Source organism: Artemia sp. Qi Xiang Cuo, chromosome 17 (genome assembly GCF_049724085.1).
Source record: "Artemia sp. Qi Xiang Cuo chromosome 17, ASM4972408v1, whole genome shotgun sequence".
Classification (NCBI taxonomy): domain Eukaryota; kingdom Metazoa; phylum Arthropoda; class Branchiopoda; order Anostraca; family Artemiidae; genus Artemia; species Artemia sp. Qi Xiang Cuo.
The window spans coordinates 56,480,095-56,998,019 of record NC_142810.1 but is presented as its reverse complement, the minus strand read 5'-3'; the positions used below and the strand labels follow the sequence as shown (position 1 = coordinate 56,998,019).

The 517,925-nt window shown below is 34.8% G+C and overlaps 4 protein-coding genes and 1 non-coding gene across 5 annotated transcripts; 4 read left to right on the top strand and 1 right to left on the bottom strand.

Moving 5' to 3' along the window:
- Window positions 1-33,253: 33,253 nt before the first annotated feature.
- LOC148942395 (extracellular serine/threonine protein CG31145) lies at window positions 33,254-276,363 on the top strand. The gene is made up of 9 exons (XM_089103653.1): window positions 33,254-33,382; window positions 40,482-41,170; window positions 113,458-113,582; window positions 150,742-150,820; window positions 177,122-177,214; window positions 179,854-179,992; window positions 214,045-214,210; window positions 240,568-240,841; window positions 274,924-276,363. The coding sequence occupies exons 2-9, from the start codon at window positions 40,671-40,673 to the stop codon at window positions 275,126-275,128; spliced, it is 1,581 nt and encodes a 526-aa protein (XP_088959779.1). The 5' UTR covers window positions 33,254-33,382; window positions 40,482-40,670; the 3' UTR covers window positions 275,129-276,363.
- Window positions 276,364-296,030: 19,667 nt separating this feature from the next.
- On the top strand, window positions 296,031-296,103 carry TRNAK-CUU (transfer RNA lysine (anticodon CUU)). The gene has a single exon. It is a non-coding gene; the product is annotated as a tRNA-Lys (tRNA).
- Window positions 296,104-304,179: 8,076 nt separating this feature from the next.
- On the bottom strand, window positions 304,180-454,735 carry LOC148942392 (merlin-like). The gene is given in 13 exon segments (XM_089103541.1): window positions 304,180-304,329; window positions 323,978-324,137; window positions 332,955-333,106; window positions 339,513-339,728; window positions 348,590-348,721; window positions 354,984-355,113; window positions 371,640-371,710; window positions 371,713-371,748; window positions 384,697-384,906; window positions 408,935-409,162; window positions 422,047-422,252; window positions 442,809-442,938; window positions 454,656-454,735. Coding segments are annotated over 13 exon segments (1,752 nt in total). The 5' UTR covers window positions 454,686-454,735; the 3' UTR covers window positions 304,180-304,278.
- Window positions 434,765-441,802, top strand: LOC148942393 (uncharacterized). The gene is made up of 4 exons (XM_089103543.1): window positions 434,765-434,920; window positions 436,089-436,278; window positions 438,182-438,335; window positions 441,641-441,802. The coding sequence occupies exons 1-4, from the start codon at window positions 434,839-434,841 to the stop codon at window positions 441,734-441,736; spliced, it is 522 nt and encodes a 173-aa protein (XP_088959669.1). The 5' UTR covers window positions 434,765-434,838; the 3' UTR covers window positions 441,737-441,802.
- Window positions 454,736-473,745: 19,010 nt separating the features above from the next.
- On the top strand, window positions 473,746-495,996 carry LOC148942391 (zinc finger HIT domain-containing protein 3). The gene is made up of 4 exons (XM_089102908.1): window positions 473,746-473,880; window positions 477,086-477,237; window positions 482,790-482,945; window positions 495,838-495,996. Exons 1-4 carry the CDS (start codon window positions 473,816-473,818, stop codon window positions 495,849-495,851), a joined length of 387 nt encoding a protein of 128 aa, XP_088959034.1. The 5' UTR covers window positions 473,746-473,815; the 3' UTR covers window positions 495,852-495,996.
- Window positions 495,997-517,925: the final 21,929 nt, after the last annotated feature.

Genomic DNA, 517,925 nt, shown 5'->3' with positions numbered 1-517,925 from the left:
CTCAGCTTGATAATACCCAGCTGACACCAAAGCTTTGAAATTCAATTAATAGAATATTTCAAACTGTTCATATCTTATAGAAAAAAAATATAACAATTAATGCCAGCAAGTGAAACAAAGAAATTTATTAATTATTTTATTGTTTTTCTGTTTTTTACAACGGAAGAATTGATTTTTTTTTTTTTCAATGAGGTGACCAGAAAAGATATTTCTAAAACACTAGAATGGGAAAGGAGGAAAAAGAAGAAATAGTAGCATTCCTCGATTCTCTATCAATATTGTATGCATAAAAAGTACCCATCCTGCTAATTTCTGAATATTTCGCATTAAGTTCCCCAACAATTTCCTTCAACAAGTATTCGATTTGTTGGAGAAATCCTCTAATAATGTTAGCTAATAATTTTTAGTTGGACGGCGGAAAAACGATTGTTGGGAAAAATGTAAGCTAACAGTTTTCTGTTGGACGGCGGAAAAACCTTTTATAGATGGCGCTTTTCGCACTATTATTTGAATTCTGATTTGGTTGTAGACAGAATTTGGTCTCAGATGAATTATATTTAGAAGATGATAATGGCTTCGGAATAGATTCGAAAGGTACGTATATAGGTAAATTTCTACCAAATCATATTATTGAGTTAGGAATAAAGTGAATACACCATTCGATGCCTTTTTTTATGCTTTGTCTGAATATGCCAATTCAGGGTTAGGTTAGATTGTAGAAATGTATACCCTTAATTGGCTTATATAGGGGGGGGGGACTAAAATTCACTCCTAATATAAATGACTATTATATTTGTAAACAGCATAAAAAAAGGCATCAAGGGGTATATTAACTTTATGCAAAATTCAATAGTATGAGTTGGTAGAAATTTACCCATATGTATGTTTAGGGGTTAATGTAAAATAGATGCCCCTCTGAAGGAAATGCTATAAAAGTCTGGAAACAATTTATCATATGCCATTGTTTCTAAGAGCACATTCCCCCACCCTGCTTAATTTGCAAATATATAGCTCAAATTATATATTTTCTATTCATTTTCACACTCCTTTCCTTTAAATAGATCTAGTAGCAAACAAACAACATCAACAAAATCAGGAAACCAAAAAATTTATAGAGTATTTTTAATTGGGGGTTTTAGCCTATGTTTGTACAGAAAGGGGATGCTAAATGATTGTAAAGTGTTTTTAGGGTAATTTTTTTTTGTTATTCATATTATTGACTTGTGAATAAAGTAAACATACCATTTGATGCCTTTTTTATGCTCTTTCCAAATATAATAATCAATTTTGTCAGGAATGAATTAACCCCCCCCCCAACCCTATATATAGCAATTCAGGGTATATATTTGCATATTTGGGGGGTAGGGGGGAAGTTTAAACTTACTTCTCATTTACATCAGAAATACAATTTCCCCCCACCTTTGAATGTCCAAAATTGGTGAATGTCAACATTCACTGGTGAATAAAATTTTTTTTTTTCACCTTGGACTGCACTTCTAATAACTGTGTTTAATTATTGTATAGTATTTTTATTATACTATATTTGATTTATATTTATATATTTATTGTTAATTTATGATTTATATTAATTTATATTTATATTTAATTATAGTATAGTATTGTATAGTATTATTGTATAGTATTTATTATATAGTATTTAATTATGTTATTAATAAACATAATAACATCAACTTTTCCTCTTCCTGTATAATCCCCATGTTATAAATAATATAACATAAACAGGAGACTGGGCAAAAGCAAAATATATATATATATATATATATATAGATAGATATAGATATATATATATATATATATATATATATATATATATATATATATATATATATATAGTAGTAGATATATATATATATATATATATATATATATATATATATATATATATATATATATATATATATATATATATATATATATATATATATATATATATATATATATATATATATATATATATATATATATATATATATATATATATATATATATATATATATATAATATGAAAAATTCTTTTCAAAATGAACTAAAAAGTAGGAAATAACTCTTTTCCTCAAGAATCTATAAATACAAGTGAAAAAATAGGGTGCAATGGGAGCTGTTCCTAGGGTTGGTGGCGCCCAGGGCAAAATTAGTTACAGTGCCTCCCTCCTGACTCAAATATAAGCAAAAGTAAGCCAAATTAAAGTAAAATATTTGTATATTTTTAATATTTAAGTATTAAAGTAGACATCCCCAAGCTGCAGTGCCTGGGTGCTGACATGCCCCCCCCCAGGAACGTCTCTAGATGGTATATCTAAATTCAGTAAAGCCAAATTTGTTTTGAACCTTTTGTTTTCATTTATATTCATATATTATTGACAAAAACAAATTATTTTCCGTTTTTTTGGCCATTTTTAAAATGAGCTGAAGGAAAATAATTATTATGTAAGTTATGCTAATAAAAACATGTAATTTAAACATTACATTGATTTGATTGAAGGTATGCATGAGTCTTTGAATTTTAATGAAGATTTAGCATACTTTTCCTCAGCATAATTTCAATTTTGCATAATTTCACATGATTTAGCATAATTTCAATTTTGAAATTTGTTTTCACTTTCTGATCAAATCTTATGTATATTATCTGATATTATTGATGTGAACTTTTTCTTCTCTTTCAAAACCACTTTCTGAGGTTTACAAATTCAAGTACATGTTTCACTTTTTCTCAGCTTCATGCCCCTTCCTCAGCCCTGTTATCAGCCCTCAGCTTCCTCAGCTCAGTTATTTGCTTCCTTTACTGCTACTAAAAATAATTATCCTCTTTGTAATATAAATCAAGCTCAAACTCCCTTCTCTTTTGTAAGATCAGATTTTAAACCCAACTAAGTCATATTGTGTGCATGGGCATAGGCAGCATATTGTCTAGAGGGGGGGGGGGCAGTCGATAGCGTGATGGAGGGCCTTTTATCAACTGCTTTTCCAACCATCTGCTTTTTCAGCCATATTTAATGTAAATTTGAAGGTTTAGGAGGGGGGCACCTGCCCCCCCTGCCATCCCCTCACTACGCCCATGATTGTGTGGAATAACATACCTGAATGCAGATGACACTTGTTGAGATTATTAAAACAAATATTCAAATTTTTGGTTTTCCTGGACGTTTTTTAATATTTTTTTTGTGTAGGATTGATTTTATTATGGAAGATTCTTATACATGCTGTTAAGTTGAAAATCTGTTCCACTTTCTTCCATTTCACAAAATACCTACTGAGGTTGAAATATTTGAATTTTTAGTTTTCCTGGACGTTTTTTACTTTTTTGTGTAGGATTGATTGTAGTCTGGAAGATTTTTACACTCACTGATAAATTGAAAATCCGTTCCACTTTCTTCCATTTCACAAAATACCTACTGAGGTTGAAATATTCTAATTTTTAGTTTCCTGGACGTGTTTTAATTTTTTTTTTTGTAGGATTGATTTTAGTCTGGAAGATTCTTAGACACATTGATAAATTGAAAATCTGTTCCACTTTCTTCCATTTCACAAAATACCTACTGAGGTTGAAATATTCAAATTTTTTGTTTTTTGGATGTTTTTTACTTTTTTTTGTGTGTAGGATTGATTGTAGTCTGGAAGATTTTTACACACATTGATAAATTGAAAATCCGTTCCACTTTCTTCCGTTTCACAAAATACCTACTGAGGTTGAAATATTCAAATTTTTAGTTTCCTGGACGTTTTTTACTTTTTTTTTGTGTAGGATTGATTGTAGTCTGGAAGATTTTTACACACACTGATAAATTGAAAATCCGCTCCACTTTCTTCCATTTCACAAAATACCTACTGAGGTTGAAATATTCAAGTTTTTAGTTTCCTGGACGTTTTTTACTTTTTTTTTGTAGGATTGATTGTAGTCTGGAAGATTCTTAGACACATTGATAAAATCCGGTCCACTTTCTTCCGTTTCACAAAATACCTACTGAGGTTGAAATATTCAAATTTTTAGTTTCCTGGACGTTTTTTAATTTTTTGTGTAAGATTGATTGTAGTCTGAAGATTCTTAGACATGTTGATAAATTTAAAATCCGTTACACTTTCTTACATTTAACAAAATACCTACTGATGTTGAAATATTCTAGTTTTTAGTTTCCTGGACGTTTTTTACTTTTTTTGTGTTAGATTTATTGTATTCTGGAAGATTAATATGCATACTTTTAAGTTTAAAATATATTACACTTTCTTACGTTTAACAAAAAAATAACTGAGGTTTAAATATTCAAGTTTTTAGTTTCATGGACGTTTTTTACTTTTTTTGTGTTAGATTGATTTTAGTCTGGAAGATTCTTAGTCATATTGATAAATTGAAAATCCGTTCCACTTTCTTCCGTTTCACAAAATACATACTGATGTTGAAATATTCAAATTTTTAGTTTCCTGGACGTTTTTTAATTTTTTTTTGTAGGATTGATTGTAGTCTTGAAGATTATTAGACACGTTGATAAATTGAAAATCCATTCCACTTTCTTCCGTTTCACAAAATACATACTGAGGTTGAAATATTCAAGTTTTTAGTTTCCTGGACGTTTTTTACTTTTTTTGTGTAAGATTGATTGTAGTCTTGAAGATTATTAGACACGTTGATAAATTTAAAATCCATTCCACTTTCTTCCGTTTCACAAAATACATACTGAGGTTGAAATATTCAAATTTTTAGTTTCATGGACGTGTTTTACTTTTTTTTTGTATGATTGATTTTAGTCTGGAAGATTCTTAGACACGTTGATAAATTGAAAATCCGTTCCACTTTCTTCCATTTCACAAAATACCTACTGAGGTTGAAATATTCAAATTTTTAGTTTCCTGAACGTATTTTACTTTTTTTGTGTAGGATTGATTGTAGTTTAGAAGACTCTTACACACACTGATAAATTGAGAATCCGTTCCACTTTCTTCCATTTCACAAAATACCTACTGAGGTTGAAATATTCAAATTTTTAGTTTCCTGAACGTTTTTTACTTTTTTTTGTGTAGGATTGATTGTAGTCTGGAAGACTCTTACACACGTGGATAAATTGAAAGTTCGTTCCACTTACTTCCATTTCACAAAATACCTATTTGTATTGTCATTTCACAAAATACCTATTGAGGTACCCAATTTGGACTCTCAGTTCAAAGCTTATTAATAAACGTCATATATATTCTTCTATAATTGGTTGCTGAAGTAATAGAAAAACACAACCAATAGATTTGAAACCACCCTTAGAAGCTAGTAACACTTTTAAATTGTCAAAGCTCTTCTTACTCACTTTTGTTCTTCTTTATTTCTGTGTTTTCTTCTATCATTTCTGTGTATCACCATGCTTTTCTATTTCTGTGTTTATTTGCACTTTGTCCAGGAAAGTATTTCCTTTGTCTTTTGTCCAGGAAAGTATACTCTTTTTTTCGTAGTGCTCTGTCATTTTTGTTGGATATAGACAGATTTCCGATAAATAATAATAATAATTAGTCTAGACCACTTAAGAGTTTTTCTGTCTCTAATCCTGTTTTGTGTTTTCAGTAAAGCACTAGTTTTTCATAATTCTACAGATATTGGAAAATATCTTGAGTTGTTACTGTGTAACTGGAATAGCAACAAATTTCGTTCGTTTTTAGTTTCATCTTTACTCTCATCAGAGAAACTTAACTTTTTTCTACCATTATGAGGTTCCTTAATTTCTAAGCAAAGAATGTAAATAAACGAGTTTATAGCAGTGGCATAATTTGGTCAAAATCCTGGGGGGGGGGGGAAAGTTGGAGCTAATTTTCCCAAATCAAGTGAAAATGAAAAATGAGCCATATAGTACAATAAAGGCAAAGATATACTAAAGGAAATTGACCTGTTTATCTGGTTGCTTGAATTATGCAGGCTTATCTTAATTTTGACAGTATTTTTGACGAAAATAAATTTCAGCTGGGGGGCAGTTACCCCCCCCCCCCCCCTCCTAGCAAATCACGCCCTTGCTTTACTGAATAACAATCCACGAACTCATTACTTAAAATTCTGGCAACTCGGATCAATCAAAATGTCTAAACCGGACAAGTAACTCCTTTTTAGCTAAGTGTACCATCTTTTGTTGAATTTCTTAAAGAGATAGGCTGCTAAATTTAACTGAGGCTAGTGACGTCTCTTCATTTCGATTAAATAAAAAAAAAACTAGTTTTTCTTAAGTGGAAGTAAGGAGCGACATTAGAACTTAAAACGAACAGAAATTGTTCCATATATGAAAGGGGCTGGCCCCTTCTCAATGCCTCGCTCTTTACGCTAAAGTTTTTTTTATTGTTTAAAAAAATTGAGTTGTGAGAAAGAGTCAAACTTTATACGGAATAAATTCTGTTCGTTTTAAGTTTTAATGTCGCTCCTTACTTTCAGTTAAAAAAAACTTGTTTTTTATATTTAATTTCTGAACGTTTTTGAATTAATGCAGCTTTGATTTTGGCTCACTGTACATGAATAATTAAAACGAAATTTGTGTATTAATTTTACTTTTTTTTGTGGCTAAATGGCTTTCTCGAAAGTTCTTTAATTTTATTTACGAACGTTTTATTAGTAATAAATATACGTAACTTACGAATTAACTTACTTAACGAACTTCTATATTCGTATATTTTTATTGCGTATATTAGGGAGGTTCGCCCCTCTAGTCAATACCTCGCTCTTTACGCTAAAGTTCGATTTTTTCCAATTCTTTAAGAATGACCTTTTAATCACAAAGCTGTTAATTATAATTAATTACTCTTATAAAAGTACTAAAAAACTTTAGCGTAAAGTGCGAGGTATTGACTATGGGGGGGGGGGGGCGAACCCAATCATATACGTAATAGTTTCTGTTCGTTTTAAGTTTTGATGTTGAAAAATTTTCAGTTGAAAACTTGTTTTTTTTATTTAATTTTTGATCGTTTTTTAAATAATGCTGGTAAATTCGGAGCCCCCTTCATAGCAATATCCCTTCTCCCATAAAAAATTCCTCCATTGAAAGATCCTCCCACGTAACCCCGATCCACCCCCCCCCACTACCAGAAAAATCCTCCCTGAAAACGTCTGTATACTTCCCATGATAACCAATACTAGCATATATGTGAACATTGGGCAAAGTTCATAACTTGCAGCCCTTCCCCCGAGGACTGTGGGGGATTAAGTCATCCTCAAAGATATATTTATTATAATTTTCGACAATGCTGAGCAAAGTAAATATCTCAAAAATCTGATCGGGTGACTTTTGTAAAAAATGAGCGTGGGAGGGGACCTAGTGCCCTTTGCTTACAAAGGGCACTGGAACTTTTGATTTCCGTTCGAATGAGTCCTCTCGCGATATCCTAGGACCACTGGGTCGATATGAACACCCTTGAAAAAAAAACAAACAAAAAAACAAATAAACACGCATCCGTGAATTTTCTTCTTGCAAAATATACAAAATTCCACATTTTTGCAGATAAGAGCTTAAAACCTTTACTGTAGAGTTTTCTGATACACTGAATCTGATGGCGTGATTTTCATTAAGATTCTATGAATTTTAGAAGTTGTTTCCCCCTTTTTTCAAAAATAAGGCACATTTTCTCAGGCGCGTAACTTTTGATGGGTAAGACTAAATTTGATGAAATTTACATATTTGAAATCACCATTAAAATCTAATTCTTTTGATGTATCTATTGGTATCAAGATTTCTTTTTTTAGAGTTTCGGTTAGGCCTACTATTGAGCTTGGTCGCTCCTTACTTACAGTTCGTAACCACGAACTGTTTGATAATGCTCCCGCACACATGACCTTACGAGTCAAGAAATATACTGCATACAGTACAATTATAGCACAGTCAGAAGCAAAATGGTAATCATCTCCCTTTCTATCTTTAATGTTATGTTGCTGAGCTGCTTTATTTTTATTTGCAAAACAAGAGTAAAAAGTCCAACTTCAATTTGCGAGGAATGCTAATTATAATTATACAGCTAATTCTAATTATACTAATTATACAGATTACCCTGTAAGATACAATTACGAGGCTTCTTATTTTCCAATCAAAGAATGTAAACAAAGAGGCTTTATAGGATAGCCATCTATAAACTCATTACTTGGAATTTTGTAAACTCACATTAAAGGAAATAGTTAAAATGTGTTCTTAACTTCTTTTTACCTAAGTACACCTCACTTTGTTCCCCTTTTTACAGCTAGACTGCTAGATTTGACTTTGACTCTTAAGCCACAATTAGTATAATTAGCCACAAATTAGCCATAATTAATGCCACAATTAGTATCAACATTATGGATGGACATTCCAATCTCAATTGAGGCTCCGGTCACAAAAGCCCATTGTCTCCACATATAAACCAAAATGGTGGTGGGACTAATGTTTAGTTTTCCTCTCCTTACCATATGTTTTGATAACCCAACGTGTGAATGTGGATGTATAGGAAACTGTGAGCATGTCCTGAATGGTTGTCCTTTTTATGTTCGTCATAGATTTAATATGATTTCTGAATTGAGAGAACATAATGTTAGCTTCCCTTTTGATTTAAGTTTGATAATTGGTGATAAAAATATTAGAAATATAGTGAAGAAATAGATTTGATGTTTGAAGGTATTGTGAAAGTTTTCTGAGGATGGTTTAGTGAATTTGTAGTTTTTATTTCATCCTTTATAATTGGTTATATTTTTATATTTTTTATTTCAGTTCATGTAATTATTTTAGTGTTGGTGTATAAATTTAGTTATATAGTATATAGTTATATAGTTATAGTTATATTGTAGTGTGAAATACCTGTTTGGTGCAGTCACGTAATAAAATCATTCATTCATTCATGTGTTTTGCCAGCAGCCAAAAATCGAATTCCCGAATTGCGTTCTATAGCTGAACATTGATAATGACCTATATTTCACAACATAGGGAGCAAATCCTGCCCCCTGTTCCCAATCAACGTCCCTGTCTCTATCTGGTATAAACCAATAATTATATTAATTTATTAAATTAAAGTTGGTAAGGTATTGTTGCTGTAGTTACACCACAGTGCCTATAGACGTCAGACACGAATATGAGAATTCTGGGGCTTTACATTTAAATGGGCCAAGTTCATCAAACCCCAGAAAAGTGGGCTGCACGCTATACAGCGGCCCCCCACTCCATATTTGTGACAGAAATGGTGATCCCATAGCTGACCAATATTTGAAATGTTAAAATGGCTTTAAAAAGCGAGGAACAAAAATGTGCTGCAAATTCAAAGCGGAGTTCCAAAGTAGTGTTATGTCAATCTAAGGTATGAGGGTGGTAGCAAATTACTTTATTTATTAAAGGTAGCGGTCAGGTGGGGCATTACTGTGTTAATCTAAGGTAGCAGAGAGATAGAAATCACCACGCCTAAAAAGTCATATCTTTGGTTGTTTTTTTATGTTGTAATTATAATCAGCATACCATGAAAATTCGTGCAGTTTACAATACAACGATTTTGTATTAAATTTCATATTTCTGATAGAGTCATGGCTGTTCACATATCATACATACATCTATGGTTGTTTTCTTGGTATGATTAAATGAAGTTGATGGTTACAAAATTCTAGGCATTACGTTAGGCGTATTTTTTTTATGTTTAACCTTGAACACGGGTATAAAAACTCTGACGATGAGTTATTATCTCAGTTCAAAATTGGCATTTGAAATAACGCCATGCATTCTAACAAAAGGAATATTGATGAAAGCTACAAGCAAGAAGTAAGTTATTCATTTATATTCTTAGTGGGTAAATAAATTAATTCTAATATAATTTATCGAATGGTTTATACGAATTGTTAACGTTAACGTTAACAATTATAGTTATCGAATTGTTAAATATTTTTGAATCTGGATCTTCAGAGGTCGGTAAAGAGCAAACTTCAAAACAAAAAAGTGTGTAAACATTGTATATAAATGGCTTGCGAACTTAGTACATGAGGCAAATCATACTTGTTTTTATTCTGGCCCAAAGCCCCCCCCCCGCTATCCCCCGACCCCATACCCCCCCACAAAAAAGTTGCAAAAAGTTGGGTTAATCTAGGTTTCACAGTGGTGTGCCACTCTAGTGAACCTAGATTAACCCAAAATTTTGCATATCTCTCTCACTATGACTGTGTGTCTGAGCGGGTGTGCTGCCATCTATAATTGATCTAACCTAAATTCAACGTAATGATGCATAGAGTCATTGGCCCAGAAAATAGGTGTTGTCTTAGGAACCAGTCTATTTGCTTCTCCCCGTGCCTGTCTTTGTCGGTCTGTACGTCTGAATCTGTACTCTCACTATCTTCGCATGTGTGTCTGGGCTGGTGATCGCTTGTCCCAGTGCCTGTCTTTGTTGGTTTTTACGTCTGAATCTATATGTTTGAATGTGTTTTTGTCTCTCTCACTTTCCATGGCTTGTCTGTCTGGGCGGGTGTTTGCCTGTACTCAAGTTTGTCTTTGTCGGTTTCTATGTCAGAATTTATATATTTGCATGTGTTTTTTTATCTCTCTCACTTCCATTGGTTGTGTGTCTGGGCGGGTGTTTGCTTATCCCAGTGCCTGTCTTTGTCGGTTTGTATGTCTTGATCTATGTATTTGTATGTGTTTTTATCTCTCTCACTCTCTTTATCTGTGTGTCTGGGCGGATGTATGCTTCTCTCAGCGCCTCTCTTTGTCGGTTAGTATGTCTTAATCTATGTATTTGCATACGTTTTTTTGTATCTCTCACTTTCTTTGCCTCCGTATCTGGCTGGGTGTTTGCTTCTCCCTGTGCGTGTCTTTGTCGGTTTGTACCTCTGAATCTATACTCTCACTCTCTTTTCCCGTGTGTCTGGGTAGGTGTTTGCTTGTCACAGTGCCTGTCTGTCGGTTTGTATGTCTCAATCTATGTATTTGTATGTGTTTTGTCTCTCTGACTTCCATTGCTTGTGTGTCTGGGCGGGTGTTTGCTTATCTCAGTGTCTGTCTTTGACGGTTTGTATGTCTGAATCTATTTATTTGTATGTGTTTTTGTCTCTTTCCCTTCCTTTTCTTGTGTGGCTGGGTGGGTGTTTGCTTATCTCAATGCCTGTCTTTGTTGGTTTTTATGTCTGAATCTATATATTTGTATGTGTTTTTATCTCTCTCACTCTCTTTGCCTATGTGTCTGGGCGGATGTTTGCTTCTCCCAGTACCTGTCGTTGTCGGTTTGTATGTCTGAATATATGTATTTTTATGCATTTTGGACTCTCTCACTCTCTTTTGTCAGTGTATCTGGGTGGGTGTTTGCCTCTCTCTCAGTGTCTGTCATTGTCGGTTTTTACGTCTGAATCCATACTCTGACTCTCATTGCTTGTGAATCTGCGTGGGTGTTTGCTTCTCTCAGTGCCTGTCTTTGTCGGTTTTTATGTCTGAATCTATATATTTGCGTGTGTTTTTATATCTTTCACTCTCTTTGCCTATATGCCTGGGCGGATGTTTGCTTCTCTCAGTGTCTGTCTTTGTCGGTTTTTACCTCTGAATCCATACTCTCACTCTCTTTGCTTGTGAATCTGGGTGGTTATTTGCTTCTCTTAGAGTCTGTCTTTGTCGGTTTATACGTCTGAATCTATACTCTCACTCTCTTTGCCGTTGTGTCTGGGCGGATGTTTGCTTGTCCCAATGCTTGTCATTGTCGGTTTGTATCTCTTAATCTATGTATTTGTACGTGTTATTGTCTCTCTCACTCTCTTTGCCCGTGTATCTGGGTGGGTGTTTGCTTCTCCCAATGTTTGTCTTTGTCGGTTTGTACGCCTGAATCTATACTCTCACTCTCTTTGCCTATGTGTCTGGGCAGGTGTTTGGCTATCCCAGCGCCTGTCTTCGTTGGTTTTTATGTCTGAATATATATTCGTGTGTGTTTTTGTCTCCTTCACTTCCTTTGTTTGTTTGTCTGGGTGACTGTTTGCTTATCTCAATGCCTGTCTTTGTTGGTTTGTATGTCTGAATCTATATGTTTGTACATGCTTTTGTCTCTTTCTCTTTACTTGTGTGTCTGGGCGGGTGTTTGCCTATCCTAGTGCCTGTCTTTGTTGGTTTTTATGTCTCAATCTATGTATTTGTATGGGGTTTTGTCTCTCTCATTTCCATTGCTTTGGTGTCTGGGCGAGTGTTTGCTTCTCACACTGCCTGTCTTTGACGGTTTGTATGTCTGAATCTATATATTCGTTTGTGTTTTTGTCTCTCTCACTTCCTTTGCTTTTGTGTGTCTGGGCGGGTGTTTGCTTGTCTCAGTGTTTGTCTTTGTTGGTTTATTTGTCTTAATCTATATATATTTGTATGTGTTTTTATTTCTCTCACTCTCTCTCACTCTACGTCTGAATATATATGTTTGTTTGTGTTTTTGTCTCTCTCTCTCTCTCTCTCTCTCTCTCTCTCTCTCTCTCTCTCTCTCTCTCTCTCTCTCTCTCTCTCTCTCTCTCCCTTTGCTTGTGTGTCTGGGCGGGTGTTTGCCTGTTCTCATGTTTGTCTTTGTTGGTTTCTGTGTCCGAATCTATATATTTGTATGTGTTTTTTTATCTCTCTCACTTCCATTAGTTGTGTGTCTGGGTGGATGTTTGCTTCTCCCAGTATCTGTCATTGTCGGTTTGTATGTCTGAATCTATGTATTTTTATGCATTTTTGACTCTCTCATTCTCTTTGCCTGTGTATCCGGATGGGTGTTTGCCTCTCTCTCAGTGTCTTTCATTATCGGTTTTTATGCCTGAATCTATACTCTCACTCTCATTGCTTATGAATCTGGGTGGGTGTTTGCTTGTCTCAGTTTCTGTCTTTGTCGGTTTGTACGTCTTAATTTATGTATCTATATGTGTTTTTATTTGTCTCTCTCACTTCCATTGCTTTTGTGTCTGGGCGGGTGTTTGCTTATCTCACTGCCTGTCTTTGTCAGTCTGTATGTCTGAATCTATATAGTTATTTTTGTTTTTGTCTCTATCACTCTCTTTGCCTGTGTCTGGGTGGGTGTTTGCTTATCTCAGTGACTGTTTTTGTTGGTTTGTATGTCTTAATCTGTATATTTGTATGTGTTTTTATCTATCTCATTCTCTGTACCTATGTGTCTGGGCGGATGTTTGCTTCTCCCCGTATCTGTCATTGTCGGTTTGTATGTCTGAATCTATGTATTTTTATGCATTGTTGACTCTCACTCTCTTTGCCTATGTATCTGGATGGGTGTTTGCCTCTCTCTCAGTGTCTGTCATTGTCGGTTTTTACGTCTGAATCCATACTCTCACTCTCTTTGCCTATGTGTCTGGGCGGGTGTTTGCTTGTCCCAGTGCTTGTCTTTGTCAGTTTGCATGTCTGAATCTATATAGTTGTATTTGTTTTAATCTCTCTCTAAGTCTCTTTAACTTTGTGTCTGGTCGTGTGTTTGTTTGTCCCAGTGCCTGTCATTGTCGGTTTGTATGTTTTAAGCCATGTATTTGTATGTGTGTTGGTCTCTCTTAGTCTCTTTGCCTATGTGTCTGGGCGTGTGTTTCCTTCTCCCCATGCCTGTCTTTGTCAGTTTGTTTGTCTGAATCTATGTATATGGTTGTGTTTTATAACAAAGTAATAGATAACATATTTTAATAGATAATATATTTTTAATGAAATAATGACATATATGATATTAATATAAATATATGGTAGATACATTATTACACATTATTAATATCAATGATCAATTTTGGACATTTTGAATCTGTTCTATAAGATAGTTCTCCATGTTCTCTCTTGATATTATAGCTATTGTCTTCTCTTAACTCGTAATCAGTAGAATAATCATTATTCCATTTTGAGTCATACATAATATTTACTGATGTGTCACCAACAGGTTCAATATGCGTTTCATCTTTCGTATTATTTGATTCATTGACTGTTTTATGAATGGTAGTAACGTTTGCTGGCACTTTGTTTTTCATCGATTCATCTTTATATTCCTTATTGATATTTTCTACTAATGCCCCATTTATTTTTCCGGCAATTTCATTATCTATTACAACATCATTTTTACAAAGGTAACAGTCTGGCACGTAGACAAGATATGGTTTATGATATTAGTAGAAGAGTAGGCCTTTCTTTTCCTCTTTGCTTTCATTTAAATGCTAATACTCGAAAGCTGACGATAGGGTTTAACACTGGGTAATATGTTACCACAAGCACTAGCAAGATGATACCCCTCTTTATCAACTATTATTTTATGTTGGCATTCTCTTTGAGTGCAATCATCTCCGGAGATTTCAATTTCGCATATCCACCTTCATAACAGTTGAATTTTTTTGGTACTCCAAAGAAAGTTAATTCCTTACTATCGTGACAACGCACGCATACGTTTCTGATAGTTCTACAGTCTGTACTTGTTTCAGAGTTTAAACATCTTTCCATGTCAACATCCAATTCTGCAATAACATTGTCACGTAAAACAAGTTTCTTAAAATGCTTCATCTTCACTTTTTTAAAGATATGAATTATGTGTTTATCCTTCCACTGCATAAAGATACTTTTTTAATACATGCAATAAACTAGATAGTGTCGATAACCCACCATAGAATACCAGTGAGAAAGCCGTGTCGTGTCTATGAGCAAACATGGAGTACGATTGGTATAAAACATCCATACAAAAAACTTCATTAAATAAAACATGGAATGATAGCCCGCTTGTATGGTAACAATAAAAATCCTTACATCCATAAACATAAAACATCCATAAAAAAATATCAAATAGATCAAGGAATAATAGGCCGCTTTTATGGCGAAGAATAAAAATCCTAACATCCATAAGCATAAAACATCCATAAAAAAACATCAAATAAATAATGGAATGATAGCCCACTTTTATGGTGAAAAATAAATATCCTTACATCCATAAGCATAAACCATCCATAAAAAAACATCATTAGATATAACATGTAACGATAGTCCACATGTATGGTGAACAATAAAAATCCTTACACACCTACATACAAGATAGCAATACAAAAAAAACATCTGATAAAACATAGAATAAAAGCCCTCTTGAAGGGTGAAGATCCTTAGATCAATAAACATAAAACTTCCATAAAAAAAATCAATAAATAAAAGATTAAATGATAGTCCGTTTGTGTGGTGAAAAGTAAAAGTCATACCGCCTATAAACAAAAGAAATCCATACAAAAAAAACATCAAATAAAACATGGACTGATAGCCCGTTAGAATGGTGAACAATAAATATCATTACATCCATAAACATGAAACATCCATACGAAAAAAAACATCATTAGATATAACATGGAATGATAGTCTACATGTATAGTAAAAATAAAAATCCTTACGTAAATAAACAAAAGAAATCAATACAAAAAATATTAAATAAAACATGTAATTATAACCCCTTTGAATGGTGAAGAATAAAAATCCTTACATTCATAAATATAAAACGTCCATACAAACAAAAACATCATTAGATAAAACATGGAACGATAATCCGCTTGTATGGTGAACAATAAAAATCATTACATTCATAAACATAAAACATTCATACAAAAAAAACATCAAATAAAACTTGGAATTATAGCCTGATTGAATGGTGAACAATAAAAATCATTAGATACATAAACATAAAACATCCACACAAAAAAACATCATTAGATATAACACGGAATGGTAGCCCGCTTGTATGGTGAACAATAAAAATCCTTACATCCATAAACATAAAACATCCATACAAAAAAAACATCAAATAAAACTTGGAGTGATAGCCCGCTTGTATGGTGAACAATAAAAATCATAACATACATAAAAAAAAGACATCCATACAAAAATAACCTCAAATAAAATATGTAATGATAGGCCACTTGTATGGTGAACAATAAATATCCTTACATCCATAAACATAAGCAGTCCATACAAAAAACATCATTAGATATAACACGGAAAGGTAGCCTGCTTGTATGGTGAACAATGAAAATCCTTATATCCATAAACATAAAACATCCATACAAAAAAACATCAAATAAAACATGGAATGATAGCCCTCTTGTATGGTGAACAATAAAAATCCTTACATCTATAAATATAAACCGTACATACAAAAAAACAACATTAGATATAACACGTAACTATACTCTGCTTGTATGGTGAACAATAAAAATCCTTACATACATAAACATAAAACATCCATCCAAAAAAAACATCAAATAAAACATGGAATGATAGCCCGCTTGTATGGTGAACAATAAAAATCATAACATCCATAAACATAAAACATCCATACAAAAAAAAACATCATTAAATAAAACACGGAATGATAGCCCGCTTGTATTGTGAACAATAAAAATCCTAATATCCATAAACATAAAACATACATACAAAAAAAACCTCAAATAAAACTTGGAGTGATAGCCCGCTGGTATGGTGAACAATAAAAATCCTTACATCCATAAACATAAAACATCCATACAAAAAAACATTAAATAAAACACCAACCATATAACAATACGTATAATCAATCATAAAGTAACACACATGTTCAACCATATATTAAAACCCTCCATGCAATAACAATCAGACTTCCACACAATAAAACATCAAATATAACACCAATACAATGAACAATACAAATAAATGAACATAAAGCATCCATATACTTGTCGTGTCTCTTTAATTGATACAGTAATGTCCTACCTGTTTTGTTTCTTTAATTGATACTGTAATGTCGTACCTGTCTTGTCTCTTTAATTGATATAGTAATTTCCTACCTGTCTTGTCTTAAGTTCAAAGAAATTAAGTAAAAAAAAAGTACTACTACAAATAATATTTATCTAATAGTAAAAGTCACGACTAACATTTCTATATCATTCTCATTTTGAATTTGGAAAATATTAAATATGATTTTTCTTATGTTTTAAGTATGTTTCATGTCATTCTAAGACCAGTAAAAAACAAAAAAAAAGTTAAGAAGAAAACCATGTTTAAAAAAATGAGTGGTGGGCAAAATGTTGGTGGGGGGAGGGGGCCCCTTGGAGGGAGGGGGTATGGGGAGGCTTCTGAGGCTGAGGTCCTTGGTGGTTAGGGTCAATGGTGCTTACGGTCCTTGATGGTTCATACTCATAATCACCTCACTACTTGATTTCCAAGGATTTCTAAGGATTGTTTTTTGAACTGAGAAAATAACTCATCGTCAGAGTTTTTATGCCCATGTTCAAGGTTAAACATAAAAAAAACACGCCTAACATAATGCCTAGAATTTCGTAACCATCAACTTCATTTAACCATACCGTGAAAACAACCATCATGTTTAGTTTACTTTCAGTTAAGAGTTTTAGTTAAGAGTTGTAGTTTAGTTATTATTTTTCTAATAGTAAAAGTCGCGACACACATATCTATATAATTCCCATTTTGAAGTTGGCAAATATTAAATGTGGATTGTTTATATTTCAAGTATGTTTCTTGTCATTCTAAGATATATAGAAAAACGTTGAAAAAAACTGTAAAAAAAAGAAGTTGGGGGGGGGGGTAAAAGTAGGGAGGGAGGGGTGGAGGGGGGGGGGTAAAGGAGGGAGGGGGTATAGGGTCGGGGGATAGTGGGGGGGCTTGGGCCAGAATAAAAATAAGTATGATTTGCCTCATGTACTAAGCTCGCAAGCCATTTAAATGCACTGTTTACACACTTTTTTGTTTTGATACTGCTCTTTACCGACCTCTGAAGATCCAGTTTCAAAAATATTTAACAATTCGTTAACTATAATAGGGACTGTATACACCGTTGGATAAATTATATTAGAATTAATTTCTTTACCCACTAAGAATATAAATGAATAACTTACTTCTTGCTTGTAGCTTTCATCAATATTCCTTTTGTTAGAATGCATGGTGTTATTTCAAATGCCAATTTTGAACTGAGAAAATAACTCATCGTCAGAGTTTTTATACCCGTGTTCAAGGTTAAACATAAAAAAAACACGCATAACATAATGCCTAGAATTTCGTAACCATCAACTTCATTTAACCATATCATGAAAACAGCCATCGATGTATGTATGATATGTGAACAGCCATGACTCTATCAGAAATATGAAATTTAATACAAAATCGTTGTATTGTAAACTGCACGAATTTTCATGGTATGTTGATTATAATTACAACATAAAAAACCAACCAAAGATATGACTTTTTAGGCGTGGTGATTTCTTTCTGTCTGCTACCTTAGATTACCACAGTAATGCCCCACCTGGCCGCTACCTTTAATTAATACAGTAATTTGCTACCACACTCGTACCTTAGATTGACATAACACTACTTTCCAAAGAGTTTAGGGGCTTAATTACTAGCAAAGAAAAAGGGATTAGAAATGGGAAATAGCTTCAGAGGTCTCCAAAACTTATAACTCTTACGGAATGTCTAACCCCTCCCCCCCATGTTTTTTCAACTTGTATAAATTGCATAACCGCAAGTTCTGATCGTTTTAAGTTTCATCTTTTCTTTCATCAGAAAAACATTTTTTGAAATTAAAGTTTGTTCATTTTTAGGTGTTAATATTATACCCAGCAAACCTTACAAAATAGATCTTTGTTCATTTTAACCAAAGAAACTGTAGAAATCAACATGTGTTTTTTAAATAGAGCCTTAAATGTTGGTTTTGCTTCGCATATCTCTTAAACTGTACCCTAAAAAATCTGCTAATATGTTAGATAAAGAGTCCATGGGGTATGTTATCCTTGGCATCTTTGAGCTGTTGTAGTTAAAAAATTCAATTTTTGTGAAACATTTTTCTATATGAAATTCATACATATTTTAGAAAACTGAACGAAATTAAAAAGTTTAAGATGTTTATTTAATATAATTTACGGAAATTTGTGTTATTATTATCGTAATTTTTCTCCCACTATGCTGCAAAGAATTTTGGCCTTCTCATAAGGCTTTATACCGTCAAAAATTTTTCTTTATGGACTTTAACATACTAGGAGAACTAATTATAAGAAATTAAAATTGCACTGTTGGAATCACCATGGTTGAAAACCCTTTACATGGTAATTACACCGCCCCTTGGACACTAATGAAAATCACGTTTTTGCGTTTTTTGAAAATCACGTTTTTGGGAAGCTCAGAAGCGTCTCCTTTTTCCCTTCGCTGCTAGTTGAAAGCTAGAAAGTGAACGCCTATTTTACAAAAAAAAAAAAAAAAAAAAAAATGTGCCAACGACAATTTGAACCTGGGTTTCCACGACTATTAAGTAGGGTCCTAACTGCTAGACCTTTACATGCTGTGTAAAAACGTATTAAAAAAGGTGACTTTCCTTGTTGTTCGAGATGGGGGTGGCTGTATTTCTCTTTGTAGGAGTTTTTGATCATTGCAATGTCAATAGTTTACTTTTCATTTTGATCCGAGGCTATTTTTGAGGGGCTTCTGACCCTTTTCTAAACTTCCAATATTTTTTTGGGAATAACATTTTACTATTAATATTAATTGAAATAGTATTTACCATTCCTTAATCAGCCATAATAACTTTTACTCACCATGCGGTATTTTTTCAAACACGTTTGAAGACGTTTGAAGACGTCTGAGACGTTTGAAGACCTTTAGATGTCTATAACTTGTGATCTGTTCCCTCACCACCCTCAACATTCTATGTAAGTTTCAAATTCATATCTTTAGCCTGCCTTTTCGAATTTCTCCCTTTTCCTTTATAAAACCTGCACATAAACAATGGACAACTTGTATTTTGTACGGTCCTTGTCCTAGCGTCCGCGGGGGTCATATTATCCCTGGTTGCATATTTTTTTTTTTTTTTTTACTAAAAAGGGCCTCTTTGGGCCAATTTTATGTCAAAACAGCGTTGTGATATTTTGATCGTGGGTAGGTTGAAGGGGTGGGGGGCGGGTGGGGGGTTGCAAAATGGAAAGGAGGCTTTGCGACATCCAATCACTTTTGACTCTCGAAAACAACTCTAGCACCTTCATATACAATATTATGAGCCCCTTTCGAAGTTTCTACGACCTCTCCCCCGCTAAGAAAGTTAGCTGGGGAGCAAAGCCTTATTCAGAGGGTGGGGGTTGGGGGTTTGAACCCCCTGAAATGTTTTTTCCCGACCATTAAAAACGCAATACAAGCATATGAACAAATTTTTGGTGTTTTTAAAGTTTTGTTCCCCCCCCACGAAAAATTACCCCCCCCCCCCAACATCCGAACAAAAATCCTGGATACAGGCCTGGTAGAAGCGTAAGTCGGGTAGCAGCGTAAATAACCTATGTCGAACAACCTGGCGACAACTCCTGTATTTCACCCTGTTTTAAGCTTATTTTGCTTTTCAACAAGAAATCCAAGCACTATGCAATTTGGTTCTAGGTTTTTACCCCCCCCCCGGAAAATTACACCCTGGAAATTCCCCCCCCCTCCCCCTCGCTGAAAATACCCTTTTTTTCAAATTTGAAAATTTTATTTGATCTTTGTTTTATTTTTGTTTCGTTGAGAAGTGCTAAGGAAAGCGAAAATGAGGAATTTACACAACATTAGTATCTTAAAACTTATCCCCATTTGAAAATACCCCCCCTGGAAAATACCCCCTCCCCGGAAAATACCCACCCATGGAAAATAGGGTTTCCAAAATTTGAAAATTTTATTTAAGTTGTGTTTTTTAGTTTGGTTTAGAAGTGCTAAGGAAAGTGAAAAAGAGGAATTCATTCACCATAAGTATCTTAAAAACTTACCCTAAAAAAATATATCCTAAAATCCATTTTTGTTGAAAAGACCTCCATAGGAACTTCTACATTTTTTAGCAGTAGCGGGTACCAAATAAAAAAAAAGAAGAAGAAAAAAATGTAGGTAAAAAATCATCATGATTAAGCTAAAAACATATGACACCAACAAGTTTAAGAAGATTTAGCTTTCCTTTGGAAGCACAGTTGGCTTTGGGAAACAAAATTCTTATTGTTTAACTTTTTTAACTTTTTAAGGACAAAAAAGTTGTCAAATTTTAAGGACAAAAACGTTGTAAAAAAATCGTTGTAAAAACCAACGGATTCTTATTCTTTAAGTCTTTACGGCTGAAAACGTTGTCAAATTCTACGAGCTAGTTTTTCTTATCTTCCAAATGTAAAATTACCACACCTTACGATTAATAAACCAATGGAACCTAAAGCGAACAGAAATTACAATAGATAACCGAGTTTAACTCAAAACGAGCAAAAGTTAAAAGCAGCAGGGCTTACAACCCCCATGTCTTCTCAGGACCAGTATATATAATTTCCACTTCACTAAAAAAAACAAAAACAAATAACCTTTGATTGTCAGTTTAATATACATATTCCGATATTTATTCCTTAAAGTCTTAATATTTTTTTTTTGTTAAAGTCAAAATATTTGAAATATATTTTGTTTTTAGTAAAGTTAAAACTATGTTATGGTCTTGAGAAGGCGGGAGGGGGGGTCGTCAGCCCTGCTCATGTTAATTTTTAATCGTTTTGAGTTTAACTCGGTTATTTATTGTAGTTTCTCTTCGTTTTGGGTTTAATTTATTTATAGATGGTGATTTGTGGTAGTCTTATGCTTAAAAAATTATTTGAAAGTATTTCTACTCATTTTCAGCTTAATGGAGCTCTTTACTCTTCTTTGACAAACTTGTTTTATGTAAAAAAAATTTAATTAATTTATGTTTGCTTTTTATTAACATAGTCTTTTTCATGGAAAATTTTTTTTTATATCTTTTTTTTTTCTATTAGACTCCATTGTTTTTTACTTTAAAATTATTTGATTGTATTTCTGTGATATTCTAGGACTATTGGTTCAACGCAAGCACCCGTGGGAAAAAGAAACAAATAAACACGCATCCTTGATCTTTCTTCTGGAAAAATAAAATCCACTTTTTTGTAGATGGGAACTTGAAACTTCTACAGTAGGGTTTTCGGATATGTTGAATTTGATGGTGAAATTTTCATTAAGATTCCATGACTTTTAGGGGGTGTTTCCCCCCTTTTTCAAAAATCAGGAAAATTTTCTCAGGCTTGTAGCTTTTGATGGGTAGCACTAAACTTAATGAATCTTATATTATTATTATATTATAATATTATTATTATATTATTATCGTATTATATTATATTTGCATATTATATTATATTATACATTATATATATATATATATATATATATATATATATATATATATATATATATATATATATATATATATATATATATATATATATATATATATATATATATATATATATATATATAATCATATTATATTATCTTATCAGCAAAGTAAATCAAATCTTTTGATGTGTCAAATATCAAAAATTCAAAATTCAGTTTTTCAAAGTTTCAGTTACTATTGAGCCATGTCGCTCCTTTCTTACAGTTCGTTATCATGAACTTTTTGATGGACAAATTACAAAACCTAAAAAGGAACTTAAACTTCTACAATGAGGATCTCTGATTGTTTTGTAGTTTTGGAGGGAGGCAGACGCCTCACAGGGTGAATTTAAATGCCAAAACATCCCGGCTCTCATTGAGGCATCACACAACGAAAGAATTAATTCTAATGGAGAGACAAGGGGAGGGTGAGGTAGAAATTGATGTATAATCTCCAGACCCGTAACCAGATTTTTTTTTTTGGGGGGGGGGGGGGGAAGAAGAAACTTTAAATAACGCATCGAAAATGTGAAATTGATATCCACTCCCTTATGATTTCTGGGAATATTTCTGGTCTACGCTGTTATTATGAAAGTAAAGAGTAACGTTAATCCCCAAGTCAGGAAGGGGGATGTCCCTTCCTCATCCATACCTCCACCTCATGGTCGCAGAAACTTCCGAGTGTGTTCATTAAATAAGAAATTGAGAATTCTAGTCCTTTTTTTTAATCCAAAGGGATTGGAGACCAATCAGCCGCGTGAGGTCATATTTTTCAGGGAGGGGGGGGGGGTATTTTCCGGGTGGTATTTTAAGCTAGGGGTATTATCTGGGGGGGGGGAGTATATTTTCAGTGACGAGGTATATCGCGGGGTCTTTACCATGGGCCCGTCGGGGTAAACGCTGGCCACCGTGTAATTTGTTCTAATCTCTGGCTAGACTTATTTTGGGCGTCTATCCATTCTGTTTTCCCCTTGCATGCTAATCCTATTAATTTTAAAACTTGTGCCTTTTTCGGTCAATTATATTAGAAGGCTCTTTGTGCTGCCTATATTCCTAAAATATTCTGAGAAGTGTTTTTATTGAAACAATACCCTCTCTTGGCATTTTCTTCGAGAAAAATGGCAAAACTGTCCTCTCGCTATAATCTGAGAATTAAATGTGTCCCATTTACATTTTCTTGAATTGACGTCCCGGTTACATGCTAAGATTTTATGAAATTCGAAGTTCTATAGTAACAGTGCCTTGGTGTTTTCCCCTCAATATCGGGGGGAAGGGTGGTGACGTTATCGAACCAATATTATATTAGAACCATCCCCCTCCTGTGCGCCGTGTGTTTCACTTGTTATCCTCTCTGTGTGTTTAATTGTTGTTAGCCTGTCAAATGTGCAGTCGTGGTTCTGGCCTCTCTTGCGCCCGAAACAAAAGCCTCCCCCTGTCTCCCAAAGAATTTCCAGGCCGAATTAAAAACAGATTCATTTAATAAATTTTCAATTTATTTATTAATTGATAATTTATTACTTTTAATTTATTATTTAAATATTTAATTATTATTAATTACATTGATTATTATCTTTTACTTTTTTGTTTTTCATTTTATTTCGATAATTATTAAATAATTTATAACTTATTTTCTTTTATTAATTGCGCCCTCTACTTTATTTTAATAAAAAAATTCAAAAATTAAAAATGATTATAACCGTTAGATTATTTATTTGAAATTTTGCTCCCTAGAATTTCTGCGCCTGGGGCAATTGCCCCCTCTGCCCTCCTCCCCCCGGAAAAACGCCTTTGCAAATGTGATATGGTGTTCTCTATACCTTTATTGTCTAACGACTTGAAGTTCTTTCCAGGGCAAATTTGCCAGGGCAAATGAATAGCATCCGAAAAAAAGAAGAATCATATTTAAAGAAATAGAGAATTTGGTTCTTGTCTAGAATACAGAAACCACGCGAGAAGTGAAGTTTCGTTAGTGCTAATGAAATAAAACAAAATAGGATGAAAATATAATAGTTCAGAGACAAATTTGGGCTATATATTTGCACATTAGGGGGAGGGAGGGGTGAAGAATAGAAAATATTAAATACGTAACCTAACCTAGGTACCTTTTTTTTGCCCCTTCAACCCCGAAAAGCTAAAGTTTAAATCTTTGTCACGGAGTGAGCAAAACCTCATATGCAGACAAAACCTGTTTTCAATTGTGCATCTCGGTCTTTCTCGGTGCAGTCTTTCTCGCGTGGTTTCTGAATTCTACACAAGTAGCGAGAATTTAAAGAATTAAATTTGAAGAATTATATTAATTATTTATTCAGACAGGTGGACGTAAATTGGCTTATCCAGATGTTTTAACAACAGGTGCCACCGTTGCAAAAGACATTGAATGAGTTTTTTGACACAATTTCAACTAACTTTTTATATTTTCGGCGCTTTACTGTTACTATAATGAAAACAAATATGTGGGTTATAATGACTTAAATAAAAAAATAAAAAATGACATCCCTTTGTGTCACAGGGTTTGTCTTGTGTTCTTTTCAGCTTGAATATAAAATTTGGGGTTGGCCTTGGGCTGAGCAGTGTCGAGTCTTGCTCTGAGCTTGATTCCGCATGAATTTGGCACGACCCTCTAGTTGAGCAGAGTAAAACTCGAATCTTGTCAAGTCAAACCCGAAAGAGTAAAAGAACAATATGAAGAGTAAAATGAAATTTTATAAAATTGGGCTTATTTATTCAGATGGTAGCTCAACCCGTCTATTGCTCTGTAAATATTATTTAACTACTGTCAAAACCCTCGCCATTCTTTAATTAACCGCCCTTTGAACGATTTCATCACAGTCTACTTATTGACGCGTACACAGTAAACTGCCAAGTGTCTTCTATGCTTTATGCCAAGTGTCTTCTGTTTTGTCTTCTGTTGTCTTCTATCTTCTTGTGTGTTCTATGTTTTGTCTTCTATGTTATGTTCTATGTTAGAAACATCTATGTATGTTTTACTGCCATGTGTCTTCTGTAGTGTCTTCTATCTTCTTGTGTGTTGTACGTTTTGTTTTCTATGTCTTCTATGTTATGTTCTGTGTTAGAAACATCTATCTATGTTTTATGCCATGTGTCTTCTGTTGTGTCTCTATCTTCTTGTGTGTTCTATGTCTTCTGAGTTATGTTTTATGTTAGAAACATCTATCTCTGTTTTATGCCATGTGTCTTCTGTTGTGTTTTCTATCTTTTTGTGTGTTCTATGTTTTGTCTTCTATGTTATGTTCTATGTTAGAAACATATGTCTATGTTTTACTGCCATGTGTCTTCTGTTGTGTCTTCTATCTTCTTGTGTGTTCTATGTTTTGTGTTCTATGTCTTCTGTGTTATGTTCTATGTTAGAAACATCTATCTGTGTTTTATGCCATATGTCTTCTGTTGTGTCTTCTACCTTCTTGTGTGTTCTATGTTTTGTCTTCTATGTTATGTTCTATGTTATAAACATCCATCTATGTTTTATGCCATTTGTCTTCTGTTGTGTCTTCTGTCTTCTTGTGTGTTCTATGTTTTGTCTTCTATGTTATGTTCTATGTTAGAAACATATGTCAATGTTTTACTGCCATGTGTCTTCTATGTTCTACTTATTGACGCGTGCATAGTAATCTAGAATGTGTCTTATATATTTTTCCTACGAACTCGTTTTTTAGAAAGCACAATCGTAGAATGTTGGGAGAAGGCACAATGAATCGAAAAATTTTGAAAATAGGTGCTCTTTTTGAGTGACTTCCCAACCGCCCTAAACTAAAATATCCCCCTCCCTCCTCCCCAAAAAAAAACTTCTTGAAAGTTTCAACTAGTTCTCAGGCCGTGAGACGAACCAGGCTATACGGTACTCTCTTAGCTGAATTTTCCGATTAACGGAATGTTGAGAAGATCTATAAAATCAAAATTTCATCCAGAACCCAAATGTAACATCGGTTTTCATCGGAAATAGACTTACCCCCCCCTCTCTAATGCACTAATATATATCCAGAATATATATCTGACGAATTTTCCATAACTTTGATTGACTGTTAAATTAGTTTGAAAGAAAAAATGAATTACTGAAAATCAAGGCCGTATCCAGGGGGGGGGGGGGGGGTTACCCGGTTTGAACCCCCCACTGAAATTTTTGACCGAGTCGAAAATAAGTCGAGAATTAGTAAAACCTAGTTGAAAATCAGTAAAATTAGTCGAAAACTGAGTTAACAATTAGTAAACCCCCGCCCCCCCGCAAAAATCCTGGAACCGCCCTTGCTGAAAATTCAGTTCATATATTCAGGCCCTATATTTGCAAATTAGGGAGGATGGGAAGTAAAGTTTATTTCTTACACAAATGAATTTTATATTTGATTCAGGATGAAATTCTGATTCTAAAGGTATCTATTTCTTAGCTATTTCAGTATTCCGTTAATCAGAAAATTCACCCACTCTTATGTGATCGGTAACCAACTAGACAGTGATTGTAAAATTACTATATAGAAATATTAGCTTCAGCTACCCGTTGCATAACCTCAGGTGACGGGTCAGGTTTTACAGACGCTTACTAATTGAAAAAGACCATATTTCAGTCCCTGCAAATCGTGTTTTCCTCCACGTTCGCACCCCTCCCGATCAAGAATTTGGGATTGCCTCTACATTTTCCCTGGGCGCCTCTACCCCAAGTTCAAGGCAGTCTTAGTGGTTTCCTATTCCAAATACAAATCATGCTTCACGAGGCATAAATTACATGCTCCATCGACCAGTAAAGCCACAGTAAGTGGCTTTACCTATCGGTGGCTTTACACAGTAAATGGCTTACCACACCTGTCACCTGTTCTCATTAAAGCTATGTTGAATGAATTAACTTGTTAGATCGTAAAATGAATGGGTAATGATGCTTTCACACTGTGCCGTAGAATCTTTCACTCTAGCATACCTTAAGACTTGACCAGTGGCGGTTCTGGCCTCTCTTGCGCCCGGGGCAAAATCTTGAGTTCCCCCTCCTCATGTCTCCTAAAAATTTCAAGCCAAATTTTAACAAATTTCCATTTATTAAAACAATTGTTTTCATTTTATTAATTAGTATTTATTTGTGTTATTATTATTTTAATTTAATTATTATTATTAGTTTTTTTATTTGTTTTTATTTTATTAGTTAATTAATAATTTATTAATTATTTTTATTTACTAACTGCGCCGTCTGCTTTGTTTTAATAAAAGCGAAATTTCAAAAATTGATTTCAAAATGATTGTAACCGTTAGATTATTTATTTAAAATTTTTCGCCCCTAAAATTTCTATGCCTGGGGCAATTGCCCCCTCCTCTACTTCCGCCTCTGGACTTAACAGTGCGTTATCTAATCTTACGAGACAAATTTTGTCCGTGATGTAGGAAGTGCCAAGTAGGCTTGAGTCCTGCATAGAATTCCATGTTACATTATTAAGTCCTTCAACTTTGATCAGAGCTTGAATTGCCATCTAGGCTACATTTTACATCTTCATTTTTTGAATTGTTTTTACTTATGATGAATGTGGTGATTTAACACAATGATTTTTATTGTTTTCTAGATTTTAATTAGCTAAGTGTGAAAGGGTCCGTTTAAAAGTGAAGTTTACACTTGAATGTAACGGAACCTAACCAGGGGCGTAACTTGCCATGGGGCGGGGGGGGGGGAGGGACTGCCTCCTCCAGACGCAGTTCCCTCCCCCTAGCTGAAATTAAGCATTTTCAAAAATCTTGTCAAAACGAAGGTAGGCCTAAATAATTGAAGCATCCACAGAAACAGATCAGTTTTTTTTTTTTAGCATACATTTGTCTTTATGTTACTCTATATGGCTCATTTTTAATTTCTCACGGGCATTCTCACTTAACTTGGAAAAATCTGCTGCAACGTTGCCCCCCCTCCCAAGGATTTCGACGAAATTAGCCTACGCCACCGAACTTGACCATAAATAATTTATATAAGTTTTGAGACCACACTCCCTTCTCATGTACAAATAAGAGGAAAAAAATATAGAAAAAACAGCCATAATATTTCAAATAAAACATTAAAGTTTTTTTTTTTTTTAATATTAAACGTAGTCTGAAAGCCCGTCAAGGCTTGAAAACAGATTAAGATTTGGGCTCCTTGTGCAATTTTTTTTTGTTTATATTTAGTTTGGTTTGCTGTTTAATTGTTGTTGTTTGTATATTTTGATGTTTCTTGCACTTTAAAGAGTCTGTATAACGAGGGATTTTCTCTAGCCGTCATGATAAGAAAAACGAAAGTATGAGATCAAAAGCTTATTTTCAGCTTTTTATGCATTTCGGATAAGGAACTATACATTTTCAATATATATTAATTTAAATAACCTTTTTCACAAAGCAAATTTTTCAAAGAAAAGTAAAGAGCTCCATTAAGCCAAAAATGAGCATAAATAAATTCAACTAAAAATTAACATGAGCTTCTCAAGGCTTCTCAATGGCTTCTCATGGCTTTAAATGGCTCCCATGGCTTCTCAAAACCAGAATATAATTTGCACTTTACTGAAAAAAAAAACGAATGACCGTGGATATTCATTCCTTAAAGTCTTGATAATCTTTTATTTTTGAAATCAAAAAAAGTGAAAACATTTAAAACGTATTTTGTTTTCAGTAAAGGGCAAACTATGTTCTTCTAAAGTTCACATGACCACCCCTTCCATAAAAACCTTATATGCCCCTGGGGGTAAGGTTTGCATAACTTGCAAACCTTACCCCCAAACTCTGGGGGAGTCTGTCAACCCCCAAGGCCTTGTTATATGATCTTCGGACTATTTTTGAACAAATGGCGTTCTCAAAATTTCTATCGGATGCTTTTGTGGAAAATACAACATGGGGAGGGGATGGCTGCCCCAGATCACTTTGAATCTTAAAAAGGGCACTAGAAAATCTGATTTTTAATTCAATGAGCCCCCTCCGGAGTTAATATGACCATCCTTTCTATAAAAACCTTATATACCCTCTGGTCATGATTTACAATCCTTGCGCTGAAGCATGTGGTGGTGGGGGGGGGGGGGTTGTCATCCTCAAAGACATAATTTCCAGACCTTTCAACTGCTCTGAACAAAATGGTTATCTCAAAATTTTGATCACATGTGTTTTGGGAATTGATCGGGGAGCTAGTTGCCCTCCTATCACTTTTGAATATTAAAAAGGGCATTAGCCCTTTCAATTTCCGATGGATCGATCCTTTTTTGAAGTTTCTATGACAACAAATAGCCATATAAAAATTTGAATCAGATGCATTTCAGAAAAATACGAGGTGTTTGTGTGTGTGTGGAGGGGGGGGGGGGGGGTATCCGCCCTCCGATCCCTTTGAATCTTAAAAAGGGCCATAGAACTTCTGATTAACAATCCAATGAGCCTCCTCCGAAGAATTTCCAATCGAACGCGCGTTTTTTGAAGTTTCTACAACAACACTTTCTGTAATATAATTTCTATCTGGAAATCAACTACGCTGAACAAAATGGCTATCTCAAAATTTTGATTGGATGTATTTGGGGAAATGGTGGGCGTGGAAGGGTTGTTAGTTGCGCTCCAATCACTTTCGACTATTAAAAAGGGCACAAGGTACTCCGATTTCCAATAGAATGAGCCCTATTTGAAGTTTCTACGATAACTCCTTCGATACAAAGTGCCCTGGGTAAAAAAATAATACATTGAGCCAACATCGTTCTTTACTTAGGCAGCGCGATTGCGCTGCCTATGATTTAGTTGGTATTTTGGTTAGGTTACATTTTGCATGCAGCACCATTATACTTAAACCCCCCCCCTAATGTGCAAATATACAGCCCAAATTATATATATATGTATATATATATATATATATATATATATATATATATATATATATATATATATATATATATATATATATATATATATATATATATATATATATATATATATATATATATATATATATATATATATATATATATATATATATATATATATATATATATATATATATATATATATATATATATATATATATATATATATATATATATATATATATATATATATATATATATATATATATATAAGAATCTTATAGCAACTGGGAAACTGCATTTCAAATGGTTTAATCTCATCACATAGTTTGTTGTAACGAACTGTAAATAAGGAGCGACCCTGCTCAATAGTAACCGAAACTCTAAAAAACGGATACCAATTTTAATACTAATAGATACATCTAAAGAATCGGATTTTAATGCTGATTTCAAATAAATAAATACTCCTTCAAATAAATAAATATTGCCTTATTTTTGAAAAAGGGGAAAAACACCTCCAAAAGTCACAGAATCTTAATGGAATTCACACCATCAGATTTAGCTTATCAGATAACCCTATTGTAGAGATTTAAAACTCCTATATGGAACAATATGGAAATTTGTATATTTTTTTTTTCTGCTAGAAGGAAGATCACAGATGCGTGTTTATTTGTTTGTTTTTTCTTCTTCCCAGGAGTGATCTTATCGACCCGGTAGTCCTAAAAAATCGCGAGAAGGCTTATTCGAACGGAAATCAAAAGTTCTAGTGCCCTTTTTAAGTGACCAAAAGAACTGGAGGGCACCTAGGCCCCCTCCCACGCTCATATGTTTTCCAAAGTCACCGAATCAAAATTTTGAGATAGCCATTTTGTTTAGCATAGTCGAAAAATCGAATAACTATGTCTTTAGGTATAAAATGACCCGCCACAGTGCCTAGGGGAAGGGCTGCAAGTTGTGAACTTTGGCCATTGCTTACATTTAGTATTTGTTATTGGGAAGTATACAGCCATTTTTATTTTTCTTTGGGGGGAGGTTGTGTCTGGGGTCTATTTTTAAGGAGAGAATCTTCCTTTGAGAGGGAAATTTCTGATGAGTGAATATTCTAGGGGAAATGGTACACTGGGAGGTTTCGACAGAGTTACTATACGAAATTCATTTTAATTGTCTTACGTTCTCTTTGCCAAATTTTTCATGTGGAGATGTTCCGGGGGAATTATCCGGGGCTTTTTCCCGCGTGTTTTGTTTTCTGGGAAATAATTTCCACGGAAGGGGCATTTCTGGAGCGATCGAGAAACCGATTAGGGACTAACGTCTTATTCCAATGAAAAAATGCCAAGGAGAATGTTTCAGGGTGAATCGTTCACAAGCAATTTTATAGAGGGGGGGGGGGGGTTCTCAGCGAGGAAGGAGCTCTCTAGAGGGAATTTGACGGGGGGGGGGGTGTGCACTTTACGTTGGATGAAATTTCCACGGATTAGTTTTTCGTGAGGGAGGGGTATATTTCATAGATGGTGAGTCAGATTTACCGGCATTATTTGATAAACGAACAGAAATTATGCCATTTATGAAGGGTTGCTCCCTCCTCAGTACCTTATTCTTTACTCTAAAGTTTGACTGTTCACTAAAATAGAAACAGGGGAGTGGCGGATCCAGGGGGGGGGGCGATCAGGACGCCCCTCCCCCCTGATGTAGTCTCAGTTGCTATTCAGTCTCTGACCTGTTAAGACCGACTTGTTCTTTCAAAAGGATAAAATTCCAGTTTTGAATTCGGATAAAATTCGGAATCAATTAGAGTCCGTAGCTAATTCAGTGACTGTTATTTCGTAACATTTTGCTGTGGGTTAAAGTGACCTTGATTCAGGATATTCATTTAGATTTTGGATACTTCTTACATCCAACACCCAATTATGAATGGTGGCTGGTGTTTAACCCCCCCTGCCTTCGTGGTGACGTAAAAATCAAGTGAAGACCTATTTTGATTGATATATGAGCTGGCTGGCACTGGACTTTTGAATATTTATGTGGAATATTTTGTTTGGCCTCACGTAAACATAAGTCTTTTGCTTCTTTTTTTTTTATCTAGCTGCTGATAATCATGGCTTTTAAACAGTTTGATCTTGCTCTTGCGAAGTTCAAGGATTATCCCCTCTGGTCAGTAAGAATACTCAAAGCATGTAAAGATACACGAGGCAAGCCAGTTTATACGGCATTTTGATATGGATCGCATGATGAATTTCGCCTCGTGGATGCAAATCTCCAAGTTTATGATCCTACCACTGTTAATTTGTCCGCTCCTGCTTCAAAAAAAGCTTTTGAAGAGCCTGCTACTACGCCTGATATTTACATGAGACTATCAAAAACATACGAGCACCTTGCGTACCTTGCGCTGAGAGGTAATGATAAAAGCAGAGCAAATGGCCCAGCATTAGCATTATCTAGCAGTATTAGCCCGATACAACAGAAACTTTCAGCTGCCCAAGCTGAACTGGATAAAACCAAAAATGAAATTATCTACAGTTTAAATAAAAAAGTTTCGGAAAAACTGGCTAGCTCAGACTCTCTTAAGGAATCGACTGAGCTTATTGCTAGTCAAATTTATGATGCTCTCAAGATTGAATTTAACCCCAAGTTTCAGCGAATTGAAAAGTCGCTAAAGGGACTGAGTAATGAACTTGAAAATTTAGAGGACAGACTGAACAGGCTTGAGAATAAGTTGGATAGTTATGAACAAGAATCACTACTAGACAGTCTGGTTTTTCACGGCGTTAGGCAGAAAACTGGTGTTGACACTCGTTCTGCTGTGTTGCTAACAATTAATCAGAAGATGTGTTTGCCTGAAATTAGTACAAATGAGGTCGTGAACGTGTATAGACTTAGACTGAATAATGCTGCTACAGCTGATTCAGCTCAGGCGGTTCCATCTGCTCCAAGGGTCGCTCTGATAATAGTAAAGTTTTCGAGCAAAAGCGTTGCTTGTAAAGTGTTCAAGGCCAAATCCAAGTTGGCCTCTAGTGGTATTTTTGTTGTTGAGTCTCTGACCAAGCAGAGACGAGATATTTTGAATGCGGCGAAAGACAGATTCGGTCAGCGGAATGCTTGGTCTGATCGGGGTCAAATTTTGGCAAAGCCTAGTGACGGGACTCCAATAAAAAAAATAAGGTCTCTCGCTGACTGTATCTAGTTTTTTTTTTCTGTCTGTTTGTTTTTTTATTTTCTCATGGATTGTTTGTTTATTGTCCCTTTTCTTTTTTTTTCTTATACCAATTCACTAGTTTTTGGTTCATTTTTTTCTTCTCTGTTTTTTTTTCTCAAAAATATTGTTTGTTTCTATTTATTTTTAGGTGCACTTTTCGGTATTTTTTTTCTTTTTATTACTTCGGTTGTGTCATTTTTCGATGTTAATATTTTTCTTCTGCATAGATGCCATAGCTCTGCTGTGATGTCGTTAACCTTTGGTCTTGTGAGTTTGGTCGCGGAGCGGATCTACCATCCACCGTAAGTAAAATGATTTATTCTTTTAGTGACCAGGGTGATGTCAACTCTTTGGGTGAACGTTTTGCTGAGTTACAAAATAATCCTTTAGATACATAAAGTATAATTAATAATTCACTTGGAAGTAGAAATAGGAATTATAATGATCGTAAATCGGTTATTGAAAGTAAATATGTTTCGCAATTAAATGGTTCTGCCTCTTCTAAACAAGGTGGTATTTTCTCTGTGCTTCACCTGAACATTCAGGGACTTAGCTCCTCTTTTGATGAGCTGAAACGGATCGTCAGTGGTGGAACTCTGGATGTTATTGGATTATGTGAAACTTTCCTGGATTAAAAAAAGGATATGCTTTTAGATATCCAAAGATTTAGGATGGAGAGGGTAAAGTTCTGCTGTCACCACTCTGTAAACCTCTATTTAGTTCTTTATTTGTATGCCTTTTGTATTGGCAGATGTAATGGTTTACGTAAATTCCAAAGATAGACGATAAACGTTGGTACATGGTCTTTATTAAATAATGTGGGAATACACATAGAGAAAATAAGGTGGCACAAGAACAACTAGCTACAACGGAGGCGAAAGATGGACTGCCTTTAGAACTGAGCCAAGAATATAACTTTCCTGGAATGGAAGTTCCAGCTATTGGTTGTTCAACCATGCCTGGGAACGGGCCCTTTCCCACGACTAGCTTTAGTCCCAAGAGCCCCCCATGGACTGTTCTCGTTGACATATACATGGCCAAATCTCTAAGAAACGAGACACCAGAAAAAGCCTTCTCGAATTTATGTTCCAAATACTTTACAGATTCTCCCCCCTGTTTTAAGTTAAATTTCCCAAATTTGGCTTATCCCCTTCTCATTAAACCCTCAAACTTTAATTGAATTCAAAACATTCAATACCCTTCCCAAATTAGTCACTTCTCACCTACTAACATTCTTCAGCATAAACTAGTAAAGAATTACATAATATAAACACTACACAATACTTGCATAAGTAAAAATTTATATAGTATAAACGAACCACACCAATAACAGTAGTCGGAAACTGGATATTTTAACACTTCATTTTTATTTGTATACTTTAAAATAGACTTGTTCCCCATACCCCTGAATTTTATGAGGACAAGGAAAGTTGGGATTATGTATAAACTTTGAATTAGGGCAAAAGGAATGACCGGGAAAGGCTAATTAATCCTGAAAATACCAGCGACAGATAAATGAAATTACAGAAACTCTAAAAATCATACCATGCAGCAATGACGTTAAGATATTATTCCCAATAAAATCCTCGGGGTTCTATTGCTGCGGAACGCCTCGGTTTAGACCTATTTGGTTTTTCTCTACTAACTTGTGGTTCGACAAATGGCAGTACTACTGTTGATATCTCTACATAACTATTAGCGCTACGCATTAAAATCATTCCGTGAGGCATCAACCTCATCCCACTGGACCTCAAAACCAGCCCCCTTTCCACCTTTTTTTCTCATCCCACGGGACCTCAAAACCGGCTTCCTTTTCATGGGTAGCCAAACCGCCCTGCGAGGCATCAGTACCATCTCGCAGTGCAACAAAAAAGACCATCCCGTGAGGCATCAGTACCATCCCACGGGACCTTAAAACCAGCTCCCTTTTCCTGGGTAGCCAAACCGCCCTGCGAGGAATCAGTACCATCTCGCAGTACAACAAAAAAAACCATCCCGTGAGGCATCAGTACCATCCCACGGGACCTTAAAACCAGCTCCCTTTTCCTGGGTAGCCAAACCGCCCTGTGAGGAATCAGTACCATCTCGCAGTGCAACAAAAAAAACCCATCCCGTGAGGCATCAGTACCATCCCACAGGATCTAAAAACCAGCTCCCTTCTCATGGGTAGCCAAACAGCCCTGCGAGGAATCAGTACCATCTCGCAGTGCCTTCTCATTATCATTGAGTCCAAATTTCACCCTCGTCAGCGCAGAAAGAAATTCCTCGGACAAAGAAGACGTGTCTCCTTTCCCCACTATCTGTTCTATCTGCTCATATTGTATTGCAACCTTATACGCATCACCTAAAAAAAACAAAGAAAAATAATTCTGCACTATTCTCTAACAAATACCGTTTGTAGGACGGTCTGATCCACTCCTTGAATAAAATTAGAGCAAATCTTCCAAGAACTACACCATCATCTCTGGCTTCTAAGGACACCCTAAATGACCTTCCTAATTTTTGCATCCTTCTATAGAATAGATATACCCTTTCATCCTTAAATTGAGCCACGCCTACAAACTCTGCAACCATTTTGCCTACTATTTTGCCTGGGGTATATACTACAAGTAATCCACTTTTTAAACTTGACAAATTTATAATCGTGGGATCCAGATTCCCAAAAAAGGAGCGAAACAAACCATGGAAAGGTGGCCTTGCCCTGTATATTGCCGATCATCTTGTATATAATTTCCGAAGTGATTTGAGTAGAAATGAGGAAGGAATCTTTAAATCCCTTTTTATTGAGATTAGGTCAGGTTGTAAGGATTTAGTTGTCGGTTTGGTTTACAGATCCCCTAGTGGAACTATCCCTTCGTTTATGAAAATTCTGGCAGAGGTTTTGGACTTAGTCCAAAAGAATCCATGAAAACTAATCCTTATGGGGGATTTCAACCTTAACCTGCTGGATCAAAATTCTGCTTCGGCTGCAGATTTTTTGTCAATGATGCTTTCTGCGGGAACTCTACCTTCCCGACCCGTACACCAACCCGAGTTACTGAGATGCATGCATCACTTATTGATAATATTTTTTCGTCACTAGATGTCTTAGATAATTCGGTGATGGTTAGTGATATTTCTGATCATTTCCCTGCTATTTCACGATATAGGACTGCTAATCGATCACAGCGTAAAGCTTCACAATCTAGTCTCCCATTTTTCTGTTTTGGTTTCAGTGAGATCAGTCTACTTAAATCTCGTTTGACTGATCAACCATGGGATAGTTTGGATTCTGAATCGGATTTTAACCGCTCTTTTGATTTCTTTTATGATTCAGTAAAAGAAGGTATCTTAGAAGTTTGCCACCAGAATCCAACGCCTCGTACCTCGAAAAGGATAGTACTGCTGAATTCGTGGATGACTCCAGGTCTCCATAAAAGCTGGAAAAGGAAAAATTATCTGTGGAAGCTATACAGGGCTTCGTCATCTGCTTCTCATCATCAGCGGTTCAAGGCCTATAGGAGTATATTTAATTCTCTGGGTCGGAAGGCCAAGTCTCAGTATTATCACAGGAAATTTTGGAGTGTGGAAAGGATGTTGGAAAGACATGGAAAATTATTAATTCTGTACTTAAACCTACTCCCCCTCCGCCTTCAGTTCCAACAACGCTGATAGTTGATGGTAAAATTGTCCAAGGAGAAGAAAATGTTCAGCTAAAGCTTACGTCTTATTTTGCTAATATTGGAAATACGACTGCTTCCTCTGTGAGCTCTACAACTTCTAGTTGCAATTTCAGAGCCTATCTTGGACCCCCATGTTTAAAGTCAATGGTCTTGAACTCTGTTTCTGAGTTTGAGGTAGCTCGTATCGTAAATGCACTTAAAGGTTCATCGTCTTCAGGGCCAGACAGAGTTCCTACAAGGGTTATCTGTTGCCGTTCTTCCTGCTATTCTGTCACCATTGACTAAGCTTGTCAATCTGTCTTTCGAGATAGGAATTTTTCCTGAATCCCTCAAGCGAGCTAAGGTTATAGTGCTGTATAAAGGTGGTTCTCAGAGTGATCCTGCTAATTATAGGCCAGTTTCTCTCCTATCTGTTTTCAGCAAAATTTTTGAGAAGGCTATGCTATCCAGGCTTCTTAGTTTTCTGGATGTCAAAAATCTTATCCATGATTTCCAGTTCGGATTCCGAGCGAATCACTCTACAGAGCATGCTTGCGCATCTCTCTTGAATTTCATTCATTCGGCAATAGATTTTGGTCTTATCCTGGCAGCTTTATTTTTGGATGTTCGTAAAGCTTTTGATTCTTTGACTCATCAGATTCTTCTTTGGAAACTATCGCATATTGGTATAAGGTCAAATGTTTTCTTTTTGTTTGAATCATATCTTTCTGGTAGATTTTTTTTAATTGATCCGCTTTTCCGGAGCCCTTCTGAAGTAGAATATGGCGTCCCCCAGGGATCTGTTCTTGGCCCCGTTTTATTTCTGATTTATGTCAATGATCTGATTTCAGCAGTCAAGAACACCAGTCCTCTAGTATGCTGCAATCTGTGTCATCCGGATGTTCCTTCGTGTCCCAATGCTACTTCTAATGAAGATTGCCTCGTTGCTTTTGCTGACGAAAGCACTTTTGGGACTCTAGGGAGGACGGAATGTGATATCAGGTCTAATCTGGTGGCAATATTTGAGAGAGTAGTTTCATGGTTTGAGGCGAATTACTTGGCCTTGAATGTTGCCAAGTCACATTTTCTTATTTTTTCTCGAATTGGTGTAGCTTTCCCTCAACTGACACAGCTTCAGGTGTTACAAGGCTCCTTGTGTAGACCAAAGAATCGGTTGGTCCGGTTTCTTGGTATCCTGCTTGATGAGAACCTTTCGTTTAGACACCATATAGCCATGATTAGGGTTAAGGTCTCACGAAGTTTGGGTGTCATTCGAAAACTCAAACACACCTTTCCTGGATCTATTCTGAAGCTTCTTTTTTTCTGCCTTGTCCAGTCACATGTCTCTTATTGTCCCATAGTATGGATGTCTACTTTTCCTTCTACACTGTGGTCGCTTTCTGTCATGTATGATAAAACAAGGCGTCTTGTTATTGACACCAAACCTTCTTCAACAAGACCGCGTCTAAATCTACTGTCTATCTACATTCTTTCTTGTGCTTCTTTTGTTTTTCATCAGCTTCATGGCAATCTTCGAAAATCTCTTCAAAAAAATCCTCAGTTTATTTCTGATTCAGCTCCATTTAACCTTCGTTCGTCACATAATATCTGCATTCCTCCTACTCCCACTGTGCGGTCAGATTTCAATCCCCTCATCGCTTGTCATCAGGTTTGGAACTCCCTGCCTTCTTCAGTACAGAAATGCCACTCATGTGGCACTTTCAAGAGGATTCTTAAGGACCATTTAGTTAAGAATCAAACAGAATAGTTTTTTTTTTTTTTTTTTTTTTTTTTTTTCTTTTTTTTTGTGGAGTTGGTCTCCTGGATGTTAGTTTTGTTATATGGTGGTCTTCTCTGCGCTATGACTCCCAGGCCTCAGGTATGGTCTCTTTTTAGTTTTATATATTATTTGGCGATTGATTTCTTTTTTATGGTTGTTTAGATATATTGTATTTTCTTTTTTTTTTCTTCTTCTCATTCCCCTTTGTATCCCTGGCCATGGAGCCTTTCGAGGGGGATTAGGAGTGTTTTGATTGGATTGTATGTATTGATTGGATTATTCAATGTAGGCCTATTTTAATGTTTTTCTATTGATTTAGTGTTTGATTTAAACGGTATGTATTCTCCCTCTATTACAGGCCTAGGAGCCTTTGGGGGATTAGCACAATGTATTTTCTTGTATGATTAACTGATTATGAATAAATCTTATCTTATCTTAATTAACGCAAGTTTGGGTTAATCAAACTTGCTCCTAACGCAAGTTTATCCGATCAACCTATATTGTGCCCCCTCCCCTAAAAAAAAGTCCTGGATCTGCCCCAGACACAGGGGCTATTTAATTGAAATAGGAAGCTTTTTAAAAAGTGCTAACAGCTTTAGCGTAAGGAGCAAGGTATTTACGAGGGGGCGACCCTTCATATCCGGAATAAATCTGTGAAAATTAATATGCAAATTGTGCTTTAATTTTTCATGCATGGTTAGCCAAAATCAAACCTGTATTAGTTGAAAAATGTTCAAAAATTAAATAAAAAACAAGTTTTTTTTAATTGAAAGTTAGGAGCGACATTAAAGCTTAAAACGAACAGTATTTATTCCGTATATGAAAAGGGCTGTCCCCTCCTCAATGCCTCGCTCTTTACACTAAAGTTTGACTCTTTTTCACCACTCTTCTTTTAAAAACAATAAAAGACTTTGCGTAAAAACCGAGGCGTTGAGGAGGGGACAGCCCCTTTCATATACGGAATAATTGCCGTTCGTTTTAAGTTTTAATGTCGCTCCTTACTTAGGTTAAAAAAACAACTTGTTTTTTTTATTTAATTTCATAAAGACGATACTTTTGTCAACATATGAAGAACCGTGTATATTGCAATTGTATCTGTCTGGTTTATGTGCGAAGTAACAGAAGAGACGAAAATTAACGAACAAGAGAGTAGTGAAGAATTATGGTATAAAAAGTAATATTTGGCAGGGATAGTCACTAGTGATAAATCAATAGGGGTGGCACCACCATTGTGTGACTTTCGGGGATTCGGTGAACCAATTTTTTTTCAGGGTGACACATAGATTTTCGGAAAAATCCCCGAAAATACGGGGATAGTTTAAGCCCTGCTTGATTTCTTACCTGGAAAATCGAACTACTTAACCACAAGAAAAAAAAAAAGCTCAGATTTAGTGATCAGTGCATTAAGGAATTACCGCACAACTAATTCAAAATCAACCAAAGACAGCTGCGTCTGCCGGTGGCGGTGTGTGTATGGTGCGCCGGCAGCGTTGCAACACTTCGGCGGCGGTCAACCGGGTCTCTCGTTGGCGGCGTTCGGTCGATGCGCCGGCGTGGCGCCGGGGTCTAATTCATATTCTCGAGTGTGTACCGGTTAACAGATAAGCACCCTTTATTTTAATGCTAGTAGAATTTCGAAAATCACAAGATGACTGTAACCGTTATACTATTCATTTGAAATTTTGCGCCTGGGGCAAGTGCCCTCTCTGTCACCCCCCTAAAACTGCCTCTGTCAGTTTGTGAATGGCAGTCACTTACACCAGGCGGTGAGTGCCAATCATGGCGGAAATCTGGGTGCTCGCAGCTGTACACCATATGACGGTCAGTTGGCGACCCCTCAATTTTGTATCGATTCGTGAAACTCTGTATAAATAATTTTTTGTTACACACTGCGGCTGTCGTCTTGTTCAAGTAACCAAATGCTTGATGTTTTTTTCAGATTTTCTTAATTGTTTCATAATTAGCGTGTCTTAATTTTAGTTTGTGACTGATGAGAACAACTCACTGCGCGGTGCCAATCGGAGCATGACATCGTGTGTATTCCTCTCTCATGCAGATAAAATCTCAGGTAAAAATTGAAATCTTCTTCAGTATGTTGCGAGAAAGCGAAGAGACAAGATGGATAGAATTTAATGAGTTTATTCAACCAGTGGCTCAAACATCCTCAAAATGAAATGGAAAGAAAGAATCAGCTTAGCTGTCATTATATGTTTGGTTATGTTCGCCGCAGTGTTAGTTCTCGATATTCAAATGACCCGTGCCACCTCCCATGGCAGTGGACGTTTCGTGCCAATGCATGGGCGAGTTCAGCACAAATCATTCCAGCGGCGCTATTTGCAAAAAATACAAAGTGGTCAAATTGTGAATAATTCGAGTGAGAGAATGGAATTGGGAAAATCTGTGCAAAAGAATAATGATGCCGATGAGCATCATGATGAGACAAATCAGTTGCCAAATCCGTTGCCTGATGTGGCGGCAATTCGAAAATCGCTGAATGCTCAAAAAACGACAAAATTAGTGAAGCCAGAAAATGAGGAATATTTTAGGCGAAAAGATTCTTTTCAAGTTCTACTTGATTTTGTGGATGAAGCAGAAATTCTTGGGCAAGCGAAGAAAAAGAAAAAGCGCCGTGATCCGACGCTCGGCTCTCTCCTTGGATACGAAATGAAGTAAGTTTGTTATAGCTTCTTTATTTGAAAGCCTTATCGGGGATATACCAGGGTTGCCATTTGCCACCATAGGTGCCACGGGTCCAACACCTAAGCCGGGACAGCAAGACAAAGATAGACAAAAGGGTGAAAAGAAGTTTCGGTAGGCTGCTTGTTAATTATAACGACCCCACTTAAAAAGTGAAGTTTGGTTAATCCTAATAAAATGTATCAAACTATGATGAAAATATAATACTTGATCAATATATACCAAATCATATTATTGAGTTAGGACTAAAGTGAATACACAATTTGATGCCTTTTTTTATGCTTATTATAAATATAATAAGCATTTATATCGGAAATGAATTTCAGCCCCCCCCCCTATTTCGGATATACCTAACCTAACCCATCCTGTATCTAAATAGGGGGGGGGGGGCGTTAATTCATTTCTGTTATAAAAAAATATTTTATTTGCAAAAAGCATAAAAAAGGACTCACCTGTTTCACTCACTTTATTGCTAAATAGATGACATGATTTGGTAGATATTTACCTAATACTTTAGTAACAAAATTATAGAAACTACAACAGAGAATTATGGAAAGCAGGTCGCCTAGAATGCATTATATAAAATACATAGCCAACTATGTATTAAATATTTAATTAAAATTACCTATTTAGTATTTTATTTCATTTAGACTAAGCTCGGAATGCAGACAGAAAAACCGGTGCTACTCATATCAAATACTTCAGTTTTGTCAAGTGACGCTGTCCAAATATTGGTGTGGTCGCTATAATTAACAAGTACGTAGTTTCAAAGTGTGTCATGATACACAAAATTTTTTGTGTTTTTGGGGACCTTTTTGTATTTAGCCTACCTCCGAAGAGATATACAAAAGAAATTTCTAAATAAAGGCAAAATTTTAAAGAATAAAGACAATTTTTTGAATAAAATAAGAAGCGAAATAATCTGTATAGAGAATTTGGCCTCTATTTTTCTTTGGTAAATTTTCTGATATTTTGATTAATTTAGGTAGAATTATTCTGAATATTATTAAGTAAGAATTATTTTCTAACTTCACACTCCAAATACTTTACCTGCCTCCCCCCTCCCTATGTGCAAATATATAGCACAAATTATATATTTCCCATCTATTCTGTTACTTATCTTTGTCTTTCCTCACGCTAAGCTAAAAGAAACTGACGAAGAAACCGGTTCTTCTGTGCGTCAATGGATAAAGGACTTAACATAGGCGCTATAACGGAAAACTACCCAAAAGAAATTAAATGAAAGATACAAAACCTCGAAACTAGAAAAAGAAAGGTTGGAAGAAACAGAAGGCCAAAAAAGTAGAATTCGCCAAGCAGGGCAAGGAAGGTGATGCTGATATGGCAAAGAAGCATATAGAAAAGGCTTTTAGAAATATTTTTTGGTACTTTTGTTTAATAGCCACCACACTCAAGGTCTTGAATCGCGAACATAGACAATAACCGGTTTTCATGGTCTTTATACCAGACAATATTAGCTTCGGCTCGGTGGGAAACTACATTGTAGCTATATTTTAATTGAATATTTAATTAGTATTTTGGTTAGGTTAGGCTAGTTTAGGTTACGTATTATAAGATTTCTTATATTATGAAACCAGCCAAAGAATCCGTCGGACGACAGATTCTTTGGCTGGCCTATACAGACAGCCTAAACAAAACTTCAACTTCGGGGCCGTATCCAGGATTTCGGGTGGGTTCAAACTGGGTAGGCTAGCCCCCCCCCCCCGCTGCACCTTGGTACCTCGTAGGATACGACCCTGCTCAGCGTATGCTGTTTCATAAGGACTGAAAAAAAAGTTTTTCATTATCCATTTTGTTTTTATATCTTCTTACTCCTTCCTTGAAAAGAAAGAAAGATATTTCCTGGAAGTTCCAATTCAACCCCTTTTCATATTTTGAGAGAAAATAGGGTAGGCCTATACTTACCAAGCTGCGCGTAGGGTATGCTTTCCCTAATATGCCTGCAAACTGCGTATATAGTATGCTTACCAAACTTTTAATGGAACCTATTGACTGGATGCAGTCGTTATAATGAGGTATATTCCCTTGCCTTTAGGTAAAAAAAAAACACATGGCTTCCTATGATCATCCACAAACCAACTGACTGATTTGATCTTAGCCAACTGGGGACACTGTTCTGCTCACTGTATGCCGTCCCGTCATAGTTTTCAGGTCTCTACATCTCTAGATTGTATAAAATAAATTCTGCTCATGCAATATTAACGCTTAGGACGGTCTTTTTTCCGATTTTACTAATAAAGCATTAATTTATCTCGACTCTAGCGTATGGACATAACCCAATTTATGGACTTAATGCCTTTTCTCTCCATGACGCGTCATTATTTTTGACAAATATCGTTCATGATACGCTTGAGGGAATCGATTTTTCATCTGGAGTCGATGCATTTGCATATCGAAAGACTGGCATTTCCCCCAATATTCGAACACACTGGATGAGATGTAAAGCCTGTTTTGGACGGGTTAACCGCTATAGCGTAATACAATGATAGCGTGGTTTTTATTCAATATACGATATTTAAACTGTTGGTTTTTGGGGTTTAGGGGGGGGGGAGGTACCTAGGTTAGGTTAGGTATTTAATATATGCTCTGCTTTACCCCCACCCTAACCCCCCTAATTTGCAAATATATAGCCCAAATTTGTTTATAAAGTATTATATATTTATCCTATTTTATTTTATTTCATTGGCATTAACCAAACTTGAATTTTTAGAAATACCCATATAATGGGAAAGTACCCCTTTGTCTTATTCCCCCCCAAGATTTTTCTCATTGGTGCCCTTGTCACATTGGGCCTCCCCCAAGCTTTTGCTCTAGATCCGTCCCTGGAAGACCACGGTTGCTAACAGTAATACCAGCCCTGTGTCCAATGCATATGCCTAAGGAATCGTATGTCTGAGTCAACCCGATCGTTAGGTTTGGATCCCTATGGGATCCCCAGATATGTGTTCCAACAATGAGGACTGAAATGTTCAATTCTAAAAGTAATCCGGTCTAGGCTCAGTGTCAATCATTTTCTTGTGCTCGTAAAAAGGTAATTTAAATATAAAATTAATAATTTAATTTAACAAAGCGCTGGTACTTTTTCTTATTCGTACAGAAAGAAGTGTAATAAAAGTGTATTTTGTATAATAGAAGTAGTTTTTCGATTATTATTATTATAATTAATTGTTCAATATTAAAGAAGCAACACATGGGGGGGGGCAGCCCATACGCTCCAAGACGACCAATAATATTTAAATGTTGTTGCATAAAATTTAGAAAAATTTATACTTTTAAGCCAAAAATAGGAGGTTTTTTTTCAAATTAGCCACGACGAATTCAAGTTGACCAATCAAAAGCTTTCCATACTTCATGTGCTTTTGTTCTGATCGAGCTTACCACCTTGAACATTCCGGCTCAAGGGACGTGTGCTAACCTTGCTACAATCCTCCCTTTAAGCTTTTCGTGTAAATAATTCTCGTATCGAGCCAAATAATTAATGGAAACGTGACTCGTAATCCGAACCAGTACGTGCAGCACGCACTCCATGCAGCACACGTGGCGTGTTAACTGGAATGTTCGAGATTACCAGAGCAGGCTAGTGCGCACTTTTTTCGGGGAAGCTCATATATAAATATAAATATATAAATAAATATATAAAATAATATAAATTAAATTCTTCAGTAATTGGAATAAAAAGTGCACAGGAAATCTGGATTTGTAGGGGGGCGGGGATCCTCGAGGCCATCCCTCTACATACATCCCTGAACTAGAGGGTCGAAATAGAACAGCAGGAAGGGTTGGAGATTGGTGATTGGTCAACATGAATATGTGTTTCTGATAGTGAAAATGTTCTGATGGACCAAAACTTTTCTGGGCTGTTTCATGCATAATAAGCCCGAGAATAATAACTAGACAAGTGGTTTTATAATTATAAATAATAAGCTAATTATATATAATTATAAATAATTAGTCAAATCAATTGTTTTATGTACGTTAGGTTTTTCACATAACCGGTGACCCTGAAATGCTTCAGACTTATCTTTTTAGGCACAATAAAATTTAGGAGTGGGCTGGGGGGGGGGGATTAAAGAGCTGCAAATTTGTCATCAGCACCAGCTTAAAGCCACCTAGCAGCCCACCAAGATCTCCGCTGGCTATATTCTTGGTACACGCTGAATTTGGAGAACATTAAAAAAAATAAAAAGTGTAATTTTACTAAGAAATTTTTTACTAAGTAATTTACTAAGAAATTTTAGCGTTAGTCATGTGAAATGTAGAGTAATAGCCTAATGCCAATTACCGAATTCTGTAATAGTTTCGTCTGAAGCGTCAATTCACATAAATTTTAGGGGGGGGGGGGGGTAAATGCATTTTTCAAAATCCCAGGGGAAGCAAATTTATCGTTTTTTCTATTATCTCACTGAAAATACGGTACCAAAAAGAATATTTTCAATAAAAACAAACAAAAAGTTATTTTCAAAATCTGGGGTGGAAGTGAATCTAAGGACCCTCCCCCTCCCCAATTGACGTCATCGAATGTTGTATTTCATGGTTTTTAGAAGTATAGGCTACGACTTGATGATGTGTTCAGCACTAGCATGTTGAGACAAGGAAAAAGGTTCATTTTTCAGTCACTATATTTCAATTAATCCACAAGAAAGTGGAAATATCCCTGTTTTAGTGCCACCCCTAAGGATTTATCACTCTTTGTAGTGATTTTCATATTGCCTAAATCACTAAATCAGCGCATAAACCACTAGATTATTGAAGAAAATCACAAAATCAACCAAAAAACACTCAAACCTAGTGATTTTTTTCGCCGTTTGGCAACCCTGCCCTTTTAAGGATATGTATGAAGACAGTGTTTCACGATAACTAAATTCACCTATTTTGTTAATTATTGCTTACACATAGCTCTTCGCAAAATATATGATAAGATCTTCTAATAGCATAAGATGAGTTACAACTTAGGCTTGAAATAATTATCTTGATGATTAGATCAGCAAGAACGGAGTTTTTATGCAAGTCTGCCTTAATTCTTTGAGAGATATGTCTATAATAGGTTCGAGGGGGCAACCACTTTAGAAATCACTTACACCAGGTGGTGCGTGCCAAGCGTGGGGGACATTTGCGTACGCGGGGGGGGGGGGCTTCCGGGCCCGACCCGCCTGACATCTCGCGATTTTTTTTATTTTCCATAATAATTTTTTTATTTGTCCCCCTCCCCCCAAAAAAAATATTCTGCGTACGTGCCTGAGGGTGAAAACTGTGCTAAGCATGGTTAAAATGATTTTTAATTAACTTTACAATGAAGATGCATTTTCAAAATATTATGGGGCAATTGTCTTCCCCCGGCATGCACAGCAGTTACAGGAAGGGGGGGGGGGGGGTGTCCTTGAGACCGTAACCTTTTCCCTAACAATTCGAGTTTTTTACAATAGTTCCTAAAATTTCTAATTATTTCCAATGTAGTTTTCCGATTTTTGCGTGTTTTCTTGTATAGTACCTACGCCTGACATAAACGCTTGGCCTTTACGCTTAAGCCTATGTCACCCGTAAACCTTATATTCTCTTTAATTGATTGAAAACAAAGAAATCGCTTTAGGGATCCTATAAAAGGAATATCATTCTCTTCCCTGTCATAGCACGAGATTCCTTTTAACTTTTTACCTTGCACCTACAAGGGGGAAATGCTGGTTGTAATATCAATCAACTTTGTTAGATGATAATAAAATTACCAAGGACAATGAAAGCAAATATGTTTGTTAAAAATAAGTAAAGTGGAAACTTATACAATCATATATATCTTGAAAAATCGGGAACTAAATTTTAATGCAAGAGACTTCCATGTGCAGTTGTTCAGTATTTGGTAGTAGTGGGTGCAGATTTCCATGTGCAGTTGTACAGTTTTTGGTAGTAGTGGGTGCAGACTTCCATGTGCAGTTGTACAGTTTGTGGTAGTAGTGGGTGCAGACTTCCATGTGCAGTTGTACAGTTTTTGGTAGTAGTGGGTGCAGACTTCCTTGTGCAGTTGTACAGTTTTTGGTAGTAGTGGGTGCAGACTTCGATGTGCAGTTATACCGTATGTGGTAGTAGTGGGTGCAGACTTCCATGTGCAGTTGTACAGTATTTGTTAGTAGTGGGTGCAGATTTCCATGTGCAGTTGTACAGTTTTTGGTAGTAGTGGGTGCAGACTTCCATGTGCAGTTGTACAGTATTCGGTTGTAGTGGGTGCACACTTCCATGTGCAGTTGTACAGTATTTGTTAGTAGTGGATGCAGACTTCCATGTGCAGTTGTACAGTTTTTGGTAGTAGTGGGTGCAGACTTTCATGTGGTAGTAGTGGGTGCAGATTTCCATGTGCAGTTGTACAGTATTTGTTAGTAGTGGATGCAGACTTCCATGTGCAGTTGTACAGTTTTTGGTAGTAGTGGGTGCAGACTTCCTTGTGCAGTTGTACAGTTTTTGGTAGTAGTGGGTGCAGACTTCGATGTGCAGTTATACAGTATGTGGTAGTAGTGGGTGCAGACTTCCATGTGCAGTTGTACAGTTTTTGTTAGTAGTGGGTGCAGATTTCCTTGTGCAGTTGTACAGTTTTTGGTAGTAGTGGGTGCAGACTTCGATGTGCAGTTGTACATTTTCGGTTGTAGTTGGTGCAAAGCCGTATGCAGGGTAGGGGTTTGACCACCCCCTTCCCTGAATTCTTATCCGCGGCTCGTGAAACGTAACAAAAGTGCTTATAAATAAATTTTTGATGCGTTCTTAAAAGTTTTTCTAGACCTTTCCCCCTCCGAAACATTCCCCCGCTGGAAAAATTCCTCCCTCCAAATAAAAATCCTGGATATTATCCTGAATGGGTGCCAAATTAAAAAAGAAAAAGAAAAATAAGGGTGGAAAATAGCCTAGAAACAAATCATGCCAAACAACCTAAGAAGTTTTTGTTGTCTTTGGGAATCAACAGAATCTGAATCCGCGGATTTCCACGGACGTAAAACGTCAAATTTACCTAAATGGTTTCGCTTATTCATTTTCAAGACGTAGCAACGCCGACGAAAACGCGATACTGCCCTAAAAATTTAATTTTTGAAAAAAAACAAAAGAAAAATCTTGGAAAATTGTGATTTTTGGTATAACAGACAGAAGCTGGGTCCAGGGGTAAAAAAAATTTTTTTTTTATATATTTGGTAGGTGCTTGAATAATTTGCCCTAGACTGTCGGGAGGGGAACATGATAATGGGTCAACAAAATTTGCGGGTTCGCTGAGAAGCGTTCTCATAATTGCCTCAAATTCTCATGTTTTTTTTTTTAATTCCCCCTCAGCGTCTAATTAAAACAGTTCTGGCTTAATTACCGGTGACTGCGCATCCATCCTTATTACCTTCTGCTGTCGGTGGCCTGAGCCTGGACTAGAAGCCAGTTCACTTCGCCTATTATTTTCTTGTAAAATACAATCTTGTCTTTACAAGAGTCAATTCGTCTAATTGGCACGTGTTTTGGCCCACCGCAATAGAATTCAGAGGTTTCTTGGACATACAGTCTCTAAAAAAAATTAAAAAAGGGTCCTTGATTTGTGTTGGTTTCACCCAATTGGAAATTCCATAATCCTCTTGGAATTTCTGCAGTTCAAAACCATGGCGTTGGTCTTGAGAATCGTTTCTTGTGATTACACCCTCATTTATCAAAAGTCAAAATGTCTACTAAGTTTGCCTAACATGGTTTAGAACAACCATGTTCTAAACATGAACAACCGTATATAAATCATAACTTGCGTAGTGATTATGTAATATTTTATATTTTTGTTTATTATGTTAATACAAGGAAAAAAGGTCATATTTTGGTCTTTGCTCCTTGGACTAAGATCAGAATCATGACGCCGGATGATCATTTCATCCCTGTATACCATTGTTTGATTTTTTTTTTTTGTATCGGGACTTCAGTACGAATTTCTATCGATTCCCGACGTACAAGTACGCAGGATTTTTTTTTTCGGGGGGTCAATAGTAATAATAATAATGACAATAATATAATAGTAATAATAAACAATAATTAAAAAAATTACAATAATAAAAATAATATAATAGAAAAAAAATTGAAACGCACCTCACGCCCCGGTAAATTCAAATTAAAACCTAATGTCCCAACTTCCCTTATCATGAGCTGTGCTTGCAGATGCACCTCAGATTCCAGTACAGAAAAATTAGTTCTATTAGACCCCAAACTCACCTATCACGATTTGTTCGTGCATTTTGGAGGAAAAGCAAAAAAAAAAAAAATCCAAGCATAGAAACGTTATGCTCTGAGAGTAAAAGAATGAAATAAGACAAAAAAAAAAATATCTGTCGCTAAATAATTTATTGGCCCCGGTCCTCCTCAATTTTTTTTTATGTTTGAGTTGCTTTATGTAATTTTAAACAATTTGTTTTTTATTTGTATGTTTGACGTGCAAAAATCAACAATTTTTCAACAATTTGCTTTAGCTAGTAGTGTACTTGCTTTTTTCAATAAATATGTTAAGCACCAATATAAATACAACAGAACGGAAAATTGTGTCATCATCTGTAAAATCATGGCAGGAGTTACTAAAACTGCTGCGTTTACTGATCAAGTTAAAGATTTTCGTTGATAAAATGTGAATATTTTTGTGATATTTTTGTGATCTTGGCGGAGTTGGAAAAACCATGGCACTTTTACATGGCTCCATGATTTTACCAGCTCATTAGTTTTTTTTCCCAAATATCGAAGAATATTGGGGGGGGGGAAGTTGCAGAAGTAAGATAAATAAAACGAATTCAATATATGAATTCTAGTAACCCCCCCCCCCCCATTCAAAATTTCACTGGAATAATTTCAAGGAACCCGTCCCTGACAGAAAATTCTCCCTGTGGAAAATCGACCTCCGCTGAAAATCCCCTTCTCGTAAAGTGTCTGTATATTTCAAAATAAAAAATACTATAGTCTACATAAATAATGGGCATTTTTCATTTCCCATCGCCCCATCGGCCTTCCCCTTTCCCCATCGGCTGCAGGGGGTCTTATCATCCCTAAAAGCATAATTGTTGGACTTTTCAACTTTGCTGATCAATGTCTTTCTCAAAATTTTGTGTGTGGTATCATTAGGAAAAAAGGGATGTAGAAAGAGGGGTTAGTTGACCTACAACATTCATTTGGTTTTGTTTTTTACATTTGTTTTTTAAGAGGAGGGGAGGCGTATACATAGATTAAAAACAAATCAAAAATTTGTCTAAATGTATTTTTGTTACTATTTTATGAGTCGGACAATATCTTTTCTTGGGGGGGGGGTCAAACAGTTTTATTGTTAAAAACCACTTTCCACTGGCAACGTGCACACACACACAAGACTTTCTTTTGAAAGGAGGGGGTGCATAAATTTTTACATTTTTGTTAAAATGTTTTTACTGTCTCTTCGGCTTTATTGTGTAGTCCCTTGCTTGTTTTGCTTTGGTTTCTGGTCTTATTGTTGTTAGTTCTGTGGAATTTCTCGCCGCAGGGGCGTAGTTTGCCCCCCCCCCTAGCTTAAATTTAGTGTCTTCAAAATCCTGTCAAAACTAAGATATGCCTACATAATTCAAGCACCCACAGAAACAGATCAATTTTCTTTAGTATACCTTTGCTTTTATGGAACTGTATGGTTGATTTTTCATTTTTCGCTGCAATATTCACTTGAATTGGGACCCCCCACCCCATCAGGATTTTGACGAAATTATGCCATTGCTTCACAAGTGGACTCAACATATTCAGTATTCTTTTCCATTTTTCTTTGCATTGGTTGCAATAATGCCGTCTATCTCTTTTTTCTTTCTTCCTTTCTCTTTTCTTTTTATTTTTTTCGTCTCTTTTTTTTCTTGCCGCGGTAGGGTCTAGTACCGGGATCAAAACGCTTAGCATTCTTGTCCATCTTTCTTCTTTATAGGTTGGACCGTCGTTTTCTTTTTTCCTTTCTTTCTTCTTTTTGTTCTTTTCCTTTTCTTCCTTTCTTTTGTTCCTACTGTGGAAGGTCCTCATAGATGGGCTCATCATGTTCCGTATTATGTTCCATTTTTTCCTGGTATTAGTTGTAATAATTCCCTTTCTTGTCGTTTTTCTTTTTTATTTCCCTTTTCTTCGATTATTTTTTTCTTATTATATTTTTTTAAGGTCTTGGTAAGTGAGCTCATCATATTCAGCATTCTTTTCCATTTACTTCGTTCTGGTTGTAATTATAACCTTTCATTGTCCCCCTTTTCTCTTTTTCTTTTCTTGCTTTCTATTTGTTCTGACTGTGAAAGGTCCTCGTCTGTGGGCTGGAGATATTCTTCTATTTTTCTTCGTCATTGGTTGTAATAATCTCGTCTTTTTCGTTTTTTTTTGTGTTTTCCTTTTTTCCTTTCGTTTTATCCTACCGCAGTAGCTCCTTCAAGGCGGGTTTAAAATATCTAGCATCCCTCCCCCCCCATTTTCTTGGTCATTGGCTCCAATATTTATTGTCCTCTTTTTATTGTCCCAGAAATGCGCAGCTGCAGCAATCATTTCCAGTGTCTCTGGGAGGATTGTCTTCTTGACCAAAAGGAGGGCTACCCCTCTCCCCTGTGTGAAGATATTGCTTTTGTCAGCAGCATATTATTGCTGATTCAGGGTTTGTCATTGTATTATATTCATATCTACCCCAAGCCTTGCTGCATAGAATGCCATACTAAATTAAGGATCAATAGCTCTCACACTGCTTCTAGTCTTCGGGCAGGCAATAGCCTGGTTAAGTAATTAAAGAGTGCGGCAGAACGTACAAGGAAAGCTAAATTAGTGAATCCGAAAAATGTACAATCTTATTGTTAACAAAATTATTGTCATTAACAAAAATTCCATTCAGTCCAAAAACTTTTGGGTAAAGGCGTTAGTAAATTTAGGCTACAAAAAGAATAGAAAAAAAAAGAATAAAAAAAAGTCCCGTCAGAACTAGTCATTTACTTCACATGTGGTAGCACTAGCATGTGGTAGTCACATGTGGCCTGTGATAGCACGATGGATTGATGCACTGCTAGGCAATACGGTACCTAGGGTTTGACTCCTACTGGCGTAAAGGAGACCCTAGACGGTCAATCATTTTGATCAAAAGTTTCCGTTAATCCATTGACATGTGCTTCAATCAATCTTATATCGATCCCTCAATCAGCCTTTCAATCTCGACTAAAGCTAATCTAACATTTTGCTTTTGATCAAAATGATTGAGTCATTCAAACTTTCTATGAATCACCGTCAACGCTTGACTCAAGTGCCAAACATGTTTCTAGACGGTCAATCATGCTGGATTAAATCGATTGACGGAAGCTTTTGATGAAAATGATTGACCGGCTAAGGCCTCCTTAAGACTTGACAGACTTGCTACCTGTCCTTGTAAAGAAGACCCATCTACTGAAGCGTCGATTCAACGCCAGCTGCGCCATCAATTGCGATGAAGGATTTTTATCCTTCTGTCCTTTTATTTTTTGGCAGAAAATATCTGCCACTCAGTAATATTTTTTAGAAAGCCTTATTGTTAAGGTTACTTGCGCACTCTAAATCGTAAAGGGGAAATTACAGAGACAATACATTCAAATTAAATACGGTTCCATGAAAAAGAATATTCCCGGTCACGCATCCATGAGAAAGAATTCCCAGAAAAATATTACCTGAGAAAATTCTTAATTTTAGGATCTCCTTTGCAGCAATAGACTTTAGCAAGGTCAGGGCTTGATGTGATTATTATACAATGACAAAGCCTAAATCAGCAATAATAACCAACAGATGAAAGTAACGCCTTTAGACAGGGGAGAGAAGGCATCCCTACTTATTGGTCAAAAAGACTGGAAACAATAGCTGCATATGGACTTTTCTGGCAAAATTAAAGAGACTATTACAATCAATGACGAAGAAATGACCAATAACAATGACTAGATGACAAATGAATTATAATCAGTGAAAAAATCAGCCAAGCGTCATTTGATAGGTCAACTGTTCTATCTCTGGAACACTCGCTTTTTTGGCTCATGGAAGGGGCTCTAGCTTCGCCTTATTGAAAGAATCTATCAGCTAGAATTTTTTTTACGAATAATCAGCAAGCTATCGATTTTCCGTCAGTACTCACGACTTTTCCTTACATGGTTATTTTAAGCAGAATTCACATCAATCTCTACTTTGCTTACGTCTGTGTCCTTATAGTCAGTTTCTAACCACTTTCTGTTCTTATAATATTTGGTGCTTGACTGCAACAAGTCGCAGCTAAGCATCCAAGAGTATAAAACTTAGTGTCTAGGATTCCCAATTCTACCATTGAAGGGAGTTCTACTGGTACTGTTTGTCAGCTGCATTTAAGAGTGTCCTTCATATGTATCCCTAGTTAGACGTCCATGCCTAAGGAAGTGCATGACGAGACAGACATAGTTTGACAGGCAGACGTCGGTCCTGCAGTTAGTTCCTACAGCTGGTTCGAAATCTCGATCTGTACTACTAAGCTGGGTCAAACCCACTGCACCACAACACGACATGCGGTCACATCATGTCGAGGATTATTTGAATAAGTCGAAGATAAGTCGAAGATTGAGTCTATTTTTCTTCTTCTTTCTCAAGGAAATGTTAATGTTAATTTTTTTTAAAGCCGTAAAGAAAAATGAAAATACTTAAAATATAAGAAACTAACTATCGAGAAACTCACAAAATTTATTTGTCTTCAGATGTTTGCATTAGATTTCGATGTTATATTTGATCGAATTTTTTTTCTGCTTTCCACATATAGCCAACCTTATTTCTCGGATCTCGTGAATGTGCTTGTAGTCACGAAGATAGGTTGGACCTCGATAAGGCATCTAATTCTGTAAGTCTCAAAATCAAATTCAGACTCTCTTTTCTATACTAAAAAGCATTAAAAACTGAACAATTTTAAAACTTTAAATGTTTTCACTACCAATCATTACATCAAATTACCATAACATTTCGAATGTTTGATATAATTTCCAGAACTTGGTGAGTTGTATGAAAAATAGGAGACATTGTTGGAACATATAATGTTACAATATATAATATAGATTATGCTAAATATAAGAAGTGACGCGGGCAAAGGCAACATGCCCTGTCGTGTATTCCTGGTCTTTACACTTTTTTTAATTGAAACTTTGCCCATGGGTCCTTACTATCTGTCGAGGGAGGGATTTTTAGTTGCTTGCATTAGATGAAAATTTCTTGCCTCCAGTCCTTTTCCCGTATTTAGTATCTTCCTGTCTTGGTGCCGACGGTGATCTGAATAAGCTATTCCATCACCCCCAGTGGCAGTTCTGGCCTCTCTTGCACCCGGGGCAAAATCTTGTTTAGCGCCCCTCTCCCTGGCTCCAACAAAATTTTCAGGCCAAATTTTAACAAAATTCTCATTCATTAACAACATTATTTTCAATTTTTAATTAATTCACAGTATATTTTTCTCATCATTTTTGTATTTATTACTTAAATTATTTTATTATTGTTAATTAATCATGTTTTTAGTTTTTAATTTATTTTCATTTTATTAATTAATTAATAATAACCGTTAGATTATTTGTTTGTAATTTTGCACCCCTAAAGTTTCTGTCCCCTCTTTCCCTCCCCTAAAATCGCCTCTGATCACCCCTTGGACGTCCTAGAACCTACACATTAGAAAATGGTGACACGTTAGAATGGAGTTTCCCTCAGATCTGTAAATTGAATTCGCTTGCTGGCGGAAATGTAAACAGGATCAGTGTTTGCGTGCGGATAGGAGAAATATGGAAAGAGCAGTGGAAATTAATTACTCTAGAGTTTTTTTAGTGCTATCTATAGATGTATAAGAGATTGCCTTGGTGATTCGTACTGCAACTTACACATAGAAATTATAAAAATGATATAATTATCCCGATAAAACATTTTGTTTGGGTTATGTTGGACCCTTAGAAAAAGTGAGGGGAATGATTTATATTTTTTCTAATTGGATTGATGAAGGACAATTATAGGAGTATGTATGTGGTATTGCGGCTCAAATATGTGACTTAAATATATTCTAGTTTAGAATTCAAAAGCATTTCAACTTTTAACTACGGATTGTTTTGGGTACCCGACTGACTGACCGTATTTCAAACAGTAGGCTTTACGAAAAGCGTTGTTCAATCTTCTTTCTAGGGCTGTAATGAGAGAAAGGTTGAGAATGCTATGGCACGTTCTGTGGATGAAGACAGAGTGCCAAAGATTGTCCTTTTTGGCAAACCGTCCTGGGCTAAAAGGAAAGCAGATCATCCACGGTTAGGGTGGGAAGATGTAAGGAAAACCTGATGGGAAATTGGAACTTCCTGGGAGGGTGTAAAGAGGGAGGCTTTGAGTAGATTGGGACGGAGGAGGAGCGTACGTAGCTGTGTTGGCCTCAGGTAGCTTTGTGCTGCGGTGAGTTGTTAGTAGTAGTATTTTAACTTTGGAGCTAGAATGCAGAAACGTAATGAGGATTCGATGTTGGATTCATTTAAAGTAAACACATTGCTATTCGAAGCTTTGATTCTTCCACGGGTATTTGGAAATGATATTGATGTGAAGATCTACCCAATCGGTTTGAATGTAATGCACGGAGGAAATGAAACACAGAAGAAAATAGAGCAGCAACATACACGGTTTTAGCCCGATTTTGCCATTAATCACGACCTGTTCCATTGGCCATGCTGATTTAGGAACAGTTCTTTTCCTGGAAAAAGAGACTCGATCTTCGACTTACCCTTTGGTTCAAATTAAGAACTGATTCTGATGTCATTTCCAGAATTTGGATTAGAAAGTAATCCATTAAGGAAAAAAGCAGCAGCAAAGAATGTTGCAACCTGATGTTGTCATTTATCACGATCTTTTCCATTGGCAACTCTGATTTTAGAAGTAGTTCTTTTCCTGGAGAAAGAAGAAGAAAAATAGACTCGATCTTCGACTTATCCTTGGGTTCAAATTAAGAACTGAATCTGGTGTCATTTCCAGAGTTTTGGTTTGAAAATAATCCACGAAGGAAAAGAAGTTGAAGAAGCAGCAACGAATTATAAACGTTTCTACAAAGCGTTTCTAAACAAATAATGTTGCAACCCGATTTTGTCATTTATCACAATCTTTTCCATTGGCCACTGTGATTGAGAAGTAGTTCTTTTTCTAAAAAAAGGCATAATCTCCAGTTTTTTAGAATCAAAAACTGGGTTCAAATTAGGACCTGATATTGTTGGCATGCTCAGAAATTTGCTTTGAAAGTAATGCATGAATGAAAATAAGTAGAAGAGAACAGAGCTGCAAAAGAAAAAAAAAACAGTGTTGTGACTGAATATTATCATTAATCACAATCTTTTTCCCATTGTCTATTCTAATTTAGAAATAGTTTGTTTATAGAAAAAGAGAAGGGTAAAAAAAAAAAACAGATAGAATCGTTTTACCTTTTCTGTGTTCCCAGTTCTCCTTGGGTTCGAATTAGGAAATAATATTGGTGTCATAGCCAGATATTCGATTTGAAAATAATTCTCAAAGAGAAAATATTAGAAGGAAAATACACATCAACAAAGCATGTCGTAGCCACATGTTGTCATTAGCCACGTCCTTTTTTCATAGGCTATTCTAACTCAAAAATTTCATATTTTCTAGAAACCAAGAATAATGAAAATGGGCATAATAACTCTAAGATGAAATTTTTAAGAAAGGCGATGTCTTAGATAGTCAATAATCTTAGAAAGTCGCAGATAACTTAGAAAGGCGAACGAAAAGAACTTTCTCCTGCTTTAAGCGGCTTTTAAGCTGCTTCAAGTCTTAAGTTTCACTAGTAGGATGATGCCTTCATACTACACCGTAGAGGCTTTTATACTACCCAGGGCCGTTGCTCCAGCATTTTTATTGTAAATTGTTTGGAGGGGTAATAACCCCCCTTGCCCCTCAAACGACGTCACTGATACTAGCATATCTTAGGACTTAACGTTTTTTTATGTAATATTAAAGAGCAAATTTAGTCTGTAACGTAGGCTCCAATAGCACATAGAATTTTGTGTTGCGTGAGTTTTTGTTACAGTATGGAAAAGTCAATTTAACAGCAACAAGGTGGAATTTCTGGATGAGAAATTAATAATTTTTGAAAATAAAATTAAAGAAGCATTCCTAGAATGCCCTTCGCCCTCGGTCAAAGATGAGATGAGATGAGATGAGATGGGTTTTATTCTCAACTAATAATTACATTATACTTAACTGGCACTCACCAGATTTTAAAAATAACATTATCAACCAAATGTAGAAATGGTAAAAACGTGTGACGTTTTATTAAGCCACTAATGTGGCTTGAGGCTTGAGCAGCATTAATCTTAATTATACATTTTTATTGTTGAATCGTAGAAGATGATTCTATTGATATTTGCGATACCCTAGTCTAAAGGACTGGCTTAAGTATGGAGGGTTACACATAACCTAACGCACTTAGCAGAAAAATTACGTACGTAGCGTAAAAACCGCTTCAAAGGTTCTACGGTATGTGTGAATGTACCATTAGTTCTTTTCTTGGTGCATTAGCGACTTTTCCATAGATACGAACACGTTTAATGAATAGTCAAGCGGTTATACACAAGCCTATATACAAGTAATAGCTCAAAGCATGATGTATCTTGTTTGACCAGTACCGCTATGTCATCATCAAAGGCAAAACAGGACAAGTAGTTACGCAAATGTGGGTTCTTAGATTCCGATTATAGTTGATTAAACTTTTGTTTTTGTTCCGTTACCTTTGGGTTGTAAAAAAGCGTTCAACAAGAGTTGTATCATCAAATTATATGCAAGGGTTAAAATTTCTTAATTATGTCTATATTTAAGTGGCTTTTATACGTTTTATCGTGTAAAATCATCTCAATCATCATAGGCAGGCTGTTAAAAAATTAAAAGCATGGAATGGATTCAAGTTTTGAGCAACCATAAAAGGCTTTCAACAAAAGTTTATTGGGTCCTTGTCTATTATATAAAACACACTCAAGAAGTAAAGATTGGTTAATGCTAATGAAAAAAAAAATATGATGAAAATAGAAAACTAGTGTTACAGTTCAGATCAACAGGACTTAGTGTTACATTTCCAAAAATGTTGCTTCTCGTAAGAGTACAAAGTTATGGTGTGTATTGACGCAAGTGTTTTGTTTTGGGCAATAAGCCCGTATCCTGGAAAAATATGGTTGCATGTTCTTCGGTACTTGGAAAATCCCAAATCTTAATTTGAACATCCATGGTGAGACATTATATTCTATCACTAGTCAAAGCAAACTAACCGGTGTCCTCAAGAATCGCGTCAATAATGAACTTTTCTCTGTCTTTTAGACGGTTAGCCGACGCCGAAGCTTCCTATTTAATAATTAAAAAATGACCTTCACAGTTTTGCTAATAAAGTATTCTATTTTTATCATATTTTATTTTCACCAAACTTCGCTTCTCGAGTGTGTTTTATATGATAGACAAGTGTTTGTTGATTTTTGTTTCAAAAATTATTAATTACTGAGATTTCACTTGTTGCTGCTAAATAGAATTTTCCATAATGTAAAATAACTTTACGTAACGTAAATTCTACGTAAAAATGTGGTCTTAGGTTATGCTAGTATGAAAGGTTATACGGAGCAGTGTGAAAGCACCATAAACCTTTTCTACCATGTATTTTTAAGGGCGCTCCGTGTATTTCAGTCACATACGATCTTGTGCCTCTATTCCTGTTTACTGTCTTGTTTTAATAATTGCTCTTTACTTTGGCAGCACTAGGCCTTTTGCGCTGCCAATGACATTTAGTATACATGATTAAGCTCTGTATAACTCTTTACTCTAAACAGATAGAGGACATATCTTTGACGTCGCCACTGCCGCCAGCAAAGTTTTGTAGACCTACGAAAACAGAAATGTTGAACAACAGAATTATTTTTGCCATCAATTTGTGAAAATTAATTCCCTGGTTCATGGTATAAAAACTGCTAACTGGCAACAGTGTTGTTCCTTATTTACCGATGAAAAAAGTCACCACCAGGGTTGCCACCCTGGCCTGGAAGAATTTACTAACTCTGAGAGGAAAAATTTACTAAATCGTATCTGTTTTTACTAAAGGCTAAAAAAAAATTTCGCGTGCGGCTACCGTCGTAAGCGCACCATCAACAATCCATTTTTATTATGCGAGGATAATTAATTAGATTTCCACAATCATTTTTTCTTTTTTTCCCCTTTTTCTCTTTTCTTTCGTTTTCATAGTATGATTGAAAATTCCAGAAACCCTTCAGTTCAAAAATCCTTTTTTTTATTATTTGGATGTACTACTGGATAGGCTTCATATTCCAGATGCAGTATGTCCAAGACCTCAAACAATCGTCTGGAATCATAGGTTCTGGAAATCCTGATGGTGAAGCCCGGCTTTAAATTTATCAATGGTCTTCAATTCATAAAATTCAGATATATTGAAAAATTAAAAAACAATCAACGAAGAAAAGCAGCTACAACTCATATTCACGAAGCAATTCAGGCGATGGAGTGCTTAGAATCTGAGGTGTGTTTGAAACTGACGGCTTTGGAAATTTGTCTCGCAGTTTCTGTTTTTAGGTTTGAAATCTAAACCCTTCAATTTTGCATTTTTAAGAGGAAATTTGCCAGTTTTAAAACACTAATTGGGCTGGTCTTTAAATAAGGGATAAGCTGCTTGCAAAGATTTCTGGCAAATTCTAAAGCAATTAATTTAGGATTTTTTTCACTGATTTTTTTTTTCTGGACTCGTTCGTATTCAAGGGAATCAAAAACCAATACAATCTATGTCACTTAAAAACGGGAATGACGGAATAGGCTACCGTTTTAGTTGTAAAATTATTTAAATTAAAAAGTACACCTCAAATTGGACTAGGGTTGCCAAGAAAAAGAAAACTTATATAACACACAATAATTAGTTTAAAAAAATAACTTTGTGTCAATAGTCTTCAGGTCAGGCAAATCATACAAATTGAAAAGCAAGAAGAAAAATATGTATTTAAAATTAAAAAAAAGTCGCACTTAAAAGGCTTTAATCGTCCTCGGCCTCATCCGAATTTAAAGTATCCACTAATGTCGAGTTCTGACTGAAGAGATCTACTTGTTTCCATTTCTTGACAGCCCGAGTCAAATCACGGGAGATCACCTTGTCATGTACTCTACTTGACGACCTGAGAACAAGTTGCTTTGTTTTCATCAGGGACGAAACACTCGAGACATTTAGCCTATTCCGGTTTTTAGTTTTGATGACCGACAAAATCAAGAACTGTCACTCTGCTCCAGCACTTGAATGGGGAAAGCTGCAGAGAGTCAGAAAGAACTTGGGCAAGTATGGAAAAAGTTCGTTTCCAGCAGCGTCTTTAAAAAGGGACAAGGCTAACTAACAAATGTAGCAGCTGGTATGAGAGTCTAGGAAATTTTTCTGAAAACAAAGCGAGTATCAAGAAGAAGCCGAGAGAAAAGTAGAGATTTTTAAGCGCTAGGGTTGACGCGAAATCGCAAAAATGGGAGCAATAGTAGCCATAATATCTAACGTAATCGATATCAGATTTTGTAATGAATGGACCCTAATTTTTTCCCCTGAATTCATGGAAAATAACAAAAGTTTTGTTTACTACAAATCTTGACGTTTTACCAGATTTCGGGAAATTTACTAGATCCTCTAAATTTACTAGATTTTGTTTCTTTTACTAGATGTAGTAAAATTTTACTGACGGTGGCAACCCTGGTCACCACATCAATTAGAGCATGGCTTTGCGCTCTGTGTATTTCAGTCACATACTATCTTGTGCCTCTATTCCTGTTTACTGTCTTGTTTTAATAATTGCTCTTTACTTTGGCAGCACTAGGCCTATTGCACTGCCAATGACATTTTGTATACATGATTAAGCTCTGTATAAGTCTTTACTCTAAAAAAATAGATGACATGTTTTTGACGTCGCCACTGCCACCATCAATGTCTTGTACACCTACGAAAACAGAAATGTTGAACAACAGAATTATTTTTGCCATCAATTTGTTTAATTCCCTGGTTCATGGTATAAAAACTGCTAACTGGCAACAGTGTTGTTCCTTATTTACCAATGAAATAAGTCACACATCAATTAGAGCATGGCTTTGCGCTCTTTGTATTTCAGTCACATACGATCGTATACCTCTATTCCTGTTTACTGTCTTGTTTTAATAATCGCTCTTTACTTTGGCAGCACTAGGCCTATTGCCCTGCCAATGACATTTTGTTTAGGTCTACATGATTAAGCTCTGTAAAACTCTTTACTCTAAACAAATAGAGGACATATTTTTGACGTCGCCACTGCCTCCAGCAATGTCTTGAAGACCTACGGAAACAGAAATGTGGAATAACAGAAATATTTTGATACCAATAGATACATCAAAAGAATCAGATTTTAATTCTGATTTCAAATATATAAGTTTCATCAAGTTTAATTTTACCTATCAAAAGTTACGCGCCTGAGAAAATTTAGCTGATTTTCGAAAAAGGGGGAAAGACCTCCTAAAGGTCATAGAACCATAATGAAAATCACACCACCAGATTCAGCGTATCAGTGAATCCTAATGTTGAGGTTTCAAGCTCCTATCTACAAAAATGTGGAATTTTCCATTTTTTGCCATAAGAAAGATCACGGATGCGTGTTTATTTGTTTTTTTGTTTTTTTTTCTTTTTCCCAGGGGTGATCGTATCGACCCAGTGGTCCTAGAATATCGTGGGAGGGCTCATTGGAACTGAAATTAAAAGTTCTAGAGCTCTTTTTAAGCGACCAAAAAAATGGAGGGCAACTAGGCCCCCTCCCACGCTCATTTTTTCCCAAAGTCACCCAATCAAAATTTTTAGATAGCCATTTTGTTCATCATGGTCGAAAATATTATAACTATGTCTTTTAGGATGACTTAATCCCTCAAAGCCCCCAGGGGAGACTGGAAGTTATGAACTTTACCCAATGTTAACCTATAGTATTGGTTATTGGGAAGTATACAGACGTTTTCAGGGGGAATTTTTTCTGGTAGTGGGGGTGGGTCGGGGGTTATACGGGAGGATCTTTTCATGAAGGAAGTTTTCATGGGGGATGGGACATTGCTATGAAGGGGGCGCCGGATTTCCCATCATTATTTTAAAATAAATCAGAAATTAAATATAAAAAAACAAGTTTTTCAACTGAAAGTAAGGAGCAACATCAAAACCTAAAACGAACATAAAAATATTAGCTGTATGATTGGGTTCACCTTCTAGTCAATGCCTCGCTCTTTAAGCCAAAGATTTGTTAGTACTTTCATAAGAGCTATTTATTCTAATTAACGGCCTTTGTGATTAAGGGGTCATTTTTAAAGACTTGGAACAAAATTCGAACTTTAGCTTAAAGAGCAAGGTATTGACTAGGGTGCAAACCTCCTAATATATGTATTAAAAATATATGAATATAGAAGTTCGTTACGTAAGTTAATTCATAAGTTACGTATATTTATTACTAATAAAAACGTTCGTAAATAAAATTCAACAAGTTTCAAGAAAGCCATTTAACCAAATAAAAGTAAAATTAATATGCAAATTTCGTTTTAATTATTCATGCACGGTGAGCCAAAATAAAAAACAAAACCAAAACAAATGTTATTTAAAAAACGTTCACAAATGAAATAAAAAAAAACAAGTTTTTTTTTTTTAATTGAAAGTAAGGTACGACGTTAAAATTTAAAACGAACAGAAGTTAGTCCTTATTTGAAAGGGGCTGTCCCCTCCTCAACGCCTCGCTGTTTACGCTAAAGTTTTACTTTCTTACTGCTCAATTTTTTTTAAACAATAAAATTTTGTTTTATTTTTTCAATTTTTTTAAATTAACTTTAACTAAATTAACACCATCAGATTCAGCGTATCAACGAACATTATTAAAGAAGCTTCAAACTCTTATCTGCAAAAATGTAAGGTTTTGCATTTTTGATTAACTTTAACACAAATACCACCATCACATCAGTGAACCCTATCAAAGAAGTATCACGCTCCTTTCGGCAAAAAGGGGGAAATTTGCATTTTTTTTTGCTCGAAGAAAGATCACGATGCGTGTTTTTTTCAGGGGTGATCGTTACGACCCAGTGGTCATAGAATATTTTGAGAGGGCTCATTCAAACGGAAATTTAAAGTTCTAGTGGTACTTTTAAGTGACAAAAAAACTGGAAGGCAGCTAGACCCCCTTCCACGCTCATTTTTTTTTTACCAAAGTCACTTGATTGAAATTTTAAGATAGCCATTTGGTTCAGCCTACTCGAAAAATGTAAAAACTATGTCTCTAAGGACTACTTAACCCTCCACAGTCCCAAGTGGAAGGGCTGCAAGTTTCGAACTTTGCCCATTGTTTACATATAGTATAGTTTATTGCGAAGTATACAGATATTTTCCGGGGGGATTTTTTCTGGTAGGGGGGGGGGGGCTGGGGGAGTTGTTTTACGTAGGAGGACCTTTCCATAGAGGAATTTTTCATGGGGAAGGGAATTTTTCATGAGGGGGTGCCGGATATCCCAGCATTATTTAAAAAACGATCAGAAATTAAATAAAAAAAAAAAATGTTTCTTCAACTGAAAGTAAGGAAGAACATGAAAAGCTTTACAGAAATTATTACATATATTAGGGGGTTCGCCCTGTCGTCAATGCCTCGTTCTTTACACTAAAGTTTTTCTTAGTACTTTCAAAAGAGCTATTTATTCTAATTAAACGGCCTTTGTGATTTTAGCGTAAAGAGACCAGGGGGCGAACTCACTCATGGTACAGAACCCCCTCATATACGTATATCAAACCGAACAGAAATTATTCCGTATATGAAGGGTTGCCTCCTCTTCAATACCTTGCTGTTTATGTTATATTTCTACTGTTTGTCCCATTTTTTAAGAACGGTCACTGAAACACAAGGCCCGTATAATCAAACAGTTCGTGGTAACGAACTGTAAGTAAGGAGCGACCTGGCTCAATGGTAACCGAAACTCTAAAAAACGGAATTTTGATACCAATAGATAGATACATCAAAAGAATCAGATTTTAATTCTGATTTCAAATATATAAGTTTCATCAAGTTTAATTTTACCTATCAAAAGTTACGTGCCTGAGAAAATTTAGCTGATTTTCGAAAAAAGGGGGAAAGACCTCCTAAAAGTTATAGAACCTTAATGAAATTCACACCATCATATTCAGCGTATCAGAGAACCCTACTGTAGAGGTTTCACGCTCCTATCTACAAAAATGTGGAATTTTGCATTTTTTGCCCGAAGAAAGATCACGGATGCGTGTTCATTTGTTTTTTTGTTTTGTTGTTGTTTTTTTTTACCCAGGGGTGATCGTATTGACCCAGTGGTCCTAGAATATCGTGGGAGGGCTCATTCGAACGGAACTTAAAATTTCTAGTGCCCTTTTTAAGTGACCAAAAAATGGAGGGCAACTAGGTCCCCTCCTACGCTCATTTTTTTCTCAAAATCACCTTATCAAAATTTTAAGATATCCATTTTGCTTAGCATGGTCAAAAATATTGTCACCATGTCTTTAGGATGACTTAACCCCTTGAATCCTCCCGAGGGAGGGCTGAAAGTTATAAACTTTGCCAAGTGTTTACATCAGAGTTCATAGAATTATCAAGTAAGATCTTTCACTATCTCATCCATTATAAAACCCCAGACCGGGGTGCGAGTGCTCCGGAGAACGTTTTTGCAGATAGAAACATAAGCGGCATCAGATCTTTTCACGGGTAGACAAGTCAGATTTTTCTTGGACGCGAAACTTGGCTTCTACGTTGGAACATTAATTTTGAAGAAACTAATTTTAAATTAATTTATTCCAATACATACATGAACATCGGTAGTTAGTAGTTTAATGTTATTATTAGATGTTTTTAGGAATTAAAAATAGGTTTCGAAGTCTCAAGTTGGTTTCAAAGGCATTTTGAGAAAGTTTCTGCCAAAATACGTGTTCCAGGGTAATTGGACCGCTGATGGCAGATCAAATGAGAGAAACTGTTTGTACGCGCCGATATGAATATATATATATATATATATATATACATATATATATATATATATATATATATATATATATATATATATATATATAAACTTTACGAAAAAGAAAGTTTTTTTTAAAGAAAAGTAAAGGCCATATTAAACTTAAGATCAGTAGAAATAGAAGCCTACAGTAATTGAAACTCAAAACGACCAGAAATTATTATTAAAGAATAAAAAAGGAAAGAAGAATAATTGGTATGGCGGTAACACTGCATATAAATTTATATGAATGTATATATAGTGGGCTGTAATAATGCAAAAGGTAAATATAAACTGGTTTAAGAATGGAAAGAAAGACAAAGAATAAATTTACGACGATAATCAAGTAAAAAATAAGTTTTATTTGAACAATGCGATAAAGCGATGACATTTGATTATTATATTTGGTGCTTCGCATTGATATTTCAGTTTCAAAAGTTTTATCAATTTTTTCTCAAAGTGAAATTACGTGGTGGGCATGAATGTAGACTTGCAGCTAAATTAAATATAGTCACTTCCACTTTTCACATCTGTTTATTGATATTGGTTTGATTTTTATTGTCTGTAGGCCTAGTACTGAGGAGCTCATTAAGGAGATAATCAAACACAAATTTTAAAAAATTTTACCCCTTTGTTAAAAAAAAGAGATAATCAAACAATTAAACTACTAAAACTAAAATAATTACTTGCTAGTTTATTTTCCTTGATAGGTACGTCTCTCGATTTCCTGATTCTTAAATTTTACTTCGTAATATGCATGTGTGCGCAAAAAAAGTCTTATAAATTGTTCAAGGGGGAAGTCCTCGCAGCCAGTTTCCCAATTCAGGTCTTTGCACTCAAACCATATTCGATTGGTTATTCCCGGTTTCCAGCAAGAATTTCTATAATGTTTGAGGAAAATGGAGTCACAGTCTTGCAGAAACGAAACGACACCTAGCGAAGGAGCTGTAAGGTTGGATAAATTCAGGCTTGACTGCTCGTAGGCCTTTTCTGCCATAAAAGAATAAACTTCGTCAAAAACTTCACTATCACCTTGGTTAGGTGTTTATTGTTTAAAGTTCAGGAAAGGTCTGCCCATTTCATATGAAAACATTGATTGAAAACAAAACTAGTCTTATCTAGGCTCTCCGCCAAAACAGGTAACTAGACTTTTCAAATATCACAGGAACTACAATCTGATAAAATAAATATCACTACGTGAAAAAAAAATGATAAACTATCCAGTTGCGGATCCAGAGGGGGGGGGGTGAGGGTTACCCCCGTAAAGTAGTCTAAAGTAGAGTTGTTTACCTAATTATCGCAAGTTTGCATTAATTAAACTTGCTCCTAACGTAAGTTTATCGGATCAACCAACTTTGCGCCCCCTCCCCTAAAAAAATCCTGGATCCGCCCCTGAAACCATCACACCTATTCCACCAGTTATTAGAAGAAAAAAAAATCCTTATTTTCTCAAATCTCATCAACCCCCAGCCTCCTTTTTTACAAAATCCTACATAGGCCAATCATTTGAGTCCACTGTATGTAAATAATAGATTAAGTCATAATTTGTATATAAATTAATTCATACCTGTGAGATGGGACACTTGCAAACCACTTGGCTGGCTCACCAAGTTTTTTTCTGCTTTCGCAATTACGAACAATGCACGTTGTAACCATTTCTCATACTATCCCGCTAATGCAGAAATAAGTGGGAGGAGCTTTTTGCTCGCACCGAGAACGAAGACCAGAAATGATCTGCGATAAGCTTACTGGATAATTATATGAACTGTGGTTAACATATAGTATTGGTTATAGGGACCCGGCTCAATGGTAACCGAAACTCTAGAAAACGGTATTTCGATACAAATAGATACATCAAAAGAATTGGATTTTAATGCTGATTTCAAATATATAAGTTTCATCGAGTTTAATCCTACCCATCAAAAGTTACGCGCCTGAGAAAATTTGGCTGATTTTCGAAAAAAGGGGGAAAGACCCTTTAAAGGCTATACAACCTGAATGAAAATCACACCATCATATTCTGCGTATCAGAGAACCCTACTGTAGAGGTTTCAAGCTCCTATCTACAAAAATGTGGAATTTTGCATTTTTTGCCAGAAGAAAGATCACTAGTGCGGGTTTATTTATTTTTTTTCCCCCAGGGGTGATTGTATTGACCCAGTGGTCCTAGAATATCGTGGGAGGGCTCATTGGAATGGAAATAAAAAGTTCTAGTGCCATTTTTAAGTGACCAAAAAATGGAGGGCAACTAGGCCCCCTCCCACGCTAATTGTTTTCCCAAAGTCACCTGATCAAAATTTTGAGATAGTCATTTTGTTCAGCATGTTCGAAAATACTATAATTATGTCTTTTAGAATGACTGAATCCCCCGAAGTTCCCGGGAGGAGGGCTGAAAGTTATGAACTTTACCCAATGTTAACATATAGTATTGGTTATTGGGAAGTATACAGTACAGACGTTTTCAGGGGAGATTTTTCCTGGTAGTGGGGGGGGGGGGGGTGGGGCAGGGACGTACGCAGGGGGGGGCCTCCGGGCCCGGCCCCCCCGAAAACTCATGATTTTTTTCATTTTACTATAATTTTCTGATTTTTCTCACAGAATAATGGGTTTGAAGGATTTGGTCCCCCTCGAAACAAATTGGCCCCCCCCCGAAACAAATTTCTGCGTACGTGCCTGGGGTCGGGGGTTATGTAGGACGATCTTTCCATGAAGGAAGTTTTCATGGGGGAAGGGACATTGCTATGAAGGGGACGTCGGACTTCCCAGCATAATTATTTAAAAAAAGATCAGAAATTAAATATAAAAAAATAAGTTTTTCAACTGCAACAGCAGCAACACCAAAACTTTAAACGAACAGAAAATATTACATATATGATTGGGTTCACCCCCTAGTCAATACTTCACTCTTTAAGCCAGAGATTTTTTAGTACTTTCATAAGAGCTATCTATTCTAATTAACGGCCTTTGTGATTAAGCGGTCATTTTAAAGAATTGGATCAAAATTTGAACTTTCGCTTAAAGAGCAAGGTATTCACTAGGGGATGAACACCCTAATGTATGTATTAAAAATATATGAATAAAGAAGTTCGTTACGTAAGTTAATTCGTAAGTTACGTATATTTATTACTAAAAAAACGTTCGTAAATAAAATTAAACAAGTTTCGAGAAAGCCATTTAACCAAATAAAAGTAAATTAAAATGAAAATTTTGTTTTAATTATTCATGTACTGTGAGCCAAGATCAAAATCTGTATTTATTCAAAAACATTCAAAAATTAAATAAAAAAAAAGTTTTTTTAACTGAAAGTAAGGAGCGACATTAAAACTTAAAACGAACAGAAATTATTCCGGATATGAAAGGGGCTGTCCCCTCCTCAACGCCTTGCTCTTTGCGCTAAAGTTTGACTTCCTCACAACTCTATTTTTTTTAAACAATAAAAAACTTTAGCGTAAAGAGCGAGGTGTTGAGGAGGAGACAACCCCTTTCAGATACGAAATAATTTCTGTTCGTTTTAAGTTTTAATGTCGCTCCTTACTTTCAGTTAAGAAAACTTGTTTTTTTTTATTTAATCGCATTTAAAGGCTGTCCAAAATAGATGATTGACGGGGGACGTCAAATACGGAAATTTTTATAAAATTTCGACACAGACTTTAGAGGGATGATGAAATATAAAATAAATGAATAAAAAGCTATATAAGGGGGATATATAAAAATAAAGAAAAATGGTAAGATAAAAAACAGTCCACAGTTATGAAGAAATTTGCATGTTTTACTTTTACACTTTTAATTGCTTTGATCCATCTGAAAATTTGCCAGCAATTTTCTCCGAGGATCCTTTCTAATAAGAAATTCCCTCAACAGTGTTTGAATGGAATTTTTTTAAAGAATCTGTTGGCAACAATTTCTGAAGGATGTTTGGAAAAACAAGTATCCAATGTTCAAACGATTTTGAAATATCCAGTTGGATATTTTTTGAAAATATCCAGCTTCTTTGCATTAGATTTAATTAGAAATAATTAACATTAGATTTAATTTAACTAATCAAATAGTCTACCGAACAACAGGTCTGAAAAGGAAAAATAAAATCTGTGTTATATAATTTTTTATGAGGCCGGTGGCAATTTTTATTCAAACACAAAGTTAATAATCTTCTTTTCACTGAAGAAAAAAAGTTAATATTCGAGTTTCTAACCTTGAGACAACACAGGGTATACATAACTACGTATAAAATTTGTCACCTTTAAATGAAAAATACTGACTGTATGCAATTTCTTTAAATTATATGGAATACTCACTTGCCTTCAGGCCTCAGGTATATATAAAAATAAAAACAGTGTACTCCAATTGATGGTCAGAATCCAACTGGCTCTGATTGTAAAAAAAAAAAAAAAAAAAAATCCAAAGGGAGATACATACTTTAAATAATAACACCAAGTGATTTTTTCTTATTACTGAATAGGTGAGAGGTACGAACACTTATCAGTTATATGAAGTAGGTATATTTTGTACTTCGTTTTAAAAATCAGTACAAGTTTTTTTTTCGTTTTTCACCGAATTTGGACGAATTTTTTATATTTTGAACTAATTCTATTAAACTAATTAATTTAATTATATTGATTTAATTAATTTCATTAAAGGCGAATATACCGTATTTAATTGAGTGTGAGGTTAACTGATCATGCGTCAGGCCACATCCATATCTTATTCAGATAATTTTCCTCATTAGGATAAAATATTCCTAGAGGACGAACACCCCCCCCCCAAAAAAAAAAATTAATGCCCTTTTAAGCTTCCTTCATGTGAAAATACGTAAAATCTTGAATAAAAAAATTTAAATTTTACGAGAGGGCATCAGAATTTTGGAAATGCCTAGATGGGGCATGGCCCAAAAATCGGTCGGGGACCACTGGGCTACGTAGAGCCACGTCACGTGGCTTCACAAAGCCACGTCATGTAGGAATTGGCTACTCCTACAACATGCCCCCGTACCAAAATTGCAAGTTCATGCACACACACACACACCCTCCATCTATTTTGTGCATTGTAATTAGGGCCATATCCAGGATATTTGTTCGGAAAGCTCCGACTTTCGGAAATTAAGTGCAGCAGGTGGCATTTAAGAAGCGTGGCAGAAGTGTGCCAAGTGTAGCAAACACTGCCAAGTGTGGTAGAACTATGTGGCACTGTTGGCGTTCTGAAATTTACACCAGGTGGTGGAAGATGGGTCTCCCTGTCGCATCTAATAGCTTTTGTGGCGCAAAAATTAGCTATTTTCATATTAATTTCTTTTAAACTGTTTCCATTAAACTATATGAAATTAAAATTTATTTCATTAAACTATTTCTCTATTTTCAAATTAACCATTATACCTGGAATATTTGTTTCTTTGCCTGTCCTTGAATCGGAATAATATATTATAAATTGATTCTCAAAAAAAAAGCTCTGCAGTCCCCCATTTAAGTTTGATCCTGTCCATCTAGATCTGATGTAGCTTTCAAATTAGAGAAATTAGTTATATCCACGGTGTAACTGAAATATATGTTATTTTGGGTTTCCTCGAATCAGAAAACATCACCATAAATTGATGAGATTAAAATCGCCAACTGATTTTGGGAGATTTATTGATCACTTTCGACGAGAATAAAAATCTGAATGTTGGTTGTGTCTTTCTACTGTTTGATGACCCCTTATAAGAGGTCGGTTATATGAAAATGAGGGCAAGGGGTGGGTTTTGAAGAAGATGAATGTCTTCATCTTCTTCCATAAAGTTATTCAGAAACCGAACTCTTCAGTACTCAATAAGGCTGGCATTGCGGCGATTACTTGATATTTTCACTGTTGTTAGGTCAGTATGTAATAGAAGGGGGTATTTTAGACGGTCCTCAAGTCCCATTAAGTCAATTTTAGATTATCACCTAAAATGTCAATAAGTCAATTTTAGCATAACCTAAATGGCTTAAATTACAAGGTGAATTTGAAAACTAAAGTTCGATTGTTTTAATTGCTTTACCTAACCTACCTTACACAGCCTTATAAAAAGGCCAATAGGCCCATTTACCAATTTATTTACCAACATGCCCATTAGGCTCGGGCCTAGGGGCGCAATAAATTATCACTGAGTGACTTTTTTTCTTAACAAAAACTGGAATGATGTGACTTATCGTCAAAGTGCCTGGTGCAGTCTGCTGCCGCGCTGCCTATTCAGAGAAAAGGGATTTTAAAACAACACAGAAATTCCTTGACCCCTTATAAACTGTCCAATGTCTCCCAAGAATGGCAGCTGAGAGTTCGGTATCACCTAACTTTCATTACTTTTGGCTCATCAGTTGCGTTCTGTTCAGTGCTTCCTCTATCCCAGGAATCTTTGGGCATTTCCCGAAAATCTCGCAAAAACGGAACGGCAAAAGCGCTTGGGCCTGGAAGTGTCAAAGCTTTAAATCTGGCCCTGCTTATGTATCTTTAAGGATTAAGGGAACTTCCGGCGTTTTATGGTAGCAGTGGGCGTCGAATTTAAAAAAGAGAAACGTGAGTGTTTAGTTCATGCTAATATACCTATAATCGAAGAAAACCTGGCAACAGTGCTCTAAAATGGATTCTCGTAATAAATACCAGACTATATACTTAGAATAACTTTATTATTCGTGTGTGAGATAACATTAGGTGAAGAATTAGGAGGTGTTCCTGATGGCAAATTAAAATTTCAAATTTGGAATTGTTACATTATTTAATCAACCAACAGTGTATTATTTTTGACTACCTATTTGTTTTTTGTTTTTTTTGTTTTTTTTTTGCAATTGTAGCGTTGTATGATTTTTCAATCGTTTTTAATAAAAACAATTAAAAAGATGTTCTATTTATATAAATATTTATATAATAAATTTATAAAGCATTTTATTTATATAAATTTATTTATTCATCTTATTTATAAATTTATTTATTTATTAAAATAACAAGACAAAAATAAAAAGAAATAAAAAAATAAAATATTAAAATAAACAGTAAAATCCCCCGCATGGACCTGTCTAAACCCCTTCCCTGCACACGCTGAAACTGCACGTTTTTGTGAATTTCTGATATTTTCCTTTGATTTTTTCAACATTTAGTAGTTTTTGGGGAAGAACCCCGTACCTGTCAGTGTTGCCACGTTGAACCGTTAAAATAAAGACATAAAGCGAATTAGCTAAACTTTGCTAATTTTCCACCCGCTAATTTTTTTTTTAATTTCAAAACTACCAAAAGCTACCAAAAACTGCAAGTAAAGGTCTTCCATTTAAAACTCAGTTCTCGAATTCTCCTAATTTTAAAGATATATTTGGTAGTGTAAATTTCACATTTAGCCGATTCAAACAATCATATTGCATTTTCACTGTCCTTGGTACTCAAAAGGAATATTATAGTGGCAGCGCCAAGGCGACTCAGCAAAAGTGTTTTCCACACACCATGAAACCCAATAAACAAATGAAGATGTGAAATTGGATCCGACAGACAGAGCAAGAGGAATGACAATTACGGAGTTTAAAAAAAAAACGATTCATCAAAAAGAAATGAGGAGCACATCAAAGGGCATTAAGGAAGGCCACCATGGAGGCTATAAAATTACAAGATACAGAGAAAAGAGTATAAAGTGGGTTTTAAATCAATTAATGGTAGATGGCGAATTTCCACTACCAGATTTCTTACTTTGTCACAATTCTTTGAAATCGGCGTCAGAGAAGGAAAAAAAAAATACGAGATCTAATAAACCATCCCACTGAATCAGGAAACAGGTGTTGAAACATTCTTGGGATAGCCTATTAAGATTCTAAAAACTTTTATCTTTAGTAAAATTCTCAAGCTTTTTAAGAATGGCCTTAAAAAACTTAATAGACCTTAAGGCCTTAAAAAATATGGTTTGTCAAAAAGAATGCCTAAAAGTTGTTCGTTACGATCTTTATGCCTACTGTTTGAACCTCTCGATAGAAGTTCAGTTCAGTTCATTTTATTTAACATCAAAAATACATTTAACCAATATTCTAATACCTGTCCCAAGAAAGATACAAAAAAGTACTTGCGACTGGGTGGGTGCATCTACTAATAAGTTCGGACGTTCGTGACGGCTCTATTGTCTGCAAACGCATCAATGAGGAACCGAAGAAGGTGAACGTTGTGGCTTGGAAGAATATAACATGACATTGGCAATATCAAGCATAAACCCTATTAAATATAGTTGCAAAGCTAAGATAATTAACATTTATAAGAAACCGCGTCGTTATTTCAATTGAGCCTTGAGGGATACCATAATTGAGGTTTGGCAGCGACCAAAATGATGCATCATCAGAGAATGTTTACCAGTTAAGGTGGAACGGAATGGAAAAATTCCCGGCTATCTCTTCCATGTTAAATATTTTTAGCTTGTCTGGCGACAACAGACGCATCAATTTTGGTTTCTATCTGTTCACCTGATCTAGCAACATAATCTGAGTTTGCAATTTTTTTTTTCTGGGCTTTCTAAATTAGGCTTTTTCGTGCAAATTCCATTTCAACTTGTCTAAAAGAACGGTTTTATGTTTGGTAAATTCCCGGCTAAAATTCCCGCCACAAGATTCTCTTGTGACGAAAATGTTTTTGAACTTGTTCATTTTTTTTAGTTGAATAGATCAATAAAAGGAAATAGGGTCAATTTGACAGCTGGATAGTAAGTTTAAATCTTGTTTTTCTTTCGCTATTCTATTTTTTTCTTAATGTATGAATATATAACGGATTTAAGTTTGAGGGGAAGAATTGTCATGTTATGAAAGAGGTATATTTTACATGGCCGTTATAAAATCAAAACGTGGTATCTGTGCTGGCAGGATGATTTTTGAACAAACATTGAAAACGCATCTTCTGGTAAAACCAATGTGCGACATCGACATAATAATTTGTCAGCTAACATAAATCAGACCAGCGTCGAGTCACCTCTCAGATAACTTTGCGCTTAGCGGTTTGTTACAATTCCCAACAAAATGTTGTATATTTCGGATTATTTTTGGTACTGTTCAATTAGCTGGAACTCACGCCGCAAGAAGTGAAGTTTGCTTAATGCTAATGCAATAAAACAAAATATGATGAAAATATAATAGTTTAGAAACAAATTTCGGCTATATATTTCCAAATTAGGAGGGGGGGGGTTAAGCATAGCATATATTAAATCCGTAACCTAACCTAGCTACTGTCTTTCCCCCTAAACCCTCATAAACAAAAGTTTAAATATTGTAAACTCAGTGAAAAATCACGGTTTGCAATCCAATTCTCTATTGAAAGAACCCCGTTCGACTAGTTTTTTAAGCATCTTTCCTATATAATATATCAGATCAGTAGATTATTTTAAGTAAATTGCATCAGAAACCTGGTCACATCACCTTGAACATGTGACCAAATCACTAGATTATTCTAAGAACATGGCATCAGAAACCTAAACAAATCCCTTTGAACATGTGATCGAAAGACTAGATTATTTTATGAAATAATCAAATAGTGAACACAAGATGTTAACACATCTTATGTTCAGCAAACATCCCCTTCAGCACTCCCTGAAAGTTTCAACTAAATAACAATAGTCATTCAGAACTACATCACTCGGAATGATCTAAATCTACAATTTTCTAAATTGTAGTAAATTTTCTTTTTTGACTAAAGTTTTCTTGACTACAGGGAAATTTACTTTCAATCATACACATGAGCCTCAATTTACAGAGCGAGGGGCACGTGAGTTGAGAGTGAGGGGCACGCGAGTTGAGAGCGAGGGGCACGGGCTCTTTTTTTCTTTTTCTCCTTTGGTATGAGATTCCAGAACTTTTTTTTACTGTATATTGGGTTTTTATTACCGACTGTTCCATTTAATCACAGTTTATATAATATACCAGTAAGTTTACCGCAGATGATTTCTGGCTCTTCATTCTCGGTGCGAACAAAAAGCTCCTCCCACTTATTTCTGTACTTATTGTCCACTTATTGGTTGAGCCGGCCAAGTGGTTTTGTCAGTACTTGTTCCGTAGGTGATTATTCTTTGTCTACCCGTAAAAAGATCTAATGCCGCTTATGTTTATATCTGCAAAAACGTTCTCTGGAGTACTCGCACGTCGGTCCGGGTTTTTATAATGCGTGAGATAGGGAAAGATCATACTGGATAATTGTATAAACTGTGCATTTAATATAGTAGTGGAAATAATGTCTTGTGGCAATGGTTGACTCCTGAAGGCTAAATTTACTATTATGGAACCTAAAAATGTCATAATACTATACCGTATGCTATAATCAGCAGATGTGTCGTGGCCCTCCATTTGACTATTTTTTTTACTTTTTTTTTTTTATTTCAAGTTCTCTAGTCCAATATTTAAGAAATATATGTTAGATGAAAATAGAATAAAATTGCTCTGACTAATGCTGGCAAAAACTGCCATGCGTGACGTCTTTTCGCCAAACATGGCCACAGTGAATAGTGCACGATTATAAAAACCGGGTGATCCCTCGCTCTAATTTTTTTAATATTTACTACTTAATCTTTGAATACAGAAACTCCAACATAAATTGATAGAATTATATTTGCCAAGTGATTTTAGAAGATTTATTAGTCGATTCCGACGCGAATAAAAATGCAAAGGGTGGTAATTTGTTTGCACGGTTTGATGGCTCCTGATTAGATAGAGCGTAGCTCTTCTATGGAAATGTGGGTCCGAGGGGTGTGTAGTTGATAAGATGAATGTCTTCATCCTTCCGTATAAGGATTTTGGAAGCAGGACAATTCAGTATTTAATAAGAATTATACTTTTGACAGCTCTTATATTAGATTAGTAAAGGCCCGTTCACAATAAGATTTTACGGTACTGGTGCGTTATATGGTAACTTTTACATATTGTACAAGGAAACCAGTCATGAAAAACCCGCCAGACGGATTAATTGGATGAGACCGCTATAGAGAAATGCAATGCAAAGCGTGGTTTTCATTGCGTTTACGATATTTAAACTGTCGCTTTTTGGGGTTTAGGGGGGAGGTACCTAGGTTAGGTTACGTATTTAATATATGCTATGCTTTACTTCTACCCCCCCCCCCTAATGTGCAAATATATAGCCCAAATTTGTTTATAAACTATTGTATATTCATCCTATTTTATTTCATTAGCATTAACCAAACTTTTTAGAAGTGCCCATATAATGCACCAGTACCGATTATACTAATGCTGAGAGTTAGCTAGCGCTAAATTGAATCAATCGAAATTTTTCATGGAATTTTTTCAGCCAATCGAAATATTTTATTAATAATCTGGTTGGAATAAAGAATAAATTATTTTGTTGTATCTATTTTTTGAGGCCCATTCACGGTGAGATTTTATTAATGCTGAGAGTTGGCTGGTTTGGTCAAAACCTAGGAGGAAAATTTTCCCCAACCCCCTCCACTCTCCCTAATGGCACCTGGCACGTACGCAGGGGGGCTTCCGGGCCCGGGCCCGGACCCACCCCGAAATCTCACGGTTTTTTATTATCCCCTATTTTTCTGATATGTCTCACCGAAAAAGGGATTTGGAGGATTTGCCCCCCCCCCCCGAAACAAATTACTGCGTACCTGCCTGACTGGCTCTATGGCTCTATTCATTTCCCACGGAAGGCACTGCCTATCAAATTTATTTATGGCCGTTTACACATGATCCTAGCTTCCACAATTATGGGGCTTACAGAATTACAGAGTAAAACTCTGAATATAAGGGCCAAGCATAAAAAAGATGGTAGTAAAAAACCTGGATCTGTTTAAAGAGCCCAAGACTTAGGTGAACTATAACATAAATTAATATGACGCGGGCCACCCAGTAATTTTTCGAAATTTATTGGCCGCTTCTGATGATAATAAAAATCTGAATGTTGGTCTGGTTATAAAGGTAGCTTTTATATGGAAATGAGGGTCCGAAGGGGGCGTGTAGTTGACAAGACAAATGTCTTCATCTTTTTTTTTCTAAAGTTGTTCGAGAAGGACTCTCAACATTAGAGGCCTTAATATGGATAGGATTGTTGACGGTTTTGAATAATTTTCAAATTATTATTTTAAGTGAAGCCAAGACTAGGAAGTTTTTTGGGTTTATGTCTGACTGAATTTTAGTGTTTTATAAACTTTAATAAAGTTATACGACACATACGATAGTGTTGCGATACAGCTTTTGTGTGAAATATAAATAATACAATTTTATTGGGATTAAAGGAATTCACAGCAAAGTTTCTTAATGTTAATACATTCATATTTCAAAGTTGGACCAGAGGGTTGTTGGATTTTCATGAGCCGTCCTAGCCGAGTGGTTTGCGCAATGGACTCGAAATCCGAAGAACAGGGGTTCGAGCCCTGGTGTTGCTGGATATTTGGTTTGGAACGGAGGCTAATGGTCTTGACACTGTATGCTCGGCCAGAGTCGACCCAGCTCTAAATGGGTACCTGGAGAAATGCTCAGCCTGTATCCTCAGCCCCTGTATGCTCAGCCCAAAGTATAAACACATACAACAAGTACTGACAAAACCTATCACACAAAAACCACACAAAAAAAGTGACCCTGTGTCCGCGTCTCCGGAGACGATTCCAGAACTATGCGAACCTGGTGCCTAAATTTTCCAAGTTCCGTAGGTGATTATACTTGTTCCGTAAAAGCTGTATTAAATTTAATTTATTGTCTCGGAGCCATCAATTAGTACAACATTTCCCCTTTAAAGGCGCTGAGGTACGGGGGGTCACTTTTGGAGAGTTTTGTCAGTACTTGTTCAGTATGTGTTTATACTTTGGCTCAGCCAGAGTCGACCCAGCTCTAAATGGGTACCTGGAGAAATCTGGGAGAAAAACACGGGAAGCGTCGGATGATTTGCCCCCAACCAGGCATTGCACTCCCGGCTGAAGGCAGGGAATCAGGTGATCGGTACCTACGCAACGTAGACCATTCTTCAGCTTGTGAAAAGTTTTAAAAAGTTGTAGGATTTTCCTGGGTTTGTCTAGTACTTTTAGGAACTTGCTTTTTACTGTTGAAATACCCCAATTTTTATGGTTTTTAACATGTTTGAAGAATTCCTTGGACAAGTTTGAGAATAGGCCCCAATGCTGCTGCCGTATCCCCCCCCAATGTGATCGTAGATGGGTCACATGACAGAGCAAGTAACCTACCTGGAAGAGCTACTACTACTAACAACTCACTGCAGCCTCAAGCCGCCTGAGGCCAACATATCAACGAACACTCCTTTCATCACATTCTATTCAAAGCCTCCCTTTTTTACACCCTCTCACGAAGTTCCCATTTCCTTTAAATCTTTCTTTATGACGTCCTTCCACCCCAGACGAGGACGGCCTGCTTTCCGTTTAGCCCTAGACAGTTTATCAAAAAGAACAATCTTCGGCTATCTGTCATCCTTCATCCGCACAACGTGCCCTAGCCACCTCAACCTTTCTTTCATTATAGCCCTAGAGAGCGGTATTGAACCATATTTTTCGAACGGCCTATTGCGTGAAATACGGTCAGTCATCTGGGTACCCAGAACAATCCTTAAGCAATTTTTCTGGAATACATCTAGCAAATCTTCATCCGCTTTTCGAAGCGCCCATGCTTCAGAGCCATACTTGACCACTGTCATCACTGTAGCTTCTAAGATTCTAATCTTGGTTTGCAGACTTATCTTCCTATTCTTCCAAACTTTTTTTAATTGTGAAAAAACAGCCTGAGCCTTGGCTATTCTACTTTTAACATCTTCACTGCACCCACCTTCTTTACATCTTCATCATCATGGACCTTGGGAATTTGGAGTGTTTCCTCTTCTAGGAAAGCCATAAAAAATGAGTCCTTGGTACGCAAAAGGGGGAAGGGTAAAATTTAGAGATGCCCCTTTACTAAAGCTCGATCCTTCCTGTGGTAAATTCAGTTCTGCTTAAAATTCAGATTTTTCATCTAAATTAAAAAAAATCTTATTCAAAAAATTCAAAAAATATTTAGTTTTTTTTCGTTTAAGTTAGTTTTCTATGCAATGTAGTTCTTGCTTCTAAAAAAGCTAGATGAGTCATAAATATAATTTAAAGCAATTAGTGTGGTTTGAGTAATGAATTCGAAAATGGAAACCGCCCAGAAAGAAAAGGCTGTGGCATTGGCAACAGCTTAAAATCTATCATATAAATATAGTTGTGAACTATATAAGCGGAAATTCATAAGTATAAATCATTTCTTAAAATAGCTGTGACAAATGTTGTGGCGACGAAACGTAATATAGAAAATAACCTGTAAAATAATTCTTTTTGTAACTATTCCTTTTGTTGAACAATGAGGTTTATGTTAAGTTTTGAAATTGTGGTTTGGTGTCCGACCATAGTAGTGGCGGATAGCCAGCATTGTCACCATACTATCAGCTTTTTTTTAGTAAAATGCCTACTGCTCATGTATGATCTAAGCGTGAAGTATCAAAAATTATCACAGGTTGTAATTTTAATATTAAGCAAGGCCGTGTCCTGGGGGGTTGACCCCCCCCCCCCCCGAAGTATTTGCCGACACGTAAAAATGTAACAAAAATGTATATAAATAAATAATTGATGTGTTTTTTAAAGTTGTTTTGGTACTTGTTAAGAATCCAGCAAGTAGACGAAAACTGTATCGAAGATAAGATAGGCATTACTGGGTTTTTCATATGAGACGCTCTATAAACGAAGTGTTTCTCACTCCGGGAACTATATTTAAACTTTAGTTTTTTCGGGGTTTAGGGGGACTAAAAGGTACCTAGGTTGGGTTGAGTTACGTATTTAATATGGTTCTAGGCGTTTACCCCACTGGCGATTACCCCCCCCCCGGAAAATATCCCTGAGGAAAATACCCCCCCCGTGTAAAATACCCCCCGTGAAACATCCCTCCGGAAAATACCCCCCTCCTGTGGAAAATAAGGCTTTCCAAATTTGAGAATTTTATTTGATTTTTTTTTAATTCCCGGGGGGGGGGGGTTGGGATTTTAATACTTGTGTATTTTGCGTCACTTACTCAAGTTTACGTTGTGTAAAATTCGAGGACACACCAGTTTTTTCATTAGTTTCTTCGTTACTTGAGAAATGAATTTGGGCTATAGATTTACACATAGGGGGGGGGGGGGGTAAAGCATAGCGGGTCCGCTTGCAAACTGTGTTTGGTAAAATTATTCTCCATATTGGATATATAGATAGATTAGTGTATTTTAAATCCAAATACACGGCCATGAACACAGTAAAATAACATAAATGAAAGGCACAAATAACATAAACTTAAATGAATCACTACATTAACCTAATAATAGTACTTAATGCTTGGAAAAAAACACTTAACACTTGGAAAATACACTCAAATGAAACATTACATTTACTTTATACTGTGATTTTTTTTTTTTTTTTTTTTTTTATTTATTTAACAAAATTACCAGATACCACGCTATACTTATATATTTTTTTTTAGTGGCCATATGCCTAGAAATAAATATTTTCTGATTTCAAACTGTCCAAATACTTTACCCCCCCCCCCTTCTTATGCAAATATATAACCCAAATTATATATTCTGTCACTTGTCTTGTCTCGCGCTAAGTTAATAAAAACTAAATGCCGGTCACTATTTAATATATACTATGCTTTACCCCCCTCCCCCAATGTGCAAATATATAGCCTAATTTTGTTCCTAAACTATTATATTTTCGTCCTATTTTGTTTTATTTCATTAGCCTAACGAAACTTCACTTCTCGCGTACTTACTGGATTCTCAACAAGTACCGTTTTTTAGTACCCCTCACCCCCCGAAAAATCCTGGATATGGCCCTGATAATAAGCTTAAAAATTTTAAAACTTAAAAAAAAAAATTTTTTTTTAAAATTATATGAAGTAGGTGTTTCAGATTTCAATTTTATATTAAATACCAAGGACAGTGAAAAGGAAATCTGGCTTTTCGATTATTTCGTATCGGTTAAGCTGAAATTTACACAGTACCCCTACATATTTTAAAATGTGGAAACATTGAGAATCCAACTTTAACGAAAAATACCTGCATATGTATTGAAAACGTAGCAAAAAATGTAACAACGTAACGTAACACTCGCAAAAATGTAACAAAAATGGGGTAATGTTTATTTTAACGGCCTATTCAGGTAGCTAAAATAAACTTATCTCTATAGTCAGAATTGCATCCTGAATCCAAATTTTATATTCTTTTTGCGGAAATCACAAAAAAATCGCGTAGACATGAGCAATAAGCTTTAAAATGAGCCATTAAACGTCACTCTAAAAAGTTCTGGTAGCCCAGCAAGGATCCAGATGTTTTTTTTTTTATTTTGATGTCCTTGGTAATTTAAGAAAAGTGGCTTGGAAATGAGAGGCTTGGAACATTATTCCAACATCCCATTAGAAATTTTTTACCGTTTCATAAGTTCTTTGCATGATCGTGATACAAGAAGATTTGATACTGATAACTGATCAGTGATACTGATAACTTGGTTGTGGAGATTAAAATAGCGTCGGATCTAGTTTTAGTTAGAGTATCTTTGCCAGTCTTTATGGAATTCGCTTCTTGTGACTGTTGGGGTTGCTGTGCACCTCCCACAGTTTAAAAATAGATTAAAGATCATTTCTTGGGGAATCAATTTTTTGGACAAGGGAATAACTTTCACCTGGAATCGTCTGCAAAAAACTTTTCGGGTGGAATTTTGAGCTAGAATGGAATTGTCTGGGGGAATTTCCCTGGAGAGGGGGCTGTTTTATGTGGAAAAAAATTTCCATGTAGGAATTTCCCTGGGGGAAGGAGTTTTCTATGGGGGGACGGATTTCCCGGAATTATTTAAAAACGATTAGAAAAAAAAATTCAACTAAAAGTAAGGTGCAACATCAAAACTTAAACCGAATAGAAATTTATTACGGAAATAAAAAAGATTACCCCTCCTTAAAACCTCGCTCTTTAAACTAAAATTTTACTTTGTGTCCTAATAAGAACGACTCCTGAAACTCAAGGGCTATTTAATTAGAATAATAAAGCATTTAAAAAAATTCTATATAAAACTTTAGCGTAAAAAGTGAAGTGCTGACTTGGGATAAATTTTTTTCATATACTTAATAATTTCTGTTCGTTTTAAGCTTTGATATCGCTCCTTACTTTCAGTTGAATAAAAACTTGTTTTTTTTTTATTTATGATCAAGAACAGAGCATATAATATTTGTAACTATGATAAATACAATTTTACAACTTTATGTGCAATTTTTATATTTTTCTCTGTTTCTAAACAAATTCTGAAACTAGGCCTAATTATTTGTAATTGTATGTATTTATTGCTTCCTAAAAAATAAATAATCAAACAATATTTATTTATTTTCTTTTATATTTATATGGGGTTGCCAGGAAACTCGCATAAATGGGTTCCTGAATGAAAAAAGTTTAAGAAGCCCTGTTCTAGGACACTATCCTAATGATTACTTCCTGTTTCTATGATGTAATAATATTTTTGCTTAAAAGGTTATTCTTTGGCTTCTCTTAGCCCATAGAATAGAGCAACACAGCCTGTAGATAATAGGCTTTACTTTTTGCAACTGAAGATAAGTTTTCATAACTAATCTTAGTTAACATTAAAATTTTTATCGGCCAAGTTGTAGGTCATCAGGTCCATATTTAGCCTGGGAGTTCACAGTGGCGGATCCAGGGGGTAAGGGGGGCGCGCCCCCCAAACATAGTCTAAATTAGTGTAATTTACTTAATTAAAGCAAGTTTGCGTTAATTGAACTTGCTCCCAACGCAGGTTTATCGGATCAACCTATTTTGCGCCACCTACCCTCCCCCCCCCCCAAAAAAAGAAAATCCTGGATCCGCCACTGGTGGTTGACTGCTTTCAAAAATCATGCACGCGTGGTGGAAGTATCAGGTGTGGAGCGAAGTATAGCCTATTATGCGTGGTACGCTGTGCTCCGTGCGTTGTGCGAAAAGGTTTGGTCTAGTGATAAGTGGGCCAGACATGGCGGAGCAAGTGGAACTTCAACATCAGATGGTGGAGAATGGGCCACTCCATGATTTTGGTTTGTCTTCTCTAGTTTGAATAGCATTATGTTCTAAAAAAAATTGTTTCGCGTTTAAATTAAATATTTTATATTTAATAAATTAAAACCATCTACAAGCCAATTTATTTAAATGTATAAACGGACAACAACTACAAAAAGGAAGTAAAGCAAATTTATTGCCACTTCATTTCAACCTAAAATTAATTTTTAGTACCGTACTGTCCTAATATCTGTAAAACACGCGAGAAGTGAAGTTTGGTTAATGGTAATGAAATAAAACAAAATATGAAGGAAATATAATAGTTTGAACAAAATTGGGCTAGCCTATATATTTTTACATTAAGGGTGGGGGGAGGGGTAAAGCTTATCATATATTGGTACTTTCCCATTATATGGACACCTCTAAGAACCAGTCACGAAAACCCGAGGCATCCACTCGACAAAAGCAAAGATTTGACGCTATCTGATGTTGTATAAACAAGTATTTAGGGGTTTCTCACTCTGGGAACTATATTTAAACTATTGTTTTTTGGGTTTAAGGGGGGGGGGGGGAATGGTACCTAGGTTAGATTAGGTTACGTATTTAATATATGCAATGCTTTAACCCCTCACCCCACCCCCCTAATTTGCAAATATGTAGCCCCAATTTGTTTATAAACTATTATATATTCATCCTATTTTGTTTTATTTCATTAGCATTAACCAAACTTGACTTTTTAGAGGTGTCCACATAATGGGAAAATACCTATATATTAAATATGTAACATAACCTAGCCCCCCCCCCCGAAGCCCCTAAAAACTAAAGTTTAAATATAGTTCCCAGAGTGAGAAACCCCTCAACACTTGTCTGTACAGCATCAGATATGCTCAGATCTTTGCTTTTGTCGAGTAGATGCCTCACGTGTTCTACAGATATGAGAAGAGCAGTTTCAGATATGAGAAGAGCAGTTTCAGATATGAGAAGAGCAGCATCCTCATGCTCTTCTCAATCTAGAGTTCTCGTGTAAGCATAGCCTAAACGTTAGGAGACAGCCATCACACGCATGGTTACAAGAAAGGAATCACATAGTTAAACCATCTGTTTGTTTGACTTCTGAAAAGTCCTTCGGCAGAAAGTCCTAGATACGGTATCCTTCAAACCGTCGATTTCATCTAATTTGACCGACTATCGTCATCGAAAAATTCTGCAGTGTACTGATCATCTGCTGGAAAAAGATTTCCATACATTTCTTGCTTACAAATCTGAGTATCAAGAGTTTCGTATAGTCCAACGCCATCTTCTTCTAATTGGCTTTCACGTGGATATCATGGCTACAATAGTCTTTCCTTAATTTTGGTTCAAGTGTTACTTTCCTTTGATCATAGGCGCCAGGCGCAATTCGAATAATTTAGTTCCTACGGATTCAAATTTAAAAATTACTTTTTTGCGGGTTCATTTAAAACCGTAGAAACAAGATATGTAGCTCAGAATGTTTTTTTTTTTGGACTCATTCGTGCTTTAATAACAATAATTAAAAACCGTCCAAGAATATCACACATCAGTGCCCCTTTGGGAGGGGGGGGGGGGCTTGTGGATGTATATACTTCAAAAGGCTACAGTCGTGACAGTTTCCTTTATGAGCGCGATGCACCGTTGCTTTTGGCGTATAGAACGTGCCTGAAAGTGTTTCTCTGGCAGTTCGGAAACAAGCATTGTTCGGAAACAACCTAATAGGGGCCGGGTTGAACCAGCACTGTTACATTTGTGGCATCTAATGCAATAATAAAGCACAATTCCGCAATGGCACATGTGGAGTGGCCACTGGACTCCTTACAAAAACCTTTCGTGAGTTTCATGTTTTTTTTCAAAATGCTGTGAAATCCCACACTTTTTGTTTTACCAGGAAAGGTTGAGGTGTATTATCGTCTATCTCCTCCCTTCCTCCTTCCCTTGGTAGTACAAAAGAAGGGGTTAACCTAACTCGACTATCTTCTAGGGTAGCAGAAAGCCGATCAGTTAGAATTTGAAATAAATTCATTTACCTGGATTACCTAATCTCAGAGTATTTCTTTTTTGGTTATTTTTAATTTCAATTTTTTTGGCAAGCCTGGACTCCCTAAGCAGGGGTGTAGACAAGGCGGGGTAAGGGCTCAGTGAAATAGGCTCCCCCGAAATCCTAGTTTTTTAATTTCTGGGTATTTCTTATTCAAATTATGAAACGAACCTTTCTTTAATCATCGGACGCCCTAAAAAGATTATCATTTGGGTCCCTCGCGAATGAAATTCTTGCATGTTCAAGTGCATAGGGAATGCAATTCCGTAAGCCCTCCCCCCGCTTCTTCGCTGCACCATAGGCTACTTAGCTACAATATAACAGGTAATTCATATTTATGACGGTCGAAAACTCTTATCTAAAACTAAGCAGAAAAAAACTAAGAGAAACGTGATTAAAAAATAATTTGACGATAAGGCTTGCTCGCTTAGTGAAAAAAATATTGACAAAGTGTGTAAATAGACTTTGTCGGCAAATATACTTTTTATCAAAATTAAAAACAAAGGTTGTTTGAATAAGAGATAAAAGCTTTTTTACACCATCCCACAAAAGTCATAAAGGATAAAAAAAAAATGCAAGTTAAAAAAAAATCTTTTAGGGACTCGTTAGGAAGATATTTGTTACAAAAAAAGGCTTCAAGAGGGAACTTGCAACAGTAGCAATTATCATCAGAGGCAACGCTATAGCGTTGCCTATAGTAAAGGCCATATGGCTCCAATCTTTTATTATTTATTTATTATTATCTTTTTGCCCAGAGGCAACTCCAAAGGGGTCTCATTCGATTTGATATCGAAAGTTCTAGTCCCTTTTGAAGGGACGAAAGTGATTGGAAGGCAACTAAAGCCCCTTCAACGCCCACCATTTCCCCAAACACATCCAATCAAAATTTTGAGATAGCCATTTTGTTCTACGTAGTTGATTTCCAGATAGATTACACCATCCCGCAAAGTCATAAAGGATAAAAATATGCAAGTTAAAAAAAATCTTTTAGGGACTCGTTAGGAACATGTTTGTTACAAAAAAGGCTTCAAGAGGGAACTTGCAACAGTAGCAATTATCATCAGAGGCAACGCCATGCCTATAGTAAAGGCCATACGGCTCCAATCTTTTATTATTTATTTATTATTATTTTTTTCCCAGAGGCACTTGATATGGAAGGGGTCGTCTTATAAACTTTAAAGGGGGCTCCTTCGATTGGAAATCGAAATTTCAAGTGCCCAAAAGATAATTGGAAGGCAACTAACACCCCTTCAACGCCCACCATTTCCCCAAACACATCCCATCAAAATTTTGAGATAGCCATTTTGTTCTACGTAGCTGATTTCCAGATAGATTACACCATCCCACAAATTCATAGGATAAAGCTATTGGCTATATTAGATAACTTCATGTTTTGTGAGGTACCACACGAAAAAGCAACTTGATGAATGTATACAGTTGGCCTAGCCAAAGAGAAAAAGAAAGATTACTTTCCTATAATTAAGTGATAAAAAGTTTGCTTGAATCTCATTGGTTTCACGTTTGTGACCCACTTTTGTATGACATGCATTATTTCTTAAGCGTGGGCCAGAAAAGGAGGCCACTAAACACCACTTTTAAAAAACCTAATGGTATTCAGGTGAAACAGGGATATTCAGCTAAAAAAGGGTGAAAATTATTCTCACATATAAGATAATGTAGGTTAGTTACAACTGTTCAGTATTTTGAGGGGGAATCTATCCCTACGATATTGTGTGTAATTTGTTCCAAATAAAGTCATTTTGTTTAAGGTTCAAATATTTTTTAAATTTTAGTAAAATCAAAGAAAAAGAAAATCTGGCGGGAATATATCTTTTCAACAAATTAAGGAATAGTTTTAGGGAATGTTTAATGTATTATTTTACTACTCAACGGTAAAAAAAGAAGAAAATCAAAATTTTCAGGATCGGCACATTTGAAAAAGGTATTTTGAATTTTGAAATGTATGGATAGCCTACTCTTAATACACAAATATTATCTCTGTCTAGATCTTGATTAAATAAAAAAAAAAATTATCTGAAAGTAAAGAGCGATATCAAAACTTAAATCAAACAGAAATTATTCCGTATATAAAAGGGTCTGTACTATCCTCCATGCCTCACTCTTTACTTTTGCTGATATGAGCTTGTAACTTCTACAGTATGGTTCTCTGGTACGGTGATTCTGATGGTATAATTCGCATTAAGATTCCTTTAAATTTAGGGGGCATTTGCCCCCCTATGCAAATTTTCTCAGGCTCGTAACCTTTGATGGGCAGCACTAAACATGACGAATCTTATATATTTGGAATCATCATAATAAACTGATTCTTTTGATGTATTTATTGATGTTAAAATTCCATTTTTAGAGTTTCGGTTACTATTGAGCCGGGTCGCTTCTTACTTAGAATTCGTTGCCACGAACTGTTTGACTAGATGTGGTAACATGATTTACCAGAGCTGTGGAGTCGGTCCACTTTACCACCGAATCCAATTCTTGACTCCGACTCCTGAACTTTAAACATAATTGTTCCCACCATTTTCTTCAAAGAAGTGAGAACTCCCCACCAATATTCCTGCTGATTTACTGGAGAAGTTAAGGATATGTTAATGAGAGAAATGCAGAAAAGTAATATTGTACGCTAATTATATTTTATAATTAGACTACAGTATGAATTTTGTTTATTATTGCCACTTTTAGTAGTATTTAAGAGTATTTGGCTAAACTTCAGCCCTTATGTATTTTCACAACTCTGATCCAACTTCGACTCCAAAGAGTCTTACATTATTCCTGTTACTCGGACTCTATTTACCAAAAATTTACTAAAACTCCGACTCCACAGCCCTGTTATTTATCAATTCTACCGTAACATCAATTATAACCATTGTAATTAGCAGTCGCGTTTGTGTCCGGTCCGGGATTCAAGAGTGGGTACTACTATTTCGACTAACTGTCAGAACTACTAACCGTCATAACATCGACACAAAAATTATAACTTTATATAATAGTAATAAGTGTATAATAGTTTAGAAACAAATTTCGGCTATATATTTGCACATCAGGGGGGGAGTGTTAAAGCATCCTAACCTAGGTACCTTTTCCCCCCTAAACCTCAAAAAGCTAAAGTTTTAAAGTTTCAGATGTTATGACGGTTAGTGGTTCTGACGGACTTCTTTGTCGATGTTATGACGGATTTTGTCGATGTCCTGACGTTAGCGTTCCTGACGGTTAGATGTTATGACTATGACGCCTTCCCTTATTTAAGAGTACTTGGCTAAACTTCAGCTTTTATGTATTTCCACAGCTCTGACCCAACTTCGACTCCAAAGAGTCTTACATAATTTCTGTTACTCGGACTCTATTTAGCAAAAATTTACTAAAACTCCGATTCCACAGCCCTGTTATTTGCCAATTCTACCATAACATCAATTGTAGCCATATTAATTAGCGGTCGCATTCGTGTCCGGTCCAGGATTCAAGAGGGGGTACTACCATTTCGACTAACCGCCAGAACCACTAACCGTCATAACATCGACGCAAAAATTATAACTTTAAAAAATAGTAATAAGTGTAGAATAGTTTAGAAACAAATTTCGGCTACATATTTGCACATCAGGGGGAGGGGGGTAAAGCTTAGTATATATTAAATACGTAACCTAACCAAACCTATCAATCAATCAATCAATTTTTCAATCAATTTATTCAATCAATAAACTTAACAAAACCTTTTCTCCCCTAAACCCCAAAAAACTAAAGTTTTAAAATGTTAGATGTTATGACGGTTAGAGGCTATGACGGATTTTTTTGTCGATGTTATGATGGATTTTGTCGATGTCCTGACGTTAGTGCTCCTGACGGTAAGATGTTATGACGCCTTCACTTCAAGAGTTTGTTCTAGTAGAGCACTTTATATACAGAATGTTAGCCATCACATAAATGGGCAATATTTTTTCGCATTGGGTCTTCTACTTAAAAAGATTGTGTACACCAAGGAGTGTTTGCCACTCATGGTGGAAGTAGACCACCCACTAGTGCAAAGTAGTTTATTGTGCCGGATAATTGCGAGATTTGGCGCAAATTGTGCCATGCACAGCGGGGCATATGTTTCTCTGAGATGGGCTATTTTGAGGAGACTGGGCAACCCCTAAATTTCTTAACTTGTTGTTAAAATGTGTTCTAGTCAAGTGTCTTTGGTGTTCTTGGTCCGGAGCTCTGTTTTCCTGTATTTATCGAGGGGGCCCTACTGTCAGAAATCACTTACACCAGTTTGCGCGTCCCAAGCGGGACGGAAGTGTGCTAGCGTGGCGGAGTGTGCCAAACATGGCAGATCTCGGTGGTAGACGTGGCGTTGTGAGATGTACACCAAGTGGTGGAAAGTAGGCACCCCCTGGGTAGGACTACTCGGTAGGAAAGGCTGCAATCCTTTTCAGGATTAGACATTTAAGAATTTCTTAACGATTTCGGAGACCAAATCACAAGAGACAGTTTTGCTATGTTACATTTCAATATAGATTCCATTGGGTTTGTTCCAGTTCAATTTCGACGTGATTTTGGGCAAACATACGAATATGATTTAAGGGACAGGCGGCCAGTTGATGAAGTTGATTTTGAATTAAAATCAACTTGGTGGAAGTGAATAAAAACTTGAGAGCCAAAGTCTCAGGCGGGCGACCAAGTTTTAGGATTGGCACATGACCGACGTGTCCCCTGGACTCGCAAGTTTTTGGACATTGTAAAAACTATAAAACCTGTTTGTCAGATTTGACTGCTAGACAATAAAACTAAAAATTCTCACTGGAATGTCTTCTTTGAAAAACGAACCAATTGACCTAATTTGCGGCTGTACGCAGGGGAGGGGCTTTGGGACTTGGACACTCCGAATTCTACACTTTCCCGACTTTTGTCATGCTCCTTATTGAAATTATAGTGTTTTTCGTTATTGCCCCCCCCCCCCGTCCGAATGAATTTCCTGATTACTTGCCCTAAAAAGCCAAGATAATATCAATTTTATATAAGCCTATTTAATATCTGTTTTATATAGCTTATATAATATTAATATTATATAAGCCTATATAATATGTTTTTTATGTAATTCTATATAATAACAATTTTTTATAAGCCTATAATATCTATTTTATAAAAGCCTAATTAATATCAAATTTATATAATTCTATATAATATGAATTTTATATAAGCCTTTATAATATACATTTTATATTAGTTGTAGGTTAATGAACTCTATTACATTTACATAATGAATATGAAATCTAAACCTTTAGTTTTGAGTAAATCCCCTTGAAGGCAAAGTTTTTGGATCTCATTGACGTTCTAATTAAATAGCTCTTGAAGAATATCTACATCATATGGGACTTTGAAGGGTACATAGGGCCATAAAGGGGTGTCACGCTCCTCTCTGATTGATTTTGGCCATTGGAAAGGGCCGTAGAACTATAAATGTGAGAAGGCCAGCTCACAGCTTTCGACCGTTGTTTCTATCTGATAAGGCTGAAATAAAAGTACAAAAGTACTTGTAGGATGTGTCGCTTTTTACTGGAAAAATAACTTAGAAAAAATAACTATTGCAAATATCTATAATAATATCTAAATATCTAAATAAATAACTGCAATAAATAATATGCAAATATCTAAATAAATAACTATTGCAAAAAATAACTATTGCAAATATCACAAAATTTATCAGTATCCTCGATAAAACTTGTGCTTAATGATCAGAGGCAACGCTGTAGCGTTGCCTCTGATCATTAAGCACCTTTACTGATCATTAAGCACCTCTGATCATTAAGCACCTTTACTATAGGCAACGCTGTAGCGTTGCCTATAGTAAAGGCCATACGGCTCCAATGTTTTATTATTTATTATTATTTTTTTTCCCAGAGGCACTTCATATGGAAGGGGTTGTCGTAGAAACTTCAAAGAGGGCTCATTCGATTGGAAATCAAGAGTTCTAGTGCCCTTTTTAATAGTCGAAAATGATTGGAGGGCAACTATCCCCCCCCCGCTCATCATTTCCCCAAACACATCCAATCAATATTTTGAAATACCCATTTTGTTCAGTGTACTTGATTTCCAGATAGCAAATATATTTTTGAGGAGGACACTCCCCACAACCCTCAGGGCACGGGTTTTAAGTTATGCCCTGGGGGCATATAAGGTTTTTATACAAGGCGTTGTCGTAGAAACTTCAAAACAGGCTCATTCAATTGGAAATTAATGAGCCAGCGCCCTTTCTAATAGTCGAATGTGATTGGAGTGTAACTAGCCCCCTCCCCCCACACCCATCATTTCCCCAAACACATTCAATCAAAATTTTGAGATAGCCCTTTTGTTCAGCGTACTTGATTTCCAGATAGAAAATATATTTTTGAGGAGGATACCCCCCACAACCCTCAGGGCACGGGTTTTACGTTATGCCCTGGGGGTATTTAAGGTCTTTATAGAAGGTGTTGTCGTAGAAACTTGAAAACAGGCTCATTCAATTGGAAATTGAAGAGCTAGTGCCCTTTTTTAATAGTCGAAAGTGATTGGAGTGTAACTAGCCCCCTCCCCCCCACGCCCATCATTTCCCCAAACACATCCAATCAAAATTTTCAGATAGCCATTTTGTTCAGCGTAGTTGATTTCCAGATAGAAAATAAACTTTTGAGGTGGACACTCCCCCACAACCCTCAGGGCAAGGGTTTTAAGTTATGCCCTGGGGGCATATAAGGTATTTATAGAAGGCTTTTTCGTAGAAACATCAAAGTCGGAGCACTGGTCTGTAAATTAAATGGATTTTGCCATTTCTAATTGTCAAAAATGTTTGGTGGACACCTCGTCCCCCCCCCTCCGCCCCTTCTTTCCCCAAAAACCGCCAGTCCATAATCCGAGATAGCCATTTTGTTCAGCGTAGTTGATTCCCAGATAAAAAATGTATTTTTGAGGAGGATAATCCCCCAAAACTCTCAGAGCCAGGGTTTTAAGTTATGCCCTGGGGACATATAAGGTTTTTATAGAAGGTACTGTCATGGAAAATTCAAAACAGGCTCATTTAACTGGAAATTAAAAGGCTAGTGCCCTTTTTAATAGTCGAAAGTGATTGGAGTGTAACTAGCCCCCTCCCCCCACGCCCACCATTTCCCCAAAGACATCCAATCAAAATTTTCAAATAGCCATTTTGTTCAGCGTAGTTGATTTCCAGATAGAAAATATATTTTTTAGGAGTACACTCCCCCACAACCGTATGGGCATGGTTTTTAAGTTATGCCCTGGGGTCAATAAGGTTTTTATAGAAGTTGTTGTAGTATAAACCTCAAAAACAATTCGATTCGAAATTAAAGGGCTAGTGCCATTTTTTATCGTCCAAAGTTATTTGTGTGTAACTAGCCCCCCCCCCCCCCAACGCCCATAATTTGCCCAAGCCCATCCAATTAACATTCGGAGTTAACCATTTTGTTCAGCGTATTTGATTTCAAGGTAGAAAATATGTTTTTTGAGGAGGAAACTCCACCAGAACCGTCAGGGCAAGGGTTTTAAGATATGCCCTGGGGGCATATAAGGTTTTATAGAAGGCATTGTCGTAGAAACTTCAAAAAAGGTTCATTCGATTGGAAATTCAAAGGGACAGTGCCCTTTTTAATAGTCAAAAGTGATTGGAGGGCAACTAGCCCCTCCCCCTCCCTACGCCCATCATTCCCCTAAACACATCCAATCAAACTTTTGAGATAGCCATTTTTGTTCAGCGTAGTCTATTTCCGGATTGAAAATATATTTTTGAGGAGGACACTCCCCCACAACCCTCGGGGCAAAGGTTTTAAGTTATGCCCTGGGGGCATTTAGGGTTTTTATAAACGGCGTGGTCGTAGAAACTTCAAAACAGGCTCATTCGATTGGAAATTAAAGGGCTAGTGCCATTTTTATTAGTCGAAAGTGATTGGAGGGCAGCTAGCCCCCCCCCCGCCCTACGCCCATCATTTCCCCAGACACATCCAATCACACTTTTGAGATAGCCATTTTGTTCAGTGTAGCTGATTTGCAGATAGAAAACATGTTTATGTTGAGGACAATCCCCCACAACCTTCAGGTCTTGTTTTGTAAGATATACCTAGTGTTAATATAAGGTTTTTATAGAATGCGTTTCTTTAGAACCTTCAAAAAAGACACTTGTGATTAGGAGGTAAAAAGAATTGTATTCATATCGATAGTCAAACTAGATTGGAGGAGTAATAGCCCCTCCCCTCCCCTACGCCTATCATTCCTCCACACACATCCAAACAAACTTTTGAGATAGCCATTTTGTTCAGTGTAGCTGATTTCCAGACAGAAAATATGTTTTGGTGGAAGACACACCTACTCAACCCTCGGCAAGAGATTTATGTTATGCCTTAGGGGCATATAAGGTTTTTATAGAGGGCGTTGTCGTAGAAACTTCAAAACAGGCACATTCAACTGGAATCTCAGTGATAGTGGCCTTTTTAATAGTCGTTAGTGATTTGAGGGCAACTGCCCCCCCCCCACGCCCATCATTCCCCCAAAAACATCCAATCAGAATTTTGAGATTGCCATTTTGTTCAGCGTAGTTGATTTCCAAATAGAAAATTTGTTTTTGAGGAGGACACTCCCCCATTACCGTCAGGAAAAGGGTTTTAAGTTATGACCTGGGGGCATATAAGGTTTTTATAGAAGGCGGTGTCGTACAAACTTCAAAAAGGCTCATTCGATTGGAAATTACGAGGGCTAGTGCCCTTTGTAATAGTCGAAAGTAATTTGAGGGCAACTAACCCCCCTCTCACGCCCACCTTTTCCCCAAACACATCCAAATCAAAATTTTAAGACAACCATTTTATTCAACATAGTTCTAAGTTCTGGAAATTAGGTCTTTGAGGATTACAACTCCCCCAAAACCCTCAGGGCAAGGGTTGTAGTTTAACGATTTTCCGAATCCTTCATGTTATTTCTTTTGAAAGGATGCTCGTATAATCTTTAGAGAGGGCTCGTTTGATTGCAAATTGAAAGTTCTTGTTAACTTTTTAAGAGTCGAAAGAGATTGAAGAGCAACTAGCCCCTCTCCCTCCTACACGCCCTCAATGCATCAGATTAAAATTTTGAGATAGACATTTTGTTAAAATAGTTCAAAGTTCTGATAACAAAAACTCCGGTGTCGACACAGCCCACCAGGGCCCAGGAGTAGGCGTTGTAAGTTATGCCCTGGGGCATAACTTATTAAGGGGGGTTTATAACTTATGGGAAGGGGTTTTGTATGGGAAGAACACATAGGAAATCTATTATAATTATTCAACTATAAGGTTAAAATACATACTCTGTGATAGATGCAAATTTGCTTTGGCACACAAATTCCTATTAAGGTCAATTCCAGACAGCCGTGATCCCTTTGTGTCAGCAAGTGAAATGGTCTAAACTCCCTTTTTGGAGCTATTTTTTCAATACATTCATTGTTGTCAATCGCTGTCCACAAGTTATGCAAGCTGTCTATTGTTCATTTATAAGGTTTTATCAAAGAGGTAATCGTATAGACTTTGATAAAAGCCTCATTCGATTTAAATTGAAAGTTCTAGATCCGTTTTTTAAAGTCAAGAATAATCGGACATTAAGCACCCCCGCCATGCCAAAAAAAACTTGAACCTTTTTGCAATAAAAAACGAACAAAAATTAATTTAAAAAAAAACTTTCCGAAAAATAAGTTTTTCAAAGAAAAGTAAAGGCCATTTTAAACTTAACCTCAGCAGATACAAATACCTGTTAAAATTCAAACCCAAAACGAACAGAAATTAAATAAAAAATAATAGCAAAAAACATTCAATAAGTAATAATATAAATGAATAAATAGATATCAAAGCGAATAATGCTTAGATTTAATATGAAAATCAAGCTTAAAACGAAAACAAATATTTTGCTATTAAAGTATAAATGAAACTTAAAACGAACAGAAATTAAATAAACAATCAATACGAAAAACAAACAATATATATTAATGTAAATGAATAAATAAATCTTAAAACGAGTGAAACTTAAATTGAATATGCAAATCAAGTTTGAATGGAATAAAAATAACTACAAATAAGAGTTTGGGTATCGTCTCACTGCAGAAGCCTAAAACCTACTGCATCATTGGCGCTTTACTGAAAACGAATTATATTACAAATGTTTTCTTTTGTACTTAATATTTAAAATAAATATTAAAATTAAAGTAAAATTTTGAACTGATGAGCGTTTAGCAATTAATATCATTATGCATCAAATATTCAGTTTAATTTATTATTTCTTTTAAAGTTTGGTCAAGACAAATATAGTTTCACTACAAGCAAAATTTGGATACTGCCCCCTTCTTTAACTGTAAAATACTAAAGCCTTCTGCGTCATTGGTTCTTCACTGAAAACTAATTACTTTTATATTACAAATTTATTATTTTCCGGTTCTTACATCATTGAAAATGAAAATAGAAATTACAGTGAAAAAAAAAACTTGAACTGATTGATCTTTCAACAATTAATATCATTATATATCTAATATTCAATATGATTTTGTTTATACTTTCCAAGACTGTTCAAGACTCATAAAGTTTTGCCATTTTTTTTTAACTGTGTCATTTTTTTTTAACTAATCGTGTTAGTTTGTTATGAAAACATTCTATGGCTTCTAGGCATTTCTATTTGAGCGGAAAACTGCACCTCAAACTTTGTGGAAAATGTATTTTCTGGCATTCAACAACAAAATATAATAAAATATCAAGTTTCGGAGTGTTCTATCACTTTCAAGTAAGTGCCATTGGTATTTCTGAATCTACATGGTAAATCTAGGAGATGGAGGGTAAGCCCATTCTCGTAGCAGCCCCATTCCGTCGTGGTATGGTTAACATTTTAACACCTGGCGTCCGGACTATCATATAATCAACCAAGCATACATCTACCCCAACTCAGTATCTATAAATAAATAAAATCCAAAACGAACGAAAATTAAAGTAAATTTTATAGTCAAGCTCGAAACGAGCATAGATTAATGTGAGTAAGGTTCAAAATCCCTTTGCTTTCTAAAAGCGAGAGTATAATTTGTACTTTACTGAAAAAAAAATCAAATGAGTTTACTGAAAAAAATGTGCATTGCCAATTTAATATACATATGCTGATATTTATTCCCTAAAATCTTAATTAATTTTTGATTTCTTAAAGTTACAAAAGTGAAAATATTTCAAAGAATTGTTTTCAGTAAAGCGCCAATGACGCAGTAGGTTTTAGGCTTCTGCAGTGAGACGATACCCAAACTCTTGTTTGTAGTTATTTATATTCGATTCAAACTTGTTTTGCATATTCAATTTAAGTTTCACTCGTTTTAAGATTTATTTATTCATTTAAATTAATATATATTGTATGTTTTGTTCGCATTGATTGTTTATTTAATATCTGTTCGTTTTAAGTTTCATTGATACTTTAATAGCAAAATATATCTTTTCGTTTTAAGATTGATTTTCATATTCAATCTAAGCATTACTCGCTTTAAGATCTATTTATTCATTTATATTATTACTTGTTGTATCTATTTTGCTATGATTGTTTATTTAATTTCTGTTGGTTTTGGGTTTCATTTATTCTTTAATAGTAATTTCTGGTCGTTTTGAGTTTGAATTTTAACAGGTATTTGTATCTCCTGAGGTTAAGTTTAAAATGGCCTTTACTTTTCTTTGAAAAACTTATTTTTAGGAATTTTTTTTTTAAATAATTGACAAAAAAAGGAGAAAATTAAGTGTGTCAACAGTACAGGCAAGAAGGGTTCTGGAGTCGGAGTCTTCGAGTCAGAGGTTTAGTAACTTTTTGCTAAATGGAGTCGGGGTTAAATTCGGTATATTGAAAATATCTGGAGCCGGAGTTGGTTATGACTTATAAAATTTAGTTAAAGGAAGCTTTAAAACAGGACTGTGGAGTCGGAGTCGTGGAATCGGAGTTTTAGTAAATTTTTTGCTGAATGGAGTTGGAGTCGGTATATTGAAAATGTCTGGAGTCTGAATTAGAGTTGGAGCCAGATACAACTTATAACTGACTCCACAGCCCTGCAAACATTGGTGCCAATTAGGGAGTCAGAGGAAGAGGAATTTAAAAAAATACCTTTTTGGTATTTCAATTTTCAGGAATAAAAAAAATATGCTCTTCTAGATTAAAAAAAAAAAAAAAAAAAAACACTTAATTTGTATCTCCATCAAAAAAAAAAAAAAAAAAAAAAAAAAAAAAAAAAAAAAAATAATATCCAGCACTAGTGTATATAATGGTCCACACTCGAGAACAAACCGGTTTTATTTGTCTGTATTAAGATACAATTAGCTTACACTCAGTTAAAAACAAGTGACGGGTGACAGAATACATTGGACTTATATAATTTGGGATATAGCCTACATTTGCACACTAAGGGGGGGGTGAAATATTTGGACAGCGTGAAGTTAGAAAACAACTCTTACTTCATAATATGCAGAATAATTGTAGCTAACACAATTTGCATACAGACCCGCTATACTTTACCCCCCCCCCCTAATGTGCAAATATATAACCCAAATTAGTTTTTATAGTATTATATTTTCATCATATTTTGGTATGTTTCATTAGGATTAACTTAACTTCATTCTCGAGTATATACCATTATGTACACAAGTACCAAAAAAACTTACCCCCCGCCCTGCATTTTTGTGAATTGGCCCTTTTGATTACATGTTCCTGACGCCGTAAAACCTAAAAATTCAGTGAATATGTCTTTTAAAGCCATTAAAAGACGAAACAGCTAGAATAGCAAAAAGAACAAATTCAAACGGTTCTATTACCAACTCATCCATACACATGCTGATATTTATTCCATAAAATCTTAATTAATTTTTGATTTCTTAAAGTTACAAAAGTGAAACTATTTCAAAGAATTGTTTTCAGTAAAGCGCCAATGACGCAGTAGGTTTTAGGCTTCTGCAGTGAGACGATACCCAAACTCTTGTTTGTAGTTATTTTTATTCGATTCAAACTTGTTTTGAATATTCAATTTAAGTTTCACTCGTTTTAAGATTTATTTATTCATCTAAATTAATATATATTGTATGTTTTGTTCGCATTGATTGTTTATTTAATTTCTGTTCGTTTTAAGTTTCATTTATACTTTAATAGCAAAACATTTTTTTTTCGTTTTAAGCTTGATTTTCATATTCAATGTAAGAATTACTCGCTTTAAGATCTATTTATTCATTTATATTATCACTTGTTGTATCTATTTTGCTATGATTGTTTATTTAGTTTCTGTTGGTTTTGGGTTTCATTTATTCTTTAATAGTAATTTATGGTCGTGTTGAGTTTTAATTTTAAAATGTATTTGTATATACTGAGGTTAAGTTTAAAATGGCCTTTACTTTTCTTTGAAAAACTTATTTTTCGGAATTTTTTTTTTAAATAATTGACAAAAAAAGGAGAAAATTAAGTGTGTCAACAGTACAGGCAAGAAGGGTTCTGGAGTCGGAGTCTTCGAGTCAGAGGTTTAGTAACTTTTTGCTAAATGGAGTCGGGGTTAAATTCGGTATATTGAAAATATCTGGAGCCGGAGTTGGTTATGACTTATAAAATTTAGTTAAAGGAAGCTTTAAAACAGGACTGTGGAGTCGGAGTCGTGGAATCGGAGTTTTAGTAAATTTTTTGCTGAATGGAGTTGGAGTCGGTATATTGAAAATGTCTGGAGTCTGAATTAGAGTTGGAGCCAGATACAACTTATAACTGACTCCACAGCCCTGCAAACATTGGTGCCAATTAGGGAGTCAGAGGAAGAGGAATTTAAAAAAATACCTTTTTGGTATTTCAATTTTCAGGAATAAAAAAAATATGCTCTTCTAGATTAAAAAAAAAAAAAAAAAAACACTTAATTTGTATCTCCATCAAAAAAAAAAAAAAAAAAAAAAAAAAAAAAAAAAAAAAAAAATAATATCCAGCACTAGTGTATATAATGGTCCACACTCGAGAACAAACCGGTTATATCTGTCTGTATTAAGATACAATTAGCTTACACTCAGTTAAAAACAAGTGACGGGTGACAGAATACATTGGACTTATATAATTTGGGATATAGCCTACATTTGCACACTAAGGGGGGGGGGTGAAATATTTGGACAGCGTGAAGTTAGAAAACAACTCTTACTTCATAATATGCAGAATAATTGTAGCTAACACAATTTGCATACAGACCCGCTATACTTTACCCCCACCCCCTAATGTGCAAATATATAACCCAAATTAGTTTTTAAAGTATTATATTTTCATCATATTTTGGTATGTTTCATTAGGATTAACTTAACTTCATTCTCGAGTATATACCATTATGTACACAAGTACCAAAAAAACTTACCCCCCGCCCTGCATTTTTGTGAATTGGCCCTTTTGATTACATGTTCCTGACGCCGTAAAACCTAAAAATTCAGTGAATATGTCTTTTAAAGCCATTAAAAGACGAAACAGCTAGAATAGCAAAAAGAACAAATTCAAACGGTTCTATTACCAACTCATCCAATAACTGAGGAGGTTGTCATATTTCCGTAATAAAACCTGACCGCATAAAGAAGCGCCATTACATAAAATTTTTGGAAAGAATGGCACAACTGTAATAATTTCACTAATAATTGTTATAATTTTTCGTAAACAATAGAAAACAGGACGCTTGAAGAATTTTTATGAAGTAAAATTAAAACATTAGGACGAAGAAAACGATTTTCCCATGATGTAGCATATTTTTTTTCTCTTTTTTTTGGCAGAAAAAGATTCATTTCGGACGGAACTTACTTGCAGTAAGACTACATCTGAAATTCATATATTGTATAGGGATTTGTTCTGAAGTGGTTTTGGGGGAGGGGACAGTTTCCCAGGGCGCATAAATTTTAGGGGTTTAAAATTTCAAATAAATAGTTTAACGGTTTTAATCATTTTGTAATTTTGAAATTTTATTTTTATTAAAATAAAGTAAAGGCGCAGTCAATAAATGAAAATGATTAATAAATTCAATTAAAACATGAAAACTTACTAAATAATAATAATTAAATTAATTAAAAATAGTAATAAAGTAATGAAATAATTAAAATAATAAACAAAAAATAATTAAAAGATAAATTATTAATTATTTAATTATTATGTTTTAGTTACTATTATTCTTTATTTCAATTTAATTATTTTTATTGTTATTATTAAATTACTTTAATTACTGTTATTTAGTTTTTTTTTCATTTTTTAATTGATTTTATTGATTAAATAAAATCTTGTATACTTATATATTGATTAAATAATAACTATTTTACATTAAAATAAATAGTAATAATTAAAATGATTAAACCATAATAACTAAATAATTTTAATAAACAAACAACAAAATAAACTATCAATTAACTAATAAATCGAAAATAATTTTGATAATAAATGAATTTTTTTAAACGGCCTAAAATTTTGTAGGAGACAGGGGGGGGGGGTAATCAATATTTTACCCCGAGCGCAAGAGAGGCCACAGCCGACAATTGATTTGTTTAACCGTAAATTCTACAGTAACTTACATTTGCGGACAGCAACTACTCAGGAACTTATTTCAAAAGAAATGGTAAATTAATCGGTATTGGTGCATTATATCTAACCCAGCGCTATAGACTGTACAAGGAAACCAGACAAACGGATATTTTCTAGATAAATTGATCGCAAAGCGTGGTTTCTCATTGAGTTTACAATATTTAAAATATTGTTTTTTGGGGTTTAGGGAGGAAATGTACATAGGTTAGGTTACGTATTTAATATATGCTATGCTTTATCCGCCCCACCCCCTAATGTGCCAATATATAGCCCAAATTTGTTTCTAAACTATTATATATTCATCCTATTTTATTTTGGTACTTGGGCACTATATGGGCCTTTACAAAGAAACCAGTCACGAAAAACCCGTTTTTGACGGGTTAATTCAAGAGACTGCTATAGAGTAATGCAATGCATAGCGTGGTTTTCATTTTGTTACGATATTTAAACTGTTGTTTTTTGGGTTTGGGGGGGGGGGGGGGGGGAAGGGACCTAGGTTAGGTTAGATTACGTATTTAAAATATGGTATGCTTTCCCCCCACCCCTATTGTGCAAATATATAACCCAAATTTGTTTATAAACTATTATATATTCATCCTATTTTATTTTATTTCATTAGCATTAACCAAACATGACTGTTTAGAAAGGCCCAAATAATGCACAAGTAGGCTACCTTTTATTTATTTTTTTCATTAGCATTAACCAAACTTGACTTCTTTCATGCATAGCGATGGGTTAGGTATAATGCACAAGTACCAATTATTTAAAAAGATATATTTAAAAAATCGTTGGTAAATCGTAAAGGTCTTAAAGATTCTCGTTGCTTATATGCCCTATGTGTGATACAAAACCTGTTTGTATCACAGGTTTGTGATACAGGTTTATGTGATACAAACCTGTTTGTATCACAGGTTTGTGATACAGGTTTGTGTGATACAAACCTCTTTGTATCACAGGTTTGTGATGCAGGTTTATGTGATACAAACCTGTTTGTATCACAGGTTTGTGATACAGGTTTGTGTGATACAAACCTCTTTGTATCTCAGGTTTGTGATACAGGTTTGTGTGATACAAACCTGTTTGTATCACAGGTTTGTGATATTGTCTAATCGGACAGGACATATAGCTGTACATGCACAAAAGGGAGATAAAAGATTTTTAGGTGTTTAGGAATCCCCTCGAGAGAAGATTTGTTAAAAATATGCTTGAATCTAAGTATCTATACCGTAAATTGTGCTTTCTTCAAACATCAACTTCCACCCACATGAAATGTCTTAGAATGTCTTCTGATTACTAATGATGTTTTGGCTGTGTTCACTCATAGATTGTAATCCATGCTTACAGTGACCCGTGTTCTCGATGAGAAAGTTACACAAATATTGGCACAAGATTCGTCTCTGAAAAAGGAGACAGAATCGGAGTGAACCCTGTCATATTGTCTCTGAAAAAGGAGACAGAATCGGAGTGAACCCTGTCATATTGTCCTATACAGATATTGTCCTATATAAAATATATAGAGAGTTTAGAAAATAGAAGGTCATTAAAACAATTTTAGGTGTATGGCTAATATAATTTACGGTATTCCCTGTGATTATCGTTGCAATTTTTCTGCTGCAATGCTGCAAAGAATGTTGAACTTCTCATAGAAAAGAATACTTTCATTATTTTTGCTACTTGAACTTAAACTTTTTAGGAAACTTTTTAGGAATCGTATATAAATAAAAAAAAAAACAAGTTTTTTTAACTGAAAGTAAGGAGCGACATTAAAACTTAAAATGAACAGAAATTATTCCATATAAGAAAGGGGCTGTCCCCTCCTCAACGCCTCGCTCTTTGTGACTAGAATTTTTTTTTGGCAATGGGAGGGGTACGAGTTAAAAATTGTGGGAGGCTGAAGAAACCATATTTTCTCTTCAATTGTCAGTAAATATCTTCCTCTGAAACTGTTCCTGTCATTTTGAATCTTAAAGGGGCGTTGGTCCCGTGGTTCCTCCTGCCGACAAATTATTTAAAAAGCCTAGATATATCTTACACCATTAGATGCGAGAATGATACTAATCGGATTATTAGGCTATCATCGGATAAATCACCCAGGCGACGAGCCACGACAGGGACAATTTTAAGTTCATCACGTAATTAAGATATATCTCTTTGTCCTCCCATTATCTACACATCTAAGCAGATTCTTCAGTGTATGGACCGTCACATATACAACTCCGTACGTTCACCCAAAAACAAATCTTTCTTAAAAAGAGTATACAACAAGGGGAGGGGGATGTGTATAAAAATTTCATTTCTGGGACATTCTATTGTATAGGGAATAGTTCCACTTGGGAAAGTCTCCCTGAAAAAGTGTTTTGACCTATTTTCAAAGATATGGGCTCATTGAATGTATGAAAAGTTAAAGAATCAGAATGCAGATAGAGCAATGACAGTTATGGCCTCTCTTGCGGTCCGTGAAAAATCTTGTCCCCCCCTTGTCTCCCACAACATTCTCAGGCCAAATTTTAACAAAATATTCATTTATTAACAAACTTGTTTTCAATTTAATAATTAGTGAATTATTTATTTTTCAGTTATTTTAATTTATTATTTAGTTTACTTAGTTATTATTAATTGTTTTAATCTTGTTATTATAATTATTATTATTTAATTATTTTTTAACTTATTTTAATATTGTTAATTGATTAATAATTTATTAATTATTTTCATTTATTAACTGCGCCTTACTTTATTTTAATAAAAATAGAATTTAAAAAATCATAAAATGATTATAACCATTAAATTACTTATTTGAAATTTTGAGCCCCAAAAATTTCCACGTCTTAGGCTAGTGCCCCCTCTGTTACCCTCTTGAACCGCCTCTGTGATAGAGTACAATACTTATGACGAGTCTTTCTCGGAGACAAATCGTGGCATTAAAATGCGCTCTTCTCATGTGGCTCAACCCTTTCATTTCCATGCAACTTTTGGAATATTTCAAGTTATTGAGTTTACGAGAAACGTTACAATTGCCTTTTCGAATCTTGAATGGAAATAGCCCCCAAAGATGGAAAGGAAACCCGAAGGAAAATATTGCCACCTGTGTTTGAAGTTTTTTATATCTATGGATGCTTTAACACTGTCCAGAACAGCGACAGGACTGAACCAATGGTGTTAATTCGAGGATCTGGAAGATGCAGCCAGACAGCATAATAGTAAAATATTGTACTGGCATGTTAACAAATTGAGAGGGAGTAGTCAATCCGGACTTGGCCCAGTTAAAGATAGGAATGGGTCCGCAATCAGCGATAAGGAAAAAAGTAAAGATATATGGGCCGAACATTTTGAGAATTTGCTGAACCGAGATAGAGTTGCAGGAAATGATATATAGAGGAAAATTAAAAAGTTTGTGATACCTTGGATGTGAAGGAAGATTTGTTATGTGAGGAGGAATTAGCAGCAGTACTAAAAAGATTAAAAAGTTATTAGGTTCTTGGTGTTGATAGTGTGGTAAATGATTTTATTATGTACGGTGACTATTAGGTTAGAAAGAAACTACTGAAGATTATAAATATGATTTTGAAAAAGGGAAAGTACCTGATGATTTTAGGTAACCCTTAATTAAGCCAATTTACAAGAAAGGTGATAAAATGGAGTGTGGTAATTATCGAGGCATTAGTGTGGTCTCTGTAGGTAGTAAATTACTTAGCAATATGATACTTTTTGGACTGAGAGATGCCGTAGACAAAGTTTTAAGAGAAGAACAGTGCGGTTTTAGAAAAGGTAGAGGATGTGTCGACCATATTTTCATTCTTAGGTTAATAATTGAGAAGTGCTTGAGTTTTCAAACACCTTTGGTCCTCAGTTTTATAGATTATGAGCAAGCGTTCGATTCTGTTGATAGAAGAGCTTTAGTAAAGGTTTTATCCTTGTATGGTATACCAGACAAATACATTATAGTGATTAATGCTATGTACGAGAATAACACTGCTGCGGTTAAGGTAGGAAATGAGGTTAGCAGCTGGTTTTGTATTAAATCAGGAGTTAAGCAGGGTTGTGTTCTATCCCCCTTTATATGGATTATTTTGATGGACTTTGTTTTAAGGAGCACAGGAAAGGCAATGGGAGACCACGGAATCAAATGGGGAGGAAAAAGTCTCCTGGACTTGGATTATGCTGATGATAAAAGCATCCTAGATGAAAGTGTGAGCAAAATGAATGAAGTTTTAGAGGTTTTGCGAGTTCAGGGTGCTAGTATTGGTTTGAAAATTAATGTTAGGAAGACTAAGTCACTAAGGCTAGGAATAAGTGAAGATGAAAGGTGACGTTGGGTAATGAAAAGATTGATCAGGTGGGCAGCTTCACTTACCTTGGTAGTATTATTAGTAAAGATGGTGGGAGCAGTGAAGATGTTAAAAGTAGAATAGCCAAGTGTCAGGGTGTTTTTTCACAGTTAAAAAAAGTTTGGATGAATAGGAAGATAGATTTGCAGACCAAGATTAGAATATTAGAAGCGATAGTGATGACAGTTGTCAATTATGGCTCTGAAGCTTGGACGCTCCGAAAAGCGGATGAAGATTTGCAAAATGTTGTTAAGAGATAGTACTTAACCATTTTTTTGGGGACCTATCTAATTGACCATATTTCAAAAAATAGACTGCACTTAAAATTTGGTTAGATACCACTCTCATGAGTTCTAGAGAACGAAAGGTTGAAATTGTTAGGGCACATTTTGTGGTTCAGGGATAACGGATCGCAGAAGACTATTCTTTTTAACCAAACGTCAAGGGCTAAACAGAAAGCAGGTCGTCCTCTTCTGGGGTGGGAGGACGTCATAAAGAAAGATTCGAAGGAAATGGGAACTTCGTGGGCGGATGTAAAAAGAGAGGCTTTGAATAGATTGGGGTGGAGGAGGAGCGTGCGTAGCTGTGTTGTCCGTAGCTGTAGTAGTAGTAATCAAGTAAAATTGGTGGGAGGGGCAATATAGCTTTGGTACTTATACCCACCACACTCAAGTTCTTCGTCTGACAGAACCGGTTTCTTTCTGTATTTGTTATCGGTGATAATCAGCTTATTGTGAGAGAGTGTATATATGTTACCGTGAATGTCTGCAAATTGGTGAATGTCCAAAATAGTAGGAGAAAGATTCAGGAAAAAAATAGTCGAACCAGGAAAAAATTGATACAGAAATAATTTTTCAACCACTTTGTTCAAAAAAGAGAGCTCCACAACATATTAAAAATTTAAATCTCCATCGCGTTGTGAAATTACCTTTTTTCTAGTTTTTCTCTGCTATTTTTTATTTTTCCAGAATTCGAAAATAAGGAACCGTAAAAAGAAAAACAACCTGTTAAAGGTTTCCTTTTCAAGAAATGATTGTATTTGAGTGAATATAACATAAACGTCACCTTTTATCATTTTATTATTTTTAGTTTTGATTTTTAAAGTTAAAAAACATAAAAAAAAACAAGCAAGTGACCTATGTTCATAAGGTATTTTTCAAAGATGAGCACAAATTTTCTATTCATTTTCACCACTCTCAACAAAACGATTTCAGAATAGTTATCTATTCCTACAGACCTTTATAAACCCCCTTCTGATATTCAGTTTCTGATACAACCATGCATTAATCTTATACGCTCTTTTCAAAGTTGTTTTGTGCTCATCTGAAAAAAAAACTTATTTTTCTCCTTCTAAAATACCTTTTTTTTCTCCTTGGATTTAGTCAGCGTTGCCAGTCAAATTTTCCAGTTTAACGGAAGGTTTGATGATGGCAGGTTAGATTAGAATAGATTAGGTTTGTTGCGTTTAATTCAGGGTATTTCTGATATTTAGAACTAAATTTACCTAATCTAACCTAAACTAACATAATCTAACCTAACCTACCTTTAACTTTTACCATCATAGCATGCATAAGACTGAAAAAGCTAACTTGCAAAGCTAATTGAATCTGAACAGAGAAAAAGGAATTTCGAATATTCACCGGTGAATGTCAACGTTAACTAGATTTCGGACATTCACAGTAACATAAAAATCCTGGAAAATAGACGACATAATTTGTGCCTCTGTTTTGGTGGTAATGCGAGAACCAACATCTGAACTGAAGACCTTTTTCCGCCTTCCCATAATCCTGAACGGAAGCCTCTGCCAAGAGAGGCAAAAAATCCCATCCCCATTCTAGAACCTGTAAAAACTAAAACAAAAAGATACTTAGATAGTTCTATACCAATCTTCACTAAAATCCTTAACACCTCCAATACCCCTTAATGAATCTTTTTTTAGAACTGTTTTGACACTTGTTTTTTTTTTTTTTTTTTTTTTTTTTTTTTTTTTTTTTTTTATATATTGCTTATTTTATTATATGCCGTTTTATGACTAAATTTTTACCTTTAATGTAGGACCTGTTTGATATGACATTATTCTAGTTACTTCAATATTTTTCTTAACTGTTTAATTTCTTTTTGTCTGTATTTTGTCGGCTTAATGTTTTGTTGTCCCTGAACCTAATTTCATTGAAGTGCTTGTGATGGTTGTTGTTTACTTCATTTTTTCTACGCGAACTTATATTCGGCGATGTATCACTTGTGAAAAGTTTTAAAAATAAAGCCTTATTCTATTCTATACAGTACGCCACGGTAACATACCTGTGTACAGGTATGTTATTCTATACAGTACGCCGCATTCTATTCTATACAGTACGCCGCATTCTATTCTATACAGTACGCCGCATTCTATTCTATACAGTACGCCACGGTAACATACCTGTGTACAGGTATGTTATTCTATACAGTACGCCGCATTCTATTCTATACAGTACGCCACGGTAACATACCTGTGTACAGGTATGTTATTCTATACAGTACGCCGCATTCTATTCTATACAGTACGCCACGGTAACATACCTGTGTACAGGTATGTTATTCTATACAGTACGCCGCATTCTATTCTATACAGTACGCCACGGTAACATACCTGTGTACAGGTATGTTATTCTATACAGTACGCCGCATTCTATTCTATACAGTACGCCGCATTCTATTCTATACAGTACTCCGCATTCTATTCTATACAGTACGCCACATTCTATTCTATACAGTACGCCACATTCTATTCTATACAGTACGCCACAGTAACATACCTGTGCACACTACAATGTAAGTATATTTTCATTAAAGATTTTAGTTGATGTTTTGGTTAGGTTAGAAACCATTTAATATATTGCATTCTGGGGGCCTGACTTTCATTACTCTTTGTTGTAGTTTCCATAATTGTGTTACTATAGTATTTTATTTTCATCATACTTAGGTATATTTCATTAGGGTTAACGTCACTTATTGAGTGTGGTGGGTATAACATATACCATAGTTTTCAATATTTAGGGAAGGTGACACATCTGTTGTATTTTCAGTGAAAATAGTAAAAACGACATTTTCATTGAAAATACCCTAAAGAAGGGTATTTTTCAAGATTTAGAGGGGGGAGAGGAAAAAAATAAAAAGGGTACAAGCCCTCCAACTAACGCCAGTGAGCGGTACACGCATATTTTGTTGCCCACAGGAAATCTTCCGAAATAGAAAGGGTCTATGACTAGTCGAAAGAAAAGAAAATAAAACAATCGCACCGAATATTTTGCCTGTATGAACTTGGCCTCTTCAGTGTTAAGATAGAGATAATCTAAGACATAACAGTTTAGAAAAGAAAATAATTTTTCCTTTTCTTTTCTTTTCTTCCTTTTTCTTTTCTTTTTTTCCTTTTCTTTTCTTTTCTTTCCTTTTCTACTGACCATTGACCTGTTATTTTTCTTAGGATTTTTCTCTCTATCTGGTTATGGTGGGCCAGTTTGTCTTCAGATCTTTAATTTACAAATCACCTCCCCCCCCTCTTAGACAGAAAACTGTGGCACTTTTTGCATATTCTCCATTTATGCTTGAATTTCTTTTTGATGTAGAAGTTTCACATACAAGAATTTGCTCTTTTGGAGGTATGTGTCTATAACTTAGTAGACTTCAGGGATGGGGCGTTGAAACTTGGAAAAAATTGCCAAAAATAGGGACAAAAGACGGAAATTAGAATAAATTACAACAAGAATCGTAAAAATCGTGGAATTAGTTTGGAGAGGGGGAACAAAAGGCTTCCCAATATGTCCGTGCCTTCCCATTGTTCACCCATTTGGTAGAGGGCTAAAACCCATTTACCAAGTGGGTAGAAGAGAAAGGAGGAGCTAAGGCCTTCCCCATGTGTCCGTGCCTTCTTATTGTTCATCAATTTCGTAAAGGGATAAAACTCATTTACCAAGTGGGTAGAAGGGAGAGAAGGATAGAGGGCTAAAACCCATTTACCAAATGGGTAGAAGAGAGTGGAGGAAAAGAAGGAGATAAGTGCATCCCCATGTGTTGGTGGCTTCCTAGTGTTTAACCGTTTGCTATAAGTAACTATTGTGTGAAATAAAGATTGTTATTAAATTAGGCAATTTTACCAAGGCTCTAGCTCTGTTAGAAATCGCTTACGTTTAGTTGCTCTAGTTTTTCTTCCCATCGTATCCAGTTATGGTTCTTGGGTTATGATAAACATCATGGATGTATTTCGAAACTCACTTACCATTAATGATCATTACTTAGTTATTATCATAAATAACATTTATTATCATACTCACCCAAAAATTGGATATTACAGCAAGTTTAGCCCCAAAAATGCTTATAATCAAGTAAGTGGCGATTCGGGTCAATAGTAACCGACACTCTTAAAAAAAGAATTTTGAAAACAGCAAATACTTAAAAAATTGGCTTTTTATGTTGATTGCAAATATATAAAGTTTATTTTTTTCAATCAAAAGCTACGAGTCTGAGAAAATTTGTCATATTATTAAAAAGGAGGAACACCCCAAAAGATCAAGTGATCTTATTGAACATCACAATGTCAGATTCAGCGTATCAGATAACCCCACTGTAGAGGTTTCAAGCTCCTATATACAAAAGTATTGAATTCTGCAGTTTGTGCAAGAAGAAAGATCGTAGATACGTCTTCATTTGTTTTTTTTTCCACGAGTGATTGTATCGAACCAATGGTTGATAGAAAAATTTTTGGTAGAAAATTAAAAGTTATAGTGCCCTCTTTAAGTGACCAAAAAGATTGAAGGGCAATTAGCCTTCTCCGTGGCCCTTTTTTACCAAAGATGTATGATCAAAATTTTCAGTTAACCATTTGGTTCAGCATAGTTGAAAGGTCTAATTTCCTGGCATGATTTGAAGAACGACGAGAAATTAGAAAAAAAAAGTTTTTTTTAACTCACATCCTGAGGAGTAACATTAAAGCCTAAAACGAACAGAAATTATTCTGTTTACGGGGGGGGGGCTGTCCCGTCCTCCACCCTCGCTCTTTGCCCTATAGTTTGACTCTTTGTGACAATTCTTTCAGAAAGACAGCTCAAACACAAGGGCGTTGGAATAAGATGTATTTTTTTTTAAAGAACTTTAAGACTTTAGTATAAAAAACAAGGGCTGATCAAGGGGGAATCCCCCTCATATACGGATCAATGAGGTTTTGACAAAGAGTGGCAAATTTGATTCCACTGTGGGATGACGAATGTGTGATGACGAATCTGACATCTAACGTCATCATGACAGATGACGAATCTGTCATCTGGGAGTGATGTGCAATCTTTAAAGTAAAACTAAAGTTGTTTACATTATTAGTTTAACACAATTTTTTCTGTCGGGGAAATAGTTTTTTTTTTGTTTGGAGCCGAATAGAAGCAAACCAAATATTCGCCACTATAAAGCGAAATCTGATTTGGCAAAGTGAATATCACCCCTAAGTGATTTTTTCCTCTCAGAACTTAGTTTTAAATATCCAAGTAATAAGAAGCAGTAGTTGTCAAATATTTTCCTTAGTCTCTGTTTTCTCATTTCTTCTTTCTGTCTCCTCGTGTTCGTTTTTAGTACATAAAAAAGCTTACATATTTTATAAAAAGTTTTTTGTAATAAATGCCGTATGTTTTTCCTAAGAAGTCATGTTTCAAAGGACGTTGATAGAATATTTTTATAAAGATGGTGCCTGTATGATATACTCCCGACCACACAAGAATTGAAGTTAGGTTAATCCTATTAAAATATACCTAATTAGGATAAAAAAAATAATACTTTAGAAACAAATTTGGACTATATATTTGCACGTTAGGGGGTAGGGGTGAAGTACAGCGGTTCTGCATGCAAAATGTGTTAGCTACAATTATTCTGATATTATGAAGTAAGAATGGTTTTCTGATTTCACACTGTTCAAATACTTCCCCCCCCCCTAATGTACAAATTTATAGCCCAAATTATATTTCTCCCATAATCTTTGCTTCAAACCCTTCGTTTTTTCTGTGTTTTTTGTCTCCTTTGTGGTCGGTTTGAAAAAGCGACAAGGGACACCCTGTCCCTTAATCCGCCAGGCTGGATTAAAGAATATAAAATTCTGTTTTGGATGGCTAGTTATAATTCTGGTTCGGACCAGAAAGTGTAATTTTAGCTTTTGTTCAAGCCATCGCCTATTCCTCCTTGCTGAATTATTATCATTTGCTTTGTTTAACACGCTTCTGAATTTTTCCTTTTATCAAAGAAAAAACAAGCTTTTTAAATGAAAGTAAGGAGCAACATTAAAACTCAAAACGAACCGAAATTATTACGCATATGACGGGTCTGCCCCCTCCTCAATATCTCGCTCTTTGCGCTAAAGTTTGATTTTTTGTTCCAATTATCTAAGAATAACTATTAGAATAATAAGCTTTTATAAAAGTTCTAAAAAAAACGTTAGCGTAAAGAGTGAGGTATTATTGAGGGGGGAACCCCCTCATATACGTAATGATTTCTGTTTATTTTCAGTTTTAATGTTGCCTCTTATTTTCAGTTGAAAAACTTGTTTTTTATATTTAATTTCTTAACCAACTAAATAAGACTTCACTACCTTTTGCATAAATTGACGGTTTTTTGTTTAAGATTACCTAACTCTTCAAATTGTTGCTCGTCAAAGGGTACTAGAGAATTAACAAATGAAAATTTTGAAATTTATGAAGGAAAATATGTTTATAAACTGCAGAGTAAAGAGTTGTATAGTATATACAAGCCAAAGTGTGATTAATTTGTACATATCAAAGCCAATTAATATGACACCATGGCCCGTTTGTCTGTAATGTTTCTAAATATACAGTACACTAAGACACCCTCAAATATTCCGCCATACCAAGAAACATTCCGCTGTGCTTCGCAGCTGGAAACTGTGTCGCTAAAAGCTATATTCGCTCTACAAGGCAATTTTAAACAATTCTTCACCGCAAAACGGCCAATATTTTTGTTTAATTTTATTTATGTTCATTTTTATAGTCGCAGATTTCCTATTAACTTCTATTTTAGCATGTAGCTCTATAACCTTAGGGGGAGGGGAGGAGACAAGGTTTGCCGGGGTACTCTCCATCTACATGATTGATATGCCCCTTTGTCAGCTTTGCTGTGAACAAAATATTACAGGTGCTCTGTTATGATTCACCTCTACTTCTGAAAGAGCCAAATTTTTAAGAATGGTCTGTAAGGAAAGAGGTAAAGCTATAAGGAAAGGAAAGAGGAAAGAGGTTGAACTTAGGAAAGAGGTTGACCTTATCTATAATGAAAAGGAAAGAGGTTCTAAGGAAAGAGGTTGACCTTACTTATAATCGAAAGGAAAGAGGTTGTAAAGAAAGAGCCTTATCTATAATGGAAAGGAAAGAGGTTGACCTTATCTACAATGGAAAAGAAAGAGGCTGTAAGGAAAGAGGTTGACGACCAAGGCCGTATCCAGGGGATGGGGGGTTAGGGGTTTAATCGCCCCCGCCCTCTGAAATGTTTGTCTGACTCGTAAAAACGTAACAAAAATGGATGTAAACAATTTTTTGTGCGTTTTTTCAGTTTTTTTGTGAACCCCGAAAAAAAATCCTTGTATAAAACACACCCTCTCCCCCTCGCCCCGAAAAAAAACTCCTGAATACGACCCTGCTGTCGACAATATACATGTTGTGCTAAATGAAGCCAGGTGATTATTTTTCAGTAACAGTTTTTATCATTTGATATTATCACAGAGAAACAGAGGTATGACTTAAAAAATCATGTGGCTCGAAAACATTTATTCTTTTTATTGGCTTATAATTTCACACTGGAAAACCAATCAGGTGAATTTATTGTTTATTCTTTTTGCCAGCTTAATATTTCCCACGGGAATACAGGAAAATTAATCTGGTTAAAAGAGGGTCATATTTTAGCTCCCCCTTCTCACACATGCTTAAAAACCACTTTGATTGGCTTATGTCACAGGAGTAAACATATATAATAAAAACAAAACTTTTTGCTACGGAGCTAGGAAAAAGAGAGCTTTCTTTTTCTCTTCCGTAGTTTTTTTTTTTTTTTTTTTTTTTTTTTTTTTTTTTTTTGCTGGCAATATATTGAGTTTTATCCTGTAGCCCTGCCTATCTGTAGCCCTGCTAGTTACGGTCCAGTCAGACACTTGTCTAGGCTATTAGATATATCTAGTCATGACTTTGAACGCCGCGTACTGCTTAATTGTACCAAAATTATTTTGAGTGGCCTTTCTTTCTATGTTGTTTTCAAAATTTTGATTAATTTTCAGTTCAAATTCATCTGTATGGGATAAATATCACTTAAGTATAACCAAAGGAGAACTTTATCCAGAAGATGGAGATTATATTGAAGAACTTGTTGATGAGATGAATAGAAGTCCTATTGTCAACATAAGTAAGTTTAATCCCTTTAGCCTACTAAGTTTATGTTAAGCTAATTAGTGCCTTATCGAGGATTTTTCTCTTGAGGCTCTGTGACGAAATCGGGTCTATATATCATCGCTACAAGGCTGCATCTAGGGGGGATTAGGTGGTTTGAACCGCCCCCATCCCACATAATTTTTCTGACTTGTAAAAACGTAACAAAATGCGTTTATACAATTTTCGATGCGTTTTTTTAATTTTTGTAACCCCATCCCCCAGGAAAAATACTCTCTCACCCGAAAAAAATCCTGGCTATGGCCTCGCATCGCTGTTTTGCAGAAAGGTCGTTTTTGACATTTTTAAACTTCTGAAATAGTTTTCAAAAGGTATTTGCTAAGTTCCTATCAAGGAGGGGGGGGGGGGTTAGCAGGGAAACGCATTTTTAAGTTACACTTTGATCTTCGTGATCTACAAAACTGTGTTGATTATCCCTTTGAGTAGAGGGGAGCTAACAATTTCGGCAATTATCTGATGTGATAATGTCTGGACCGAAATATCTGGACCATGTGTAATAATTGTAATATAAAAAAATAAAGTTTATTTTGAAACAAGGCACGTTCCCTGGATTTTTTTTTGAGGGGATTAGTAAAAAAATGATAATTTGAATAATAAGTGCTCAGAATTTATGATTTTGAGGGGGATGGAGGGGCCTCCAAGATTCCCTGCATATGTCTCAAACCAAAATCTTTTATATCTTAATAAACACCATGAAGTTCTGCTCAGTAAGGCTTTAGCTGACCTTGAAGTGTAGAATTATAGAATCAAGTGGTGAAGGATTCTGTCATATCCTGATTTCCACATATCAGCCAAAATGTGTGTTCTAATGCCTGGCTTAAAGCAATATTCCAAATGTCGATTCTAGTAAAATTTAATGATAATAAAGTTAATGATTATGTGTTAAATTTTCTATTTAAACTGTATAATTTGTCCAAAACTTGTAAAATTTACTACTGTTAATGTTTTTAAGAGGCTTATGTCAGTAGCGAATTAGCCGTTTCTAAGCTCTTTACCTGATAGCTTAGGCATAGAGAAATAGGTTGTGAACGTGTAAACAATGATGTGACTCGAAAGCTTTTCGTTCTTTTTATTGGCTTAAAACAGTCGTTCCTTATTTTGTCGAATCGGTAGCCTACTTCCGTATTTTATGGTACACACTTGAGAAGTGGAGTTTGGTGAATGCTAATGAAATGAAACAAAATACGATGAAAACGCAATAAAAAGAACGTTAGTAACAAAATTATGAAAACTACAACAAAAATTTATGTTAGGGGGGCCGCACAAAACGTATCATATTAAAAACCTGACCTAACATAACCAAAATACCAACTAAATATTTAATCAAAATATAGCTACAATGTAGTTTTCCACCAAGCCAAAGCTAATTGTCTGGTATAAAGACCGTGAAAACAGGTTATTGTCTCATCTTCGCGTTCCAAATTTTCAAATGTGTATCATGTAATGCGGAAGTACCGTCGAATTTAGTAAAATGTTATACTAATGTTGGTCTTACTTCAATCCTAAAACTCGGTCGCCCACTTGAGACTCTAGGTGGACGGGCCTATTTGAGTTAGGTGGCTTGTTCGCCCTTGAGTCCAGGCGACTTCAATCCTCCGTTTTGCATACAAGTCTAGTAGACATTGTTCATCATGAGTCAACCCAAAAATTTCGGTCCTCCCTATTGCTATTCACAAGTGAAATGACATCATTTTACAATAATAGTTTCAATAACCAGTCATTGTACACAGATAGCAAGTTTTGCATACAAGTCTAGTAGACATTATCCATCATGAGTCAACCCAAAAATCTCGGTCCTCCCCATTGCTATTTCAGCAGGCTGTCCTAGCAGGCAAAGCTCATTTAATTACTCTCACCCCATGCCTATCTACCTTAGTTCTGCCCTAGGATGGATGATTGACTATCTATCAACAAGTGAAATGACATCATTTTTATACAATTAAATAAAATAACTAGTTTTTTCAACTGAAAGTAAGGAGCAGCATTTAAAACTTAAAATGAACAGAAATTATTACGTATATGAAGGGGGTTATCTCTTCCTCAACACCTCACTCTTTACGCTAAAGTATTTAGTACTTTTAAAAAAAGCTTCTTATTGTTCTTCGACCCTTGTGTTTCAGGAGTCGTTCTTAAAGAATTAGAACAAAATTAAAACTTTAGTGTAAAGAGTGAGGTGGTGAGGAGGGGGCAACCCCCTTCATATATGTAACAATTTCTGTTCGTTTTAAGTTTTAATGTTGCTCCTTACATCCAGTTGAAAAAACTTGTTTTTTTTTTATTTAATTTTTGATCGTTTTTTCATTAATCCCAGGAAATCTGGTCCCACCTTCACGGAGAAATACACTTTCCTCTGAAATATTTTCTAGACAATTTAATCCCGGTGAAAATTTGCCCAGGACAATTACCCTTAACAACTCCACGCGTAAAATTGAGACGGAAAAGAGAAATCAAGACGTATAAAAAGAATTTTGTATAGGAATTCCCCCAGTGTATAATTTCCCCTGACAAGTTCAACCCCTGGAAAATTCTCTCCCCATGGAAAATTCCCCCGTGGAAAAACTTGCAGCAGAAAATTCTTCCCCCCACCCTAAAATGTATGTATGCTTCCCAATAACAAATACTATGAGTAAACAGTGGGCAAATTTTATAACTTAAAGACCTTTCCTCATGGGGCTGTGGGGGGGGGGGGTCATGTATTATCCAAATGCATAGTTATTGGGACTTTCAACTATGATAAAGAAAATGGCTATCTCAAATTTTTGATTGGACGATTTTGGGGAAAAGGGATGGGGGAGGGGTTCTAGTTGCCCTCCAAAAAAAAATAAAACAGAATATGATGAAAATACAATGCTTTAGTAACAAAATTATGAAAAACTACCACTACTGGCTTTTGATGCGTAATCTTAATGGTTAATGATTTTGGTACTTGCCTATTATATAAAACACACTCGAGAAGTGAAGTTTGATGAATGCTAATGAAAAAAAAAAATTATGTTGAAAATATAATAGTTTAGAAACAAATTTGGGCTATATATTTGCACATTAGGGGTGGCATGGGGGTAAAGCATAGGATATATTAAATACGTAACCTATTTTAACCTAACCAAACCTATTTAACCTAATGAAAAAAAAAACATCTTGTATCTTGTGTTTTATTTAATAGACAAGTACCGTGATTTGTCTTCCAAAATTAAGACCCTAAACGACTTTCTCCCGAAAGTTTTGACGGTACTTAGGGTACCGTCATTGCTATGAAGTGGGCGCCGGATTTCCCAGCATTATTTAAAAAAAGATCAGAAATTATATATATATAAAAAAAGTTTTTCAACTGAAAGTAAGGAGCAACATCAAAACTTAAAACGACAGAAAACATTACGTATATGATTGGGTTCACCCCCTAGTCAATACATCGCTCTTTAAGCCAAAGATTATTTAGTACTTTCATAATAGCTATTTATTCTAATTAACGGCATTTGTGATTAAGGGGTCATTTTTAAAGAATTGGAACAAAATTTGAACTTAAGCTTAAAAAGCAAGGTATGGACTAGGGGGCGAACCCTCTAATATACGTATTAAAAATATATGGATATAGAAGTTTGTTACGTAAGTTAATTTGTAAGTTACATATATTTATTACTAATAAAAACGTTCGTAAATAAAATTAAAAAGGTTTCGAGAAAGCCATTTAACCAAATAAAAGTAAAATTAATATTCAAATTTTGTTTTAATTATTAATGTGCGGTGAGCCAAAATCAAAACCTGCATTAATTCAAAAACGTTCAAAAATTAAATAAAAAAAACAAGTTTTTTTTTAACTGAAAGTAAGGAACGACGTTGAAACTTAAAATGAAAAGAAATTATTCCGTATATGAAAGGGGCTATATCTTACCCACAAAAGAAGTCAAGTTTGGTTAATGCTAATGACATAAAACAAAGTAGGATGAAAATATATTAGTTTAAAAATACATCTGGATTATATACTTGCAAATTAAGGGGGTGGGGTAAAGCATAGCACATTTTAAATACGTAACATAGCATATGCACCTTTTCCCCCATAAACCCCAAACAACAACCGTTTAAATATTGTAAACACAATAGGAAACCCCGCTTTGCGATCCATTTATCCATTGCAAAAGCCATTTGACTGGTTTCTTGTATTGTTCCCTTGTATAGCTACAGCGGTGGGTAAGATATAATGCATAAGTACCGTTTTGAACTATCTAGATCGTTTTTCATGCCAGAAACTACTAATTTCCGTTTTCGAGAAAATTATTACAGATAAATTAATAAATATACATAAATAAAATTATTGTTTGTTTGATAAGATAACCTCAGATAGGAAATATAACATGTGGAACTTCTTTAGCTTTCTCTCCATTGACTTAATATGTGGTTGATTTTCGAGTGACAAGATTGTCAAGCTGGAACAATTTCACTTCAAGAACTGTCATCTTTAATAATTCAGTTTAATGTCTTTTACCATCTGTCGAAATAATGGCGCAATCAGTTTTAGCACTGCCAAAACGCAATAAGTGCTGAGTCATTATAGGCTACAACTGGTAGTTCATATGAAAAGTAATAATAAACTGCTCACATGGAGGATAGGAATGGGGAAGCAAGGCTGTACCCAGGATATTTTTCTTGGGCAGGGAGGCTTACACAAAAAAAACCGCATACAAAATTTGTACAAGTCAGACAAACATTTCGGGGGGGGGGGGGTGGCAAAAACCCTAAACCCCCCCCCCCCTTGATACGGCCATGTGGGGACGTTTCTGCTGAAATTGAGTTATATTAATTAAAAAACACTAGCCTCTTGCTAATCTATTGGCCGATTCCCTTCTCGTAGAAAAAACTGTCTTCCGAAAATCTCCATAGTGGTCCGAACCTGGGCTTTGTCTAGTGTCAAGGTCGCCAATGGAGGGGAATAGGGGCCCTCCTAGATTTGAAAATATATTTCGTATGATAATGCTTAATCTAATGTGAATCATGTTATATAATCTGCATTTCGTCCCATGGGAAAAAGTTAGGAAAAGTTGATCAAGATGGAGGATTTTAGTTTTCCTGATCAAGGTTTGAGGCTATGATGATTCCAATGGTAGCGTGTAGTCAGGGCCGTATCCAGGTTTTTTTCAGGGGTTGTTTTGCACAGGGATGTTTTTCGGGGGGGGGGGGCTGGTATACAGAAAAACGTAAAAAAACACAATGTTGTTTATATCCATTTTTGTTACGTTTTTACGATTCAGACAAACATTTCGGGGGGGGGGTTCAAACCCCCTAATCCCCGTCCTAGATACGGCCTTTCCTGTAGCTCTTATTTGGCCCCAGCCCTTTTTGTAAGTTTCAAAGTATTTTCCGAAATTCCTATAAAATGGTTATGTAACGAACATTTATCATTAAAATTAATAGAGATCTATTTTTTTTTGGGGGGGGGGGGAGGGGACAAGGACCGGATGGTCCCTTCCAGTGAGTTCATATCTGTTCGTGCTCCTATCTAGGGGGCGCAGATCCCTCCCCCTCACTAGACGTCAATGATTATCACTTCAGAAGTTTAGAATATCAGATCTCGTGGGAGTGTCTTTTAGTCATTTGACTCTCTTTTATATTATTTTTGCGAAAGTAGATAAAGATTTTGAAGAATATGCTCATCCTTTATCAATGAACTAGGAATTAATAAATTAGCATCGCTGAATCAATATTTTTGTAGATCCTTATAAGTACTGTTGTGAAAGGTCATCCGTAATGCATACTACAGGCCCGTATTTAGCACTAAGATCTTACATCTTTCTGCAAAGATTATCGTTTTTTCAACTCATCTTTGTTCTAAGATCTAACAGCTTACTGATGTTAGCAAAAAGCGTGAAAGACACCATCTTTCTGCCATATAGAGCAATGATAAGAGAATTTTGATGATATACTTATCATTGTTCTCAGACCGCTTACAAAAGAACGCCATAAGATGTAAGATCTTAGTTTAAAGATTCCACTTTTAAGTGTTTTCTGACAAAAGATGTAAGGTCTTAGCACATTGATGAGTGAAAAAACGGCCCTTATATTTTCATCCATGAACGCAACCACAAGGGACTACGTACTACATGACAACAGTGTGATTGTTTTTACCGGAGGGAGATAGGAATTCGCACCTACGTCATAATTAATTTCCATGGTGAATTGATATTAGAAAACTTTCGTCATTAGAATAGGAAGTACCGAGAAATTTTGGCAAATTTAGGTCTTGGGTCCCGAGGCTCTCTCTCTGCGTACCTCCCTGGCTTGATTGTTTATGAATCTGATTAGAGTTTTTCATGCAGAAAGTTAGTTCTAAGGATATTCAAAAAACTTACTCAAGCTTCTTTTGGTGAGTTTTGGTTTTTCGAACAGAATTCGAAAAGGGCACTAGGCTAGCTAAGAGGCTAAAGTTAAAACCGGGGGAGGTTCATCGCTACTCCTGTATTAAACGCACTCTTTTATATACTGCAATGGAAACCAGTCACTAAAACCTGTTTTTGACGGCGTAATTCAAGACACCAATATAGAGTAATACAATATATAGCGTGGTTTTCATTGCGAATACGATATTAAAACTGTTGTTTTTTGGGGTTTAGGGGGGGGGAAGGTACCTAGGGTAGGTTAGGTTCGGTTACGTAATAATATATGCTCTGCTTTACCCCCCCCCCCTAATGTGCAAATATATAGCCCAAGTTTGTTTCCAAACTATTATATAGTCATCCTATTTTATTTTATTAGCATTAACCAAACTAGCACTATATAAAAGAGTGCGTTTAATACAGGAATACTGATTCATCATTTGACGGAGGAGGAAATAAATACAAAAAAGGTTAATTTTGATATTTAGGGGGAATAGATAGGCCCTAATACCTCTTCTATGTATATTCCTGTTATTTCCAGTCATACAAGATCTCTGCCCTCGTCTCTTTCCCTCCCTATTGTAGTCCCAACTTTTCAGCAACTATTTCTACGCCCTTGCTCCTTGGTCTAAATTACACCCTTGTGCCCTTGGTCTAAATTATCTGTCCTATGCTTCAAGGACATGTAAAGCGAGCTAGTACGCAAGCGTTTATAGTAATTAAGCTACTCACTAATTAATAGACCTTGGTGGTTAGGTTTTTGATTGATTGAATTAAAAACAGAGATTTAATTGGTGATTCCTGAAGAAATTTGTATGTCGGACCAAGCTCATGTAGTATCAAGTATCAGCTCATTTGTAGTATCAAGCTCATTTGTATGTAGTACCAAGTATGTAGTATCAAGCTCATTTGTATGTAGTATCAAGTATGTAGTATTTGTATGTAGTACCAAGTATGTAGTATTTGTATGTAGTATCAAGCTCATTTGTATGTAGTATCAAGTATGTAGTATTTGTATGTAGTATCAAGTATGTAGTATTTGTATGTAGTATCAAGCTCATTTGTATGTAGTATCAAGTATGTAGTATTTGTGTGTAGTATCAAGTATGTAGTATTTGTATGTAGTATCAAGCTCATTTGTAGTATCAAGCTCATTTGTTGGTACTTATGTATTATACCAAACACAGTCGAGAAGTGAAGTTAGGTTAGTCATAATGAAATATAATGTTTTAGTTTATATAATAAGATAATTTGGGCTATATAGGCTATATGCGCATTAGGGGGGGGGGGGGAAAAAACCTAGAGGTCAAAGACCAAGCAAGAGATAATGGCGTCTCGTTGCTTTGTAAACCCCCGCATTGTTCTCACAAGTTACAACCGCTTGATCTATCTTTCATCAAGGCTTTGAGCCTTCACTACGCTGACGAGCTTCGGAAGTGGCTCCGTTGCAACCCAAGGAGGTTTGTGACGCTGTTTCAAATTCTAACGCTCTTTGGATCAGCGTTTATCCAAAGCGCCTCTATGAATACTGCAATGAAGGGGTTAAACCAACAGGAATTTGGCCACCTAACCCAGTCATATTCTCTGATTCAGATTTCCTACCAGCTGACACTACTGACATCAAACAAGGTGAACCTTCAACCCAAAAAGTGATTGAGGAATCTCCAACGACAGAGAAAGAACAAGTGGGACAATCTTCGTCTGGCTCATCTGTTGATAAAGAAAATCCTCAAACTTGTAGTGAAAGGGGTGAAGATGTTACAGTTTCTAGCCCTACTGTTGGTGTTAATGGCACGTCAGCTAAAAAGGTTCAATTTAATATGGATGGCAAGGCTACTCCTGGATGCCCTTGGATGACAACTGACATGAATGAGTCTTCAACTGTATTTATGGTTTCACCTGCAAATTTAATTCTTATTTCAAAATTCAGAGGAAGTGCAAAAAGGACGAATCGAAGGAGGGGGAAGACTGCAGTTATAACTGATTCACCATGCAAAAATTAGTTAGAGGATGCTATAAAAGCAAAAAAAGGAGATTGCCAAGATAGAAAGAGAACTGGGGATACTTTTTAAGAAAGAAAACAAAACAGAAGCTCTAAAAGCAAAGGGAAAGTGTATGAATAAGAGTGAAAAAGTGCCAAGAAAAAAATATATAAGACGATAAAGAAACAACCTGAAACTTACGGCAATGATTCTGACGAGTTTTCCGACTGTGAATGTTTATATTGTTGTGAGTTTTACTCAAGGTCAACTGAGGGTTGGGTTGCCTGTTCCATTAGTAAAAAATGGGCTCACAATTCCTGTGCAGGAATTGACAGCGAGTACGACGAAGCTATCCTTGTATGTGAACTTTGTAATTCAGAACGAGATTAATTTCATAAAAGAATATGTTTAAACTAGCTTTGTTGGCTTAAGCAAAATGGAAAAAAGCCAAATTGTAGTTTTATTTTTATTAATCAGATTAATTAATTAATTTAATTAATCATAATCAGATTAATTCGATGAAAGAATATCTTTAAAACAAAGTTGTTCCATTAATCTTAAAAAGCCAAATAACAGTTTTACTTAGTTAGATATACTGTTTCAACTACCACCCTGTTCTGCCCCGAATACGGGGCAGAACAGGGGTATTTGACATTTTTTATATTTTAATTAAATAAATAATAATTGTGCTCACTTCTAACAAAATGAGTGTGAAACTTTGTTTACAACAATACAAGGTACTTTTATGAAATCTTGTAGCCTTTTATATTGACTCCTTCTAATTAATAAAAATCATTTTAAACTTGGTACCTTGTTCCACCCCGTGTTCCCCTATATGCGCAATAGGGGAGGGGGGGGGTAAAGTAACCTAACCTTATCCTCCCCTTAATATTCAAATATATTAGCCCAAATTATTTGCATTCAGAATGCTTCTATTAGCTCGTACCCACGCAATATTCTGTATAGGGAAATGCTAAAGGAAACTAGTCAAACGGGTATCTGTCAAACAGTTCGTGGTAAACGAACTGTAAGTAAGGAGCGACCCGGCTCAATGGCAACCGAAACTGTAGAAAACGGAATTTTGATACCAATAGATACATCAAAAAAATCAGATTTTAATGCTGATTTCAGATATATAAGTTTCATCAAGTTTATTCCTACCTATCAAAAGTTATGCGCCTGAGAAAGTTTTGCTGATTTTCAAAAAAGGGGGAAAGACCCCCTAAAAGTTATAGAACCTTAATGAAAATCACACCATCATATTCAGTGTATCAGAGAACCCTACTGCAGAGGTTTCAAGCTCCTATCTACTAAAATGTGGAATTTTCCAATTTTTGCCAGAAGAAAGATCACGGATGCGTGTTTATTTGTTTGTTTTTTTTTTGTTTTTTTTTTTTCCCCAGGGGTGATCGTATCGACCCAGTGGTCCTAGAATATTGTGGGGGGCTCATTCGAACGGAAATTAAAAGTTCTAGTGCCCTTTTTAAGTGACACAAGAAATGGAGGGAAACTAGGCCCCCTCCCACGCTCATTTTTTCCCCAAAGTTACCCAATCAAAATTTTGAGATAGCCATTTTGTTCTGCATGGTCGAAAATATAACAACTATGTCTTTCAGGATGACTTAATCCCTCGAAGTCCCCGGGGGGAGGGCTGAAAGTTTTGAACTTTACCTAAGGTTAACATGTAGTTTTGGTTATAGGGAAGTATACAGACGTTTTCAGTGGAGATTTTTTCTGGTAGTGGGGAGGGGGTGGGGGGTGGGGAGGGGGTCGGGGGTTATATGGGAGGATCTTTCCATGAAGGAAGTCTTCATGGGGGAAGGGACATTGCTATGAAGGGGGCGCCGGATTTCCCAGCATTATTTAAAAAAAGATCAGAAGGTATATATAAAAAAAACAAGTTTTTTAACTGAAAGTAAGGAGCAACATCAAAACTTAAAACGAGAGACAACATTACGTATATGATTGGGTTCACCCCCTAGTCAATACATTGCTCTTTAAGCCAAAGATTATTTAGTACTTTCATAATAGCTATTTATTCTAATTAACGGCATTTGTGATTAAGGGGTCATTGTTAAAGAATTGTAAGTAAATTCAATCTTTGGCGTGGAGATCAAGGTATTTACTAGAAGGCTAGCCCTCTGAGATAGGTATTAAAAATCTATGAATATATAAAATCATTACGTAAGTTAACTCGTAAGCTATTTATAATTTTTAAAAATAAAAACTTTCGTAAATAAAATTAAACAGGTTTCGAGAAGGCCATTTAACCAAATAAAAGTAAAATGAATATTCAAATTTTGTTTTAATTATTCATGTACGGTGAGCCAAAATCAAAACATGCATTAATTCAAAAACGTCCGAAAATTAAATAAAAAAAAGTTTTTTTAACTGAAAGTAAGGAACGACGTTAAAACTTAAAACGAACAGAAATTATTCCGTATATGAAAGGGGCTGTTCCCTCCTCAAAGCCTCGCTCTTTACGCTACAGTTTGACTTTCTCACAACTCTATTTTTTTTTAACAATGAAAAACTTTAGCGTAAAGAGCGAGGCGTTGAGGAGGGAACAGCCCCTTTCATATACGGAATAATTTCTGTTCGTTTTAAGTTTTAACGTCGTTCCTTACTTTCAGTTAAAAAAACTTGTTTTTTTTTATTTAATCAGTGGAGAAATGGATCGCAAAGCGTGGTTTATCATTGCGTTTACAATATTGAAAGTTTTGTTTTTTGGAGTTTAGGAGGAAAAAAGGTATCGAGAATAGGATAAGTTATGTATTTAATATATGCTATGCTTTACCCCCCCCCCCCACTAATGTGCAAATATATAGCCCAAATTTGTTCCTAAACTGTTATATTTTCATCATATTTTGTTTTATTTCATTAGCATTAACCATACTTGACTTCTCACGTGGGTACCAGCTAATAGAACAGAACCCATTTTTCTTTGTGTCTATGAAACAGGTTTTTATCAGATCTTATATTCATCAAACTTCTCGACTGTGTTTGGTATAACACATAAGTACCCATTTGTTTATAATAAATGATTAATGCCAAGCCTAATTTTAGGTATGGTTACCAAAATGTTGCGTTGCCATTAGACCACGTATCTGCAAATTTGCTCAAAAATTACTTTAGCATATATCCTTACAGACGGCTTGAAAAATCAAAATATATTTCTGGGAAAAAAAGGATTTTTATCTCTTGGGTCATGTCTAGTAATTTCTCTTGCCGAGAGGCTTTTCATCTTCAAAATTTTGTGCATAGGATCACTTACGTCCCATTTCTGGAAGTATTCCACGAGTGGCGCGGAGAAACAATGTGTGGTTGAATTTTTCCACGCGTGATTCAACATATGATGCTTCAATGTGAACACAAGGTCGCAGAGTGAACATCCCCTCGTCCCCTGTTGCTTCAACTGGTGAGATCAGGGGCGTAGCTCTAGCATTTTTATGGGGGGGGGGGGCAAGAGGGGTACTCAGGCGGGTACTTGTTAAATGCCCTGACCACATTCAAGAAGTGAAGTTAGGTTAATCCTAATGAAATATACCAAAATATGGTGAAAATGTAATGCATTAGTTAACAAAATGATGGCAATAAAAAAAAGAATTATGGAAAGCAGGCCGTCCAGGACGCATTATATTAAATACCTAACCAAAATACCGACTATATATATGTTAAATATTTAATTGTAGTTTATCTCACTGAGCCGAAGCTAATTATTTCCGAACCCAAACAGAGAAACCGGCTTTAAACAGATCAAACTTCTTGAGTCTGGTCGGGATATTTAACAAGTACCCACAGCCGGAGAGTCAAGGGGCGTGGGCTATATAATAATTTTTTCTCCCCAAAATATTTGGGAGGGCAACTGCCCTCTAAACGACGCCACTGAGAGAGATCTACACTACAGTCTTCCTAGATGCTCCTAATTAGGTTCAGAGTTAACGGCCCGAGGAAATCAGTCACGGGGAAGCAGGCTCATGCGCGGGTTCTTTTTCGTTTGGGGAGAGGACACAATCTGGATAATTTTAGGAGCTCTAGGGGCCCTGGCCCTCCCCTTCGGTATGTCCCTGCCTCGGAGGTTAGCAATCATTTTCCTTAAGCCTTTTCCCACTCTTCTGAACAGTTGGACAAACTTCAGGTCCATCGTGTCTCCTGTCTACTCGTGTTATGCCGCACAACTAGTGTTTGTAGTGGGAGCAAGGAGCTAAGTGTAGTATGTCGTAGACATACAACACCTTGTGTCCTGGAGCCAAGCCCTAAACCATGCCCCCCCAAGAAAATATGTTAATATTTTTTTATTTTTGACATAATTTCTTGTATTTTATTAGTGTCCACTGTCTTATTCATTTGAGGGAGGCTACCCGGTTATAACCCTGCCAAAATTATGGTCCAACTCGTAAAAAGTAACAAAAGTCCATATTAATAAATTTTGGTTGGTTTTTGTAAAGTTTGTTTTGTACTTCCCCCCCCCCCCATAACTTAAATGAATGGAAATTCGTTTAAGTGGCACTTTTTGAGGACGCAATTTAAGACCCGATATTTTTTGCTGGTTCTCTTTGATTTAGAATCTACGAAGTTAAAATCCCCGTCTGACGGTTTTGAACCAAAACGATTTGATTCGTTAACCCAATTGCATCCGTTATGCAAATACAGTGATTGCTTATGTCTTCTGGTTTGAGGCAGCTTGAAATTACGATTGCATTTTTTTAATGACATCGCTGACCTTAATAGTCCCAATATAATAATTCAATAACCAAGGGATTTCATGTTTAGCCTACCTGTTTTTCACCAAAAACTGTTGTTCATTTAGTTTGGACCTCCTCCGTCAAGTATTCTGTAGATATTAGTTGAGGATGGGGGGGGGGGGGGGGGGTGGGCAAATTTTTCCAACTGCGCCAAATTCAGTTCTATTCAAATGTTATGTAAATTCGTTTTTCGGTGTTCCTTACTTCTTTTGTTGTATTTACTTCTTTTGTTGTATATATATATATATTGTTTTAGAGGTAATTCTTTGGCTAAAAAAAGGAGAGAGAGGGAGAAGAAGAAAAGGACTGTCATCCTACTCTAGTATAAATTTTGAATATGTATTTCTGTTTAAATAGGTACTCAGCAGTGGTGTTTTTCAAAATCCAATTTTCTAATTGTCGTTCTATTTGAATGTTATGTAAATTCGTTTTTCGGTATTCCTTACTTCTTTTGTTATCCCCTTTATTTACTCATCTGTACATTTTTAATGTTTATAAAGAGGATACAAATCAATCATTATTTATTATATAGGCAACATAGACATATTATTTTAAAATAACACATCTCTAATGGGTAAATCTGCCACCCATAGGGAAAAAAACTCCTCTGTACGTTTTTCTATCTTATTCCACTTTTTCTGGAATAAATGGGTGATAAAGAATTCAACAACAACTTGGGGATCCTACACGCCTCACTTTAATCATAGTAAGGGGATGACAATCTGTACGAACTAAAGTGGCTTCACTAGCAATAATATTGCCAGATTATAGCCTGAGGCGAGTATTCCCTATTAGCTGTTCCTACACTCTACTCATATCATTGCCAATGTTTAGTTTTATGTAAGAAATACGTGGTAAATGTTTTCTTGAGGATTTTTCTAAGAAAACTTTTAGGTATTTGTTTGAGTGACTACATACGTAAACAAAAAGATGTAACAGAAAAATGGGGTTTTACCAATGTTTTAATCCATATTGTTGAGAAATGTTTTGGTAAATATTTTTACTAAAATTTATTTACCCTTTTTGGTAAATGTTTTCTTGAGGATTTTCTTTTAAGAACTCTTTTAGGTAGGCTACTTTTTTAGCGTTACTACATATAAAAACAAAATGATGTAAAAGACAAATGCGGTTTTACCAATGTTTTAGTCCATATTGTTGAGAAATGTTTTGGTAAATATTTTTAATAAAATTTATTTACCCTTTTTGGTACACCGCCTGTCACGTACTGTTTCTGAACCCGTCCCTATCATGTCCCCCATCCGTTGCTTAACCTCCAGGTATGAAAAACCTTTGTCTCCTTCATTACTGATCAAATAAACCACTAGTTTTTTTTTGTTTTTGTTTTTTTGGCACTGGTAATACCCAAGCTTGTGTCCGTTTGGTTCTTCCGTTCTCTCCCCCTTGTTTATATAGTCTCTTTTAAACCTTTTAACACTGTTTTTATCTCATTTTTTGGGGGTTTTGTTTTAGTTTTTGCCTTTTTAACTTTCTTACATTTGACGCTTTTTTTTTCTTTTTTTTTTGAGACTAATGAATGACTTTGCGTTTCTGACATTGTTGTTTTTGGCATTGTTTAGCTAGTTTTTTAGTTGTTGTGCTACTTTTATGGTTTTTTTTTTATTATATGACCCCGGAATGTGAATTCGGCCCTTCGGGGCTTGTGATAGTCATTTTTTGAAATAAATATCTTATCTTATTACCTTGGAGGGGAAATGGGAGGGGAGGGGAGCCCGTTAAAAAATACGATTATGTACATCTTACATACTTTGTTTATCATAAAATCCCCGGAATCAGATATTTATATAGAAATCCCTTAGTAACTGATATCGACCTATATATTCCTAAGTGAACTCATTCGTGGAATAATCAATTAGAGCCAGGGCAGTTCCAGGATTGGTCGGAGGGACGGTGGGGGAGGGGTTACAGAAAAAACATTTAAAAGGGCATCAAAAATTTGTTAATACGCATTTTTGTTACGTTTTTACAAATCAGACAAGAATTTAGCTGGGGGTTTCAAAACTCTTTAAACCTACTCCTGGATACAGCCTTGATCAGAGAGCTGCCGTTTCAAATAAAATAACCATTCGAGGTTGCAGTAATTGTTATTCGAGTTCAATAGGGAATTTTCAAATTATAAGACATTTGAGGGAAGTCTTCAAATCTTAGAGGGGGAAATTGGAGGACTGAGTCGGTGAACCAATTGAATAGAGATTTATCTAAGAAAACAAATTTGTCTAAGGATAATTAGACCTGAGGCAGATTGAATGAAAACAGATGTAATTTAAGAGAGTAGCAATAATTTTACGAATTAAGGATATGATAGCTTGCGATGTTGTAAGAGCTAAATATGTACAAAATATGTTTTCGAATGATGGTTGGGAAAAAAATAGGCACCAAAATAACTAACATTTAAGGCGGATACAAAAACTTCTTATTGTAAAAGGTAGAGCGTTATTAGCCTATCGCTATTGGAACAAACACAAAGTGGAAATGGGAAGTCACTTCTAGCACTAGCCCCTACCATAATTGCTAACTCACAGAAATCATGAACACCAAGTGCTGCGTGCCAAGAGTGCCATGCACGGCAAAACGGTACCAAGCATGGAGGAACTGTTCCAAGTGTAGTGGAACTGTGCCAAGTGCGGCTAATCTGTGCCAAGAGTGGTAAAACTGTGTGGGACTCTTGGCGTTCCGCGATACACACTAGGTGACGGGAAGTCAGCAACCCCTCGAATATTTCGCCAAAAATATTGATAAGAAAATGTACAACCACACTTTTTGCAAAATTAGCCCCATCCGCTAAAGAGAGAAGAAAAAACGATTTCAAGAGCTGCATACCCCCTTCCCCAAACCTCCTGACCTTAGCTACACTCTCTACTTTTACTCTAACTTATGATAGGTTTAAACAGCCCATTTCTTGTATAACTATCCTATCTTTGTTTTTTTTTTCATTATTTTTTTTTGTCATAAATAAGTTTTTTTTTTATTTGTCGTGGGCCTAGGTACCAAAGTAAATTAAATTTGCTTTCCACAACTTTAACGTAGCTAAACTCTTAACAAAGTTAAATTGCTTGCTTTCATCCTACTAGTAATGGTAACGATATCTCAGGAAGCTACATTCGAAAAGAATACACGAAAAGATGGGTGAAAATAAAAAAAAAGTTCATGGTTTTGGCCTTCCCCATTATCCCGAACACACTTGAGAAGTGAAATTAGGTTAATCCTAATGAAACATACCAAAATATGATGAAAATATAATACTCTAGACACAAAACTATGGAAACTACAACAAATAATTTTTAAAAGCAGGCCCCCTGAAGGCAATATGTTAAATACCTAAACTACCCCCTAGCTACCTCTATATATTAAATATTTAGTTAAAATATACCTACATCGTAGTTTTTATCACTCGGAATAAGCTAATTATAACCGATTGCAGACAGATAAACCGGTTTTTCTCAGATCAAACACAGCAAGCTTTTTGAGTGTGTTCGGGATAATACACAAATACCTAAATAAGTCTTAATTTTATTTTTCGTAAGTGGTACGACGCCCTCAGCCTGGTACGGGACTCATAAGCCTTTGTGGGGATTTGTAGATTGTTATGTAATTATTTTACTGGTATATGGAAAATAAATCTATCTATCTATCTATCTATCTATCTATAAACATATTGAAGACCCTGGCAAAATAAAATCCATTTAAGGCGGTAAATACTTTAACTTTTCCTCAAAATTGGACTTAGTTTTATATGTCTTGTTTATATAAAAAAGTATCAATAAAAAATAATTTTAAAAATACATTTTTTGCCATGGGGAAACTTATGTTTGAGGCAATCCCTCCAGGGAGAATATGCTTGACTTACATAAGTGTAACATATTTTAAGGAATTTGATTGATTGTACTTTGTTCACTAACCCGATGAAGAACAACCGTTGTACTAACAGCTGTCCCTCTATTATTCCATATGGCGCTTATAGCTGCTCTCCTTATAACTATACTCTCATTTCTTATAATTCGCTTTTTTGCTATACCCTCCCTGAAAAATATGCTCTCTCCATGGAACAATATTCTGTCTATGGGCTACCATACATGCCTGGTTGAGAGCCATCCCCTTGGATAAATTAATTTACGTTCTTTTAAAAGTTAAACTTGAATTTATTTCACTGGTTGAATTCATGCGAGGGGGTGCTAACTTCTAGAAATCATGTAGGCTACACTATGTGGCACGTGCCAATTGTGGTGGAACTTTTCGTCACATGTGGCGTTCTGAGATGTACATGGTGGAAAGCGGGTGGCCCCTCAAGTTTATCTTACCCCAATGTTGATGAAAAAATCATCTAAGAAGTCTTCATTTGCCATGTCAAAATTTTGTGTTTGAGGTAATGTCTACAGGGATGTATTTGATTTATATAACTATAGTTAACTATAACTATAACTAAGTTTTATAATATATACTATATATACTATATATAACTATAATATATAATATATAATATATACTATAATATAACTATAACTAAGTTTTAGGAATTTGATTGATCTTGGTTTGTTCCCTAACCCGATGAAGAACGGCTGTCCTACTCACAGCTATCCCTCCCTAATTCCATATGGCGCTTACTGTTGGTCTTTTTATATTGATATCCCTATTCTTCGCAATTCTCTCGTTTTTAGCCTTTGTCGGGTCCTCGCCAAAATGTTGGCCCTCCCTCCGGAACATGTTCTGCGTATTTGATGCCCTACAAGTCTTTCTGTATGTGCCATTCACTGAGAAAAAGTAATTTGGGCTCTTCTAAAAGTAATACTTAATTTTATGTGACTATTCTGCGCTGTCAATGAAAATATGCTTAATAAATAAAAAAAAGGTTTACTTAAAAAAAATTATTTATAATTTTCTCCGCATGATTATATTCCTATTTCGTATGATTCAAAATTTTCCCCCTAATGCCCCCCCCCTGCCCCTCCCCTTGAGACAATCTTCTGCATGTGTGATGCCGTGCATGCCTGGGTGGGCCATCCACATAGACAAAGTATTTTAGGTTATTTAAAAGTAGAACTATATTTCATTTGACTTGTTAATGTTACCACAACGTCAATGAAAATATCATTTGAAAAAATTCCATTTGCTAGTGAAAATTGCATGTTTGAGGTGATGCCTTCAAGGAATCATATGCTTGATTTATGTAAATGTAACACTCTTGAGGAAATTTGGCCGATTATATTTCATTCATTGAGCGGATTCGTGCTCTGGGTTGGGGATCCTTCGTCCGAGGGGAATGGGTTCGATCCCTGGTGTTAGTGGCGGATCGAGGGGTGTGCGCCCCCCCAACGTCGTCTAAAGTAGTGTGATTTGCTGAACTAATGCAAGTTTGCGTTGATTAAACTTGCTCCTAATGCAAGTTTATCAGATAAGCCTATTTCCCCCCCCCCCTAAAAAAAATCATGGATCTGCCCTTGCCTGGTGTGGCCGGTTATTTGGTTTGGGACGGGGGTAAGTGACTCTGTAAGCTCAGTCAGATTCGACCCAGCTCTAAATGGGTACCTGGAGAAACATGAGGAAGGTAAGCAGGAAGGGTGTGCGAAAGCACAGGATGTCTGGCTCCTAAACCCCCCCCCCCATTGTACTTCCTGGCTGAAGGGCAACTAGACAGAAATCAACACCGTCGGTTTGGACCTAGAGGGTCTAGTGCCGTCATACTTACTTACTGATGAAAAATTGGTTTTGTACCCACAGCTGCCCATCTTTCTATTCAAAATAACATTCATAATTTATCTTCTTATAAATACATTCTTATTCTTAATGATTCCCCTGTTTTGAAATTTTTTTCATTGTCCCCCCTTGAAAATGTCCGCCCCCTCCTGAAACAATATTCTGCGTAAGTGCTGTCGTATAGGCCTATACCCGGGTGAGAGCCATCCACGAAGAAAAAGTAGTTAAAGTTCTTTGGATGTTGCCACTTGACGCTGGGGGGATGGGGGTTGCTATAGCGTTTTTAACCAATCAGACAGGGATATACGCAGTGGGAGAGCCTCAGTGCCCTAGCCCCTAAATTCCTAAATTTTCTAGTTCCGGCCTGCGTGCCTGCAATTACAACATAAAAAAAAATAATTATTCAATTCTTTTATTTTTATTATTTAGTCGTTTTTTTTTGTCAAGTCGTTCATTCAAATGGTTGGGAACTATACCATTAGTTCCCAACCAATTCCTGGCCATGTCCCACCTAAGCATTTCTAAAACCCTGATGCCCCTTCTGATTTTGTTTTTTATTGAAAGTTTTATGTATAGTCACCTAGCAGAATCTTAAACGGCCATTAACTTGTTTTTTTTTGGGGGGGGGGGAGGTTGTCCTCTAGGTACATTCTATGCGAATTAAAAATATTGTTTGTATAAAACACCTTTTATGGTACTGTTTTGCTTAATGGTACACACCGCTATAGACTCTATCAAGGAAACTAGTCAAACGGGAGAGACAGATACCCGGTTATAATGGTTTATGAAACAAATTTGGGCTGCACATTAGGGGGGTGGGGTAAAGCATAGCATATATTAAATACGTAACCTAAGATAACTTAACCTAACCTAGGTACCTCCCCCCCTAAACCCCCTGGAAACAGTTTAAATATTGTAAATTTAATGAGAAACCACGCTTTGCGATCAATAGCAATTACCCGCTTTACGGGTCTCCATGCTAAATTGCTATAGAGTCTATAGCGGTGTGTACCATTAAGCAAAACAGTACCTCTTTTATACAAAGCATCACGTTATTGCAATACAATCATATATATTTGTCCCATATATCCCATGACCCGCTAAAATATAGCCATGCCTCACCGATGGGGTCCACACCCAATGTTGGAGATTTTGCATTTAAGGACTTTATGCATTAAAGTTCATTTTTCTGAGCTGAAAATTTATATTGACTTTCTTGATGGCTGCATCTTTTGTTTACTTATACATATTAGCCTTTTGTCACAAATCTCACAATGTTGATGAAACTATCGTTAAAAAAAACATTTGTTATTTTTGAAAACTACATGTTTAAGGCGATGCCTCAAGGGGTGATATGCTCAATTTGTATAACTGTAATACGTTTGATGAATTTGATTGAATATAGTTTGCTCATTGACCCGATAAAGAAAAACCGTTGTACCCACAGCTGTCCATCTTCAGTTTTTTTTTTTTTTTTTTTTTTTTTTTTTTTTTTTTTTTTTTTGACGGATTAATTATTGTTTGTGAAAAATTGTTGTGATTTAAGTTTTCGCAAAAAAGTCATCATTTTATAGGCAAACGTTCGTTGTGGTTACATGCTTCACTTGCTTTAATTTTCCTGAATTAAAAGGAGCTATGAGATTTAGCAACAAGTTAGATTCTGTAAATCTGGAATTCAATCGCTCAATCATTCATACAAACAATATTCATACATTTAATATTTAAAGGTGATTAGATTTGGTTAAGTTAGGTTAGATATTTAACATAATGCGTTCTGAGTGGCCAGCTTTCCATAATTTTCTTCTGTAGTTCTATAAGTTTGTTTCTAAGGTATTTTGGTCATATTTTGGTAAGGTATTTTCATCATATTTGGTATATTTCATTAGGATTAACATAAATTCATATCTTGGGTGAGTTCGGGATATTTAACAAGTATTTAAAAATCTGTAGGAAAAGTATGGTTGGGTCTTTTCTAGGGCTATATGAAAGAAAATTTAGGATGGCCAGGGTCCCTTTTATGGATTACAGATAGCAGCAAATTGTGCTTTTTAGTCATCTGAGGCCAAGAAAGAAGCAGGCCGTCCTCGATTGGAGCTGAGAAGAAGTCATAAGAAAGGATTTACTCGAAATTGGAACATCTTTCCAAGGAAGGGAGGGGGTACAGAGTGGAGCTCTGAATACATTGGGGTAGAGGAGAAGCGTGCTCAGCTGTGTTTGTTTCAGGTGGCTTGGAGCTGCAATGAGTAGTAGTATTAGTATATTAAAGAAAGGGGGTCTTGGAAGGTGGTGTAGAATGAAGTTTTAAATAGGGTACGGTGAGGGAGGAGCATGCGCAGCTGTTTCGGCCTCAGGTGGCTTGGTGTCGCTATGAGGTATTAGTAGTAGTGTTACAACATTAAAGGATGTTGTAATATATTAAAGGAAGGGGTATAGAGTTATAGAGTAAAGCTTCTACCGCAGTAGGATCGAGGAGGAGCGTGTGGAGCTGTCATGGGCTCAGGCGACTTGGAGCTGCAATGAGGTATTAGTAGTAGTGTTAGTATACCAAAAATCAAGAATAGATAAAATTAAGTTGCTCCAATTACATTTTGACGCCAAACAGATATTACGACCAATTTGCACTTAAAAAAAAAAAAAATCAAGAATAGATAAAATTCAGTTGCTCCAAACACATTTTGACGCCAAACGGATATCACGACCAATATGCACTTTTGTTTTGTTTGTAAATCAAGAATAGATAAAATTCAGTTGCTTCGAACACATTTGGACGCCAAACAGATATTACGACCAATTTGCACTTGAAAAAAAAAATCAAGGATAGATAAGATTCAGTTGCTCCAAACACATTTTGACGCCAAACGGATATCACGACCAATATGCACTTGTTTTTTTTTTGTTTTTAAATCAAGGATAAATAAAATTCAGTTGCTCCAAAAACATTTTGAATCAAAACAGATATTACGACCAATTTGCGCTTGAAAAAAAATCAAGAATAGATAAGATTCAGTTGCTCCAAACACATTTTGACTCCAAACAGATATCACGACCTATATGCACTTTTTTGTTTTTAAATCAAGAACAGATAAAATTCAGTTTTTCCAAACACATTTTGACCCCAAACAGATATCACGACCAATATGCACTTTTTTTTTTTTTTTTAAATCAAGAAGAAATAAAATTCAGTTGCTCCAAACACATTTTTACGCCAAACAGAAATCACGACCAATATGCACTTGTTTTTTGTTGTTAAATCAAGAATAGATAAAATTCAGTTGTTCCAAACACATTTTGACGCTAAACAGATATCACGACCAATATGCATTTGTTTTTCGTTTTTTTTAAAATCAAGAATAGATAAAATTCGGTTGTTCCAAACACATTTTGACGCCAAACAGATATCACGACCAATATGCACTTTTTTTGCCTTTTCTTTTTTTTTAAGAAGCGATTCGAATAGTTCATCTTTTTTTCAATCTGGTATTATTTTGGCGATATTGATTGAAAGATAAAAATATATTGTACCAAAAAGTAGAAGTATATTTTCTTATCTACGGAATTTGAAGAATCAGTTCTTCTTTGACCCCCTTTTTGCTTAGAATTTCTTGAAGCTCTAGAATTTTAAGAGCTGTAGAATTTCTTCTTTTGTTAATAATCTAGCTAGATCAAACTTTGACAGTAGAAGAAATTGCAATTAGTGCTATATTTACTTATATACTATTTTTTTTGTAATTGTCTATAGGCGCATGTTTAACAAATCAAACTATATTCTGTTTTGTTTTCTGCAACAGCTTTTTGCAGAAGAATAAGAATTTAGAAGGAATAGCGGTACTTACGTGTTATAGCGACCACACCAAAGAAGTGAAGTTAGGTTAACCCTATTGAAATATACTAAAATATGATGATAAAATATTACTTTAGTTACAAAATTATGGAAACTACAACAGAGAAGTCACCACCAGCGTTGCCAACACGGTGCAGTTGTACCGTTTTTGGTACAATTTAGAGGTCTCGGTAGAATTCGGCACATTCGGAAATATTTTGGTACAACCCAATTTTTCCAGCACTTATTGGTTTTATTTGCTCATTTCTGACTCGGATATCTATTTTTGTTTTAGCTTATTGAAAATATCCGTCTTGTTAGGGTAAATTATTAACCTGCTGTTCAGACATTACAAATTAAGCTCTTTTTGTACAATTTTAGTGGGAAAACTGGTACAGTTGTTTCAAAGACCTTATATTCATCCAACCGAAGGGCTACCCTGGAGACAGTTCAAAAGTTGAAGGTTGCACCTGAGACGATCGGTATATTCCAGGCTCTAAACCGTAGCAACTTGACTTTGACTAAAGAAGTTACTTAAAGTTGACATCCTCTGGGAATACTTGTGAAGCAACTAAGGACTTGTTAGGCTTATAAGGGAATAAGCTTTATAAGTTTCGATTGTCTCCGTCTCTAATAATATTTTCAATGTGTTTCAGTTTAATAGTAATTCAGATGATGATAATGATTCAGATTTGCTTCTTTAAAAACGCTCTATTGCCTTTTAAATAAAAAATGGAATTCTAATACCAATAGATACATAAAAAGAATTGGATTTTTACGCTGATTTCAAATATATAAGTTTCATCAAGTTTAGTTTTACCCATCAAACGTTACGAACCTAAGAAAATTTGCCTTATTTTCGAAATCAGGGGTAAACACCCCCTGAAAGTAATAGAATCTTAACGAAAATTACACCATCAAATTCAGCGTATCAGAGATCCCTACCAATGAGATTTCAAGCTCATTTTTGCAAAAATGTGGAAATTTTGTATTTTTTGCCAGAACAAAGATCACGGATGCGTTTTTTTTGTTTTTTTTCAGGGGTGGTCGCATCGATCCAGTGGTCCTAGAATACTGCGAGAGGGCTCATTCGAACGGACATTACAAGTTCTAGTGCCCTTTTTAAGTGACCGAAAAATTGGAGGGCAAATAGGCCCCCTCCCAAGCTCATTTTTTCCCAAAGTTATCAGAGCAAAATTTCGAGATAGCCATTTTGATCATTCCCCCACAATACCCGCGGGAAGGACTGCAAGTTATGAACTTTGCACATTGTTTACATACAGTATTAGTCATTGGGAAGTATTTTGGTGTTTTCAGTTTTTTTTCTCGTGGGGGGAGGGGGTCACGTGGAAGAATCTTTCCATGGAGGAATTTTTCATCGGGGAAGAAAATTTTCCATGAAGGAGACGACGGATTTCCCAGAGTTATATAAAAAACAATCAGAAATTAAATAAAAAAGAGTCTTTTCAACCGAAAGTAAGGAGCAACGCCAAAACTTAAAACGGAAAGAAATTATTACGTAGGGTAATGGCGGTCACCGGGTAACGGCGGTCACTATGATTTCTCGTAAAGTGGATAACGCAGATTCACACCGATGGGTGCTGCCATCTCGAGACAGTTTATGGAAATACTATTAGAGTGCTCGGCATCTTGCCAGCCTTAGTTTGTTTGTTGTGTAAGAAAGACTGTTTTGACGTTTCACCTTATAAGACAGACAATAGTTTAATCCACTATCAGCTCTTTCTGTTTACATTTCACGGAACGAGACTTATCTCGCAATAACAAGGTAAGTCATATCGTTGTATCATTTAGCATTTTATTAAGGTTTAAGCACTGATATTCTGATCTTTAACCGTTAAATAACAACCATACGGTTGGGGTAATGATGGTTACTGCACTAGGGGTAATGGCAGTCACGACCGGCATTACCATATTAGTACTCCTTTTTTTCTATGTTTGAGATGCCCAGAAAATACATAAGGAAAACAGATAAAGCTGCATGGACTGCAGAGGAATTAAAGAATGCAAAGACAGCCATTTCTAGAGGATTATCGATTCGAAAGGCTGCTGACCAATTCAAAATACCATTCAGCACGTTGCCTGAACGAATGAAGAGTGGGATTGATTCTGATCCAAGCTTAGGCAGGAAGTGTGTCTTCCCTCCTGTTCACGAAGCAGCTCTAGCTGACCATGTAAAAACTTTATCAAAGATTTTCTACGGCTTCACTGCACTGAAATTAACAAAAATTGCATTTGAATATGCAGAAAGAAACCTATTAAGCCATAGATTTGATAAAGAAACAAAAATGGCTGGCTTGGATTGGATGTACGGATTCATGGAAAGAAACAAAATTAGTGTGCGCAAACCTGAAGCCACAAGCATCGGAAGAGCCATTGGGTTTAATAAAGACGAAGTAAATCGTTTTTTTCAAAATTTAGAACAGGCTATGGATAAATACAAGTTTAAAGATACCAATTATTGGAACGTAGATGAAACAGGGATCACCAGTGTGCAGGACCCTGGTCTAATACTGGTAGAACGGGGCCAAAAGCGGATGGGTTATATAACAAGTTGGGAAAGGAGAAAAAACATTACAGTTGTGTGTGCAATGAGTTCGGGAGGGCTTTATGATCCACCAATGTTGATATTTCCTCGAGCTCGTATGTCCCCACTCTTAGAAAAAAATGGGCCACCTGGATCAGTTTACTCATGCTCTAAGACAGGCTGGATCAATGAAGAACTGTTCGTTGTTTGGTTAAAACACTTTGCTCAGTTTACTCATGCTAGCAATAATAGCCAAATACTTCTTATTGTGAAAAGCAATTACACTCATTGCTCAGCTGAAGCACATGATTTTTGTAGGGAGAAAGGGTTTGTTATGGTGTTACTACCGCCCCATACATTACATAGGCTTCAGCCTCTGGATGTAATATTTTACTCGCCTTTGAAGGCTGCTTACAAAACGGAATGTGATTTGTTCATGAAATCCAGGAATTTAGTAAAAATAACCCCTTACGATGTAGCAGAGATATTCAAGAAGGCGTATTCACCAGTTGCTACGATTGCAAAGGCAACAAGTGGGTTCAAAAACACAGGGATCCATCCTCTTAATCCAGGAGTTTTCACAGATGAGGATTTTTTGGTAGAGGACATCCTCCAGAAGAATCAAGGCTTAACGCCTGTTTGTGTGGACGTTTCTTTGAAAGCTACTGCAAATGAAGACATCGTAGAAGTAGGCCGATACGAAGTCACGACTGAACACAACTTAGAATCCTCTGTCCTACTTGATAAAGTTCATATTAAGCCTAACACACAAATTAATGTGTCTATACAAGAGATTTCTCCTCTACCTGGATGCAGTAATTGGACTGATGAACCAAGAAAAGGAGCGAGACAAAAGCAACATTCTCAGATCTTAACTTCAACACCGATGAAAATCCTGCTTCAAGAAAAAAAAAGAAAGCGAGAAGAAAAAGAAACCAAGATCAAGGAAAAACTAAAAAGGAAAGAAGAAAAGAACCAAAGAACTAAGCGAGTAAAAAAAGAATTTAATGGAGAAAAGAAAAAGCCTGCTGTTCCTGAAAGAAAACACAACAAGTGGAGCAAAAGAAAATGATCAGGAAACTTTTTGAATCTGACTCCGACACTTCAATTGATGAGAAAAACATTTGTGAAGACGAATCAGAAAGTGAGCTATGTTTGACAGAGATCGGCAAAGAAACCTGTTTCTATTGCGAAGACACCGGGAAAGATGGAGAAATGTGGTATCGGTGCACTTCTTGTGCATTATGGGCACATCAAGAATGTTCCGGATGGGACACTCCTGAGGGCTATTTATGTGACATGTGCTCAAGAAAGTAAAATTGACTTAAAGTTTTGCAAGCTCATAAGTTATATGAATATTTTTTTTTTGGCGCTTGAATTCTTTAAGCCGTTTTTTGCTATGGAAAGATGGTTTTTTTTTCAAATAATTGACTTCTAATTATTCCCATACTTTCAATTACATTTTTGTAATTTCTTAAATACGGAATTATGTAACAATATAAATATGATGATATCAATTTAACGTGTTTATGTCATTGAAATTTCCCACATTTTTTTATTTACAGCCCTTTAGTAGAACATGACCTTACCGACTGCCATTACCCCTAGGATAGGGGGTAATACCGGTCAAAGCTGGTTTGGCAAAACAATGCTTAATGCTTATATGTAATCTTGATTAAGGCTCAATTCAAGTATGCAATAGGTAAAATATACTATGCTGGAGATTTAACGCGTTTAGGTTTGAATTTTATCTTTCTTTTAATTTTTATTCTCATTTTGCCTTAGGTGAACGCCATTACCCCAGTCTCCCCTATATGAAGGGTTTCGCTCCCTCGTTAATACCTCGCTCTTTACGTTAATTTTTTTTTAAAGTACTTTCAAAATAGCTATTTATTCTAATTAAACGGCCTTTGTGATTCAGGGGTCATTCTTAAAGATTTGGAACAAAATTCGAACTTTAGCGTAAAGAGCGAGGTATTAACGAGGTGGCGTATCCCCTCATATACGTAATAATTTTCGTTCGTTTTAAGTGTTAATGTTGCTCCTTACCTTCAGTTGAAAAAACTTGTTTTTTTATTTAATTATTACAAAAGTCAATCCGGTCTTACTTTTCTGTCGTTCCGTTACAACGTCAGCTCAGCGAAATTGTCAGTGTTCAATAACTTTATGTCGAACCTGAAATGCACCCGATATTAAAGCTTAATAGTCCGACCACCGAAAAACAGGGATACTATTTCTGAAAGTCTTGTGACTCAACAACTTTTTTTTTAATATCACTTAAAAATGTTCACAAAAATAAATTGAAAATGAAATAACCTTTGTATAGAACCCAACAAGGTTTACTTAGAAATTATTCTTGTGAAATTCAGCTCTTTGAACGAGTCAATGATTTTCAGATAACCAAGAATTTTGTAACATTAGTTTTTTGCTGAGTTTTGAAAACAAAATAGTGTTTCAAATTAAAATGTAAAAATGATACATTCCTGACGCAACTAAAGGTTTGATACGAATTTTTTTTTAAAAGGTGTGATGTTTTAGGCGAGTTCGAGTTCGAGTTAAGTTCGAGAGCATTTAGGATGAATAAAGTAATCACTTTAATCACATTATCCCAGATATCACTATTTCAATCTTAACAACTTATTTGAAATTAGTTGAAATTTATAATTAATAATAATACAGTTCATGGTGCGCGCGCGCATGACATACTAACAAGGCATATACAATGAAAATATCCCAAAAAGATGATTTTTAAATATAGGGGGGGGGGGGGCAAATAATCTTGTGAGCAAAGGCTCTTCCCCCAACTGACGTCCCTGGAGGTAGCTGCTTAGTATTTTTTGGATATAAATATTAAAAGTGAAGCAATTTCATGCAATCTCTCCCTTGCACTCGTTCTAATATGTCACAGAGTTTTGCAGTGGAGCAGCCGTGCAATTGCCTTTTCATTTTATCAAATTACAACAGAGACTGTGGGACTGAAACAGGAAATTTGGACAATTCAAGCCCATACCAAATTTGCAATCGGTTTTCACGGAATTGTGGTTTTGGTTGATAAATCTTTGCAGTTTATTGTGTGTTACTTTTACGTATGAAAGATTTATCTGTTACTGTCATGGAATAGGGGTTCCGTTAGTGTGCGGTTAATGTAATGATTGCTTGTTCACCTTTTTACTTAAAACGACACTAGGGAGCAAGGCCTTATATTTGCCTGGAGTCTGTATTGTCTTTGAAGAAAATGTTTGAATACTTTTGGTCTCTTTTTCTCTATTCTATGGCAAATCATATCGAGGGTGGCTACCAGGTCTGACCTCCCCCCTCGTGAAATTTTTGTCTGAATCGTAAAATTAAATTAAATGGATTTCTTCTAAAATAATCAGAGAAAAGTTGAGATGGCTAGGGCATATTACGGATGAAGGATGACAGATTGCCGAAGATGGTCCTTTTGGGCCAACCGTCTAGGGCAAAACGGAAAGCAGGTCGTCCGCGTTTGGGTAGTCGCGTTTGGGTAGTTGGCATGTCGTAAAGAAAAATTTAAAGGAAATGGGAGTTTCCTGGTAGGGTGCAAAGAGGGAGGCTTTGAAAAGATTAGAATGGAGGAGGAGCGTACGTAGCTATGTTGGGCTCAGGCGGTTTGACGCTGGTGTGAGTTGTTAGTAATAGTAGTATTCATTTTCGAAATGTAATTTAGGCACCACTGTTGTATATGTTTAAATTATATAGACCGGAAAAGAATAATTTAGACAAAAAATTGTTTTTTTAAACATATATATTTTTTTTGCGTGATTTTGATTGTTCTGTGGTGTAAAAAAACAAGAATGGGGAGCAAAGGCTTATATTTGCCTGGAGTCGGTTTTGTCTTTGAAAGAAATGTTCGAATATTTGCGGTTGCCTTTTCTCCATTCTATGACATATTATACACCAAAGGACAAGGTCGTAGCCGGGGGGGGGGATGCTACTGGGTTCGAACCCCTTCTGAAATGGGGTTTGAACCCCCTATAGCTTACATTAAATTTTACGTAGCTTACATACGTCAACTGATTTTCCTTAACTTACAGATATATTTTCACATGACAAGATTCTTTTTTTTTATATAAAACCTGTGATAAAGCCTTGGTGGGAGGCGGAATAATTTCCGAAGTATAGCCTAATAAATAATAATAATAAAAAAAAAAAAAAACAGAAAACTTGCATGTAATAGCAGTTGTGTTGGACTAAACCAGGGCTGAAGGGCAGGTATGCCCGGGTAAAGTTATTAAAAACTTATTCATTTGTCTAGCTTTCATCGTTATTTAGTTAATTAATTAAAACAAAACTTTCCGAAAAATATTCTTTTCAAATAAAAGTAAAGCCCACTTCAAACTAAAGAGCAGTAGATATAAATAACTGTTTATGTTTAAACTCAAAATGATTATTTAGAACAATTAAAGGACAAATGAGATCTGCAGCGTTAGGTAATTAGATAAAAAATCGAGGCAAAAACACAAAATCTTTGAATATATAAAGGAATAAATTGATCCTGGATCGAGTAATACTTGGATTTAATATGAAAATCAGACTTAAAACGAAAAAAATTAATTGCTATTAAAGTATAAATGTAACTTAAAACGAATATAAATTAAATAAACAATCAATGCTAACAAACATACAATATATATTAATGCAAATGAATAAATAAATCTTAAAACGAGTAAAACTTAAATTAAATATGCAAATCAAGTTTGAATCAAATAAAAATGACTATAAACAAGAGTTTGGGTATCGTATCACTGCATAAGCCTAAAACCTACAGCATCATTGGCGTTTTACTGAAAACAATTCTTTTAAATATTTTCACTTTAGTAACTTTAAGAAATCAAAAATTAAATAAGATTTTATGGAATAAATATCAGCATATGTAGGCCTATATTAAATTGACAATGCACGTTTTTTTTTTCAGTAAACTCATTTGATTTTTTTTTCAGTAAAGTACAAATTATATTCTGGCTTTTAGAAAGGGTTTTGAACCCTAGGGGTTTTGAACCCTACTCACATTAATTTATGCTTGCTTTGAGTTTGACTAATATTTATTTTAATTTTTGTTCGTTTTGGGTTTCATTTATTTATTGATACTGATTTGGGGTAGTTGTATGCTTGGTAGATTATATGATAGTCCAGACGCCAGGTGTTGAAAATGTGAACCATACCACGACGGAATGGGGCTGCTACGAGAATTAGCCTACCCTCCATCCCCTAAATTGACCATGCGGATTCAAAAATACCAATGGCACTTGCTTGCGAGTGGCGGAACGCTCCGAAACTTGACATTTTATTATATTTTGATGTTTCATGTAAGAAAATGCATGTTTCACAAAGTTTGAGGTGCAGTTTTCCGCTCAAATAGAAATGCCTAGAAGCCATAGAATGTTTTCATAACAGACTAACACGATTAGTTAAAAAAATTGGCAAAACTGTATGAGTCTTGAACAGTCTTGGGAAGTATAAACAAAATCAAATTGAATATTAGATATATAATGATATTAATTGTTGAAAGATCCATCAGTTCAAGATTTTTTTCCACTGTAATTTTTATTTTCATTTTCAATGCTGTAAGAACTGGAAAATAATTAATTTGTAATATACGAGTAAATCGTTTTCAGTGAAGCACCAATGACGCAGAAGGCTTTAGGTTTTTACAGTTAAAGAAGGGGGCAGTATCCAAATTTTGCTTGTAGTGAAACTATTTGTCTTGACCAATCTTGAAAAGAACTAATAAATTAACCTAAATATTTGATGCATAATGATATTAATTGCTAAAAGTTCATCAGTTCAAAATTTTACTGTAATTTTAATATTTATTTTCAATATTAAGTACAAAAGAAAACATTTGTAATGTAATTAGTTTTCAGTAAAGCGCCAATGACGCAGTAGGTTTTAGGCTTCTGCAGTGAGACGATACCCAAACTCTTGTTTGTAGTTATTTTTATTCGATTCAAACCTGATTTGCATATTAAATTTAAGTTTCACTCGTTTTAAGATTTATTTATTCATTTACACTAATATATACTGTATGTTTGTTCGCATTGATTGTTTATTTAATTTCTGTTAGTTTTAAGTTGCATTTATACTTTGATAGCAAAATATTTGTTTTCGTTTTAAGCTTGATTTTCATATTCAATCTAAGCATTACTCGCTTTAAGATTAATTCATTTATGAATAATTATATTTAGATTAATTATTTATTCATTTATGTTATTGCTTGTTGTATGTTTTTTGCTATGATTGTTTATTCAATTTCTATTCGTTTCATGTTTAATTTATTCTTCACTAGTAATTTATGATCGTGTTCCGTTCTTATTTTAACTTGTATTTCTATTTGCTTAAATTAAGTTTAAAGTGACCTTATAGTTTCTTTGAGAATATTATTTGTCTGAAAGTTTTTTTATGTAATTAATTTTTGTTCGTTTTTGATTGCTAAAACTTTTAAGTTTTTATTGCATGGAGGGGGGGGGGGCTTACTGTCCGATTATTCTTGACTTTAAAAAAACGGATCTAGAACTTTCAATTTAAATCGAATGAGGCTTTTTTCAAAGTCTATACGATTACCTCTTTGATAAAAATCTTATATATGAACAATTGACAGCTTGCATAACTTGTGGACAGTGATTGACAACAATGAATGTATTGAAAAAATACCTCCAATAAGGGGGTTTAGACCATTTCACTTACTGACACAAAGGGATCACGACCTTTGGGAATTGACCTTAATAGGAATTTGTGTGCCAAAGCAATTTTGCATCTATCACAGAGTATGTATTTTAACCTTATAATTGAATGATTATAATAGATTTCCTATGTGTTCTTCCCATACAAAACCCCTTCCCATAAGTTCTAAACCCCCCTTAATAAGTTATGCCCCAGGGCATAACTTACATTGCCTACCCCTAGGCCCTGGTGGGCTGTGTCGACACCGGAGTTTTTTGTTATCAGAACTTTGAACTGTTTTAACAAAATTTCTATCACAAAATTTTTATATGATGCATTTAAGGCGTTGAGGAGGGAGAGGGGTTAGTTGCACTTCAATCTCTTTTGACTCTTAAAAAGTGAACAAGAACTTTCAATTTTCAATCAAATGAGCCCTCTCTAAAGTTTATTCGAGCATCCCTTCCATAAGAAATAATATGAAGGATTTGGAGAATCCTCAAATTACAACACTTGCCCTGACGGTTTTGGGGGAGTTGTAATCCTCAAAGACCTAATTTCCAAAACTTAAAACTACGTTTAATAAAATGGCTGGCTTAAAATTTTGATTGGATGTGTTTGGAGAAAAGATGGGCGTGAGAGGGGGGTTAGTTGCCCTCAAATCACTTTCGACTATTACAAAGGGCACTAGCCCTCGGGATTTCCAGTCGAATGAGCCTGTTTCTAAGTTTCTAAGAAGACGCCTTCTATAAATACCGTATAAGCCCCCAGGACATAGGATGATACTCTTCCCATGAGGGTTTTGGGGAATTGCCCTCTTTAAATACAAGTATTCTATCTAGAAATCAAATATGCTGAATAAAATTGCTATCTCAAAGTTTTGATTGGATGTGTTTGGGGGAATGATGGGCGTGGGGGGGGGGGCTAGTTGCCCTCCAATCACTTTCGATTATTAAAAAGGGCACTAGCCCTTTAATTTCCAATCGAATGAGCTTGTTTTGAAGTTTCTACGACAACGCCTTCTAAAACAACCTTATATGCCCCCAGGACATAACTTAAAACCCTTGCCCTGAGGGGTGTGGGGGATTGTCCTCATCAAAAATATATTTTCTATCTGGAAATCAACTACTCTGAACAAAATGGCTATCTGAAAATTTTGATTGGATATGTTTGGGGAAATGATGGGCGTGGGGGGGGGCTAGTTACACTCCAATCACTTTTGACTATTAAAAAGGGCACTAGCTCTTTAATTTCCAATAGAATGAGCATGTTTTGAAGTTTCTACGACAACGCCTTCTATAAAAACCTTATATGCCCCCTAGGACATAACTTAAAACCCTTGCCCTGAGGGCTGTGGGGGAGTATCCTCCTCAAAAATGTATTTTCTATTTGGAAATCAATTACGCTGATCAAAATGGCTATCTCAAAATTTTGATTGGATGTGTTTGGGGGAATGATGGGCGTGGGAGGGAGCTACTTGCCATCCAATCATGTTCGACCATTAAAATAGGCACTAGAACTCTTGATTTCCAATCGAATGAGCCCTTTTTGAAGCTTCTACGACAACCCCATCCATATGAAGTCCCTCTGGGAAAAAAAGAAAATAAATAATAAATAATAAAACATTGGAGCCGTATGGCCTTTACTATAGGCAACGCTACAGGGTTGCCTCTGATATTGTATTTTAGTCTAAATTAACGTTCAGTGTTTTTTTTTTTATTACACCAAACTCAGATTTTCATTTTAGACTGGTTTCAAGATGCTATGAGTTGGAACTGACCGAATCCTATGCTGTGCCTAAATAACGCGTACCCCCGCCCCACATATTGTATTGATCACTACAACAACTTAATTAGTTGGTCAATCATGTATAGATTATGTTATTATCAATATTATTTGTTCTTTATTTACTTACTTAGGTCCTGGGTCATCCTCATGGGACGTTGTAAAGTAATTGGGCTATTTTGACGTTGTCAAGTTATCCGTCCATCGATTTTGTGGCCTGGCTCGTGGACAGACGGGTTCATATCCATATCCATTGTAGAAGAATTACTACTAAATTGTCGTTAGATTTGAAGCCAGTAGCCATCATTGGCTATTGGCAAGATTCAAATAACTGAACCTTTGTAGGAATAAAGCCAGTAGTCATCCCTGGAAGGGTCTGGAAGGGTCTTACTTAGTGGATAATATTACTGTTTTGATTATCTATGTATTTTAGTTATATGTCAAAACCCCATTTCAGGGGGTTCAAACCTCAGTGGAAAACAAAATTTCAAAACCGGATTTTCATGGGTTTTCAGGGGGGGTTTGAACCCCCCTGAAATTTCAAAATTTTGAAATCTTGAACACCATATTTTCCCGTCTATACCTTTCTAAAATTGAGGGGAAAAAACAGCTTGATGTTTATGGTTGCCTGAGTTGTCTTTGAAGAAAGTGTAAGAATATTTACGTTTGATTTTTCTTCTAAGGCAATACGGCATGATTATGCCGTACGTATTGCATGATTAGGCAATTCGGCAACACGGCAATGATTTTTCTATGGCAATGCTTTTTTCTTTCTACGGCAATTTAGGTACGCGCTGAACGTGATATCTTCCCGTTTATAGCTTTCTAGAATTTTTTTTTTTGGGGGGGGGGTGGCTTTGGTTCGTATTGTCTTCAGATCTATTTAAAACTAAGTCATTTTCATTTTTATGACCATAAGACAATCTATTTTAACACATTAAAAGTGCCTAGTTTATTATCATCATACCGTTTGATTTGGTAATAAGTTGGGGCTATTAATTGGGTATTTACTCGAGAAAATTCTCTGCTAGGTTTGCCACAAATCGACATTGTGCATTTGATTTTGAAATTGTCATCGTCTCCAAATGGAGATGGGCAGGTCGTCTCCAAATGGAAATGGGCAGGTCGTCTTCAAATGGAGATGGGCAGGTCGTCTCCAAATGGAGTGGGAAGAGGGCGTACGGAAGGATTTTAAGGAAATTGAAAGTCAATGGGAGGGATGTAAAGAGTGAGGTTTCAATTAGCGTGGGGCAGAGGAGGAGCGTGAGCAGCTATGTTTGCTGCAGGTGGCTTTGTGCTGCAATAAGTTGTTAGCAGTAGTAGTAATAAACCTTGCAGTCAGGATACTACAGTTTTGAATAAATTGTGGATGTGTTTGCAGTGCAGACTCTCTTAAGCAATAAAAGCGACTAATGTTGTCATAATTTTTCCCTTTTTTGAGACAGGTTGAGTTATGCCTGCTTAAGCTTGAATTGATAGACACAGGATGTATTAATTTCAGCTGCGGAATTTCAACTGTTTTCAACTACGTGACAGGTTATATAATGTCTGTGTTAGCACGGTTGATTGATCTCTGCTAGAAAATACATGGCCTGATGTTTGATCCTGGCTGCCTCTGGGCCAACGCAAGGACCTTTGTAGTCAAGAAGCGTTGTTATAGAATAGACTAGACTAGGCATAGACCGTGTTCCCATCATAAATCTGCCCACGTGGCCGTTTGTTATCGATTTTGCTGCAAGAGACCTGTGGAATGTTAACTTCCCAGACACGATGTGGTACGAGCTTGAAGTATATAGATGTGTGTGGCCAGAATGTTACGGTAGGCAGGTCACCCAGCTACCTTGGTTCAAAAGTACATGATGACTGTGGTAATTGCATCATCCAGGGTCCTGACATATATAGAAGTGTATAGTCGACATGTTTTGATGGTCAAACTGCTCCGTGGTTCTACAGCCTGCTGAAAAGGAAATTTTGGTGCAGAAATATCTGACAGGGTGGCAAAGGTGAACGCTGTCTTGATAGCCTTCTGAGAACAATTTTTCAAAAACCGCAGATCAGCCATCTCATGGGAGCACGAATCTACTCTGCCTCGGTTGCTAGTGTCATGCTGTACTCGTCAAAGACGTGACCCATGACTCGTCAAAGACCGGCATAGACGATGGAAGGTGGATGCTGCTCAGGCGAAATACCTATATAAAATCGATCGTGTTAGTTTGGTACGGAGCTTAAAGATCCTCCGATTCTTTTAATCATTTTTCCTGTTGAAGCAGATTGGGGCTGGCTCGCTGGGGAAAGGTTAAAAGGACTCTTTGATTTTTTACTACTCCACGGAAAACCTAATTAGGCTACTGGTATTGCCTAATATATAATGTTACTTAAATCAATGTATGAATGGTCAATTAGCAGGAAGTAATATTAGTTTTCCTTTTCGGTTTCGGAAATACATAGGTTGAAACGATACTGCAGTAGTAGTACTTATTCTCTTTTATATGGCTCTCTAAGGAGGTTCTCTAAGGAGAATTAATGCAAATATAAAGGCGTAGTTGAATCAGTTCCCGATCTGGACTATCATGGATTTGACTTTATTCAACGCTGTTTTTGAACTGAGTGTAGTAATTTTTCTTTGAACATACTTTGTGAAACATACTTGTGAAAATACTTTGGGAAATTGGATGAATTAAGATTCAATCAAGGTTTGAAATTACCTGATGTATTATTCATACCTGACAATTTTTCAGCCATCGCTTCTATCTCTTGAAATGGCACGAGCCAAAGTGCCGGTCGGAGGGCAAACATAACAAAAAATCCGCAAAAGTTTCTCTTTTTGTGTTGAGAATTTTCGAGCCGGGATCGTCCGCAAGATATTTTCCTGGGGAAATTTCAAAAAGGATGGAATGTTCAGGGGGAAGGGGGTATTTACGTGGGAGGAACTTTACTTTTAGGAATGGTTTGTGGGGGGGGGGAAGAATTTTCCAGGGAGGGGAGATAGATTTCCCGGCATTACTTGAAAAACGATCAGACATTAAAAAACGAACATAAATTATTCTGTATATTAGCGGGGTTGCCCCCTCCTCAATATCTCGCTCTTTACGCTAAAGTTTAACCTTTTGTCCCAATCCTTTAAGAACCACTGCTGAAACACAACGGCACTTGAAGTGGAATAACAAGCTTTTTAGATACCTAATGAACTTTAGCCTAACGAACAAGGGGTTGGGGTGGGGGCAGCCCCCCTCATATATAGAATAATTTCTGTTTGCTCTACGGGTTTCTGTTGTTCTTTACTTTCAATTGGAAAAAAAACTTGTTTGTTTATCTAATTCTTATTATATGCGTGGTGGCTGTCTACCTGATTGCGTGCTGCAATATTTTTTTTTTTTTGTAGTATCTATTCAGGTAAAGCATTTTATTGGTTTTCAGCACTTCTAAGGCTTCTGTTTCTGTTTTTTTTTTTTTTTTTTTTTTTATTTATTAACTTCTCTTTTATAGGTCAAAAGGCTGGTGGGACGCAGTTGAAGCTTGTTGTTGAGTTTCCTAGTCAACGATATGCACTTTTCAAACCCATGAGGTAAGCTAATTTTTTTTCTTACTCTTCCCCCTCAGTAGAAAAAAAACGGAAAAAACTACAAATGGGGAAAGAAAAGTTATTGGTGGCCCATAGGGCGTCAAATTGACGTTTCAGTGTCTGGATCTTCTTGTTTTACAAGGACTGGTAGCAGGGCTATCCTTGTAAAAGTAGGATTTTAACCCCGGACCCCCTTTTGCCAAACAGAGTTTCAATCCAATGTGTTACCACTGGGTAAACATTGGTCGTAACTAAGATTCGAACCTGGTTTACCACGACCACAATGTTGGGTCTTCACCACAAGACCATTACGTCCTGAACACAAAGTAGGGTCCTACCAAAATTGTAGGTTTGAATTTCCAGGTTTGGTTTCTGTCTTGATACGAATTTCGATATTTTTAATTTAACCTCTTCATTTTCGGCTTCTAATCCCCCCCCAAATGTCTTTTTCTGGCAAGCAAAATAAGCTTCTAAAGTTTACCCCCCCCCTTAACTCCTGGAAAATGTTCTCATTATTGAAAACCTTCACCTTGCTCCTCACAAATGGTTAATATTCAATCTCAAGTATACGGATGATGTTTTATCTGGATTATTGGAGAAATATCTTAAGTGTCACATAAACTAGTACAGTTGTATTATTATTTTATGTATTAGTTAATGATATATTGGTTATGCATTGGAATGCTGTATTCCGTATGTTCGTCAATGTGGAAATTAACAAGCACAAAGATTTTAAAAGTTGTAAAAATACCGTGAAAGAATGTAATAATCTTTACCAGAAAGAAAAAATTACGAGGTACATTAGTCAAAACCATCGATAAGTCTACTGCGCCTTAACAAATACAAGGTACGTTTTCTTATCTTAAAAAAAATGGTGTTTTAAAACGTTTAAACTAAAAAATATAAAATGATATGAAGCATCTTAGTCAAATTGTTAAAAATCTTCAACATTAGAGAGAGAGAGAGAGAGAGAGAGAGAGAGAGAGAGAGAGAGAGAGAGAGAGAGAGAGAGAGAGAGAGAGAGAGAGAGAGAGAGAGAGAGAGAGAGAGAGAGAGAGAGAGAGAGAGAGAGAGAGAGAGAGAGAGAGAGAGAGAGAGAGAGAGAGAGAGAGAGAGAGAGAGAGAGAGAGAGAGAGAGAGAGAGAGAGAGAGAGAGAGAGAGAGAGAGAGAGAGAGAGAGAGAGAGAGAGAGAGAGAGAGAGAGAGAGAGAGAGAGAGAGAGAGAGAGAGAGAGAGAGAGAGAGAGAGAGAGAGAGAGAGAGAGAGAGAGAGAGAGAGAGAGAGAGAGAGAGAGAGAGAGAGAGAGAGAGAGAGAGAGAGAGAGAGAGAGAGAGAGAGAGAGAGAGAGAGAGAGAGAGAGAGAGAGAGAGAGAGAGAGAGAGAGAGAGAGAGAGAGAGAGAGAGAGAGAGAGAGAGAGGGCTATTGCACAACTTTCTTAGCTCTTGGCTAATTTACAGTTGCAAAAACATTACATGTTAAACATAGACGCAAAAAAATGGCACAATGTTTACCTTTCAAAAGAACTAATGTTGGATCAAAGATTATGAGTAATTTATTAGAGTAGAATCTGGCGTTGGTGTCGGTAAAAAAAAACTATCAATGCCATCTAGCATTTGGCGATACTCGAATTTTTTTTTTCACCGTTATAATCTTTTTTTTTTTTTGTCGGGAGCTGAGATCAGACACTTTCTTCTATACTAATTTTACCAACTACACTAATTAAATTAACTTTTACTATTATTACACTGGAAAAAACTGCAATTTTTTCCTTGCTTGACATTAAGCAAGTAAAGATTTGTCAGGATCCTAGTTCTTAGATCAGCCCCACATTACAATACATAATGTGTAATAAAAGTATTGCTTTCGTTTTTTAAATTTCTTTATTTTTTGTGACTCGTGTCCGTTTATGGAGGGCCCATAGCAGGGTCCTGAGCCCCTCTGCTTCGTATGTGTAGACATGTTGAACCTCTTTTGACTCGTGACTGTTCATGGTTCAATTAGAGAATATAATTGGAGGGCCCATAGCAGGGCCCTGGGTCCCTCTTATTTGTATATATATATAGACACGTTGAACCTCTTTAAGTCGTGATTCATCATGGGTCGTTTGATATAATTGGAGGGCCCATTGCTGGGCCCTGGGCCGCTCAACATCGCATATGTAGACATGTTGAAACTCTTTTGACTCGTGGTTGTTTGCGGATCATTTAGGGAGTAGAATCGGAGGGTTTAAAGCAGGTCCTTGGGCCTCTCAACTTCATATAAACATAGACAAGTTGAAGCCTTTTCAACTTGTGATTTTTCAAGGATCATTTAGGAATATTAATTGGAGGGCCCAAAGCAAAGTCCTGGGGCCCTAGCTTCGTATTTATATAGACATGTTGCAATGTGAATAATCACCACCGAGCCGTGAACGTTTAAGAATCTTTCAATCAGTGGTCTTGAAAGATTAAACAATTGTCTCAAACCAAAAGGGGGTAAATAATCTATGTATTTTCTAATTGGTTGTTAGTTTCAAAACTGTTTGTATTTAAAGCACAGATGATCTATTAGGCTTCGCCAGATATCTCGCTCATAGCACAATTAATGGGCCAACGTGTTCCTCAATTACAATGGCTATCTAACAAAACTCACCCGTCCATGCAATGTTATTGGATTGGGTTGAATAACGCTCCACCCGCACTTTGATTGGATACTCCCCCTTTGACACTCCCCCTGGGGAGTTTTAGTAGATATCGTCAACCTTTAGGCATCCAAATCATCTGATCCGAAGGCTTGAGGTTTGTAAAATATTCAAGTGAGAAATCTGGGTAAGCATTACTAATCAGTGTTTGAAGTTTTCAAAGCTATTCAGTACGTATGAAATTGCGAAACTGTAATATGAGTTTGGTAAAACCAAACACAATATGTAGCGCACATATTTCGGGATGACTTCCGCTTTCAACCACAGTGATGAACTTTGTTTAATTGGTGAATGCTCACGGATCATTTATTGAGTATAGGTGGAGCAGGGCCTTGGGCCACTTAAGTTCAAATATATATATATATATATATATATATATATATATATATATATATATATATATATATATATATATATATATATATATATATATATATATATATATATATATATATATATATATATATATATATATATATATATATATATATATATATATATATATATATATATATATATATATATATATATATATATATATATCTTCGTCTCTTAATTATTCACGAATCATTTAGGGCTGGATGAGTGGTAATATTTGGATTACTATAAAAAAAAAAAAAAAAAAAAAATGAATTGTCTCAATGAATAAGTTACAATTCGGAATTTGGGGTAAATTAGCTTTACAGAGGGTATACTATCCAACCTATAAATGTAAGTATAAATATATATATCAATATGAAATATAACTACAACTATAAATACATGTAATAATATGTGATTTAGCATTTATGTAGCTATTGTAGTGTCTTATATAAATAATAACTTATAATTTAAACAAGTTAAATTTGAAAAATTAAAGTTAAAATATTAAATAAAATCACGTTAACACTTATTAGATGTTGATAACTAAGTTTATAGTATATACCTGACTAGTTTACTCGTCGCGCATTGCTACGACCTGAAAAGAAAGAAGATTCAATTAAAATCTCCCCTCTGCAGAAAATTCCCAAGGGAAAATCTCCCGTAGAAGACACCATCTGTTTATTAATAATTATATATTTTAAATATATAAGTATTTGTAAAATTCCCCTGCGGAAAACCCCTGTGCTGAAAATCCCCCTCTCGCGGAAAATCCCCCGCAGAAAATCTTCTTTGGAAATCCCTCGCCTCAGAAAATTCCTCCCAGGAAAATATTCTTCATAAGTAAAATAACTATCGTATTTTCAAATATAAAAATATTTGAAAAATTTAGGATATGAAAAGTTTAGCAGTCGTTCTTAAAGCATTTTGACAAAAAGTTATAATGTAGCGTGAAAAGCGAGCGTTGAGAAAAAGTAATTTCGCTCACATACTGAAAGTTTTTGATGTTGAAACTTACTGAAATATTTTTTTTTTAAAGTTAACTTTGAAAATACCCTTCTCAGCTCAATAAGGTGGCTTCATTCTTATTGTAGAAGAAATAAAAAAAAATAATCCAACTTTTATTGAATAAGACCCTGCCTAATTGTAGTCTGGCTCAACAAAAAAGGATTAAATCTAAATTTGTTGGATATTCTCATGGATGCAAACCCTTTGGACCCGGACGGCATGCTTTGAAACCTCCTTTGCCCAGGGTACTTACACTTTGAATTTAAAACTGATTGAAAATAATGTCTTCCGTTTCAGAAAGCATTTGGTGTGCCAACCAAGTCTAATTGTCCCAAGTTACATGTTCCGTAAGCTTCAAGCCGATCAGACATTAAAAACGTATTTTGTACATTTAAGCCCTTTTTTCAAACATTGTTTATATTTTGAAGTCTTCTCGGGCCAGGCTACATATCCTTAGTTATTGTAGGATGAACCAAAAAAAAAAAAAAAAAAAAAAAAAACTGCATTTTGTACGTTACCTTAATTTCCTTTGATAAAGTATGTGTTGACGTTCCCTGTGTGCTCCGTGTATGGTTTCAAAACCAAAAATCATATTTCGATTTTCCTGATATAAAATGCTTATTTGAGAATTTCATTGAGAACTTGATACTTTGAGAAGTGCGTCTTCAGCCTGTGGACCCGAGTCATAAGATGTATGAACCTAGGGTATATGCCCTATAATTTTAAAACTAATTGGGAAAAAATGTGTGTTCATTTACGCGTTTTGAAAAATATTTGTTGCGTGATGAAGTATAATCGGCCCAGGGCACATGTTTTGTACGCTTCGACCGGGTTAAAGCGCATTTTGTACACTTAAACCCTTTTGGGAAAATTTTGTTTATACTTTCAAGTCTCCCTGGACCAGGCTACATACTGGGTTACTACTGTAAGGTGAATTTAAAAAAAAAGGTTAATTTTAAGAAAAGCAAAGTTTTCTGACAGAAGTAAAGTGCGGAGATGAATCGTAAAACGAACAAAAATTACACAGATCAGCGAGTAAGAGACCGCATGGGATGTTTGTATATTTTCTGACAGATTTTAACTTGATAAAAACAAAAAAAAATACCCCAAGAAACTCATGACATCAGTGAGATCTAGTTTCTCAAACATCAATCTAGTTTTCTGAAAAAAAAAATCTGGAATTTTTTTCCGTTTTTTCCTGCGAACATCATAGAGAGTTGTTAAGTAGCTCATATAAAGACAATTGCTATGTTTACTGTATTTTTTATTTAACAAAAGATAATGTTAAAAATAAAATACTTTTCCTTATAAAAAAACACTACATATTCGTATACAAGATGATGTTATACTGGGTGAGATGTCACATTTAAGTGACTGTACTGTCTGATTCTCTCGGGTTCATTCTTTACTATTCCCATCTAAGAAACGGTCTAAGGCTTTTCCTGTGTGTGAATTGCTGCGAATTGTTTCGCAGTTTATGCAACATATACCTGCAATATTGGTTCAAGTAAACCGACTTGTAATACTTTCCTAACTTTGTTGAGTTTTGAAAAATTAGGGCTTTACTGAAAGCTGATCTTGATTGAGGGTTTGAGAGAAAAAAAATATACACTGAAATTTATTGATTTAGTGGCCGGTGAAAGATTATTAAGCGCCTTATAAATTAAGTTTGCAGTTTCTGCAGGGCAATTAACCCCTTTTTGCCCCCTAGTCGTGTTTTTTTGTGTTGATTTTGTGTTTTCATGGTTCGTTCTTTGCATGATCTTCACGTTGTGCGTTTTGGAAAACTACCGCTTTACTGAAAACTGCTCTTACTTCTGGTTTTGAGAGTATACAAACTGTATACTAAAATTTACTGATTTTATGGACAGTGAAAGATTATTGACAGCCTTATAAGTTAGTCTTGCATTTTCTGCAAGGCACTTAAGCACTTTTCTCCCCCTAGTTGTGGTTTGATGCGTGGATTTTGTGTTATCAGGGTTGGCTCTTTAGAATATCTTCATTTTGTGCGTTGTCATAATTTCCTTCAATAAAGGAGATACTTATGTTCCCTACTGACTCCAAAGATGGTTGCGAAACTTGAATCGTATTTCGATTTTTACTTACGCAGAATGTTTCTTTAAAAAATTGTAAGTGTCTCTTCGTCCTCTTCAGTGGACAAAGCAACCAAGGCTGGATACAAAATCTTACTCCTTTTTGTATTGTCTTTTTATCGCTGCAAAATTATCTCTTGGCACCAATGAAAGACTTAGTCTCTTCGTTTTTATCTTTCATCTTCTTCATTTTTTCATCTTCATTTTATCTTTCATCTTCATCATTTTTAAGCCTAAGAACGTGAACGTGATCGTGACAGCTTGAAGCAAAGAAATGTTTAAAACCTAATTATTTCTAAAAAAGCTCAGACATTGTATAAATTGTTAACTGAAAGGTGATAACAAATTTGTGAAAATTGTAAACATGCAAAAATTCGGGAAAATAAAGATTAAAAGGAAGAGAACAGTACAAAACTAACTAAATAGTAGATGTAAAAAGTATAAATAGGCAAATAATGACCGAACTTTCTTTGGAGAAATTGGGGAAATTCTAAAAAATTCGGGAAAATTCCAAAATGTTTGTGGATACTGGAAGGAAGAGAACGATACAAAACTAACTAAATAATAGATTTAGAAGGATAAATAGGAAATAAGACAGGCCTTTCTTTAGAGAAATAATAGAAAACTCCAAAAAAATTTCACGAAATTACAAAAGTTTGTGGATACTGGAATGAAGCGAGCAATATAAAACTACTTAAATGCTTGATTTCAAAAGAATAAAAAGGAAGAAATTAACCGAACTTTCTTTGGAGCATTGGAAAAAACTACTAAGAATAAATAGAAAAAAAATGACCGAACTTTTTTGGAGAATTGGGGAAAGCTCTTAAAAATTCGGGGAAATTCCAAAAAGTTTGTGGACAGTGGAAGGAAGAGAAAAATACAAAAAAATAAATGCTAGAGTCCAAAAGAAAAAAAAAAATAGGGAAAATATGACCGAACCTTCTTCTTTGGAGAATTGGGTAAATTTCGAAAAATTCCAAAAAGTAAGTAAATACTGGAAGGAAAAGAACAAAAAAACTAACTAAATGATGGATTTAAAAAGAATAAATAGGGGAAAAGACCGAACTTTCTTGGGACAAAATGGGGGAAACTCCTAAAAATTTGGGGAAATTCCAAAATGTTTGTGGATACTGGAAGGAAAAGAACAATTCAAAATTAAATAAATGATAGTTTAAAATCTGACAGATGTCTGACAGTCTAATGATCTACAAAGTCTGCAGGAAAAATGGTAATTAAATAAAATTTAACTTTGGTGAAGAGCAAAGAAGAAGATATACAAGAAAGTCTGTTGTTTCCTGTTTTAATATCCTTCTGATTAAGTTGATTCAAATAAAGTTTCCTTTGTGCCTCATCAATGGTTTTTTTTATGTAAAAATCGTTTTCCGATTTTCATTATAAACCAGAATGCTTTGTTGACAGTTTTCAAGTTAAGGGTTTCAAGACTGGAAAGGGAATGAATAGAATTTAAACCTGCATTTTCCATTTCATGTCGTAAAACTTTCAGAAAAGGTCTCCTTAAGTAGTTAAAAAATGTTGTGACTTTTTTTTTTTTTGTGTGTTTCGATTTTCATCCTTCTCGGCTCAACCAAAACCAGTGCTTATGATAACTGCTAGATATGCTATATAGACCTACTTTTGCGGAGAAATTCTGTTTTTTCACAGTTCCTCAAATTTTTCTTATTTTATTCATATTCTACCTCTTCTCATATTTTGGTGAGAAATTGCTTTTTTCTCTTTTTCTCACATTTTTCATATTTTTCTCATATTTTGGTGAGGAAATCCGTTTTTTTCTCATTTTTTCACATTTTCACATTTTTTCATATTCTATATAATTTTTCATATTATAGCGAAAGGTCCATTTTTCTCTTTTTTACGTTTTTCATAATTCTTTTCGTATTTTATCCCTTTTTGAGTTTTGGTGAGGGATTCAGTTTTTATCTCATTTTCTTGCATCTTTCATACTTTCTCATATTTTACCTTTTTTTCATATTTTGGTGAGAAATACCGTTTATTCCCATTTTCTCAAATGTTTTATATTTTTCTTATGTTATACATAGTTTCTCATATTTTGGTGTGAAATTCCGTTTTTTCATTTTCTCACATTTTCATATTTTTCTCTTATTATACCTCTTTTCTCGTATTTTGGCAAGAAATTCCGTTTTTTCTCATTTTCTCTCATTTTTCCAATTTTTCTCATGTCCTACCTCTTTTCTCATATTTGATGAGAAATTCCGTTTTACTTATTTTCTCCATTTTTCACGTTTTTTATCTCATTTAACCCCCTTTTCTTATATTCTGCCTGTTCTCTTATATTTCGTTATATTTTACCTCTTTTCTCAAATTTATTATACAATATGAGTATTTTTTTGAATTTACCTCCTACAAAAAATATTTGTCTTTGTATTTGAATCTAAATAACTTTTGACAAACTTCTAAATTTCTAATGGAACTATACACATTTACAACACATGACTTATTTGACTATAGAAAAAGACATGTGAGAAAATGCGCGTTAAATTTTGACTTTATCTAAAATTTCAAGAAAGATATTAATAGAAAATATATTTCAAAAAAGGAGAGAAATATGGAATACATTGTATAATCCTTTTGTGAGACTTTTTCTTGGTGGTTCTTTTTGTAGAATCAATCGAACGTCAATTGAAGGAGAAGTGCTGGGTGAATGTGTGTTCAGTGTTTGTCCCTTTTCTTATATTCTGCCTGTTCTCTTATATTTCGTTATATTTTACCTCTTTTCTCAAATTTATTATACAATATGAGTATTTTTTTGAATTTACCTCCTACAAAAAATATTTGTCTTTGTATTTGAATCTAAATAACTTTTGACAAACTTCTAAATTTCTAATGGAACTATACACATTTACAACACATGACTTATTTGACTATAGAAAAAGACATGTGAGAAAATGCGCGTTAAATTTTGACTTTATCTAAAATTTCAAGAAAGATATTAATAGAAAATATATTTCAAAAAAGGAGAGAAATATGGAATACATTGTATAATCATTTTGTGAGACTTTTTCTTGGTGGTTCTTTTTGTAGAATCAATCGAACGTCAATTGAAGGAGAAGTGCTGGGTGAATGTGTGTTCAGTGTTTGTCCCTTTTCTTATATTCTGCCTGTTCTCTTATATTTCGTTATATTTTACCTCTTTTCTCAAATTTATTATACAATATGAGTATTTTTTTGAATTTACCTCCTACAAAAAATATTTGTCTTGGTATTTGAATCTAAATAACTTTTGACAAACTTCTAAATTTCTAATGGATTATACACATTTACAACACATGACTTATTTGACTATAGAAAAAGACATGTGAGAAAATGCGCGTTAAATTTTGACTTTATCTAAAATTTCAAGAAAGATGTTAATAGAAAATATATTTCAAAAAAGGAGAGAAATATGGAATACATTGTATAATCCTTTTGTGAGACTTTTTCTTGGTGGTTCTTTTTGTAGAATCAATCGAACGTCAATTGAAGGAGAAGTGCTGGGTGAATGTGTGTTCAGTGTTTGCAAAGAGGGAAGGAATGACATTAAAACTACATTATTCTTTGTATTACTTTTTCCTCAAGATGATTGAGAATTTTCTTTTGTTATCTGCGAACGGTTGGATGCCAAAATTCTCTTTTGATTTTTCATCGGAATGTTCTCTTTAAAATTTCTAAGTGCTTCATTGGCATCTTGAGTAAACAAAGCAAACGTAGATGAATGCAAAAGAAGGGTTTTTTTTTCAAATACAATTTTCTTGTCGATAAAAAAAAAATCAATCGTTACAAGTGAAAACTTTTTTTTCATCTTTTTATATTTTTCTTTCCTGAGACGAAATTTTTTAAAAAATAGACGTGATTATTGGACACAAAATTGTAATTTTACCTAATTCCTTTAAAAAAAAAACATTAAAAAACACAATTTCATCTTAGAAAACACAAGATTTAATTATTAAAAGTATTTTCTTTTTGGTAAATAATACACTTCGCACAATCAGAGGCAACGCGCAATCAGATAGAAATTATACTTTTGAGGAGGACACTCCCCTCACAGCCCTCAGAGCAAGGGCTGTACGTTATGCCCTGGGGGCATATACGCTTTTTATTGAAAGTTTGTCGCAGAAACTTCAAAAAGGGCTCATTCGATTGTAAATTCAAAGAGCTAGTGCCTTTTTAATAGTTAAAAGTAATTGGAGGGCAACTAGCCCCCCTCTCATGCCCACCTTTTCCCCAAACACATCCAATCAACATTTTGAGATAGCCATTTCATTCAACGTGGTTGAAAATTCTGGAAATTAGGTCTTTGAGGATGACAACCCCCTCCCTCACTGCTCTCGGGGCAAGGCTTGTAGGTTATGCCCCAGGGGTATATAAGGTTTTTATTGAAAGCGTTGTCGTAGTAACTTCAAAAAAGGCTCATTCGATTGGAAATCTAAATGGCTAGTGCCCTTTTTAATAGTCAAAAGTGATTGGAAGGCAACTAACACCCCTTCCACGAACATCGTTTCCCTAAACACATCCAATCTAATTTGGCTATCTCATTTTTTTGAAGTTCAACGTAGTTGAAATTTCTGGAAATTATATCTTTGAGCCTGACACCCCCCCCCCCTAAGGTCTTCAAGGCAAGGGTTATAAGTTATGCCCTGGGGGCATATATGGTTCTTATGGAAGGAATGCTCGTATAAACCTCAAAGAAGGCTCATTTGACTAGAAATTGAAAGTTCTAGTTAACTTTTTACGCGTCTAAAGATATCGGAGGGCAACCAGCCCCCCCTTCTCATGCCCTTTTTTCCCAAATGCATCTGATAAAAATTTTGAGATATCTATTTTGTTAAAAATAGTTCAAAGATCATATAACAAAAACTGCGGTGTCAACACTACTTCCCAGGGCCCGGGGGTAGGCGTTGTGAGTTCTGCCCATGGGGGCATATATGGTTCTTATGGAAGGGATGCTCGTATAAACTTCAAAGAGGGCTCATTTGATTGGAAATTGAAAGTTCTAGTTCACTTTTTAAGAGTCAGAAGAGATTGGAGGGCACCTAATCCGCCCCTCCACGCCCTTTTTTTCTCAAACCCATCTGATAAGAACTTTGAGATAGCCATTTCTTAAAAAATAGTTCAAAGACCGTGTAACGAACTCTCCGGGGTCGACACAGCCCCCCAGGGCCCGAAGGCATGCGTTGAAAGTTATGTCCTGGGGTATTATAAGGTTCTCATGGACGGGATGCTCGTAAAAACTTCAGAGAGGGCTAATTTGATTGGAAATTGAAAGTTTTAGTTCATTTTTTGAGAGTCAAAAGAGATTGGAGGGCAACTAGCCCCCCACGCCCCTTTTTCCCGAATGCATCCGATAAAATTTTTTAGATTGCCATTAAGTTAAAAATTATTCAAAAGTCATATAACAAAAACTCAGCTGTCGACACAACCCCCCAGGGGCTGGAGGCAGGTGTTGTAAGTTATGTCCTAGGGCAGATATGGTTCTTATAAAAGGGATACTCTTATAAACTTCAGAGAGGGCTCATTTGATTGGAAATTGAAAGTTTCAGTTCACGTTTTAATAGTCAAAAGAGATCCGAGGGCAACTAGCCCCTCCCGCCCCCACGCCTTCTTTTTCCAAACCCAGTGGATGAAATTTTTTAGATAGACATTTTGCAACCCCCAGGGCCTGGTGACAGGCGTTGTGAGTAATGCTCTGGGGGCATATATCGTTTTTATGGAAGGGATGCTCGTATAAACTTCGGAGAGGGTTTATTTGTGTGGAAATTGAAAGTTCTTGTTCACTTTTTAAGAGTCAAAAGAGATCGGAGGGTAGATAGCCCCTCACCCCCCCCCCCCTCTCCACGCCCTAAATGCATCAGAGGAAAATTTTTAGATAGACATTTTGTTAAAAATAGTTCAAAGTTCAGATAACAAAAACTCCGGTGTCGACACAGCCCCCCCCCAGGGCCCGAGAGTATGCGTTGAAATTAATGGCCTGGGGGCATATATGGTTGTTATGGAAGGGACGCTCGTATAAACTTCATAGAGTACTCATTTGGTTGGAAATTGAAAGTTGTAATTCATTTTTTAAGAGTAAAAAGTGATCGGAGGGTAGCTAGCCTCCCCCCACACTCCTTCATTTTCATCCCAGAGGCACTTCATATAGAAGGGGTCGTCGTATAAACTTCAAAGGGGGCCTTTTTCAAAGGGGTTAAACTTTTTTCACTTTGATATTGTTACTTTGATTCCAGTTTTGATACTTTGATGAACATTTGATTTTTTTTTAACGTTTGATTTGATATAAGGAATTTTTAAAAATTTGAAACTTTTTGCAATCAAAAAGAACAAAAATTAATAAAAATTTTTTTTCGAAAAATAAGTTTTTTAAAGAAAAGTAAAGCCCAGTTTAAACTTTATCAAAGCAGATACAAATACCTTTTAAAATTCAAACTCAAAACGACCAGAAATTAATATTAAAGAATAAATGAAACCAAAAACGAACAGAAATTAAATAAACAATCATAGGAAAAACATACAACAATCAATAATATAAATGAATAAATAGATCTTAAAGCGAGTAATGCTTAGATTGGATATGAAAATCAAGCTTAAAACGAAAAAAAGTATTTTGCTACTGAAGTGTAAATGAAACTTAGGCTAAAACGAACCGAAATTAAATAAACAATCAATGCAAACAAGTAGCCTATACAATAGATATTAATTTAAATGAATAAATAAATCTTAAAACGAGTAAAACTTAAATTGAATATGCAAATCTATTTTATTTTCAATGCTGTAAGACCTGGAAAAGAAAGTATTTGTAATATAATTCGTTTTCAGTGAAGCACCAATGACGCAGAAGGCTTTTGGTTTTTATTTACAGTTAAAGAAGGGGGCAGTGTCCAAACTCTTGTTTGTAGTGAAAATATATTTTATCTTGAACAACTTTAGAAAGAACTAATAAATTAAACCGAATATTTGATGCATAATGATATCAATTGCTGAAAGCTCATCAGTTCAAAATTTTACTATAATTTTAATGTTAATTTTCAATATTAAGTACAATACACAATATTTGTAATAAAATTTGTTTTCAGTAAAGCGCCAATTACGCAGTAGGTTTTAGACTTTTACAATGAGAGAAGGAGGTGATACCCAAACTCTTGTTTGTAGTTATTTTTGTTCGTTTCATGGTTGATTTGCATATTCAATTTAAGTTTCACTCGTTTTAAGATTTGTTTATTCATTTACATTAATATCTATTGTATGTTTGTTTGCATTAATTATTTATTTATTTTCTGTTCGCTTTAAGTTTCATTTATACTTCAATAGCAAAATATTTTTTTTTCGTTTTAACCTTGATTTTCATATTCAATCTAAGCATTACTTGCTTTAAGATCTATTTATTCATTTATATTATTACTTGTTGTGCGTTTTTTCCTATGAAAGTACTAGTACTTGTAGTAGTACTACTACTAGTAGTAGTAGTAATACTATTACAACTAGTACTACCGACAACTCATCGCAGAAGCTTTGCCAGCTAAGAGCAACGCAGCTCCGATCGATTCCAGTTTTTTTCAGAGCTTCACTACTCTCTTCCACGAAGTCAGAGGTGTAGGTAGGGTTTTTAGCTCCCGGGAGTGATGCCAGTTTTATTAGTTTAGGCAAAATGTCAGTTAGGCAAAGTTAGTTTATCCCCCTCCTTGGCCTTAACGACCCCGTCTTTCATAAAATATATCAAAATGCTGCCTTATGTATGCTGCCCCGAAGAAAAGTATACCCCCTTACCGACCCTAGATGCGTCACGCGTAGTTCATTGAGATGAACTACGCGTAGTTCATAGATGCGCCACGCGGTTCATTGAGCTAGAAAAACGGAAACATGATTGTATTGACTAGAATTAGCAAGGGGTTTCGAATCACGGTTCCAAATAAATACCAATAAATCTCGTTGTTGATAGCAAAATATTCTGGCAAAGAGTTGATGCAAGGGTTAAGCAAATACCTGTGTCATTGCCAAACATATCACTGAACGAAAAAGATTTCTACGAGAGAAAATTAGGAATTCAATTAACCGTTAAATTGGTAACCAAACAGTTTGTGGTAATGAATTGTAGGTGGAGAGTGACTCGTGTTAATAGTAACCGAAAATAGACACCAATGTTCGCAAGAATGGGTAAGAGGTCGTAATTGCAGCTGCAGTTGTAATTAAGTTGCAGTTGCCATTGCTGAAAGTAATCACAAAATAGGCACCAGTGTTGGCAAGAATGGGTAAGAAGTCGTCATTGCAGTTGCAGTTGCAATTAAGTTGCAGTTGCCATTGCTGAAAGTAACCACAAAATAGGCACCAGTGTTGGCAAGAATGGGTAAGAAGTCGTCATTGCAGTTGCAGTTGAAATTAAGTTGCAGTTGCCATTGCTGAAAGTAACCACAAAATAGGCACCAGTGTTGGCAAGAACGGGTAAGAATTCGTCATTGCAGTTGCAGTTGCAATTAAGTTGCAGTTGCCATTGCTGAAAGTAACCACAAAATAGGCACCAGTGTTGGCAAGAACGGGTAAGAAGTCGTCATTGCAGTTGCAGTTGCAATTAAGTTGCAGTTGCCATTGCTGAAAGTAACCACAAAATAGGCACCAGTGTTTGCAAGAATAGGTAAGAATTCGTCATTGCAGTTGCAATTAAGTTGCAGTTGCCATTGCTGAAAGTAACCACAAAATAGGCACCAGTGTTGGCAAGAATGGGTAAGAATTCCTCATTGCAGTTGCAGTTGCAATTAAGTTGCAGTTGCCATTGCTGAAAGTAACCACAAAATAGGCACCAGTGTTGGCAAGAATGGGTAAGAAGTCGTCATTGCAGTTGCAGTTGCAATTAAGTTGCAGTTGTCATTGCTGAAAGTAACCGAAAAATAGACACCAGTGTTGGCAAGAATGGGTAAGAAGTCATTGCAGTTGCAACTAAGTTGCAAGAATGGGAAGTGGTCATTCTTGAAGTTGCAGTTGCAATTGCAGTTGCCGAAAGTAGCTGAAAAATAGACACCAGTGTTGGCAATAATGCCAATACTCTATTCCTCTATTATTTTAAACATTTTATTACTTTTATTATTTTAATTATTTTTGTCATCGAGATAAAAATATAATAAAATTTTTATACTATACAGAATATTGGATTTAATCAATTTTTTGTTAATTATATTTGAATTTACTTTTAATCTATTTGGTAATTTAATTTTTAATTAAGTTAAATATAATTTAATCATTTCAATTTGATCAATTTTTGTTTTAATTAATTTATTAATTTTTTATTTTATATTAGGAAATACTGGAAGGGAGGAATAGAAGAGGTCATAATTGCAGTTGGAAATAAATTTGGGTACTGTTGTATTAGCTGGAACCCACGCAATATATTATATAGGGAAGATGCTTAAGAAACTAGTCAAACGGGTTTCTTTCAAAAGAGAACTGGATTGCAAACCGTGGTTTGTCATTGCGTTTACAATATATAAACTATTGTTTTTTGGGGTTTAGGGGGGGAAAGGTATCTAGTTAAGGTTAGGTTACGTATTTAGTATATGCTATGCTCTACCCCTACCCCTAATGTGCAAATATATAGCCGAAATTTGTTTCGAATTGTTATATTTTCATCCTATTTTGTTTTATTTCATTAGCATTAACCAAACTCACTTCTTGCGTGGGCTCCAGCTAATACACCAATACCTAAATTTGTTAATAACAAGATATTCTGGCGAAGAGATGCAAAAGTCAAGTGAATGATTGTGTCACCGCCAAGAATATATATAAACAAACAAGAAATCAATGAGAGAAAATTGAATTATCCGTAATATTGGGAATAAACGTAAAACTTAATTTTGTTATTCTATCTATTGTTAATAAGTAAGATTAGTAAAATCAAGCAACTCTATGCTATAGACGGAGGGCCAAATTTTCTTTTTGGTTTAAAAATCAGGAAAAGTATATCCTCTTTCCTAAGAACAGGAAAAGGGAAAGTATAAAAATTGACGAAAATAGGTAAGACAGCTATAACTTGCAATTTGACTTGAGGAGACCTAACTGGTTTTGCCTCCCCTCTGAATGTCATAAAGAGATTTCATCACATTCTCTTTATATTTAAATATATTAATAATATTTTCCCTTTATCAGGCATGTTTCAGGCTAGGTCTGATTGCCACTATTTGATTACTGGTACAAGAAAGGAGCTGTCAGCTCCAATTGCCATTACTACAGGGTCTAAGTTTTCCTTTATTTATCGAGGGAAAAATATGAAATATCAATGATAAGACAAATAATAAAATAAAAAGATTTGAAGAATTTAGATATAAAGTTAGGAAAAAAAATGTATTCCAATCATGTGTTTTATTTATTTTTCGTTTTTTGTTGTTTATTTTACTAAGTTTTTATCCAATTTTGTTTGAGTGTTTGTGAAGGAGTATGGTGGAATGCTTAGAACTGCTATTTTATTTATTTTTTTCTTTGTTAGGGTGACTCCAGTAGTAGCTAAGCAAGAAATTATGCATGTATTTATTTGTACCAGCCGAATAATTAGCTCATATTTATAATCAGTACTAAGGAAATTTTTATTCTTTGCAATTGAGGAAAGTTTAACTGTGCTCCAATTATTTCGCTCCACCTACTCCACTGCCTAATCCCCACTCTGTATGTCCAGGGGTGATTGGTTTATTGCCGCGCTTTTTTTTTCGAGTTGATCGTAAGTATAAAAAGCCTTGCTTTCTCTCGAATTACATTAGCAAGACCCATGCTAATGGGTCTTGCTGACGCCTACCCATGTAGCCTACCCATGTTTGCCTCCTTCAGGGTGATGTTTTTTAGTGGAATTAAGGTCTGCTAGATGCTGGCCTCATATTGGAATGTCAAAGCTCTCGCAATTCTTTCCTGGTAATTAATGCCTGAATCCAGAATACAAACAGAAGAGGGGAGAAAATACACCCTCGTTTAACTCTGGACATTGTATGGAGGTACTTTGTAGTGAGGTACTTTTTATGGAGGTACATGCCAGGAGGTACTTTCCTCCTTGCATGAACTAAAGACAAGAAACAGAATAAAACAAACAAAAATAAAAGAAACAGAAAGTGACATATTAAAAAGAGACAAGACAAGAAACAGAATAAAGGAAACAAATATAAAAGAAACAAAAAGTGACATATAAAAAGAGACAGAAAAGAACACACAAGCTTATAGCTTAGCAATCTTCAAAAAGACTTAGAATTATCTTCGCAGTCAGGATCGAAAAGTTAAACATTGATGGTCATATGATAACCAATTCAATATCAAAAGAAGCGGGTCTTCGGCCCAGGGATTCATTTGAGCCTTCATGGAAATCATGAACCAACTTCTAATTTAATTTTGGCATTGCCTGTTATATTGCAAACTTACTTGGGTAAGGTTTAAGATTTAGCTTTACACTTTCTGCCTAAAAATTCTTTAAATTTAATTGCAATTAATTAAATTTTTTAATTTAATTAATCAATTTTTCAATAATTAATTAATCAATTAATTAAGAAACTCGGATTGATAGGTTACTATTGATGTTCCTCAAGTGTCTGACTGAGAGAGACCCACTGAGTTCCCAACCATGGTTGCCAACCATTGACGTCAAAAAAGAATGCAAATGAAGGTAAAAAAAAGTGATTTTGGCTAAAAAAGAGTGCAAGTAAAAAAATTTACACGCGCACGGCTGCCAAAGCTTGCGCATCACCTCTGAGGTATAAAAAAGTGCATTTCAAATGAAAAGTGTGCAAGTTAGTAACTCTGTTCCTTGGGTTAGTCACATTTCGGACGAAGTTGCCAACTGCTGACGTTCAAAGTGAATGAAAACTAACATCCAAAAAGAGTGATTTTTACTCTTCCACTTCCCCTCTGAGGAAAAAAAAAAGCATTTCACACGAAAAGTGTGCAAGTTGGCAACCCTGCTCCCGACTTTCCGCAACCAGGTAGCCTATCGCCCTAGATATCGGAACGTCACTGGTTCCATCATACTTCGTCCACAGTACAACCTCTTTGCGCCCCTCGTAGCTCCCTTCCGCAGCTTATGGTGTATGCTACCTAGAGTACACCATTCTTGAAAGTTGGTGACCCCTCGAAGAGACCTCCGTATTTAATAAATGTTTACTACGTATATCAAGATCCTTTGAATGTTTTCTTTTTACAGTTTATAGCTTAATTAAAGATTCCTTTTAATCCCCTTCTATATCAGGTTCCCTAAGCTTTTGGGCAAATTTCGTTGGTTTTATTATCAATTAGATAGTTTTGCACGACTGCATAGCATGATTAATCTGATTATATTCAGTTTTATTGCTCGAGCTCTAACTTTTTAATTTTGTGAAGAAGTCTCGTAGAAATATGCCAATAAAAATATTTTTTAGTTCATAATAGGTTGTAACTTTTGTTTTGCAATTCTTCGTCGGGATTTTCGATAGATAATTAATTTTTCTTGATTTAAGTAGAAATAAAATTTCATTGTTTCGATTGGTTAAGTGGAAAATTACAGAACCGCATAAATCTTTAAAAAATTAGGAAAATCGGGCACTCAATTTTTAAGAAAAAGACATCTATATAAAGTTATGCAGTCTTTGATTATAGTGGGTGTCAAATTGAAGAAAAAGAAACGTTAATGAAAATGAGCCAAAAATATGTCATACCAAACAGCTTAAGAAAATATAGTGCTGTAACTTATTGTTTCTGCTTTTCTGACTTCACTGTTTAAAGTGACAATACTGACGAAAATGTGGTGCTGCCCTAAAAATTTCATGCTTTTGTAACCCCCCTCCCTCCCCCCGCCCCAAAAATTTTAGAAAATTGTAGTTACCATAAAGGAATAGACCTAAGATTTACCCTGGGGGGGGGGCTGTTGAATATTTTCTATTTGATTTTCTGTTTGAACTTTTAGTGACCAAAGTGCTGTAACTCATTATTTCAGCTTTTCTGACTTCACTGTTTAAAGTGACAATACTGACGAAAATGTGGTGCTGCCCTAAAAATTTCATGCTTTTGTAACCCCCCTCCCTCCCCCCGCCCCAAAAATTTTAGAAAATTGTAGTTACCATAAAGGAATAGACCTAAGATTTACCCTGGGGGGGGGCTGTTGAATATTTTCTATTTGATTTTCTGTTTGAACTTTTAGTGACCAAAGTGCTGTAACTCATTATTTCAGCTTTTCTGACTTCACTGTTTAAAGTGACAATACTGACGAAAATGTGGTACTGCCGTAAAAATTTCATGCTTTAGAAACAGCCCCCAGAATTATTTTAGAAAATTTTAGTTTCTAGAAATGAATAGAATAAGATATATCCTGGGGGGGGGGGTGAATATTTTCTATTTGATTTTTCTGTTTGAACTTTTAGTGACCAAAGTGCTGTAACTAATTATTTCAGCTTTTCTGACTTCACTATTTAACGTGACAATACTGGCAAAAATTAAAACTTTTGTAATACCCCCCCAAAAATAATAGAAAATTGTAGTTCCAGGGATGATAAGAGCTCTTGGTATTTTATATTTCGTTTAATGAGCATGAATTGAGATTCGAGAAGAAAACTGGAAAATCGAAAGACCACTTATCCAAGAGCTCAATTTGTAGGGTGTACGTTTGCCCTAATTTGTAGGGTGTACATTTGCTATTTATCAATATCTGAATCCGCATAACCTTTTGGTGAGTTGCACCAAAAGTAAGCAGGGAATACTCAAGTGGGTAAACTTCCAAATTTGAAGGGCCTTTCCCTGCAATTGACAAAATAGTCGAAATGTGCCAGTGTGGATTTATTGGTGAATGGATTTATTTTGCCCCCCTCCCCTAGCAAAAATATTTTAGTCTTCTCTAGAAGACTTGGTACTGTGTTTCTATGATAGTGCGTGATATTTCTAGTTTCAACACAGTTATAATTAATCTATAATACATTACAAAATACTACATATTTTAGAAAGCTAACTGTGGAGAATAATTCTGACAGGAAGCATAGCCAAAACCAATAGGATAGGAGTCTACGTATTTCTAACATTCCTCCACAGTCTGTTGTTTAAGCAGGTAAGTGTACTCTGCAGGGGCGTCTGAACGATTTTCTCGTGGGGGGGGGGGTGTCATAATAAAAAATAATTTTCATTTGGTAAATTGAATAAGAAATAAGTAAAAAATTACTAAAAAATTCAGATTTTAGAGGAAGCGAGCCGAAGCCCTTCCCCTGTGTGGGTCTCTGATGAACCTTGTCAATATCTTGGAGGTCAATGGTTCCAGCCTTTGCACTGTTAGGTCTTCAGAAAAAATTGCATTGTAGCCTTTTTTTTCTGCTGAGATGATTTGGAACGACTATGCTACCAATTTCCTGTCTAGAAAATGACTTTTAAATAGAGTATTTCCGTATATATTTCGTCGCACATCTCATTTCTCTTCTTTCATCTTCTACAAACTTCTGGGAATTGAAAACTGTATAATCAGTTAGAATAATTGGAGACTTAGGATTCTATTTTTTTTTATTGTTTTTATTTTATTCTTTTTACTCTTCGATTTGTGTCCAAATTCTGTAATAATCAAGCGTATTGGTATTTGAAGAATCAAGGACATAAAAATAAAATATTTTTTACTCTTGGACGTATCTTAGGTCTCTATATACCTGAAAACTGCATTGTTCTTAGATCTTCTTCAATTTCTCATATCTTTAGCGTAAAGAGTGAGGGTTGAGAAATGGCCAGTCCCCCTCATATATTGAATGATTTTTTTTTTTTTTAAGTTTTAATGTTGCTCCTTACTTTCAGTTGAGAAAAATTGTTTTTTCATGTAATTTATAATAGACGCCAGACCGATTGGGATTCCGCAAGTTCCTTGCATCTTTCTTCTTCGCCTCCAATTCAGGCGTACAGTTTGAAATCAATTATCGTGGAAAATGAGTCTATTAAGTTGTGTGAATGAGTACAAAAAAAAACTTGATGACAAGCCTGTAAATGTTGTACATAAGTTCACGTACAAATACATTTGAAAATTTCAGAATGCCTTATTATTGAAGTTTTTCTCATTTATATTTCGCCTTTTCGCTATTCTCTGTAAATTGTCCTTGTCACCATAAAACAAGAGAAGAAAATATCCAAAATTAATGACCCAAACCTCTGCCGCTGTGACCGAATTCTGTTGTCCGCCCATCCGTGGCATCATAAATTAAAAAAAACCCAAAAACTGGGTTTGTAAGATAATATATCAGTTGAACATTTGTTCTTGGAAGTAAATTGCTATCATTTTGAAAGTCGAACTTTCTATTTTAAGTAGTCCATCCATCCCTTAACGGTTTTAAAAGATAAGATAATTCTTTCGGAAGGTTTGGGACAACCCCTTTCTTAAAAAAAAAGTTCACAGTTTTATGAAAGGGGGGCGACTCCTTGCGAACTAATTTTTAAAGGGAAATTTCAAGTAGTAACTTTATTTATAAAACCTTATTTGCAGTTGCAATTTTTAACATGGCGGATCAAAATCAAAATTTCGTACCTGAAAAAGCTTCTAATTTTCCAAAATTTTCGGAGCTAAATCTCCAAAACTTACTTTGGCTGAAGACAAGGGGATCGTAGTTCTTCTCTCGCAGTTGACGATAGTTTTAAGGGTTTAAAGATATGTCTCAAAACAAAAATCTGGATACTAGAAGATACGGTTATTATGGTAATCAAGCATGACTCCAAAACCTGGACACTTTGTAAAGTTGGGGATAGCATGCTAGCTATTTACCAGAGGAATGGCCTAATGTAAGCCATTGGATGCCCGTTAGATGACCTTTGATGACCGTAAGTCATATCACACGCAAAGTTGCCACCATGGTCAGTTCCTAAAATGCCACAATTGCCCAAATGTACGTCTTACACAGTGATTTTCGGTGCTATAGTAAAAAAATTGACTGTGATAGTTCTAAAATAGCACTTTCGTGCTGCAGGTGGCAACCCTGATCACACTTTGAAGAAAAATTGTGATTCGATAATCGAATTTTAGAAAAGTTTATGAAGCTATGCTTAATATTTTTCGGGGTATTGTTTGCTATTCATTTGAATGACTTTACATCAAATATTAAGCTGTACGACAAACTTGGTTATATCTTAATTTATAAGGCAACAATGAAAAAAGGCTAGGGTGGTTAGGTCAAATTTTGTGGACGTTGGATCAAATTTTGCCGTCACAAAATGTGCTTCTCAGCAATTCCATCTGGGACCAGAGGAAAAGCAGGACATTTGCGAATGCTAGCATATGCTGGTAATAGGCTAAACCTGGTAACATATGTAAAGGAAATCTTCCTTTCTATTTCTTGTTCTGAGCTATGATTTTCAAGATAAGGTGTAAGTATTGAAGGCTTTTTCGAGGGATCGCCGGGATTACCATCAGACATCACCTATATCAGGTTCCGCCTGCCAGGCGTTGCAAAACTTTGCCAAGCCTGATGGAACTGAACCAATCGTCGTTGGCACTACGCCATGGGTGGCGGAACCGTGCGGCACACATGGCACTCTGAGATATACAGCAGGCGGTGGAAAGTGGGGAACACCTCGGGCTTTCTTGAAATTTTTTTGTCATTCGCTATCCAAATCCTTTTTTCTTCTCTTTTTTTTTATTATTGTCAGTTTGTTTATTGTTTATTCTGAGTCTGGAGTTCGTTCGCAACAGCCCAAGAGAAGAGATCTTGATCAATTCTTAATGATCTAGCCTTTTCCGAGTACAAGTCAAAAAGTTATCTTTTGATTCATCTAATAGTTGAATCACTTATCCTTAAAGATTAATTATTCTAAGAGTTGCTCGGAATGGTGATGGCAGAGAAAATATTGTGTGAATGATAAATTATCCCTTAATAACATGAAAGTAATTAATGGTACAAAACTATTATTAAGCGCCACACAGCGTAACAAAGCATAATCTGGAACATAAGCAGGGATTGCCACACAGCATAACGGCGTTCATATACGTTTTTATCTAGACTTGAGTGTCCTAATACTTGTCTGTTCAGACATCATTATCCAGGGAGTTCTCGTTCAAATATAAAATTAGGTGTTTTGTTGAACGAGTTACAGAAAAGCATTCATTCCTAGATTCTAGAACTCTATTATAGAATCTAGAATCCAGTTCTAGGTCTAGAATTTAGTTGTAGATTCCAATTACACTGGGTTCTAGATCTGGTTTTAGAACCGCTTATCTAAATTCCCAGTTCAGTGGAGATCCAGTTTCAATCAAGATCTAGAATAGTTCGTCTAGATTCGAAGTTTACTGGTTTCTAGATCCAATTCAATCGAGTTCCACAATCCATTTCTAGAATCATTTAACTAGGTTACAAGTTCACCGGATTGTAGATCCAGTTCAATCGAGTTTTACAATACAGTTGTAGAATTGTTCATCTAGATTTCAAGTTCACTGGATTCTAGATCCATTTCGAGTTCTAGAACCTAGTTCTAGAATCGTTCATCTAGATTCACTGGGTCGTAGATCCAATTTTAGAATCCAGCCTAGTTTTAGAATCCAGTTCAGTTTTCTAGTTTCTAGCACTTCGTATTAACCAATCAATAAGCTTCTTTGTCCCTATATTTTCACCTGCGCTTAGAAGTGGTGCTCACGTGTATGTCTGGTTAGACTTGCTTGCCTAAGCAAGTGCATAATCGATATCTGTAAGGTAACACAGTAAAAATATTAAACAGTAGCGAGAATTCCTATACTCTCGATTAAAGATTTTTGAGACACATCAGTCGCACACCTTTCTTCATGACTCCGCCTTCTTTAATATTTATGCTGTGGTAGCAACTGAAGCTATTGCAGAGACGCAAAGGGAAGCTTCCCTTTCCGCGCGCGTTTATGTGTCCCTTTTCTGAACCAAAGTTTCACTACTGTTTAATATTTATGCTATGGTAAGGTAAGCATGGAAACATCGGTAAATGTGCATATGAATGCTGCTTTCAACTACCAAAGACAGTGAAAATGAAGTATGATTCTTTAATTTGTCAAGGAGAAACATACACGACCCAATATCTCTTAAAAGATAGGGTAAATCGGGAGTTCCATTTCTAACGAAAAGACTTCCCTATTTAGTTTTTGGCAATATTTATACCACAGTATGAATATTGAAGAGTAGTGAAAATTTGGTTCAGAAACGGGACACATCACAGTGCGCAGAAAGCGAAATATCCCTTTGTGTTGCATCAGTAGTTTCAGTTACTACAACTGCATAAATGTTAAAGAAAGTGGAGCTATGAAGAAAGGTGTGCGACTGATGTGTCCAAAAAATCTCCAATCGAGAGTATAGGAATTCTCGCTACTGTTTAATATTTTTACTGTGTTACCTTACGGATGTCAGTTATGCACTGGCTTTGGCAAGCAAGTCTAACCAGACATACACTTGAGCACCGCTTTTAAGCGTAGGTGAAAAATATAGGGAAAAATATCCTTTTTCTCTAATTTTTTTGGTGGTTATGAACGGCCCAATAAAAAAAAAAGTCCAAATGGAGCCCGGGTATATCGTAAAATACTTTATTTTTCTAAATTTGACTTTCTAATTTGTAACTGTTGCTTCTTTTCTGCGTCCATATTTCAAACGTACCTTGTTTCACCATCCAAGGAATTCGACAACAGCAATTATTTCTTTAGTAATGTTGTCCATTTCAAACAGTTCGTGGTAACGAACTATAAATAAGGAATGACCCGGCTCAATAGTAGCTGAAACTGTAAAAAACGGATTACTCTTAGTAACTCAATAGTGACTGAAACTCAAAAAGACGGTTTAGTCTTACTAATCAATGGCTGCGAGCGTGTGAAAATTTGACTGATTTTTGAAAAAGGGGGAAACACCCCCTAAAAGTCATAGAATCTTAATGAAAATCACACCATCAGATTCAGCGTGCCAAAGAACCCCACTGTAATGTTTTCAAGCTCCTATATGCAAAAATATGAAACTTTGTATTTTTTGCCAAAAGAAAGATCGCTGATGTGTGTTTATTTTATTTATTTTTTCCCTTAGGGGTGATCATATCGACCCAGTGTTCCTAAAACATTGAGATAGGGCTCATTCGAACGGAAATTAAAAGTTCTAGTGTCCTTTTTAAGTGACCAAAAATATTGGAGGGTAACTAGGCCACCTCCAACGCCCCTTTTCTTCTCAAAATTGTCTCATCAAAATTTTGAGATGACCATTTTGTTCAGCATAGTTTAAAGGCCGAATACTTATGCCTTTGGAAGTAATACGGCCCCCCACAGCCCCTGGAGAAAGGTCTCTAAGTTATAAAAATTGCCCATTTTTTATGTATAGTATTTGTTATTGGGAAGTATACATACAGTTTTTTTTTGGGGGGGGGGGAATTTTCTGCTGGAGGGACTTTCCATAGGTAGAATTTCCCATGGGGAAGGAAGTTTCCAGGGGATGAGTTTTTCAGGGGAAATTTCACAGTGGGGGATTTACAAGGATTCCTATACGAAATTCTTCATCAGAAATTAAATAAAAAACAAATTTTTTCAGCTGAAAGTAAGGAGCAACATTGAAACTTAAAACGAATAGAAATTATTACATATAAAATGGAGTTTCTCTCCTCAACACGTCGCTCTTTACGATAAAATTCAAATTTTGTCCCAACTCTTTAAGAAAGACTCCTGAAACACAAGGTTCGTTTAATTAGAACAATAAGAAGCTTTTTTAAATTTACCAAAAAACTTCAGCGTAAAGGGCGGGGTGTTGATGATGGGGCGACCCTCTTCAAATATGTAGTAATTTCTTTTTGTTTTAATGTTGCTCCTTATTTTCAGTTGAGAAACCTTGTTTTTTTATTTAATCCTGGAAAGAATTGACACTGTACTAGCAGTACTAACGTGAGTGGTCCTTTTTAAAAGTGTTGTTCTAAGGGCTTTTGTATTCTCAGCTTGGCGACAGAAGAACGAAGAGAGAAAGTGTTAACAAGAATATAATCTAAATAAAGTATATATCCTGTTTTTCATATTTCTACTAAAAATGTTTAGAATACTATAAAAAAAAAAAAATCCACAAGAGACCCACTCACATTATAAAGAACTTCATTTTTCTAAACCTTAGTTTCTTATTCCTAAATGTATTTCTTTTCCGCGTCCATATTTCAAATGTACTATGTCATCCCAAAGGAAATTTTGATTACTGACCTGACTTCTTCATACTTTTTGAACTTATTTTAACTATTTTCAGGTTCCCTCGTGAACAGGAAACGCTCCCAAACCACTTTTATTTTACGGATTTCGAAAGACATAATGCGGAAATTGCTGCTTTCCATCTTGACAGGTAAGGTGATTCAATTATCCAACCCTGGGACTTTCTTTTGTAAATAAGTTGTTTTAAAAAATAGAAAGTTACTAGTTAGTGTTGTGGAAATTAAAAAAAAGGAAAGTTTTGTTGCATTTCTAAAAGTTAGAAAGTTAATAAATTGGCTAATACTCTGCTTTTCATTTTTCTTTCCCTTTTTTTTATAACAGAACTGATATACTAATCTATCTTTCTTTGTAAGTTTTTTTTTTGTCTGGATTAGAAAGTTCTTAGATAGGCAACTATTGTGGAAATAAAAGAAAAACAAAGCTCCATTACATTTTTAAAATATAGTAAATTATTAGATAGGCTGCAATATTGAAAAATAAATAAACTTCTATAATATTTATATTAGAAAATTTTTAGATAGCGATTTTGTTCATAGTAGTTGAAAGGTCCGGAAATTATGTCTTTGATGATTACAACCGCCTTACAACCCTCAGGGCAAGGGTTGTAAGTTATGCCCTGGGGTATATAAGGTTTTTATAGAAAGTGTTGTCAAAGAAACTTCAAAATAGGGTCATTCGATTGGAAATTGAAAGTTCTAGTGCCCTTTTTAATAGTCGGAAGTGATTGAAGGGCAACTAACACCCCTCTCATGCTCACCATTTCCCCAAACACATCCAATCAAAATTTTGAGATAGCAATTTTCTTCAACGTAGTTGAAATAAATTAGGTCTTTGAGGATGACAACCCCCCCCCCCTAGCCCTCCTGGCAAGGGTTGTAAGTTATGCCTTGAGGGCATATAAGTTTTTAATAAAAGCGTAGTCGTAGAAACTTCAAAAGGGCTCATTCGATTGGAAATTGAAAGGGCTAGTGTCTTTTTTAACAGTTGAAAATCATTGAAGAGCAACTAACGTCCCTCTCACGCCCGGTATTTCCCCGAACACATCAAGCAAAATTTTGAGATAGCCATTTTGTTTAACGTAGTTGAAACTTCTTGGAATTAGGTCTTTGAAGATGAAAAGCGCCTTACAGTCCTCAGGGCAAGGGTTGTAATTTAGTGCCTGGGGGCATATAAGGTGTTTATAGAAAGCGTTGTCGTAGAAACTCAAAAAGGGCTCATTCGATTGGAAATTGAAAGGGCTATTGCCCTTTTTAATAGTCGAAAGTGATCGGAAGGCTTGACATTTTTATAGTAAAGATCGATATGGGTACAATGTAGTATTATTTTTTTTTTTTTTTTTTTTTTTTTGCTTAGACCAGGGCACTTCGTATCGAAGGAGTTGTCTTAGGAACTTCGAAGAGGGCTCATTCTATTGAAAATAGAAAAGGTAATGCCCTTTTTAATAGTCGAAAGTGATTGGAGGGCAACTATTCCCCCTCCCACGCCCACCCTCCCATTTGTCTATTATGTTTAAAAACTAAATTTTGCCTTAAGATTAAATCAAAATTCACTGTGTTAATGCTAATTCCCAATAAGGCATCTCAGCAGTATCCCCAGAACGACTGAGGGTATTATGTTCAAACTTTCGGCGCTACTTCTACATTTAAAATTTAACCAAATAAAAATAGCGTAAGTGTATCCGAGCTATCAAAGAAAGTAAACAGATTTTTTTGCGAATGCTATCAAGTTTTCCATTTCAGGTCAACTAGAGGAGGTATGAAACTAAATTATTGATTTTTAAATGTAGTTGATTTTTGATAAATCAATCTAATTGATTTTTACTATTGATTTTTAAAAGGGTGTATGTTGTTAAAAATTGCTGAAAATTTTTCGCAGGCAGACAAATAGCAGGCCAAACTATAAAGTCTTAAAAAAAGGAAAAGATTTAAAGGATTATTTTGTTTTCCCCTGAAAAGATTATTTCAATATAAAACGAACAGAAATTAATTTTAAAATTTTTTCCCACAAAATAAGTTTTTCAAAGAAAAGTAAAGAACTCCATTAAACCAAAAATGAGCGAAAATAAAATAGAATAATCTACCAAGCGTGAAACTACCACAACTCAGCATCGATAAATAAATGAATTCCAAAACGAACAGAAATTACAATAAATGACAGAGTCAAACTAAAAAAGAGCAGAAAAAAACCCTATGCCTTTCCAAGGCCAGAACATAATTTGCACTCTACTGAAAAAATATACTCTACTGAAATATATATATATACATATATATATATATATATATATATATATATATATATATATATATATATATATATATATATATATATATATATATATATATATATATATATATATATATATATATATATATATATATATATATATATATATATATAGTGATGATTTGGAACCTATAAATGATGATTATTTGGAACCAACACCTGAACCATCAGACGTGATAAGATGCGAAATTCGACAACTTGGACCATTAATTGTGACAACACCAATACGGACAGCTAAAGCAAAGGCCATTGCTAGATTATCGGAAGTAATCAAAATCCAAAAACGGCCCCTACCTACATATATATATATATATATATATATATATATATATATATATATATATATATATATATATATATATATATATATATATATATATATATATATATATATATATATATATATATATATATATATATATATATATATATATATATATATATATATATATATATATATATATATATATTTGTCGTTATTTTTAGGATTCTTGGCTTCCGAAGAGCGCCACCTGTTGTCGGCCGCGTCCTGAATATGACGTCAGAAATTTATGCTCTGGCTGACACTGAGCTCCTCAAGACGTTTTTTATATCCCCAGCAAATAATCTGTGCTTCCATGGAAGAGTAAGTTTATTTTGAGTAAATATCAACCCCCAAGTTGCACTGGCTGAAATACGTAAAGGGAGATCCTTCGAACCCATTCTGGAAAGGCCTCTCTAAGTTTCTGCCTTGACCACCTCCTGCTCCAAAGGGCCCCTACCTTTGATGAACTTGGACAAAGTCCTGATTTATTAGGTCTTAATTAGTTTTGAAAAATGCGTCTTAAATTAAAGAAAACTCCAACTTAAGCAGAGTGGCTACCGTGCTGGAATTGCAATCTGGTGCCCGTAAGGGCAGGGGGTTGAGTCCTGTCGTTGCTCCATATTTGGTTTGGAACGAGAGTCAATGCTCTGACTCTCTAAGCTCAGCCAGGGTCGAGCCAGCTCGAAATGGGTACCTGGAGATATCTAGGGGGAACGAACGGGAAGTGTCGGATGATTTGCCCCCAACTACGCACTGCACTTCGGGCCGAAGACAGAGAATCGGGAGATCGGCACATGCGCTTCGCGAACCATTGATCAGTATGCGAAAAAGTAGTTGCCTACAGGTATAGTCTTAGATAAATTTTGAAAGTCTTAGAAAAAGCGAAGGAGTAGAGATAGGAGCTTCAAAACAACTTCCAGGGAAATAATTAAGGCACTGAATTTATTCCTGAAAGTTAAATTCTCCTAACTGAACTTCTTTCAAAGACAACAAAAAGGGCTGATGGCTAAGATTTCTAGATGGCAAAAATGGAATTGTACACTTTTGAGCCATGAATCGTCTTGAATTCTAGTTCTAGGCTCCAGCTCAGAGCTGAATTTGTCTTTCGGGCTTTTGTTTCAAAAATCTTTTTCAAAACTTCTCCATTAGACATGGTTTTGCCAAGTAGATTTGTATCACGGAATGAAGCTATTTGTGAAGTACCATAGGTACCTGCAGGAATCTGTATAGGGGGAGGGGTGTGGGAGTAACCGCAATTCTGTGGTGTTGGATGGTGTCTGAAAAGCTTTCTTTCTTCCTAAATGTCGTATTTTTCAGACCGTCGCAAAATATTCCACCGCATATTTTCCTCCGTGTATTTTACATAAATGTCACATTTTTAGACTGATGCGAAATTTTCCACCGCGTAATTTTTCAACTTCATATTCAATCCGCAAATGCGCATTTTGGTCTTTCAAAGGAGGAATACTTGGTCCCCTCCTTACCCTTTAAGTGACCGTTTCATGGGCATTGTCTTATAAATTTCGGTATTTGTCTATTATCCCTACCAAACTCAAGTTCTTGATCTGAATAAAACCGGTTTTTCTGCCTGCATTCGGTTATAACTAGCTTAGCCTGAGTGAGATAAACTACTATGCAGGTATATTTTAATTAAATATTTAATATATATAGAGTTGGTTAGGTTAAGTTAGGTATATCAGATAATTAGGTAAGGTATTTCAGATAATGCGTCCTGGGCGACCTGCTTTCCATAATTCTCTAATGTAGTTTCCATAATTTTGTTACTAAAGTATTATATTTTCATTAGATTTGAGTATTTTTTTTTCTTTCTTTGCACTTCCTTAACGCCCCTTTACGTTTATCCAATAAAATAGAATAAATTCTTTATATCTTTTTGTCGTAATTTCTGTTTCTTAGGAAACGTATTTAGAATCAAATTTAAATTCAGGGAATTGACCTATGGTGGTTTTTTTTCCCATCAACATTCATTCCCTTGACCTTTTACTGTCTTGAATTTTTCAATAGTTTCGATGGGGGCTTTCTTGTTTACAGATGAAGGGAAAGAGCTTTCAGGTTGAAAGGTTTTCTGTGTTTCTAACAAATAAGGCGAAGGTGGCAAACAATAACAATGAAATGAAAGTTGAAAAGGCTTGGTAAATTTTTATACCTTTATTATGGTAAATTTTATGGCAATTTTAATATATTAAATAAATAAGGTAAATAATTTTTATAACTTTATAAAAATTATTATAACTATATAATTTTATACCTAATAATAATTTTAAATATAATTTTATACCTAATATACCAAATATACCAAATATACATAATATACCAAAAATATAATTTTAAATATAATTCTATACCTAATAAAAATAAAAATTTTATACCTATAAATAAGGTAAATTTTTATACCTTTATTTATTAAATAATTTTTATACCTTTATAAAAATTATTATACCTATATAATTTTATACCTAATAATAATTTTAAATATAATTTTATACCTAATATACCAAATATACCTAATATACCAAAAATATAATTTTAAGTATAATTTTATACCTAATAAAAATAAAAATTTTATACCTATAAATAAGGTAAATTTTTATACCTTTATTATGGTAAATTTTTATGGCAATTTTAATATATTAAATAAATAAGGTAAATACCTTATTTATCATAACAAGAGGTTGTCTTAAAAGTCTTTTGCAGTTACATTAAAACTAGTCAAAGACCACGTTCGACGAAATGCATAAACAAACTGAATAAAAAAAGAACTGAATAAGAAAGAAAAGAAATGCATAAAAAAGAAAAGAAGTGTAGCTTATACTCTCGTACAAGTTTTGGAAACATACTGGCTACTGATTGCATATGTTATTAATGACAAATAATGACTTGAGGTACCCGTTGCATAACGTTACACAAATGCATTAAGGGATGAAAGCTCATGAATCGCTGATTCAGCGACATACTGAATTAAATTAGAAGAAGTTTATTGAATTTTCAAAGTTTCTAACTTATTTTTATAATTTGATACCTTCATTAATAATCAGTGCTTCCACTACCCGGATATTTTTCGGGGTTTTCCGAAAAAAATTGGGCTTTCAGAAATATCTGCAAAAACTGATGATGAGGAAGAAGAAGACCCGTATTTCGTGTCAAAATTCGTGTATTTATGAGCTTTAATTTTTGGGAGAGATTTAGGAAAACCTAATTTTCCTTCACGGAAATTTAGGGATAGTGGAGACGCTGATTAATATAGCTGTTTTGGCTTTGTCCTGCTGTAAGTTTTCAATAGTAGTTTTAGTAATACGGTGCTTACAAGAATCAAAATTTGCTTTGATTTGGTATCTTCACTTTAGCCGTGTCCTGTACCAGAGCCGTTCAAAGGGGGGGGGGGCAACCAGGGCAGCCGCTCCGGGTGCCGTGGCTGGGGGGTTGCCTTTCATCAATTTTAACTGCTTATATTTGAGTCGGGAGGGGTGAGTGCTGTAATTGTTTTTTTTTTGTGGTAATTAATTAATTCATGTGTAATTAATTTTAATTTATTAAAAAATTAATTTTTTTTTAGGAACGGCTCTGCCTGTACCTAAAAGCTACAATTCAGACTTTTTAAGTATAAACTCAGTACTTGCGTAGAAAGCGGTAAGTACAAGAGAATTGTATTGCAAGAACAGATATGCGTTTTACCGGGTAATGCCTAGATGCTGTATAAATAAAGGTTTTCTCACTCCGTGAACTATATTTAAACTTTAGTTATTTGGATTTTAGGGGGAATATAAGGTACCTAGGTTGGGTTAGGTTAGGTTACGTATTTAATTTATTTAATTAATGCTATGCTTTACCCCCACCCTCACCTCCCTAATATGCAAATATAAAGCCCAATTTTGTTCAAAAACTGTTATGTTTTTATCCTATTTTGTTTTATTTCATTTACATTAACGAAATTTCACGCTTTCTACACAAGTACCATAAACTATATACTGTATTAGTATTAGTAGTATTAATATTAATATAGTAGTAGTAGTAGTATTAGTAGTACTAAAGTAGTATTATTTAATACATTGTAGTACTATTTAATATTATTATTAAATTAGTAAAAATAGTAGTATTTAATAAATTTAATATTAATACAAATAATCAGTAATAGTATTAGTATCAACGTATTGCCTTTTTGGTCAGCTGAACATCGCTCTACTCAAGTCCTGAAAGTTTCAACTTAATACAATTGGTCGTTGCTATGACATTGCTGATATGTCCTTTTGATAACCTGTATATTCATATACTTGTTGAAATTATTATTTTAATGCTCTTAGTCATACAAGTAGTTGTTATAGAAGTAGTATTAGTAAATGTACCAGTGTTAGTGGCAGTAATATTAGCAGTAGCCTCCACATATTGCCTTTTGGTCAATTGATCTACCCTTTTAAATATTCTCTGAAAGTTCCAACTTCATACACAAAACCGTTCATGATATACGCTCTTATGACAATGTAAATGCACATAGTGGCTTTTGATTTAGTTCAAATTCATCCTCAAACTTGTAAATGTAGTAGTGTCGTAGTAGTGGTAGTGGTGGTAGCAGTAGTAGTGGTGGGAGTTGTCGAAGTAGTAGTATTGTGGGAATATTACCTTTTTGGTCAATTTATCATCTCTCTTATTATTTCATGAAAGTTTTAAGTTCATATACTCAGTCATGCCTGAGTTACAATCCGTATGTCCTTTTGACAACCCCTATGTCATTATTTTTTTGGAAGGTAAATGTCTAACATGCATACCTTTCTCAATAACATATACAGTATTTAACAGTGAACAAATTGCCTAACTTACAGCCCTTGCCCTGAGGGCTTTGAGGGAGTTCTCATCCCCAAAAGCATAATTACTGGACCTTTCAACAATGCTGAAGAAAATAGACGTCTCAAAATGTTGATTGGATGTTTGTTTTTCAAATGATGGGTGTGGCCTGGGGTGAGGGCTGGTTGCCCTCAATTCACCTTTGACTCTTAAAAATATCACCATAACTTCCAATTTCCAATCAAATGAGCCCCATCCGAAGTTTATACGACCACCCATTCTATAAAAACCGTATATGCCCCCAGGGTGTAACTTAAAACCCTTGCCCCAGGGCTCAGGTTGGTTGTGTTAACCCTGGAGTCATTGTTATATTATTTGAAAAAAACTACGTTTTCTAAAGAGTTAAAGAGGCTGAGTCACAAGTTCGAACCTTAAAACGTACAGGGATTTGGAGGTGCAGTTGGGGGGGTGCCGCCCCCCACAACCCCCGCTTCCGTATATGACAGGGGCTGTGCCCTCCTCAACGCCTCGCTCTTTACGCTAAAGTTTGACTTTCTCACAACTCTTTTTTTTTAACAATAAAAACTCTAGCGTTTAAAACTTTAGTGATTGGAGGGCTGGTTGCCCTCCAATCACTTTTGACTATTAAAAAGTCCACTTGAAATTTTAATTTCCAATCGAATGAGCCCCTTTCGAAGTTTTTACTACAAATACTTCTATACAAAGTGCCGTGGTCTGAAAAAAAAAACATTTTGCCCGCATTCTTTACTTAAGTAGCGCTATTGGACTACCTATGATTTTTCTCTTTTTGCTATTGAAAACTTTCTAAACTACTTTCAGTGATTTTATTTCTTTGTAAACAGATTTACAAGCGAATACCGAACCCAAGAAATTGGACTTTTGTGGTTTTGCCCTATTGACAACGTTAACCTTCACCTTTGGACGGTGTATCTGTTACCACTTTTACCACGTGTGTTTTGCCGGTAAAATAACACGATTGCTTCATTCTGTAGTTTTGATTATTTTCTGATTTTTCTCATTTTGAGAAAGTCATTTTTGTGTCTTTGGAAACGGATAGAATCAAATTTCCAAATTTATAAAACTGACTTTTGGTAGTTTTCTCCCGTTGACATTTTGACAATGTCACGGGTCTTCACCCTGACCTTTTGACAATGGGTATATTTTTTTTACCGTTTTTACCATACGTATTTTTCTGGTGAAAAAACACAATGTTCCATTTTGTGTTTTTGTCATATTTTCTCTTTTTGAAAGTTAAAGCTATTAAAACTACTTTTTTTTTTTTTTTTTTTTTTTTTTTTTTTTTTTTGTACCTTTGGAAACGGAAAGAATCGAATTTTGAATTCAGGAAATTAACTTTTGATGGTTTTCTCCTGTTGACATGCTTCACCTTGACCTTTTGACAATGGGTATATTTTTATTACCGTTTTTACCATACGTAGTTTGCTGGTGAAAGAGCACAATGTTCCTTTCTGTGTTTTTGTCTTATTTTCTCTTTTTGAAAGTTAAAACTATTAAAACTACTTAATTTTTTTTGTACCTTTGGAGACGGAAAGAATCGAATTTTAAATTCAGGAAATTGACTTTTAATGGTTTTCTCCTGTTGACACGTTTAACTTGACCTATTACCTGTGAATTTTTCAATTGTTTGAAGTTGATGTATATCAAACAGTTCGTGGTAACGAACTGTAAGTAAGGAGCGACCCGGCTCAATAGATACATCAAAAGAATCAGATTTTAATTTTGATTTCAAATATATAAGTTTCATCAAGTTTAAGCGTACCTATCAAAAGTGAGGCGCCTGAGAAAATTTGGCTGATTTTCGAAAAAAGGGGGAAAGACCCCCCAAAAGCTATAGAACTTTAATGAAAATCACACCATCATATTCAGCGTATTAGAGAACGCTACTGTAGAGGTTTCAAGCTCCTATCTACAAAAATGTGGAATTTTGCATTTTTTGCCAGAAGAAAGATCACGGATGCGTGTTTATTTGTTTTTTTGTGTTTTTTTTTATTGTTTTTTTTTTTTCAGGGGTGATCGTATCGAACCAGTGGTCCTAGAATATCGTGGGAGGGCTCATTGGAACGGAAATTAAAAGTTCTATTGCCCTATTTATGTGCCAGAAAAAATGGAGGGCAACTGGGCCCCCGCCCACGCTCATTTTTTCCCAAAGTCACCTGATCAAAATTTTGAGATTGCCGTTTTGTTCAGCATGGTCGAAAATATTATAACTATGTGTTTTAGGATGACTTAATCCCTCGAAGCCCCCAGGAGGAGGGCTGAAAGTTATGAACTTTACCCAATGTTAAAATATAGTATTGGTTATTGGGACCCGGCTCAATGGTAACCGAAACTCTAGAAAACGGTATATTGATGCAAATAGATGCATCAAAAGAATTGGATTTTAATGCTGATTTAAAATATATAAGTTTCATCAAGTTTAATCCTACCCATTAAAAGTTACGCGCCTGAGAAAATTTTCCTGATTTTCGAAGAAAGGGGGACAGATCGCCTAAAAGTTATAGAACCTAAATGAAAATCACACCATCATATTCCGCGTATCAGAGAACCCTACTGTAGAGGTTTCAAGCTCCTATCTACAAAAATATGGAATTTTGCATTTTTTGCCAGAAGAAAGATCACGGGTGCGTGTTTATTTTTATTTTTTTTTTTCCCAGGGGTGATCGTATCGACCCAGTGGTCCTAGAATATCATGGGAGGGCTCATTGGAATGGAAATTAAAAGTTCTATTGCCCTTTTAAGTGACCAAAAAAAATGGAGCGTAACTAGACCCCTCCCACGCGGATTGTTTTCCCAAAGTCACCTGATCAAAATTTTAAGATAGCCATTTTGCTTAGCATTGTCGAAAATTCTGTCTCTATGTCTTTAGGTTTACTTAACCCCCCGAGTTCCCGGGGGGAGGGCTGAAAGCTATGAACTTTACCCAATGTTAACATATAGTATTGGTTATTGGGAAGTATACAGTACCAACGTTTTCAGGGGAGATTTTTCCTGGTAGTGGGGGGGGGGAGGTTGGGCAGAGACGTACGCAGGGGGGCCTCCGGGTCTGGCCCCCCCCCCCACCCCCGAAATCTCACGATTTTTTTCATTTTCCCATAATTTTTTGATTTTTTTCATAGAATAATGGGTTTGAAGGATTTGCCCTCCCCCCGAAACAAATTCCTTCGTACGTGCCTGGGGTCGGGGGTTATGTAGAAGGATCTTTCCATGAAGGAAGTTTTCATGGGGGGACATTGCTATGAAGGGGACGCCGGACTTCCCAGCATTATTTAAAAAAAGATCAGAAATTAAATATAAAAAAACAGGTTTTTCAACTGCAACAGCAGCAACATCAAAACTTTTAAACGAACAGAAAATATTACAGTAGTAACCGTACAATTCGTTGAAAATATACATTCAGATATACGCCTTAGGCATGGGTATGTGTGTATATTTTAAACGAATTGGGGTTACCAAGGTCATTTGCAAAGAGGTACCGTTTCTATAGAAGCTATAGTAATTAGAAATATCATATGGAATTTGCTTGAAGGTATATACTTTGCGTACGTGCCCGTACCAAACAGGTTGGTTATAATCTGTTCTGCTTCAAGTTTTTTCTGGCACAATTAACTGAATTTCTATTTCATGATAAACAAGTTTTTTTTTTTTTTATGTTAGGTCCGTGTCTGAAAAACATGTGTATATTTTTAGTTTTCTTTACATTACATATTATTAAGAGAATTGAATTCAAAGAGAATAGTTTTTATTTGCAAGGATATTAGTAGAGGAAAAAAATGAGGGGTGCATTTACATTATTGGAGATTAATGATGGAGCTAACAACAGTGATGTAATTACTTCTTTAGTTTACGAGATTTGCGAATTTTTTGCAAAGAGGTATTAGCGCAAAGGTATTGCGATGGTTAAGAATGTCAGGTCTGAAATTTGCCCATTGTTAGCATTATTTCATTGTACTTTCCAGGATTTGTCGAACTTTCTCTTTGGCGACTCAATTTTACACGTGGAGATCTCCCAGCGGAATTGTACGGGGAAATCTTCCGCAGGGTTGGCATCGTCTGGGGGGGGTGGGCGGGGGGAGATGGGTTATTGTCGGCAGAAGAATGCCTCCGCGGGTGAATTTTTCCTGGGATACTATTTCGGGGGGGCGGGGGCGATGGCCAGGAAAAATTTTCTGTGGCGGGGGGATATCGCCAATGATTTGAAAGACAATCACATACTAATATAAAAAACAAACCTTTCTCAAGTGAAAGTAGGCTTAGGAGAATATCCCAGGCCTAATTGTGCGCCTGAAATTTTCCTGGGGAAATTTTAAGTGAAAATAGAATTTTTTAAGGGGAATTTCCGGGGTGGGGACTTTCAAAGGGGGGGGACTTACCATGGAGGTATTTTTCGTGGGAGTATTTTTCATGGAAGAGGGGGGGATTTCACGGCATTATCTGAAAAACTATCTGAAATCTAATAAAAATTTTTTTCAACTTGTAGTAAAGACAAAGATTAACGCATGATACGAACAGAAATCTGTCCTTATATGAGGGGCTACCCCCTCCTCAATACATCGATTTTTACGATAATGTGTGACACCCAAGTTCATTAAGAACGACTCGCCTGAAACACAAGGCCCTGAAATGAGATTAACAAGCCTTTTCGAACTACGAATGTTGCTCCTTAATTTTAGTCGAAAAAATTACTCTATATTTAATAGATTAACGGTTAACCAAAATATTCTAATTATGATGAGAATTAAAAATTGTTTTCCTTCAGTTTTTGCCAAAAACTTTTGCATTTTTCTGTTAACCAAATGGAAAAGGAGGAAAAAATCAGTCGTCAAAATAATACCAAGAGAGCGTACATACATACATAGAGTTCGATGGGACTTTAGGTTTTAATTGACAATAGCTGAATTAGTGTCGACTTAGTGTTTTACCCTCGGCAGCGGGGTTGAATAAAATTTTGCACGCTCCTATTACCGCATAGATTAATCCCACGTGTTTATGGAATAGCAACACGGGTTTTGACAAAGAGAGAACTTGAATTCTACTCTAATTAGACTAAAGATATACTATTTTCAAATGTATTACCTGATTAAGAGAGTTTTACTATGTTAAAAAAAAAACTATTTCATCGCATGGAAGGTAAGGGGGAGGGAGGGGGCAATTCTTTGTGCAGACTAATTTTTTCTTCTGTAAAAAAGGGGGTTCCAGGGGCGCGGTACTCCGCCCGACATTTGACCAGTTTTTTTTTTCCGAAAGCGTGAGTTAACTTTTAAATTAAATTTTAGGTCTTTTGTCTTAGGGATTTGCTCCTCAAATTTTAAATTGAAATATGAGTGTGATGTTCTTTTATTATATAGAATATTTCTTTCTTTATTAATAAAATTTGTGTTATGTTGCAGTTGTGACAGAGTAGCAGTATTTTGTACGGGAATTAATTTTACATGAGGAGGAGGGTTTACAATTTTTTTTTTCCGGAAACGTGATCTAAATTTTTAATTATATTTTAGTTATTTTGTCGTATGTATGTGAAAAAAAATTTATTAAAGTGAAAAATTTGTGTGCCTTTATATGAGTAATGAGAATCTTTTAAGCTTTCATAATCAAAAATATGGACTAGTTTAGTTTTTACTGAGAATAAGGAGTTTTTAAGTGTCTTAATTTTAAATGGGGAGGAGGGTTTCCAAATTTTTTTTTCAGGACACGTGAGCTAACTTTTAAATTAAATTTTAGGTAATTTGTCCTAGGGATTTGCTACTAAAATTTTTAAATTTAATAATGTGTGTGCTTTTCTTGTATTCTAGATAATCTTTCTTGCTTTTATCCTACAATTTTTGTAAGTTGTATGTTTTGACAGAGTATACGTTGTTGGGCCAGTGATTCAATGTCACTGCGTCGTTGGGTTTCACGAGGTGACATGAACATTGGTACATTTTAGAGATTTTTTTTTCCGGACACGTGAGCTAAAAATTAAAATACATTAGATGTCGTTTGTGGTATGGATTTGCTCCTCAAATTTTTTAATTTAAAAAAGATTGTTCTGTTCTAATAGTAAAGAGAATCTTTCAAGATTTTATCATAACAAATTTGTATTTGGGTATTTGTTACAGAGTATAAGTTGTTTGTCCGGTTAGGCAATGTCCCTGAGGAGGGGGGTTTCCAAAGGTTACATTTTCTGGGGGAAACTTTACAGATTTTTTTTTTCCTGAAACGTGAGTTCACTATTAAATTAATGTTTATGTGTTTTTTCTTAGGGTTTTGCTCCTCAAATTTTTTAATTGAAAAATGAGTGTGCTGTTCTATTAGTAAAGAGAATTATTCAAGCTTTTATCATCAAAAATGTGGGATTTTGCAGTTATGACAGAGTAGAAGGATTTTGTACTTGGATTAATTTTACATGAGGAAGAAGGTGTCCGGGTGTGAAATTTTCAGGGGGAAATTTTACCCAAATACTTCTAAAGCACTACAAAAAACAGAACCAACTTTAGAGGGCAGTTTATCTCTAAAAGAGGGGTTATTATTTCCTTACTAAATTTTTCTTCTTTTTTAAGGAGGAGGAGGAAGATTCATACAATAACAAACTTTTTATTTTTACATCTCTAAATCCGATCAGAAAAATAGAATAACATTTTAAGCTTTCATAAACAATCATTCGTTCACTAATTTCTTTTCTTCTGTAGCAGGGAGTCATTATTTTATACTAAATTGTTTCTTCTTTTCTAGGAAATCCCCGATTTTAAAGACCCAATGAAAAGGGCAAGGAATGATAATGCCACATCACTAAAATGGTCGACGATGCATAGCCCATCCATACCTCATCACCTCCCTTCCAAGCCGTTAATGACAACGCAATCTGCCACTCATCATGAGATGCCTGACAATTTGGGTGATCATATCGAGTTAGAAATATCATTTGTTTGTGACTGTTCAATTTGTAAAGGACATTATCATGATTTTGATCATTCTAATGATTCTACTACAGCATGCTTAGACAGTGTGGACATAGGGATAGACGAGTAGAATCTGGAGGAAATGAGGAGAAGAATCATACATGATATTGAGATAAATTTTTAAAAATTGCAATTAAGATAGAATAAAAAAAGATTAAATGTGAAAGAAAAGGGGGAAGAAGATCGAAAGAAGAGACATGGTAAAGAGGGCTATCTTTACAGAGATATCTCAACATACAGTTTAAAAGACTGTGATGAAAACTCAAAGAAAAATGCGCTTAGTTCAAGATATAAAAGTGAATATTATGATAAAGATGATCTAAGAGACGAGAAAAAGTGTTTATTTAAGAGACAACATAAGAGGTTATTCAATAGAATGGATATGCCAGTGATCTATCAAATGACATTGAGAATAAGAAGGAGAGCCCTTAATATCACCAAGGAAATTAAAGACATTGTGTTATAGATTTCAGAAATAAAGTTTCATATATTTATTATTATTATTTTCTTAGGCTTAAGGGTCGAGGTTTGAGAATTTTAAGAGACTATTTTCCTCATTTTAATATATTTATTCAGATGACTACTGACTCAATACGGGATACAACCTGATAACCAAATTCAATATTTGTTATCTACCAGAAACTTCATGGAAAATGAACAGCTCAACATTAACTATTTTACCTCTTGATCATTTTCAGACTGAAAAAATCAAAAGATATAAAAACTTTTTTTATCTTCTACGGAAAAATTTAGAATAGAACTTTAAATTTCTTTATGTCTTGATGAACTTAAAAACTGATGTGGAAGATTTTTATTTTTCTCTGGAGAAATTAGAATTGAAATGTAAGTTCTTTAATAAAATTCGGAATTGAGTTAACTTTTCATGATCACAGAATAACTTTTTCTATCTTCTACGAAAAATTTGGATCACTACTTTAAATTTTTCCATCTCTTTGAGAAAATCTGAACTTAAATGAAAAATTTTTAGTTTCTCTGGGAAAAAATAGAATTTATCTGTTATTTTTTTATTTTTTCATTGAGAATATTCTGAAGATAACTTGAACTTTTCTTCACCTCCGTGAGAAAATTTGAAATTAAATGAAGCTTTTTATCTTCCAGGATAATATTCAAATTCATAGTATAACTCTTCGTATATTCTACACTAAAATTTAGAACGTTACTTTAAATTTGTTTATGTCTTTCGGAAAAATTACAGAATTAAAGTGGAGCTCCTTATCTTCATAGTGAAATATTCATGATCAATGTGTAACTTTTTATATCTTCTACAAAAAATTTGGATGAAAGCTTTAAATTTATGTCTTTGGGGAAAAATCTGAATTGCAGTGGAACCTTTTTATATTATTTGGAAAAATATAATTGATCAATAACTAATTTCTTTTTTTTATTGAGAAAACTCAGAAGAGAAGTTAAAATTTTCTTCACTTCCTTGAGAAAATTTAAAATTGAAGTACAACTTTGTCTTTTGTGAAAATATTAACACTGGAGTTTTTTATATTCATTGAAAATATTAACGATCAAAGTATAACTTTTTCTTGCAAAATACAAAATACTTGTTACAAAACCAAAAGATTTCTAAGATCATTAAAAATAGTTCTTACAGAATATAAAAGTTCAAACAAAATCCAAAGCAGTTCTTACAAAACAGAAATAATTCTTAAAAATACAAAAAGTTTTAGGAAATCCAAAATAGTTCTTACAAAACAAAAATTATTCGTAATAAATACAAAAATACTTTAAACAAATCCACAATAGCTCTAACAGAATATAAAATACTTGGTGCAAAATACCAAATACTTTCTTCAATACACTAAATTTATAAAAACATCAAAAATATTTATTATAGAATACAAAAAATTCAAAATTATTCCAAAAATAATTCTTACAAAGCAGAAACAATTCTTGCAAAATACAAAAAGTTGTAAGAAAATCGAATATAGTTCTTAAACAAAAAAAACTATTCTTAAAAATAGAAAAAATCCTTTACACAAATCCAAAATAGTTTTAACAGAATTAAAAATAGCTTCTGCAAAATATGAAATACTTGTCACAAAGCACGAAAATTCTAACAACACCGAAAGTACTTCTTACAGAATACAAGAAGTTCAAACAAATCCCAAAAATAGTTCTTAAAAAACAAAAATCATTCTTACGAAATACAAAAATATTTTAGACAAATCCAAAATAGTACTAACAGAATAAAAAATAGTTGTTACAAAACTTGAAATCCTTTTTAAAAAACAAAAATATTTCTTAAAACATCAAAAATAGTTCTTACAGAATATAAAAAGTTCAAACAAAATCAAAATTGTTCTTATGAAACATAAATAATTCTTAAAAAATATAAAAAGTTCTAAGAAATCCAAAATAGTTCTTACAAAACAAAAATTATTCGTAGTAAATACAAAAATACTTTACGCAAATCCACAATAGTTCTAACAGAATAAAAAAAAAAATACTTGCTGCAAAATACCAAATACTTGCTTCAAGACACTAAATTTCTAACAACATCCCCAAATAGTTATTATAGCATACAAAAAAAATTCAAACATATTCCAAAAATAATTCTTACAAAGCAGAAACAATTCTTGCAAAAATACAAAAAGTTGTAAGAAAATCAAAAATAGTTCTTAAACAACAAAAACTATTCTTAAAAATAGAAAAATCCTTTACACAAATCCAAAATAGTTCTAACAGAGTTAAGAATATCTTCTGCAAAATATGAAATACATGTCACAAAGCAAGGAAATTCTAACAACACCGAAAGTAGTTCTTACAGGATACAAAAAGTTCAAACAAAATCCGAAAATAGTTCTTAAAAAACAAAAATTATTCTTACGAAATACAAAAATATTTTAGACAAATCCAAAATAGTACTAACAGAATAAAAAATAGTTGTTGCAAAATTCGAAATACTTGTTACAAAACAAAAAGATTTGTATGCCTTTCCTTGGCACCTTTCCAAACGAGCGGGGACTCCCACTGGTTCCTACACATTGCAAAAAAGTGAGCAGTACGAAAACTCCACGTTTTCAACCAGACTAGTTTTTTAGGGACCAATCGGGAGAGTATGTAAAGACGACATAGCTTTATTTCATTTTTTTAAGGTTCATTTAGACCAGGTGACGGGCGCGCCCGTAACCTGGTCTTAATGTACCTTAAAAAAATGAATTAAAGCTATGTCGACTTTACATATCTCTCCCGATTGGTCCCTAAAAAACCAGTCTGGTTGAAAACGTGGAGTGGTCGGACTGTTCTCTTTTTTGCAATGTGTATGAACCGCTGGGGACCCCCCTCTTGTGTTGAATGGTGACACGGACAGGCATACAACACTTATTGATTTGTCACAAGTAGTTAGAAGTTTTATACAACTCATTTTTATTATGTTGTTAATAGTTCGAAGTTGTCTAAAATATTTTTGTATTTCGTGAGAATAATTTTAGTTTTTTAAGAACTATTTTCGGATTTTGTTTGAAATTTTTGTATCCTGTAAGAACTACTTTCGGTGTTGTTAGAATTTCTGTGCTTTGTGACATGTATTTCATATTTTGCAGAAGATATTCTTAACTCTGTTAGAACTATTTTGGATTTGTGTAAAGGATTTTTTCTATTTTTAAGAATAGTTTTTGTTGTTTAAGAACTATTTTTGATTGTATTACAACTTTTTGTATATTGAAAGAATTGTTTCTGCTTTGTAAGAATTATTTTTGGAATATGTTTGAATTTTTTGTATGCTATAATAAATATTTGGGATGTTGTTAGAAATTTAGTGTCTTGAAGCAAGTATTTGGTATTTTGCACCAATTATTTTTTTTATTCTGTTAGAACTAATGTGGATTTGTGTAAAGTATTTTTGTATTTACTACGAATAATTTTTGTTTTGTAAGAAATAATTTGGATTTCTTAGAACTTTTTATATTTTTTAAGAATTATTTCTGTTTCGTAAGAACAATTTAGATTTTGTTTGAACTTTTTATATTCTGTAAGAACTATTTTTGATGTTTTAAGAAATATTTTTGTTTTGCAACAAGTATTTCAAGTTTTGTAACAACTATTTTTTATTCTGTTAGTACTATTTTGGATTTGTCTAAAATATTTTTGTATTTCGTAAGAATGATTTTTGTTTTTTAAGAACTATTTTTGGGATTTGTTTGAACTTCTTGTATTCTGTAAGAAGTACTTTCGGTGTTGTTAGAATTTTCGTGATTTGTGACAAGTATATCATATTTTGCAGAAGCTATTTTTAATTCTGTTAAAACTATTTTGGATTTGTGTAAAGGATATTTTCTATATTTAAGAATAGTTTTTGTTTTTTAAGAACTATTTTCGATTTTCTTACAAATTTTTTTATTTTGCAAGAATTTTTTATGCTTTGTAAGAATTATTTTTGGAATAAGTTTTAATTTTTTGTATTCTATAATAACTATTTGGGATGTTTTTAGAAATTTAGTGTCTTGAATCAAGTATTTTGTATTTTTCACCAATTATTTTATATTCTGTTATAAATATTGTGGTTTTGGTTAAAGTATTTTTTTATTTATTAAGAATAATTTTTTTCTTGTAAGAACTATTTTGGATTTCTTAAAACTTTTTGTATTTTTAAGAATTATTTCTGTTTTTTAAGAACTGCTTTGTATTTTGTTTGAGCTTTTATATTCTGTAAGAACTATTTTTAATATTGTTAGAAATCTTTTGGTTTTGTAACAAGTATTTTGTATTTTGCAAGAAAAAGTTATACTTTGATCGTGAATATTTTCTATGAATATAAAAAACTCCAGTGTGAATATTTTACCGAAAGACAAAGTTTTACTTCAATTTTAAATTTTCTCAAGAAAGTGAAGAAAAGTTTAACTTCTCTTCTGAGTTTTCTCAATAAAAAAAAGAAATTAGTTATTGATCAATTATATTTTTCCAAATAATATAAAAAGGTTCCACTGCAATTCAGATTTTTCCCCAAAGACATAAATTTAAAGCTTTCATCCAAATTTTTTGTAGAAGATATAAAAAGTTACACATTGATCATGAATATTTCACTATGAAGATAAGGAGCTCCACTTTAATTCTGTAATTTTTCCGAAAGACATAAACAAATTTAAAGTAATGTTCTAAATTTTAGTGTAGAAGATAAGAAAAGTTATAGTATTAATGTGAAGATTTTCCAGGAAGATAAAAAGCTTCATTTAATTTCAAATTTTCTCAATGTGGTGAAGAAAAGTTCAAGTTCTCTTCTGAATTTTCTCAATGAAAAAATAAATAACTTACAGATCAATTCTATTTTTTTCCCAGAGAAACTAAAAAATCTTCATTTCAGTTCAGATTTTCTCAAAGAGATGGAAAAATTTAAAGTAGTGATCCAAATTTTTCGTAGAAGATAGAAAAAGTTATTCTGTGATCATGAACAGTTAACTCAATTCCGAATTTTATTAAAGAACTTACATTTCAATTCTAATTTCTCCAGAGAAAAATAAAAATCTTCCACATCAGTTTTTAAGTTCATCAACACATAAAGAAATTTAAAGTTCTATTCTAAATTTTTCCGTAGAAGATAGAAAAAGTTTTTATATATTTTGATCTTTTCAGTCTGAAAATGATCAAGCGGTAAAAAAGTTAATGTTGAGCTGTTCATTTTCCTTGAAGTTTCTGGTAGATAACAAATATTGAATTTGGTTATCAGGTTGTATCCCGTATTGAGTCAGTAGTCATCTGAATAAATATATTAAAATGAGGAAAATAGTCTCTTAAAATTCTCAAACCTCGACCCTTAAGCCTAAGAAAATAATAATAATAAATATATGAAACTTTATTTCTGAAATCTATAACACAAGGTCTTTAATTTCCTTTGTGATATTAGGGATCTACTTCTTAGTATCAATGTCATTTAATAGATCACTGGAATATCCATTCTATTGAATAACCTCTTATGCTGTCTATTAAATAACCACTTTTTCTCGTCTCTTAGATCATCTTTATCATAATATTCACTGTTATATCTAGCACTAAGCGCATTTTTCTTTGGGTTTTCATCACAGTCTTTTAAACTGTATGTTTAGATATCTCTGTAAAGATAGCCCTCTTTACCATGTCTCTTCTTTCGATCTTCTTCCCCCTGTTCTTTCACATTTAATCTTTTTTTATACGATCTTACTTGCAATTTGTATAAATTTCTCTCAATATCATGTATGATTCTTCTCCTCATTTCATCCAGATTCGTCTCGTCTATCCCTATGTCCACACTGTCTAAGCATGCTGTAGTAGAATCATTAGAATGCTCAAAATCATGATAATGTCCTTTACAAATTGAACAGTCACAAAAAAATGATATTTCTAACTCAATATGATCACCCAAAAGTTCAGGCATCTCATGATGAGTGGCAGATTGCGTTAGCATTAACGGCTTGGAAGGGGGGTGATGAGGTATGGATGGGTTATGCATCGTCGACCATTTTAGTGATGTGGCATTATCATTCCTTGCCCTTTTCATTGGGTCTTTAAAATCGGGGATTTCCTAGAAAAGAAGAAACAATTTAGTATAAAATAATGACTCCCTGCTACAGAAGAAAAGAAATTAGTGAAAGTATGATTGTTTATGAAAGCTTAAAATGTTATTCTATTTTTCTGATCTGATTTAGAGATGTAAAAATAAAAAGTTTGTTATTGTATGAATCTTCCTCCTCCTCCTTAAAAAAGAAGAAGAAAAATTTAGTAAGGAAATAATAACCCCTCTTTTACAGATAAATTGTCCCTCTAAAGTTGATTCTGATGTTTGTAGTGCCTTATAAATATTTGTGTAAAATTTCACTCTGAAAATTTCACCACTGGAAACCCTCTTCCTCATGTAAAAATTAACACTCGTACAAAATCCTTCTACTCTGTCAAAACTTAAAAATCCCACATTTTTGATGATCAAAGCTTGAAAGATTCTCTTTACTAATAGAACAGCACACTCATTTTTCAATTAAAAAATTTGAGGATCAAATCCCTAAGACGAAAGACCTAAAATTTAATTTAAAAGTTAGCTCACGTTTCCGGAAAAAAAATCTGTAAAGTTTCCCCTGAAAATTTCACCCCTGGAAACCCCCTCCTCATGTAAAATTAATCCCCGTACAAAATCCTTCTACTCTGTCAAAACTGCAAAATTCCACATTTTTGATGATAAAAGCTTGAAAGATTCTCTTTACTAATAGAACAGCACACTCATTTTTCAATTTAAAAATTTGAGGAGCAAATCCCTAAGACGAAAGACCTAAAATTTAATTTAAAATTTAACTCACGTTTCCGGAAAAAAAAAATCTGTAAAGTTTCCCCCTGAAAATTTCACCCCTGGAAACCCCTCCTCATGTAAAATTAATCCCCGTACAAAATCCTTCTACTCTGTCAAAACTGCAAAATTCCACATTTTAGATGATAATAGCTTGAAAGATTCTCTTTACTAATAGAACAGCACACTCATTTTTCAATTTAAAAATTTGAGGAGCAAATCCCTAAGACAAAAGACCTAAAATTTAATTTAAAAGTTAGCTCACGTTTCCGGAAAAAAAAATTTGGAAAACCTCCTCCCCATGGAAAATTAATTCCCGGACAAAATCCTTCTACTCTGTCAAAACTACAAAATTCCACATTTTTAATGATAAAAGCATGAAAGATTCTCTTTACTAATAGAACAGCACACTCATTTTTCAATTTAAAAATTTGAGGAGCAAATCCCTAAGACAAAAGACCTAAAATTTATTTAAAAAGTTAGCTCACGTTTCCGGAAAAAAAAATTGGAAACCCTCCTCCTCATGTAAAAGTAATTCCCGTACAAAATCCTTCTACTCTGTCAAAACTACAAAATTCCACATTTTTGATGATAAATGCATGAAAGATTCTCTTTAATAATAGAACAGCACACTCAATTTTCAATTTAAAAATTTGAGGAGCACATCCCTAAGACAAAAGACCTAAAATTTAATTTAAAAGTTAAATCACGCTTTCGGAAAAAAAAAACTGGTAAAATTTCCCCTGAAAACCTCACCCCTGGAAACCCCCTTTTTTACAGAAGAAAAAATTAGTCTGCACAAAGAATTGCCCCTCCCTCCCCCTTACTTTCCATGCGACGAAATAGTTTGTTTTTTAACATCGTAAAACTCTCTTAATCATGGAATACATTTGAAAATAGAATATCTTTCGTCTAATTAGACTAGAATGCACTTTCTCTCTTTGTCAAAACCCGTGTTGCTAGTCCATAAACAAGTGGGATTAATCTATGCGGTAACAGGAGCGTGCAAAATTTTATTCAATCCTGCTGCCGAGGGTAAAACACTAAGTCGACACTAATTCAGCTATTGTCAATTAAAACCTAAAGCCCCATCGAACTCTATGTATGTATGTACGCTCTCTTGGTATTATTTTGACGACGGATTTTTTCCTCCTTTTCCATTTGGTTAACAGAAAAATGCAAAAGTTTTTGGAAAAAACTGAAAAGAAAACAATTTTTAATTATCATCATAATTAGAATATTTTGGTTAACCGTTAATCTATTAAATACAGAGCAATTTTTTCAACTAAAATTAAGGAGCAACATTCGTAGTTCGAAAATGCTTGTTAATCTAATTTCAGGGCCGTGTGTTTCAGGCGAGTCGTTCTTAATTAAATTGGGTGTCACACATTAGCGTAAAAATCAAGGTATTTAGGAGGGGGTAGCCCCACATAAACGGAATGATTTATGTTCGTATAAGGCTTTAATATTGCTCTTTACTACCAGTTGAAAAAAAATTTTATTAGATTTCAGATATTTTTTCAGATAATGCCGTGAAAACCCCCCCTCGTTCATGAAAAATACTCCCAAGAAAAATACCTCCAAGGTAAGTCCCCCCCCCCTTTGAAAGTCCCCACCCCCGGAAATTCCCCTTAAAAAATTCTATTTTCACTTAAAATATCCCCAGGAAAATTTCAGGCGCACAATTAGGCCTGGGATATTCTCCTAAGCCTACTTTCACTTGAGAAAGGTTTGTTTTTTATATTAGTATGTGATTGTTTTTCAAATCATTGGCGAAATCCCCCTCCACTGAAAATTTTTCCTGGAAATCTCCCCTCCCAACAGAAATATTCTCCCATGAAAAATTCCCCCGCGGAGAATTTCTTCTGCAGAAAATACCCCATCTCCCACAGAAAACCCCCCCCCGACGATGCCAACCCTGCGGAAGATTTCCCCCGTACAATTCCGCTGGGAGATCTCCACGTGTAAAATTGAGTCGCCAAAGAGAAAGTTCGACAAATCCTGGAAAGTACAATGAAATAATGCTAACAATGGGCAAATTTCATACCTTACATTCTTATCCATTGCAATACCTTTACGCCAATACCTCTTCGCAAAAAATTCGCAAATATCGTAAACTATAGAAGTAATTATATCACTGTTGTTAGCTCCATCATTAATCTCCAATACTGTAACTGCACACCTAATTTTTTTCCTCTACTAATGTCCTTTCAGATAAAAACTATTCTCTTTGAATTCAATTCTCTTACTAATATGTAATGTAAAGAAAACTAAAAAGATTCAGCTGTTGTTCAGACACGGACGTAACCTAAAAAAAAACTTGTTTATCATGAAAGAGAAATTCAGTTAATTGTGCAAGAAAAAACTTGAAGCAGAACAGATTATAACCAACCTGTTTGGTACGGGCACGTATGCAAAGTATATACCTTCAATCAAATTCCATATGATATTTCAAATTACTATAGCTTCTATAGAAACGGTACCTCTTTGCAAATGACCTTGGTAACCCCAATTCGTTTAAAATATACACACATACCCATGCCTAAGGCGTATATCTGAATGTATATTTTCAACGAATTGTACGGTTACTACTTATTACATATATGATTGGGTTCACCCCCTAGTCAATACCTCACTTTTTAAGCCAGAGATTTTTTAGTACTTTTATAAGAGCTATTTATTCTAATTAACGGCCTTTGAGATTAAGCGGTCATTTTTATTGGAACAAAATTGGAACTTTCGCTTAAAGAGCAAGGTATTGACTAGGGGGCGAACCCCCTAATATATGTATTAAAAATATATGAATATAGAAGTTCGTTACGTAAGTTAATTCGTTAATTACGTATATTTATTACTAATAAAAACCTTCGTAAATAAAATGAAACAACTTTCGAGAAAGCCATTTAACCAAATAAAAGTAAATTAATATGAAAATTTTGTTTTAATTATTCATATACTGTGAGCCAAGATCAAAACCTGCATTTATTCAAAAACGTTCAAAAATTAAATTAAATAAAAATTTTTTTTAACTGAAAGTAAGGAGTGATATTAAAACTTAAAACGAACAGAAATTATTCCGTGTATGAAAGGGCCTGTCCTCTCCTCAACGCCTTGCTCTTAGCGCTAAAGTTTGACTTTCTCACAATTCTATTTTTTTTAAACAATAAAAAAACTTTAGCGCAAAGAGCGATGCGTTGAGGAGGGGACAGCCCCTTATATACGGAATAATTTCTGTTCGTTTTAAGTTTTAATGTCGCTCCTTACTGTCAGTTAAAAAAACTTGTTTTTTTTATTTAATCTGATGAAAGATGGACTAAGGGGATATACATTTTGAAAGTTTTTTTTTGTGTTTCTTAGGATTAAAGGAAGATGTCTTTCTAAATAAGGAAGAAGGGAAAGGGAAAGGGTTTATTGCTCTTTTTGTCAGGAGTGGCAGGAGAAGTTATGTTTTGCGTTAAAGGAAAAGATAAGAGTAAAATGTTTACTGCTCTTTCTAGCAGGAAAAGTTATGCTTTGGGTGAAAGGAAAATATAAAGTTAAAAAGCTGATTGGTCTTTCTAGCAGGAGTGTCTCGATGAGTTGCTTCTTGGGTGAAAGGAAAAGATATATTCAAAATGTTTATTTGTTTATTTAGCAAGAGAAAGAAGATAAAGGTAAAAGGTTTGTTGCTACTTCTTGTAGAAGTGACAGGAGTTATATTTTGGGTGAAAAGAATATAAAGGTATAGTGAGAGTATCTTGAGGAGTTCCTTTTTGGGTTAAAGGAAAAGGCCTTTTGCAGTAGGAGTGACTGGAGGCGTTCAATTTTAGATGAAACGAAAAAATGAAAAAATCAATGAATAAGAGTCATTGTTTTTTCTAGCAGAATTGGCTGAAGCAGTTATATTATGGGTGAAAAGAATATAAAGGTATAGTGAGACTATCTTGAAGAGTTCCTTTTTGGGTGAAAGGAAAATGCCTTTTCCAGTAGGAGTGACTGGAGGAGTTCTATTTTAGTTGAAAGGAAAAGATAAAAAAGTCAATGAACAAGATTGATTGTTTGTTCTAGCAGGATTGGCTGATGGAGTTATTTTATGGGTGAAAGTAACAGATAAAGTAAAAGGTATATCGCTTTTTTCTTTTTTGGATAAAAAATGTAAATTTTTGGCTCCATCTCGCAGGAGTAGCTGGAGTTGTGTCTTAAGTAGACTGACTTTTATTTTTCAGAAAGTTATCTAAATCCAGGCACGTCAATTGGAGGGGGATCCCCCCTCTACATCTTAGATAATTGACCCCACTGTCCATGTCTAACTTGGAAAGAGATTTATATTTTCAAGGGAGCTTTTATATTACAGAGGTGCTTTCGGCAATAATCTGCCTCCGATATCTCTCATTTCTTTTCTGCACCGCGGATACTGGACTAGCCACTCCATACCCCGAGGATAGGGAGATGTTGTTAGTCCAGAGAGCCATCTGTAGCAAATATTTCCCTTACTTGTAGAAACACTTCCGTATATCCTTAATATCTAAAGCAGTAAGAAGAGACCAAAATGGTGCAAGAGCATGTAGATGCGGAACAACAAATGTATTCTAAATGCTAGCTATATATATATATATATATATATATATATATATATATATATATATATATATATATATATATATATATATACTTGAAATTATGTATTTAAGGAGGACAAATCCCCCAGAGCCCCAAGGGCAAAGGTTGTTTGTTATGCCCAGTGGGCATATAAGGTTTTTATAGATAGAGTTGTCGTAAAACTTTAAAAGGGGCTCATTCGATTGGAAATTGAAATGGCTAGTGCCCTTTTTAATTGTCGAAAGTGATTGGAAGACAACTATCACCCCTTCCACGCCCACCATTTCCCCAAACATATCCAATCAAAATTTTGAGATTCTCATTTTGTTTCACGCAGTTTAAAGTTCAGGAAATCATACCTTTGAGCAGGAGACCCCCCCCACAGTCTTCCGGGCAAGGGTTATAAGTTATGCCCTGGGGGTATATAAGGTTTTTATTGAAATCATCTTCGTAGAAACTTGAAAAAGGGCTCATTTGATTGGAAATTCAAAGGGCTAGTGCCCTTTTTAAAAAATGATTGGAAAGTGATTGAAGGACAACTAACCCCCCTCTCCCGCCCACCTTTTTCCCAAACACATCAAATAGAAATTTTGAGATAGCCATTTTATTCAACGTAGTTTTATGTTCTGTGAATTAGGTCTTTGAGGATGACAACCCCCTAACAGCCGTCAGGGCAAGGGTTGTAATTTATGCCCTGGGGGTATATTCGGTGTTTATAGAAAGCGTTATCGTAAAAATTCAAAAAGGGCTCATTCGATTGGAAATTGAAATGGCTAGTGCCCTTTTTAATAGTCAAATGTAATTGGAAGGCAAATAACACCCCTTCCAGTCCCCCATTTCCTCAAACACATCCAATCAAAATTTTGAGATAGCCATTTTGTTCCATATAGTTCAAAGTTCAGGAAATTATACCTTTGAGCAGGACGCTCCCCCCACAGTGTTCATGGCAAGGGTTGTAAGTTATGCCCTTGGGGCATATAAGTTTTTATTAAAATCTTTGGCGTAGAAACTTGAAAAAACACTCATTCGATTGGAAATTCAAAGTTCTAGTGCCTTTTTTAATAGTCGAAAGTGATTTGAGAGCAACTTACCCCCCTCTCTCGCCCACCTTTTCCCCAAACACATCCAATCAAAATTTTTAGATAGCCATTTTGTTCAGTGTTGTTGATTCCAGATATAAATTATGTTTTTGGGGATGACACTCCCCCAGAGCCCTCAGATTAAGGGTTGTAAGTAATACCCTGGGAGCAGATGAGTTTTTTAGAGAACACATTATCGCAGAAACTTCGAAAAGTATTCGTTTGATTGGAAATTTAAATAGCTAAAGCCCTTTAATTATTAAAAGTAATTGAAGGGCAACTATTACCCCTTCCACGCCCACCCTTTCCCCAAACATATCCAATCCAAATTTTGAGATAGCCATTTTGTTTCACTCAGTTTAAAGTTCAGAAAATTATACCTTTGAGCAGGAGACTCACGCCACAGTCTTCAGGGCAAGGGTTATAAGTTATGCCCTGGGGAAATATAAGGTTTTTAATGAAATCTGTTTCGTAGAAACTTGAAAAAGGGCTCATTCGATGGGAAATTGAAGGGCTAGTGCCCTTTTTAATAGTCGAAAGTGATTTGAGGGCAACTAACCCCCCTCTCACGTCCACCTTTTCCCCAAACACATCCAATCAAAATTTTTAGATAGCCATTTTATTCAACGTACTTGAAAGTTTTGGAAATTAGGTCTTTAAGGATGACAACCAATCCCCCCCACAACCCTCAGGGCAAGGGATCAAATTATGCCCTGGGAGCATGAAAAGTTTTTATAGAAAGCGATGTTGTAAAACATCAAAAAGGGCTCATTCAACTGAAAATTGAAAGGGCTAGTGCCCTTTAAATAATCCAAAGTGATTGAAGGGCAACTAACCCCCCTCTCATGCTTACCATTTCCCCAAACACATCCAATCAAAATTTCGAGATATCTGTTTTCTTCAATGTAGTCAAAAGTTCTGGAAATTAGGTCTTTTAGGATGATAACCTCCTCAGAGTTCTCAGTGCAAGGGTTGTAAGTTATTCCCTTGGGACATATAAGGCTTATATAGAAAGTTGTTTCAAAAATTTCAAAAAGGGTTCATTTGTTTGGAAACTGAAATTGCCCTTTTTAACAGTCGAAAGTAAATGGAGAGTAATTGACCCCCCTCTCACGCCCACCTTTTCCCCAAACACATCCACTCAAAATTTTTATATAGCCATTTTGTTCAACGTAGTTGAAAGTTCTAGATATTATGTATTTAAGGAGGCCAAAGCCCCCAGAGCCCTAAGGGTAAAGGTTGTAAGTTATGCCCAGTGGGCATATAAGATTTTTAGAGATAGAGTTGTCGTAAAACTTTAAAAGGGGCTCATTCAGTTGGAAATTGAGAGGGCTAGTGTCCTTTTTAATAGTCAAAAGTGATTGGAGGGTAACTAACCCCCCTCTCACGCCCACCATTCCTCCAAACACATCCAATTATAAGTTTCAGATAGCCATTTTGTTCAACGTAGTAGAAAGTTCTGGAAATTAGGTCTTTGAGAGTTACACCCCGCAGTCCTCATGGCAAGGGCTGTAAGTTATGCCCTGGGGTCATATAAGATTTTTATTGAAAGTGTTGTCGTAGAAACTTCAAAAGAGCTCATTTGATTGGAAATTGAAAGGGCTAGTGCTATTTTTAATAGTTTAAAGTGATTTGAAAGTGACTAGCACCCCTCTCACGCCCACCATTTCCCCAAATACATCCAATCAAAATTTTGAGATGGCCATTTTGTTTAACGTAGTTGAAAGTTCTGGAAATTAGGTCTTACAGGATGACAACCACCCTAACAGCACTTGGGGTAAGGGTTGTAATTTATGCCGTGGGGGCATATAAGGGGTTTATAGAAAGCGTTGTCGTTTCAAAAAGGGCTCATTCGATTGGAAATCGAAAGACCTAGTGCCCTTTTTAATAGTCGAAAGTGATTGGAAGGCTTGACGTTTTTATAGTAAAGATCAAAGTAGGTATAATGTGTTTTTGTTGTTGTTGTTGTTGTTGTTTAAACCAGGGCACTTCGTATCGAAGAAGTTGTCGTAGGAACTTCGAGAAAGACTCATTCGATTGAAAATAGAAAGGCCTCATGCCCTTTGTAATAGTCGAAAGTAATTGGAGGGCAACTAATCCCCCTCCCCTTTGCCCATTATGTTTAAAAACTAAATGTTGCCTTAAGATTAAATCAAAATGCACAGTGTTAATGATAATTCATCATAAAGGCATCTTAGCGGTATCCCAAGAACGACTGAGGGTATTATGTTCAAACTTTCGGGGCTACTTTTGCTTTTAAAATTTAACCAAATCAAAATAGCGTCAGTGTATCCAAGCTATCAAAGAAATTAAACAGATTTTTTTGCGAATGGTATCAAGTTTTCTATTTCAGGTCAACTAGAGGAGTAATGAAACAAAATTAAACACTACTATTTGTGTCCAGATTTTTAAAAGAGTGTATGTTAATAAAAATTGCTGAAAATTTTTCTCCTGCATACAAATAGCAGGCCAAACTATAAAGTCTAAAAAAAGAAAAGATTTAAAGCATTATTTTCTTTTTCCCTGAAAAGACTATGTCAATATAAAACGAGGAGAAATTAATTTAAAAAACTTTTTCCACCAAAAAAGTTCTTCAAAGAGAAGTAAAGAACTTGATTAAACCAAAAATGAGCAAAAATAAAATCAAATAATCTACCAAGCGTGAAACTACCACAAATCAGCATTGATAAATAAATGAAACCCAAAACAGACAGAAATTACAAGTAAATAACCTAGTCAAACTCAAAAACGAGCAGAAATTTACATAAGTTGGGCTCAAAACCCCTCCGCCTTCCCAAGCCCAGAACACAGTTTGCTCTTTACTGAAAAAAATACAAATGAATGTACTTTGTCAGTTTTATATAAATATACTGATATTTAGTAATCAAATCCTTAATATTATGTTGTTTATTGTAGTTATAAAGTAAAGTGCAAATTTTGTTCTGGCCTTCGGAAGGCATAGGGGTTTTGAGCCCAACTTATATTAATTTCTGCTCGTTTTGAGTTTGACTCAGTTATTTATTGCAATTTCTGTTCGTTTTGGGTTTCATTTATTTATTGATGCTGATTTGTAGTAGTTTCACCTTAGGTAGATTATTTGATTATTTTTTTTTTGGCTCATTTTTTGTTTAATGGAGTTCTTTACTTTTCTTTGAAAAACTTATCTTGTGGCAAAAGTTTTTTTTTAATCTATATAAGACTTCATTTGAGTGTTTCTTGTCGCGTATAAGTTAAATTGAGAGTTAGTTCCTAAAAAATGAATCTAAGAGCTAATTAATTATACGAAATCTGTAGGCAACTATATATATATATATATATATATATATATATATATATATATATATATATATATATATATATATATATATATATATATATATATATATATATATATATATATATATATATATATATATATATATATATATATATATATATATATATATATATATATATATATATATATATATATATATATATATATATATATATATATATATATATATATATATATATATATATATATATATATATATATATATATATATATATATATATATATATATATATATATATATATATATGTGTGTGTGTGTGTGTGTGTGTGTGTGTGTGTGTGTGTGTGTGTGTGTGTGTGTGTGTGTGTGTGTGTGTGTGTGTGTGTGTGTGTGTGTGTGTGTGTGTGTGTGTGTGTGTGTGTGTGTGTGTGTGTGTGTGTGTGTGTGTGTGTGTGTGTGTGTGTATGTGTGTCTAATTATATTCCTCTTTCTTGCTTGATGTCGTCAATTGTCTCAGATGAGCTTGCACATAAATTAATTTCTGTATCTCCTTTTATTGCATATTGTTACATTGAGGCAGCTTGTATTTTTGGCACGTTAGTCTCCTGAATGACAAGTGTCAATTTCTGTATACAGATATAAGGATTCCATTTGTTAATTGTCTGCCAAATTTACTTTCCTCCTTCTGGCTTTTGGCACTTGTTTCGGAGAAACATAATTTGCTAATGCTGCATATGGATTTCTATAGCTACCATTGTTATGCCTGTTTTAATGAATAAATTGCTGTTTTCGCAAATTTTAGTTTTAGCATCGTGTTCTTCTTTACTAATGATGGCCCTGTGCTGGCCCTCTGCAGACTATGCTGGCTCTGTTTGTTCAAATTGTATTTCTCCTTGTCCCTCTTTGGAACATTTCTAAAATTTTTGAACAAAAGTCAATCTGATCTTTATTTTTCCGTTTTTTGTAGTTTTTTCTTTAAGTGCCACTTTGGACTCTAGCTTTGGACTTTTATTTTGGGGATTTGGAAAGGAGCCTGATTACCCCCAAACAATTGCCGAAAGGAAAGACTCGCCATTAGAATTGTCATTCATGAAAACCCTAACTGGAGACTTAAAGTTTCCACCTTGAGCAATAAGTAAAATCACTGTTTTTGCGTAGGTGGCACTGATGTGACTCATTTTTTCCCAGGACTGACTATATTTAACCAGTGGTTATAGAATATTGATAGAGGGTTTATTTGAATCAAAATCACAAGACCTAGTGTTGATTGAGAGGTTGATTGAGAGTGTTGTTGAGAGGTAACAAAACGAATTGTACCACAGCAAAGTGGCGTTTTCCACCATTGTGAACCAGAAAATATATATTTTTGCCAAAAATGCCAGGGAATATCTCCCCTTTATATTGGTAAAGTTTTAATTCTAGTGCTCTGAGTCTTTCTGCTCCTTTCAAAGGAATTTGTTTTTGCGAATGTTAGAAAGAGAAGCCAAATAATTATTTCTGTAAGCGTCCTTTGCTGCTAAATAGTCAAACTTTTTTGACTTGTAAGCAAACCTGACCTTTTTCAACAAAACAAACCAAGCTGAAATTGACTGGAAAATAAATTATTGGAGAATTGCTTTCTCTAATCGCAAGTTAGAATTCCCTTGGAAACACCAAAAATACATCAAATTTTTGAAACTAGGCATTGACATCAATTGCTCGTAGAATTAACAGCAGAATGTAATAGATCGAAGCAGTGACACGCAAGTAGGGACTATTCTCGAGAGCAGTGGCGGATCCAGAGGGGGGCGAGGGGGCGTGCGACCCATAACATAGTCTAAAGTATTTGAATTTACATAATTAACGCAAGTTTGCGTTAATTAAACTTGCTGCTAACGCAAGTTTATCGGATCAACCTATTTTACCCCCCTCCCCTCCTAAAAAAAGTTCTAGATCTGCCCCTGCTCGAGTGAGGTCTCAAACTTGGGAGGGGGTGGGGCTTGTGTAACAAAAAAGGCACTAGGTATATTTCATTGTTATATCGGAATTTGCGTGGGGTTCAAATCTATTTTTTGCGTAGGAGGGGAGTCTCAACGACAAAAAAATTATTTGTGTAGTCATTACATAATGAAAAAGAGGATTTTTATACTTTTTTCCACCTCTAAGAAGGGAGTTTGAAATTTAGGGGAAAATCCGTTTTATTGCGGGGTGGATAATTTCTTATTAATTTGAGTTGTAACTAAAAACCAAGGGGTGGCCTATCTTCGAAAATCGGGTACACAAGCTGATGCACGCTATGCGTTTGAAAATGCGTGCGCCATGCACGGCGCCATGATGCATGCCATGCATGCGCCATGCACTGTGGGATTGTAGTGGAACAAGAGACACTGCGAGATTTAAACCAGGACAGGGTGCTGACATCCCCTTGGAAAAAGAAAAAACTTGAGTATCCTCTACTCTCTGGTAGCTAATTGGTAAGCTAACCAGAGGGCGGTTGTTTGTGCCTGGCATGGCGGAACTGTGATATGCGTGGGGAAATAAGATGCACCTTGAAATGCACACAAGGGTGGAGAGTGGGCAACCCCTCGCAAAACGGAAAAGTGACATTTTAATATCTAAATTGGGTAGCCAGAGGGCGGCTGGTTGCGTACAACCCCCCCCCCCCCGCCTCCTGAAAAAAATATCATGCTTTTTTGAATGTATTGCAGAAACAGATGAATTTTTCCCTTAAGCAATTTCCAGCCTGTTTTAGATTCAAATTCGGACAAAAAGAGCTTTGTCACAAACCTTTACGGACAAAAAGCGCTGTTGTAGTAGTAGCTGCAACCTAGTAAAAGACGAGCATCGGCAAATAATAACTCAAAATTAACTATTTTGAAACCAAATAGGGTTGAAACAAAAAGTACATCATTGGAATCGCCATGGCCGAAAACCATAAACATATATATATATATATATATATATATATATATATATATATATATATATATATATATATATATATATATATATATATCAATATATATATAACACTTATAACAATATATATATATATATATATATATATATATATATATATATATATATATATATATATATATATATATATTTAAATTCGATCCACTCCAACATCCCTCCAGGATCCCTACTCTCCCCTAAAGGCCGACTAAATCTTCTATTACATGGGATAAGCTATCAATATTTGTTTAAACATTTTAGAAATTATCCGTATTGATTAAACTCCATTAAATTAGATTCCACTTAATTTATCAAAAATCTTGAAATTTTATACGTCCGGGCCAAGTGCCTAAATTTCCATAATCAGTATAATCTGTTTTTTTTTATAATTAAAAATAAAAAAAAGGAATTACCCTAACTCATCAAATTATCATTATTATAGATAGCGGGCCATTTGTGCTTTACTGAAACAAATACACCTCTTAAATAGTGCAATTTTTAATTAGTAATTTCAACGATCGCGTCGAATTAGGAGCAGCATATCTGTGTCATGCCACGCACACGAGTGGTCACAATCGCGACAATTCGCTTCCTCTAACATAGCGACCGTTTCCTTTTGTGTTCAAACAGTGCAGGCTATTATGATTTGGGTGTATATGCCTTTTTTAACAAGACAAAAGCATTTTAATCTGACTGGAAAATAGATTACTAAAGAAATGCTTACCTAACCACAAGTTAGAATTTCCTTGGGGACACAAAAATTATGTCAACTTTTCGAAACAGGAAATTATATCTGCCCTTGGGAGTGGAAAAGAAAAAAGATAGATGACTAAACTTCGTTTTCTATTATTTCAGTAGGTGAGAAAAGAGGAAATAACATACTTATGAGCAACACAATCCCAAGACATATTGAAAACCAAATAACTGTGGAGAAAACCGATTAGATAAATCGTTGGAGCTTAAATAATTTCTTAGACCACACTGCCTTTCTATTCAGAGAAACGGGTATAATATATAAAAAAAAACAGTGGATAAAAAAAAACTTCAAAAAATAAAAATCTGAATAATTCGACTCCACGTCTGAGAGCCTTTACCAACTGAAATAGGCCTTAGGCTCTCCGGAAATAAATTCTCTTTATAAAGACTATCGTAAATGGAGTAGAAATATTGGGATTTTTTTTTTTTTTTGGTTTTTTTATGCTGCTTTGTTTAAATATTATACCCGTTTTTCCTTTATATTTTCATCTGTTAAATTCAGTGAATTGAAAGGTAATGCTGTCTAAGAAATTATTTGAGCTCCAACGATATATCTAATCGGTTTTCTAGAGATAGAGACTCTCCAGAAATAAACTATGTTGATAAAGGCTCCCGGACGTGGAGTCGAAATATTCGGATTTTTATTATTTAAAGTATGCTGTTCGTTTTTTTTTCCTTTTTTTTGTCCACTGCTTTGTTTAAATATTATGATCGTTTTTCTTTCTCTATATATTTTTATTTGTTAAATTCTGCGATGGAGCTTGCTTACTGTTGGAGAGCGGACAGTAAATCTAAGCTGGGGCTACAGCCCCCCCCCCCCCCGCTGGCAAAAAATATTAGAATGTTATAGTTCTTTAATTACGATAGAAAAATAGATGTAGGATGCTACTAACTTTACACTGACTAACATATAACTACTACTAAAAACATAATAATACTACTACATATAATAATGCAGCATAATAATACCAATATAGTAAAAACATAGTGATTACAAGATGACCACATAATAGTAACTACATAACAACTACTATGAACAAAAATTCATCGCAGCATTCGAAGACCCTGAGGGCCACCTTAGGACAAACCCATTTTTAATATCGATATGTTACATATAAATTACATGGATCATCATAAAAATAATAATAATGATGCAACAACATAATAATAATAATAACGCAAAAACATAATAATGCTATAAATAATATTACAACATAATATATTCTACCAACAATAACTCATCGCAGCACATGAAGACCCTGAGGGCCACCTTAGGACAAACTCATTTTTAATATCGCTATGTTACATATAAATTACATGGATCATCATAATAATAATAATAACGCAACAACATAATAATAATAATAACGCAACAACATAATAATGCTATAAATAATATTACAACATAATATATTCTACCAACAACAACTCATCGCAGCACATGAGGACCCTGAGGGCCACCTTAGGACAAACTCATTTTTAATATCGCTATGTTACATATAAATTACATGGATCATCATAATAATAATAATAACGCAACAACATAATAATGCTATAAATAATATTACAAAATAATATATTCTACCAACAACTCATCGCAGCACATGAGGACCCTGAGGGCCACCTTAGGACAAAATCATTTTTAATATCGCTATGTTACATATAAATTACATGGATCATCATAATAATAATAATAATAACGCTACTACATAACATATTCTACCAACAACAACTCCTCGCAGCACATGAGGACCCTGAGGGCCACCTTAGGACAAAGTCATTTTTTATTATTGCTGTTACACTTAAATTACACATTACTTTTTATTGCCCAATAGGAGGATAGATTTTCTTGGCTACTTTTTGCCACATCCTGAATTAATCCTGAATTAATCCTGAATGACTTGCAACGAGTAGGGTTGATTCACACCTTTGAGCATCCAAGAGTAGTTGTATTGATCATGTGTTGCTTGAATTTAGTAAATTGCTTACATATAACTCGATGTTATATGAAATAAACATTATTATTTTTATACGCATTAGCTTTTATTGCCTATTGTAGATTAGAGGTTTCCTTAGTTTTTTTTTAACATTTGGGTTATCAGTCCTCAAGGACTTCCAACGGGTAGGTTTGAGTCACTCATGCGAGCTTCCAGGGGCAGCTGTATTCATTTCGCGAAGGTTTAAGTGTTAATGACTTGGATATAACTTACCACTATTTGGAATAAAGACTTTACTAAAGTTTGGTTATATATTAATTAAGAAAGGGAAGTCGCCTGTTCAAAAGTTTGTGCTTAATTCCCCAATTTTCTAGTTTTCCATTCGTTAGAAGCCCTTGATTCTAAGTACATTCTTATTTAGGCTATTTATTTGTTTAGTTTGTAAAACTAGGCTCTTCGTTAAGATGTGACATGGATTTCCGTCAAATGACAGGATGGCCTTCAGTACGCAAATCTCAGTAAAAAATTCAACAAATTCTATTTGAAGTTTAAAATTTGTGCGGTGATTTTTTTGAAATAATTGTTCTGATAGCCCATCCTTAAGCTGAGGCTGGACTTTCAACCCCTCCCTCACCGGCGTGACCATGTTTGGGGTCCTCCATTCAATTTCTTAGTGCTTAATACCGACCATATTCAGTGAAACTGAAAATTATTTTCTGTCTTTACACAGTTTACAACCCTTTGTACTCTTCTTTCAGTGTGGCTACTACTGTGATACAGCGCACGCCATCTGTGGAAACCCAGATATGCTTGAAGGATCATTGGCTGCGTTTTTGCCAGATAAGGAAATTACACCCCGTAAAACTTGGCGCCACCCTTGGAGAAGATCATATCACAAAAGAAGAAAAGCACAGTGGGAAGAGGGTAAACTTATTTTGTTCTTAGGTCTAGAATGTTTCCCCCTCCCTCCGTCCTCCCCCGAGAATTCGACAAATGGTGCTTTTGGAATATTCGCTGAAAAGCACCTTTTTTGGTGTTTGCATTACCAAATAAATACAAATACCCCCCCCCCCTATATTTGGAAGAGTGCGTCTTATTTTGTTATGTGACTTTAAATTTCGTTACTGTGTGACTTTATCTGAATTGTAACTATGACTTAAAATCAGTTTTAATATTTGGAAGAAATTTCTTACACCCTGGGAGGGTGTAAAGAGGGAGGATTTGAATAGGTTGGAATGGAGGAGAAGCGAGTGTAGCTGGGTTGGTCTCTGGTGCTTGCTGCTGCTGTGAGTTGTTAGTAGCAGTAGTAGTAGAAAGGCTTAAATCAAGGTTGGAAGGGTTTTGAAAGAGATTGGAGGGCAACTAAGCCCCCTCCCACGCCCCTTTATCCCAGAATTGTCCGATCAAAATTTTGAGACAGCCATTTTACTCAGCATAGTTGAAAAGCCATGCCTTTTTTTTTAATCTCAGCTGTTTGAAATCAACTGTTTTCTCCTGTCTTTCCCCTCGAGGAAGTAATACCCTACCTAAGGAAAGGTAAGGGGAGGGGCAATACAAAAGCTTAAGGGCTAGACAGACAGAGCGTTTTTCAACGTAAAAAACAGCCGCAGATTATGCAACAGGAGCGTATTTTACGCCATCTTTTGAACTAGGATTGCTTTATAGATTTGCATTTGTTTTGTGCGTTTTTTAGGCTGCGTTTTAAGTCAGAGAGATTTTTTTCAGTATGTTAGAATATTTTCAATGTAAGATTTGTGGCGTTGCTTGCTAACTCACTTAATATGCAACTGAATAGCTTGGCTAAACACGTTGTCTTCGTTATGTCTCCATGTTTTATGAATTTAAAACCTTTGCCAAAAATACACTACCTTGCCTGTGAAAAAATTCTGTGTGTTGATGCGTTGTGAAGAAAAATGATGTTGTGTTGTCATGATTGTTTAGGCCCACCAGTTTCCTGGGTAATGTAATCGGTGTGAAAAAGAGTGTAAAGAGCTGTGTTGGAGCTACTCTATAGTCGAAACCAAAGAGTAGCTTATATGAGTAACTTGTAAGATGGGTAGCTTATGAGAGTGGGAACTGGCTCTGGTGTCTACAAAAAAAAAGAAAAAAAAACTATCCAAGCCTTCTAGCGGTTGGTGCCACTTGGCATTTTTTTCAAGCTCTGCGATCATTTTTCTGTCAGGATGTGAGATCAGATACTCATTACCGAACAAATTTTACTAATTACACTAATTCAATTATTTATTCCTATAATTACACTGATACCTATAATTATTTATTCCTATAATTACACTGAAAAATGCCTTGTGTCACCAAATGCTAGATGGCGTTGATAGATTTTTTTTTTCGATACTAGCGCAAGTTCAAACCAGGGGCGGATCTGGAGCAAAATATTGGGGGAAGTGGCCCAATGTGACAAGGGTGCCAATGAGCAAAATATTTTTGGGGGGGGGATGTGACAAAGGCGCCAATAATTCGCCAAATTGACAAATTTATTCTTAAAGAGTAAAAAAAAGAAAAAATAGGGAAAGAGAGTGCCAGAAAAATCCCCAGTGGTTCCAGCTCTTATAAGTTACCCGATACTCTTTGGACACACCCACTGACAAAAAGTATATGATTTGTCCTATGTTACCATGTAAAAAAAAGGGGGTACCTTAAATCTATATGTAAGTCTATATCTATATATAATGAAGATAGTACTTGCTAGAAGCCGTAGAAACTGATGATAGACAAGTACAAGCACTAAATTGATTTTTACCACAGAATTATTTGAGCTTGGCGCCTGTATTACACTCGTTTTCTCTTTGGTCACCAGGGTTGTCACGCTAGTGATTTATCACCATTTTTAGTGTTTTTGTTTTATATTGCCTAAAGTAAAAAATCGCTAAATCAACCACAAAATCACTAAAATCTGGTCATTTTTTCTCTCACCATTGTGAACCTTGGTGGTCACACCTTTTGATAAAGAAAAAAGTGAAGGCTATGTATTAAAGGCTTTAAAAAGTGAATGATATGTATTACTTGTTGATTTATTGTTATGCGGCAGAAGCGGGGAGCTAAGAAATTGGTTTGAAAATCCCGTATCAACACTAATTTGTTTTTCAAGTGTTTTCTGTATCTTCGTCAGATTAATCATATTGATAGGAAAAATGCTATTCCAAACTGTCGTCTTATCGTATATCTAATCTTGTTTTTTGTATCTTGTTACCCAGGTGTCCTCATCTAAATCAGAAAGCATTTTGACACAATCTTTTTTCCTTGTGGACATCTTTGGTAAAGTTTCCAAGTAAATTTTTGGCAAAAAGTCGCCTCTAATATCACTTGGCAGTAGTGTTATTCAGGTGGGGAGGGGGGAGGTTAACTTGTAAAAAATTCCGAAAAATGCCGGTAAAAATATAAGAAACTATATTAAAAATATTAAGATTCTTCGATTTAAGGGAGCGTGTATTTGAGTCTCAATGGCCCCTCCCCAGTCGAGTACGTGTGTGCCTTAGTACTTTTCTAAGAACGTTTTCTATATGATTTATTTGGTTGCTTTGATATGGATATCTTATGAAAGTGAGATACTCTAGCAAAGTGGTTCCCAACTGATTCTGGGCCATGCCCCACTTAGGCATTTCTAAAATCCTGATGCCCCCCTCCTAGATACTTAAATTCTGTTATTCAAAATTTTACGTGTATCCATCAGAAGGAAGGTTAAAATGCCATTAACTTGGTAATTTTTTTTTGGTTGTCCTCTAGACATTTTTTATATTAATTAAAACTATTATCTGAATACAACACCTTTTATACAATGTATGACTTCGATGCAATGCTATCATGCATCTTTTTTGCTCTTTAAAGGTATATGAATGTGACATCTTTCACGTGAAAAATATTTTTTTTTTTAACTTAAGGCTCTCAAGTATAGTCAGCCGAAAGGTGCATGTCCTGCCCATGACCCACCAACTTACTGCCATGTCCTACCGGTGTGGCTACCGGTGTGGCACCCCAAGTTGGAGATCACGGCTCTAGCACATTGAATTGGATTGTCGACATAGACAATAGTGATTTTCAGGCGAGTTTAACTCACAGTTACATAAATAAATAGACAAGATCTCCTGTAAAATATTGAATTTTTTTTAGAGGCCAAAGCATAAATATTATACAGTGAGCAAAATTTGGTTCAGAATGGGACACCTCACAGCGCGCGGTTTGGGAAGTTTCCCGAAGTGCCACAGCAATAACTTCAACAGGTGTCCTACATTCTCATGGCAATACGCTAAAAATTTGCCATTGTGTACACGCGAAGTTATGACGAAAGGTCTACGACTGATGTATCCCAAAAATCTTTAATGGAGAGTATAGGAATTTTCCATACCGTATAATATTTGTGCTGTGTTAGAGGCCTTACAAATAAATGTTCAAATGGGGTAAATCCATTTATTTAGACAGTGAAAAAACAGGTACAAATGTCCAGATATTTGATTTACATATACAGCCTCCGTGATCAGTAAAAATACTAAAATAATAATATTAAGCCTAGCATATTTATACACAAAAAAAATCAATAACTTTTCGGGTCATTCACAAAATTATGATCTTCGGGATTATTCACTAGATTTTTTTCAGAGAGAGTTCAATGACAAAGTTCATTCAAAGTCTTGATGTAAATTTTCTTCTTTAATCTTACCCGAATGTAAAACAAATTTCCAATGAAGTGGAAATTTCCAAAAATACTTACTTGTACTTGTACTTGTTGCGGGACCAGAGACGAACGACTCACCCGGCATCTGGAAGACTACGTATGACTATCTCCCATTTGTCGCGATCTTGTGTCAGCTCTTCAGCAAACCGGATCCACCAGCTCTCCCACTTTCTGCCAAACTTTCGAAATCCGCCAGTGAGGTTGAGGTCATTTTTGGCAGTTGTCCACCAATTCTTAAATTAACCGCCAGGTCGCCTGCGCCAATTTGGTAACGGGGCGGCTAGCCGCACTTGCTTTATGATGCGGTCATTGGGTCTTCTAAGGGTATGACGAAGCCAGCGCAGTCTTCTTTGTTTGACAATCATGGCGGCGGGTTCGATGTTACAGCAGCGGTGGCGCACATCAACATTTGAAATTCTGTCGGAGTATCGAATCATCAGGATTTTTCGTAGACGGCGGTGGTCAAAAACTTCCAAATCATGGAGATGAAGCGCCTGTAGTGGCTAAGTTTCGACTTTAGAAGAGAACAGATCTAACAGCCGCCTTATCGACAGAAATTTTTTTCTTCATGCTGATCTCTCGCCGGTTCCATAAATGGCGGTGGAGTTGTGAGAAGATGGCTTGGGCTTTGTTGATTCTGTTCTGTACGTCAAGGTCACAGCCTCCACGAGGGTCTAATATTGAGCCAAGATAGGTGAAGCTGTCGACTTTTTCCAATTCTTGTCCGTAAAGCACAAGCTGATATTCCGACTGTATATTTAGGTCCATAACTATAGTTTTGGCCGTGTTGATCTTCATACCCAGTAGCTAAGAGAAATTTTCTATTTCATTTAACATTGCTTGGACAGTTGCTGGATCAGCAGCAAGAGCGTCGATGTCATCCGTGGAGTCCAGGTCAGACTCGTTAATGCCCAATCCCATAACAACACCACCAAAACTCGAGAGTGCTCTTTCTAGAATCCAGTCTATACAGTAGTTAAACAAAACAGGGGACAATATGCACCCCTGTTTTACACCACTTTCAACATTGAAGGGCTCAGTTTCTTCGCCCAACAGAGGCAAAGCCTTCCGTGTCTTCTAATTGCAAACGAAATGTTGTGTTCATAGATGTTTACTGGGTTGGCCTCATTTTCCCATATATACGACGCAGGCACGTACGCAGGAATTTGTTTCGGGGGGGGGGGGGCAAATCCTTCAAACCCATTATTCTGTGAGAGAAATCAGAAAATTATGGGAAAATGAAAAAAATCGTGAGATTTCGGGGGGGGGCCCGGGCCCGGAGGCCCCCCCTGCATACGTCCCTGATACGACGTATTTTCAACGTAACACCTTAAATTAGGTATTCTTTTCTTAGACCACACTGCCGTTCTATGACGAACAAATAAACGTTCAAATGGGGATTAATCCATTTATTTAGACAGTGAAAATAGAACGGCAGTGTGGTCTAAGAAAAGGATACATAATTTAAGGTGTTACATCGTTAGAGACCTTTTAATACCCAGGCTGGTAAACGTAGGAATTGATGTTACCCTAGTTTAGGTTGACTTGGTGTGGAGAAGGATAACAGAATGGTAACATACTGCCATTGTTGCTACAGCCAATATGGCTGCACCATATTGTACCTTGCGGCACATATTTTCAATGAAAATAACAAAATAAAGAAGTATTTCTCAATACCTAGGGGAGGAGCCCCCACCCCCATTGTGTCAAAGTGCATATCTCGCACCTCACTGAGAATCATTTAATTATCAATTGATTTTTGGTAATTACCTTATGAGCATATCTGAACAGAGGGGGCGGGGACAAGCTTTAAATTGTTTATCTTTTTATTACTTTTTTCATCAGATTCCTAGCTTCAAGAATCAAATTGTTTTTCTGGCTTTTCATATTGTCTCCGGGGAATGTAGGGATTGAGAATTTCATGGAATTACTTAATCTCTGTGGCGTGTCTTCCCCTTTTTTTCAGCTTCATTGTTGTTTTTACCTGGTTAGGATAATTAAAAATGCTTGTAGCGTCTTAGGAATTCACTCCAAAGAAATGAAAGAAAACAAGTTAATGTCTTTTATGCGTATATATTTCATAAGAAAAGTAAAACAGTGTATGTACACAAGATTTTTTTTTTTTTTTAAATTACCCTTTTAGTAGTTACCTTATCATGATTATCCTTTTATGTTTGTTTAGATAATCTGTTGAATCTCCCATAGGATCGTTTCGTTTATCTATTGTTTTAATATTTTCAAGGAATCGAAAATTTTTACCTTTGAAAATAGTTGAGTTTTAGTTTTATTAGTTAATTACTTAAGTTTTAGTTCAGTTCAATTTATTAAAAAAAATACTCATAGTTGGTAAAAGGCTTTCTATACAACCGAATGTTAGTGTCACAATAAGCCGAAGAAGAAGAAGAAACGGTTCATGTTAATAGTTCGCTCAAAGCGGCACTTCAAACTTCCAACTACGGAAATATTTTTCCGTAATTGATGATGAAATAGTTTTCTAACTGAAACCGTTAAAACAGTAATGAAATAGTAAATAAAACAGTAATAAAATTACAATTCCAGAGACCCAAGACTCTGAACCCACCGCATGTGTACTTACCTGAGGTATAATGTGTTTTTCATTTTTTGTCCCAAGTTTTTTATCCCCTAATGAGTATATCTAATAACAAATTAAAAAAAAAACACACAAAACTACCTCCTGTAGTTTTTGAAAATATATTTTTTTGCCCCCTCCCCCTTACATTTTCGTGAATTGATCCTTTTCGTCGGAAGATCTTTGGGGGTAAATAATAATAATATTAATCTATAACAAAAAACCAACAAAGAGAAAAATCTCTAAAAAAAAACAAACAAACTATACTGGGGACAGTGTATATAAAAGGAAAAAAAAAGAAAAAAAAAAACGCGTATTTTTCGCATTTATAAAAAAATGGATTATTCAGCACGAAAGACAAAAAAAAAAAAAAAAAAACACGAAAAAACAAAAAACCAATAAAACCACCACAAAAAAAAAAACACAACAAAAATGTACAATCGGCGCAAACTAATCCACGTAGGGAAAAGATGCTAATATAGAGTTACTTCAGTGAGGACACCAGAGTAACTGAGGAAAAATAAAAAAACTGTAAATAACTTTAATTATTCATTTGCGAAATGAATAATTAAAGTAATTTACAGTTTTTTTATTTTTCCTCAGTTACTCTGGTGTCCTCACTGAAGTAACTCTATATTAGCATCTTTTCCCTACGTGGCTTCGTTTGCGCCGATTGTACATTTTTGTTGTTTTTTTTTTTTTGGTGGTGGTTTTATTGGTTTTTAGTTTTATCTTGTTTTTTTTTTTTTTTTTTTGTCTTTAGTTCTGAAGACGCCATGTTTGTATAAAGGCGAAATATCCGCGTTGTTTTGTTTCTGTTGTTTTCCTTTTCTCTCCACTGGCCACAGTCTCGTTTGTTTGTTTTTTTTTAGAGATTTTTCTCTTTGTTGGTTTTTTGTCATGGCTGGCCGGTTCGGCTTAAGATCTTTCATTTATCTATAACTCGTGTATAACTCTGTGCGATCGCACACGTCAAAATCCACGGAGTAATAACGAAGGAAGAAGCGGAAGAGGAGATGAAGCAAAAATAAAATCTACAAAAAAAAGAAAAAAAAATCAACCGAAGACTGGGTCAAGTTCGTTGAAACTAGCAATATGCTGGAATTACCAGAATTTATGGAGACATGAGTCAGATTTCGAAAGAATCCGAATGAAGCCTCAACGGGTATTTTGTTTTCTATCTCTCTCTTTTTTGAAAGTGCATGACTGTAAGATGTAAACTCAAAAGCGAAATTGTTTATTATTCTATAATAAAAAACAAATTTTGCAAGTCAGGCCTGATAAGAGAAAATTGAACATCATTTGGGAATGAAAAAATTGCTGCGAATGCATTCTGATTTCACAAAAGAATTGCTTTTCTAGATTTGCACTCCGGAAGTGAATCTTGAGTCCTGTAAAAGACATACATCAACTTGCAAGTCTCATAGATATGGGTCATTTCCGGTGAAGGGGTCAACCAACTTATTTTTATTTTAGATGATTTAAAAAAATATGTCAATGCTCTCATCGAGGGGGGGTTGATTTCGGGCCATGGCCTTATTCTTATTAAATGACGAAATCTGAAGAAAAGGGCGGTTCAAATTTGAAAATAGGACTAAATTTCATCGTGGTGCAGCCTAAGCTATTACTTTTAGATCAATTTTACAGGTGTGTTTGAGGACGGATGTCGCTGGTTATTTGGTTTGAACGGGTGTCAGCGGCGTAACTGTAAGCTCACCCAGAATCGACCCAGCTCTAAATGGGTACCTAGAAAAATCTGGGGAAGGTAAACAGGAAAGGTATGCGAAAGTACAGGATGGCTGCCCCCCCCCCATTGCACTTCCTGCACTTCCATGATATGGATATCAGTATCGCTGGTAGGGATTGTAAAATCCAATACTGTATTCTTTATTTTTTTTTTACTTTTACTAATATGTCAACACTTACAACACTGTCAACACGGGGTAGGATTGATGGAGGGCTTTGGCCTTGCTCTGAGTAAACGGCAGAATATCTGAAGAAAACGGCTATTCTAATTTCAAATTAGGACTAAACGAGGTCCTGGTGCAACCTAAGCATTTTACCCCCCCTACCCCCTATGTTTGTTCATTGCCAGGATTGTATTCCTGGTTTCAGGATGACCGTTGTAAGCCTACTAGCAAAGATGGATTGTGATTAAAATTTGATTTTGGATTAAATTCAAGAAAGTCAGTTTAAATGTATAATATAAAAAGATAAAAATAAAACAAGAAAGGCCTAAATTGACCCTACATATATTTTAGCCATTTTTTCACCCTTTTCTATTATTCTCGTAAAATTTCGTATATATTTGCATTTTTGAAGAATTCGGTACTTGTATGATATACCCCCACAGCTCAAGTTGTTCATGCATTGATGCACTGTAAACCGGTTTCTTTGGCTAGTTTCTTTCAACTTAGCGTGAGAAAAGACAAAGAGAAGTGACAGAATAGATGGAAAATATATAATTTGGGCTGTATGTTTGCACATTAGGGGGGAGGGGTAAATTATTTGGACAGCGTGAAGTCAGAAAGCAATTCTTAATTCATAAAATCAGAATAAATGTAGCTAACACATTTTGCATGCCGACCCGATGTACTTTACCCCCCCCCCCCCTTATGTGCCAATAAATAGCCCAAATTTAGTTTCTAAAGTATTTTATTTTTATCATACTTAGGTATATTTGTACTTGCGTACTATCTGTAACATACGCGCCATATTATATAGGGAATATGTTTAAGAGACTAGTCAAACGGGTTTCTTTCAATAAAGTATTGCATTGGAAACCGTGGTTTGTCATTGCGTTTACAATATTTAAACTGTTGTTTTTTTGGGGTTTAGGAGGAAAAAAGGTACATAGGCTGTGTTAGGTTAGGTCATGTATTTAATATATGCTATGCTTTACCCCTTCCCCCTCTAATGTGCAAATATATAGCCGAAATTTGTTTCTAAACTATTATATTTTCATCCTATGTTGTTTTATTTTTTTAGCATTAACCAAACTTCACTTTTCGCGTGTGTTACAGATAGTACATAAGTACTGGTATATTTTATTAGGACTGACCTAAATTCACTTCTTGGGCGGTAGGGGGTATATCCTACAAGTACCAGGAATTATTTTTAAAAAGCTAAATTTGACAAGTTTTTTTTTTTTTAATAAAAATATATATATAATAATAATGCCTTGTTTGCCTCTCATTACAGGCAATCTAACGGTCTTATGTCAATTTTAAATTCTTGGTCAACATGCCTGAGACTCTGGGCAGGCATGCCTTTCCAAAAAACTAACAAACAAGTAGTCCAATAAGAGAGTCATGCATACTCCCGCCATTTACCCGTGTCCCAGCCATTTAAATATTTGCCTCTCAATTACTTGGACTATCTGTCTTGGCTTTTCTCTGTCTACAATTAGCCATATCTTGATGCCACCTATGCAACCTACTGCAAAATACTTGATAACTTCAATTCAAATTCAATCCAATATATAAATGGCATCTTTTTCTATAATTTGCTCCTAAGCTATTGGGGCACTGTAAACATCATAGAGAGCTGTTTAATGCCTCATTTTAAAGTAAATTGCCAGATCTAGTGCTGTTTATAATAAAAAAATATTTTAAAATAGAATCAATTTTTTACGAAAAACTGCATTTTTCATGTACAAGATTGATAAATGACGTCATAATCATAGTTTTTTGCCAGATCGTCTCTTACTATTCAAATAAAGAATCCGGGTTGCAGTGGTAGCTAGCAACCTAGTAAGAGATTATTTGAAAAAAAACTACGTTTTCTAAAGAGTTAAAGAGGCTGAGTCACAAGTTCGAACCTTAAAACGTACAGGAATTAGGCTCTTTAACTGACTCAGCCTCTTTAACTCTTTAGAAAACGTAGTTTTTTTCTTCGAGCATTCGGTTGTACGACATGTTATCAAAGCAGTGGAGAATTACCTGTAACCTGAAGGCCGACTGTGATATTCTTCTGGAGACGCCTGTTGAGCCGAAGGATTTAATAAATTAGATTTAAAAAAGAAACTGAGTTTCTTTTTTAAACTTTAAATTCAATATATAAAAAATTTTCTCTGATGGGGAGTCGAACCCGGATCTTCCGCCTGACAGTCAGAAACAGTGACCATTGAACCACAGAGACACTTACGGAAAGATTATTTTAGTCTCCAGTATCTATTTTTGACGTAAGCAAATCCCCATAAAACTTGATATTTGGTTTTTGGAAAATACGGAAGGAAGGATCGGATTGAGCTGAAATTTTGAGGATAATTTTCCAGGCCCCAGGAAAGCTTATCCTCTAAATTTCAGCCCGATCGGACAACGTTAAAGGGGGGCTGTGGTGGGGAAAATTAACATGGGCTCTTATAGGAAAAAGAGGTTTTTCGTAAATGTAAATTCGGGGGATAATTTTTTCGGTCTGAAAATATCAAAAGGCCCTAACAGGTCGAATTCCGCTTCGAATGAGTCCTCATTCACCCGGATCCGTTGCCAACTGTGGCCTGTAGGCGTGGCTGATAAAAAAAAGAGAAATGAACATTGTGTGGCTATATTTGTTTTTTGGAAAACAGGGAAAGAGTGATTGGATTGAGCTGAAATTTCGAGGATAAGTTCCCGTGCCCTAGAAAGCTTAACCTCTAAATTTCAGCCCAATCGGACAACGTTAAAGGGGGCTGTGGTCGGAGGGTTGAAACTTCCGGCCCACTTTTACCCATGAAGATAAAGTCGGAGGGGGGTGAAATTTTGCAAGTTTCTTAGTTGGAGCTTGGGCTACAAAATGTGATCATCGCTGTCTCTCTGCGACCGCTAGGACCGGAAATCGCTTAACATTGTGGTGGGTCGCCTCTATATAGAGGCACAAGTGTGACTAGATCTATATAGTTCAATCTGGGTTTTAGCTTGCAGCCTAGTAAGAGACGCAGCTTGCAACCTAGTAAGAGACGATCACATCCAATACTAAGAAACACAATAGCCCATAACTCCTAAAAATAGAGCCTGATCGAAATACAAAGTATACTATTGGAATGACCGTGTCCGAAACCCCTATGTGGGAAAATGATAGCTCCTTTGCTTGAATAACAAAGAAACTCCATTGGCTTGAAAAACAAGGAAAATTCCTTGAACTACGATAATTTGCATCAACGGCATCTTTTTGTTGTTGTTTTTTCACAGCTAGCGGGGCACTGGAGCATCATAGAGAGCAGTTTAATGGCTCATTTTGGAGGAAATTGGTGTATTTAAAAACCTTTGTAATTAACAAAATTAATTTTCGAAATAGAATCGATTTTTTTTTACCAAAAAAAATGTATTTTCATGTACAAGATTGATGAAAGACGTAATAATCTTAGATTGTATTCATATATGGCGTAAAAGTAATCGCAATATTATGATGTTGTGCTATACTTCCATAAAAAATTTATTTTATTTATGTATCTAAAGTTATTATGTAAACTGCAAATATATTTAGGGTGTCTGAGCAATTATTTCATTTTTTTGTTCAAACTAGAAAAACCCATAAAATTTATAAATTAATTTTGTTTTTTGTTAGGTTCTAACTACTCGACACGTGATTTAATGTGAGTATGGGTTGCAACAGTTGCTTGTAACCCAGTAAGAGACGATCACGTCCCAAACTAAGAAATAGAATAACCCATAACCTCTATAACTAGAATCAAATAAAAAGTACACTATCAGAACCGTCTTGTCCAATACCTCTATATTGGAAACTTGCAGTCTCTTGCTTTGAATAATAAAGAAAATGTAGGCTTGAAAACAAAGAAAATTTGCTTGAACAATGATATTCGCACATATGGCATTTTTTTTTCTTTTTCTCCTCAGCTAGCAGGGCACTGGAACAAGATAAAGAGCTGTTTAATGGCTCATTTTAAAGGGAATTGCTACATCTAGTGCCTTTTGTAATTAAAAATAAATATTTGTTAAAATAGGATCAAACTTCACAAAAGTAACAATCCGGGTTGAAGCGGTAGCTAGCAACCTAGTAAGAGACGATGACGTCCAATGTTAAGAAATATAAAAACCCATAAATTCTAAAAAAAAGATTCGGATCAAACAATACATAAAGGATCGATCATCGGAAATAGCTGAAAACCTAGTAAAGGACAATCCACTGCACATGGTAACTAAAAGTTAAGATAGGTCCTGTTTGTAGTCCGGATTGCAGTGGTAACTAGCAAACAAAGAATTGTTAATAATTAATCATAAATAGGGATTATGTAAGTTATGATAAAGAACGAATACAAAGTTATTAATCACATTGAGAAGGTTACCGTTTACAATATGTTGAAAAGATACAAAGAGATGGATTTTTCTCGTTGACGCAATAAGTGAATGCAATTTTTATACACATTTGTCTTTCGACAAGAAATTTTTTTTTATTTTTGTTCTCAGTCCAGGATCGCTAAAGTTATTATATAAACTGCAAAAATATTTATGGTGTCAGATTATATAGTATCAAGAAGCTTTTCTTCTTTGAAATAGTAAGAGACGAACCTCAAACAATCAAGTAGCTAACTAAGTCCAACGTTATGACCAAAAACCATACACTTTGAAGGATCATCCAGCCATTGTTAGTTCCCATACGGCAAATAAAAATAAGACATTGCCGACTGATAAAGGGAATTTATTTCCAAGAAAACTGCATTCGACTTTTCACCGGTGTGTTGTCCAGTCGGGTCGGTTTCAAGGATACGATCAAAAAATTAAACTAATTTTAAAATCTTATGGTATCTTTCTAGTTTGAATTCAAAGATTCAAATTATTGCTCGGATCCCATAAATGTTTTTACAGTTTACATAATAATTTTAGTGACTCAGACTTGAGAACAATAGTAAAATAAAAATTTCTTGTCGAAAGATAAACGTGTATAAACATTGTATTTACTTATTACGTCATATATGGTTATACGAGAAAAATCAGTCCCTTTGTATCTTTTCAACAGTCCCCTTTTCAATGTGACTATATGTAACTTATTTTTCCTAAGTCTCCGATGGTTCAATGGTAAGCATACTAGTGGTAAGCAGTGATAACATTGGTAACATTGTAATGGTAACAATGGTAAGCAGTAGTAACAATGGTAAGCATACGGGCATTCATCAAGATTGGCAATAAAAATGCAGTTTTTAGTGGAATGTAAATAAGAAGTTTTTGATTTCATTAAATTTGTTTTTTTTATTAAAAAAGGCACTAAAACTTTTAATTTTCGTTCGAATGAGTGATATTCTAGGACCACTGGGTCGATACGATCACCCCTGCAAAAAAAAAAAAAATCAACACCCCGCTGTGATCTTTATTCTGGCAAAAAATACAAAATTTCACATTTTTTGAGATAGGAGCTTGAAACCTCTACAGTTAGGTGCTCTGATACGCTGAATCTTATGGTGTCATTTTCATTAAGATTCTGTGACTTTTAAGGGGTGTTTCCCCTTTTTTTGAAAATAAGGCAAAATATTCTCAGGCTCGTAGCTTTTGATGGGTAGGACTAAAATCATCATAAAAATCCGATTCTTTTGAGGTATCTATTGGTATCAAAATTCCGTTTTTTAGAGTTTCGGTTACTATTGAGATGAGTCGCTCTTACTATACAGTTCGTTATAATAACGCAAACGATTGTAAAATAAGGTTATTGAAAGCCTGTGTGTTACAGGGGATAGTTTGTTGGATATCTACTTTGAAGGTTGCAGGTTATATTCTTGCTGAAGGTTACTTTTACACATCTGTAAATTTAAAGTCTAAACAAAACTTTTGTTAAAACCTACTGCAAGAGATCCTTATGACTGACAAAATTGATGATGAACCAAAATGAACTATTATCTAGTATACTACCAAGAGATGTACAGTTGCAGTTTTAAGCCTATTTCATTAAACACGGAATTCTCGACTGCTCCTATTATTATTTTTTGGTACTTGTCTATTATATGAAACACACTCGAGAAGTGAAGTTTGTTGAATGCTAATGAAATAAAACAAAATTATAATGAAAAAATAATAGTTTGAAACAAATTTCGGCTATATATTTGCACATTAGTGGGGGGGGGGTGTAAAGCGCCGCATATATTAAATATGTAGCCTAAACAAACCTGTTTAACCTAATGAAAAAAAATATGATGAAAATGGAATACTTTATTAGCAAAATTGTGGAAACTACTACTTGGAAATATGCTCCCAGAACGCAGAAATGTCCTCAAGAATCACGTTAAAATGAACGCGGCCTTCTGCCTTTACTGCCACCAGCCAAATGTACTCTACTAAGTATGAATATAAATGATGGTGGGATGTACTTCGGTTCCGTTGTTCCTCCACTTTGCGGAACCCCACATTCCCTCTACTTTTTGGGTAGAGATGCCAATTTTTGAGTTGACAAAAGTGTTTTTATAGCTCACTTTCTAACGAATGAAGTCTGCCTGTTCCAGTTCAGTTTTTTTGTAGCCAATCCAACAATCTGAAATAATTCTTGAACATTCATAGTTAGACGGTATGTTCTGTCATTAGTCAAAGCAAATTAACCGGTGTTCCGAAGAACCACGTTAATAATAAACTAAAATGAACTAGGTAAGAATCGCGTTAATAATGAACTTTTCTTTGTCTTTGAGACGGTCAGCCGACGCTGAAGCTCCCAATTTAATAATTCACAAATGACCTTGGCAATTTTACTAATACAGTATTCTATTTTCGTCATATTTTATTGTTACCAAACTTCACTTCTCGAGTGTGTTTTATATAATAGACAAGTACCGATTTTATTTTCACTGTCCTTGGTATGTTTTGGATTTCTTTTTTTGCAATACGGTTATTTCATTAAATTTAGCTCTATCTACCTGTCAAAAACGAATGAAAATGACAAATGGAGCAAGATTTGCTTAAATTGATTTCACCGTTTTCTGATGCACGGAAGGCGACAAAATTCCTTACTGTTATTTTTAAATACTGAGAATAGTTTTCTTTCCCTCAATCCGGGCTTTCTCCCATATCTACGACTTATAGAACGTCATTTATCGTCAACAGAAACGGTCTTTTTTCATATATATCTTCAATTGAAACATTGCGTGATCCCTAACTTTGCTTCATTTTAAAATAAGATAATTATTTTGTCTTAATTACTAAATCTTGAAGATTTTATTTAAAGGGCCTTTGTCGGAATTTGGAGGACTTTTTAGTAATTAAGACCTTATTGAAGATTATTTTCAAATTATGTGAATTTGTTTTTGTGTTCGAGTGAGTGCTTGGCATTTATGCTTAATTTGTCCTTAACGGTAAACTAGGAAAATCAAACTGTAGTTTTTGATAGTAGCAGGCGAATTTAAAAAAATTGCAAATTTGGTAATCCATAGACCATTAATGTTTTGATTTTTACGGACAAAAATCATTATCCATCTTAACTAATTAGTTTGGTTTATTCATTTTTGCGGTTCATCTTGGCATTGCGGTCGGATATTCACTCCTAAATTAAAAGATGCGTATGAATAATTGGTACTGTTCTATTAGCCGGGCAACACGCGAGATGTGAAGTTCGGTTAATGCTAATGAAATAAAACAAAATTATGATGAAAATATAATAGGCTAGTTTAGAAATAAATTTCGGCTATATATTTGCACTTTTGGGGGGGGGGGGTAAAGCATAGCATATATTAAATACGTAACCTATCCAAGATACCTTTTTTTGCCCCTTCAACCCCAAAAATACTGAAGTTTAAATATTGTAAACGGATTGAGAAACCACAGTTTGCAATGCTCTGCATAAGAATTCTTCGTTGAAAAAACCTGCTTGACTAGTTTCTTTTATTATGTTCGCTATACAATATTTCAGCGTGTTGGTCAGCTAATAGAACAGTACCGAATTATTAGACCCCTTTAAAAAGGATGTATTCATGATTTTCGTTGTGGGGGGGGGGGGGGTAAAAACTTTTGAAATGCATAACAAATGTATTTATGTCTGTTTTTGTTACTTTTTTACCACTCAGACAGGAAGTTCGTTGACGGGGCTGAAACCCGGTAACCCCCGTCCCCTGGATCCACTTCAGTCCTGTGTTTTATGGATTATCAAGAACCATTTTATTGTGTAGATAGAAAAGCTCTAGTAAAGGAAAGGGTACTTATTAAGAATCCGGTATACACGCGAGAAGTGAAGTTTCGTTAATGCTAATGAAGTAAAACAAAATAGGATGAAAATATAATAGTTTATGAACAAATTTGGGCTATATATTTTCACATTAGGGGATGGGAGGGGGGGGGGGGTAAAGCATAGCATATATTAAATACGTAACCTAACAACTTAGGTACCTTTTTTTGCCTCTTAAACCCCAAAAAACTAAAGTTTAAATATCTTTCACAGAGTGAGCAATCCCTCACTAGGCAGCGGAAACCTGTTTTTCATTAGTTTCTTTGAGATTTCGATGCGGTCTTTCTCGCATGTTTTACCGGATTCTTATTAAGTACCAAAGGAAGTGGTTATTGATATGAACGAGAACATTGCTGCTGCTGTTAAGGCAAAGAGCGAGGTTAGGTAGCTATTCCGAAACTTGTTGTTTGTCTATCTTTTAAGAAAAAGAAGCCTCTAATAAGCACAAGACAATAGAACAAATAAGCACATAGCACAATAGCACAAGGCCAATAAGCACAAGGCAACGATGGTTGATTCATATCTGCTAACAGAGAGGAGAGAGTAACACTTCAGCTTCAAGATTGATGCGAAATACTGGGGCTAAAACGTGTCTTTAACCTCCCCCCCCCCCACGCCCCGCCAAAAAAACTTTAATATCTTTAATGGTCCTGCCACATCATTCCTATATTAACTTGCAATATAGTGATACATTCATGTACAATATCATACATATATCATGTCTTATTGTCTTTCAAGCAGAGGGACGGAGGACTTACCTTACTTACCGCCAACCTCTTGTGTCATTCTGACGATATAGATCTGGTTGAACATTCGCCCTTCCTTGAAAAGTATCAACCCCATCTGCAGGGTGTAAATGAGAATAATTTTCACTAAATAATTAAATTTCTAGCAGCTATATCTTCCCACTAAAAATCCATCTTGGTTTTCGGGTTTGAATAGACTGAAGGGGTTGTCCAGGGGGTTTAAATGTTTTATTTTGGTATCCTGGATACTTTAGCAACAAAATCTATTCTTTTTTTTAAATAGAAGGATAAAGAAACAATGTAGGGGGGGGGGAGTAGACTAAGAAGGCTAATAGGCTAATCTTAGAACTTAGCAATTTTCAGGAACTAATAGACCTGAGATTAGTTTGGGAAGCAACAAATATTTTTTATTTGATACCATTGCTACTTTAAGAGTACCATTGTTACTAGTACCATTGTTACTAGTGGAGAGGCTACTAGTGCTTCCACTCAGGACCGTATCCAGGCAGAGGGGGTACCTGGCTTGAACCTCTCCCCCCCCCCGTTTTTTTTCAACTTGTACAGAAGAATTTCCAATTTTATACTCGCTAACAGAGAGGGGAGAGGAAAACAACAGCTCAAAGATTGATGTACAGGACTCCCTAAGAAAGGAAACTTCAACCGTTTTTCTAAAATTTGTAAAGGGGTCTTATGGGGTTCTACCTAGGTGTTATGTGCATTGGGTGCTACCTAGTCTAACTCCACGTGCTGGCTACACCTGGCTTAAACATTACGTATTTTTATGTCTGAAATTTACGTTTATAAAAGATTAGAGTCTCAATATCCATGGCATCTCATGCTGTTTTAAATTTCTTGAAATTTGCCCATTTTATTTTTAAATCAATATATTGGGCAATTTTACTTGACCCCTCCCTTTTATGTATATATATATATATATATATATATATATATATATATATATATATATATATATATATATATATATATATATATATATATATATATATATATATATATATATATATATATATATATATATATATATATATTGAAGTAATGCCTACGCCTTTTATTCCATCACATTTCTTCTTCAAATAAAAAAAAAAAAAATGTTCAATTCTGCCTGAAATCAAGAAGAATATAAATGCAAAACACAATGAAGATATTATCTGGCTTTTCTTGTCCCATGATTTTTTAGTTTTTCTATAAAAACATGTCTCAAAGAAGTACAACAGATAAAGCAGCAGCGAAAGTTAAACGAAAAATCAGGACTTTCTTGTTCCCTGAGCCAATAGAAACAAAATTAAATTTATAAATAATATACAAGAAGAAACCAAACACGGAAAACCTTACACTCTTACGAACGTTTGAATCATAAATAGAATCGAACAGAACTCTAATGAGTATGTTTATGGACGGGGGGGGGGGGCTAACTTCAACTTCAAAAAGTTACTTGTGAATTATTCAGAATACACTCAAGAATTGTTATATACAGATCTGTAAAAACAAGTTTCATTCCAGTGTCTTACTTGGGTAACAGAATGAATTGGAGTTATACAATCTGGGCTTTATATTTGCACATTAGGAGGGTTGGAAGTAAAATATTTGGACAGCGTGAAGTTAGAAAATAATTCTTGCTTCATAATATGCAGAATAATTTCTTCCCCCCGTCTTAATTTGCAAATATAGAGCCCAAATTATATAAGTCCAATGCATTCTGTCGCCCGTCACTTGTCTTTGTGGCTATGAAACCGGTTTTCTCAGATCTTACATTCAGATCAAGAACTTGAGTGTGTTCTGAGTAATTTAACAAGTACCTCGAAATAACCACAGATTCTGTATTTTTGTGATTCTGAATATGGTTGGAGGACTGAACCCCCTCCGTTATAGTCTTACATAAGTGTAAAATATACTAAATGAAATGGTGTAAACATAAACGTACTACATCCCTCTATATAAAACATATATCTTAAGAAATTAACGTTTTGATAGAAAGTGGTTAGGGTTTTTATCGCATTTCCTAAACTACTACTACTACCACTAGCAACTCACCGCAGCACCAACGCCTGAGCTCAACACAGCTACGCACGCTCTTCCTCCATCCCAATCTATTCAAAGCCTTCCTCTTTACACCCTTACAGGAAGTTCCCATTTCCCTTAGATCTTTCCTTATTACATCCTCCCACCCCAACCACGGATGACCTGCTTTCCGTTTTGCCCTAAACAGTTGGCCGAAAAGGCATTATTCGACTACCTGTCATCCTTCATCCGCAGAACATATCCTAGCCCTCTCAGCCTTTCTCTCACTATAGCCCTAGAAAGCATGACTGAACCACACTTTTCGTACAGCCTATTGTTTGAAATACGGTCAGTCATTCGGGTACCCAAAACAATCCGTAGGCAATTTCTTTAGAAAACGTCTATCAAATCTTCATCCGCTTTTCGAAACGCCCAAGCTTCAGAGCCATATTTGACCACTGTCATCACTGTAGCTTCCAATATTCTAATCTTGGTTTGCAGATTTCTCTTTCTATTCTTCTAGACTATTTTGACTGTGAAAAAACACCCTGAGCCTCGGCTGTTATACATCTTCACTGCTCCCGCCGTCTTTACTAATGAATAAGTAAAAAAAAAAAATTCCACAAAAAAATTTTTTTTAAGAAAGTAAAGAACTCTATTAAACCAAAAATAGAATCAAAGAATCTACCAAGCATACAACTATCACAGACCAGTATCAATAAATAAATGAAACCCAAAACAAACAGAAATTAAAATAAATAACAGGGTCAAAACTCAAAACGAGGAGAAATGAATATAAGTAGGGTTCTAAATCCCATGCTTTCTAAAAGCCAGAATATAATTTGTACTTTACTGAAAACTTCAAATGAATTTACTGAAAAAAATTTGCATTTTCAATTTAATATACATGTGCTGATATTTGTTCCTTAAAATATTAATTAATTTTTTATTTCTTAAAGTTATAAAAGTAAAAACATTTAAAGATTTTTTTTAAGCCCCTTTTGAAGTTTCTACGACAACGCTATTTATAAAAACTTTATATGCCCCCAGGGCATAACACAACCTTTGTCCTTGGAGGATCTGGGGGTGTGTCATCCTCAAAGACACAATTTCTGGACCTTTCAACTACGTTGAACAAAATGACTATCTCAAAACTTTGATTGAATGTGTTAAGGAAAATGGTGGGCGTGAGAGGGGGTTTAGTTTCTCTCCGTTCACTTTGACTGTTAAAAAGGGCAGTAGCCCTTTCAATTTTCAATCGAATGAGCCGTTTTTGAAGTTTCTACGACAAAATGTTTTCTATAAAAACCTCATATGCCCCCAGGGCATAACTTACAACCCTTGTCCTGAGGGTGGAGGGGGGAGGAGGTTGTCATCCTCAAAGACCTGATATCCAGAACTTTCAACTACGTTTAATAAAATGAATATCTCAAAATTTTGATTCGATGTGTTTGGGGAAATTGTGGGCGGGAGAAGGGGATTAGTTGCCCTTCAATCACTTTTGACTGCTAAAAAGAGCACTAGCTCTCTCAATTTTCGATCGTGTGAGCCCTTTTTGAAGTTTTTACCACAATGCTTTCTATATAAACCTTACTCGTATATCCTCTGGGCATAACTTACAACCCTTGCCCTGAGGTCTCTGTGGGGGTGGGGGGGGGGTGATGTCATCCTCAAAGACCTAATTTTCAGAACTTTCAACTACGTTGAAAAAATGGCTATCATAAAATTTTGATTGTAGCCTATGTGTTTGGGAAAATGGTGGGCGTGGGAGGGGGGTTAGTTGCCCTCCAATTACTTTCGAATATTAAAAAGACACTAGCCATTTCAATTTCCAATCGATTGAGCCTTTTTTGACGTTTCTACGACAAAATTTTCTATAAAATCCTTATATGCCCCCAGGGCATAAATTAGGAGACTGTCTCCATAATTTGGAGACAGTCTGACTGTCTAAGTGACGCCAAACGCTAGATGGCGTTGATGTTTTTGCCACTAGTGCCAGTTCCTACCCTTATAGGTTACTCATACTCTTTCACACAAACCTCAAAAGTCCCTGTTCTGCCATACGCATTCAATTTGCCATTAGAGAATTTGCACAGCCATATGGAGGTGATTATAAGTTTTTTGGTCAGATTTTGTTTCAATTTGAAAAGGACACATGTAGCTTAAAAACTCATTAAGATATACAATATATTATAAATTCATATAAATTATTATTTACATTGTAATTAAAAATAATTCATTAAATTTAATTAATTAAAATTGATCAATTACTTAATTAAATCAATAATCACAGTTAAATAAAATATACTATTTTACATTCTATCGTAAGCTATAATATATTATTTATAAATGATAAGTTATTATTGTCAGTATTGCAAAGTATAAATTCGCAAATTCCTTTAAAAATATCTATAAAATAGATTAGCGAAGAATAAAAAGAGAACATTGAGGCAAGTGCAGTAAGTAAGACATCGAGGTCTTCTAAAAATTGCGTGGTATTTTTTTTTTGAAGGGGGGGGGGGCGTAAACGCGCTGCTGAAATTAGTTAATAGCTACCGTAATCATTATGCATAGTTGCATAGAAAGTAAGATTTTTGTGGAAAGACACTAGCGCTGGGATACCAGTACAAACCGCATTTGCTGTTTGGCCCCTCTTGTTATCTCTGGCATCAGGTTTGGCAACTCTTGATGTTTTTTGCGTTTGAGAGTTCAAGTGCATTGGCATGGCAGCGGTGCCAGGTCTCTTCATTTCGAATTCGTAGTGCGATAGATCAGCAGTTTATGGCTGCTCGAGGAGTTTGTACCGTCAGTTTTAGGATCTACTAAATTACTTTTGGCCCTAAGTAAAACGAATTACCCCCCCCCCCCCCGAGAATTTTCCAACAGTCTCATCCAGAAATTTTCAAAATAGTAACTTAAAAATCTACTAGTTTCTCTTTTTGACCCTGTTCTTGCCAGAAGGAATTCTCCGACCTCACCTTTCAAGCCGTCTCCTCCAAAATCTCAAAGATTGGTACTTATCTGTTATAGCCACCACACTCAAAAAATAAAGCTAGGCAAAATACCAACTAAAATATTTAATTAAAACATACCTACATTTTAGTGTATTTGTGTATATACACCCTCTCACGCTAAGTTGACAGAAACTACAGAAAGAAACCGGTTCTCTCAGACGAAGAACTTGAGTGGGATGGTTATAACAGCTAAGTACCCAAAAATTCAATATTGTCTGAATAATTTCTCGTAGCTTCAAAAAACTCATTCGTGTTTTGCGGTTTTTCGAAACGCAATTTTCAAAGAACAAAGGGAAATAGAAACTTCTTAGAAAGGTGTGAAGAGACTTTTTAAGGAGGTTTTGAAACCTCCCTAAGAAACTTCTTAGGGAGGTATTGAAAAGAGGCGATAGAGGAGGAGCGTGCGTAGTTGTGTCGGTATCAGGTGGCTTGGTGTTGCAGTGAGTTATTATTATTATTATTATTAGTAGTAGTTTTTTCTTACGATTTTATTGATAAAAGGGAAATTATGTTCTTTACATATTATCGGATTGAAGGTACTCAATGCTCATTACAAAAAATATTAGATTTGCCGTCCTCTAATGCGGATAAAACGACTTGTTATTTAGCCGTCAATATGTACAAGATGGGAAATGACATCTATCTTCGAATTTTCAAAATTCTAAGTAGCTTGGTTCGTCTCCCAGAATCCCGATTCATAACTCCGATATAATAAGATAGATGCTATGGAGCCATTGGTGGCACCTAGGAGCTAGGTCATTGACAGTTGTCGATGTTTCAGTTGCCACGTCTTCTTTACAAGGGCAGGTAGCAAGCCTTGGGTGTCTTGAACCTACGACCTCGTATTGCCAAGCAGAGATCTATCCACTGCGTTACCACATGTTCCGTAGATTCTGAAAAAGTCTAGACGACTAAACTGAACTCTTGGTTCATTTAAAGTAAAGAAAACGAAATCCAATTGTTGGCAGATACGGTATTATACAATGTTGGCGGCGCATTACTATTATTACTGTTACTAATAATTCCTTGCAACACCTAGCTCCTTAATGCAACAACAGCTGCAGATGCTCTTCCCCCATTTATGTTCAAGGCTTGACTCTTCCCCCAATCCCATAATTATCCAGCCTCCCTTAAAACCGTTTCTATAACCTTTGCTTACTCAATTTGGGCGGCATACTCTTCGCTTAGTCCCTGATCACTGGCGGATCCAGGGGGGCCGGGGGTGACCCCCAGCACCCCGGGCCGGGTGTCGGAATATTCAAAAGTTTTAGAAAAAATTTGTCAATTTGGTCAATTATTGGAACCTTTATCACACTGACCCCCCCCCCCCCCCTGGTTCTGCTCATTGGCACCCATGTCACATTGGGCCTCCCAATATTTTGCTCTAGATCCGTCCCTGCCCCTGATTGAAAAGCACGATTTTGAGAGCATATGATGCTTTGATGATGCCACGTTCTATGTGCATGGGTGCCCATATGGGGGGGGGGGGCAGGGGGCTTTCCCCCCTGGCTGAATGATGCTGCCTTATTTTTATATTTTTGTTGTGAGATTTCTATTATATAGCATTAAAAGTACCAATTAGGCAAGGTTTGCCCCCCCTGGAATTCAGCTTATGGGCGCCCATGTCTATATGATGCCACATAGAACGTGGCCTAGTCATCTTAATTGTTTTTTTTCCTAAGAGTGGAATTGAACTAGATTTTTTCTACAGCTTATTTTTTACTAGTATAAAACCAGAATGCAAATACAAAAATTGGGAAGAATCTTTGGACATGTCACATTTCTCTTGAAAAACCCTTTATCGCTTTTAAATAAAAAAAAATCCGTGCGAGGTCTGACCTCCAAAAAAGCAATACATCCCCGCGAAGTGGAAATACTGAAATTGAGCCCCAAAACCCACTAATTAAAAAAAGCTATTATTGTCTCTCTGTGTTTATTTAATATCCATATGGATGTATCTCAAAGGAACGTAGTTGAAGGCCTTACTAAAACGCTTAATGCCAAAATAGCTATCTTGAGGTAATCTTTGAGGCGTAGAAAGGGAGTCCATTTTGTGTTTTGACAATTTATTTTGTGTATTTTGCACTAATACTCTGGGCAGACTCCCCTCCCTCTTCAAAACTGAAGTACTACATATGATCATGTAATAAAAACACAGGATAAAGGTCTTCACAGGATAAAGGTCTTTTCTGTAACTGGATGCTCCCACTCGGAAGTGAACTGGAAACCTTTCCCCCTGAAATAAGATCCTAGCTACGAACATGGCAGCAAGCCTGGAAAAATAATATAAACTAAATATTGGAAGCGAAGGAGCTATTAGTAATCACGTTTTTTCCTCTGAAAGATATAATTTGGTTAATTGTTCATATAAGTTTGGAGAGAGATGGGTAGCTAGGATCTTACAGTAGGTGGGTTGCCTGGCATGGGTGGCTATCCTCTAACTCCCACAAAATACTTTTTTTTAGGATAATCATGAACTTAAGACTGGTATTTTCTTTCTTTCGAATTGTTTCAGAGACAGCAGCACTGTAGTACTGCCTGAGTAAAGATCACTGCGCCTTTATTATTTTTTTTTTTATAATTTTTTAAACTTGGCCGCTTCGTATAGAATGGGTGGCCTTAGAAACTTTGAAGTAGTTCATTCAGTCGGAAATTGTACGTTCTAATGCCCTTTTTAAGAGTCAAAAGAACTGAGGGTCAACAGCCCTGTAACCCCTGATCACGATAACCCCTGATGAAAACCCCGATCACGATAACCCCTGATGAAAACCCTGATCACGATAACCCCTGATGAAAACCCTGATCACGATAACCCCTGATGACATCTGATCAAAATTGTCAGATGGTCATTTTTTTTTCACAACGGACGAAAGATCTAATAAATATGCTCATGGGGATGACTCGCCCTCATATCCCCTTGAGTGAGTACTGTAATTAATACAAATATTTAATGGAAGTTTTGGAAGTTCATTGAGAAAGAATTGCTTTGAAAATAAACGTGAAGCTGACTAAGTCGCGAACACTAAAAATACTTGAAGTTGAAGCGGCGATGTCGGGTAACGAGAACATCGATCAGATGGGTAGCACTTATTTGGGTAATATTATTAGTAAAGATGCTGGATGCTGTGAATATGTTAAAGCAGAATTACCAAGACCCAGGTTTTTTTTTTCATAGTTGAAAAAGGTTTTGAAGAAAAGGAAGAAAAGTCTGCGACAAAGATTAGAATATTGTCTACGGATTCCTTTGGGTACCCGTCTGACTGACCATATTTCAACTAGTAAACTGGACGAAAAATATGGGTCTATCCCGCTTTCTAGAGCTATGATGAGAGAAAGGTTGAGATGGCTCTGCGAATGAAGGATGACAAGATCGTCAAAGATCGTCCATTTTGAGCAACCATCTAGGGTCAAAGGAAAAACAGGTAGTCCCTGAATGGTATGGGGGAGGCCATAGGGAAGGATTAAGTGAAATTGCAACTTATTGGGAGGGTGTAAAGAGGAAAGCTTTGAATCGATTAGAATTGAGAAGGAGTGTGTGTAGGTGTGCTGGCCTAGACAGCATGGTGCCGCAGTAGTGCTGTTTGGTGCTGCAGTGAGTTAGTAGTAGAATTCATCGTTACCATTCTTGAATCTAATTCAAATTGAACTTTTTTCTAACTTGACCTTTTTTCACAGTGTTTGTTTTTTACTAGTTTGTCCCTACGCAGGGCAACCATGGTAATATGTACAATATCCCTGTAGTTCTAAAATTCTTGGTTCACACATTCAGATTTGATTGGTATCGCCATGTTGGACTCCTTAATGAGGGATATGGATAGACATCCTTTCTAAAATATACTATTTTGTTTAAAATATAATGTTTTCAACTATAGGCCTATTGTTTCTATTTTTAAAGGCTGTTTTTCCCAGAGGGGCTAAGATTTGGAAATAATGGCTGTTTTATTTCTTGAGGGGGGAGGGTAATAATTGAAAAAGTTTTTGTTACCCCTACAAAGAAGCAAGAATAAGGATTTCTTAGAAAGTAATTATTTACTTAAAAGCACCTAGCTTTCTCACCGCATTTCATTTAGAATATCAATAATTATTCCTTTCAGATGATCATTACTGTGATATAATTCGAGAGATATCACCCTATAATGCTGGACGAAGACTTCCCGATTTGGTTGATATGGCAATACTGGATTTCCTAATGGGGAATATGGATAGGCATCATTATGAAACGATACGTGCTTTTGGAAATGATTCAGTTCCTATACATTTGGATCATGGAAGGGGTTTTGGACGCCCAAAGCATGATGAAATCTCAATTCTGGCTCCTCTTTACCAGTGCTGTATTGTTAGAAGAACAACTCTTGCAACATTACTTCGGTAAATAATATTTTTTTCAATTGTTTTTTTTCTGGCTCCTCTTTACCAATTCTGGCTCCTCTTTACCAGTGTTGTATTGTTAGAAGAACAACTCTTGCAACATTACTTCGGTAAATAATGTTTTTTTCAATTGTTTTTTTTCGGGCTCCTCTTTACCAATTCTGGCTCCTCTTTACCAGTGTTGTATTGTTAGAAGAACAACTCTTGCAACATTAATTCGGTAAATTATTTTTTTTTCAATTTTTTTTTTTTCTGGATCCTCTTTACCAATTCTGGCTCCTCTTTACCAGTGTTGTATTGTTAGAAGAACAACTCTTGCAACATTACTTCGGTAAATAATGTTTTTTTCAATTGTTTTTTTTTCTGGCTCCTCTTTACCAATTCTGGCTCCTCTTTACCAGTGTTGTATTGTTAGAAGAACAACTCTTGCAACATTAATTCGGTAAATAATTTTTTTTTAAATTGTTTTTTTTCTGGCTCCTCTTTACCAATTCTGGCTCCTCTTTACCAGTGTTGTATTGTTAGAAGAACAACTCTTGCAACATTACTTCGGTAAATAATGTTTTTTTCAATTGTTTTTTTTCTGGCTCCTCTTTACCAGTGTTGTATTGTTAGAAGAACAACTCTTGCAACATTACTTCGGTAAATAATGTTTTTTTCAATTGTTTTTTTTCGGGCTCCTCTTTACCAATTCTGGCTCCTCTTTACCAGTGTTGTATTGTTAGAAGAACAACTCTTTCAACATTACTTCGGTAAATAATGTTTTTTTCATTTGTTTTTTTTCTGGCTCCTCTTTACCAGTGTTGTATTGTTAGAAGAACAACTCTTGCAACATTAATTCGGTAAATAATTTTTTTTTCAATTGTTTTTTTTCTGGCTCCTCTTTACCAGTTTTGTATTGTTAGAAGAACAACTCTTGAAACATTACTTCGGTAAATAATGTTTTTTTCAATTGTTTTTTTTCTGGCTCCTCTTTACCATTGTTGTATTGTTAGAAGAACAACTCTTGCAACATTACTTCGGTAAATAATGTTTTTTTCAATTGTTTTTTTTCTGGCTCCTCTTTACCAATTCTGGCTCATCTTTACCAGTGTTGTATTGTTATAAGAACAACTCTTGCAACATTACTTCGGTAAATAATTTTTTTTTCAATTGTTTTTTTTTCTGGCTCCTCTTTACCAATTCTGGCTCCTCTTTACCAGTGTTGTATTGTTAGAAGAACAACTCTTGCAACATTACTTCGGTAAATAATTTTTTTTTCAATTGTTTTTTTTCTGGCTCCTCTTTACCAGTGTTGTATTGTTAGAAGAACAACTCTTGCAACATTACTTCGGTAAATAATGTTTTTTTCAATTGTTTTTTTTCTGGCTCCTCTTTAACAGTGTTGTATTGTTAGAAGAACAACTCTTGCAACATTACTTCGGTAAATAATGTTTTTTTCAATTGTTTTTTTTCGGGCTCCTCTTTACCAATTCTGGCTCCTCTTTACCAGTGTTGTATTGTTAGAAGAACAACTCTTGCAACATTACTTCGGTAAATAATGTTTTTTTCAATTGTTTTTTTTATGGCTCCTCTTTACCACTTCTGGATACTCTTTACCAGTGTTGTATTGTTATAAGAACAACTCTTGCAACATTACTTCGGTAAATAATGTTTTTTTCAATTGTTTTTTTTCTGGCTCCTCTTTACCAGTGTTGTATTGTTAGAAGAACAACTCTTGCAACATTACTTCGGTAAATAATGTTTTTTTCAATTGTTTTTTTTCTGGCTCCTCTTTACCATTGTTGTATAGTTAGAAGAACAACTCTTGAAACATTACTTATGTAATTAATTTTTTTTTCAATTGTTTTTTTTTCGGTATCATCTTTAACAATTATGTCTACTATTTACAAGTGTTGTATTGTTATAATAACAACTCTTGCAACATTACTTCGGTAAATAATTTTTTTTTCAATTGTTTTTTTTTCTGGCTCCTCTTTACCAATTCTGGCTCCTCTTTACCAGTGCTGTATTGTTAGAAGAACAACTCTTGCAACATTACTTCGGTAAATAATGTTTTTTTCAATTGTTTTTTTAATTTAATAATTGGGTTTTTATTCTTTAAAGTTTGCTTTTTTGTTCTTGTCCATGATCTTGTTCAAAATATTACATCCGTTTTCGCTATTTTTTTATTTGTTCAAAATTGCTTAGGTAAATTTATTTTATATTTTACTTTGTATAATTATAATTATCAGTTTCACCCATCCAATCAGTTACCTGAAAACAATCACGTGACGGTATATAATGGTTGGCAGTTTCTCTGAAGTGCTTTTGCAATCAATCGCTTGTTTTCTGATGCTAAAAGGGGGGTTGTGGTTTTTTTTTATGTTTTATTTCTGAAGCCTAAAGGCAAGCGATTATATCTTGCTAGCGATTATATCTTGTTATAAAGATTCTATACTGTCTTTAGGTTACACTACAAGGTGATGATTTTAACGATGTTTTTGAAGTATACCCTTTTTAGTCTCATAGCACGGATCAAGTTGAAATTTCCAGATTTTTTGGGGGGTTGGGGGATGCGATGATTTTAAGGGGACACTTATAATTTGTGTCTGGGAAAGCGGGCAGACCATTATTTCCCTGGTCCTCACAAATACGCTATAAATTTTTTATTTACTTTTAAATATTATGTTTGTTAAAATGTTCAGAGTCAATTAAGGGGAATACTGATGACTCATTAAATTGTCGTTTTCAAATGAACATTCTTTTTTAGGCCGATGCTAGTAACGTTTACAGTTGGATTACCTATCTCGGGTTTAGATCTTATTGCCTAAAATTGCATTCGATCCCGCCTATCACTTATAATATTTATAATAATTAATATTATAATAATTATCAATTGCGCTTTTATCATGAAAAAAGATGGAAAAGTCAATCTAAAATACTATTTCACTTTTTGGCACAATAAAATCAATTTAAAAAATTTATAAAATAATATGTTATATATAATTAAAGAATTAAATAAAATAATTCCTGAGACCACACTGGCTAAGCATGACAGGATAAAAAAAATCGAAAGGAAGAAAAGACAATGGTATTTAAAGACAATATATCCTCGTTTTTGTTCTTTTCGAGTTTTTTCTAATCTTAAAAATATCTAGAAGTGAGAGAGGCCTGTTTGGAAAAGCCTATATAAAAGGTGTTTACACGTTTTCAACATTGGAATCTTGGGGAAACTGTAAGGCAAACCAATGAGAATGAGGATCATTCTTCCCTAGGTTGCAAAAAATACTATTTTAGGGTTTAGGAAATATAGGCCTAAAGACTTAATTTTGGGGCTTCTTTTTTTTTTGCCTGGGCACGGATCATATTCTTTAACGCACTTATAATAACTTTAGTTGACCATTTCCTAGACTAGAGTATATTGCTTTTCCCCGGAAAAGTTACACAGGAAGCTCTGAAATACTCCTCTTGATCGACTCCCCCCCCCCAAAAAAAAAAATCCTGGACACGGCCCTGAATCTGCAATTCGACATAGATTTTTATCCTCTTTCCTTTTCATCATTTTTTTAAGAAAGTGCCTCTTCTATTTTATTTTCTTCACAGTTTGTATTTTATATTCTCCTTCTGACTTTTATCTATATCTTTATTCATTTTCCTGCGCTTAATATGGCTGAGCGGAGGTCTTAGCCTAAGCATCTACATTTTTTATTTTTCTAACTGGCTGTGATTTACCTCGTTTTTCTTCATTGTCCCATTTTTTTTTATTTTGTCCTAAAAACATTTATTTATTTACTCCCTGCTTATAATTCCATCTCCAATTTTCAACCTTCTTTGCGACTAGCTTTTGGGGCTTATGACCAAAGGCCCGAATCAGCAATCACTAATGAGGCTCTTCTTTCCCCTTAGAGTTTTCTCTAATGACGATGGATCAAAGGATTAAATATTTAAGAGGCATCTTTGACGTATTTTCTGCTGATTATTGGTAGTTTTCATTTCATCTTTATTTCTTCACTCTATTGATATTTTGGGGGATTGATATTAAAAGTTTTCTTTGATATGTCTTACATTCTACATTGGGGAAGGGGGATGGAGGGCACGAGTCGGCCGCTAGATTTTAGGTTTTATATTCTTTAAAATCTTTAGTTAGTGAAAATTTGCAGAGTTTATTTAGGGGGGACAATGTGACCCCTAAAATCTCCAAAAACCCAGAGTATAAAGAAGGCTAGAAGTTACAGATTTTTATTTGTAAGTAGTATGTCTCGTCTGGATTTGCGGAGACGTATAGCAATCTCCATGTTATTTGCGGAGACGTATAGCAATTTCCTATGCTCGTCTGGATTCTAAGAGTCCTATGTACCAAACAGGTTTTTCTGGTAGGTAAACATTTCTACAGGTCATTACACCTTTGCCAAGAGATTAAACCAGTATTGTCTATAACTTAATTTACGTAGGTTAAACTTCCGGTGGTTAAGAAAGCGTAACGAGTAATTAAAGTATGAGAAATGGGATGCTATAATTAGAATGGTTTTAAGTTGAAAATTGTGACGTAAAAATAACTCAGTTATTTGCTTGTGTGTATAGGAATTCCCATGTTATTTGCTTGCCTGTATTTTGTGTTAAATAAGTAGTTTTTGTATCTGTTAAAAGAGCTTTAAGGGGTTTGAGAGACTCTGTTGCCTGATTCCGTGTGGTTTTTCTTTACTTAGTGCTCATTAAAAACGAAGTTTTGTTTTAAATAAGTAGTTTATTTATCTGTTAAAATATCTTTATGGGGTTTGAGAGACTCTGTTGCCTGATTCCGTGTCGTTTTTCTTTAATTCGTGATCATTAAAATCGTAGTTTTTGTTTTAAATAAGTAGTTTTTTTATATGTTAAAATCGCTTTTAGAGGTTAGAGAGACTCTTTACTGATTCCGTTTGGTTTTGATTTAATTGTTTCCCAATAAAAACTAAATTTTTTTGTTAAATAAGTAGTTATTGTATATATTAAAATAGCTTTAAGGGATTTGAGAGACTCTGTTGACTGATTCCGTGTGGTTTTTCTTTACTTAGTGCTCATTAAAAACGAAATTTTTGTTGTAAATAAGTAGTTCTTGTATCTTTTAAAATAACTTTACGGGGTTTGAGAGACTCGGTTGTCTGATTCCGTGTGGTTTTTTTTTACTTGGTGCCCATTAAAAACGAAATTTTTGTGTTAAATAAGTAGTTTTTTGTATCTTTTAAAAGAGCTTTAAGGGGTTTGAGAGACTCAGTTGACTGATTCCGTGTGGTTTTTCTTTACTTAGTGCTCATTAAAAACTAATTTTTTGTTTTAAATAATTAGTTTTTATATATTTTAAAATATATTTAAGGGGTTTGAGAGACTCAGTTGCCTGATTCCATGTGGTTTTTATTTACTTGGTGCCCATTAAAAACACAATTTTTTGTTAAATAATTAGTTCTTGTATATTTTAAAATAGATTTAAGGGGTTTGAGACACTCTGTTGCCTGATTCCGTTTGGTTTTTCTTTACTTAGTGCTCATTAAAAACGATATTTGTGTGTTAAATAAGTAGTTCTTTTATATTTTAAAAGAGCTTTACGGGGTTTGAGAGACTCAGTTGGCTGATTCCTTGTGGTTTTTCTTTAATTGGTAAACATTAAAAAAGAAGTTGTTTTGTTAAATAATTAGTTTTTTTATATTTTAAAATATCGTTAATGGGTTTTTGAGAATCTTTTGAGTGATTACGTGTGGTTTTTATTTACTTAGTGCTCATTAAAAACGAAGTTTTTTGTGTTAAATAAGTAGTTTTTTGTATCTTTTAAAATAGCTTTAAGGGGTTTGAGAGATTCAGTTGCTTGATTCCGTGTGGTTTTTCTTTACTTAGTGCTCATTAAAACGAAGTTTTTGTGTTATTATTTGAGAAGTTAACTTTAGTATTTTATGGTTTTACATGCCTGAAATCATGAATTAGAATATTTAATTACCTGTTTAGGGTTTTCAGACCTAGGTTTTTTAGATTTTCGTGTGTTTTTGACTCCTGGAGTTTTTTATTTGAGAAGTTAACTTAAGTATTTTGTGGTTTTACGTGCGTGAAATCATGAATTAGAATAGTTAATTAGCAGTTTAGGGTTTTCAGACCTAGGTTTTTTAGATTTTCTTGGGTGTTTGTTTCCTTGAGTTTATTATTTGAGAAGTTAAGTAGTTCTTGTATCTTTTAAAAGAGCTTTACGGGGTTTGAGAGACTCAGTTGTCTGATTCCGTGTGGTTTTTCTTTACTTGGTGCCCATTAAAAACGAAATTTTTGTGTTAAATAAGTAGTTTTTGTATCTTTTAAAAGAGCTTTAAGGGGTTTGAGAGACTCTGTTGCCTGATTCCGTGTGGTTTTTCTTTACTTAGTGCTCATTAAAAACGAAGTTTTTGTGTTTAATAAGTAGTTTTTGTATCTTTTAAAATAGCTTTAAGGGGTTTGAGAGACTCAGTTGCTTGATTCCGTGTGGTTTTTCTTTACTTGGTGCGCATTAAAAACAAAATTGTTGGTTAAATAAGTAGTTCTTGTATCTTTTAAAAGAGCTTTACGGGGTTTGAGACACTCTGTTGCCTGATTCCGTTTGGTTTTTCTTTACTTAGTGCTCATTAAAAACGAAATTTTTGTGTTAAATAAGTAGATCTTGTATCTTTTAAAAGAGCTTTACGGGGTTTGAGAGACTCGGTTGTCTGATTCCGTGTGGTTTTTCTTTATTTTGTGCCCATTAAAAATGAAGTTTTTGTGTTAAATAAGTAGTTTTTGTATATTTTAAAATAGCTGTAAGGGGTTTTAGAGACTCATTAGACTGATTACATGTGGTTTTTATTTAATTATTTCTCATTAAAAACGAAATTTTTTTGTTAAATAAGTAGTTTTTTGTATCTTTTAAAATAGCTTTAAGGGGTTTGAGAGACTCAGTTGCTTGATTCCGTGTGGTTTTTCTTTACTTAGTGCTCAATAAAAACGAAGTTTTTGTGTTATTATTTGAGAAGTTAACTTTAGTATTTTATGGTTTTATGTGCCTGAAATCATGAATTAGAATATTTAATTACCTGTTTAGGGTTTTCAGACCTATGTTTTTTAGATTTTCGTGTGTGTTTGGCTACTGGGGTTTATTATTTGAAAAGTTAACTCTAGTATTTTGTGGTTTTACGTGCCTGAAATCATGAATTAGAATAGTTAATTAGCAGTTTAGGGTTTTAAGACCTAGGTTTTTTAGATTTTCTTGGGTGTTTGTTTCCTGGAGTTTATTATTTGAGAAGTTAAGTAGTTCTTGTATCTTTTAAAAGAGCTTTACGGGGTTTGAGAGACTCGTTTGTCTGATTCCGTGTGGTTTTTCTTTACTTGGTGCCCATTAAAAACGAAATTTTGTGTTAAATAAGTAGTTTTTTGTATCTTTTAAAAGAGCTTTAAGGGGTTTGAGAGACTCAGTTGCCTGATTCCGTGCGGTTTTTCTTTACTTAGTGCTCATTGAAAACGAATTTTTTTTGTTAAATAAGCAGTTTTTATATCTTTTAAAATAGCTTTAAGGGGTTTGAGAGACTCAGTTGCTTGATTCCGAGTGGTTTTTCTTTACTTTGTGACAATTAAAAACACAATTTTATGTTAAATAAGTAGTTCTTGTATCTTTCAAAAGAACTTTACAGGGTTTGAGACACTCTGTTGCCTGATTCCGTTTGGTTTTTCTTTACTTAGTGCTCATTAAAAACGAAATTTTTGTGTTAAATAAGTAGTTTTTGTATCTTTTAAAAGAGCTTTAAGGGGTTTGACAGACTCAGTTGTCTGATTCCGTGTGGTTTTTCTTTACTTAGTGCTCATTAAAAACGAAGTTTTTTTTGTGTTAAATAAGTAGTTTTTTGTATCTTTTAAAATAGCTTTAAGGGGTTTGAGAGACTCAGTTGCTTGATTCCGTGTGGTTTTTCTTTACTTAGTGCTCATTAAAAACGAAGTGTTTTTGTTATTATTTGAGAAGTTAACTTTAGTATTTTGTGGTTTTATATGCCTGAAATCACGAATTAGAATATTTAATTACCTGTTTAGGGTTTTCAGACCTTGGTTTCTTATATTTTCGTTTGTGTTTGAATCCTGGTATTTATTATTTTAGAAGTTAAATTTATTATTTTGTGGTTTTACGTGCCTGAAATCATGAATTAGAATAGTTAATTAGCAGTTTAGGGTTTTCAGACCTAGGTTTTTTAGATTTTCTTGGGTGTTTGTTTCCTGGAGTTTATTATTTGATAAGTTAACTTTAGTATTTCATGGTTCTTTCTTGAATTCACCTGCTGGATAAACAAAAAGACATTTCGTTCAAGAAATTATGACAAAATTCTAAGTAAGTCACAAACTCTTTCTTGAAGTTACCTCTTGGATACACAATGCAGAAATTTCATTTAAGAAATTATGAAAAAAATTGTATAAGCAAGTAACAAACTCTTTCCTGAAGTCACCTCCTGGATACACAATGCAGAAACTTCATTTAAGAAACTATGAAAAAATTGTAAGTAAGTAGCAAATTCTTTCTTGAATTCACCTGCTGGATAAACAAAAAGACATTTCGTTCAAGAAATTATGACAAAATTCTAAGTAAGTAACAAACTCTTTCTTGAAGTTACCTCTTGGATACACAATGCAGAAATTTCATTTAAGAAATTATCAAAAATTGTAATTAAGTAGCAAATTATTTCTTGAATTCACCTCTTGGGTAAATAAAAAAGAAATTTCATTCAAGAAATTACGACAAAATTCTAAGTAAGTACCAAACTCTTTCTTGAAGTTACCTCATGGATACACAATGCAGAAATTTTATTTAAGAAATTATGAAAAAAAATTGTAAGCAAGTAACAAACTCTTTCTTGAAGTCATCTCGTGGATACACAATGCAGAAATTTCATTAAAGAAATTTTGAAAAAATTGTAAGTAAGTAGCAAATTCTTTCTTGAATTCACCTGCTGGATAAACAAAAAGACATTTCGTTCAATTTCATTCAAGAAATTATGACAAAATTCTAAGTAAGCAACAAACTCTTTTTTGAAGTTACCTCATGGATACACAATGCAGAAATTTCATTTAAGAAATTATAAAAAAATTGTAAGTAAGTAGCAAATTCTTTCTTGAATTCGCCACCTGGGTAAATAAAGACATTTCATTCAAGAAATTACGACAAAATTCTAAGTAAGTAACAAACTCTTTCTTGAAGTTAACTCATGGATACACAATGCAGAAATTTCATTTAAGAAATTATGAAAAAAAATTGTAAGCAAGTAACAAACTCTTTCATGAAGTCACCTCGTGGATACACTATGCAGAAATTTCATTAAAGAAATTATGAAAAAATTGTAAGTAAGTAGCAAATTCTTTCTTGAATTCACCTGCTGGATAAACAAAAAGACATTTCGTTCAAGAAATTATGACAAAATTCCAAGTAAGTAACAAACTCATTATTATTTTCACGACTTAGATACACGATGTAGAAATTTAATTCAAGAAATTATGAAAAAATTCTCAGTAAGTAACAATTTCTTTCTTGAAGTCAACTCTTGGATACACAATACGGAAATTTCATTCAATAAGTTATGAAAAAATTGTAAGCAAGTAACAAACTCTTTCCTGAAGTCACCTCTTGGATACACAATGCAGAAACTTCATTTAAGAAATTATCAAAAATTGTAAGTAAGTAGCAAATTCTTTCTTGAATTCGCCTCTTAGATAAACAAAAAAAGTCATTTCATTCAAGAAATTATGACAAAATTCCAAGTAAGTAACAAACTCATTATTGTTTTAACGACTTAGATACACGATATAGAAATTTAATTCAAGAAATTATGAAAAAATTCTCAGCAAGTAACAATTTCTTTCTTGAAGTCAACTCTTGGATACTCAATACGGAAATTTCATACAATAAATTATGAAAAAATTGTAAGCAAGTAACAAACTCTTTCCTGAAGTCACCTCTTGGATACACAATGCAGAAACTGCATTTAAGAAATTATCAAAAATTGTAAATAAGTAGCAAATTCTTTCTTGAATTCGCCTCTTGGATAAACAAAAAAAAGTCATTTCATTCAAGAAATTATGACAAAATTCTAAATAAGTAACAAATCCTTTCTTGAAGTTACCTCATGGATACACAACGCAGAAATTTCATTTAAGAAATTATCAAAAATTGTAAATAAGTAGCAAATTCTTTCTTGAATTCGCCTACTGGATAAATAAAAAAGACATTTAATTCAAGAAATTATGACAAAATTCTAAGTAAGTAACCAACTGTTTCCTGAATCCTCCTCCTGAATGCACAATACAGATATTTCATTTAAGAAATTACGAAAAAATTGTAAGCAAGTAACAAACTCTTTCTTAAATACCCCTCCTGGATACATAAATCAGAAATTTCCTTAAAGAAATTATGAGAAAATTGTAAGTAACTAGAACATTGTTTTTGGAATTCACCTGCTGGATAAACAAAAAGTCATTTCGTTCAAGAAATTATGAGAAAATTCCAAGTAAGTAACAGACTCTTTATTGTTTTCACGACTTAGATATACGATGTAGAAATTTAATTCAAGAAATTATAAAAAAAGGAAAGTAAGTAACAAACTCTTTATTGATTTCACTTCTTTTACACAAAAAAAAGTCATTTCATTCAAAAAATTATGACAAAGTTCCAAGTAAGTAAACAACTTATTATTGAATTCGCCGTTCGCTTTAGAAATACAGAAATTTTCGTATACAGGAACTATAAACGTGATTAAATACGTTTTGAAACAACCTGTTATTTGCTTGCCTTTCCTTGGCACCTTTCCAAACGAGCGGGGACTCCCCACTGGTTCCTACACATTGCAAAAAAGTGACCAGCACGAAAACTCCACGTTTTCAACCAGACTGGTTTTGACACGACACACAAACAGAGTCATAGTGAGAGAGATATCCAAAAAGTTGGGTTAATCTAGGTTCACTTAGAGTTGCGCGCCCCTCTAAGTGAACCTATATTAACCCAACTTTTTGGATATCTCTCTCACTATGACTCTGTTTGTGTGTCGTTTCAAAAACCAGTCTGGTTGAAAACGTGGAGTTTTCGTGCTGGTCACTTTTTTTCAATGTGTAGGAACCAGTGGGGAGTCCCCGCTCGTTTGGAAAGGTGCCAAGGAAAGGCAAGCAAATAGCATGTAGTTTCAAAACGTGTTTAATCACGTGTAGAGGTCCCATAGAATGAATTCCTGTATTGTGCATGTAAACGGCGAATTCAAGAATGAGTTTTTTACTTACTTAGAATTTTGTCATAATTTCTTGAATGAAATGTCTTTTTTTTGTATCCAAGAGGTGAAATCAATAAAGAGTTTGTTACTTACTTTCCTTTTTTTATAATTTCTTGAATTAAATTTCTACATCGTATATCTAAGTCGTGAAAACAATAAAGAGTTTGTTACTTACTTGGAATTTTCTAATAATTTCTTGAACGAAATGTCTTTTTGTTTATCCAGCAGGTGAATTCAAAAAAAAATTTTCTAATTACTTACAATTTTCTCATAATTTCTTTACGGAAATTTCTGCTTTGTGTTTCCAGGAAGGGTATTTAAGAAAAAGTTTGTTACTTACTTACAATTTTTTCGTAATTTCTAAAATGAAATATCTGTATTGTGAAGTCAGGCGGAGGATTCAGGAAATAGCTTGTTATTTGCTTAGAATTTTGTCATAAATTCTTGAATGAAATGTCTTTTTTATTTATCCGGTAGGCGAATTCAAGAAAGAATTTGCTACTTACTTACAATTTTTGATAATTTATTAAATGAAATTTCTGCGTTGTGTATCCATGAGGTAACTTCAAGAAAGAATTTGCTACTTACTTACAATTTTTGATAATTTCTTAAATGCAGTTTCTGCATTGTGTATCCAAGAGGTGACTTCAGGAAAGAGTTTGTTGCTTGCTTACAATTTTTTCATAATTTATTGTATGAAATTTCCGTATTGTGTATCCAAGAGTTGACTTCAAGAAAGAAATTGTTACTTGCTGAGAATTTTTTCATAATTTCTTGAATTAAATTTCTATATCGTGTATCTAAGTCGTGAAAACAATAATGAGTTTGTTACTTACTTGGAATTTTGTCATAATTTCTTGAACGAAATGATTTTTTTTTGTTTATCTAAGAGACAAATTCAAGAAAGAATTTGCTACTTACTTACAATTTTTGATAATTTCTTAAATGAAGTTTCTGCATTATGTATCCCAGAGATGACTTCAGGACAGAGTTTGTTACTTGCTTACAATTTTTTCATAATTTATTGAATGAAATTTCCGAATTGTGTATCCAAGAGTTGACTTTAAGAAAGAAATTCTTACTTACAGAGAATTTTTTCATAATTTCTTGAATTAAATTACTACATCGTGTAACTAAGGCGTGAAAACAATAAAGAATTTGTTACTTAATAGGAATTTTCTCATAATTTCTTTAACTAAATGTCTTTTTGTTTATCCAGCAGGTGAATTCAAGAAAGAATTAGCTACTTACTTACAATTTTTTCATAATTTCTTTAATGAAATTTCTGCATTGTGTATCCACGAGGTGACTTCATGAAAGAGATGTTACTTGCTTACAATTTTTTTTAAGAATTTCTTAAATGAAATTTCTGCATTATGTATCCATGATGTAAATTCAAGAAAGAGTTTGTTACTTACTGAGAATTTTGTAGTCATTTCTTGAATGAAATGTCTTTTTTATTTGAGCAGGTGGCAAATTACAGAAAGAATTTTATGTTTAATTAAAAATTTTTTATAATTTATTAAATTACATTTATGCATTGTGTGTCAATGAGGTAACTCCAAGAAAAAATTTGTTGCTTACTTAGAATTTTGTCATAATTTCTTGAATGAAATTGAACGAAATGTCTTTTTGTTTATCCAGCAGGTGAATTCAAGAAAGAATTTGCTACTTACTTACAATGTTCTCATAATTTCTTTAATGAAATTTCTGCGTTGTGTATCCACGAGATGACTTCATGAAAGAGTTTGTTACTTGCTTACAATTCTTTTTCATAATTTCTTAAATTAAATTTCTGCATTGTGTATCCATGAGGTAAATTCAAGAAAGAGTTTGGTACTAACTTAGAATTTTTTCGTAAATTCTTGATTGAGATGTCTTTTTTATTTACACAAGAGGTAAATTCAAGAAAGAATTTCCTAATTAATTACAATTTTTGATAATTTATTAAATGAAATTTCTGCATTGTGTATCCAAGAGGTAACTTCAAGAAAGAGTTTGTTACTTACTTAGAATTTTGTCATAATTTCTTGAACGAAATGTCTTTTTGTTTATCCAGCAGGTGAATTCAAGAAAGAATTTGCTACTTACTTACAATTTTTTCATAGTTTCTTTAATGAAATTTCTGTATTGTGTATCCAAGAAGTGACTTCAAGAAAGAATTTGTTACTTACTTACTTACAATTTTTTTCATAGTTTCTTAAATTAAGTTTCTGCATTGTGCATCCAAGAGGTGACTTCAGGAAAGAGTTTGTTACTTGCTTATACAATTTTTTTCATAATTTCTTAAATGAAATTTCTGTATTGTGTATCCAAGAGGTAGCTTCAAGAAAGAGTTTGTTACTTACTTAGAATTTTGTCATAATTTCTTGAACGAAATGTCTCTTTGTTTATCCAACAGGTGAATTCAAGAAAGAACCATGAAATACTAAAATTAACTTCTCAAATAATAAACTCCAGGAAACAAACACCCAAGAAAATCTAAAAAACCTAGGTCTGAAAACCCTAAACTGCTAATTAACTATTCTAATTCATGATTTCAAGCAAGTAAAACCACACAATACTAATGTTAACTTCTCAAATAATAAACCACAGGAGTCAAACACACACGAAAATCTAAAAAAACCTAGGTCTAAAAACCCTAAACAGGTAATTAACTATTCTAATTCATGATTTCAGGCACGTAAAACCATAAAATACTAAAGTTAACTTCTCAAATAATAACACAAAAAAACTTCGTTTTTAATGAGCACTAAGTAAAGAAAAACCACACGGAATCAAGCAACTGAGTCTCTCAAACCCCTTAAAGCTATTTTAAAAGATACAAAAAACTACTTATTTAACACAAAAAAAACTTCGTTTTTAATGAGCACTAAGTAAAGAAAAACCAAACGGAAATCAGGCAACAGAGTGTCTCAAACCCCGTAAAGCTCTTTTAAAAGATACAAGAACTACTTATTTAACAAAAAATTGTGTTTTTAATGGGCACCAAGTAAAGAAAAACCACACGGAATCAAGCTACTGAGTCTCTCAAACCCCTTAAAGCTATTTTAAAAGATACAAAAACTGCTTATTTAACACAAAAACTTCGTTTTTAATGAGCACTAAGTAAAGAAAAACCACACGGAATCAGGCAACAGAGTCTCTCAAACCCCTTAAAGCTCTTTTAAAAGATAAAAAAAAATACTTATTTAACACAAAAAGTTCGTTTTTAATGTGCACCAAGTAAAGAAAAACCACACGGAATCAGACAACCGAGTCTCTCAAACCCCGTAAAGCTCTTTTAAAAGATACAAGAACTACTTAACTTCTCAAATAATAAACTCCAGGAAACAAACACCCAAAAAAATCTAAAAAACCTAGGTCTGAAAACCCTAAACTGCTAATTAACTATTCTAATTCATGATTTCAGGCACGTAAAACCACAAAATACTAAAGTTAACTTCTCAAATAATAAACCCCAGAAGTCAAACACACACGAAAATCTAAAAAACCTAGGTCTGAAAACCCTAAACAGTTAATTAAATATTCTAATTCATGATTTCAGGCACGTAAAACCATAAAATACTGAAGTTAACTTCTCAAATAAGAACACAAAAACTTCGTTTTTAATGAGCACTAAGTAAAGAAAAACCACACGGAATCAAGCAACTGAGTATCTCAAACCCCTTAAAGCTATTTTAAAATATACAAAAAACTAAATATATAACACAAAAACTTCGTTTTTAATGAGCACTAAGTAAACAAAAACCACACGGAATCAGGCAACCGAGTCTCTCAAACCCCTTAAAGCTCTTTTAAAAGATACAAAAACTACTTATTTAACAAAAAAATTTCGTTTTTAATGGGCACCAAGTAAAGAAAAAAACCACACGGAATCAGACAACAGAGTCTCTCAAACCCCTAAAATCTATTTTAAAATATAAAAGAAGTACTTATTTAACACAAAAAATTAGTTTTTAATGAGAACTAAGTAAAGAAAAACCAAACGGAATCAGGCAACAGAGTGTCTCAAACCCCGTAAAGCTCTTTTAAAAGATGCAAGAACTACTTATTTAACACAAAATTGTGTTTTTAATGGGCACCAATTAAAGAAAAACCACATGGAATCAAGCAACTGAGTCTCTCAAACCCCTTAAAGCTATTTTAAAAGATACAAAAACTGCTTATTTAACACAAAAACTTCGTTTTTAATGAGCACTAAGTAAAGAAAAACCACACGGAATCAGGCAACTGAGTCTCTCAAACCCCTTAAAGCTCTTTTAAAAGATACAAAAAAACTACTTATTTAACACAAAAATTTCGTTTTTAATGGGCACCAAGTAAAGAAAAACCACACGGAATCAGACAACCGAGTCTCTCAAACCCCGTAAAGCTCTTTTAAAAGATACAAGAACTACTTAACTTCTCAAATAATAAACTCCAGGAAACAAACACACAAGAAAATCTAAAAAACCTAGGTCTGAAAACCCTAAACTGCTAATTAACTATTCTAATTCATGATTTCAGGCACGTAAAACCACAAAATACTAAAGTTAACTTCTCAAATAAAAAACACCAGGAGTCAAACACACACGAAAATCTAAAAAACCTAGGTCTGAAAACCCTAAACAGTTAATTAAATATTCTAATTCATGATTTCAGGCACGTAAAACCATAAAATACTAAAGTTAACTTCTCAAATAAGAACACAAAAACTTCGTTTTTTAATGAGCACTAAGTAAAGAAAAACCACACGGAATCAAGCAACTGAATCTCTCAAACCCCTTAAAGCTATTTTAAAAGATACAAAAAAATAATTATTTAACATCTTTTTTATTAAGCACTAAGTAAAGAAAAACCACACGGAATGAGGCAACAGAGTCTCTAAAACCTCTTCAAGCTATTTTAAAAGATGCAGAAACATCTTATTTAACACAAAAATTTAGTTTTTATTTTGCACAAATTAAAGAAAAACCACACGGAATCAGGCAACCGAGTCTCTCAAACCCCTTAAAGCTATTTTAAAAGATACAAGAACTACTTATTTAACACAAAAATTTCGTTTTTAATGAGCACTAAGTAAAGAAAAACCAAACGGAATCAGGCAACAGAGTGTCTCAAACCCCGTAAAGCTCTTTTAAAAGATACAAGAACTACTTATTTAACACAAAACTGTGTTTTTAATGGGCACCAAGTAAAGAAAAACCACATGGAATCAAGCAACAGAGTCTCTCAAACCCCTTAAATCTATTTTAAAAGATATAAAAACTGCTTATTTAACACAAAAACTTCGTTTTTAATGAGCACTAAGTAAAGAAAAACCACACGGAATCAGTCAACAGAGTCTCTCAAAACCCTTAAATCTCTTTTAAAAGATAAAAAAAACTAATTATTTAACACAAAAAATTCGTTTTTAATGGGCACCAAGTAAAAAAAAACTACACGTAATCAGACAACCGAGTCTCTCAAAACCCGTAAAGTTATTTTAAAAGATACAAGAACTACTTATTTAAAACAAAAATTTCGTTTTTAATGAGCACTAAGTAAAGAACAACCACACGGAATCAGGCAACAGAGTCTCTCAAATCCCTTGAAGCTCTTTTAAAAGATACAAGAACTACTTATTTAAAACAAAAAGTTCTTTTTTAATGTGCACCAAGTAAAGAAAAACCACACGGAATCAGGCAACAGAGTCTCTCAAACCCCTTAAAGCTCTTTTAACAGATACAAGAACTACTTATTTAACACAAAAATATCGATTTTAATGAGCACTAAGTAAAGAAAAACAACACGGAATCAGGCAACAGAGTCTCTCAAACCCCTTAAAGCTCTTTTAACAGATACAAAAACTACTTATTTAAAACAAAACTTCGTTTTTAATGAGCCCTAAGTAAAGAAAAACCACACGGAATCAGGCAACTGAGTCTCTCAAACCCCTTAAAGCTCTTTTAAAAGATACAAAAACCACTTATTTAACACAAAATACAGGCAAGCAAATAACATGGGAATTCCTATACACGCAAGCAAATAACTGAGTTATTTTTACGTCACAATTTTCAACTTAAAACCATTCTAATTATAGCATCCCATTTCTCATACTTTACTTACTCGTTACGCTTTCTTAACCACCGGAAGTTCAACCTACGTAAATTAAGTTATAGACAATACTGGTTTAATCTCTTGGCAAAGGTGTAATGACCTGTAGAAATGTTTACCTACCAGAAAAACCTGTTTGGTACATAGGACTCTTAGAATCCAGACGAGCATAGGAAATTGCTATACGTCTCCGCAAATAACATGGAGATTGCTATACGTCTCCGCAAATCCAGACGAGACATACTACTTTAGTATGCATGTAGATTTATTAGAGACGTCAATTAAGGGGGGGGGGGGTGTCAGATCCTCCCGCTAGATATCCTCTCCCTCAAGATTTCGAAAAATACCTTCTTGGTGTTTTCATTAAAAATATTTTTTTTTAAAGCTGAAAAATATAGCAACTCCCTATTTTGAAAAAAATCATTCCGCCACATTTCCGTTAATTGACGCCACTGGATTTGAATAGTTGTTCAAATATTGTTGTTATACATGAGTAGTTGAGGAGTTTATACACTGTGTATTACTCAATTTAGTGCGACGTTACGTTGAGCTAATGTTCAAGTTTTTGTCCCTATGCATGTGTAGATTTGAAGTTGTTGCTACGTAACTGCGTTCAAAGGCCATATGGTACGGAATGTACGTGACATTTCACATAAAAAAAAAATAAAAAACAACCGATGTTTTTTCTTTTTTTTATGTTTCATTTCATCCTTTTTTTGTACTAAGGACAGCTTGGTGAAGGTCTTTGCTAAAATATCTGCTTAGGTTTTTTGTCAAATGTCCTATATTTAAGTATCTATAATTATACGTCGAATATAAATCGTTGAGTACAACCATAAGTCGAGTGGCTGCTCAGATTTTATTTCGTTATTCTGTTAAGGAAATCTGTTCCGGTTTCTAATTTTTATTTCGTCAAGTAGCTGCTTAAATTTTATTCCGTTTTTATTCCGTTAGCGGAATTTTGTTCCGGTTTTAAATTTTTAGTTCATTGAGTAGCTGCTCAATTTTATTTAGTTATTTCATTCCGTTAATGGGATTTTTGTTCTGGTTTTAAATTTTTAGTTGATCGAGTAGCTGCTCAAATTTTATTCTGTTTTTAATATCGTTAACGGAATTTTTGTTACTTTTAAATATTTTATTTTGTTGAGTAGCTACTCAATTTTTATTTCGCCTTTTATACCGTAAACAGAATTTTTGTTCCGCTATTAAATTTATAATTCGTTGTGAGGCTGCCCAAGTTCTATTTCGTTTTTAATTCCGTTAACGAAATTTTGGTTCCGGTTTTAAATTTCTAATTTGTTGTGTAGCTGCTCAATTTTTATTTTGTTGTTTGTTCCGTTAAACGAAGTTTTCTTCGTTTAAAATTTGTTTTTCGTTAAGTAGTTCCTCCAATTTTATTTCTCCTTTTATACCGTTACCGGAATTTTTGTTCCGGTTTTAAAGTTATAGTTCGTTGTGCAGCTGCCCAAGTTTTATTTCGTTTTTTATTCCGTTGACGAAATATTCGTTCCGTTTATAGATTTTTATTTCGTCAAGTAGCTGCTTAAATTTTGCTTCGTTTTTTATTCCGTTAATAGTCCAGGACTTTTAGCTCAAAAAAGTGTCGAACCCGGACAAAATTGCAATATAAACGAAAATGGTACTAAAATGATCAGAAAAAAATTCTATACAACATACTAAAAGTTCTTAGAACTCTACGTGGGGCGGAAACCCGAAAAACATGAGGGAAGAGAGAAATGCGGGGGAAAATGGGAAAAATGTAGAACATGCCAAGAAAATAGTTTAAAGTGAGTTTTCTCATGTTTTCACATACGCTGATTATGAAATTGACATCTAAAATTCTGCATAGAAAAAGAGTACTACGGAAAACGGGGGACCAGGAGAAAGAGGGGAGAAGAGAGAAGAATACCGGGTAGGGGTAGAAAGCGGTTTGAAAGATATTTTCTGGGGTATTCCTATCTTGTGATTACGAAATTGAGAACTAAAATGATATAAGAAAAAATGATTAACATAAAACGGGGAAATGGGGGGGGGGGAGGGAGGGGAAAAAGGGAAATAGAAAGGGTAGGGGTAGAAAGCATGTGGAAATGTTTACAAATTTTAATACAGGAGATATATAGAGGTTCGGCTACCCCATAGTTTAGGAAAAGGCAAAAAAAAACTCGAGAAAGAAATACGGAAAGATACTGAAATTATTTTATTCCGTATTCCTCGCCGTTATCAACACGCGCGTGGGTTCGTCAACATAATCCTGTTCTAATTCGACACTCAGTAAGAGAAGCAAACAGATGGAGGGCTGACAAGAGGAAAAGGGATGACTGAGTTTCAGAGAAACATATGAACAATGTCTATGCCAGTACTCGCTTCAGTGAATGATCTAATGCAGAAACTGACGGGCCTAGAGTACAGTTCTAGTGAACAGCACGTTACTGCAACCGCAGCACGAGTAAAGAGAGATACTAAGGATCTACTGACGTTTCTTGAATTCCTTCTAGAGAACTGTCCTTTCACTAGTTCCATAGAGCTTAGAAGTATAGGTTCCGGGCTGATTGCCCAAAAAGGCGTCAATGCAGAGGATGCTAAAGCTGTAGGTGAGCTGATCCTCCAGCGCATGGATGGCCAATCCGTCGAAAGTTTTTCATTCAGGAAGAAAGAAAAAGTCGTTACACTGGCATCCGATGGGAACATAAGGATAGATGGCGAGATTTTGCATATCGACTCTGCACTGCTTTTTCAACGTCTTTCGACTGCTGCCCATACATCTGAAAATGACATGGCAGAAACTCTACGTTACGAACTGTACAGTTATCCCCCGCTTTGTTTGAGAATTCTGGTATAATGCGTCAGCCAGACAAACCTGCACTAGCGAAAGTAATATCGAAAGAAGCGAAAACGGACTCGATTCACAACCTGCCAGTGTCAGATCGTGTCACTGTAGTTGACGGAGGTTGGCTGCTTCAGCAAGTACCTTGGAAGATTGGTGATACTTATGATTCAATCTGTGACAGCTATGTTAGTTTCGTTACTCGACGCTGTACCTCCCCTACTGTTGTCTTCGATGGATACAGCGCTGGTCCAACCACGAAAGATGCTACCCAAAACCGACGGTGTAAGGGAAGCCAGCATCAAGTGATCGATTTCAGTTTAGGGATGAAGCTCCAGAAAAAGAAGGAAGAGTTTTTGAGCAACTCTCAGAACAAACAGCGAATTATAAGCTACATCAGGGAAAAACTCAGAGTCAAAGGATTTGAAGTCGTCCATGCGAAGGACGATGCTGACTATCTAATCGTGAAGACTGCCGTAACGAAAGCAGAAAACTCTGAAACAATAGTTCTTGGCAACGACACTGATCATCTGATTCTACTCTTGTATCACCTCCCGCCTAATACAAAAACACTTTACTTCGAATCGTCAACGAACGCAAAAGAAGCGATAACACGGTTCTGGTGCCTCAACGAATTTAAAAAAAAAATGGGAGAAGTATCCAGGCTACTTCTGGTAGGGTACGCACTCTTGGGATGTAACACGACCTCACAAGTTTTCGGACTTGGAAAGCAAGCTGTGCTACCTCTTTTGAAGAAAAGCGAAGTGTTCAGAAAAAAATGCAAAGTGTTTCTGGATGAATCATCGTCTAAAGATGAAATTGTGAAAGCGGGTGAATATATTCTCCTCAGCTTGTATAAAGCACGACCAAACGAAGATCTCACTAAGCTGCGATATCGAATTTTCTTGGAAAAAGTTTCTTTGTCAAATACTACGGCGTTTGTTAAGCCTGAAAGGCTTCCGCCAACCGAAGCTGCAGTTTTATTCCACTCCCAGCGAGTGCACCTCCAGGTATCCTGTTGGAAAGGGGAACCAGCTGACCTTGTCCCGGCTGACTGGGGTTGGGTCCTCAGAGACCATAAATACTCACCTGTGATGACCGATTTGTTGCCCACACCTCGGACTCTTTTGAGTGTCGTGAGATGCAACTGTAAGACAGGCTGCGAGAACTCGCGATGCAGCTGCAAGAAAATTGGATTAGCGTGTACGTTCGCGTGCGGAGAATGTCAGGGTATCAACTGTTTGAACAGGGACAACGAGATTGTCGAAGACGAGGAGCTCGACTAGTGACATCAATGCTGTGTTTTTCAAGTCAACTCTACTGCCTTAAAAAGTGCAGATTCTACCTATAGTTACTGAAGTTCTTTTTTTAGTTTTTTATTCAACGATATTGCCTTCGAAAGTACAAATTTTACCTATAATAGCTGAAGTTTTATACTGTGATCACTGCCAAGCGGTTGTTTTCTGTATGTTTAGTAATTCAAATGGTTGTAAGAAATGTCTGTGATTCTAGAAAGTAAAAGTTTGATACTTAAGCGAGTTATTTTGTCCATAGGCCTACTTATTAGCCATTAGCAGCTGGCTCAGGAGTCAGGCTTCCCTTCCCCTTTTCCGCTATTTCCTCCAGTTTTGTTCGGTTTTCATGGTTCTCGTTTTCTTTCCTTCATTTTAGGTGTCAGTTTCGTGATCAGCAGATAGGAAAACCCCAGAAAACACATTTCAAACTGATTTCTACCCCTGACTTCAATTGTCCCTTTTCTTCCCCTCTTTCCCCCTTTTCCCTCGTTATGGTGGGGCTCATGTCCTTTATTTCATTTTAGATGTCAGTTTCGGGATCAGCAGATAGAAAGACCCAAGAAAACATATTTCAAAGTGCTTTCTACCCCTACTCTGTATTTTTAATTTTTTCCCCTCTTCCCCCGGTTCCACCCGTTTTCCGTAGTACTTTTATTCTATACTGAATTTTAGATGTCAGTTTCGTGATCAGGGTATGGGAAAGCCCCAGAAAACTCACTTTGAACTATTTTCTGGGCATGTTCGGCATTTTTCCCAATTTCCCCCGCATTTCCCCCTTTTCCCCTGTTTTTCGGGTACTCGCCCCACTTGGATTTATGGGGACTTTTAGTATGTTGTACAGAATTTTTTTTTTGATCATTTTGGTACCATTTTCGTTTATATTGCAATTTTGTCCGGGTCAAACCCTAAAAGTCCTGGACTATAACAGGACTTTGTTCCGTTTTTAAATGTTTAATTCTTCAAGTACACGGAATTTTGATCGCTTTTTAAATTCTTAATTCGTTGAGCAGTTGCCCAAATTTTATTTCGTTTTTGATTTCGTTAATGGAATTAGTTTTGCGGCTTTAGAATTTTAGTTCATTGAGTAGCTGCTAAAAGAATTTTTTTTTTATTCCGTTAACGAAATTTTGTTTCGGTTTTAATTTTTTTTTTCGAGTAGCTGCTTAAATTTTATTCCGTTTTTACTCCGTTAACGGGACTTTTGCTCCTTTTTTAAATGTTTAATTCTTCAAATACACGGAATTTTTTTCCGTTTTTAAATTTTTAATTCTTCAAATACACGGAATTTTTTTCCGTTTTTAAATTTTTAATTCGTTGAGCAGTTGCCCAAATTTTATTTCGTTTTTGATTTCGTTAATGGAATTAGTTTTCCGGCCTTAGAAGTTTAGTTCATTGAGTGGCTGCTAAAAAAAATCTTTTTTTTATTCCGTTAACGAAATTTTGTTCCGGTTTTAATTTTTTATTTCGTTGAGTAGCTGCTCAAGTTTTGTTTTGTTCTTTATCCCGTTAACGGAGTTTTTATTCGGACTTTAAATTTTTAGTTAATTGAGTAGCTGCTCAATTTTTGTTTTTTATTCCGTGAACGGAATATTTTTTCCAGTTTTAAATTTTTACTTCGTCAAGTAGCTCCTCAAATTTTATTTTTTTCTTTATTTCGTTAACGGAATTTTTGTTCTGGTCTTAAATTTATAGTTTTTTGTGTAACTGCTCAAATTTTATTTCGCTATTGGTTCCGTTAACGGAAGTTTTGCTCGTTTTTAAATTTTTATTTCATTGAGTAGCTGCTCAAATTTTATTTCGCCTTTTATACTGTTAACGGAATTTTTTTCCTGCTTTAAATTTATAGTTCGATGTATAGCTGCCCAAGTTTTATTTCGTTTTTATTCCGTTAACGGAATTTTTGTTCCGGTTTTAAATTTGTAGTTTGTTGCGTACCTGCTCAAATTTTATCTCCTCTTTTATTTCGTTAATGGAAGTTTTGTTTTGTTTTTAAATTTTATTTTGTCGAGTGGCTACTCAAATTTTATTGTGTTTTTATTCTGTTAACGGAATGTTAGTTCCGTTTTTGAATTTTTATTTCGTCAAGTAGCTGTTCAAATTTTATTTCGTTTGTTATTCGATTAAAGGAACTTTTATTCCGTTTTTAAATTTTTATTTTATCAAGTAGCTGCTAAAAAATTATTTCGTTATTTATTCCGTTAACGGAATTTTGGTTCTGGTTTTAAATTTATAGTTTGCTATGTAGCTGCTCAAATTTTATTTTGTTTTTTATTCCGTCAACGGAACTTTTGTTCCGTTTTTAAGGTTTTCATTTCGTCAAGTAGCTGCTCAAATTTCACTCGGTTTTTTATCCCGTTTAAAAAAAATTTTGATCTGTTTTGAATTTTTTTTTTTCGTTGAGTAGCTGCTCAAATTTTATATCGTTATTTATTTCGTTAACGGAATTTTTGTTCCGGTTTTAAATTTATAGTTTGCTGTGTGGCTGCTCAAATTTTATATCGTTTTTTGTTCCGCTAACGGAATATTGTTTCCTGTTTTAAATTTTTAGTTCGTGGTGCAGCTGCCCAGTTTTTTGTTTCGTATTTTATTTGGTTAACGATATGTCTGTTCCGTTAATAAATTTTTGTTTCGTCGAGTAGCTGCTCAAAGTTTATATCATTTTTGATTCCGTTTACGAAACTTTTGTGCCGTTTTTAAACGGAACGTGTTTAGCTGCTCGAAATTTATTTTGTTTTTTATTCCGTTAACGGAACTTTTGTTCCGTTTTTAAGGTTTTCATTTTGTCAAGTAGCTGCTCAAATTTTACTCGGTTTTTTATCCCGTTTAAAAAATTTTTGATCTGTTTTTACTTTATTTTTTTCGTTGAGTAGCTGCTCAAATTTTATTTCGTTATTTATTTCGTTAACGGAATTTTTGTTCCGGTTTTAAATTTATAGTTTGCTGTGTAGCTCCTCAAATTTATATTGTTTTTTGTTCCGTTAACGGATTATTGGTTCCTGTTTAAAATTTTTAGTTCGTGGCGCAGCTGCCCAGTTTTTTGTTTCGTTTTTTATTTGATTAACGCTATGTTTGTTCCGTTTATTAATTTTTATTTCGTCGAGTAGCTGCTCAAAGTTTATTTCATTTTTTATTCAGTTTACGGGACTTTTGTTCCGTTTTTAAAATTTTTATTCGTCAAGTAGCTGCTCAAGTTTTATTCCGTTTTTTATTCCGTTAATGGAATTTTTATTCCGGTTTTAAATTTTTATTTCGTTAAGTAGCTGCTCAAATTTTATTTTGTTCTTTATTCTGTCAATGAAATTTTTTATCCGTTTTTAAATTTTTGTTTCGTTGAGTAGCTCCTCAAATTTTATTTCGTTATTTATTTCGTTAACGGAATTTTTTTCCGGTTTTAAATTTATAGTTTGCTGTGTAGCTCCTCAAATTTTATATCGTTTTTTGTTCCGTTAACGAATTATTGGTTCCTGTTTAAAATTTTTAGTTCGTGGCGCAGCTGCCCAGTTTTTTGTTTCGTTTTTTATTTGATTAACGCTATGTTTGTTCCGTTTATTAATTTTTATTTCGTCGAGTAGCTGCTCAAAGTTTATTTCATTTTTTATTCCGTTTACGGGACTTTTGTTCCGTTTTTAAAATTTTTATTAGTCAAGTAGCTGCTCAAGTTTTATTCCGTTTTTTATTCCGTTAATGGAATTTTTATTCCGGTTTTAAATTTTTATTTCGTTAAGTAGCTGCTCAAATTTTATTTTGTTCTTTATTCTGTCAATGAAATTTTTTATCCGTTTTTAAATTTTTGTTTCGTTGAGTAGCTCCTCAAATTTTATTTCGTTATTTATTTCGTTTACGGAATTTTTTTCCGGTTTTAAATTTATAGTTTGCTGTGTAGCTCCTCAAATTTTATATCGTTTTTTGTTACGTTAACGAATTATTGGTTCCTGTTTAAAATTTTTAGTTCGTGGTGCAGCTGCCCAGTTTTTTTTTCGTTTTTTATTCGGTTAACGATATGTTTGTTCCGCTTATTAATTTTTATTTCGTCGAGTAGCTGCTCAAAGTTTATTCCATTTTTTGTTCCGTTTACGGAACTTTTGTTCCGTTTTTAAAATTTGTATTCGTCAAGTAGCTGCTCAAATTTTATTCCGTTTTTTATTCCGTTAATGGAATTTTATTCCGGTTTTAAATTTTTATTTCGTCAAGTAGCTGCTCAAATTTTATTATGTTCTTTATTCTGTTAACGAAATTTTTATCCGTTTTTGAATTTTTGTTTCGTTGAGTAGCTCCTCAAATTTTATTTCGTTATTTATTTCGTTAACGGAATTTTTGTTCCGGTTTTAAATTTATAGTTTGGAGTGTAGCTCCTCAAATTTTATATCGTTTTTTGTTCCGTTAACGGATTATTGGTTCCTGTTTAAAATTTTTAGTTTGTGGTGCAGCTGCCCAGTTTTTTTTTCGTTTTTTATTCGGTTAACGATATGTTTGTTCCGTTTATAAATTTTTATTTCGTCGAGTAGCTGCTCAAAGTTTATTTCATTTTTTGTTCCGTTTACGGAACTTTTGTTCCGTTTTTAAAAATTTTATTCGTCAAGTAGCTCCTCAAATTTTATTCCGTTTTTTATTCCGTTAATGGAATTTTATTCCGGTTTTAAATTTTTATTTCGTCTAGTAGCTGCTCAAATTTTATTATGTTCCTTATTCTGTTAACGAAATTTTTTTTATCTCTTTTTGAATTTTTGTTTCGTTGAGTAGCTCCTCAAATTTTATTTTGTTCTTTATTCTGTTAACGGAGTTTTTATTCTGGTTTTAAAGTTTTAGTTCATTGAGTCGGTGCTCAAAGTTTTTTTTTATACCGTGACCGGAATTTTTGTTCTAGTGTTAAATTTTTAGTTTATTGAGTAGGTGCTCAAATTTTATTTTGTTTTCTCTTCCGTGAACGGAATTTTTGTTCCAGCGTTAAATTTTTAGTTCATTGAATAGGTGCTCGAACTTTATTTTGTTTTCTATACCGTGAACGGAATTTTTGTTCCGGTGTTAAATTTTTATTTCGCCAATTAGCTGCTCAAAAGTACATTTTTAGAATCTGGTATTGGCTAAAATTTTAAAATTTCCATTTTTATTATCCGTTTTTGTTATTCCATTTTGATTCCAACCTTTTTTTAATTTTTCTTAAAACTTGTCATGTCATGAATAGTTGGATTCTGGCTAGAGATGTGATTGCCTTTTGTATGAATGAATTACTAAATGTAAAAAACTTTTCAAAAACTTCTTCTCCTAAAGAAAAGTTACAGATGTAAAAAATTTGATAAGGTGCTAATAAAAACTTTTCATTTATTCAGTTTTAAACAGTGACATGAGGTCAGAGAAACACCTAAATACAGCTTCAATAAACATGTTCAAGGAAAAGCTTCAGTAAAATCCAGATTATATTTTGAGTTCTTTTGTTCAGGTTTGTTGCTTGCAGGGTTTAAATAAGTAACAATAAGGTAATAAAAAACAGATGTTGCTTCAACTTTAGACCTAAGATGGATCTAGGAGACAAAAAATGCAGAGGTGATTTTAGGGGAGGGACAGAGATGGCACATGCCCGGGGTGCAGAAATTTTAGAGGCGCAAAATTTCAAATCAATAACCAAAGTTTCGTAGTTTTTTAAACTTATTTTTTTTTTAGCAAAGTAGAGAGAGCAGTTAATAAATAAAAAAAAGTTTTTTAATTAATTAATAAAATAAAAGTAAATTGAAAAATAATACAATAATAATGATTAAAATAGTTGATAAAAATTAAATAGTTAAATAATAAATTTTGAAATATTTAAAAATAAATTATTAATTAATTAATAAAACGAAAATTGTTTTGCTAATAAATGAAAATTTTGTTTGAACTTGCCCTGAAAATTTTGTGGGAGACAGGAAGGGGAGGGGGGCTAATCAAGATTCTTTCCTGGGCGCAAGAGAGGTCAAAACCGGCACTGAAGAGATGTCGTTATATTGTTATCCTTTGTGCTGTAACTCTTTTAGTTATAGTTATAAATAGTGAAGCCATTGAGTCCACAAAACACAATACCATCGATCCTCTGGGCTCAGACTTTTTTTCAGACAAGGCTAAAAGTGTGTAAAGCTAGTATGAAAACTAATACTGCAGGCTCTACAACGTGAATGATTTGAAATGCCCTTTAACAGGAACAGCTAATTTTTATTATTTCTTAGAATATGTTGTTGTATTTGCTATGTTGTTATATTCAATTCAATATGTCCATTTTTTCAATTCAATTCGTTGAATTACCAAATGGTAAACACATAACATTCATCTAAGTGGCTGCCCAAAGAAAGACATTAACGCAATTGATACTGGGTGACCTCATATGTAACAAACGCTTAACGAACAAAACTCTTAACAAACAAACAAAACAAACACAGCAGGAAATAAAACAACCAAATTATGACCAATCTCTAAATATGAAAATGAAAGCAAATTTGCAAAAAAATAATATCGTAATAATAATAATAATCAAAGCAAATAAAAAAGAGAAAAAGGGAAAAAAACAAAAAAAAAACATCCATGAACCAAGACCCAAAAGAAAGTTTTTCATTTCACTCTTAAATAATCCAAGGTGCCCTGCCGCCCGAATGCTCTCTGGAAGAGAATTCCAAACCTAAGAACCTACAGAAAACATCAGACAGAAAACAAGAACTACCATAATAATAAAAAAGAGATAAATAGTTGCTTACTGTATTCTAGGCGCGAAGCCTAGTTTTAAATACATTAAAGCACAAAACCATAAACATCGAAAAAACGAGACAGACGTAGAACTCACAATTTAAAAAAGGGTTATTGCATTTACAGATATAGAATATAGACAAAGTGTGAACTTAAAAAAGAATAAACAAATAAGAGTTTCAATAGGGATAAGTCCTTTTGTTTGACAGTGAAAAACAAATACATAACCTCTTGATATTTCGATGACACAGTCATTCTTCGCGATCAGCAGAAATCCTGAGTATTTCTGCTGATGATGTCCTAGATAACTGATAGGAAAGCCTGCTCTAGTTCCACTTCTGTATTTCATTGACTAGATTATGAGCATTGCGGGTACTATTACTATGAAGTGATTTATCTTCTCTGTAAAAACAATGAAATACCTTAGGACTGATATAATTGTTTGATTTAAGTTTTAATGTCGCTCTTTACTTTTATTTGAATTTGTTTTCATTTCATCATTCAAAACTTGGATTACTACTCGTTAATTCCCTACCATAAACATTGTTTTAAATTACACGCATTTATTTGGGCTATAATATATTCAATTTTCCTTCATTGCGGGGTTTTTGGAAGGCCGTATTTGTATTTGTTTTTCACTGTCAAACAAGGACTTATCCCTATTGAAACTCTTATTTGTTTATTCTTTTTTAAGTTAAATTTTTTTTGAAAGACTGAAACAGGCATACCAGGAAAATTGCTTTATAAATATTGCTTTCACTTTGTTCTGGATAGACAGATAGACTTATCTATCAACAAATGAAATGAAATCATATTTATACAATCCTAAAAAGGGCGTATCCCAGATTTCCCTCTCAGTCGCTCGGACTATCTGTCTTGACTTTTTCTGCAATTAGCCATTTCTTGATGTCTACAAAATACTAGATTTTAAATCAATTACTCAATGAATTTAACTAAATTATTTAATTAATTATTATAATTAATTAAAATCAAGTTTTTGGCGGGCATCAAGACATGTCTAATTGTAGAAAAAGCCAAGGCAGATAGTCCGAGTGATTGAGAGGGAAATCTGGGATAAGCCCTTTTTAGGATTGTATAAAAATGATTTCATTTCATCCTCCATAAAATTTAAAATCCTCCATAATATTTAGGCAATGTTGAAATTTTCCATGTAAAATCTTTCTTTGTAGACGATTAAACTTTGTAAAGATGGCAGTACTTACACTATAAAAAAAATTTTCTGCCTGGCAAGGATTCGTAAAGCGATGAACCAATTATGCTGAAACATAGTGCGTTTGATGTTTTCGGCAGCAGAACGTAAAGAGAGAGGAAGGAGTAATGGGGTCTATTGGATTAGGGGCTATTTTGGGCATTTTTCAACTTGAATCTTAATTTATTCGGTTCAATGGCGACGGAATAACTTTTTGATTACATTGACGCTCCGCTTTTGCAGCAATAAACAGTCAGTATGGTAGGATAGGGATGGAGGGAGTTTATTGGAAGTAGGGAGGAGCCGAAAAAATGTGCTAAGGGATGAGATGAGATAAAATGAAATGATCATTTTGAGATGTGAATAAAATAAAATGAGATGAGATACCAAAAGCATATAATATAATTAGGAATTTTACTTGAAGTAAATAATTTCTAAGACCACACTGGCTAATCATGATAAAACGAAACAATAGTAAAAAAAAAAAAAAAAAAAAAAAAAAAAAAAGAGAAAAACGAGGATTATACAAGCCAGTGAAACATATGGACTAAAATGCAAATATTTCAGTCAAGACCTCCGCTTGACCATCCTCAGTGCAAGATAATAATATCAAAATTACTAATAAAAATCCATGGATACTATAAAAAAAAAAAAAAAAAAAAAAAAAAAAAAAAATTTATACAGAGCATTTTTAAAAGCTAAACGCTTTCCAGGTAAAACATCATCACAGATTAGGTTAGGTTGCAAAATGTGATTTTTTTTAATATTTAAGTAAAAACGATCAGAATTAATTAGTTCATTATAAATTAGTTCAGGGAGGCAGTTGAGATAAAAAAGTACATTCACCGAAAGGTTGCTCTCAATAGAGACACGGGAGAAACCTATTTAAGCCCCATTTATAATGAACTGATTTATGACTGATATATAACTGATATATATGATATATGACTGATATATGACTGATTTCCAAATTTTTTTTTTAGTTTTTTAGTTTTCTTTAATTTTTTATATGTGGATGCACCACTTTTCCCAGATATTTTGGAGATTTCTTCTAGGAACCTATTTATTGCGGTACAAAATTTTACAGAGAAAGTTGTAGAAGCCCGGAAGACGTAATTTCAATGTTTTGAGTGTTATTATTCGATTTATTCAATTGTGTGTGCTTAGCTTAAAATATAGGCTTCAGCTGGCGTGCAAATGAGTAGTTATCTCATAGGCAATTCAATTTTACAAAGATGGCAGCACGCCTTACAATGAAACTGACTTTCTCTTTAATTTGAACAATTACTTGATAATATACTGCTAGTTTTGACCATTATTTTGTTACCCTTAGAGGTTATACGATAATTTGCTGTCTTGACAACAGTCAGGGGGTCCTCCGAGACACCCTTACTTCATAAGCTGAGGAACAACTAGTGACCTTATGCTAACCCTTAGAAAAGGTGGTGGTAACTTTCAAAAGGGTGTACAACCAGCATTGTATGGCATATACCCTTTTGAAGGTGTCTGTGCTTGGGAATATACAGGTTGCACATGAAAGAATTTAACCCTAGAAATGATTTTTCTATGCACTATCCCCCCTCCCTCCAAAAAATGAAAAGGTAGCCTAAAATGCACTTACTTGTAGTCAAAAATGACGAATCAGAAAGCAAAAAGCATAAAAAAAAAAAATTGTGCAGCGGCGACCTTTTGGGGCCTCAGGACTCCTTGCTGGTTTAGTCCCTTAACGTTTATTCCCTTAAGGTTTAGTCCCTAAGCCTTAAGGGGGCTTTACATACTCCTAGAATAGGATTAAAACCAATAGGGCCACTCGCAACCTTCTCCTAAAAAATGGAATGGTGTGGTAGGATTGCATAAGGAAAGATTTAAAGGGAAATGGGAACTTCTTTGGAGAGTATAAAAAGAAAGGATTTGAATAAACAAGCTCCTCCATGGGATGGAGGAGGAGCTTGTGTAGCTGTGTTGGCCTCAGGTGGCTTGGTGATGCAGTGAGTTGTTTGTAGTAGGCTATATGTGTGTCACTCTCAGGCTAATTTTAGTTAAGAAATATCAAGTATTTAGTTTTTGAATGCTGAGAAATAAATAAATAGAATGACAAAGGCAAAATAACCATTAGTATTTTCAACTTATTTTATGAAACATTTTAAAACATGGTAACGCTCTCTAAATTTCAAAGAGCTCTAAAGAAATTTGTTAGACACGACTGAAAATTTTGCACGTGAAAACTTTTAGTATATTCGATAAAACTTCGTAAAGATGGCATTACTTGTGTGTGGGCTATATATCTTGGAGCTCCGTCTTTATTTAGGGTAAGCAATCGCTGTCCGGATAAACTTTGTTTGGTATTTTAAAAGAAAGTAGTATGCCCTGTTGTAGTGCAATGGGTTTCATCCCAACTTTGCAATACGAGATCCAGTGCTCGAAATCAGCTGGCAGTACTGTCAATGGCAGTATTCACTGCAGTTCTCGTAATTAGATTCTGGTGATTTGCGATTCCTTTGATTGTGATGTGAAAGCACCTCCTTATTAATCCACACAAAAGAAGAGAAAGTAGTATAGCTGAATGAAAGTTTTAGCAATTAGATCAAATTATCAAATCATGAATCTCTGAAAGTTTCGTTGACCTAGCTCCACTACTTGCTTTTAAAATCTGAAAGAAGCTTTGTTTTGAAAAGTGATTATTCACCCCTACTGTAGAAACTGTTAATTACAGGAATTTTAATTCTGTGTATTAATTTAGTGTTTTTTTTAAGGCGCTGTATTTTTATCCTTTTATTATGTATCTTTTATTCGGTGTTTACTCTTTTATTATATACATAACATAACAAGATACATAATATTACATACATACATAGCCTTTATATACATTACAAGTATATACACATATATACATAATATACATAACAAATATGTATATATACATATATACATAGCATATTTGCATACATAACATCTATATATATAACATTTATATACATAACATAACATTAATATACATAACAACATATTAACACTACATACATAATAAGATAACAAAAGTCTATTGATAACAAATATAAGATAACAAAATATAAGATAACAAAATATAAGATAACAAAACCCGCTTGCAAACTTAGAAAAAAGGAGCGGAGTAAGGAAAAAGAAAAACAGAAATGGAATGAAAAGCGAAATGAAAAAAATTATCGAAAAACCGACTTCAAAGCAATACAAAATACAGAATTAATGGAAACAAACAATAGTAAATATCGTCAACTGGCAGAAAATAAAATATATGCTTTAGTTTCGTGTAAAATGCTTCTCGCTTTACGTAATTCATTGTACCATAATTCATACGTAATCCATCACTTAATTCATTACTGAAAAAACTATTAATGACAGAAATTTTATTTCTGTGCTTTAGTTTGTTTTTATTTTTTTCTATGTATTTTCACAATTTATTATGTATTTTACAACTGATATTTTATTACGTGTTATAATGTGCATTATTATGTGTAGTATGTGTTTTATTTGGTGTTTCATTATTTTATTATGTATCTTTTATTTGGTGTTTATTCACACGTAATATACAAGATAAGATAACATAGAAAAAAAGAAGGAGAATGAAGAAGCGGAGTAGAATAAAAGAAACGAAGCAAAATAGAAAAAAACATAATTAAAGAATCGACTTTTTTTTTACAAATTTATGGAACAAAAATAGTAAATAACGTCACCTGGTAGAAAATACAATAAACGTTTTATATTCGTGTTAAATGTTTCTCGCTCTACGTAATTCACTGTACCAAAAGTGTCAGGAACAGAATATTTCCTTAAAATAAAAATATTCCTGCAAAACAAAGAAAAAACTTAACAAAAACTTTGAGAAACGAAAAAAACCCGAACGAGCCTTTAACTGCTCAGTTGCAGATGGCGAATCCCAAAGCTGCTAAAAATATACACCGAAAAATATGGATCTGATATGGATATATAAATAATATAACAATATGTATATAAGAATATATAATCCATGGAAAGTATGGATCCGAATAAATTCAGCGGACAAGATTGAATCCCAAAGCTGCTAAAAAAAAATACACTGAAAAATATGGATCTGATATGGATATATAAATAATATAATAATATGTATATAAAAATATAAAAAAATATGGACATGAAAAGTATCGATCTGAATAAATTCAGCGGACAAGATTGAGTCGTGGGGACAGGACTGACTTCCGTCAGTCTAGTCCCTGGGCATGGTATTCTGTATGCAACATGTGTTCGAAAAAAAAAACAACAAAATGATACTTTTTTTAAATCTAGGGAGGGGGGGGGGAGATTTCGTTGTTATATATTTTTTCAGTGACAGCACCAAACACAGCCATTTGTCCATGAAAATACCGGAAAAAGTATATTTTAAAAATATAGGATGGGAGGGGCATGCTTTTTAGGGGGACAATGCCCCACCTGACCTATATCCAACAAAGCCTATATACTATATCTATTGTATCCAATACACAAAAGTCCAAAGTAGCAGTATTGCTCTTTGGCCAAAGATTGGCCAATTTTTGCCAAATTTGGCCAATTTTGTTGCCAGAGAGCAATAAAAAGTGGCTTCGGGGCATGTACTCCTTCCCAGATTTCAAAAAACACCTTTTTAAAGAATATTTTCATTAAAAAATGCCTTTTGTTTTGTCAGTTAAAATGCTAATCTGATTTAAATCCTAATTATTAAATTTTGTGAATTTTTGCAGATTCGAGTTTGGATCGAAACGCCTCAGCCAAATACTTCGTGCTTCACTGTCACGTGATCCAGTCCAGCCAATCCTCTGGGATCCTCATTACGAAGCCTTGGATCGAAGTGTTGGTATTGTTCTTGATGTGATAAAAGAATGTATTGATAAAAACGACCCGGCTGATGTTCTAGTAGGGTATTCATCATGGAAGAAAGGAAGATAGCAGTTATTACATAGTGTCTGGCTTTTAGATGAAATTTGAAATAAGGGCGATTATGGGACCCTCTGTTGTTCGACCAATAAAATGCTGAAATGTGGTGGAACTACTGTGCTAAAAATAATTGGAAAATTGTCTAGAAACTAACTGATTTCTAGGATTGAACTGTGCAATGAAGATACAACAATATTTAATTGTGCCACAATTGCACAATTGTCACAATGTGCCACAAATATCAGGAAAGTTTATTGTGCCACAATTGCATTTGATTGAAGAACAGTTCTCAAATATCAGTTTGTGTTGCCTTTTCTCACTGCCCTTTTTAGAGGTTGGGTTTTATTACCCCCTCCCCCCTCCCAAAAATAACACATTGAATATACACTCTTAGAGCCTTTTTCGCATATTTAAAGGTAAAGGTATCTAAATACAAAAATAGTAATTTTGTGGGTTAATTTAAGGTTAAAATTTTAGCTTCAATGGTGAAAATAATCATTAATCTTATTCGGATTTGTTTTTTTTTTGTTTTTTTTATTGTTTTTTTATTGTTTTTTTAGGAGGTGTAATTCTCGAAGGATTATTTAATATTTTTGTTAAATTTAGGTCTATAATCTATGTCATCAAATTAAGGAAACTCTATGAATGACTAATCCAGTTTCAAGAGACAGAACTTTTTATAACCTGTTTTTACCAGAACTTGTTGTTTCTTATTTTCTCACCCAGAAAAATTAGCATTTGATGTCAAAGTCGTTGTTGCCATATTGCAAATCAGTGTGCTCCTTACAATTTCTTCACATGAGAACTTGCTCATTGAATCATCTAAACTCGTAAAGTACATTGTATTCAATTACGTATAGTATCATCAAAACTCGTAAAGTACATTGAATCATCGCTAAAGTAAATTTTGTCAGGTTTTAATCACTGTTTTTCTTTAGACAACCCCGGTTATCAATGGTTAATATTTAACTCAACCCTGTTTAAGCCAACCCATTCCATACACCACCATTCAACTCAAGCTACTTTAACGCAGTCCCATGCAACCCAGCCTCATCCAACTCAACCACTTTTTTCTTAGCCCTCATTTGACTAAACACCTATTCAATATCATCCCCGTTTAGTTCAACCCTATGCAGCTCAACCCTCTTTAAATCAATCTCACCCAAATCTACTCCAGTCAACTCCACTTCGTGAAATTCAGCTTCATTCAACTCAACCCCTTTTTTCTTAGCCCTCATTTGACTAAACACCTATTCAATATCATCCCCGTTTAGTTCAACCCTATGTAGCTCAACCCTCTTTAAATCAATCTCACCCAAATCTACTCCAGTCAACTCCACTTTGTGAAATTCAGCTTCATTCAACTCAACCACTTTTTTCTTAGCCCTCATTGACTAAACACCTATTCAATATCATCCCCGTTTAGTTCAACCCTATGTAGCTCAACCCCCTTTAAATCAATCCACCCAAACCTACCTCAGTCAACTCAACTTCGTGAAATTCAGCTTCATTCAACTCAACCCCTTTTTTCTTAGCCCTCATTTGACTAAACACCTATTCAATATCATCCCCGTTTAGTTCAACCCTATGTAGCTCAACCCCCTTTAAATCAATCCACCCAAACCTACCTCAGTCAACTCAACTTCGTGAAATTTAGCTTCATTCAACTCAACCCCTTTTTTCTTAGCCCTCATTGACTAAACACCTATTCAATATCATCCCCGTTTAGTTCAACCCTATGTAGCTCAACCCCCTTTAAATCAATCCACTCAAACCTACCTCAGTCAACTCAACTTCGTGAAATTCAGCCTCATTCAGCTCACATTCGAAATCCATTAAATTTGATGGTCTACTCGACTTCTAGCCAGCGGAGTTTATGATTCTAGTCGAAACTATCTTGATTTTTTTAATTATCCCGAATCTTCCCGGAAGGAATTTGGGTCCTCAGAAATTGAACCAAAAATTGGAGTTCATACATACACGAAATGCAATTCACTAATTAACGCTAAAGATAATGGCTTTGCATATTTCAGAGAGTCCAATTTTCTTTCTAGAAAATTGGAGGAAACCCAAAATAATTCTGGTATAGCAGAAACGCTGTCTTAAATGCCTAAGAAATGTATTGTAAGAGTTTACAAAAAATAGGAAAATTATAACAGTTTCCATATTAAGGGGACTCGATATCTCAAAGGATCGCCCTAACTCGTCTATTATAAAATTTTTTTTAGCTTGTATGGCCAAACAATTTAGAATGGAATGGGCGGACTTGCCACAACTTGTATAGCTTTAATAAGAGATCCGAATAAACGAGAGAAAACTTAAAGCTACTTTCCCAGAAATCTTAGAAAAATGATTTAACTTAGCAACCATTTAACTGTAACGAAAACTGCCCTAGTTTTTAACTGTTAGCAACTGAATAATTACACTTTTTGAAAACTATTGGTTTCTGATTGGTTTTCCTTTTGGGAATTTTAAACCAATAAGATTAAAGGAACTTCTTTTTAATTACAATATTTTTATATGCAGTCCGTCTGCTTCTCAATGGTTAAACAATGACCCTAGTGTAGAGATGAGTGGAATTCTAATTAGGAACGTTTTATGAGGGGAATGGGTTAACAACCACGAAATATGTTATTTGAAAAAAATGGTTTTCTGTTTTTTTTTGTTTTTTTTTTTGCAATTTTAAATATTTGGCGTATATTGTGGCTTTAAACTGTGTTGATTGCAACTGAATTTCTTGTCTTTCAACTTTTTTTCCGTTTTTTTCTTTTTTCCAAATGGAAAGACGCCATCTAAGCCTTCTCCTTTGCCTTCGAGACTGCTCTTCATATGTACGTTAAGGGCGGAGTTTCTGATTCATTTTATTGTCAAAATAAGTTGTTTATCTTCGTTTATATTCGTTATATTAATACAAAATACGATCATCTGTGCTTATTCCACTTCATTTTCTTCATTTCATATCTTTATTTCATATTTTTTTGCAATTTTAAATATTTGGCGTATATTGTGGCTTTAAACTGTGTTGATTGAAACTGAATTTCTTGTCTTTCAACTTTTTTTTCCGTTTTTTTCTTTTTTCCAAATGGAAAGACGATCATCTGTGCTGATTCCACTTCATTTTCTTCATTTCATATCTTTATTTCATATTTTGGTCATATCTTTGACTTTGACCAAAGAGTATGGATAACTTATAAGGTTGGAAACTGGTGATAGTTTTGACAAAAAAAAACTAAGAGCGTCATCTACCGTTTGGTGACACTTCAAATTCCTCAAGCTTTGTAATCATTTTGAACTGTAATTGGTTGTAATTATTTCTTTATTTCGTATTTTGATCATGTCTTTCGGCTTTGGCCAAAAAGTATGGGTAAATAATTTCGGAGACCCCACTGCCTTTCCATGACGATAAATAAAAGATCAAATAGGGATAAAATCCTTTTCATCGACAGTGTTTCACAAACAGTGATAGAAATTCACAAAAACACCAGATATTTCAATTACATATGCAGTGGCCGTCATCAGTAGTAAAACATTTAGTAGTAAAACAGTAGACTACTGATGACGGTCACTTCATACGTGATCGAAATATCTGGTATTTTTGTGAATTTCTATCACGGTTTGTGAAACAATGTCGATTACAAGGATTTTATCCCTATTTGAACTTTTATTTATCAGTATGGGTATCTTGTAATATTGGAAACTGGCGCTAGTGTCGAACAAAACTATCAGTGCCATCTAGCGTTGAATCGTTTTAATCTAAGATCAGACGCTTATTTCTACCCTAAATTTACCAATTTCACCAACTAGATAAATAATTCTTATTATTACACTAGAAATAATGTCAAGTGTCGTAAAACGCTAGATGGCGTTGACAGTTGTTGAGACTACCGCCAGTTCCGACTCTTATAAGTTACCCTTACTCTTTGGGCTTTACGTATGTCTAAATTATTGGTTTATATGGAGTCTCACGGTAGTATATACATGACATGAGCATGCTCTACAGATTCGTGCAACCCTGCGCAGAGGTTTTGGAAATCTTGGGTTTGACAAAATATTCTGTATGAACTAATGAGGTTTTTCAACTAACAATTGAAATTCAATGCTAAAAAGTTGGAATAAATATGATAGGTTTCGGCAGGATTTCCTGCGAGACATATAATGCAAGGGTAAAAGGGCTGTCAAGGGTAAAAAGGTGGAGAGCCAGGAATTTTGTCCTAGACTTTTTTCTTTTTTAGTTACATTATAACATATAAAGCAAGATTTTTTACTGTCTTTTTGTACCAGGATAATTCCTATCTCTTTATGTAAGAGATATAGGTGATTCTCTAGTGTCCTGTTTGGAGATTTGCGTTTTCGGAGCCTCCTTGAAGCTAGTTAGGTTACAAGGTTAAAAAGACAATGTAAGTAAAAGAAGAAAAGTGTTCTTTTTGCTCGAGGGAGATTTTTTCGGCTCGGGTGGGAGCAAAAAATAAAAAAAAAACGCGTTGAAATTTTTTTATATGGATTTTTGTTGCGGTTTTACTTACCATACAAAGGTTTTAGAGAGGGGAGTTTAAAACCCTGACCTCCCCCCCCCCCCCCACAACCCCTGCATGCGGTCTTGCACGTAGGCTTTACATTTTTTCTCTAATTTCCTTTAATTATTATAGTCACCCATATTGATTTTTTTTAGTTACGTTATAACATTTATAAAACAAGATATTATATTGTATTTTTATATTTGATTAGTTGCCATCTCCTTCTGTGAGAATTATAGGTGAATCTCTAGTCTCCTGTTTTGAGATTTGCCGTTATTTCGAGTCCCGGTAATTTGTCTACATAATTTTGTGTATTTTAACAAAACATATTTGCACATTTTAGTAATGTTGTGTGTATAATTGTTGCAGTAACTACTGCCCGTTTGTACCTTTATAGAATTTTATTTGGAAAGTGTTGTTATTGTTAAAAAAAAAGTTGTAAATTATGATGAAATTTATGTCAATATTGTAAATTAAAAATAGTTGGATAAGCTTTATTTAGAATAAATTAATTTATGGAAAATGTACTTACTTAGACTTAGTTCCTCCCACACCGGCAGGTGCATAAGGCGACAACGGTGCCTTTCTACGGCGACCTCTGAAGATCTTGCGGCTACAGGTGAAGCAAAGATGTACCTGCTAGTGTTCGTCCCCTCCAAGCGACCCTTTTGGCCGTCCACGCGTTCTAATGCCGGGGGGAGCCAACGCCAAACTTTATTAGGGAGCTTGTCACCCAGGGCCGTATCCAGGATTTTTGTTCGGGGGGGGGGGTTACCCCATTTTTTCCCGTGGACTTTGTCTAACATCCTCGAGCAACATTACGTTATCTCGAGACCGTTAGTCTGCCCCTTGCGAAAGAGGACGCGTCCACTAGGCATACTTTCATATCTTTGAGGTTTTTTTTTTTTTTAACTGTATTTAACTGTTAAGTACTACAGGCTTTTTTTTTTTTTTTTTTTTTTTTTTTTTTTTTTTTTTTTTTTTTTTTTTTTTTTGAGACAGCAAAAACAGTTAACGCAAAAAGAAGCCAAATAGTAGAAGTAGTCTATAGAAGTGTCATCACCAATACGGCCCCAATACCGCCATCTAAGTTTGTGATTCTGCCAGCCGAAGAATTAAGGCCTGAGGACCCAGATATGACCGTCAAAAATAATTTAGTTCTCTGGACGACTGAACGACTGATCACACCTACCAATTGAGTTATGGAAGTTAAGGAATTCGTACAAGATCCATAAGGAGAATACCTTATAAATTAGAATCTTGAACATCAGGGATGTTCCTAGGACATTAATTGCGACATCAGGGATGTTCAGGGATGTTGCTAGGATGTTCCTAGGACATTGTACCTAGGACATTAATTAAAAAGGGACAGGGGTCAACTTTGAAGAATTTCATGAAGGTAATAGTCAAAGACACCAATTTTCTGAAGATTTGGGGACATTTTGTCTAAACCTCTTCAGAAGCTTTATGACCCTCAGTTTTCTTCAAAGCCATAGTTTACAACTTCAATACCGAATGAAATATTTACAACAAAAACTAAATTTTTAGGGGTTACATTGGCGAGCGATTTCAAATGGGAGGCTCACGTTTGTTCTATTATTCAACAGAATAGTGCATCTCTGTCTCTGCTTAAGCTATATGCTAAAATTTCCCATAGCATAGCATAAGCTGTATGCTAAATTTTTATGCTCAAAAGCATACACCCTCCGTCTTTATATATCTTTTATCCGTCCACTGCTTGAGTTACCTTGCCTGGTATGGCATTTTGGTCTTACAATGGATCAGTCTGATAGGCTAGAAATTATCCAGAAAAGAGTCCTGAGAATTATTTACAGTCGGTTCAAAGTCCCTTACATTCTCCTCCTCAAGGAAGTCTGCCTCCAAACCTTGGCAGCCCGACGTATTACTCTTTGCAATAGTTTCGGAAACAACGTGCGTCTTAACCCACGTTTTCAATATCTACTCCCAGCCCACGAAAGTCCCGTTTACCTCGATCAAACGCACAAAAAAAATCCGGTTCTAAATCCTATCAATGAAAGAACTGAGCGTTCTAGAAAGGGCTTTGTGCCAGCGTTTGCTGAAATCATAAATAAATGAAACAACTACTAATACTAACAACTCACCGCAGCACCAATCCGTCTGAGGCCAACACTACTACGCGCGTAGAACGCAGAACGTGTCCTTCATTCGCAGAACGTGTCCTAGCTATCTCAGCCTTTCTTTCATTATAGCCCTAGAAAGCGGGGTTGAACCACATTTTTGGTACAGTCTACTATTTGAAATGCGGTCAGTCAGCTGGGTACCCAGAACAATCCGTAGGCAGTTCCTCTGGAAAATATCTAGAAAATCTTCATCTGCTTTTCGGCGCGTCCATGCTTCCGAGCCATATTTGACAACTGTCATCACTGTAGCTTTCAATATTCTAACCTTGGTTTGCAGTCTTATCTTCCTATTCTTCCAAACTTTTAAATAAATGAAAATTGTACTATTGTCTTGAAATGTGTCAGTTTATTTGTTAGCGTTTTTAAATGAAAGGCCAGTTGGGACCATCGTTATATGTTTTTATAATGTACGTAAAAAAATGACAAATTCTGCAGTTTAATTTTGTGAAAGTTCGCTTGTAAATAAATTATCGTTCATTCATTCATTCACAAAAGTGGCGATATTAAAAATATAAAAAACGAAAATATAAAAAAAATAATGTCATAAGTCAGAATAACGGGGGTCAGCTGCCCTATCCCCTTCCCTGGCCTGGAACTGCCATTGCGCCTTTTCTCCCTCATCAGAGAAAGGATATTTCTTCTGTAGTTAAAATATTTAAAAAAATGTCATAAGAAAATAGCGATTGCCGGCTTGATTATGCAACGAAGAGACCTACTATCTTCATTGGGTTCTTTGAACGCCTAATCATAAGCTCCGATCGCTTCGTTAAGCGAAAAAAAGTTCGTACTGCGTTTGAAGTGACTGTGGTAAGTGACCACTTTTGGCTCAACTTCTCTTTTCCTATTCGTGGCTTCTCTTCCTCTCTGCTTCTTCTCTTCTCTACTTCTCTTTTCCTGTTCGTGGCTTTTCTTCTCTACTTCTTCTCTTCTCTACTTCTCTTTTCCTGTTCGAGGCTTCTCTTCCTCTCTGCTTCGTCTCTTCTCTACTTCTTTTTTCCTGTTCGTGGCTTCTCTTCTTCTCTGCTTCTCTTTTTCTGTTCGTGGCTTCTCTTCTTCTCTACTTCTCTTTTCCTGTTCGTGGCTTCTCTTCTTCTCTACTTCTTCTCTTCCCTACTTCTCTTTCCTGTTCGTAGCAATCGGCGAATTTTTAGTGTAAATAATAGTCACGAGGGAGACATTGTCAAAGAGACAATGTCAGTAAAAGGAGGTGCAACCTCGTAAGTAGAAAGAGGTGCAACCTGCCAATATAATCATGCTCAAGAAAAAGTATTTTCAGGCCATAGGAAACCGTTTGGGGCCCCATTCTAAATGTAGAACTTAATAAACAGAACATATCCACTTTCTACTAAGAATTTTCTAAGAATGTCTAAGAATTTTCTTTTTTCAAATAGGGCATGGACATAGATTGACACCGCAGTTCCTAAAAAGGCACATATTCTTTTACCCCTGAAGGTATATTTTCATATTCGGTTTCATCCCTAAGGGCTATTTTTATATTTTAGGCTGTATTTTTTTTCTGTTGTCTTATTTCTAACTTTTACCCGTTATTATATATTTATTTTACTTTTATTTATTATCCTAGAAAACATGTTCGTCGTTTCTTCTATACGTAAGAACACGTATACGAGGGAGAATGTCAGTAAAGAGCATGATGAACACTTAATAAGAATAAATGAAGAAATGCTGTAAATACTATTGCTACTTTTCCCTTCTCAGAGCGTTCTAGATATATTTCAGGACTTGAATACCAAGCTTAAAACAAAGGTTAGTTACTTGAAACATTAGTCTTTGAATTAAGGAGTTAAATTTACGATAATATTACAGTGAGGATTTAAAAAGATATTAGTTTTCCTGTTGCACCTCATGCATCTTCTAGTAAATTTTGCGTATCCCCCCCCCCCCCCAAAAAAAGGTCATATGGATTATCGTCTGTTAGTAACTAACCACAGCTACCAATAGATGTTGAAATAGGGGAATTCCCCAAACAGTGCTAAGGATGGCACATTAGAATTACTTCTGCCTTGAAAGTTGGGGATGTACCTAGTCACTTTTGGTCCTTTGACAATTATATAGCTATCAGATTTATTGTGTATCATATTCTACTTAGTCCCGTGCATCAGATTTATTTTGCATTAGACTGTACTTAGTCTTGTGCATCAGATTGTACACAGGGACTTTACTAGCCCAAATTTTCGGGGGGGGGGGAGGGGAGCAAGAGGTTTTATCGACCGGCTCCTCATTTTACCGTCTATTTTTTGTCAAAAATTAGCATAATATTTCTTTTGAAGACGATACTTTAAATTAGTGCAAGAGTCAGTAAAACTGCTGCATTTACCAACCGAGATTCAGATTTCGGTACGTATCATGTCACTATTTTAATGCTGTTTATTTAACCAAATGAAAAAATGTGGCACCATCTGTAAAATCACGACAGGAGTCGCTAAAACTGCTGCGTTTATCGACCAACTTCGAAATTTCTATATACGAGATCTCAGTATTTTCGTGGTCTTTATGAAGCGAACAAACTGAGTGACCAAAAACATTGGGGGGTGTCCCCCTCGGCCCACACGGCCCTAATTGTACTTAGTCCTGTGTATCAGATTTGTTGCTGCAGAGCGGGAATGAAGAAGGATTTTATTGAGTCATTAAACCCTTGCAAAGTATTTCAATTATACCAATTTTATGTAAAATTCAGTTTTTGTTGTATTCAAGTATGCTGAAATGGAAGCCAAACATCTTTGACTCAATAAATAGATTCTATATAATTAATATTGAATATATCAGATTCTTAAAACTCTTTTAATTCTGCTTGCATTTCATTTCCATAAAATGTAACACTGCAGGGCACATTCATAGAAAAAGTGCTGCCAAAGTGCCGGCAAGAACTAAAATTTTTGTCCTGATTCATCAATAAAACCCTCCTGTAGCACACTCCTAATTCTATAATTCACTAGATAATAAATTCTTAGTTGGCCGCTTGATTTTAGTTACTTTTAGCACCCCATATATATATTACTGCTTGTTCGGTGTAATTTGTATCTTCAGCTTTTCAAAAAGTCGATGAAGTACTTCAAAGTGTCAAATTCCTGACTGTCAATCTACACATAGAGGTACTCCAATCCCCTAAGATGAATAAGGAGGAAACCTTTGAGACACCTACTACTACCACAACCTACTGCAGCAACAAGCCGGCTGAGGTCAACACAGTTATGTATGCTTCTCCTCCACCCCAATCTATCCAAAGTCCACTGTTCAACCCCTCCCAAGTAGTTCCAGTTTCCTTTAGATCTGTCCTTATGACCTCTCCTCATCCCATTCGGGGGCAATATGCTTCTCTTTTCCTCTCCACCCCATTGGCCGCTCCACCCCGGATGCATGGCCAAAAATTAGTTTGTCACCCTTCATCTGTAGAACGTACCCTAACCGCCTCGACCTTTCTTTTCTAGTGGTACTAAGAAAATGGATAGAGTCGCATTTTTCGTAAAGCGTGTTTTCAGTCCAGTGGGTGTCTAAAACTATCCTTAGGCAATTCCTCTGGTAAACATCAAATAAATCTTCCTCTGCCTTTCGAAGCACCCACATTTCAAAACCACTCATGACCTCTTCCAATGTTCTAACCTCGGTTTGTAGACTTATTTTCCTATTCTTACAATTTAAAAAAGATTGAAATAATCGTCAGCGACAAACGTAATCTGAAAAGGAAATGCAATTACTTGAGAAATGACAACCATTCCTGCGATTACCTTATAATAAAACTATTTAATTGGAAAACAAACATAAATTAGTTTCAAAAAAAGTTCTAAAAATTTTAGAGCCACTCAAGGCCGTATCCAAGGGGAGATAGGGGGTTTGAACCCCCCCCCCCCCAAAAAAAAATTGTCCACTCATAAAAACGTAATAAGAATGCATATAAACATTTTTTGATGCGTTATTTTATTTAGTTTTTTCTTTAGAAAATGACTCCGCTTTTTTAAACCTGATTGGTTCTTTTGCAAAAAATAATAAGCCAGTAAAAAGAATGAACAGCTTTTTAGTTATAGCATTTTTTACAAGTAAACTCTCTATTTCTCTCTAATTAAACCGCTATCACTTTTGCATCCAAAAGTGGTAGTGCATGCCTCAAATATTCAAAAAGGCCTTGGAATTCACGTGTCTACCATTCTGAAACTGGTCTTTCTGAAAACCTGAATTGTATAAGATCAGTTTCTGAATTTATTTATGTTATTATTATACAATTTATTATGTTATTATATAATTTATTATTATGTTATTATTATGTTATATTATTATATAATGTATTATGCTGTAATTGTTTTTTCCTATTTTCATGGGATATTGGGATCATCTTAGGGATACTAACTCCTCTTTCTAAACCTGATGTTTAGAATACTCTGTATAAAAGATGTGTTTCCTTCTGTTCAAATCAGTCAGACTTGCTTCTTACCAGAAAAAAAGTTGGGAAAAAGAAGAAATGAATTCCAAAATCGTTCTAGTCTAGTGATCAATAATTAACGGAAATAAGTTTTTGTCTCAGGCAGATAGAAATTGTTATTTCATGGTTCAAAGAGAAAATTGATTTCATGGCTGTAAATTTTGAAATCGGATAACTTCAAAGAAAGCTTAATTAGTGCTTTATTTATAGGCTATCGGAATTTTCGTTTCCAATGGGAATACCATTGCCACATACAAAAAGAGATTATATGAAAAGTAAAAATGGCCTTCTTTGAACACGCAAAATTGTTTAGCAGGGTTGCACTCTATCCGCATTCACTCTGATAATTTTTATGGACCTTATCCTAAGAAGTAAAGCAAAGGAAATAGTAAAGCAAGTAAAGCAAAACACAGAATCAATTGAGGGAGTAAAACTTTCCTAAAATTAGATTATGCTGATAATTTAAGCATCCTAGATGAAAATGCTAGCGAAATGAATTTTTTTTTTTTGAGGTTTTGAGATTTGAGAGGACATAAGAATTGGCCTGAAAATTCATTAAGAAGACTAAATCACTTAGACTGGTAATAAATGAAGGTGAAGAAGTGACGTTAGGGAGAAGATCGATCCAGTGGATAGCCTCACCTACCTAGGTAGTATTATTACTAAAGATGGTGGGAGCAGTGAAGATGTTAAAAGTAGAATAGCCGAGGCCCAGGTTTTTTTCACTGTTGATAAAATTAGTTTGCGAACCAAGATTCAAAGCTACAGTGATGATGAACGAATATGGTTCTGAAACCTGAAACCCCGAAAGACAGAAGAGTATTTACATGATATTTTACAGGGAAATTGTCTACGGATTGTTTTAAGTACCCGACTGACTGACCGTATTTCAGACAGTAAACCGTACGAAAATGTGTAATCATGGTTATCAGAAGCAATCTAAAGTAATCATGGTTATCAGAAGTTTCCATTAATATTTAACAAACAATATGGGGGTTGTGTCCTTTTAACAAAATATTTTAATGCACAAGGCCTGGATTTCCAGGAGAATTTCCAGGGATATTTCCAGGAAAAATGAGCTTAGAAGATAACAATTATATTTTTCTTTAGGTATAGTTAACCTAGTACAGCTTAGCCCTTAGAATATTTGTCTTAGCTTCTAGAACTTGATTGACCCTATTCCTATGTATATGATCTTTAAACATCTCATAATAGTTTTTGCACTTCAAAGGCTGTAGTGAGCCGTTTCTGTGTAAATATTTTTGCGATTTTTGAGCATCCGTGAGCCGTTTTGAATTAAAAAAAAATCATGTCAATGACGTGATTTCACGTCACGTGGGAACGTCAATGGGTTCCTAACTTACTGTATATTCATTTTTTCAAGGACTTTAGAATGTATGCAAGGTTAAAGAAAGGATAATTCTTTTCCCGGCAGACCTAGCATATGAAAGTTAACTAGCCTGCCTGACTTGACAAGATATTCCTAAGCTAACCTTGGCCTACTTGGTCCAGAATGTGTTTTGATAAAAATAGTTTTTGAAAACCAAAAACCATATCATTTATAGACAAGCTTCAATTTGACCCTTGGCTTTGACCCAGTTTTAACCTTATTAACTCCAGTAAACAAGACAAGATTTATACATCATGAAATTCACGTACAACATTACGATTTACTATTCCCCCCAAAGCAGGGGCGTAATTTCGTCAATATCTTGGAAGGGAAAATTGGATCTAATTTTCCTAAATTAAGTGAAAAAGGATCAATATATTACTATAAAGGCCAAAATATACGAAAGAAAACAGACCTGTTTCTCTGGATACTTGAATTGTGCAGGCTTATCTTAGTTTTGACAAGTTTTTTTTATGCAGACACTAAATTTCAGCTGGGGGGGGGGGGTCAAACTGAGGCCAGGGGTGCTGAGGTCTGGATGGGGCAGTTGCCCCCCTGCCCCTTAGCAAATTACACCCCTGTCCCAAAGGCTCATTGGCCTGTAAAGAAGGAGGAAGACAAACGAGTCACTAACTCAGAGAGGAAAAAAAATAATCACTTACAAAGAAAAGCAAAAAGAAAAAAAATAATAAACAAATAAATACAGATAAAATTAGACTATAGAACACAAAAACCAAATAGTTTGGATAAACTAAATCAATTAAGCAGATTAAATAGACTCCAATTAAATACTAATACAGAAGAAATAAATAGGTAAAAATAGCTTCTAAGAAGCCAAAGTTTTTTTTTTAGCAATTTTTTTGAACAGCCAGAAAGAGTGGCACCTTCGAGGTGATTCATGCAACTTATTACATACAGTATGAATAAGTTTATATTATAATATCTTTCTATTACAATATTAATAAGAAAATAAATTTCTTTAGGAGCACAGAATGTTACTTATGAAGATAGTCTCAGGCTACTATTTCTGCCGATTCTTAAGGAACGAAAAAATGACATGACAATGAAATTTACCTTCAAATACCAGTCACCTGGAGCTCATCGAGAAATTTTCATTAATTATGCGTCAGATTTGCGACTAAAGCCCTTCAAAAGACAGTTCTTCCAGTCAATAGGTCTTTAAGAGCTAAGCCTCTCACCTGTTTACTCGATTGATAGACACTTCTCTTCGTTTGTACCTTGCTTTGTGCTTAATTTTAGTTAATGGCTGTTTTAGAATAGGTTTGAAAATTAATGTCAAGAAGACTAAGTCTAGGAATAAGTGAAGATGAAAAGGTGGTGTTGAGTAGCGAAAAGATTGATCAGGTGGACAGTTTCACTTACCTCGGTAGCATTATTAGTAAAGATGGTTGGAGCAGTGAAGATGTTAAAAGTAGAATATCTAAGGCTCAGGGTGTTTTTTCACGGTTAAAAAAAAAGTTTGGAAGAATAGGAAGTTAAGTCTGCAAACCAAGATTAGAATATTGGAGTCTACAGTGATGACAGTGGTCAAATATGACTCTCAAACATGGTTGCTCCGAAAAGTGGATGAAGATTTGGTAGATGTTTTCCACAGAAATTACTTAAGGATTGTTCTGGGTACCCGGCTGACTAACCGTATTTAAAACACTAAGCTGTAGGAAAAGTGTGGTTCAATCCCGCTTTCTAGGCTATAATGAAAGAAAGGTTGAGATGGCTAGGGCACGCTCTGAGGATGAAGGATAACAGATTGTCAAAGATTGTCCTTTTCGGCCAACCGTCAAAGGCTAAAAGCAGGTCGTCCTCGTCTGGGGTGGGAGGATGTCATAAAAAAAGATTTAAAGGAAGTGCGAAATTCCTGGAAGGGCGTAAAAAGGGAGGCTTCGAATAGATTGGAATAGAGGAGGAGCGTGCGTAGCTGTGTTGACCTCAGGCGGCTTGGTGATGCGGTGACATGTTAGTAGTAGTAGTAGTAGTAGTAGTTTTTAGTGTATTATAATAACTTTATTGATATGTGATTTACAATCTGCTTCACTTTTTTTATAAAAATCATCCATTTTTTTTTTTAATTTTCGAATGTTTTTAATGAAGCCACCAGGTACAACATTGTCAATGGTACCTTTTGTTTCAGATCCTTGCCTTCCCATTTTAGATCATCGAAGAAGAGATGATTGGCGATCTGACAATCTTACCACTCTCTTCTGTTCAGACAAAAGCGGTTTCATAGTTGTCAAATTTAAAATGAGATAATTTCAAGAATAGTTGCTTTTTAATCAAAGTTACACCTGAGTCAAAACATAGTTACATCTTTTGAAGTACAGCTTTGTGAATGATAAATGCATTTCCTAGATTTTAGTGTAGCATTTGTACCTAATGGTAGCCTAAATAGAAAATTGAAATGGCAATAAGTAGGTTTAAAAACTTGTATCAAAATTTGTTCAAAATTATTATCTACTACCACTATGTTTTTGTATCTGTTCATAGAATAATCTTGCATATACGACAACTGCTATTCCAAGCTTCTATCTCCTCTAATTAAAAAAAAAATATTCCCTTTAATGTTAAATTAATTTAAAGCACTTTTTCCACAAAATAAGTTTTTCAAAGAAAAGTAAAGAACTCCATTAAATAAAAAACGAATAAAAATAAAATCAAATAATCTACAAAGTAGGAAACTTCCAGGAATCTGCATCGATAAATAAATGAAACCCCACTCGAGCAGAAATTATAATAATTAACTAAGTCAAACTCAAAATGAGCAGAAATTACCACGTGTAGGGCTCAAAACCCCTATGCCTTCCCAAGGCCAGAACAAAATTTGCACTTCACTGAAAAAATATAAATGTTTTTACTTTTATAACTTTAATAATCAAATCATATTAACATTTTGATTACTAAATATCAGTAAATGTATATTAAACTGACAATGCACTTTCATTTGTATTTATTCAGTAAAGTGCATATTTTAGCCCTTCAAATTTCCAATTGAATGAGCCTGTTTTGAAGTTTCTATGACAACGTCTTCTATAAAAACCTTATAAGCCCCCAGGGTATAACTCAAAACCCTTGCCCTGAGGGTTGTGGGGGAGTGTCCTCCTTAAGAACATATTTTCTATCTGGAAATCAACTATGCTGAACAAAATGGCTATCTAAAAATTTTGATTGCATGTGTTTGGGGGAATGATGGCCGTGAGGGGGTTAGTTGCCCTCCAATCACTTTCGACTAATGAAAAGGGCACAAGAACTCTCAATTTCCAATCGAATGAGTCCCTTTTGAAGTTTCTACGACGACCCCTTCCATATGAAGTGCTCTGCTCTAAAGAAAAACAAAAAATAATAAATAGTATATTGTGCCAACATCGTTCTTATATACCCTCAGGGCATAACTTAAAACCCTTGCCCCGAGGGTTGTGGGGGTGAGTCCTCCTCAAAAACATTTTTTCTATCTGGAAATCAACTACGCTTAAAAAAATGGATATCTCAAATTTTTGATTGGTTGTTTTGGGGGAAATGATGGGGGTGGGGGGGGGGCTAGTTGCCCTCCTAACACTTTCGACTATTAAAAGAGCACTAGCCCTTTGAATTTCCAATTGAATGAACTTTTTTTTGAAGTTTCTACGACAACCCCTTCTTTAAAACCTTATATGCCCCAGGGCATTAATTAAAACCCTGGCTGAGGGCTGTGGGGGAGTGTCCTCCTCAATAGCATAGTTTATATTTGGAAATCAACTACGCTGAACAAAATGGCTATCTCAAAATTTTGATTGGATGCGTTTGGGGAAATGATGGGCTTGGGAGGGGGTTAGTTGCCCTCCAATCACTTTTGACTATTAAAAAGAGCACTAGTCCTTTTAATTTCCAATCGAATGAGCCTTTTTTGAAGTTTCTACGACAGTGCCTTCTACAAAACCTTATATGCCCCCAGGGCATAACTTAAAACCCTTGTCCTAAGGGTTGTGGGGGAGTGTCCTCCTCAAAAACACATTTTCTATCTGGAAATCAACTACGCTGAACGATATGGCTATCATGAAATTTTCGTGAAATTGTTTGGGGGAATAATGGGCGTGGGAGGGGGGCGGGGGGTGGTTGCCCTCCAATCACTTTTGAATATTAAAAAGGGTATTAGCCCTTCGAATTTCCAATTGAATGAGCCTGTTTTGAAGTTTCTAAAACCCTTGCCCTGAGGGCTGTGGGGGAGTGTCCTCCTCAAAAACATATTTTCTATTTGGAAATCAACTATGCTGAACAAAATGGCTATCTCAAAATTTTGATTGGATGTGTTTGGGGAAAGGATGGGGGTGGGGGCTAGTTGCCCTCCAATCAATTTCGACTATTAAAAAGGGCAATAGCCCTTTGAATTTCCAATCAAAGGAGCCTTTTTCTGAAGTTTCTACGACAGCGCCTTCTATAAAAACCTTATATGCCCCCAGGACATAACTTGTGGGGGAATGATGTGTTTGGAGGTATGATGGGCGTGGGGGGGAGGCTAATTGCCCTCCAATCACTTTCGACTATTAAAAAGGGCACTAGCCACACCAATTTCCAATCGAATGAGCCCTTTTCGAAGTTTCTACGACAACTCCTTCGACACGAAGTGCCCGGATGGAGAAAAAAAACATTGTATCCACATCGTTCTTTGCTTAGGCAGCGCTAGCGCGCTGCCTATGATTAGAAAAGGCACTAGTCCTTTAAATTTCCAATTGAATGAGCCCGTTTGAAGTTTCTACGACAGCGATTTCAATTCAAACTTTATATACCCCAGGGCATAACTTACAACCCTTGCCCTGAGGGCTCTGGGAGGGAGGGGATGTCATCCTTAAAGACCTAATTTCCAAGACTTTCAACTAAGTTGAATAAAATGGCTATCTAAGAATTTTGATTGGATGTGTTTTGGAAAAAGGTGGGTGTGAGAGGGGGTTTAGTTGCCCTCAAATCACTTTCGACTATTAAAAAGGGTACTAGTCCTTTGAATTTCAAATCGAATGAGCCATTTTTCAATTTTCTACGACAAAGATTTCAATAAGAACCTAACATGCCCCCAGGGCATAACTTATAATCCTTGCCTTGAGGGTTGTGGGGGAGTGTCCTCCTAAAAAATATGTTTTCTATTTGGTAATCAACTACCCTGAACAAAATGGCTATCTCAAAATTTTTATTGGATGTGTTTAGGGGAATGATCGGTGGGGGGGGGGGGCTAGTTGCCCTTCAATTACTTTTCGACTATTAAAAAGGGCACTAGCCCTTTGAATTTCCAGTGGAATGAGCTTTTATTGAAGTTTCTACGACAACGCCTTCTTTAAAAACCTTATATACCCCAGGGCATAACTTAAAACCCTTGTCCTGAGGGATGTGGGAGAGTGTCCTCCTCAAAAACACATTTTCTATCAGAAAATCAATTACGCTGAACAAAATGGCTATCTCAAAATTTTGGTTGGATGTGTTTGGGGGATGATGGACGTGGGGGGGCTAGTTGCCCTCCAATCACTTTCGACTATTAATAAGGGTACTAGCCCTTTGATTTTCCAACCGAATGAGCCTGTTTTGAAGTTTCTACGACAACGTCTTGCATAAGAACCTTAAATGCCCCCAGGGCATAACTTAAAACTGTTGCCCTGAGGGTTTTGGGGGAGTGTCCTCCTCAAAAACATATTTTATATCTGGAAATCAACTACGCTGAACAAAATGGCTATCTCGAAATTTTGATTGGATGTGTTTGGGGAACTGATGGGCGTGGGGGGGGGGCTAGTTGCCCTCCAATCACTTTTAACTATTTACCAGGGCACTAGTTCTTCCAATTTCCAATTGAATGATCTTCGTTGTGAATTTTCTACGCCTAAGCCTTCTATAAAACCTTATATGCCCCCAGGGCATAACTGAAAACATTTGGCCTGAGGGGTTCGAGGAAGTGTCTTCATTAAAAATATATTTTCTATCTGGAAATCAACTACGCTGAACAAAATGGCTATCTCAAAATTTTGATTGGATGTGTTTGGGGGAATGATGGGCGTGAGGGCTAGTTGTCCTCCAATCACTTTCGGCTATTAAAACGGGTACTAGCTCTTTGAATTTCCAATCGAATGAGCCTGTTTTGAAGTTTATACGACAACGCCTTCTATAAAAACCTTTATGCCCCCAGGGCATAACTTAAAACCCTTGCCCTGAGGGTTGTGGGGGAGTGTCCTCCTAAAAGACATATTTTCTATCTGAAAATCAACTACGCTGAACTGTGCTATCTCAAAATTTTGGTTGGATGTGTTTGGGGGAATGATGGGCGTGGGGGGGGGGGGGGCTTGTTGCCCTTCAATCACTTTGGACTATTAAAAACGGCACCATCCACTCCAATTTCCAATCGAACGAGCACTTTTCAGAGTTTCTACGACAACTCCTTCAATACGAAGTGCCCGGGTAAAGAAAAAACACATTGTGCCCACATCATTCTTTACTAAGGCAGCGCTAGCGTGCTGCCTATGATCTGACTGATAAATCATTAAATGTATACTTGAAAGATTATTTTTTGAAGTCAAAGTCTGAAGAAAGAATATTTGTTTTTCTTCAGATGCTAGTTAGTTACTGTACAATATTTTCCAATTCAAATGTTCCGCACAAATGTTCCGAGGAAAAATGTTCCATCAATATCCTCTATATTGGGAAGTCGGTCCTCTGAAAATTGAAGGATACCCAATAGAGTGGATAACAAGTGTTGATTGTGCTACCCGTGTAAGCTACATGGTGGACATGTAATTCAAGTTTGTCAAAGTCTGAAGAAAGAATGTTTTTTTTTCTTCAGATGCTAGTTAGTTAGTATACAATGTTTTCCAAGTCAAATGTTCTGCACAAGTGTTCCGAGGAAAAGCGTTCAGCACTTGTTCTATATATTGGGAAGTCGGTCTTTTGAAAATTGCAGGATACCCAATAGGTAAAGGTAAAGAATACGGCATTGGAATTTATAGTCCTTACCGGCGGTTCTGATCTCCGTTTCTTGGCCCTTCAGCCAGGAAGTGCAATGGCGGGCTGGGGGCCAACCATCCTGTGTTTTCACACACCCTTCCTGTTTACCTTCCCCAGATTTCTCCTGGTACCCGTTTAAAGCTGGGTCGACTCTGGTTGAGCTTGCAGAGTCACGCCACTGACCCCCGTCCCAAACCAAATAATTGAGTACCCTAGGATTCGAACCCTCGTCCTCTCGGACAAAGGTTAGCATGTCTTGAATGTGCTACCCGTGTAATCTACCTGGAGGACATGTAATTCAAGTTAATGAGCATAATTCCAGCATAGAGCATCACTCTCACATCAGATAATTTTTTGTATCCCACTTGTCACTATGACAAGTGTGAACCTAGGGAAGGTTCACACTTTTCCGGGCTTGTTCGTTTGCATTAAAAATTATTAAGTTTGCCCTTGAAAGTTGAACATCCCTTAACTCAGCAATTATGAACTTGATACATTTTTGGCGCTGTGGTCGTCTATAATATTGCATTTTATCCAAAGTGCTTTAATACGGGATGGGCTTATGCCCATCCCATTATGGATCCTAATTTTTTGTTCACGCTTGAATGACATTATGCTTGACTTGAAATAAAAAGTTCTCCCGGAGCCCATGTTAAATGAACCAAAAGTGTTCATATGAATCTCAGAAAAAAAGTTAAGGAGCAATATCAGGGGCGTAATTTCACCAAATCATTTGGGGGGGGGGAGGAGACTTGGAAACAGTTTACTAACTAGTCAGTTAACTGGTACTAACTGACTCGAGACAAAAAAAAAGCTAATATCTAGAGAGAAAAAAGGGCCTCAAGAGAGTTTGTCAAAATTGAGACTCCCATCCAAATAAACTTGGGAAACTGAAGCATCTAGTTTCTCTGGAAACCCTACATATTGTCGGCATTGTAGAATTTAAACCCAAAAATAGCCGTCACCAACCACACTTCCCGAATTTTTTCGATTCCAGCCTGCACAAATCACTCTATAAATCTTGAAGATAAAAGTGGAAGAGGAATATTATGCTATTCTCATGAAAAATGTAAGATAGCTAAAGTTTATATAAAAACAAATGCATTAGAAAGTATATAGTTACAGCTAATCCAGAGATGGGTTAGCTGTAGCTGTACATATATATGTGTATATATATATATATGTATATATATGTGTATATATGTATATGTGTATATATATATATATACATATACATATATATATATATATATATATATATATATATATATATATATATATATATATATATATATATATATATATATATATATATATATATATATATATATATATATATATATATATATATATATATATATATATATATATATATATATATATATATATATATATATATATATATATATATATATATATATATATATATAAAGCCCTTTAAATCTTTGAAGCCCGGCTAGCTCAGTCGGTAGAGCATGAGACTCTTAATCTCAGGGTCGTGGGTTCGAGCCCCATGTTGGGCGTATTTTTCTGGCCTCCCCCAGGCCATTCAGCGTGTCCCCCGGTGGCGACAGGGGAACGCTCTACAGATATGTAGGGTACCTCCATAGGAGGCACGGACGAAGGGGGGATCTTGTCCCTGGGGGTCCATAATAGAAACTGGGGAACTCTCACCCGGGATCATAAATACAGGCGGAGGAGGACGAAGGCCCCTCAAATGTACACTCAAAAGGGCCCACATAAGTCCCATGAGTTGCAAACCTTCTCCCAGTAATGGGTTAAATTGCATGGTGATGCAAATCACCATCGCGGGAGGATCCTCTATAGGAGGACAACTGTGGCAGGGCGTAAGATCCAGATCCATGGACAACGGCATCTGCAAAGGGTTGCCTCAACCTTTTCGGGGTACCTGGAAGACTGAGGACCTTGCGGTCAACTCTATTCCCACTTGAGGAGCGGCGCCCCTCGAGGAAATTATAGCCTAGTAAACGACACAGCATTCGCACTGGATTCTGACTAATGGACAATTCATCTGGGCTTGGTATGTTTTGATGGGCGTCTTTGGGCTGAAAAACCTCTTCCTAGCTAATTTATCTATTATGGGTTGCCTCCCCGTAGTAGCATAATATTTGTAGGCATGAATATATGATGAGTCGGAGGTAATAGGCTTGAGATTGTATGTGCAGGATTTCGACTCTTGTTGATAGAAGAGCATCGCCAAGTGCTGAAAACCATATTGTGACCAAGATGGGCCCAGGATTGCAAAAAGCATCCATTCATGGAGGTTCCAGGGACTTCTTGCTGTCCGGTTCTAAGCCGGCTTAAGCACTTTGGTGTAGACTTGAGAAGATATGTGATCCCCGTCCTGCACTGGTATCTGGGATCAGTGCTTTTCCTGAGGCGAAAATAATTTCAATGATTTAAAGAAAATTAAAATTGGAACTTGGAATGTTATGACATTAAAAAATGACTATCGTATCGATATTTTGACTGACGAATTCAGAAGATTCGAACTGGACTTATTAGGAGTTTCAGAAACTCATATCTCAGGGGTAGGAAGCTTGGAATTAGGTGACATAGAATTTGTTTACTCCGGCAGGAAGGATGGGGTACATAGACAGGGAGTAGGGCTCATGATGAATAAGGAAGCTGCTAAGTCTTGTTTAGGCTGGGAAGGTCTTAATAATAGAATACTAATTGATCATTTTCGACTAAAAAGTTCAGGGTGTGAGTTATAGTAGTATATGCTCCTATAGAACCGACTGACGGAAATACTAGTGACTCAGATGAATTTTACTTACAGGTAAAGGAGCCAATAGACAAGGTCCCAGGTAGAAATATGATGTAATTACTGGGAGATTTTAACGCCCAGGTCAGTAGAAATAGGAATAGATGGTATCCTAACCTAGGTGAACTTGGTGTAGGAAAAGAAAACTGTAATAGCTACAGACTTTTGCAATTTTGTAGGTATAACTATCTAGTTATAACCAATACGGTGTTTAGTCATAAAATGGCTCATAACTAAACATGATATTCACGTGATGGTAAGAGAGCAACCCTTATTGATTATGTTATTGTAAACCGAAGACTGGCAGGATCAATATAAGATACTATGGTATATAGGAGTACTGTTATTGATGTTAAGAGTAAAGATCACCATCTAGTAGTGTCAAGGGTTAATTTAAAGCTGAAATATCGGAAGGGTAACTATCTCCCGGGAAGTTATGATGTAGGTAGACTCCAGGATGAGAATTTGAGAGAAAATTCCCAGGAACAGGTGAATACTAAACTTGAGAGTTTAAAATTTGATAATGTGGAGGATGGTTGGAATAATTTTAGAAAAATAGTTTGTGAAGTTGCTGAAGGTGTATTAGGAAAAAGCTAGAACTGCAGCTAAGAATATTAGTGAAAAACCTTTATGTTTAATAGAAAGGACTTGTACAAGAATTATCTGAGTGATAGATCATATGAAAACAAAAGGAATATAAAGAAAGTGGGAAAAGCATTAAAATATGAATTAAAGAGGTGTGAAGTGGAGGCCATGGATAAAATTGCCGAGGATCTGGAAGAACCAGCTAGACGGCATAATAATAAAATATTGTACTGGCACGTTAACAGATTGAGAGGGAGTAGTCAATCCGGACTTGTCCCAGTTAAAGATAGGAATCGGGTTGCAATTAGAGATAAGGAAAAAACTAAAGAAAGATGGGCCTAACATTTTGAGAACTTGCTTAACCGAGATAGAGCTTCAGGAAAACATATATAGGAAAATGAAAAAGTTTGTGATACCTTGGATGTGAAGGAAGATTTGTTTTGTGAGGAGGAATTAGCAACAGTACTAAAAGGATTAAAAAATAATAAGGCTCCAGGTGCTGATAGGGTGGTAAATGAGTTACTTAAATATGGTGGCTCTGAGGTTAGAAATAAGTTATTGAATATTTTGAATATGATTCATTTTCCCCTTGGAAAAGGGGAAGTACCTAACGATTTTAGGAAAACCTTAATTAAGCCACTTTATAAGAACAATGATAAAATTGGGCATGGTAATTATCGAGGCATTAGTTTGGTCCCTATAAGTAGCACATTACTTAGTAATATGACAGTTTTTAGATTGAGAGATGCTGTAGACAAAGTTTTAAAAGAAGAACAGTGCGGTTTTTAGAAAAGGTAGAGGATGTGTCGACCAAATTTTCACTCGTAGGTTAATAATTGAGAAGTGCCTGAGTTTTCAAACACCTTTGGTCCTCAGTTTTATAGATTATGAGCAAGCGCTTGATTCTGTTGATAGAAGAGCTTTGGCAAAGGTCTTATCCTTTTATGGTATACCAGAAAAATACATTAAAGTGGTTAGTACTATGTACGGGAATAACATTGCTTCGGATAAGGTAGGAAATGTGATTACAGCTGGTTTCGTATTAAATAAGGATTTACACAGGGTTGTTTTCTATCCCCCTTTATATGGATCATTTTGATAGACTTTGTCTTAAGGAGCACAGGAAAGGCAATGGGAGACCACGGAATCAAATAGGGAGGAAAAGGTCTCCTGGACTTGGATTATGCTGATGATTTAAGCATCCTAGATGAAAGTGTGAGCAAAATGAATGAAGTTTTAGAGGTTTTGCGAGTTCAGGGTCCTTAAATTTGGTTTGAAAATTAATGTTAGGAAGACTAAGTCACTAAGGCTAGGAATAAGTGAAGATGAAAAGGTGATGTTGGGTAATGAAAAGATTAATCAGGTGGTTAGCTTCACTTACCTTGGTAGTATTATTAGTAAAGATGGTGGGAGCAGTGAAGATGTTAAAAGTAGAATAGTCAAGGCTCAGGGTGTTTTTTCACAGTTAAAAAAAAGTCTGTAAGAATAGGAAGATAAGTCTGCAAACCAAGATTAGAATATTAGATATTGTGCGGATGAAGGATGACAGATTGCCGAAGATTGTTCTTTTCGGCCAACCATCTAGGGCTAAACGGAAAGCAGGTCGTCCCCGTCTGGGGTGGGAGGACGTCATAAAGAAAGATTTAAAGGAAATGGGAACTTCGTGGGCAGGTGTAAAAAGGAAGGCTTTGAATAGATTGGTGTGGAGGAGGAGCATGCGTAGCTGTGTTGGCCTCAGGTGACTTGGTGCTGCGGTGAGTTGTTAGTAGTAGTAGTAGTAGTAACCCAGAGAAATCTAAAAACGATAAACATTGGAATTATGTACAAAAGCCCGTCAAGCACCCTTGAAAATGATTACCTTCTCTTACAAATTTATGAGCATTGCAGACCAAATACCACTAGCATTGTACTGGGTGATTTCAACTACCCACTGATTGATTGGGATGCACAATATACACAAGGATCATTTGGGTCACCATCCCCCCAAAAAAATTCTAAAAGCAATAAATGACAACTATCTAGACCAGCTTGTAAAGCAGTGATCTTGAATTTGGGGAAAAGATAAGCCAACAACACTTGATCTGGTTCTGTGCAACAATCGCTCAGAAATGGAAATAGTTAGAGTTGAGGTACTTCTGGGCAACTCAGATCATACTACTATTTCTGCTGAGTTAGAGTTTGAGTTGAGTTTCTGTTGAGTATTTCTACTATTACTATTTCTGTTGAGTTGAAAGCTGATATACAACAATGAAAATAAACTTAGTTATTATAAAGCAGACTACAAATCAATGCGTGAGGCTCTGAGCGAAGTGCATTGGCCTAAAGAACTAAAAAATCTTGAGATGGTGGAGGAGATGTATGAGTTATTTTGTGATAAAATCCAGAAATTGGTAAAAAAAACTTTCTGCCAGCAAAAATAAAGCACACAAGACCCACACTGAACCGAGAAACTGTGGAGCCAATCAAAAGAAAGCAGCAGACTTGGAGAGAGTTTACCACAACTCATGCTGACGAAGACGATACTGCCGCTTAAGAAATAGAGTAAGAAAAGTAACATGTTATTTTGCAGCACAAAGAGAAAAACTAGTCACCAAAAATATAAAACAAAATCCCATGGTCTTCTGGAATTATTTAAGTTCCAAGTGACATGACCGACCTAGCATCCCAGCTCTAATAGATTCTTTTTATCTGGAAAAACATTGGAAGACCCCACTGAACCCACGGTGTATGTATTTCCGATGTGCAAAATTCCTCTTGGGTATTCTCAATAATCTAGAAATAGGCAGCTGGTTGCCACTTAGGCTCTGTCAAAACTCTGACTGCAGTAGAGTTTCACCGTGGAAGATTTCTCGATTAGTATCATATTTTGAAGGCTTGTTTCTGGTGAACATATCACTGAAAGTCGCCGTAAATAATCTTACAATTTGCGTCACATATCTTCCCTGGCAATGATTGAAGGCTAGTTTCTCTTAAGCATATTTTTACTCTGTTCCTTTTAAAACATCTGTAAACACACTGACAAAAAGAGCTTCAGGACTATGTGCTTCAGATATAGAAAACTTTTCTTGGCAATCCTCTAAGGTTCAGAAACAGACATCATGATCACCACTTACGGTATGGGTGGAACAGACTTGCTGAATAACAGAATCAATTTCATATAATTACCCTGGCATTGTTTGAGGGCTAATTTTTCTTGAACATGTTTTGCTCTTTCCCTTTTAGAACATCTTTATGCACAGTGACAAAATTAGCATCCAGTCTATGTGCTTGAGATAAATAAAAAAAATTCTTGGGAGCCCTCTTTGCTCCAGAAATAGGCAGCTAGTCACCAATTACAGCCAGGCTGAATCTCTGACTGTTGTTGGAAGTCGCAGTGAAAGATTTTCCGTTTAGACTTATACATTTTCCTGGCAATGATTGAAGGTTTGCTTTTGCTGAGCATGTCCCTGAGAGTCACCGTATAGGATTTTCATTTTTCCGGGTAATGTCTGCTGGCTGTTTGTCTGTTCTTTCTCCTTTTTGGAACTTCTTTAAACACATTGACAAAAAAACATTTGGTCTTTGTGCTTCAAGTATATAAAGTTTTCTTTGGAATCTCCCGAGGGTCCAGAACTAGATAGAAATGATGAAGTATCTGTGCTTTTCATTCGATGGATAAGTTAAATCAAGGCGCTTCCTCCTGCTAGCACATATTGTTGCAAAGTTGCGAAACACATTTGGAATTCTTGTTTCTTCTAAAGAGTTATCCAACACGCATACACTAGCCAGAATCTACAACCCACTTGCTGGCAGGGGCGTCCCAGGGGGGCGGGGAGGGGCACGCCCCCTCCTACGTTTTTGGTATTCGGTAAAATTTTCAACGAAGGCAAAAATTGCAGCAGAAAAAACGGTTCTGAGTGAAAATAGGTGGCTAAACCTCTAGTTACTGGTCCTCGACCGTTTTGAGTCCAATGGCATATTTTTTTTAAAATTTGATTCGCCATCAGTTGGAAGGTTTTAAACCCTTTTTCCCCCTCCCCCCCCCCCCAAAAAAAAATAACCGAGGGGGGGGGGGGTATTTTCCCTGATTTTTTTTCCGGGGTATTTTCCTGAATACGGTCCAAGGGATTATACAACAATATCTACCCCCACCCTCCCCTTGTCTCGTTCTTAGAACTAATTCTGTATTTATCTGAAGGCTCAATGAGAGTTGGGATCTTTTGGCATCAGAATGCATCCTTTGAGGCATCTCCCTCCATCCCAAACTAGCTAAAATATTTTTAAGGTCTAAACAAGTTTTACCGTCTTAGGTAGCCTAAATTCTTTGTTGTTTTACAATACCAAGCATTTGCACATAAGGGCTTTAAATCACTACAGTGGCGTTTTCTGGTTGTTTTATAGCTAGCAAGGAAAGGAAATTTCTCGAAGGGTGAATTTTAAAACCAAAACATCCTCAGCTCTCGTGCTGAGGATTTCTGCATTTCTGCGTGAAAATTTCTACAGCAGAAATTTTGCAAAATCGGGCGAAATTTAGCAAAATTCTTGATTACTTTAGAAAATTCGGCATAAATCAGGTAGCGATTCGGTAAAACCTACAAAGATCACCCCCCCCCCAATGAAACAAGCCTCAGTACGCTCCTGCTCGCTGGGGCACATATCTTTGCCAGTTCCCCTTTTTGAAACGTCTCTCAGCACAATAACAAAAAGAGCATCGTGTCTTTTTACTTCGGATACATGCAATCTTCCTTGACAGTCCTCTATGGTCCAAGAGGACCATATAGTCAGCCGGTTACTACATACGATCTGGCTGAATCTGACTAGCTGAAACGCTAGGTCTGTCTCATATACAACTTCTGACAATAGTTGTGAACTAGTCCCTCCTGAGCATGTTCTTACTCTTTCTCCCTTTTTGTACATCTTTATGCACACAGATTTAAAGAGAATCTGGTCTATGTAATTTAGTTATGCAAAATTTCTCTTGAGGATTCCCAATAATCCAGAAATGAGCAGCTGGTTACCACTTAAGATTTGGCTAAAATCTGGAAAGAATTTGCACTCGAGTGCAGCTGAAGGTCTTACTTACTTGACTTAAGGCTCCTGCCGAGGGTTCGGCGTAGAGAACGATGAGACCAGGCGCATCTAGGTTGACCTATCGCTTGCCAGGCTCGCAGCTTCTTCTACCGGGATGTGGGCTTGGGCGAGGAATTCATCATCTTTGTATGCAGCTGTATGCGGCTTTCATGCAGCTGAAGGTCGCCATGAAAGATTTCTCGATTGGTCTCGTATATTTTACCTGGCAATAATTGAAGGCTTGTTTCTGCTGAGAATATCCCTGAGATTCACCGAAAGCGACTTCACGATTATTTTCATATATTTTCCCTGGCAGTGATTAATGGCTAGTTTCTTTTGAGGACTTCAGTTTTTTTCCCCCAGATCTTATGTTTCCACCAGACCAGATAAAACCTAATTTCATGCCATATATTGTAACAACAAAAGGGCGATTCATTCTCCTTTTGCATCGGAAAGAATGGAATTGCGAAAATCGACAAGAATCGCAATTGAATCGAATGACCTACGAACCTTGTGCCCTTCGAAGTTGTCGACAACACTTTCTGCATCAATCAGAGCATTGATGGATGAGATCAATCAGATCATATCTCAAACATCTTTATGCACACTGATATAAAGAGCATCCAGTCTTTGTAATTTAGATATACATAGTTTTACTTGCGAATAGTCCTACGGTCTAGAAGTAGCGAGAAACGGAGAAATAACTCGGCTTTTCAATTGATCGCAATTTTAAATCAAAACGTCTCCTCCTGCTCGCACATATTGTTGCCAAGTAGCAAAACGCATTTGAACTACTCGTTTGCTGTAAAGTCTTTGAGAATACCCAAAAATACTTTTCCCGTGTTTGTTATTTTGATTGCAGAAATACAATACCTTTTTCGTGGAACAGTCAGTGTGGTTAATGAAATTATAGCTAAATTAAATTATAGTAATTATAGTAAATATGTTCCTCGTAAAACATATTTACTAAATTATAGTAAATATGTTCCTAGACCAACATCAAACCTTCAACATGAGTGTTTTCCAGTAGTACCACGTCATCAACGAAGTCTAGGTCAGACAAGAGTCTGAAACCCCCGAGGGGTCTCAAAATGTCCTTTTGACCAGAAGAAGGATAACCTACACAAGCCTCAAATTTGACAACCAGAGTATTATATCTTGTATTTATATATTAAAAATGACGTATTTATTAGTTTTACACCATGAATAAAACACATTAGCAGTCAAAGCAATCTGAGATAAAAAAATAATGGCAAAAAGTGGCACATGGGGTATATCACAACTCTTCGAAGAAGGCAACTCGGGTATGTGTCGAACCAGACTGCGTCTGAAAAAGAAAAAGACTTTTTGATAAAATATATGAAAATAATATTTATATGAAAAAAAAGCTCTATATCTATGACAGAGTATTATATTAATCATAATAATACTAATTACATACAATATATTATTACATTTATCGTAGATTTGTTATATTTAGCTTTAATTATACATTTAGCTGTTATTATATAGCTTGGCTCTTATAATATAACTGATTTTTATAAACTTTTATAAGCAGTGGAGTCTCTGTTGTTTAGGAGCCTTAACAGTTTTCTTCACATTACTCGTAGCAGTTGACTTAATGAACTGGTTTGCCTTTCAAAAAACCGTTGAAATACGACCAATTTCTTTTTTTCTAAATTGTGAGTGCCCAAAAAAAAGTAATCAGGAAGATATATATTTTTATACGCTTAACGACATAGGTATCACTAGAAGTAGTATTTTTATTGGCTTTAGCGACATAGGTATCACTAGGACGAGCACTTTTATAGGCTTTAGCGACATAGGTATTACTAGGAGGAGTATTTTTATAGGCTTTAGTGAAATAGGTATCACCAGGATAAGTATTTTTATAGGCTTTAGAGACATAGGTATCACTAGGAGGAGTATTTTTTATAGGCTTTAGCGACATAGGTATCACTAGGACGAGCACTTTTATAGGCTTTAGCGACATAGGTATTACTAGGAGGATTATTTTTATAGGCTTTATTGACATAGGTATCACCAGGAGGAGTATTTTTTTTAGGCTTTAGCGACATAGGTATCACTAGGAGTAGTACTTTTATTGGCTTTAGCAACATAGGTATTACAAGGAGGAGTATTATTATAGGTATTAGTTACATAGGTATCACCAGGAGGAGTATTTTTATAGGCTTTAGCTACATAGGTATCACTAGGAGGAGTATTTTTTATAGGATTTAGCGAAATAGGTATCACTAGAAGGAGTATTTTAATAGGCTTTAGCGACATAGATATCAGTAGAAGGAGTATTTTTGTAGGCTTTCGGGACACAGTTATTACTAGGAGGAGTATTTTATAGGCTTGAGCGACATAGGTATTACTAAGAGGAGTATTTTTATAGGCTTTAGGGACAAAGGTATCACTAGGAGGAGTATTTTTATAGGCTTTAGCGACATAGGTATCACTAGGACGAGCACTTTTATAGGCTTTAGCGACATAGGTATTACTACGAGGAGTATATTTATAGGCTTTAGTGACATAGGTATCACCAGGAGGAGTATTTTTTATAGGCTTTAGGGACATAGGTATCACTAGGAGGAGTATTTTTTATAGGCTTTAGCGACATACGTATCACTAGGACGAGCACTTTTATAGGCTTTAGCGACATAGGTATTACTAGGAGGAATATTTTTATAGGCTTTAGTGACATAGGTATCACCAGGAGGAGTATTTTTTTTAGGCTTTAGCGACATAGGTATCACTAGGAGTAGTACTTTTATTAGCTTTAGCGACATAGGTATTACATGGAGGATTATTTTTATAGGTTTTAGTTACATAGGTATCAACAGGAGGAGTATTTTTTATAGGCTTTAGCTACATAGGTATCACTAGGAGGAGTATTTTTTATAGGCTTTAGCGACATAGGTATAAGTAGAAGGAGTATTTTTGTAAGCTTTCGGGACACAGTTATTACTAGGAGGAGTATTTTATAGGCTTGAGCGACATAGGTATTAATAGTAGGAGTATTTTTATAGGCTTTAGCGACATAGGTATCACTAGGAGGAGTATTTTTATAGGCTTTAGCGACGAAGGTATCACTAGGAGGAGTATTTTTTATAGGCTTTAGCGACATAGGTATTACTAGAAGGAGTATTTTTGTAGGCTTTAACATCAGGAGGAGCATTTTTATAGGCTTTAGCGACATAGGTATCAGTAGAAGGAGTATTTTTGTAGGCTTTCGTGACACAGTTATTACTAGGAGGAGTATTTTATAGGCTTTAGCGACATAGGTATTACTAGGAGGAGTATTTTTATAGGCTTTAGCGACATACGTATCACTAGGAGGAGTATTTGTATAGGCTTTAGCAACGAAGGTATCACTATGAGGAGTATTTTTTATAGGCTTTAGCGACATAGGTATTACTAAAAGGAGTATTTTTGTAGGCTTTAGCGACATATATATTACTAGGAGGAGTATTTTTTAAAGGCTTTAGCGATATAGGTATTATTAGGAGGAGTATTTTTATAGACTTTAGCGACATAGGTATCACTAGGAGGAGTATTTTTATAGGCTTTAGTGACATTGGTGTCACTAGGAGGAATATTTTTATAGGCTTTAGCGACATAGGTATTACTAGGAGGAGTATTTTTATAGGCTTTAGTGACATAGGTATCACAAGGAGGATTATTTTTTTATTGGCTTTAGCGACATAGGTATAACTAGAAGGAGTATTTTTGTAGGCTTTCGCGACATAGTTATTACTAGGAGGAGTATTTTTTAAAGGCTTTAGCGACAGGTATTACTAGGAGGTATTACTAGGCTGAGTATTTTTATAGGCTGTAGTGACAAAGGTGTCACTAGGAGGAGTATTTTTATAGGCTTTAGCGACATAGGTATTACTAGGAGGTGTATTTTTATAGGCTTTAGGGACAGAGGTATCACTAGGAGGAGTATTTTTATAGGCTTTAGTGACATAGGTGTCACTAGGAGGAGTATTTTTATACGCTTTAGCGACATAGGTATTACTAGGAGGAGTATTTTTTATAGGCTTTAGTGACATAGGTATCACAAAGAGGAGTATTTTTTATAGGCTTTAGCGACATAGGTATCACTAGAAGGAGTATTTTTGTAGGCTTTAGCATCATAGTTATTACTAGCAGGAGTATTTTTTAAAGGCTTTAGCGACATAGGTATTACTAGAAGGAGTATTGTTATAGGCTTTAGCGACACAGATATCACTAGGAAGAGTATTTTTATAGGCTTTAGTGACATAGGTGTCACTAGGAGGAGTATTTTTATAGGCTTTAGTGACATAGGTATTACTAGGAGGAATATTTTTATAGGCTTTAGTGACATAGGTATCACCAGGAGGAGTATTTTTTTTAGGCTTTAGCGACATAGGTATCACTAGGAGTAGTACTTTTATTAGCTTTAGCGACATAGGTATTACGAGGAGGAGTATTTTTATAGGTTTTAGTTACATAGGTATCACCAGGAGGAGTATTTTTTATAGGCTTTAGCTACATAGGTATCACTAGGAGGAGTATTTTTTATAGGCTTTAGCGACATAGGTATCAGTAGAAGGAGTATTTTTGTAAGCTTTCGGGACACAGTGATTACTAGGAGGAGTATTTTATAGGCTTGAGCGACATAGGTATTACTAGGAGGAGTATTTTTATAGGCTTTAGCGACATAGGTATCACTAGGAGGAGTATTTTTATAGGCTTTAGCGACGAAGGTATCACTAGGAGGAGTATTTTTTATAGGCTTTAGCGACATAGGTATTACTAGAAGGAGTATTTTTGTAGGCTTTAACATCAGGAGGAGCATTTTTATAGGCTTTAGCGACATAGGTATCAGTAGAAGGAGTATTTTTGTAGGCTTTCGTGACACAGTTATTACTAGGAGGAGTATTTTATAGGCTTTAGCGACATAGTTATTACTAGGAGGAGTATTTTTATAGGCTTTAGCGACATAGGTATCACTAGGAGGAGTATTTGTATAGGCTTTAGCAACGAAGGTATCACTATGAGGAGTATTTTTTATAGGCTTTAGCGACATAGGTATTACTAAAAGGAGTATTTTTGTAGGCTTTAGCGACATATATATTACTAGGAGGAGTATTTTTTAAAGGCTTTAGCGAAATAGGTATTACTAGGAGGAGTATTTTTATAGACTTTAGCGACATAGGTATCACTAGGAGGAGTATTTTTATAGGCTTTAGTGACATTGGTGTCACTAGGAGGAATATTTTTATAGGCTTTAGCGACATAGGTATTACTAGGAGGAGTATTTTTATAGGCTTTAGTGACATAGGTATCACAAGGAGGAGTATTTTTTTATTGGCTTTAGCGACATAGGTATAACTAGGAGTATTTTTGTAGGCTTTCGCGACATAGTTATTACTAGGAGGAGTATTTTTTAAAGGCTTTAGCGACATAGGTATTACTAGGAGGTATTACTAGGCTGAGTATTTTTATAGGCTGTAGTGACAAAGGTGTCACTAGGAGGAGTATTTTTATAGGCTTTAGCGACATAGGTATTACTAGGAGGTGTATTTTTATAGGCTTTAGCGACATAGGTATCACTAGGAGGAGTATTTTTATAGGCTTTAGTGACATAGGTGTCACTAGGAGGAGTATTTTTATACGCTTTAGCGACATAGGTATTACTAGGAGGAGTATTTTTTATAGGCTTTAGTGACATAGGTATAACAAGGAGGAGTATTTTTTATAGGATTTAGCGACATAGGTATCACTAGAAGGAGTATTTTTGTAGGCTTTAGCATCATAGTTATTACTAGCAGGAGTATTTTTTAAAGGCTTTAGCGACATAGGTATTACTAGAAGGAGTATTGTTATAGGCTTTAGCGACACAGATATCACTAGGAAGAGTATTTTTATAGGCTTTAGTGACATAGGTGTCACTAGGAGGAGTATTTTTATAGGCTTTAGCGACATAGTTATTACTAGGAGGAGCATTTTTATAGGCTTTAGCGACATAGGTATCACTAGGAGGAGTATTTTTATAGGCTTTAGAGACATAGGTTTCGATAGGAGGAGTATTTTTATAGGCTTTAGCGACATAGGTATTACTAGGAGGAGTATTTTTGCAGGCTTTAGCGACATAGGTATCTGTAGAAGGAGTATTTTTGTAGGCTTTCGGGACACAGTTATTACTAGGAGGAGTATTTTATAGGCTTGAGCGACATAGGTATTACTAGGAGGAGTATTTTTATAGGCTTTAGCGACATAGGTATCACTAGGAGGAGTATTTTTATAGGCTTTAGCGACGAAGGTATCACTAGGAGGAGTATTTTTTATAGGCTTTATCGACATAGGTATTACTAGAAGGAGTATTTTTGTAGGCTTTAGCATCAGGAGGAGTATTTTTATAGGCTTTAGCGACATAGGTATCAGTAGAGGGAGTATTTTATAGGCTTTAGCGTCATAAGTATTACTAGGAGGAGTATTTTTATAGGCTTTAGCGACATAGGTATCACTAGGAGGAGTATTTGTATAGGCTTTAGCGACGAAGGTATCACTATGTGGAGTATTTTTTATAGGCTTTAGCGACATAGATATTACTAAAAGGAGTATTTTTGTAGGCTTTACCGACATATATATTACTAAGAGGAGTATTTTTTAAAGGCTTTAGCGATATAGGTATTACTAGGAGGAGTATTTTATAGACTTTAGCGACATAGGTATCACTAGGAGGAGTATTTTTATAGGCTTTAGTGACATTGGTGTCACTAGGAGGAATATTTTTATAGGCTTTAGCGACATAGGTATTACTAGGAGGAGTATTTTTATATGCTTTAGTGACATAGGCATCACAAGGAGGAGTATTTTTTTATTGGCTTTAGTGACATTGGTGTCACTAGGAGGAATATTTTTGTAGGCTTTCGCGACATACTTATTACTAGGAGGAGTATATTTTAAAGGCTTTAGCGACATAGGTTTTACTAGGAGGTATTACTAGGCTGAGTATTTTTATAGGCTGTAGTGACAAAGGTGTCACTAGGAGGAGTATTTTTATAGGCTTTAGCGAGATAGGTATTACTAGGAGGTGTATTTTTATAGGCTTTAGCGACATAGGTATCACTAGGAGGAGTATTTTTATAGGCTTTAGTGACGTAGTTGTCACTAGGAGGAGTATTTGTATACGCTTTAGCGACATAGGTATTACTAGGAGGAGTATTTTTTATAGGCTTTAGTGACATAGGTATCACAAGTAGGAGTATTTTTTTATAGGCTTTAGCGACATAGGTATCACTAGAAGGAGTATTTTTTTAGGCTTTAGCATCATAGTTATTAATAGCAGGAGTATTTTTTAAAGGCTTTAGCGACATAGGTATTACTAGAAGGAGTATTTTTATAGGCTTTAGCGACATAGGTATCACTAGGAGGAGTATTTTTATAGGCTTTAATGACATAGTTATTACTAGGAGGAGCATTTTTATAGGCTTTAGCGACATAGGTATCACTAGGAGGAGTATTTTTCTAGGCTTTAGTGACATAGGTTTCGATAGGAGGAGTATTTTTATAGGCTTTAGCGACATAGGTATTACTAGGAGGAGTATTTTTTATAGGTTTTAGTGAAATAGGTATCACAAGGAGGAGTATTTTTTATAGGCTTTAGCAACATAGGCATCACTAGAAGGAGTATTTTTGTAGGCTTTCGCGACATAGTTATTACTAGGAGGAGTATTTTTTCAAGGCTTTGGCGACATAGTTATTACTAGGAGGAGTATTTTTATAGGCTTTAGCGACATAGGTATCACTAGGAGGAGTATTTTTATAGGCTTTAGTGACTCTAGGTGTCTCTAGGAGGAGTATTTTTATTGGCTTTAGCGACATAGGTATTACTAGGAGGATTATTTTTATAGGCTTTAGTGACATAGGTATCACAAGGAGGAGTATTTTTTTATAGGCTTTAGCGACATAGGTATCACTAGGAGTAGTACTTTTATTAGCTTTAGCGACATAGGTATTACAGGGAGGAGTATTTTTATAGGTTTTAGGTACATAGGTATCACCAGGAGGAGTATTTTTTATAGGCTTTAGCTACATAGGTATCACTAGGAGGAGTATTTTTTATAGGCTTTAGCGACATAGGTATCAGTAGAAGGAGTATTTTTGTAGGCTTTCGGGACACAGTTATTACTAGGAGGAGTATTTTATAGGCTTGAGCGACATAGGTATTACTAGGAGGAGTATTTTTATAGGCTTTAGCGACATAGGTATCACTAGGAGGAGTATTTTTATAGGCTTTAGCGACGAAGGTATCACTAGGAGGAGTTTTTTTTATAGGCTTTAGCGACATAGGTATTACTAGAAGGAGTATTTTTGTAGGCTTTAGCATCAGGAGGAGCATTTTTATAGGCTTTAGCGACATAGGTATCAGTAGAAGGAGTATTTTTGTAAGCTTTCGGGACACAGTGATTACTAGGAGGAGTATTTTATAGGCTTGAGCGACATAGGTATTACTAGGAGGAGTATTTTTATAGGCTTTAGCGACATAGGTATCACTAGGAGGAGTATTTTTATAGGCTTTAGCGACGAAGGTATCACTAGGAGGAGTATTTTTTATAGGCTTTAGCGACATAGGTATTACTAGAAGGAGTATTTTTGTAGGCTTTAACATCAGGAGGAGCATTTTTATAGGCTTTAGCGACATAGGTATCAGTAGAAGGAGTATTTTTGTAGGCTTTCGCGACACAGTTATTACTAGGAGGAGTATTTTATAGGCTTTAGCGACATAGTTATTACTAGGAGGAGTATTTTTATAGGCTTTAGCGACATAGGTATCACTAGGAGGAGTATTTGTATAGGCTTTAGCAACGAAGGTATCACTATGAGGAGTATTTTTTATAGGCTTTAGCGACATAGGTATTACTAAAAGGAGTATTTTTGTAGGCTTTAGCGACATATATATTACTAGGAGGAGTATTTTTTAAAGGCTTTAGCGATATAGGTATTATTAGGAGGAGTATTTTTATAGACTTTAGCGACATAGGTATCACTAGGAGGAGTATTTTTATAGGCTTTAGTGACATTGGTGTCACTAGGAGGAATATTTTTATAGGCTTTAGCGACATAGGTATTACTAGGAGGAGTATTTTTATAGGCTTTAGTGACATAGGTATCACAAGGAGGAGTATTTTTTTATTGGCTTTAGCGACATAGGTATAACTAGGAGTATTTTTGTAGGCTTTCGCGACATAGTTATTACTAGGAGGAGTATTTTTTAAAGGCTTTAGCGACATAGGTATTACTAGGAGGTATTACTAGGCTGAGTATTTTTATAGGCTGTCATGACAAAGGTGTCACTAGGAGGAGTATTTTTATAGGCTTTAGCGACATAGGTATTACTAGGAGGTGTATTTTTATAGGCTTTAGCGACATAGGTATCACTAGGAGGAGTATTTTTATAGGCTTTAGTGACATAGGTATAACTAGGAGGAGTATTTTTATACGCTTTAGCGACATAGTTATTACTAGGAGGAGTATTTTTTATAGGCTTTAGTGACATAGGTATCACAAGGTGGAGTATTTTTTATAGGCTTTAGCGACATAGGTATCACTAGAAGGAGTATTTTTGTAGGCTTTAGCATCATAGTTATTACTAGCAGGAGTATTTTTTAAAGGCTTTAGCGACATAGGTATTACTAGAAGGAGTATTGTTATAGGCTTTAGCGACAAAGATATCACTAGGAAGAGTATTTTTATAGGCTTTAGTGACATAGGTGTCACTAGGAGGAGTATTTTTATAGGCTTTAGCGACATAGTTATTACTAGGAGGAGCATTTTTATAGGCTTTAGCGACATAGGTATCACTAGGAGGAGTATTTTTATAGGCTTTAGTGACATAGGTTTCGATAGGAGGAGTATTTTTATAGGCTTTAGCGACATAGGTATTACTAGGAGGAGTATTTTTGCAGGCTTTAGAGACATAGGTATCTGTAGAAGGAGTATTTTTGTAGGCTTTCGGGACACTGTTATTACTAGGAGGAGTATTTTATAGGCTTGAGCGACATAGGTATTACTAGGAGGATTATTTTTATAGGCTTTAGCGACATAGGTATCACTAGGAGGAGTATTTTTATAGGCTTTAGCGACGAAGGTATCACTAGGAGGAGTATTTTTTATAGGCTTTATCGACATAGGTATTACTAGAAGGAGTATTTTTGTAGGCTTTAGCATCAGGAGGAGTATTTTTATAGGCTTTAGCGACATAGGTATCAGTAGAGGGAGTACTTTTTGTAGGCTTTCGCGACAAAGTTATTACTAGGAGGTGTATTTTATAGGCTTTAGCGTCATAAGTATTACTAGGAGGAGTATTTTTATAGGCTTTAGCGACATAGGTATCACTAGGAGGAGTATTTGTATAGGCTTTAGCGACGAAGGTATCACTATGTGGAGTATTTTTTATAGGCTTTAGCGACATAGATATTACTAAAAGGAGTATTTTTGTAGGCTTTACCGACATATATATTACTAAGAGGAGTATTTTTTAAAGGCTTTAGCGAAATAGGTATTACTAGGAGGAGTATTTTTATAGACTTTAGCGACATAGGTATCACTAGGAGGAGTATTTTTATAGGCTTTAGTGACATTGGTGTCACTAGGAGGAATATTTTTATAGGCTTTAGCGACATAGGTATTACTAGGAGGAGTATTTTTATAGGCTTTAGTGACATAGGCATCACAAGGAGGAGTATTTTTTTATTGGCTTTAGTGACATTGGTGTCACTAGGAGGAATATTTTTGTAGGCTTTCGCGATATAGTTATTACTAGGAGGAGTATATTTTAAAGGCTTTAGCGACATAGGTTTTACTAGGAGGTATTACTAGGCTGAGTATTTTTATAGGCTGTAGTGACAAAGGTGTCACTAGGAGGAGTATTTTTATAGGCTTTAGCGAGATAGGTATTACTAGGAGGTGTATTTTTATAGGCTTTAGCGACATAGGTATCACTAGGAGGAGTATTTTTATAGGCTTTAGTGACGTAGGTGTCACTAGGAGGAGTATTTGTATACGCTTTAGCGACATAGGTATTACTAGGAGGAGTATTTTTTATAGGCTTTAGTGACATAGTTATCACAAGTAGGAGTATTTTTTTATAGGCTTTAGCGACATAGGTATCACTAGAAGGAGTATTTTTGTAGGCTTTAGCATCATAGTTATTACTAGCAGGAGTATTTTTTAAAGGCTTTAGCGACATAGGTATTACTAGAAGGAGTATTTTTATAGGCTTTAGCGACATAGGTATCACTAGGAGGAGTATTTTTATAGGCTTTAATGACATAGTTATTACTAGGAGGAGCATTTTTATAGGCTTTAGCGACATAGGTATCACTAGGAGGAGTATTTTTATAGGCTTTAGTGACATAGGTTTCTATAGGAGGAGTATTTTTATAGGCTTTAGCGACATAGGTATCACTAGGAGGAGTATTTTTTATAGGTTTTAGTGAAATAGGTATCACAAGGAGGAGTATTTTTTATAGGCTTTAGCAACATAGGCATCACTAGAAGGAGTATTTTTGTAGGCTTTCGCGACATAGTTATTACTAGGAGGATTATTTTTTCAAGGCTTTGGCGACATAGGTATTACTAGGAGGAGTATTTTTATAGGCTTTAGCGACATAGGTATCACTAGGAGGAGTATTATTATAGTCTTTAGTGACTCTAGGTGTCTCTAGGAGGAGTATTTTTATAGGCTTTAGCGACATAGGTATTACTAGGAGGATTATTTTTATAGGCTTTAGTGACATAGGTATCACAAGGAGGAGTATTTTTTTATAGGCTTTAGAGACATAGGTATCACTAGAAAGAGAATTAGAGACATAGGTATTACTAGGAGGAGTATTTTTATAGGCTTCATCCTGACATAGGTATCACTAGGAGGAGTATTTTTATAGGCTTTAGTGACATAGGTGTCACTAGGAGGAGTATTTTTATAGGCTTTAGCGACATAGGTATTACTAGGCTGAGTATTTTTATAGGCTGTAGCGACAAAGGTGTCACTAGGAGGAGTATTTTTATAGGCTTTAGCGACATAGGTATTACTAGGAGGAGTATTTTTTAAAGGCTTTAGCGACATAGGTATTACTAGGAGGAGTATTTTTATAGGCTTTAGCGACATAGGTATTACTAGGAGGAGTATTTTTATAGGCTTTAGTGACATAGGTGTCACTAGGAGGAGTATTTTTATAGGCTTTAGCGACATAGGTATTACTAGGAGGAGTATTTTTATAGGTTTTAGTGAAATAGGTATCACAAGGAGAAGTATTTTTTATAGGCTTTAGCAACATAGGCATCACTAGAAGGAGTATTTTTGTAGGCTTTCGCGACATAGTTATTACTAGGAGGAGTATTTTTTAAAGGCTTTAGCGACATAGGTATTAATAGGAGGAGTATTTTATAGGCTTTAGCGACATAGGTATCACTAGGAGGAGTATTTTTATAGGCTTTAGTGACTCTAGGTGTCTCTAGGAGGAGTATTTTTATTGGCTTTAGCGACATAGGTATTAATAGGAGGATTATTTTTATAGGCTTTAGTGACATAGGTATCACAAGGAGGAGTATTTTTTTATAGGCTTTAGCGACATAGGTATCACTAGAAAGAGAATTAGCGACATAGGTATTACTAGGAGGAGTCTTTTTATAGGCTTCATACTGACATAGGTATCACTATGAGGAGTATTTTTATAGGCTTTAGCGACATAGGTATTACTAGGAGGAGTATTTTGTACAGGCTTTAGTGATATAGGTATCACAAGGAGGAGTATTTTTTTATAGGCTTTAGCGACATAGTTATTACTACGATGAGTATTTTTATAGGCTTTAGTGACATAGGTGTCACTAGGAGGAGTATTTTTATAGGCTTTAGCGACATAGGTATTACTAGGAGGAGTATTTTTATAGGTTTTAGTGAAATAGGTATCACAAGGAGAAGTATTTTTTATAGGCTTTAGCAACATAGGCATCACTAGAAGGAGTATTTTTGTAGGCTTTCGCGACATAGTTATTACTAGGAGGAGTATTTTTTAAAGGCTTTAGCGACATAGGTATTACTAGGAGGAGTATTTTTATAGGCTTTAGAGACATAGGTATCACTAGGAGGAGTATTTTTATAGGCTTTAGTGACTCTAGGTGTCTCTAGGAGGAGTATTTTTATTGGCTTTAGCGACATAGGTATTACTAGGAGGATTATTTTTATAGGCTTTAGTGACATAGGTATCACAAGGAGGAGTATTTTTTTTATAGGCTTTAGCGACATAGGTATCACTAGAAAGAGAATTAGCGACATAGGTATTACTAGTAGGAGTATTTTTATAGGCTTCATCCTGACATAGGTATCACTAGGAGGAGTATTTTTATAGGCTTTAGTGACATAGGTGTCACTAGGAGGAGTATTTTTATAGGCTTTAGCGACATAGGTATTACTAGGCTGAGTATTTTTATAGGCTGTAGCGACAAAGGTGTCACTAGGAGGAGTATTTTTATAGGCTTTAGCGAAATAGGTATTACTAGGAGGAGTATTTTTTATAGGCTTTAGCAACATAGGTATTACTAGGAGGAGTATTTTTATAGGCTTTAGCGACATAGGTATCACTAGGAGGAGTATTTTTATAGGCTTTAGTGACATAGGTGTCACTAGGAGGAGTATTTTTATAGGCTTTAGCGACATAGGTATTACTAGGAGGAGTATTTTTATAGGTTTTAGTGAAATAGGTATCACAAGGAGGAGTATTTTTTATAGGCTTTAGCAACATAGGCATCACTAGAAGGAGTATTTTTGTAGGCTTTCGCGACATAGTTATTACTAGGAGGAGTATTTTTTAAAGGCTTTAGCGACATAGGTATTACTAGGAGGAGTATTTTTATAGGCTTTAGAGACATAGGTATCACTAGGAGGAGTATTTTTATAGGCTTTAGTGACTCTAGGTGTCTCTAGGAGGAGTATTTTTATTGGCTTTAGCGACATAGGTATTACTAGGAGGATTATTTTTATAGGCTTTAGTGACATAGGTATCACAAGGAGGAGTATTTTTTTATAGGCTTTAGCGACATAGGTATCACTAGAAAGAGAATTAGCGACATAGGTATTACTAGGAGGAGTCTTTTTATAGGCTTTAGCCTGACATAGGTATCACTAGGAGGAGTATTTTTATAGGCTTTAGTGACATAGGTATTACTAGGCTGAGTATTTTTATAGGCTGTAGTGACAAAGGTGTCACTAGGAGGAGTATTTTTATAGGCTTCAGCGACATAGGTATTACTAGGAGGTGTATTTTTATAGGCTTTAGCGACATAGGTATCTCTAGGAGGAGTATTTTTATCGGCTTTAGCGAAATAGGTATTACTAGGAGGAGTATTTTTATAGGCTTTAGTGACATAGGTGTCACTAGGAGGAGTATTTTTATAGGCTTTAGCAACATAGGTATTACTATGAGGAATATTTTTATAGGCTTTAGTGACATAGGTATCACAAGGAGGAGTATTTTTTTTATAGGGTTTAGCGACATAGGTATCACTAGAAGGAGTATTTTTATAGGCTTTAGCGACATAGGTATCACTAGGAGGAGTATTTTTATAGGCTGTACTGACATAGGTGGAGTATTTTTATAGGCTTTAGCGACAAAGGTATTACTAGGAGGAGTATTTTTATAGGCTTTAGCGACGTAGGTATCACTAGGAGAAGTATTTTTATAAGCTTTAGCGATATAAGCATATCTAGGAGTTCTATAATAGGCAATATTGACGGATCGGTAGTTCATGGTTTGAAAAAAAAGCGAAGAGCATAGCGTTAAAAACGAGATTTCATTAAAATTCCTTGACTTTTAGGGGTGTTTACCCTCTTTTTCAAAAATCAGTAACATTAAGCTTAATGAATCTTATATATTTCAAATCAGCACAATTAGTCTATTCTTTTGATATATCGATTGATATCAAAATTACCATTTTTTTTTAGTTTTGGTTACAATTGAACCGCGCCACTCCTTACTTGCAGTTTGTTACCACGAACTGTTTCATCTTCGATAAATCAAAATGGATTCCTTTTCGACTTTTGTCAGTATAGATTTCAACTGCTTTTTAACGAATCCAATTACAGAAAAATAGGATCTTCATCGAGTGTCACCATTAAGTACGAATCTAAAGAGATTCATTATCCCCTAAATTGTTTTTGCTCGCCCTTGAATTTTGAAAAGTAAGATTCTGGGTATTTTCATTTCAAAATTCCTTTTTTTGGTATTTTTCTTGAAAACAATTCAAAACAAAATAGCCCCTCATTTCTTTTGAAAAATACTCAAATTTCAAAAATCAAATTTTGAAAATCAATATTTGGTACTTGTTTATTATACAGAACTACTACTACTAACAACTCACCGCAGCACCATGCCGCCTGAAGCCAACACAGCTACGCACGCTCCTCCTCCATACCAATCTACTCAAAGCCTCCCTTTTTACACCCGCCCACGAAGTTCCCATTTCCTTTAAATCTTTCTTTATGACGTCCTCCCACCCCAACGGGGACGACCTGCTTCCCTTTTAGCCCTAGATGGTTGGCCGAAAAGAACAATCTTCGGCAATCTGTCATCCTTCATCCGCACAACGTGCCCTAACCACCTCAACCTTTCTTTCATTATAGCCCTAGAGAGCGGTATTGAACCACATTTTTCGTATGGCCTATTGTTTGAAATACGGTCAGTTAGCCGGGTACCTAGAAGAATCCTTAAGCAATTTCTCTGGAAAACATCAAGCAAATCTTCATCCGCTTTTCGGAGCGTCCATGCTTCAGAGCCATATTTGACCACTGTCATCACTGTAGCTTCTAATATTCTAATCTTGGTTGTGTAGACTTATCTTCCTATTCTTCCAGACTTTTTTTAAGTGTGAAAAACACCCTGAGTATTGGATACTCTACTTTTCACACCTTCACTGGCCCCACCATTTTTACTAATAATACTACCAAGGTAAGTGAAGCTGCCAACCTGTTCAATCTTTTTGTTACCTAGCGTCACCTTGTCATCTCCACTTATTCTTAGCCTTAGTGACTTAGTCTTCCTAACATTAATCTTCAAACCAATTCTAGCACCCTGAACTCGCAAAACCTCTAAGACTTCATTCATTTTGCTCAAACTTTCATCTAGGATGCTTAAATAATCAACATAATCTAAGTCCAGGAGACCTTTTCCTCCCCATTTGATTCCGTGATCTCCCATTGCCTTTCCTGTGATGCTTAAGACAAAGTCCATCAAAACAATCCATATAAAGTGGGATAAAACACAACCATGCTTAACTCCTAATTTAATACCAAACCAGCTGCTAACCTCATTTCCTACCTTAACCACAGCAGTGTTATTCTCGTACATAGCAATAATCACTTTAACGTATTTGTCTGGTTTATCATGCAAGGATAATACCTTTGCCAAAGCCCTTCTATGAACAGAAACGAACGGTTGCTCATAATCTATAAAACTGAGGACCAAAGGTGTTTGAAAACTCAGGAACTTCTCAATTATTAGCCTAAGAATGAAAATTTGGTCGACACATCCTCTACCTTTTCTAAAACCGCACTGCTCTTCTCTTAAAAAAATGTCTACGGCATCTCTCAGTCTAAAAAGTATCATTACTAAGTAATTTACTACCTACAGAGACCAGACTAATGCCTCCATAATTACCACACTCACTTTTATCACCTTTTTTAAAAAGTGGCTTAATTAAGGTTTTCCTAAAACTGCTAGGTACTTCCCCTTTTTCAAAAATCATATTCGTAATCTTCAGTAACTTATTTCTAACCTCAGAGCCACCATCTTTAAGAAACTCAATTACCACCCTATCAGCACCTGGAGCCTTACTATTTTTTAATCCCTTTAGTACTGTTACTAATTCCTCCTCACAAAACAAAACTTCCTTCACACCCAAGGTATCACAAACTAATTCATTTTCCTCTATATTTTTTCCTGCAACTCTATCTCGGTTAAGCAAGTTCTCAAAATGTTCTGCCCATCTTGCTTTAGTTTTTTCCTTATCGCTAATTGCGACCCCATTCCTATCTTTAACTGGGACAAGTCCGGATTGACTACTCCCTCTCAATTTGTTAATGTGCCAGTACAATATTTTACTATTATGCCATCTAGCTGCATCTTCCAGATCCTCGGCAATTTTATCCATGGTCTCCACTTCACAACCCCTTAGTTCATATTCTAATACTTTCTCCTCTTTCTTTACATTCCTTTTGTTTTCATATGATCTATCACTCAGATAATTCTTGTACAGGTCATTTCTCCTTCCTATTAAATATAAAGCTTTTTCACTAATATTCTTAGCTGCAGTTCTAGCTTTCTTCCCTAATACACCTTCAGAAACTTCAAAAAATATTTGTCCACAATTGTTCCAACCATTACCACATCATAAGATTCTGAACTCTCAAATATAATATTTAGCTGCCCCTGGGAAGTTTCCCTCAAGTTCTCCTCCTGGGGTCTACACACACCATCGCTATCCGGGAGGTACTTCACCTCTCAAAATTTCAGTTTTAAGTCAACCCTTAAAAATACTAGATTGTTACGTTTACTTTTAAAATCAATGACGTCGCTTTTATATACCCTAAAATCTTGTATTTATCCTGCCAGTCTTTAGTTTACTATAACATAGTCAATATGGTTAGCTGTTTTACCATCATGTGAATAACATTCTATCTTATGAATCGTTTGATAACCAAATAATGTATTGGTTATAACTAGATTGTCATGCCTCCAAAATTGCAAAAGTCTGTAACCATTACTGTTCCTTACACCAAATTTGCCTTGACTGGGATACCATCTATCCCTATTTCTACCAACCTGGGCTTTAAAATCTCCCAGTAATAACATCGTATTTCTACCTGGGACCCTATCTGTTTACTCATGTAACTGTAAGTAAAATTAATCTCAGTCACCTATATTTCCGTCAGTTGTTTCTACAGGGGCGTACACTACTATAACTGATACCCTGAACTTTCTAGTCAGAAAATCAGTAATTAGTATTCTTTTATTAATACCTTCTGAGCCTAAACAAGACTTAGCAGCTTTCTTATTCATCATGAGCCCTACTCCCTGTCTATGTACCCCATCCTTCCTGCCTGAGTAAATAAATTCTATACCACCTAATTCTAGGTTTCCTACCCCTGTGATATGAGTTTATCAAATGTTTAATAAATCCAGTTTAAATCATCTGAAATCCTCAGTCTAAATTTCGATACGATAGTCATTTTTTAATGTTGTAACATTCCAAGTTCCAATTTTCATGTTCTTTAAATCATTGAAATTATTTTCGCCTCAGTAAAAGCAATTTTCCCGGATACCAGTGCAGGACGGGGATCACATATCTTCTCAAGTCTACACCGAAGTGCTTCAGCCGGCACAGTGCTTAACATACCCAAGAAATGAAGTAAGATTAATTCTAATGAAATATACCAAAATATGACGAAAATATATACTTTATTAACAAAACTATGGAAGTTTTGACAGCCAATTATAGAGAGCAGGCCGCCCAGAACCCATTATATTAAATACCTAACCTAACCTACCTAGCCTAACCAAAATACCAGCTCTATACATTAAATATTTAATTAAAATATACCTAGAACGTAGTTTTTCCACTGAGTCTAAGCTAATTGTTACCAAATACAGACAGCTAAACAAGTTTTTCTCAGATCTGACAGATCTACACAGATCAAAATTCTTTAGTGCGTTCTGGATAATCAACAAATACCCTATATTTAACCCTCTTAAGAAAAATAACATTCATTTCTTTAGTTTCATTGGATAGTCATTTAAATGAAACGTGAACCCAATTTTCTGAAACTTTGAAGATCTAAAAATTTCACTCTAAGATCTGTGGTGTAACAAGCACAAATTTTATTACGATATAACAGGGTGGTATCCAGGATTTTTTTTTTCATAGGGGGTGGGGGGTATAAACGGGTACAAAAAACTTAAAAAAACTCATCAATAATTTGTTTGTATTCATTTTTGTTACATTTCTACGAGTCTGACAAACATTTCGGGGCGGGGGCTTCAAATCTCAACTCCTACAACCCCCCCCCCCCCTAGATTCAGCCTTGAGATACAATGATATAAGATAACAGTTTTTTGACATTCCGTATAAGTACATGCGACAACAAGGAGTAGAGCAAATTAGAAATGAAAGTGAGGAACGAAGAAATATGCGGCTAAAAGATATGCCACAGAGAGAACAAAGTAATATAAGGTTAAAAGATAAGCGGCAGCGAGAATAAAAAACGATAGCAAGAAAGCGAATATGACTAGCCACAAAAAAAACGATATAAATAGGTCGTCAAGAAGAGGCTCATATCTGCGGTTAGAAGACAAGCGACAATGAGAATCCATATATAGAACCCTGCCACACGCGGAGTGCCAGGGCTCCGCTGCAAAGTCGCCGGGCTCCCGGTACTGTCACCTATATACACATATTCAATAAAAAATAGATAATGCCCGAATGAAATTTCCGGTCATGATTTTTATATATTTTAAGAGAATATTTTTCACAAGGTCTTACTCTTAGGGAACGCTCCTCATACTTCACCTCTGTACAAGTAAAAGTATGAAAAGTTCGACGCCAATATTGCCTGAACATTCTCTCTAAAATGAGGCGTAATTTAGAAGAGCTAATTTTAAGTCAAATCGCACCATTTCCTGAAACTTGTCATTCTCTATTCCATATTTGCCATTCATTTACTAATTGAATGACGAAATTGATTAAAAATTAAGCGAATTAATTTTTGAAAATTAGCTTTTAAGAAATTCCCTCAATTATCTCTCATTTTGTAGAGTCTTCGGACAAAAAAAAAGAAAACATTAGGGCCCGCTATTAACCCTGATATGCCAAAAACGAATATCCAAATTGTGTTCAGGCTATTTAACGTAAGATTACCATTGAATCATACAAATTAGAATTAAAAAAAATTCTTCTACATAACCGCTCATTTTACAACTAGTGTTTGGGGTATATTACTATTCACACTATCAAAATAAAATTAAAGTAGGGCTGGTTATTGGCCCTTAAATGCCAAAAATGAATTTCCAAGTCATGATACGGTCATATTATATATGGAAAATAATAAATTAAATCTCATTTTAAAAATATTGTTTCGGCTATATCCACATTCAAACTATAAAATCGAAAAAAAGGTAGGACCCTCTGTTAGCCCTAACAGAGGGCCGAAAATGAATTTCAAGGTGTAGGGCCGAAAATATTGTCTCAGCTATATCCACATTCAAATTATAAAAAAGAAAAATAGGCAGGGCCATCTGTAGACTCTAACGTGCCAACAATAGATTTCCAGGTCACGATTTTCAAACAAAAATGTTTTGTCTATATCCACATTCATACTATAAAAACGAAACAAGACTGGGCCATCTGTTGGACCTAAAGTGCCAAAAATGAAAAGCCATATCATTATTTTAAGACAGATTATATCCTATACTATTTAAAAATATTTAGGCCATATCCAAATTTATAACACATATAAAAACATAAAACACACCCTAAATAAATTCCAGAATTCTGGAGACATCCCAAAAACTTAAGTAAAATTTGAATAGGGTTACGTATAACTTAACAAAAAATCGTAATAAATTAGCCAACATAAAGAAAATCCGACAAAAAGCACAGAAAATGCATTCTTTGTAAAACTAGAAAAAAGGTTGAAAAAAGATTCCATAAAAGAACTCCAATCTCCAAATAAGAACTCCGATCCGATGGATCAGATTTAATATAGATTATTTTGTGTTCGACCTTGAGGATGGGAAATAGACATCATCAAAAAAAAAAAAAAAAAAAAAAAAAAAAATTAGCAAATTCATACAAAACCCAACAAAGACGTAAAATTACGTTCTTCTGTAAAGCTAGAAAAAGAATAAGTAGGTTAAAAAGGATTCCAAATAGGAATTTCGAACCTTTCGGAGCGTAGAGTATTTATCTTCGCCTCCTTTTTTATGCTCTTGATGGAGCTGATCTAAGATGGATTGTTTGTCTTCAACCTTGAGGATGTCTATTTCCGACCGGAGCTCTCTTAACTGCTCATGAAGATGTTTACTTTTCTCAAGGTATTCAACCCTAAAAAAGTCACATTAAAACGTAAGAAAAACATTTCCACCAGTCTTGTCAGATTGGAATTTATCCACCAGTAGGCCTACCCTGAGCAATTAAAAAGAAGCCATAAATTCAATCAAGCTAAAATTCTAGAGATCACTCTTTTCAGTTCATTCAAGCCTTAGAACCATAATTCAAACATGTTGGCAATAAAATTTCTGTGAGCACATTTAAATCAGTCTTATTCATTTGGGTATCTACTAACGCTCGGTACGACTAACCCGGGCAATTAAAGAGAACATACCAGAACAGTTCCAACTGCTTAAAAAAATCTTTACTCTTTTAAATGCAGTCAACCCTAAAGAAACGTGATTAAAAGATGTCGGTAATAAAATTCATGAGGGCACATTTAAAGTAGTTTCTGTTTTCACATCGGAGGTATCTACCTACACTTGGCAGGCCTAACCAGGGCAATTTTAAAAAAAGCTAGAAATTACATCAAAATAGGATACCACCAGGGCTTTTCCAACCGCTTATGAAGATGTTTACTTGTTTCTATGCATTCAAACGTTAGGAATCATAAATAGAACATGTTGGAAATAAAATGTCTGAAGGCATATTTAATTCAGACTTTTCACACCAGAGGTGTCACCAAAACACTTCTACACTTCAACAACCTAACCATAGCTGAATAAAGTATGTCAAATAAAAACAATAATGAATAACTCAAACATTTTTTTTTAATTCTGTGAAAAAGGGATAAGGATATAGGGAATATTTTGGGTAAGGACATAGAGAGAGTAGAGGACTGGGTTGGCCTAATCAGGACAATTAAAAAGAAGATAGAAATTACATCAAAATTTGGTCCAGAGCTGTTCCAACGGTTTATGTAAATGTTTATTCGTTTCTATGCAATTAAACGTTAAGCAAGAAGTCACAATCAAGACGTGTTGGTAATAGCATTTCTCAAGACGCACTCACATCAGTGATCTACACAACAGTTGTTTACAATTACTCTAAAGGCTTAGCTAGGGCCAGCAAAAAGACGTTTCTTGTTAAAGGTACGCAAGCTCTTTGAGCCACTCATACGAAGTTTTTTTACGAAGACACATTTACATCAGTTTTTTTTTTGTATAAGGGATTTTACAATTGCCCAATAGGCCTAGTCAGTAAGGCGCTAAAAGGACTACCTGGATACTATTACTACTACTACTAATAATACCTCACTTCAGTGCCAATACGTCTGAGACGTGTTGGTAATAGCATGTCTCAAGACGCACTCACATCAGTGATCTACACAACAGTTGTTTACAATTACTCTAAAGGCTTAGCTAGGGCCAGCAAAAAGATGTTTCTTGTTAAAGGTACGCAAGCTCTTTGAGCCACTCATTAGAAGTTTTTTTTACGAAGACACATTTACATCAGTTTTTTTTTGTATAAGGGATTTTACAATTGCCCAATAGGCCTAGTCAGTAAGGCGCTAAAAGGACTACCTGGATACTATTACTACTACTACTAATAATACCTCACTTCAGTGCCAATACGTCTGAGACGTGTTGGTAATAGCATGTCTCAAGACGCACTCACATCAGTGATCTACACAACAGTTGTTTACAATTACTCTAAAAGCTTAGCTAGGGCCAGCAAAAAGACGTTTCTTGTTAAAGGTACGCAAGCTCTTTGAGCCAGTCATACGAAGTTTTTTTTACAAAGACACATTTACATCAGTTTTTTTTTGTATAAGGGATTCTACAATTGTCCAATAGGCCTAGTCAGTAAGGCGCTAAAGGGACTACCTGGATACTATTGCTACTACTACTAATAATACCTCACTTCAGTGCCAATACATCTGACGCTAACACAACAGTGTACGCTCCTCATCCACATCGATGTATTTAAAGCTTTACTTTTGCCCCCTCCTATGAAGTTGCAATTTGCTTGAATTCTTCCTTACGAACTCTTCCAACCAAATTGGGGGTTTTCCCCTTCATTATACTGTTTTTCATTTTGCCCTCATTAGAGCCTAAGAGAATACAATAGAGATGTCTTTTCTTTTAGCTCGTTCCTTGAAATGCAGTCAGTGAAACGGATACACAAAATTACCCGTTGACATTTCCACTGAGAAACACTTAACAAATCTTCCTCTGCCTATCGAAATGCTTAAGTTTCAGACCCATATTTAACCTCTTCTATTACCATAGCTTCCAAAATTCTAATTTTGGTTCAGAGAGTTATGTGCAAACATTATTCAAACAGTTTTCAACCGTAAACCGTTCCAACCATAAACCGTAAATGTTTTTTCTAACATTTTTCGACCATAAAAAAAGCACCATGGACCTGGCTATTCTACTTTTTTACATCTTCAGTTCAGCCACCATCTTCACTAACGATGCTGCCCATGTAGGTGAAGCTATCTACTTTATCAATCATCGTCGTTAAGCAGCATTACTTTTCACCTCCGTTTATTCCTAGTCTAAGCAATGTAGTCTTCTTGACATTATTTTTCAAGCCTATTCTTACACTCTGAGATCTTCAAAATCCATTCATTTTGCTAACATTCTTATCTAGGAGACTCGAATCATCTTCATAACCTAGGTCTCTTAGGTTTAAAAAAACTTTAAAAAAACATATCATTTTTTTTGTATTTTTGTTACGTTTTTACGAGTGGGATGATATATATATATATATATATATATATATATATATATATATATATATATATATATATATATATATATATATATATATATATATATATATATATATATATATATATATATATATATATATATATATATATATATATATAATATATATATATATATATATATATATATATATATATATATATATATATATATATATATATGAATCCTCCTGAGACCTGTTGTCCCCGTCTGTGGGAACAACCCCCTTAAAATATTTTTTGTGCTGAGGCCTTGCCATCTAGCAAAGGTTTCGTTGTTTCAACGTGATTTTTGGACCTGAAATGCAATCTGTGATTTTTTTTTAGAAAGTTTCTGTGACTTTTAGTGGTGTTTTTACATACTGGAAAAGGCTAAAAAAAGGAGATGAAAACACAAAAAAAAGAAAAAGAAGAAAATGAAAAAAAAAAGAAAATGAAAACAAAAAAGAAAAAAAAGAAAATGAGAACGAGTGGTGAGAAAAATCAGGTGTACCCTCTTGACTTTAGACAGTGCTTAGATAATTTTAAAAGCAGTTAGTTTGATAAGTGCCATCTTTTGGAACTTGAAAATCATCCATGTCCACGACTGTGGACATGCGGTTCCAATCGAGTAAAAAGCTAGGGTTGATTTTTCGTAGTTCAAATCTCGATTCTAATGGGGATAGCAGAGGCCAGTGATTGTTTTATTTGCTAAATTGACAAAAAACTATTATTTTTAAGCTTACTGAACCTGTTCTTTCATTGCAGTTTCCCTTGATGACGCCCTCGGAATGCTGGATGAGAGCAACCTGGACCTCTCTGATTTAGATGATGATGAGGAATGGATCGAAAACCACTCTTTGTCGTCTTCAGACTCTGATGGTGAGCCAGCTATTGCATCCATTCCGTCATCAAGCAGTTATGCTGTTCTTCCAGATGCTGAAAGTGAAGAACCTGATGGTTATGTACACTTAGAAACCCGTGCCAAACGCTTGAAGGCTGACAAAGTAGCAGCAACCTTGTCCTGGAGGACGTCTAGACGGTTCGATCATCATCGTGGCCCCGACATGGGCCCCACTCACTTCCAGGACCACGACGACTGGAGTCCAGAACAATTATTTCGGCAATATTATGCGGAGAGCTTCTTCGAACGTACAGCTTTCTGCATGAACTACAACTATCAGTTGGCCCACCACAAAAGCTTGAATGTAACTCCAGACGAGCTGAAAATTTTTGTTGTCATTGTCATCCTGATAGGGAACCTCAAGTTTCCTCGGATCCACACGCACTGATCTGCGAAGTTCAGGGTGGAAGCCATATAGAAAAAAATAAGTCGAGACAGATCCTTTACAAACCGTTCGAATCTGAAGTTCGTTGTTGATTCAATAATCTCAGACGAAGAAAAAACCAAAAATAGACTTTAGAAGGTGCAGCCGATCCTTCACAACTTCAGGAATATCCGTCTCCACTTGCCACGTTACAGGAACTGTTAAATTGACGAAGAGATGATACCCTTCCAAGGTATGTCGACTCTCAAGCATTATGTCCCCAACAAGCCCAATCCGGTTGGATTAAAGAATTTTGTCCTCGCCAGCTCCTCGAGGTTGATACTTGACTTCTAGATCTACCAGGGAGCAACCACCTTGGGAGACGAGCTGAGAGCACTTCTCGTCTGTTAACCTCCTCGACTTGCTGGCTGAAAGAAAAACAAAAGCGACCAGAACTATCATGAAGAACCGATTGGGCGCCAACGGCCTAACGCTTTTTACCGAAACATAAATGAAAAGAAAGGGCAGAGGACCATATGCCATGTCTGTGCGCTTAGATAGAAAAGTAGCCGCGACTCACTGGTATGATAACAAAGTGGTTCTCCTGTCTTCAAACTACAAAGGCATAGAAGAGGACACAGAGTTCAAACGGTATGACAAGCACCAGGGGTCTTACGTGCAGGTCAATGTCCACGAGTAGTCTACGACTACAACAGTACTTGTGGACCGTATGGTTAGCTATTGACGGTTAGAGACACGTACTAAAAATTGGACTGTGCGTCTGTTTCATCATTTTGTGGATGCTGTACTAGCCAATGTCTTTCAAGAGCTGAAGGGCCATGGCCCAGAAGTTTCTGGTGACCTCAAACAGCTCATTGACCTTCGTTTCAACGTGGCCGAGTGTTTGCTCAGTTCTAGAAGCTCGGAGTCGCGAGGTCAAGAAAATAGTGACAAAGATCTCTTGGGTGAAACTCAGCACCGTGTTTTGAGCGTGAAAAAAAAGGCCAATCCCTCCACCACATGCGAGAACTGAACTGCATCCACCAGAATTATGTGACTTGGCGAACGCAGCCCGATGCAGAAGGCCTAGATGCTGCAAAAGGTCAAGATAGATGTGCTCGCAGTGTAAAATCATTCTCTGCTTGACACGAGACAACAACTGCTTCAAGAAGTTTCATGAAGAGTAATGTTTTGTTTTCAACGTTTTGACAAATGTTTTTTAATAGACGAAACAGTTTTGTACTATACTTTTAGCTCGACAGGGACCCAATGTCCACACCTGTGGACCTCCTCCAGGGGAGAGATTGGGGGTTAGCTTTTTTTTAGTTGATCAATGGTCAAAATGATTTTTTTTTTAAGTCAACTACAAATAATTTCTGAGACCACACTGGCTAATCATGATAAACAAAAAATCGCGAAGAAAGGAAACGAGGACTTTTCACTGGCTGTTAATTGTCCTCGTTTCCTTTCTTCGCGATTTTTTGTTTGTCAACTACAAAGAAATGAACATAATCGGAAAAGTATTTCTATGGTCAGGTCTCAGGTGGATATATATATATATATATATATATATATATATATATATATATATATATATATATATATATATATTTATTTTTTTTTGGGGGGGGGGGTTCAAACCCCTTACATCCCCCCTAGATACGACCTTGGGTAATATAGACCAATAACAGTTTTTTATTGAAACTTCCCTAAAACACTGATATGTCAAGGACCGTGCTGCATGTGTAGATCAGCCCTAAAAATCAAAATACCCTTAAATAATTGAAAAAATAGCGATGGGAAAAATACAGCTAACTAGCTTAACAAAACTAAAACAATCAAAAATTTAGTTTTGCTAGGGAGGTAACATTTCTTTGGGAACAATTTTTTGTAGGATAGAGTGGGGGCTGACTTTTCCAATACATTTTTATCCCCTATACGCAGGCACCAGAGCCTTATATAAATTCAATTGTGTATCTGTTTAAGGTTAAAATGAGTAAACAGGTAAGATAATAGGTAAAATAAGGTAAAGGTAAACGGTAAGCACGGTAAAGGTAAGTAAACAGGTAAAGTAAGGTAATGGTAAGCAGTAAGTATGGTATAGGTAAAAGGTAGGTAAACAGGCAAAGTAAGGTAAAAGTAAACGGTAAGCATGGTAAAGGTAAAAAGCAAGTAAACAGGTAAAGTAAGGTAAAGGTAAACGGTGAGTATGGTAAAGGTAATTAAACAGGTAAGGTAAGGTAAAAGTAAAAGGTAAGTTTGGTAAGGGTAAACAGGTAAATTAAGATAAAGGTGAACGGTAAGTACAGTAAAGGTATAAGGTAAGTAAACAGGTAAAGCAAGAAACAAAAGATATTCGGTAATCTCAAGATAGTAGGACAGTCCTAACAGACGATATATTTCTTTTACGATAAGTTGCACACTTGCTATTAGGGTGTAGGCCAGTTGGATTTTTCTTTAATCGGGAGGGGGGGGATTACCCAAGGCCTGAATTTTTTTGTATTCAACTTTGGAAATTATAATCATTCTATATGATTATTATTTTACCTGAGAAATCGTAGCTAAATATATTTTTAATTCTAACGGTAGCCTAATCCAGGTTTAATGCCTACCTTATTTTCTTTAAAAAGTGGACTGGGTAGGTTTGGTATTCAAGTATGATATAAATGTCATGGATAATGTTCATAAACTATGACATTCAAATATGTCACATAGACTTATGACTAATGTAACTTTTTTAAGGTATTCCTTTTTATTGAAAATGGTGATATACAAGAACCATAGCCTTGAAACAGTAAGCAGAAAACGTTACTAAATATGCTTATCCTTTAGAAAGAGAAATAATGTAGATGGCATTCTTTGCAGATAAAAGCTTCTTACAGTGTTTTGAGGTTATTAGGAAGATAAACTGGCTTTTTCACAGGAAAGACAAAATCCGCAAATATGCTAAGTTTGTAAGAGAAGAAGAAAAGGCGGCCAGAACATCAGCAAACATGTTAAGTAAGATTGGGTGCATCTACATAAGACATAAAATCTAATATTAAAAATATAAATCATAAAAACATAATATCATAAACATAAAACATAAATCCATAAACACAAACCTAAACATAAGTCCAACATAATACAATTTGTATAATGAATCATAATATGGTAAAAAAATAAGGTAAAGAATACGGCATTGGACTTTAAAGTTCCTACCGGCGGTGCTGATCTCCGTTTCTTGGCCCTTCAGTCAGGAAGTGCAATTGGGGATTGGGGGCCAAGCATCCTGTTCTTTCGCATATCCTTCCTATTTACCTTCCCCAGATTTCCCCAGGTAACCATTTAAAGCTGGGTCGACTCTGGCTGAGCTTACAGAGTCACGCCACTGACCCCCGTCCCAAACCAAAAAATTGATTACACTAGGATTCGAACACTCGTCCTCTCGGACAAAGGATCCTAAATCCAGCGCACCAGTCCACTTGGCTATTTATACTTGAATCATAATATGATTCAAGTATAATTTTCAAACTTCTATACGAAACGAGATATACTGGTTTACCTGTACGTCAATATCTTATTAATAGCTTACTTCTTAAATGAAAGTGAGGACATAAAATTTTTTAAAGAATTTGGGCAAAAATTATTAGCAGTAGTGGTATACCACAGGAAAAAAAGCAAAAGTTTATATTTGAAGAATGGTTATCAGACATTTTTTGGAGGTTTGACAATTAAAAAGGGTAGTTATTAAGGCCAGAGTAAAAAAAATGACCTTCTTTAGACAATGCTGCAGTATAAATTAGCAATAAGAATTACTGCTGATTTAAATATAAAATTACAATTAAAATTTATATTATATTTGATATTAATTTATTTATTATTATTATAATTGATTATAAATTAATTGATTTACATTATATTGACTTATATAAGTAATTAAGTTGATTAACTAATAACTCATTAATTCAAACTTAATTGGCTTAAAACAGGCTGAAAGCGACTGTCAATCTAACAAAACTCAAAGGTTAAAAATATATTCTGCATTTTCTTCTTTGGACTCGCAATTCCTACATTTTTAGAAAATTCAACATTTATGACCCCATTAGTTCCGCAGAAAAGCAAGGTTCTGTATATAACACCTGATCAAATAATCTGAACCTTCCTTGGTCTTCTGTAGTGACCCAGTAAGACTTCCAGCCACCTGCCATTATCCTGCCACCAGCATTTTTTGCAAGCAGATCATTTTTGAGAAGGCGACTATGATTGGGTTATCTGGTCAAAGCCAGTCGACTACTGGCAGGGTGAACGATGTCAATTAAGACGAGACTTAATCCGTTTAAGTGTATATTGCGTTTCTACGAAAAACGTTTTTAAGATTTTACTGAACGTTATTTAACGAAATGTTATTACTTTTAGTTCGGTTAATGAAACTGAACTATCCTTCTCCACTTTTTTATTATTTTGTCTTTTGCTTATGCACCCTTTTTTCTTGTCATTATTACGGTTCAAACACATTATAAAGCCAGAAGTTTTTTTTTCAAATTCTGCTATTAAAAAATAACTCTTTTTTTTTACTCCTTAAAGAAGAAACCAAATATAAAAGATGAATAATCGCATCTCAGAGCTTTCGCATTCCGAACAGTAAGGATAAAATTTGTCCTGCGGCCGCGAAAATACAATTGAACTTAAGACGTTGGTATGATTTTTGACAATTCAGTCCGAAGCGGGTACGGAATTATTTATCAAACATTATTATTAACACTGTTTCAAGTTATTTATATTATGCTATACTTGGGGCTATGGTACTGAGGAATATTATAATGTTTGTCCAATACTTTTCTTTGTGCTCCTATATGATTTAGGCTGAATATTAGAGAGATTATGGACGAAAACACTATTATTTACCCTAGTAGATGGACAACATACCTTTCTTTCTCAATTTGTATGGCCAGTGTGTCTACCTCACTATTATCAATTTGATAGGTTGAGAGTAGATCAGGAGATCGGTCATTTAGACGGAGGCCTTGAATATCTGAAGCTACGTCAACACTAGGTGCACGTGATTGTGAGTATAAAGGCTAAAAAAAAAAAAAAAATCACCATTAGGTGATTCTCAATCTACACGGGGCACATGTGATTGCGAGCATAACGGCAAAGAACGGAAAAAAATAAATAAAAAACTATAAGAAGCGATTCCTGATCAACGCTGGGCGTACGTCATTGTGAGTAATAACGACTACAAAAACAGAAAAAAAGAAAACAAAATAACGATGAGATTATTCAGAGTCTACACTGGGTGAACGTGATTGTGGGTATAACGGTAAAAAACAGACAAAATGAAAACAAAAATAATCAAGAGGTAATTCTCAATTTACACTGAGTGCACGTGGTTGTGAGTATAACAGCAAAAAAACAGAAAGAATTAAAAGAAAATCACCGTGAGGTGGTTCCCAATCTACACTGGGTGCACGTGATTGTGAGTATAACGGCGAAAAAACAGAAAAAATGAAAAAAAAAACAATCAAGAGGTGATTCCTAATTTACACTGGGTGCAGGTGATTGTGAGTATAACGGCTAAAACAGGAACAAATGAAAGAACAAATTACCATGAGATGGTTCCCAATCTACACTGGGAGCACGTGATTGCGAGTATAACGGCAAAAAAATTGAAACAATGAAAAAAAAAACGATCAAGAGGTGATTCCAAATTTACACTGGGTGCATGTGATTGTAAGTATAACGGCTAAAAACGGCAAAAATTAAACAAAAAGAATCAAGAGGTGATTCACAATTTACACTGAAAGCAGGTGATTGTGAGTATAACGGATAAAAAACAGAAACAATGAAAACAAAAACGATCAGGGGGTGATTCCCAATTTACACTGGGTGCGGGTGATTGTGAGTATAACGGCTAAAAGCAAAAACAAATGAAAGCAAAAATTAACATGAGGTGATTCACAATCTACACTGGGTGCACGTGATTGTGAGTATAACGGCAAAAAAAACAGAGAAATGTAAACAAAAACAATCAAGAGGTGATTCCCAATTTACACTGGGTGCAGGTGATTGTGAGTATAACGGCTAAAACAGGAACAAATGAAAGAACAAATTACCATGAGATGGTTCCCAATCTACACTGGGAGCACGTGATTGCAAGTATAACAGCAAAAAAATAGAAACAATAAAAAAAAAACGATCAAGAGGTGATTCCCAATTTACACTGGGTGCATGTGATTGTAAGTATAACGGCTAAAAACGGCAAAAATTAAACAAAAAGAATCAAGAGGTGATTCACAATTTACACTGAAAGCAGGTGATTGTGAGTATAACGGCTAAAAAACAGAAACAATGAAAACAAAAACGATCAGGGGGTGATTCCCAATTTAAACTGGGTGCATGTGATTGTGAGTATAACGGCTAAAAACGGCAAAAATTAAATAAAAAGAATCAAGAGGTGATTCCCAATTTACACTGGGTGCATGTGATTGTGAGTATAACGGCTAAAAACAGGAACAAATGAAAGCAAAATTTACCATGAGGTGGATCCCAATATACACTGGGTGCACGTGATTGTGAGTATAACGGCAAAAAACGGCAAAAATTAAATAAAAAGAATCAAGAGGTGATTCACAATTTACACTGGAAGCAGGTGATTGTGAGTATAACGGCTAAAAAAAGGAACAAATGAAAGCCAAAATTACCATGAGGTGGATCCCAATATACACTGGGTGCACGTGATTGTGAGTATAACGGCAAAAAATGGCAAAAATTAAATAAAAAGAATCAAGAGGTGATTCACAATTTACACTGGAAGCAGGTGATTGTGAGTATAACGGCTGAAAAAAGGAACAAATGAAAGCCAAAATTACCACGAGGTGTTTCCCAGTCTACACTGGGTGCATGTGATTGTGAGTATAACGGCAAAACACGGAAAAATTAAATAAAAAATAAATGAAGCGATTCCTGATCTACTCTGGGTGCACGTCATTGTGAGAATAACGACTACAAAAACAGAAAAAAGAAAACAAAATAACGATGAGATTTGAAACTCAGAGAGGAAAGAAAATAACAAAAAGAAAAAGAAAATTAAAAAAGGCGAAAAACGAGGATTTTGTTAGCCAGTGGCACACTATGCAGAAGAAAATATGAGCAAATATTTTTACAAGTACCTCCGCCGAGTCGTCCTCAGTGCTAAACAAAAAAGAAAGAAAAGAAAAAGAAACCAACGAAAATCGAACCTGTCAAAGTTTACTTGCCAACGACAGAACAGAAACTAAATAAGAACCAGGTTGGAATCAACGAAGAAGAAATCTACCAAGATGATTGGGCAATAATCATTTGTCTTGCCATAGTTTTGGCTGGCCTACAAATTCGTCAATCATTTGATGTGCAAATAGGTTCTCTCAAGTATACCGGTTGAAAATATTGACTGAGTCCTTCACAATCAAACTGTCGTAAATTGGGCTCAACGAAATATCTCCAGTATCTCTATTTATTGCTAAATTTTGGTTCATGTATTTTTTTATCTCAATTATCTCTATAAGAGTTTTTTGTAGGCCATTTACAGTGGATATTAAGATTGCCTCGTCAAAAAGAACCAGATGGGTCGGATTTACGAAAATATGCGAAGCCAATGCCGAATCAAAGTTCTCATTGTTATTTTTTAATCTCAGGGACTTGTCTATTGAAATTTTGTGTTCATACAAACGTTCACCTAGTTGTTGATGGGTCCTACCAATTTAAAATTTCCCACATGAACACGGGATTCTGTAGACACCACTACCAAGTACTGGGTCAGTTTTATCCTTTCCTGAGTTGAAAAAATGTTCAACTTTTTGTTCAGTTTTGAAAGAAACAGAGACATTATGTTTTCTTAAAATTTTTCCAAGTTTATCGCCAAGTTTCAGGATGTATGGTAAAGTCATGAAAGTTTTTTTTTAATCGTCTATCTACGATATTTCCAATAAGTTTGGTTGGGTAACCATTCCAGAAAAGAATATCTTTGACACAGTTTAATTCAGAATTTATATGATTACGGGAACAGATTTTTTAAAACTCTGTCGACTAAAGAGATTATTATGATGGGAAGAGAAATGAAGATATCGATCATTATGGGTCAGGTTTCTGTATTTAGAAAAATCAAAGGTAGGAACAGTTTTTATAATCAAAATAACCAAGAAAGGCAGCTAACCTGTATTTTCAAGTTCCATTGTGAACTGAAGATTCGAATCGAAGGAGTTCAAATTTGCCAAAAAAATCTTTTAGAGAGTTTTGTCCATGTTCACAAGCAGAAAGGATATCATCAAAGAAACGAAACCAGATAGAGTCTTTTAAGTGGAAACTATTCAAAGCAGACTGTTCTATGAAATCCATGTAAAAATTTGCCAAATAAGGAGACAAGACAGTGCCCATGGATAAGCCTATTATTTGAAGAAAAAATTTGTTTCGGAATTTAAAATACGAGGAGTACTTGTTGCAAAGACGGACAAGGGTCATTATTGTATCAATTTCAAAAGTTTTGTAATCCGACCAAGCTGAATTTTCCTCTAATTTTCTTTGTAAGGCCTGCTCACATTTATGGACATCGCATGAAGTGTACATAGAAACTGCATCAAAACTAGATAAAATAGTTTTTTCTGTTGTACTTTGATTTTTTAACTTCTCAACATGATCTATGGAGTTTTTTTTATATAGGATTTCTGTGTGCTTAAAAGAGGCTTAAAAATGGTGGCTAAGAAACTCCGTATACCCGTAGCTGGAGAACTATAGCATGCTACAATATTTTTATAGCATGCTAAAATCCTCGTTTTTCACCTTTTTTTTATTTTATTTTTCTTTTTGTTATTTTCTTTCCTCTCTGAGTTTCATTGGTTATGTATAGCCAGTGTGGTCTCAGAATGTATTAACGATGAGATTATTCACAGCATACACTGGGTGAACGTGATTGTGAGGATAACGGCAAAAAACAGACAAAATGAAAACTAAAATAATCAAGAGGTGATCCCCAATTTACACTGAGTGCACGTGATTGTGAGTATAACGGCAAAAAAACAGAAAAAATGAAAATAAAAACGATCAAGAGGTGATTCCCAATTTACACTGGGTGTAGGTGATTATGAGTATAACGGCTAGAAACAGGAAAAAATGAAAGCAAAAATTACCATGAGGTGATTCACAACCTACACTGGATGCACGTGATTGTGAGTATAACGGCAAAAAAAAAACAGAAAAAATGAAAACAAAAACAATCAAGAGATGATTCCCAATTTACATTTGGTGCACGTGATTGTGGGTATAACGACTAAAAACAGGAACAAATGAAAGAAAAAATTACCATGAGGTGATTCAAAATCTACAGTGAATGCACGTAATTGTGACTATAACGGCAAAAAAAAAAACTGAAAAAAATGAAAACAAAAACAATCAAGAGGTGATTCCCAATTTAAACTGGGTGCATGTGATTGAAAGTATAACGGCTAAAAACAGGAAGAAATGAAAGCAAAAATCACAATTAGGTGATTCACAATCAATGCTGGATGGACGTAATTACGAAAATAACGGCTAAAAATAGAAACAAATGAAAGCAAAAATCACCACGAGGTGAGTCACAATCTACACTAGATGCACGTGATTGTTAGTAAAACGGCAAAAAAAAACAGAAAAAATGAAACCAAAACAATTAAGAGGAGATTCCCAATTTACACTGGGTGCACGTGATTGTGAATATAACGGCTAAAAAACAGAAAAAAATTGAAACAAAAATTACCATGAGATGGTTCATAATCTACACTGGATTCATGTAGTTGGGAGGTGATTCACAATCTACACTGGATGCACGGGATTGTGAGTATAACGGCAAAAAAAACAAAAAAAATGAAAATAAAATCAATCAAGAGGTGATTCCGAATTTACACTGGGTACACGTGATTGTGAGTGTAACGGCTAAAAAACAGAAAAAAATTAAAACAAAAATTAACATGAGGTGGTTCCCAATCTACACAAGGTGCACGTGATTGTGAAAATAACGGTTAAAAAAAGGAAATGAAAGCAAAAATAACCATGAGGTGATTCATAATCTACACTGAATTCACGTGATTGGGAGGTGATTCACAATCTACACTGGATGCACGTGATTGTTAGTATAACAGCTAGAAAAAGGGAACAAATTAAAACAAAAATCACCATGAGGTGACTCACAATCTACACTGGATAAACGTGGTTATGAGTATAACAGCTAAGAAAACAGGAACAAAAGAAAACAAAATCACCACGAGGTGATTCACAATCTACACTGGATGCACGTGATTATGAGTATAACGGCAAAAAAACTTATAAAAAACTGAAACAAAAATCACCATGATCAACAATAACGATTGTGAGCATAGCTGTGAACACAGAGTGCTTTTTAATCAAAGTAGGAATTACCCGCCGAAATACAAGCTGTGACGAAAAACCAAGTAGTTATCAACTTTGGACCGCTCCATCATTGTCTTACCTCTGACCTCTTACACCTTAGGACACTTCAATTTTCGAATATTCCTCCCAATCTATGTGGATTTTAAGTAAAAGTGCAAATAAGGTTCATTGTCTCGGTGTCATACATTAATGATAATGCATCATTGATCATGAAAACAAACATTGAAAAAAGTAAACAACTTAAAGTGGCTAGTTAGCCGATACAAATGAATAGAAGCTAACTTCATGGCACTTAGAGGCCTATAGCGATCCTGAAACAATATTAGGGGCCTTGGTTCTCGCATTAAACACTTTACAGGATCTACAAGTACGAACTTTCAAATTTTGGAATTCAAAAAAGCGTCAACCGTCTAGGGCTAAACGGAAAGCAGGTCGTCCTCGTCTGGGGTGGGAGGACGTCATAAAAAAAGATTTAAAGAAAACTTGGAGACTTCCTGGGAGGGTGTAAAAAGAGAGGCTTTGAATAGATTGGGATGGAGGAGGAGCGTGCGTGGCTGTGTTGGCCTTAGGCAGCTTTGTGCTGCGGTGAGTTATTAGTAGTAGTAGTAGAAGAAAAAGTGTCATTCCCCTCAGGAACACAAAACTTTGGCGTTTGCACAACAGAAAATAAAAAAATTGCTGGGGTGTTTTATCCTGTTATTGACCCTCAAATTGAAATTCCGCCCTTCATTTTTTATAATAATTTTTCGGAAATAAATATCGTGTCTAAAAAATAATCTCATTCAAAAGCAAGAAATTAACAAACTCTGTATAAGAAATTCCATCGGAGATCGAGCCAGAGAGATACTAGACGCAACAGTATCGAATCATGAAAACGGATTTTATATAAATTATGATTCACGTGTAGGATGATCAAATTCTACCTCCTCCTCATTCCCTCTCGGCCCTTTCTTGCCGAAAATCCATATGTGCCAATTTTCAGCCCAAATTGTCAATTTTTTGGAATGCTTACTAGACAAACAAACAAAGCACTTCATAGCATAGATAAGCAGAAGAATAATAATTTACCAGCACAGGGACTGTAGGTTGCGACGCAAGAACTGGTACTTGGCAATACTGGACTAGCCGTTCTTTTGCTTGCCTTTCGGCCATTTTGGCTTGAGATAACTGAACTTTCAAGTATTCTGCTTCGTTTACTCGCCTCTCTGCCTCTTCTAACATTTGTGCAGCCAGTAGTTCTGCTTCTCTCATTCGCCTCTCGTAAAGCAGCTTTTCTTCTTCCGACTGTAAAACAAAAGTTAATAAACATAAAAAATGATGTGATTAAATCGGAGTAGCTGTTAAATCTAACTCTGAACTTTGAAAAAGTGAAAATGGAAAACACAAAAAAGTAAAAAAGGAAACACAAAAAATTGAAAAAGAAAACACAAATGGGTCCAAAGTTCCAAAACAATCAACAAGAGAAAACAAAAAACAAGAATTCTATGGTTTCCAACTTTGATATACCACTGACTCTGAAACATTTTTGATAGAACGGTACATCTCTACAGCACATCAGGTAAGTGAATGATGGTGCCCAGCTGATCCCTCCGCGGACAGTTACATTCTTCCCCCGAATATAATCCCCCGCAAAGAATCCCCCGCCAGAGAATGACACTTCAGCCAATTCCTCCTACGTGTTAATTTAAACAACAAAAGAAAAAGTAAGGCAAATAAAAAGAATAAAAAAAGAAGGGAATATGGAGGTAATGGAATTTGGTATAGGTAGGTCTACCTATAGGTAGGACCTCTATAGGTAGAATACACGATGCAGAATATCCAATATTTTTTTTTTTTTTTATAAAATTGAGATTGGATAAATAGATGGGATTGGGAAAATGGGGGGAGGGGGATATCATCCAATTGAGATAATGGAAAAAATCTGAAAAAGACGGGAAACAAATAAAGCTTTATGTTGGTCTGACTATCAGTTATTGTTCGTGCTGGATACCTTGGGGCTACCAGCTATTTGATATTGTATCCTATAGGCTACATCTCTTTGATCTCTAACGCCATACCAGTACCGCTGGCGGTTTTGTTAGAGTATGGTAACGTAATCTAACTATTATAAGTGCCAAACTATGGGCTAAGGGCGCCACAGCCTGTGTCACCACTAATATCTCTAGTTATCTCTTTGGAGGGTAAAGTTTCTCACGAATTTTTCCTACCCTGCCTGGGTTCGGGGAAAATAGTTTTACACGATTGGAGAAAATAACTCGCTTTTAATCTCCCAAAGGTCAAGTCCAACAAAACATGCATCTACAAACCCTGAAAACAAACAAAATCCCTACTTTTGTACAAAGAACTTGGTGTAGGAGTGGATCCTAGATCGACCCTGGCCATTCCTATAAATAAAAGCTTCAGAATCAAACATTTTTTTAATACCATTAACTATCAATGGCTACGTCCAGACAGACAAAAATAGATTTTATCCCAAAAAATAACTTAATGTAAAATTACTGGCTTGGCAACGAGACTGTAACTTGTAATTGAAAATTATATTATAGGCAAACCTACGCAAATGTAATTGAGAAAATAGTGCTAAGCATGATTCAATTAAATTTCTCGCTCTCACAAATTTACGTTTGTGAGAAGCGTAGAATCAGGTTTTGGCACATTCGATGATGCCAGCCCTCAAGAAAAATTGGCTGAACTGGCCGCTTAATTTCCAACAGTGAAAGCAACACGATATCTCAATTAAAAACGAGTTGCCCCTGGGCATAATTTGAAATAATCCATGGCCGAAAATAGAAAGGCCAGTGAAAACGATAAACGTACAAGGAAAATAGCTAAAAGTTCAAACGAATAATTAATTTGTTCATTATGAGTCCCATCCCACGGGATAATCAAAAGAAAAATAAACAGCGATTTCAATTGAAGATGAGAGTGAAGACTGGAAAGGCAAGGCCTCGGTAAAGGGATAACAGCTGGCCCACCAGTAGTAACCTGAGAGATACCTCCTTTGGGTTGATAGGAATAATCTTAAATTCCTTCCCGAGCTTTTCCAATCCAACCCGACATTCAATATCTCCGAACTTTTTCATAGCCCTTTGCAATTGATTGCATTCTATTTTATGATCATCTGAAATTTTCCCCAATAGGCCCAGTTGAATACAATTAATTATCTAAAATAGTAAAAACAATTGATTATCTTAATAATTAAAGAAACAATTATCTTATGTTTGCAAAAAAAAATATTATTAATTGAGGATAAATGAACTTTGGAACACAACATAAGTTTGGCAATCTACATTCATAGTGAACAGAGAAAAGAAGTAACGAAATCAAATCAAATTTGAGGGGATAGGTTTCCATCATATACATGGAAAAAAATTGATTAACATAGAAAAAAAAATACATAGATAAAAAAATACATAGATAAATATAGAAAAAAAATTGATTGTCAAATCAGCATGAAACTTAATTTTCTTTCAAATCAATTCCAAAGTTTTGCATCAAAGTAAAACATTTCAATAGCATTGTTGAGTTATTTTTAAGTTTTTAGTTAACAAAAACAATAATTCTTTTTCGATAATTCCCAATTTCGATAATGCCATTTTTAGTTGAGACGTTCATATTGACTTAGGGGTTGCAGTATCTTATAAGAGCATTTGAGTGAAAATCCGTAGTTTTTGTGCAGCCAAAGGTGATCAGAGGTTAACTATGCCCATTCCAGTACCATTTTTTACGCCACGGACCCACCACTGCCACACATTCCGTCACGACCAAGTTTACAGGTAAAAACACTTTAATCAAAGAGGTATAATATGTAAAAACATAAGTCTCCCAAAACGGCGAGACCCAAACACCCTTTCAAAGTTCATAATCGGGTTGAAGGTAATGGACCCTTTTCTGGAAGGGTTCCATTTCCCTGCGGAATATCTGATCAATTTTCTACGTACCACTGGCAAGCGCTTATTTTCTATTAAAACGATTCGAATGTTTTTCTTTTCAGAAACGAAGTTCAGCATTTCCGAAAGGGCATCTATGATAAAACTAATAATTAAGTAATAGATAGCGCTATTTCGCAAGGACCTAATTTTATTTCGCTTTGTCAATTTTGGAATATTTCTATGGTTCTTTGGTAGTTTTTTTTGCCATTGTTTGGCACGTCGATGACCTCTAATTTGGGATGAATATAAACTACACTGCATAGAAATAAAATTTTCAAATCACCAGTGTGTGTACTGGCAATTGGGGCAATGGCGATGGGACTCCTGAATTTTAGTATGTGTACGTCAAGCAATCTTTATTAAAAGTTAAACCTATTTTTTTTTACCGACCTTACTTAGGACTATCATTACGTAAATTAAGCAAGCAAGACTCAATTGTGATTTATTGTTTTTATTAAGAAAATTACCCGCTTAATTGGTATCAAATTGACCATATTCCAATTCAATGTTGCCCTCAGGTCTTATTAGACTCCCAATTTTATCATAATCATCACTGGTTAACAGCTTTCAATATTATTTCGAAGTACCGTATGTATATTTAAAGGATAAATGTTTAAATGCAATCCTGATCAAACAATGAATGTAATTTTTGTCATTTTATTCATCGAGGCGAGGAAACTGAATCGCTCATCCAAACTAATTTGCAAACAGCAGTATCTCACTTCTTCCCAATAGACCTTCAAACTATAGAGAGAAATTGCTGAAACATCGCAAGAAAAAAAAAAAATGAAATCTGACATTCAAGGATGTATCCAGGAATTTTTCGGGGGGGGGGGGGGGGTACAAAAAACTTTAAAAAACGCATCAAAAGTTGGTATATATTCATTTTTGTTACGTATTTACGAGCCGGAGAAACACTTCGGGGGGGGGGGGAGACCAACGGACAAATATACCCCCACCCCTGGATACGACCTTGCCCACTTTAAAAATTTGAACTTGAAAAGTTTGATATTCGAATGCGTGGAATTAAAAGAATTCAAAGAACGAATTAAGAGCTCTGATAAAACAGCTCGACTCTAGTGCACAGCAACAAATAGAGTGAACCGAGTCATTGCTAGTGTAGGTGGTGCTAGGAGGCAAAATGAAGTACAGCCCCCCCCCCCCTTCAGACTCAAATAAAAGCAAAAAAAAAAACAAATCAAAGTGAAAAACTTAATCAAAGTGGGCAACCCCAAGCTACAGCCACCCCTCCTTAACCACGGTGCCCAGGGCAGCTTGCCATCTTTGAACGGCCCTGAGTAAAAAGATGGCTAATTGGTTTTTACTGAAGAATACACATGGATTAAGGTAAATAATGTTGGATTAAATATGTATTTCATAATGATGAAAGATAAGCCTGTAATGAACCAAACAAATTGAAAATGATAGCGATGATGATTGGGTTTTGGATTTTGACATGGATAAGGTCATCAATGCCTACCATACCTTTGAAAATCAAAAATATGGACTAGATAAATCGTCGGAAGAAAAAGAAGTTTTTGTCCCATCACCTCAACAATTAAAAGAAACAAACGTTCGGCGATATGTCTTCCATAATGACAAAATACAAGTCGAGGCAAAATTTAAAGGTTCAATGAAAAAGATGTAATTTTACAAAGGAACCACTTCTAATTTAAGGTCCATTTGGACGTCATGACATCAAGAAAAGGCTCAAATTGTCTGCTTTTAGAAGACAAGCGACAGTGAGAATCTACAAATAGAAGCCTGCCGCGTGCCGGGCTCCCGGTACTATATATATATATATATATATATGCCCTTTCGGGGTATATGCAAGACTGGGGACCTTGCGGTCAACACTATCCCCACTTGAGGAGTGGCACCCCTCGAGGACATTATAGCCTAGTAAACGACACAGCATTCACACGGGATTCTGATTAATGGATAATTCTTCTGGGCTTGGTCTGTTTTGCCCTGCGTTTTCGGGCTGAAAAATCTCTTCCTAGCTAATTTATCTACTATGGGCTGCCTCCTCGTAGTAGCATGATGTTTGTAGGCATGAATATATAATGAGCAGGAGGTATTAGGCTTGAGACTGTCTGTGCAGGATTTCGACTCCTGTCGATAAAAGAGCCCTGTTTCTATCCTTAACTGGGACACGTCCGGATTGACTACTCCCTCTCAATTTATTAACATGCCAGTACAATATTTTACTATAATGTCGTCTAGCTGCATCTTCAAGATCCTCGGTAATTATACCCATGGCCTCTATTTCACACCTCCTTAGTTCATATTTTAATGCTTCCCCCACTTTCTTTACATTCCTTTTGTTTTCATGCGATCTATCAATCAGATAATTCTTGCACAAGCCCCTTCTCTTCTCTATTAAACATAAAGATTTTCCACTAACATTCTCCTATCTGCAGTCTTAACTTTATTCCCTAAGACACCGTCATCAATTTCACAAATTGTTTTTCTAAAATTATTCCAACCATCTTTCACATTGTCAAATTTTAAACTCTGAAGTTTAGTATTCAACTGTTCCTGGAAAGTTTCTCTCAAATTGTCATCCTAGACTCTACCAACATCATAACTTCCAGGGAGGTAGTTACCCTTCTGAGATTTCAGCTTAAAATTAATTTTAGAATCTACTAGATGGTGATCTTTACTTTTAACATATATAACAGCACTCCTATATACCCTAGTATCTTGTATTAATCCTGCCAGTTTTCGGTTTACTATAACATAATCAATAAGGTTTGCTGTCTTTCCATGACATGAATACAATGTTAACTTATGGGCCATTTTATGACCAAAAACCGTATTGGTTACAACTAGATTGTTATACCTACAAAATTGTAAAAGTCTGTAGCCATTATTGTTTTCTTTTCCTACACCAAATTTTCCTAGGCTAGGATACCATCTATCCTTATTTCTACCAACCTGGGCGTTAAAGTCTCCTAGTAAAAGTATCATATTTCTACCTGAAATCCTGTCTATTTGCTCCTGTAACTGTAAGTAAAATTTATCTGAGTCACTAGTATCTCCTTCAGTCGGTTCTACAGGGGCATATACTACTATAACTTATACCGTGAACTTTTTCGTCATAAAATGAGCAATTAGTATTCTATTATTAATACCTTCCAGCCTAAAGAAAACTTAGCAGCTTCCTTATTCATCATGAGCCCTACTCCCTGTCTATGCAGCCCATCCTTCCTGCATGAGTAAACAAATTTTATATCACCTAATTTCATGCTTTCTATCCCTGGGATATTAGTTTCTGAAACTCCTAATAAGTCCATTTCGAATCGTCTGAATTCGTCAGTCAAAATGTCGATACGATAGTTACTTTTTAACATCGTAACATTCCAAGTTCCAATTTTCATGTTCTTCAAATCATTGACATTATTTTGGCCTCAGGAACAGCAATGATCCCGGATATCAGTGCAGGACGGGGATTACGTATCTTCTCAAGTCTACACCGAACTGCTTAAGCCGGTTTAGAACCGGACAGCAAGAAGTCCCTGGGACCTCCAGTTGAATGGAGGCTTTGAGCAATCCTGGACCCATCTTGGTCACAACATGGTTTTCAGCACTTGGCGATGGTCTTCTATCAATTAGTGACAAGGAAAGAGTTAAAGAGAGATGGGCAGAACATTCTGAGAATATGCTAAACCAAGATAGAGTTGCAGGAAAAGATATAGAGGAACATAAAAAAGTTTGTGATACTTTGGATGTGAAGGAAGATTTGTTTTGTGAGTGGTCAAATATGGCTCTGAAGCATGGGCACTCCGAAAAGCGGATGAGGATTTGCTAGATTTTTTCCAGAGAAATTGCCTACGGATTGTTCTGGGCCGACTGACCGTATTTCAGACAGTAGGCTGTACGAAAAATGTGGTTCAATCCCACTTTCTAGGGCTATAATGAAAGAAAGGTTAAGATGGATAGGGCCCGTTGTGCGGATGAAGGATGACAGATTGCCGAAGACTGTCCTTTTCGGCCAACGGCCTAGGGGTAAACGGAAAGCAGGTCGTCCTCGAGTAGGGTAGGAGGATGTCATAAAGAAAGATTTAAAGGAAATGGGAACTTCCTGGGAGGGTGTAAAGAGGGAGGCTTTGAATAGATTGAGATGGAGGAGGAGCGTGCGTAGCTGTGTTGGCCTCAGGCGGCTTGGTGCTGCGGTGAGCTGTTAGTAGTAGTACATGGCTGTGTAAGTTCACTTTAGACAATTCAAAATATAAAATTTCATTTCAACTGTTCCTGCTACCCTAATACATTTATATAGCTGATTAAATATTGCAAGCTATATATTGCTTTATATAGATCGTAATATTTTGCCGTTTACTATCGTACCAATATTTTTGGCTTATTTTTATGACGACATTTTTATGACGATGTTTAACCCTTGTTTCGTTTTTTAAATATGACACCCTCTGCTACTAAAAACTAAATAACTGCATATTAGAGGTTTTTTTTTTTAAATTAAAATGTCAATTTTTCAAATTATTTAAGATTTATCTGGTCGTGTAAGTTTCGTTTAACCAAGTCAAGAAATTTGATTTCATTTCCATTATTCCTGGAACTTTAATAAATTTCAATAGCCAAATCAAATCCTAAAATAGTATATTTCATTTGCAGTTTTGGCAACAATCTTTTGGAAGTACTAATGCTTATTGCTTATTTAGAGGGCCGGCGTCTCTAAGTCCTTTCAAAACCATTTGAATAAGGTCATAATATAAAAAAACAAAAACAAAAAAACAACAGAAATTGCAATGTCACTCTACTCCTACCAACAACTAAAATTAGAAACTTAAGTTAGGGTAGGTAGTGCGCATACCCACCCACACCCGACATCATGCGCAACCAAACTTTTTTTCAGCAAAAGATAGCGTGTTATAAAAATGAGGCGGTTGAATTCCTCCTAAACCTTAGTAATTTCATAAACTTCGTTTGCTAATAACAATTGTCACTCAATCTCCATCCACCAAAAATACCTTGGTAGTTCTTTTTTTATAGGTTTCTTATTCTTATATAGATTCATCCCCCCCCCCAAAGGATAAAAAAAAATCGTGGTACAGAGATGCACTTTCTCCCAGCCATCCCGCAATTTGGCTACAAACGGATAAGCTAGAATCATTTTCGTTTTCAAAATTGAATCTGCTTAGACTTAATATGTGTTAAGTAATTCTTAGTTTTTCTATGTTAAGTAATTCTAAGTTAAGTAATCCTGAGTTAAGTAATTCAAGCTTTCTTAGTAATTTTACTAAGCGAAATAAATAGTTTTTTCATCATAATGACTTAAGATATTATTGGCAGAGTTCCAATAATTCTGCGAACTCTATTCACTTGTTTATAATTTCGCTTTATGTTCTGCACTGTATGTTCTGATTATTCTGATATGTTGCTGATTGTATGTTTTATAGCCCATCACTTTATATTCGCTTTATGTTTATAGCCCACCACATATTTCGCTTTATGTTCTGATTTCATATTTTATAGCCCACCGCTTTATTCTCACTTTATGTTTATAGTTCAACGCATATTTCGCTTTATGTTCTGAGCAGTATGTTCTGATTGTTCTGACTGAACGTTTTATAGCCCACCGCTTCATATTCGCTTAATGTTTAAAGCCCACCGCATATTTCACTTTATATTCTGATTGCATGTTTTAAGGCCCACCGCTTTATGTTCGCTTTATGTTTATAGCCCACCGCATATTTCAGTTTATGTTCTGCACTGTATGTTCTGATTGCAAGTTTTATAGCTCACCGCTTTATATTCGCTTTATGTTTATAGCCCACCGCATATTTCACTTTATATTCTGATTGCATGTTTTATAGCCCACCGCTTTATGTTCGTTTTATGTTTATAGACCACCGCATATTTCACTTTATGTTCTGCACTGTATGTTCTGATGTTCAAATTGTTCTGATTGTATGTTTTATAGCTCAGTCACTTTATATTCGCTTAATGTTTAAAACCGACCGCATATTTCACTTTATATTCTGATTGCATGTTTTATAGCCCACCGCTTTATGTTCGCTTTATGTTTATAGCCCACCGCATATTTCGCTTTATGTTCTGCACTGTTTGTTCTGATGTTCTAATTGTTCTGATATGTGCTGGTTGTATGTTTTACAGCCCACCACTGAGGAAAAAAGCAGTACGGTGAAAAACAGTATTTGACAACAAAGGTGATAATAAATACAAAATTACCTTCATTGCTTGAATACGAAGGCGGTTTAATTCCTCCTCAGCTTCAATGGCTTTCTGTTGAAGGAGTGCTGCCTCTTCTTCTGTTACACGAACTTTGGCATTCAAAAGATCGGCAGTCTCTTCTGAACGTCGCTGAAATAATAAATAACATAAATGTTTAAATATTTTGATAAAGACTCATGCAAAACAAGACAATTGGTAAAAGAAAATAGCCACGAAGACCACACTGCCTTTCCATAGCAAACAACAAAAGCACGAAGAACAACATGGAAATCTTTTTTGTAAACCTCCACTGTCTTAAATCTCCACTCCACTGTCCACTGTCTCCACTGTTCTTCGTGCTTTTGTTGTTTGTAATTGGTAAAAGAAAAAAAAAATCGTAAACAACAGAAAAACATCATATATGCTTGACTTATTCAATACGTAGAATAATGGACTATGCCCACATGAAAACATTATCACGACTGTCAATCTCTGAAAAAGAAACCGCAACTTTCAATATGTTAAAATGAAAAATCGAGGTTGAAGAAGCGAATATAGCACAGAGGTATTAAAAAAAAGAATACTGGAAACTAAAAACTATGTCAAAGTAAAACAAACATATTTTCAAGAATTTCACTTGAAACTATACTTAGCTCTTGATGTTTTGAAAATGTGTTTTAAATCAAGGTGGGCTTTATTTTAACAAGACTTGAGAAAAAGATTTACCATCGACCATGGTTCTAAAAGGTAGCCCATGTGGTACTCAATCAAAAGAGGACTAAAGGGTTAACAATATTCATAAAAGAAAACAAAATAATAGAAAACCAGAATAAAAGACTTCTATGACACCGAGTATAAACACAAACATGTACTTTCTAATCTTACTGCTGCAAGATATAGCTCCATTCCAGTGACAGTTTATAATTAAATTCACAATAATTGCTGGAACGATAGTACATGGATCGATTATATTATAACGATTGGACACAAACGAGTTTTGGTCTGGGGTGAGAGCCAAAGGAGACATTTGAAAAACGGTAGTAGCACGATCTAATATACTTGATATCTATGTGATGCCTGAATATAAATCAATCAATCAATCAATCAGTCATTTATTACCCACAACTACAAGACAACAAGTAGTACAAGTGGAGCATAAACATAATAACAAAAAAGAAAAACAAAAAAGAACTCAATAAACACTAGCAACTAAATTAAACTAAGAAAAGAACTGTAAAAGACCATGGTCAGGGCCAATATTTCAAAATGCATCTACAGAAAGCTTTTTGTGTAGGCTTGTGAAATCTGAAATATTGTCGCTATTGCCAATACACGAGAAAGAGAAACTGCGATTTTCAAAATTTCAAAATGACAAAATGAGGATGAAGAAGTGAATATGGCGCAGTAATCAAAAATAAAACTCTTAATTTTCTTTAAAAGTTTAACTTGAAGCTATACTTAGCTCTTGATGTTTTAAAAATGTATTTTTAAGTGGTGAGCTCTATTTTAACAAGACTTAGGAGCAAGATTTAGCAGCGAAACGGTAGCCCAAGGTGGCCCTACAAGGTGGCCCAATAAGACAGAACGGTTAAAAATATTCATAACTTCATTTTAGTGCCAGGTAGGCTCAAGAGTATTTCAAATGCTAAGAAAAATAGCAGAAAGCAAGAAAAGAGTAGGAAAAAAACAACATAATGGCCGAAAAAGAACACGAAATGATTATTTGAAGAATGAAGAAAATAATAAAGCCAGGTAGGCTGAAAAGTATTTCAAAAGGTAAGAAAAATAGCAGAAAGCAAGAAAAAAGTAGGAAAAAAGAGAATGATGGCCGAAAAAGAACACGAAATGATTAATTGAAGAATGAAGAAAATTATAAAGCCAGGTAGGCTGAAAAGTATTTCAAAGGTCAGAAAAATAGCAGAAAGCAAGAAAAGAGTAGGGAAAAAAGAAGATATTGGCCGAAAAAGAACACGAAATGACTAATTTAAAAACTATAAAAATGATAAAGCCAGTTAGGTTAAAGCCTTCAGCCAGGTAGACTGAAGAGTATTTCAAAGGGCAAGGAAGATATCAGAAAGCAAGAAAAGAATAAGAGCATTTTAATAGGTAAGAAAAAAAGCAGAAAGCAAGAAAACAGTAGGAAAAAAAGATATAGGCCGAAAAAGAACACGGAATGATTATTTTAAGAACCAAAAATATAACAAAACAAAAAACATAAAGTTATTTTCAACTTTTCTGTCTTATTTAGGCCACCTTTCAGTTTCAGACAAGCCTTGCTCGAGAAGTGGCACAGTGGGAGAAACTTTGGCGCATACATCATTTAGTGAGAATTGCTGCTTTTGGGGTCTTTAATTCTCGCATCATCATAGGCATTTTGGAAACAACCGGCAAAAGAATTAGTTAATACAGTTTGTTTTATTCGGGTTGAATCTATTTGACATTTTTCTAACGTTGGTGAATAGTCGCTTATCAATCTTGCTTTTTTTTTTCTTACAGTAATAGAATAGCACGATTAGGTGGAGTGCTAATGGTCAAAATCATAAACGTCATTGTGGACATGGTCAATTATAAATCTTTGAAAACCTTTTATTTGGGTTCTCCAATTGTCTTCAAATGGCTCATAGAAACTCATGGACTATTTGAATTAGCTTTATATCATGGCTATCTACCTTAGTTCTGTCCTAGGATGGATGGATGGATAGATGAACCCAATCAGCATTACTTTAATTCAAAAGTCAACGGGCTTCTAACGTCTGTGAATAGTCGCTTAAGAATCTTGAGAATTCCACATGTGATCCTTATAATATTTGAAAATGACTCAATTTAGACTCTTTTGACAGTTTTTGGGGCAACAGGTATAGAATCATAAGGCAATAGAATTGCAGAATTATAATATAAGGCAATACATTTACAGAATTATAAGGCAATAGAATAATAGAACTATAGAATTATAAACTATAGAATTATGGAATTATAAGGCAGTAGAATTATAGAATTATAGGGCAATAGATTTAGAGAATTATAAGACAATAGAATAATGGAATTATAAAGTAATAGAATTATGGAGTTATAAGGCAATAGAATTATAGAGTTATAAGACAATGGATTTACACAAGTGTAGGCTAAGGCAGTAGAATAATAAAATTATAGAATTATAAAGCAATAGAATAATGAAACTATAAAGCAATAGATTTATAGAATTATATGGCAACAGATTTACAGAATTATAAGGCAATAGAATAATAGGATTATAAAGCAATAAAACTGTGGAATTATAAGGCAATAGAATTATAGAGTTATACGGCAATGGGTTTACAGATTTACACAAGGCAATAGATTAATAGATTTACATAAGACAATAGAACAATAGAATTATAAAGTAATAAAATTACGGAATTATAAGGCAATAGAAGTACAGGGTTATAAGGCAATGGATTTATAGAAGTGTAAATTAAGGCAGTAGAATATTAAAATTATAGAATTATCAGGCAATAGATTTACATTACTATAAGGCAATAGAATAATGGAATTATAAAGCAATAGAATTATAGTATTATAAGGCAATAGAATTATAGAGTTATAAGGCAATGGATTTATAGAAGTGTAGGCTAAGGCAGTAGAAAAATAAAATTATAAAATTATAAAGCAATAGAATTATGGAATTATAAGGTAATAGAATAATAGAATTATATGGCAATAGATATATAGAAGTGTAGGGTAAGGCAGTATAATAATAAAATTATAGAATTATAAAGCAATAGAATTATGGAATTATAAGGCAATAGAATTATAGAATTATATGGCAATAAATTTACAGAACAATAAGGCAATAGAATAACAGAATTGTAAAGCAATAGAATTATAGAGTCATAAGGCAATAGATTTAAGAGGTGTAGGCTAAGGCTGTAGAATAATAGAATTATAGAATTATAAGGCAATAGAACTATAGAATTATAGTGCAATAGATTTACTGAATTATGAGGCAATAGTAATGGAATTATAGAGCAATAGGATTATAGAATTACAAGGCAATATAATTAGAGAGTGATAAGGCAATAGATTTATAGAAGTTTAGGCTAAGGCAGTAGAATAATAAAATTATAGAATTATGGGATTATAAGGCAATAAAATTATAGAGTTATAAGGCAATAGATTTATGGACGTGTAGGCTAAGGCAGTAGAATGATAAAATAATAGAATTATAAAGCAATAGAATTATAGAATTATAAGAATATAACTAGGGATAATGAGGGCAAATCTCTGCAAGATAATTTTTGGTTTTATTGTAATACATCTTGAAGCAATGACTGCAGCAGTGGAGTGGTCACAGAGCCATGAAATTATTTGCCTTGACTGCCAATGAACCTATTTTTAGATTTTGCATTCACAGTTCTTGGAAAATGACAGTGTTTTTGTTATTCAAACTAATTGCCATACTGTCAAAGGAAGAAACTTTGTTCTCTTAGATTTGTCAGGAATATGGTTGACACGACAGTAGTCGAGTTGATTGTAGTTAATTACCGTAGTTAAGGGTTCAAGTACAGCCAAGGTATATTAGACGTAATCATTAATTTTTGGAGATATTCTTCAGACAATATAGTGGTAAGAGTCAGTCACGTACTTTACCATTAAACCTTCAGAAAGGATCAATCTTGTCGGAACTACAACCAGCAATACGGTAGACTAGACTTTAGTCAAGTCAACTGTAGTAAACTATCACAGTTCAGGGTCTGAACGCACTCTAGGCATTCTACTTCTAATCGTCAATTTTAGGGTATACTCTTGAGACAATATAGAGTTAAGTGTCGGCCAAGTGCTTCACAACTAAACCTCCAGAAAGAATCAAGCTTGTCGGAACTACAGCTAGAAATACGATGGACTAGACTTTAGTTGAGTCAACTGAAGTAAACTACCGTAGTTCAGGGCCTGAACACACTCTAGGCATTTTACCTCTAATCGTCAATTTTAGGGTATACCCTTGAGTCAATACAGAGTTAAGAGTCAGCCAACTGCTTTACCACTAAGACTTGAGAGAGAATTAGTTGTTTTTTCTCTAGCTGCTTCACAACTGTTTTCTGATAAAGAACAGAATTCATTTCGATGATATAAAATAAAAATTTTTTTTTTTTTATTGATGGCGAAGCACAAATGGGCTACAGCCCAGCACCAACTTATTGAAGCTAGGTTAAGCAGACTTTTTATCATAATAAGAATATAATAAAATTACTAAAATTATATAATAATAAAATTCATATATAATTAAATATTAAAACTAATATAATTAAAATCAAATTGAATTGAAATAACTTCAAAATTTTATATTAAAATAACCAAAACCCAAGTTTCATATTTTTAACATATCATTACCACAACATAGCTTGAATTCATTGCTTTTGAATGCCATCTTGAACCAAGTCCTGTATTGTGTTTTTATTTAAATATTTCAGCAGTTTTTAAGCTAATCTAAAAATACTATTTTTCTTTTTATACAAATGAGTCTTTTTACATACTTAAACACACCAATATCCCAATATGGATTTAATTTAGTATTTTTCAATAGCATCACGAACTAAGTCCTGAATTGAGGGTTTACTGAAATATTTCAGCAGTTGTTGATTCTATCCAAAATAATTTTTCTTTATACAAACAAACTAACTTTAGTTTTGATAATTTGTATCAGCTTTTACAAGGAAATTTACATACTCCTCAAAATTGGTCCATCCGAATTACTTATCTTGGAAAACTACAACCCAAAGTGAGGGATCTAGCATTAATCACTCTTTTTACAACACATCGTGAAAGATTCAAGATATTGCAATTTTTAACAGCAACAGTCAAGGGCAAATCCATGATTTTTGTTCCGCTGGGGGGGGGGGTCTTTTTGGGGGAACAAAATAAAAAAAACATGTACCAGCAATTAGTTTATATGTATTTTTGCTACGTTTTTAGGAGTCAAACAGTTTTATTTTGGCGGGGGGGAGGGGATCAAACCCTGGAACCCTCCCCCTATCGCGGTCTTGTCAACAGCCATAGTGATAGAAAAACTTATAGGACACATTCTCACTAGTTTGCGATATTTTTTAGTTCTAAAATCAACAATCTGTGAAAATGGACGGGGAGTTTTTCAGAATTCCCTATCTATGTCACCTAACTTTTTCTCTCTTTTCAACTTTCTTCCAACTATCTTATTTTCATCTTCTTTTCCTTCGTATGTACTTCCTCTTATTTTACCAACTTCCCTCTTCAACTATCTTATCTTATTAACTAACTTTTTACTGTCTATGTTAAACTGAACCGTTTTGTTTTCGGCTATCAAAAAAAAAAAAAAAAAAAAAAAAAAAAAAAAAAAAAAAAAAAAAAAACTGAAACGAATATAGAAAAGAAACAAGAGAGGAGGAAACAGGTTTCATACGAGAGCTTCATTGGCCAGCCTCATTTCTTCTTGATACTGAGAAAGCCGTTGCTCCAAGGACATTTTTTCCCGTTCTGCTGCTTCCCTTAACTGTTTCTCCTTCAGAAGTTTCGTCCTCTCCATCTGGCGCCTTTAAATACAAAACAGGGACACTCATTATTATTTTACCCCTTTTACCAAAAAAATTAAATAAAATATGACGCAAGTTCACGAATTCCATACATCTTTTCATTAAAATTTCCCAATACACGCCAATACCTTTCCTACCAATACAGAAGCTTCTAGAGGCTGTTTCTGAGACTACTTTTTTTCCTTTTTATAAGTAACATAAGCGATAAATCTGGTGAAAAATATGGTTAAATTAAAATTTTATATCTTTGGACTACGAAGTCTGAACATTATTAATGAAGCTAGTGATAAAGCGCCTAGGCCTGCGCCATATTTAAACTTTTATAGTGCCATGGACAGTGAAAATGAAATATAATTGTTTTGAATGGTATTTAAACACTTTAAAGTACTTTAAAGCACCTAAAAGTACTTGTAAAGTAACTTAAATTACAAAGGACAGTGAAAATGAAATATGATTGTTATGAACGGTACTTGAAAGTACCTTAAATACTTATGAAGTACCTTATAGTACCAAAGACAGTGAAAAACAGATGTGACTGTTTTGATTGATATTTTAAAGCACCTAAAAGTACTTGTAAAGTAACTTAAAGTACCAAGGACAGTGAAAATGAAATATGATTGTTTTGAACGGTACTTGAAAGTACCTTAAATACTTATGAAGTACCTTATAGTACCAAAGACAGTGAAAAACAGATGTGATTGTTTTGATTGATACTTTAAAGCACCTAAAAGTACTTGTAAAGTAACTTAAAGTACAAATGACAGTGAAAATGAAATATGATTGTTTTGAACGGTACTTGAAAGTACCTTAAATACTTATGAAGTACTTTATAGTACCAAAGACAGTGAAAAACAGATGTGATTGTTTTGATTGATACTTTAAAACACCTAAAAGTACTTGTAAAGTATTTTAAAGTACCAAGGACAGTGAAAATTAAATATGATTGTGTTGAACGGTACTTGAAAGTACCTTAAATACTTATGAAGTACCTTATAGTACCAAAGACAGTGAAAACCAGATGTGATTGTTTTAATTGTTATTTTAAAGCACCTAAAAGTACTTGTAAAGTAACTTAAAGTACCAAGGACAGTGAAAATGAAATATGATTGTTTTGAACCTTAAATACTTATGAAGTACCTTATAGTACCAAAGACAGTGAAAAACAGATGTGGTTGTTTTGATTGATATTTTAAAGCACCTAAAAGTACTTGTAAAGTAACTTAAAGTACCAAGGACAGTGAAAATGAAATATGATTGTTTTGAACGGTACTTGAAAGTACCTTAAATACTTATGAAGTACCTTATAGTACCAAAGACAGTGAAAAACAGATGTGATTGTTTTGACTGATACTTTAAAGCACCTAAAAGTACTTGTAAAGTAACTTAAAGTACCAATGACAGTGAAAATGAAATATGATTGTTTTGAACGGTACTTGAAAGTACCTTAAATACTTATGAAGTACTTTATAGTACCAAAGACAGTGAAAAACAGATGTGATTGTTTTGATTGATACTTTAAAACATTTAAAAGTACTTGTAAAGTAACTTAAAGTACCAAGGACAGTGAAAATTAAATATGATTGTTTTGAACGGTACTTGAAAGTACCTTAAATACTTATGAAGTACCTAATAGTACCAAAGACAGTGAAAAACAGATGTGATTGTTTTTATTGATATTTTAAAGCACCTAAAAGTACTTGTAAAGTAACTTAAAGTACCAAGGACAGTGAAAATGAAATATGATTGTTTTGAACGGTACTTGAAAGTACCTTAAATACTTATGAAGCACCTTATAATACCAAAGACAGTGAAAGACAGATGTGATTGTTTTGATTGATACTTTAAAACATTTAAAAGTACTTGTAAAGTAACTTAAAGTACCAAGGACAGTGAAAATTAAATATGATTGTTTTGAACGGTACTTGAAAGTACCTTAAATACTTATGAAGTACCTAATAGTACCAAAGACAGTGAAAAACAGATGTGATTGTTTTTATTGATATTTTAAAGCACCTAAAAGTACTTGTAAAGTAACTTAAAGTACCAAGGACAGTGAAAATGAAATATGATTGTTTTGAACGGTACTTGAAAGTACCTTAAATACTTATGAAGTACCTTATAGTACCAAAGACAGTGAAAAACAGATGTGATTGTTTTGACTGATACTTTAAAGCACCTAAAAGTACTTGTAAAGTAACTTAAAGTACCAAGGACAGTGAAAATGATATAGGATTTCTTAAATGGTAGCCTACTTTAAAATATTTTAAAGTACCTTAAGTGCCTTAAATTACCTCATGTACTCACAGAAACATGGCACTTTATACCATGTCGACAAATGTATCGTGCGCCAAAAGAAGATATTTGAATCATTTGGCAAATTCGTTTAAGATCTATTTCTTTACCGAGTGAGAATTATTATATTAAAGTTTTTCTTACTAACTGAGATAAACTTCCTCAAAGATAGGAAATTTTTCATACTTTCGCATGTTTTCCATGTCTTCTTGACGTATTTTTCAATCTCAAAAATTCATAACAGATTTCAAAAATGAAATTCGGTAGATGGACAAATCTGAATTTCAGCTATCAAATGATAGCAAAATTATCGGGAGTCGTATGTACGACTTTAGTAATTTTAGAAGATTTATCTAAATTTTTGTATTGTCTTTTTCATGTTTTGTCTTTTTCATTATTATTAAAATTTGTAGCAGTATTTGGTGTTTAGTGTTCTGATGTTAATGCCGTTTTTTTATTAATGTTTTATTTGGTCTTATTCTGAGTTTTATCATGCATAAAAATCCCCCACCAAATCGTAGATGATGTAGATAATTTCGGAGACCACACTGCCTTTCCATGACGATAAAATAAAAGTTCAAAATAGGGATAAAATCCTTTTTAATAGACAGTGTATAGAAAACTAAAAAAAAAAGACCCAGATATTTCGGTCACATATACAGTGACCGAAATGTCTGGTATTTTTTGTGAATTTCTATACACTGTCTATTAAAAAGGATTTTATCCTTATTTTGAACTTTTATTTTATCATCCTATATGATAGATGTTTTTAAGTGTATATTTGGACACGGAGGAGGGGGGGCGTCTTATGTTCAAGTAAAAGCATCGCATGATATTCTATAGACATGGTATTGAACATACTTCTACTGATTGATACAGCAGCAATAATAACAAATCTATGGATATTATATTTTATTTTTAATATACAACATACAAACTGATTTATCAATCGACTGTGAAGCAAAAAATGCCTCCTATGTTATAATAAGGTTATAGAGAGGTTTGACTTGCATTCATGTTTTAACTTTTCTGAAAGTAACAATTAAGAGAAACTTGCTTAATTTATTATCTGTTTCACTAACATAAAAATTAGTTATTTTTATTCGAATAAATTATATTTATATAATATAATACTTGATATAATATTAATATTTAAAATAATATAATATTAAAAATATTGTAATATTTTTTTTAACATGGACTTAGCAACGTTACAAGGTTTCTGAAAAAAAAGTGAAGGGTGTAAATACACAATCATAGGCAGCGCAATAGCACTGCCTAAGTAAAGAACGATGTTGGCACAATATAATATCTATTTATTTGTTTTTCTTAGACCCGGGCACTTCGTATCGAAGGAGTAATCGTAGAAACTTAAAAAAAGGCTCATTCGATTGGAAATTGAAAGGGCTAGTGCCTTTTTTAATAGTCGAACGCGATTGGAGGGCAACTAAAGCCCCTCCCACACCCACTATTTCCCCAAACACATCCAATCAAAATTTTTAGATAGCCATTTTGTTCAACGTAGTTGAAAGTTCTGGAAATTATGTCTTTGAGGTTGACAGCTCCCCCCCCCCACAGCCCTCAGGGCAAAGGTTGTAAGTTACACCCTGGGGCATATAAGATTTTGAAAGAAAGCGTTGTCGTAGAAACTTCAAAAAAGGTTCATTCAACTGGAAATTGAGAGGACTAGTGCCCTTTTTATTAGTCAAAAGTAATTCGGAGGGCAGATGCCCCCCATGTCCATCATTTCCCCAACACTTCCAATCAAAATTATGAGATAGTCATTTTGTTCATCGTAGTTGAAAGGTCCGGAAATTATGTCTTTGAGGATGACAAATCTCACCCCAGCCCTCAAGGCAAGGGTTGTAACTTATGCCTTGGGGGCATATAAGGTTTTTATAGAAAGCGTGATCATATAAACGTCGCAGGGGGCTCATTGGACTGGCAATCAGAACTCTCAGTGTCCTTGTTAAGAGTCAAAGCGATCGAAGGGCATCTACACCCCCCCCCCCTACACACACATACGTCGTATTTTCCCAAAGTGTATCTAATAGAAATTTTTAGAGAGCCATTTTATTCAAAATAGTCTAATCATAGAACAAGGCTGTTGGCTTTGAAACAAACCCCAAGAGCCTGGGGGCAATGGTTGAAAGTCATGCACCGGGAATTAGGTTTTTATGGAATGTTTGGTCGTATAAACTTCAGTTGGGGCTTCAGATTTGGTTGAAAATTGGAAGTTCTAGTTTCTTTTTAAGCGTCAAAATAGATAGAGGGCATTTAGCCCCCCCCCCCTAAAACCCCTATTTTCACCAAGCGTATCTGATTGAAATTATGAGATAGCGATTTTGTATAAAATAGTCCAAAGAACATATAATAATGCCCCTAAGGTTCACACAGCCCCCCAGCACCCTGGGGGTAGGATTGTAAGTTATGTCGTGACGGCATATAAGGCTTTTACGGTATGGGCTGTCGTATAAACTTCAGATGGGGCTTTTAAGAGTCAAAGTGATTTGAGACCAACCAGCCCCCCCCCCCCTACATGCTCATCATTTCCCTTAGCACCTTCAACCAAATTTTGGAAATAATAAGTTTGTTCATCGTAGTTGAAGGATCCAGAAATTACGTCTGTGAGGAAAACACCCCCCCCCTTACAGCTCTGAGGGCAATAGTTGTAAGTTATGCCCTGGGGGCATATAAGGTTCTTATAGAAAGGGTGGTCCTAAATGCTTTGAAAGGGACTCATTGGATTGGTAATCAGAAGTTCTAGAGCCCTTTTTAAGAGTCAAAGTGGTCAGAGTGCAGGTACCCCCCCCCCCCACACACACACAAACAGACACAAACACACACAAACCCGAGATGCATCCAATAGATATTTTGAGACAGTCCTTTTATTCAAAATAGTCCAAAGATCATATAACAAGGCTTTTGAGGTTGATACAAACCGCCAGAGATTGAGGGCGAGGGTTGTAGGTTATGTCCCTGGGGCATTTAAGGTTCTTATGAAAGAGATGGTTGTATTAACCTTAGAGGTGGCTCATTTGGTTGGAATTGGAAGTTCTAGTTCCCTTTTAAGAGTCAATAGAGATGGAGCTCAACCAGCCTCCCACCCCCAACTACCCCTATTTTCACCAAATGTGTCTAATTGAAATTGTGCGATGGCAATTTTGTTTAAAATGGTCCAAAGGACATATAATGATGCCTCCATGGTTGACACAATCCCCCAGGGCCTTGGGGCAAGGGCTTCAAGTTATGCCCTGGGTGCATATAAGGTTTTTATGGAATGGGTGGTCGTATTAAATTTAGATGGGTCTTATTTGATTTTAAATTGAAAGTTATTGTGCCCTTTTTAAGCATCAAAGTGATTTATGAGACCCCCCGCCCCCCCCCATGCCCATCATTTTCAAAACAAACAACCAAACAAAGTTTTGAGAAATCAATTTTTTCAGCAGTGTTAGAAGGTTCAGTAATTATGCGTTTGGAGATGTCAACCCCTCCCCCCAAGGCCTCAGGGCAAGGGCTGCAAGTTATGCAATTTGTTCATGTTGTTGAGAAAAGGTATGCATCTTTGACTTCTACATTCCCAAAATTCGAAGGGCATTAAGATGAGTCTTACAGGGAAGGTTGAGGTGACTGTTGAACTAAATCATAAAATGTTATGTGTATATGGGTCGTCAAAAGAGTGTAACTCAGGAATGACTGAGTATATTTATTTGGAATTTTCAGGAAATGATAAGGGAGATGATCAGTTGTCCAAAAGGGCAATATTTGTACGCTACTACTTCTACAACTACTGCTGCTTCTACTGCCACCACAAGTACTATTACTACTACCACTACTACCGCTGAAACTACTAATTCTGTAGCGAGTATTATTAATGCTGAGGACATTGAAAAAAATGTCTACGGAAACGTCGAAGGGAAAGTTCAACTAAATCAAAACATACTATGTGTATACAGATTGCTGATATTGGCGTATCAGCAATATTTTTGGAACGGCTTATCATATCAAGAGGAAATTTCAGGGGCATTATGAGTGGGATGGTCAGTTGACCGAAAGACAAAATGGACCTGTTATTACTACTATTAATACTGCTGCTACTACTGTTACTACTAATAATTATGCAGTATTACTTCTACTGCTACTATTACTGCTACTACTATGATACTAGTACAATTAAGGTTACGCGTATGAAGGTGAAAATTTGGCAGAATATTGAGGGGGAATTTGAACTAAATGAAAATTCACTATACTCATTCATATTATCAAAAGGGCGTATCTCAAGAATGGGTTTGGGCATTAAGTTTAAACTTTCAGAGAATACTTAAAGGGGGAGATCAATTGACAAAAAGGTAATATATGCATGTCACTACTAACACTAACGCCACTGCTACTTTCCCTTATGCTACTACTGCTATTAAACTACTCCAACTACTACTTCGATTACAACAACTTATAAGGCTTAGAGTATTAAGATGAAAAGGGCGTCAAAAGCAAACATCAACAATATTTTTGGGATGACTAAACATGTCAAGGTGAAACTTCCAGGGCATAAGAAAAGCGATGTTCAACTGACCAAAAGGCAATATGCACATGCTACTGCCGCTATTAATATATCTGCTACTACTAATACTAATACAACACTAACACTGCAACTACTTGTACTACTACGAAACTACTGTGATAATAGTACTATTAAGGCTAAGTCTATGAAGGTAAAGTTTGAGAGAATATTGATGGCAAATTCAAACTAACAAAAGAGACTATGTGCATTTAGATTGTCAAAATAGCGTATCTTAAGAATTGATTTGTGTATTAAGTTGGAACTCTCAGAGAATACTTAAAGGGGTATATACTTAAAGTAATAATTAAAGTGCTCCAATTACTACTTCTATCGCAACTACTTGTAAGGTTAAGAGTATTAAGATACAATTTCAAGAATTATATGAATATACAAGTTATCAAAAGAGCAAATCGACAATATTATAGCAATGGCTAATTGTATTGAGTAGTTATACTACTGCTGTGACTACTATTACAATTATATCTATGGGTATGAAGGTAAAATTTTCAGAAAATATTTCTGAAAATTTCTGTTGTACGGATGACAACCTGCCATCCGTATGCAGGTTGTCAAAAGGGCATATCAGGACTATCTTAGAACAGTTTCGTGTGTGAAATTAAAACTTACAACGCTTGTTGTGGGGGATGCTGAACTAACCGAAAGACAATATTTGATCATAATACTAATGCTTCTACTCCTACAACTTCTACTCCAAAAAGGTGTTATGTGCATACTGCTACTAATGCCACTATTGCTACTACAGCTATTGCTACTACACAAGCTAAGGGTAATAAGGTGAAGCTTTCAATGAGTTTAGGCGGATGCTAAGTTTAATCAAAGCTAAATAAGATCACGAAAATTGTCAATAGGGTGAAAAAGTAATATCACAATAAAGGCTCACATTATTAAGATAGACCTTTTTCAGGGTAAGTTGTGACTGATTTTGAACTAGCCAGAAGACACTGTGTGTATTATTTTGATACTACTTCTACGATTGCTGTAACTAAGGGCATTAAGTTGAAACTTTCAGGGGGAGTTTCAATAAACGAAAAAACTATAAGCATGCAAGTATTAAAAGGGTATATAAGCGATATCATAGGCAGCGCTGTTCTATCATAACAATTAATATCATTGATATTTTAAAGGAGCTAATTTGATTGGAAATTCAAAGTTCTAGTACCCTTTTTAAGAGTCAAAAGTGATTGGAGGGCAATCAGCCTTCCTCTTTAGCTCATAATTTTCCAAACATTTCCAATCAAAATTTAAGATAGCCATTTTGTTCAGCATAGTTGGACTTGTAAATGTATATCTAGGCCTATTGCGTAGGTCAACCCCACACAGTTTATGCAATTTACCAATTATGTTTAAAAACTAAATGTTGCCTTAAGATTAAATAAAAAGCACCGCGTGTATGCTGATAGCCAATAAGGCATCTCAGCAGTATCCAAAGAACGACTGAGGGTACTATATTCAAACTTTCGGGGCTACTTTTATTACTATTTCTACTCTTAAAATTTAACTAAATAAAAAAAGTGTAAGTGCATCCAAGCTGTCAAAGAGCATAGATAAATTTCTTTAAAATTTTATAAAACTAGTTTTATACTATTGCGTAAAATTAAATTAAACACTACTATTTGTGTCCAGATTTTTAAAAGGGTCTATGTTCTTAAAAATTGTTGAAAAATTTTCTCCAGCATACAAATAGCAGGCCAAACTATAAATTCTTAACGAAAAACCTGGAAGATTTGAACTGTTGTTTTACTCTTATCCGAAAAAACTATGTCAATATAAAACGAACAGAAATTAATTGAAAAAAAAAATTCCACGAAATAAGTTTATCAAAAAAAGTAAAGAACTCCATTAAACCAGAAATGAGAAAAAATAAAATAAAATAATATACCAAGCGTAAAACTACCACAAATCAGAATTGATATATAAATGAAACCCAAAACGAACAGAAATCACAATAAGTAACCGAGTAAAACTCAAAACGAGCAGAAATTACCATAAGTTGGGCTCAAAACCCCTATGCCTTCCCAAGGCCAGAACATAAATTACGCTTTACTGAAAAAATTTAAATGTCTTCACTTTTATTAATAAATAAAATATTGATAACATTTTAAGCAATAAACATCAGCATATGTATATTAAACTGACAATGCACATTCATTTGTATTTTTTTCAGTAAAGTGCAAATTATGTTTTGGACTTGATCAGGCAAGGGGGTTACCGTTTTCTCTAATTTAGGATTCTTTTACTTTTACTTCTCTTTCTTTTACTTCTTCTTTACATCTTTTTTCTTTTACTTCTTCTAAAATTTTCTGCAGTCACCAATCGTATTAGTCCTAATTAAAGATACAACGGCTTTAGAGCCGTGATTCCCAACGAGGGTAACGGGTGATTCCCAACGTGATTCCCAACGGGGGTAACAGGTGATTCCCGACGGGGTTACAGGTGATTCCCGACGGGGGTAACAGGCCCCACCCGAGGGGCGTGGCAATATTTTGGTGGGCCATGTGCATGATGTGCGCCCTTCGGCTGACCATACTTCAGAGCCTTAATTTTGAAAAAAAAGTTTCATGTGTATGACGTCAAATTCATTTGCACTTAATAGGACGTTGGTATTTTTTCCAAGACCACACTGTTGTTTCTATGGCAAAACAAATAAGTCGTGAAGACAGTTCATGAACAACTTAAGTCAATGGACCGGAAACAAGCTCTGAACCGGAGGTTATTATTTTGTTCAGTCTTTTGTTTTGCAATAAATATCTATCTATCTATCTATAGTTTGTTTTAACTTTAATACGTTAGTTTCTCTACTGATGATGATGACTATGTTATCGAAATATCTAGGGCTTCTGTATATATTTGTTTCACTGTCTAATAAAAGAATACATCCCTATTTGGAACTATTATTTGTTCCTCATATGCACTTAAAGAGTAAAAAGATATATGATAGCATTGAATGACCTCAAGTACTGTATAAAAAGTGTTGAATATAGAACAAAATTAGGATAATTAGTATATTATACAAAACATTAGCATAATATATGCCTAGACGACGACTCGAAAAAAGATAATGACGATTTAGGCTTTCTTCAGGTAAATACGCGTAATATAACGAGGAGGCGTCAGGATTTTAGAAATGCCTATGTGGGACACGGCTCAAAATCGGTTATGAACCACTGCTTAAAAAAAAAAAAAAAAAAAAAAAAAAAAAAAAAAATCGCATGCTGACCAATGGTTGGCGTTCCGCAGGTAACGTCTCCTAATTTACTGCGTTCGGCCAAGAGTGTAATGCATGGTTTGGGGCAAGTTATCTGACACTTGTCGTTCCCCTCCCCTCCCCAGATATCTTCAGGTACCCATTTAGAGCTGGGTCGACTCTGGCTGAGCTTACACCATTGACCCCCGTTTCAAACCATATAAACAGTGACGCAAGGACTTCAACACCTGTTCTCAGGATTTCAAGTTCAGCGCACTAATCGCTCGGAAGCGAATGTAACAAATAACATAAAGAAAAACAAAATAAAGGTATAAATATAACAGAAAAAAACAAAATACATGCAAAACAACAAAATGAGAAACATACAAAAACGGGAAAAACGCAACCATTTCACTAATGCAAGAAAGCGTCGCAGACTTCACTAACCTTTATATTTAAACGGAGCCTCTCAACTCTCTTATATACAACTGCGTACGAATGGGAGATATTTACAATAGTTACTATGTACATTATTGTTACAGTCTATATACTATGTACTATGTACAATAGTTACAGTCTCTTATGTACAACTGCATAGTTACTATCTACTGAGTTAACTATTGCAGCATTAGTAGTATATTTTATTACCGACACAGAGGAAACGGAAATGAGGAGTCCAAGGACGAAAAAAATTAAATGAAAAGAAAGAAAAAACAACATTAAAATAACATCAAATACCATAAGCAAAAAACAAGTTAATTAACCAACTTCAGGAAGGAAAAACGCAAAACGGACCGAGTCCGTTAATTTAGAATTAGAATCAAGTAGTAGCGGACATCAAGCCATGGCTAATTCTAGAAAAAGCCAACACACAGGGGGAGGGGGGGAAACAGGATTTTTTTTAGGGGGGCGCAAAATAGATTGATCTAATAAAATAAAATTTTAGGGGGGGGTGCAAAATAGGTTGAATCGATAAACTTGCGTTAGAAGCAAGTTTAATTAACGCAAACTTGAGTTAATTAAGTAAATTACACTACTTTTGGCTAAGCTAGGGGGGCACCCCCACTCACCCCCCGTGGATCCGCCACTGCCAACACAGATAGTCCGGGTGAGAGGCAAATATGGCATAAGCCTTTTTTGGCATTGTATAAAAATGAGGTCATTTCACTTGTTGATAGATAAGTCTATCATCCATGCGTCCATATATCATACCTATTCAAAATTAAAATTCAAAGTTGTCACAAATAAAGTAAAGATAATTCTTCAACTTTAAAAAGTTCTTCAGCGCAAACAAAAAAATATTTAAGGAAAATCTCAAAAAAGACAAGGAAAAAACCCAAAACACAGAGAGCCGATGTAAAAAAAACAAACCAATCAAAACCAAAATTAAAAAATGAATAAAATTCAGTAACAGCCAAAATTAGAAAAATCTAATAACAACCAAAGACGAATTACTCACCAATACCAACGATTGGCACAAAATCCAAAACTTTTGAACTGCCCTCGAAGGATAAAACTGGCAAGTAAAAAATAACATTTTTGATTTTTTTTTCTTTTTTATTTGAGATGGTATATCAATAGGGTCATCCACTAATTTACAGTTTCGGTACTATCGCGGAAATCGAAGCAAAAATTTGCAATATCTTAGATATGCCACTCGTAGGGTGCTACAATGTTTTTTACGAAACAAATGGGTAGTACCAGAAAATTTCCAGTACTGTGAAAATTTCCAGAAAAACTTACGGTTTTTTTACAGGAAGCCGTTTTTTTAAGGAAAACGTCCATTTAGAACCAATCTACAATAGACACTTTTCACATGCATATATTTTTACAAACGAAATTTAGTGACTAATTACGGCACATAGACCTCAGGATACAAAAGCATCTTTGCGTAACACCAGATTACATTTCAAACTAATCTGTCAGCAAATTCTCAATCTGAGCTGGGCATAGACGATCTTCATAGTTTTAATCAAAGAGTATGGGTTACTTATATGACTCGAAACTGGTTCTGGTGTCAGTAAAAAAAAAAACATCAGCACCATCTACCGTTTGGCTACATGGTGTTGGTGCGCTGAGTAGGGAATTCTTTGTCCGAGGGGTAAGGTTTCGATTCCTGGCGTGAACGGTTATTTTTTTTGGGACGGGGGTTAGGGGCGTGACTCTGTAAGCTCAGCCAGAGTCAACCCAGCTCTAAATGGGTACCAGAAGAAATCTAGGGAAGGTATGCAGGAAGGGTGTGCACAGAATGACTGACCCCAAACCCCCCACTGCACTTCCTGGATGAAGGGCCATGAAACAAAGATAAGCATCACCAGTTTAGACCTTAAAGGCCTTGTGCCGTCATACCTACTTACTTGCTTACTTATTTTTGACGACACTAGGCATTTTTTTCAATCTTTGTAATCGTTTTTTGTCAGGACCTGAGATCAGATACTTATTACTGCACTAATTTTACCAACTATACAAACTAAATTAATTAATATTATTATTTCAGTGAAAAAAAAAAAAATGCTAAGTGTCGCCAATAGATGCCGTCGTGGGTCTTTCTTTTGTCAACACTAGCGCCAGTTCCCAATCTTGTAAGTTATCCATACTCTTTAATCTTAATAACATTTATGATGATTTTCAGCATTCAAAGGATCGGAGAGTTTTCAATATTATTTTATAGTGAAACGAGTTGCAAATTTTAAGATATTATATCAAAACTTTTACTTTTAAATTGTCTACGGACAGTTTTGGGTACCCATTTAACTGACCTTATTTCAAACAGTAAGCTCAGTGAAAAACGTGAAATGGGTAATGAAAACTGCTCATTTTCTGAGGGTTCTCTTCTATATTGACTTAGGTGGAGGACACGGTTTGCAGATGAAGGATGAAGGATTGAAGGATGAAGAAGGATGATGAAGGATGAAGGATTGAAGGATGAAGGATGAAGAAGGATGATGAAGGATGAAGGATTGTCTTTTTCGGCCATTTATCTAGGACCAAACAAAAGTCAGGTCGTACCCGACCTGTAACCCCCGACTCTGGTTGTAAGAAAAGATTAAAAAAAACTGGAAATTTTGGGAGGAGGTATAGAGGAAATAGGAAGAGACTCATTTAAATTTGCTTTAAAATATCGGCCTTTTCTCATTTTTATATGTTTCTTAACCTTCTATGCAGTCTAAAGAAATACAAAGCAAATGTCAAAAGTACAATTAAATAAGCTAATACAACAGAATCTCAACTATTGAAAGAATCCTAAGTCATCTTCTTACGTTGATACATTAAAACCGTAGCACTTCAGAGAAACAACATACCAAAAACTTACACCGGGAACAAGTCACTTGACGACAAACTTCCTTCATCATTTAGCGTAAACGAGCCCAACCCCCAACAGGTAACACGTAATAGCAGTAAATCCTACTTTTTTTCAAAATATATTCTGAATCCGATATACAGAGCAGTTTCCAGAATTTAAAATCCATCCGAGATCCGACCTACCCCCCCCCCCCCTGAAAGACTGTACAAAAAAGGTCTCATTTTATTTTGAAAATATGTATTTGTTTATTCAACAGTTTTTGTTAGACTGAACTTAATTAGGCCAATGTTTTTTTAATTTACGACCCCCCCTCTCCTGCAAAACTGTACAAAAAAGGGCTCATTTTAGTTTGAGATTATGTATTTTTATTATTCAACAATTTTTGTCAGGCCAAACTTAGGACATTTTCTAAGTTTCCGACATAAATTCCTAAAGTTTCGACCCCCTCCCCTGCAAGACTGTACAAAACAGGTCTCATGTTAGTTTGAGAACATGTATTTTTTGGTTCAACAATTTTTGTTAGACCGAACTTAGTTAGGCTAAATTTTTGTTAGACCGAACTTAGTTAGGCTAAATTTTTGTTAGACCGAACTTAGTTAGGCTAAATTTTTGTTAGATCGAACTTAGTTAGGCTAAATTTTTGTTAGACCGAACTTAGTTAGGCTAAATTTTTGTTAGGCCGAACTTAGTTAGGCTAAATTTTTGTTAGACCGAACTTAGTTAGGCTAAATTTTTGTTAGACCGAACTTAGTTAGGCTAAATTTTTGTTAGACCAAACTTAGTTAGGCTAAATTTTTGTTAGACCGAACTTAGTTAGGCTAAATTTTTGTTAGACCGAACTTAGTTAGGCTAAATTTTTGTTAGACCGAACTTAGTTAGGCTAAATTTTTGTTAGACCGAACTTAGTTAGGCTAAATTTTTGTTAGGCCGAACTCTGTCAGGCTTAAAGGTCTGCTCCTCTTCTTAAAATCAGCCCTGAGTGCCAGACTAGGGTGCTGAATATGGGAGCTGAGGAACTAGAGCTGAGTGGAATAACGTAGAGTTCGAAGGGTCACAGATAGATTCTGCGCCATAACCCAGAGCATATAAGTTCATAAGTTCATAAGTTTGTTAATCCACATTCATAAACATATAAATAAATTAAACAACACTTTCACGCTGGAGAAAACCTATGAAGGTTTGCGATCGCGCGAAAGTCCATGCAACTACTTACCTAATAACCCAAATATTTACATAAACCTCAACTATTTAATTAAAACATTTATAAAGAAACAAAAAAAGATAAACTATAGCCTATATATAAATATACATGTATATATATATATATATATATATATATATATATATATATATATATATATATATATATATATATATATATATATATATATATATATATATATATATATATATATATATATATATATATATATATATATATATATATATAAACAGCGACGAAGACCACACTGCCTTTCCATCATAAACAAATAAGTAGAACAACAGGGAAATTTTTCATACAAGACAGTGGAACGCAACTTTAAATCAATATTTTGACCCTATATCCAAGGGCCGTCCTCAGCAAAACGGACGAAGAGAATAAAAATACTATAAAATAAACTTACATTAAAATTCAATAATTAAAACTGTTTAAAAAAAGTTTTAAAACAGCCCTAATATCATTAGTTCAAGGAAATTCAACCAGGACTGCTGGTTGAATCAGTTTGAACCAGGACTGCTGGTTGAAATTCAACCAGGACTTCGTCTGTTTTGCTGAGGATGGCCCTTGGATATAGGGTCGAAATATTCATTTAAAGTTGCGTTCCACTGTCTTGTATAAAAATTTCCCTGTTGTTCTGCTTATTTGTTTATATATATATATATATATATATATATATATATATATATATATATATATATATATATATATATATATATATATATATATATATATATATATATATATATATATATATATATATATATATATATATATATATATATATATATATATATATATATATATATATATATATATATATATATATATATATATATATATATATATATATATATATATATATATATATATATATATATATATATATATATATATATATATATATATATATATATATATATATATATTATATATATATATATATATATATATATATATATATATATATATATATATATATATATATATATATATATATATATATATATATATATATATATATATATATATATATATATATATATATATATATATATATATATATATATATATATATATATATATATATATATATATATATATATATATATATATATATATATACATATATATAGGCCTATATATATATATATATATATATATCAAATAGAAAATAAATAAATAACTGGATTAAAAATAATAATAGATAAATAAAATATAAAAAAGAAAATAATAATAAATCCAGTCTCCATCACTCGTTATACTGAACTCTCTCTCCCCTCCCCCACCCTGCCCCTTCCAACCTTACCTTAGCCCCTACTCACCCTTCCGTTCCCAGCCCACCCTTACCTCTTCGTAGCCTCCTCTTCCTCCCCTACCCAACCTACCCAACCATAATAAAATTTAACAAATTCCCCCTCAAAAATCATCTTTTAAATACTTTTTAAATTGAGGTACATGTTCCGCCGCTCTAAAAGCTATTGCATCAATCATCGTATGATCACTAATTTTTATTTCTATTTAAATTTTACTTTATTATACAGAGATTTTAATTAAATTTTTAATACTTGATTTATATTTATAGTTAAATTTATTATTACATTTATCATATTATTATATTTATTATTATATATTATTAATCATTATTTTATTATATTATTTATTTACTATAAAATTATTAGGTTTAAATTTATATTTAGTTATACAGCTAAAGTTTGGCTTTTTTTATGTCGAACTTTTCGTTCATAAGAACCCTAGCCACTTGGCTAAATGCACCTAATATACGATTTCTCAGGTTGGCAATGGAGCACAGAAGTAGATTGTTTGCGTTATGTAATGTTTATGCAATGACATTTATTTAAAATTGAATATTCATTTTGTTTTGTATTGCCATGGCCCTAGGGATTTAGCGCAATAAAACTTACTACTTACTATAATGCATTACCTTAATTTCTCTTCCTTTGCTTGTGCCTTCATTTGTTGGACCTCCATTGTATCAGGACGCCTGCGCCTCAGCAGTATAAATCATGATTACCGCTACACAGATCCAAGATCTGAAATTAAAATCTCATGACTTTCAAACAGACACGCTCACAAGGAAAGAGGGCTTCAAGGCCATGCAATCTCAACATTTCAAAAGTGTTGTGATTTTCTATATATTTTTTTTTTATTTTCGACAAAACTGTGTTTTTAACATTTTTTCAATCCTGTGCCCCCCCCCCCTGCCCAATCGAAAATATGTCAATTGAAAATACGCGGTTTTATCGACTTGTGCAGTGATTTGACATATTGACTTCGAAACGAACATTATGCTAATTATTGACAAAAAACATTCGGTAAAAATGCCCCGTCAGTCGGTAAAATCTCTAGCTGTAAATACAATTTCTCTTTTTTATATTTCTAAGGTACTAAACTATGACAATTCCTCTGTTCCTAAACACTTGGTCGAAAGGGAAATTAAAAAATGTTTATTTACAATATCTTGGTTGCCATAACCTGTTTATAAGAACCATCCGAGGCTATCAAGGTCAAATTGGAAACATACCATGTTTAAAACAAAGGATAATATTTGTGCATCAGAAGCATCAATACTTTTCAAGACTAGTTATCCACCGATACAGCGATCATCAACGATAGCAATCCACAAATACAATATGTAAACAATGCGCAAATTGCATAGTTTTCAATCCTTTCCCCAGGCCTATTGGGGTAATTTCATCCCCACAGACATAGTTATTGGATATTTCAACTATCCTAAACCAAATGGCTATCTCAAAGTTTTGTCTACCTATTTAGCTAACCTCAAATTTGTAGTTCAGATAGCAAAGGGACTATGCAAAAGGCTACAAGGAATCGAAGGGGACTTCAGAGATGAGAGTTACTCACTCATAAAGATATATATGAGTGACTAAATGATTAATGAGTGAGTCTTTTCAGGGAAAAAGAAAATAATTCTTTTAATCTTTTCGTTCTTTTAAGACTTTATTGTTTGGCCTGCTATTTGTATGCTGGAGAAAATTTTTCAGCAATTTTTTCCATCATGCACCCTTTTAAAAATCTGGACACAAATAGTAGTGTTTAATTTAGTTTCATACCTCTTCTAGTTGACCAGAAATAGTAAACTTGATACCATTCGCAAAAAAATCTGTTTACTTTGTTTGATAGCTTGCATTCACTTCCACTATTTTGATTTGGTTAAATTTTAAGAGCAGAAGTAACCCCGAAAGTCAAGCTTACCAGGGCATAGCTTACAACCCTTGCCCAGGGGGTTGTGGGGGGGGTATGGGTTGTCATCCTTAAGGACCTAATTTCCAAAACTTTCACCTAGGGCATAACTTATTCCCCCAGGGCATAACTTATAACCGTTGCCCTGAAGACTGGGGGGAGGGGGGGGAGTGTCCGGCTCAAAGGTATAATTTCCTGAACTTTAAACTGCGTGGAACAAAATGGCTATCTCAAAATTTTGATTGGATTTGTTTGGCAAAAAGGTGGGCGAAAGAGGGAGTTAGTTGCTCTCAAATCACATTCGACTATTAAAAAGGGCACTAGCCGTTTCAATTTCCAATCGACTGAGCCCTTTTTAAAGTTTCTACGACAATGATTTAAATAAAAACTTATATGCCCCAACGACATATCTTATAACCCTTGTCCTGAAGATTGTGGGGGGAGTGTCCTGCTCAAAGGTATAACTTCCAGAACTTCCAATTGGGTGGAACAAAATGGCTATCTCAAAATTTTGATTGGATGTGTTTTGGGAAATGGTGGGTGTGGAAGGGGTGTTAGTTGCCTTCCAATTACTTTCGACTATTAAAAATGGTACTAGCAATTCCATTTCCAATCGAATGAGCCCTTTTTGAAGTTTCTATGACAACGCATTCTATAAAACCTGATATGCCCCCAGGGCATAACTTACAACCCATGCCCTGAGGGTTGTGAGGGGGTTGTCAACCTCAAAAACCTAATTTACAGAACTTAAAACTACTTTTAGTAAACTGACTATCTAAAAATTTTTATTAGATGTCTTTTGAAAAATGGTGGGAATGAGAGTGGTGGTAGTTGCCCTCCAATCACTTTCGACTATTAAAAAGGGCACTAGCCTTTTGAATTTCCAATCGAATCAGCCTTTTTTGAAGTTTCTTAGACAACACCTTCTATAAAAACCTTATATGCCACTAGGGCATAACTTAACCCTTGCCCTCAGGGCTGTGGGGGAGTGTCCCCCTCAAAAACATAACTTCTATCTGGAAATCAACTACGCTGAACAAAATGGCTATCTCAAAATTTTGAATGGATGTATTCCAGGAAATGGCGGGCGTGGAAAGGGCGTTAGTTGCTTTCCAATCACTTTCGACTATTAAAAAGGGCACAAGTCACTCCAATTTCCAATTTAATGATCCCTGCTCTAAATGAAAAAAATAATAGATTGTGCCAACATCGTTCTTATATGCCCTCAGGACATAAATTAAAACCCTTGCCCCGAAGGGTGTGGGGGAGTGTCCTCCTCAAAACATATTTTCTATCTGGAAATCCACTACGCTGAACAAAATGGCTATCTCAAAATTTTGATTGGATGTGTTTAAGGGAATGATAGGCGTGGGGGGCTTAGTGGGGCTCCATTCAATTTTGACTATTAAAAAGGGCACTAGTCATTTGAATATCCAAATTAATGAGCCTTTTTTGAAGTTTATACGAAAACGATATCTGTAAAAGACTATTATTCCCCTGGGAAGCAGCTTGCAATTATTGCCCTGAGGGCTGTGGGAGTGTATCTCTCCACAAAAGAATGTCGTCTATCTGGTAATCAACTACACTGAAGAAAATGGCTATCTCAAAATTTTGATTGGATGTGTGTCGGGAAATTATGGGAGTGGAAGGGGTGTTAGTAGCCTTCCAATCACTTTCGACTATTAAAAAGGGCACAAGCCACTCCCAATTTCCAATTAAATGAGCCCTTTTCAAAGTTTCTACGGCAACTTCTTCGATACGAAGTGCCCTGCTTTAAAGGAAAAAAATAATAAATAATACACTGTTCCAACATCGTTCTTATATGCCCTCAGGGCATAACTTAAAACCCTTGCCCGGAAGGTTGTGGGGGAGTGTCCTCCTCAAAAACATATTTTCTATCTGGAAATCCACTACGCCGAACAAAATGTCTATCTCAAAATTTTGATTGGATGTGTTTTGGAAATGATGGGCGTGGGGGGGGGCTAGTTGCCTTCCAATCACTTTTGACTATTAAAAAGGGCACTAGCCCTTTGAATTTCTAGTCGAATGAGCCTTTTTTGAAGTTTCTACGCCAACACCTTCAATAAAAACCTTATATGTCTCCAGGGCATGACCTACAACCCTTGTCCTGAAGGCTGTGGGGGAGTGTCCTCCTGAAAAACATGACTTCTATCTGGAAATCAACTACGCTGAACAAAATGGCTATCTCAAAATTTTGATTGGATGTGTTTCGGGAAATGGCGGGCGTAGAAGGGGTGTTAGTTGCCTTCCAATCACTTTCGACTATTAAAAGGGCACAAGGCACTCCAATTTCCAATTGAATGAGCCCTTTTTGAAGTTTCTATGACAACTTCTTTGATACGAAGTGCCCTGCTCTAAAGGAAAAAAATAATAAATAATACATTGTGCCAACATCGTTCTTATATGCCCTCAGGGCATAACTTAAAACCCTTGCCCCGAGGGTTGCGAGGGAGTGTCGTCCTCAAAAACATTTTCTATCTGGAAATTAACTACGCTGAACAAAATGGCTATCTCAAAATTTTGATTGGTTGTGTATGGGGGAATGATGGGCGTGGGGGGGGGGACAAGTTGCCCTCCAATCACTTTCGACTATTAAAGAGGGCACTAGCCACTCCAATTTCCAATCGAATGAGCCCTTTTTCAAGTTTCTAAGACAAATCCTTCGATATGAAGTGCCCGGGTATAGATAAAAAAATAAAATAAATAAATAATACATTGTGCTAACATCGTTCTTTACTTAGGCAGCGCTATTGCGCTGCCTATTATTAAAGTTCTGATTGTTTCTCAAATCATTCCGGAAATCCTCCTCCCCTCCACACCAGAAAATTTCCAACAAAAAAATTCCCCTGACAATTCCCCCTTCGCTGAATTTCCGCGGACAATTCCCCCTTCGCAGAAAATTCCTCCTGGGAAATTATCCTTACCTTGCTTTGATTTTTTTTTTCATTAAAATTCTGATTGTTTCTCAAATAATTCTGGAAATCCTCCTCCCCTCGCACATAAAATTTCCAACAACAAAAAATTCCCGGACAATTCCCCCTTTGCTGAAAATTCCCCCTTCTCTAAAAATTCCCCCTGATAATTCCTCCTGGGAAATTCTCCTTACCTTGCTTTGGTTCTTTTTTTTGTATTAAATTTCTGATTGTTTCTCAAATCATTCCGGAATATCTCCTCCCCTCCCGCATAAAATTACCAACAAAAAAAAAATTCCCTAGACAATAACCTCTTAAGAAAGTTCTCCAACATGTGAAATTCTGCAGCCAAAGAGACAGAGGTACGCATAAAAATAACTGTGTGTGATTTTTGTAGAATCCCCCCCCCCCGTGGAAAACTTACCCCCATAAAATTTATCCCTGAAAAATCCTCCCCATATGTTAAATTGATAAGCTAATTGCAAAACAGGATAGAAAGTAGCACAACAGTCCCCACTGGGTGAGGATTGGTACTTTTCTTTGTGTTTAAGTTGATTAAATCGTTCAGCTTCTTTATTTTTTCATAAGCGAGACTTAAATAAATTCCCCAAAATATTTTTTAGTTTCTTAATAGCTAAAAATCAAAATACTTTCATCCTATTCTAGCTAGAGTAGAAGCAAATTTTCATTTATCTTATTATTTGAACTCCAAAACTACACATTCGGTTCCTACAAGTTTCTATCAACATATGTTATTATCCTAAAAATAAAGAAGAAAAAAACATTTTCAGAAAGTGCAAATTACATTCTAGTCTTTAGACAAACGTAACGGGGGGGGGGGGGGTATCTTATTTGTGGTAATTTATTTTTATTCTAAGTTAAGACTAAGACTGATTATTTCTATTTGTTTATGTTTTACTTAATCAATCATAGCTATTTCTTTTCCTTTCAGAAATCCAAAATTGATAAAAAAAAAAAAAAAAATACAGACACGTCTCGTGATTTCAGATTTTTTTTTTTTAATTTCGCAAAATTCAGTTTTGCTGTTTAGACAACTTACATCATTATTTATTATCTATCACGCCATATTATTGTCTATTTACTAGTCAAATTGATTAAATAAAAAACATCAGAAAGAGCTAAAAATCAAACTGTTTTCAGTCAATTTTGGATACAGTACAAGCAAAAATATTTATTTATCATATTATATCCATGGACTCGTCAACTTACTCACACTTAATTTGTCTACAAATAAAAGTATATTTTGAGCGAAATTCTAAGAAACAAACTAAGCTCTTAGTGCAACTTTGTCCTATGGACGTCAAAAATTATTTGCTTAAGATGTTGTTAATCAAGATATCTCCTACTTATAGGGAATTAATGATATCCAGAAGTTTAGAAGATCTGGGTAAAACTGACATGTAAACAAATTTATCGATAAATAATTAGCTATCTATGGTAATTAGGTGTACGCTCCAGGCTTGAAATTCGGAGAACAGGGGTTCGAGTCCTGGTGCCGCTGGTTTTTAGGTTTGGAACGGGGGTCAATGGTATGACTCTGTAAGCTCAGCCAGAGTCGAACCAGCTCTAAATGGGTGTTAAATGTATCAATTTTAAGGTTACTTATTAAGAGCTAATAGCACATGAAAATTGTCAATACATTCATATTTCAAAATTGGAGAAGAGGGTTGTTGGAACGGAACGTTTGAAACAGGGGTCAATGGTATGACTCTGTAAGCTCAACCAGAGTTGACCCAGCTCTAAATGGGGATACCTGGGGAAAAACACGGGACCCGGGGGATCCCTTGCCCCCCCCCCCCCGAGCCACGCATCGTACTCCCGGCCGAAGGCAGAGAATCAGGAGATTGGTACCTCCGCAACGCAGACCATTTGTCATCATACATTTTTTTTTTAGTTTATGGTAAATAGCCTATAACTATATATAAAAATTAAGAAGTATGGGCAATAAAAAAGAACAAGACGATACGAGGGCACCTGTAGATCATCGGGGGAGGGAGAAGCCTACAAAATCTTCTATCTAGGGGGATGAAGGCTAAAACAATTTCTTTATCCAAAATAATCAGAAATTATACATTTTTCGGCTCCCTTTGTATATTTAAGGTCTTTTTAGGAGAGAAGAGAGAAAGAGGGGGAGGGGCTGAGGGAGAGGAATTTTAGGAATACTTTTGGTGTTGAGTTATTGATTTCTACTCTTTACAAATGAAGTGGTTTAGCCCAACTATCATGCATGTGACAAAAAAGGATATAGAACGGTTATATGTACGGATGTAGAACGCATTTCTTTAATAGCATAAAGGGGAGAAACAATCCCAAATGAGCTGGAGATGGTATCACAGAAGATCGCTCGGGAATACTTTTGAGACGGCGAAACCAGACGCTTTTCAAAATGAAATAGCTAGTTGCACTACAACCCATTAAATTATTGCAACCTATGAAATCCTGATTATTAGTATTTTCTGTAGTGTAATTTTACCGTTAAATGTAGTAAGAGTTAGTGCAGTAATTGGTTTCTTGTTCATGTTTTTTTTTTTCTACTCCGTCTTATCATGCTATGTGAATGATGGGTTTTCAATAAATAAATACTAAGGTGAGGCCTTCTATTAGAATATATATTAAATCCAACGGATAAAGAGCTCATTAACTGCAATTTCTACGACCTGTCAAAATTTATCCCTCCACCCAGAAGATCTGCGGGGAAAATTAAGGTAAATCTTGACTATTTTGGAGTAACCATACTAGTGCAGAAAGAGGCGGATCCAGGGGGCGGGGGATCCTCCCCCCAGGATTTTTTATGGCGTCCTGATTCCGTTTTTTTTCAACTCTTTTTTAAAATAAGTTTGTCAATTTGGACAATTATTGGCACCCTTGTCCCACTTGCCCCCCCCCCCCCCCCCAAGATTTTGCTCTAGACACGTCTTTTGAGTGCAGACTGTCAAATATGCCCAAGGTTTATGGTTCTCGGGTAGTCTGACAGTATTAAATTATTGGTTTGTGGAATTATCGGAATTTTTCTCAGGGAGCTTGATGCGAAAATTTTCGGTAACGGAAAAATCGAATAAATACCCCCCACCCCCCACGGAAGGGATTTGGAAGTTCCTTGCTCATCAGCTGCAGATGTAAAAATCTTCAGTTTTCCTGATTTCAGGGACAGGTTTTCTGAAAAACGGCCTGGCATACTAAAACGTTTAGACCTAAACTAAAGTTCAATAAACTGAAAAAAGAACTAATATTTAGATGTGGAACTTTTTCTAGGGAAGCTCAACATTAAAAAAATTGGTAATTTGAAAAGAAACAGGAAAGAAAGATCTTAAGCCGAACTGGCCAGCTATGACAAAAAACCAACAGAGAGAAAAATCTCAATGAAAAAAACAACAACAAACAAGACTGCGGCAAGTGGAAAGAAAAGACGAAAAATGTAAAACAACACGGATATTTCGCCTGTATCAAAACAAGGCGTCTTCAGCAGGAGAGAAACACAAGAAGAACAAGATAAAAAAACCAACTAAAACTAAAAACCAATAAAACCACCACCACCAAAAAAAAAATAGATATATATACAATTGGCGCAAACTAATCCACGTAGGGAAAAGATGCTATTATTTACTTCAGTGAGAACACCAGGGTAGCTGAAGTTACTGTATTAAATTTAGTTTGCTAGGAAATAGACACCTGAGCATTAATAGAATCACAGGCAGCGCAATCGCGCTGCCTAAGTTGAGAACGATGTTGGCACAATGTATTATTTTTTTTCCATACCAGGGCACTTTGTATCAAATGAGTTGTCGTAGAAACTTCGAAAAGGGTTCATTCAATGGGCTAGTGCCCTTTTTAATAGTCGAAAGTGATTGGATGGCAACTAACCCCCCTTTCGCAACCACCTTTTCCCCAAACACATCCAATCAAAATTTTCAGATAGCCATTTTGTTCACGTAGTTGAAAATTATGGAAACTAGGTCCTTGAGGATGACAACCCCCCCCCCCCAGAGTCCTCAGGGCAAGGATTGTAAGTTATGCCCTGGAGGCATATAAGGTTTTTATAGAAAGCGTTGTCGTAAAAACTTAAAAAAGGGCTCCTTCTATTGGAGAATTAAAAGGGCTAGTGTTATTTTTAATAGTTGAAAGTGATTGGAGGGCAACTAACACTCCTTCCACGCCCACAATTTTACCAAAAACATCCAGTCAAAATTCTGAGATAGGCATTTTGTTCAACGCAGTTGAAAGGTCCGGAAATTATATATTTGAGCTGGACACTCCCCCCCACAGTCTTCAGGGCAATGGTTGTTAGTTATGCCCTGGGGGCATATGAGGTTTTTACAGAAAGCGTTGTCGTAAAAACTTGAAGCTCATTCGATAGGAAATTCAAAGGGCCAGAGCCATTTTTAATAGTTGAAAGTAACTGGAAGGCAACTAACCCCCCTCTCCCGCACACCAGTCCCCCGAACATTTTTGAGGGACTTCGTATCGAATAGTTTTTTTTTCCATACCAGGGCACTTCGTATCGAACGCGTTGTCGTAGAAACTTCAAAAAGGGCTCATTCGATTGGAAATTGAAATGGCTAGGCCCTTTTTAATAGTCAAAATTGATTAGAAGGCAACTAACACCCCTTCCACGCCCACCATTTCCGCAAACACCTCCAATCAAAATTTTGAGATATCCGACTTGTTCAGCGTAGTTGATTTCCAGATAGAAATTATGTTTTTGAGGAGGACACTCTCCCAACAGCCCTCAGGGCAAGGGTTGTAAGTTATGCCTTGGGGGCATACACGTATATGGTTTTTATAGGAAGATGTGTCGTATAAACTTCAAAAAGGGCTCATTCAAAGGGCTAGTGCCCTTTTTAATAGTCGAAAGTGTTTGGAAGATAACTAACCCCCCTCTCACGCCCACCTTTTCCCCAAACACATCCAATCAAAATTTTGAGACAGCCATTTCGTTCGAAGTACTTAAAAAGTCATGAAATTATGACTTTGACGATGACACTCCCCCCACAGCCCTCAGGACAAGGGTTGTAAGTTATGCCCTGGGGGTATATATGGTTTTTTATAGAAAGCGCTGTCGTAGAAACTTCAAAAAGGGCTCATTCAGTTGGAAATTGAAAGTGCTAGTGCACTTTTTAATAGTCGAAAGTGATTGGAGGGCAACTGACCCCCCTCTCACGCCCACCATTTCAACAAACACATCCAATCAAGATTTTGACATAGCCATTTTGTTCAACGTATTTGAAAGTTCTGGAGTAAGGTTGGAAATTAGGTATTTGAGGATGACAATCCCCTCACAGCCCTCAAGGCAAGGCTTGTAAGTTATGCCTTGGGGGCATATAAGGTTTTTTTTTTATAGAAAGCGTTGTCGTAGAAACTTCAAAAGCGTTATCGTAGGGCTAACTCCATTGGAAATTGAAAGGGCCAGTGTCCTTTTTAATAGTCGAAAGTGATTGGAAGGCTTGACATTTTTATAGTAAAGAGCGATGTGGGTACAATATAAGTTTGTTTTTTTTTTGTTTAGACCAGGGTACTTCGTATCGAGGGAGTTGTCGTTGAAACTTCGAAAAGAGCTCATTCGATTGAAAATAGAAAGGGCTAGTGCCCTTTTTAATAGTTGAGAGTGATTGGAGGGCAACTCACCCCCCTCCCACACCCACCATTCCATTTGCCGGTTATGTTTAAAAACTAAATGTTGCTTTAAATCAAAATGCACTGTGTTAATGCTAAATCCCAAAGAGGTATCTCAGCAGTATCCCAAGAACGACTGAGGATAATATGTTTAAACTTTCGGGGCTTCTTCTGCTCTTAAAATTTAAGCCAATCAAAATAGCGTAAGTTTATCCAAGCTATCAAAGAAAGTAAACAGATTTCTTTGCAAATGGTATCAAGTTTTCTATTTCAGGTCAACTAGAGGAGGTATGAAACTAAATTAAACACTACTATTTGTATCGAGATTTTTAAAAGGGTGTATGTTGTTAAAAATTACTGAAAAACTTTCTCAAGCATACAAACAGTAGGCCAAACTATAAAGTCTTAAAAAACGAAAATATTTAAAACTATTATTTTTTTTTCCCTGGAAATACTATGTCAATATAAAACGAACAAGATTTAATTAAGAAAAACTTTTTCCACAAAATAAATTTTTCAAAGAAAAGTAAAGGACTCCATTAAACCAAAAATGAGCAAAAATAAAATCATATAATCTAGCAAGCGTGAAACTAACACAAATTAGCATCGATAAATACATGAAACCCAAAACGAACAGAAATTACAGTAAATAACTGAGTCAAACTCAAAACGAGCAGGAATTAACAAAAGTTGGGCTCAAATCCCCTATACCTTCCCAAGGCCAGAACATAATTTGCACTTTACTGAAAAAAATACAAATGAATGTGCCTTGTTAGTTTAATATACATATACTGATATTTATTAATCAAAATGTTATATTTGATTTATTAAAGTTATAAAAGTAAAAACATTTATATGTTCTTTTGTTCTTTTAGATTAAAGTTGAAAATTTGCTTTGTCTATTTTATTATTCTTAGCTCCTACCAGTAAATTATGATGGCGTTGAAAGGTCTTAGACATCCGTGTTGGGATTTCAACGCGTCCCCCACCCCCACTTTTTTTTCCCAATCGTTAAACATACAGTTAACAACACTCGTTTAAAGTTAAAAACTTTATAGTTTTTATACTATGGAATTAAATAAGCAAAAGAAAAGTAAATTATATAAAGTAAAAATTATATAAATTATAAAATTTAATAAGTATAAAATTAAAAAAGTATAAAAATTATATAAAGTAAAAGCTTTTTACTATATAAAGTAAAAAGCGAAAGAAAAATTTAAAGAATTTTTACGCAAACACTTCAATGTAAATCAATTAATGCGTAGCAAATTATAAACAAAACACAACATCTTAGAAGACAGTAGTTCGACTGACATTATTACTACATCCATATTCCAATATAACAGATCATACACCATATACTCATTTTATAAACCATCCATTTACAGAGACACTTCTTTCGAAGTTTCTTTCACTTCTACACTTCTTTCACTTCTAAGTTTTTACACTTCTTTCTAAGACACTTCTTACTAACCGAGAAATAGTTTCATAAAATTGATCTGTTCGGCCACATCCATCGCAATAGACAAAATAGCTAAGCTAGAGTAAAGCTTGGCTCATAGTAGATCTGAGAAAACTCTTAATAAGCTTGAGTTTGGAAAAACTCCTCCCACAAGATGTGACGAAGACACATAGCGTTAGATAAAACCTTAATCCTTAAGTTACATTGGGCATAGAGTCTGAAAGCTTAATTCAACTAAAAACTGTAGAGCTCCACTGTCTCACTCCCCCCCACTAGTCTCAAAGAACTCCAATTACAAGCCTCTTCTTCAGGGACGTTTGCCGAATATAAAAACTTCCTCAGCCGTGGGATTTGATTTAACATATGTTCAGAAGATATGTCTTCTTAATTGTCATCTAAACTGGCAAGTAATTTTGGCAGTTGGGCTTCTCAACTCGTTAGCAATTTCTAGGGCTCTAAGGTAGCAAACCGAAGTGATATGTTTTCAATGCCTTGGCAGCGATAGTCAATTTCTTTTTGAAACGTGTCAATACACTATAACATCTGTCTTTTTAGCTCTTCTTCAAGCGTTAGTGGCTTGTCGACAGCTTTCTCTCTAGGTATCAATTTCTTTCTCTTGATGTTTCTTCTTTTGACTACAAGAATGTCCATCTTGTACAAAATTTTTTTTTGCAAATTTAACTGCCTTTACAATACACAGAATGTGTCCTACTAGACACAGAATTTTTCCGTTTTGATACAAACAGGTAGTTCTCAAAAGTGAAAAAATATGTCTCTCTCAAATCTTCAGACGAACTTCTTTGGTCGCGAAATATTTTTTTGATTTTGGCCAAGTGATTAATCACTTATTAAGCGGGGTGTGTTAAAAAGAAATGGCTAATTCAAGCTAGCCTACTACTGATGTGACCAAAATGGATAGGCGATGGTAATAAGAACCATTTTGAAAGAAATATTTCATGAAAAACAACAATTTGACTTAAAAAACAGACGAAAAACCACCTTTTCAGATCAATTTTTTGTCACCCCTGCAGCGATGGCATCTGGGGCACCCCCCTTTCTACGCCACTACATCAATTCTTGTTGCAATTTGGCTAAAACAATATGCTACTACTTTTCCAAAATTATTTCGTAAATTTTGTAACATTTTATCGAGTAAATTTTACTGATAAATTTGATAAATTTACTGATAAATTTTACTGATAAATTTGATAAATTTACTGATAAATTTTACTGATAAATTTGATAAATTTACTGATAAATTTTACTGATAAATTTGATAAATTTACTGATAAATTTTACTGATAAATTTGATAAATTTACTGATAAATTTTACTGATAAATTTGATAAATTTACTGATAAATTTTACTGATAAATTGTTACTAGACACTAATGGCGCTAATTTTTTGTTACTTCGGCAATAATTTTGGCCAAATAGTTTTTTTTTCTACTTGTTGTCCAAAATCCTTCAGCAAGTTCGATCAAATTTCTCTCTCACCAGAAAAATTTGGACATATAAAACACACCGCTTTGTTGATTTTAGAGTCTTCTGTGATAATAGAAAAAATTAAGCTGACTATTGTCAACAAGTCAAATAACAAACTTTAAATCTTCACATGAAACATTTCCAACGAGATGTGACTTTCCCGAAATTACAAGATTTTTAGAATTTTCATATATTTTCATGTATTTTTCTTAAAATTAGTCTTTTTTTAATAAACAAACTGTACAAAAATATAAAAAAAGGGCTCACCACTTTGTTAACTTTAGGGTTTTCCGTGATAATGACAAAATTCGGTGCAGTCTTGTCCACGGGTCGAATAACAAATTTCTTATCTTCACATGAAACATTTCTAACCTCAGACCATGGGAAATTTATTTTTGGCTGTAATTGGTTGTCTTTCTCATAAATATTCAGCCCTAGAGATGTTACACCCAGCCAGAGCTCTGTATCCTTTTTATTCTATAAATAAAATTGAATATAAAATGAATATCCAGTTTAGTCAAGTTACAATCAGGATTGTACTAGAGCAGGGGTACTGATTGGAGCGGCGAGTCCCCCCCAATTGTTACCTTTATTTAACAAGACGAGAAAATATTTATTCATTCCACTGCATTTTCGTGAATTGGTCTCAAGAAAGAGTCAACTTGATCGTGTTAGAATAAAAATCAAGAGAATATAAGCAAAGCTGTGCCAGGAGCATGCACGAGGTGGAAACCCGAATTACCATATCCCCCCCCCCCCCTGCGGATGCCCCGATTTGTTTGAAACGGGAGAGTTTCCTGAGGAATGATCAGAGATGGGACAGAGACTGGCTGAAGGCCGTCGGCAAAGCTGCAGCACAAAGATGGAGGTCATCAGAGGTGATTCCAAGATCCATTGGTAACAGGCGGGACATTTCATCGTTTGACTCCCACCAATGCTAAAACTAAGTAAGATTTGCAGTAAATTATCACCATTTTGAACCATTTTCAGCAAATTTGTGCCATTTAAATTTGCACCATGTGCAGTAAATTGTCATCACTATATTCCTTTCGAATGTGTAGAAAACAGCTGGTGAACCATTTAATGATACCCCAAAAAAACTAAAGCATTTAATTCGACAAACAAAATCCTTCAAAAATTGTCTATGTTTGGTTAAAAAAAAGTAGTATTTTAAAACGGAAAATTTAAATTGAAAGTGAAGAACTTAATTATTCTAAGAATTTTTCTTTTCAAGTAGCCTACCTAGATATTATTGTTTTTCTTCTACTTGGGAGGGGCTCTTAAGCACATGTGAATGAATTCTTGTACATCAGGGTTGCCTTGACCCAGGATTTCCAAGCCGTTAGGTAAAAAAAAAAGTTTGTTTTGCCCTTTTTCTAGTCCTTTTTTTGCAAATCTATATTTTTTCAATTTTCTTAAGTGCATTGAAGTCCCAAGGACTAATAGAGCTAAATTCAGTACCGTACAAAATTTGTTTTCAGCATTGGGGATCCCTTTGCCGAAGAACAGATGTAAGTTTCAAGCCGTTCGAGATTAAAGTTTTTTTTTGTCGCCTATTCAGCCCATATATTAGGGCCAGCCAACATTTTTTTCTAACTTTTGAATATTAGGATCCCCTTGGTCACGGGTCTTACTACCTGGCCCCGTTTCCAGAACATATATATTTTTTCTTTCTTTTTGGGCATTGGGGTCACTTTGGCACTTGGAATTTAACATACAAGCTTCAAACAATCCAAAAAAGTTTTCAGTTCATTTTCGGGCCCATATTGGTTGACATGTGGCCCCAACATAATCTTTTCATTATATGACTCCCTTTGGCTCAAGAACTTAAAGTCGTAGTTTCAAGAAATTCGAAAAAAACTGATTTTTTAAACTTTTATCGGGCCATAGTTTCGGGAGAGCAAATATTTTTCAAAATATTATTCTTTTGCATTGAGGTTCCTATGGTCCAAAGAGTTAGGGAAACAAGTTTCAAGCCAACAAGAAAAAAAGTGTTTTCGGGAATGCCTTTTTTGGGGACTTTTGTCCCCAACTTTCTAAGAAACTAAGGATCTGCATGAAGTGTTCTAGGAAAAATCTTAGATAAACTTAATCAACCAATATGATTCATTTCTTATTGTAGCACCTTTTATTTTTGACGTTCACTCCGTAAAACTAGTAAAAGCAACAGATAAAACTTTCTAAGAAACCATGAAATGTATTAAAGAAATCAGAGGAAGTTTTAATCAGTTAGTATGATTCCTCTCCCATTACAACACCTTTTATTTTTGTAACTCAACAGAAAAGACCCTGACTAAAGAAATATAAGTGATTCAAGCAGGGCTGTAGCCAGGATTTGTGCCCGGGGGGGCGGGGCGGGTAAAAAATTGTAAACGCACCAACAATTCATTTATGTGCATTTTTGCCACGTTTATACGAGTTGGAAAAAAATTTTGGGAGGGGGTTAAACCCCCTAACCCCTTCCCCTGGATGCGGCCTTGGATTCAACCAACCAAACAATTTTTTAATAGAATATGTATATGCATAAAGTATTCCAAAAATATATGAGAAGACGCCTTGATCCCTTATGCATCATAACCCATTTATTTTTTATTTTTTTTATTAAATAAAAAACTGACTAAATCGGTAAAACTGATAGCAAAAATCGACAAACTTTCTAAGAAAATGTGAATCCTCAGAACTGTTCTAAGAAAAATATACCAAGAAACTAAGGCGATTAGGCCAATCTAGAAATAAAAAGAGCAGAAATGTTGGACCAAGATTCGTGGTCCGCCTTCAGTTCCTAATTAAAACAAATAAAACCTTAAAAAAACTTACATGATAAAAGCAACGATTTAGGAATGACAAGATATACAAACCATCATATATAATTATGAGCAATATCTTGAATAAACATAACACACCTTATTCAAAAAAACAAAAACAATAGCGCATTTTAAAATTCGCAGTTTAACGAAACTTTACTGTTTGCCAATTTTGAAACTGACTCAGATACCGCAATTACCTGGACTGTTCACTTACAAACACTGAAAATTTTCAATCACTTGAGTAATTGGGGCTTCACTGATTCAATAATTAAATAGCGAATAAAAATAATTAAATGACGAATTAAATAAAACTAAAACTAATTAGCTAATAATTAATTCAAATTAATAAGAATAACTAAATATTTAGATAGCGGATATCGCAAATATTGGAATTTTTCACTTGCAATCACGGGCTGAAATTTTTCAACTGCTAAAGACAGTGGGGTTTATTACACTGCTAATAGCGAATTAAATAACTAAACAGTGAATAAACCAACCACGAATCAAACAATAAACAGATACATGATTTATATAATTAATTTTAAATTGCAATTACAATTAATAATAATTCATCAAATTTATTATGATTAATACTTACTTAATAGTAATTAATCTAAATGGTTAATAATATAAAATAAGAATCATTAATTAGTTAATTAGTGAGCATCGCAATTATTGGGACTCTTCACATGCAGTCATGACAGGAAAATTTTCAATTTATAGAATATTTTCGGAAAATGTATTATTGGTCTTTTGGTCTTCGCCCTCCATTTAGAAGCCAAAGAGAATATGGCTTCTAAAGTCACATGAATGTGGCTTCTAAAGTCACAAGAATGGCTTAGACTGTTTTCGAAACATCTATAGTGAAGCAACAGACTCGAGTAAATAGTAAATAAAGAAAAAAGTCTTTATCAACTGAAACTAAGGATCAACATTAAAACTTAAAACGAATAGAAATTAGTCCGTATATGAGGAGGGTTGCCCCTTCTCCAACCCTCGTTCTTTACACTAAAGTGCTAAAGTTCTTTAAAAGTACTTCTCATTCAAATTCAATTTCCTTTGTGTTTCTGGAGCCGATCGTAAAGAATTGGAACAAAAAGTAAAACATTAGCGTAAAGAGCGAGGGGTAAAAAAGGCATAGCCCCCCTCATATACGGAACGATTTTTGTCTGGTTTAAGTTTTAGTGTTAATCCTTACTTTCAGTTGAAAAAACTTGTTTATGATGCAATTTTTGACCATTTTTCAAGTCATTCTAGGCAATCCTTCACCTCTCCCCTGTAAGCCTCACGAAAAATCCTCCCCAGTGGAACATCCCCCCTCCAAAAAATGTACATACTTTCCAACAACAAACACAATATGTAAACAATGGACAAATTGCATAATATACAATCCTTTCCCCAAGGCCTGTGAGGGTTATGTCATCCCTAGAGCCATAGTCATTGTACCTTTCAACTATACCGAACAAAATGACAATCTCAAAATTTTGATCGCAAGTCTTTTGGGAAAAAAGAGCGTAGGAGGGAGGACAGCTGCCCTACAATATTGGTTATTTATAAAGGCCACTAGAGCTTTTAATTTTCGCTCGAATGAACCCTTTCCAAATCTTCTAGGATTATTGATTTGATACGATCGCCCCTGGAAAAATAAAAACAAAAATAAAAACCTAACAAATAGACACGCATCCGTAATCTTTCTTCTGGAAAAATATATAAAGCTCCACATTTTTCTAGTTAGGAGTTTGGAACCTCTACAGTAGGGTTATCTGATATAATAAATTCGATGGTGAGAATTTCATTAAAATCACTTGACTTTCGGGAAGGGGGTATTTCCCCACTTTTTCGAAAATCAGGTAACTTTCGGTTCATGGGTGTCCCGCCACAACCAGAGACTTCTTTTTATCTCTTGATTTCTTTTCTTGTCCATTTCTGTCTCTATTCATTTGTTTTTAAATGGTAATTAGGGAAGGTCTAAATAGACCAGTGGTAATTCTAGCCTCTCTTGCGCCCGGAACAAAATCTTGATTAGCCCCGCCCCCCCTACTTCCCACAAAATTTTCAGGCCAAATTTTAACAAAATTTTCATTTATTAACAAAATTATTTTCAATTCATTAATTAATTAATAATTACCTTTTAATTTATTATTTAAGTTATTTAATTATTATTAATTATTTTCATTTAATTTTTTTTAATTGCTATTATTTAATTATTTTTATGTATTAACTGCACCCTCTATTTTATTAGTTAAATTACAAAACTTACAAAATTATTATAACTGTTACATTATTTGTTTGAAATTTTGCTCCCCTTAATTTAAAAAAAAAAAAAAAAAAAAAAAATAATGGGAGTTTGAACCCCCTTCCGAAATGTTTTTTGACTCGTAAAAACGTAGCAAAAATGGATATAAATGAATTTTGTATGGGTTTTTGAGTTTTTTAGGGAGGGGCCTAAAAACCGTCTGTGAAGCAGATGTGCAAGGTCAGAGTATATATTAAAAATGGATGATTCTAAAAACATAAAGTTTAATATTTTCCTTCCTTTTGTCCAGCCTTATCGAAAAACATATTGCGATATTGACATAACCCATTTCTTGGCAGACAGATAACCATAAGTGGAAAAAATCTGATTGCCACTTGGAAACAATTGCATTATTTTCTTAATAAAAAAAAAAAAAAAGAACAAACCACAATTACAGAAACTTTCAGAGGTCAATATAGCTAAGGCCAATCTTTATCAAACAGTTTGTGGTAACGAACTGTTAGCAATGAGTGACGCGACTCACGAGTAACCGAAACTCTAAAAAAGGGAATTTTGATCCCAATAAATATTTCAAAACAATCGGCTTATTATTCAGATATATAAGTTTCATTAAGTTTAGTGTTAGCCATCAAAGACAACGAGCCGGAGAAAATTTACTTGATTTTCGAAAAAGGAGAGGAAACACCCTCTAAAAGTCAAATAATCTGAATGAGAATCACACCATCAGACTCAGCATATCACAGAACCCTGCTGTAGAGGTTTCCAGCTACAATCTATAAAAATATGGAATTTTGTGTTTTTGCCAGAAGAAAGATCACACGGATGCATGTTTATTTTTTCCCCGGGGATGATTGTACTGAACGAATGGTCCTAGAATATCGAGAAAGGGGTCATTCTAAGGAAAGTTTTAAAATTCCAGTACCCTATTGAAATCACCGAAAAATATCGGAGGGCAGCTAGCCCCCTCCCACGCCCCCTTTTCACCAAAGTTATCTGATCGAAATTTTTAGATAGCCATTTTGTCCAACATAATTGAAAGGTCCAGTAACTATATCTTTGGACATAAGATGACCCCCCCCCCAGCCCCTCAGGAAAGGTCTTTAAGTTATGAAATATGCCTATTGTTTACGTACAGTATTTGTTATTGGGAAGTATGCATACATTTGTCGGTTAGGCGGGGGGGGGGGTATATGCGAATTTTCTGCTGAGAGGGACAGATGAGTTTCCCGACATTGTTTAAAAAATGATAAGAACTTAGATCAAAAAAGAAGTTTTTCAACTGAAAGTAAGGGGCAAAATTAAAACTGAAAACAAACAGCAATTTTTACGTGTATGAGAAGGGTTGCCCCCTCTTCAATACCTTGCTCTTTACGCTTAAGTTTAATTTTTTGTCCCAATTTTTTATGAACGACTCCTGAAACACAAGGGTCGTTTAATTAGAACAATAAGAAGACTTTTTAAAAGTACTAAAAAAATTTAGCGTGAAGAGCACATACGTAATACTTACTATTAGTTTTAAGATTTAATGTTGCTCCTTACTTTCAGTTTAAAAAGATTGTTTTTATTTGAAAATGTTTAAAGGCTTGGCCCTGAATGCATTTTATTCGCCTTTTAGGGCAGGGGGGGGCAAATGTAGTTTTAATCTTTGTATATACCTTTGAGGTATGAGGAAATGAAGGCTAAATGGTGAAATGAGGGGAGGGGCTAATAAAGGCTTTGTCCTAGTCCATACATTTGAGCTGCAAGGGCATAAGGATGAGGAACGAGGAGATGGCAGAAAGGGAGGAGGTAGGAGTCTGCCTGTCGTCAAAGCACTTGATTGATTCACTCACAACGGAGTTCCGTAGAAAAGACACTTAATAATTAAGAACAACAATTAAGGGCAACAAATGACAATGAAGAAACAATAGGGGCAACAAGATAATGAAGAATAATAATGATTAAATGACAATGAATTTGCAACCAAAAAATTAAAAACCATCAAACACAAATAGTTTAGATTACTAATATTCAGAGAGGTTGACTACTCTCCACCCCATTATTTACATGCTTCTTCGCCACGCAAATGCCACACTCCCGCCGTGCGTGGTGCGTACCATTTGTTGTACATGAGTTTTGGAAGCGGACAGCCCCTTGGAATATTTTCCCCTTGGAATACATGCAGGTGTAGATGCAATTCGGTCTTTTTCAATTAAATTTTAAAAAAAGGTATTTTTCAACGAAAATACCAAAATTAGTTTTTTTTTCAAAATATGGGATAGGGTATCCCTCCTCTAGTTGGAGCACTTGTCTCTGTTTATCTCTTCCCACTCCAATCCAGGAATTCTTGCTTTCTTTTGGCCAAAGACGTTAAGTACCAAGAAGAAAAAATTAAATCAAATTGGATTGATTACGCTGGTACTTACAATTTTCGAAGACATTATCATAGGCAGCGCAATAGCGCTGCCTATGATAATGCTAGAAAATTAATTAACAGGCTAAGGGTTGTAAGTTATGCCCTGGGGGCATATAAGGTTTTTATTGAAAGCGTTGTCGTAGAAACTTCAAAAGGGCTCATTCGATTGGAAATTAAAAGGGGTAGTGCCCTTTTTTAATAGTTGAAAGTGATTGGAGGGCGACTAACGCTCCTCTCACGTCCACCATTTCCCCAAACACATCCTATCAAAATTTTGAGATAGCCATTTTGTTTAACGTAGTTGAAAGTTCTGGAACTTAGGTCTTTGAGGATGACAACCCCCCCTCAGAGCCCTCAGAAAAGGGTTCTAATTTATGCCCTGGGGGCATATAAGGTGTTTGTAGAAAGCGTTGTCGTAGAAACTCAAAAAGGGCTCATTCGATTGGAAATTGAAAGGGTTAGTGCCCTTTTTGATAGTCGAAAATGATTGGATGGCTTGACATTTTTATAGTAAAGATCGATGTGGGTACAATGTATTATTATTTTTTTCTTTTTTTTTTGTTTAGACGAGGGCACTTCGTATCGAAGGAGTTGTCTTAGGAACTTCAAAAAGGGCTCTTTCGATTGAAAATAGAAAGGCCTAATGCTCTTTTTAATAGTCGAAAATGATTGGAGGGCAAGTAGTTCACCTCCCACGCCCACCCTCCCATTTGCCCATTATGTTTAAAAACTACATGTTGCCTTAAGATTAAATCAAAATGCACTGTGTTAATGCTAATTCCCAATAAGGCATCTCAGCAGTATCCCAAGAACGACTGAGGATATTATGTTCAAACTTTCAGGGCTACTTCTGCTCTTAAAATTTAACCAAATCAAAATGGAGTAAGTGTATCAGAGCTATAAAAGAAAGTAAACAGATTTTTTTTTTTTTTTTGCGAATGGTATCAATTATTCTATTTCAGGTCAAATAAAGGAGGTATGAAACTAAATTAAACACTACTATTTGTGTCCAGATTCTTAAAAGGGGGTATGTTGTTAAAAATTACTGAATATTTTTCTCTAACATACAAATAGAAGGCCAAACAATAAAGTCTTAAAAGAACGAAAAGATTAAAAGAATTATTTTCTTTTTCCCTGAAAAGCCTATGTCCATATAAAACGAACAGAAATTAAAAAAGCTTTTTCCACAAAATAAGTTTTTCAACGAAAAGTAAAGAACTCCATTAAACTAAAATTGAGCAAAAATAAAATAAAAATAATCTACGAAGCTTGAAACTACCACAAATCAGCATCGATAAAAAAATGAAACCCAAAATGGACAGAAATTAGAATAAATAACCGAGTCAAACTCGAAACGAGCAGAAATTAAAATGTGTAGGGCTCAAAACCCCATGCCTTCCCAAGGCCAGAATATAATTTGCACTTTACTGAAAAAAATACAAATGATTGTGGATTGTCAGTTTAATATACATACACTGATATTTAGCAATCAAAATCTTAATATCATTGGATTTATTAAAGTTATAAAAGTAAAACTATTTATATTTTTTCAGTAAAGTGCAAATTATGTTCTGGCCTTGGGAAGGCATAGGGGTTTTGAGCCCTACTCAAGTTAATTTCGGCACGTTTTGAGTTTGACTCGGATGATTATTGTAATTTCTGTTCGTTTTGGGTTTCATTTATTTATCGATGCTTATTTGTGATAGTTTCACGCTTGGTATATTATTTGATTTTATTTTTGCTCATTTTTGGTTTAATGGAGTTCTTTACTTTTCTTTGAAAAACTTATTTTGTCGAAAAAGTTTTTTTAATCAATATATAGAAAGGATGATCGTAGAAACTTCAAAAGGGCTCGTTCGATTGGAAATTCAAAGGGCTAGTGACCTTTTTAATAGTCGACAGTGATTGGAGGACAAATAACCCCGCTCTCACACGCACCATTTCCCTAAACGCATCCAATCAAAATTTTGAGACAACCATTTTGTTCAATAGAAAGCGTCGTCGTAGAAACTTCAAAAAGGGCTCATTCGATTGGATATTGAAATGGCTAGTGCCCTTTTTAATAGTCGAAAGTGATTGAAGGGCAACTAACCCCCCTCTCACGCCCACCATTTCCCCAAACACATCCAATCAAAATATTGAGATAGCTATTTTGTTCAACGCAGATTAAGGTTTTTAAAATTAGGTCTTTGAGGATGACAGCCCCCGACAACCCTCAGGGCGAGGGTTGTTAGTTATGCCCTGGGGGCATATAAGGTTTCTAAAGAAAGTTTTATCGTAGAAACTTCAAAAAGGACTCATTCGATTGAAAATTGAAAGGGCTAGTTCCTTTTTTCAGAGTTGAAAGTTATTGTAGGGCAACTAACCCCCTCTCACGCCCACTATTTCCGCAAAACATACGATCAAAATTTTAAAATAGCCATTTTGTTCAACGTAGTTGAAAATTCTAGAAATTATGTCTTTGAGGATGATAACACCCTCAAAGGGGTGGTGCCCTTTTGAATTATAAAAAAATGATTGGAGGGCAACTAGCCCACCTCTCCCGCCCATCATTTCCCCAAACAAATACAAATCAAATTTTGAGATAGCCATTTTGTTCAACGTAGTTGAAAGTTCTGGAAATTAGCTCTTTGAGGAGGACAACGCCCCGCCCCCCCCCCCCCCCCACAGCCGTCAGGGTAAAAGTTGTAAGTTATGCCCTGGGGGCATACAAGGTTTTTATTGAAAATGTTGTCGTAGAAACTTCAAAAAGGGCTCATTCAATTGGAAACTGAAAGGGCTAGTGCCATTTTTAATAGTCGACAGTAACTGGAGGGCAACTAACCCCCCTCCCACGCCCACCATTTTCCCAAACACATCCAATCAAAATTTGAAAACAGGCATTTTTTCCAACGTAGTTGAAATTTCTGGAAATTATGTCTTTGAGGATGGCAACCTCCCCACAGACCTCAGGGCAAAGTTGATTAATTAGTTCCAGGGGGCATAAATAATTTTTTTTAGAAAGTGTTGTCGTAAAAACTTCAAAAAGGGCTCATTCCATTAAAAATTGAAAGGACTAGTGCCCTTTTTAATAGTCGTTAGTGATTTTAGGGCAACGAACCCCCTCTGACGCCCACCATTTCCCCAAACGCATCCAATCGAAATTTTGAGATAGCGATTCTGTTCAACGTAGTTGAAAGTTCTGGAAATTATGTCTTTTAGGATGAAAAACCACCCACATCCCTCAGGGCAAGGGTTGTGAGTTATGCCCTTGGGGAAATATAAGGTTTTTATAGATAGCGTTGTCGCAGAAACTTCAAACGGGCTCATTAAATTGAGTATTGAAAGAGCTAGTGCTCTTTTTAATACTCCAAAGCGATCGGAGGGCGAATTCCTTCACCCACGCCCATCATTTCCGTAAACACTTCCAATCAACATTTTTATATAGCCAATTTGTTTAACGTAGTTGAAGGTTAAGGAAATTATGTCTTTTAGTATGACACCCCCCCTCCCACAATCCTAAGGGTTAAGGTTGTAAGTTATGCCCAGGGCGCATATAAGGTTTGTATAGAAAGCGTTGTCGCAAAAACATCAAAAAGGGCTCATTTGATTGGAAATTCAAAGGGCTACTGCTTTTTTTAATAGTCAAAAGCAATCGAGGAAGAATCGTCCCCCCCCCCCACGCCCATCATTTCCCCAAACACTTCGATCAACCTTTTGATATGGTCATTTTGTTCAACTTCGTTGAAAGGTCTGGAAAATGTGTCTTTGAGGATGACGACCCTCCCTCCATAGCCCTAAGGACAAGGGTCCTAAGTTATGCCCTTGGGGCATATAAGGTCTTTGTCGTAGAAGTTTCAAAAAGGGCTCATTCGATCGGAATTCGAGAGGACTATTGCCTTTTTTTGTCAAAACTGATCAGAGGGTAAATGCCCTCCCCCGCCACCCCCCCCCCCACGGCCATCACTTCCTCAAACACTTCCAATCAAAATTTTAAGATAGCCATTTTGTTAAACGTATTTGAAAGGTTTAGAAATTATGTCTCTGAGAATAAAAGAAATCCCCTCAGTGCTCAGGGCAAGGGTTGTAAGTTATGCCCTGGGGGCATATAAAGTTTTATAGAAAGCATGGTCATTTAAACTTCGAATGGGGCTCATTGGATTGGTAATCAGACGCTCTAGTGCCCTCTTTAAGACTCAAAGTGATCAGAGGGTAGCTACCCCCCCCCCACACACACACAAAACACGTACACAAACACATACACAAAAACACGTCGTATTCTCCCGAAATACATCTAATAGAAATTCTGATACAGCCATTCAATTCAAAATAGTCTAAATATCATATAACAAGGCTTTGGGGTTGAAACAAACCCCAGAGATTAGGTGCAAGGGTTGTAAGTTATGCCCAGGGAGTATTTAAGGTTTTTATGGAAGGTATGGTTGTTTAACTTTATAAGAGGCTCAGTCTTTTTGCCTGAAAAAGAATATGTAAGATTTATCCAAATGAGATTTATGTGAGATTTTTCCAAATTCCAAAATTCCCAATCTGTTTTGTAATTAATTTCAGTGAAGGAATGAAAAAATAAATAGCATCTATCATTAACGAATCAGCTTTGTATGAATTTTTTTTCACTTGATGGTTCAGATCAGAATTTGAGGTTTTCTGGCATAACCAGCAACACTTTAAGCCTCCTGAAGTACTGGTTCTACCTGCCTACCAGTGGGTAAAGGCAGGCACACATAGCAGCCCCCACCCCTGGGGTGTAAGAGGGGACTCATCAGGTGAGACCTATACCAATTTTAACTTGTAATTTGACTACAGTAACCAATCCTTGGGTTTATGCCACTGCTACTGTTGATGCTTGATGTTTTTTGCTGATTGCTTTCTGTTCTTCAAATTTCACAATCCCCTGTATTGGTATTTGAAATTTGTTGCTTCATTGTGGACTACATCCTGCCTTATACCCAAACTGTCTTATACCATTGCTAATTTCTGGTCCTGTTTTGTTGTTTACTTCAGATAAGAAATGAAAAGTCAACTCAAGCCACATCGTGAACTAAGGTCTGACAGCTCAATCCAATTCTATGGATCAGAATCTGTTTCAGAGCAGCTACTCATGCTCACTAACCACATAAATAGCATAAAAATCAAACATAAAATGCTAGCAGATTCACTACAACCTGACAATCTTAAATCTTCAGTGAAAGGGTTACTTGATGACCTTATTTTGGCTAAGATCTCTTCCCAGGTAGATGAGGCAGTGGTTAAAATGAAAGAGGAACAGACATCCATGCAACATAATGTCACTATCTCTTCAGATAAGCTGGATGCAATCAAGCAGGAGGTGTATGCTGGCCTCAACCTAGATCTTAGTAATTTAGTGGATAAAACTCTTGAAAGCTATAACGGACGCATATTGTCAGTTGAATCTTCATTGTCTAATTTAGATTCATCCATGATAGACCTTAAAAACCCTTTACAGCCTATCCAGTCTAACCTGGCACGATAAAATGACCATTTTAAGAGCAGGCTTTGAGTAACCAAATTATTGTCTTTGGGGAGAAAGAGGAGACCTCCATTGAAAACACTGAATGTCAATTCTTGTCACTATGTGCTGGAAAATTTCCTGGCATACCAATTATTCAGTCTGATGTTGTATCAGCCAAAAGAATTGGCGAACTATCTGCAAAACCCAGACCCATAGTTGTTGAATTTTGCAACTTACGAGTTCGTCAACTGCTTCTCAGACAAAAGAAGGATTTGAAAGGATCAGGGATTCTATTTTCTGAGACACTTACAAAACCACGCTTACAACTTCTTTCATATGCCAAGTCAAAGCTTGGCTTACGTAATGTTTGGTCCAGTAAAGGTGATATCCTGTATAAAACCTAATCTGGAAGAGTGGTTAAGTTTAATAATCAGAGTGAAATTGATTTATGTGCTGCAAATGCAGATAAATTAAAGTGATGGATTTAGATTTATTTTCTTATAATATATTGCATTGTTTCTGTAGGGATTTACATGCTGTTCTTAAAATATTCCTCTATTATTATTTACTGTCCTCACATAATTTAGACTGGTACCATATTACACTTTGTGCCAATAGTTTGGACGATATGTCCCTTCCCACTAATATTTCTTTATGTTTGTTTGTGATTCTGTCACCTTCACGTTGTCTGACTTACATTATATTCTTGTTGTGTCATTATACTTGTAACCCCCATAATATCAACTGGTCACACATTATAGTTTGTGCTAATACTTATAATAATATGTGCCTTCCCATTGATTTTTCTTTATGTTTGTTTATGATCCTTTCACCATCATGTAGCTTGGCTTCTATAATGTTTTTGTCATGTCAGCACATTTGCAGCTCATATAATTTTCACTGGTCCTATACTGCATTTTGGGCAAATATTATGAATCATATATGTTATCCCACTGTTATTTATTTATTTATTTATTTTTTTTTTTTTTTTATGTTTGTTTGTGATCCTATAACCTTTATGCAGGCTGATTTCTTTCATATTTTTTTCATTTCAGCATAATTGCAGCTCATATAATTTTGACTGGTTCCACAATATACTTGGGGCCAATATTTTGATGAATATGTGCCATGCCACTATTATTCCCTTATCTGTATTAGTGATCCTATCACCTTCCTGTAACCTGAATTCTATCATATTTTTTTTATGTCAGCACACATGCAACTTGCATAATTTTGACTGGTCCCATATTATATTTTTGGTCATTATTTTGAATAATATATGCCATCTCATTCATATTTCTTTATCTTATTTTTTGATGCTATCACCTTTGTGTACCCTGAATTCAATCAAATTTTTGTCATGTCAGTATATAAGCAGCTCTCATAATTTTTTAATATCCATAGTATACTCTGGGCTAATATTTGGAATAATATGCGTCATTCCATTGATATTCATTTATATTTGTCTGTGATCCTATCACCTTCAGGTAGGTTGAATAATATTATATTTTTTTTTTTTCTCTTTCTTTATCGTGTCAGTTAAAGCTTACACAATTTTATGGTCACAAATTAAAAATTTGTCCAATACTTTTATTATACTTTCATTTTAATGATATATCATTATGCTTTTTGTGATCCTCTCACCTTCATGTAGCCTAACTTCTATTATTTTTTTGTCAGTCCAGCACACTTGCAGCTCATGTAATAGCAATTGGTGTCACATTATACTTTGGTCCAGTACTTTGGATAATTTGTGCCATCCCACTTATATTTCTATGTGTATATTTATTATTTGTGATAATTATGGGTGATTTCTCTTTTCTTTTGAATTCTTCTATTCTTAATTCGGTTATATTTGATCAACCAATTAGGGCTGGTAAACAAGAGACTCACACGCTTGACCCTCTCCTTGAATTTATGGTTAATTCTAGCTGTAATTATCACACTACCATTGATTATTGTGATAAAATTATACCCTCACTGTCTTTAAATAGTAGCTTTAATGTATTTTGTTTGAATGTGCGTGGGATAAGAGATAAATGGGATAGTCTGAAATCGTATTTGTGGTCTGATAATTCTTGCCCTTTTGATGTAATTGGTTTAACAGAAACATGGTTATCTGATGGTGAAAATTTTACAGCCTATGATATGCATGGTTATGTTGCTGTCCATATCCCCAGAATGGTAACAAAGTGCTCAGGAGGTATTTCTTTATTTATAAAGTCTGATATTGAGTTTAGAAGAAGGTCTGACCTTGAATCCTTGTTTACATCAGTAGTGTCAAATAGTAGGACAGTTTATTCTCTTGTTATTGATCTGAAAAGCCAGTTTGCATGTGACACTGTTTGTTTGTTTTATAAGCCCCCTCCTTTTCCAACACATTTGTTCTGCGATTTGCTTGATCAACTTTCTTGTGTGGGGTCTTTGTCTAAAAAACGTATTTGTGTTTTGGGAGATTTCAATTGTAATATGTTAAATATTGGATCAAGTGATGAGTGTGACCGTTTCTTTGATGTGCTTTCTTCTGCTGGTCTACTTCCTTCAATTTTTTTTCCTTCTTGTGTTGACCCTACTAGAAATTCTGCGACTTTAATAGACAATATTTTCATTTCTCATTCTTCGAATTTGAAGTTTACTTCTGGTCTTGTTTTCACTGATCTTTCTGATCACTTCCCTATTTATGTTTCACTTTTTGTGCCTCAAACTGAGATTGTTGTGGATGAGCAGGGTGAGTTTTCTTTTAGAACTTCCACAGATAAAGAAATTTCTAATTTAATACATAGTCTTCAGAGTAATGATTGGTCTAGTGTTCTTGAAGCTAATGATGTTGATTGTGCAACGAGTTTATTTTTTTATCGTATGGGAGCTCTGTTGGATAAGCATTTTCCTCTTAGAAAGAGGCCAAGGAATTCCATACCTAAATGTCCATGGATGTGTAGAGGTCTGATCAATGCTACACATATGAAGGCGTCTCTGTTTAAGGCTGCATGTAAAAGTAAGACACAGGATGATCTTTTGAAGTATAAACTTTATAAAAATGTGCTTACTTCTTCAGTACGTGCAGCCAAAAAGCTATATTTTTCGCGTCGAATTGATGAGTGTAAGGGAATTTGCGAAAGGTTCGGACTGTAGTTAATGAAGCTCTTTCCCGCAAGAAACTCAAACAGTCCCCCCCCCCTGTCATTACAGGAAAGCTGATGGATCTTTTGTGGACAAAAATTCTTCAGCAAGCGCCTTCTATTCGTATTTCACCACACTTCCTTCAGTTCCTAATCCACCCTACAGCAGAGTAAGTAGTTTTCCCTTAGCAGAAAAGTCATTTTTCCTTTTTCCATGCAGTGATACCAAAATTTCTAACATTATTTTTCAGCTTTCAAGTAGCCGTACAGTTGATGGTTTTGGTTTGAGCTGTAATGTTCTTAAAAAAATTGGTCAGTTTGTTTCTAACCCCATCTCACACATAACTAACCTCTCTCTTTCTTCTGGTGTTTTTCCTCATTTATTTAAGGTTGCTAATGTTGTACCTTTGTTTAAAAAAGATGATTCATCTCTAATTTCAAACTATAGACCTATTTCTCTCCTTCCTGTAATCTCTAAGGTTGTTGAAAAAGTAGTGTATTGTAGACTCTCTTCATTTGTATTTAGTACTAATACGACTGCAGGTAATTCTCTCATAACTAACCATCAGTATGGCTTTCGTCCCAGTTTTTCTACCTTGCTTGCACTTTCAGATGCAACAGAGTTTGTGCGTGTTAATCTTGACAAGGGCTTGTGTGTTTTGGGTCTATTTCTTGACTTTTCAAAGGCATTTGATATGGTCGTTCACTCTGTTCTTTTGTCTAAATTATCTTCATTTGGAGTGCATGGAGTCCCACTTGAATGGTTTAGGTCTTACCTCTCAGGGAGATCTCAGTTTGTTTCAGTCAATGGTACTTCTTCCTCTACCTTGCCTATTGTGAAAGCTGTCCCCCAGGGCTCTGTGCTTGGACCACTTTTGTTTTTAATTTATATTAATAATCTTGTTGATGGTCTTCATCCCCTTGTGCACCCTATACTTTTTGCTGATGACAGTAACTTCTTCATTGCTGCAGTGGACCTGCCATCTGCCATTTCCCTAGCTCAAGGTCTTCTTGATAAAGTAAAACATTGGTGCTGGTCAAATGGTATGACTCTCAACAGCCAAAAAAGTGCCATTGTACACTTTAGAACCCCTTATCGTATGAGAGACGCAGGAGAACCAACCATCCTGACTTATGGGAATGATATTATACCGCAAGCTACTATAGTGAAATTTCTTGGTGTGTATCTTGACTGTTTTCTTTCTTTTAAACCCCATATAACTCATACCCGTTCCCTTGTCCTCCGCCAATCTTCATTGTTATATAGGGTTAACTCATTTCTTCCCCCTGATGTTATGCTTTCTCTTTATTATGCTTTTATTGTTCCTTACCTTTCTTATTGCTGTTCTGTCTGGGGTAGTACTAATAAATCTCTTCTCTGCTCACTTCAAAGAGCCCAAAATAGGGCAGTGAAGGCTACTTTTCTTCTTCCTCGTTTTTACCCTTCCTCTGATCTTTATAATGATACTGGAATAGCTCCGCTGGATCGTATTGTGGGTAAAAGTTACCTTTATTTAGCACATTCTGCTTTTCTAGGTAGACTCCCACCATCTCTGCAGCAGTTTTTCTTTCTGTCAGGCTCAGGTAGATACTCTTCTTTTTTACGTAGCTCTTATCGCAGATTCATTTTACCTAAGCGTTCATCGACAGCAGGTCAGAGGTCTCCTGTTTATCAATCTATTTTACTATGGAACTCCATCCCTCCTGATGTCCCTCTATCTCTTTTTGCAAAGGCACTTTCTCGCTGGGTATTTCCAGTATATTATTTTCCCCATTTTTTATTCATTTTTTTCATTATTTACACATTTATGTCTTTTTTTTTTTTTTTTTTTTCATTCAATATATTTCAAATAATTCTCCTATTTTATCCTATTATTTCTCCTATTTTAATAAATTTCTCTTATATAATTTTTTTTTTTTTTTTTTTTTTTTTTATTTTTTTTTTTTAGTGCTTTATAATAGTGTCTTATTTGTTTTGTTGGCCCTGTACAAGCTTAGCTTCTTGGGCGTGTTTAAATTTTAAGTTTGTAATTGTATTGTTTTTTTTTTAGTATTAATAAATTGATTGATTGATTGATTGATTGACTTGCAAAGGGGACTCAAAAGGGAGAATTCAAGAGGGGGATTTAAAACAGTTGTTTGAAGGCTTTCGAATATGGAAACTTCAGTGGTGGAGCTTTAATGCTTTCAGGCCGTTACACCCCAGAAATGACCCTAACATCGCATTTTTGAGCCGTGAGGCATCTTATAAAGGTCATGACAAAATTATAAAAACACGTAAATGTGAGCATTAGCTTTCAAATGATTTTAATCAGCTCTCTACGACGCTTTAGTATACTATTAGTACTGGAGAAATACAAGAGATAAAGTTGAGACAGCGTTTTCAGCTCTTTTTAAAAGATTCCATAAACTTGTTTCCGCAATAAACTTCTAATATTAATTTGAATCGAAATAATAGGTATTATTCCTGGATCAGCATAAACAGCAAATTTTCCCTGCGAGACAGGGTTTTTTACGTATATTCAAGGTTTCGGCCATTATGGGTCTGTAATAGGCGCAGCTTTTGTAATACGGTGTAATACTTTTCTCTGTAATACGGTACAGCTATTGCTGCAACCTCGAGATTCAAGTGTGTTGAGGCCTTGGGCAAAACGTTTCGCTAATTTTCAAACATATAAGACAGAGGGATAAATTGCTGCTTTTTAGAGAAGGAATAGTTTCTCATTGAAGCAACATAAAAAAACGGGGGTTGAGTTAAACAGGGCTTGAACTGCACGACAGTACAGTTAAACGGTGTTTGAGATGCATGAGGGTTCAGTTAACAGAGGATTGAGTTGCATGAAGGTTCAGTTGCACGGGTGTTGAGTTGAATGAGTGTTCAGTAGAATGAGGTTGAGTTGAATAAGAGTTCAATCAAGCGGGGGTCCACTTAAACAGGGCATGAGTTAAAAGAGGGTTGAGTTACACACGGATTCAATTGAACGATGATCCAGTTGAACGATGGCTCGCTTACATGGGTTCAGTTGTGCAGGGTTCAGTTACAATAAAAACGTGTCCAGATTATGCAGATTGGCCTGCTATGCTCACCGCAGGGTCTTTCTGGCTCTGCCTCTGTAGCATGAACCTGTTGGTTGCCAGTGGAGCGCTGTATTGGCTAGTTAAAGATTGGCCATATGTAGTACATGGGCAAGGTATCTCCATCTACGATTTCTTATGACATCTATCACAAGAGGTTAGCCCATCTTCTGGCAGATGGATAGATTTGTTATCTTTTATTATTAGTGAATGTTGAGGATTCTTTTTAGACATGAATTTCTGAAAGCGAGTATTCTTCTCTCTCGTTCCTGTTTCACATTTCGGTAGCTTTAGCTACTGAAAAGCCGTAGCTTCAGCCGTAGAGAGAATCTTGGACCAATCCGGTTTTATCAATAACTCCAAGGTGTTTGAAATGGATGACTTGCTCTTTCTGTTGCTCTCCATATTTGATGCTTAAGGGTGAGTCTATGGTAGCCATGCATTTTGTTTTCTCGCAATTTATTTTCAGACCGATTTAGCTTCCTCTCGTTATCAACTGGTCTAAGAGTTCTTCAAGTCGTTATTCGCATGATTCCTGGACGGCAATGTCGTCGGCGAAGTCTATATCTCTGAGATGCACTAGGTATTAGTTATTAAAAAATTTGAATTGATTGGATTTAAGCATCCTCTCATGCGGTCTACTTCCTCCCATATTGTCTAGTGGCTAGGATAGCTGCCTTTCATCCAGTAGGTCTGAGTTAGATTCTAGATATGGGAATTTTTTCTGCTGACGAAAGCCCTCTGGAGGATAAACTGGGTATAGAAGGTTGGAGCTGCTCCGGTACCGGAAGGTGGTATGAGGTCTCTGCTCTGTCATAAGCTCCTTCCTCCGTTCTTATCCCTGAAAATATAAAACAATGCTTGTTTGACCCCATAGTGGCGTCTAGGTAGACCTTTCTCGAATTTGCCTAAACCGGAACCGTGACTGTAAACGACGCTGCAGGGCGACCTCGAGGTGTGGTGTCCCTCAAGGAAAACCTCAAGGTGTCCCTGCATTGCTCTGGAATCTTATTAAATAAAAAAAACAAGTGTTTTTAACTGAAAGTAAGGAGTGACATTAAAACTTAAAACGAACAAAAATAATTCCGCATATGAAAGGGGCTGTTCCCTGCTCAACGCCCTACTCTTTACGCTAAAGTTTGACTCTTTCTCACAACTCTGCTTTATAAAGAAATATAAAACTTTACGTTAAAGAGCGGGGCGTGGAGCAGGGAACAGCCCCTTTCATATATGGAATAATTTCTGTTCGTTTTAAGTTTTAATGTCGCTCCTTACTTTTAGTTAAAAAAATTATTTTTTATTTAATTTCTGAACGTTTTTGAATTAATGCAGGTTTTGAATTTGGCTCACAGTACATGAATAATTAAAAAGAAATTTGCATATTAATTTTACTCTTTTTTTAACTAATAATAGCCTTATAATAACCTAAGTTTAATTTTGTTCCAGTTGCTTTAGAATGACTCTGAATCACAAAGGCTGTTTAATTGGAATAATAACCTCTTTTAAAAGTTAAAAAAGAAACTTTAGCGTAAGAGCGATCTATTGAGGAGAGGCAACACATCTCATATACGTAATAGTTTCTGTTCCTGTTAAGTTTTAATGTTGCTTCTCACTTTCAGTTGAAAAAACTTGTTTTTATTTAATTACTTATTGTTTCTTAAATAATGTACGGAAATCCAGATCCCCTCGATGGAAAATTCCCTTCCCCCACGAGAAATTATCTTCATGGAAAGATTCTCCCGCGTAACTTAAATTAGCGATATTTGCAGAACTAATTTTGTAAGGCATAGAGGCCAAACGGCCAAAGAGGTCGAAACTATTTTTATTAAAATGAAAGTCACAAGTTGAGCAGTTCTCAAATCATTAAAATGAAGGAAAGAAAAACCCTTTAAAACATATACGTAATAATTTATGTTCGTTTAAAGTTTTAATGTTATTCCTTACTTTCAGTTGGAAGAAACTGAATCTTTGGTTTATTATCACATAAAAATCATAGTCATGAAGATTCTTAAGGTACAGCTAAATGCTAAGATTGGCCGGAAAATGATACAAAGAAATTATTACTTATATTGGCCATTATTTAACAAATTTCGAACTTTAGCGTAAAGAACGAGGTACTGACGAGGGGGCGAACTTCCTCATATAGGTAATTTGTGGGGTTCGTTCCCTCGTCAATACTTCGCTCTTTACGCTAAAGTTTAAATTTTGTTCCAATTCTTTAAGGATTCCATGTTCTCTCATAAAACTTAGAGGTTTCGAAAAAAAAAGAAAAAGTTGATATTTACATAAATGAACAATAAGAGACAAAGGCCCTGAATCACAAAGACCGTTTAATTAATTTAAATAGATCATTTGAAATTATTAAAAACACTTTAGCGCAAACAGTAAGTTATTGAGGAGGGGACGAACCCCCTCATATACGTAATAATTTCTGTACGTTTTAAGTTTTAATGTTATTCCATACTTGCAGTTGAAAAAACTTGTTTTTTATTTAATTTATGATTGTTTTTTAAATAATGCTGGGAAAGCCAGCATCCCGTTCATGGAAATTCTCTTCCCCCGTGAAAAATTCTTCCATGGAAAGATCCTCCCACGTAACCCAATCCCCCCCACCAGAAAAAAACCTCCCCTGAAAACGTCTGTATACTTACCAATAACCAATACCATACATAAAAAATGGGCAAAGTTCATAACTTGCAGCCCTTCCCTGGGTACTCTGGGGGATTAAGTCGTCCTCAAAGACATAGTTATTAGATGTTTAAACTATGCTGAAAAAATGGCTATCTCAAAATTTGGATCCGGTGACTCTGGGAAAAAATGAGCGTGGAGGGGGCCTAGTTGCCCTCCAATTTTTTGGTCACTGAAAAAGGGCACTAGAACGTTTAATTTTCAACTTAATGAGCCCTCTCATGATATTCTAGGACCACTGGGTCGATACGATGACCCCTGGAAAAAAAACGCACATCCATGATCTTTCTTCTAGCAAAAAATACAGAATTCCACATTTGGACAGATAGGAGCTTGAAACCTCTACAGTAGGGTTCTCTGATATGCTGAATTTGAGGGTGTGATTTTCATTAGGATTCTATGACTTTTAAAGGCTGTTACCCCCTTTTCTCGAAAATAGGGCAAATGTTCTCATTTTCGTAACTTTTGATGGGTTGGACTAAACTTGATGAGACTTATATTTTAAAATCAGCATAAAAACTTCTTCTTTTGATGTATCTATTTGTATCAAAATTCCGTTTTTAGAGTTTCGGTTACTATTGAGCCGGTTCACTCCTTACTACAGTTTGTTACCACGAACTGTTTGATTACTGGATAATTCTTATGGATTTTGTTTGTTTTAGCGGGCTTAATTGGGCTGAAATACCTGTTTCTACCTAAGTTATTTATTATGGGCTGCCTCCTCAGTGTGGCGTAATCAAACAGTTCGGGGTAACGAACCGTAAGTAAGGAGCGACGCAGCTCAACAGTAACAGAAAGTCTAAAAATTTTTAATACCAATCGACAGTCAAAAAAATCGTCTTATTATGCTTATTACAAATATATAAATTTCTTTAAGTTTTGTGTTACCCATCAAAGACAACGAGCCAAAGAAAATTTTCCTGAATCACGTAAAGGGGGGGGGGGAGGCCCCAAAAAACTCAAAGAATCCTAATAGAACCATCACATTTAGCTTATCAGAGAACCCTACTGTAGAGGTTTCAAGCAACTGTCTGCAAAAATGTGAAATTTGTCAATTTTTTTTTTCCAGAACAAAGATCAGGGATGCGTGTTTATTTGTTGTTTTTTTTTCAGGGGGGATCTTACGGACCCAGTGGTCCAAGAATACCGAGAAAGGGCTCATTCGAACGGAAATTAAAAGATAGAATGCTCTTTTTAAGTGACCAAAAAGATTGGCCTTTTCCCACGGCATTTTTTCCCAAATCGTCCAACCAAATTTTGAGATAGCCATTTTGTTCAGCATAGTTGAGAGGCCCAATAACTATGTCTTCGGAGATAACATGAGCCCCAAAACCCCTGGGCAAAGGTCTTTAAGTTATCAAATTTGCCCATTGTTTACATATAGTATTTGCTATTGGGATGTATGCATATATTTTTTGGGTGCAGGGGGGGGGGGGGATTTTCTGATGGGAAGATTTTCCAAGGGAAGAACTTCCTATCGGGAGGGAAGTTTCCAGCGGGTGGAATTCTCTGGAAAAATTTTACACCGGGGGAATTCACCAGGATTCCTAAAAGAAATTATTTTTATGTGTCCTGCTTTCTCTTTGTCGACTCAATTTTACACGTCGAGATGTCAGGGGGAATTCTCCGGAGGAAGTTTTCACCGGCATTGAATTTACTAGAGGATATTTCCGTTGGGAGAGGAATTTTTCTGTTGAGGTATAGCCAAATTTCCTAACAGTATCTATAAAATGATCGAAAACTGAAAAAAAAATATTTTAAACTGAAAGTAAGGAGCAACATTAAAACTTAAAACGAGCAGAACTTATTAGGTATATGAGGGGGGGATGGTTGCCCCCTTCTCAATACCTTGCTCTTTACGCTTAAGTTTGACATTTAGTTCCAATTGTTTAAGAATGACTCCTGAAACACAAGGGTTTTTCAGAACAATAAGAAGCTTTTTAGACAGTACTAAACAAAATTAGATTGAAGAGCAAGGTGTTAAGAAGGGGGCACCCCTCCTCATATACGTAATAATTTCTGTTCGTTTTAAGTTTCAATATTGCTCCTTACTTTCAGTTGAAAAAACGTGTTTTTGTATTAAATATTTGTATAGGCATGAATATATAATGATTCGGAGGTATTTGCCTTGAGATTGCTGGCACAGAACGTCGACTCTTATTAATAGACGAGCATTGCCGAATGTGGAAAACTTTATAGGGCCAAGATAGGGCTTGGATTGCAAATTCAACCTGGGGTCCCAGGAGCTTCTTACTGTCCGGTTCTAAGCCAGCTTAATCGCTTCGTGTAGACTTGAGAAGATTCATTAGCCCCTGATCTGCATTTGTGGAACAAATGACTTTTCCTGAGGAAACAAAAAATTCAATGAATTAACTAATTTGCGAATTATCATGAACAATTATCATGTTGATATTTTGAATGACGAGTTCAGACGTTCCAAACTGAATTGCAAGAAGGTTCAGTTTAACAAGCATTGAATTACGCGGGGGTTGAGTTGCATGGGGTTGAGCTTCAAGGGGATTGAGTTGAAAGAGGGTTGAGTTGTAAGGGGGCTGAGTTGCATTGGAGCTTAGTTAAACAAGGGTTGTGTTAACAGCAATTGAGTTAAACAGGGGTTGAATTCAACGGAATTCAGTTAAACGAGGGTTCAGTTGCGCGGGAACCATAGATATAGTTTAAACAAAAATGACTTACTCTGATCGGGAAATAATTGACACCAAACATATCAAGATCTTGTACAATCTTCAAATATTCCATTTCTGCTTCATCTCGGGACATACCAACATGGTCAGCGTACCAAGTTCGAATCCGTTCTTCCCACATTTCCGAAGTCATTTGATACTGTTCCATTACTCGAGCAGGAAGAAATTCTTCAAGAATAAGAGTTCCCGGCTTATAGATGTTTGGATCAAAATCACCATACTAATAAAAAAGAAAAGAAAAGAAAAACTTACTACACAATAGAGCTTTCAAACATAACAAATGCATACATTCAAAATAAACACTACTAAAACCATAACATCAAAATGGCGTATCTTGCAAAAGGCAAATCATAGGCAGCGCAATAGGGCTGCCTAAGTAAAGAACGATGTTGGCACAATGTGAAAGGTACTGATGCTGCGATAATTACTTGTTTAAGACACATGTATAGAAATCTGAAGGCTGGAATTAAAAATGGTATTCAATTATTTCCGATTCTGAAAGGTGTACGCCAAGGAGCTCTGACGTCTTCAGTTTTGTTTAATAATTGTGTTACCAATGCTCAGGATAAGTTGAACTTTACATTTATCTTCAAAGGAGTTGACCTTTCGTTAGTTACGTTTGCAGATGACTTACTGAACCTTTCCTGCACTTTCCAAGGATGCTCTTCAACTTTTGAGCTTCTCCAAGAAGAGTACGAACACATTGGTTTGAGCTTTAATAATGATAAAATAAAAAAAAACAAGTTTTTTAAACTGAAAGTAAGGAGCGACATTAAAACTTAAAACGAACAGAAATTATTCCGTATATGAAAGGGGCTGTCCCCTCCTCAACGCCTCGTTCTTCACGCTAAAGTTTTTTATTGTTTTAAAAAATAAAGTTGTGAGACAGGGTCAAACTTTAGCGTAAAGAGCGAGGCGTTGAGGAGGGGACAGCCCTTTCATATACGGAATAATTTCTGTTCGTTTTAAGTTTTAATGTCGCTCCTTACTTTCAGTTTAAAAAACTTGTTTTTTTTATTTAATTTCTGATCGTTTTTTAGTTAATGCAGCTTTTATTTGCATAAAAATTTTACTTTTCTTTTGCTAAATGGATGTCTTTACAAATTAACTTACGTAACTAACTTCTATATTCGTATATTTTTCTTCTGGCAAAAAATACAAAGTTGCAGATTTTTTCATATATGAGCTTGAAACCTATGTATCAGGGTTTTCTGATACGCTGAATCTGACGGTGTGATTTTCATTAAAATTCATCAACTTTTATGGGATATTTACCACCTATTTAAAAAATAAAGTAAAGTTTCTCAGGCTCTTATCCTTTGATGAGCAATACTAAACATATTAAAATTTATATATTTAGAATCAACATTATAAATACATTCTTTTTATTAATTTATTGACATAAAAATTCCGTTTTTAAAAGTTTCGATTACTATTGAGCCGATCGCTTGTTTTTTTATTGTTTTTTTTTATTACGTATATGTTATTACGTATATGAGGGGGTTCTCCCCTTAGTCAATACCACGCTTTTTACGTTAAAAGTTAAAAAAAATTTTGATACAAAAACCCCAGAATCAAAAAGGCCTTTTAATTATATTATATTTCTATTTTTAAATAAATAAAAAAAACTGTTGCGTAATGAGCGTGGTATTGACTTGGGGTAGACCCCCCTCATATACGTTATAATTTCTGTTCGTTTTAAGTTCTAATATTCCTTCTTACATTTCAGTTGAAATTTAATTATTCCGTATATGAAAGGGGCTGTCCCCTCCTCAACGCCGCGCTCGTTAAGCTAAAGTTTTTTATTGTTTAAAAAAATAAAGTTGTGAGACAGAGTCAAACTTTAGCGTAAAGAGCGAGGCGTTGAGGAGGGGAGAGCCCCAAACCCCTGAATCACCAAGGCCGTTTAGTTAGAATAGATAGCACTTTTGAAAGCACTAAAAAAAACTGTAGCGTAAAGAGCGAGGTATTGACTTGGGGGAGAACCCCCTCACATACGTTATAATTTCTGTTCGTATTAAGTTCTAATATTCCTTCTTACATTTCAGTTGAAATGTAATTATTCCGTATATGAAAGGGGCTGTCCCCTCCTCAACACCTCGCTCTTTACGCTAAAGTTTTTTATTGTTTTAAAAAATAAAGTTGTGAGACAGAGTCAAACTTTAGCGTAAAGAGCGAAGCGTTGAGGAGGGGACAGCCCCTTTCATATACGGAATAATTTCTGTTCGTTTTAAGTTTTAATGTCGCTCCTTACTTTCAGTTTAAAAAACTTATTTTTTTTATTTAATTTCTGATCAATTTTTAGTTAATGCAGCTTTTATTTGCATAAAAATTTTACTTTTCTTTTGCTAAATGGATGTCTTTACAAATTAACTTACGTAACTAACTTCTATATTCGTATATTTTTCTTCTGGCAAAAAATACAAAGTTGAAGATTTTTGCAGATATGAGCTTGAAACTTATGTAATAGGGGTTTTCTGATACGCTGAATCTGACGGTGTGATTTTCATTAAAATTCTTTCACTTGTAGGGGATGTTTCCGCCATCTTTAAAAAATCGAGTAAATTTTCTCAGGCTCGTAGCCTTTGATGAGTTATACTAAACTTAGGCCTAATAAAATTTATATATTTAGAATCAGCATTACAAACACATTCTTTTGATACGTTTATTGACATCACAGTTCCGTTTTTAAAAGTTTCGATTACTATTGAGCCGTATAGCTTGTTTTTTTATTGTTTTGTTTATTACGTATATGTTATTACGTATATGAGGGGGTTCTCCCGTTAGTCAATACCACGCTCTTTACGTTAAAAGTTAAAAAAAATTTTTATTAACAAAACCCAGAATCACAAAGGCCGTTTAATTATAATAGATAGCTCTTTTGAAATCACTAAAAAAAACTGTAGCGTAAAGAACGAGGTATTGACTTGGGGGAGAACCCCCTCACATACGTTATAATTTCTGTTCGTTTTAAGTTCTAATATTCCTTCTTACATTTCAGTTGAAAAAACTTGTTTGTTTTTTTTATTTAATTTCTGATCGTTTTTTAAATAATGCTTGGAAATCCGGCGCCCCCTTCATAGAAATGTACCTTACCCCAAAGGAACATCCTCACGGAAATATTCTCCAGAGTAACCCCCTCCTCCAGAAAAAATCCTTCCTGAAAATGGTTGTATACTTCCCAATAACCAATAAATAATGCTGGCAAGTCCGGCGCCCCCTTCATGGCAATTTCCCTTCCCCCATGAAAACTTCCTTCATGAACAGATCCTCCAACATAACCACCGACCCACCCTTCCCTCCCACTACCAGAAAAAAAACTCCTGAAAACTTCTGTATACTTCCCAATAACCAATACTATATGTTAACATTGGGTAAAGTTCATAACTTTTAGCCCTCCCTCTGGGAACTTCGAGGGATTAAGTCATCCTAAAAGACATATTTATCATATTTTCCGACCATGCTGAACAAAATGGCTATCTCAAAATTTTGATCGGGCGACTTTGGGAAAAAAATAAGCGTGGGAGGGGGCCTAGTTGCCCTCCATTTTTTTTGGTCACTTAAAAAGGGCACTAGAACTTTTAATTTCCGTTCCAATGAGCCCTCCCACGATATTCTAGGACCACTGGGTCGATACGATCACCCCTGGGGGAAAAAAAAAAAACAAACAAACAAACAAACAAATAAACACGCATCCGTGATCTTTCTTCTGGCAAAAAATGAAAAATTCCACATTTTTGTAGATAGGAGCTTGAAACCTCGACAGTAGGGTTCTCTGATACTCTGAATCTGATGGTTTGATTTTCGTTAAAATTCTATTACTTTTAGGGTGTGTTTCCCCCTTTTTTTGAAAATGAGCCAAATTTTCTCAGGCGCGTAACTTTTGATGGGTAGCACTAAACTTGATGAAAGTTATATATTTGAAATCAGCCTTGAAATCTGATTCTTTTGATATATCTATTGCTATCAAAAACCCGTTTTCTAGAGTTTCGGTTACCATTGAGCCGGGTCGCTCCTTACTTACAGTTCGTTACCACGAACTGTTTGATAAAACAGTTGTTCTACCATTCAACAATAAAAGGAATAGAAACTCAACAAGTCTATTCGGCTATGAGATTCCTTTAGCTAGCAGCCTTACTTACCTTGGCATGCCAATTGGAACAAACCTGAAAGAAACTGTAAACCTGGCAATGAAAAATTATGCTAAGAAGATCCGGGCTGCGCATGCCTCCCTGGCTTCAAACATGTATATGGATAAAATTAGCCGTTCTCAGCTATATAATAGCCTAACAGTTCCTCACTTACTTGCCCTTGCTTCTGTTCGTTCTTCTCTTAATTGTGGTAAGAGAAGGCAAGTTCATCGCCTTTATTTTAAATTTGCAAAGTATTTAATGGAAGTTCCTGCTTGGACAAATAGCCCTTTTCTGCAAAGAAAGTATCAATTGGTAAACCCAGCTGGGGTTACTGGGAAGCGTATTTGTGATTTCTCTTCTGAATGCCAGAAGTCTTCCCATCTTTGGTCATTTCTGTTTATCCCTTGTTAGTCGTTGTCAAAGTGTGTATTTATTTTTGTTGTCTCTTTTTTGGTTTTCTTAATCTTTACTCTGTCTTCTTGACCTTTTTGTCTTCCCATCTTTGGTCATTTCTGTTTATCCCTTGTTAGTCGTTGTCAAAGTGTGTATTTATTTTTGTTGTCTCTTTTTTGGTTTTCTTGATCTTTACTCTGTCTTTTCTGGGCTCTGCCCAACTTTTTGTGATGGATTATAAATAAAATGACGATGATGATTATTATTTTTTTTTTTTTTTTAGTTGGTTGGTTGGTTTTAGACCAGGGCAATTCATATCGAAGTTGTCGTAGAAACTTCGAAAAGGGCTCATTCGATTGGAAATTGGAAGGGCTTGTTCCCTTTTTAATAGTCGAAAGTGATAGGAGGGAAACTAACCCTCCTCTCACGCCCACCATTTCCCCAAACACATCAAATCAAAAAGCTATTGTGTTCAACGTAGTTTTAGGTTCTGGAAATTGGGTCCTTGAGGATGATAACCCCCCTACAGACCTCAGGGTAAGGGTTATAAGTTATGTCCTGGGGCATATAAGGTTCTTATAGAAAGTGTGGTTGTAGAAAGTTGAAAAAGGGCTCATTCAACTAGAATTTGAAAGGTCTAATGCCCTTTTTAATAGCTGAAAGTAATTGGAGGGTAACTACCCCCCCCCCCCTCATGCCCACCATTTCCCCAAACACATCCAATCAAAATTTGAGATAGCGATTTTTTCCACGTAGTTGAGAGTTCTAGAAATTAGGTCTTTAAGGAAGACGACCCCCCCCCCCACAGCCCTTAGGGTAAGGGTTGTAAGTTATATCCAAGGGGGCATATAAAGTTTTTAAAGAGAGTGGCGTTGTACAAACTTTAAAAAGGGTTCATTCGATTGGAAATTGAGAGGGCTAGTGCTCTTTTTAATAGTCAAAAGTGATTGAAGGGCAACTAACCCCCTCTCACGCCCACCATTTCCCCAAACACATCCAATCAAAATTTTGAGATAACCATTTTATTCAACGTAGTTTAAAGTTCCTTAAATCAGCTCTTTGAGGATGACACCCCCACAGCTCCCAGGGCAAAGGTTGTAAGTTATACCCTGGGGGCATATAAGGTTTTGTATAGAAAACGTTATCGTAGAAACTTTAAAAAGGACTCATTCCATTGGTAAATGAGAGGGCTAGTTCCCTTATTAATAGTCAAAAGCGATCAGAAGCCGAATGCCCCCCGCCACGCCTATCATTTCCCCAAACACTTCCGATCAACATTTTGATATAGCCATTTTGTTGAACGTAGTTGAAGGGTCCGGAAATTGTATTTTTGATATGACACCCCCCCCCCCACAGCCCCCAGGGCAAAGGTTGTAAGTTATGCCCTGGGGGCATATAAGGTTTTTATAGAAAGCTTTGTCGTAGAAACATCAAAAAGGGCTCATTCCATTGGGAATTGAGAGGACTAGTGCTCTTTTTAATAGTCAAAAGCGATCAGACGCCGAATGCTTCCCCCCCCCCACGCCCACCATTTCCCCAAAACATTGTCGATCAACATTTTGATATGGCCATTTTGTTCAACGTAGTCGAAAGGTCTGGAATTTATGCCTTTGAGGATGATAACCCTCCCCCCCCCAATAGCAATCCAGAAAACGTTTCTTAGTTTACCCTTGGGGCATATAACGTTTTTATAGAAAGATTTTTCGTAGAAGATTCAAAAAGGGCTCACTCGATTGGAAATTGAGAGGAATAGCGCCTTTTTTATTAGTCGAAAGTGATCAGAGGGCAAATACCCCTCCCCATGTCCATCATTTTCCCAAACACTTACAATCAAAATTTTGAAATGACCATTTTGTTCAGCGTATCTGAAAGTTCTTAAGATTATATTTTTGAGGATAACAAATCCCCCCAGCCCTCAGGGCAAGAGTTGTAAGTTAAGACCTGGGGACATATAAGGTTTTTATAGAAAGCGTGGTCATATAAACTTCGGAGGCGGCTCGTTGGATTGGCAATCAGACGCTTCAATGCTCTTTTTGAGAGTCAAAGTGGTCGGAGGGCAGCTTACTCCCCCCCCCAATGTCGTATTGTCCCAAAAATGCATAGCCATTCTACTCAAAATAGTCTAAATATCATATAATAAGGATTTTGGGGGTGAAACAAACCCCAGAAATTAGGGACAAGGGTAGTAAGTTATTCCCAGGGGGTACTTAAGGTTTTTATGGAAGGGATGGTTGTTTAACTTCAGAAGAGGCTCAGTCTTCCTCCCTGAAAAAGACTATGTCAATAAAAAACGAACAGAAATTAACTGAAAACACTTCTTCCAAAAATTATATTTTTCAAAAGAAAAAGTAAAGAACTCCATTAAACCAAAAATGAACAAAAATAGAATCAAATAATCTACCAAGCAAACAACTACCACAAATCAGTATCAATAAATAAATGAAACACAAAACAAAAAGAAATTAAAATAAATAACAGAGTCAAACTCAAAACCAGCAGAAATTAATATGAGTAGGGTTCTAAACTCCATGCTTTCTAAAAGCCAGAATATAATTTGTACTTTACTGAAAAAATTCTTTTAAATAGTTTCATTTTTTTAATTTTCAGAAATCAAAAATTAGTTAAGATTTTAAGGAATAAGTGTCAGCACATATATATTCAACTGATAATGCATTTTATTCAGTAAATTCTTCTGAATTTTTTTCAGTAAAGTGCAAATTATATTCGTTTGACCCGCTGCTCTTCATTTTCATTTTTGACTCTCTCAATTGTTCGGTCTCGTATGTCTTCTAACCGCATTTGTCTGTTCCCTTCCTTTTCATTTTTAACACACTCTAATTGTCGTTTTCGCACATCTTCTAACCGCCCGTGTCTTTGCTCTGCATTTTCATTTTTGATACGTTTTGGATTTTGATTACTTCAGACAATTTAGCAATGGCCTTTGCTATAGCTGTATGTATTGGTGTTGTTGCAATTGATGGTCCAAGTTGTCGAATTTTACATCTTATCACGTTTGATAGTTCAGGTTTTGGTTCCAAAGAATCATCATTTATAGTAACTGCAACTGCAAATTTTCGTTTTTTGAGGCTTTCCACACATATTATATTATATAAATAGCTGTTGCGTTGGAAACTCAACAATCTTATTTATACTATGCATGACATCATATAAGAAAATACTTATATACTGTCATATATGGTATCATAGGAAATGCTTATATGATGTGATAACATAGGACATGACGTCATTTGCAAAACCTAAAATTAAGGCCCTTAACGATTTTTCTCAGACTTCTGACCCATCTAGATCGTTTTTTATGCGAGAACATCCCAAGATACCAATTTTCCCAAAAACATATGGAGCCGTTTTCGAGAACATACATACATATATAAACACATACATACATACACAATTACTACTAACATATTTATATACATATATATATATATATATATATATATATATATATATATATATATATATATATATATATATATATATATATATATATATATATATATATATATATATATATATATATATATATATATATATATATATATATATATATATATATATATAATGATATCATTGCTAAAAGCTCATCTGTTCAAAATTTTATTTGAGGCACAACTGACGCAGTAGACTCTACACTTTTACAGTTAGGAAAGGGGGCAGTAGCCAAACTTTTGTTTGTAGTGAATTTTGTTCTTTTTAAGCTTGATTTGCATTTTCAATTTGAGTTTTTTTCGTTTTAAAATTTATTTATTCATTTATATTAGTACCTGTTGTATGTTTGTTAGCTATGACTGTTTATTTAATTTCTGTTCGTTAAACTTTATGTATTAACGATGGGCAACTAGCATAGCTTAAAGCCCTGACCCCAAGAGCTGGGGGGGGGTATCAAACCCGGAACCGTATTTATTTGACATTTGAACTATTTTGAACGAAATGGCTATCTCAAAATTTCGATAGGAAGCATGCGAGGAAAAAGGGCGGGGGGGGGGGAGGCTGGTTACCGTCCGATCCCTCTTGACTTTTAAAAAGGGAGCTAGAACTTACGATATTTAAGTCGAACGAGCATTCTCCGAAGTTTATACGACCACCCCTTCTATAAAGTCCTTACATGATAACAATGGACAGCTGTCATAACTTACAGCCCCTGCCCTGGGGGCTGTGGGGTGTAGACCCCAGAGACATAGTTATTTGACCTTCTGATCCTTTCGAACGTAACGACCATCTCAAGATTTTGATCAGATGCATTTAGGGAAAATGGGGCCAGGGAGGGAGGCTTGTTCCCCTCCGATTATTTTTTACTCTTAAAAAGGGCACAAGAACCTCCAATTTCCAATCAAATGAGCTCCTCCGGAGTTTATACGACCATCTCTTGAAGTGACTCTGGGGAAAAAATGTTGAAGCTATCTAATATTTATCATTTATATTTGTATATGTGATCGTTATGTTGGCTACGACCGTTAATTTCAACTTCTGTTTGTTTTGGTTTTATTTATCTTTTAAAGGTAATTTCTGGTCTTTTAGAGTTTGAACTATAGGAATTAATTTCTATTGATCTTGAGCTCAAAATCGCTCTTTACTTTTCTTTAAAAAGCTATTTTTCTGCTGAGTTTTTTTTAATTAATTTCTGTTCATTTTTATCAGTTTTGTCGGTTTATAAAATGAATTCTTTTACAGCTTTTCACGTCTTAGACTTAAAATTACGTAAAATAAACGATTATAATTTACTAGTTACCTGTTGAATTGTATTATCATAGGAACTGATTTCTGCTGGTCTCAAGTTTAATATGGCTCTACTTTTCTACTTTTTTTTTCTTTTTCTTTGACTAAGAGAGATGAATAGTATTACTTTTAGAGTTAGAGACATATAAAGTGGAAATTTATCAAGATTCCGTGAAACACAGACACTACTATCAGCTCACAAGTGATATACTAGAGTCCGAAATCAATGAATTAGGTTTTTGCTAAAGTCTGAGAGGGATGAATCGGATTCTTTTTTAGAGTTGAAGACATATGAAGTGGGAATTTGTGAAGTGTCAGTCAAACACAGACACTCCTATCAGGTTAAAATGGTATACTAGAGACTGAAATAGATGAATTAGGTTTTTACCGAAGTCTGAAAGAGATCAATCGATTTTTTTTTTAGAGTAAGAGACATATGAAGTAGGAATTTATCAAGATTCAGTCAAACACAGACACTAATATCAACTCAAAAGTGGTATACAAGAGCCTGAAATAGATGAATTAGATTTTACCAGAGACTGAGAGAGATGAATCGGTCTCTTTTTAGAGTTAGAGACACATGAAAGGGAAATTTATCAAGATTCACTAAGACTCAGACACTGCTATCAGCACACAAGTGGTATCTAGATTCTGAAATAGGTTTTTGCCATAGTCTGAGAGATGAATCGAATTCTTGTTAGAGTTAAAGATATATGAAGTGGGAATTTATCAAGATTCAGTCAAACACAGGCACTACTATCAACTCAAAAGTGGTATACAAGAGCCTGAAATAGATGCGTTAGGTTTTTACCAGAGACTCACAGAAAAGAATCGGTTTCTTTTTAGAGTTATAAACACATGAAGTGGGAATTTATCAAGATTCAGCCAAACACAGGCACTACTATCAACTCAAAAGTGGTATACAAGAGCCTGAAATAGATGCGTTAGGTTTTTACCAGAGACTCACAGAAAAGAATCGGTTTCTACGTAGAGTTAGAGACACATGAAGTGGGAATTTATCAAGATTCAGTCAAACACAGGCACTACTATCAACTCAAAAGTGGTATACAAGAGCCTGAAATAGATGCGTTAGGTTTTTACCAGAGACTCACAGAAAAGAATCGGTTTCTTTTTAGAGTTAGAGACACATACAGTGGGAATTTATCAAGATTCAGTCAAACAAAGGCACTACTATCAACTCAAAAGTGGTATACAAGAGCCTGAAATAGATGCGTTAGGTTTTTACCAGAGACTCACAGAAAAGAATCGGTTTCTTTTTAGAGTAAGAGACACATACAGTGGGAATTTATCAAGATTCAGTCAAACACAGGCACTACTATCAACTCAAAAGTGGTATACAAGAGCCTGAAATAGATGCGTTAAGTTTTTACCAGAGACTCACAGAAAAGAATCGGTTTCTTTTTAGAGTTAGAAACACATACAGTGGGAATTTATCAAGATTCAGCCAAACACAGGCACTACTATCAACTCAAAAGTGGTATACAAGAGCCTGAAATAGATGCGTTAGGTTTTTACCAGAGACTCACAGAAAAGAATCGGTTTCTTTTTAGAGTTAGAAACACATGAAGTGGGAATTTATCAAGATTCAGTCAAACACAGACACTATTATCAGATCATAAGTAGTATACTAGAGTCTGAAACAGCCGAATTAGGTTTTACCATAGTCTGAGAGAGATGGATTGGACTATGTTTAGAGTTAGAGACTTATAAAGTGGAAACTTATCAAGATTCATTCAGACATACACACTACTATCAGATCATAAGTAGTATACTAGAGTCTGAAACAGATGAATTAGGTTTTACCATAGTCTGAGAGAGATGAATCGAACTCTTTTTAGAGTTAGAGACATCAGACACTACTATCAGCTCACAAGTGGTATAATAGATCTTGAAATAGGTTTTTGTCATAGTCTGAGAGATGAATCAAATTCTTTTTAGAGTTAAAGACATATGAAGTAGGAATTTATCAAGATTCAGTCAAACACAGACACTATTATCAGATCAAAAGTGGTATACAAGAGCCTGAAATAGATGAATTAGATTTTACCATAGTCTGACAGAAAAGAATCGGTTTCTTTTTAGAGTTAGAGACATATGAAGTAGGAATTTATCAAGATTCAGTCAAACACAGACACTACTATCAGCTCACAAGTGGTATACTAGAGTCTGAAACAGATGAACTAGGTTTTACCATAGTCTGAGAGAGATGAATTGAATTCTGTTTTAGAGTTATAGACATATGAAGTAGGTATTTATCAAGATTCAGTCAAACACAGACACTACTATCAGAACATAAGTGGTATACTAGATTATGAAATAGGTTTTTGCCATAGTCTGAGAGATGAATCGAATTCTTTTTAGAGTTAAAGATATATGAAGTGGGAATTTATCAAGATTCACTCAAACACAGACACTATTATCAGATCATAAGTGGCATACTAGAGTCTGAAACAGATGAATTAGGTTTTGCCATAGGCTGAGAGAGATGAATCGAACTCTTTTTAGAGTTAGAGACACATGAAGTGGGAATTTATCAAGATTCAGTCAAACACAGACACTACTATCAGCTCACAAGTGGTATAATAGATTCTGAAATAGGTTTTTGCCATAGTCTGAGAGATGAATCGAATTCTTGTTAGAGTTAAAGATATATGAAGTGGAATTTATCAAGATTCAGTCAAACACAGACACTACTATCTGATCATAAGTAGTATACTAGAGCCTGAAATAGATGAATTAGGTTTTTACCAGAGACTGAGAGAGATGAATCGGTTTCTCTTTAGAGTTAGAGACACAAACAGTGGGAATTTATCAAGATTCAGTCAAACACAGGCACTTTTATCAACTCACAAGTGGTATATTAGAGCCTGAAATAGATGCGTTAGGTTTTTACCAGAGACTGACAGAAAAGAATCGGTTTCTTTTTAGAGTTAGAGAGATATGAAGTGGAAGTTTATCAAGATTCAGTCAAACACAGACACTACTATCAGATCATAAGCACTATACTAGAGTCTGAAAACTCTTAATGCCCTATAGGCCCGCTTCCTGTGATTAACACAATACTACTTGTGGTTTGGTTGTGGTGTTTCTATGCTAGATAAAAAGCATTTTATCCAGAATCCCATTTTAGCATAAAATAGCTATTGTCGAAAACCATTACCTGGAAGTTTACAAGCCCCAACCTTGGAACCTGACCTTTTGGAAAACAAAAACTTGGAACCCAACCCAACCGAACTTCACTAATTCAGGCTATTTCATTTTACTTCATCTTTTTCCTCCGTGAAAAACCATCCTGTGCATTAAGAGTCTCAGGCAATCCTGTTTTCAAGAATCTAAGGGCAAACGTGACAACATTGAATATCAAACGAACAAAGATTTTTCTAATGAGGAAAATGAAAAAGAAGCCAGAAATGCGTTACATTTGTTGGGATTGGCGTAAATTCCATACTTTTTGTGTATTCTTTCTACTCTCTCAAAAGATGGGAGAGGGCTGAAATCAATGGCCCTCTTCCTTTGGTCACACATAGAAAGAGCCGAAAAGGACGCAATTGCTTCTTCTTATCAATACCACTTTCAAGAAAGTGTCCAAGATGTTCAGATTGAAAATACAAGTTGCTTACCTTCGCTTGAACTGCATGTAAAGCAAAAAGAACAGCAGCCTCAGGGGGCAGTAGATATTCCTGTTCAATATCCTTTGCTTCACTTGCAAGAAGAACAGATGCTGTGTGGTCTCTTGCACTACCTCCTCCGCAATATCTACTGGGAAGTACTTCACAAAGAACAAGAACTGACAGGGAAAGTAAAAATACAAGTTGCTTACCTTCGCCTGAACTGCATACGAAGCAAGAAGAACAGCAGCCTCAGGGGGGCAGTAAATATTCCTGTTCAATATCATTTGCTTCGCTTGCAAGAAGAACAGATGCTGTGTGGTCTCTTGCACAACCTCCTCCGCAATATCTTCAGGGAAGTATTTCACGAAGAACGAGAACTGGCAGGGAAACATCTTCTTAACATCTTGCTCGATAACTGAAAGAACCTGTTTACGTCTGAAATCCCAACTGAAAGGACAAGGGAGGGGGTGTGAAGAGTGCGTACCAATACGGTGACATGAGTTTGCCATAGCCTTAAATAGGTATATTTTCGAGGACCACACTGCCTTTCTGTGATCAACAAATAAAAGTTCAAATAGGGACAAGTCCTTTTATTAGACAGTGAAAAACAATAAAAGGACTAATCCCTATTTGAACTTTAATTTGTTGCCTTTTTAAATTTAATTTGAACTTATTCGCTTTTTAACCTCTTCAACAAACAGCCCTTCTCAGGGGTGTCGGAACGGGCATTTGGGGACGTAAAATATTTCATCTATTTGTAAATATTCGTAAAATATTTAACATATTTTAATATAATGTAAATATTTAACATATTTGGCGAAAATATTATATTTTGCTGGCAAAAACAAACTTATGTCATTTCTCTCCCCTCCTAAAAGGCTTTGCAGGATTACCCCCTTCCTCCCAAACCCAAAAAACGTAATGCCAACGCACAATGTCTCAATTTTTGGCATATGGGTGGTACTCTTTGAAGTTCCTTAATGGGGGAGTAGCTTAAACGCAACATGACCAAACATGCAATTTACTGGATATATAATCTAAATAGTTTAATTTTAGTTAATCTACTAATAACTTAAATCATAATTCAACAGTTTAAATAATTTTAAGTCATCATTTATGAATGGAAAAAAATTAATTACTGGAAATAATTAGTGATATGGGGATTGTCTTAACCTACACAACTGGATCAATTAGAAATTTGTCTCAGGTGAAATTTTGTCATTTGATCGTGTGAAATAAGTCATACAGCTACGGTGGTTGTCCCATACAGGCGGCATAAATTTTCCCGAGATAAAATCCCTATCAGGACAGAAATTGTCAATTAGCCTTATTAAATTACAATTTATTAAATGTAATTAACCTTAGAAAATTAGCCCTTAGATAATGACAATTAGTCTTAGAAAAAGTTGCAGTAATCATCCATAGGGCTAGAAGACACAGCAAACAGTTGGTGTGTAGCTAACTGGAGACAATTACTGGAATCTAGATAATAATTAAATTTATAAAAGCTAATTTTTTCTCAACTTTAAGGAGCAACATTAAAACGAAAATTGATTATTCCGTATATGAGAGGTGGTAGACCCTTACTCGACCCTCACTCTTTACGCTAAACCACTTTAACCTCTTAAACATCTTTAACAATACTTCTCATTGGAATTCGATGGTCCTTGTGGTTGAGCAATCTCTCTAAAATAATTGTGACAAACAGTTAAACTGTAGCTTAAGAAACAAGGATTGAGGAATGGGGAATCCCCCTCGTATGTCAAATAATTTTGGTTTTGTTTTAACTTTTAATGTTGCTCCTTACTTACAGTTAAAAAACTTGTTTTTCGTCTAGTTTCCACTGTTTTTCAAAGAATGTCAGGAAATCCCCGTCCCTCCCTCCGTGTAAAATGTCCAGGGAAAAATTACCTCCGTAAACTTTTCTCTCCACTAAAAATTCTCACCATGGGCCCCCCCCCCCCAGAAAACATCTCTGTATACTTCCCATGACACATACTAAATGCCAACAACAAGGAAATTGCGTAACTTAAAGTTCTATCCGCAGGACTGTCCGAGGTATAGTCGGAACTATACCATCCCCAAAGGTACAGTTCTTAGATCTTTCAACTATGCTGAATCAAATGGCTATCTCAAAATTTTGGTGAGATGTCTTTGGGGAAAAAGAGGCGTGTGAGGGGCTTTGTTATGGCAAAAAGTCCACATTTTTACAGCTTGAAGCCTCTAAACTATGGTTCACTTATACGCTGAATCTAACAGTGTGGTTTTCATTAAGATGCCTTAATTTTTGAAGGGTATTTTCCCTCTTTTTTTCAATAATGCAATTTTTTTCAGTCTCGTAGATTTTGACGGTTAACATTAAACTTGATGAATTTTATATACTTAGAATCAGCATAAAAAGCAGATTATCTTGGTGTATCTTTTAGAATTTCGGTAACTATTGGGCCGAGTCTCTCCTTACTTACAGTTCGTTACCACTAACCGTTTGATGAACTTAGGTTAATGTGGCCAAAATGACGAAAAGGTAGTCTAAACTGAAAGGGACAACCTAAATGTGTTAAGCTTGCGATCGTAAGTAGCAAGGGCTATCTATGTGACAAGAGCATGCGATGAACTTTTATTGTTAATTAATTTGTAAAACTTTTTTTCAAACAACAAGTTTTTCAAAGAATATAAAAAGCTCCATTAAGCCAAAAATGAGCTGAATTAAAGTCAAGTAATCTTCCAAGCGTAAAACTACCACAAATCACTAGCAATAAATAAATGAAACACAAAACGAACAGAAATTACAGTAAATAGTTTAGTCAAACTCAAAATGAGGAAAAATTAACATTAGTAGGGCTGATAACCCCAATGCCTTCTCAAAACCAAAACAAAACTTAGGCTTTACTGAAAAAAAGAAACAAAAAACAAAAAAATGACCTGGATTGTCAGTCTAATATAAATATAAAGGTAATTATTCCTTAAAGTCTTAATATTTTTTTCATTTATAGAAGTAAAATAAAAAAGTTTAAAACATATTTTGTTTTCAGTAAGGCGTAAATTATGTTCTGGTCTTGAGAAGGCATGGGGGTTAATAGCCCTACTAATGTCAATTTTTGTTCGTTTTGAGTTTGACTTGACTATTTATTGTAATTTCTGTTCTTTTTTAGTTTCACTTATTTATTGATAGTGATTTGTAATAGTTTTACGCTTGGAAGAGTACTTTATTTCAGCTCATTTTTGGCTTAATGGAGCTCTTTACTTTTCTTTGAAAAAATTATTTTGTGAAAAAAGTTTTTTAAATTAATTTATGCTCGTTTTCTATTGATATAGTCTTTTTCATGAATTATTTTCTATATATTCTTGTTTTGTTTTTTTTTTCTATAAGAATCCATAGTTTGGCTTGCTATTTGTATGTTGGGAGAAACTTTTTCAACAATTTTTAATTTTCCGTTTAAGCATTTTTTTAATTTAATTTTACGACCTTTTTTAACAATTTAAACAATTTTTTTTACAATTTACGATCATTTACGAAAAATTAAGCAAGAAAAACGGGTTTTAATTTTTATACAGCAGTGAATACAATAAAATAAACACTTAATTAAACAAAAATACTCCGAATATTTCGGCCCCACGTCCGGGAGCCTTTCTCAACGGAAAAAAAAAGAAAAAAAATAAACAAAAAATGTTCTTTTTAAAAACCTTAACTTACATCAAAATAAACAAAAAAAAAACACAGAAAAAAAAACAACTTATGTTGTTTTGTGTTGCAGCAACACAAGAATGCCATAGATTGCTCTCTAAAACAAAATAAAACACCGGAAACGTTTGAGTCAGCTTTGGCATAAAATCCTTATAATTTTTTTCATTACAGTATTTTACTTGATCAAACAAAAATAGTAGAAATATCTGCAAGACTTTTATGAAGCTTCAGTTTAATGATACAAACAAAACAATTACTATGTGAGGGCATTAATATCAATAGAGATGAAGGGGTCTTTAGCATCAACTTAATTTATTCTAGTTTAGTCGAAAAGTAGACTAGATATTCAGCCAACACCGATTCTAATGCTAGTTCTAAAACGAAAGATGACCTTGGGAAAAAAGGTCAGAATGGGGTAAATGCTGGGAAAAGTAAATGAACTGCAGCTAAGGTTGCAAGCAAACGAATCCGTTCAATTTATAATTCAAACAGTGGTTGATGAACTTATGAGATTTACTTAGGGGTTATGGGCCGGGGGTTAGCTGACCTTTATTGTTTTGGTTAAAGTATAAATATATTCTTCATTTTTTGATAAATTTCCATTTATATACTGTGAGGAGGCGTGTTTGAATAAATATGGACATTCGATTTTGTTTATACGCCAGTGAATGGAAGTGTTTATTTAATATGTGAGTTTCGTTTCCTATTTATTTACATTCTTTCTTTTGTTGTTTTTTTTTTGTGTGTTTTTTTTTGTCTATTTTGATGTAAGTTAAGGTTTTTAAAAAGAACATTTTCTTGTTTCATTTTTTTCTTTTCTTTTTCTCCGTTGAGAAAGGCTCCAGGACGTGGGGCCGAAATATTCGGAGTATGTTTGTTTAATTAAGTGTTTATTTTATTGTATTCACTGCTTTATAAAAATTAAAACTCGTTTTTCTTGCTTAATTTTTCGTAAATGGAAAAGCAAAGTGGTCTAAGAAATTATTTACGATCTTTTACGATCTTTTAAACAATTTTTAATCAACAATTTAAGTATTTTTTAATTTAACTTACGGCTTTTTTTTAACAATTTAAACAATTTTTTACAAACGACCTTTTACGACCTTTTCAACAATTTTTAATCAACAATTTAAGAATTTTTTAATTTAATTTTACGACCTTTTTTAACAATTTAAACAATTTTTTACAATTTACGGCCTTTTACGATCTTTTAAACAATTTTTAATCAACAATTTAAGTATTTTTTAATTTAATTTTACGACTCTTTTTAAAAATTTAAATTTTTTACAATTTACGACCTTTTACGACGTTTTAAACAATTTTTAATCAACAAAGTATTTTTTAATTTAATTTTACGACCTCCTCAAGTTGACCTGAAAAATAAAACTTAATTTCATTCCCAAAAGATTCAATCTATACCCTTTGAAAACCTGGATACACCTACACTTTCTTCATATATTTAAACCGTAGGAGAAGAATTAGTAATAGTAGTAACCCCCAAAGTTTCAAATTAAAACCCCCCCAGTCGTTCTCAATACATTGCTGAAATGGCTAATTGGCAACCATAAACACAATGACTTTGATTTAGTTTTAAAACAACATTTAGTTTTTAAAAATAATGGGATAACTACATAATTGTGGGGTGGGGGGTTGACATGCCCAATGTCCTAAAGACATAGTTGCTCGACCATTCTACTATGCTGAACAAAATGGATGTCTCAAAATTTTTACTGGATGTGTTTGGAAAATGAGTGGACTTCAGAGAAGACTGCTTGCCCTCTTATCTCTTTTTATTCTTATTAATTAAAAAAAACTTTTTCCAGAAAATAAGTTTTTCAAAGAAAAGGAAAGAACTCCATTAAACAAAAAATGAGCAAAAATAAAATCAAATAATCTATTAAGCGTGAAACTACCACAAATCAGCATCGATAAATAAATGAAACCCAAAACGAACAGAAATTATAATAAATAACCGAGTCAAACCCAAAACGAGCAGAAATTAACATAAGTTGGGCTCAAACCCCTATGCCTTCCAGGGCCAGAACATAATTTGCACTTTACTGAAAAATACAAATGAATGTGCATTGTCAGTTTAATATACATATATTGATATTTAGCAATAAAAATGTTAATATTGTTTGAATTATTTAAGTTATAAAAGTAAAAACATTTATATTTATATTTATGGAAAAAGAAAAAGAAAAAAAACAAAAAAATAACAATACATTGTGCCAACATCGTTCTTTACTTAGGCAGCGCTAATGCGCTGCCTATGAAAAAGGGCACCATTAACTTTTAATTTTGAATCAAAATAGCTCCTTTAAAGGCTTCAATTATATTTCTAGCTATTGTAGAGTGGAGCTGCCTATGATATTGCTTATATGCCCTGTTGAAAACCTGCATGCATGCAGTGTTTACGTTTAACCGAAACTCCCCCTACACGTTCCCTAACAGTTTCACCTTAATACCCTTAGCGTCATTAGTTACAGTAACTGTAGTGGTAGCATTAATAGTGCCTCCTGGCTAGTTCAAAATCCACCACAACTTACTCTTAAACGTCTAATTTAATATCTTGAGATATTGCTTTATCACATTTTTGAAAATGTACATGTTCATATTCATATGGTTCACATGTTTCGATTTGGTTCAAAATCCACCTAAATATTTCTCATATTTGATTACTGAAGACATTGTTATATACTGTTTGGACTATTGGTTACAAAATGGCTATCTCATAATTTCGATCGAATGCATTTGGGGAAAAAATGATGTCAGAGAGGTTGAGGGGGGTATTTTCCCTCCATCAAACTTTGACTCTTAAAATGGAACTAGAACTACTCCTTTCCAATCAAATGAGCCTCATCTACAATTCCCAAGACCACCCATTTCATTAAATCCTTACATTCCCCGGGGCATAACTTCCAACCCTTACCCCCACACCCTGAGGGTGGTCGTATCAACCTCAAAGGCCTTGTTATGTAATCTTTGGACTATTTTTTAACAAATGGCTATTGCAAAATTTCTACCTGATGCATTTGGGGAAAATATGACGCGGGGGGTAGCTGCCCTCCGATTATTTTGACTCTTAAAAAGGACACTTAAACTTCCGATTTCATATCAAATGTCAAATGTTCCGGTTTCATATCAAGAGTTTATAGGACCACCCTTTCCATAAAAACCTTATATACCCTGGGGCAAAAATTAAAAACCTTGCCCTGAGGGCTGTGGGGGGGGGGGGGTCTCATTATCAAGGACATAATTTCCGAAACTTTAAACTAAGTCAGACAAAATAGCTATCTCAAAATTTTGATTGGACGTGTTTGGGGAAATAATGGACGTGGGGGGGAGAGGTTGGATGCCCCCAATAACTTTCGACTATTAAAGAGGGCACTAGCCCATTCAATTTCCCATCGAATGAAGTTTTTTTCCAAATTTCTACGACAACAAATGCATTTCGGGAAAATACGACGCGTGTGTGTATGTGTCTGGGGAGGCATCTGTCCTCCGCTCACTTTGACTCTAAAAGAGCTCTACAATTTCTGATTACCAATCCAATGAGCACCCTCCAAATTCTATACGACTACCCTTTCTTTAAAAAGCTTATATACCCTCAGGAGGTGACTTACAACCCTTACCCTGAGGGCTATGGGGGGGGGGGGTTGCCATCCTCAAAGATTCTGTACCTTTCAACTACGCTGAACCAAATAGCTATATCAAAATTTGAATTCAATGTGTTTTGGAGAATGATTGATGTATGGGGGGAGGGGGTCTAGTTGACCTTCAATCACTTTCAACTGTTAAAAAGGTCACTAGAACTTCTCATTTACAATCTAATGAGTCCCCTCCGAGGTTTATACGATTAGTCATTCTATAAAAACCCTACATGCACTCAGGGCATAGCTTACATCCCTGGCCCTGAGGGCCTTGGGGGGATTGTCATCCTCAAAGACATAATTTCCAGACCTTTCAACTATGCTGAACAAAATGAATATCTCAAATTTTAATTGGAGGTGTTTGGGGTAATGATTGGCGTGAGGGGGGGGGAGCTGGTTGCCCTCCAATCCCATTTGACTATTAAAAAGGGCAGTAGTCCTTTCAATTTCCAATCGAATGGTTCCTTTTTGAAGTTTCTACAACAAATCCTTCCATACGAAGTTCCCTGGCCAAAAACCAAAAAAAAAAAAAAAAATAGAACATACAATGTGCTCACATCGCTCTTTACTTTATTAAGTCTAAATTAAAGTCTTTATTAAGTCTAACTTAATAACGCAAGCAGCTCTTGAAATACTACTTTGTCATCTTTTTGAAAATCGACATGCTCATAGTTTGTTTTGATCTAGTTCCAGATCCGCGTAAATATTCTTTAAAAGCTTTATCTTAATACTCTTAGGTTGCGCAGTAGCAATAGTTGTAGTAGCAGCATGCGCATAGCACCTTTCGTTTCTTCAATATCCCCTTCAAAACATACTGGAAGTGTCAACTTAATACCATTAACCGTTCCTTAAACATTCGTGATACGTCCCGTTGACAACCTGTGTGGACATATTGTGTTTCGATTTAGTTTCATAAAGTTTTAATGCATTCCAAATTTTTCACCTTAATATCCTTAGGTTTAATAGCAGTAGCAGTAGTAGCTGCAGCAGAATCAGTAGTATTAGCCTTAGCTTCAGAGGCAGCAGTAGCAGTAGAAGTAGTAATAATAGTAGCAGCAGTAGTAGTATGAGCTGTTGGACCTGTAACAGTTGACGCTTCGAATGATAATGCTGAGCGGCTGCTCAATTTCTGCATCGCCAATGCTATATCAGTCAAAAATACTTGGTTTGTGAGAAAAGACATTGCGAAGTACATATGGTACAGCAATGATGCCAGGGAAAAAAAGATGCTTGACTACGTCATTGTTTGACAAAGCTGGATTTTGTTTGTCCAGAACTGCCGCTCATACAGAGGTGCCAAGCTTGGCAATTCCGACCATCGTCTCGTCTCTGCAAGGATCAAACTCCGGCTGAGGGCTAATAAGAGTAACTACTCACCCACCAAGAAGATAGACATCTCTCGACTGAAGCAAGATCCCTCGGTTCGTGAGCAGTATATGGTTGAAGTCTCTAACCACTGCGAGGCTCTCCAGCAGTGTTCAGAAAGCGAGTCAGCATAGACCACTTTCAAAAGACAATGTTCTCAAAGCAGCTATGGAAGTTGCGGGCTTGAAGCCCGAAAGAAGAAAGAGTGGATTAGCAACCACACGTTTGAAATAATTAAGCAGAGACGGCGAGCGACATTACGAGGAGATATGACAGCCTACAGACAGCTCAGCAAACAACGTAACTCCTTGCTTCACAAGGACAAGAAACATTTCATTGCGGGCAAAGCCGCTGAGCCCGAGCAAGCTTCCCAAAAGAAAAACATAGGCCCAACATTCAAGATCCTACACGAGCTGACTGGACAACATACCATGACGTCCACAAGCCTGAAAGCAGCGAATGGAGAAACCATATACGATCAGTCTCAATGTGTTGGCCTCTGGGAGAAACACTTTAATAGGCTGCTAAACTCAGATCCGCCCGATTCCATTGACCCAGAGCTTGTTGCCGTTGCTGCAGAAACTATTCCTAACCCCGACAGCGCCAAATTTTCTGCTGAGGAGATTAAATCGTCCATGAGGAAACTGAAAAACAATAAAACAGCTGGTACCTGTGTCATCGCTTCAGAGTTATTTACTACGGGCGACCCTGCAATGATACTTTGGCTCCAGATGGTGTTAAGCGTAATCTGGCACGCTGAAGTTATACCGTCAGACTGGAAGAAAGGGATCATCGTGCCAGTGTTTAAGCACAAGGGCAGCAAGACAGATTGCAGCAACTACCGTGGTATCATCCTACTCTCTGTTCCTGGAAAGCTGTTTGCAATGCTCCAGTTGAAACATGCAATAATCCTACATGCTTCGCGCCACCCCCAACAAGCCAGATTCATGCCAGGAAGAGCGACAACTGAAAAGATTCATGAGGTCAGACAGATCGCTGAGAAGACACTGGAATTCAACAAAAAAGCTTACATAGTTTTCATTGACTTTAGTTCTGCCTTTGAAACTGTTGACAGACAGTCCCTTGGGCTAATCCTGAAAGCTGCGGGCCTACCAACAAAGATAGTCAGCCTCTTTAAAGAACTCTACAGCAGCAAAGAAAGCGCCATCCTTGTTAATGGAAGCTGCCGTCTTCCTTCCCCATCAAAAATGGTGTACAGTAAGGATGCGCTGCTGCACCTGAGCTGTTCAACAATGTTATCAACCACATTTTGAACGAGACACATCATTTCCACCCTTTTGGTACAAGTTATACCTGGAGGGCTTTTTCTGATGTTGACTTTGCCGACAATATAGCCGTCCTTAGCAAAAATCTAGACTAACTTAAGTCTGCACTCGAGACGCTCTTCTCCACTGCCTCCGGAGTTCGGCTGCAAATCAACTGGAAGAAAATGAAGATCATGCCATAGAAAAGACCGCATCGGTATTACCCTTAACTGTTGCAATCAACGGCCAAGCTGTTGACGTGGTAAGGCAGTTCACTTATCTCGGATAATTATATCATCAAATGGCACACTTGACCCCGTAATCTCTGCCAGATCAGCCAAGGCAAACTCTGTATTCGGACGGCTCCTGAGAGCAGTCTTCCACAAACCGCAAATTAGTCGCCTTACAAAAGCCCGAAGTTTCAACACCACAGTCTCAAGACTCATGCTGTACTCTTTTAAGACATAGCCGATAACCCAGACACAGCTAAGAAAGGTCGATATCCAAACTAGACACCTGCGTCAAGTTGAAGGCTTCAAATGGTATGACAAGAACCGCAATATTGAGATCCTGAAGACCTTCTAGTTACCGAACCTCTCCACCCAAGTATAAACTCGTTCTCTCAGATGGTACGGCCGGACCCATTCCTAGCCCTAGACAGGGCTGCTTGGAGAAGACTGACAGCGTTGCCAACCAGTTCCCTCTACGCTCGCGACCCCGTTGAGCAAGAGCGTTAAGTCAAGTAAATCAAGTGCACATATTTCGTTTTGGTCAGATGATCTTCCTCTTTAGGAATTATGTGAAAGTTCCAACTTAATACCCAAATCAATTCTTGAGATACACTCTTTTGACAAAGTACATGCACATAGAATCTTTTGATTTGGTTCAAATTTCCCCTCAATATTGTAAATAAAGTCGCATGGTAGTAGTAGTGGTAGCAGTAGTAGTGGTGGTATTTATAGTAGTTGTGTTAGCATGGATAGCATGCCTTTTTTATCATTTCCCTTATCATTTACTGAAAGTTCAAAATTAACATAGACAGTCATTCCTTAGTTACGCCCTTTTGACAATCCGTATATACATAACGTGGTTTGATTTAGTTCAATACTCTACTCAACATTCTCTGAAGAGCTCACCGAAATGCCCTTCGTCTTTTTCGAAAGTAAAGTTCACAATATACATACCTTTCTCAAAAACATATACTGTATGTAAACAATGAACGAAATCTCCCTGAAGACTGTGGGAAAGTTGACATCCCCAAAGACATGATTAATGGATGTTTCAACAGTACTGAATAAAATAGCTCTCTTAAAATTTTGATCGGATATGTTTTGGGGACTGATAACCTTGGGGAGGGGGTGGTTTCCTTCCATTCACTTTTGACTCTTAAAAAGGGCACCAGAACTTCTTATATCCATTAAAATAAACCCCATCCAATCCGAAGTTCATACGACCACCATTTTCATAAGAAAGCCCAAGGACATAACTTACAACCCTTGCCCCTGGGCTCTGAAGGGTTGTGTCCACCCTGAAGACATTGTTATATGTTCTTCGGATTATTGTGAACAAAATGGCTATCTCACAATTTTGATCGGATACTTTTGGGGAAAAGAGGATGTCACGGGGGGATGCTAGTTTTCCTCCATTACTTTTGACTCTTAAAAAAGAATTAGAACTATAAATTTCCAATCAAATGAACCTCCTCTAAATTTCAAACGACCACTCCTTCTATACCAGGCTATAACAAACAACCCTTGCCCCCAGACTCTGGGGGGTTGTGTCAACCCCAAAGGCCTTGTTATGTGATCTTTGAACTGTTTTTGAACAAATGGCTGTCTAAAAATTTCTATCAGATGCATTTCGGGAAAAAAACGACGTGTGTGTGTGAGTGTGGGGGGGGGGGTCTGCCCTCCGATCACTTTGACTCTTAAAAGGGCACTAGAACTTCTGTCTACTAGTCCAATGAACCCACTCCAAATTTTATACGCCCAACCTTATTTACCCTCAGGATATGACTTACAACCCTTGCCCTGAGGGCTGTGGGGTGAAGGATTGTCATCCTCAAAAACATAGTTTACGAACCTTTCAACTACGCTGAACAAAATGGCTATCTCAAAATTTCGATTGGATGTGTTTGGAGAAACGATGGGCATGGGGAAGAGTTGTTGGTTGCCCTCCAGTCACATTCGACTATTTAAAAGGGCTATCCCTTTGAATTTCCAATCGAATGAGCCCCTTTCGAAGTCTCCACGACAATTCCTTCTATACGAAGTGCCCTGGTCTAGCAAAAAAAAATAATAAATAATACATTGCGTCCACATCACTCTTTACTTAGGCAGTGCTATTGCGCTGCCTATGATAGTAATATACTGCCAAGATGTTCGTTTTGTCATTTTTTAGCTTATATTCTTTTCTCGTTTTTGGAGGGAGGGGGAGTGAGAATTACAAAAAAGTACCTGGAGTAGGGGGAGGGGGGAATGAAAGTCACTTCTAAATCGGCAAATCATATGAAAACATACAGAATGGGCAACTGAGGGTCATGATAAAAGGTTCTCATTACTTGGGCCTCATGCTTGGGCCTGTATCAAGGTTTTTTAATCAAGAGAATTAAAAAAAATAAAAAAAGAATTAAAAAGAGTTAAGGAATTAAGGATTAAAGAATTAAGGGGAATTCAAAAGATTTCAGACTTAATAAATCAATTGGTATCAATTGAGCTTCACATTATTATTTTCAGACTTTTATTTTCCCCATTTTTCCAAATTTTTATTGTTATCCTCATTTGCCCCTAATTAAAGCTCAACAAAAACCCCACATTTTCTAATATACTTGATTTATTCCTGCAATATTTGCATTATTTAGACGTACCATAAAATCAAAAGTACATCAAATCATATTTATCTAAATTTAACAAAAACAGAAACTTGGACTCTGATTAATCTTGTTTGTCTATTCGATAAGACATTTTTGCATATAAATACTGGCCCAGAATTGACGAATTCAAGTTGGCATCACAGTGACTTACCACTACCAAGATGAAGACTTTCTTTGTAGTTCTCGCTATAGTGGCAGCCGCTAGTGCTCGTAACCTCAAAGTCACAGGGGTCGAAGACTGTGGTAAGTATTCTTCGACATTCTCAAACTAAAAATCTTAAATTTAAGAAATAAAGCTAATCATTTCATCAATTTTTTCGATACCTAATGCCATCTATTCTCATTATTTATTCCTAGTCAAATCAAACAAGATTGTCCCATATCCGAAAACTAAAATCACAAAAACTAATTCTAGGAAAATGTTACCTTCACGTTTAACTCGATACGTTTTCTGTTTACTTTTAAGTTTAACTTTTTTTAACTTGGCGATTCATTGCAAAAAAATCAATTAAACTTTTGCTAAGAGCAGTGTGTTTAACAGACTTGAGAGGTGTGTTTAACAGGTTACAAAAAAAAAGATTTAACAAGAGCTTCCCAGACAAACCTTCTTTAATACTCAAAGACATTCCAAAATTACTGAACTTTCTTCCCTAGCCCCCCCCCCCTAACTAAATGCATGTAGCGCCACAGAAAAAGTCGTTTTTTTATGATATACACGAACAACTTCATTTTTCAAAACTTATAAAACAAAATTGATACCATTTCGAAGGTTTTCACTTATTTACCACTTATTTACCACTAATGGTAAATAAGTGAAGGTTTTCACTTATTTACCATTTCGAAGGTTTTCCCTTATTTGGTGCCAACATTAATTAAAGTTCTGGCTTACCCCAGAGCCAATCTGTCTATGGCTTCTCTCGCATCCGGAGCAGCCTTGCCAATCACTGACGTCCAAAAAGAGTGCAAATCACTGCCGAAAAAGAGTGATTTTTGCTAAAAAAAAAAACAGTGCAATTCCTAAAACTTGCACGCGCACGGCTGCCAAAGCTTGCAGATCACCTCCGAGGTATAAAAGAGTACATTTCAAATGAAGTTTTCAGCTTGGTAACCCTGTTCCCTGGGTTAATTACACTTCTGACGAAGCTACGAACTCCTGATGTTCAAACTGAATGAAAACTAACATCCAAAAAGAGTGATTTTCACTCTTCCGCTTCCCCTCTGAGGTAAAAAATAGTGCATTTCACACGAAAAGTTTGCAAGTTGGCAACCCTGATCCGGAGTACAGCGGCTACTCCTTAGAGTAACATATTTGCTAAAATACTCCTTAGAGTAACTCCTTAGAGTAACATTACTCCTTAGAGTAGCGCATGTGTTAAAAAATAAGAATTAATAATTGTAATCACTTTTTCAGGTGGAACCATTGTTAGTGGAAGTGGGGCAATCTACACAGATCCCATTTTGGTCCCTGGTTCCGGTGAAGGAGAATTGACACTTGTTTTCTCCCAAGACCTTCCAACTGACCTGCAGCTCGAAAAAAGAGTCACGAAACAGGGCTCTGGTGAGATGGTTCCATGTCTGGGAAACGGCTTTTTGGGATCTTGGTAAGAAAAATATTTATTCGCTGCTGTATTTTAACCCACTTTCAGTGTTTCAGTGTTTCATTCGATTCCTCTCCTCCAAGTTAATTTAAAAAAAAATAATTTATAATCGGTATTTTGTATCAACGTGTCTCAATTTACGACCGCTTGTGTTTCATTGTGTTTCTGTGTTTCATGTGCTTGTGTTTCAATTTCCGGCCGCTTGTGTTTCATTGTGTTTCTGTGTTTCATGTGCGTGTGTTTCAATTTACGACCGCTTGTGTTTCATTGTGTTTCTGTGTTTCATGTGCTAGTGTTTCAATTTACGACCTTGTGTTTCATTCTGTTTCTGTGTTTCATGAGCTTGTGTTTGAATTTACGACCGCTTGTTTTTCACTAGTGTTTCATTCGATTCATCTTGAAAATTTCGGTGAAGTCCCGAGATTGAGGGTAATGGAAACCTCCTCCAAATTTTTCAATAGATTTAATAAAAACAAACATGTCGACTGAAAGTAAGGGGCAACATTAAAACTCAAAACGAACAGAAATTATTCCCAATATAAGGGGAGGGGAGCTTCCCCTTCCTCGAGCCTCACTCTTGACATTAAAGTAATAAAGGTCTTTAAAAGTATTTTTCACTCAAACTCAACGGCCCTCGCGTTTGAGCAGTCTTTGTAACAGAATTGCGACAAAAAGTTGGAATTCAGTATTGAGGTAGGGACAGCCCCTCGTTTACAGAATAATTTCTGTTCGTTTTGAGTTTTAGTGTTGTTGCTTACTTTCGATTGAAATTTTTTTTTTTTTGCTTAATTTCTCATGGCTTTCCCAACCAAGCCAGTCCTTTCCCTGCCACCTCCCTACAGAAAAAACCCCGCCAAAAACCTCCGCTTATATCCCAATAACAAATGCTATACATGAAAAATGGGCAAATTGCGTAACTTACAATCCTTCCCTAGGGACTACAGATGGTCGTGTTACCGCAATTGCATAGTTATTGGACCTTTCAGCTATACTGATTTAAATATCTTATCAAATTTTGATCATATGTCTTTGAGGGGCGTGGGAGCGTGGTGGGGCTAGTTGCCCTCCAATATTTTTGGTCACTTAAGAAGGGCAGTAAGACTTTTGATTTCTGTTCGAATGAGCCATTTGTTTTGATGCATTTGATGCGAATTTTGGAAAAGAGCTTTGCACGGTACCTTGAACGGTCCAGGTCCTTGATGTCCCACCAAAATTCGAGTTCTTACATAGGCACTATTTGGCACAAATAATTCTTGATGATCAATGCATCTAGTCTGAATGAAAAGGCGGTTTTATTATTGTATCAACATTTGAATGAAGATATCCATGTAGGGAGAGGAGAAACGGTCCTGTTCCTTGATGTCCCGCCAAAATTCTAGTTTTTACATAGGCACTATTTGGCACACTTAAATCACAATGATCAATGTATCTAGTCTGAATGAACAGACGGTTTTTCCCGAAGGGTCATAAAAAAAAATACGTTATATAATTATTTTATAATAAGGTAGTTATAAAAAATAACACGGTGGGTTTATAATTATATTATATTTTCATTTTTGATGACAAAAAAAATCGATATTTTGAATAACCATACATTTCAAAAAATTCGACGTTTTGTATAGTTTTCAGAGTTTTTCTTCAAATAAAACCTATACTTAACATTATTTTCACGAAAAGATCGCTAAAAAAATTTCCCAATCAAATGAAAAGACATTTATGTAAGACAAATATATAAATTGCTACATTCAATAACATAGCTACAAACCCATAATTAGATTTTTTTTTTGTCGTAATGGCGGTTACTTGGAGATGAGTAGGCTATCGTCAGAACTACAAAAAGTTATGAAAGCTCGAACTTTGTAATTTCATTTAATTAATTTTAATATATGTAATTAAAATTTTTCAGTGACGTCGACGTTTGCGGTGCCATCACTACACAACCAGACGTTTTCTGCCCATACTTTCCCCCCGATGTCCCATGCGAGTGCCCATTGCTAGCAGGAGAAACAACTTTTCCCCTTACCCTTAACCTCCCAGCTGAATATATTCAATTTGGCCCGGTAAGTCTAATACTTCTTCAGATATTATTTCCAGTCCAGTTTCAATTTCAGTGATACTTCAAATCAAGAAGTAACGGGTTTAGGCCTCGTAATCTGGGAATGGAGGTATACGACATGAGTGTTAACGTATAAAACAAAAGGAATGTAATGTTAAATGTCAGAAATCTAGGTGGGGGAAGCTACCCCCCCCCCCCGGTTCAGGCCTAGAACCGCCACTGCCAGAAGCATTAGTATTTTACATAGATGATGGTTTTCACTTTTTCCACATTTACTGAAATCAAAAAGATTCACCGGAAAGCACAGAGAGGGGGATATTGCCCCCTAGATATAATTGTCTCCTTGTAGCCTATTTTCAAAAATAGTATTTCAGTGCTTTTGCTGAAAAAAAACTGAAAAGAATCAAAATTTTCCTTAAGTATATTTCGAGAATAACTTTTCTTTATTTTCCTAGAAAAAATCCCCCCCCCCTAACTTTCTGCAAATTGGCGTCCCTGGATAAATTAAGCATCTTGTAAATTGTTGTGGTTTCCCACATGTAACTAATAGGCTACCATATACGTAATCAGAAAATTCTATAAGGAATTAGACTTATGAATGCCTATTTTTCTCTGCTAAGATTTAGTGAAAGCTCTGAGATTTAGAATATGAAAAAAACAATCAGAATGTTATAAAATAATTAATATCTTTTTTTTTACAAATGATAACAAAGGTCCCAATGTAATTCATATCTGGATGCCTTTATAAACGGAAAAAAATAGGTCACTTGCAGTAATTGGGACCTTTGATAACAAAGGTCCCAATGTAATTCATATTTGGGTGCCTTTATAAACGGAGAAAAAATAGGTCACTAGCAGTAATTGGGACCTTTGATAACAAAGGTCCCAATGTAATTCATATCTGGATGCCTTTATAAACGGAAAAAAATAGGTCACTTGCAGTAATTGGGACCTTTGATAACAAAGGTCCCAATGTAATTCATATTTGGGTGCCTTTATAAACGGAGAAAAAAAATAGGTCACTTGCAGTGATTGGGACCTTTGATAACAAAGGTCCCAATGTAATTCATATTTGGGTGCCTTTATAAACGGAGTAAAAAATAGGTCACTTACAGTAATTGGGACCTTTGATAACAAAGGTCCCAATGTAATTCATATTTGGGTGCCTTTATAACCGGAGAAAAAATAGGTCACTTGCAGTAATTGGGACCTTTGATAACAAAGGTCCCAATGTAATTCATATTTAGGTGCCTTTATAAACGGAGAAAAAAATAGGTCACTTGCAGTAATTGGGACCTTTGATAACAAAGGTCCCAATGTAATTCATATTTGGGTGCCTTTATAAACGGAGAAAAAAAATGGCGGAACAACCAAAAACTAGTTCAAACAAATTAGCGCATACACAAAAAAAAAAAGATAAGAAAAAAACAAACACAAATGCTAGACAAAAATACGAATAAGAATGAAATTTATGGAAATGTTAAAAAGAAAAATGTTAAAAGGAATGTAAAAAGGAAATGCATGCAAGTGGTCAAACAAAACTTTATCCATGAGTTTATTATTTAATCCAGTTTTTTTTCGGTTAAAATAGGGTTTCGTATGTGAAGCAGAAACATTCGGAATTTTACATTCTAACCGTTTTTTTTTTTTTTTTTTTTTTTTTTTACAAAGTTTATCCGTCTTATTAAATCCTTTTCGATTTTCGTTATGTTAGGTTCAGTCTAATTACGTATGAAAAGAAAGTGTGTACTATGAAATCAAGTTTTAGAAAATGATATAAAATAACTGCGTTTTCATTAAAATATTAAACACTGCCTTTGATTCGTAGCAGTATTTTAACAGTGAAAGGGGAAGTATCAACATGTCAGTATGCCATTGCGCATCATACCCGCTCAAAGGAGAGGTAGACACCCCCTCCCTAGAAAAACATTGGGTATTCAATTGAAACTGAGTCCTATTTCCCCCTTCCCCTCTCAAAGATATTCAATATTATCCAAGGATTGGACTTGTGCAGCTGTAGGTACACCTCATAAGTTCATTCCAATGTAAAGGTGTTACATTCACCTCAAATAAAATTTTGAAAGAAATGCCCAGCTCACTGAAAATATATCATGATAAAATATCCTGGCGAATGGCAAGAAAGAGGAACAAGATAATCAATCAAACCAAAAAGACGAAATAAAACCAAGTCAAAACGGGTATGGGCACTATGGGTAGCAAGACCGTTTCCAAGAGGGGGTGAGTTACGGTGATTGACCCCTCACCCCCTCCAAAAAAAAACATTTGTCAGACTCGTAAAAACACAACCGAAATGCATTTAAAAATCTTTGATCTGTTTTTACTCCCCCTCCCCCCAGAAAAAAATTCTAAATGCACCTTTGAAGGGTAGACAAGCAAGTGAAATTAGCCCTGGATTAGTTTGCATCAAGATCCATAATTTATGTACCAAGGGGTATCAGGATCCGGGAGTAAATATTAGTTTCACGTTTAAGCTGGGTATAATGCGTCAAAACCAGAAAAACTGAAAATGGTTGAAGTAAACCAGTAGTTTATTATGCAGTGAAAATATTTCAATATATTAGTATTTACCTTTTTAATTGGTCTTTTAGACATAGGTAGAATCTATGATCAAAATAAAATATCTACTATTGCGAAAGAAAAGATATATACGTATGCAGTTAACCTCTGTCCAAGTGTTATTTCATTGAACGCTAATGAACCGGATCCAAGGAGGTCAACGAGGCCAGCTTCCACTTTTGCTTTGTAAATAATTAGAGCATTAAACCATATGTAGTTTTATTTTATTTCGTATATAAACTACTGCTTTTAATCGTTTTTAGTTTAGTTTTACTACTGATGACGGTCACTGCATATGTGACCGAAATATATAGTATTTTTGTGAAAGTTTTATCACTGTTTGTGAATAAGAAACTAGTTCAAAAGATCCCTAGCCCAAATAAAATTACTTTAGGCAAGAAAAACAAATCACTAGAAATAGTGATCAATAACTAGTGGGTGGCAACCCTACCCTTTAGCCATGTACAGCCGGAGACAGGAAATTGATATTCTTCTTCTTTTCCTCTCTATCTTTTTAGGGCGTCTATGAACAAACCTTGAAGATGTACTCTAATGCTGGTCACTAGAAATAGTGATCAGCAGAAATTTCTCTAGAAACTTATCTGGTGATCACTAGAAATATCACAAGAAAATCATAAGAAATAGTGATCAATCATTAGGGATGGGTGGCAACCTTGCCCTTAAGCTACGTAAAACTGGAGACAGGACATTTATTCTTTTTTTCTTTTTTAGGGTGTCTATGAACAAACCTTGAAGATGTACTCTGCCGCTGATCCAGCAACAACTCTTGGATGCTTTCTGATGACATTCACACTTGCTGATGCTTAAGATCGTCAAATTAATTTATCTTCATTTGTCTTTTTATAAATGAAGACAATAAAAACATGAAAAATACTGTTTTCAGTTATCTGATCATATGAAGCAGTTTCTAGTTACAGCCATTTAAATAATTGTAGGAGCAGCAGTGCCATAGATCTGAATAGTAGCAATTAACAAGCCAATAAAAGTATATCTAAGATGCTAGTCTTAGAGATATCTTTAAGAGGTAGGGGTATCCCTACGATGTAGCCTGCTAGTCTTCGCAAAGGAGGAAGATCACTGCTACCCATACAAAAAAAGCGGATTTTTCTTGTTGTTCTAGATGGGGATTTAAACCTTTAGTTTAGGTGGAAGGGCGTTTCAATCAGCGATTTCAATGACGCACTTTTAATTTAAATCTGTTGCCGTTTTATAAGAGTTTGAAGATCTTTTTCCAATTCCAGAAAAACTTTTTTCGTAATAAACTTTTATTATTGAGAAAATCCAATATAACAGTTATCATTCCTGAACAATTTTTGAACAGAAAATTTTTACACTAGATCTAGGCTATTTTTGAAACCTTTTTAAATAATTGTAAACCAAAAGTTTCATGGGCGCCCATAAGGGGGGGGGGGGGGGTTGCAAATGACTGAATGATACGGCCTTATTTTTATATTTTTGTTTTGAGATTTCTTTTATATAGCATTAAAAGTGTAAATTAGACGAGCTTCGCCCCCCCCCCCTGGAATTCAGCTTATGGGCGCCCATGAAAAGTCTATAAAATTTTTGACACAGTGGGCTATGGCTCCCTCTTTATGGTTGCTTTGGCAACCATCATAGGTGTGTACAAGGATATGGTGATGGGGAAGCTTAGCCTATATTCTTTAAGGGCCATCTACAAACTTCTTGGAAAGTTTTAGAAAACGTATATTTTCACTAATAAGGATATTTGAGTCTAAGTCAGAAGATCCTATCAAGGATCTTATCAAGATCCTATCAAGATCTGATCAAGTGGTCCTCCCCTAAGACATCATTTGATCTTCCTCCATTAATTGGACTGTTTGCTCCTGGACCAGTATACTAAAATATAAGACCCAAGTACCTTTCTTTTCCAATTTGAGCCAAACAGTGTTGTCTTTTGAATCCTGGAATTGAAGCCCAAAATACCAAGCTTCCCGAAGACCAATTGTTCTACAGACCAGATCAAATAATTCTTGACCAGTAGCTTTATTCTATAACGAAAATAACGACCCTTAGTTTTTAGGCTCAAATTGATGGTACAACAATAAGGTAAACATAAATTGAATGATGAAAACAGATACAAAAAAATAAAAAATAAAAACAAAATAAACAATAAACAAAGTAATACTATCAAATACTCCTCAGGAATTCCACGGAGATTTTCGGATTTCAGCTTCTTAAGCTCGGGATCTCAGAATACGTTATATATATATATATATATATATATATATATTTTTTTTTTTTTTTTTTTGTTGTTATTGTTTTTTTCTCTCTCTCTCTCTCTCTTTCTCTCTTTATCTCTCTCTCTCTCTCTCTCTCTCTCTCTCTCTCTCTCTCTCTCTCTCTCTCTCTTTCTCTCTCTGTGTCTCTCGTGCTATCTCCTTCTCTCTCTATCCCTCTTACTCTTTTCTCTCTCTATCTCTCTCGCTTTAGGTCTTTCTCTCTCCCTATCTTTCTCTCTCTCTCTCTCTCTCTGTCTCTCTCTCTCTCTCTCTCTCTCTCTCTTTCTCTCTCTCTCTCTCTCTCTCTCTCTCTCTCTCTCTCTCTCTCTCTCTCTCTCTCTCTCTCTCTCTCTCTCTCTCTCTCTATATATATATATATATATATATATATATATATATATATATATATATATATATATATATATATATATATATATATGTATATATATCACTATATATATATATATATATATATATATATATATATATATATATATATCGATATATATATATATATATATATATATATATATATATATATATATATATATATATATATATATATATATATATATATATATATATCTATACTCACCATATGCATCAATATCTATAGGCTACACAACATGGACTACTTTATGAAGCTATAATTTTCAGGCAGAGGAAATTGTTTTCTCAATATTTTGGTTTGTATATTGAGCTCCATAATCCCAAACACTTTTAATACATGTTTCCAAATGGGAAAAAAAATGTTTTCAGGTTCAAACATGGTGATACGTGCCTATTTAGAGGCTAAAAAGCTAAAACTGGGTAGGGTATCAGAGGGGCAAGGGTATTGATGATTTGTCCTAAGGGTATTAAGTTGAAACTTTAAGGGTGTGTTGAAGAGCTCTCGGAGGCCAACCAGGACCCGTTGCCCTATTTTAAAGATGCTCTTTTTCCTTAACACTGATCAAAATTTTGCAAAATCAGTTTTGTTGGAAGAGTCAAAAGGTATAGTAATTATTCCTCCTATGATTCAATACCCCTCATGGCTCCCAGGGTAAGGATTGCAAGTTATGAGAGTTGCCTATTGTTAACACATACGGTTTTAATTTGGAAAGGATGGCATGTTTGATCCATGTGCAAGGATTTCCAGTGCCCTTTTTTGACAGTCAAAAGTAACCAAAGGGTGACCAGTTCCCCTCCCATGCCTTTTCTCCCCAATCTAATCATCTAATCAAAATTTCTAGATAGCCATTTTGTTCCAAATAGTCTAAAGGTCAAATAACTATAGCCCAGGGGCTGACAAAACCTTCCATAGCCCATGGGGCAAGGACTACAAGCTGTGTACGTTGTCTATTGTTAACATATATGGTTCTTTTTATTGGGAAAGGAGGGCATGTTTGATCCTAAAACTCCAAAAAGGCTTAGGTTATCATGTTGAAACTTTAAGGAAATGTTGGAAGGGAAGCCAAACAAAATTAAAACACGCCATGTGCTATCTGGTTGTCAAAAGTGAATATCAGCAATATATAAGAAATTACTGAGGGTATTAAGTTGAAACTTTCAAAGCAAGTTGAGATGTTGAAGAGTGATTGCAGGGCAATCAGGCCCCCTTGCCCTTTTTAGGTGTCCCTTTCCACAGCAATGATCGGAATTTTGTAATTGTCATTTTGTTCAAGCTAATTAAAAGGTCCAATTGTTATGCCTCCGGGAACCATAACTACGATGCCATGCCCCAACAGCCCTGGGGCAAGGATTATAAATTATCAAATTTGTCCATTATTTACATGTAGGACTTATCATAAAGGAAAAGAGAAATTTTGATTTTTTGTGTATCTGAAAAGGCCAAGGGCATTACAGCAAAACTTCGGAGAATGCTAAGGGATACATTAACCTAAATCAAAAGGCACTACGGTATGTGCATCCAATTTATCAAAAAGACAAACCTTAAATGTCTTAAAGAAACGGCTGAGGGTATTAAGTTCAAAGATTCAGGACATGTTAAGGGGGGGGGGAGCTTGAAGTGGTTGGAGTGCCACCAGACCTCCCTTCCCTTCTCCCACGCCCTTTGTAGCTGCCCTATCTCCAAAAAGATTTGATCAAAATTTTGATATAGCCGTTTTGTAAAAGCTTGAAGGACAAATAACTATACCTGTTCCGATGAAAACCCCCCACAGCTTCGGATAGGAATGCCAAACAAATAAAAATATCATATGCCTATGCTGTTTGTGAAAAGGGAGTATCAGTAATAGGCTATCTAAGGAACAGCTGAGGGTATTAAGTTGAATTTTACTGGGTATGTTGAGGGGGGATGTAAAAAGTGATCGGATGGGCGAAATCCTGCCTTTCTATTTTTAGATGCCCCCTCCCCTCAACATCGATCAAAATTTTGAAAAAAAAGGTTTTCTTCAAAATAGATAAAAGATCCAGTAACTATGTAACTGAGGATGAATCACTCACAGCCTCCAAGGGAAGGACTATAAATCATACAGTTTACCCTTTTTTAAATGCAGGACTTATCGTTAGGAAACGGGGGGGGGGGATTAAAACGTTAAAAATGGTTGATTCTTGGTGTGTGGCAAAGGCTAAGTGTTTCCAAACATTCCCAAATCTTCAGGGAATTTTGAGGGGCAGGTTAAATTAAATCAAGAGATACTAGGTGGATCCAGTTTATCAAAAAAGCACAACTAGAAAATCCCGAGAATGGCAGAGGGTATTAAGTTTAAGCTTTCAGAGCATGTTGAAGGAGATGTTAGAAAATGGCTGGAGGGTACCTGGTCCCCTCCCATGCTCTTTTTATCTTGTTTTACTGTTTATTTATATTATTTAGCTTAAACAAAATACCTTACAAATATTTTGTATAACATTGAAAAATAAAAATAGAAATTACAGTGAAATAAAATCTGATATAAAATATCATTTTATTTTATTATTTAATTGTTTCAAGTTTTTTTTAATTCAATTTTCAGTTTATTTTTATTAGTTCTTTCCAGTCATCTTGATTATTATATTGATTTTCTATCTATTTGTTGTCAATGTTTTGAAATACAAAAGCATAATATTCAACTTACAAAGCCAATAGTTTTCAATAAAACGCAAATGGCGTAACAAACTTTAGACTTCTATGGTTAGGAGAGGGGGTGGGGGTAGTAGCCAAACTCATATTTGTAGCAATTTTTGTTCACTTTAAGTTTGATTTGAATATTCAATTTAATGGTTACTAGTTTTAAAATTAATTTATTTATCTATGTTTGTACCAGTTATCTTCATGTTTTCTATGGTCGTTTTATTGTAATTTCAGTTCGCTTTCGATTACATTCATCTTGCATTGGTAATTTCTGGTTCTTTTGAGTTTAAATTATTATAAGAATTTATTTGTGTTGACACTAAGTTTAACATGGCTCTTTATTTTTCTTTAAGAAACTTTTTTTTGTAAAGTTTGTTTTAATTAATTGTCAGTAAAACGCAAACGACGCGATAGGCTTTAGAACTTTAAACAGTTAGAGGAGGAGGGAGGAAGGAGGAGGCAGGAGGCAGAGGAGGGAGGAGACATTCCTTCAAGCAGTACCTGCTTGAAGTAATTTTTGTTCGTTTTTAATATCACTTGAAACTTCACTTTAATTTTTACTTGTTTTAAAATTTAGTTATTTATCTATATCAATATCTGACTTCCTTATGTTTGATATGACCATTTATTTTAAATTCTGTTCGTTTTGGGTTTCATTTATTATTTAACTGTAATTTTTAGTCGTTTTCAGTTTGAATTATAATAGGACTTTATTTCTGCTGGTCTTAAGTTTGATATGGCTCTGGGCTTTTCTTAAAAAACATTTTTTTTTTTGAAAGTTTTTTTTAGTTAATTATGAGTAAAGATGGTGAATGCAGTGAAAACGTTAAAAGTAAAATATCCAAAGTCCACATTGTTTTTCATAGTCGAAAGAAATTTGTAAGAATACTAAGATAATTCCACAAACCAAAATAGAATATTAGAAGCTACATTAGTGACAATGGTCAAGTATAGGTCTGAAATGTGGGCACTCAAAATGACAGAATGGATTTATGAGATATTTTCCAGAGGAATCGTGTATAGATTCTTTTGGATGTTTCAAAGAGTGAGCAGTAAAAAAAATGTGGTTCATTACCACTTTCTAGGGCTATAATGAGAGAAGGTTTGAGATAGCTAGGATACATTCTGAAGATGAAGAAGACAGAGTGTCAAATATTGTCCTTTTTGGCCAACCATCTAGGACCAAATGGGGGTGGGTGAGGTTATAAGGAAGGATTTAAGAGAAATTGGAAGTTATTAGGGGGAGGATAAGACTTCAAGCATATTGGGATGGGGGAGGAGGGAGCATGGCTGAGTTAGCCACAATCTGTTTGAGGTCATCCTGAGTTGTTAGTAGTAGCAGCAGTAACAAAACTTGTAAAATTTGACAATTAGCTCCATCCTGATATCAAGTTCTCAAGCTAGCGTTGCATAGGTTTAGTACTTCCCCTTACGTGATTGGGTATTTTCAGGTTCTGTAGCTTTGTTATTAGTAAGAAAGCCCACTGAGAAAGTTAATGGAAAATTGTAGATGAATAGATAAAATGGCAGAGGTCAAAACCCGATTTTACAAAAAAAAAAATCCTGAAAAACATAAAATCTTACTTTTTCTGCAAAAGCAATTAATTTTTTATAAGAGCCACTAAACAATGGAACAGAATATCTTTAAATGATGTCTTTTTTCCTCAATATCTTCTAAGAAGAAACAAAAAATCAATTATACTCAGGGCGTAACTTGCCAGGGTGCAACTGCCCTTCCCAGACCTCGGTTTGCCCCCCCCCCAACCCGACCTGAGTTCCCCCCCCCCTGCCCACCTGAAACTTAATTTCTTCAAAAATCTTGTCAAATCCAACATAATTCATGTCAAAACCTGCATAATTCAAGGATCAACAGAAACAGATCAGTTTTCTTTAGTGTATATTTGCCTTTACAGTACTATAAAGTATCTTTATAGTACTATATAGTACTTTCATGGTACCAAATTGCTCATTTTTCAGTTTTTCAGTCATTTTCACTAGATTTGGGAAAATTGGCTTCAACTTCGCCCCCCTCCCCCACCAGGATTTTCATGAAAATACACCACTGATTATAATGAGTGTGAGGTTATCCAGCAAGAAGATCTTATTTTTTTTAGAATTATTTCATTTTTGTAAATATGCATAATCAGAAATTTAGAATTTTTCACTAGAAATTCTCATTGATTTGGGAGGAAATATGAAGACTGTAAGTTTTTTCCAGAAGTTGTTAAGATGATTTTTTACTTGACTGACAGCTCATAGAATCAAAGGCTTTTGATTTTAGTGGATAACTAAAACAAGTTACTCCTATTTGATCAGTTCTGTTAACTACCCCCCTCCCTCATTCTTGAAACTTCTTATGACTCAGATTTATCATCCATTTATCTTACTCAAACTAGGTGTTCAGTGCCTTTGGAAACAAGAGAAAAAATTATTAAACTTTTTATTATCAAAAAAAAAAAAAATTATAAACTATCCACTTGGTTGATCTTCTTGTTACCAAACATCACCTCTTCACCATTATTTATTCCCAATCTAAGCAACCTAGCCTTCTTAACTTTAATTTTCAAATCTTGTACCCTGAACTTACGAACCTCCCAAAATTCATCTATTTTCTTAAAATTTACATCTAGGACACTAAGTGAAGGACACTGGAACATGTTATAGTTCCAGTCATAGGTATGTTGAACTGGTTAGATAGATGGATAGATAAACTTTTATTTTCACCAAAATGCTCATGGCACTGCCAAATTTCTTTGGTATAGTCACATTAAAAGCATTAATCACATTATACAAGCATAGTCACATTAAAAATTGAATATTTAACAAAAAAACGAATCAATCCACCTGATTTTTGTTGTACATATTTACAAAACTAGGTACAAAACTTTTCACTAACTACTGATGGTCACAGTGTACCGGCTGAAGTTTCTCAACAGGCACTGCAACCCTGCGCGGGAGTCGTTTTGTTGTGGATTGAGGAGGAAAAAGGGTTTTGTGGAATGAGTGTATCAGAGATTTTCTTCCGAATTCCATGCACAGTTTCTCTCTTCTTTTTTTCACCTTTTAGTTTGGAATTTATCTCCAACTGTAATTGAATGCAGAATTTACCATATTATTTCAAATAAATTTAAAAAACTGGATAGTAGTGGAATGAAACATGACAATTTGATGAATAGAAACATCCTAATAATTATAGAGTAACAATTTCATTATTTTTGTGTTTTCTTTTAGTTTTTATATATTCCTCTGACTGTATATGGAGGATGAGGAGGAGGATATATTTGCATGTAAATAGGTTATTATACTTAGAAATAACATAAAAACAGAATTCAGTAGTGTGTTCACCATGTCTCCATGCTAGTAATGGAATCTCATGTTAACCAAGCACTTTCTTGGGATGTAATTTTGTCTGTATATTAATTCCTGATATTCATTCTCCTAACATTACTACATTCCAAAATAGAAAAAAAATTTTAAAGTCTTTTGTCTGTTAAAGTTCGGTATTAGCTGTGCTACTACTGGGTATCTTACCCTGTATATGAGACTGTCATAGAGAGGAGGGGCAAATTGTAGAAATAAGGCATAAGGAGGACAGCTTAAGGAGGAGATTGCAGAAATAAGACTAATAAGACCTAAGAAGAGGTGCATTGCAGAAATAATATTTGAAAATAGCATAAAAAAGGAAACAATGGTACCACTTTTGGTAATTATGCAGAGTAGTACATCTTTGGAAAGTGACATGATGAAACAAAATAGAGGCATTTTTGATTGATAATTTTAGGCTTATTTTTATGGTTGAAGTGGCACTTGTGACAGTTCACCCTACCCTCCCTCCTCTCAGGGTCATATAGGCTATGTAGCCTTAAGAAATAAATAAATTAAAAGAAAAACCCTGACAAATGAAAATCTTACTACATAATATACAGCATATTTATACTAATCTGATTGTATTTTTTCCTTTCATTAGTATTGACATTTTTAGCTCATTTAAAATAGCCTAGTAATTTTTTTTATTATTAAATATTCAACTTAATCACTCCTATTAAACTGAGTGTCTTTGAGTCTACACAGTCTAACCAGTTTACAGTTGAATAAAGAATGAAAACACCAACAAACAAACATATTACTAGGCTTAGCCTACATACAGAGCCATTCTTTGGGTTGGGGGCACCCAGTGGAGTAATTTTGTCAAAATCCTGGGGGGGGGGGGGGTAAAGCTGGAGCCAATTTTCCCAAATCAACCTGTCCCATAGCAAATAAAACCCCTGGGGGTACCCAGGGATAAAATAATTACAACCCCCTATATAGGTACTATAGCCTTATAGGCTATAGTACCTATAAGGCTATATATACCTATATATAGGCTATATATACCTATATATATAGGGGTATATATAGGCTATATATACCTATATAATATAGTACCTTATATATTCTCCCTATATAGGTACTAAGCCTTTTCTCCTCATGTAAAACTCTCCCCACACATAAAATCCAACCAACACAGAGAAAGTAAGACAAATAAATACAATAAAGAGATAAGGAATAATGGAATAGTCAACCTATATTCCAAAATATAGGCAGAATATGTGGTGTGAAACAAAGGTCAGCAAACTATTACCTACATTTTGCTTTGGGATGACCCAAAGGGAATTTTTTAGTTTTTATAAGAACAATTAAAGTTTAAAAGAACATTATAATTATTTTTGTATAAACATCCTCCAGAGTTTATGACCACAAGGGGGGAGTTGACAAGAAGTGGCTCTCTCCTAGACAGAACAAATTCTCCTTTTTTAGAGTTTAATCTTGTTCTTTACTTTTATATGATAATTCCTGTTATTTTTTGCTTAATATCTGAAAAAGCAGTTCTGTTTGGTCTAGGCTCAAGGGTGTAATTTGCTATGGTGCAGTGGGGAAAATGCCCCCGGGCCTTAGTTTGTCCCCCATCCACCAAGCTAAAATTTACTATCTTCAAAAATATTGTTAAAACTAAGATAGATATTCCATTATTCAAGCATCTAAAGAAACAGTTCAGTTTTCTTTAGTTTACCATTACCTTTTTGGTACTATATGGCTCATTTACAAAAATGCTTCTCTTTTTTTAGCATTTCTCTGGTAGCTGACTAGTATAGTGAGACTAAGCATACTTCTCCTAAGAAGGAAACAATATAAAATTATAAAATACTTAATAGCATTATTCTCAAAAGTGATTTACTTTATTTTAATATCACTCTACCCCTTCTAATTTGCAAATATAGAGCCCAAACTATGTAGAATATTCTCTGTTTATTTTCCTGTTTCATGATTTTGTTGATGTTTCTATTAAATCTATTTAAAGAAGATTGGTGGCATAAACTTTTGAACTTTGACTTTATTCAATATAAACACACAAATAAAACACAACTCCAGGGACTGATCAATGATCCCTAGGGCCTAAATGTAGTCCCTGGAGAACTCAAATATTCATACAAATACTATCACTAATTATTGAAAAACAACAAATATTTTTATATTATTATATTGAAAAATAAAGAATGGTTTGGGCTTTATTTTTTTTTACATTATGGGGGGGGGGTACTGAAATACATTTTAGAATGATATTTAAGTAGATTTTTAAAACTTGTTTCCAGAATTTTATAGTGTTTCCTTCTGAGGAGGAGTGATTGTACTCTAGAACTATGTCCTCTTCTGAAGATTTCCTAATTAGCAAACTTACCCTAATTGGATTTGTTTAACTTGTTTACTTCTGGAGAGAGTAACCACTCAAGGGATACAACCAGATGACTAATTTGGCAGAGTATATCCTATACAAATCTTTAAATTAGCCAAACAGTATTATATGCCTAGGAGCCCAGCTAGACATAAGGAAACGTGAAGAAAACTATTTTTAGGCCTACTCTATAATATTTATTTTATTCAATAAAGGAGGAAGCCATAGGCTTGTCGCATAACAACACACAAAATAAAAAGAATAACAGCTCAAACAGTAACACTGCAAAACACAAAACAAAAAAATATTCATAAATAAAAAACAACTATGCAACAAGTATATTACAGAAACTGTTTTTTGTAGAACTCAGTTTCAACAAGAGCACTCTTAAATGATTGTACTGTTTGCATAGAAACTATGGTATTGGGTAAACTATTCCAAAGTTTAGTTGCACGATTAATGAAGCTACATTGACCAATTTTCTTGAGCACTTGTGGCTGATACAGTTTATACAAGTTTTGTCAAGTGGCTGAGTAATGGCTAAGTTCAAAAAAATCAGCACAGTCCACATTATTGACACCCTTCATAATCCAGAATGTATTGATCAGGTCAATCCTATCCTGTCGAAACTCCTGAGAAGGAAGTCCCAAACACTCCAGTCAACACTGATATGGTAAATGGCTCAAATATGGCACAAATTTTGACACCCAATGTTGAACCCTTTCAATTTGCTGCAAGTCACATTTCCATGTAGGATACCACACAGAGGAACAATATTCTACCACCGGGCATACTATTGTCATGTATAGTGTTTATAAAAGTGTGAAGGTTAAATTTCATGAAACTTCTCTTAATCTGAAGCACACTGTAATTAGCATTTTGTGAAATTATTGACACATGCTTGTGAAACTTCAACTGGTTATCAAAGTGGATACTTTAATCCCTTACTGAATCTGAAGATGTAACAGGTGTATCACCAAGAAAATAATGATAAGTTGAGCTTTTTGAAAAGTAATGGAGTAAAAAACATTTTTGATGTTTTACAAACATGGAGTTCAATTTACACCAATCATTTAGGGCATTCAGATCCTCTTGAATAAGAGTGACATCTACCGGGAGGTAAACACTTTTATATCATCTGCAAACAGTTTGACAGTGGAATGATGAAATACTTCAGGCAAATCATTGACAAACAAACAAAATAATACTAGGCCCAAACAACTGCCCTGTGGCACACCACTCAAAATCAGACTCTCAATTGAAAGTGCACTACTGACTATAACTTTCTGGGAATGGCCTGATAAATAATCTGTAATCCATGTTACAGTTCTACTGCCTAGCTTATACTTTTCACACATTTTTCAAGCAACAAACTAACTGAAACTTTGTCAAATGCTTTACTGAAGTCAGTGTACAAGCAATCAAACTTTGAACTGAGATCAGCCATATTTTGAAAATCTTTTATGACTTCTAGCAACTGTGTATTACATGACCTGTTTTTTTCTAAAACCATGTTGTGATGGATGCCATAGTTTATTTTGGTTGAAGTAATCCTCTATCCAATAAACAATAATTTTTTCAAGAACTCTCAAAAAAATATGCAGAATAACCATATTTAACACATTTTGCAGGGGAAGAATCTTTTTCTTCACTTCTTCCTTTGGTTTTACATTTTTTTTAGGAATTCATGAATTCTTAGAACCTATACATTTACAGTGTATATACCCCCACCCCATAATGTGTAAATATATACCCAGAATTGCATCCTGAATCTAAATATAAGGTAAAATTCTACTTTAGCTATCTTGGAAAGGGGTTAGGTTAGGGAAATGAAACTTTCAGGGATGGTTCTACTGAATAAAGTATGTCCCAGGAAGATATTTTCAAGTACCTACCTCCCCTCCTTCTCTCTCTAGAGGGTTCTGAAATTTGTCTACATGAATGGTGTATACCTATTGAAATTATGACAAAACAAAATTTTACCTTAATTTTCAGTTACCAGTTTCTTTTTTGCTGGCTTTAGTTCTGAAAATGCAATTTCTGTTATTTAAGTAGAATTTTAAGCCATATCAATCTATTTTTTTTTTAATTTAGGAAATGTATTTGCATATCTTTAAAACCTTATAAATTGGAATTAAGCAAATTTGTGAAGCTAAAAACAATTTTATTGTACTTCATTTAAGCAGAAGATCTATTTTGCTAGGTTTTGCTTTAATAATACACATATTTTTAAAGTTCATCAAAGGTCAGGACCCTATAGAGGGAGAAGGAGTGGAGGTATGTATTTCAAAATTGCCTACCTTCCTGGGACATATTTTAGCCTGTAGACCCATCCCTGAAAGTTTTATTTTCCTAACCTAACCCCTTTCAAAGATAGCCAAAAGTAGATAGAGTGGAATTTTACCAAATATAATATTCACTTGTATCAAAAATGAACTTTACTCCCATATTAGCCATATGGTGTCCATCACTCAATAAGCACCAGATAGTGTTAAGATATAGAGGAAGGAAGAAATTTAAGGTGAAAATGCCACTCAACTGAGGCTAGATCTGCTCAAACATCTTTTGAAATTATATATAAACAAGGGCCAAAGCCTTGAACCCAAAAACCAAGCTCAGAGCTAGCCTATGGAGCCACAAGGGTACTTCAGGAAAACTCGGAGAAGCTAAATTTGCAAGTCTTTCTAGCTGTATACATGATTGCTTTTTTGGTTTTATGAATACCTCAACATTGAATTCCATCTGAGCATCCATTGTATTTACTTTAACCGGAAAAGTTTTTATCTTTTTGGAAATGAGCCTCATTTTCGTACTTCGAAAATTTGTTTACAAATCGCCATCTATTATTGTATTTTGCAGAAGTTTGGCCTTGTCGGCCAACCGTTTAGGGCAATAAAAAGCTGGTCGTCCACGAATAGTGTACAAAGATGGTGTAAGGAAAGATTTAAGAGAATGTGAACATCTTGGGAGAGTGAGGAGGCAATAGCTTTGAATATATTGGGATCAGCGAAGAGCATCCTTAGCTTTGTCCGCCTCAGGCGGCATGGTGCTGCATTGAGTTGTTAGTAGTGGTAGTGTAATGTTTTATAATCATTGCTGGGGAATTTTAAAGGGTAATGATTAAAAACTAGATAATTCAACAGAGCAGGAGGGCTCTGCCTCTCAAATTTATGTTTTAAAACAATAAAATCTTTAGCGTAAAGAGCGAAGCGTTGGGGAGGGGACATCCCCTTTCATATATGGAATAATTTCTGTTCGTTTTAACTTTATTGTCGCTCCTTACTTTCAGTTAAAAAACATGTTTTTTTTATTTAATCATAGACAAAACAGTATCATTCACCATGTACGTTTAGCAGCGAATCATCAACTGGAGAGTCCAAATTTTGCCATTAAAATGGGAGAGAAACAAGGAGCTTTTCAGCCTGAGGCTCGAAATCCTCATGTAAGGAGACAAAAGAAAATTAAATGTCCATACCTACTAATATGGGCGATTAATAAGGGGCATGAGAACTTTTAATTCTTCGCACCTACCGATCGAGAAAAAAAAAAAAATCATACCTCACCAACGTCTATGAGTATGCGATATTAAGGACAAACAGTCTTTTGCCTAGTTCATTTTACACAAAAGTAAGCGATATGAATATGACAGCGTAAACAGTTTCATTGTAGAACTGAAAAGGCTAGTGAAACCAATCTCAGATACCAACCCTGTTCAAATAAACAAAAAATCTTGTACCAATTGGCACATGGAAACACTAATCGAAAAATACTTTCTTACCGTACCCGGAGCAAGGCAGAAGCGTTGTATTTAATACACAACCCACGCATATTTGTGACAGTTCTAAGAAAAAGAATAAATAGCAATGAGAGCAGTTCATGCTGTTCACAGAAGAATTCACCATAAAACACAAAATCGACATGATCGATATAAAGCCGAGAAAATACTTAGTAGACTTTAAGTCTAAGGAAGAACATTTTCTCCGGTCCATTTTTGTAAAGTGGGGTGATTTTTCGTTTAGAGTTGGTGAGGGGTATTTCGCTTTGATATTAGGTGATTTTTTACCAGAGATTGTGGGGGAATTTTCTGTGACCGGGGACTATAACGGTAGGTCAAGTAGGGAGCATATGTCAGTGACCATTACTGAGTCAAAATCAGATTATATAGATTCAGATTTCTTAGGGAGCGGATGGAGACACAAGTACTACTTATTCTGAGAAATACTAACATGAAGAATTAAAAATAAGAAAGTAATGTATTTATTATCACTCACATTTGCGGTACAAGGCTTAATCAGGAATATCAGATAAATATAAGTTCAGTCAAATGGTGTGGGCACTAGGATAAATTAAACACTCAGAGATAGATTCTAACACAGGTCTTTTTATATTACCAGTTCGATGTTTTGTTTGAACATGGTAAAAGACTTATATAACAGTGTCAAAAAATTGTAAATGGCCTGATAATAGGTTCATTCAAAACTTACATAAGTCTGTCAAGAACTAGTCGCAAGACTCCCCTTGACTGAGAGAGGACTCTCCTAAGACTGCTCCAAACTGCCAAATCCTAACTAACTATACTATCCAAATTTCACCAGAGGTTACGTTAAGGCGTTGCTAAAAGTATGTTATCCGTATTCCTATTGGACCAAGAGAATACAATACAAATTGTATACGATACAATTTGATTAAATTGTGATACATAACATAAACTCTGTTTTGGGACAATACAACTTAATTTCAAGAAAATACATTGTATCTTTCGTGACTAATTTTTGTCTCCTAAATTCTACCTTTGATTGACAGTTTGGGTGGAAAAATACAGCTTTGTATTATTACGGAACAATACAATTTTGATTAAATTTTGATACATAACATAAACCCTGTTTTGGGACAATACAATTTTGTTTCACGAAAATACATTGTATCTTTCGTGACTATTTTTTGTCTACTAAATTCTACCTTTGATTGACGGTTCAGTGATTATGCTTTCTAAATTCAAGGTGTGTTGTTGACCACCTGTCCTGCAATGTTTAATTATTATTGACGGTTCAGTGATTATGATTTCTAAATTCAAGCTGTGTTGTTGACCACTTGTCCCGCAATGTTTATTCATTATTGACGGTTCAGTGATTATGATTTCAATTAAATTTTTATTGAGGGAACGGTTATACAAAGTTTATTTGGTTAAGATACATTTGTTTACTACTCTTTAAATTGCAAAATTCAACCTTATTTAATCTGTGGGTTACTTTGATTTTTAGGTTCACATTTTAAGTGGTTAAATCTTACAAGGGTAACTTTAACTTAAATGGTGTGAGGTTGTTGAATTTCGATCCCGTTACATATTACCCTTCCCGCTTTTAACGATTTCCTCATCGTTGTGTTTACTACTTTTCTTTTCATTTTTTGGATTTTGATCCCGTTTTATCATTGATAATTTTTAAATTTGAAGCTTATTATTTGAATTAACTTACTTTTAGTAAGACATAATTTTTTTTTCATATTCCTAATTGCTTTATGAGACTACATTTTTGAAAGCATTACTTAAAGCTCCATCACCTATTCACTCTTTTTGCCGAAAGGGCCAAAGAATTTCTACTAACTATAATATATATGATTATATCTAAATATCATTTTCCTCCATCTAATGATGCAAATACCTCCACCTGATATGCTAATATTTCTACGTGATATAATTATCTTGTTTATGATAGTACAATTAGTCTATTACCTGATATGGTACAGATAATGAAATTAGACGTTTACTATTTCTAATTCTAAATAATACTTCCACCTGACGTTTTTATTAGCACTGTAAGCCACTGACTTTTAAGAGCGGCTTATTGCATTTAACTTTAAACGCACCGATATATATGGATTAAAAAACAACTTGCAAAGAAAAGAATTTGACACATTGATAGATTTTAACTTAATATCTGATAGCAACATTGGAATAATGTGACTTGCACTTGTTTCATCTGTTTCATGAAATTGTTCTTAACATTCACTAAAGTTACATATGAGGTACATAAGATTTCACTCTTACTTCATCATTCTACGTGTCTCTATAATACTCACATACGTTGTAACTTTATTTTGAGCTTGCATTTAATTAATGTCTGAGTCGGCTAATTGCTTATGGTTTGTCATCTCGATGTTTCATTTTTGGCGCTTATGGCTTGGGGTAAGCATTTAAAAATGTTCATAAGTACGACTTCTTGCACAAAATTGTCCGTGCCTGGTTTTTTCACGTCGTATACGAGGGGTTGGTGCTTTAGAATCGTTGATATGTTTACTAGTACATATCGATTGGGGAATTAATCACAAGGAATGGGTATCTTGATAACTGGGCTGGGTATCTCTTCTGAGCACTTTTATCCTCGGGAAAATTTAGTACGCATACAGTTTATGTTTCCCGTAAATTGTTCACGTTTCGCTCTTCTTTCTTTGAACGATGGGCTGTGTTACGACATCTAGAGGCAATTACGGTTGGATCAAAACTTGATTCTAGGGTTTTGGTTTGACGTATTGTCTTTGATTCGTGGTTTAATTATACACAATCGTTGAGGGATTAACCACTGGGATTATAGTGTTAATAGTTGGATTGGGTCTCTTCTCTGGACACTTTATTCTGGGGAGAGATTTAACACGTACAGTTTATGTTTCCCACAAAATTGGTCATGTTTGACTCTTCTTTTCATGGAGGATGGGTTGTTTTGCGACATCTAATAATAATTACGGTAGTGTGAAAACTTGATTTTTGAGTCTTGTTTTAACATATTATAATTGATCCGTGGCTTATGATACGTAATTATTGAGGGATTAACCTCCAGGATTATTCTTGGTCCTTGGGATTTAATGTTTGGGACCTTGCCGTCTAAGGATAGGGATGCCATCGACGGATTTTTATGCAGTTTTACGACATGCATTGGTCGGGTTGGTTTTCTAGATAATCGTCGATAGATATATACGACGTCTAAGGATGCCTTCGACGGGTTTTTATGCAGTTTTACGACATGCAAGGGTTGGAGTGGTTTTCTAGATAATCGTCGATATATATATATATATGGGGTTTTCTGTTTGACGATATTGTTTGAGGTAGTGCTACCTTGTACTAGGTTTTGGCAACTGAGATTGTAAACATAAAATTGTCTTCAGACATTTACTTGGTGAGTAATTATCGTTGGTTGACGAATGATAAAAGTAAATGCTACTAGGTTGTATCTGAGTTGTGTGCTTGTATACCATGATTGAGTTTCCCTTGATTTACTCCGATTCCTAGAATATAAATACCCGGGCAGAATCATATGCTCTTTGCAATCACGTAGCTTAAAACACATAAGGCAATAGTAAATAATTTATAGGCTATTATACAGGAACTATTATTTGAAGCAATAGTCGTGATTCATCACACTGACGATATTGAATTAATCAGAGCAATGTTAATTTTAAAGATAAAAAAATAAAAGCAATTCTCATCGTTTTAGCATATTGCAGCAATACTGGATTACTGTGAGACAGGCTCAGTAATCGTAGAGAAAATGATTAAGCACGAGGAAAAATAACACAATATGACAATTTCGACAGCAATACTTATATATATCTTCAGCGTATGTTTTCAGCTCTTAAACTATTTTAAACGTTTCTCAACATTTAACTAATTATGCGTTTAATTTTCAACTATCTAATTAAACAAATTTTCAATTATCTAATTGAACATGAGGTAGCTTACATGGATTAATAAGAGGTCTTTATTTACTATAAATTTTTTAGCCTTTACTGTTTACGCACGTCCATTTCACTTAAGAAACGCGTATTTCATCATCACATTTGCATGGCTCTACGCAAACAACAATTAAAGAGGTGGGATTGGACATGGCACGAATGAGGACCTCTATACCCTTTCGTTTGATAATGTCCTCCCGTTTTTTTTGGCTTAAGGGTTATCTGGGAGTATCGGGTTTAGGTTCTGTATCTCATTTGGTTCAATATGATCCTTCTTTGGGTTTTGCCTCCGTGGTCTCAGAATTTTTCCATAATTTAGGGTCGACAACATCCTCATGGTTAGGGGAATTAATGAGCTCCAGTTTCGTAAGCAACCAAATATTCCACTTGAAATGAGCTGAAGACACTCCATTTTGGCTTCCCGTATATGATAATCTTCGGTCTCTTTGTGAATAGGAGAATTCATATTTTTCATACATTATGGCTATTTTGGGGGTATTTCTTATGCTTAGGTATGATTACCTGCTTTAAAACGTCTTGGGCTGCTGCGTGAATAATGAAGATTATCATGATATTCGTTTGTCGTACCTTCCTGTTTAATTCTAGAATTAATACGTGTTAATCTATATTGCAGTGCAACCTATTTTTATGTTTTTTTTACAGTTTAATTCTTTATGTTTTTGAGTATAGATTGTATTATTATGTAAACAACTAAACCCTTCAGTCACATGGCCGCAGCATATATTATATTTTCTTTTACTCTTACTATTGTAATGAACTCTGTGCCGATAATCGCGCTTCGAACAGGTTTCATTTCTGTAGTAGAGGGGATTTTCGGTTCTGTTGTCATGATTTGAAATGATTATGCAATAGCTATACACTTTTACTTTAATAATAGTTATGTTAAGTTACCGTAGTTTATGCGGTAGGCAATTAATTAAGGATTCTTATAATTTATTACCAAATCAGCCTTTTTACTTCTGTGGCATTCAATCTTACTAATATGCTCGCATTTGTTTTTTGTACAAATTGTTCTTCGTAAAGGAATTGTTGTCTCAAAAATAGATTCAAAGAATAATAAGACTTCGCCTTCATTCTCCTGACACAAACCCCTCACGACTGAAGCTTCTCTGCTCATTTCTTTCGCCGATTCCTTTAAGCTGTTATTTTTGTTAAACTAATTTTCCTAGTAGTAAAAGCAATGTAGGGGGTTTTTCGTGGTTTACTTTCGTACAGATATAAGTTGGTTTTCACATGAGCGTTCTTGTCAAACCGTCATGACCAGTGGAATTGAAAAAATAGCACAGGTCGCAACGTTCGACCATGACTCTCCATGGCTTAGGGTTCGTTTCATCCAACTTTAAAACTGTAGCTTTACATTATGCTATGATCACTTTTCGTAACTGCATGATTGTTTCTCATAAGAGAGTTGGGGCTGAACGGGAATGGCAATGGGATAAAGCCACCACTCACCATCACCCTTCGGCCATAGCTCCCCACGACTGAGGGTCCCTCTGTTTAAAAGAAATTTTTTGAAATACAGTTGTAGTTCCTTGTTAAGAGATTCCTTGATATGTAATCACGTTTCGTTTCTGTATAGTTGTTTCTCACAGTAAATGCGAACATCTTGAATTAATTCAAAATCAAACCACGTAAATTATTCTCATACCAAATTTTCTTTTGAATAAAATCCAAACTATATAGCCATAAATCATGCAACGATCACATCTCGTATTTGTATAGTTGCTTCTCAAAGGAAGGTGAGTCCCAAGTGTTAACGTAGTGGTACAACACACACCATGTTAACCCTTGGCCACAACCTTCCATGACTGGGGTCCATCCGTTTTCATGAATCTCAATTTAATGCCAATGGCTATTTTGAATAAGTTATCCTGCGTTGATTTCCATGTATTTCATGGGGTTTTTACGGATTATTTGCTTTTTATTGTTTGTAGAAGAGTTTCGCTGGATGTGTTGAGCCTTCACTACTTATCGAGAGCAAAAAAAATTATTATTTTTACCCCCCGGACTGTATGGTGTCTCCCTACTTGTTTTTAGCTGGAAGTGCCTTTTTACTTAGTTTTGAGTGAGTAATCGAGCGTAAAGTGTCAAAAAGAGAATTAGAGAACTTTTCACGCGAGACATAATCAATCTCTTTGTTGATTTAACAATTCATAAGGCTTTAACAGGATTTTGTAACGGAAAAATTCTCTACCCCTAACGATATTATATGATATTCATGTGGAAAATTACCAATTATAAACGGCTGGGTTGTAAGTAACAACTTAAGTATAGTAAATGTTAGCATTGAGCCTGGAGCGATCCAAGTTACAGTCGAAATTAAGGACAAATTGAGAATTTTACCCTTAATTACCTTCTAAATCGTACGTGATTCTGAAGTATTGGTATCAACATTCCCCAAATAAAAAAAATGTATTTATGTTTTATAGTGACCTTATTGGTGAATTAAAGCTAGTCTAATACCAATTTAAGTGTACTAAGCTACAATAAGATGTAACATTTTGGTCGTAAAGTCACTGGAAATGCGACAGAAAGACATGGAAATCAGGCCGTGCGAAACGTAATATATAAATTTTAAGTGCTTTCTATTATTGTGAGGATAAAATGATGGTGTATTTGGATCGATTCAGTCCCTAAAGTATAAAATATTAATTACCCTAAATTTTATATATATTTTTTCCTAGTTTAGTATTTTACAGGGGTTTGTCTTAAAGAGAAATCTCTTGGGATATTTAGATTTATCGTGATAATTTTCTGATGCAGGATGTATTCAAGCGTATTTTGAATAAGAGAGAAATCTTGACTTTAGCTGATGGTTAAAGGACACTTTACGCATCTTGTGTTTTCAAAAGATGGTTGTTTATTCATCTGATGCCCCCCATAGTTATGATTTGCAAAATGCTTAGGATAATCTATGGATAACAATAGGGGAAGCCATATTGTTTGATTGTATTGTAAACTGCTTTTGGGTCACTTTCGTATAAATATTCGTTTTATTTTTCTTAGTCTTAGTTCAAATTCATAAGGCCTTAATGGACATACTGTGTTTCGATATTTTAAATAGACTATTTTGTGTGAAACTGAATTTTTATGGATAGCATACGTTTGATTTTGTTACGCTCCTTCTTTGATAATGCAGGTCTTGGCTATGTCAAGTGCCGCGATCGGCTTAAAAGGTTAGTAAAATTATTAATAATTTTGGCTTTTGTTTAACATCTGTAAACCAACGGTAATATTTGAAATAATTGACAACTTGTATTCTAATTCGTTATTTTGTAATTGTTCTCGGCTGATGGCCTGCTTACTGGTATGGCTTGTACTTGTTGAATTTTGATCTACCCGTCTTGACAATACGCCTTGCAGAACGCGTATTTTTTGTGAAAATATACAGAATTTGGATTACTTATTATTGCTTGTTTACGCATTATTTTATCATAAATTCTAGGGTTAGGCTAATATTACGATACTATTCTATAATCGTGAGAAAAATAGCGCAGGTTTAGTTTTAGAAATTCCCGCCAACAAAAAGAAAGGGGGGGGGGGTTCCTTCCTACTCTTGAGGAATTCGGTTCTTCTATGGTCGCAATTGGCTCTTTCTGTTGCCAAGGGGCTTACGAATTGTTTCATTTGGCGTTTCTATTATCGTTTCCTAATATACGCCTTAGAATTTGAAATTTCCTTGTTTATATTTTGTTTAAACCATGAATAATTTATAGGTTTTAGATTCATAGTAATAATTGTCTTTTGGGTTTTCCTGGGTTTAGCGTATTTCTAGGGCTCATTTTTATAGGTTAAGAGTTATACCGCTTTTGAGGTTTTGCTTATATCTACAGGGTTATTTTTGGTTAAGAGTTACATCGCATTTCTTTAGGTCGAAATTTACGGGCAAAAACTGGTGTCTTAAATGCTACAGTTTTCGACTCATTCTTATGCCTTGGGTATTGATTTTTATTTTACTCTTTTTTTTGCGTCAATTCTTTAGCGACTATTCCTCCTTGTTATTTTAGGTTTTGAAACAGAATAATAAACTATTTCATGTATCTTTGGACTGGCTATTTTGCAAGGGCCACATACAATTGATTGCTAAGTTGCAAGGGATATTTATTGTTTTTTTGCTTCCTGTTTCTCAATGGTAATTTTTTGATATTTAGCATTAACTGTTTTCGCATTTGTTTTTCGGTCTAGGAATTTTTGCCCTCGTAATTACTTGGTCCATTCATGATGACCGGAAGGTGACATGTTAAGATTTTTTTTAGACAAATGCGTTCGAAAATCAAGGACTTGGTTTATCTTATTTTCTGTAAGTAGGGTAATTTATATTTTATTCTTTAGTTATGCGTTTTATCTATATCTCTGTTCTTCTTTTTTGAGAAAAATAGTATTTCCCAGCGAAATTAAGCGAACGGATCACTTATTATTTGGCCAATTAGTTTATAGGGGGTGGCTAAGGTAATCTGTGGGGGTTTTTCATTCGGCTGAATTTATCTTTATCCTTGAAGGAATATTTTTGATTACTATTTGTCTGCCTTAATTCTTTTTTGAGCATGCTAAGAGAAATGGTTGTTGATTATTTAAGCAATTGAACACTGCGTGTCTTTCGATTGGTTAGTGTAATAATAATGATAGTGATAACAAGTTATTGCTAATATGATGGTCTACTCTTGTTAAAAAATTAAATAATTTAAGTAGTAAAATTTTGGGAAATTGGTTTGTGAATTTTAAGTACAGGAATGGATTTGAAAGATTAGTAAGGCCTGCCTTTGCTGTTCTGATTGCCTAAGAACTCCTTATCTATAATAACGATTAGCTACCTTTCTCTAGGAAACAAATAGAAATTACAGTAATATTTAAAGTAGGACTGTCATATTTCCTGCTCTTTGAGTTTGAGTGGAGGCCAACTTCCTTTCTAGCACGCATAGTGCGCACTGGGGTAATGAAATAACGTTAATGTGACAACTGTGCCTTCTACCAGAATTAAGGGTATTTTTAAATTAATTGGTTAGAGCGTGCATTTTTGAGGAAAACAAATGAAAACGCACTGAAGTAGGGGGGGGGAAGGGGGTTTAACCAATTTTTTTCATTTAGCTTTCGTATTTATTGGACTGTATTGGAGTTCGTGGGTTCTTTGTGTCGCGTCCACTTGGTTTAGATTTGTGATGATTGGAAAGTAAGACTTTTTAAGGCTGTTTTAATTTCATTTTATGACTCCAATATGTCTGCAAATGGAGGGCTCGGCCTGGTTCACAGGTTATATGTAGGGTTAATGGATATTTTGGCCCTTAGGTACGCAATTTTACTACACTAGCGCCTGTTTGAAGTTCCTGACGACGCTAGTTTTATCTTTATATTTTTTTAAACCACTCCACTGTCTTTTAATAAAAATAGAAGTATAGATTGTTTATTAACAAAAGTATTTCTAGGATATAACACAATGCATAAGGCTAATCAAACTGCATAGCTAGTATTGAATTTAAAATAAAAGAGAGAAAGCATTTTAATTTTCACGGAGAAACACGTAAACAAGTCGATCAATTTGCTATTAGTTTTTGTGAGTTTTTGGAACGTATAGTGAAGTCACTGACGTAAAATAGGTTCCAAGAAATAGCATTTTACATAGGGCCACTTGAACTACATAAATTATTTATAACGTTAAAAAAATTGTATCAGTTTAGAAAAAATTGCAAAAAGAAAACTTGCTCGGTTTCGCTTAGTGATTTGTAGGGACTTTCCAAACAGCTGAATTTATATTAAACCTCAAAAGAATACTCTCAGTTTCCTTTGGCCTGCTTTTATTCTCTTTTATTTTACTGAGAAATGATGGTTTTTGATTATTTAAGCCTCTCGTCACCGCGTGTCTTACGAGCAGATTAAAGATCCATTTTTTTCACCCAAGAAAAAACATATAATTTTAACAGTAATTGTTTTCAATGAAGGAATTTCCGTCAAATTTTTGAGTTCATGTCGCTGCTTTGGAGAATTGGTGACAGATTTTAAGTATACAAACGGATTTAAAAGATTAATAAAGTCTGCTTCTGCTGTTTAGATTGACAAAAGCTCCTTATTTATAATTTGGTTAATTATTGTGTTTCTGTAGGCTTACTAATTAAGCCTCAAATTATTAGTAATCTTACATATGCTCAATTATTATGTTACCGCCAGTTTTTAGCTACCAAATGTGTTGTTCGAGCTAACAGAAAAACCTTGGCTGTAATTGGTGCGACAACGACTTTTACTTATTTCATTAAAATATGTGCTGTAAGTTGTCTAGTAGTTTACAAATTTCACAGAAAGTTTGCATGGCTATTTTCGGTCATCTTTTCTTGTAACTAACATCAGACTACTTTATCAATGGAGGGATTTCTAACTTCCTCATTACTTGTAAATTAACTTTGTTGCATTTCAAAAGAATATGGATATTAACTAAGTAAAAAGAAAGGGTTTAGAAGTAATTACGATTTTCGAAGGCTTCACGTATTTCCTGCCCTTATGTTAGAATGAAGGCCAACTCGCATGCTATTACGCATGGCAGGCATTGGGGTAAGGTAACATCATTGCCTGAGGAAAATATATGAAAGTGCGCAGAAGTCATGAAGTTTTAAATAAACTTTAATAACAACGATTACTACTCGAGCAACCGTATGTAAACTTCGTCTTATTTAACAACCACATTTCATAAGCTCTGGCCCACTCTCAACCAGTTACATATGTTTTTTTAAAGATTTATGAGGAAACTAAGGTTTATTGGTTACTCAATCCAGTATTATTTTTACACTTTATCAATAATCAGCAAGGTTTATTGTCCCTATAGTTTAACGTAAATTGCGCACGGCTTATTTGATTATCCTCATGCCCCTTGTTTGCACAATTTATTACACTTTACTTGTAGAAAAATTTTATTTTTATTAGGTTAAATATTTAGGCGAATAATTTTTAACCTTTTTTTTGGAATTTAACTGGCGTCAATGGTCAATATTTTCCTAGTTTTCTGTATCGGACGGTAATGGCTGTACTTTGGGCGTTCCTTGTGGGGGTAATCTTTTACCCCCATAAAATATGGGGGTAGTGGTGGTCCTTCGTTATAACTATTTGCAAGAATATTTTCCAATTGATGTTTGAAGGGTAAATCGACTTCAATTGTATATAAGGTTTCCACCTCTTTCTCTAAGTTTGAACAGAATTCCCTTTGCTTTTGCAGCTCTCTGTTGATTTCTGTTTTGTTTTCTTCCAATCGTCTTTCTAAGCTTTCCTGTCTGAGTTTGATCATTTCTTTTTGTGCTTTTAAATGGTCGTATTCATGCTGTAGATTCAGGAGCTTCATTTGTTCGGGTGCCAGTGCTTTCTGCATCATTGCTGTGACAGATACGACGGTATTGGTCCTATAGTCTTCCAATTTTTTTACCGAATTCTTGCATCTTATTATATAAGCCTTGTAATGTTAGAAGCTTATCGAAGTAATCGTACCCGTTGACAAGCGTGGCGTCGCTTACTGATTCCATTTTATTCATGATTTTTTAGGCCTGTTCTTTGCATCCCATGTATTCAATCTCGATTAGGTTATTTATTTGTTTTGCCACAGGGACCTCATTTATTTCTTTGTCTATTTTTTCCTTGGAGGCCTTAAACTTACTAAGGGATTTGAGTGTGACTTCTATCATGTTTTCGATACTCAATCTTTCTTTAATCATTTGTGCCTTAACATCTAGGAGTTTCGATCGCCTCGGGAGTAATTGGTCCATAATTGTTCCGTTAGCAACAGAATAGCACTAGGTTTTTTAGGGGAGGGGTCGAACGATTCTTGTTTGGCTTCTAATTTCAGGGGTTTATGTCAAGCCGGAATTCAGGTTATCTGTAAAAGTTAATTATTAATTTCCTTTTACAATTCATTCAAGTTTCGTATCTAAACAGTTTTTGTTTTAAGCATTTTTGACATGTTTATCCTATTCGAATTTCTATCAACATTATTTAATGAGTTTTTGAGTACTTGGCCTCTAGATGTATTTCCACTTATCTTGTTTTTTAACCTCTTTACCAGATTTCGTGGTAATTTCCTCCTCGTTTTTTTGAGTTTTGTTCTTTTTAGGCTTTCTCATTGATATTAGATCGAATTTTTTGTATTGCTTCAATAGGAATTTGTGACCTTTTAATTTAGCCTCTTTTGCATGGGCTGTAGCTGAAGTTGATTTTCGTTTCCGTGTGTCTTGGGATTCCTCCGGAACTGATCTGTCGTCTGACTCAGTAGAACTGGTCTCCAAAGACTCATCATCAGGGCCTTTGGGGGTGGTGCCCCGCGATTTTTGGGTGTCACCTGCCCTTGCTTCATATATTTCGTCTCCTCTGGAGCTTGAGGGATTTCCTTCCGGCACCTCATGTTGAATTCTCACCTCAGGAGAGTGGAAAAATTCCTGAGAACTTTGGGAAGAGTCAAATTTTTGTGCAGGGTGTCTGCATTGTTTAAATGCCAGATCTTCAGGGGGGTGGGGCATTTTCTGTACCATGGTTTCTCGCCAAGAGCACCATTCCTTGGGATTGAGTTTGGACACTGTTATGTCATGGTATTGTTCTGGGTTTACATGTTCAGGGGCTACTTGGGTCCAAGGCAATGTGCTTTACCTTGTTTTCATAGGAAAGTTGATTATTTCCATAGCTTCTCTCAAATTTTTCTTGTTTGTTTCCTTGGTTGGGGTTTCCTTTATGTTGACACCAGGATTTTCGAAAGCTCTATTTAATTCGGGGGACAAGGGACAGAAATTCTTTCGGGAAAGATTTGGGTTTTGGGGGATAGCATATAATCTAATTCTTCTGAGCTTTTTGACGATGAGATTTATGGACTGTTAGGTGTTTTTATTTTTGCTGGTATTAGGAACTTTCTTTTGGGAATTACTAAATTTTTCATTGCTATGAATTCCTCGAAATTTTCTTCGTCACTATCATTCTCAAATAGTCTTGTTTGAAATTAAAAGGTTTTAATTCCGCCAGCATCGACCGAGGTGTTTGTTTTCCTTTTCTGCTGATTTCTGCTGATTTTCCGCATCCTTTTCTGCTGATTCGTCAGACGCTGGTTGCGTTGCCCTATTTTCTGGAAATTTGGCTCTTTTTATTCGACTAATGTGTGCCTTGTAGATTCTTCCAGTATCAGGGTTTATTATTTCAAAGGTAAAACCGTTGTCATATTTTTTTGATTATTCTATACGGTCCATAGTATCTATTGGAGAGTTTTGTGCCTTCAGTTTTAGCTTCATTCTTTAGGTAGACACGATCTCTTGTTTCAAAATGTATTTTTCCCTTGACATGGGGGAGGTCATTTTGCTCTTGGGTCGTTTTAGATTTTTTCTAACTACTTCCTAACTATCTTATAAGTTTGTCTCATTCTGTTTATGAATTCCTGTTTATAATCCTCTGTATTATTATAATACTGTCTGGATTCTATAATTTCCTCATACGGTATTTTGAAATCGTGGCCAAATAATAAATAAAAAGGAGTTTCTTTAGTCACTTCCGAAAAAGCGGTATTGATCACGTTGGTTAAGTATGGTAAGAATTGGTCCCAGTCATTTCTACTATCTCTTGTATAGATACTCAAGACATTTGAGAATATTTATGACGATTTTCTATTTTACCTTTTGCTTGGGGGTGGTAAGGGGATGTCACTAATTTATTAATATTGAGAAAACTCATTAAGTTCTTGGTTACTTCAGAAACAAAATTACTTCCATTGTCACTCAATACCGTGGTTGGAATGCCAAAATTCAAAAATAATTTTGCTGATGCTTTGCTTGTGGCATACACGCTTTGATTTTTTAATGCTTTAGCGAACGTAAATCCAGTAAAATAATCGATTACACTAAGCACACACTTCGGCTGTGGCAAACCAAAATGCGGTAATTGACATGTTCTCGAAAAATGAGTTTTATACTTATCCCCACTAAACAGAACACGCTCAATCGATTGGTCTATTCAGAATGTGCGTATCTTCTTTATTTCCCCAGATATTCAAAGCTTTATGATCCGTTAAAAAGGCGTTACGTGCATTTCTCGGGCTGTCTTGCAGGCCAAAAAGAGTTAAGTTCACCGACGGTCAGTCCTGCACTTATCTCCTTTTGGGCTGCCGTGGATACCAGTAAAACAAGTTTTCAAGTTGTCACTTATCGCCTTTTGGTCGTCCACGCCGGGATTTTTTCGTCACTTCCATTACTGTCTGAAGAAAAGAAGAAAACTAGACTATGCAAAATGAACAGAGGAAAGCGCCTTTTAACTGAAGCTCTGAAAACGGCCCAAAAATGGTAAGAACTACGTGTTTGTTTAGGAAAGCTTGTACCGTAGAAAGGGGTAACTTTGAACGTTAGGGGTAACTTTGAACAAAATCAGTAATCAGACGTTTGTGAGTATTGCGATGTTTTTAAGTTGAAGGATAGCGAAGGCTCCGCAACAGATTTAGAAAAAACAGGAGTATCAGTTTCATCGGCAAATGGCTGAAAAGGCACGAATCCAGCTACAGAAAGACGTGAAGGATAGCTTTTCAACAAGAACTTTGGTTTTCACTGTCGATATGCAAAAAGTTCTAATACTCCCAATAATGCCTGCTGTTAAGGAGTCTTTTTTCATGAGTCGCCTGGTATGTTTCAACGAAACGTTTGTGCCTGCAAAAAGCCGAACCACAGGGTCGGCTCCTCTTCCAGCCTATTGTATTGTTTGGCACGAGGCAACTTACTGAAGAAGTGCAGACGCAGTTGCTTCAGCTTATCATGCACATATTGACGAGCATAGGGACACATATGAATTCATATTTTATGCCGACAACTTTAGTGGACAAAACAAAAATTACATTCAGTTTTCTATGCTGGTGAGGATTTCTAACGAACCCTAGGCACCTGCCAAGATCACCATCAAGTATTTGACAAAAGGTCATACTCATATGTCTGCCGATGGACTCCATGGACTTATCGAAGCTAAAATTAGGAAGAACAGAAATGTTGACGACTTTGGCGCTTTGAAGAAGCTGATGGAAGATTCGAGGGAAAATACTCGCGTCAGGGAGCTTTGCCTCAGTGACTTTCGCGAGTGGAAAAACGAAAAGTCCTCCAAAAAGAAGAAAGATAACCAACCGGTGCTGCTACAGAAAGTAGTTGAAGTTTTGTTCAAACAAGGTGAATCCTCTATGTTTTATCTTGAGGGTTTTGATCAGGAGCTTGTCTCTTACGATTTCCTTACAGTTGCAGCGAAGAAATAACTTGGTAAAGGATTGTCAAAATCTCTGAAACAACCGAGGGGAGTTAATGCCTCGAAAATAGTTGAGATCATAACAATGGTGGTATCACACATGAGAGACCAGAGATCCAGAGAATTCTGGAAAAAGATAGCAACGGAAGACAAAGCATCTGACCTCACTTTTGAGGGTTGTGAAGAACAAGATGGACTAAAATGATGTTTGCTTTTTTGAGTTCCTAAAAGTTTAATTGAAGTCGAATGTTGTTCCTGTTTTCTGGTCAGTTTCCAAATAATCGAACAATTCTTTTATACGTTCTTTTACATTAAAATAGTTGAAATTAGGGTTCTGAGAATGCGATACATAGGAGAAGTTTCTGCGCGATTTTGACCCCTGCTTTCTGCCTTTCACAGGCGTGGGTGGCATCAGAGGGTAGTTTTCAACATGATCTATTCAGTGAGTAAGAAAGAAATGTCTGTAAAAAAGTTTAATAGCTGAAAACATTGTCAAAAGTTAAATTTTTTCGCATTTAAATTAAAACGGCAAAATGGCACATACCTCCTTTTGGTCTGCCGAAAAACGTGAAAAAAGGTTATAAATTTGGTTAAAAAATTTTATAAATTTGAACATTTGAAGGGTAAAAAAAATTCCCCCTGTGATTACTTGAGTAGATACCCCGAAAATAACTCCTAAGATAATGAAAACAAAGAGATAAATGCCATCAACCCCAGTAAACGAAAGCATAAAAAGAATAAACCAAAAATTTAGATAGGAGGAAACAAGATAAATCACTGCTCTTTATCACTGGCAAATATAAAAAGAAAGGGTCTCAACATCGTGACAGACGATGATTGGTAATGGAGTTGATTCTGATCAGGAGGATGAGTTGTTTTTATACAGGGTAAACCCTTCAAACAATCAAGATACGACACTTTTGACACGGGACCTAAACAATCAAACTCCAGTTCAAACAGGAAATGGGGGTTCAATCAGAAACAACTTAACTTACTTCACTTAAGTCTCGTTAATCCTTGAAGCCTCTTATGGGCCTCTTTGGGGCCTCTTTTTATCTAATAGTGTGGATATTTTTCTTAGGAAGAAAAGAGGCTTCTTGGCTAATTTCAAGACAGCGGTAAGCAGCACTTCTCCATCCCTAGCAAGATTCTGTCATATTTAATACCAATAAAGCCCCTTTCTGTTGCCTTGCACCACCAACAATTTATCCCATGACTGAAGAAAGGTTTTTGACCGGTGGGGCATATTTTTTTGTCGATATGTCCTGCCCAGTGCACATTACAGTAACATTTCATGTTCTCAGTCTGGATTTATGACTCCCTCACACCAAGATGTGGATGTTCAAGTTTTATTTATAGACCTCCCGAGACTGGCTCTCCCCTTTTCCGTGCCGTATGGAGGTACCCTGATCATTTGCAAGACATTCCCCCTATCCACAACCTGAGTATGTTCTGATTAGCCTGGAGGAGGTCTCGGCTGAGCCTGTGACTCAGTAGTACTTAGTAAGTAAGTTAAGTTCTCATGGTTACAGCAGTAGCTGCAACCAAGTAAAGAGCGAACCACAGTCCATAGAAACCAAAAGTTGAAAACGACGCTTTGAAAAAAAAAATGCATAATGATTGTCATCTAACACTGAATCAAAATTGTTAACTATTGTTTAGATTAATCTTAAATTATAAGTTTATAGCAAAAACAAATTTGTGGTGATTTCGAAAAAGAGCATGAACCCCTTGAAAATGGTGCCGATCAAAATTAAAAGTGAACCATTGGAATAAGCATGGTCAAAAACCTTTTGTAGGATAATTACAGTCCTCCTCCTTGAACACCGAGGAAAATAACTTTTTTGCATGTGTAGCACTGATGTGCTTCCTTTTTTTTTTTTTTTTTTTTTACCAGGGCTAGCGAATGACCAAAATACCACAGAAAAATTTTTATGGCTTATTCAAACGAAAATTAAATTTTTTATTGCCCTCTTTAAGTGACAAAAAAGATTGGAGGGCAGCTAACTCCCCTCCTTAAAGGCCCCTCCCCCAAAAGGCGTTCTATAAAAATTTCAAGACAGCTAATTTGTTAAACATATTCTAAAGGCTCAATAAATATGGTTTTGATGATGCTATGACCCTCTGTAGTCCCCGGGAAGAACTGTACGTGGTATCAGGAGTGTCGGTGTCGGGTGTATGGGTACACCACGTATTGGTATCAGGGTTATTGGTATTCCGTATATTGGGCATATCGGTATCAGGTGGTTTTATTTTAAAGTGGTTTTGTGCTTTCCATCATGATTGCAGTAATAGATGCAACTTAGTAAAGAGCAAACTACAGCCCACAGTAACCAATAGATGAAAAGCGCATTTTGAAAAAAAACTGCCTCATGAGAAAAACTTGTCATCTAATATTGATTCGCGATTTATGAGAGGAGTCATTTTTAAAAAAAATGCGGCAAAAATTCGATATTCGTCTTGGAGGGTGAGGGATTGAAGGGGGCAGCACATCCTTTAGACGTTTTTCGGTGATTAATCATCATTAATTACAATTAATATACGATAATCATTAAATAAGATTAATTACACGCTTAAAGCTCTAAAGCCTTAGTTCATTCGTTGTCTAGAACGTAATTAATGATGATTAATCACCGAAAAACGTCACTAAGCCCCGCCTCTTACCATCATTAATAATCATCACTCGACGTGAAATACACCTTTGCTGAAATCGGTTCCCGAAATCAGCTGCGTGTGCCTAGCCCTTTAATGTGTTAACTATCGGATTTTTTTTTTTTTTTTGGGTACGAGTGGCCGTACCCAAAAAAAGCGGCCGCTTATTACTTTTGGTTCAACAAAACCTTATCATTCGGCAATTTTGCCAACGTTTTGAGAATATTTTAATACTAAAGCACATGCAAGTGGCTTATTTGTCTTAGAAAATGGAATGTCAAATATGCAATGATAACTACTTTAAATATAGATGCCCAATCTGTCAAATAAAATAGTAAGCTTTTTGGTAAATCAGGTAGCTAGTGTAAGCATTAAGTTTTCTACTGGGCTGCCTCTGAGGGATATTATGAGGTCATAGGCCTAGGGAAAAAAATCACTTTGTAGTCTGGACAAACTCATTTAATATTTTCAAGACAGTGCTTGAGTTTGTTAAAAAAAGACACATATATATATTTTCTGGACTTCTTTCACTTTAGAGATAAAGATGACTAGAGAAAAAGACAAGATGGCTGGCTGAAACAAAAGCTAGAAAAGTGCTTTTTTTTTTTTACAGTATTTCAATTGTGTTTGTATCCTTCTTCATTCATGAAAGGAGAATTGAAGCTGTAAAACCAATATTGAAAGGTTTCCAACTCCTGAAAGTTTCATTTATCTTCCCTCATGGGCATAGGCAGCATATTGTCTAGGGGGGGGGGGCAAGTTGATAATGTGATGGAGGGCCTTTTATCAACTGATTTTCCAACCACTTGCTTTTTCAGCCATATCTAATGTAAATTTGAAGGTCTAGAGAGGGGGGGGGGGGGGTAGCCGCCCACCCTCCCTATGCCCATGTCTTCCTTCCATCATCAGATTTCCAAGATCTCAAAATCCTCTAAGGAGGCACTTTGCCAAGATCTTCACATTTCTAAGGGTCTATGCTCAAAATCACTCTGTCTAAATAGATAGGCTACCATGCTTTGATTTTTATATTGGTCATGTAAAACATTTGTCTTTCATATCAGGACAATTATTCCCCTTGAACTCAATTCCTTTATATCTTCAGACATTTAAAAATGTTAAAGAATAGCAAAAGAAACACTAAATTTAAACTTACAATTCATTGTCAAATTAACCTTTCTTTTGATTCTCAAATTCAACTGAATAAAATGAGTATGTTCAACAAAAATTTTTATCACAAGAGAATCTTATTAAATAATCTTTTATAATGAACTGCAAGTAAGGGGCAACTAGGGCCATTATTCACCAAAAATAAATATGGAATTTTTGTGACAAATGCAGGATTGTTTTTTTTCATGCTGATTATAAATATATGAAAATCATTTGGTTTATTGTTACTAACCAAAAGCTACAAATCTGAGAAGATTTGTTTGGCTTTGAAAAAAAAGTTAAATACCCCTAAAAAGCAAACAGTGAATATTTATTTTATTAGCAATTAGTGAATATTTCTTTATTACATTCATCATATCAGAGAGCCCTGCCAAAAAGGTTCAAGCTCCAATCTACAAAATTTGGAATCTCATATTTTTTCCAGAAAAAAGTTTGGGGATATATGTTTATTTGTTTTTGTTTTATTTCCAGTGGTGATCATAAAAGCAAGCATTGTAAGTGAAATTTTTTTTGGACTTTCAAAAATTACAATAAGTGATTTTCAAATGATTTTGTTTTTGTCTCCAGAACACTTCCATCAGAAATTTACAAACAAAATAAAAGAGACATTCAGAGAGTTCAACAGATTTACAACAAAAATGGTTAGAATTAGATGAAGAGCAGTTGAAATAGCAATTACTAATTTCATTGGACATTTCCTAACTATCAAGGGGAGTTAACAAGGTATAGGAGTCCAAGGTATATGTCTAGAAACTGCCCCAGTAGAGATGAAAAAATCTATAACACAACAACTTAGGATATAGCCCATAAAAATAACAAAAAATGATGTAAACAAATCTGTGGAGATAACCATTGATAAAACTTAAGTGCAGACTAACCTAATTAATAGAACAGAGATCAACATTATTAACAAATTGACAACAGTATGTTATTATAGACATAAGCACGTATTAGCTTAGGCTAGAACAGAAATTGTAAAGAAACATTGTGCAGTCATGAGAAAAACAATAACAGGAGACCTAGTGCTTTCTCTTGCAGTAGGAGGAGACTCTGGAGACTGATCCCTCTTACTGTCTGATATTGTTCCATATGTCAGAACCCATACTGCTTCTTAAATGTGAATTAGAGAAGAGAAATTCCTTATTTAATTGATCTAAAATTGTTCCCCAAGGAATACACCTTGGGATTTACTTCCGTTTTTAATATTTTTAAAAACCTGTAATGCAGTGAGTACATCCTTTGGGAATATTTTGATGATTTGCATACAAAATGGCCTAATCATTCCAATAAACAATGATTTTCAAGTAAACCAATTCATAGGAAAACAAATTAAGTGACAAGTAAACCAGCAGCAACAAGTAAACCAATGTAAAGGAATATACTGGAGTTGTTCTAAGCAAAATAGAAAAGAAACCCATACAAACGTTTCTACACAACCAGAAACTGCTCTTTAAATGAAATGCAAAGGAAAAAACAGAATAAAAAAGCTTTACTGGTCCTTTTGGCAAAAACCAAAATGATCATTGGTTGACACAATCATCCATGGGGAAAGAGAAAAAAAAAAAACAAATCAAGACACATCCTCAATCTTTCTTCTAGAATTAATTCAAAATCTCTATTTTTTGTACTTAGGAGCTTTAAACCTCTACAGTATGGTTGTTTGATATGCCAAATCTGATGAAATATTTTTTTATTGCTTGACTTTTTGTGGATGTTTCCCTCTTTCTTCATAAATTAGGCTCTGATAATGACAGGTCTTCATAAATAATGATGGGTCTTCATAAATGATGATGAGTCTTCATAAATGATGACCCATGCCCCACTTATCTGTTCTAATCACTTTCCAATGCTGTATAATAGAAATATCAAAACAAAAATATAAGGCAGGGTCCTTCAGCCAGGAGGGGGGGGGGCTGCCCCCAAGCCCCACCCCCCCCCCAAAATTAGTGTCCCATGCACAAGGAGGAGTAGGGTGAACACTCTGTGTAACCATTAAAGACATGCACATAGTTGACACTTCACTTACAATAAAATACATTTAAAATGTATTCTGTTTTTTAACTTTGCTAAGTTTAGAACTCTTAGACTTCCAAAATTTCAAATATCAGTTTGTGTATTAAACTCTCAATCCATATTCATTTGTTTTTTTTTTTAAGTAATCTTGGTTATGAGGGTGGTTTTTTCTTTTCTTTGATGTTGTCAGCATAAGTATAGTGCAAATTATCTTCTGGTCTTTAGGAAGCATAGAAGGCATTAGCCCTACTCCTCCTTATAGTAGTTTCTGCTCAATTGAAATGGTTATTTATTGCAATTTTCTATGCCCTAATAATTTCTTTTCTTTGTTAGACACTATTAATATCTGTTCTTTATAGCTGTTCAGTGGATTGTTTTTGTAATCATAAAAGGACTTGTGAGATTAGTGAAGATTTAAATACAGCTGCAAACCCACCTATGGAAAAGCCCAATCAAGAATTCCAATTCCCTACTGAAGATACAGTCCCAAAAGAAAAGTTGGAAAAACTTGGTGAGATTTTCTGCTAGTTGTGGATGAAACCATATTAACTATATTTTAAAACCTACAAACACCAGACTTTCCTTCCTTAAGCCCCTAAAACAATTGAAATATCCTACATCAAAATGTTTGACAGTTTATTGCATTTCACAAATACTACTAATTCACACTTCTCTGGTCAGTACACCCCCCCCCCCCCCCATCGGACCTTGCCTCCCTCGTTATGCTACAAAAATGTCTCTGTTTTTCCTCAATAATATTTTCCACTGTAAAACATCCAAGAAATTTCCCCCCTACATAGTTGATATGTTTTATAAGTCAATATGCTCCACCTCTTTCCTTACCAATTCCCCTTTTTACCAGTAATTGTGTAAAGTTCATATTCTTTATTTTGAACATTCTGTTTGTATAGCCTTTTTTCATTCACTAAATTCCTTAAAATAATTTTCTACCTTTGTTACCATAACAAAATTTAATAAAACATCCCCATTGATTCCCTCTTCCCTGTTATGAATGAATTTGGTTGTGGTAGTGGGGGAGGTTGCTGGTGCAGCTTTCTAGGGCTTATTTGGACATGCAAAAAAATTAACACATTACTAGTTACTTACATTAAATATTGATTTTGACATCTTGCTTTGTGTCCCTTATGTTTTCCCTGATTTTCTAACATAATTTCTTCCATTTTTATTCATGCTTTTAATTTTTGTGTTAAGTTGAACTTCCTGGGAATGTTGAACTCAGTGAAGGTCTATCATGTGCATTGAGGTAGAATGAAAATTTTTCATATCATATCTAGAAATGCTCATGTCTGCATCACAAAAACAAAAATTAATTACTGTTCAATCAAAATCTCACTTGAAAAATATTCCAAACCAAGATTTTAATAGAATGGAATTTATACAATAATTATATTAAATACAATCAAAGCCAATGCTCAGATCACCCTACACATCTTAAGTGCTCCCTAACATTATCCCAGGCAGATTCTTCAAAGTATAATAACTATAAAGTACTGTTGAATCAAAATCATACTTCAAGAACCATTCAAAACCATGTTTTCAACCAAGTGAAATTTATAAAATAATTATAGTAAATAAAATTAAAGCCAATGCTCAGATCACCCTACAACACGTAAGATCACCCAAACATTATTCTAGGCAGATTGTTCAAAGCATAATGACTAAAAAGTACTGTTGAATCAAAATCTTACTTCAAGAACCATTCCAAACCATGATTTCAATTGAATGAAATGTATACAATAATTATAATAAGTACAATCAAAGCCAACACTCAGATCACCTTGTGCAACTTAAGAATTGAATATTTTAATTCTTAAGCTGAAAACCTGAAAAACTAGAGAAATATTCATTATGTTAAACAATAATGAAACTTTGACAATGAAAAATGGACAGAAGCTATTTTTTAAGTTGTAATAACAAGTACAATATACCAATACTGATGAATAAATATATTTTTAGCAATATTTCAGTGAATACTCAAGTCAAGCTTAAAATGAACAGACATTAGTACAACCAGGAGCCTGGAAACTATCTCCTCCCCTAACTTTAAAATTTGTAAAGCCTAGTTTTTTTCTATAAATCACAGTTTTTATCTCTTGTGGTTATACCAGAAGGATGAAAAAAATACAAGGGTAGGCTAGGTATAAAAGGTTGGAGCTCTTGGTGCTGTGAGATGGGTCTCCAATCTGTCATCAGCTTCTTCCTCCAACACTAACCCCAAAAGGGAAATCTTACTTGTGTGGTCTCATTGTGGCATAGGGTGGACCTTTCACTATTTTACTTAACCAGAGCCATGACTGCAAACAGTGCTGCAGGGTTACATTGAGAAGTGGTGCCCTTCAATGAAACTATAGCCTAGTAGATGATACAGCAGTTGCACTGGATTCTTTGATAGAAAGTTCTTTTGGTTTTTGTTTGTTTTATTGAGCTTACTTGGAAATTTTTTTTAGCTAAGTTACCTATTATAGGCTGCTTCTCCACAATAACATAATAATTGTAGGCATGAACACATAGTGATTCAGAGGTAATAACCTTGAGATTGCTTGTGCAGGATTTCAATTCTTGTTGACAGAAGAGCATATCCAAATGGGAAAAACCATGTTATGACCAAGATAGACCCAGGATTTGCACAAAGCCTCCACTTATACTGGAGGTCCTATTGACTTCTTTCTGTCCAGTTCTAAGCTGGCTTAAGTGTTTTGTGTAGACTTGAGAAGATATGTTTGTCCCTGTCCTACACTGGTGTGGGACCATTTCTCTTCTTGAGACCAAAATAATTTCAATGATTTAAGTATTATGAAAATTCTAACTGGGAATGTTACATCATTAAAAAACAATTATATTATTAAGGTTTAACTGACGAATCTAGATACTTTGCATTGGATTGGGATTGCATTCGAAAACTGGATTGGGTAATTATTCTTTCCCTGGCAATTAATGCAGCCCTCTAATCAAATGATTTGCTTTAAGACAACTAATTGGTCTTTTTTTTGAAAAGGGAAGGTATGTGAGTTGAATCTTGAAATTGGGTGATATAGAATTTATTTACTCAGGCAGAAAGGATGTGGTACATCAGCAGGGAATAGGGATCTTGATGAATAAGAAAGCTGCTAAATCCTGCATAGGCTGCAAAAGTTATAATAATACATTGTTAGCTGCTTGCTTATGACAAAAAAGTGTGGGGTATCAGCTATAGTACTATTTATCTCTAGAACTTACTGACAGAGGTATTTGTGACTGATGAATTTTACTTCCAGCCACAGAAACAAATAGACAGGATCCCATGTAGAAATATGGCATTTTTATTTAGGAATTTTAGTGCACAGGTTGGTGGAAATAGTGATAGATAGTGTCCTTGGTAAAAATTAGTGTTGGAAAAGAAAATAGTAATACTTGTGCACTGTTGTGATTTAGTAGGTGTAATAACCTAGTTATTTCCAATAGCCTATAGTACTTGATCATAAGGTGGCACAAAAGTTAACATGTTGTTCAAATGATGGTAAAATGGCCAACCTTATTGATTATTTTAATGTTTATATTGTATGATTTGATAGAAACTTTCCAGGAAATATTGAATACTGAACTAGAGAGTCTGAAATTTGACAATGTAGAAGATTGGTGGAATAATTTTAGGAAATTATTATTTTTAAGTCGAAAATGGTGTATTTTGGAGGAGAATAAAAATGTAGCTAGAAATGCTTATGAAAATGCTTTAAGTTTAGTAGTGAGGAGGGGGTTTGTACAAGAAATATTTGATTTATAGATCATATGAAAATAAGAGGAATGTAAGGAAAGTGGAGAAGGCATTAAAATATGAATTAAGGAGTTGTGAAATAGAGGTCATGAAGAAAATTGTGGAAGATCTGGAAGATGCAGCCAAACGGCATAATATTGGAATTTTGTACTGGCAGGTTACTAAATTAAGTGGGAACAGTCGATCTAGACTTGTTGCTGGTAAACATAGGAACGGGGCCACAATTAATGATGTGCCCAAAAAGGGGCCATAATTGCTGATGAGGACAGAGTTTCAGAGAGAATGCCAGAATATTTTGAGAATGTACTAAACCGTGATAAAGCTACAGGAAACGATATAGAAAAGAATGGAAAGGTTTGTGATACTCTGGAAGTGAGGGAATACATATATTTTGTGAGGCAGAATAATGGATAGTGCTAAAAGGATTAAAAAACGATAGGGCTCAAAATGTTGATAGTTTGGTAAATGATTTTTTTTAATATGGTGGTTGCAAAGTTAGAGACACGTTGCTGTACACTATGAATATGAATTAAGAAATAGGGAAGTGCCTTGTGATTTCATAAAATTTTTAATTGAACCTCTGTTTAAAAATGGTGATAAGAGTGAGTGTGGTAATTATAGAGGCATTAGCTTGGTTTCTATAGGAAGCAAATTACTTAGAATGATGGTACTTTTTAGACTTTGGATGTATATAAAGGTTTTAAAGAGAAGGTTGTATGGCTTCAGGAAGAGGAGATGATTTTTCAGCAAGAATTTCACTCTTAGTTAATAATCAAGAATGGCCTGAGTGATCGGACCCCTGTAGTGCTCAATTTTATAGGTTATGTGCAAGCGTTGGATTCAGCTGAGGTTCTATCCTTGTATGATATACCAGGTAAAAACATGATAGTGATTCCTGCTATGTACAAGAATAACTTTGCTGCAGTAAAGGTAGGAAATGAGGCTAGTAGTGGTTCTCTTATTGAGTAAGAAGTTAAGCCGGGGTGCATTCAATCCCCATTTAAATGGATCATTTTGATGGACTTTGTCCTACGGAGCATAGCTAAGGCTATGGGAGAACATGGAATCAGATGGGGAAGTAAAACTCCTAGCCTTATATTATGCCAACTATTTTATAATCCTAGATTAAACTGGTAGCAAATTGAATGAATTTTGTAGTTTTAAGAGTTCAGGGTGCCAAAATAGGTTTGAAGATTAATGATAAGAAGACTAAGTTGCTGTGACTATGAGTAAGTGAACATGAAGAGGTGGTTTTGGGTACCAAGAAGATCGATCAACCAGGCAGCTTCATTGACCTAGGTACCATTGTTAGTTAAGACGGTACAGTGAAGATGTTAAAAGTAGAATAGCCAAGGCCAAGGCTTTTTCACAATTGAAAAAAGTCTGGAAGAATAGGAAGATAGGTCTGCAAACCAAGATTAGAATATTCGAAGCGACACTGATAATACTGGTCAAGTATAATTGAAGAGTTTGCGCTCTGAAATATGGAGGAGGATTTAATAAATGTTTCCCAGAGAAATTGTCTACAGATTGTTTTGGGTACATGCCAGACTAACTATATTTTAAATAGTAAGCTGTACAAAAATGTTGCTCAATTCTGCTTTCTATGGGTATAATGAGAGGAATGTTTAGATGGCTAGGACACTATCTGCAGATGAAGGATGACAGATTGCCAAAGATTGTCCTTGTCAGCAAACCATCTAGGCCAACTGAAAAGTAGGTTGTTCCCGAATGTGATGTGAGGATGTCCTAAGGTAAGATTAAAAGGAATTTGGATCTTCATGGAAGTGTGTAAAGAGAGAGGCTTTGAATAGGTTGAGATGGAGGAGGAGCTTGCATAACTGTGTTGGCTGCTGGTGACTTGGTGCTGCAGTGATTTTTTAATAATAGTAGTATAAGATATGACAAAATTAAAGAATGGAAGTGGATTTCTCTATGAAAAGTTTAGCTTCTAACTTGACAACTTCTAACAATGATAGACTAATAGATTTTAAGTTTTTCGTCTCGTGATTCTAATGAGGTATATTTTAATCAAGCATGTATTTGATGCCAGTCTTGCCCTTCTTGGGTAGGATACATAATGAATATGACTTGTTTTGTTTTATGTCCGGGGGGGGGGCACCAACGAAACTTTGGCCCCCCTTTGGTGTCATTACCCCTCTACCCATGTAATTAGTGCAACTTTCAAACTCCTTAAAGGGAGGGGGGTATGCATCCCTAAAACAGCCCCTTTATCCAAGCGTCTTTGGTATATTTAATTTGCTTTAATCATTTTATATTTCTATTCTTAGCTGAATCTCAGAAATTGAAAGCCCTGCTTAGTAATCCACATTTGAGAGACATGCTCCAGGCCTTAGGCGCTGCAATTAATAAGGAAAAGGCAATGCAGGCTGCAATGTTGGAACCAATTTTTACTGAATATGCAGATACAGTCCTAGAAATTGTTGGTAAGTCTGCATTCTTCATTATCGTTTCTTCAGGAATTGAATATTAGTCTTTCAAGTTCAAGGAAGTTTGATTTGGCCCAAAGAATACATGCAATGGGGTTATATCCAGGATTTAACTTTGGGGGAGGTCACGAAAAACTACGTTTTTTTTATGTTTTTACGAGTCGGACAAACATTTCGGGTGGGGGTTTGTTCAAACGCACTCCTGGATAAGCCCTTGGTGGCAACCCACATTTTTAAAAACAAATAATTAACAACAACAAAAAAACAAATTAGATAATTTACATAACAAACACTATAAGATGTCCATCAATAACTGTTCTACAATAATAGTAATATAAATAATAATAAAATAATAGATAAATAAAAACTATTAATCTTTTCCCATTCCTAAGAGCCCTCTAATTTACTTTTAAACAACCGGAGGTACTCAGTCGCCCAAGTGACAATCACCCACATGAAGTGTAGAAAATGTGGTAGGGAAGCTGGCCTTGGTCTATAGTAATATAAATAATAATAAAATAATAGATAAATAAAAACTATTAACCTTTTCCCATTTCTAGGAGCCCTTCAATTTACTTTTAAACAACCGGAGGTACTCAGTCGCCCAAATGACATCACCCACATGAAGTGTAGAAAACGTGGTAGGGAAGCTGGCCTTTCTATTCTATAGAAAACCACGAAATTATTCTAACGACGGGTTTTATAATTTGGGAGAGACCTGTAATATACTAAAATAATTATGAAACACCTAAGGACTTAATTCAATCCAACTTTGGTAAGCAAAAATTTCTGACTGGTAGTCACGTAACTGTCCTACATTAATGAGCCAAGCCAATCACATCAAGGATTGCCATGCACATCTCAAGAAGAAATTGTCGTTTTTTTCAATCTCCTATTATATTTGTATACTCAGATATTGACATTTCATATTCTTTCTTTTAACCTCAAAATTCTAGCCTTAAAGAAATTTCATAACTCTTACTCCTAAGGATTGTGTCTGACATGTTCCCACTTCTGAGGTAATTGCCAAAGACTGTTTTCTAAGCTGTCTTGGAAGGGAGGATCAACAAGGTTATTGTATGTTTAATCACACTTGTCCTTTTTATCTAAATTTCTTTGCTGACTTCCCCCTCCTCTGAAAGGAGATTAGTAAGCAGTTTTTGGTAGTTGTCTTAGAAGTGTGAAAGTATCTGCTGCTACCTTTAGGTGTGACATTGTTTAAAGTACTAAGGACACCTGACATAGAATGTAATTTATTAAACTGGTCAATAGTAATCTCACACTGGCATATATATCTTAAATTGACGTGATAAACAAATCATTCATTTTTTAAGGAGATGGATAGCTCACTTATATAACGTTTTTCAATGGGAACGTTTGTGGCCAATGTCAAAAATAAAGAACATGTGCTGTTAAACAAGCAGAAGAACAGCAGAAAATGACCAAAAAATAAATAAATCAGCATATAGCCTTAGAAAGTGTTGTTTTCTTGTATGTTCTGGTAAAACCGAAATCAGAACCTAGTTCAGCAAAGCTTTTTTCTTTGAAAAATACTTTTAAGGAATGCTTCTAGAAAAGAGCTTGGCTAGACTAGGCCTAGTCTTGATGTTACTAGGATTTTTGACATTCCAGGATCTTTTAACCATGAAGCAGTGTAAAGGTAAACATTAATGATTCTAAAAGGAAGGATCAATATATAGGCTACCCTACTGGTAGTTTTACAGACCTAATGACTTCCAACGATAGCTTACCTTATGTAGGCTAAGGTAAGGCACCTAGTAGGTTGTGCGATTTGCTTGAATGTTTTGATATAAATCTACCTTATAGTTACTGTGTAATAGTAGCGTATACTTTATATGCTTTTTTTATATTAGAAACACATATACTTGGGTGAGCACTGTTTGACTAGGCCTATTAAAGTCATTGGTTCTTTATACTCTAAGCAACAAATATTGTCATTTACTCTTATATACAAAGCACTATAAAATCAAAGCAATAGGCAATATTGTGTTTCCTTTAAACATGGAGAATGATATAAAGTCTTCTGTATGACTTTTTAAACATCAAATTATTATAGAGAAATATGAATAAAGTTAAACAGAATGCTTTTTGGTTTTCTTATTTAATATATGATCCACTAAAATGTCATACAAAAGAAATTACATTACCCCACTGTTACATAGAGAAAACAACAAAGTCATACAGATGGCTTTTCATAGTTCCAATTGCAGTTCAGGCAACTTGGTGGTCACATATCAATCCTAAAACTTAGTCAACCTACTTGAGAATTTATGTGGCCAGGAAAATTAGGCTTAGGATGCTTCTTCATCAGCAAGTTCCATAGACATTGTCTGTTGTGAGTCAGCCCAAAAATCTTAGTCATCTCTATTGTAATTCAAGTAGACTTTCCAAGTAGGCCTGTCCGCCTAGAGTCTAAGGCATTTTCACCAAGTTTTAGGATTAACATGACCACTTAGTCACCTGGACTTGCAGTCCTCAGTCAGAAAACCCAATCTATAAGCCAAGACAGTTACACTAAAACAGAATTAATTGAAAATTGGTTGACTGAAAAGTTGCCTGGCCTTGTATGCAAACAAGTGGCATAGGGTCTACCTGCCTAAAGTCTTAGACAGGCAACCCAGTTTATAAGCTCAGACAGTTACACTAACACAAAATTCATTCAAAATCGGTTGACCCAACAGGTGGCCTGGATTTGCAGGTGAACAAGTGACATAAGGTCTGCCTGCCTATAGTCTCAGGCAGGGGCAGCTGAGTTTTAGGACTGTCGTATGAACATCAAATACTCAGAGACAGACCAGCAACAATAATAATAATTAATTGAATTTTCAGAACATATATCCTATAGGCCTTCAAAAAATTATGGGTATTTATTAGTGAAAAGGATGTCACAGTGTTATACTAAAGCAATGCAGGAAAAAAAGGTACTGTTCTAATATCTGGGGAACATGCGAGAAGTGAAGTTTGGTTAATGCTAGTGAAATAAAACAAAATAGGATAAAAATATAATAGTTTAGAAACAAATTTTGGCTGTATATTTGCACATTAGGAGGGTGGGGGTAAAGCATAGCATATAATTAATACATAAACTAAACTAACCTAGGTACCTTTTTTTCTCCTAAACCTCAAAAAACTAAAGCTTGAATATAGTTCCTGGAGTGAGAAATCCCTTGTTTATAGAGCATAAGATAGGAAATTACTGGGTAATGTTATCTGTTCTTGGCTTTTCTCAAGTTGCATTCTTGCATGTTGCCCATATATTAGAACAGTACCAAAAACAAATTAGTGGAACAAAAGAGGAATTATATTAAGAACAAAATTAGAGAGTCATGGCTTCTCTGAATGACAAATGTTGATTAAATAAATCAATACTATTAGATCATTATCTGTCATTGTTAATTTGTAATATATATTATTGTATTATGAATCATATACAATATATTATTGTGTTGTTTGTACTTGCCATTTTACGCTGTTTATTTTAATTCAGAATTAGGCCACATAATTTTGTGGCGCCAATCATGAGAGGGGGGAGCAGTTGCCTCAGTTATACTTTCAGAAATACCTTCTTAGTTCTATGTTGTTACTTTTTGTTTTATCATGGCTTAATGGTTATTTTGCCCAATTTACATTTTGAGAGTTGGAATCACTGACATAATTACCAGATACAAATCATCAGCACAACTGGGTTATATTTTGTTTAGTGATGAGCCTGAATAAAAGACTCTTACTTAGTTACTTCATAATAAATAAATGATTATGGTTATTAGACTTTGAATTTTATACAACGAGCCTCTGCTTTACTCCCCCCCTAGTATGGAAATATATAGCCTAAGTCAGCTTCAATCATTAGTCAGCTACATATGACCTATTTTTCTCCTTAGCCAGTTATTTAAAGAAGCAAATTTTTGAGCATAGGGTTACTAGGTTTCTATGGCTGTTCTGAGCCTTCTAGCCCCTTCAGGGCTAATTAATAGTCCCTGTAAAGTGATTATTTAATTATAAAAGAGCATGAAAAATACTCATTATTTTTAATTGTGCTGAAATGCTAAATTTAGTTGAAAACTGCAGTCTAGGCTATGTACCGAAAATATGGTGTTGATTTATAATTCAGGGTATATTTTTCACCATTATGGAGGGAGGGAGGGGGGAGTCTTTATAAATTTAGCTATATATGGATTTGCAATGGAGTTCTGACTATACGTGTGTCTTATTTTTTAGGTCAGACCATATTAATATTAAATTAGGCTAATCAGAAAACTTTGAATATAGCTTTGAACTTAGAAGCTTATTTTTTTTTTATAATGCCCTTTGCCTATCACATTTAAAACAGTTGAAATGGGTGACTTTGATATTGATTGTTTTTTTTTTGCTCTTTTGAATTCTTAAAAAGATATCTTGTATTAAAAAAAGGTTCTATGAAGGTACTATCACTTAAATATAATAGCTCCCTATGCCCCCCCCCCCCTCTGGATACCATCTTGATAGGATACCGTCTGTGCTTTAAATAACAAAAATATTTAACTTATTGGCACCCCTTCTTTAAAAAAAAATCGAGGTATTATTATTTAAATATTATAGCTCACTACTCCCCCCCCCCTCTCTGGATACCACCTTGATAAAATACCATCTCTGCTTTAAATTAGAAAAGAAAATGGGGGATCCCTGCTTTCAATAAAAAAAATTTCGAGATATTATCATTTAAATGTAATACTTCCCTCCCCCTCCTCTGGATACCACATTGATAGGATACTGTCTCAGCTTTCATTAGAAAAATAAGTTACTTAATAATTAACTAGGTCACTATATGGTTCAAACAAACACGCAAAATAACGTTAAAAACCTTAGTGTTCCTTGAAAAAAATTGAAGGTATGAGTAAGGGGGTACAAAGACAACAACAAAAATGTCGAAATTACTCAGATATACCTCAAATTATTGGAAAACTGAGTCATAGATAAACTGAGTCATAGATTTGCCGTGGCATTCAATAAGATCCAAAGAATACAATTAAAAGGGAGCACACACAAAAGCCAAATTAGGCCAGTAGCCTATGAGAAATCACAAAATACCCAAGACAATGGACAAGTCTTAATGGGGGGCCTTGGGTCTATCAAAATATTTCAATGGTTTCCTAGGGAATTTGATATCATTTTCTTCTGTCTCCATTTTAAATGAAAAAAAATAATTAACCTTTTGTGGTCCCTGCTTTCAATAAAAAAAATGAGGTATTATCATTTAAATATAATAGTCCCCTATCCCGCCTCCTATAGGTGTTTACAATTAACAATTTATTTTTGTATCATATTTTTTATTTAACTTCCAATTAAATCGTTAATTCACAAACCTTGTACAGAGATTAGTCTCTAGCTTAATTGGTCAAAATAGATGTTTTTTTTAGGGATTCAATTTGAAAATAGAATTCTTGACAACAAACAATGTAAGAAATAGCGATTGGGAAACTGCATCCGAAATGATTTGAACTCATTTCATAAAGATGATCCTGTTTTTTGTCAACATATGAAGAACTGTGTATATTGCAATATTTGCAATTGCATATGTCTCTTTTTTATGCAAAGTAACAAAAGAGACGAAAATTAATGAACAAGAGAGTAGTGCAGAATTATAGTATGCCAAGTAATATTTGGCAGGGAAAGTCACTGGTGATAAATCGCTAGGGGTGGCACCGTGTTTGCGTGGTTTTCGGGCATTTGGGGAACACAATTTTTTTTTCGGGGTGGCGCATACATTTTCGGGGAAATACCCGAAAATTCGGGGATAGTGCAAGCCCTGCTTGATTTCTAATCAGGAAAATCGAAATACTAAACCACACGAGAAGGAAAAGCTCTGACTTTGCGGTTGACGCACTAAAGAGTTGCCGCAAAATCAATTTGAAATCGACCGAACGCCGCCGCCTCTGTCGGCGGCGGCGCGCTGGTGGCGTTACGGCACTTCGGTGGCGCCAGGCCTCTCGTCAGTGGCGTTTGGTCGATCCACCGGTGCGGCGTCAGGGTCTAGCTGGAACAAGTATCCTGAAATGGTATCTTGCATACCATCTAGCGCTTGGTCATCATCAAAATATTTTCTGACGCATCAGAAGTAACTTTCTGAACTTGAGGTCATATTTTTTCACAAAATGTATTTTCACTAATATATATATAACATTCAACAGATTTTGTAAATTTGAATTTTCACAAATGAAAAACAGTGTCGGATTCGTAGGAAATAGTTTTCGCTAATATTATTCAGCTCCGAAGTTTATCGTTGTTTTATTATTGACAACACTGTTTTGCGAATTTATGCAAACTAAAAATGCTAATAGTAGCTAAACAAAAACTCGTAGGAAACCCGGATTTTCAGGTATGAATAGACCTAAAATAGATTAAGAGGGCTAAATGTGTTTTCATTTTGGTGTCCTTGGTACTTTAAGCTAATTTACCCTCAAGATCGTCACTATTTTTTTTGTTAATTTCACAGCATTCTTGAATATGCCAGATGACTGTTACGACCTTTAGGTGAAACGAAGACGAATATTGTTGCAGCTAGTTGTAGTTGAATATGTCATATGACTGTTACGACCTTTAGGTGAAACGAAGACGACTAATGTTGCAGCTAGTTGTCGTTGAATATGTCAGATGACTGTTACGACCTTTAGGGGAAACGAGGACGACTAAAATGTTGCAGCTAATTGTCGTTGAATATGTCAGATGACTGTTACTATCTTTAAGTGAAACGAAGACGACTAATGTTGCAGCTAATTGTTGAACCGTAACCGAGCCGTTCCGTTTGAACCGAACCGTTCAGTTTCAAAGCACGATGTAATTGTCAAGCTTTGATTTTCTTCAAAACAATAAATTAAAAAAATATAATGCAGATTGAAAATAAAATACAATGCCTTGATTTCAGATAGAATGAAATTTTGTGTTTTATATGTTTGGGTAATAGGTTTTGCCATGTGATATTTGGAGTGCCCTGAGTAAGCAGGCATGAAAACTTGTAAGCTGCAGCTCGAATATCTGAAGTGAAGTGCTTGATTTAATTGGCTAATTGCTTCAGAGATGCTTTTTGTGTCATTTTTAGATTTTTTAACTCGAAATTTTAACAGATAAACACACAGTAGGTGTAGTTAAAAAGGTAGAAAAATAATTTTGAAATATGTTACTCGCAGCGCAAAAGGGCTGCCTAAGTAAAGAACAAATTGGCTTTAATATTTTCTTGTTGTTATTTTCACCAAATAATGGAAGGAGTTACCATAGAAGCTTATGAGGGGGCTAATTCAATTGTAAATTGAAAGCTCTAGTTATTTTTCAGAGTCAATAGCGATTGGAGGGCTTTGATTGGGGTAAGGGTTGTAAATTATGCAAAATGTCTATTGTTTACATATAGGGTTTGTTATTTGGAAAAGGAAGGACGTTTTTGATTCTAGGTCTCCAAAAAGGCTTTACTGAGATTACTGAGATAAAACTTTCAAGGAATATTAAACAAATCAAAACACACTATGTGCATGGCAGTTTTCAAAAGAGCGTATCAGCAGTATCTGAAGAACCAGCTAAGGGTATTAATTTGAAACTTTCGGGATATGCTACGGGATATGCGGGATCTGCTACTACTATTACTACTGCAGCTGCTACAACTGCTGCTACTGCTATTACTAAGGCTAAGGTTGGAACTTTCTGGGAATGTTGAAGGGAATGATGACCTAAACTCAAACACAGTATGTGCTATCAGGAAAAGGGTGCATCAGCAATATATCAGAAACAGCTTAGGGAATTAATGTGAAACTTCTAATGCATTTTGAGGTTGATGTTCAACTAACCAAATGGTGCTATATTCATACTACTACTACTACTGCTGCTGTGCCTGTGAGTACTTACGACTGCGGCTACTTGTGACTACGAATGGGGCCATTTGCGACTGCGAATGCTTGTGACTACAACTGTGACTTTTTGTGATAGCGATTGCGACTATTTACGACTGTGACTGTAACTACTTGTGACTGTGACTGAAACTAGTTCCGACCACGATTGCCTGTCATTGTGGCTGCAACTATTTGAGACTACGACTAATTGTCACGGCGACATCAACTACTTGCATTTGATACTACTTGCGATTGCAACGGTGACCACTAGTGATCTTTCCTACTTGCAATCGTGACTGCGACCACTTGCGACTGAGACTGTAACTGCTTAAGACTACGACTACTTGCGCCTGCAACATACTGCGACTGTTACTATTTGTGACTACGCCCACTTGCAACCGAGACTACCTGTGTCTGTGCCTACTTGCGATTGCCACTGAGATAGTGACTACGGGTACTTGTGACTGCAACAACTTGCTAGTGCAACTGTGACTGCTCGTGAGTGTCACTACTGGTAGTTGCGACTTCAACTGCTTGTGATTAATTGTGATTCTGAATGAACCTACTTGCGACTACAACGACTGCAGCTACTTGTCACTGCGATTACTTTGTGACTGTAACTACTCTTGGTTTTGATTTTGACTAAGAGAGCTACTACGACTCCTGGGGACTGCAACTACCTGTTACTGTGACTGTTGGGACTGGAACTGCGACTACTTGTGACTATGATGGCTTGAAATAGTGATTGTCCAAATTAGCGATACTACTTACAATTGTGACTGCAGATATTTGCAATTATGGCTAGTACTACTGCTTTGATTGCGACTTTTACTTCCTCTTCTACAACTAGTGCTGCTGACACTACTCATACTACTATCCCTATTACTACAGCTGTTGAACCAAAACAAAATAGTTTAAGTACATCCAGGTTGTAAAAATAGAATATATGTAATATTTCAGGAACAGAATAGGCTTATTAAGTTGAAACTTTTAAGAAAAACTGAGGGGTATTCACAATCATGTTTAAAAAAGCTCCAGACAATCCAGATTGTCAATAAAGTCTCTGTAATATCCTAGGAGAAGCTAATGGTATGACATTGGAATTTTCAAAGCATGTTGTTGAGGATGTTGATTTAAAACAAAAGACATTATAATCAACCAAGGTTTTCAAAATGGAATATCTTTAGTACCTAGGGAAGGGCCAAGTCTACTTACTTATAACTTTCGGGGCACCTTCAAGAGGAAATTGAACTCGATCCAAAGAACCTATGTTTATCCAGGTTTTCAAAAAGGCATATTTGCAATTTCTCAGCAATGGATAAGTTTGAAATTCCAGCCACATTGAAGGAAGGTTGATTAGTATTGGTCTATACTTAAGGCGGTGAGATGATGGGTGCCAGAATGGCTTAAGCGTTTTGGAAGCTCAAGGATTATGTACATTTCCAATTTGTTCATTTTTATAGTATCCCATGTATCTATCTTTCCCAAACTCTATAGTACAATTATTATGAAAAAAAGTTTGCAAAGTTTTGTCCCATATGAACTAGCAAGCCAAAATGTTCAGTTTAAAGGACGAAAACCTAAAGTAGCTTTACAAATTTATTGAATTTTAAAAATAAATTTAAAAAAACATTCTCCAAACTAGATTTTTCAAAAACCTATACTTAACCTAGGGTCACCTGAAATATAGTCAAATAGTAATTCATCAAAAAAAAAAAACATCAATCCTTATCAATAAAAGCCTGAAACCAAAAAGAAACAAGATCTACAATAAATAATCAAGTCAAGCTCAAAACGAGCAAGGAATACCGCAGTCAGGAGCAAAGCTAACATCCCCTATACCTTCTAAAGACCAGAACCTCTTTTGTGTTTTACTGAAAACAATACATATCTTAAGCGTGTTCTATTTTGTAATGTAATTAATCCCGAAATTGGTAAAAGTTTCAGGATTGAAATTGCTGAAACTGTACATTTAATTATTCAGTTCGTTATTGTACTTGAAAATAATTATTTATTATGTTACTAGTTGTAAATTAAGAATTAGTCATTTTATAGTTAGGAAGAAAAGGCTAGTGTGGTGATTTTTTTTTCTTTTTCGTTGATCGAATGATAAATAAAACACAAAGCTTGACATAAAAATAGTTTTCAAGCCCCATTCTATACAATATATGGACTAAGGACTTAATATGGACTTTGCAAATTAAGACGTGATATCTTCAAATATTACACAGCCAATTAGGGCACAACCCAATAAAGTAAAATAAAATGAAATGCTTTCCATGAAATATATTAACTGCTTTCAGATTTTTCAAGAAAGCTTATAGCAATTTTGAAACTTTGTATTCGCGTATTTGTCAATGACAAGTCGGCATAATCCTTGTAATACTTTGAGAAATATTCGTAAAATAATTCTGGATTTTTTTTTTCGTGTTTGTAAATCAATCATATAATAAGATAAATGAAAGGAATGGGCAAAGGTTTTGCAAATCTTTCAATTTTCTCGACTATAGTAGCGTTTGGTATTGTTGAATTTTCTTAGCGCGCAATTCAGTTTTAAGTTGTTAAGTAAATGTCAGTTTTCTTCATACAGGGGTGGGGGGGGGGGATGTTGGTACTTGATTTCAGTATCCAGTAAATTTTAAACTCTAAGTCGTTTCATCAAATCGAACTTTGAAAAAATAAGCTTCTCTAATAACGTAATGCCTCATTTAGACTAAATTACCGCAAATTAGTGTTGTAAAATTAACGTTAAAATTGGTAAAATAAAGTAAAATTGGTAAAATAAGATAAAATTGGTAAAATAAGATACTCCCTAGGAGGCACAGGGTAAAATTGATGTTTTAGAGTTGCCCTGTATCGAGAAGACCAGTTGAGCATTTCTTTTTAAGTGTCAATTTCAGCTTTTAATGGAATTTTTGATGACTCCGATTTTCCTGGGCTTCAAAGATGTAATTCCCCTTCGTCTAGGGTTCCATCAATTTAATTAGTAGTCTAGTTTACGCCTTTGGTAATCTTTTGCCCATGGTAATACCTCAGCACTTGGGCATCGTCTGATTTTGAGCCATCTATTTTGTAAAAAAAAACAAAAAAAAAACATTATTTGGGAGTAAAATCATGTTAGGAATTATTTTTTTCTACATTTAAACCTAAGAAATTTTACCCTAATAGCCTTGAATATTTAAATAGCCGCATTCAGCCACATTTCTCATATTATATATAAATTATTTTTTATCTATTTATAAAAGCACCGAATACAAATAAAAAAGGGGTTTGTAACACTTGATGATTTTGATTAACGAAGCACTGGATCATAATAGCAGTAAATTCAGTCACTTTCAATCATTAAGACCGTCTTCAACAAAATCTGCCGGTAAATCTAACTCCTCTCCCTTCGGACTCCGATTCTGATTCTGGATGACTCTGCCTGTTACGAACCCCCACCCCCCTGAAATAAACCCCAACACAAGTCCTGGATACAGCCCTGAGGATTTTATACCAATTTCTACCTCCAACATCCCCTCGTCTCTCCCTTAGAACTAATTCTGTATTTATCAGAACATTCTTTCAAAACAACTGCTGAAACACAAGGGTCATTAAACTGGAATAAGAATTTCTATGAGACACTGTAGTCAGAAACAAATGATTTTATTGTATTTCATTGAAAAGCAGGGTAAATCATACATAGGGAAACTTAAACTTTTAATGTTCAATTTCATAAGACCTCTTCATAGTCAATTTGACCACCCCTTCCACATGAAGTGCCTCTAGAGCAAAATAAATAAACGAATATTAAAATTTTAAACTCTATTGGGTCTTTACTATAGGCAATGCTGAACGATTGCCTCTGACTTAAACAGGAGAGTAGAAATTTCAATTTCCATTATAATGAAGATCCGGAGTTACCCAGGCGGAAAATGGGGGGATATCCATGGGGTAGGGGTGAATTCTTCCACAGAGCGTTTTTCCGGAGGGGGGGGGGTAAACGATGGTTCCCGGGGAACGACTACATAACGCAAGATTTCTGTGGGATGTGAAATTTAGAATAAAAATGAGGATATTGATTCTGCTTTGGCCCTCCACATCGTTGAAAGTCAAGATCATTTAGTTCTTTTTGAATAGGCAACTTTAATATCTGAAGCAAATGACTTCGCATATTCTTTAAGGAAGGCAATTGAAATCCATAAATAGAGACCTTGCTTTAAATAGAGATATTGAAGATATTCCTGTAAACCCAATTTATAATAGCTTAAAATTAATAATTTAAATGACATTTTTTCTTCAGTTTAAATTAAGATCATCTGACCACACTTTAAATGCGAATAGTCTTTCATTTATTCTGGCTTGGTTTGTTTGATTCAGTCTTTCTTCTAATCTGCTAAGAATGAAAATTGCAAGCCCTCGTAAAATATTTCAGTAAAATATGTAAGATACCGGTAAAATACGTAAGATGCTGGTAAATTGGTAAAATACGTAAATTACGTAAATAGGTAAATAACATGAATAGGTAAAATACCAATTTTACGGTGGTCCGGAAAATTACGGTAGAATACGACCAATTTTGCCAGTTACAACACTGTAATTTTGCCAGTCGTATAATTTTTAGAAATGTGTTCACGTCCTTTTGACACATTCAGCCCTACAATTGATTTAGCCACAGTAGTGGTTTTAGGCCTCATAATTGGACGGAGGTGGGGGGGGGTCAAGGTATACCATAGAAGTGTAAAAATTTAAAATATAAGGAATTTAACGTCATAAGAACTGGGGGTCGGGCTGCAGTCCCCTCCCTGCCCAGGCCTAGAACCGCCACTGTTTAGCCGCAGTCCAAATTGGTCACATTCTAATCTGAAATGAGATCGCGTCCTTGCGACTATTTATAGTATATGCATTAGTCATTTTCTTTGACTAGAAGTCATTTTCAGCTATCACTGATTGTAGGGGATACTTACGCGACAACTGTGAAATTTACTTAGTAGGCTCCTCTTACTATGATTCTATTTACAGTGTCCTTTTTTTAGGAGAAAAATTTTGATTTTCTACAATGATATGTGGTTGTAATTCAAGAGGATTTAAGAAGACAAGAAGTTGAAGAAGGCATAATTAATTTTTGGTTATTATATTTTATTTTACAATTTGGCATACAAGTTTTTCTCTATACTTATTTATCTTTATATTTACATACTTGTTTCTCTATATTGAAAGATCAGAAAAATATTTCGTTTGTATAAGAGGTAATATTGAGAGATAAAAAGAAGCGAAAGTGTCTTATATATGGTAACCTACTAAAATCAGTAAGGGTTTGTTTTAAAAATACCAAAAGCTACCTTTTTGCCGAAAAGTGGCCTTTTCAGACCTTAGAGTGCCCTAGTGTCATCCATAGGGAACAAGTTTCAAAAAAGGACTAAGTATGTTTCTTTGGCAACCCTGTGTTTATGTAAGTTAATTTTACGTTGAAATCAATTCCTAAAATCTCTCCTCTTATATTACCATTTATGTCAAGATTTTAGCGAAGGTAATTTTCATGGACTGTTCGGTTTGTTCGGTATAGAATATTTATTTGAGATATATAAAAAAAACTGGCATCCAAATGATTAACTATTATTAATTTTTATTATTAATATTGTTAAAATTAATTTCCAACTCAACATAGTTCTTGGAATAATTAAAAGCAGCTTGACCTCTGAACTATTAATTTCCAATACAACATAATTCTTAGAAGAATTAAAATTAAGATAGTTACTTCTGAAGGAGGGTCTTTAGCTTCAGCTCATTCTACTTCACTTTTTTACGAGAACGTATTTTACACTTGCAAATCTGATATGAACTAAATTCCCATGCTTTTGACACATTCTCTTCAAAGGTGTAAAACGTCAAATGTTCAAGCGTTTTTAATTTCTCAGCTTAAAATATCGCTTCAATAAACTATCATTTCAATAAAATTACCATTCTTCATTTTGAAAGTCTTATTTAGGCATCAACTTCTTTTTTCAACTTTTACCTCTTCAATAAAACTGTCATTCATAATTTTGAAAGTCTTATTTAGGCATCAGCTCTCTTTTTCAACTTTTACCACTTCAATAAAACTATCATTCTTCATTTTGAAAGTCTTATTTAGGCATCAACTCTCTTTTTCAACTTTTACCACTTCAGCAAAATTATCATTCTTCATTTTAAAAGTCTTATTTAGGCATTAACTTCTTTTTTTCAACTTTAACCACTTCAATAAAACTATCATTCTTCATTTTGAAAGTCTTATTTAGGCATCAGCTCTCTTTTTCAACTTTTACCAAATCAATAAAATTACCATTTTTCACTTTAAAAGTCTTATTTAGGCATCAGCTCTCTTTCAACTTTTACCACTTCAATGAAATTACCATTCTTCATTTTAAAAGTCATATTTAGGCATCAGCTCTCTTTCAACTTTTACCACTTCAATAAAATTACCATTCTTCATTTTCAAAGTCTTACTTAGGCGTCAGCTCTCTTTTTCAGCTTTTACCACTTCTATAAAATTATAATTAATCATTTTAAAAGTCTTATTTAGGCATCAACTTCTTTTTTCAACTTTCACCACTTAAATAAAACTATCATTTTTCATTTTGAAAGTCTTATTAGGCATCAGCTCTCTTTTTCAACTTTTACCAAATAAATAAAATTACCACGCTTCATTTTAAAAGTCTTATTTAGGCATCAACTTCTTTTTTCAACTTTTACAACTTCAATAAAACTATCACTCTTCATTTTGAAAGTCTTATTTAGGCATCAGCTCTCTTTTTCAACTTTTACCACTTCAATAAAATTATCATTCTTCATTTTGAAAGTCTTATTTAGGCATCAACTTCTTTTTTCAACTTTTGCCACTTCAATTATTATCATTCTTCATTTTAAAAGTCTTATTTAGGCATCAACTTCTCTTTTCAACTTTTACCACTTCAATAAAATTATCATTCTTCATTTTGAAAGTCGTATTTAGGCATCAGCTCTTCTTTTAAACTTTTACCACTTCTATAAAATTACCATTTTATTTTAAAAGTCTTATTTAGGCATCAACTTCTTTTTTTCAACTTTTACCACTTCAATAAAACTATCATTCTTCATTTTGAAAGTCTTATTTAGGCATCAGCTGTCTTTTTCAACTTTTATCACTTAAATAAAATTACCATTCTTCATTTTAAAAGTCTTATTGAGGCATCAACTTCTTTTTTTCAACTTTCACCACTCAAATAAAACTATCATTCTTCATTTTGAAAGTCTTATTTAAACATCAGCTCTCTTTTTCAACTTTTACCACTTCTATAAAATTATCATTCTTAATTTTGAAAGTCTTATTTACGCATCAACTTCTTTTTTTCAACTTTCACCACTTAAATAAAACTATCATTCTTCATTTTGAAAGTCTTATTTAGGTATCAGCTCTCTTTTTCAACTTTTACCAAATCAATAAAATTACTATTCTTCATTTTATAAGTTTTATTTAGGCATCAACTTCGTTTTTCAACTTTTACCACTTCAATAAAATTATCATTATTCATTTTGAAAGTCTTATTTAGGCATCAATTTTTTTTCAACTTTTAACAATCAAGTAATATTATCATTATTCATTTTAAAACTCTTATTTATTCATCGAATTATTTTTCAACATTAACTACTTCAATAAAATTAACATTTTATTTTAAAAGTCTTATTTAGGCATAAACTTCTTTTTTCAAATTTTACTACTTCAATAAAAGTATAATTCTTCATTTTGAATGTCTTATTTAGGTATCAGCTGTCTTTTTAAACTTTTACAACTTCAATAAAAATACCATTCTTCATTTTGAAAGTCTTATTTAGGCATCAACTTCTGTTTCAACTTTTAACACTTCAATAAAAATATCATTCTTTATTTTGAAAGTCTTATTTAGGCATCAGCTCTCTTTTTCAACTTTTACCACTTCAATAAAATTATCATTCTTCATTTTGAAAGTCTTATTTGGGCACCAACTATCTTTTTCAACCTTTTCCACTTCAATAAAACTATCATTCTTCATTTTGAAAGTCGTATTTAGGCATCAGCTCTCTTTTTCAACTTTTACAACTTCAATAAAATTATCATTCTTCATTTTAAAAGTCTTATTTAGGCATCAACTTCTCTTTTCAACTTTTACCACTTCAATAAAATTATCATTCTTCATTTTGAAAGTCGTATTTAGGCATCAGCTCTCTTTTTCAACTTTTACCACTTCAATATAATTATCATTCTTCATTTTAAAAGTCATATTTAGGCATCAACTTCTTTTTCAAACTTTTACCACTTCAATAAAATTACTATTCTTCATTTTATAAGTTTTATTTAGGCATCAACTTCGTTTTTAAACTTTTACCACTTCAATAAAATTATCATTATTAATTTTGAAAGTATTATTTAGTCATCAATTTTTTTTCAACTTTTACCACTTCAATAATATTATCATTCTTCATTTTAAAACTCTTATTTAGGCATCGACTTCTTTTTCAACATTAACCACTTCAATAAAATTACCATTTTATTTTAAAAGTCTTATTTAGGCATCAACTTCTTTTTCAACTTTTACTACTTCAATAAAACTATCATTCTTCATTTTGAAAGTCTTATTTAGGTATCAGCTCTCTTTTTCAACTTTTACCAAATCAATAAAATTACTATTCTTCATTTCAAAAGTCTTATTTAGGCATCAACTTCGTTTTTCAACTTTTACCACTTCAATAAAATTATCATTCTTCATTTTAAAAGTCTCATTTTGGCATCAGCTCTCTTTTTCAACTTTTACCACTTCAATAAAACTTTCATTCATAATTTTGAAAGTCTTATTTAGGCATCAGCTCTCTTTTTCAACTTTTACCACTTCAATAAAATTGTCATTCTTCATTTTGAAAGTCTTATTTAGGCATCAACTTCTTTTTTCAACTTTTACCACTTCAGTAATATTATCATTCTTCATTTTAAAAGTCTTATTTAGGCATCGACTTCTTTTTCAACATTAACTACTTCAATAAAATTACCATTTTATTTTAAAATTATTATTTAGGCATCAACTTCTTTTTTCAACTTTTACTACTTCAATAAAACTATAATTCTTCATTTTTAAAGTCTTATTTAGGCATCAACTTCTTTTTTCAACTTTTACCACTCCAATAATATTATCATTCTTCATTTTAAAAGTCTTATTTAGGCATCAACTTCTTTTTTCAACTTTTACCACTTCAATAATATTATAATTCTTCATTTTAAAAGTCTTATTTAGGCATCGACTTCTTTTTCAACATTAACCACTTCAATAAAATTACCATTTTATTTTAAAAGTCTTATTTAGGCATCAACTTCTTTTTTCAACTTTTACTACTTCAATAAAAGTATCATTCTTCATTTTGAAAGTCTTATTTAGGCATCAACTTCTTTTTAAACGTTTAAAACTTCAATAAAAATATAATTCTTAATTTTTAAAGTCTTATTTAGGCATCAGCTCTCTTCTTCAACTTTTACCACTTCAATAAAACTATCATTCTTCATTTTGAAAGTCGTATTTAGGCATCAGCTCTCTTTTTCAACTTTTACCACTTCAATAAAATTATCATTCTTCATTTTAAAAGTCTTATTTAGGCATCAACTTCTATTTTCAGCTTTTACCACTTCAATAAAATTATCATTCTTCATTTTGAAAGTCGTATTTAGGCATCAGCTCTCTTTTTCAACTTTTACCACTTCAATAGAATTATCATTCTTCATTTTAAAAGTCATATTTAGGCATCAACTTCTTTTTCCAACTTTTACCACTTCAATAAAATTACTATTCTTCATTTTATAAGTTTTATTTAGGCATCAACTTCGTTTTTCAACTTTTACCACTTCAATAAAATTATCATTCTTCATTTTGAAAGTCTTATTTAGTCATCAATTTTTTTTCAACTTTTACCACTTCAATAATATTATCATTCTTCATTTTAAAACTCTTATTTAGGCATCGACTTATTTTTCAACATTAACCACTTCAATAAAATTACCATTTTATTTTAAAAGTCTTATTTAGGCATCAACTTCTTTTTTCAACTTTTACTACTTCAATAAAACTATCATTCTTCATTTTGAAAGTCTTATTTATGCATCAGCTGTCTTTTTCAACTTTTACAACTTCAACAAAAATACCATTCTTCATTTTAAAAGTCTTATTTAGGCATCAACTTCTTTTTCAACTTTTACCACTTCAATAAAACTATCATTCTTTATTTTGAAAGTCTTATTTACGCATCAACTTCTTTTTTTCAACTTTCACCACTTAAATAAAACTATCATTCTTCATTTTGAAAGTCTTATTTAGGTATCAGCTCTCTTTTTCAACTTTTACCAAATCAATAAAATTACTATTCTTCATTTTATAAGTTTTATTTAGGCATCAACTTCGTTTTTCAACTTTTACAACTTCAATAAAATTATCATTATTCATTTTGAAAGTCTTATTTAGGCATTAATTTTTTTTAAACTTTTACCACTTAAATAATATTATCATTATTCATTTTAAAACTCTTATTTAGGCATCGAATTCTTTTTCAACATTAACTACTTCAATAAAATTACCATTCTATTTTAAAAGTCTTATTTAGGCATAAACTTCTTTTTTCAACTTTTACTACTTCAATAAAAGTATAATTCTTCATTTTGAATGTCTTATTTAGGCATCAGCTGTCTTTTTCAACTTTTACCACTTCAATAAAATTACCATTCTTCATTTTAAAAGTCTTATTTAGGCATCAACTTCTGTTTCAACTTTTACCACTTCAATAAAACTATCATTCTTTATTTTGAAAGTCTTATTTAGGCATCAGCTTTCTTTTTCAACTTTTACCACTTCAATAAAATTATCATTCTTCATTTTGAAAGTCTTATTTGCGCACCAGCTCTCTTTTTCAACCTTTTCCACTTCAATAAAACTATCATTCTTCATTTTGAAAGTCGTATTTAGGCATCAGCTCTCTTTTTCAACTTTTACCACTTCAATAAAATTATCATTCTTCATTTTAAAAGTCTTATTTAGGCATCAACTTCTCTTTTCAGCTTTTACCACTTCAATAAAATTATCATTCTTCATTTTGAAAGTCGTATTTAGGCATCAGCTCTCTTTTTCAACTTTTACCACTTCTATAAAATTATCATTCTTAATTTTAAAAGTATTATTTACGTATCAACTCCTTTTTTTCAACTTTCACCACTTAAATAAAACTATCATTCTTCATTTTGAAAGTCTTGTTTAGGTATCAGCTCTCTTTTTCAACTTTTACCAAATCAATAAAATTACTGTTATTCATTTCAAAAGTCTTATTTAGGCATCAACTTCGTTTTTAAACTTTTACCACTTCAATAAAATTATCATTCTTCATTTTAAAAGTCTCATTTTGGCATCAGCTCTTTTTCAAATTTTACCACTTCAATAAAACTTTCATTCATAATTTTGAAAGTCTTATTTAGGAATCAGCTCTCTTTTTCAACTTTTACCACTTTAATAAAATTATCATTCTTCATTTTGAAAGTCTTATTTAGGCATCAACTTCTTTTTTTAACTTTTACCACTTCAATAATATTATCATTCTTCATTTTAAAAGTCTTATTTAGATATCGACTTTTTTTTAAACTTTAACCACTTCAATAAAATTACCATTTTATTTTAAAAGTCTTATTTAGGCATCAACTTCTTTTTTCAACTTTTACTACTTCAATAAAACTATCATTCTTCATTTTGAAAGTCTTATTTAGGTATCAGCTCTCTTTTTCAACTTTTAACAAATCAATAAAATTACTATTCTTCATTTTAAAAGTCTTATTTAGGCATCAACTTCGTTTTTCAACTTTTACCACTTCAATAAAATTATCATTCTTCATTTTAAAAGTCTCATTTTGGCATCAGCTCTTTTTCAACTTTTACCACTTCAATAAAACTTTCATTCATAATTTTGAAAGTCTTATTTAGGAATCAGCTCTCTTTTTCAACTTTTACTACTTCAATAAAATTATCATTCTTCATTTTGAAAGTCTTATTTAGGCATCAACTTCTTTTTTTAACTTTTACCACTTCAATAATATTATCATTCTTCATTTTAAAAGTATTATTTAGATATCTACTTTTTTTTCAACTTTAACCACTTCAATAAAATTACCATTTTATTTTAAAAGTCTTATTTAGGCATCAACTTCTTTTTTCAACTTTTACTACTTCAATAAAACTTTCATTCTTCATTTTGAAAGTCTTATTTAGGTATCAGCTCTCTTTTTCAACTTTTACCAAATCAATAAAATTAATGTTATTCATTTAAAAAGTCTTATTTAGGCATCAACTTCGTTTTTCAACTTTTACCACTTCAATAAAATTATCATTCTTCATTTTAAAAGTCTCATTTTGGCATCAGCTCTATTTTTCAACTTTTACAACTTCAATAAAACTGTCATTCATAATTTTGAAAGTCTTATTTAGGCATCAGCTCTCTTTTTCAACTTTTACCACTTCAATAAAATTGTCATTCTTCATTTTGAAAGTCTTATTTAGGCATCAACTTCTTTTTTCAACTTTTACCACTTCATTAATATTATCATTCTTCATTTTAAAAGTCTTATTTAGGCATCGACTTCTTTTTCAACATTAACTACTTCAATAAAATTACCATTTTATTTTAAAAGTCTTATTTAGGCATAAACTTCTTTTTTCAACTTTTACTACTTCAATAAAACTATCATTCTTCATTTTTAAAGTCTTATTTAGGCATCAACTTCTTTTTTCAACTTTTACCACTCCAATAATATTATCATTATTCATTTTAAAAGTCTTATTTAGGCATAGACTTCTTTTTTCAACTTTTACCACTTCAATAATATTATCATTCTTCATTTTAAAATTCTTATTTAGGCATCGACTTCTTTTTAAACATTAACCACTTAAATAAAATTACCATTTTATTTTAAAAGTCTTATTTAGGCATCAACTTCTTTTTTCAACTTTTACTACTTCAATAAAAGTATCATTCTTCATTTTGAAAGTCTTATTTAGGCATCAACTTCTTTTTCAACGTTTAACACTTCAATAAAACTATCATTCTTTATTTTTAAAGTATTATTTAGGCATCAGCTCTCTTCTTCAACTTTTACCACTTCAATAAAACTATCATTCTTCATTTTGAAAGTCTTATTTGGGCACCAACTCTCTTTTTCAACATTTTCCACTTCAATAAAACTATCATTCTTCATTTTGAAATTCGTATTTATGCATCAGCTCTCTTTTTCAACTTTTACCACTTCAATAAAATTATCATTCTTCATTTTTAAAGTCTTATTTAGGCATCAACTTCTCTTTTCAACTTTTACCACTTCAATAAAATTATCATTCTTCATTTTGAAAGTCGTATTTAGGCATCAGCTCTCTTTCAACTTTTACCACCTCAATAAAATTATCATTCTTCATTTTAAAAGTCTTATTTAGGCATCAACTTCTTTTTTCAACTTTTACCACTTCAATAAAATTATCATTCTTCATTTTGAAAGTTTTATTGAGGCATCAGCTCTCTTTTTCAACTTTCACCACTTCTATAAAATTTTCATTCTTAATTTTAAAAGTCTTATTTACGTATCAACTCCTTTTTTTCAACTTTCACCACTTAAATAAAAATATCATTCTTCATTTTGAAAGTCTTGTTTAGGTATCAGCTCTCTTTTTCAACTTTTACCAAATCAATAAAATTACTATTCTTCATTTCAAAAGTCTTATTTAGGTATTAACTTCGTTTTTCAACTTTTACCACTTCAATAAAATTATCATTCTTCATTTTAAAAGTCTCATTTTGGCATCAGCTCTGTTTTTCAACTTTTACCACTTCAATAAAACTGTCATTCATAATTTTGAAAGTCTTATTTAGGCATCAGCTCTCTTTTTCAACTTTTACCACTTTAATAATATTATCATTCTTCATTTTAAAAGTCTTATTTAGGCATCAACTTCTTTTTTTAACTTTTACTACTTCAATAATATTATCATTCTTCATTTTAAAAGTCTTATTTAGGCATCGACTTCTTTTTCAACATTAACCACTTCAATAAAATTACTATTTTATTTCAAAAGTCTTATTTAGGCATCAACTTCTTTTTTCAACTTTCACTACTTCAATAAAACTATCATTCTTCATTTTGAAAGTCTTATTTAGGCATCAGCTGTCTTTTTCAACTTTTACCACTTCAATAAAATTACCATTCTTCATTTTGAAAGTCTTATTTAGGCATCAACTTCTTTTTTCAACTTTTACCACTCCAATAATATTATTATTCTTCATTTTAAAAGTCTTATTTAGGCATCGACTTCTTTTTCAACATTAACCACTTCAATAAAATTACCATTCTATTTTAAAAGTCTTATTTAGGCATCAACTTCTTTTTTCAACTTTTACTACTTCAATAAAACTATCATTCTTCATTTTGAAAGTATTATTTAGGCATCAGCTTTCTTTTTCAACTTTTACCACTTCAATAAAATTACCATTCTTAATTTTAAAAGTATTATTTAGGCATAAACTTCTTTTTCAACTTTTACCACTTCAATAAAACGACATTAAAACTTAAAACGAACAGACATTATTCCGTATATGAAAGGGGCTGTGCCCTCCTCAATGCCTCGCTCTTTACGCTAAAATTTGACTTTCTCACAACTCTTTTTTTAGACAATAAAAACTTTAGCGTAAAGAGCGAGGCGTTGAGGAGGGCACAGCCCCTTTCATATACGGAATAATTTCTGTTCGTTTTAAGTTTTAATGTCGCTCCTTACTTTCAGTTTAAAAATTTTTTTTTTATTTAAAGGCTGCGAAAGCGGGGGGTTTAGGGGGCGACAGCCCCCCAACTGTGCCTCCTAATCCCTGTACGTTTTAAGGTTCGACCTTGTAACTCAGCCTCTTTAACTCTTTAGAAAACGTAGTTTTTTTCAAATAATTATCTTATGGAACAGATTTAAAGTTTCCAAAGTTGTTCAATGAAATTAATAATGTATAATAATGTATGTAACATAGTTTTATGTTCTACATGTTGTTATTTCAATAAAAATATTTTTATGCATTACTTTGTTATATTACCCTTCTTTTTAGGGTACGCTAGCAAGTCAAACGCTTAGAATGTTTATTAAAAATCCATAGATGTAAGAAAAGGAATTTTCAGAAACATAGACACTACTAGCAGACTCTTAAGTCTATTAATTGATGACTGAGTATCAAAAATTAATTTAAAAATGCACTTTTGCATAGAACAACTTCAGCTACACAGATCTGCAAGTGTCCTTTTTATTTTTCTAGTGATTTCACTGTCTATTCCCACATTACTTTTCCTCAGGTAACAGGTCTGGCACGTAAACAAGATATGATTTATTGGATTAGTACAGCAGTTGACTTTTCTTTTTCCCTTTGCTTTTATTTGAATAATAATACCAGAACGACGGCAATAGGATCTATCAATAGGTAACGTGTTACCAGAACCAGTAGCAAGAAGATGCCTATCTTCATCAACTATTATTTTTATGTTGGCATTCTCTTTTAGCTCTATCATCTCTGGAGCTCTCACTCTCGCTTATCCATCATGAGTATTGTTGAATGGTTTCGGTAGTCCAAAGAAATTTAGATCCTCGATGTCATGACAAAGCACACATACATTTCCAATAAGATCTCCAATAATACTTGTTTCATAGTTCAAATATCGGTCTTTGTCAGCATTCACCGCAACGATGATTTTATCGTGTGTAAACACTTTCTTTGAATAATTCAGTTTCACTGCAGTTTCTTATAGGAACTGAAGACAACGACTGAAATATTTGTTGTTCGATAAAATAAAAATAAAACAAAAACTCTGTCAGTCGGAATTGCTCAAATCTTCATGTAAGAGCGATGCAAATTTGAAGCTGGAGGAGGTTAAACTGAGACCAAGCCAATCTAAAATATTAGACGGGAAGGGAGCAATTAAAATGATTTTTTGGTTCTTTTTAAGAAGCTGGATTTATTAAGATCGTTTAAGTTGAAATTTAACAATTAAAAAAATCTAGTTGGCTATCTTCTTTTCTGAAAAACTAAATTTTCCCGTGTTTATTGGTGTGCCTTTTATATTGTGCGCATTACTCATCGACTTTTGGTTTAAATAAATAGATTCAAAGACTTTTGGTTTAAAACACCAATAATAGTAAGTAAGTAAGTTTATTTGTAACCCCCAATATAAAATAAAGGCGGAGAAAAAAAAAGAAAAAAAAAATAATATAATCCACAAGGAAATAATAAGGAAAACACAACATAAATAACGTAACTATATCCATAGAATCACTAATCTAGAAAAAATAAGTGAGGGGGTCACTGATTACATGTCTTAAAAAAAAAGAAACAACACCAATAATGTCAATTAAAAAAAAAAAAAAAAATAAGCAAAATAGTAGCATGGGGTTATAAACATGCATTGAGGGTGGGGGGGTTGTCTTTTTGTTGTGCAGTTAAACCGGAAGCAGCACTTACAGTTGAATAAATAGGAAATTTCTAAAGGTAAAGAAGCATTAATTGTTATTATTGTATACTTTTTAGACATCTTCTAAAATTTGGAGGGAAGATTTTAATGAGATTATGTATAAATATATTTTTAAAATTATATAGGCAACAAAAGACCCCTCCCTCCTTTACGTACCGCTCTTGATAGCAAAATTAAGGCACCCTGCCTTGAAAGGAGACTTTCCTATCTAAAGTTACGAAAAAATTACGTTTTAAGAGTTTGGACGTTACGAATTTGTTTGGTCTGGTGGCAACCCTGATTCTTCAGTATTAGTAGAATCTCTGCTTCTATTAGTGTGCAGGGTTGCAACTGGGCATATTTTATGTCCAAAGGACATATTTCTATGTGCCTGGAGATAATGACATAATAGGGCAAAAAATGGACGCATTTTAGACATTTGGGACATAAAGTGGACACTTTTTCCAAAATTATTACGTAAAACAAATTACCTTCATAAAAAAATGTCATGCATCACCAAATGAGTGCTAAGACTTATATCTACTTATTTTTTAAGCTCTGTATATATATATATATATATATATATATATATATATATATATATATATATATATATATATATATATATATATATATATATATATATATATATATATATATATATATATATATATATATATGTATATATATATATTTGAGGAGGGGACAGCCCTTTTCATTTACGGAATAATTTCTATTCGTTTTAAGTTTTAACATAGCTCTTTACTTTCAGTTAAAAAAACTTGTTTTTTTGTATTTAATTTCTGAATGTTTTTGAATTAATGCAGCTTTGATGTTGGCTCACCGTACATGAATAATTAAAATGAAATTTACATATTAATTTTACTTTTTTGGCTAAATGGCTATCGCGTACTTTTGATCTGACGTAACTTAAGAATTAACTTACGTAACCCTTAGTCAATACCTCGCTCTTTACGCCAAAGTTCAAATTTTCTTCCAGTTTTCTAAGAATGGCCCCTTGACCACAAATGCAGTTAATTAGAATAAATAGCTCTGATGGAACTAAAAAAAATTAGCGCAAAGAGCGAGGTAATGACTAGGGGGTGAACCCAATCATGTACGTATTAATTTCTGTTTGTTTTAAGTTTTGGTGTTGCTCCTTACTTTCAGTTAAAAATTGTATTTTTATTTAATTTCTTATTGTATTTTAAATAATGCTGGGAATCCGACGCCCCCTTCACAGCAATGTCCCTTCCTCCGCGGAAAGCTCCTCCCATTTAAAACCCCACCCCCTCCCCAACTACCAGAAAAATTTGTCCTGAAAACTTGTGTATACTTCCCAATAACCAATATTATATGTAAACATTGGACATAGTTCATAACTTGCAGACCGTCCCCCAGAGACTGTAGGGGTTATCCTCAAAGACATAGTTATTGTATTTTTCGAACATGCTGAACAAATGGCTATCTAAAAATTATGATCCGGTGACTTTGGGAAAAAATTGAGCGTGGGAGGGGGCTTAGTTGCCCTCCATTCTTTTTGGTCACTGAAAAAGGGCACTAGAATTTTTTATTTCCGTTCTGAATAAACAAATCCATCAGTTTTCTGGTCTGCCCTAAGCAAATGTAAGGATGCCAAGGATAAAGAAAAATACAAGGATCTTTGTGATTTTATGCTAACGTTATGTGGCCTGCCACACTCTTCAGTAGCTGCTAGAAGACAGTTTACGCTACTTGGTAACATCAAAACAAAATTACGAAGTGGTCTTCTAATGCAAACGACTAGTTGTTTAATGCATGTCAAGCAATTAATTTGGCGTTCTGGAACGTTGCTGGAATCCTGGATTATACATTTTTAAATGCGCAAGAAATACTCCAATTGGTAAATAGCTAGCAAAGGAAGAAATAAGACTGACTCTAATGCTGAACATAATTTTCAAGATGAATTCTCACTAGAAGACTAATCTTAAGCTTCTACAAATTATTTTTAGTTCTTACTTGTTTTTATGAGTTTTGTGCTTGTATTAAATGATTTTTTTTTCGTTTTTATTATATTTATGTTAACTGGCCGCTTTGAAAGAGGTTCCCAAAGTGTCTTTTGGTCAATTTCTCAAGTGATAAGAAAAATAACCTCTAGGTCCTGAGATTTTGAGATGGACATATTTAATACGAAATATGGACATATTTTGGCTAAAAATGACATAATTCTGGATACTGAGGGGACATATTTATGGACCAAAATGTTCGCAGCCCTGTTATTGTGTATATAATCCTGTGTTGCCACTTATACCGCATTTCGTGGCATTACGCCGCGATTCTTGAGAAAAATGCAGATAAAATTTTGATCATGCCGCACGCCGCGATTATGCCGCGAAATGGCTTTTTATACCGCATTTGTTCCCGTATGTAAAAATTTGTCCAACTTACCGTTTTTTATCTTTCGCAAATGATTTTGTTGCATAAAATGAGGATTTCAAAGACGCGTCCGACTCGTTTCGTGGAAGTCAACTACGGACCTTAATTAATGACCCGTCGGCGGTCGGAAGCTTGTCCCCTGGGAGGCCAGTTTGTTCGAAGGGGGTTGAGTTATTATTGCGGGTTTGACGAAACTTTGACGTTTGAGTTTCTCAGTTCATCTCATGACTTCATGACCATTGTCAGCTCAGCCCAAGTGTTTTCAAGTTAGCAATAAGGACAGACAGACTTGTCTTATTTCACAGGATTGTCTGATGGTATTGATGGTATGTAGTAACTATATTTCAGTAGCCTATGTGTCGTAAGAATCGTTATAAGCCAAAATGTGGGAGGGGGGGCGTTTATCGACTGGCTGGTCGTTTTTACCGACTGTTTTATGCAGACAAAAAAGACTATTTTTGAGAAAAAAACGACTGTGTTGACAAAAATTCGGCTGATTTTAAGAAAAACAACTATTTTCAAGAAGAACCCGACTGTTTTTAAGAAAAATCTACTGTTTCCAAGTAAAAAATTGACTGTTTTCACGAAAAATAGCGGCGCTGCGCGTTGACTTGACTACTTTTTAACGACTGGCCGACAATATTTGGGGGGGGCGCCTCCCGCCTAGTCGTTATGGCCCTGAATGTAATCAGGTCAGAAAGAGTTTATTGAGCCAAAAAGTACTGGCTTATCCTAGGGGTTGGGCGGCTTCTATGATCTGTTTTCTGTTTACCAAAATGCGTGTTTTAACTAGTTGCCAGCTCGTTACTTCATCATTTCAAAATTCGAATTCATCATATTGTATCAACGAGAGGTGTAGTTCTTACCAAAAGTTTTGAAAGCCCGATTCTCACTAGAAGAGATCATCGAAATTACGATGATGAAACAGCTAAGAAATATAATTTTTTTCGAAATTAGGAATTTCCTTGTTAGCACTTGTCGACTGATTCCAGCTTTTCTACTCTCCGACGCGGCTGGCTGGACGCTTTATATCTGATAACTGAATGTGCCTCTGTGAAAGTGAAAAACAAGACCAACGGCTCTATGGGATCCCAAAGATTCAATATTTAATCCAGACATTGGGTTTTGTCTTCGCTAGATCCAGTCTTCGCCAGACTCCTTGAACATTTTTACTCTTAAAGATCTAGAAACAGATTAAGGCCAAATGGATAATCCTCTGAGAAAACCAAGTTCAGATGTGGATTCAGCATGTGTGTTTACCTCTATAAGTCATATCTATTTTGACGATACTGATCGAAACGATCCTACATTCTGCCAATTTTTCGGTTTCGCCGAAATTCCTGAGCTACTTGTCTGGCGAAAAATTGTAGCTCAGAAACGAATTTAGCGTAACTCCTTACCCCTATTTCCAGCATCTAGTCAACTTCAAATAAAAAATATACATATAACAAATTATCAGGTTTCAGCCGGATTCCGGGCGAAATATATGTCCGGCTAAAAAACGATTGTCATATACGGTTTCAGCATGCTCTCTTACCCCGAAATCGAACGTCTTATCAACTTCAAATAAAACATTTACTTTTAACAAACTTTCCGGTTTTGGCCGGATTCTGGATGAACAACTTGTCCGGCAAGAATTAGGCATCAACTTCTTTTTCCAACTTTTACCACTTCAATAAAATTATCATTCTTCATTTTGAAAGTCTTATTGAGGCATCAGCTCTCTTTTTCAACTTTTACCACTTCTATAAAATTATCATTCTTAATTTTAAAAGTCTTATTTACGTATCAACTCCTTTTTTTCAACTTTCACCACTTAAATAAAACTATCATTCTTCATTTTGAAAGTCTTGTTTAGGTATCAGCTCTCTTTTTCAACTTTTACCACATCAATAAAATTAATATTCTTCATTTCAAAAGTCTTATTTAGGCATCAACTTCGTTTTTAAACTTTTACCACTTCAATAAAATTATCATTCTTCATTTTAAAAGTCTCATTTTGGCATCAGCTCTTTTTCAACTTTTACCACTTCAATAAAACTTTCATTCATAATTTTGAAAGTCTTATTTAGGAATCAGCTCTCTTTTTCAACTTTTACCACTTTAATAAAATTATCATTCTTCATTTTGAAAGTCTTATTTAGGCATCAACTTCTTTTTTTAACTTTTACCACTTCAATAATATTATAATTCTTCATTTTAAAAGTCTTATTTAGATATCGACTTTTTTTTCAACTTTAACCACTTCAATAAAATTACCATTTTATTTTAAAAGTCTTATTTAGGCATCAACTTCTTTTTTCAACTTTTAATACTTCAATAAAACTATCATTCTTCATTTTGAAAGTCTTATTTAGGTATCAGCTCTCTTTTTCAACTTTTACAAAATCAATAAAATTAATATTCTTCATTTCAAAAGTCTTATTTAGGCATCAACTTCGTTTTTCAACTTTTACCACTTCAATAAAATTATCATTCTTCATTTTAAAAGTCTCATTTTGGCATCAGCTCTTTTTCAACTTTTACCACTTCAATAAAACTTTCATTCATAATTTTGAAAGTCTTATTTAGGCATCAGCTCTCTTTTTCAACTTTTACCACTTTAATAAAATTATCATTCTTCATTTTGAAAGTCTTATTTAGGCATCAACTTCTTTTTTTAACTTTTACCACTTCAATAATATTATCATTCTTCATTTTAAAAGTCTTATTTAGATATCGACTTTTTTTTCAACTTTAAACACTTCAATAAAATTACCATTTTATTTTAAAAGTCTTATTTAGGCATCAACTTCTTTTTTCAACTTTTACTACTTCAATAAAACTTTCATTCTTCATTTTGAAAGTCTTATTTAGGTATCAGCTCTCTTTTTCAACTTTTACCAAATCAATAAAATTAATATTATTCATTTAAAAAGTCTTATTTAGGCATCAACTTCTTTTTTCAACTTTTACCACTTCAATAAAATTATCATTCTTCATTTTAAAAGTCTCATTTTGGCATCAGCTCTTTTTCAACTTTTACCACTTCAATAAAACTTTCATTCATAATTTTGAAAGTCTTATTTATGAATCAGCTCTCTTTTTCAACTTTTACCACTTCAATAAAATTGTCATTCTTCATTTTGAAAGTCTTATTTAGGCATCAACTTCTTTTTCAACTTTTACCACTTCAGTAATATTATCATTCTTCATTTTAAAATTCTTATTTAGGCATCGACTTCTTTTTCAACATTAACCACTTCAATAAAATTACCATTTTATTTTAAAAGTCTTATTTAGGCATCAACTTCTTTTTTCAACTTTTAATACTTCAATAAAAATATAATTCTTAATTTTGAAAGTCTTATTTAGGAATCAACTTATTTTTTCAACTTTTACCACTCCAATAATATTATAATTATTCATTTTAAAAGTCTTATTTAGTCATCGACTTATTTTTTCAAATTTTACCACTTCAATAATATTATCATTCTTAATTTTAAAATTCTTATTTAGGCATCGACTTCTTTTTCAACATTAACCACTTCAATAAAATTACCATTTTATTTTAAAAGTCTTATTTAGGCATCAACTTCTTTTTTCAACTTTTACTACTTCAATAAAAGTATCATTATTCATTTTGAAAGTCTTATTTAGGCATCAACTTCTTTTTCAACTTTTACCACTTCAATAAAACTATCATTCTTTATTTTGAAAGTCTTATTTAGGCATCAGCTCTCTTTTTCAACTTTTACCACTTCAATAAAATTATCATTCTTCATTTTGAAAGTCTTATTTGGGCACCAACTCTCTTTTTCAACATTTTCCACTTCAATAAAACTATCATTCTTCATTTTGAAAGTCGTATTTAGGCATCAGCTCTCTTTTTCAACTTTTACCACTTCAATAAAATTATCATTCTTCATTTTAAAAGTCTTATTTAGGCATCAACTTCTTTTTTCAACTTTTACCACTTCAATAAAAATATCATTCTTCATTTTTAAAGTATTATTTAGGCATCAGCTCTCTTTCAACTTTTACCACCTCAATAAAATTATCATTCTTCATTTTAAAAGTCTTATTTAGGCATCAACTTCTTTTTTCAACTTTTACAACTTCAATAAAATTATCATTCTTCATTTTGAAAGTTTTATTGAGGCATCAGCTCTCTTTTTCAACTTTCACCACTTCTATAAAATTTTCATTCTTAATTTTAAAAGTCTTATTTACGTATCAACTCCTTTTTTTCAACTTTCACCACTTAAATAAAACTATCATTATTCATTTTCAAAGTCTTATTTAGGCATCAACTTCTTTTTTCAACTTTTACCACTCCAATAATATTATCATTCTTCATTTTAAAAGTCTTATTTAGGCATCAACTTCTTTTTTCAACTTTTACCACTTCAATAATATTATCATTCTTAATTTTAAAAGTCTTATTTAGTCATCGACTTCTTTTTCAACATTAACCACTTCAATAAAATTACCATTTTATTTTAAAAGTCTTATTTAGGCATCAACTTCTTTTTTCAACTTTTACTACTTCAATAAAAGTATCATTCTTCATTTTGAAAGTCTTATTTAGGCATCAACTTCTTTTTCAACTTTTACCACTTCAATAAAACTATCATTCTTTATTTTGAAAGTCTTATTTAGGCATCAGCTCTCTTTTTCAACTTTTACCACTTCAATAAAATTATCATTCTTCATTTTGAAAGTCTTATTTGGGCACCAGCTCTCTTTTTCAACCTTTTCCACTTCAATAAAACTATCATTCTTCATTTTAAAAGTCGTATTTAGGCATCAGCTCTCTTTTTCAACTTTTACCACTTCAATAAAATTATCATTCTTCATTTTAAAAGTCTTATTTAGGCATCAACTTCTTTTTTCAACTTTTACCACTTCAATAAAACTATCATTCTTCATTTTGAAAGTCGTATTTAGGCATCAGCTCTCTTTTTCAACTTTTACCACCTCAATAAAATTATCATTCTTCATTTTAAAAGTCTTATTTAGGCATCAACTTCTTTTTTCAACTTTTACAACTTCAATAAAATTATCATTCTTCATTTTGAAAGTTTTATTGAGGCATAAGCTCTCTTTTTCAACTTTCACCACTTCTATAAAATTTTCATTCTTAATTTTAAAAGTCTTATTTAAGTATCAACTCATTTTTTTCAACTTTCACCACTTAAATAAAACTATCATTCTTCATTTTGAAAGTCTTGTTTAGGTATCAGCTCTCTTTTTCAATTTTTACCAAATCAATAAAATTACTATTCTTCATTTCAAAAGTATTATTTAGGTATTAACTTCGTTTTTCAACTTTTACCACTTCAATAAAATTATCATTCTTCATTTTAAAAGTCTCATTTTGGCATCAGCTCTCTTTTTCAACTTTTACCACTTCAATAAAACTTTCATTCATAATTTTGAAAGTCTTATTTAGGCATCAGCTCTCTTTTTCAACTTTTACCACTTCAATAAAATTATCATTCTTCATTTTGAAAGTCTTATTTAGGCATCAACTTCTTTTTACAACTTTTACCACTTCAATAATATTATCATTCTTCATTTTAAAAGTCTTATTTAGGCATCGACTTCTTTTTCAAAATTAACCATTTCAATAAAATTACTATTTTATTTCAAAAGTCTTATTTAGGCATCAACTTCTTTTTTCAACTTTTACTACTTCAATAAAACTATCATTTTTCATTTTGAAAGTCTTATTTAGGCATCAGCTGTATTTTTCAACTATTACCACTTCAATAAAATTACCATTCTTCATTTTGAAAGTATTATTTAGGCATCAACTTCTTTTTTCAACTTTTACCACTCCAATAATATTATTATTCTTCATTTTAAAAGTCTTATTTAGGCATCGACTTCTTTTTCAACATTAACCACTTCAATAAAATTACCATTTTATTTTAAAAGTCTTATTTAGGCATCAACTTCTTTTTTCAACTTTTACTACTTCAATAAAACTATCATTCTTCATTTTGAATGTCTTATTTAGGCATCAGCTGTCTTTTTCAACTTTTACCACTTCAATAGAATTACCAATCTTCATTTTAAAAGTCTTATTTAGGCATCAACTTCTTTTTCAACTTTTACCACTTCAATAAAACTATCATTCTTCATTTTGAAAGTCTTATTTAGGCATTAGCTCTCTTTTTCAACTTTTACCACTTCAATAAAACTATCATTCTTCATTTTGAAAGTCGTATTTACGCATCAGCTCTCTTTTTCAACTTTTACCACCTCAATAAAATTATCATTCTTCATTTTAAAAGTCTTATTTAGGCATCAACTTCTTTTTTCAACTTTTACTACTTCAATAAAACTATCATTCTTCATTTTGAAAGTCTTATTTAGGCATCAGCTGTCTTTTTCAACTATTACCACTTCAATAAAATTACCATTCTTCATTTTGAAAGTCTTATTTAGGCATCAACTTCTTTTTTCAACTTTTACAACTCCAATAATATTATTATTCTTAATTTTAAAATTCTTATTTAGGCATCGAATTCTTTTTCAACATTAACCACTTCAATAAAATTACCATTTTATTTTAAAAGTCTTATTTAGGCATCAACTTCTTTTTTCAACTTTTACTACTTCAATAAAAGTATCATTCTTCATTTTGAAAGTATTATTTAGGCATCAGCTGTCTTTTTCAACTTTTAACACTTAAATAAAATTACCATTCTTCATTTTAAAAGTCTTATTTAGGCATCAACTTCTTTTTCAACTTTTACCACTTCAATAAAACTATCATTCTTCATTTTGAAAGTCTTATTTAGGCATCAGCTCTCTTCTTCAACTTTTACCACTTCAATAAAACTATCATTCTTCATTTTGAAAGTCGTATTTAGGCATCAGCTCTCTTTTTCAACTTTTACCACTTCAATAAAATTATCATTCTTCATTTTAAAAGTCATATTTAGGCATCAACTTCGTTTTTCAACTTTTACCACTTCAATAAAATTATCATTCTTCATTTTGAAAGTCTTATTTAGGCATCAACTTCTTTTTTCAACTTTTACCACTTCAATAATATTATTATTCTTCATTTTAAAAGTCTTATTTAGGCATCGACTTCTTTTTCAACATTAACCACTTCAATAAAATTACCATTCTATTTTAAAAGTCTTATTTAGGCATCAACTTCTTTTTTCAACTTTTAATAATTCAATAAAACTATCATTCTTCATTTTGAAAGTATTATTTAGGCATCAGCTGTCTTTTTCAACTTTTACCACTTAAATAAAATTAAAATTCTTCATTTTAAAAGTCTTATTTAGGCATCACCTTCTTTTTCAACTTTTACCACTTCAATAAAACTATCATTCTTCATTTTGAAAGTCTTATTTAGGCATTAGCTCTCTTTTTCAACTTTTACCACTTCAATAAAACTATCATTCTTCATTTTGAAAGTCGTATTTACGCATCAGCTCTCTTTTTCAACTTTTACCACCTCAATAAAATTATCATTCTTCATTTTAAAAGTCATATTTAGGCATCAACTTCGTTTTTCAACTTTTACCACTTCAATAAAATTATCATTCTTCATTTTAAAAGTCTCATTTTGGCATCACCTCTCTTTTTCAACTTTTACCGCTTCAATAAAACTGTCATTCATAATTTTGAAAGTCTTATTTAGGCATCAGCTCTCTTTTTCAACTTTTACCACTTCAATAAAATTATCATTCTTCATTTTGAAAGTCTTATTTAGGCATCGACTTCTTTTTCAACATTAACCACTTCAATAAAATTATCATTTTATTTTAAAAGTCTTATTTAGGCATCAACTTCTTTTTCAACTTTTACCACTTCAATAAAACTATCATTCTTCATTTTGAAAATCTTATTTAGGCATCAGCTCTCTTTTTCAACTTTTACCACTTCAATAAAATTATCATTCTTCATTTTGAAAGTCTTATTTGGGCACCAGCTCTCTTTTTCAACCTTTTCCACTTCAATAAAACTATCATTCTTCATTTTAAAAGTCGTATTTAGGTATCAGCTCTCTTTTTCAACTTTTACCACTTCAATAAAATTATCATTCTTCATTTTAAAAGTCTTATTTAGGCATCAACTTCTTTTTTCAACTTTTACCACTTCAATAAAACTATCATTCTTCATTTTGAAAGTCGTATTTAGGCATCAGCTCTCTTTTTCAACTTTTAC

Excerpts from the sequence above, each read along its gene's own strand:
- LOC148942395 (XM_089103653.1), top strand. The coding sequence starts at position 40,671 with ATGAAATGGAAAGAAAGAATCAGCTTAGCTGTCATTATATGTTTGGTT. Across the intron at positions 179,993-214,044 it reads ATCTGTGCTTCCATGGAAGA|TGTGGCTACTACTGTGATAC; the intron begins GTAAGTTTATTT and ends CTCTTCTTTCAG. Across the intron at positions 214,211-240,567 it reads AAAAGCACAGTGGGAAGAGG|ATGATCATTACTGTGATATA; the intron begins GTAAACTTATTT and ends TATTCCTTTCAG.
- LOC148942393 (XM_089103543.1), top strand. The coding sequence starts at position 434,839 with ATGAAGACTTTCTTTGTAGTTCTCGCTATAGTGGCAGCCGCTAGTGCT. Across the intron at positions 436,279-438,181 it reads AACGGCTTTTTGGGATCTTG|TGACGTCGACGTTTGCGGTG; the intron begins GTAAGAAAAATA and ends AAAATTTTTCAG. Across the intron at positions 438,336-441,640 it reads AATATATTCAATTTGGCCCG|GGTGTCTATGAACAAACCTT; the intron begins GTAAGTCTAATA and ends TTTCTTTTTTAG.
- LOC148942391 (XM_089102908.1), top strand. The coding sequence starts at position 473,816 with ATGGAATGTCAAATATGCAATGATAACTACTTTAAATATAGATGCCCA. Across the intron at positions 473,881-477,085 it reads CCAATCTGTCAAATAAAATA|CTGTTCAGTGGATTGTTTTT; the intron begins GTAAGCTTTTTG and ends TGTTCTTTATAG. Across the intron at positions 477,238-482,789 it reads AGAAAAGTTGGAAAAACTTG|CTGAATCTCAGAAATTGAAA; the intron begins GTGAGATTTTCT and ends TTCTATTCTTAG.